This window comes from Balaenoptera borealis (genome assembly GCF_965194805.1).
Source record: "Balaenoptera borealis genome assembly, chromosome: 18".
Classification (NCBI taxonomy): domain Eukaryota; kingdom Metazoa; phylum Chordata; class Mammalia; order Artiodactyla; family Balaenopteridae; genus Balaenoptera; species Balaenoptera borealis.
The window spans coordinates 5,059,237-5,635,952 of record NC_138877.1 but is presented as its reverse complement, the minus strand read 5'-3'; the positions used below and the strand labels follow the sequence as shown (position 1 = coordinate 5,635,952).

General features: G+C 45.2%; 4 protein-coding genes and 2 long non-coding RNA genes across 42 annotated transcripts; 2 read left to right on the top strand and 4 right to left on the bottom strand.

Moving 5' to 3' along the window:
* The first annotated feature begins 180,451 nt into the window (after positions 1-180,451).
* On the top strand, positions 180,452-184,472 carry GPR12 (G protein-coupled receptor 12). 2 transcript variants are annotated; one of them, XM_082365235.1, is made up of 2 exons: positions 180,452-180,612; positions 181,312-184,472. In XM_082365235.1, the coding sequence occupies exon 2, from the start codon at positions 181,327-181,329 to the stop codon at positions 182,329-182,331; it is 1,005 nt and encodes a 334-aa protein (XP_082221361.1). In that variant the 5' UTR covers positions 180,452-180,612; positions 181,312-181,326; the 3' UTR covers positions 182,332-184,472. The 2 variants fall into 2 exon arrangements, with proteins under 2 accessions (XP_082221361.1, XP_082221360.1); XM_082365234.1 differs by having other exon boundaries at positions 180,452-180,662.
* A 23,884-nt stretch (positions 184,473-208,356) lies between these two features.
* LOC309615470 lies at positions 208,357-226,658 on the bottom strand. 14 transcript variants are annotated; one of them, XR_014236831.1, is made up of 6 exons: positions 225,352-226,658; positions 220,357-222,233; positions 213,050-214,107; positions 211,135-212,397; positions 209,422-210,611; positions 208,357-209,045 (listed from the first exon to the last, which is right to left on the bottom strand). It is a non-coding gene; the product is annotated as an uncharacterized lncRNA (long non-coding RNA). The 14 variants fall into 14 exon arrangements; XR_014236832.1 differs by having other exon boundaries at positions 208,357-208,596; XR_014236833.1 differs by having other exon boundaries at positions 208,357-209,998; positions 210,561-210,611.
* Positions 226,659-226,742: 84 nt separating this feature from the next.
* WASF3 (WASP family member 3) lies at positions 226,743-324,594 on the bottom strand. 3 transcript variants are annotated; one of them, XM_082365087.1, is made up of 10 exons: positions 324,553-324,594; positions 287,806-287,900; positions 270,680-270,822; positions 249,497-249,631; positions 247,224-247,377; positions 243,506-243,623; positions 238,075-238,250; positions 233,959-234,222; positions 232,283-232,650; positions 226,743-229,919 (listed from the first exon to the last, which is right to left on the bottom strand). In XM_082365087.1, the coding sequence occupies exons 3-10, from the start codon at positions 270,810-270,812 to the stop codon at positions 229,762-229,764; spliced, it is 1,506 nt and encodes a 501-aa protein (XP_082221213.1). In that variant the 5' UTR covers positions 270,813-270,822; positions 287,806-287,900; positions 324,553-324,594; the 3' UTR covers positions 226,743-229,761. The 3 variants fall into 3 exon arrangements, with proteins under 3 accessions (XP_082221213.1, XP_082221214.1, XP_082221215.1); XM_082365088.1 differs by lacking the exon at positions 238,075-238,250 and adding an exon at positions 235,009-235,175; XM_082365089.1 differs by lacking the exon at positions 238,075-238,250 and having other exon boundaries at positions 233,959-234,155.
* On the bottom strand, positions 287,814-531,185 carry CDK8 (cyclin dependent kinase 8). Of its 10 annotated transcripts, none has more exons than XR_014236821.1 (14): positions 530,337-530,950; positions 484,738-484,813; positions 472,813-472,923; positions 468,671-468,811; positions 451,323-451,380; positions 448,859-448,990; positions 442,084-442,227; positions 439,560-439,629; positions 438,676-438,748; positions 435,977-436,074; positions 435,281-435,359; positions 434,999-435,157; positions 326,597-326,758; positions 287,814-287,900 (listed from the first exon to the last, which is right to left on the bottom strand). XR_014236821.1 is itself a non-coding variant. In XM_082365093.1 (14 exons), the coding sequence occupies exons 1-14, from the start codon at positions 530,462-530,464 to the stop codon at positions 416,518-416,520; spliced, it is 1,389 nt and encodes a 462-aa protein (XP_082221219.1). In that variant the 5' UTR covers positions 530,465-530,950; the 3' UTR covers positions 416,503-416,517. The 10 variants fall into 10 exon arrangements, 9 of the variants coding, with proteins under 9 accessions (XP_082221219.1, XP_082221224.1, XP_082221216.1 ...); XM_082365093.1 differs by lacking the exons at positions 287,814-287,900; positions 326,597-326,758 and adding exons at positions 416,503-416,542; positions 417,271-417,365; XM_082365098.1 differs by lacking the exons at positions 287,814-287,900; positions 326,597-326,758; positions 530,337-530,950 and adding exons at positions 431,423-432,700; positions 530,957-531,185.
* LOC309615479 lies at positions 359,461-370,570 on the bottom strand. Its single transcript, XR_014236866.1, has 2 exons — positions 366,343-370,570; positions 359,461-366,033 (listed from the first exon to the last, which is right to left on the bottom strand). It is a non-coding gene; the product is annotated as an uncharacterized lncRNA (long non-coding RNA).
* Positions 531,186-542,018: 10,833 nt separating the features above from the next.
* On the top strand, positions 542,019-569,979 carry RNF6 (ring finger protein 6). 12 transcript variants are annotated; one of them, XR_014236819.1, is made up of 7 exons: positions 544,307-544,891; positions 545,586-545,668; positions 547,238-547,448; positions 548,348-548,443; positions 551,746-551,864; positions 556,842-556,948; positions 564,825-564,954. XR_014236819.1 is itself a non-coding variant. In XM_082365065.1 (6 exons), the coding sequence occupies exons 3-6, from the start codon at positions 547,256-547,258 to the stop codon at positions 564,966-564,968; spliced, it is 552 nt and encodes a 183-aa protein (XP_082221191.1). In that variant the 5' UTR covers positions 544,233-544,891; positions 545,586-545,668; positions 547,238-547,255; the 3' UTR covers positions 564,969-569,979. The 12 variants fall into 12 exon arrangements, 11 of the variants coding, with proteins under 11 accessions (XP_082221188.1, XP_082221182.1, XP_082221191.1 ...); XM_082365065.1 differs by lacking the exon at positions 556,842-556,948 and having other exon boundaries at positions 544,233-544,891; positions 564,825-569,979; XM_082365057.1 differs by lacking the exons at positions 556,842-556,948; positions 564,825-564,954 and adding an exon at positions 555,148-556,360 and having other exon boundaries at positions 544,298-544,891.
* Positions 569,980-576,716: the final 6,737 nt, after the last annotated feature.

The window sequence follows — 576,716 nt, the reverse complement described above, 5'->3', positions numbered from 1 at the left end:
AGTTGGGTGCAATCCTGGGGGGTTAGTTGAGTGTTGGAGGCATCATGGTACCCCATTTTCCTTTGTCAGCCATTGGTTCATGAGTGGGTACATGACCCACTTCTGGCCAATGAAACGTAGAGGGGGACCACCAAGAGGTGTGATGATTAATTTTATGTGTCAACTTGGCTGGGCCATGGGGTGCCCAGATATTTAGTCAGATATTATTCTGGGTGTTTAAGTGAGGGTGTTTTGGGATGAGATTAACATTTATCAGTAGACTGAGTAAAGCAGGTTGCCCTCCCTAATGTGGGTGGGCCTCATCTAATCAGTTGAAGGTCTGGATAGGACTGAAAGGCTGGCTGACAACCTTTGAACTGGAACATTGGCTCTTTCCTGTGTTCAGCCTTGAACTGAAACATTGGCTCTTCCTTGGCTTAGAGCCTGCTGGCCTTCTGACCGGAACTTACATCACTGACTCTCCCAGTTCTCAGGCCTTCAGACTTGGACCAGAGTCATACCATTGGCTCCCCTGGGTCTCCAGCTTGACGACTCGCCCTGCAGATCTTGGTACTTCTCAGCCTCCATGATTGCATGAGCCAGTTCCTCATAATGAATCTCTCTTTTTTCTCTCTTGAGAAACAAACAGATATGTATGTATGTGTGTATGTATGTTTGTTTATTTATTTATTTATTTATTTATTCATTCATTCATTCATTCGTTCATTCATTCATTCTGGGAGAGATTTTTCTCCCTGATGAAAAAGAAGAGCCCTTTGAGGAGAAGCACCCTTTGCTCTTGGCTTTGATTCGGTTGTGGGAGGATGGGCCGTCGAGAGCTGTAACAGTCATCTTTGATTACAAGAACATAAGACGAGGAGAGCTGTGCCTGGGAAGCAGGATAGAAAGACAGAAGCCTGACCCTTGGTGACATCCTGAGTCACTGGACCTACCATGGAACAGCCTGGTCCAGGCAACGCCTCGAAGTTTAACCCTTGCTACCAAAAGTGTGGTCCACACCGCACATTGATGGTATTATCCGTTATATTGGCCCATTATATTGTCATTTATGTTCCACATTTCTAACGAGCTTGTGCAGAAGCTCAGGCCCCATCCCAGGTCTTCTCATTTGAACCATTTAATCATTTAAAAATCAGCATCTTCATTTTAACAAGATCCCTGGGTGATTTGTATGCGCTCTGAAGTTTGGAAAGCCCTGGCTTGAGAGACTTTGAGCTGGGTGTTATTTTTCTTGCACCTGAGCACATCCTAATATAATTGCCGTGCCCTCATTCGGATCCGTAGGCTGAAGTTGGTGAATATTTGGCTGATGTGGTTCTCTGCCCGTGAGGTGCCCCTTCTTTCTTGCTTGTTCCTCCAGACAGTCTGGTCTCTGTCCCTTGCTCCCACTTTTTCACACGGCTAACGTATCTCCTTCAAGACACAGCTAAGGCATCTCCTCCTCCAGAAAGCCCGCCTGACGCCCCCCAGGTAGAATCCGGAGCACTTCCTACAGTGGTTGCTGTGTCCTATTTTATTTGCATCTTACTTGGCTAGAACCCGGGCGCTGTAAGGAAAACCTATTTTTACTCTTTGTACCCTGCACGCCTATCCACTGTCTGGCACTTGCTAACAGCTGAAGAAGTGTCTCTGAAAGGCTGAGTGAATAGTGCTTTGCCGGCCCGCTCCTTGCTGCTGCGTCCTACTCCACCAGACGTCTGGGCATCCGAGGCGCACGGATGGGGCAGGAAGCCGGGGTGGGATTAGGGAACGAGGAGGCCGGCTGGCCCAGCAGCTGTCTCTCCTGTCACCCCACCCCCTGGTCCCCCAGAGAGGACACAAGTCAGAAGCAGCTGCTGGGGCCCTCCCTCTCCCTCCTCCCTCCTCTCTCTCTTTCCCAGGGACAAATGTCACAAAGCCGCCGACAGCTGAGGAAGAAACGTTTGGGCAGAGAGGAGACCCCACAAATATGAGCTGGAGCTGGAAGCGCTCCGGTCCTCCCCCTGGGCGGGGGCCAGTCTGTGGATGCCACCAAGGCCCTCAGGCTCCGGCTGTCCTTTTAAAAGCAGAGTGGAGCGGTGATGAAACCTCACGGGGACAGGGGCCGCGACAGCCCTCTGCTAGTTGCGCCGAGGGCCTGGCGCGTTTAATGGCGCGTTCTTATTAAGCAATGATTAGAGGTGTGATGTTTCTCCCTTGCTAGATGCAGTGTCGTTTGTTTCGATAGACGGAGGCTTTCAGCAGAAGCAGCCTGGCTTTAATCTTGGGTAGGCGGGGGCCCGTTGCTGGGAGTGGGCCCCCCGACGTGAACATGGGGCTCCGCTGGGGAGGTGGTCAAGCTGCTGTCCCCCAGCGGCCCTAGGCAGGGCCTTGGCCTTGTTGGGGGGCGCTCCTGTGGGTCTGGCGTGCGCGCATGTCGGGGCTGTTTGGAGAATCGGCTCCTGGGCTGAGCGGCCCCTCTGCCTGCCTGGCCCTTTGCGCAGATGTGCTAATTGGTCTGACTGCAGGCAGAGGAAAGTACCGAGAGCTCAGGGTGGGGACGCAGACTGTCTGTCCCCAGAGGGGCCCGCGGGGAACAGTCCTTTGGGCGGCAGTGGAGATGGGAAAGCCACGATTAATTCGTTCATTTTGCAGATGTTTGTGGGCGAGCCCTTGTCACCAGGAGCCGGGTGGGCCCTCAGGATTCAGATCTGGAGGACCTATTCCTGCCCTCAGAGCGCCCCATCCAGCAGGGAAGACAGACAGACAGACAGTCTGATGTAGAAAGTGCTGAGATAGAGGCAACCACAGGGAGCGAAGGGAACAGAACCGAGACCGAGGGGTCAGAGGGTGTCCCAGAGAAGGGACGCCTGAGCCGCTTCTTGGAAGGACAAGGCCGGAGAGGAGGAGAGTGACATCCACTCAGTACTGACCACGTGCCCAGCACAGTGCAGGCCACAAAACCCACCTCTCATCCCATGAGCCTCCACAGATGGGGACCAAGGCTCACAGAGGCTCCCCGGCTGACCTGAGGTCACAGGGGAACCTCCAGAGCCTTATGCCATGAGGTGCTGCCCACAGTCATGCAGGGATGAAGGGGAGGCCCTCCAGGCTGCATGAAGCATGTTCTCCAGTTTCTGTACTTGATGTTTGACATCTTCCTTGCTGACCAGAGAGGGACCACACTCCCCAGGGTCAGCTGATTCCTGGAGGAAGCAAAACACTGGTCCAGAGCTCCCCTTCCATCTCTCGTATAGATGCAACAGTAAAGAAATGGAAATAAAGTTTTCCTTGAAATGAGAACTCTTAGGTTTTACTTCTCTTAACAACTTTCATATATATAGCATACAGCAGCGATCATTGTATTTATCATGTACATTACATCCCTAGTACTTATTTATCTTATGACTGGAAGTTTGTACCTTTTGACCACCTTCATCCAATTATCTCCCCCCCTCCCCCCAGTAACCACAAATCTGATCTCTTTTTCTATGAGTTTGTTTGCTTGATTTTAAAGTATAATTGACCTACAACACTATGTTAGTTCCTGGTGCACAGCATAGTCATTCGATATTTCTGTGCATTTCAAAATGCTCACCACAATAAGTCTAGTTATCGTCTGGCACCATACAAAGATAATACATAATCACTAACTCTATTCCCCACACTATACATTTCATCCTGTGACTCATTTATTTTGTAACTGGAAGTTTATACCTCTTAATCTCCCTCACCTATTTCTTTCCTCTCCCCGGAAGTGGTTCCTTCTGGCAACCACCTGTTTATCGTCTGTATCTGTGACTCTGTTTCTATTTTGTTATGTTTGTTTGTTTTTAGATTCCACATATAAGTGATATCATACAGTATTTGTCTTTCTCTGTGTGTTGTAATTCACTTAGCATAATATCCACTAGGTCCATCCATGTTGTCACAAATGGCAAGACTTCATTCTTTTTTATGGGTGAGTAATATTCCACTGTATATATGTACCATATCTTCTTTATCAATTCATCTATTTATGGGCACTTAGATTGCTTCCATATTTTGGCTCTTATAAATAATGCTGCAATGAACGTAGGGGTGCATGTATCTTTTTGAATTAGTGTTTTTGTTTTCTTTGGATAAATACCCAGGAGTAGAATTGCTGGATCGGATGATAGCTCCATTTTTAATTTTTTGAGGAGTTGGAGGTAACTTTAAATTGGGTGGTCAGAGGAGGCCTCTCTGAGGATCTCATATTTAATCTGGGGTTTGATAAGGAGGAATCAGTTATGCAGAATCTCAAAGCAGTGCAGCCCAGGTGGGGGAAACAGCTTGTGCAGATGCCCTAAGTTAGGAACAAGCTTGTATTGTTCAAGTAACTGGAAGACGGTGGGTGTGACTGGAGCAGAGAGATCAAGGGCAAGAGTGAAATGAGGCCAGGGAAGATGTAGGAGCTGGGTCTCACAGGCCTGGTAGACCAGAGCGAGGACCTTGCATGTCACCTTCGTAATGCAGGCTTAAACCTCTTGCCTCCGTCTCACTTCTGCCCTTTTACCCTGACCAACCCTCATCTCTCACCTGGACCATCGCGCTAATCTTCTGCCTGGTCACCCTCTTCCCCCTTTGCCTCCCCTGATCCTTTTCCACATAAGAACCAAAGTGATCTTTTGAAGAGGATGCAGGACTTTGGCACGTTCAACCTCTGTTCCAGACTCCTCCCGGTGTACCTTCCTCTCCTGTAGGGGCTGGAAAGCTGAGGGCCCTATTTCACAGACTCCACGCAGCTAGGGTTCCAGAAGCAGTTTAGGCTCTGCTTCCGTCAGAGGTATCTGTGGATGATGTGAAACAGGGCGAGTGAGGCGGGGAGAGAGGCGGCATGGCACAGGGCATTCACTTTGGAAGGCGTGGCCTTGCAGGTGTGGCCCTGGCGGGTGCAGTGCGGCTCTGCAGCGACTGTTGAAGCTGTGGCCTGTGGACGCGGGACTGCTGGCTCTGTGGTGATGCTCTGGGCCCCTCCTCAAGGTCCAGTCCGCAGCCCGTTCAAAGTCTGTGAGCAGGTAATTCCCTGTGTTAGATCCCTTTCTGCTTATTAGACAACCGAATGTGGTTTGTGTCATCTTCTACTGAACTCTGACCGCAAAAGCCACCCGGATCCCATCATGTCCCTGTTCCCTAACCAGAGAATAAACCCCAACGTCCTTCGTGCCTGCAAGGCCCTGCCTTCCTCAGCCCCTCGTCTGACTCCTGCACACCTTCCTCTCCTCTTCTCTTCTCCTGCTGAGGCCTCCTCGTTGGTCGGGTTGCAGCTTTACGTCGCTCCCTCAGAGGGGCCTCCCTCCAGGGCTGCTGTGACAAGGTACACAGCCTGGGTGGCTTAAACAGCAGGAATGTGTTGTCTCAAGTTCTGGAGGCCAGAAGTCTGAAATCAGGGTGCCAGCAGGGCTGGTTCCTTCCAAGACTGTGAGGGAGAATCTTGCAAGTCTCCCTCCTTGGCTTGTAGATGGCCTTCTTCATGTTCACGTGGCTTTCTTCCTATGTGTGTCTCTGTGTCCACATTTCCCTTTTTGATAAGCAGAGCAGTCATATTGGATTAGCGCCCCACCCTAATAACCTCATCCTAACTAATTACATCTGCAGTGACCCTGTCTCCAAAGTCCAATTCCATTCTGCAGTCCTGGGGGTTAGGACTTCATCACAGACATTTGTGGAGGACACAGTTCAGCCTATAGCAGTCAGGTTCGCAGTTATTACCTGTCATCAAACTGTGTCAAAAGTGGTCAGCACAGTGTGTGACAATATGGGCATCTGCCAGGTTGATGTTTGTCCTGTGACCAGACCATAATTCCATTAGTTGGGAAGACGTGTCTGCTTTGTCGGTTGCTGTATCCCCGTGCTTAGCACGGTGCCTGGTGCAGAACAAGTGTGCAAAAAGTGTTCGCTGAATTGGTAGAAGAATGAACTGATGAATAAATAGTGATTGTTTCTAATAGCTAATAAAAGACCCAAAAGGCCAATGGCACACTAGTGGCCAAATCGACCAAGTCACGGTTGTCTGTTACACAGCTATTATAGTTGTCTACTGCACAGCTATTAAAGTCTATTTCTGAAGAATTTTTAACAATGTGGGGAAATGCTTATGATTTGTCATTATGACATGGTAGAATATAACTGTTTATGCAATTTCAATTATTTGAAAAAAAGAAGAGAATAATGAGATAAGGTCCAGCATTGAACCTCACAATTACTGAAAATTCTGATATAAACTCTGATCAAGTTTGTCATTTTCCACACTGAATTTAACTCCTCTGTTTCATTCGCTCAGTGCCTTCATGTCAGGGCTAAAGAATGATTAGCACCTTTGAAAATTAGGATCCTATTAACTATCCTATATTCTTTGGAGCATGTAAAATGAGGATATGAAAAAATAAATAGGGCCTCTGGGCTAAGTAAATCTTATTTTTAGTCACTCATTTTGCCATTAATAAAACCATATCTGATCGAATGTAAAAATGATGCATTTAAACTTTTTATTTTGCATATTTCTTCTTTAAAATAAAAAGGACTTTTTTCTGATTTTAGAACTAATACATGCTCATTATCAAGAAGCTAAATTATCAAAGTAAAATAGAAACTTAAAGTATCCTAAAATTCTGCTTCAATCAAAGCAATAACCATTAATTACATTTTAGTAATATTCTTCCCTAAACACACACACATACATTAACACATATAAAAACGTTGTGTGGACATGAACCCACAGTACATGATCGTCTACAAATGGCTGTTTCAGTTAAAACATTTCTTGGCCATTGCTTCATGTCAGCTTCCATCACCTCTCTGGTTCTTTTTATCCCAGGAGGGTCTCAGACTCTGCAACTTAGGGTCTGAGAATAAGTGAGATACAGGAAGGTGACCGGTCATCTTCCCAGGGGCAGAATGGTCAGGGTCCAGATGCCTGGATTGGTTCATACTCTGTTGTTCATTGCTCTTCTTGGCCGTGGACACCAGGCTCATGAACCACATGTGTTGGGTGGTTGGATGAACCGTATGTGGAGTCCTTTTCAATGGAAGCCTCTGTGTAAGTAGCAAAAGAACAGAACCAGGGCTGTCCTCTGCTATTGGGGTTAAAAGTCCCACCACTCTGCAGAGTTCTCTAAAGCCTCCAAAGGTTAGTGGAGTTATTTCACTACCATTTGGAGCTGTGACAGAGCATGTGAAACTGGGTGAGATGGCTAAGAATACGGATTAAATATCTCTTAAGTGGTGTGGTGATGGTATGGGGTGTGGGCTGTGTGTATGTGTGTGTGTGTCTGTATGCCTGGGCGTTTTGCTAACAATTTAGTAAATTTCAGTCTCTACATTTTCTTGTTAAGCTGTAGTCTTCATGTGTCCTCAAAATTTCTCAATGATTTATAGGTATAGCATTTTATGTTTTGGGAGTAAAAAATTGTATCTTTAAGCATATTGATACATTAATACATCTGAAACATCAGAATTTTATTTTGAGGTATTCAATGAGAAGCAGAGGTTACTGTAGGGTCTGTGAATAGCCTTTCCCCCTCAAATTGGGAGTAACACGAAGCGCCGATTTTAATAAATGTTTCAAGACTGATTTTTTCGAATGAACTCTTCCCTGCTCTGTTTTCCAGCCTCTTCTCTGGGTAAGGGCTTGTGCAGGGAGGACTTTATGTCACATTCCCAGGGAATGATGAAATCGTACCGCACTGACGGTAAATAAGGACCTCCGTGTCCAGGAGCGGGAAAACAAATCTCTGTGGAGAGGAAACCTGCAATTTGAAGTTATTTTGAAAAATGATTTCATTGTCTTGTATTATAGAATATTATGTGAGATGATCTATTAATTATCTCATACTTAGGACAGTTTTTTCGTTAATTTAACAGAGCAACTCTGTTCACCTTCTTTCAAGGTACAGTATAAAATGTAACAGCCAACTATTAGGAGAAAGGGGCTCTGGGGAGCATTATTCCTGCCCACGGTGCATACATCACCCATGTTTATTGGTTTCACCTTTGAAACTAAGCAAAGCACCAAACACGTCCTTCTGGGTCAGAATCAGGAGATGTATTTCCGAGCAATTGCACATTATTTCAGAGATGAAGACTTAGTTGGAGCAGGTGACGAGAAGACACAAAGAAGGTCTTTGAACTTGAACCTTGATTTTGAAGTGTCATCAATGGCATTTTCCTTGTCTGACGTCAGGTGGCAGGGAGGAGGGAACTGTCTGCTGGCCCATCATGCCCAGCCCTTGGGGGGAGAGAGCTTAGCGCTTTACCGTTCAGTCTGCAGTCCAGGCTGGGGTCCTGAACACAGCAGAAGCGTGCCTGACAAACGCTGCTCTAATGTGGACTTAATTCACTTAGAATTTTTTTTTTTTCCTTTTCCGTTTCTAGTGTTCTTTCTGAAAGAAGCTCAGGAAAGGGAAGCAGATCGAGGCTGGTGTTAAATAAACCCAGCTCCATCTCTACGGCAAGCGTTGCTCTGCATGCAGTTTTGTATATTTTTGTCTTCCCACATTACCTGGGGTTCTGGTGGGCACCAGCCTGGGTGTTAGACCTTCAGTAAGTGTTTCTTGATGAATAAATAAATGCAAAAGTACGTAAATGATCTTCTGGGTTGAGCTGTACCTGCCTGTAGATCACCGCAGTCTTCCATGACTGGCTGACTGCTGGGTGTGGTGACCTTTAGGCATAATGGTCAGTATCTCAAGCTCTCATAGACTCAGGGCTTTCTCAAGGGTGGGATCTGGCATCGTGTGCCCCTGTTTTGGGCAAACAGATGTTTCTTGTTTCATTAAAGAGATAGTTAATTCTTTTGTGTCAGAGACCATGGCATGTACCTTTTTTCATAGGAAAAGCAGAAAAGCAAGGAAGCAAGCTGTCTAGAGCAGGAATGAAATGGGAGGAAGGAGAGATGGGGAGGGAGGAAAAGGGAATGTCCTCAGTGCTTGCTGTGTGCCATGTATGGAGCTAGGGGTTTCACACACAGTATTTAAATGTATCCCTTCCCCCTCACCGAGGGACTCTGAGGTAGGTGTTGTGATGCCCATTTCAAGTATAGAAAACCAAAAGCACAGCATGATTGAGTGTCTCACCCTGGGCCACACGGCTATCACATGGCAGAGCTGTGGTTTGTACACTGGCCTGACCGCTCGAGCCTAGAGCTGTTTATGCTGAGACAGGACCAGTAAACACTGGGACCCTGACTTGTCTTCCTGAAGATGAGGGCTGCAAAGACACATCCAGTGGTTAATTTGGAAGAGGCAATAACTCATTAAAGGAATTTTTTTTTTAAACATCTTTATTGAAGTATAATTGCTTTACAATGGTGTGTTAGTTTCTGCTTTATAGCAAAGTGAATCAGTTATACATATACATATGTTCCCATATCTCTTCCCTCTTGCATCTCCCTCCCTCCCACCCTCCCTATCCCACCCCTCTAGGTGGTCACAAAGCACGGAGCTGATCTCCCTGTGCTATGCGGCTGCTTCCCACTAGCTATCTATTTTACATTTGGTAGTGTATATATGTCCATGACACTCTCTCATCCTGTCACATCTCACCCCTCCCCCTCCCCATATCCTCAAGTCCATTCTCTAGTAGGTCTGTGTCTTTATTCCCGTCTTGCCACTAGGTTCTTCATGACCTTTATTTTCCCTTAGATTCCATATATATGTGTTAGCATACTGTATTTGTTTTTCTCTTTCTGACTTACTTCACTCTGTATGACAGACTCTAACTCCATCCACCTCACTACAAATACCTCCATTTCATTTCTTTTTATGGCTGAGTAATATTCCATTGTATATATGTGCCACATCTTCTTTATCCATTCATCCGATGTTGGACACTTAGGTTGCTTCCATGTCCTGGCTATTGTAAATAGAGCTGCAATGAACATTTTGGTACATGACTCTTTTTGAATTATAGTTTTCTCAGGGTATATGCCCAGTAGTGGAATTGCTGGGTCGTACGGTAGTTCTGTTTTTAGTTTTTTAAGGAACCTCCATAGTGTTCTCCATAGTGGCTGTATCAATTTACATTCCCACCAACAGTGCAACAGTGTTCCCTTTTCTCCACACCCTCTCCAGCATTTATTGTTTCTAGATTTTTTGATGATGGCCATTCTGACCGGTGTGAGATGATACCTCATTGTAGTTTTGATTTGCATTTCTCTAATGATTAATGATGTTGAGTATTCTTTCATGTGTCTGTTGGCAATCTGTATATCTTCTTTGGAGAAATGTCTATTTAGGTCTTCTGCCCATTTTTGGATTGGGTTATTTGTTTTTTTGTTATTGAGCTGCATGAGCTGCTTGTAAATCTTGGAGATTAATCCTTTGTCAGTTGCTTCATTTGCAAATATTTTCTCCCATTCTGAGGGTTGTCTTTTGGTCTTGTTTATGGTTTCCTTTGCTGTGCAAAAGCTTTTAAGTTTCATTAGGTCCCATTTTAAAGGAATTTTTATATCATTTTATATTAATGGAAAAAATTTAATGTACAACTTACTATATTCCATGCAAAGTGCTAAATGCTTTACACACCTTACCTCATGTGACACACACATACACTGGATCCATTGAGGCAGATGTGAGTATCCTTCCCATTTTACGCGTGGCAGAATTAAGGCTTAAGACACTACACGACCAAAACAATCTTGAAAAAAAACAAGGTTGGAGGATTCACACTTCCTGATTTCAGAACTTACTACAAAGCGACAGTAATCAAAACAGTGTGGTCCTGGGACTTCCCTGGGGGTCCAGTGCTTAAGACTTCACCTTCCAGTGCAGGGGGTACGGGTTCGATCCCTGGTTGGGGAGCTAAGATCCCACATGCCTTGTGGCCAAAAATAAACCAAAACATAAAACAGAAGCAATATTGTAACAAATTCAATAAAGACTGAAAAAAAGTGTGGTCTTGGCATAAAAACAGACATATAGACTAATGGAATAGAGAGCCCAGAAACAACCTCTTGCATACGTGGTCAAAGGATTTTTGACAAGGGTGCCAAGGGACATTCAATGGGGGAAAAGACAGTCTTTTCAACAAATGGTGCTGGGAAAACTGGATATCCACATGCAGAAGAATGAAGCTGGACCCTTACCTAACACCTTATGCAAAAATTAACTCAAAATGGATCAAAGACCTAGACGTAAGAGCTAAAATTATAAAACTTTAAGTAGAAAACATAGGACAAAAGCTTCATGACATTAGATTTGGCAGTGATTTCTTGGATATGACACCAAAGGTACAGGCAACAATAGAAAAAATATTCAAATTGGACTTCAAGAAAATTAATACTTTTGTGCATCAAAAGACTCTATCAACAGAATAATAAGGCAACCCACAGAATGGGAGGAAGTATTTTCAAATCGTGTAGCTGATAAGGGATTCATATCCAGCATATAGAGAACTCCTACAATTCACCACCAACAAAAAACAAACAACCCAACTCATAAGTGGGCAAAGGACTTGAACAGACAGTTTTCCAAAGAAGATACAGACGGCTGTAATGCACGTGAAAAGGTGCTCAACATCACTATTAGGAAAATGAAAATCAAAACTGTGAGAAATCACCCCATACTTGTTAGGGTGGCTATTATCAAAAACAGAAAATAGCCAAGTGTTGGCAAGGATGTGGAGACATCGCCCCCTCTGCACCGTTGGTGGGAAGGTGTTACAGCCACTGTGGGAAACGATTTGGTGGTTCCTCAAAAAATTAAATATAGAGTTACCATAGGATCCAGAAATTCCACTTCTGGATATATATCAAAAAGAATTGAGCAGGGTCTTAAAAGATATTTGTACACCTGTGTTCACAGCAGCATTATTCACAGTGGTTAAAAGATGGGAGCAACCCAAGCGTCCATGAATGGATAAGCAGAGTGTGGTCTGTACACGCAAGGGAATCGTTATCATTCAGCCTTAAAGGAGAAGGAAATTCCAGCTCACGCGCCAACATGGACGAATCTTGAAGATGTTACGCTCAGTGAAACAAGCCAGTGACAGAAGGACAAATACTGTACGATTCCACTTCCATGAGGTACCAGAGTAGTCAGATTTATAGGAACAGAAAGTAGGATGGTGGTTGCCTAGGGCTAGGTGGAGGGGTGGGTGGGGAGTGAGTATTTAATGGTGTGATGGTTAATTTTGTGTGTCAACTTGTCTGGGCCAGCGGTGCCCAGATATCTGGTTAAACATTATTTCTGGGTGTGTCTGTGGGGACGTGGTTCTGTTTCCCTGCAGAACCCCGACTGACACAAATGGATTTAGGGTGTCAGTTTTGCGAGATGAGAGTTCTGGAGGTGAAAGGTGGTGTCTGCAGGGTGACGTGAATGTGTGTGACGCCACTAAACGGTGCACTCAAAAATAATTCACATGGTAAGTTTTGTTATGTGTATTTTACCATAATAAAAAAATGGGAAAAAAGATACTACATGATTTTTGCTGTCTTTCACACAAGTAGTTAATGCTGGAGTTCAGATTTAAAGCTGGATCTTGCAGATTCCAGAGTCCTGACCAAACGCCGCGCAGTGGGTCTGTGTTTGTGACTGAGGCTGAGCGTGTGTTGCTTTACTGAGTATTTTGCCATTGAGGTGGCTGTGTTTGTGGTCCGCAGCCCTGAGAACCCCAGGAAGCAGCCACCCACCATGCAGAGCGAGAGCAGGGGGCCCCAGGGGAGCCCCAGGGAGGGCAGACACGGGTGGGCGTGGGCCCATCCTGTTGTCACCGCTGCCTCTCATCTCAGGACCACAGTGGCCGGCGGGGAGGAAGTGGACGGAGCTAGGGGACCCCCCCCCCCCCCCCCACCAGGGTCCTCTCTGCAGCTCAGCTGTGCTGCCTTCTGCCCCTGTCACAGAACAGATGAGAAAGAAATTAGGCTCTGGTTGGAAAAAAATTAAACAAATGAGATAGAACAGATCCCTTACTGTGCCTGGAAAATTCCACTGTCTAATGAGAAATACCGAGGATGCCAATAGAACAGACACGAAGTTCATACGAGTGGGGACATCTCTTTCTGTATTTCGCATCCTTGCTTTTCAGGTACAGTCCCTGGGATAGGGTGCAAGTAGCTTGTTGATAACAACAGCTAACACGTAATGAAACTTTGCTGTGTGCCAGGTACTGCAGTAGCCCACTGTTTGCACTCTCCCCAGTCCTCCCTCGTCTTCATCCCCTCTGCCCGCTGCCTTCCCGGGGTGCTGTCCCAGGTGGCTGGAGGTGCAGGATGCGGGCAGGTGGGCACACATCACCCACCGGGAGAGGGATGGGCCGGGCAGGGGCCTGAGGATGGCAGCTGGACAGGCGTGCAGGGGGTGCACGGTCAGGAGGTGGAGGTGTGTGAGGGCGCCTAGGGAGACGCCCTCCTTGATGTGGCTTCTGGGACAGAGGCCCCAGCGTGTTCAGAGCATTCGGGCTGGCGCTGCCCCTTCAGCTCCTGGAGGAGGCTCCCGGTCTGCGCTGTTAACACCCCAAGTGCTGGCGCGGTCCTGGATGGGTGTATGTAGCGCATTGAAAGAAGGAGGACTACCGATCGGTGGTTTATTTTGAAAAACCATTAGCTTGAAGGCAGTTTGGGCCGGAAAGCTGTTGGGTGGATTTTGCTCTCCCGCTTTCCTGTTCCCTGCCCTGCCCCCTGCCCCCATGCACGTGCACACAACTACAAGACACACACGCACGCACGCACGCACGCACCTGGTTGGCAGAGCCCTGTCTGCTGAGAAAGAGTGTCCTTGCTGAGGGACAAACAACCTAAAAGTTTTGTCCAAGCACGTGGGTTCTTTGGAACACATAAGTCTCTGTTTGGGTTGTCTGCCCCCTCAATCCCTAGTCTTGGGACCACCAATAGTGCCTGCAGTGGCTGGGGGAGCCCCTCGTGAGGGCCACTCTGGGCCGCTCTGGCCTTGCGGAGCCCGTGTGTTTGGAGGACGCGCGTGCCATGCTGGGGGAAGGCTGCCTGGTCCATTTTCTTCCAAGACACCCAGATGTGTCTCTAGATGCAGGCAGAGGGCTTTGCTTACTGGCTGTGCTTTCAGAGTTTGTTGAGGTTGCCTGAGCAGCGTGAAGCTGGCACCTCCCCCTGCCTTCTTACCTGGGCTGCTGGTCTGAAGGCGGAGGCCATTGGAAGAAAGAAAGCTTGCGTTGCCATGAAGCAGGTGGCATCCCTGCCCTTTCCTTTCTCCTCCTCAGTGATGAGTGATCGAACCAGCACCACCTGGCGACTCCCCACTCCCCTGGGCTGGTACCGACTGCCACCCACACTCCAGCTGGCATTCTGAGATAAAAACCCATCCTGGCTGTTCTGAAAACACGAGGGCTTAAAGATATTGCTGAACGCTGAAAAATAAATCAATACCCGAGGCTGCTTATGTAAGAATATTCATATGAACAGAAAAACTGAAGTAGTGACTCGTCAGTTTAACAAGCCGACCTCTGTGGAAGGTGGCCGAGTTTCTCCCTAACTCACGTGTCCTTATTGTCACTGAGGTTCTGTACAGGCCCTGCGCTGGGTTGACAGCTGAGATATTTGGGGGCTAAGGGAGCCGTCAGTTCCCTGCTCCTCTCCACTCAGGACAAACCACTTGAATTTGAAGACTCACAAACGGCCTAGTCTGAATTGAACACATATAATAAGTGGTCTTAGCAGAGAAACCCTTGTCAGTTCGTTGCTTAAACAGATATTTCAGTGATTTTGAACTATGATCCTCATCATGGTTTAGAGCAGTCAGCCTCCGACGGCTTTAAAAAGGTGTCTGCTTATTGACTCCTTCCACAAATGTTTGTTGGGCACCTTCTGTGCCGTGTGGGGGCAGGGAGATGGGGCAAGGTTGTCAGGGGCCTTGGCGCGGGCCCTTGCTGTCTAATTTAATACATCCGGAGATCATTGGAAATATCACCAAGTCAGGCGCTGTCCCCAGACAGACCGCACAGCTAGCAAAGGTGAGGCTTCCCGAGCTGAGATGACACGTGGTCTTGACGTAGCACAGAATGAAGCGGCATGTGGCTGACAGTTAATTTCTGCTTGAACAAAACTGGAAAGATCCACCAGAGGCTGCTCTGTGCTTCTCTCCCGCCTGGTACTTCTGGCTCACGGTCGAGTGTTCTGGAATCCCCATGCAGCCTGAATGCAGTCTGTGCATTCCTCAAGGAAATGTGCTTGAGGGACGTCGTTGGAGGTTACCAAAGAAGGGATGAAGACCCGACCTCCCTGCTTCCTGACGATGTATTAAAACTAACACAATACCCAACGGCATTGAGAATCCTCTTGGTTGCCTAGATCACTTTTGTGGGTCTACTGGGAAAGCACGGCTGGGTGGAGACGGTCCCTGGGACCCGCCGGCAGCAGCATCTTGGGATGGATGCTGGGTGAGTCTCCCCCGGACATCTGGGGCCGCCAAGAGCGGGACGGTATCCACGTGCACCTGCGGCTGTGTGATTTCCTGCCCTGTGTCCAGCGCCCCTTTCTGGGGTCCCGGGCTGGCCGTGGCTCTGTGTTTCTGACATGCCTACAAGATGAGGCTCTGAACGCAAGGTCCTTGCCTGCTGGCTGGGGGTCTCAGATGGTTGGGAGTGCGCTTGTGGGGGGGAGGGGAACACACGTCTGCTGGAAACGCACCTTTTATCCTAATCCTCAGTCCTGCACCCTGGCTTGAGGGAGAAAGGCCCTCCTTCCACCCGAGGGAAAGCAGACAGGCCTAAGGATGGGCACGGACAGCCAGCCGAAGTTTCCTGATTCCAGAGACTTTCCAATAGTCCCGTGTGACCCCCCCCCCATCTCCCCGAGGGGCCCTGAGGTGCCAGTGGGTGGCCCAGTCTCCCCGGGACTCAGCTTCGGCGCGCTGAGCCCCGTCACCTCCAGAAGCAGCTCTCTCAGAGTTGAAAAGGGGGCCCCCCTGCAGGGATCGCTGGCCATGTTGTGCGGCCAGGAGGAGCCGCCCACTTCTGAAAGGTTGATTATTCCCCTCATGATGCAGTTCAAGAGCAAACAGATGGGGGCAGGATGGGGTAAGTTCGGGGTGAAGACGGCACCGCCCTGGCAGCTCCAAGCAGGGGCTCAGCTTCTGGTGCCACCTGTGGGCCCTTCTGGAATAATGTGTTTATGTACATGAGACAATGCATAGGACTACAGGGGGAACTAATTATATTAAAATGCAGTTATAAAAGTATTTTTATTTATTTATAAAATTTATTTATTTATTTTTGGCTGTGTTGGGTCTTCGTTTCTGTGTGAGGGCTTTTTCTAGTTGCGGCGAGCGGGGGCCACTCTTCATCGCGGTGCGCGGGCCTCTCACTGTCGTGGCCTCTCCCGTTGCGGAGCACAGGCTCCAGACGCGCAGGCTCAGTAGTTGTGGCTCACGGGCCTAGTTGCTCCGCGGCATGTGGGATCCTCCCAGACCAGGGCTCGAACCCGTGTCCCCTGCATTGGCAGGCAGATTCTCAACCACTGCGCCACCAGGGAAGCCCTATAAAAGTATTTTTAAAACGAATTTATGAAATAGCAATACATGTGCTTCTCTATTAATGTGTTAAATATCGCGCCCTAGCAGCGGATCAGACTATCAGAACAGGGATAGTTCTGAGGAAACTTGGAGTGTGGATGACCTTTGGAGCTCTGCGCACAATAATGTGATGTGAAGTGACTGATTCCTATTGGTGACAGCATCACAGCCACTGCTGTCACTGCTGTGGTCTGTGTCTGTCATTGGTTCCACTCATAGTCTAAGGAAATGTTAAGTCGCAGTTAGAAGTGAGTGAAAATAAAGATGTCATCTTCTCCTCCATCCACGTTCATGCACGACATCCGGAATCTGCCCACAGACCCCGGGGGCTCCACGGCACCGGGTGGGGAGTTCCTGCTGCTGGGAGGGGTCCTTGTCAGCTGGACCGAGTCGGGGCGGGAGAGGGAGTGGGGGACCCGCTGCAGGAGGGGCCAGAGGAGGTGGCCCTGGCCAGGCTGCTTCGGGTCTGGGTGTCTGTGACTCGGGGCTGCTGCCCGGGCTGGGCCTTGTTTAACCAGGGACCCTGGTTTCTTTCCTGTCACTTGAACTTTCTCATCTCACGAAGGGGAATGACTTCAGAGGAATGTGGAAACTAGACTAGAATCAAGGTTCAAGGTCGGGGAGGGTAGGTGTTCACGTAAACCCCCCAAGGTAGAAGAACTGGGGGGGAGGAGGCTGCCTGGCCTGGGGCGTTTCCGGGTGAGGGGCCTTTTAAATTTCATTCTGTTTCCGTTGTTGCCTCGTCCGCCCCCTCGCCTCCTGTATCACGAGAAGAGGGAGTGACGCTCTCTTGGTTTTGACCCCATAGATTATAAACCTGAGGGCAGGAAGGGCGGGTGCGCAGTGGTGGGACGGGCTCTGGGAGACCCTGGGATGACGAGCCAGGAGGCTGGACCCCTGCGCCGCCCTGAACCGCGGCTGGGCCGGCCACCGCCCTGCCTGCCGCCGTGTCCTGTCTGTGAAGTGTGCTGATCCGCTGCCCTGGCGTCTCCCAGGACGGCCGTGGTGCATGCACGAGCTCTCTGCGGTGTGTATTCGTCCAGTTCCCAAAGTCACTGACACAAATATGTACGACGGGACAAAAAAGTAAATAAGACAAGTGGAGCGAAGGGAGAAGAGGGGCAGGAGAACGTGGTAAAAGGTGTGGTTACCCACGATCCCGTGGCAAAGGCGGGGCAGGCGCGATGCCGGTGTTTGGGGTGGAGGGGAAGGAGTTCCGGCGGTGGGCACGCAGGGCGGGGAGGACGTGCTGTTCCCAGCCGCTGGGGAAGGCAGGGCGGGCCAGGCCAGGGGGACGCCCCGGTTTCCAGCTCAGGCTCCTGGGAACAGTGGAGCAGCGCCTGGGCTCAGGGGCAGACCCTGAGTTCACCTGGGTCTGTGGGGTTTGACCCTGGACCCTCATAGTCTTATGGTTTGTGTGGTTTTGGAGCTTCATAGATGGGTCTGGACTGGAGGTGCACATTCAGAGTTACTGGTCATTAGAGTGATGCGGGAATGTACGCGGTCAGGTGGAGGTGAGTGCAAGGTGAGAGAAGAGGGCCATGGGTAGAGGGCAACACTGAGCTCCGGCATACCCTAACCACATCTGCCCACCCCCGCCCAGACTTCACACCCAGAATTAACTGTGATTCATCGGTTACTGAAATGTCCTCTCCTCCGTCTTCGCCTTTCTGTATTATAGTTGCCTTTCGGATCCGCCTCTCACGCCCTCTGTCCTCTGCCCTTGTTTGTTTCTTTTTACGAATGCCGTGGCCTCTGCGCTTGGACCTGGGGTCCGTGGTGTTTGGAGAATGAATGAGCACATGAAGTGAACGACTTGAATCTCTCAAGATGCTGGGAGTTCAACAGGCGGGCCACCCGGCTGCCTCTGAAAGGCTCAGTGCATGTCATTGGTGTGATTTGTGAGAAAGCCACGAGCACAGGAAGACATTTTCATTGGCAAGAAACTGGGAGGGAGGGTCACAAAAGATCGCTGGACGTGTCTCCCAGGAGAGCCCACAGCTGTGTAGGTGGTGCTGCTTTTGTGAGCTTCTTGATGGCAGGTAGTGTGGTTAATTAAGGCAACTATGTGTCTGACTTACAACCACAACAATAACATTAGTAGCCTTTACTGAGCACTTAACATGTAGCTGGCACTGGAATCTCCGAGAGAGATTTTACATGTTCCCCCTTTTTTTTTATAAGTGTGTGGAGACGGGGGCACAGAGAGGTTGAGGAAACAATCCCAGACCACTTACCGGGTAGGTGGCTGAGTGGCGTTCAAACCCAACCCCTGGCACGTGGAGTCATACAATCAATGAGTGTTTGTTGAATGAATGAAAAAACACCTTGCACCTCCCAAGCTTGGTGCCTGTGCCTCGCCTGATTGAAGTCTCACCATTTAAGGCTTAGCTCAAAGGTCACCTCCTCCAGGTGGCCACCTCCTGCATTTCGGGCCTCAGCCAGGGCGCCTGTCCCATTTCGTGTGATGACTCACTGAGCCGTGCACAGCTCACCTGGGAGGAAGAATGGGAATATTTTTGCATCCTTCTTAGTGCTTTGTGCTGGTAGGAGCTTAATACATGTTTACTGACTTGAACTAAACTAACATTGTAATAGGAGCCAAGGTGTTTAAGAGCAGCCAGAACACAAAGATCATCAGAAATGGGGCCAAAGAGGGAAATGATCCTGATATCGCATGATCAGCGGTGGTCAGAGAAAAGCGCGGTCAGAGAAGTGACAGGGTCCCGAGGACAAAAGGCCTAATCTTTCCTCAGAGGTAAAGGAAGAACGCCTTGTCTGAGTTAGAGAAGTGTGTTTGGCTCAATAGTCCATGTGGTCTCAAATTTGTATTTTTCCATTAACAGTTACTCTGCGGGGAGCCACACTTCCTGAGCTCAAAGCAGAAGTCCAGAGGTTTCTTTGTGTTATTTTAGTAGGGTTCGATGTTGGTGGAAAATTCACCAGTGGATTGTTTCTTAAACGCTTCACAAATATTAGCTCATTCTTTAGAGCTAATAAACTTAAAGCAACTCTAAACGGAGGGTGCTCTCCTCCTCCTCATCATCATTATCCCCATTTTACAGCTGAGAAAGCTGAGGCAAACAGAGAGGTTGAGTGACTTGTCCAAGGCCACACAGCTTTAAGTGGCAGAACCAGGAAGGAACCCAGGCATTCTGGCTCCAGAGTTCCTGCTCCTAATAATACTTTGCAACTTCCTTCAAACCACTACACAGAAAGACAGCCCATCTCTTGAGTCTGAGTTTTCCTTGTTACAGTGACTGATAATGAAATGTAAACTGGAAGTCTTAGAGGTCTTGACAGCCCCATAGAGAGCTGGTCTTTTCACTGCAAGTTTATTTCAAGGACCAGGTGGGACACACAGCGAGGGTGAAAGACAGTGTGCCCAGCAGGGCCTCCTGGACTTACAGACTCTATGGCAGCCTAGGCATTGGATGAGCAGCTGTGTGAACCGCCGGCCCATGGGTCTGATTTCACTGTCTGGGCATCGGGCATCACGGGTTCTTAGAAAGCAGAGGACAGGCTCTGTGTTGCTGTCGCTTCCAGGGACATGCAAGGGTTTTCATTAGGACATTTTCTCTGAAGAGGTGAAGCAAGAGAAGAAAAAGTTTGGGAGCAGGAAGAGGGCTGAGCGCAGATATGTGTGATCTGAGGAGGAAAATATGAGAAAATGTCTGTATTTCAAAGTATCTTTACATTTCAGCCTTGAGCTGAGATCTCAGGTGACATCACTAAGAACTGAATATTTAATTTTACCAGGGTTCTGGTTGACTGGTATTCATTTTCTGGGGTTCATCTCTGGGAATCCCTGAAGTTGAACAAGGGCACAATTGATTCAGAGGTGAGTGCGTCTGCTGCTTGCAGCCGGCAGTGGTGGGCATGAGGGAGGGTCTTTCCTCCAGGAGTTCACGTCTGGCTCTTGGCAGGAGGTATGCATCTAAGGCATGACACTACGTGACACAGTCTGTTCCGTGCTCGCAAACCAAGCAGTGGTCTTCACCTCGGACACGGAGATCCTCACCTGGAGCACAGAAGGCCGGGTGTCGGGTGAGGGCCCAGGCCATTGGCCACACTATCCCCCATGCCACATGAGGGGTTAGACTCTCCTGCTGCCATCGCCTCATTTAAAAGACAAACTCAGGACTTCCCTGGCGGTCCAGTGGTTAAGACTCTGCGCTTCCATTGCAGGGGGCACGGGTTTGATCCCTGGTCAGGGAATTAAGATCCTGCATGCTTTGCAGTTTGGCCCCCCCAAAAAATACCACATAAAAGACAAACTCAACAGTTCTGTAATTGGGCAAATTGAACCTCTTTAAGCCTCAGTGTTTTTTCAATTTTTTTTTTTTTTTTTTTTTTTTGGGGGCCACACTGCGCAGCCTGTGGGATCTTAGTTCCCCGACCAGGGATCAAACCCGCACCCCGTGCAGTGAAAGGGTGGAGTCTTAACCACTGGACCGCCAGGGAAGTCCCAAGCCGCAGTTGTAACCTGTATGATGGGAAGATTATAATGACAGCCTCACTGAGCTGTGAATATTGAGAGGATGTGTACTGTGCCTCTCACACCACGTCCAGGCGTGAGCACATGCTCAGGAAATGGCACAGAAACCACGGGATCCTGGTTCGAGTTGTACAAGGGGCCTGGGAAAACGGAGAAGAAAATTTCACATGCTTTGGTGCCTGAACTGCACAGCTTAGTAGTTAACGACGTAATCTTGGATTCGGGGTGGTGCCCTGCTGGAGAGCTTGCTCGCGCGTGTGCAGGACAGAAGCGATGCGTGTTTGTTGGAATCCCTTACGTGCCCCGCACAGCCCTTGTGCAGGAGACGTAGCAGTGAAGCTCCTCGGTGTAGGTGCTCAAGGACCTAAAGGAGGAGGAATCATAGCCAGAGGGCGGAGACCCTGCCTGGGGGCCTGCGTGCTCTCCAGCACCCAGCTCAGTCCCCTGGACGCAGAGGAACCTCCATGGTTGTTTCCTGATGATACAGTGAGGGCGAGTTTGGGGACCTCACGCTGCAAAGACCGTCTCCTGCCATTTAACTTTCTTACTAGCTTTAAAAAAATTTTTTTTCAACTTTCAAAAGCACCACATCTCAAACTATACTGTTTTCTAAGTTAGAATCTTTTCTGATTTCCAATAACTGTTTAAACGTAGCTGGGGTCAAGAGAGGAAAAGAAACGCATGGAGAAAAGGAGCTATAATTCTTCATGTTCCTTCTGCTCGTTAGGCTGTTGGCGTAATGACAGAGATTTGACTTATTTGACAAGCAGGTCACACCTCGGAGTCGCTGTACAGCTTTGGGCTCAGAGTTGAGCCAAAGCTCATATTGGGTTGGCTAAAATGTTCGTTTGGGTTTTTCCTTAACATCTTTGGACCAACCCAATAATTAATCAGCCCAGAGGTTTCGCTTCACAGAGAATAGGTTGTCTTAGCCTGACATCTGCTGGTCATGCTTGTGGTTACATGTTTGTTACATGTTTGCATCCTAACTTGCACAGATCCAGGCCCCACCATTGTGTTTAATTTAAAAATCCACTCTCTCCCCATTCCCACCGCCCTCTCAAGCCTGGTCGCCCCCTTCCCCTAGATTCTGGAAGCTAGAGAGCCTCACCGTCTCTTGCTTTCTTCTCCTGAATAATCATTGACTCTTCTTTGCAGTTGGCCACAGGGGGCATCTTTTCCCTTTCTCTCTCATTTTTGCTCTTTGTTCCCTCTTGCTTACCTTCCAGCCCGTTTCACAGCCAGCATCAGCACTTCACTCTGTGGGGCGCCACCCTCCAGTGATCTGCGGACTGGGTACCGCACCTCCTCCAGACCCCGGGAGCGGCTGGGCTCCCCTCCCACTGTGAAACCCCTCCAGGGAAGGCATCTCCAGAGTCTTCCAGGAACCGCTGCCCTGCCTCACGTTCCTGGAACTGCGGCCAAGCCCTGACTTAAGAATGATCCCCCGGAGGCTTGGCGGCCGACAGGGTGTTGCGAGGGGCCTCCTTCACAGTTCCTCTCCCCATAGCAGCGTGCATGCCCGTGACCAATATTCCCATCTTTAACAGAACACTTGGTGAGGACAGGGAGACACGCTGATTGGAAGAGAGAAGAAGGCAGGGGGGGCAGGAAAAGCAGAGGAGTGAGGGCGATACAAGGACCAACCCTCATTTATTTAAAAAAAAAGAAAAATAATCAGGGACTTCCCTGGCTGTCCAGTGGTTAAGACTTCGCCTTAACCGAAGGGGGTGTGGGTTCGATCCCTGGTCGTGGAGCCAAAAAACCAAAACATAAAAAAACAGAAGCAATATTGTAGCAAATTCAATAAAGACTTTAAAAATGGTCCACGTCAAAAAAAAAAAAAATCTTAAGTCAGTGATGAATAGAACCAATCACAGCTACACACACTACAATAAGGGTGAATGTCACAGATGGAAGGGGGAGTGAAAAAAGCCAGACACTTCAGAGTCCCTGCCGTGTGATTCCATTACCCGAAGTGCAAAACCAGGGGGCACGGGGGCCTCCAGGGGACTGGAAATGATGTATATATTCATCTGGCTGGTGGTTGTACAGATGTCAAAGTTCTCTTAAAATTCACGTATTTTTCTATCTGTAAATTATACCAAAAAAAAGAAAGGAAAACATTAGTCACGATTCTCACCAAGAAGCATCCTTACCGCCCACCGGCTGGCATCTCAGGAGGAAGAGCAGCAGTGAGGCCACCACCACTCTCCAGTAGCCTGACTGGGGAAGGTCGGTGGGGCAGAAGGGCTGGGGCCTGTGTGAGCGACAAGGGGTGTCGGGGGAGGGGTGTCGGGGGTATCGAGAGATCTCATTCTCGTCCTTTAATGTAAAACGTTGCCCCAGACACCACTTTTTAAATTGGCAGCAGTGTCTGCCCTAGTGAAGATGACCTGGCTGTGGGCACCTTCCCGGGTCCCATGCGGGGCGGCGGGTAGGGGGTTTCTGACCTGATTGTGGCCAGGCCCTCTGGAGGGCTCCCCCCACTCAGGGAGCCGCTGAGCCTGAGACCCGCTGAGACACCAGCACCTCGGCTTCTGATTTAACATTTGTGGAGCTCAGCTTTGAAGAAACGGGCTCGGAGAATTTCTAGTCCAGCGAGCTCCGTCTTCCAGGAATGGAAAGGCCTTGCAGCGGGTGTGGAGTGCTCTTGAGCTGGACCAGCCCGAGGGCCAAGAGCCCAGGTTAGGTAGCAGGATGCTGATTAGATGATCATTTGTAACCTGAAGACGTGTAGTGTAAACTTCCCTTTCTGAGCACGCTGGCTGCATAACGATGCCGGTGCAGAAGTTATGGACCTTTTATTGGTGCTTCAGGCTGACATTCTGAGCTGCCGTCGTGCTTACTCATTGTTGGTTATCAGCGAGCTGTAATGCTTCAAACTGCCAGTGGACGTCAGAGATAAACGCGGGCCAGCCTCAGACTGAGCGGCGCCCGGGACTTGCTTCATGTGCTGGGTTTCCTTTGTATTGTATCGTAGGGGGATCATTATTTTTTGACCTGGAAATATTTACGCAAAATACATAGAGAAAAAAAATCCCCCGAATCTAAGGGCATGAGAATCCTATTGCTGTACTGCTCTTGTCTTTGCTTTTCTCTTCTCTATGTTTGACAACAGAAGTAGAAGAAAACACAGATGGTCCGGGTTTTGGGGGGACGTGTGTCCCGGGAGAACTGAGCAAGCAGGGCGTTCACACTCATCGATTTCCTGGATACGTGTGGGGCATCTACACACAGGTTAGGCTCTGACATCAGAATGGAAGGCAAAAATCATGTCCAACCAAAATTAACTTTGAAATTCCCTTAAATCCCCCATAAAGCACCCTAAAACGGTTTTAGTTAACTCTGCAGAATAATTCTTATAAACACGTAAGTTTGAAAATCACTGAACTTGACTGGAAGGGAATTCTGCATGTAGATTTAGGGCTTAATATAAGAAAACTGTCAATACAGTTGTGTCCGGAATAGAGGTGAAGAATCCCTATTTCCCTGCTGAGTCCCTGCATTTTATTTCAATACTTAGCCTCTGTAACTTTAAGCCCGGGCAGGAGGTTTACTGTTTGAGGAGTGACTGAGGGGGGGAGCCTCCTCTTACCTGCGGTCCGTGAAGGGCAGAGCCTCACTTCAAGTAGGACTTTGAATGTAGGCTACTGACAAGATCTCTGGGAACCTTGCATTTTTTAAAATAATTAATTAATTAATTAATTTTTGGCCGCGTCGGGTGTTCCTTGCTGCGCGCGGGCTTTCTCTAGTTGTGGCGAGCAGGGGCTACTCTTCATTGTGGTGCCGGCTTCTCATTGCGTGGCTTCTCTTGTTGCGGAGCACAGACTCTCGGCGCGTGGGCTTCAGTAGTTGTGGCACGTGGGCTCAGTAGTTGTGGCTCATGGGCTCTAGAGCGCAGGCTCAGTAGTTGTGACGCACGGGCTTAGTTGCTCCGCGGCACATGGGATCTTCCCAGACCAGGGCTCGAACCCGTGTCCCCTGCATTGGCAGGCGGATTCTTAACCACTGCGCCACCAGGGAAGCCCGAACCTTGCACTTTTGATGTCATTAACAAGACTGATTAGAACTCTGCAGACAGGATCCCGTTCTCTTCAGCATCCCCAAAAGGGTTTATCTAAACCGCCCTGCTGCCCTTCCCTCCCCCCCCCCAGCGCCAGGCACGGAGTCTGGGCACACCCATCACAGGCCCCCTGCCGCCAGCAAGCCTCCTGTCCTTTATACCACCAGCTCCAGACCATTTCCCGATGGTATTTCTGCTGCTTTGGGGACCTACTAAACCCAATTCCACAGCAATCCTTCAAGCATTGTAGAAGACCTGAGTAGACACTTTTGAGTTCCACCGTTTTATTCAAGATAAAGGTGGAGGGAACCGCCTTTGAGTCCAAGGCGTAGCTTGCCATTGCCCGTGATGCCTCAGAATGGATCAGACTCACTTAACTCCTTCAGAATGGCTGGAGCCCAAAGAGACTAGCGTGAATTGCCCGTGTTAGACTGAAGGGTGGGATGACATAGGTTTCACGAAAACCAGCAGGTGTCAAGTGGAAGCAATGCACTCTGGGCTGCTGGAACAGGGCCCAGAGGCATCCCACCGGCCCCGGGACGGGAGCTGCCTGCGGTGTGGCCGCCTGCTGGCTCCGAGTCCCCTTTGCCAGACCCGAGGGGCTGTAACGCAGGTAACACAGGTAACACAGGTAACACAGCCACGAGACTCGCAGGTTGATGTGGGGACAGATGGCCCAGCTGTTTTTTACCTCTGCAGCTTTAGCTAAATTATGGAGGCTGAGATATGCAGAGAAACATCTTCAGGAAATACACACGGGAGGTGCAATAAAACACTTCTGGGGCTACGTGTGCTCTGTTTGTTTAGCAGTTTGTAAGGTAAAAAGCACATTAGAGTGAACCACTTTTCCTCCAGGTTTTTCTCTTGCTTGGTTTTATTGCTGTCTTTGGGCTTTTGAACACTTAGCTCTTTTTCCTCGAATACAATTTACCTTATGAGTTGGGTGGGGAGGAGGGGATCTCTGTGGAAAACGGTTAGCATTATAAATTGATAGCGCAGCGCGTGCTGCAGGGCCGTGGGTCCCTGTGATGCAGGAGACCTGTGTGCATTCCTTCCCGGAAAGGCCTCTGCTGTCCTAACTCAGCATCTGCCCAGGACGCTGGGAACGGCCGGAGCAGGCGTGGGGCAGGCGATGGAGCCCGGCTGGAGGAGGAGCGCTGGCCGCTTAGGGGGTGGCCTCCCTCACGGGCCACCTGGTCACCCCCGATCGCTCAGCGAGAAAATATAGCTGATGATGGCGTCTGGAGAGAGAATAAGAGGGCTGAGGAGGGGGCTGGAGAGGGAGAGGCATGGGGGAGGGGATAGGAGTGCAGGAGGAAGAGAAGGGAGCCGAGCAGGAAAGTTCTAGAAAGCTGCCTTCCTCACTGGGGCATGGCTGCCGAGAGGGAAAACTGACAAACCAGGGAAGTTTGGCAACGGACCATGGCTCATATCATCACGGATTATACACTCGGAAGCGGCTCTCTGCGGCGGGCAGAGTCCACAGGGGACGGGCCTGCCAGGGAGAGGCCGCGCCCCGTCCAGGGCCTGGGCAACCGGCTTCGGCCGGGCCGGGCTTGGCCCCGAGCTCGGCAGCGCCCTCTCCTCAGGCTTCTGGCTCCTGAAAGGGACCCTCTGGCTGGTCGGTTCAGCGAGCAGGTGTGTCCCCCTTGGGCCAGGCCAGCGGTCAGGGTAGTGGCCGAGGCCCACCTGCTGTAGGGGAGCCGGTGCCCTGCGGGTTCTCGGCCACGGTCAGCCACACCTCCGCCCACAGCCCCGCTGCCACCCTGACGTGGACCTAAGCGTGGCACCGCTCCCTACGCGCGGGTGCCGGCCCATCCTGCCCAGCAGGCCGGCGCTGGACCCCGGGCCAGAGCTTCCACCCGGCTGGGCAGCTTGCAGGCGCGGGGCTGGAGAGGCCTGGACGTGTCTTCCCAGGGCTTTCCCCGCTGAGCCCCCCGACCAGGCAGGTCAAGGCCTGGGAGCAAAACTCCCTGGAGGAGGAACGTCTGCACCCTCTCGGGAAGCCGAGTCCCATGCTGTCTCCCCAGCTGTCAGGGCCCACGCCCAGCCCTTTGGTGGCAGCGGGGCACCCCCCAACAGGCATCTTTTTAAATTATTTTTTCATCTTTAGTGTTAGAAAATTCAAAAGTGCACACAAGTGAGTTCACACCATGTTCTGCGCCTGCAAAATGGTTTCTCGTCTTTGCACACAAATGAGGCTGGAGCTCCTTCCCTGGCCCAGAACCTGGCTGGTTACAACGGGTGACTGTCCCCGGGCTGTCACAGCCTGTTGAGTGAGCATCCTTCCAGGGACCCTGCGGCTGTTCCTTCACCCACTGCCGGCTGGAGGCTGTGAAGATCCAGGCCCCCCGCTGAGTTACGAGGTGCTAAACAGTGTTGCAGAAGAAGCGGGTCAGCTTCCCCTCCAGATCCCCCGTCCCCCATCCTCTGCCCATGCACGTGTACGGTTCTGTTTGACGGGCAGCAAGCATCGGGGGGGCCGGTGTCGCAGGCCATCAGAAAGGCAATTTCACAGCCAGGGCCTGGCTCGCAGACTTCAGTGCTTGGAAGAATCACCTGGAGAGCTGGTAACACACAGATCCCCGGGCCCGGCCCAGGCATTCTGCATTCCCTGGGCAGGCGGGCTCCCAGCCACACACGCCCTCCGCCTGGCCCCGCTCCCCGTCCTGCCTCGGCAGCCTTGGCTTCCCATGGAGGCCGCGACCTGCCGGGCCCTTTGGCCGGGCCTTCATCGGGAGAGGGGAAGGGTCTCCGGGCTGTCGCGGAAGCAGCAGGAGAAGGGGAGGGTGTGGGTCCTGCACTACCTCTTTCAGGCCCTGCACCCATGGGCCGCTGTCCCCCTGAGCCCTGGCCTCCTCCTGTTGTGAACTGCGGGTGGTCCCCGTGCCTTCCCCACGGGTGGAGGTGGGATGAGGGTGCAGAGGTGCCGGAGATCCTGTCTCGGCCCATAGTGAGCCCTCGAGAGTGACCGTGAAAACCACGGCTCAGCAGTCTGGTGTGATCTCGTCACTCACGAGTCCCCACCTGCGGAGTGTGGGACGGCAGCTGCCGGCCTCTGGGGTTTGAGGTGCCGATCACATGACATAAGGCACATGGAGTGCCCAGTGTCCGCCCAGCCCAGGTTATGTGGCCAAAACCACGAAGCACCATTTCAACCGTTTTACAGCTTTGTGCTGTACTCCGTGATCCCGGAGACCCACCAACAGTCTTTCCATTTGAAGGTCTTTGTTGTGACACAATTCAAGCACGTACAGATGTCGAGAGACAGCACAGGGGACCTTCTGATATACCCACCACCCAGACTCAACAGTCAGCAAACCTTGGCCGCCCACCATCTTCTCCTGGCTGGTGCCGTGCTCAAAAGCCGGGGGCAGAGGTGGGAACCTTGGGGCAGGCACCTGGGTGGGTAGATGCTGCATGCGGTGGGCACATTCCTGGGTTCCCCATGTCCTGACAGATTGGAGAGAGAGGCGGTAGGTGTGGAGGGGGCATTGGTACCTGGAGCCCCCGCTTCGGGGTCTTAGCCAGGTTGTCAGGGTGTGATCGTGGGCAGATGACTCAACCTCTCCATCTGTAAAAGGGACACACTCGTCCTGCCCAGCAAATTAGCTGAATCCGTGCTTTTGTCAAAAGACCTGAGAAACAGAGGCCTACCCGTGTTAGGAGCTGTTTCCCATGCCTCCCCCCAACCCCACCAATAAGAAGGAAACATCCCGATAATCAATGAACTTTTACATCCCCTACTGAGTATGTTATTCTAAGACGCTTAGTAAGAATGAAATGAACATTAAAGAGCTGGTAGGAATTTATTGATGGCTAGGGAAACAATGACTAACCTAAACCAATTTCACTGGAAAACAGGGAGGGAATGGCAGGGGAGTGTGGTCCGTGGCAGGGACATTCTTCCCGGGAAGCAGCGGGGCTGCGAGCAGGACTTGCTGAGCTGAGCCCACGCGGTCAGACCCCCTCGCCCAGGGCAGCTGGATCCTCACTGGACCCATCTTCAGGCTGCCCTCCTTGCAGCACCTCGAGGCCGAAGAAGGGTTTGTGTTTTTGTGTTCCATGTCGCACGCTGTCAGTAATTAACTCTGCCTCCCCCCAGATGCCTTTGCAGGAGGAAGAGCTTGGGAAAGATCTTTGAGTGTTTATTTATTTTTAAATAGATCTTTATTGGAGTATAATTGCTTCACAATACTGTGTTAGTTTCTGCTTTATAACAAAGTGAATCAGCTATACATTTACATATATCCCCATATCTCCTCCCTCTTGTGGTTCCCTCCCACCCTCCCTATCCCACCCCTCTAGGTGGTCACAAAGCACCGAGCTGATCTCCCTGTGCTATGCGGTTGCTTCCCACTAGTTATCTATTTTACATTTGGTAGTGTATATATGTCCATGCCACTCTCTCACTTCGTCCAAGCTTACCCTTCCCCCTCCCCGTGTCTTCAAGTCCATTCTCTACGTTTGCATCTTTATTCCTGTCCTGCCCCTAGGTTCTTCAGAACCTTTTTTTTTTTTTTTTTTAGATTCCATATATATGTGTTAGCATATGGTATTTGTTTTTCTCTTTCTGACTTACTTCACTCTGTATGACAGACTCTAGGTCCATCCACCTCACTACAAATAACTCAATTTCGTTTCTTTTTATGGTTGAGAAATATTCCATTTTATATATGTGCCACATCTTCTTTATCCATTCATCTGTTGATGGACACTTAGGTTGCTTCCATGTCCTGGCTATTGTAGATAGTGCTGCAGTGAACACTGTGGTACATGACTCTTTTTGAATTATGGTTTTCTCAGGGTATATGCCCAGGAGTGGGATTGCTGGGTCATACGGTAGTTCGATTTTTAGTTTTTTAAGGAACCTCCATACTGTTTTCTGAAGTGGTTGTATCAATTTACGTTCCCATTAACAGTGCAGGAGGGTTCCCTTTTCTCCACATCCTCTCCAGCATTTACTGTTTGTAGATTTTTTGATGATGGCCATTCTGACCAGTGTGAGGTGATACCTCATTGCAGTTTTGATTTGCATTTCTCTTATAATTAGTGACGTTGAGCATCTTTTCATGTGCCTCTTGGCCATCTATATGTCTTCCTTGGTGAAATGTCTATTTAGGTCTTCCACCCATTTTTTAACTGGATTGTTTGTTTGTTTTTGATATTGAGCTCCATGAGCTGTTTGTATATTTTAGAGATTAATCCTTTGTCTGTTGTTTCATTTGCAAATATTTTCTCCCATTCTGAGGGTTGTCTTTTTGTCTTGTTTATGGTTTCCTTTGCTATGCAAAGCTTTTAAATTTAATTAAGTGCCATGTGTTTATTTTTGTTTTTATTTCCATTACTCTAGGAGGTGGGTCCAGAAAGATCTTGCTGTGGTTTATGTCAAAGAGTGTTTTTCCTGTGTTTTCCTCTAAGGGTTTTATAGTGTCTGGTCTTACATTTAAGTCTTTAATCCATTTTTAGTTTATTTTTGTGTATGGTATTAGGGAGTGTTCTAATTTCATTCTTTTACATGTAGCTGTCCAGTTTTCCCAGCACCACTTATTGAAGAGGCTGTCTTTTCTCCATTGTATGTTCTTGCCTCCTTTGTCATAAATTAGGTGCCCATATGTGCGTGGGTTTATCTCTGGGCATTCTATCCTGTACCATTGATCTATATTTCTGTTTTTGTGCCAGTACCATACTGTCTTGATTACTAGAGCTTTGTAGTGTAGTTTGAAGTCTGGGAGCCTGATTCCACCAACTCCATTTTTCTTTCTCAAGGTTGCTTTGGCTCTTTGGGGTCTTTTGTGGTTCCATACGAATTGTAAAATTTTTGTTCTAATTCTGTGAAGAATGCCATTGGTAGTTTGATAGGGATTGCATTGAATCTGTAGATTGCTTTGGGTAGTATAGTCATTTTCACAATATTGATTCTTCCAATCCAAGAACATGGTATATTTCTCCATCTGTTTATGTCATCTTTGATTTCTCTCATCAGTGTTTTATAGTTTTCTGAGTACAAGTTTTTTGTCTCCTTAGGCAGGTTTATTCCTAGGTATTTTATTCTTTTTGTTGCAGTGGTAAATGGGAGTGTTTCCTTAATTTCTCTTTCTGATTTTTCGTTGTTGGTGTATAGGAATGCCAGAGATTTCTGTGCATTAATTTTGTATCCTGCAACGTTACCAAATTCATTGATTAGTTCTAGTAGTTTTCTGGTGACATCTTTAGGATTTTCTATGTATAGTATCATGTCATCGGCAAGCAGTGACAGTTTTCTTCTTCCTTTCCAATTTGTATTCCTTTTTCTTCTCTGATTGCTGTGGCTAGGACTTCCAAAACTATGTTGAATAAGAGTGGTAAGAGTGGACATCCTTGTCTTGTTCCCGATCTTAGTGGAAATGCTTTCAGTTTTCCACCATTAAGTATGATGCTTGTGGTGGGTTTGTCATATATGGCCTTTATTATGTTGAGGTAGGTTCCCTCTATGCCCATTTTCTGGAGAGTTTTTATCATAAATGGGTGTTGAATTTTGTCAAAAGCTTTTTCTGCATCTATTGAGATGATCATATGGTTATTATTCCTTAATTTGTTAATGTGTTGTGTCACACTAATTGATTTGCATATATTGAAGTATCCTTGCATCCCTGGGATAAATCCCACGTGATCATGGTGTATGATCCTTTTAATGTGCTCTTGGATTCTGTTTGCTGGTACTTTTTTCAGGATTTTTGCATCTATGTTCCTCAGTGATATTGGTCTATAATTTTCTTTTTTTGTGATATCTTTTTCTGGTTTTGGTTTCAGGGTGATGTTGGCTTTGTAGAATGAATTTGGGAGTGTTTCTCCCTCTGCAATTTTTTGGAAGAGTTTGAGAAGGATGGGTGTTAGCTCTTCTCTAAATGTTTGATAGAATTCACCTGTGAAGCCAACTGGTCCTGGACTTTTGTTCGTTGGAAGATTTTAAATTATGGTTTCAATTTCATTACTTGTGATAAGTCTGTTTATATTTTCTAATTCTTCCTGGTTCAGTCTTGGAAAATTGTACCTTCCAGGAATTTGTCGATTGCTTCGTGGTTGTCCATTTTATTGGCATATAGTTGTTTGTAGTAGTCTCTTATAAGCCTTTGTATTTCTGCAGTGTCAGTTGTGATTTCTCCTTTTTCATTTCTAATTTTATTGATTTGCGTCCTCTCCCTTTTTTTCTTGATGAGTCTGGCTAAGGGTTTATCAGTTTTGTTTATCTTCTCAAAGAACCAGCTTTTAGTTTTATTGATGTTTGCTGTTGTTTTCTTCATTTCTATTTCATTTATTTCTGCTCTGATTTTTATGATTTCTTTCCTTCTACTGACTTTGGGTTTTCTTTGTTCTTTTTCTAGTTGTTTTAAGTCTGTAGGATTAGATTGTTTATTTGAGATTTTTCTTGTTTCTTGAGTTGAGATTGAATTGCTATAAACTTCCCTCTTAGAACTGCTTTTGCTGTGTCCCATAGGTTTTGGGTCGTCGTGTTTTCGTTGTCATTTGTTTCTATGTGTTTTTTAATTTCTTGTTTGATTTCTTCAGTGATCTCTTGGTTATTTAGTAGCACACTGTTTAGCTTCTGTGTATTTGTGTTTCGTACAGTTTTTTTCCTGTAATTGATTTCCAGTCTCATAGCGTTGTGGTCAGAAAAGATGCTTGATACGATTTCAACTTTCTTAAATTTTCCGAGGCTTGATTTGTGACCCAAGATGTGATCTGTCCTGGAGAATGTTCCATGTGCCCTTGAGAAGAAAGCATATTCTACCACTTTTGGGTGGAATGTTCTATAAATATCAATTAAATCTATCTGGTCTATTGTGTCATTTAAAGCCTGTATTTCCTTATTTATTTTCTGTTTGGATGATCTGTCCACTGGTGTAAGTGGCATGTTAAAGGACCCTACTATTATTGTGTTACTGTCGATTTCTCCTTTCATGGTTGTTAGCATTTGCCTTATGTATTGAGGTGCTCCTATGTTGGGTGCATAAACATTTATAATTGTTATATCTTCTTCTTGGATTGATCCTTTGATCATTATGTAGTGTCCCTCCTTATCTCTTGTAACAGTCTTTATTTTAAAGTCTATTTATCTGATACAAGTATTGCTACTCCAGCTTTCTTTTGATTTCCATGTGCATGGAATATCTTTTTCCATCCCTTCACTTTCAGTCTGTATGTGTCCCTAGGTCTGAAGTGGGTCTCTTGTAGACAGCATATATATGGGTCTTGTTTTTGTATCCATTCAGTCAGTCTGTATCTTTTGGTTGGGGCATTTAATCCATTTACATTCAAGGTTATTATTGATATGTATGTTCCTATTACCATTTTCTTAATTGTTTTGGGTTTGTTTTTGTGGGTCTTTTTCTTCTCTCGTGTTTCCTGCCTGGAGAAGTTTCTTTAGCAGTTGTTGTAAAGCTGGTTTGGTGGTGCTGAATTCTGTTAGCTTTGGCTTGTCTGAAAAGCTTTTGATTTCTCTGTTGAATCTGAATGAGATCCTTACTGAGTAGAGCAATCTTGGTTGTAGGTTTTTCTCTTTCCTCACTTTAAGTATATCCTGCCACTCCCTTCTGGCCTGTAGAATTTCTGCTGAAAAATCAGCTGATAACCTTATGGGGATTCCTTTGCATGTTATTTTTTGTTTTTCCCTTGCTGCTTTTAATATTTTTTCTTTGAATTTAATTTTTGTTAGTTTGGTTAATATGTGTCTTGGTGTGTTTTTTCTAGGGTTTATCCTTTATGGGACTCTCTGTGCTTCCTGGACTTGGGTGACTATTTCCTTTCCCATGTTAGGGAAGTTTTGGACTATAATCTCTTCAAATATTTTCTCAGACCCTTTCTTTTTCTCTTCTTCTTCTGGGACCCCTATAATTCGAATGTTGGTGCGATTAGTGTTGTCCCAGAGGTCTCTGAGATTGTCCTCAATTCTTTTCATTCTTTTTTCTTTATTCTGCTCCTCAGCAGTTATTTCCACCATTTTGTCTTCCAGCTCACTTATTCCTTCTTCTGCCTCTCTTATTCTGTTATTGTTTCCTTCTAGTGTATTTTTCATTTTAGTTATTGTGTTGTTCATCTCTGTTTGTTCTTTAGTTCTTCTAGATCTTTGTTAAACATTTCTTGTATTTTCTCAATCCGTGCCTCCATTCTATTTATTTCTGAGATTCTGGATCATCTTTACTATCATTACTCTGAATTCTTTTTCAGGTAGACTGCCTATTTCCTCTTCATTTATTTGGTCTTGTAGGTTTTTACCTTGATCCTTCACCTGTGACATATTTTTCTGCCGTCTCTCTTTTGTTTTTTATTAATGAGTGGGATTGTGTTCCTGTCTTACTGGTTGTTTGGCCTGAGGCTTCCAACACTGGAGTTTGTAGGCTGTTGGGTAGAGCTGGGTCTTGGTGCTGATGTGAGGAACTCCATGAGACCTCACTCCGATGAATATTCCCTGGGGTCTGAGCTTCTCTGTTAGTCCAGTGGTTTGAACTTGGAGCTTCTACCGCAGGAGCTTCAGCCCAACCCCTGGCTCGTGAATCGAGATCCCACAAGCCATGTGGGGCAGTGAAAAAAGAGAACAATAACAAAGTAAAAAATAAAATTAGAGTAGGAAACTAACAGATATGTTAGAAAGACTATAAAAATAAAAATATAGATGAATCAACAACCGGAAGGTACATCAGTACCACAATAGTAAAAAAGAGGAGGAGGGAAAAGAATGGAAAAGGGGGAAAAGGCCTTGGCTGTGGAGGGCGGGGCCTAAGCAAGGGTGAGGTTTGGGTGGTGGGCGGGGCCTATGCTTAGAACCCACAGGACTGGAAAAGGCCCTGGGAGCTATGGGGGGGTGGGGCTTAGGCTCAAGGAACAGAAGGGGCCCAGGCGTGCCCCCCACCCCTGGTCTCAGAGGGCCAGGGACCTCACCTGGGAGCCCAGCAGGCTTCCTGGGCTCGAGTGGGCGGGGCAAACGCCCTCCTCTCCTCTTCCACTCCTCCTGGAGGGCCCCTCCTGCCTGCCTCTCCTGACCTCCCTGGCCTCAGGGGTGCCGATCCTGTCTGGCCTCCACTTCTCCTCTTCCCTCAGTCCCCCAAGTCCTACCGGTTCACCTGGGGGCTCCTCCCATCTCCTTGGGCGTCAGGGACCCCACCAGCAGCCGGCAGGCACCCTAGTGGTGGGGAGACGCTAACTCCCCGTCTTCCCACACCACCATCTTGACTCCTCCTAGATCTTTAAATAAACATAAGAGTCATATGTCACCTGCAGCATCTTAGGGCTTTATGTAAACTCCTTTAATTCTTAGCACAGCCCTGTGAAATAGGAACTACTGTTATCCTGTTTTACAGATGAGGAGGCTGAGGCCCATGGGGGTTCGTGGCCAGCTTGGGATCCACATCTAGTGACCACCTTGCTGCCACGTCCACACCCCCTTTCTCTTGCCCTCCCTGGCTGCTGCCTTGGGCACTGTGGGCCTGGAAACTCTGTGGTCAGATTTCTCAGTCTCCCAACTGCTGGCGCTGTCAGTGATTCTAGTGGGCGTGCCAGCACTTTTCCTTCTGTCCCTTTCTGTTCCCCTGGGCATCATGGTGCTGAGCCCACGTGGCAGAGGTGATGCCCACGTGCAGATGCCAACACATCCGTGCTCGCCCTGGTGAATGAGGCCTCGGCTGAAGGGAAGGTGGTCGGCTGGGCTGGGAGGGGCAGGGCCCATTCATTCCTGTTTTTTGGCTGAGCCCTCAGGCGGTCTCCTGGGGACAGTTAACACATGTGTCCTGGGGGCTCAGAACCCGTGGTCCTTTCCAGCAAGTGAGCCAGGCTCTGAAGTGAATAGGTGCCTTGATTTTTAGGGCTAACGTATTTAGCAAGTATTTCTGGAGCATCCTCTGTTGCAGTCAGAGACCGTCCTGTCTTGTGGGAGGAGTTGCTCAGGAAGGAGGCGGCCGCCTGCAGAGCGTCGGGCGAGGGTGAGCGCCGGGAGGGGGACTCCCGAGGGCGCTAGACGGCGGAGTCCACTTCGGGGCCTCAGCCGCTGCGTCCCGGGCTGTGGCCCTGGGGGCGCTGCCGGCAACCACGCGGGGTCCCCCAAGGGTGCTGGCTTCAGACTCCACCAGCGCTGTTCCCTGCTCGCTGCTTTGTACTCTGTCTCCTGCAGCTCTCGCTGGCTGGGGGGCCAGTGCAATGTGCACAGAGGCTCCCAGAAGGCGGGCGCAGTGAACCTGGCGAGAGCTGCGTTGCGGCTCCTGGGCCCACGCCCTTCCCAGGGTCGCATCACCGCAGAGTCCACTTACCATCAGGGTCCTGTGGCCCTGCTGCCCAGCTGCCCACAGCTCCCTGCCGGGGCCGCGTGGTTCTCAACATCTTCATTTGCCCAGGAACAAGGGCAAGTGCGAATTTGGGGGCTCTCTCTACTCTGAGGACTTGGGATGAGGATTTTTTTGGGGGGGCTGGAGCTTAAGAAAAAGAATACAAAGTTTACTAAAGCTGTTTTTTTTAGGATGAGAAGAGAAAAACCTCATCAAATTACGAATTTTAAAAAGCTGACAAATAACCACAAACAGAAATGGACATGTCTGTGAATCAGATCCCTGGTTCAGCCTGATAGGACTTTTTTCTTACGTTTCTTTACTTCCACAAGCATTTTGATTTTGTAACGTCATTTTCTGTAGAGAGAATAGAAAGGTGACGCAGTGTCCTGGGCTGCCAGGATGGGGTGGCCTCTTTTCCAATCACCTCAGGGAGCCAGGCTTTGGGGCCAGGTGACCCCCTGGCCAGTCTGAGCCACCCAGCAAAGGGGACCAGCACCCCCGTCCTCTGGGTCCTGGAGAACTTGGTTCCAGAATTAACCAGGGCAAGATGCAAAGAGAACTCTCTGATGTGGGAGAAAAGAGGAGGCCTTTCCCAGCCTAGTCTCGGGGGAAATGTGTCTGCATCTGGCAGTTGATGTATTTCCTTTTTCCAGCTGCACTTTCTCTCGTACCGGGTTTGTGAACTCCTGCCCCAACCTCAGATTCACAACTCTGGGTGTGTGTGCATTTTCCCCTGGAGAAGGAAGCCCACGGTGCTGTCAGATGTCTTCTGGCTCTGTTACTCTCAGAAATGGTTCACAGAGACTGCCCTGGGCCTCTTCTCTTTCTGGCTGCAAACAGGACCAAGTCTTTCTCCCTAACCCATCCTCTCTGTAATAATCTTCTTAGAGACCAGTGCTGATCAAGCCACACTCCCCTCAAAAGCCCCCAAACGGCCCCCCCCATTGCCTTCCTTGTATGATTCCAGCACACTGGCCAGTGTTTACGGTCACGGCCGCCCCAGCCTGGCCCTGACCTCCCTTCCCAGACCTACGTCCTGTCCACTTTCCTCTCATGCCCCGGGCTCAGGGCTCCCTCTGCTGGCTTGCCCTCTTCTTCCTGTCCCCTGACAACCTGTCTGTCAGGGTCCAGCTCACATGCCACCTGCTCCAGGGAGCCCTCCCTGATATTCAGAGACAAATGATTCTCTTCAGCTCAAAGCTCCTTATAAGTGGCCTTCGCCTCTGGGATGGTCCTTCTCCTGTCCAGCCTTGTGTAGGGCATTCCTGGTGCACGGTCCTGCTCCTTGAGTGCAGAGGTTGCTGTTTGCGTCATCTTCACACCCACCGCAGTGTTTGTTGAACAAAGAATTCTCCTCTTTTGATAGAGGAAAGCATCAGCACTCGGAGAGGTTAAGTGACGCTCACAGGGGTTAAGTTATTTGCCCAGAGTCCCTCAGCTGCTGAGTGGTGGAGTCAGATCGGCATTCCCTGTACCCAGACGCGGGGTTTCCTGGAACCCTGTCACGACTGCACGGCTCAGAGCCTGTTGGGCCCATTCGAGGACAGCGCAGCCTTGAGGCCTTATCCCTGTGCCCGGGGCCTCTGCTGGGTCCTGATCCTCAGGGAAGGGAGAGCTCGGAGGGGCCCTTTAACCAGTTGGTCCAGGTGCTTCTCGGGCCTCCCCTGGAGATGAGCGCGGGGAGGGGAGGGACGAGGAAGAGCCAGGTTGGGGGGTGTGCGTCCATCCTTCACATTTGCTTTATCGCTGTCTGCCAGCACAGTGGGTGCTGGCGAGGCGTCTGCTTGTTAGTTTGGATTTGTGTACATGTGTATGTGCCCAACACTTGTACGTATTTTTAACCTTTATTATCAAAATTTCACACATTCATAGAAGCAGAGCACACAATACAGTGACACTGCCCTGCCCCCCCCCCCCATGTACCCAGCAAGGATAGACATCAGCTGATGTATGGCTTCCCATGTTCTGGATTCTGCCAAGTGCAGCCCTGGGTGTCATTTAACATCTTCCCCTAGTCCTGTATTTCCTGTAAACTGGAAACTTGATTGGGCTCATATATATATGTATATATATAATTTTTTCTTTTTTTAAAGAATACTTACTTTACAGGAGGTGGTGTTATTTCCATCAAGAGCACACAGTGTTGTGAGCATTTTAAAGCATAACATATCTGAAAGTAGACCAGTGTTATCACACACATCTGAAAAAAGTGAAAACATCGCTTACCCAGTAGACGCTAACTGGAAAATGAAGCGGTTTACTCTGGGTGGGGTCTTAATACAAGTTAGTCGATGAATTAGATCACAAATGAGAGACTGTAAGAACACTGCTCGGTGATTGGCCTCCTGAAGTAAGAGGATTCCGGAGCTGGGTGCTTGTCTTACTTCAACATGGCTGCCTGCTCAGCAGGACAGGATGTCAATATTTGGTGACATTCTGGGACACGTGATGGGTGTGGCAGTAGGAATCAGTACCGGCTTTTTCAAGGAGTCATACACGCCTTCCGTTCTACAACAAGAACTTGGAAAGTGTAGGAAGAGCCTCCCAGCTTCAACGTTAAGTAGAAAAGGTGCTTCCGACCTTTGCTTTCAGTTCAGAGGGGCTGGTGGAGTGGAGGGTAAAAGAGTGACAGGGTGAAATGTCTGTGAGCTGGGACCCTGTTGGTGGATGAGAACACCAGTAGAAGGTTCCATAGAAGGTGTTGGAGCCAGAGCTGGGATGGCAGCTCATGGCGCCATCTTGATCCCGACAGTTACATGCCCTCGAGTGAGCCTTCACTTCTGCCTGCAAATTGGGAGACTCCGTTCGTCTCCAGCTGACATTGTGATTTGCTAGAACACTGAGGCTTTATAGATCCTCCATCTTGGAGGCCTTTTTATTATTATTTTTTTTCTTTGTTGGCCTTGCCTCCCCAGTGAAACGATTCTTTTGAACTCTGTGAAGCATCATGATAGACCCGTAGCGGGGGCTTAGCATTCCTCACTCGTGTAAACCGGGGCGTGAGTTCTGCATGTGAAGTTGTTTAGGAACTTGGGAAGAAAGTTGCTGGAGAATTTCATTGCAAGATGCCAAGATACTAAAAAGAAAAAAAAAAAATCAGAAGGCAGAAAGTCCTGCTGAAAATCCTTTTTGAGTTTCACTCCAACAGAGCGGCCCTCTAAGTCTCAGGACTGGCCAAGCAATAAAGATAAAAGCACTAAGCCTCCCTCTTCTTGGAAGGGCTTATCTGTGGCAGGTTTGGGGAAAAGCCTCCTCCGGGAAGACGCCCCCGTTGGCGTCCTCACCGTGGACTTTACCAGGGCCCATGTCCCCGGGTTCCTGACGTCAGTTCCCCTGTTCCCGTGGGGAGGGGCAGCGTTGGGTCGTTGAAGCGAGCACGCCCTGGAGGGGGCAGGAAGCATTTGCCGGGAGTCGGGCGCCAGCCAGGGCCCCTCCCCAGGCCCTCTGCACTTGAGATAGCTCAGGGAAACTTTCTCATTATCACTGTGACCTCCAGGGCCCCCTCGCTGCCAGTTAATCATTATCCGGCCAGGGCTGTATTCCTGGGCCTGTTTTTGCAGCCGGCTGGGTTTATTACTGGCCAAGGGGCCTTGGCGGGAGTTTGGATTGCAGGCTGATAGGCGGCCACTTGGCTCCAGCTCAGCCCTCGCTGGGTACAGGACACAGGCCCCTCTTGGGAAACTGCGTTGTCTGGGTGGTTGGGAGCCCCTCCCTCGAGCTGCCGAGGCCCTGAGCACCCCGTGTCCCCTCCCAGAGAAAGCCTGAGATGAAGGTGGGGCACCGGAAGCCCAGGCAGAGAGTAGAAACCTCCGAGCTGGAAGGCAAAGAGGCCAAGATGAGTCACGGCCGTGCCCCTGGGGGACTCTGCTCAGGGTCCAAGCAGCTGGGCCCGATTGGGCTTTCTGTTCTGAAACCCTCTCTTCCTCATGGAGTCCCCCTCCTTCTCCTCATCTGTTTGTCCTCAGGGGAGCTGAGACCAGCCAGAGATGGTCGCTGCACCTATTGCACAAGCAGGTTGACTTTTCCCAGTAGCATCTCCCAGCTTTCTTGATGAACATAACTAAGTCCTTAGTTATGGGGGTGAAGGGTCCACCCCAGGGCCATCTGCCCAAGTGACGCCCCCTGAATGAGTCAGGTTTTACAGGAACGCCTGGGCCTGACCAAGTACAAAACCTGCAGTGTCCCCGTCTCACCCATCATCTGGTGCCCGTTAGCCACAGGGATGCTGCTCGTCTCTGCGCCCCACTCCCCGTCTGCTTTCTCACCTCCCCCCCCTCACTGGCCACCTCCTAGACCCTGGCCCTCCAGCCAGTGGCCTTCCCTAGACTGCCCGTCTCTGCGCCCCACTCCCCGTCTGCTTTCTCACCTCCCCCCCTCACTGGCCACCTCCTAGACCCTGGCCCTCCAGCCAGTGGCCTTCCCTAGGCTGCCCGTCTTATTCGCGGCCTAAAACGCCTTCCCTTCGTCAGAGCTGTCGAGTGGCATCTGTTCCCATCTGCCCTCAGAGCCGGGTCCGCACTGCAGTCCAAGCTCTGTTTGATCGAGTTGATTGGGTGATCGCCCTGGAGTTAGTGCCCGAGGCTGGGCCTGGGCTCCCCTTTCCTCTGTATCATCCAGGGGGCACCGGGCCCTTCTCCAAACACAGGGACGTCACAGTGGGTGTGTGACGCTGGGCTCTAAGCAGCCCTGGACCCCATCTGTGTCCCTGGGAGATCTGGCTGGGATTGGGCTTGGTATTAGTACAGTGCAAGAGGGGACTTGAGATTCAGGGGGAGGCTGGGGCTCGGGCCCGCTGAGACTCACAGCCCGTCCACCGCTGTCAGCCGGGAAGAGGGTGGTGATGGCAGCGGCCTCCCCTAGAGAGGGGCTTAGACATAGGCCTGACCAGAAGACCCTTCCCCCTTGCACCCCCAGGGTCATTTGGAGGCGGACCTCTGGTTTGCGCAGAGCACCGGTACCATCGCAAGGTGGTCACCTGGACCTAGTGAGTGGCCTTCTCTAAAGCTGCCTTGTGCCCCCTTCCTCCTCATTTCTGAGTTTGTGCGACGGGAGAATTTGTCACTACAGACGAAGCCTGCTTCCTCCCTTCTATTACATAGTTGATAGCATTAGTTTCCTCTGTGATTTCTTTTATTACCCTCAATTTTTATTAATCCCGTGGCTGCAGGTGTTAACGATCTCATAAAATAATAACTGGGTGAACTATTGCTGGGAGGCCCGTTCTGATGAGTTAGATAACGTCTCTTTGCCCCCCGGAGTGAGGGGACTGCTGGGCGCAGGGCAGGGGCTCATCAACGCGTTAGCATTGCTTCCAGGATTTACGATGATGGGTCCTCTCCTGCGACTGGCTTGCCCGGTGCTGAGAGCAGAGAAGGCCTCTCTGAGACCCATAGACCTCACAGTCGAGGGCTCTGATGCAGGTGCAGCCGATGGGAAAGAAACGGAGGAGGTGCAGCCCCAAAGGTGCAGTGCATACTGGTCTCCCAGGGGGGAATCTGGACACGTTCAGCTGAGGAACTGCTGGGGCCAGTTTGACTAATCGACCACTCAAGACAGCCCGAGAAGGGGAGACAGCGCGTCACTGCGAGGTTAGCCTTAGAACCCGCCTTATCCCGTCACCGTCCTTTTATGCGTACAGAATGGTCTTTTCTTTAGCACCCCGCCCGCCACCACTGGCCTCGCTGCTACCTGCCCGGAGCCCCAGCGTGTGTCCTTCAGAGGGAAAGAGCACGAGGGGCGCCTCCTGGGCGCGGACGGCCCATCCCAGCGGCCAGAGCAAGAGCTGAATCTTCCATGCCCCAGCGCAGCTGCTGAGAACAGGGCAGTGGCTGCCCCGGCCGGGTCCCGCCTGGCTCTGGCTTTCTCAGCGTTTGCAGTTTGATTGGAAGTGGGACTCGGGCATCGGAAACGTGTGGTCGTGGCCTTAGCTGCTTTGGCCATACCCACAGGCAGCTGTCGCTGGGCCTCTGAACAAGCTGCCCTGGAAGGCCCTCCCGCCCGGCTGCCCTTCTTAATGCTGGCTTTAAAGTGGCCCCGCGGGTCTCCATTGGGCAGGTGCCGTCAATGTTTCTTTTTTCCTTCCTCTAACCCCCAGCTAACTCCAGATATTATTCAAGGAGAAGTTTTTGAAAAGGGGCGCCTTCCTACTGAAGACTTACTGCTTTTTCATTAACGAAGAGTGAGGAGGGCCTCTGGGGAACTTTGCATGGGCTGGGGCAGCCTCCAGGGACCCCACTTCACTCTGGGGATCGACTGATTTCATGTCCACTGGCCACATCCGGTGCTGGAGAGGAGGGAGGTGGCAGCCAGAAACCATGCAACTGGGAATCGCTTGGCTTGTCACCTGGCGGGAGGAGGGCGGTCAGAGGGTGAGGTGGAGGCCCGGGTGGATGCCCGCGGCCTCCAATACCCAGTGGGGAGGTGGGGCTGGACGTGGGGACGTCACTCTCACGCCGCCATGCCGTCCCTGCACCCGGGACGGGGGCCCTAGGCAGGCGCGTGGCCCAGTCCCAGCTCAGCAGCACCGTCGCCTCCATCCTCCTCCGGTCAGTCCTGCCCAGCGCCAGACCCGGATGCTCCCGCACTCACGCTGTTTCTGCCACGTTTATGACCGACCTGCCGGGAGCTGTGTTATCTCTTTCCCTCCCACTTTTATACCCACTTTCATTAAAAATCAATGCTCTACAAACATTCCCTTTCCATACTCACGTCTTGCTTGACTCAGACACAAAAAGGGCTTGACAGATACCCCCGAGTCCAGCCCATCCCCCAGCTTGGCATGCACCCAAGAGAAAGGCACGCATGTGTGTTCTCGTCCCGATGGCCCAAACCATGAACAGCCCTGATGTGCACTAACAGGAGGAGGGGCAAGTAGATGTGATACGGTCCACGGTGGGGTCCAGCCCAGGATGAGGGCGAACGGACCACGGCTGCAGTGACCAGGGGATAAGCTGCATGTGTGTCTGGTTGACCCAGAGCGTGGCAGACGCACAGAGGACTTGCTGTAAATTCAAGCCCCCGCAAAACTCCCCTGGGGCGTTTGAAGTCAGGATGGCGGGGTTACCGCAGGAGGGAAGTGCCGGGAAGGGGCCTGGGGGGCTTCCTGGAGCTGGTCGTGCGCTGTTCCTCAGTTTGGGTGCGGGGTTACACAGGCAGCGCCCTCGGTGGGAATTCACTGAGCTGTATTTCTGCGACTGTGTGCTTTTCTGTATGTGTGTTATATTTCAAGAAAAGGGCTTCTGGAAAAAACCTGCCCCCCAGACCTCAAGTTCACTCTGGATTTGGTGCCTTGTAGGAGCATGTTATTTTAGCCAATTACCTGTGGTCTTAATGGCCCGTTTCCTCACCTCTTCCTGAGGATGAGCACAGGACCGCTGATGAGGTCCATGCCCGCGTCGTTATGTTCATACTTCTTGACATCTGATTCTACCCCAAAGCACTTTGCAGCCCTTATTGGTGTGATTAACAAGAAAGGCGTTGATTTTATTGTTTGGAGCCAAGGGGCAGGGAACAGACAGCACATGTTGGATCTTCGTGCTGGGGGGGTGCCGTCCCAGCCAGCTCCTCTGCTGCATGAGGCCACCACACCTGACCCCGATGCCCCGTGCTCCCCCAGGGCCAGAGGTCATGCATTGACCGCCCGGGGCTGGAGGAGCCGGGCGTCTGGGGCAGGCCGAGGGCTGGGACGCTCCCCCGGCCTTCACTTTTCAGCGGGTTTGGCCCGAGCACAGGATGAGGCGGCCGGCCTGGAGGGGCTGGAAGAAAGGCGGGGTCACAGCCCCATCCCCGCACCTGCCCCGAGGGGTGCTCAGTGGTTACACATTAACAGGGGGCCGGCCGCGTGGTGGGCCCCTGGGCCGCCGGCGAAAGCCTCGCGGGCGTGTTTACAGCCAGCAGCCTTCCAATAAATGACCTCTCCTGCCACACACGCGCCCGCTCCCCCTTTTCCTGTCAGCCTTGTCACCAAGCTGAGATGACAGGTGAACAAACAGCAGGGGCGATGGGCCAGGAAAATCCCTGTGCCTCCGCAGGGCCACAAAGCTCCCTGCACCTGACCTGGGCTGCTTTATCGCCTGGGAACAGTCTGTGCAGATAACGGATCTGCTGGGGGTGGGCTGGTCCTAGAGATGGGGGCCCAGGAGGGGACGGAGGAGGGGTGCAGGGGAGGGTGTCTGCGGAGGAGGGACACACTTCATCTCTCTGCCAAGGAGCCTTTGAGTTTCTTTTTTTAAATTTAAAAATTTTTTATTGGAGAAGAGTTGATTTACAATGTTGTGTTAGTTTCAGGTGTAGAGCAAAGTGATACATATATGTATACAGTTACACATATCCATACATCCGCTCTTTTTTAGATTCTTTTAGGACATTACAGAGTAATGAGTAGAGTTCCCTGTGCTCTACAGTAGGTCCTTACCTATTTTATATATAGTAGTGTGTATATGTCAATCCTAATCTCCCAGTTTATCCCCCTCCAGTCCCCTGGTAACCATAAGTTTGTTTTCTACATCTGTGACTCTACTTCTGTTTTGTAACGAAGTTCATTTGTACCCTTTTTTTAGATTCCACATGTAAGCGGTATCATATGGTATTTGTCTTTCTGTGTATGACTTACTTCACTTAGTATGACAATCTCTAAGTCCATCCATGTTGCTGCAAATGGCATTATTTTGTTCTTTTTTATGGCTGAGTAACATTCCATTGTATATATCGTACCACATCTTCTTTATCCATTCGTCTGTCGATGGACCTTTAGGTTGCTTCCGTGTCTTGGCTATTGTGAATAGTGCTGCAGTGAACATTGGGGTGCATGTGTCTGTTTGAATTACGGTTTTCTCTGGGCATACGCCCAGGAGTGGTTTCTTGCACTAAGATGCCGAGAGGCACTGGGGAGGAGCGTCTGTAAGGGCCAGGGGGAGCGTGGTGACAGGGGGCTTGGCGAATCTGAACCTCTGCACTCGCGTGGGTGTTTGCTGTGGACGCTGCCTGCGGGGCAGCTGAGACCGGAGGCTGTGTCAGAGCACGTCTGGGCCCTCAGGTGCCCAGGGCAAGCGAGACCTGGAACTCCCGCCCCGTCGCCCCAGCCCACTGCAGTTTCAGAATTCTGGGCAGTGAGATGAGGGAAGGGCACATCAAGTCCTAAAACAAACCATGGCAAGTTCGGAGACCCCAGAAGAGCCCCCTTGGTTCTCGGCCATAAATACGCACGCGACATAGAGGTGGAGACGCGTCCATGTCTGTCCATGTCTGCCCTCCGTGTGTCCCTTCTGCCCGCTCCTCTACTCCTCTCTCTCTCTCCCTCCTTCCCTGCTACCTTCTCTCCTCCTTTCCACACGTCTTTATTGAGCACCAGCTGTGTGCAAGGCTCTGCGTGAGCAGCAGGGAACACGGAGAGGAGTGAGCACGGCCCCCGCCTTGGGCGGCTCCCAGCCCAGACGGACCGCCCTGATCCACGGGGGCCTGTGGGGTTTGGGGAAGGCGCCCCTCTGGGCACACACAGCCTGTGGGCACAGGGCTGGGGGGACCAGTGGCACTTCATACCAACCAGGAAAGGACCTCCTTCCTCTGGGCAGCAGCTGCCCTGCCTAGGGCACAGGCAGGGTGCGGGCAGGTGGCTGGGAAGGGTGGCCGGGTGTCCCCTCAGGGCACAGGGAGAACGTGCTGAGCTTCCCCCCTGGCGTGGACCTAGCAGGCCCCTGTGTCTGAAGGTGTCAGGATACCACATCCAAACTTAAAAGAAATTGTGGTAAAATACATATAACGTCAGATTTACCATCTTAACCATTTTTAAGTATACAGTTCAGCAGCGTTAAGTACGTTCACATTGTTGTGCCACCACCTCCAGAATCTGTCCGTCGTGTAAAACTGAAACTCTGTCCCCCCTGAACAAGAGCTCCCCACTCCCAGCCCACCCCCCATCTCCCAGCCGCCGGCCCACCAGTCTGCCTTCCGTCTCCATGAGTCTGACTGCTCAAGGGACCTCACACCAGTGGAATTGTCAGTGCTCGTCTTTTTGTCACTGGCTTATTTCGCTGAGTATAATGTCAGTATAATGGGTGACAGTATAATGTCACTGTCATCCATGTTGTAGCCTATGTCAGGATTCCCTGCCTTTTGAAGGCTGAATAATCATGAAAATTACAGGCTCTTTATTCTGAGCACTAATAGGGAAAAATGCTGGCAACGTCTCAAAATAATAATGATGGCAGCTAACAGTTGTTGAGGGTTTCCAAATGCCACCCTTGCACCGTCTCATCTGTTCCTCACAGCAATCCAGCGAGGACCATGATTTCGTCATCCTGATTTCATAGATGAGAAAACCAAGCACAGAATTGGGTGCCCAAGGTCACAGGAGTAGGAAGTGTGAGAGCTGGGTGTGGGGTTTGAGCCGTCGACAGGGAATCTGTACCCTTGACCAGCGTACTGCCCTGCCTCTTGACTTCCGGGAGATTCTGGGGCCACCTCCCAACCCGGGGAAGCTGGGGCCCGTTCCACAGGGTGGGGCACAGAGCCCCCCCATCTCTCTCCCACAGCCCTCCTGACAGCCAGCCCCCTCCTCTCCCCGAGGCCACGGTTCAGGGCCCCGGAACGCTGTGGCCTGGAGACAGCACATCTGATGGGGTCTCCGGAAAGACTACTTGGGCTGAATTCTCCATGAAAATCCAGCTCTGCCCTCTTGGTCCAGAAGCATTTGGGGACACTTCAGCTATGATCCTAAATAACATGGCCTGTTCACTAACGGGGTCCTGTGTCTTACGGGGCCATCAGTTCATTTCTGCCTGCCTCCGTGGGTTTCGGCCAGACCACTGTGGACCACTGCTGGTGACCAGCACGCTGGGACATCTCAGATGCTGCCGGCTGCGTATCCTTGGTCCCCAGTTACAGCTGAGCCCCATCTCTACTCCTTCTACTCGCCTAGGCATCCCTACTGGAACACTGAGGCCCCCCAGAGCCCACCTGCCGGGCGCTGCTCTGGGCACAGAAGCTGAGCACTGGGGGGAGAGGGCCTCCAGGTCCCCATCCTTTCACGAGACTCCCTGGACCACCATTGTCGTCAGCTCCCGGTGCTCGTGCTGGGGCAGGTGCTTACAAGGTTAGTCAAGGTGGCCTCCACCCTCTGAACACAGAAAACTTGAAAGGAAAACACAGTGGACACACGCAGCACTCACACGGCTCAGGGGCCCACGTGTGAGCACGTGTGAGGATTTACTTTACGTTAAGCAATGAGGCAGGTGTGGACAGTGCAGAGGGATGGGGGCTGAGCTCCCCGAAAGGTGAGCGCCGAGGAGGAGGGTACAGGGGAACATCTGTCCCAGCTTGGGAAGCTAGGGGAGAGGGGCTTCGGTGCAGTGGGGTAGCTCAACCCCGGGGAGTTTGTTCAGCAGCCCCCCTGAGGATCCGCCTTCTCGTTTCTCTTTAGTTGGGCACCTGGTTGGCTAGGGCAGAAGAGATGAGAGACCTGGAAATCTTCCCCCAATCAGTTCAGTTATCCTTTGGCTGTGCTGCCTTTGGCCATCTTGAAGCAGGCACTAGATAAAGCTGTTCCTGTTTCTCTCAGCCCACGTGTGCTGCTACCACTCCTTGAATGCCTGTAGCATCTGCCAGCCTTGCTTCCATTCACCTACTCGTCCTTCCACGGATGATTGCAGAGCCTGGCGCCCTCCTGCAGCGTGCAGACGACAGCGTCCCCTGCCCCGAAGCCTATCCGTCTTCCTGGAAGAGTTTCCAGTCACTCAGTGTATTTCCGTCCCTTGCTCTTGGCTCTCTTTATTTCTAGATTCTCTGAAGGCCTCTGGTTTAAGTCACTCACCTGACACCTGCCCAGAAAAGTCAACTAAGGAAATTCCTGGAGAGAGTGGGAGTCGTGAGGACTCAGTCTACTTCTGCTAAACTCAGAGAACTCAATTTCCCAGAAAATAAAAACAGAAGTTAAAATAAATATTAACAAAGTTATGTTTTGTGATGTGCCATGAAAATGCTACTCTTCTCTTTTCTAAACTCAATCACAGAATATTAGTTTACTTTGTGGCATCAAATGACTCCTTATTTCTCGGTGACTGAATTTTTATGGTCACCCTGGCCCCGGCCCATATCAGTGCAGAGGATTTCGGGCAGGGGAGGGGAGGTGGTTTCTCCCTTATGGGTGAGGCTCCAAACAAATTCTGCTAATCTCAGGGTTTGGTGAAACTCTTTGCTCAGAAACTTTATGGCCGGTGGGAATTGATGGTTTGTGTTTGCTCTTCAAATAAAGGAACCTTGGAGGCAGAGAAGGGCATTTGCAGCGGAGCTGCTGAGTTTTGAAATCTTGAGCCCTCTCCCTTATCAGGCCTGTTTATTACAGGTTTCATAAATGTTTTATGAGGGAATGGTGAGGCCCTGCTGACTAGGGGTGGTGGCAGCTGTCTCCAACTTTCCACATTGTTGACAAGATCAAAGGACAGATCCACCACCTGATAAGATTGAGCGGATAAGATAGGGCAGAATCCCAAACTGACTTCTTGCCTCCATGCACAAGGCAAACAAATGGGCTTGAAAGGGTACCTTTTTCTTTCCTTGCCTGGAGCCCTTTGTTTCCTGCATCATTTGTGGGACCAACTGTACCTCCCAAGCAATTCCTGCCCCAGTCACTGTTCAAGCCAAAAACTATTTCTCTTTAACATTTTTAGAATTTTTAATCATGTATATTTTACAGATTGAAAATTATCTGAGTGCTTCCATCCCCACTCTGTTCATATGAGTGACACAAATTTTAAAATATGTACAGTGGAAAAGAGGAAAAATGTGTGCATGGAAACAATTTATGGCCAAATAAATCATCTCTAGTATATTTATATTTTCATGTAGAGGAATTATATTGACTTTGTTTCCAGCCACTGTTGACATTTTACTACAATCGCCTTGACGATCTTTGAGAATGGTCTTTTAATCTCATTATTACTGGAAATTGGAAACTTCCTTTTATCACTAGAAATCTCTCTCTCTCTCTCTCTTTCTCTCTCTCTCTTTTTCTTGAGGCAGAGGGGAGGATTCTTTCCTGCATCAAAAGAAGTTTCTCTGATTTTCCAGAAATGTTCCTCGCCTTCTCTGCAGCTCACCTGGCCCTCTGCTCCTGGCTACGCTCTTGGTGTCGGGCCAGATGGATGGGCCTGAGGCCTCTGCCTATTTCAGGATTGACTCTGAGAATATCAGCAATGTTCCAATGGTAACACACACATCCAGGTAATTCTTCACAGCTGCCAGAGTCTGTCTTCAGCAGAAGAGGAAGGGACTACTTTATAATCCACGTTGTTCTAGAAAGGTTGGAAAGCAGATCCTGAGAAAACCTGTGAAGACAGCTCTGCTCACCTGGATTGGTGTTTCCGCCTTTCTAAGCTCCCTTCTCCCCAGCCCGAGAGTCTCCCTCTGCCCTGAGCCCCCCGATTTTTCTCTGCCGGGGTGCCCTCCCCTACCCCCCGACTCCTCCATGGCGCTGCCTCTTCGCCTTTTATCTGTCTTTCAAATGCACCTGCTGTGTGTCCCGAGGCCTCTTGGAAGGCAAGCTGATGAATGAATCCCCATTACGGCGAGCTTGCTGGCCGGCCCTCTGGTCTGTCGTGCACCGCCCCTCCCTCAGTGTGCAGTTTCGAAGAGCGCTGGACGCTAGTGGTGATATTTGCTATTTGCACTGATAGGATCACTCCACGTGCCCTCCCGCCCCGGCACGTTAATCCGGACCTTTGCTCCATAAGCTGCGGTTGTCTTCTGAGCTTCTGAGCCCTTCGGCTCACCCTTCTGCACCTGGATGCAGGCACTGGTGCTCGTGCGGAGACGGCTCCAGTGTCGAGAAGCGGGCCTTCCCCAGCTCTGGGCACGAGCTCGGGCCAGGGCTCCGTCGTCTTCTGAGTTGCCTTTGGGAGGGTAAAAGCGAACCCATGTTCCGTAAATGCTTCTCAGGTGGCGTGGGACTGTCATGGGCACTGAAGGACCAGCCTTGGGTTGGGTCAGGCCTGAAAAGAGTGAGAAGAAGACACCTGGAAAAGGATTTTGGAAAATAAAAAGGAAAGATGGTTTTAAAAGACCCGTGTGTAAGTTCAGAAGCAGCAGTGTGTGCCTGGGGTAGATTTAATTCACTCTCATGGGGCAGCCTCTTCTCCACAGCCCTGCACTTAAAACTGACCCGGAAAGAAGCCCATCGGAGCCCAGCACCTTTACCTGTAGCCCATGCAGCAAAAGAGGCCTCCGGAGACAGGGCTGGGCGCCCCTCATCTCCTTGGGAACAAGGAGGGGGCACGGTGTATGAGGGTACATATATATATATATATATATCTGTTCAAAATGCAGACTCCTGGTCAGCAGGATGCTAAGGTGGCCTTGGAATCTGATGCAGGATGCGGCTCACCTTGCAAAGGCTGACCTGGCTCGATGGATGAGCCCTGAGAGGGGAGGGGCGAGAGCCGCCTTCCAGCCACTCCTCCGCAGCGTGACCTTGGACGAGTCTCCCTGCCTGGGTTACAGGGTCCTCCAGCCTCCTCAGCTCCCACCACACGCCGTCCACACCAGCTTCAAAACTGGGGGAGTCTAGGTTAGTATCTAGGTATTTCGCTTGGCTCAGATCTGGGGAACTTCAGGGCTCTGAAGAGGATCGTATCTTTATACTTCGATCCAGAAGGCTGTGTTGGCAGAGGGCTGGCTCTACCCCGTCCGCGCGGGTTCAGATGCCCGTCTGACCCCGGGGCCCTGCAGCCAGCAGGCCAGTCGGCCACCCTGACCACGTGACCGTTACCCGCGCCGTGCAGCTCACACTTCACGAGCAGCGCTGGGGTTAGGCCACCTCTCACTCACTATAGCTGTGGGACCTTGAGTCCCTTCGCCGCTCCTAGCCTCAGTTTCCGCTTCATTTAAATGGGGATAATGATAACAGTACCTTCCTCCTAGGGTTTTGTCGGGGGTTATTTAAAGGAGTTAACACGCGTGAGATGCTTATTCTGGTGCCTGGCACATAGTGAGTAACTGTTAGGTGACATGGTTGCTGTTGCCATTGTCATATCACTTTACAGTTTACAAAGAGCTTTCGGAAAAATTACATGTTCGTGTGATTTTCATGAAGACTCTTGGAGAAGGCAAGTAATTCCATTACGCAAATCAAATCATCGCGACTCAGAGAAGTTTCGGGAGTTTATTTCTTTGGCCACCAAACCAGGAGTGGTCTCTGATTCACAAGGATAATATCTAATTTGTGGTTGGTAGAGTCTCCTGTTTTGAAAGGATTGGGGTTTGTGTTTGTGGAGTGCTTTGCACCCGTAGCAGTCGGGGAGGGGTCGTGGTGACCGGCGCGGCGTGGGCTGTCCTCGGCAGGCTGTCCTCGGCAGGCTGGCTGGCTGGATTGCGGCGTGCTGGGCGACCAGCCCCCTCTCCCCTCACTCTGTCCTCGCGTCCCCAGCCACCATTCCCTGTTTGGATCAGGACGCGGGCGGACAAGCAGAACCAAGGACCACAACGCCTGGTTGTGGGTCTGGAGTACAAACTCCACGCTGGGAACTCAGCGTCCAGAGTCTGGAGCCAGTGCTTCCCCGACCGGAGCTCCAGCCTGGGCCCAGCGGTCAGGGCGTGCCTGGGGCATGGCGTGGAGATCGCCTGGAGAAACAGGTGGCTTCTCAGCACGGTGCGGGCGTGAGACAGCCTACCCGGTGCTTCAGGCAGGGACGCAGGGCCCTGGGGAGGCTCTAGGGGCAGAGAGGTGGGCACAGGCCTTCCCTGCTTTCTGTCCAGAACTGGCCAGCACCTCTGATGAGTGCCGTCCGTCCCGTAGGGAGCCTCTGCTTGAAAGCACTGCTGTGTTTGCCTGGTGGCCTTAGTTCTCAGCAAGTCAGGCTGGGAAGCACCAAAGGGTGTGATGCCACGTTCTGGACAGAGAAAACCTAAACCGACCACCACTCAGAGGGCACTGGGGAAACCTGAGCCCGACAGCAAAGCAAGTGAATGAGAACGAGTGACACCAAGCTGCTGGGTGCGGGCAGTGGTCCTTTTGGGGGTGTTGGGTGCATGGGCACCATATTGGCCCGAAAGCCCTCTGGTGGGGCTACGTCATCGGCTAGAGACAATCCGGGGGGCAGTGTCCAAGGCCGGTGTTCCCGGCTGCTCCGTCCTTCTCGCCCCTGCAAAGTGCAGAGTGCAGGTTCCTGCAAGGGCCTCTGGAAGACCGTCTCCTTGCTGGAGCCCAAGCGGGCGTGGGGAACTTGTGGGCAGAGCAGTACGGGCCATGGGCCACGGGCCTCCCAGACCTGCCCTCAGCCAAGGAGGCAGCAGTGCCTGCCGATGGCCGGATGGCCTCCACCTCGGCCCCTGTGGCCCCGGCTTTTTATGGTCAAGTCTGAGGAGGAGGCTGGGCTCAGATTGGGGCCGGGTGGGGTTAGGGAGAAGGCAGCTTTTATTATCCGCGCAATTGTTTCCGAAACATTATCAACTCAGATTATTGGCCACAAATTTTCACCCGAAATCAGAGAGTAATAGGCTTTTACGGTGCAGTAAAAAGCGTATTCGCCGGTTCTAGGGTTGTCTCACTAGCTGTTTACTCCACCGTTTTATCAATATTGCCATAATTTGACACTTGTGAATAGAGGAAGATTGTAAAGTGTCCATAGATCCTGTAAACCGTGCTAAATAGAGATTAGTATTACTCCTAAGTTTAAGCCTAGTGAAAGATAATTAAATTGATGGATGCGGCTGTAAATCTCCCTTTTATCAACTGCTTGCTGTCGTGCGGGCCGTCTGGGGCCTTATTATTTTACAGCATCATTAATGCTCTGGCAGAACCAGCAGTGGAAGTGGATGCTGCTGGCTGCGGAGTGGGGAGCCACTGCGATCCGTGAGCTACGCCCCCAAGTCTGCACGGACTCTCCCTCCCTTCCCCTCCCGACGGCAGCCCTGGCCGTGACTCGCGTCTCCCTGCCGGGGCTGCCTGGTGCCGAGGGGCCCCGCCCGCGCACACCTGGGCATCCCTCCGGCCCCTCGCCCCTTCCGGTCCTCCGGCTCTTTGGGGTAAGCCCTGGGCATCTTCAACGGCTGCCGTTTCTGGTACTTTTCCATGCGGCACTCTTCTAGAAGCTCCTCTGGGGCCTCTGCTTTCTGCACAGACGGTGTCACATGTGGCCAAATCATGCTGATTCTGGGGAAGATAAACACTGCCAAACCACGATCCAGTGGAGGCAGCTGAAAGGCAGACATACTGTTAGCAGGTGTCACACCGAGAGGGGATCCCTGGACAGCCTGTATCTGAGCGGCTCAGTCCTAGCCAGGAAGTTCTCTTCACAGAAAGGGCCAGTAGAAGTCTTTTCTGCCTTTGACGGGGCTGCGGTGGCACAGGGGCTGAGACAGCAGGGCCGCAGGGCCGTTTCTCTTGGAGGGTGTGTCTCTGGGGCTCCCATGCTAAGGGGCAGCAAGCAGGGCTCCCCCATCTCCAGCCCACCCTCTCCCCACTTCCACCAGCTGTTCTGAGCCTCGGCCAAGGCCTGGGCCGAGCCTTTGGGCCCAGGACCTGCTCTGGTCAGGGGCACAGCTCCCAAACATGGAGCCCGTGTGTCCCTCGAAGCTGGCCCGTCCTCCATCTGGTCCCTTCTCTCCAGGGCCACTGGGAAGAAGCGACTTGCGCACCTGCCACCGCAGTGCACGGACCGCTGTCGGGTGGGCTTTGTGTCTCTGGCCTCACCCTGGCCTGACTCCGGTCTGGCTACCACCTTGAGGCTCCAGGTACCACCCAGAGTCAGGTGGTGGCTTCCTGAGGTGTTAGTCCTCCTGGACCTTGCAGTGGCCCAGTCTGACCTGAAAAGGGATTTCCTTATATAATGGCAGTAGTTTTTCAATCCCAGTTGACCAGCACCTCATTGTGGATGCAGCAGAGAGCCTGGGGGCCAGCCGTCTCCTGTGCACCTGCTCTCGAGCTTGGCGGTGACCCTGAATCGGGTAACTGGGCTCAGGGCCTCCTGCCTGGCCTGGTGACGAGGCTATGTTCTCAGGCCACTGGGCGAGCCTCGATCTTTGGCTGGCCTTGACCGGAGAGACTGGGGCACAGAGAACAAGGAAATAGCTCTGCAGAAGACTCACCTGGGAGAGACCGGCTTGGCCACAGCAGATAAACACAATTTTTTTTTTTTTTCCTTTTTATTGCCTAAAGCTAAGCAATATGTACCTTAGTTGGAATTAGCAGGCTAAAAGTTCAGGAGATAAGGAGCCTCTCCTTGGCATGCGTGATCTGCAGGCCCAGCAGCTGGGGCTCGGTCCCGGGGCCTTGTCACCTTTTGAACTAGGGGCCTGGTTCCCTGTCTGTTTCACAGTCTCAGCAACAGGGAACGTGAGCAGAGATGCTGGACCTTGTCGCCCGGGCTCCACCTCAGTGTACAGTGCGGATGTGATTTTTGGTCCCTGATTCCAAGCCGGGCTGGGCCACCAGAGGGGTTTCAGGGTCCTGCCGGCTGCCGGGCCTCAGGCCTGCCTGCAGGGAGCTCAGAACCCACAGTGAGGCCTAACAGCAAACTTGTAAAGCCCACCTGCTCATGGTGCTTCCGGAGAAAAGTGGCCTTGGGGCAGAGGCATTCTGAGCACTTGGGATCTCCTGGGGCGCTTGTTAACATGCTGCTCCTGGGGCCCCTCCCAGGTTGCTGTGCGGGCACTCAAGTCGGGGAACTACTGCCCTCGGCCTTGACAGCCCACCCTGGTCTCAGCGTAAAAAAATCACACTTCTCACCCTGTCCCGAGAGGCCGGTGAAGGCACAAGAGCTTATTTCTGTACACAAACAAATGACTGCAGTTGACGAGGGCACCATCGGGGTCCCGCGAAGTAGCAGCTGGCCCTTCTCCCCGCTCCGGACGTTTGGGTGTTTTGCTGTAACATAAGCGCACGGCAGTGAAAACGGCCTGTAGAAACGGACACAGAAGCACCAAGTGCGTCCTGTTCACAGAGGTCCTGGACCAGGAAGGTGCAGCTGGGCCTCCCCGGGGGAACCGAGCTGAGGCCTCAAGAAAGAAGTGGGTGCCATTCGCACAGCAAGTCTGTTCTCAGAATGATTTCTCTGGTTCGGGGTCCACTTATTTACCACCTCATTTTGTAAGTGTTTATTAAGTGACTGTGTGTCAAGCACTCCTGGGTTCCCAGAGGGTGGAGGAGACACGTGAGCATGGCACTAAACGCGGCGACAGACGGCACAGGGCCCAGACCCAGGCCTGCTGCAGGGTGTGTGTGTGTGTGTGCGTGCGCATATGTGAGCCGCCTGGACACACAAACCCAGCAGATATGCTCCCAGCCCTGGTCATATCTCTGAACTCCTAGCCTCCTGACCTGAAAGTTCTCACTTTGGGAAACTACAACCTTTAATTAGCATCTGAAAAGCATTTTTTTCTCTCGAAGGCTGTTTTTCAGTTAAATTGAATATATGCCATATTTGATATGATACCTTTTTTTATTTTCTATTTTTTAAATTTTTATTTATTTATTTTATTTTATTTTTGGCTGTGTTGGGTCTTCGTTGCTGTGCACGGGCTTTCTCTAGTTGCGGCGAGCAGGGGCCACTCTTCATCGCGGTGCACGGGCCTCTCACCGTCGTGGCCTCTCTTGTTGCAGAGCACAGGCTCCAGACGCGCAGGCTCAGTAATTGTGGATCACGGGCTTAGTTGCTCTGCAGCATGTGGGATCTTCCCGGACCAGGGCTCGAACCCGTGTCCCCTGCATTGGCAGGTGGATTCTCAACCACTGCGCCACCAGGGAAGCCCGATATGATATCTTTAAAAGTGTCACCTTATATTGGGGGATGGGAGAAAGAAAGAACAAAAGGGGAAAAAAAAGAAGAAGAAAACAAGAATAATAACAGCAAACAAAACACCCGATGCTGTAAGCCAAGTAAAACCCTAAGGGGATGAGGGCTGAGCTGTGAAGCTCTAGCTGCTCCTAATAAACCCGTCTATCTTGAAGAGTAAACACCATATTGTTTTGCCAACTATTAGATTTTTACTACTCGCCAATAAAGCGAGCAGTTATTCATTTCAAATAATATTCCACTCATTGTTTCCTAAAGATTAGCAATGGAAAGAGATGTCAACAATTTTCACTCTTTAAATTAAGTGTGATAGGCTTTTATAGCGCAGTATAAAGATATCGCAGGGAAAGGCTGCAATCCTAGCAGCTCGATTTTTCTTTTATCTGTCAATACAGCCCCAATTTGACACTTGTGAGCAGAGGAAGCTTGTAAAGAGCCCGCAGACCCCATAAAGCTGGCAACACTCGCGTTAGCCTTACAGCTCTCTTAAGGCACCGTAAAGCGATAATTTAATTAACTAACGGGGCTGGCGGCACGGGGCTTTATCTAATTAGTTCTCTTCTCCTGGTCTCCTGGTAATTCCAGTGCTGCTGTGTACAGATTAGCAAGAGCCCGGGAGAAGCGTTTTGTACAGGCATCCCCTGGCCTCCCGTTGGCTTCTGTTTGAAGTGTTTCTGTAGAGTTGTGACTTCGCCTTTGTTCCCAGAGAAAAATACAGTAGTTTATCGGAGCTAGTTTTGAGTGTTTTCATAGAGGCTGCAAACACTTCCTCCTTAGGTGTTTAATAGGACATCCATGCATCGTTTAATAATATAAATCCCTGCTGGCATTGTGTCTGTGTGGCCGCGTCTATGCGTGTGTGTGTGTGTGACGTGTGTGTGTGTGTGTGCGTGCACGTGTGCGCATGTGTGGGTCTTTTGACTCTGCATACGAGCGTCACCTCCCCCCTGGCTCCCGTGGCTGTGGATAGGCCGGGTGATGGTGGGAGCCCCGGGAACCACGGGGGCTCTTGGGCGGGTTCGGGCTGCTCTCCTGCTCTTGGGACAGCCCTTTGCTGGTAGCCCTGTCACCGGGATTTTAGACACTTCTTTGGAGCCTGTGCTCTGGATCGGCCATCCTACAGGCCGTCCATGCGGTGCTGAGCTGCCTCTGCCGGTGGGCAGCTCTGGGGGCTGGGGGTCTTCCAGCAGCTCTGCATTCCTGGGGGCCTCGCCCAGGGTAACTGTGATCACCGCAGAGAAATGTCACCCTGACCTCGGGCCCCAGGGGGCCACCAGGCCTGGAGGGGTCAGTTCACGCTTCTGGGGCTCAGAGACCATGGGGGTGAGCTCGGCAAGGGCCATCGTGTTCAGATGGGTCCCAGGCCGGCTGGAACCATCAACGCGCTCGGCTGGATGTGTACCCTCCGGGCTGCCGTGTCACCCCTTGGGAGGTGATGCTGATCTTTATGCAGGGTACCACTTGCAGTGGCTCATTTCCAGATTTCTGTCCGAATGGAAGCTTTCACCACCTTTGGTCCCAAAGCCACCATCCAACTTGGAATTTTGGTGACTCCAGTGCTAGGCCAGCTCTCAGCCTCCTGGCTCCCAGCCTCTGAGCCATGGGGAGGCCGGGCTGGGCCAGCAGAGGGCAGAGAGGAGCGGCTCTGGGAGCTCCAGCCCTCCTGCGTCTGTCCACGGCTTCCACGCTCATTCCCGGAGGGACCCTCCCACTGGGGAACCTCTCAGTGCCCCCTCTGCATCATTCTTAGGGGAGCTCTTCTAAGATACTGCTGCCTGGGCTCTTCACTAGAAGTGTGACCTTCTGTTGTTCAGGTTCTTTCTTTCTTCTTTTTTCATGTTTTTGAAAATTTGTAAAAGTAAGCTTTTAAAAAATCGCGGTGAACTATACGTGACATAAAATTTACATTTTAATCAGTTTTAAGTCCGGTGGCATTAAGTACACATACACTGTTCTACAGCCATCACCACCATCCATCTCTTGAATTCTTCTGATCTCGCAAAGCTGGATCTCTGTCCCCATTAAACAATAACTCCCCTTTCCCCTCCCCCTAGCCCCTGGCACCCACCCTTCTCCTCTCAATTCTCTATGAATTGACTACTGTAGGGGCCTCATGTCAGTGGAATCAAACAATATTTGTCCTTTAGTATCGGACTTATTTTGCCCAGCATGTCTGCAGGGTTCATCCATGTTGTAGCACGTGTCTGAATTTCCTGCCTTTTTAAGGACGAATAATATTCCATTATACGTCTGTCCCACATTTGTTTATCCATTTATCTGTTGATGGACATTTGGGTTGTTTCCATCTTTTGGCTGTTGTGGGTAACGCTGCTGTGAAGATGGGTGTGCAAATACCTCTTTGAGTCCCTGCTTTCAATCCTGTGTGTGTGTACCTAGAAGTGGAATTGCTGGACCCTGCAGCTTTTCTGTGTGTGACTCAGAGGGACCCACCAGTCTGTCTTCCATGGCAGCTGCTCCGTTTTACGTTCCCACCAGCAACCCTCAAGGATTCCAGTTTCTCCACATTTCTCGCCAACGCTTGTTATTTTCTGTTTGTGTGTTTTTTTATTTGATAATACCCATCCTAATGGATGTGAGGGGATCTCATTATGATTTTGATTTGCACTGGGAATTAATAATTTAAAAAATTCTCCAGGAGGTGCCACTGAGCACCCAGAATGGAGAACCACCGACTACATGACCATCAGCCACTGAGGACACATTATCTGCCAGGCACTATTCTAAGTACCCCTTTACCCCGCTGTGAACACTCAGCGAGACAGGAGCCGTTCTCCTTCCTACAGATGAGAAAATCAGGCACACAGAGGTGAAGACTGCTCAGCTAGTAGGTGGTGGGACCAGAATTCAAGTCCAGATCTGTGGGCCCCGGAGCCCCTGCCCCTTGGCGACTTTGCTGTTTAACCCTTGGCTGTGAGCTGTTCAGGGAGCCGTCCGCTGCAGGAAGTGAAAGCGTCAAGGGACACTAGGGTAGCTCCGATTTGCATGGGGTCCGTCCCGTCTAAAGACAATATCAAAATGAAATCTTTCATTCTTGAAAGGAATATTTTTTTCTCACCACATTTTTCAGTAAGGAGGTTTGATAAAGAAGAATTGTTTAATTTAATTAAAAATTTTTTCTTTTGACTGTGCCCCACTGCTTGTGGGATCTTAGTTCCCCGACCAGGGATCGAACCCGGGGCCCCAGCAGTGAAAGCGCCGAGTCGTAACCACTGGACTGCCAGGGAAGTCCCGAGTTGTTTAACTTTAAATAATCATAGTTCTAGTAGCTTAATAGTTGCCTGATAGTCATTTATTCAAATAAAACTCAGGCCTACGTGTTTTCAGAGGCAGAAATCCAGAATCCACTTCATTTCTATCTCCTGCGCTTATTTACCGAGGGCCTGGAACGGGGCCGAGTGTGAGAATTGGAGTGAGACAACACTGCCATCTCGTGGGAGATTAAAGTTTGGCTGTGGACACCTGTAGCAACTTCAGCCTAAAGCTAGATTCCGGAAGGATTTCAGTACCCAGGACTGTCTAGATCCATTCCTGGTCAAGGGGAGGTTAAAAAGCCCTGCGCTATCAAGAGCCGTTCATGCTATCGGGCGCCGAGGTCAGAATTGTGCCCCCGAGTGACAGAGACAACGGGAGATACTCCCGTGGCCACCCTGAGACCCTGCTGTGCGGAGGCGGAGCTGCGGCTGGAGCCGGGCGTTGGCGGAAGGCTATTTACCCCTCAGCCGTGCGCCCACCCTACCCACAAGGGCAAGCAGGGAAAGCCTGAGACTGGGATTCGCAGCCTAGTGTCTAGAAGCTAGAATGGCAGAATCTTCCTCCCTCCTTGCATCCTCCCCTCCTCCTCCTCCTTCATAAGCACTTTATCAAAGTATAATTCATATACCAAACGGTTCACATCTTTCAATATACAATTCACTGGCTTTTCGTATATTCACAGAGTTGTGCAACCATCACCACAGTCAATTTTAGAACATTCTCTGAATCTAACTGTATATTTACCTTAACCATTGTATTGTATGTTTTCATATATTTTAATGTTATTAATTAGTGTCTTTTCATTTGAACTTGAAGAACTCCTTTCAGTATTTTTTGCAAGGCAGGTCAAAGTGGTGATGAACTGCTTCAGCTTTTGTTTGTCTGGGAAAGCCTTTATTTATCCTTCCTTTCCAAGGGATAACTTGGCCACATAGAGTATTCTCGGCTGGCAGTTTCCTCTTTCAACACTTTGAATTTATCATTCCACTTTCTCCTGGGCTGTTAAGAATTCCACTGAGAAATCTGCTGATAACCTAATGGGCGTTCCTTTGTGTTTACAATCTTTTTTTCTCTTAGTGCTTTTAGGATTCTCTTTGTCTTTGATTTGTGACAGTTTCTTTATAATGTGTCTTTTAAAATAATTAATTAATTTATTTTTATTTTTGGCTGCATTGGGTCTTCGTTACTGCGCACGGGCTTTCTCTAGTTGCGCCGAGCGGGGGCTACTCTTCATTGCAGTGCGTGGGCTTCTCGTTGCGGTGGCTTCTCTTGTTGCAGAGCATGGGCTCTAGGCGCACAGGCTTCAGTAGTTGTGGCACACGGGCTCAGTAGTTGTGGCTCGCAGGCTCAGTAGTTGTGGCACACAGGCTTAGTTGCTCCACGGCATGTGGGATCTTCCTGGACCAGGGCTTGAACCTGTGTCCCCTGCATTGGGAGGTGGATTCTTAACCACTGTGTCACCAGAGAAGCCCATAATGTGTCATTTTAAAAAAAAATTTTATCTTTTTTTTGGCTGCGTTGGGTCTTCGTTGCTGTGCACAGGCTCTCTCTAGTTGCGGCGAGTGGGGGCTACTCTTCGTTGCGGTGCGTGGGCTTCTCATTGCGGTGGCCTCTCGTTGCAGAGCATGGACTTTAGGCACGTGAGCTCAGTAGTTGTGGCTCATGGGCTCTAGAGCGTAGGCTCAGTAGTTGTGGCTCACAGGCTCTAGAGCTCAGGATCAGTAGTTGTGGCGCACGGGCTTAGTTGCTCCGCGGCATGTGGGATCTTCCCGGACCAGAGCTCGAACCTGTGTCCCCTGCATTGGCAGGCAGATTCTTAACCACTGCGCCACCAGGGAAGTCCCTATAATGTGTCTTAAAGAAGATGTTTTGAATTGAAGTAATGTTGAATCTAGTAGGTTCATGATCGTGGGCGTTCAAGTCTTTTCCCAGGTTTGGGATGTCCTCAGCTATTCTTTCTTTAAACAAACTTTTGCCCCCTCCCCCCTGCTCTTCTCCTTTAGAAGCTCCAATAATTCTGATATTTATTCTTTTGATGGTGTCCCATAGATCACTTAGGATTTTTTCACTCTTTTTCATTCTTTTTCCTTTGTTCTCCTCTGACTCAGTTATTTCAAAGTTCCTATCCTCCAACTCACTGATTCTCTTCTCATGGAGCTGCAGGTGGAAAAAGACAGTAATAGGTTAAGGAGTGACTGGGAAATGAGGAAAAGGAGAAAATACTTCTGTATTTCAAGGGTGGTGGAAGGCAAGGCCACTGCAGGGAGTGGGGTGGATGGTCCAGGAATAGTGCCCACGTGTCCGGAACAGCTGCGGAGAGAATGGAGAGAAAGCGGGAAGGAGGGACCGCTGAGTCGGAGCCCATTGGGAACGTGGCCATGGGGCGGTTCCAGCGCCTTGTATATTGGAGGGCTCCATGTCTGCCCGACGGCCCGCTGGCTGGGTCCAGTGTGGCTCCGGCCTTATTATTTGAGGTCTTGTGTGCAGGCGGTGTCCACGAGGGCAGTGAGGGATAGAGTCTCCACATGGTCACTACTTCACTGCTTCTGGTGACACGGCCTTCCTCCAGGGCTTTGAGGATCTGTGTGGTGACCCCCAAATGTGCTGTGGTTCAGAAATGGTGCAAGTTTATTTCTGACTCAAGAAGTCCAAAGCTGGTGACCCAGCTCAGAGTGGATCTCCTCCAGATCAGAGTGATTCCAGGGTCCGGGGTCCTTCTGTCCTGCGGCTCCTCCGTCTTCCGTCGTGGCTTCTGTGCTCCTCTGTGTCAGCTGGCCGACACAGTAAAGGCTCGCTAGTTGATGCTGCCGTTATTATTATTATTATGACCATAACCCTCTTCCGTTGGTGTCACCCCATCGCCGCTCAGCTCCAGGCAGCCTGTGTGGGCGGCCGATGCCCTGTGGTGACTTCGGTAGGATGGCCGGCTTACCAGTCTACGGGGATGGAGACATTGCCCTGAGCTAATGACAAAGGTTCTAGAAATGGGCCAGCAACTCCCATCACTACCATACTTCCAAATAATATAATTTCACTAGAAACCCTTGTAAGGTCCCCAAATGCCTCCTGCCCACCCAGCAATGCTGAGGCCTTTCTCCTCAACCTTGTGCTGCTCTCAATTGTTTTACAAAATGGTGGTCAGCAAGGAGCTAGCAGGCCACCCATGGTTCTTGGGAAAGAGGCCCATCAAACCACAAAGCTCCACCACCAGCTCTGGAAAATGACATCCTTGTATTAAAACATTCCTTCAAGTAGATTCATTTTCCACTCAAGGCTCAGCAGCTGGGCAGAGAACAGTTACCACATGTCACCACTAGAGGGTGCTCCAGAGCCACCTCTCAACGTTGCCCATACCTGGCACGGAGGAGACCAAGGGTGGAAGATCCTTCTCATAGAAAAGTACTTACACATCCCGATCCAGTTATGCACATTTTAACAGCCTGTAACTGTGTGGCCTCCTTTTCATTTCTTAATTGTTAATATTCTTGCTGTACTTTGCGAGGATTGGGAAATGCTCGAGAAACAATTATTAGGAACAATAATTAACGACCATGTGTCAGGCACTGAGATAAGCACTTTTTATTCATTAGCTCTAATTCCCGCAGTAACCCTGATGGAAGGATGCTGTTATGCTTTCCCCCCTTTGTTATTCCTAAGCTTAATTTTTTATTATGAAAAATGGTAAATATACAGAGAAGTAGAGAGAAGTGGTGAGTCTAATGACCATGGCCATCACTAGATTGAAGCAGTTGCTCACATGTTGACACATTTGCCATCTACTGCTTTTTGGAGGAAGTATTTTATTTATTTTTATTTATATTTATTTATGGCTGTGTTGGGTCTTCGTTTCTGTGCGAGGGTTTTCTCTAGTTGCGGCGAGCGGGGACCACTCTTCATCGCGGTGCGCGGGCCTCTCACCATCGCGGCCTCTCTTGTTGCGGAGCACAGGCTCCAGATGCGCAGGCTCAGTAGTTGTGGCTCACGGGCCCAGTCGCCCCGAGGCATGTGGGATCTTCCCAGACCAGGGCCCGAACCCGTGTCCCCTGCATTGGCAGGCAGACCCTCAAGCACTGCGCCGCCAGGGAAGCCCTTGGAGGAAGTATTTTAAAGTATGGTCGTTACCCCTAAATACTTCAGTAGGTATCTCTAAAAACTACAGACATTTCCCACATAATCGTGATATCATGGTTAATGAAATTAACCATGATTCTCTAATATCACCCAATATGCAACCCATATTCGCATTTCCTGGTTGTCCCCAAAATGTCTTTCACCCTTGCTTTGTTCTGACCAGCAACCAAACAGGAATGCTCTTTGCCATATCTCTTGGGTCTCTTCTTTTTAAAATTTATTTTATTGAAGTATAATTGATTTACAGTGTTGTGTTAATTTCTGCTGTACAGCAGAGTGATTCAGTTATATGTATATGTACATTCTTTTTCATATTCTTACAGGATATTGAATATAGTTCCCTGTGCTATGCAGTAGGACCTTGTTGTTTATCCATTCTATAAATAATAGTTTGCATCTGCTAATCCCAAACTCCCAATCCTTCCCTCACCCACCCCATCCCCCTTGGCAACCACAAGTCTGTTCTCTACGTCTGTGAGACTGTTTCTGTTTCGTAGATATGTTCATTTGTGTCATATTAGGTTCCACATATAAGTGATATCATATAGTATTTGTCTTTCTCTTTCTCACTTAATTTGCCTAGTATGATAATCTCCAGGTCCATTCATGTTGCTGCAAAGGGTGTTATTTCGTTCTTTTTATGGCTGAGTAATAAATATTCCGTCATGCATATATACCACATCTTTATCCATTCATCTGTCGTTGGACATTCAGGTTGCTTCCATGTCTTGGCTATTGTAAATAGTGCTACTATGAACATAAAGGTGCATGTATCTTTTCTTTTTTGTTTTATTTTGTAGTTTTATTTTTTTATTGTGGCAAAATATAGGTAATATAAAATTTACCATTTTAACCATTTTTAAGGGTACAGTTCTGTGGCATTAAGTACATTCACATTGTTGTGCAACCGTCACCACCATCCACCTTCAGAACTTTTTCATCTTCTCCAGCTGAAATCTGTACCACTCAGTACTATTCTCCCCCAGCCCCTGGCAACCAGCATTCTACTTTGTACCGCGTCTTCTTTATCCATTCATGTGTCGATGGACATTTAGGTTGTTTCCATGTCCTGGCTATTGTGACTAGTGCTGCTATGAACATAGGGATCCATGTAGCTTTTTGAATTCTAGTTTTGTCCGGGTATACGCCCAGAAGTGGGATTGCTGGATCACGTGGCACCTCTATTATTCGTCTTTTGAGGACCCTCCATACTGTTTTCCATAGTGGTGCACCAACTTACATTCTCTTGGGTCTCTTTTAATCTAGAGCTGTTCTTACGCCTCCTGTCTTCCTCCTTTTTAAAAATGACGTTGACATTTTGAAGAAACTCAGGTGCTTCGTGCAAAGCTGCACATCAGATTGTCTGTTTCCTTGTTACGTATTTAACCGGTTCCTCTATCCTTTGTACTTCCGGTAGGCTGTATGTTAGATCGTAGGCCTGACGAGAGTCAGATGAATTATGATTTGGGGTGATGCTGTGTATGTCACATTGCGTCACATGGTGTTGGCTGCCCACTGTTGTGGTGCTTGGTCTAATCACCGGATTAGGGGGACATGGTCAAGCGTCTCTGCTATGAAGTGACGTTTCCCTTGTGTTAGCAAGTAAGCTGAAGGCTGACACTTCAGCTCCATGTGGAATCCAGTTCCCCATCAGCTGTTCCCTGGATGGAGTTAGTATTCAGGACAACCACTGCAATTAACTGCTACATTAGGGTTTGCAAAATGGTGATTTTTACACTCTGTCAATCCCTCTGCATTTATTAGATGTCATTCTTCTTTAAAGTAGAGCTTTTCTTTATTTCCTGGGGCCGTTTGCTTATTCTGAAGTACAGCTCCTGCCAGAAAGGCAGTCAGTGTTTAACTCTTTCCCTTTAAATACAAATGTTTAGAAGAAGAAGATGGTGTAATAGCCACCTCCAGCAGTGGCAAATAAGGTTTTGCGGGCCTTTTGGTCTTCTTTTTTTTGTATCGTTGTGAACTCACCTCAATTAATAATAGTCACTATTCTTTTGATATTCAAATTATACCAACTTTGGCCAATAAGAGCCTCTTCAAACCAGCTCTTGTAAGAAATGATTGTTTAAGGACTTGAACGTGGGGGGCCATCTATTTCAAGCTGTGAGCAAGCTAGAAGCTAAGAGAAGAGGACACACAGAAGATACATAGAGAGTTTGGGATGCAAACTCAAGGAGAAATTAAAACTTAGTTAACTGAGGGTTCTGGGGTCAAGCCAAGGGAAAGCACTATAGAATGGCCTGAAAGCACAGGGCAGAAAAAGGTGGGCGGGGAGGTGGACAGTGGGAGGGCAACACTTGCACCTTGGGGAGGTCAATACAGGTGTAGTCATTGTTGGACCAGAAACTCAAGGGATAAACCGTGGTCCAGCCAGAACAGGATCAGCCTTGTCCAGAGATTTAAGCAGTATTAATACCTGACCCAGGCTGAGTGGTAGAATATTTAGAAAATTAAAAGGTCAAGGTTAGAAGGGTCAGGTGAGAGTGTCAGGGAGGGCAAAGTGCTATGACTGACCTCGAAGTGGGACTTTTCAGTGTGATATTTTCTCAATGAAATATCCTGGGGACACAGTATGCAAAGCCAGATGATATATGACTAACCAATATCCAATAATGAAATTACTAATTTTTATTTAATGACCAGCCATGCTCTCTATGGGCATATTGTAGAAATGTGGGAATGACAAGAGGGCTTGTCCTGAGGCTGCCTTTTCCAGCTCTGTCCTTCTGGAAGGCTAACAAGGATCTTTTATTTTTAAATGTACCCAAAAAACTTTCCCTGAGAGCTCGTTCTGCTGTCCTATAACGTAGGGGACGTCTCCCTTGTAACTTCACACTCCCATTTCTGTTCCATTTATAGTCTATATTTTTTGCATACTTCTGCTTTCAAATTTTCTTCATCCGTATGTTTAAGCACTGTCTCTTACAAACAACATTGATCTCTTAATTGGATTCTTTAGTCATTTACATTTATTGTATTTATGTTTAAATCCACCATTTGACTATTTGTTTACTGTTGGTTACTCCTGTTCTTTGTTCCTGCTTTTTTCCTATCTTGTCTTCTTTTTTTAAAAATTGAGATGTAATTGACATATAACATATGACTTTCTGGTGTACAACATCATGGTTTGACATTTGTATATATTGCAAAGTGATCACCACTGATGTCTAGCTAACATCCATCACCACACATAGTTACAATTTTTTTTTCTTGTGATGAGGACTTTCAGGATCTACTCTCAGCAACTCTCAAATATGTGATACAGTGTTATTAACTATAGTCACCGCACTGTACATTACATCCCAGGACTTACTTATTTTGTAACTGGAAGTTTGCACCTTTTGACCCCCGCCCCTTGCCTATCTTGTCTTCTTATTGTTTTTTATTTTACTCCATTGGATACATTAGATGCTTTCTTCCTGTATTTTTCGTGGTTCCCTAGAGATCACAGTATGCATTCCTGACTTATTAACATCTAATATGAATTACTACTTTTGTCACTTCCCAGGACATTTCAGTACCTTAGGACATTTAACATCCTTTCTTCCTGCGTTGAGTACTGTTATTGCCAAGGAAGTTCTCTATATATGTTTAAAACTCTGCAAGACGTTAATACAGTTACTGTTTATATGGTCAGCGTTCATTTAGGTCTATCTATTGTTCTATTTACCCTTCCCAGGGCACCTCATTCCTTCTTGCATTTCTGTGCTTCTATCTGAGATAATTTTCTTTCTGTCTAAAGATTATTCTTCGATTTGTGTGCGCTGGTTTTGTTGTCTGGAAATATTTTCAGTTCACCTTAATTTCTGAAGAATATTTTTGGTGGATATAGGATGCTAGGTTGTCAGCTATTTTCTGTCAGCACTTTGAAGATATGATTTTGTGTCTTTTGGTTTCTAGTGTTTCTGATGATGGTTAGTGGTCAGTCTTATTGTTGGTCCTCTGAAGGTAACATACTTTTCTTCCCCTTCTGGTTTCTTTTAAGATTTTCTCTTCGTCTCTTTGTTTTTTAGTACTTTTACTGTAATATGCCTAAATTTGGTTTTCTTAGTATTTCTACTGTTTGGAGTTCCTAATTCATGGCTCTGTGTCTTTAGTCAGTTTTAAGTATACCTTGAAATAGTGCTTTTTCGCGATTAATTCTCCCCTCTTACTTCTGGGATTCCAGTTACACATATTTTAAATCTTTTTTTTTTTTTACATGTTTAATGTGTCTCTTACGCTCTTTTCCGTGTTTCTTTTTCGAGCTCCACGCTTTAGTCTGACTATTTTATTCTGATCTTCTTGACTGATTTTCTCTTAAAGCTATTTAATCGCTCCTAAACTATCTGCTGAAGTTTTAGTTACAGTATTGAAAACTGTGCAGTTTACAAAACCGTACCGTAAGCTGTATAGATACAGTCATACTTTTGGTTTTTCTTTTTTATACTTTCCAGTTTCTTGCTAGAATTTACTATCTTAATCATTTAACTCCTTGAACATTTTATCGTGGTTGTTTAAGAATGTGTGTCTGATAACCCAGCGTGTGGTTGGCTCTCTGGTGGGTCCATGTCTGTGGTCTGGCTGTGGAGGAGCTCAGCCCGTCCGTCTCAGGTTGAGAGCTGCCCTCCAGCCCAGGGCACTAAGCGGCCTTTCTGCTTGTGCTAGTTCAGGTCATTTAGGGCTGCACTGATTTCTTCTAATATTATAATCAGATTATTTCCTATTGATTTATAGCTTCAAAACTTGCTGTCATTTCAGTGTAATGTGTCTTTGCTAAGGACCAAACTGAAGCACAGAGCATTAGAAGCTTTTTCCTGACAGCACAGAGCAGTCAGTGGCTACAGTAAACATTCATTTTTCCTACAGCGTCTCAGAGCCCTTCTTATGTCTGGGAACGGGAGTCAGGGTCTGGGATACAATCCCAGGGCAAACACACTCTTGGCAGCAGACGTTCCCACCAGGACTTTGCTTCTGGAGTGAGTGAGGCAGAGATGAAGGGACTCCAGGCCCGTGTTGGCAGTGGCGGCTGTGACGTGGATTCTGATCCGGCAGCAGCTGCAGTGTCCCTGCCGGCCTGGCCCCCTGGGTGAACTCGGCTGTCCTCTAGCCGCCCGGACCTCCTGGTTCGGGCCGCTCTCCGAGACTTCCTTTCCATCCTGAGTTATCCGATACCCTTTCAACGCAGGCCTGTTCTGCACAGACGAACCAGAGTGGGATTTCGTTGTTTGCAACTGCAACTCACGACTAATACACGACCAAGCAGCCGAGAACTCAAGAGGGCTGAGGCTGTGGAGGTCGGTGTTCTTGGGGCAGTCAGGGTCGGGCAGCTCCTCCAGTCAGGGCCCCCCCAGCTCCTGACCCTGACCCTGACCCTCAGCTGCATCGCACCGGCCTGGCTGCCCCACAAAGGGTGCTGACCTCAGCCTCCGCTGCTTGGAGGGTGGAGGACTATGGGAGCCTGTGACACGCCTCTAGGACCTGCCTCTCCGTCCAGACGTCGGGTTCCAGGAGCAGAGGGCCAAGTCCTGAGCTCTGTTTGTACGCTGTGCACGTGGGAGGTTTCAGTGCAGCCTCTTTGCAAGTGATGGGCTTGGCTGGTTTCTCCTCCTGTTTGCTATTAGCTCTTTCTCCCAAATTGCTGTGTCGCTGGGCAGGTGGATTCAAGTGGTAAAGTGCAGGTGGGGTCAGGACGTTACTTCCCATCTGAAGTTCTGGGCTTGGGGACAAGAGGGGGAGGAGAACTTTGCAGGTAGATGGGTAAGTCTTGCCTTTTTTATTTCTAGAAGGCCAGTTCCTGGCTTAAGGCTCCTGCATACATAGCTGCAGTCTACTTGATGGTCTGTAGGTTGATGTATTGATAGTTTGAAGATTCTGGCACATGTTTTCGTCCATTTCTAGGACGTCTCTGCTCCAGTGTCTTCCAGATGGATTCCGGGGGAGTTCTCCCGCCTGTGCCCCCGTAGTTACTTAAGCCTGGGCTTCTCATTCACCTTTTCCATCCAGGTCCCTTTAATGCCGGAGGAGAGTTCACACAGACCAACGTTAGCGTTCTAACTGGTTCCCCGCCTTCGCTTTTGCCCAGGTTGCTTTTTAAAGCACAAATCAGACAAAATAGCTCCACTCTTGAAAGCCGTCCCAAGGCCTCCTATCACATGGGGGCTTTTCCCCAGGGCCCTTTATAAAAGCCTGCAGAGGGTGGCCTCTTTCTACCTCTCTGCTGCCATTTCTTGCCTCTTACCTGCTGGCTTATGACTCTCCAGCCACACTGGCCTCCTTCCTACCCTTTGAACACCTCAGACCTCAGGGCCTTTGCACTTGCTGTCCTGTGTGCCTGGGACACCACCCCCGGGTCATCCATGTTTTGTTGCTTCCCCTTGTCACTCAGATCTAAGCTCAGATGTCACCTCCTCTCTGCGTCCATCCAGTTAGCCAGCCCTCATCCAATCACTGTCTGTCCCTGGGCTCAGTCTTGTTTTCTTTATAACACTTATCTTCTGAAAATGATCTTCTCCTTTATTTGTATACCTAGAAGCTCGCCTGGTGCATAGCTGTTGCTTGGCAACAGTTTGTGCAATAAATGAGTGAGAGAAATGTTTTCAATATCTCTAGGCATATTTTTAAAAGTTAACATGAATTTTTCATCCTACTTGAAAATATTTATGTTAGTTTACTACCAAAAAAAAAAAAAAACCCAAAAAACAAAAAAAAATGAATAATTTGAATTACCTGTGGAGTGAAAATGCTTAGCAGATGACAAGTTGAGTCAATTCATTATTTAACATACGAACAAATTCATTATTGAATAAACGAATGAACGGATGAATAAGAAGTTGAGCCCCATTTCTATCCTGTGACGTCTTGTACGGCCTGGCGCACTGCTGGGTGTACAGACCGGAGAAAGATGCAGTCCTGAGCCTAGGAGGGAACGGGCAGCTCCTTTGGTTTCTCTCCTCCTTCTGGAGCAGGAAGAATTTCCAGAATCACAGAGCGCTTCCCAAGCCAAGAGAAGCAAGACCGTCAGATTGTTTTCTCCCTGGGATGTCGCACCTCTCTATGGGTTCAGATGGCTGAGAACTGGGGTTCTGATCCTTATAACCAAGCAGACTCCCCACAGGACACAGGGAGCAGAGCTTGCACCCTGGCAAGGGCATTTCTTGGCTGATCCCTCCCTCCCTCCCTGGGGAGAGAGTCTGAAGGAGGCGGTCCGTGGGCTCTGCCCCCGTGGGGCTTCCCGCCAGCTCTCCATCCCCTGCTCTGAATAAGCCTCTTTCTGAACCACTTTCAAGAAAATTACACCTTTCACCCAGCAACCTTTGGGCCGTCCCTGCCCCCCGGGCGTGTGCTCCAGACACACTCTGGATTCTGGGCAGAATGTTAAACACAGTCAGACAGAGGAAATGCTGGGAGGAATCACAGCTTGTGTCCTCAGTCAACTGGAAATGCCCCTTATCCTTTTAGTCAGATGCCGTCTTCCTCAGTTTACAACTTCTCATGGATAGGTTTTTATAGCTTCTTGGGAGACAGTTTTCCATGGGTGTCCTGCATTTCTCTGAGTCTTGTGAGCAGAGGCAACGGTGTTTGTTCTGGATGAGTTTCCGAGGATGTTTGTATATCAGACAACCCTGAAAGATAGAAAAAGTGTCTCCCTCTGGGACACAAGGCAGATTTGTTTCCTGACCAGTATAATAATGATAATGTCTCCCTCCAGGGCAGAGGTTGGGCAGGATTGCTGCAGAGGATCGGGGGTTTCCAAGCACAGGGCTCCTGAGCTGTGCCTGCTCAGCCCCTACCAGGGCTGCTCCCCGTCGCCCACGAGCTTGGGGGCAGGGAAACAGGCTTCTTGCTGTGCCGCTGGTAATGAAAGTCCCTTGCCTCTGACCCAGGAGTCATCCATGGAACGGTGGTGGCTCACGTCACTGGGAGCAGGGTAGACTCTCAGACCCTTCTAGACACGCCTCTGGTCTATGTCCTGTAACTCAGCTGTAAGTAGATAGCGCTAGTGTGCACGTTATACATGAAAATGTGTCAAATTTCAGGTAAATGAGTCTTGTCTCCTCAAGGGCAAGCAGGATGTCAAATTATCTAATAACTATGGGACACATGGCAAGTGCCCCCTAACTTCTTGCTGTCATTTCATCCTCTGGGTGGCCTGCAGTTGGGGATGTGCCTCTCCTGTGTCCACAAGAGCCACCCCTGGCTGTTGACTCGCTGGTGGTGCTGGGTGTCCCAGTTTACAGGGGTCTCCACTTTAACCTTAGGCCATTTGCTCCACTACCAAAAAATGGGATGGTGGTGGTGCCATTCCTCACCACCCGGTGAGCCAGGAAGTGCCGGGAGGGATGCTAATGGGAGCATATCCAGACGAATCGACTGGGAGCCTGGGGGCCTGAGTCCAAGAGGCCTAAATGCTTAGGCATGATGTGCTGGAGAGAAAACATCAAATCCCCTGGGGGCTTCCGTGGCCATCCAGTGGTTAAGACTCCACACTGCCACTGAAGGGGGCGCGGGTTCAATCCCTGGTCGGGGAACTGGGATCCCACATGCCGTAGGGCGTGTCCAAAACATAAAACAACAGCAACAACAAATATATATATAAGGAACAAATTGGGAAGAAATATTTGTAACATATATAATGAAAACTTAAAAAAACAAAAAACCAAACATCAAATCCCAGCCCCAATCAAAGGGCTCAGTGTCCCGATGTCTGGGAGGCTGCTCTGCCTGGGAAACAGAAGCCCATCGCCCTGGGTGTCAAGAATATCAAGAATAGGAGAGCCGGTATCTAAAGCTAAGTCTGCATCAGTTCCAGACTATCCGTTGGCAGGAGACTCAGGGCTGCAGTGAAACAGAAATGAACCAACACAAGGAAATCACCAAACCCGTCTCTGAATAAGGATTTGACAGCTTCTCCCTTTTCGTTGTGTTAGACTCTGTGATGCTATAGATAGAAGACCCCATAATTGTGATTTTATTAAAAAAACAAAAACAAACTGCTACCGAATGCAACTCCTGCGAACAGGGAGAGCCAGGCCGGTAGAAGGATGGGCCTTGAACTTGGAGACAGAAGTTACTGAGTGCGGGTCTTGGCTCTGCCTCCTGTGAACAGAGGGAACCCCATTTCCTCACCTATAAGAAGGGGGAGCGTAACATGATGTTGATCACTGTGTGTGTGAGAGCGCTCAGGCACTGGGGGTGCAGAGGTGGGTGTGTTCCCGGGGCTCAGGTGCAGTGGTGGGAGGGGGACGTTACCCTCAGGGGCCACCAGGGGGCACCGATGGGGTCCCCGCCTGAAAATCCTTCCCCCACGATGAGAGCCATGCTTCAGGCTGTTGAGTCACCGTAATATTAATAGTAAGAGCCATGATTTCATAGGTGGGTTTGACGAGCCAGTTGTTTCACACATATATGATGTTATTTCTAATCTTGAGTCACTATGACATTTATAATATTTACAGCTCTGAACTGTCCTTAATTCCAAATGAAGAAACTGGTTCTCAACAGATGGGACGCACGGCCGAGGTCGCGAGAGGGTTCTGGAAGGACGCGGGTCCTGTCCTCAGCAGAGGCGCACCCGACACGGGCGCCACTTTTCCTTAGAATGGAAAGTCCTTTCCACACGTTGTCCGCTTAATCCTTGCCGCCATCCTCCGCGGTGGTTTATTATTTGCACCTTCTACCAGAGGACAGTGTGGCTCACGGTGCACGTGGTGGCACCAGATTCTGCAGCCCAGCAGCTCTGCCAAGGGTGGGGATTCCCTTTATATAACATTCTTGAAACAACAAAACTACAGAGATGGAGAGCAGGTTACTGGTTCCACGGGTTAGAGGCGGAAGGAGGAAGAAATCCCTCGGGAGGCGTACCACGAGGGAGCCGTGCGGGGATTGGACAGCCCTGGATGGGGGAGGGCTTACATGAAGCTGCGCACGTGGTCTAGCTGCAGAGAACCCCCCTCCCCCTTCCCCTCCCCCAGGAAGCGCCGGTATAACAAGAAATCTGAATAAACTCTGTGAATGGTCCCCACGTCAATTTCCTGGTTTTTACCTTGAACTATGGTTGTGCTGGATGGTCACTTTAGTGGGGGGCGGGGGAGGGGGGCTGGGGAAAAGGTGCGTGGGACATTTCTTTGCGGTTTCCTGTGAATCTATGATTGCTTCCAAATAAAAAGTTGGAAGACATCTTGCAGAGTCAGAAAGCAAGGAAGTGCTAAAAAAAAAAAAAAAAATGCACGTTGATGGGGCATGTCAAAAGCACACGAAGCCAACAGAAAGCGCTCCCAGTGGCCAAAGCTGGAACCTCTTGAGCAACAAAATAAAGTCGTGTTGGATTATGACCTGAAGTATAAAATAAATACCCATGAGTTTATAGTAGTATAAGTAAATGAATGAAAAAATAAATGGGGGAGAAGAGACAAATATCCTTTGTAGGAAAATTCTAAATAATTTATGTAGATCCTCCTCCCTCAGGGAGTTGGAGGGTATTCTCCACTCCTTAAGTGTGGACTTTGCGTAGTGTCTTCCTTCCAAAAAGTACAGTGTGGAAAGGGAGAAAAGGAGTAACTTTGCAGTGGGGAAACCTGACAAGCACGACCTCAGGTGGTCGAGGTCCACGTGGCCAGTGAAACCTCATGGATGTACCCCTGCCGTGATGTGGTGAGGCTGTCCTTGGTGGTCTTCACACCCCCCAAACCCACAACCCCAGTCTAATTGTGAGAGAAAGCAGACAAATTCTGATAGAGGGACATCTTACAAGACACTGAGCCATACCACAAAACTATCAAGGTCGTTGAAAACAAGAAAAGTCTGAGAAACTGTCACAGCCCAGAGGAACCTAAGGAGACGGGCCAACCAGATGAAATGTGGGCTCTTGGAAGAGAAAAAGGACATTTGGTAAAAACAAAGGAAATCTGAATGAATTATGGACTTTGATTAATAATAATATATCCATATTGGTTTGTTAATTATAACAGATGTAGCACACCAATGTAAGATGTTAATAATAGGGAAAACTGTGGGCTGGGTGTATGGGAACTCTCTGAACTATCTTCTCAATATTTTTGTAAATCTGAAGCTGTTCTAAAAAAGAAAGCCTATTACCAAATAAAAGTTAAAAGAGATTAAAGTTTTGATGTGAAATTTTTGAGCCACTTCTGTGAATCAGGAAGGGTTTTTTGGTCCAAGTCATCCTAACGGTGAGCATGGTATTACTAGCTGTGTTTTGCTGAAGCTTATTTGGCTTGGCTGGAGTGTGGACCCAGGTCTCCTGACTGTTATCCCGTAGTTCTTCCCATTATGCTTGCAAGGACCCAGAGAAAAGAGGTTATTCGCTTACAGTGGGGAGACCAGTTAACCAGAATGCTCCATCCTCAACCATTCGTGGCTTTGTCCTCCCTCTAGGACTCAGCGTAATTCCCTGAACTTTGCATACATGAGTTCTCATTGTCACAACCTTTCAAGGGGGTAGGAATTGTTTGCTCCATGGTAGGGATGGAGTAACTGAGACTCAGAGAGGTAAAGTAATCTGCTCAAGGTCACTCAGTGGCCAGCGGTGGGTTGGGATTCAAATGCCAAGCTTCCCCCCCCCTCCACTGCATCACGCCCCTCCCTGAATGGCCTGTGTGGTCCCACTGAGGGATTTCACACAATCACAGACGTAGCCATGATTCCTGGGTTTTTTTTTTTCCTCTGGCTGCTCTTTGCTTTGTGGGGACAGTTAGTGAGCAAGGATTCAGTTTCGTCTCCCGAGGAGAGTCTTTGGAATATTTTCATAAAAGGGATGGGGAATGGGGATCGGTTGCTGCCATCACAGGACACATGATAGAATCTCTACTTATAAACCAGGTCGGCACAATATTACACATCAACCCCCATGTCCCCATGCCTGCTCCCAGGGCAGACATGACTAATCAATCTTGAGCTCCAGCCTGCTGAGCCTGGACTCAGCCTGACAGCCGTTCTTGTGAGCTCTCCAGGCAGCCGCCATGAATCCTCAGAGCTGTCCCCGAGGTGGAACCCCTCTGCCATCCCAGCTATAGCACAGCCACCCTTTACATTTTTCAGCGTTTGAAAAACAGGAGGAGAGCAGGCGTAGGCTGGTTACTGCATTTGCAGCTGACGCTCTGGTCACAACGCAGAATTATTCCTCCAGCCTTTAATTAGGAGGTGCCGTCACGACCACATTCCTGACGGCTGGGGAAGGGGCAGACGCCATCGAGCTGCCAGGTGTCAGGGTGGCAGTGGTGCCATCCCTGTGCTGCCTGGGCAGCACCACGTGGCAGGGTGCCAGGGGCTGTGCAGGCCAGCCACCGTGGGAAGTGACGTTAAGGCTTATCTTTGGAAGAAGACCTGGGCAGTTGCCAGAAGGGATGCCTGTGGGATGAGGCTTTATGTTTTGTTCCAGAAAGCAACAGCTTACCGGCTCGGGAACAAGCTGGAAAATTACCTTGTGACCCCTGTCCACTTCCTGTCCACTTGCTGACCATTTCAGGCCCCGGGATCAGTAACAGTAAGAAGTCCATGGGGTTAATTGCAGACAGTACACATTATTCTGAAAGACGAAGCCAGTTTACCCAAGACTAGCGTTTATGGGGAGCTGCCAACCCTGATGAAGGCTAAAACAAATCATCAGGTCATAATACTTCTAAGTAGCTCACAAACTGTGCGTTAGCTTAACTCATATTTACTACCATTTTGGTTTTTGTTTATAACCATGTTTCTTCCTTCTGTGGGCTCCCACAGCTCAAAATGGAGGGACCACATAGTCCCACATAACACAAACACAGGGGCATGCTCTCTGGCGAGTTTCACGGACAGTCTGGACCAGTTCTGCAGGTGCTAAGCTCAGCTTGTTAATGTTCTAAGAAAGTGAGCATCTCAGGTCACCTTTGACGCTGGGGGTTCAGTGAAAGATACCAGGAACCTGGATGGCAGAGGACATCAGCTCCTGAGCTGTGTGGTCCCTCTGGGCTCCCGCACGTCCCAGAATGGGGCGTACAGCAGGGAAAGGACGCAGCCTGCACTCACCAGGCCTGCCCTCTCGGAGCGCACCTGACTTCCACACTTCCCAGAGGTCCAATGTTGTCAGTTTGTCATCATCCGACGTGGATCACCCGTTAGGTACCGTTTTGTGCTGGTCCACCTCAGAGGCCTCATGCTTTTACAACCCAGACATGATTGTCACAAGCTTGGGCACCAATTTCTGATCCATCCATTTATTTATTTATCCATTCAACAAGTATTTATTTATTTTTAAATTTTTTTATTTTTTAAACATCTTTATTGAAGTATAATTGCTTTACAATGGTGTGTTAGTTTCTGCTTTATAACAAAGTGAATCAGTTATACATATACATATGTTCCCATATCTCTTCCCTCTTGCATCTCCCTCCCTCCCACCCTCCCCATCCCACCCCTCTAGGTGGTCACAAAGCACCGAGCTGATCTCCCTGTGCTATGCGGCTGCTTCCCACTAGCTATCTATTTTACATTTGGTAGTGTATATATGTCCATGACACTCTCTCACCCTGTCACATCTCACCCCTCCCCCTCCCCATATCCTCAAGTCCATTCTCTAGTAGGTCTGTGTCTTTATTCCCGTCTTGCCACTAGGTTCTTCATGGCTTTTTTTTTTTTTTCCCCTTAGATTCCATATATATGTGTTAGCATACTGTATTTGTTTTTCTCTTTCTGACTTACTTCACTCTGTATGACAGACTCTAACTCCATCCACCTCATTACAAATACCTCCATTTCATTTCTTTTTATGGCTGAGTAATATTCCATTGTATATATGTGCCACATCTTCTTTATCCATTCATCTGTCGATGGACATTTAGGTTGCTTCCATGTCCTGGCTATTGTAAATAGAGCTGCAATGAACATTTTGGTACATGACTCTTTTTGAACTATGGTTTTCTCAGGGTATATGCCCAGTAGTGGGATTGCTGGATCGTATGGTAGTTCTATTTGTAGTTTTTTAAGGAACCTCCATACTGTTCTCCATAGTGGCTGTATCAATTTACATTCCCACCAACAGTGCAAGAGAGTTCCCTTTCCTCCACACCCTCTCCAGCATTTATTGTTTCTAGATTTTTTGATGATGGCCATTCTGACCAGTGTGAGATGATATCTCATTGTAGTTTTGATTTGCATTTCTCTAATGATTAATGACGTTGAGCATTCTTTCATGTGTCTGTAGGCCATCTGTATATCTTCTTTGGAGAAATGTCTATTTAGGTCTTCTGCCCATTTTAGGATTGGGTTGTTCGTTTTTTTGTTATTGAGCTGCATGAGCTGCTTGTAAATCTTGGAGATTAATCCTTTGTCAGTTGCTTCATTTGCAAATATTTTCTCCCATTCTGATGGTTGTCTTTTGGTCTTGTTTATGGTTTCCTTTGCTGTGCAAAAGCTTTTAAGTTTCATTAGGTCCCATTTGTTTATTTGTGTTCTTATTTCCATTTCTCTGGGAGCTGGGTCAAAAAGAATCTTGCTGTGATGTATGTCATAGAGTGTTCTGCCTATGTTTTCCTCTAAGAGTTTGATAGTGTCTGCCCTTACACTTAGGTCTTTAATCCATTTTGAGTTTATTTTTGTGCATGGTGTCAGGGAGTGTTCTAATTTCATACTTTTACATGTATCTGTCCAATTTTCCCAGCACCACTTATTGAAGAGGCTGTCTTTTCTCCACTGTATATGCTTGCCTCCTTTATCAAAGATAAGGTGACCATATGTGCGTGGGTTTATCTCTGGGCTTTCTATCCTGTTCCATTGATCTATATTTCTGTTTTTGTGCCAGTACCAAACTGTCTTGATTACTGTAGCTTTGTAATATAGTCTGAAGTCAGGGAGCCTGATTCCCCCAGCTCCATTTTTCGTTCTCAAGATTGCTTTGGCTATTCGGGGTCTTTTGTGTTTCCATACAAATTGTGAAATTTTTTGTTCTAGTTCTGTGAAAAATGCCAGTGGTAGTTTGATAGGGATTGCATTGAATCTGTAGATTGCTTTGGGTAGTAGAGTCATTTTCACAATGTTGATTCTTCCAATCCAAGAACATGGTATATCTCTCCATCTATTTGTATCATCTTTAATTTCTTTCATCAGTGTCTTATAATTTTCTGCATACAGGTCTTTTGTCTCCTTAGGTAGGTTTATTCCTAGATATTTTATTCTTTTTGTTGCAATGGTAAACGGGAGTGTTTTCTTAATTTCACTTTCAGATTTTTCGTCATTAGTGTATAGAAATGCAAGAGATTTCTGTGCATTAATTTTGTATCCTGCTACTTTACCAAATTCATTGATTAGCTCTAGGAGTTTTCTGGTAGCATCTTTAGGATTCTCTATGTATAGTATCATGTCATCTGCAAACAGTGACAGCTTTACTTCTTCTTTTCCGATTTGGATTCCTTTTATTTCTTTGTCTTCTCTGACTGCTGTGGCTAACACTTCCAAAACTATGTTGAATAATAGTGGTGAGAGTGGGCAACCTTGTCTTGTTCCTGATCTTAGTGGAAATGGTTTCAGTTTTTCACCATTGAGGACAATGTTGGCTGTGGGTTTGTCATATATGGCCTTTATTATGTTGAGGAAAGTTCCCTCTGTGCCTACTTTCTGCAGGGCTTTTATCATAAATGGGTGTTGAATTTTGTCGAAAGCTTTCTCTGCATCTATTGAGATGATCATATGGTTTTTCTCCTTCAATTTGTTAATATGGTGTATCACATTGATTGATTTGCGTATATTGAAGAATCCTTGCATTCCTGGGATAAACCCCACTTGATCATGGTGTATAATCCTTTTAATGTGCTGTTGGATTCTGTTTGCTAGTATTTTGTTGAGGATTTTTGCATCTATGTTCATCAGTGATATTGGCCTGTAGTTTTCTTTCTTTGTGACATCTTTGTCTGGTTTTGGTATCAGGGTGATGGTGGCCTCATAGAATGAGTTTGGGAGTGTTCCTCCCTCTGCAATATTTTGGAAGAGTTTGAGAAGGATAGGTGTTAGCTCTTCTCTAAATGTTTGATAGAATTCGCCTGTGAAGCCATCTGGTCCTGGGCTTTTGTTTGTTGGAAGGTTTTTAATCACAGTTTCAATTTCAGTGCTTGTGATTGGTCTGTTCATATTTTCTATTTCTTCCTGGTTCAGTCTCGGCAGGTTATGCATTTCTAAGAATCTGTCCATTTCTTCCAGGTTGTCCATTTTATTGGCATGGAGTTGCTTGTAGTAATCTCTCATGATCTTTTGTATTTCTGCAGTGTCAGTGGTTACTTCTCCTTTTTCATTTCTAATTCTATTGATTTGAGTCTTCTCCCTTTTTCTCTTGATGAGTCTGGCTAATGGTTTATCAATTTTGTTTATCTTCCCAAAGAACCAGCTTTTAGTTTCATTGATTTTTGCTATTGTTTCCTTCATTTCTTTTTCATTTATTTCTGACCTGATCTTTATGATTTCTTTCCTTCTGCTAGCTTTGGGGTTTTTTTGTTCTTCTTTCTCTAATTGCTTTAGGTGCAAGGTTAGGTTGTTTATTCGAGATGTTTCCTGTTTCTTGAGGTAGGCTTGTATTGCTATAAACTTCCCTCTTAGCACTGCTTTTGCTGCGTCCCATAGGTTTGGGGTTGTCGTGTCTCCATTGTCATTTGTTTCTAGGTATTTCTTGATTTCCCCTTTGATTTCTTCGGTGATCACTTCGTTATTAAGTAGTGTATTGTGTAGCCTCCATGTGTTTGTATTTTTTACAGATCTTTTCCTGTAATTGATATCTAGTCTCATAGCGTTGTGGTCAGAAAAGATACTTGATACGATTTCAATTTTCTTAAATTTACCAAGGCTTGATTTGTGACCCAAGATATGATCTATCCTGGAGAATGTTCCATGAGCACTTGAGAAAAATGTGTATTCTGTTGTTTTTGGGTGGAATGTCCTATAAATATCAATTAGGTCCATCTTGTTTAATGTATCCTTTAAAGCTTGTGTTTCCTTATTTATTTTCATTTTGGATGATCTGTCCATTGGTGAAAGTGGGGTGTTTAAGTACCCTACTATGATTGTGTTGCTGTCGATTTCCCCTTTTATGGCTGTTAGTATTTGCCTTATGTATTGAGGTGCTCCTATGTTGGGTGCATAAATATTTACAATTGTTATACCTTCCTCTTGGATCGATCCCTTGATCATTATATAGTGTCCTTCTTTGTCTCTTGTAATAGTCTTTATTTTAAAGTCTATTTTGTCTGATATGAGAATTGCTACTCCAGCTTTCTTTTGATTTCCATTTGCATGGAATATCTTTTTCCATCCCCTCACTTTCAGTCTGTATGTGTCTCTAGGTCTGAAGTGGGTCTCTTGTAGACAGCATATATATGGGTCTTGTTTTTGTATCCATTCAGCCAGCCTGTGTCTTTTGGTGGGAGCATTTAATCCATTTACATTCAAGGTTAATTATCGATATGTATGTTCCTATTCCCATTTTCTTAAATGTTTTGGGTTTGTTATTGTAGGTGTTTTCCTTCTCTTGTGTTTCTTGCCTAGAGAAGTTCCTTTAGCATTTGTTGTAAAGCTGGTTTGGTGGTGCTGAACTCTCTCAGCTTTTGCTTGTCTGTAAAGGTTTTAATTTCTCCATCGCATCTGAATGAGATCCTTGCTGGGTAGAGTAATCTTGGCTGTAGGTTTTTCTCCTTCATCACTTTAAGTATATCCTGCCACTCCCTTCTGGGTTGCAGAGTTTCTGCTGAAAGATCAGATGTTAACCTTATGGGGATTCCCTTGTGTGTTATTTGTTGTTTTTCCCTTGCTGCTTTTAATATGTTTTCTTTATATTTAATTTTTGATAGTTTGATTAATATGTGTCTTGGCGTGTTTCTCCTTGGGTTTATCCTGTATGGGACTCTCTGTGCTTCCAGGACTTGATTAACTATTTCCTTTCCCATATTAGGGAAGTTTTCAACTATAATCTCTTCAAATATTTTCTCAGTCCCTTTCTTTTTCTCTTCTTCTTCTGGGACCCCTATAATTCGAATGTTGGTGCGTTTAATGTTGTCCCAGAGGTCTCTGAGACTGTCCTCAGTTCTTTTCATTCTTTTCTCTTTATCCTGCTCTGCAGTAGTTATTTCCACCATTTTATCTTCCAGGTCACTTATCCTTTCTTCTGCCTCAGTTATTCTGCTATTGATCCCATCTAGAGTATTTTTAATTTCATTTGTTGTGTTTTTCATCGTTGCTTGGTTCCTCTTTAGTTCTTCTACGTCCTTGTTAAATGTTTCTTGCATTTTGTCTATTCTATTTCCAAGATTTCGGATCATCCTTACTATCATTATTCTGAATTCTTTTTCAGGTAGACTACCTATTTCCTCTTCATTTGTTAGGTCTGGTGTGTTTTGACCCTGCTCCTTCATCTGCTGTGTGTTTTTCTGTCGTCTCATTTTGCTTATCTTACTGTGTTTGGGGTCTCCTTTTCACAGGCTGTAGGTTCGTAGTTCCCGTTGTTTTTGGTATCTGTCCCCAGTGGCTAAGGTTGGTTCAGTGGGTTGTGTAGGCTTCCTGGTGGAGGGAACTAGTGCCTGAGTTCTGGTGGATGAGGCTGGATCTTATCTTTCTGGTGGGCACGTCCACGTCTGGTGGTGTATTTTGGGGTGTCTGTGGCCTTATTATGACTTTAGGCAGCCTCTCTGCTAATGGATGGGGCTGTGTTCCTGTCTTGCTAGTTGTTTGGCATAGAGTGTCCAGCGTTGTAGCTTTCTGGTCATTGAGTGAAGCTGGGTCTTGATGTTGAGATGGAGATCTCTGAGAGATTTTTGCCGTTTGGTATTACGTGGAGCTGGGAGGTCTCTTGTGGACCAGTGTCCTGAAGTTGGCTCTCCCACCTCAGAGGCACAGCCCTGATGCCTGGCTGGAGCACCAAGAGCCTTTCATCCACACGGCTTTTGGGAGGTCTGATGTTTTCTGCCAGCGTTCAGTGGGTGTTCTGTAGGAGCAGTTCCACGTGTAGACATATTTCTACTGTATCTGTGGGAAGGAAGGTGATCTCCGCGTCTTACTCTTCCGCCATCTTCTCCAGCCCCCCCCCCCAACAAGTATTTATTGAGCACCTACTATGTGCCGGGTCCTGGAGCTTCACCAACATTGAGACATTGTTTTGCTCGCGTAGAGCTTGGTGGCCCAATTGGTTGTCGTTGGGGTAGCAGAGGCTACATGTGATTGACACACGGTGCATACATACAACTTGGGGTAGAAAGACCACCTGGGGCCACTTTCCTCAAAGGAGGCCATGGGCAAGGCAGGGGTTTCAGGTTCATGCATATCTCACCTGCACACCAGGAGGAGTGCTTCCTGCTCTTCTCTCCACCCACTCCAGAAAGCCAGGTGTTGCAGGGGACGGGTTTGGAGTCAGAAAGCCTTGGCCCAAATCCCAGCTTTCCCCTTTATATCACTGTGCCCCAGGACAAGTCACCTGGCCTCTGTAAGCCTCAGTTTCCTTGTCTGAAAAATGGGGTGATAACTACAGCTGCCTCATACGGTTGAGGGTTAAATGAATTAATGAAGGCACTGGCAGATAGTAAGAACTCTGTAAATAGTAGCTATTACTCCTCCAGTCAAGTGGGCAAGGGTCCGCTGCTCACCCATTCCTGGATGTGAGCCGTAGGCGCCATGGAGGGGCGCGGATGGATGTTACAGGAGACGCCTGGAGCCGTTTCCTTCTGTAAAACAGCGTAGGGCTCAGCACGGCCTGGTGCCCTTTCTTATAGGCAGCTCGATGCCCCCAGGAGACCAGCAGCCAAGGGGCCTCACACTATAACAGTGATAACAGCAGAGGACGTGGACGCAGGAGAAAACGCAGATGCTCGGCCTGCCCACGGGCACCCAGGCAGGACCCGATGTGTATAAGGAAATGCACAGCGACCAGCCCACAAGAACTTAGGGGCTATGTTTGCAGAAGGGTACACTGATTTAATGAACAGCTGTTTCGTAATATTTGGACTTTATTTCTAGATACAGTAATGAAAATAATCAGAATAGCATTTTATAATGGGGGCACAAACAACTCACTTTTATTTTTTGGAAACACCCCACATGCAAAATTAAGACAATTTCCAAATCATCTTGCGGCCTCTGCTTGTGAGACAGCTCTTCCCGGGCCACACCACAGCGGTCACAGGTCATTTTCACAGCGTGACACTGATCCCACACCTGTAGGTCATCAAGAGCCACAAGGATGGACGCAGCGCATTTTCTTTGGCTCGTGGAGCTGTGGTCTGTAGAGTTTTGCCTTTGCTGTGAGCTGCCCATCTGCTGGTGTGTCTGCGTCGCTCTGGTCAGCTCTGAGCCAGGACCCTCACCCTTGATCTGGTCCAGTGCCCTGAGCACGTTCGCAGGGGTCAGCCAGCTCTCTCCCCTCCCCACTGTCCGCTGGCCTGTCCGTGGCTCTCCCTGCACACAAGAGACGGAAGCAGCCACGTCCATGTCGGGGACCTCGTCAGAGAAGGGACGGGCCAGGAGGAGAGCCGAGAAGAAACAGATTTTGGAAGAACTGGGTCTCTTTTGCCTGCTCTCTCCCTCCTGTGCTATTTCTGCAGCTGGCAAACACAAGAGCACAGTGTGTGAAGTTCAGATCTGTTTCTGCACCGTCAGATCAAGCCTGGGAAGCGGACAGATGAAAGTGCTCTTTTGAGATCCGAGATCAGGCTGAAGAGGAGAGGCCAGGTCCCAGCATCACCAGGCCCAGGTCCTCTTGGCCAGAGCCTCTGCAGCCAGACTTGTGCCCAGGCAAGCGAGCAGCTTTGGGGCCTGTGCCCGCTCTGCACCCCCGTGCCTGGGAGCACACCTTGAAGTGCAGGCTGCCCCACAAAGCATCAGGCAAATGCCCCTGGGCTCTCGGGGGATAAGAGCTGGTGCCAGTGTTTACTTCCATGGCACTGAGCCCAGGCAGGAAGGAGGAGAGCCGGGGGCTAGGAGAGCTGGCCAGACACCTGCCCTCAGAAAAGTGGCCGGAGCGTTCAAGTCAGCCTCCCAGGTGGCCGGTGCGAGGGCCCGGGTGGCAGGAGACGCTCTTACACGTGCTGTGAGGTGGCGGCAGGGCTTGTGCCACGTCAGCGACGGGCAGGAGGAGGTGCTGAGGTGTGACCATTAAATCCCTGCGAACCTAGACGCCTCTCCGAGATGGGGGTTTCTTCCGTCCGTCCGCGCCAGCAAATGAACTTTGCACACGGAGTTAAACAGCCCTGATTATCCTGTGACATCGCTCCCCGTACTGGGTGCCGTGCTCTAGACAGGGGACAATTGCCGGCTGCCCACGTGACAGCCTCAGGTATTTTTGAAAGCTGTTTCTTTCTTGGGCACTGACTCAGGGCCCCAAACCGCAGACCAGCGTTTAAATGCCTCCAGCTGAGCCTTTCCCCTCCCCCGAAACATGCAGGCCCGTCCTCCATCTGTCGTCACCCGTCTGCAGGTATAAAGCAGGACCGATCCCCTCCTTGGTATTGAAAAGGCTGCCTTGGCTTAGGAGGAGGGAGTAACCAGGTAGTAAATAAGGTCTTTACCACAGATAGTGAATAATGCATGTTAGTGCGAAAATGACGGTAATTCTTCACCTGTCAGATGAAAAGGGCACAGGAAAGAGCAGTTTAAAACTAGGGACGATGCTCAGGGTGTGACGGGGGCAGCTGGCAGCCTGGGAGCCACTGTCTGGCAGGGAGGCGGGCGGCGGCGGCCAGGGCATCCGCGGAGGAGCTCTGGAGCTCTCGGCCAGGAGCGCCCTGCTAGGATTGGAGAACCGGGCAGGGTGTCTCCTTGACCGTGACCTTGGACAAGGCCTTACTCCCTGACTCCTTGGAACCTCGGCCCGCGGCCCATCTTCATTCACATCCTGTGCAGACGCACGCAGAGCGGGCTTCCCCACCCCTGCACCGTGGAGTCTCTGGGTGTCGGCTTCCCTCCGGCTCCGCAGGGACCGTCTGTACGAGGAAAGGGCTGGACGAAGGTGTTGCGAGGCAGCACGAGGAAGACAGCACAGGCTGTGGAGTCGGATGGCCTGGAATTGAGCAACTGCACCAGTTGCTTCCTGCACAGCCCGGCCAGTGAGCCAGCCTCGCGGCGCCTCAGCTTCGCTGTGTGTGTCTGAGGGTGTGATTCCTTCCCCAAGGGATTTAATGAGATCGTCTACCTGAGCCACCTCTCTGAGGATCTCAGTAAACACAGGTTCTTCCCCTTCTAGCTTGAATGCCCTGGCCACAGCTCCGCCCCTGCCTCTGCCCTCCCAGCCCTGGTCCTCTGCACACAGGTCCCGTGTTCATGTCCATCTTTGCTGTCTTCTACCTTAGACAAGTGCCAACCCAAGAGGGCGGTGGATGTTTCTTTTATTTACCACTGTTACCCAATGAATGGTACTCAGTGCCTAGCTCTCTATTTACTGAATAATCCAGTCCTTCCTAAGTAACTATTGGTTTTATGAAAACAAAGATGCACATGTTTTAAAGAATTAATTCACTCAATGGTCAGGTTAGTGGTTGACAGCTGAAAGGGCTTAATTAAAATTCTCAGGGCTTCCCTGGTGGCGCAGTGGTTGAGAATCCACCTGCTAATGCAGGGGACACAGGTTCGAGCCCTGGTCGGGGAAGATCCCACATGCCGCGGAGCAACTAAGCCCGTGCGCCACAACTACTGAGCCTGCGCTGTAGAGCCCATGAGCCACAACTACTGAGCGCATGTGCCACAACTACTGAAGCTTGTGTGCCTAGAGCACAAGAGAAGCCACCACGATAAGACTGTGCACCGCAACGAAGAGTAGCCCCCGCTCGCCACAACTAGAGAAAGCCCGCGCGCAGCAACAAAGACCCAACGCAGCCATAAATAAATAAATTAATTAATTAAAAAAAAAGGAAGAAACCAAAGGGCGCAAATTCACTAACTGACTGTACAAATGTACTGTTAGTAGAATTGGTCCTAAAGTTTAAAACTAATTAAATAAATTCCTGCTTTAGAATATCCAAAATATACAAAGAACTCATACGACTCAACATCAAAACAAACAACCTGATTAAAAAATGGGCAGAAGGGGAATTCCCTGGCGGTCTACTGGTTAGGACTCTGCGTTTTCACTGCCGAGGGCCTGGGTTCAATTCCTGGTAGGGGAATTAAGATCCTGCAAGCCATGTGGTGCAGCCAAAAAAAAAAAAGTAGAAAAAAATGGACAGAGTACCTGAATAGACATTTTTCCAAAGAAGACATACAGATGGCCATACAGATGGCATTCAGACACATGAAAATATATTCAACATCACCAATCACCAGGGAAATGCAAAGCAAAATCACAAAGATCTACCACCTCACACCTGTCGAACGGCTGTCATCAAAAAGACAACAAATGAGTGTTGGCGAGGATACAGAGAAAAGGGAACCCTTGTGTACTGCCGGTGGGATTATAAGTTGGTGCAGTCACTATGGAAAATAGTATAGAGCCTCCTCAAAAAAATTAAAAATAGAACAGCCATATGATCCAGCAATGTCACTTCTGGGTATTTATCGGAAGAAAATAAAAATATTAATTTGAAAAACAATATGTACCCCTGCCCATGTTCATTGCGGCACCATTTACAACAGCCAAGATATGGAAGCAACCTAAGTGTCCATCGGTGGATGAATGGGTAAAGAAGACGTGGTATGTTATTTAATGGAATATTAGCCACAGAAAGATGAAATCTTGTCATTTGTGACAACATGGATGGATCTAGAGGGTATCATGCTAAGTAAAGTAAGTCAGACAGAGAAAGACCAGTACGGTATGATCTCTTTTATATGTGGAATCTAAAAAACAAAAGCAACCAACCAACGAACCAACCAACCAAACAAACAAAACAAAAACAGACTCATAAATACAGAGAACAAACAGGTGGTTGCCAGAGGGGAGCAGGGTGGGTGGATGGGTAAAATAGGTGTAGGAAATTAAGAGGTAAAAACTCCAGCTATATAATAAGTAAGTCACAGGGGTGTAATGTACAGAATAAGGAATATAGTCAATAATATTTTAATAACCTTGTATGGGGACAGATGGATACTAGACTTTTCATGGTGGTAATTTCATAATGTATGCAAACATCCAATCATTGTGTAGTACACCTGAAATGAACGTAATATTGTACATCGACTGTATTTCAATTTACAACATTCTACTTTAGCAGAATTTCATAGTTATTCCCTGTCAACAATGATCCTGCTTCCCATACCTGGTTGGACACCTACCCACCCAAGGCCTGCAAACTTCAGGGGGTCTGGACTTTCTTTACAGGTCAGTCCTGTGCCTCCTTTGACACTGCACTTGAGCTGCGTGGGGAGAACTGACGTGGCTCAGAGAAAGCCAGACCCAAACTTCTGACCCTCGAGCCTCCACTGACCCGTCCAGCCTTTCTTCCTAGGTTCTGCTGTCCGAGAGCAAAAGAAAGTGATCATCCTGTGTCGTATAAATCACCTTGTTGACAACATACCTGGCTACTGTGATTGATTAGAACATTTGAAAATTCTCAAGAGGGTATTTGTGACTAGATCCCAAATATCCATCTTAGGTTGAACAGAACCGGAGCAGAACCCAGAATGTTTATAAAGAGGCCCTGACTCTGGTCCCCGAGAGGCTCTGCTTGCTTCCAACTAAAGACCTCGGACATGGGTATCCAGTGCATCATGAATTCCCCACCTCAGAGCCTCCTTGCCAAGCCCTCAGGGGTCCCTGGAGGTAGCAGGACGAGGTTTCTCTCCGACAGGAAGCATCACTGGGGGGGGGGCCACCTGGCTGAGGGGTCAGAGGATCAAGGGCACCCAGCAGAGCCAGGGTGAGAAGTTCCCATCCTGAGAATTCCGGTGTGCTCTCCTTCGGGGAGGGAAGCGTGCAAGGAGGAGAGGTCTGTCACTGGGAGCTGACGTTGGCAGGTCCCGACAAAAACCAGCGCCTCCTGGTGGGGTTAGTGAGTGTGACTTCTGCAAATTAAAGCAAATTTGCACCTGCTGTATCTCAGAGCCTTGTTCCGCTAAGGTGCAGGGAAGAACAGAGGGTGTCTCCCTCCGCTGTGTGCCAGCTACAGCTACCCCTGGGCTCACCCTAGTGCAGTTATGAGATGGACGCATGCCCTTAACCTCCATGGAGTTTCCGCCACACTCCAGTGGCTGCCATCACGCCCAGGGCCGATGAGCTTGCAGGGAAAGCAGTTTTCTCCTTGGAACCACAAACACTGACCTGTAACAGACTAGGAGAAAAAAGTAAAGCAGACCGCCACATTTCCGTCTTCAACATTGTCCTATCAGGACGCCAGCAATTCCCTGTTACCAACCACGAGGATGACCAGAACATGTCCATTATAAACCAGCTTTCTGTAGCAACCAGCACCGTACAGGCACGGATGGGAACTAAAGACACACAGACACACAGACACACACACACACAACTGATGGAGATGATGAAAAGGCTGAAGATTTTCAAATAATCTTTCTAAATTTCCTTAAAAAATTGAAGCACAATTTGCTTTCTTTATCCAGTGATGCCTTTATTGCTTTTTCAGCGTCACAACTTGAATTTAGATGGAAGGAAAATTGTAGCTGTGTCCTTCCTTGAGGTAGTTAGTGACATGATAAATCTGTGTATTAAATGAATCTGTTGGAGCTGGGGTGCTGAGACTTCATATTGCTAAAATGGCAATATTCTCCAAATTGATCTATAGGTTCAAAGTCCCAGATGGGTTTTCTTTTTTTAATAAATTTATTTATTTATTTATTTATTTTTGGCTGTGTTGGGTCTTCGTTTCTGTGCGAGGGCTTTCTCTAGTTGCGGCGAGCGGGGGCCACTCTTCATCGCGGTGCGCGGGCCTCTCACTATTGCGGCCTCTCTTGCTGTGGAGCACAGGCTCCAGACGCGCAGGCTCAGCAGTTGTGGCTCACGGGCCTAGTTGCTCCGCGGCATGTGGGATCCTCCCAGACCAGGGCTCGAACCCGTGTCCCCTGCATTGGCAGGCAGATTCCCAACCACTGCGCCACCAGGGAAGCCCCCTCAGATGGGTTTTCTTATAGAGACTCACAAACATCCTGAAATTCCTACGAGCCCCCAATTAGTTTGAAAGATTTCTCTCAAATCTTTGATTTCCTGTTTAAGTTGAATTTTTTCCCCTGATTTCATGCAACCCATTTGTTCACCAGGCTTGTGGCTTCCCTCATTACTGCTGCCGTTTCAGTTATCTGGTCAACAGGGGCTTGTAAGACCGTGGAATGCTGCTCACCAGGCTTCGTAATTATCCCAGGTCATCCTTTTAGTTAGCCGTTAGCAACCCAGACATTAGCTCTCAGTTCCGGCTCATAGGCCTCAGGGTCTCCCAGTGTTCCTCCAGGGACGTGTGAAGCTCTTGCGCTCTGGCCAAGCTTCTCTGCTGCTCTCCCGCTGTGCCTTGGCCAATATCTCGTCTTCATTCAGCTCTTGAATTTCTTCCTGACACTGCTTCATCACTTCCACTCCTCGTGAAAGCCCTGGTTTGCTCATAAAGAGATTTCGCTGCTTTGTCATGGTCTCTTGATCTTTCTTTCTTTCCTTTTTTTTTTTTTTTTTTTAATATTGAAGTATAGTTGATTTATAATGTTGTGTTAATTTCTGCTCTACAGACAGTGACTCAGTTATACACATATATACATTCTTTTTTATATTCTTTTCCATGATGGTTTATCCCAGGATGTTGAATGTAGTTCCCTGTGCTGTGCAGTGGGACTTCGTGGTTTATTGATCTCTCAGCAAGAGTTTTAGGGTCAGCACTGTACTTCTCCGCGTACAGCTCGTTATCTGGTCCCCATTCTTCGCAGCTGAAATGGCTGGTTGGAGGCCGGCATCCTCTCCTTAACCCTCGATGGAGCGGAGGCAGGCAGCACGAGTCCTCTCAGTGAGGGAAAGTGAGGGGCCAAGGGGAGCCGTCTCCCGGGCTCTCACTGGGGTTGGGGGTTGGCCACCCAAGCCCCTCAGCTGGATCCCATTACCGGTCTCCTTCCCCTCCCTTTAGCCCGACAGACTTACGCTCAGGAGCATGCACGCGGGGGGCTCTCTCCTGATGCTGAGGGTTAAATGGGTCCCCAGTGAAACAGTGAAAAGAAACGCTCATCCCTAACTGAAGACAGGAAAACACGGGGACGGGGGCCCCTCCCAGAAGCAGGTCTGTCACCGCGTTTACCTCAGCGCAGACCTGCCTTCCCGTGTGCAGGCTGGAGCACGAGGGCATCCCCAGCTCGGGAGCCTCGGCCCCGATGGGGGAGTGTTCTCGGAACGTCCCGCGTCATGCATGACCCTCAGGTGGGGCTTCTGGGCAGCTCTCCACCTTCAGGGCCTTCGCTCTCAGGCCACCAGGGCCCCAGGCGAGGCCAGCACGGCCAGCTGCCCCGTGCTCCCCCATCTCAGGTGGAAGGCTCTGGAAAGCTCTCGGCAGTTCCGATACGGGGCCGCCTTGAGCCTTGGAGTGTGAAATGCCTCTCGACAGGCTTAAGCTATGCATGCCGCGCCAGTTTGTAACACGCGAGGACAGAGCTGATGGGACACCCTCAACTCACGGTCAGCACGCGCTTAGGTTGGAGCGCTAGGAATCGATTTTCCCCTCTGCCGCTTCCATCGAACCGTGAACGCTCTTCACGGCGGATGCTGGTAGGGTGGATTAGAGAACCGAACACATTAACCCTCATCCCCAGTTCTTCAGTCGGCGTTTCTCAACGTGCGGCCACAGATCATCTCCGTCATGTAATTACCTGGGGGTCCTTAGTTTGGTAGACACACCTTTTCCAGGCCCCAGCCCAGACTTACTGCCTTCAGATCTCTGGGCACGGGGTGGGGGGCGGGTAGTCTGCATTTCAGACAAACTTATTTTGCACTTGAGTTTGAGACCTGTAAGTGCTGGGCTGAATGGAGTCTGATCCCACCATTCCACACCCTGGGGATTCAGCTGTCTGTCAGGTTCCAAGGGAAAGAATGACAGAGGAATGCAAATCTCGGATACTAAATAAGCACATCAGGTGATCACGGTCTTCCACCGCAGGGCTGCCTTAAGGTGTCTGAGGGGCATTTTAATAGGATTTAGTTTGCAAAATCCGACTCCTGTTTTGCGAGCCCACGAATTCATCAGGGCAGGTGCTCCTTCCTTGAACAGCTACCATCCATCTTTCCCTTCCTCTCCTGCCCCCAGGACCCCATCTAAGACAGACTTAATTACTTTCCTCCTCTCCGCCAGCACCAGGGGAGCTCTAGAACATACCCACGCCCAGGTCACAACCCAAACCAACTGCATCTGAATTTCTGGGGGTAGGGCCCAATATCTTTAAAGCTGTTCAGGTGACTCCAAGGTGCCACCAAAGTTGAAACCGTGGCTCTGAGGGCACATTTAACCCGTTTCTGATGACTCCCAGCCCATCCGCATTTAGGGCGGCAGTTCTGCCTCTGCGTTCTTCCCCATCCGCTGGATATACTGTCCCATGACTCTGTCCGTGCCCTGGGCTCTGACACCCCCAGGAAGACCCCGTGTTGCCCCAGGGCAGCCTTGCAGACCCCTCCACCACGCGTGAAGTTGTGCCATGTGGCTCTCTGCGAGGACCTGCCCCTTCTCCCTGGCCCGCGCAGTCGAGCTGCCCGTTTGCTGCCTGGACCACCTCCCCTCTCTCGCAGCCTCGCTTCCTGCCCAGCGCAGCTGAGCCACACGGCTCCCACTACGAGCCTTGAGCATGAAAGCCCATCGCATCATCTGCAGCAGCCACTGAGTCAGCTCACCTCGCTGGCCAGCGCCCCAAGTACTGCGGGAAAGGAGCGAGAGGCATGGGGGCCGAAGCTGACGTTCGGTGCCAGAAATGAAGCAACCTGGGCGCACCCACCCAGATCCTCTGAGAGGCGGTGACCCCCGGGAGCCCAGAGAAACAAGGGGCTGGTCTTAGCTCCTTGGAGAGGGGCCGGCAAGAGCTCCGCTCCTGTGTATCTTGACCCTGGGAGGCACTTCCAGAACCTTGTTCTTGGCACTTTATAGCTACTGTCCCCATTTTATAGACAGGAAACTGAGGCCAGCTCACCCGGAAGGGGCTGAGCGAGGCTTGGAAGCCAGCCCGGCGGGCTCCCCCTGCGTCCCTCACACTAACCATCCTGGTCACAAGCCCCTCCACCTCCCCATCCTCACGTCCGGCCCTCCCTGAGCTGCCGGATCCAGGTGGGCATTGCGCTGGTGGCTCCTGGCCGGTTACTCCTAGCCTGGCAGCGCCTGGGCAGAGAGGGGCTCCGTAAGGCTTTGCGGATGGATGATGGCGTTGGGAAGGGACTTGATTTTCCGAGATGGTGTCTGATTCACAGAAGTATCGTCTGAACAGAAGAGGACCAGGGAGAGTCACCTCGTCCATGGAAAACCGTGCTCCCGAGAGCTGGGGGCCCCCTCTTCACCCTCCACCTGAGGACCCCATCTCTTCCAGGACCTCAAGGCTCGAACCTGCTGAGCCGACTCTCTTCCTCCCTGCCCATCGTGGGTCATTACGGGCAGAAGGATGTGTTTCTGCCTTTCCTCCTAAAGGGCCATTTAAACGCATTTCTAGGGAGCCCTAGTTTCCAGCTCAGCTGACCTACTTCTGTTGCCTTAGCTCTTTGCCTAAGGGCTCCTCTGGCAGAAGAGATGTGGTCTGTCTTCCCTCTCCTTGTCTCCCCCGCTCCCTTCCCTCCTTCCTGAAATAATTCATGAATATACTTAAAATAATTAACATACAGGAGGGCACAAACAAATACAATGTAAATACCCCTGTTCTTACAGTTCTATCTCTGGACTCGTTCTCGGGAAGCTAACATTTTCCCTTTTTATTTTTATTTTATTTTTTATTAATTAATTAATTAATTAATTAATTTATGGCTGTGTTGGGTCTTCGTTTCTGTGCGAGGGCTTTCTCTAGTTGCGGCAAGCGGGGGCCACTCTTCATCGCGGTGCGCGGGCCTCTCACTGTCGCGGCCTCTCTTGTTGCGGAGCACAGGCTCCAGACGCGCAGGCTCAGTAGTTGTGGCTCACGGGCCCAGTTGCTCCGCGGCATGTGGGATCTTCCCAGACCAGGGCTCGAACCTGTTTCCCCTGCATTGGCAGGCATACTCTCAACCACTGCGCCACCAGGGAAGCCCTCCCTTTTTATTTTTAAAGCTCTTATGGTGATTACTTATAATTCTGTTTCTTATCTTTCAGAGCAGATTGTCCATAGATGGAGAAGTTGTGACTATGGACAATCTAGGGAATTTGCCTTATACTGCTCTCACCATCTACTCCTCTGCCTTCCCTTTCTCAATTTTTGTTGTAGTATTGTTTTTATTTCTTCTAATAGCTAGTTGCCTTTATGACTTTAAATAATATACATAAACTCCAATTTTTGATTCATTCACCTTGGACTGTATCTATGGACTCCCAGCCAAAAGATTAAGAAATGTGTATGCTCCCTTACCCCTAGTTTCAGCTACTTATATCAGTTTGACATTGCCTAGGCTTGTAAACTTTACATTCAGTTTTGTAACTAAATATGTCTTTCATACTTCGTATTTTGGTTGATTTTCAACATTGAACTTGCATAAATAGATCTATAATATTATCATTACAGAAATTATTTTAAGTGATAATTATATAAAAATTTTAATATAATTATAAAATTGCATAAATGAGAATGTTATTGAATGTCTAGAAAAGAAAACATAATTTTTGTCCTCAGAATCTTGCCTCTCAAAGGAGACTCATCGAAGCGTAAAGTTAAAATGGTTGTCTTTGATCCATAGCCAACTCGGTGACTGCTTATCTTTCCCACATCATTCTCCTCCTTTGATGCTTTTTCTGCATTTTGCTGGTGTGGATTCAGGAATAATTTTGTTTGTATAAAGTTTGTGAAAATGCACAACTTTTTCTGAGTCTTTGCAGTCCCTCAAATGTCTTTCTTCCATTTGTTTGACAATTTTTTGCTTTTATTTATTTTGCTAGTTGTTGATGTATAACTTGCATTTGTAAAGAAAACAGATCTTAAGTGTACAGCAGGTTGAATTTTCATATGTAACCACCACCCATCTTAAGATAAAGAACATCATTTCCATCACCCAGAAAATTCCCTTGTGCCCTTTCTGGGGCAGTGGCATGGACACAGAACAATGCAGGCAACTGTTGTGGTCTCTACACCACAGATTCGTTTTGCCTGTTCTAGAACTTCATATAAATTGAATCACTCAGTTTCTACTCCATATTTGCCTTCTTATTAACTACAAGATTCTGAGTCGTTGTGTGTATCAGTAGTTTGTGCTTTTAAAATTGTTGTGTAGTAAGGAGTTTCTCCACTCTTCTATTGGTAGACATTTGGATTGTTTCCAAGTTTTGGCTATTACAGATAAGGTGCTATGAGCATCTTGTACATGTCTTTTTGTGAACATCTCTTGGATATAGAGTAGACACTGTCAAACAGTTTTCCAAAGTGACCGAGCCATTCACGCTCCTACCAGCAAAGGATGAGAGTTGCAGTCAATCGTCAACACTTGTAATTGTCCGCCCTTTTAATTTAGTCATCCTAGTGGGTATCTCACTGTGGGTTTAGTTTGCATTTCTCTGATAAGTAATCATGTTGAATATCTATTCAAGTGTTTATTGACCACTCAGATATCCTTTGGTTGACGATTTGACGGGAGATACAATTCCAGGTTCAAAATAACTTCCCAAACTTTGAAGGAATTGCTTTGTTGTCATTGACAAGATGACTGTGGACAGTTTTATTCTTGTCTTTATGGAAGCCACTTGCTTTCCTCCCTCTGATAGTTTTCAAACTCTCTCTCCCTTGTTGGAGTCCTGTAGTTTTACCAGGATGAGGTTAGATGTGTGGTTTGTTTGTTTGTTTCCATAAAATTGCCTGGTTCTCTCGAGATACATCATCTGGTCGTGACTGGTTGCCTGCAGAAACCCCCTCCCAGCAGCTGCCTCCTCCCATGTCACTACGGGGGCACTTTGTTAACTCATACACGCTGTTACCTAAGTAGCAGGCATATCGGGTGTCAGCTTGTTCCTGGACACTCCTGCCTGGATGGCTTCTCTTCCCAACGAAGCTCCTTGAAGGCAGGGACTCTCACATTCCTTTTCTGGTTCCTCCAGAGCACAGTGCTGGCTCTACCAAGGGGACGCCAGATATATTTGGGTCTCTCTGGGCTCCTGCAGGTGGGAACATACCTTATTCTTCTCTGAAATACATACCAACCCAGCCTGGGTCATAGCAGGCACCCTGTGTATCTTTACTGACGGAGAGAATTTTCCATCCATCTGAACCAGAAGATCATATACATACTGTTTTTCTTAAGACCATCTTTCCAACTCTGGGACTCCATATGCCATAGTTAGTTCAGAGCTAAATTGGCTTTGGGGACGGGAAGGTCCTTCTCTTAATATCTCTGGATCTTCAAGCAACTTGCAGGGTTGTCTGACCCTCGTGTGGAGTAGATCATTTCCACTGGACCCGGGGTGAGGAGAGTTGAGAGGGCGGGATTCCTACTGCAGGTGGTCATTGCTCGGGTAAAATGAGCTAGAGGAATAGAATGTCTGTCAGCTGTAGGTCACAGAAAAAAGCCCAGTTCCCTGCCCTCTCCTTCTTCCTCAACCACAAGAGTCATGAGCCATCAGCCCAGCTACCTTCTCCCTCAGACCCCTACACGTGGGTCAAAGGAAAGGGTTTGCTATAGATTAAATGGAAATGTCTTTAGTGATCAATCTACAGGGGTTTGCAGAAGGAAAGGTTGTTAAAATTTAGAACCTTTCATTTTCTTGTTAATGAGCTCCTTGGGACTGGAGGGGGTGATAAATATAGCCTTTCTCACACCTTTGAATCAACCAGCCACAAAAGAGTTTTTAAAGCTCCTCTAATGAAGCATTTACACAGGCTGTACTCTGTGTTCATTCAGGGCTTTCCCTCTCTAATAAGCTACAGTTTTCATTGCTGCAGGGCAGAAGGTTCCAGGGACCCCACTGTTCTATGTGAAAGCAGATGCTGGTCTCTGCCCCACTCAGGACCCCACTGTTCTATGTGAAAGCAGATGCTGGTCTCTGCCCCACTCAGGACCCCACTGTTCTATGTGAAAGCAGATGCTGGTCTCTGCCCCACTCAGGACCCCACTGTTCTATCTGAAAGCAGATGCTGGTCTCTGCCCCAGTCAGGACCCCACTGTTCTATGTGAAAGCAGATGCTGGTCTCTGCCCCACTCAGGACCCCACTGTTCTATGTGAAAGCAGATGCTGGTCTCTGCCCCACTCAGGACCCCACTGTTCTATGTGAAAGCAGATGCTGGTCTCTGCCCCACTCAGGACCCCACTGTTCTATCTGAAAGCAGATGCTGGTCTCTGCCCCAGTCAGGACCCCACTGTTCTATGTGAAAGCAGATGCTGGTCTCTGCCCCACTCAGGACCCCACTGTTCTATGTGAAAGCAGATGCTGGTCTCTGCCCCGCTCAGGACCCCACTGTTCTATGTGAAAGCAGATGCTGGTCTCTGCCCCGCTCAGGACCCCACTGTACTATGTGAAAGCAGATGCTGGTCTCTGCCCCACTCAGGACCCCACTGTTCTATGTGAAAGCAGATGCTGGTCTCTGCCCCACTCAGGACCCCACTGTTCTATGTGAAAGCAGATGCTGGTCTCTGCCCCAGTCAGGACCCCACTGTTCTATGTGAAAGCAGATGCTGGTCTCTGCCCCACTCAGGACCCCACTGTTCTATCTGAAAGCAGATGCTGGTCTCTGCCCCACTCAGGACCCCACTGTTCTATGTGAAAGCAGATGCTGGTCTCTGCCCCACTCAGGACCCCACTGTTCTATGTGAAAGCAGATGCTGGTCTCTGCCCCACTCAGGACCCCACTGTTCTATGTGAAAGCAGAAGCTGGTCTCTGCCCCACTCAGGACCCCACTGTTCTATGTGAAAGCAGATGCTGGTCTCTGCCCCAGTCAGGACCCCACTGTTCTATGTGAAAGCAGATGCTGGTCTCTGCCCCACTCAGGACCCGTGTCCAGTCCCCGTCCCGTGTCAGGGACCAGTGCTGGCCTGTCGTCCACGAGCTCAGCTCGCTCACCCTCTCTGTTCCCTCCCTGTGGGGGGCGGAGCCTAACCGGCAGCCGGAACTGCCGGCCAGGGCTGCACAGCCACTGTTTATGTTTCTAACAAGAGCTGGAGCTCCTGTCATTGCAGCTTCTGAGGGAGGCTGCCGGGAGGTGGGAACGGGGCTTTTTATTTTTAATTCCCTTCAGTTAAAATGCAGGTGGGAGTTTCCCAAATGACACATGCAGATCCACTCAGGAAAGCTTTTCTGAGCGCCAGCACTGCCAACTCACTCTCAGATGCTCCACAGCGAATGTTCCACGCTTTCCCCACGCCCTTCCCCCGACCTCTGGCCCCTTCTCCCCTGCCAGCCTCACCTCCTGGTTCAACGAGCAGAGGTGGGGACTCAGAGCTTCCTTCTCCAAGTCCCGGGAGCGGCCGGCCCCTCCCAGCCTTTCCCTCTCTCCTCCTTCCAGCAGGGCACGTGCATGTTCTCCCAGGAGGGCTGAGCCATAGAAAAGAATGAAAGTTTGCCATTTGCAGCAACATGGATGGCCTTGGAGGACATTATGCAAAGCGAATTAAGTGAAACAAAGACAAATACTGTATGATATTACTTATATATGGAATCTAAAAAATACAACAAACTAGTGAATGTAACAAAAAAAAGAAGCAGACTCACAGATATAGAGAACAAACTAGTGGCTACCAGCCAGGGGTAGGGAGAAAAAAAAAAGGTTATTATTGGATTATATGAAATCATGTGTGTGAAACTTTCAAAAATTGTAAAGCACTATAGAATTTAAAGAATCTTTCATTCAATTAGAAAAATAATAAAGTAAAAGAAGGTTGCTTCCCTCCCTGGCTCTGGCTCCCAGTGCCGTGCACTTTCTCAGGGACCTGGGGTCCTTGGCTGAGCGCCCTCCCCTCTTTCTTCTCCCAGAACTTCCTCTCCGCTGTTGCCCTCCCCCTGCACTTCCGAAGGCCCAGCCCAGCCTTGAACTGGTGGAACCCAGTACCCCTCTGGCTGCCAGCCTAGCCCTTGGCCTGCCCTCCGCAGGCCAACTGCTCGAAGGAGCCGTCCCCCCCCCCCCAGCCCCGTGCTCGCTGGCCTGGCAGGGGGCGCAGCTCAGGTGGGCTTCCAACCCTAAAGGTGACTTCACAGATTTCTTGAATAACACGATCGAATTTCATAGCTTGGCCAGTTGGCTTACAGGCATTTAAAACTGTGAATCTGTGAAGTCCTTTTCCTACCTCGAATTATATTGCATTGATATTATATTTATTTATCATCTGTCTGTCTTCCCTGCTAGATGCAGCTAAGCCTCACAAGGGCAGGGATTTTGTGTGTCCGCATCACCCATGTGTCTCTGGGACTGGCCCCTGTGGGTTCCTTCTCAATAAACATTTGTTTTAAATTGTTTAAATTATAAATGAACACCAAAATTGCCAGTATTGTCAAGAAACACACAGATTAAACAACGATTTACTGGATAGCACAGGGAACTATATTCAATATCTTGTGGTAAACTATAATGGAAAAGAATCGAAAAAAAAAAGAGTATAGATATATTCATATATATGTACAACTGAATCACTTTGCTGTACACCTGAGATACAATCTTGTAAATCAACTATATGTCAATAAAAAAATAAATACATAAAAATAAATAAAGTTTTAGGCAATTTAAAAAAAGAAAGAAAAAGGAACAAGAATTAAAAACACAGTCTACCATAAAATGCTAAAAATTGGTGAAATTAGGTGAAGGGGATCCAGTTGTTCATCAAACAATTCTATTCATTTTTCTGTAAGCTTGAAATTTTTTTAAAAAGTCAGTGGGAGAAAAACATACTGCCTAAAATAGTGTCTTTCCATTTCAGAGCTATTTTTCATATTGAAATTAATATTCCAGTAAGAGAGTTCCAAATTCTTCCCTAATTAAAAAAAAAATCACCTTCATCTTTTTATCCACACTCAAGAACCAAAAAGTGAGCAGCAAAATTAATTTTTCACATCTTATTTCTATTGCGGGAACTCATTTCTTTTCACAAAGTCGAGGAGCACATGTTCACCATCTTTAGAATTAAAAACCAGACAAAGCTCCCCCTGCCTGGCACCTTTGGTGGGGGGACAGAGACCCTGAAAGCTGAAATTCCCAGAGCATCCTTGGATAATCTCCAGGAGAGATAGCTTGTCCGTGTCTGATATATTAGGACTCATGTCTGCCCAGATTCCTTTAGAATCCTTCCTCATTGGGCTCACACACTGCAGGGTTTGATCTTGATTTCTTTTAGTCGATTCAGAGAGCTTTGTTAAGTCCAGGTTGGATTGCCTCTTTATCAATAGGAATGTGTCCAACCTGTTTATCATAGCCTACGGTGTGAGATTAGTGTCCCAGAAGGCATGTTCTGATGCTGGATCTGGGTTTCTTGTGGCTTTCTTGGTTGTATAAAAAGGTGGAATTAAAATGGGATCCATTAACCACTGGCAAAGCATAGTGAATGAGTATAGTTAACAAAGATCACAAAACCCTATGATCTCAGTCACTAAGGACCCTATAATTTAGAGACCTCTTTCACTCCCCACAATCCGATCCAGGGTCTACAGATGAGGGGGTGTATGCAGACATTCGAGAGAAGGTGCAGGGTAGGGCATAGGTCCAGACAAGTGATCAGGTCTGGAGGCAAGAACTCAGGAGTATAGGAATATAAATGTCAGGTTAAACCTACAGAGAAAGACAAACATCATATGATATCCCTTGTGCGTGGAGTCTAAAAAAATGATACAAATGAACTTATTTACAGAACAGAAATAGGCTCATAGACATAGAAAGAAACTTATGGTTACCGAAGGGGAAAGGAGGGTGGAGGAATAAATTAGGAGTTTGGGATTAACAGATACATACTACTATATATGAAATAGATAAACAACAAGGACCTGCTGTATAGCACAGGGAACTATATTCCATAGCTTGTAATAACCTGTACTGGGAAAGAATCTGAAAAAGAATATATATACGTATCAATATATTGATACGTATATATATGTAACTGAGTCACTCTGCGGTACCCCTGAAACTGTCACTACATTGTAAATCAACTATATGTCAAGAAAAAAAATAAAAGAAGTTAAACATAAAAAAAAGAATATAAATGTTAGCTAGAACTCGGGCTTGGAAAGATCACCCCAAGAAAGTACACAGAGTAAGGAAGGCACAGGGCCAAAGGAAAACGTTATAGATATTGCTATTTAAGAGGTAAACAGAGAAAGAGAAACCCGTAATGAGTACTTTCAGGAAGTGGACAGAGAGGTAGCAGGAAAGCTTTAGAAGGGAGAGGCGTCTTGGAAGCCGAGGGAAGAACGACTTTCCAATCGAGGATCCATCCTTAGTGCTAAATGCAAGGCAGGGGTGTAAAATATCCAGTAAGAAAAGGGGAGAAAGTGTATATAGAAGAAGGAAACCACTGTATAAATTTAGAGGGAGAGAATTCAGGAGTGTGGTTTGCAGTGTTGAGAAGAAACATACTCAAGAATGAATGGTAGCTGGAGGGGGATTTGGGATGAGTGGTTTGGCTTTTCTGAAAGATGGAAGAGGCAACGATGTTTATAAGGCTTTGACAAAAGAGACTTTATGGAGAGAAGATTGCAGCCTTGGAAGACAGCCTAAGAGAAGTTCCTTGAGCAGTGTCTTTGAGGAAGCACGAAGGGGTGAGTCCCCAACACAGGTGGGAAGATTAACCTTAGAGGAAGAAGCACACGCCCACCTGACCCGGCCAGGAGCCAGAAATACAAGGTGTGGGCAGAGTGGGGTTAATCTGTAAGACTCCGTGGGAAGGGCTGCTTAGATGGCCTTGTCTTGTGTCAGTCATTTTCTCAATAAAATGGGAGGCCAAAGTTATCTGCCAGAAGTGAAGAGAGGCAGGGCTTGGGGAGGAGGGTCTGGATACACGGGTAACAGGAAAGGGCATTTCGGGGTGAGGGAGGGGAGCTGATGGAGGAGGCTGCACCAGAGCCCAGCTGGCGGGCAGCACCCGTGTGCATGGAGCAGCTTCTTCTCCAGCGGCACCCAGGGGCCTGGGCAAAGGGCTGAAGGAGCAAATGGCTGGGTTGCCTGAAGGCAGGGGGTCCTTAGGTCGGGTGTGATGGAAGGGAGTTGGGGAGAGGAAAATCGCAGTGGTGGACATGGGCTCTGGGGTGATGGGGAAGGGACGGAAGCCAGAACAGCGTGCCTCGTCTAGGATGGCACGTTGTGATGAGATGGAAGAAGAAGGGTGTCGGCAGTAAGAATGAGAAAAGGCTGGGGGGGGGGCAGTGTGAGGATGGGATGCCGGAGAGGCCAAGGGAACAGGGAGCACCACGGGTGGGGGGCTGGCGTGCCGCTGAAACATCCGGGATGGATGACCGAATGGACAAAGAGCCCTCCAAGGGGAGGGCGGACTTGAGGGCAGAGACTGGAGCGAAGAGCAGAGATGTGTATGGATGTGAACAGCGAGGCAGCCTTTCTCACCTCCCCCATCGTCCAGGATACTGATTATCTGTCTGTCCCGGTGAATGACGCGCTCCTTTGAGGTCAGGGGCATTTTTCCTCTTTATGTCGCTCACAGCATCAGGAACAGTAGTGTCAAAACATGAACAAAGCGGGAGGTAGGAACGCCGGGACCAGCCCACCAGGCTGTGCCCTGGACCTCCTGACACTGACAAGAGCGAAACTGCGTCTAAATCCCGCTGAGTCTGAGATAAGGATCTGAGCCTGTTTTCCAGGACTGCCTCCCCATCTGTCAGATTTTCTCCCCAGGATGAACGTGCTATGTCCCCGGCCAACCTCCAGGGGCGTCTCTGGCTTCCTTTAGACTGAGGGTCTGCTTCTCATTGTCTCCAATTCCCTGGTCCAACCTCACCTGAGCACCCACAGGACAGACGTTGTGCACCCCTGTCCTCCTGGTGCTATAACAGGATTGCCCTTTGGAAACAAAGGCAGAGCCTCCAAGACGTGGTAGATCTGCCCCCTTTTCCCAAGACAGAATCCTCCTGCCGCCATTTGCTCCCAGGAATGGATATCTTAACTATTTCAGTTGTCCAAAGAGAACATTCTGTGCAGGACTTGGGATCCTCTTTTTGTCCCTTGTTTGAGAAAAGGTTAGAGAGAACCAGAGGCTCCTTTGACATCAGGGACGGACGGCTCTCAGGGAACTGGGATGCCATCACAGAAACCCTCTATTAAAATCAGTCGAATGCAGCGGGGTGTGTTTGAGAGAAAGAGGAGGAAGGATGTATGACGGTGTGGGGTGGGCATATTCGGGCTGGAGAGCACAGTGGTCTGGTCCCAGCACAGCTGAGCGGGTCTGGGAGTGTGATGTGTGTGAAGGGAGCCCTCCCCAGCCTGCCTTTTAATGTCAGGGGAGCAGAGGAAACCATCAGTTCGAAAACCAACTGCCCATCTTCGTGGTTTCACCTGCGCACGCCCGATTTGGAGGCTCCTATGCACATCTCCATGACAACAGAGGATTAAAGAAATTCACTCAGTCAGAATTCTGGGCTGACAAGTGCCAGGCAAACATTTCATTCCTGTTTTTCTGTCACGGGGCGGGGGGGGGGGGGTTGGGGAGTGTCGATTTCTGTGCCAAGAGCCAGATTTTGTTCTGGCAAGCTGGGAAGCAGTGGCTATTTCATCAGGCAAAAGTCACAGCTCATTACCTGAGGGGAGTGGAGAATGGTCCTCCTGGGGAGCAGGAAAGATCCAGAAAACCCCATCCCTCTGTCAGGGGAAGCTAAAACGGGAAAGCAACTTGGATACATCAAAGGTTGTTGTTTGTCTCAGCTGAGCTCAGCTGTGTTTCTGCAAAAGGCACATTCTCCTTCCAGGACCTCACACTGCGTCAGCCAGCTGACTCCCCAAAATGATGCTGTCCTCACCAGCGTCCTCCTTCTTTCCCTTCCTGCTCAGCCCCGGCCCCCATAAAAGGGGCCCATCTTTCCTCTTTGATATGCAGCGGTGAATCACAGCAAATAATGTCACATAACGTTTTCCCTGGGAGACTGAAGCTCTGAGGCCTGATTTTATGCGGATGGAGTCATTATGAGTCACACTTCAAAATGTTTCTAAGTCTAATCTCCTCAAGATAAAACAATAAAAGAAAGATGCATATTGGAGAAGAATCCCATCCTTAGGGCCACCAAATGGTCCCAGGATCTGGGACGCTTGTCACTTGGTCCCCTTACCTCCGGCTACATCGTGCTCAGGAGACTAATTCCTTACATGTCCCTCCTTTGCCAAAGAATGTCACTGTCGCACCCTGTGCAGAAACTGCGCTCACCGGCCTGGAGTGTGCTTGCTAGAGGTTAGCTGATTCCACAGGCTTAGAATTGGGTCATCGGGAGAGCGGCACGGCAAGTTATGTCAATTAACGTGCACCAAGATGCGGAAATATGATAATACGTTTTTCCAAATTTCCTGAAAAATAATATCTTGTAAGCGTCTCAATATGGCAGTTCGTGAGTTTGGCAGATATATTTAGATGATAACAAGTAAAATGTACTAAATACCCAATATGTGCTAGATGTTGTCCCCATGCCTTTCATCCGTGCAAAGACCTGTGTTGTCCTCACTTTACAGATGATGCACGAGGGTAAGTGGCTGGTCTGAGGTCAGTGGAGGTGGAGGTCTCGGGCTCCCCGCCCTATGCTCTCCCACCTCTGCCCGTCTCAACACAGGTGCCCCCCTGACTAGCAAGGGAAACTCTCCAGCGGAAGCTTTGTTTGGCCATGGAAAGGTTTCCCTCGACGACCCTGCTCTAGAAGCCCAGTAGATGAAAGAGATTGAAAGAGACCCATGGCTGAGTCGTGAGGGACAAAGCCTTTTCATTCTCCTCACTCCTTCCTCCCTCTTCAGTGTTCCCTGGGCGCCGTGAACTCTGCTTAAAAACCACCTGCCTACAGCATCCTCTTAGGCTGTTTGTTTGGGGTCTGTTGGAAGATTCCTTCATCGTTCCAGCCCTGACTTTGGTCTTTCAGGACATACAGAAGTGCAAAACCCTGTGCTGAATCTGCCAGCCTCCCGCCAGGTGGATTACAACTCTGGTGGTTCTCAGGGCTGCCCTTTCTGCGGTGCTGGGGGAAGGGGTGATGTCAGATGAACGGGCCTGGGCTCCCAGTTGCCCCCCCGACTGTTCAAATGCACAAGGCCTCCCACTCACCTCCCTGTAGGGTGAGTCCTCAAACAGCACTGTTAACTATTGCTGACTTTTTAGGTATGATGATCGTGTTGTGGTTATGCTAAATAAAAGAGTATGTCTTTTAGAGATATGTACCAAAGTACCTACAGATGGAGGGATAAAACTGTTACTTCAGCATTATCCAAGGAGGGTGTATAGGTGGGGTATTAGGTGAAACATTCGTTTTCTTGAAGTTGGGTAATGAGTACATTGTTATATCATTCTTTCTACTTTGGACAGGTTTGAAATTTTCCAAAAGTTTAAAATACATGGAGATAGATAGATAGATAGAGGTACAGGCGAAAAAAATTCAGCGTTAGGCCCTTGCTCCAGGGCTACCTACTTTCCCTCTCTCAGTTTGTCCATTTGCTGCTCTCTGGCAGGGTCTAGTCCTTTTCCCGGAGTAGGTGAAGCCTTTGGACCTGCTTCTCTAACTTGTCAACTAGGATTCCACCCCTACTTGCAGCTTTGCCTGCACCTTTGATTTTGGCCTCTCCCACTAGAGTGCAATATATTTCTCCATGAAGGTTTGTGGTAGAAACTTTATCACCCAGTTCACCCTGGGAGATGTGAACCATTACAAATATTTTCCAAAGCTCACATACTTTCATGATCTCCCATTTTACAGATGAGAAAACAGAGGCTTAAGTAAACCGCCAAGTTCACACAGCCAGAAGGTGGGAGAACCAGGCATGTGAACTCAGGCAGTTTGAGTCCAGAGATGGCCTTTTCACCACTGCATATTATAGATGCTGTATTTGACAGTTATAAACAAGCCCAGCAGGAGGCAACTCCCAAAACCAGTGGAGCAATTGTCAGCATTTTTTTAGCATTAAAAAATCAGAAAATAGAGAAAGTAATCCAAAACCCTACCATTCTAACAAAATAGCTAGTAGTTTTTTCTTTCTGCATATATTTTAGATAATTATATTCATGATGACAAAATAATATAATTTTAATGTTCTGATTTTAAAATATTATATCTCAAGCAATTCTTTGTAAAGATTTTCTTCATAATATCATTCCAAATGTGCTATAGTTTTATTACAAATCCTCCTCTCTTAGGAACTCTTTGTTGTTCCCAATTTTATGCTGTTTGAAATAATCTAGGAACAAATATCTTGAGCTCTTTCTTCTTCTTTATTTTTTCCTTCATGTAAATGCCCAGAGATAAGATTATTGGATCAAAGGCTAAGTAATCTATGGTGCTTGAATCTTACTGCCAACTGAATTTCAAATTAATGGTATTATTTCATATCCTATGGTATTTTTGTTATATCCTCTGAAGCACTGTGTGTCAACAAATAATTTCTATTTTATATACAAAAAAGATGAGGTTGGCTTAATTTAAATTTGCTTTATTTCTAGTAAGTGGAATATTACGGGGGAGGGTTGTAATTCTTTTGGCACTCAGTGTAGTCTAGTGCTACACATCGCTTACACACACGCACGTGCACACACACACACACACAGAACCCACACTCCACTCATTACAGCAGATATTGTTTGCAGAAAGAAGAGACCGGAGGAAACATAGGAGCACCTGGTGTTGACTTGTCTTCTTCACTTTCGCTCAAGTTTTGCCATTTAATAATTCGACAGCAGTTGTGCAAATAGCTCTCTAGCTTCTAGGAATTTCTTCATAATCCTCTGTAATCGCCGTCTCTCAGTCTGAGAAAAAGCTCTTTCAAGTGACTGAGGCTTGATTATATCTTTTCTCTTAAAAAAATCACAAGTTTGTTCTAATTCTACATTTAATTAAAACATGCAAATTGTAGAAAATCTTAAAACATGGAAAAGTTTAAGAAAGAGAACAAACGTAACTCATAATCCTACCATCTCCAAAAAATCCCTCTTGGATGTTTTCTACTCTTATATGAAACAAAATTGCTATCACACTGTATGTATTCAGTTTTGTAGCCTGGTATTTTTTCATTCAGCGTTATGTTGTGAGTATTCTACCTGGTCATTAGATATTTTCCAAAAATGATTTGTAATGTTTACATAACATATAATTACAATAGGCAACATTTATAATTGTATAATATTTAGATGATATTAAGTATATCACCATTTATTTTATAATTTTCTTAATGTTGGCCATCTAGATTGTTTCCAGATTTTCACTGTTATAATTAGTACTGCAGTGGACATCTGGCCCATGTATTTGTGAAAGCTCAGTCCAAGAGCAGGACATACCAATCCATCCTTAAGTATGAAGCCTCCACAGTGCCGGCCTTCCAGGTCGGGGAGTTGGGAGGCCTGGGTTCTGGCCCCACTTTGCAATTGCGTGACCCCAGCAAATGGCACTGCGTCTCTGAGCGTCAGTTTCCTCGTATAAAAACGAAGGGTCTAAATAAATGATCTTTCCATGTCCTTTCAACACTAGCATTTGATAAATCTAAGCTAAAGCCACAACTCTCTCTTTGTGAAGATTATACTTCTTCCTATCGCCAAAGAATTTTATACTTTTTATTACTTTTGCCTCCACACATGTGAAATGAGAATATGTAGTGACAATAATGAAAGAATGACTCTTCCAGACCTTTACACGTGGAGCTTCTAAGCTGTGCTTATTAGCAAGCACGTTAGAGTTAGATTACCGCTAGGAATTAAGAGAGAAAGCCATCTCTCATAGGCAGGCAGGATCACACGAGCTGAGACACAGTCTACACTGTCTTCAGACTATCTATACCACAGACACAGACTATAAGTGGGGGTAGGTGACATTCTTTGCGGCAGGTTTGAAATAGGAAACCCAAACTTCCTAGCTAAAAGTCTCTCTGCATTCAAGAGTGACTAAAGACAATACAGGGCAAAGGAAAATAAGAACCAGAGTGATCGAGGCTGCCAGGGATCCCCCAAGGTCTAGTACAAAGACGATTATTAAACCTAGTTAATTTCATGCATTCACACTCTCCAAAACTCTGGCACAGAACTGCCCTTACTGGGTCACACGTGGTTCATTCCACAAAGCCCAGAGAAAGGATCTAAGTCTCAATGACATTTTCCTCCTGGTTATGGAAATATTTAAATATAAGCAAAGAAGAAAACAGCCCACATGTTCCCTTTTGATAATGGGACTTACCCAGCTCTGGCTCTGCTACCCTGACAATCACCGTGATGTTTTCCCTAGGCTGGCAGAATGCAAAGTGGGCAGAGGATTTAGTGGTTACAGTGTCCTAGAGCCAAGGAAACTGCCTCCCAAGTCCCTTTTCATCTAATGGAATAACCCATCCAAGGCTGGGAGGGCCCTGTCCCCCACAGGCCCCGGGCGGTTCATTTCAATGGTGTGATTCAAGGCCTGGAGTAGGTCAGCTGGCAGTGCACGGGGCTCTGCCTCTTCTGGGCAAAGCTCATAAGGACAGTGTAAGAGAAAATGGACTGCAGGTCATTCTTGTCGTGCTGAATGGGAAAAGAGTGTCACTTCTGCTGTTCCAGAACACTTCCTGGAATGTCAGAGTGAAAGGTTTAGGAGAAAGAGACACAGACCCTGGGCCGAGGAGGCATGTCCTCCCCTGCCTCATGGCTTTTGTTTTCCACTCGGAGATCATGGGGCAAAGTAGCCAAATGTGATAACCACTGTCAGGTGGAAGCCGAGTTCTAAGTAACTCCATCCCCTCTCGCTGAAGGCACAGTTTATTTCACCCAGAGAATCTCTCTCCAAGAAGAGGAGTTCTGCAAACTAAGACTTTCCATAAAAGGTTTGCTTTGTAGAGGCTTGGCTCTCAAAGAGAAATCAGGCAGCTCCCAGGCTGACCCACAGTTCTTGAGCCAGCACCTGAGGGCGCCATTTCCCTGGGGTCATGGGAGCAGGACCTGCTTAGATGGGCCATTTCTGCATCTCTCCTCTGCCCGGAGTTTGGTCTCATGTAGGACGTGGCTTCGTAGGAAAATGTCTTCAAGCTCAGGTGGGCAGGGAGGTGAGCATCCTGGAAGAAAGTAAGAGTAGTAGAACTGTGGGTGTTTCCTGTGCACCCATGAACCCCAAGGAGAAATGGAAGCCTGTATAGGGTAAGACATCCCCGCTGCACACCCAGGCCCACAGATTAGAGAGGGAGCTGGGAGTGCGATAGTCTCAGTGCAGAGGGAGACTGTGTGGTCAGGATATACGAACCTCAACGACAGAACAGCCTCACGCAGGGGTCAGAAGCCACTGATGTCAACAAGGACCTACTGTATAGCACAGGGAACTTATATTCCATAATATCATGTAATAACCTATCATGGAAAAGAATCTGAAAAAGATTCTTATACAAAACTGAATCACGTTGCTGTACACCTGAAACTAAACACAACGTTGTAAATCAACTATACTTAAAAAAAAAAATGAAAGACAAGAAAAATTTTAAAAAAAAAAAAAGAAAAGAAAGAAACCACTGATGTGATTTCTTGTCACTGTTGGGCCATTCTTCTCCCTTCTACCTCCCGGCAAAAGGCTTTCTGCTGCTCACCTGAGAAGGTAGCCACCTGTGTGCACAGAGGAAGTGGTGATCAGAACCTTGGCAGGTCACTTTTGAAAGGCCCTTAGCTGATGTGTTCTAATAGTGATAATAACACCCAGCGCTATCTGGCCCGGCTATGTCCCCGGCTGTGCGAAGTGTTTTACGTTCATTTTCCCTGATGCCCACAGCAGCGCTGAGAGTGTCAAGGAAGAACCCGAGGCTCAAAGAGGCTGGTGACTTTGCCCAAGATGACACCACAGTAAGGGACAGAGGCAAAAATTAACTCCCAGTCTGCATGGCACTAAAGCAATGTACTTGCCACGCCGCATGCTGTATCCCAATTATTAATCACTGTTTTATATATACTCACCACGCCACATACTGTATCCCAATTATTAATCACTGTTGTATATATATATAGACTGAGCACATGACTATCTATATAATTAGAACTAGTAATAATTTAAAAATTAATAAGCCTCCCTGATGCAAACAAATAGGGGTTTCCAGGAGCGAGTAAAGATGTTCATAAACCAGAGGCAGCATCCGGCTAAGGGGCGGGGGTGAGATCAGACTTATGTCCCAGCAATTCCACTTGAGGACGAGAATTGTTCCCACGGTGCGCAGTCCTGTTCTAAGTTGGTAGACAGCAGTTCCCACGGTTCCAGCCTTCCCTGGGGTCAAAGGAGGTGACCGAATATTGGCCCCTTATTTTGCCTTCCTTAAGAGTGTAGTCGTAAGTAAGGGTAGAACATGTAGAATTCTAGATTTGCAATATTACACCCTAAAAGGAAATAACACAAGTGAAGCTCATATGTATTCTTCCCTTTTTCTTAGCTTGGATGTTTTCCTTTCTTTTTTTTTAAATTTTATTTTATATTGGAGTATAGTTGAGAAATAACAGCTTGGTATTTCCCAGATCAAGGTGCATACTTAAAAGGCATATTCTTTTGCCTGTGTGTAGTACAGGTCAAGCTTCTTCCTCAGAGCCCAGAACAAACCAGCTAGTTAGTGTCATTAAACAAAAGAGCTCCACACTGACAGCTGAGCAGACATGACCTCCCCAGCCTGGGATTCAGTTAGAAATAGCTTAGTGTTCAGCACTGACTACCTGGGTTTTAATTCTGCCTCCACTGCTTCCTAGAGTGGGGGGGCCTTTGAGGGGTTACTAACACCTCTGTGCCTCAGTTTTTTCATCTATAAAATGGGGACAATAGTCATGCCTCCTTTTAGGGTTGTTGTGGGGATTAGATGAGTAATCCATGGAAAAAGTTTAGAACCGTCCCTGCTACATAGTTGGCATTGCCAGCCTATGTGAATGTGGTTGTTCAAGGCAACACTTGCACACAGTTCTTACTTTCCTTTAGGGGTTCACTGGTTCCTCTATTTTGGGTTGTAGCTTCTCTCTTGTTAACACTAACGATTTGGATGAGACAGCAAAATTTTATTTTCCTGAGGGGTAGCTATGCCGCTGGATCTCTCTCTCTCTGTCTCTCTCTCTGTCTCTCTCTCTTTCTATCTCTCCCCCCTCACTCCTGTATCCTATATCTTATATCCTCTCTCTCTCAACATAACATATCCTATAAACTGTGCAATGGTTAATTTTATGTGTCACCTTGGCTGGGCCACGGTCCCCAGGTAATTGGTCAAACAGTATTCTGGATGTTTCTGTGACTGGATTTGGGATGAGATTAACATTTAAATTGGTGCACTCTGAGTAAAGCAGATTATAACGTAGGTGGGTTTCATCCAGCCTGTGAAAGTCCTTAATAGAACAAAAGACTGACCTCCCCCAAGCAAGAAGGAATTCTTCCAGTAGATTGCCTTTGGACTTAAACTGCAGCTTCAGCCTAGGTCTCCAGCTTGCTGACCTACCTTGCAGATTTTGGACTCATCACACCTCCCCAATCATCTAAGTCAGTTCCTTATTCATTCTCTCTCTCTCTCTCTCCCTCCCTCCCTCTTCCCCCTCCCCCCCCCCACGTCTGTCTCTTTCTCTCTCCTGTCATCTATATCTTAACTGCTCTCTCCTCTCCCCATAACATCCTATAGCCTGGTTTCTACTTTGCCGGAGAGTTTGGACATACAGCAATCCACACACTACCCAGCTGTGCTATTTCAGGACCCTGGACAGCAGCTCCACAATTTTTCTCCCCACTGCATCCCAACAGGAGTATTTTGGTCATATTCAGCTCATGTTACTATGTGACAGGCACTGTGATAGATGCTTGAATAATAATCAGTCCTTGTCCTCAAAGAGATTTAAAGTACAGAGGGGGAAACAGGCTACAAACACAAGTTCAACGTAGAGAACTAGGATGTGTAAATATAGGACACTATGAGAGTACTTAGGAAGGAAAGGTCCTAATTTGGTTTTGGGGTGGGAGATGGCATAAGGGCAGAGACATCTAAGTTTAAATCTTAAGGCATTAGCTGGCCAGGGGAGAGGGGTAGGGAAGAGTGCTTTAGGCAGCAGTGACAGTGTATGCCAAGGCCTAGAGGCAAGAGAGCAAGGCTCACCTAGATAAATGCAGTTAGTACTGTACAGCAAAGTGTGAGAGCAATAAGGTGCCAGGAAGGAAGGGGAGAGGCCCTGTGCTGTGTGATGGATAAAGGCACGTGTGAAGTGCTGGAGGAACGTAGCTGAGGGAGTGATTAGGTCTCAGGGGATGAGGATCAGGTGACAGAAAGCTGTAGTGAGGCAGCACATCTAAATTTGTCCTGATGACCCTTAGGGGTTTCCTGGACCCCTTGTGGGAGTAAGAGGAGGAGAGAACGATAGAGAACATTTTGGCGAGAGCTATGCTGTCCAGTATAGTAGCCGCTAGCCACGTGTGACTGCTGATATTTAAATTTCATCAGTGAAAATTAAGTAACATTAGAAATTCAGTTCCTCAGTCACTGGTGGAACACTGGTCACGTTTCAAGTGGTCAGTACCCACATATGGCTAGTGGCTACCATATTGGACAGTGTAGATATAGAATTTCCATCATTGCACAAAGTTCTGTTGGGTTGGAGGGAACAGCACAGGCAAATGCTCAGAAGCTTGCGTGTATGTGGTTTGTTCAGGAGTTGGTGGCCCATCGTGGGAGCTGTATCAAAAGGCAGGTGGATGGAAGCGTCTGGAGATGACACTAGAGATTTTAGCTGGAGCTGGGTGGCAAAAGGCATTTTTAAAAATTAATTCATTTATTTATATTTTATTTTTGGCTGTGTTGGGTCTTCGTTGCTGCGCGCGGGCTTTCTCTAGTTGCAGTGAGCAGGGGCTACTCTTCGTTGCGGTGCGTGGGCTTCTTATTGCGGTGGCTTCTCGTTGCAGAGCACGGACTTCAGTAGTTGTGGCACGCGGACTCAGTAGTTGTGGCTTGCGGGCTTTAGAGTGCAGGCTCAGTAGTTGTGGCTTGCGGGCTTTAGAGTGCAGGCTCAGTAGTTGTGGCACATGGGCTTAGTTGCTCCGCGGCATGTGGGATCTCCCCAGACCAGGGCTTGAACCCTTATCCCCTGCATTGACAGGTGGATTCCTAACCACTGCACCACCAGGGAAGTCCCAAAAGGCATTTTAAGTCATTCCAAAGGAAGGTGGACTTATGCATTTTGGCATTGGCGGACAGGAGCAGGTCCAGACTTAGAAAATGAATTCAAGTAGCAGTTACAAGGTCTGAAAGGAAGAGTGGGCAAAGAGAAGGCAAGGAGAATAAGACAATTAGCTTTTGTCAGATACATTTTGATGAAGCAGCACTTTTTATCATGTCACCTTACATTCGCCAGTTTCCTTGGTCCTAATTAAACTCAGTTTTCTCTGCCTGGTTTCAGAGGCCCTTACCGTGTTGCTCACTACTATCCAACACATTAGCTTCACCCCAGTGATGACAGTGGTTTCACTCTCCCCGTCACATGATTAAGCCCCGTCTCCACTCCTCACAGTGCCTGATTGGGCTGAAAACTCCTTGAGAACAGAACCATGTCTTACAGTAGGTGAGCCCATAGGAGACGCTTACACAGCTCATAGGATAGTCAACAGTCACAACTGGGGTGGCCCTTGCAGGTTGTGGTCCTCATGGGTAACAGGGTAAACGTCTGTGTAAAGTAAGCTAGTAAAATGCTATTTATTGATTGGCCATGAAGGTGCTGACTAGTAAGATATTCTCCCATTGGTCCTTGGTCTATCAGGCAAGGTCCTAGAAGAAAACAGGATTCTACTAAAATGTATAACTAGAGGCAAATTAATAAGAGGACAATTTCAGAGGTGTGGGCACGATTAAGGGAACCCACAAAGGTTGTTGAGCATCCAGAGGTTAGCAATATTCAGAAGCCATTACTACCCCAGGTCTAAAGGGAAAAGAGGGAAAAGAGTGTTGCCAGAGCCCAGAGAAAACTGGAGATAAGGAGGAGAGGCCCCCTGGCAGGAACTGTAGGGTAAGAAAGAGAAAACCGTGCTGTATCAAGGCACTAAAGCATGGAGGAAGCAAGGAAGAAAAAATATCCTTCTCTCTGTCAAGTCTCACCCTCCATTCTCTTGCCAGTGCCTCCCGTTGCCTAAATCTAATGAAAAGTCAGAGGACAAGGGAGACAAGTGATGAAGCCCATAGGGTATGGGTAGAATTAGACATTTAAAAAAACACCACAATTAGGATTATGATTGGCTGCCATGACAGACAATCAGGATAACAATAGCTTAAATAATTTAGACGTTTGTCTCTTGTAAATGAAGCCCAGGGTTGATATGTCAGCTCCCAATAATTGGGGACCCAGGCTCCTTCTATCTAGCTACCCTCCACTTCCTCAGCGTATTACCTCATAGTCCAAGGTGGCTGCTTGAGCTCCAAACATCATGCTGGCATCCCAACATGCAGAAAGATGAAAGAAAAGCAAAGAAGAGCACACTTTCTTACTTTAAAGCACTTATTTGAAGTCACACATGACACTTTCATTTATTGGCTGGAACTTAGTCGCTTGAGCACACCTAGCTCCAGAGGGGGCTGGAAATGTGATATCTATGTCAAGATGTCTTGGGTCCAGCTAAAAATCAAGCATTCTCCTACTAAGTAAAATGGGAAGATTGGATACTGGAGGACAACAAGCTCTTTTTTACAACCTCAAAGGAAAAATCCTAGTGCATATGATCTGCTGGAGAAATTCCAGGACTAAGCCAGAGCCTTCTCGATTTTCAGTAACCAACAGAGTGAACACATTAATAATAATGACATTGTGTATCATGACACGTCACGTGTCCTTTCACTACATGATAGTTACTTGTACGCCAACTTCTAAAGGAAAATCAATTTTGCTGTGTGTGAGGATAATGCACATTCAATGGGGAAATGCCAGTAGGAGATATTTGCCAGAGGAGCTTTAAAGACTCGTTCCTGGAAAATATGCTGTCCATAGATATGATGAAGCCAGCTGGTTTGATGACAGAAGCAACAGATCGTGTTTTCAGAGTTGAGGGATAAATCTGCATTTAACAAGATATTCTAAAATATGGTTCACTGATTCTTACGGAGAAGAGCCCCAGTGGCTGCTACACTTACGGCATGCGTGCCACTGGCTTGGTCCCAGAGCCCTTCCTTGGGGGCACTGGTCTCTTTCTCAGCAGCCAACCGTGTCCGCAGCCTGTGCGGCCTGCCCCGGCGCTCACAGGGAGCTGCCCCGGCGCTCACAGGGAGCTGCTCCGGGGAGGAGTGACAGTGGGAGCCGCCTCTACCTGCTTCAGCCCAGGGCAGTCCCAGCCACCCTGTCACCCTGCGCTGTGCCCAAGGTCCACAGGCAGAGGACATCTCTCCACTTGTCCCTTCTAACAGCCTTTGCAGGCTTTGGTCAGCCTGTCCAGAGAAGGAGGGGAAGAAGTCTTGGCCCTTCAATCATTCATTCAGCCAACTCTCAGGCGGCAGCTACCGTGTGTGCTGCTGTAGGCACGTTGAGGGTACAGAGGGATGGAGCACGAAGGCTGCTGGTCTAGTTAACACGGGCAGGAGTCCCACACATGCGGTTAGATCATGCATGGCAACAACACAGATGACATCGCAAGACTGCAGTGTCCCGTGCAGATGCTGTCAGTCCCATAGGTCTGTGGATGGACTGAGTTACTGTGAGTTGGAATACTCAAGGAGGACTCATAGACAAAGGAACCAGTGGGTGGGGCCTTGGCGTATGGGTAGGAGTCGGCTTACGGGGAGGGACTGGGAGGGAAGAGGGTCCAGTGACAGATGCGTGGAGGCACGGATGAGCGTTTGTGCTCAGGGACAGCCAGCAGCACAGTGTAGCTGGGATGGAGGTTGTGTAGCGTGACGATGGAAGAGGAAGGGAGAGGTGGGCTTGTGCAGGGTCTTGGCTGCCGGGCTAAGGAGGGTGGCGGTCAGAGAGGAGCCACTGAGCTTCTGAGCCGGGAACCGCATAACGAAAAGCGTTTGGGAGAGGCTGTCCGGCCGTGTGTAGAATGCATTGACTTTGTAGAGAAGGAGTTGGCTCACATTTGAAGACATACATGATTCTCTGGGACAGATAACAGTAATCCGTTTGCGTATTCTGTTCATGACTTCCAAGAATAGCTCCCACAAGGCAAATGCTCTCCCTTTATTCAACGATGTGTGCAAGGTGCTGCTATTCGACAGGTACTGGGGTGTCAGGTGACCTCAGCGACCTGCACAGGCATGGTCCCTGCCCTGGGATGGGAAAGCACCCTTCACCCCAGCCCGAGAGCTCGCTGGGGGTGAGGGGCATGAGGCTGGGCTAGGAGGGCACGGGAAGGAGACGCATCTGGGGAGACGGCTTACAGTCACAAGTCAAGCCCCGAATGCAGCCAGACTCCAGGGCAGGAGCGAGATGGGATAGGGCTGCCGAGACCCCAGGAGGCGGTGGGGTCCTGATGCCGAGCTGGATCGTGTGCAGGGAAGTCTGTCCAAGGGGACGTGAGGTGGAGGGGCCGCGGGCCCAGCTTCTGGAAACGGGCTGGTTTGAGAGAAGTGGAAAATCCAGCTCCAGCCTGGGAGGTAGGGGCTCCCAGCGTCCCTCGCGGCCCCCTCCAGGCAGTGGTCTGGAGATCCATGTAGACCCTCCCTGAGCTTCCTCCGCCCACACAAGCCCGCGCTGTACCTCCCTTACCCCCTGCCGTCCCCCTTCTCTCGGGGAGCAAGCACGTGGTCTGGAGCCAGCCGCCAGGACCCTCCACAGGCCGCCAGGGCTTTTTGTTTCTGTCTGACAGCCGCTTCCTCAGGCAGAAGAGAGATTCGTATTCCAGCTTGGGGTGGCGAACGGGGACCGGGAATAGAGAAGGAACAAAGCCTTTCCAAGCCGGGAAATCAGGGATCAAGACCATTCCTGCCACCAAAGAAACCCACTGATTTGTCTGATTAGTGAAATGACTAGTTGCTCAGCTTTTTAAAAGCTAGTGATTTGATTAAACAGGCAAACCCGTCAACATTTAAGCTTTGACATCTGCAAAGTCAAATAGACTCCACTACGGGCAGAGGGGGCATGGGGCAAGCTCGCCTCCCTCTGCAGCACCTCGGGATGGAAGCGGCTATTTCAGGCTTATTGCTTGTTCTTTTTTGTCCTGTTTTAGAAAGCAGGGAGGCCATTCGGAAGCCACCTAAGTGTGGACTTTCTTCAGGGTCATGTAACTTCCATCACCTGGAAAAGGACAGGGACATGAAGGTCCATTTATTTCCTCTTCAAGTAAGACATGATGTTAGCGGGTGAGAAATCCACTTTAGAAACAGTAAGCGCCAGAGCAGGTGCTGTGCCTGGGAGAGGACTTGAGTTTTCTGGCTGCACCCTCATCTGTTGGCACTAACTGAGCCCTTAGGTGTACGGAGAGCAAATGTGAACCATGGTCCCTGTTCCTGCCCTCAAGGAAGCTGTCATCCAAAATGAGCCACAGTGACAGAGAGGCAGGAGGGGAAACAAGAGCGAGCCCCGGGTGTGTGGAGTTCCAGCCGTAGGCGCTGTGATGGGTTCTGCACAGCTCTCACCCATTTGGCCCCGGGACGTTGTTTGCACACTGGGCATACACCCAGTGCCCAGCTCAGGGGACACTGAGGTTGGGGGCCAGGAGCAGAGTCCTGCTGAGGGCCAGCCTGTCCCCTCTGCCCCCACACTGGTCAGACTGGATGACACTGAAGTCCCGAGGTCCCTTCCTGCCCTGGGAGGTAGGACCTCGGCCTCTGGCTGGCACAGCTGTCGTCAATACCAAGTGTCCCTTTTCTCCGTGGATAACTGAGAGATGGCTGATTGTCATGTGTCAATAAAACTCACTTTATATGCATGGAAAGTGAGAGGAAGCAGACGATAGGAACACACCAGCATTTCTTATCAAAATTCCTAGGATTGTGGCATTTCTGAGCCCCCTGGAATCTTTACTCTTTTTATAAGTACAGTATGATGTAGATGCAGCAGAACTGAGATGGGAACAATTTGAGGGACAAGTGACCCTGTTCATCCAGTTTAAACTATATGTCCAAAGCAAAGAAGTAAGCAAGGAGAACACATTTACTAAGTTGATAGCATGATACACACACTGAGAAACTTTAACTAGAAGGAACATGGAGGGTCCAAGTCCACTGAATATGGTTTCTCAAGAGGGGAAGCTCGTTGAGGTGCTGGCCAGGCAGACGTGCCAAGCCCAGCCCTCATCCGCCTGCCTTCGCCTTAGACAAGGAGGTGAGAGGGCCCCCTGGTGTGTCTGCCTCACGATGGGACAGGTGTTGAGTAGCAACGATGACGGCCCTCCCCAAAGGGCCACGTCTCAGGGTGTCAGCCCGGCCTTCCGGATCCTGAGGTCAGCCTTTCCCACCGCCAAGAGTGCTCTGCGTGGCCCAACACTGGACCATGTGGCAGGTGTGTTTTTCTGGGGGGCAATCTCTAAAATTCCCCTTTTACTCTATGATTGTATATTTTGGAGGTGTTCTAATGAGAGGTCATCAATAACTAGTGAAATTTTACTGCTGTGTGGAAATATCATTGATTTCACGGTTTGGACGAAGAGTTTTATTAAGTTGGCTTTTGAGTATCTTCTGAGAGAGGGTGTGGCTTGGGAGGACCAGAGACAACTTTTAGCTTTTACTGGCTATCAGACTGTATCAGTAAGGAATTCAGCTGCTTTCATTCAATGTTCAGCAGATTACTGTGAAGTGCTTATTGTATTCCAGGCATAATATACAGCAGTGAGCAAAGTTGACACCCTTGTGGAATTATATTCTAGTGAGGAGAGACAAATAAACAAATAAATGCATGCATGTTTGTCAATCAAATGGCCGATGACTTAAGCCACACAGGGATTTATTTTTCACTCAAAATGAAAAGGCCGGAGGCCAACAGGTGCTGGGGTTGGTTTACTTGTTTAAGGACGTCAGGGCTGAGACCTCCAAAATTCTCTTGGCTTTCCCTCATGGTCGCTGGAGGTTGCCTCGGCTCCAGTAATCAAGTTCTTTTTCTAGGAAGAAAGAAGGAAGACGTGCCCAGGACACACCTCCAGCTGAGTCTACTTTTCTCATGAGAATCTTTTACAGAAGCCCCCGCTAACTTTTACTTATGTCTCATTGGCCAGTTTTGGTCACTTGACCATCCTTCTCTGCAAGGGAGCCTGGGATATGTAGTTCTTTAGCCCAGTACCTTCCACCCACAATTCAGTCACGGGATATTGGATATTGTATAAGCCATGAGCAGCCTCAGCCTCTCAGATATTCACTATCATCAAATGTAGGACAGACTGCTAAGGAAACCTTGTTCATTCTCCTTTTGGGTCTTCAGCTGCAAAGCTGTGATTCAAGTGTTTGATTAATATTGGCTGATTTACTGCTGTCTTTCTAAGAAAAAAATACTCCAAACATCTTATACCTGAAAAGCTGTTTCTTGGACTAATCTATCAGTTCTTTAGGTCAATGAGAAAAACCATTGCTCAAAACAAATGTAGAGTTAGGTGGACATGACTACCTTTCCTTGTCTCGCTCAACTAATTCTGAAAATGGGAAAAGAAATATTTTCCTTTTATGGCTAAATAGCATGCTGCCAGAAGAAGCTTAATTATGGAATGATAAAATTAGACCATTAGAATTAGGTAATTGGATGAATCATAATTAGTCTGAGGCAATGGCTATAGAATGTCAAGTAGAAAGACAGAATGGTGCTTGGTCCTGGAATAATGGAAACTCTAAAAATGGTGAGATTGCCTTTCAGTTTGTAGCTCAATCATCATTTCAGTGCCCCATGTAATCATAACTACTATCACAGCATAATAAAATGGCATTTTATCTGACGAAGACTTGCAGGGCGAAAAAGAACTTAACCGTAATCATGTGCTCTGCCTCTACAAAAGGACATTAAAGGCTGAACGTTGCCCCGTGCGGTGGCTGTGGAGTGTGGAGGGGGGGATGGTGCCAGGGGGTGGACTGCATTTTTCGCTGAGCAAAGGGTGACTCCGGTAACCCACGGCCTCTAAACACGCACACTGCAGACAGCTCAGGGCTCACGGGTCTGTCACCCACCTGCTGTCTTTCACAGCCTCTCTCTAGGACGGCCGGTCTCCTTTCAGTCCCACCGTCATATTAGAGATCACACTGAACCTGGGAGATGAGGCCATACCAAGAAGTCCCAAAGGAGCTTCATAAACCTGCAAATTGCTGTGGGTTCCTAGGGGGCGATCGGGAATCTCTCGGGGGATGAGTTGCACGTTTTGTAGGTGTGTGGAGGAGGAGGGCAGGGATTTTGGTTGTCCGTTACGGTATGTTTGAGGGCTTGAGGTTATGGGCTGGAACTGTGACAGATGTCCACCGGTGACTCGCACGGGTCATCGAGCCCAAGGGACAGGGGGGGTTGAAGGCTTGAAGGCTTGAGGAATCTCAGCCAACCAGACCAGCCCCTTCACTCTGCGCACAAGAAAGCAGGTACCCGTCTATTCTGCACATAGTGGACTTCGCTCCGAGGAGGAAACTGCAGCCTGGGGGGAGGTCGGGGTGCCTCTCCTGGTGCTGGGGGTGAGTGCGGACCGCTGCTCACATTGTACCTGGGACCCCCAGGACGGTGGCCCACCAGACTGCTGAGAAAGAGGGGTCAACACAGAGATGTCTAAACTGGCGAGACAAACGTCAATAACAACAGCAATAAAATCCTGCTAGCCTATTTTAAAAAACAAATCTGTTAGACTCAGGATGATTCCGGAAGTATTTGCAAATGAGGTGACATCTGGGTGGAGCCTTGAAGAATTAAGATTCAGTCAGTGAATAAAGGGAGGGCAGCTCTGTAGGTCGCCATCGCAAAGCAGGGGTGCCTCGGAGCATTTGGAAAACTGCCTGTGTGTCCGGTGAGGCTGGAACGGGGCGGGGGAGGGGAGACATGGCAGCAGACAGGGCATTATTGGGATTCACAGAAGACTTTTGGAAGGAATTCATTCTTTAATTTCCTCCGTTTTGGTTTTTTATTTACTACTTTTCATACTACTTTTCATTTCATTCACTTATTCAACAACTTTTTATTAAGGCCATAGGTGTACAGAGCGATAATAGTGCACATTTTGGGAGATCTTACTATAAGCCAGGCACTGTGCTGGGTGCTTTTTATGCACCATTCTGTTTAAATCTCATTAAGCCCTAGTAAGTAGGTACCATTAGAATCACGATTGTACAGGAGAAGAAACAGCCCAGAACAGTTAGGTATCTTGCCCAAAGTCACACAGCCAAGAAGTGGCGGAACCAGAATACAAACTCAGAAGTTTTGACTCTCCATCCTGCCTCTCCACTACCTGGGGCCAGAGGTCTTCCCATTTGCCCTGCCTCCTCTCCCTCTCCCCTTCTCCTCTTAATTCCTTTTAGGAAAAAAAAATTTTTTTTTAAATCACCAAACATGATACCGTCCAATCATCATATAAAGGTATCATCACTTGTAAAAGGAGAAGGGAGCTGAAGTGTCGTGTAGAAAACCCTGAGTCTTCAGACACAAATGCCCCAGATGGAAACAGTAATAACTGCATAGGAGTCACAGTGTGCTGTGGTTACAGAGTCCCCTGTTTTCTTTATCATGTGTCACCTCATTTAATCTCCTCTCCCACCCTGAGGGAGTGTTCTGCCCACTGCAGATGGGAGTGTTGAGCCCTGGAGAGATACTCAGTGATTTGTCTAAGTTCACACACGTGAAAGGCCGAGTGGGGACCAGCCACCGGGCCCTGGACTGTGCCCTCACAGGGTCTCGCCTTCACCCTCTGCGTTTCTCATAGACCAGCTGGATAAGCACCAAGGACAGAGCCTGCTGTGGCTGGCGTTCATCTTGGAACACAGAAAAACCAGCCTGCTACTTGCTTTGCCTAGCAGACTGCTTCACGTATCGAGCCTTTAAGGAAATCTGAATTCTTTATTTCCTTCTTGAGTTCTGAGAAATGGTGAGATACAAATTTTCTGTATTTCTTAGAAAGTAAAAAAATTCATGGATTTGTTCCATGATTTCCTTGTTTCAGAACTCCATTAAAACTCTCAGTATTTTACAATAATTTTTATCAGCGCCTCCCCGTAGGTTTGAACCTCACTAATCAGCAGCTGGTGTCCTGTGACTAAAATGAAGACTTTAATCCCCCTTTCTTTTAGAATACAGAAATCCCTTTCTGCTGCTTCTTCAGGCCGGGTTTGTCAACAACAGGCCTGTCCTCCCGTTAATAATTCTCCAGGGCACAAAGAAGCTTCCCTGGTTCCTCTTGGGGAAAATACACCATAGTCAAGGCAAAAAGACTGAATCTATTTTGGGACCTCGTATTAGGAGGAATTGAATGAGCAAATGAATTATGGAGGCCCATCGCAGAGTTGAGGGCAGCCTGCCAAAAATGGAAGACAGAAACGACATCTTTAACAGATTACATCACTTGGAGATATTTCTTCATCCATCATGTCACTTTACTCCTCCATCTGAAAAGGCGAACATGAATGATCTCGTCCATGTTCACAATTGCAAGATAATCACAGCGTCAGCCGCAAAAACCTGATGACAGGGGAGCTCAGGACCTCTTCTCCATGAATTTTCTTTGAGCAATAAAGATAAATGACAAAAGGGCAGTAGAGGCGGGTTTATTTTGTGGGCTTTCGCTGCTGGGGTTGTCGTCATTAGAGGAGCCGACCGCAGCTCTGCCCTTTCTCTGGAAGCCGACGCATAGCCGGGCCATAAAGCATGAGATGTTTAAGGGGGAATAAGCTGGCAGTTAAAAGCAGGGCCCTCCAAGACACTGTAATCAATTATCCATCTGGAGGGAATTGAGAACAACTTGTTTAAAGGAGAAAGCAGTCTGGCTGAAGATTGGATTCCATTCAAAACCAGATGATACCCTTTTGCTGGAAAAGCACAGAACGACTCAAAACAGGAAAAAAATGTGTTTCACCCTGCAGCTTCTCGCATCCTGAGGCTTGTTGTTTACTGACGGTAAGCTCAGGTGTGCCCAGCCGTGCTGGGAAAGGTGTGCCCAGACCATGAATTACCAAAAGGAAAACCGGTCACCCCCCACCGGCCACACAAAGGTGTCCAGCGGATGGTGCAAAACACCTTTCTTTACTTTGGCCCTCAAGTCACCTTGCTCAGAACAAGTCTCAGATGGGTTTCGGAGGCCCCTGGGTGCCCTCCCTCCCGGCCCACCACTGATACCCTTAGCCACTTAGCCTGTTGCTAGACCCCTCCACCCCAGGACCTGGTCCCATCCTGGGGGCTGGAGTGGATCTTAGTTCTGGGAGGAGCCCGTGGTCAGTCCTTCCAGATTCTTCAGCCCTGAGCCTCTCTAAGGTGAGCAGACCTTTCTCTAGGGTTTGTGCACTTCCCACTGGGGACTACACGCCCCAGAAGCCTGGTACTCTGTGTAGACAACCCAAACCACCAGAGGAATGCCACGCAGAAAGCTTCATGCGCTTCAATACTGGACGGCAGGTTTTTGTTTAAGATTAGCAGAGGTTTATTATGTAGATGAGTACAAAATTAGCATTCATTTTTAAGCTTACAATGAAAGGTCACAAAGAATCCACTATAGTTTTAACCTTGGACTCCTGGGGGGTTTGAGCAGACCAGGTGATGCCAGGATGGTGGGCTCATATGGAGCAGGGTGCCCGTGGGACCCTTTCCTCAGCAGGGACTATGGGCAGGGGCAGCACAGGGAGCCTCCGGCCTGCTGGGCACCAGAGGCAGCGGGTTGGTACCAGTGGCTCTCAGGGCACCCAGCAGCCCATTAGGTCTGTTGAGACGGCAGCAAAGGCTGGACCAGGGTGCCGGCCAGGGAGTTACAGCCTACAGGGGACACAGACACAGACATCCCAGGGTCTTAGAAGTGTGGTCATCGGGACTGGGGCTGGAAGGGGTCTGGTGCTCACCCAGAAGGGCTTTGTGATGACACGTTCCTTCAAGGAGAGACTAAGAGGAGGGCCAGGATTTCTTCAAATACTTTTTTGTTCCCATCATTCTTTCCTCTCCTCCTTGGACTTCAGTGAAACGTGTGTTAGGACTATTGATATTGTCCCACAGAACCCTGACTGTTCATTTATTTCCAGTCTTTTCTGTCTTCACATTGGATAAGATTTTATTGACTTTATCTTCCATCATCTCTATTATGCTACTGAGCCTACCCAGTGAATTTTTTATTTCATATATTTTTCAATTTTCCACTTAATTCTTTTCTATAGTTTTAATTTATCTGATCAGAATGCCTAAATTTTCATTCATTTCAAGTGTATTTTTCTTTACCTCATGGAGCATAGTTTTTTTTTTTAATTTTATTTATTTATGTATTTATTTAGGCTGCACCAGGTCTTAGTTGCGGCATGCAGGATCTTTTTTTTTTTTTTTTTTGTCTGTGTTGGGTCATCGTTACTGTGCGCGAGCTTTCTCCAGTTGCGGTGAGCGGGGGCTACTCTTCGTTGCAGTGTGCGGGCTTCGCATTGTGGTGGCTTCCCTTGTTGCGGAGCGTGGGCTCTAGGTGCATGGGCTTCAGTAGTTGTGGTACGCGGGCTCAGTTGTTGTGGCTCGCGGGCTCTAGAGTGCAGGCTCAGTAGTTGTGGCGCACAGGCTTAGTTGCTCCGTGGCATGTGGGATCTTCCCGGACCAGGGCTCGAACCCGTGTCTCCTGCATTGGCAGGCAGATTCTTAACCACTGCACTACCAGGGAAGCCCGAAGCATAGTTTTAATGCTGCTTTAAAGTCTTTGATAATCCCAACATCTGGGTCATCTTGGGATTGGCATCTGTTGGTTGTCTGTTCCCTTAAGAACTGGTCACATTTCCTGCTTCTTTGTACATCAGGCAATTTTGGATTGTATCCTGGACATTGTGAATGTTATGTTGTATACATTCTGAGTCCCACTGTGATACTGTGGAGATACCAATATTTTTATTTTAGCAGGCAATCAACTTGGTTAGATTCAGACCACAAGTTCTGTCTCACCTTCTGTGGGCAGTGGTTCATGACCCAGTTTAGTTCTCAAAGACTTTTGGTCTTGTTTGGGTCTTTCTTGTGCATGTGTACTGCTCAGGGGTCATGCTGGGACTTGGGAAGGTTTATATACTGAATTGGGAGACTCCCTCTTTCTGGCTCTTTCTACTCTGGGCTTTTCCCCTCACTCTCCAACCCTCAGGAGATGCCTCTTCCTAGTTTTTCTGACCATAAAGATGTAATTCCTATTGGAGTGTTAGCTGCTTATGCAACCACGCCTGCCACACTGCTCAGCGGCTAGAGGCCATCCTCAGAGCAAAGCTATGAGAGACGGAAACTCGCCTTGTGTGGTCCTATCTCAAAGTTTAACTCCCCCTAAAATCCACCTGGTTTTATTCACTTTTCAGGGTCAGAGTCCTCAGGTGTTATTTTTTGTAGTCTTTCCAGTCAGAACTTTTAGTTGGATCTGTTGGGAAAGGCAGTCACACGAAGTCTGTTGACTCCTGCTCGGCTGCATAAGAATGAGCCTTGGTCCTGGAACATTCCTCACGGAGAGATAAGGAGCGCTCACAGCCCGTGCTGAGCTTGTCTCCCTGGGGGGAATGTTCTGCCCTGTTCCAGGCTCAGTGGTGCTCCTTCTTCGGCTTAAGGGCATGTGTCCATGGCCTTCGGACACATGCTCATCTTTGTGCATTTCAGAACCCACGGAGGAGGGGTCGGGACCCTCCCACGGCAGCACAAAGCGGGGTTCATGCAGCCACACTGCCCACATCAGCCGAGGAATGGGTCCTGTGGCCACGGGGACCCAGACATCGCAAGGGGCTAGATCTGCGCTCCCTGTCTCCTCTTGCTGTCAGTAAGCCCTGCACCACTGAGCCTGGGGTGCGTGTCGGCCACTCTGAGCAAACTCGAATTATGCACTTACCTGCCTTTTTACCCTGTCCACACCATGCTATAGTCCCTCCTGCATTGTGGCCTGACCAGCCAGTGAACGGTTGAGCATATAACCAGACGGCAGAATGGGCTGCAGTGGGTTTATGCTGCTTTAGTGAAACCAGAACCTCAGAGATCACTTTAGAATAATGAAGGCTCTGAGAAGTCTTGTGATGGTTACCTTGACATAATATCATCTTTTCCAAGTTTAAATGAAGCTTTGCCGTGTATTTATATACAGTAAATATTCAACACAATGGACTCTGCCATGGTGCCTTACATATAGTAAATATTCAATACAGATGTATTGAATTGAGTTTTATGTATTCATTGCTTTAGGACCATCTCTTGAAATAAATACAAAAGTATATCTTTTTTTATTGAAATATAGTTGATTTACACTGTTGTGTTAATTTCTGCTGTATAGCAAAGGAACTCAGTTATACATATTACACGTTCTTTTTCATATTTGTTTCCATTATGGTTTATCACAGGATATTGAATATAATTCCCTGTGCTATACAGTAGGACCTTGTTGTTTATCCATTCTACATGTAAGAGTTTGCATCTGCTAATCCCAAACTCCCACTCCATCCCTCCCCCACCCCCCTCCCCTTTGGCAACCACAGTCTGTTCTCTATGTCCATGAGTCTGTTTCCGTTTCATAGATAGGTTCATTTGTGTCATATTTTAGATTCCACATATAAGTGATATCATATGATATTTGTCTTTCTCTTTCTGACTTAGTTCACTTAGTATGATATTCTCTAGTTGCATCCATGTTGCTGCAAATGGCATTATTTTGTTCTTTTTTATGGCTGAGTAATATTCCATTGTATATATGTACCACATCTTCTTTACCCATTCATCTGTCAATGGACATTTAGGTTGCTTCCATGTCTTGGCTATTGTGAATAGTGGTGCTATGAACATAGGGGTGCATGTATCTTTTTGAATTAGAGTTTTGTCCTGATGTATGCCCAGGAGTGGGATTGCTGGATCATATGGTAATTTTATTTTTAGTTTAGAAAAGTATATCTTAAACCAATAGCCAATAAAGACAGAAGCATTCTCCTTTCCCTTCCTCTTCCTGCCCTGGTCTATAACATGGGTATGTCCCCAACAATCCTTGCCTCAGTGGGGAAGAATTAGGGAATAAGTCTTTTGTTCGTTTATTTGTTTCCACTCCCCTCCCCCCTCTCTCTTCCCCATGAGAGAATGGTGAAAATCTGACATTCTTTGGCCTCTGTTTCTAAATGATTGGATGTAAGGTGTTGAATGTAACCCGTGGCTTGGCTCTCTGAGTCTTAGTTAGTCCGCATCCCTGGGATCAGAGGAGCCGCAGGTCTCCACGGCTGGGGGAGGGTATGCTGAGCCCACTCCCTGGACACGTAAGTCTCGAGGTCTGGACTGCAAGGGAGAGGCCAGACGGAAGGAGAATCCACTTTAGCAGCGGGTGCCCTCTGCATTCTCCCGTGTAACCGCGACAGCAATGAAGTGAATACTGTGTGTTAATTTCCTCTGGGATCTGTGTCTACTTCTCAATTAGCTTGAAATCTGGAGACAAGGAGGGGGAATGATGAGGCTCACACGGAACCCCTGACAGCCGGCATCATGCTTAGTGTGAAATCGTAGAGGTTGTCAAAGGGGAATGGCCAGGAGAGGGGCGGTACGGTCGCCGTGAAGATAACAGTGACTGTTACCAGGTACTGACCCCCGCTACACGCCCGATAGTGTGTCTGTGCCCCAGGACAGACCTATCAGGAAAGCATCATTGTCTCCACTTCGCATGGAAGAGAGAGGGGCTCTGAGTGGTGCGTGAGTAGGAAGGCTCAGAGCTGGGACTTGAACTCAGGCTCCAGGACTCAAAACCGTAGGCTCTGTCTATGGAGTTTCCCTCATAGCACCTCTCCTACTGAATGTCAGCTGCTCAAAGCAGCATATCAGGAAACAGAAATATTGGGTATAAATATTAGCAAAGCATAGGGAAAATATTTGTAGACGACTTATTTATGTGAGAGCAAATCCACAATAATGAAGTGAAGAATAGTGAGAAATGATATATAAATCCTTCTTTGCCTTCATCGTGAGAGTCCAGATGGCAAGAAGTAATGGGTCATAAAAGACCTTTTTCAGTTTGCCCAGGAGTAAAGCCATGCTCATTGCAGTTCTTACAGGTTTAACTTATATCCTCAGAAAATCATTCAAATTCCATCTCTTTAAGGGAAGCACGCAGTTGTATAGAGTGATATGCATAATCAAAATGCTAATTGACTCTTTTTTCTTTATGGAGAAGGAAGAGCACACATTTTATCTCACATATCTATATTCATGGTTTGGCTTTGTTGTATCTAGTGTAATGCTCAGGAAGTCTTCAAATAACAAGAGTCGAGTGAATTAAATTGCTGGAATCATAGTTTATTTAATAAGTCTCTGTAAGGAAAGAAAAGGATCGTTTCCAGGACCCTTCGGTTCACGTTTTGGAGACTGGTAGTCTGTGCCCAAGTTCTTGGCTCAATTAAAATTCCAGCAGGATAAAGGGGAGATACTGCTTTTTTTGGATAAATTTGGGTTTTCATTTCGGCTTTTACTACCTCCTTAATGTTTGTGGCTCCAGAAAGCAGGCTCTGGACATCTGGGTTAGAATAAATCTGATGATAGGAACGAAGTAGGAGGGATTCTTGCTGAGAAGTGAATGGTAATGGGAGAAAATCATTCTAGCAAACTCTGTTGAGATCCCAGGGTTTTCCTTGTCTAATCTCACCAGCATGGTCATCATTATGTGGCTTTTTATTCTAATGCAGATTCTGAAGAATTGGGATAAGGTTGTGATTTCATAAAAAGTTCATAAACATCACCTGGATATATTCACTCCTTCCTCACTGAAATTGGAAAAAAAATCAAGCTGCACAGAAGCTTGTAGGAAACCCAGGGGTGGATGCCAGAGTCTCTCTGGATTTCAGTCTGTCTTGAGGTGAAGGTTTTGGTCTCTCTGTTGAAGGTTTCCTGTCGTGGAATGAGACCAGTGAGCTTTTCTGATGCGCGGGTTTCCCGCTTCAGAGGAGAGCTGTAACCATCGTCTTAAGAAATTGCTTAAGGCCCCGTGCTCCTTATTTTGCCCCTGAATGCAAAAAGTCTTGCTTGGCGTAGGTCTGAAAGCCAGGGGCAGTGATCTGGGTGCTGGCTGCGTTCAATGTGGAGGAACTCAAGCTTCCTTAGTGAACTGAGTCGAAGGGCAGCCCAGCCTCCTCCACTGCTTTTCATTTCACCGCTGACTCTTTTATTCCAGACGCGTGTATTGATGGCCCGCTGGGTGACAGTGCCCGGCACTGGGGACGAAGGGGTGACAGGCACATTGTTTTGGGCCCCTGGTCCAGTGGGAGAGAGAGTGCGTGAAGAGGGCAGGAAGCTGCAGTGTAGCAAGGAGGGGGCGCACGGTGCCGGGCACACAGCTGAGGGGGGGCTCCTTGCCTCGGGGAGAGTCAAGCTGAGCCCTCAAGGGGGGGCTTCATCAGGGATGTCCAGGCACAGAACAGAACATCCACAGGGGCTGTTTTTCAGAGGGCTCCCTCCCCTTGTTTATGTGGCCTCTAACCCTTTCAATAACCCCGTACCTCCAGCAAGTGCCGGCCGTGGAAACCTCCCCCATGAGGTGTCTACGCCTCCATCCTGGGCTGGCCGAGCGCCCTCCTCTGTCCCGCTCCCCTCCGTGGTTCCACTGCTGTGTTTTAGTGAAACCCTCTGCTTGTGCAGCTTTCTCTCCCCCTAACCTGTAAGCCCGTGAGGGTTTTGGATCCCTAGTATTCAGTGAAGTGTTGACATACGTGAGGCATCTGATCACTTTTTGCAGACCTGCTCATTGAAGTGATGATGATACAGTAATAGTAGAATAATAGTATTAAATATTCTATTAAGATATCACTATTTCATTTTCTATATTATAATCCACATATTATTTAATTCATATGTTAATAATATAGTAGTGTAATATATTAGTATGCTGCTATATTGTTGTTGTTATTATTATTAGTATTCAGAGACCCAACTCCTGAGGACCCTTGCAAACCTTCAGGCACCCATCATATTTCTTGGCTCCCTGAGTGAAGCTGATTCCTTTTCATCTCTTCTGTTTTTTGATGGAACAGAGGAAAGCGTATTCACTTTGGCCAGGGGAAAGTAAGAAATGCCACCAGCTTTCTTGGGCAACTGTAGGCAACAAGGGCGCCGCAGGGGGAGAGTGGATGGTGCCATCCCACCAGCAAAACCCGCTCCCTCTGCCTGGGAGGGCCTGGGGGTGCCTTCCTGCCTTCAGGAACCCCATACCCCGTCCGCAACAGGGTCCCCGGGTCTCAGGAGGAACGTGTTTCCTGAGGATGGTCGTTCTCAAGACAGGGCAGCCAGTTGCCCCCTTGACCCCCAGGGGGTGTCACAGCTGCTCTCTGTCCCCTTCGCCAGTACGGGGACAGACGACATCTGCTATTTGCCTAACGTGTGTGCTTTTGGCATTCTCTGTTTCTACAAATAAATGCTTTTACAATAAAACTGAAATGCCAGGGAAGGAGACAACCTACTTTAAGGTCACTGCTGCCTCCCAGCAAGGGTGTTTAAAAATAACCCCCAATCTGTCATGTGCTCACAACTCTCACTGCACCCGCTCAATGGCAGGCCTGGTGCTAGCCAGGATGGCGGGGTGGAAGGTTCCAGGATGCGTGTGTGTGTGCGTGTGTGTGTGTGTGCATGTGCATGTATGGGTGTGAGTGCGTGTGTGCCTGAGAAGTGAGGCATGCTGCCCTCAAGCAGTGGGGCTGGCACCTGGCTGCGGGACCACCCTGTTGGTCTCTGCCTAAGGGCAAGTCGTTGCCCCCATTCTGGACCGGTTCTGGTGTCTCACTCCAGCTATGGTGAAATGGCTTTGGAAGTGCTTTGTAAGAAGGAGAACTCTAAGGGGCTGAGTTCCCATGGACAAGACGGGTGTGAATGCCAGGATGTGGCCCTGGGGAGACTCTGGGTGGATCACTCAGTGAGCACCGGGGCATTACTTCCGGGGTCTGCTCCAGCATTGCTACCAGAGAGGATCTTAGATTTTTGCAGCTGAATCTGAGAGATGGACTTTTCCAGTGATTTTCAAGCCATGCACCTTAGATCCCTAGCAGCTCTGGGGCAGATCTTGAGTCGTTCATTTATGCTGATGGATGGTGTCTTTTACTCCAGATATGGCCTTTCTCAAGGACTGTTGCATTTAACTAGGGATCACGTTCTTAAATAGAGGGGTAGAGTTTGGCTGGGGGCACCTGTAAGCCAACAGGCAAGGGCGGATCTGAGGGCCATGGGGCCCAGCACCCATGGAGCATCACCTTGGACAGATGCCCCCATACGCCCGTGTCCAGAACGCACACTGGACAGCTCTTCTAGGTGTAGCTGGTGGCCAGCAGTAGGGATAAATCGAATCTCTATTTCCCGAGAGTTTCCTGAAAGACACGGGAATTAGGGCTGGAATCTCATCGAGCAGGGACAGCCGATGCCTGCATTCCATCTTTCTGAGGAGCCAGTCTCAGGGCTGAGTGGGACCAGTGTCTTTCCAACAAAGCCCTTTAACAAGGACCGCTCCCCTGGCCTGCCTTTTGCTGATGATAATATAAAGAGAATATGGGTCCCGTTTTACCTAGGATCACACCAAGGTACCCATATCTACATGCAAAAGAAGAGGAAGATTCTAGGGAGGTCTGGAGTCACGGAAGCAATTAAATCCCTAAAAGGGTACGAATCTAATTAGTTTTCTTCCAGTTATTGGGCATCTACCACGTGCCAGGGACCATCATCTCACTTAATCTTACTCCCGAGAGGCAGGTATCACTCTCCCCATTTTAGAGATGAGAAAACTAAGGTTCAGAAAGTTTAGGGTCTTGCCCCAAATCCTTTAACCCAAGTCTTTCTGACTTCAGAGTCTGTCCTCTTAACCTCTGAGGTTCCAGGGCTTTGGGTAAGAATGCAGAGCAGGTCATGTAAGTCCTGAGAAGCCTCCCCATTGTCCTGTTACACGTGACATCCTCTTTCCCCTGGTGGTGATCCCTGTTCCTCACCTCCTCTCACACACGCGTGTACATGAGTGTACACCCTCAGTTATCTCAGTGCCCCAGCCAGCAGCCCGCCAACCTCCAGTCATGTGAATGAAGTCATTCTAGACCAACCCGCCTGCCCCATGTGACCCACAGCAAACCCAAGAAGCATGAAGGACCCAGCCAGGGTCGGCAAAGCTGAGCCCAGATCAGCAGAACTGCCTGGCTGATGTGCAGACTCATGAACAATAATCAAAAATCAATAATTTTTTAAAGTAAATTTATTTATTTATTTTTGGCTGTGTTGGGTCTTCGTTGCTGCGTGCGGGCTTTCTCTAGTTGCGGCGAGCGGGGACTATTCTTCGTTGTGGTGCACGGGCTTCTCATTGCAGTGGCTTCTCTTGTTGCAGAGCACAGGCTCTAAGTGAGCAGGCTTCAGTAGTTGTGGCACGTGGGCTCAGTAATTGTGGCTCACGGGCTCTAGAGCGCAGGCTCAGTAGTTGTGGCTCACGGGCCCAGTTGCTCCGTGGCATGTGGGATCTTCCCAGACCAGGGATTGAACCCGTGTCCCCTGCATTGGTAGGTGGATTCTTAACCACTGTGCCACAAGGGAAGTCCCAGTGTTTCTACTTTTTAAGCCACTGAGTTTTGGGGTGGTTTGTTATGCTGCAGTAGCTAACTGGTACAGCTGTGTACACAGCAAGTGTCCCCTACCTTACAGACATCGTACAAAGTTTATTTCCTCTACTATCAGCCCTACTGGAAAAAAAAGTATTATTTTAGCCAATTCAAATCAGACCCGGCATAAACTGGATTTGTAACTTTACTTTTCACTGCATAGTAAAATATTACTTGGATTTTGTGAGAGCCATGGTTGTATTTCATATAATTTAGATCTATTTAACCTGCATTTTACTTACTAAAGAGAAGAAACTAAAATCAAGAATCAATCTGATGTGGTTGGCAACAGAAGTACTCACTAAAAATGGATTTTACTTTCACCATAATTGCTTTAAAACGTCAGGGTCAAATTTTTAAAAGTGGTTCCTGGAAAGTCTTGGTTGCATTCTAGAAAAGACTCTGCCCACAGTTATTTGGGGGAAGGCCGTGTTCTGCATCTCAGCTGGCTTTAGCAAGTCAGGGCTCAGGCCTCTCCTTTCAGTGTCTTGGTGTGAATCTAGAAATGGCATTCTCCTGTGAGGAACCATACAGGATGTGCTGTAATGTTTTGTTGCTGTTTTTAGCTTCCAATCCCAGACCTAGTTGCTGGCTCTGTGATGTTATGTGCTGAAGCACCTTCATTATCGATTTTAAAACATTGTTTAAAATGTAGTGATCTGTCGCAGAAGATCCAAGGTAGTTCGGGTAGCAATTTCAACCAAGTGCAGTGCTATGGTCTGAATGTCTGTGTCCTCAACAAGTTCATATAGTGAAATCCTAATGCCCAGTATAATGGTATCGGAGGTGGGACCTTTGGGAGGTGATTGGGTCATGAAGATGGAGCCCCCTGAGTGGGACTAGTGCCCTGACAAAAGAGGGTCCAGAGAAACCCCTAGCCCCTTCCACCATGTGAGGACACAGCGAGAAGGTGCTGTGAACCAGGAAAGGGGCTATCACTAGAATGCACCTTGAACTTGGACTTCCAGCCTCCAGAACTGTCAGCAGTAAGTTTCTGTAGTTTATAGCACCTCCCTTCCCCGCCCAGCCCGCCGCCCCACCGTGGTACTCTGTTATAGAAGCCCAAACAGACTAAGATAAGCAGTTTAGTCAGGTTGCGGGCTGTTAAAGAGTTTTCAAGGGAAAAGTCATTGCTGGAAGAAAAACAAGCTATGGGTCAGAAGAGAGTTTTCTCAACCCAAACATTTTGTCGTATTTCCTTAGAATTATTTAATTAATAAAACGTTGCAGATGTAGAGAAGGTCTCCTGTGTCCTTGCCCCTGATCTGTTCGGCTCCCTGCCTCCATGGGGGTAATTACTGTCCAAATTCCCATCACAAGCATAAGGAGGTTACTAGGGATCTTTGTCAAAATCTCTGCCCAAATTCCGATCTACCATGGTTATAGCTATGACACCAAACTAAAAATAAAATTAGTCTAACATTCTAAGCGAACCCAAATTCTTTCCTAATTATTCACCATACTGTATTATAAATGATATATACTGTACATAATATATACTGTGTTACAAACTATATAATAGCACATTATATGGAATATTTACTCTGTGCTGGACACTGGGCAAAGTGCTTTTCACATTTTCAGCTAATTCTCATAATGACTACTTGAGATAAATATTTTAATCCCCTGTCTACAGACAATAAAACTTAGGTTCAGAAAGTTGTTCATGGACAAAGAACCAAAAAGATTTTATACCCACCCGGGTCCATCTGACTTTAAAGCCTCTGCATTCCATCCCAGTCAGCATTTTAAAATTTTCTAGATTTTTAAATAAAGCTAGGTATTAGACTAATTGGCATATAGTTTTAAAACATGGTCTTTGAAAACTGGAATAATAACCCTTGATTTTTAAATTCCTGATGGCTACCCTCCTCTCCTTCCTCGTCATTTCAGAGGGAATGGCTCTGAGATCTGATCTAGAAGCTGTAACCAAAACAGACAGAAAACCTGCTCATGATTTAAGATTCAGCTCACACATCGCCATCCACTGCAATCCCCCGAGACCTGTCCCTGCTCTTTCCGGCCGCCATCATGTCCTGAGCTTACATCACACACAAGGGTTCATGTTTTTAAGCCTGACGGATGAATGAATAAATGAGTAGACACCTACTTACCAGACAGATGAGTTGAAGAGGACTCATTGGGTGGAAAGGCATTTTAAAAATAGCATCAAAGAATAACGATCTGCCCTGAGGTTCTGGAAATAGGGTCTAATCTTGACTCTGCCACTAAGTAGCTGTGGGTAAGTTCAGCCTTAGTTTCTCATCTGTAAAACGACACTATTAGACATTTTTAAAGATCCCTTCCAGCTCCAGTGTATGGGTCATAGGAATAGCACACTATTTTGTTTTAGAGGCCAGTGTAGTTCTGGAGCAATTCTGAGACCATAGGGCAGCCATTCAAATTCTGTTTGCTGGAGTGCATGGGGGCAACCGAGGCTGGAGGTGTGACACAAGCAAGGTGTGATGTCCCCGAGCCTCGGGGAAAACCATCCTATGTCAGCTGTCCTGACCAGCTCTGAGCAGTGCCCCATCTCACCCTCAACGTGCCCTGCCTGGGCAATAAGCTATGTGGTCACCCCAGTCACGAAGCTCTGAAGACCAGGGTGGCATGTCGGCCTCCACGCTCACTTATGTTCAGAGAGGCACGGACACCCCAAGGTGACAGCACGCCCTCATGCTCTGGGCACCGAGGCTTCTAAAACCCTTGTCAGAAGCTGTTGGGGAGGGGAGTTTTGTGCATCTGCAAAAGTCTGAAGGGGGTCCTGAGAGGCGCGCACGTCTAGGCCTGGGAGGGAAGTCCCTGTCCTCGGGGAGCTCAAACCGCATACAGTGCGATAGTAAACATTTCAAAAGCATAAAGATAACCAAAAAGCAGATTTTAAAAAGTGCCTCCCAAGAGGTGCAGTAGATAAGCTAGGGCCCCTCATGGAGGAATGATGAGGTCAGCGAGTACGTACAGGGGGCCTGGGCGCTCTGGGCAGGTTGCATACTTGCATCCCAGCCGAGTGTAGTGCTGACTTGTGCTGCGTCCCCCGTACAGGGGCTGAGACCGGGATCCCTAATTGGGTCTGGGGGCTACCTGCGTTCCTGCTTACTAGACACTGTGGCCTCCTCCTTGCAGCAGGATGAGGGGACACCAGGAGGCCGCACAGAGAACACAGGGAAGGAGGCGTGTCCTCCCTGGCCATGCAGCGGCCAAGGGGCGACATCCAGCCAGCTGGGAGCCAGAGCCCCGGCAGCACCAGGCAGGGAAATGGGATGAAGAGACTCCGTCTTTCTTATGGTGAAAATGCCCATGGGCACCATTTATGGAACACTGACTCTGTGCCGGGTTCTGTGTCTGTAACGAGTCAGTAGCTGCAGCCATGTACACGAAATGTGGTCTTTTGCTCCATGCCCGCCTCAGCACAGACCTCGGCAATTCTTGGAGTGCCCTGATCAAATCCCATCCACCCATAGCAGAGCGGTAGGGTAAGTTTGCTGAAGATTTCTTAGGGAAGACAGAGGAGGAAGTTACCTCGGATGTCCTAAAACAAACCATGTAAGATTCCCCTAAAGGCGTGTCCAACCCCCAGAGGCCCTTCTGGGCTGCAGCCGACCAGGGTGAGTCCTGGAAGTGGGGCTGGGGAGGGGGCCTTGGACCCTCCCGGCCAGATTTTTCCTCCGTCCGAAAATACAATATGTCTCGAGTACTGACACATCCACCACTCTCCTGTTTCCCCAAACAGCTGGGCTTCCCAGTAACAAGACTCTCTCCCTTTAGAAGTCCGTTTCCTTGGGCAGGTTTTTTGAGGTTTCACGCCTGACCACAATGTGTTTTTTCTGCACAAATTTAGTGTGCTCTCCTCCAAAAGAATTTTGGTGAATATGATTTTCTCCATCTCCTTATGTGGGTCACCCGAGGCTCAGGGAGATTAAATACTTTCCCAAGGTTTCACAAATCCACATTAAAACTGGGTTTGAGCTCAGGCCTGGCACACGTACTCTTGGTCTTAGTGTCCTGCTTCCTCTCGCCTCCTAAGGAGACAGGTCCTGCGCTGGCCCGGGGGTCACCCAGGCGATGGCAGACTTATCCCAAGGCCTCCTGTGAGAGGGACACTACGGTGATGCCCCAGATCCGTATCAGCAAAGCATTTGTTGATCTTTACCGGGGTTAGAAGACCCTCCACAAGTGTCGCAGGGTCCCCAGGGCCGTCCCGACAGCGCCACGGATTGGTGGGAGCGAGGTGGCCGCAGCCCCGGCCGTGTGTTGCCCGCGTTCCTCTGGCCACGTTTTCTAGTGCTCCGGCAGGGTGTTGAGAAAGGAATCTAGCGTTAAAAGACATTCAGTACGAAGCAAGGACATGGAAAGTCTCCTGCCCCTCTAGCCCAAGCTATGACTCAGCCTCGGAAAAGAAGAGTCCAGGTCAGAAATTGCCATGGGAGCAGCAATGTCGGCTGCGTGCCTCCTGTTTTCTATTCCTCATCTTCTTGCTTCCATCTGTGACCCTGTCCTCTCACAGGAGCCAGATTTCCTGGCTCTGTCCTGACGATGCACTTTAGAGGCCGCCCCAGACCCCAAGATGCCCCAAGCCCACCCTCGGTATTATCTTCCGACTATCAGTGGTGACAGCATTCTTATTGACTGACCTCGACTTATCGCCCCCAGACCACAGGCGGATGCTAGTTTCTTCAGCCTGTCTCTGGCCTTTTATCTTTGCCTCCTCGTTTCCTGCCTGGAGCGAGGGCCATGCAGCCCTGCCTTCAGGAGGACCCCAGGCTGTGGGCAGAGGCCAGAAGAAGGCAGGGATTCTCCAGAGGCCGGCAGGCGCCAGGGCATCTTGTCTCCCTAACGCGGAGTCATGCTTGGGCCCACCCCAGTGGTGGGGCGCTGGGCCGTGTGCGGAAATGACTGAGGACATTATTACTTTATAAACGCAAGGTATTGTTGTGACCAGAAGGTCATTGGTCTTCTTCTTCTTCTTTTATTTTTAAAGTGCACTGATCTCTTTTTTTTTTCCAATTTTTAAAAAAAAATTTGTTTATTTTGGCCGCACTGCGAGGCACGTGGGATCTTAGCTCCCCGACCAGGGATGGAACCCGCACCCTCTGCAGTGGAAGCGTGGAGTCTTAACCACTGGACCGCCAGGGAAGTCTTGGTCATTGGTCTTCTTGATTGAGACTCTCGAATTTCAACTTTATTAAAATATTTACTTGCTGATTGATTAATTATCAAGACCTGGGCCTGGGCTCCCTTGCGTGGCTGTAGCTCTCTTCTCAGAGAAGAGAGATGAATCAAATGAAATAAAAAAGGCTCCAGGGTCTCTGGACTTCCATAGGAATGTGACAACATGTCATGAAGGAAGAAACCAAGAATTCTGCCCACGGGACTTCCCTGGTGGTCCCCTTCCAATGCAAGGGACGAGGGTTCGATCCCTGGTCGGAGAACTAAGATCCCACATGCCACGGGGCACTAAGCTGCGCTGAGCCCACGTGGGAGCCTGCGTGCCACAACTAGAGAGCTCACACACTGCAACTACTGAGCCTGCACGCTCTGGAGCCTGTGCTCCACAAGTAGAGAGAAAGCCTGCGCGTCACTACTAGAGAAGCCCGAGCGCCTCAACGAAAAGATCCCGCGTGCCGCAACCAACACCCGATGCAGCCAAATAAATTTAAAAAATAAATAAAATTAAAAATTATTTAAAAGAAGAGTTTTGCCCAGACAAGTACCAACAACAGGATGACCCTGAGGTCAAAGGCCAGGCTGCGAGGACATCCAGGGTCGCTACAGCTGGCCCACGTGTGGACCCTGGGAAGCGGCCATCGTCATAGTTACTGAGGCCAGAGCCGGGATTGAGTCTTTGAGGAAGCTGCAAACATGATAGATTTCTCAAAACAGAAATTGAATCAGCAGTGGGGAATATAGATAGTAAATCAACCCCACATCCCTGATTATTTTTATACCAAGCTAATTTTAAATGCTCTATTTCTATAGGAATCAGTGAGACTTCCACCCATCTGCAGCTCCAGCTTCCTATTTTCTCCTAACCCTCATCTCACAGCCTGTTTTATTTTAAACAGCACCAGCTAACATCTCAGGAAACCACGTTTACACCCCAGATGCCTCAGGCGGCCATTTCTCATTCACTGCAGTACAAGCTCATTTCTCCGAGGAAGGGATACATTCATCGTGATGATGATTTTTTTTAAAACAAAAACTTCAGCGATGCCGTCTCCCTTCTCTGAATTTCCGTGCATTTGAATGCTGCTGCTTCCTAATAAGAATTTCACGTGTTATCCCACCTAAAGCCACAGAGGCTACTTGGAGGGAGAGAGGAAGGCGGCCCCAGGACCGGGGGGGAACTACCAAGAAGGATGGTTGGCCAGGGCGGCAGGAAGGTGCTCCAACACCTGGTAGTCTCCCCCTCCAGATGGCTCTCTGTGACCGGCAGCCGTATCTTCTTGGGGGGTGGCCGTGCCTGACTCTGAATCACACCGTCTTCTCTACTACACTCAAAGTTCCACGAAGCCCGGGTCCTTGTCTTCACCTCCAGTTTGTTTCAGCGCTGATGCTCAACGTATATTTATGTAAAGAGTAGGTGATTCTTCCTGCTCAGGGGAGTGTGAGCTTGTTGATGCTTTTCAAGTACATTTAAAAATCATCATTAAAGTCTGTTTTGTGCGAACCACTGTACTAGGAACTTTGAGATTATATATTAGTCCTTGTTTTTATCAGATGGTGCTGTTGGCTAACTGATGCTCTGTAAGCCTTGACTTGACATTTTCCAAGAGAAAAGATCTGATCCAATGAGCTGTGGCCTGGTGGGCAGTGCCGGGTTCAGAGCACAGGAGTCTATGCCCACGGGCCCCGCAGGGCGGGCTTCCTAATGAGAATCTCGATGGCCCAGGGCTCTCCTGACATGCCTGGAGCCCCAACCAGAGCAGAAAGAAGGCTCACTTACATTATCACTGTTTCGATTAGAGATTAAATCTTCATAGAGTACAGATTATAGAGTTTCAGAGATCTTATTTTTATCTGTTCAAGTCGTTGATTCAATTAGAATAGTTTTCTTTCTTATTTCCATTGCCATTGTTTTGATTAAATCTTCATTAAATAAAGAATGGGTTACATTCTGTTTGTAAATTTTATGTGGTCCACGCTCACCAGAGGTCTCCTAAATTTCGTTGTTTCCCATTTTTAAAAAATTTAGGCAGACTCGCCCTTTGGAGATTTTCTATTTTTTTCATTTTTTTTTTCTTTTTTTGAGCTCCATTTTTTATTTTATTTTATTTTATTTTATTTTATTTATTATTTATTTGTGGCTGTGTTGGGTCTTTGTTTCTGTGCGAGGGCTTTCTCCAGTTGCGGCGAGCGGGGGCCACTCTTCATCGCGGTGCGCGGGCCTCTCACTGTCGCGGCCTCTCTTGCTGCGGAGCACAGGCTCCAGACGCGCAGGCTCAGTAGTTGTGGCTCACGGGCCCAGCCGCTCCGCGGCATGTGGGATCTTCCCAGACCAGGGCTCGAACCTGTGTCCCTTGCGCTGGCAGGCAGATTTTGAGCTCCATTTTTATATTTCCTATGCCTGTCACAATTTCAACTGCATTCATGCTCAATGATTCAAAGGATTGAAAAAATATATGTAATTGTATTCAAAGTGTATAGAATTGAATATATTCTTATCAAAAATGTAAAGTTAGTTTGTGTTTTCAAAACACTTGTTTTTCCTACAAAAATACACAAAGTCATCTGTGAAAAATTTAAACACAAATAGTTTACAATTCATGAATATCCAAAGTATCAGTCAAAATTATTTAAATAAAACTAATTTCTATTTCTGTTTTTGAAAAGGCGATTACATTTTATCAAATATTTGTATAAAAATAGTACCACGTACAATTCCAGCATTCAGTGCTCACCGAGGTGCCAAGGTCAAGTCTCCGTGTCATCCTCTGGCACACGGTGAGTTTCCAGCTACACGGCCACATGTGAGAGGGTCCCCCGCCTCTGCTGTGAACGCCGTACTGGCCAGTGCGCCCTGGAGCCTGAGCTCAGACCACGGAGGCGCGAGGAGGTGGGCATCAGGCCTCCTGGGAAACGAGACTTCACTCTGCAAGAATCGATTGCGTGTATGCTGAGGGGACGGATCTGACAAGTTAATTAGTCTGTCTTTCCCTCATCTAGAAGCTTCCACAGCTCAAATCCTGCCTGTACTCTGAGGAGGCACCCTTCTCCGGTGTCTGTGTAGCTCCTGACAATCTGCACGGTTTGAGGCCCTGGGCAGGAGGTGGGGCGGGGCCTCCCTGGGGCCTGAGCGACACAGGTGCCTGTGTTCTTGCGGAGCTGATTTTCTGTACATTCAGGTCATGCAGGGCCCTCTGAGGCAGGGGGCCTCCCGCCCGCGGCCGAGGGCAGCACCATGTGGGCCGGTCCCGGAGAAGCCGGAGAGCCGTGGTTCCTGCCGTCCGCAGCCGGATGGAGGGGGCTCTCCAGGTGTGGGCACCACCGTCTGCTGTGCTTCCAGGACCGCGGGGCCCAGGCTCTGAGTGTGTCCTGGCAGCCGGGCGAGTCCTGCTCAGTCCCCGCCCGGCCACCTTCCACCCAGCGACACTCCGGGCCCACAGAAGGCCTCTCAGGAAGCCCACTGCCCTCGAACCCGAGCTTCCCGGAGACCCGGCGGTGGGCCCGGCAGCAGGCTGCACTGGCAGTGGCCGCCCTGTGAGACCCCAGAGGTGCTTCCTGTGGGGGTGCAGAGATTCCCCGCAAATACTCTCGACCTTAGGGAAGGTGCTGGTTAAAGGAAATGACGTTTACTCTGTTTGACTTGAGTATCTGGCGGCCAGGCAGGCTCATAGAATGAGAACCGTCTGTAACTGGGTGCGCCGTTTATTTATTTGCTTAGCTCTGCAGACACTGCTCGACTCTGGGGAGAAGGAGCAGGGGGTTATCCGTGTACCCCACGACCCTCCACCTGCCTGTGGAGCTTCTCTGGGGAAGCCCTGGGCTTGGCCATGTTTGTGCTCACAGCCCCCCAGACACAAGGATGCTTCCTAATAAGTGTCGGCGGAATACACGGCTCGCAGCCAACACCGTGGATTCCGAAAGATCTACCCTATCCAACTCACTCCTCCCGCATTAGCAGTGGCGACTGCCACCTGTTACTGAGAACCCACTGTGTGTGGGGTCCTTGCGCACATCACCCTCAGTCCTCACCAAAGCCGTGCCAGGCTGGCGCTATTATCCCCTGTCTCACAGAGGAAGAGACAGAGGTTCAGGGAAGACCCATGACTGGAGTCAGTCACAGCTGGTCGGTGTAGAAGGGGGATTGGAGTCCAGACTCCGTGACTCCAAATCCACATCACCCCCTCCCCTTTGCAGTTTTGTCTTGTGCTGGTTGAATGATGTCCTGCCTTTCAGACTTGGGGCCCTCACAGGAAGATGCAGCCCAGGAGAGTTACTGCCTGCGAGTTCCCCAGGGCCTGCCCTCCCTCCCCATGGCACCTCTGTGGGTTCTAACGACAGACCCCCACTCCTCGGGTGCCTGCACTTGCCTCTGCATAGCTTAGCCGGAGCCACATTGCCTGGGGACACTGAGCTCCACATCCTGACGATGCCCTGCTCCAGACTCTTGCACGTGACCCCGGCTGCCATCCAGGGTGCTGCCTTCCTCTCTGCACCAGTCACTCAGAGGGACCCCTGAGAGCACCCAGATAGAACCCTATTTCTCTTCTCCCCTCCACTGCCCCAGCTTTGCTCCCCCAAGCAGTCTTGAAACAGCAGGGACTGCGTGACACAAACGTGTGGCCACCAGAGCTGGGTTCCCAGAGGACAGGCCTGGAGCTTGGGTGGAGGAAGCAGGAGGTGCACGTGCAGAAGTCTTGGCCGTGGTTCCTCTGATGCCGTTTCCTTGGGTGGAATGAGGCCGGGCTCGCCTGTGGCTCCCGCAGCCTCCACTTGCTGATGCTCTGAGCCAAAAAGCGGGGCACCTAAATCCAGACAAAAGCAGATGGCGCTGGAGCCCTTCGAGCACACAGGAGCCTTCGCACAGCTCTGAACCACTGCAGTGCACCGGGCGCAGCAGACAAGAGGCTGTTGGTGGATTCACAAGTTGAGAAGCGTGTTCCGGCAGGAAGCGTCCTCTCTCCACGCTGACATCGTCCAGTTGACAACCCATTAACCCTCGAATTGCAGGCTGTCTCTGGGTCCAACATCTAATTTCCAGACCAACGGGCAGACGGTGGGGAGACTGTCACAGCTGTCTCTGTTGAGGTACTCCACACCTCAGGAAGGGGCACCTCTGGTCCAGATGAGAGGCCCATGCTCAGACCTCAGCCCGTTTGGCAGTGGGCAAATCCATCCGCAGATTGGAGGCTGAATTATGTCCCAGTTCAGGACAAATCTCCAAGCAGATTTTTAAAACTTAAAAATTAAAAGCTACTTTTATGCAATTACAAATAAAACCCTGAGTCCAAATAAAGCTAAGTTTAAAAATAGTCTCGATCTTTTAAATTCAATGAAAATATTTTTAATCTCTATGCAGTTGGCAGGTCAATCCGTTCCACTCTGAGGGATAGAAGTGTTACCGCCATCTGGTGGGATCCACTACTCCGACAGTTTAGGACGGGTGATTAGAACAGGTCGTTAGGTTATTAGAACAGCTGGATTTTCTGTTTCTTCCTACGGATCACACACCACCCTTCTCCACTCCACTCGGAGCCCACAGGGCTGTGACCCCATGGACCGGGCCCCTTGTCCTCCACTGCCCACTGGATTAATTTGGCTGATGGAGGCCCAGATGGGAGAGGGAGGACCGGTGGGCAGTGGCTGCGTTCCTCTCTCCAGGGGCTGCAGCTCACGCCCAACAGCCTCTCCTCCGGCTGCAGTTCTGAGGGTCTGCGACTCCCTCCTCCTTTTGTCTGGTCAGGCCGAGGGCAGTGGTGGCTTCCCCCCATCCTTAGTCCCAGAGCAGGTGCTTTGTCCTCCCTTGTTGGATGGCCTTGACCCTGTCTCTACCTTTGTAGAAAGGCCCTTGGTCCCAGGCTCCTGATTACCCCAGTTGACTGAGCCATGTGTTTCCTACTAGAACCCAGACTGACACAGGTGGGAAAAACCTAAGAGAGCTGCCGGGTGAATTATCTCAGTTATCTGCCAACTGAGCCTGCAGAGCGCCTGCCAGGTAGATGTGTTCAGTCAGCAGACGTTTACTGAGTGTCACTGTATGCCAGCTACCGTGTGAGGTGCCTCTAAGCACCTTAGGGATTAGCATGGATATCAACTCAGTCTTGGGCTGGGCAGTAGGCAAGGAGGGCTTCCTGGAGGAAGAAACATATGTATCAGGAGTCTGAAAGATGACCCAAAAGAGAGCAAGGGTACGAGTGTTCTTTTTTTTTTTTTAATTTTATTTATTTTTTTATACAGCAGGTTCTTATTAGTTATCTATTTTATACATATTAGTGTATATATGTCAATCCCAATCTCCCAATTCATCCCACCACCACCAACCCCCCTGCCACTTTCCCCTCTTGGTGTCCATACGTTTGACCTCTACATCTGTGTCTCTATTTCTGCCCTGCAAACCAGTTCATCTGTACCATTTTTCTAGGTTCCACATATATGCGTTAATATACGATATTTATTTTTCTCTTTCTGACTTACTTCACTCTGTATGACCATAATTCAAAAAGACACATGTACCCCAATGTTTATTGCAGCACTATTTACTATAGCCAGGTCATGGAAGTAACCTAAATGCCCATCGACAGATGAATGGATAAAGAAGATGTGGTACATTATATACAATGGAATATTACTCAGCCATAAGAAGGAACGAAATTGGGTCATTTGTAGTGACCTGGATGGATCTAGAGACTGTCATACAGGGTACGAGTGTTCTAAGCCTAGGAAATAGAACGTGCAAAAGCCCATAGACCACAGGGAACATGGTACGGAGCAGGAACCGAGTTTCTTCAGCGTAATCCACAGGGCAGCAAGCTGGCAGGACCTGAGGGACCAGATCCAGTGGGGATTGTAAACCACGGGAGGAAATGTGACTTTATACTAAAGGCAACTAGCAGTCATGGAGGACTTTACGCCCTGGTGAGTGTGATGGGATTTGCATCCATAGGGATCTTTCTTACTCGGAGTGGAAGAGCAGACAGGCGATGGGAGGGCAGGCAGGGAGGTGAGTTAGGAGGCCCTTGAAGGAGCCCAGGTGGCCCTATCTCCAGTGGCAGTGGGGCGGATGGACCCACAGGTATTTGGGAAGGAGCCGCACCTGCCCAGCACAGCCTCCCTGCTTTCCTGGCCTCGCTCGGACGTGGTTCTGACATTCCTGATGCTGACCTCACTCCGAGGCTCCCTGGGCCTCTGCTTCCCCAAGTCTGTTCCCCTCTTTGTCAGTCTCCTGCCTGGACCCCAGGCCTGGCCCCACAATGTCCCAGCACTGGCTTCTCCAAACGCCCGTGAAGCCACGGGAATGGTTTCAGCCGTGTTTCAGCTGAAACACGTGGGGACAGCCGTGTCTGTTTGTGCAAGCCTAGGGAACGTTTTTATAAATGCCTGCTGTGTGCCAGGATCGGGCCAGCGTCTTTAATGTGCTATCTTGTCCAGTCCTCATCATACTGCTAGAAGATTGTTATTATTATTCCCATTTTGCCAGCAAGAAACAGCACGCTCGACCTCTTGAACCAGGTGGTACCATGGCAGAGTGATGGCAGACAGGATACAGGCGTGTCTAGCTCCCAAATCCCAACAAGACGCACTGTATTAAATTTAACTGTTATTAAGAGACTGTATTATACGAATGCCTGCAAATTAATGCTTGCGAATTTGGGAAGCCTCAAGCAGAGGAGCCCTTGCCCTGTCTTGAATCTCAAGCAAGACATACTTGCTACCAGCTGGCACCCCCAGAGCCTCATAAAGGGGACTTCTTTAATCGGAACAGGATATGAGGAGGTGAGGCCGTGAGCCTCATTCCTACCTCTGTGTGCCCCCCGACCCCCCGGACTCCTTTTCTCCTATCTGCCCATTACTGTTTGTTTCGAAATCAGCAGAAAACCAACACCTCCCAACTTTGTTGTGCAATTTTAGCACCCAGCTGATGATTTCAATGCTTTTCACCTTTCTGTCTAGCTCAAGACAAATGCAAGTGTGGTTTGAAAAGTAATGTTAACTGTTTTTGCACTCTATAAAAATGTTGCCGTTAGCGATAAACTGTGAGCTCCTCGTGGGCAGCAATAGTGTACCCGGTTCTTGACACACCATGCTCGTGCCTCTGGGAACGCTTGTTAAATGACACTGAACTGAAGGAACACGTCAAGATCATCCAGCACACCCAGCTCTGCACCCGGCCCTCTGGGACCGCCTTTGACCCTTCGCTGCCTCTTTGAAGTCTCCCTGTGCCCTGCAGGCAGTACCGCAGGGCCCAGGCCCTTCAATCCCCTCTGAAAAGTTTATCTTGTTCCTGAACCATCTCCCTGACCCATTTCACCCCTAATTTGCTGCTGGTCCTCCCACCTTTTGACTCACAGATTTTTCTCTCCAGGGGTGGACTTTGTTATGGGCTAGATTTGTCTCCCCAGACTTCATAGGTTGAAATCCTCGCCCCAAGTACTGCACGCCGAGCGGGGACTTATTTGGAAACAGGGTCTTTAATTAGGATGAGGTCACACTGGAATAGGGTGTGGCTGGTGTCTTTATAAAAAGGGGAATTTGGACACAGACACGCACAAAGACCCCTGAAGACTGCAGTTATTCTCCCACAAGCCAGGGAACAGCCGGAAGCCAGGGAAGAGGCGCGGACCAGGTCCTTCCCTAGAGCCTTCAAGGGAGCATAGCCCCGCCGACACCTTGATCTTGGAGGTCTGAAACTAACACAACATTGTAAATCAACAATACTTCAATTAAAAAAAAAAAAAGAATAACTACTAATGAAAGAAACAAACTGTTTATTTGCCAAGGAAAATATGAAGGAGGTCTAGGTCTAAATGTCGCCCCACCCCGCTGCCTCCTGGGCTTTCTAAAAGTGTGGCTTCAAGCATCCCCGTGGATTAGAGCACAGATCGCAGGCTGTATCACAGGCTACAGAATAAAAGTTATTGCAGAGGGAGTGAGTGATGAATGATCAAATCTCCTGCCTGATTATTATATAAAGTGAAATTTAGAGAAGAAAGCGTTTGTAATCAGATAAAGAAGAGAAACTGACAAAGAAAACTGATTATGTCCTGAAATGTTTAACCCAGCTGACACAGAGCTGGATCCCTGCAGAAATTCATTCATCAGCAGGGAGGTGGCAGAGGCCGAGGCACAGCTGGCGGTCTGGATTTGCCCAGCCAGACCCAGAGCTCGCTCCCCTGCAAGAAGAGACCTGCTCTTACTAGAGGGGATGGAAGGATACATCCCTTTTTCCTAACAGAACCACAATAGAAATGCCAAAACACGGCACACACTTTATAAGAAATGGAAACCCACAACCTTAAGTATCTTCTTAATTCTACTTTTAAGTATATATCCATTCGTTTATGAGTATAATATGATAAGCAAAAATTCTAGTCTCCAAAAAATAAAGTTAATGATCCGTTACTTCTCCTGACCTGAAATTGGTGGCAGCTCTTTTGTTGAAAAGTGACATTTCATAAGATGCCGAGTATGAAAGCATCACAGATGGTAAAAGGTTTTCTTCTGGTCCCAACACGTGACTATTATAAAAGGAACTGTGGAGTTTAGTACTGTATTTAAAGCCAATAATGAAAATTTAATGTCAGTTCTGTCTCTACCATTAATGGTTTTACTTTTCCACTCAAAAATGTACTTCTCTTTGTGGGGTTTTTTGTTTTGACACTTGTCAAACTTGCAGGTATAGATACAAAAATAGATAGGCAGCATTTCTAGGTCAAGGAATACAATGCTGTTCGAAGCACAATCGTAACCGACTCGGTAGCTGGCAGCCCTGAGCATCAGTGGGCCGCGGTTGTGTCCAGGCTTTGAGACTGTAGATGAATCACTAACCTCTCCCATCCTCAGTAAAGTCTCACCTGGGAACGGGGAGAAACAGTAGTAATCGCCTATTATACCATGTTATCTGCAACGTACAATAAACCCCTTACCATTTGTGGTTAGAAAAACAGGATGTCATTTCAGAAGACAGCTCCCCAGGGCCTCACTCAGGCCCCCAAGGAAAGGGTTTGGTTTCCCTTTCAGATTCAGAAACTGGATTCCGTTCAGTCTCTTAGGGACAACCTCCACCAGCCGAGCTCGGGAAAGACTGTCAGGGGGATCCTCGGAGCCACGGCTTCCGTGAGGCCCAAGGACCCTGACACCTTCATGGGATGTATTTTATTGCTCATGGTGTGTCTGTCAGTCGCGATGCAGCTGTAGAAAACTGAAACCACTCTAGCTATTTAATGCATATTTAATCTTTGGAAGGTCAGGGAGTCATGGCTGTACATGGCCACCAGCTCAGTTTCTGCCCTTAGGAGGTAAATTAAAAGGGCTCAGAAGAGCTTGCTCTCTCTGTACCGGCACCTGATGGCTGAGGCCTGGCTGTGAGTCGCAGGTCACCCCTCTAGGGTCCCCTGAGTGGTTTCTCTGCCCCGCTCCCCCTGCTGTAAACAGTACCTGCTTTGCACCAAGGACCATCCAGGTGGATGAAGCATCCTCAGCTTGGGGACCAAGCAGGAGCAGAGGGGGTAAAATCTGCACGTTACTTGTACCGTCTTTGGTCAGTACAGAGGGAGTGAGCATACTTCATATCGTCTTTGTCTATCCGGGGCCTGAGTGGTCATCTCCTTGCAAACAAAGAGAAGCAAAGCTGACTTCTGAGAGTGGAGGCAGCTCCTAGAATGCAAATAGAGAGCGGATGACAAATGAGTCACTTACCGTGAGACACACGGCCGCCCAGAGGACTAGAGCACTCAGACCAGGTGGGGCCATGGCATTCCCTCCACAGGAGAGTGCAGGTGCCTCTCCCTGGACAGCACTGGGTTTCCTCCTCCTGCTCCGTCCGCAGCCTTCCTTCCGTCATCCTGCGACGCCATCAGTTACAACTAGGTTGGCCTCCTCCAGCCACTTGAGGTCATCGTCCTTTCCTGAGGATCCCCTTCCCCTGTCAAAACCATTCCTTAGGAAGTGTCGTTTCTATAAAAGCCTGGTTCCATCCTTTCCATCCATTTAGTTCTCCCTAATTTTGCTCCTTGAGGGAAGCCCCATTTGGGCGTTCAGAGGGCACCTAACACTCTCTCTCAGTCTTTCCACGTGGCTGTGGCCGTTCACTTAGAACCGCCGTCAGCTCTACGATTACTCCATTCTGAGAAGGACACAGGGCTCCCACCACATAGGCAGTGACATACAACATTATATTAGTTTCAGGTATACAATGTAAATGATTTGATAATTCGTATATATTGCAAAATGATCATCATAATAAGTCTAGTGAACATCGATCACCATATGTAGTTACCCAATTTTTTCTTTCATGAGAACTTCTAAGAATTACTCTCTGGCAAGTCTCTCAAATATGCAATACAGTATTCTTAGCTATAGTCACCACACTGTACATTACATCCCCAGGACTTATTTATTTCGTAACTGGAAGTTTGTACCTTTTAACTTCCTTCGTCCATTTCACTGAGCTCCCACCCGCCAATCTGTTCTTTGTATCTATGAGCTTGGTTTGTTTAGATTCCACATATAAGTAAGATCATACGGTGTTTGTCTTTCTCTGTCTGACTTATTTCACTAAAAATAATGCCCTCAAGGTCTACCCATGTTGTCACAAATGGCAAGATTTCATTCTTTTTTATGGCTGGGGAATATTCCATTGTGTGTTTTCCATAGCGGCTGCACCAGTTTACATTCCCATCAACAGCATGCAAGGGTTTCCTTTTCTCCACATCCTCGCCAATACTTGATATGTTTTGTCTTTTTGATAACAGCCATTCTTACAGATATAAAGTGATATCTCACTGTCGTTTTGATTTGCATTTCCCTGATGATTACTGACGTTGAACATCTTATAATGTACTTGTTGGTCATCTGTATGTCTTCTTTGGAAAAATGTTTCTTCAGATCCTCTGCCCATTTTTTAATCAAATTGTTTTGTTCTTCGCTATTGAGTTGTATGAGCTTTTTACATACTTTGAATATTAACTTCTATAGCAAATATGTGACTTGCAAATATTTTCTCCCAGTCAGCAGGTTGCCTTTTCATTTTGTTGATGATTTCCTTTGCTGTGCACAAGTCTTTTAGTTTGATGTAGTCCCACTTGTGGATTTCTGTTGTTGCTTTTGCTTTTGCTGTCAAATGAAAAAAAATCATCATGAAGACCAATGTCAAGTAGCTTACTGCCTATGTTTTCTTCTAGGAGTTTTATAGTTTCAGATCTTACATTCAAGTCTTTAATCCACTTTGAATTAATGTTTGTATATGGTGTAAGACAGTGGTCCAGTTTCATTCCTTTGCATTTCGCTATCCAGTTTTCCCAACAGCATTTATTGAGTAGACTGTCTTTTCCTCACTGTATCATAAATTAATTGCTTCCTTTATCATAAATTGACCATTTATGCATGGGTTTATTTCTGGGCTCTCTCTTCTGCCGCATTGATCTATGTGTCTTTTTTTATGCTATTTTGATTACTATAGCTATGTAAAATGGCTTGAGATAGGAGCTTTGTTCTTCCTTCTCGAGATTGCTTTGGCTATTCAGGGTCTTTAGCGGTTCCATACAAATTTTAGGATTGTTTGCTCTATTTCTGTGCAAAATGCCATTGGAATTTTGATAAGGATTGCGTTGAATCTGTATATTGCTTTGGGTAGTGTGAACATTTTAACAATACTAATTCTTCCAATCCATGAACACAAAATATCTTTCCATTTATTTGTGTCTTCTTTAATTTCTTTCCTCAGTGTCATATTTGTCAGTGTACAGGCCTTTCACCTCCTTGGTTAACTGTACAGCGTGGTGACTATGCTATAAAACTATATGTTTTTTTTTTTTTTTAACAATTTAAGTGGTCTTTTATTTATTTATTTATTTATTTATTTATTTATTTTTGGCTGTGTTGGGTCTTTGTTTCTGTGCGAGGGCTTTCTCTAGTTGTGGCAAGCGGGGGCCACTCTTCATCGTGGTGCGCGGGCCTCTCACTATCGCAGCCTCTCTTGTTGCGGAGCACAGGCTCCAGACACGCGGGCTCAGTAGTTGTGGCTCACGGGCCTAGTTGCTCTGCGGCACGTGGGATCTTCCCAGACCAGGGCTCGAACCCGTGTTCCCTGCATTGGCAGGCAGATTCTCAACCACTGCGCCACCAGGGAAGCCCAAACTATATGTTTTAACATTCAAAATTGTCTCAAAGTTATTTTGTAGGAGAGTAAGACAACAAGGTATAAATGACAAATAGCTAAATATTTCTTTGATGGTTTTTTTTACATAGGTACTCTGTTGCAATATGGTATTTGGTAAAGAAGCTATAATGATTTCTAACAGAGGTGTTAGTAGCCACAAATGTGTATTGAGTTGGCCAAAAGGTTCGTTCGGTTTTAAGTTAAAGGACACATTTTTCATTTTCACCAAGAACTTTATTGAACAACATATTCACTAACCGAATGAACTTTTTGGCCAGCCCAATATATTAAGCATCTACTCTGTGCCAGCACCATTCTAGGTGTGAGGGATACAAAGATGAATATAGCATTATTTGTGTCCTCTAAGAGTTTTCTGTCTTTTTTTTTTTTTTTTTTTTTTTTTTTTTTTTAATGGCCACGCTGCACAGCTTGTGGGATCTTAGTTCCCTGACCAGGAAGCAAACCCGTGCCCCCTGCAGTGGAAGCGTGGAGTCTTAACCCCTGGACCGCCAGGGAAGTCCCAAGAGCTTTCTGTCTTGACTGATGTTTCCTAAGGTGTAGTCCCTGGACCAGCATCAGCATCGTCTGGAAACTTGTTTAAAATGTGAATTCCTGCGCCGCACCCCAGACTTACTGAATCAGAAACTCTGGGGGTGGAGAGCAGGGGGCAGTACTCTGCATTTTAACAAGCCCTGCAGGTGATTGTAATGCATGTGAAGTTTGAGAACTACTGGTCTAGAGGAAGATAGGAAAATATAATTCTGTGGCTAAGTGCTGAGCTAGAGCTGGGCTCTAGTTGCTATGGGAGCCCTGTGGCAATCACCTGGGGATGGTGATGCATTAACTGAACCTTACCGGTGGGTTGGGACCTTGCCAGGGAAACAAGATAGGGAAGGGCATTGCAGGCAGAGGAAAGAACAGCACGTATGAGTGAACATGCTGACTTGGGTAACTTCAAGTAGTCCGTGGTAGAGAGGTTTTTTTTAAAAAAAGGATACTCAAAATGGAATTGGGTTGATCTAGATTGAGTCCTCAGCTGAAGGGGAAAAGGTGGAGTTGATATTTTAAGCCTGTCTCACCAACTTGGCATGAACTTCTCTCCCTCTCTGTGTCCTTGGATAGTGCCTCTTGTGATGGTTAATATCACTTCTAACAACATATATGTCTTTAAGGTTGGTGGTGCCAGTGACATCCCACATGATCTTTTATCTTAGAATACCTTGTTGTTGTGTTTCGTGACCAGGCTACAGTTAGACAGGCAGACATAGATCCTTCCCCGTGTTTGCTCTGTAGTTTCGTGTTTGCTTCACTTTGATGTATGGATGTTAGGTATTGATGACCTTGAGCATGTCCCTATCCTAATCTATTTCAGGTCTATTATTGGCTTATTAGCTATAAGTCATTGTTTTGTCTTAGTGGTTGCTCTAAGATTTACAATATCCATCTTTAACTTACACAGTCCACCTTCAAATAATGTTACACCACTTTGTGTATCATTTAAGAACCTTCCACCTCCCCTCTCCTGGCCTTCGTGCTATTATTACCAAACATTTTAATTCTCCATATGTTATAAATTCCACTGTACATTTTTATTACTTTGCTTGAGACAGTCAGTTACCTTTTAAAGATATTTGAAAAATGAAGAGAAAACGTATTTTCCATTTACCTACATGTTTACCATTCCCACTGCTCTTCATTCTTTTGTATAATATCAACTTTCCATCAGCTGTCATTTTCTTTCTGCCTAAAAAAACTTCCTTTAACATTTCTAATAATGCTAGTCTGCTGATGGTAACTTCTGTCAACTTCTGATTGTCCAGAAAAGTCTTTATTTTGCTTTCATTCTTTGAGGATGTCTTTGTTGAATATAGAATTTTATGCTGACAATTTTTCTTTCAGTGTTTTAATGACGTCACTTTGTGGTCTTCTGGTTTGCATGATTTCTGATGAAGTTTCAGTCTTCATTCCCTCTATGTAATATGTCTTTTTCTCCAGCTGCTTTTAAGATTTTCTCATTATCATTTGTTTTAAGCAATTTGATTACAATGTACCCTGATGTCATTTTCTTCATGTTTCTTGTGCCTGAGTTTTGCTGAGATTCTTGTATCTGTGAGTTTATAGTTTTCATCAAATTTACACATTTTTTAGTCATCTTTTCTTCAAGGAGTTTTTCTGTCTCCCCTGCTCTACAGAAACTCCAACTATACAGATGTTAGATTGCTTGATATTATCTCACAGCTCATTGATACTTTTCTCAATTTTTTACAGTCTTTTTACTCTCTGTTTTATTTTACATATTTCTTCTCCTATGTCTTCAAGTTCATTGATCTTTCCTTTGCAATGTTTAATCAGCTGTTACTCTCATCCAGTGTATTTCTCATTTAATATATAGTATTTTTCATCTCTAAAAAATTGATTTGGGCTTTTATATATCTTCCATGTCTTTCATCATGTTTGTTTTCCTTTATTTTCTTGAAGACAAAGAGTATATTTATAGTAGGTGTTTGAACATCCTTGTGTGCTAATTCTATCATCTGCATCTTTTAAAAATGTATTTATATTATTGATTTTTTCCTCCTAGTTATAGGTCAGATTTTCCTGCTTCTTTGCATTCCTGGTAATTTTTAATTAGCTGCTGAACAGTATAAGTTTATGGATTATGTTTTATTCCTTTATAGATTGTTGGGACAAGTTAATTATTTCAAGGCTTGCTTTTATGTTTTGTTAGGGCAAATCTAGGGCTAAATTTGTCTCAGCACTAAGGCAATGTCCTCTGAAATCTCTACTCAATACCCAGTGTGTTATATGGTCTTTCCGCCCTGGCTGATGGGAACACAGATTATTTCCAGCCCTGTGTGATCTCCCTTGATTTTTCTGCTTGCTCCTTTTGGATGGTTCTTTCCTGGCCTCAGGTAGTTTCTTTGCCCATACAGGCCAGTCCTCACCCACACACTCCACAGGACCCCTCTGCAGATTTCTGGAGCTCTTGCTCCGTGAAGCTCCTTCCTCTCTGGTATCTTGCCCTGGAAATTCTAGCCCATTTGGCCTTCATAAACTCTGAACTCTGTCTACTTGACTGAGCCAAACTACCAAGCTCTGTTTAGATCCTTCCGCCCTTTCTGAACATCAGCCTGGAAACTCTACAGGCAGCGGTAGGACTCATCTCAATATTTCCCTTCTCTGAGATTCGTGTCCTGGGCTGCCTGCTGTCCAATGAATGAAAATTCTCATGCCATGTATTTTCCCCAGTTTTCTAGTTGTTAAGGCTGGGGGAGATTCTGTGATTCCATCGTGGGCCTCCTGATGCAGATGGGGCTTTCAAGGACTGTGTATCGTAGCATATCAAGGGGCTGAGGAGAGGGAAATTAGATAACAGCACAAGACCCTAGAGTACGAACGCTGAAGTTTAATGCCGTCATTCATTCCCTTGTCGGGGGTCCTTGCTGTTTATTTTGAGTGTGGGCTGCTGTGGTCATATAAGGGAGTGAGGAATAAGGAGACTGGATGATTTAAACTGTGCGCTTGGTTTGATGCATGTTGCAGTTTTACCTATATAGTACTATGAGTTGAGCTGGAGATACCACATCACGTTGTGTTTTCCCAGATGTATCAGGAAGTCCCAGTGTCCTGGGAATCTGCTGGACGATGGGGTGTCAGTCTCTGAGAGGTTTTATTTTTTGTGGTCCTGAAAAATCTACTACTATCCTTACCTTCTTCAGCGTGAGCACAGGATGAAGGGCATGAGGGGGACTCTTGGAGAGGATGGTAGAAAAGAAGGTGAGGCTTGATCATGAAAGGCCTGAGTATCAAGACTCTTATCCGACTCTTATCACACAGGTGTTACGGAGCCACTGAAGGAGGATATGCATTGAGAGCTATGTGAGCTGGTGTTCATTTTAGAAACATGCTTTCAGAATCTGTTGGTGGAGTAGGTGTGGCAAAAATAGGTATCAAATGAGTATGCTATTCTCTAAAAGCAAACATTCAATGGCTTCGTTGATTTGAGCTTTGAGTAAACTATTTTATACATACTTGATAAATGGACTTTAAGTTTGATTAATTGAAGGGAGGAAGAAAATGAGAACAAGGGGTGAACAGATGACATTTAAAACGCACTGCTCTTAAAAAGGAGTGAGTTTGATCCTCAACCAAAAACCGAGTAAGCGGCTCTGGATTCACAAATCAGCAAGCAGGATGAAAGTGAGCAGAAAATTAACCACAAAACACGTTCTGGCTGATAGGGTAGCATCACCCCAAGAGCTGGATTAAAGGGTGGAATAGCCAGGCATCCAGGTGCAATGGGGCTGCAGCAAATGTAGTGAGGTGGAGAATATTTTATTTTCCAGAACCTCTCTCGAGTTTAGCATGTCCTAGATGTGGCTGAAAGGAGTGTTCTGATAAGTCACTTTGAGAGGCTAAGACCCCCAGAAGGTATGCCCTGGACACCGTCAGATGTTTGAGAGGCTTCGTCGTAAGGAGGTAGGTCTGGTTAGCTGCAGAGGTTCTGCTTCGCTCAGCAACGTCTGCCGCTGGTTCTCGGCAAGGCGACGCTGCCTCCCCAGGGGCCTTTGGGACCGGAGACCAGGGGCAGCCGCTAGCATTTAGGGGACAGTGGCCGGGGATGCTGGGACGTCTGCAAAGTTCAGGAGAGTCCATACGATGGAGAGTTGTCCCACCCGAATGCTGATGGTAATGAGGGGACGTTGACTCCTGCCAGCAGTGGTCTCTGCTCACTCCTCGGTCTCTCTCCCCACAAAACAGTGACATATGTTTAAAGAGTACTGGCTGGAAGGGGTGACAATTTATCCTGCCCGAGTATGCTACGTTACCACCTTGCCCAGGGCACCTACACGTCTTGGTCTTGCCCTGATTATCCTAGAAGGGGCGACCAAGGGGAATTTAATCACCCTTTGCAGCTTAGTGTTATGAGGGTTTCTACTCTTGCTTGGAGCCAGGGGAGAAAGAATGTTCCTTCAGCCTGTGGATTTAGACCACTATAGCACGTGGGTTCCCCCAAGCCTGGGGTAAAAATCAAGATCACAAAAATAGCATAAATAGCGCACCCTGGCTTCTCCCCCCGCCCCCTGCCGTTTTCCCACTCACAGGGCGGTCCTTGCAGCGGCTGCCCCACGTGCCGCCTGCCTCTGACGCTGCCTGTGTGCCCCAAAGCCAATGAGCGCCCCTCAGTGTCATGGAAAACCACGTCCCGTCGCAGCCGAAGCTGCTGCTTCCTGCTCCCGTCGGTGCCCTGGTCCCCGGGGTCAGCGCCAGGCTGCCCACTGAGCCTCCCCTGTGAGCCCAAACCCTCTGGTGTTACTGAGGCTGCTGTAGAATGTGCTGGAGACCTCAGTGCATCAAACCCAAGTGGGATCTCTGCTAATTCAAGGGAGACTCCTTCTCCTGGTGTCGGTACCCCCGAGCCACCGTGGCTTGAGGGAAGGCTGTTCTTCCTGGTTTTGCCCACACCCCCTGCTGCACCAGGGCTCAGAGCGGAGCAAGTTCATGGGGCCAGACAGGAGAACAAAATGGGGACAGGACCCCGCTGAGCCGCCAACAATTCTCAGTGTTCATCCTCATGCATGGAACTCCTTCCCTTGGGTTTGCTCTATCCCAGGAGGACCCTTGCTCCGTGGCAAAATAGGCTCCCACAGCCTGCGCTGTAAACGGCCACACATGCCCAGACTTGCCCGAAACTCCTGAAAAACACAGGCTGTGTCAGGCAGACCCCCGCACGCCCAGCCCAAGGAGCCATTAGAAGGCGCTAAATGGCATTCTCCCCAGGACCTGAATTGCTCTCTGAATTGCTCCGAGATAGAAAAAGAGACTTTTAGGGGAAGGCAATACCTTCCAGGCCCAGCAGACCGTCGTGTTCTCTGCTTGGGGACACTCTTTATCCCGGCCTAGGACCACCCGAGAGCTTCCTGGCCCCCGTGGGAAGATGTGTGCAGGACACAGAGTGAGGGGCTTAGGGTCCAGAGACCGTGCTCCTGGCTGTGAAAGTCCGAAGGTCTCTTCAGGGATAGGGGAAACAACTAAAATGCTTACTAAATTCTGTGTAAAATAATGTTGAGTTTACCATCGTTTGGTGCATCGGTCGGGAAAGTTGCTATTGAAATTCACCAGGCCAGGACCTCGTCGCAGATACTCTTGTTTCCTGGTTGGGATTGTTTTCTTCTTGTTGTGTTGTTTGTTTGACTTGTTCATCGGTTATAATTCTCCATTATCTCCAAACTCTCTGACCGTTTAATACAATTTTGCCACCCCAGTGAGCCATCTGTTAAGGGAACTTTGTTAAATGCAGGAGTTTAAGTGAATTTCACATTTTAGGGCGACGTGGGTGGAGAAAACGGGGCATGCCAGCTCAGCAGCGGGATTAGAGGCAAGACGTGTCTGGACCTAGAGCCAAGCACTGATTGACTCCTGCAGTCAGGGACGGGGCAGCAAGTTATGTTGTTTGGCTGTGAAAGGAAAAGGTGAACCCAGAAAACTCACATTTAAGAAAATCTATCCAATCATGTAAACACAGTGACATGAGAACTTAGGCAGCCTTTGTCAAAGGGCTAGGAAACCCGTGTCTGAAAATTTTTGTTCCAGTATAAAAATTCAGCCCTCCAGAATTTTAAAATAAATTATATCAGACACACTGGAGCTGGGAAAATAAAAACAAACCAAAATACAGCAGGCAGTAGGGAGGGCGGGAGGGAGGGAGATGCAAGAGGGAAGAGATATGGGAACATATGTATGTGTATAACGGATTCACTTTGTTATAAAGCAGAAACTAACACACCATTGTAAAGCAATTATACTCCAATAAAGATGTTAAAAAAAAAAAAAACAGCAGGCAGGAAAAGCACAGAAAATAGTCTAAAACCTGCAGGAAAAGCACAGAAAATAGTCTAAAACCTAAGGCCAGCCCAGAGCACACGCTTTCTGCCTGAAGCAGAACAGGTGAAGAACAGATTTTTGGGAGCTGACACAGCCTTGTCTGTCATAGAAAGACCAGCGTTTACAATGAACTCCGTACAAGCTTCCATTTAGAATAGTTTCTAAGTGTGTACATTTTTTTTTTTGAGAGAAATAGTTATCTAAAGCAAGCGGGAGTGTCCTGGATGTCCACAAACGTGTTTTAAAAGCACGACAATTATTCAGCGACTACCGCAAGAGGCCTGTTTTAATCCCTCTGAATAACATCTAAATGTGACAAATGGTAGCCATTTACTAGTTCTGCAGGGTGACGCTATCGATTTGCAAGCCGTTGGTTCGGAACATTTAATGATCAGGAATAGTAAAGCAGTGCTAGAACCGTAATAGGATTCGTGCCCCTTAAGCCCTTTCCCACCCTGTGTGCACACACGCTGAGTGATGATCGTTGGCGTTAGAACGTTCAGGTGCAGAACAGAGAGAAGAGCTGCCCCAAGTCACCAGGGCTCAGCCTGAGCCTCGAAGGGCCGTCAGTGGCATGAAGGCCTTTCTTGCTCTGGCCTCCACCTCCCGGTGCAGCCTCATAACTCCCACCCCCCCTCTACCTGCAGGAGGAGGATGGAGGGACACACAGGTATACGCGGTGCCTGGCGGTGGGCTGGGGGGAAACACACCTAGGGAAGCGGCTCACGTCAGCCCCGGCGGGCGCTGGGAAAGCTGCCACAAAAGAGTATTTATTTATTTATTTATTTTTAATGTTTTTTTTTTAATAGCTACTTTATTTATTTATTTATTTTATTTTTGGCTGTGTTGGGTCTTAGGTTCGTGCGAGGGCTTTCTCTAGTTGCGGCGAGCGGGGGCCACTCTTCATCACGGTGCGCGGGCCTTTCACTATCGCGGCCCCTCCCGTTGCGGGGCACAGGCTCCAGACGCGCAGGCTCAGCAGTTGTGTCTCACGGGCCCAGCTGCTCCGTGGCATGTGGGATCCTCCCAGACCAGGGCTCGAACCCGTGTCCCCTGCATTGGCAGGCAGATTCTCAACCACTGCGCCACCAGGGAAGCCCAAAAGAGTATTTATTTATGTACATCTCGAAGCTCTCAAAGGATGATGAAGAGTCAGCCAGGTTGGGGGAGGCTGGCGGAGGGCACCCAGGGCGGTGAATCCCTGAGAAAGGATGAGAACACGGCACACGTGGGGACGAATTAAAAGATGCCAGTGATGTTACAGGAAGACCGACACCAATGACAGTTACCCCACCCAGACCTCGCAACGCGGCAACAGCTCTGAGGTAGGCGGACCCTAGGAGGGACGATGAGAACCTGGTTTTAGGTCTGCGGGGCTGTCATCAGGAAAGGGTCTCTGAGACGGCATTTTTGCTGGCATCTGCCCTTGGGCGGGAGCTTGTTGGCAGGGAGAGCATCCAAGCAGAGGGGCAGGTGGCGGAAGGCCTGGCTCTGGATGGAGCTGAAGCCGAGGGGCACTGCCCCACACCCTGGTGCCTGCGATCAGAGCTTCCGCCCTCTATTCGCCTTTACACTTTCCAGTCCCTCCCCGTCTCTCTGCAGTATTTATGTGCCTGTCATGTCCCGGAGGGCAGAGGCGGGCTTTCCAGGTCTTGCTAACCCGGTGCCTGGCCATCCCTTGCACAGAGGCCTGGGCTCAGCACCTGCCCTCCAGTGAGCGGTGAGGTTCATTTCCTGCAGCCCCATCTCAACCATGGGCCTGACATGTAAATGGAGCTTCAGAAGAAGCAAAGGCTCCCTTCTGGTGGCACAGAGCCTACTCCTTTCCTTGTTTTCTCTCAGGTCAGATTTTCTTAAGGGCAGTGGGGCCATAGTGACATCCCCTAGACTGAGAGTGAGTTTTGGATCTCTCTGCCCTAGAACCATCCATCCCTCCTCAGAGGGAAAAGGGCTAGAATGGCGGGAAGCAGCCCTGGGGATGGGACGGTCCCCTGACCCCGCGGCAGTGCGTCTGTTCTCCGGGGCGACGCCCACGTCCTGCCTGTGCTCGTGGGCTGGGCACTCTCAGATGTTCCAAAGTCTTTACAGATGACACAAAATATAGAATTTATGTGAAGGAAACCCAAAGGCATACTGTCGCCATCAGCTGACATTAAAAGGGTGAGGACACTCTTACAAACGCTATATATCCTATGTCCTGAGGCTGCTGGCGCCGGACCAGGGCCCCGAGCACGGACTTGTCTGGAACGCAGTCCTGGGCTGGCCCACGTGCTCCGCGTCCACTGTCAGCGCTGTCTGCAGAATTAATCTGAGACATGGCATCCTGCTGAAAGCTGAGCGCCTAATCAGAATATGTGAGGAACAGAAATTCCTTTCCCTTCAAAATTATGAAAATGGTCTTATCCAGCCTCCAGGCAAGTTACTTGAATTGTAAAGCATCAGGAGGCTGTGATGAGCCCAAAAGATGGTGGACTCAACTGCTAAGAGGTTTTGCTTAAACGCTGAATGTGGATGGAGAATGTTTGGAAAAAACACACAAACTCTGACATATATTATCTCCAGGAAGATATTTAAATTAAGCGGCAACGGTGAGAGTTACTCTCCTTGGAAAAATCTAGGTTACAGCTCATAAGAAATGCTGTCTTAATATAGGGCTACATTAATCAAATTGATATGACCTTTCACCATTGACTTTATTTGTTATTTTTATTATGATTAATGGGAATAAGCATTTAGATTGTCATCAAGGTATACGGCAAAATTAAAACATTGTAATAAAGGAGGCTTCTAATGAAATAATAAACAAAAAGTCACTTTTTACCTAACCGGTTGTGTACACACTGGTAGGGAGAAGGCCAGGCCAGCCTTCGACTCCAGGCCAGTCCCAAACCTCTGGCCACAAGGGAACAGCCCGGCTCTGTCCATGTGCTGTGTCTCAGGAGCTTTATTCCCAGGGACGGTGAACCCGGCTCATTGGACAGTCAGCAAATATCTATTAAGTCCCTACTGTGTGGTGCCAGTAGGGACTTAATGTTTTAGGTGCCGGGACCTTGGCAGTAGCTAGACACAGCCCCTGCCCTCACTCAGATTTAGGTTTGATGGGGGATAGAAATAGATAAATAAGGTATCTTGAAAACTGGTTTCGGGGGACCCACAGGTGCTGGGAGCTCAGAGGGGCAGTGCCTCAGTCAGGCTCAGAGGGCCCGAGGAGGGGGCTTCCGGAAGCCGAGAATCCGAGGCTGAGCGGCACCTCTCCAGGCAGAGGGAACGGCGTGAGCAGACAGTGACCCCGGCAACGCCTGTGCCCCACCGAACATCCAGCCCACCAATGTGTAGATTCAGACCCCTTGCTGGGTCTCTGGGTAACAAGTCAGTTAAATAAGTTCTACTGAAGCTCTTTTAAAGCACCATCCAGAAAGTAGTGACCTTTCTTTTACTTTTAATTTAATTTAATTTAATTTTTCTTGGCCTCGCCATGTAGCGTGTGGGATCTTAGTTCCCCGACCAAGGGTGGAGCCCGTGCCCCCTGCAGTGGAAGCGCGGAGTCTTAACCACTGGACCGCCAGGGGAGTCCCCAGTAGTGACCTTTCTAAACAAAATGGATCGAACTGAGTTGAGATAAACCCTTAAGTTAAGTAAATATATTTTCACAGAAGCAGAGCTGGTAGCTTCCAGAGTTTCTGTGTGCTTCTCTCCTGGAGTGGTTGTTGATCGTGACTTAGCGGGGGACAGGAGCTGAGCTGGGGGGGAGTCCTGAGGAAGGTGCAGGAAGACCCACTGCCCGGGAGGGAGCAAACCTAGCCTCTGGGGACCGCAGACAGTCCAGTCGAGGGCACGGCCCCTCCCTAACCTCGTTGTCACGAACCCTTTCAAGCCATTACGTTCAATTACACGAAAGGGGCCGGGAGGTTAACACAAGCACACGGATTGCTGAACAGTTAATGAAATCACAATAAAAGAATTCAATGACCACAATCAATTATGAATGTAAAATCTGATTAGATGATGGAGAATGATATCACTGTGTTCATCTCTTCCTGGGTGATGTATCGCCCTCTCCCTTCAACTAGCATTTATTGAGTACCTATTATTTGCCGCAAACAAGAGGCTGAATGTTGGAGACATAAAGATAAATAGGGACACAGTCCTAGACCTCAACAGATAAGGCAGAAATCATTGCAAAGAGCTTGGGGAGAAAAGAATACCTTTTGACCATGTGCTCTGTTTCCTTCGCTTCTTCTTTTTTTTTTTTTAATTGATGTATAGTTGATTTATCATGTGTTAATTTCTGCTGTACAGGAAAGTGAATCAGTTACACATATATACAATTTTTAATATTCTTTGAGGTTATGGTTTATCTCAGGATATTGACTGTAGTTCCCTGTGCTTCCTCCTACAATGTAAGTTGGTGCAGCCACTATGGAAAACAGCATGGAGGTTCTTTCCCCTCTGCTGGCCTATTTCCTACATGCTTTGTTCCATCGGTCATTTGCCTAGAAATCCTCCCTCACTGTCATACAATTTTATGGCCTCACAGGTCCTTAGGGAATCTCAGAGCCATTTTGTTTTCAGCCTGCCTGGATCCTAAGTTTCTTGGCAGTGCCTGTGGGCCATCTGTTGATAAATGCCCGATGGTCCTAAGCTCATAAAGACCTACTTATTCTAGCCACAGCACGAGGCATTGAAGATACGAGCCTGAGCAAAAAGGCGGAGGTCCCTGACCGGCTGGTGTTTAGTGTCTCTGGGGAAGGACATTCATGAAATCATATCACAAATGTAAACATCTAACTGTGACCCATGCACGGGGCAGAGGTACACCCCCCATGAGAGTGTAGAGTAAATATGGAATCTGACCAGCCAGGAGGTTCTGGTAAAGGCTGCCTGGGGAAGTGGGTTAGGCAGAGGCCTAAGAACAAACATGCCTTCGTTGGAGGGGAGGGCATTCGTGGGAGGGTGGTGTGTGCAAAAAGCTCAAGATGGAAGGGATCTGGATGTTTTCAAGAGAAAGGAAGAAAGTCATGGGGTGGAGCTCAGAGAGTGAGGTGGATCGTGGAGCAATTGGAGCCACGTTTGCAGGTCCTGTAAACGCATCGTAGATTCAGGTCTTTGCGCTCAGAGCCACCCAAGAGGATTTTAGTGGAAAGGAGCGCAGGCTGGTGAGCTGATCACACCTCAACTTGAAAACTCTCTGGCTAGTGTGGGAAGGCGCTGCAGCCGCATGAGTGCCAGGCTGGCACAGGGGCTGTTGGACGTGGTTCAGGCCCCAGGCAGTGCTGTGTGGACTCGAGCGGGCAGTGGAGAAGCAGGGGTAACAGGCACGAATTGCCCCTGACTCTCAAGGGGCAAGGAGAGGCTCCATTTCTGTTTTTCAAAATGAAACCGGATTTAGCGCCAAAAGACCACTCATCGTTGAAAGCAAGTGATGCGGCTCCCACCCTGTCCTCATCCCTGGGGTCCCTTCAGGGGCTACACGGGAAGAATGAAGCAGGGCTGTCATAGAATCTTCTCACTGCTTCCAGTCGACTTCCATCTAGAGAGGCTTAGATTGAACTCTGTTGCCTGATTCTAAAATGAATTTGGATCTACATGGCCCAAAATACCAGCCATCTGTCCTTGTCTAAACGTCAAAACCGTAGCAAGGGGCACTACCACCTGGAGACATTTATTTTACACCCAAACACCTGCCCCACAGCTGAGTGCCGCCCCTCTCCTGTGGCAGAGCCGCTGGCCAGTGGTTCCTTGTGACCTGTGCCCTTCGTTTTGCCCTTCAGAGACCATTTGGAGGGGGGAAGCTCTGCTGCTGGGATCCGCTCCCCCAGCCCAGCTTGGCGGTGCAGAGGGAGCTTCACTATGGCTCCCAGGGGGAAGGCGCCAGGTCTGAGCCCCCATCTCTGCAGCCTTCCTTACCCTGGTCCTGCATCCAGGGCTTTGCCGTAAGCAATGGACCACACAATCCTGTCTCCTTTCCTGAACGCCCTCAGCTCTTTTGTCTCCCAGCCTCCACCTCCTCTCCCTCTTGGCTATGTCAACTTTATCAGCCTAGATATTTCAAATAAAGAGCTGTCCATTTGGGGCTGGGGGTGATTTGGGGGGTTACCTACCCGCACCTTGCCTGGAACAGAAAAAGGCTGTCAGCTTCCGCTAGGGCAAGGGAGCCCACAACTCCGGAAGCCAAAGGCCCAGGGGAAGCGGAAAGCATACCTTTCCCCGTTGCTGGTGACTGCAATCCCAGTGCTGCACTAATTAGTGTATCCGTGAGCCACACTGTGCCCGGTGCTGCCGGGCTCCGTATCTGGCCGTCTCCCTGCCCTTGAGGAGGACGTCCTGGGGCTCAGGTGGTTCCTGTGATCGCAGAGCCTGCAGCCCAGGCTGGGAAGCCCCAGGTGCCAGCCCAGAGGGCCCGTGTACATCACCCAGCCGCTCCTTCGGAGCACGCACGTGGGACCAGGGATGCACACCTGCGGGGCCGCCGCAGTGACCCTGTAGGTTGTGCCTTGGACAGGACGCTTGGCCCAGAGGGTGCTGGGGACTGAAGCCCACGCTCCGTTGGAGAAAAAGCAAGTGCTGGCCGTGGGCGCAAGAGCCTAGAAAAGGGCTCCTTTTCCATTTTGTCCGCCTGGAGACAGGCTCTCTTATAACCACCTGCCTTGAAGGGGAGTCTTTTTCCAATTTGCATAACGGTGGTAGCAGGGGCCCCAGAGTCAGAGAATCAGGCGGTCGCCCAGGGATTAGCCTGACGCCCAAAAGCTCCACTCGAGACGACCCCCTGTACAGGATGATGACTGACCCAGCTGAGCAGAGGCTCTCGGAGAGCTAGAATCTTATAAGATAGGATCTCAAGAGGTGTGGAGGGACTGAGAGGGTGGCACAGGGACAGAGCACAGAGATGGGCAGCAGTAAATCAGGGCTGTGAGGAGGAGGGATGCTGGTTTTTGGGGGCATCCGCGTGGCCGAGTCACGCTGGAGGTGGGGCCTGGGTCGGGAGCGCCGGGCGCCTGCTCCTGGGGCCCAGGCCTGGGGTGCCTGCACCCCGAGAGCTGCAGTGGCCACCAGGCTCTGGCCGCCTGCTGAGCGGCACCTGCCAACTCCAGGCCCCTGCACACCTGCTGACGCTCATGGCTCTGGCTGGGACGGAGTGGGTGTGCGGCGCCGGACGCGGACAGGGGGTAGGACTGCCGTTAGCAAGCTCTGCCCTGCAGATGCTCCCTCCTGACGCAGTTCCTCCATGGCACAAGCTGCGGTTTACTTCCCTGCTGTATGTCCCCGTCCCCCTCCCCCGAGACGGGTGACGCGCTGTGAGAGGACGGGGAGCCCCTGTGCTGCACCCCTCACTCCAGGTGCTCAGCGTACCCTTCCCGAGCCCGGTGGAACCTGCCGCGTGTGTGTCTGAAGGAGCACTGTCCTTTCTCTACAGAATAGTCACCTGGTGGGCATCTTCCCCTGTACATTTTGGAACAAGGCTTTTAGAACTGTCTTCAGAAAATGAGTTTGGAGGCTTCGTGAGAAAAGAAGCCTTAATGCTTTACGCAACCGACAGTAAATGGAAAACAGGGCTATGTTAATAAACACAAAATCAGCTACAATCCAGCTGCTTCAAGAAATGCTTTTTAGCGACTGCCTCTGGCATTTCTACTGACCAAGATTCCTACTTTTTGGGCCTCTGCGTATCTGAGTTTGTTAAAGCCAGAGAGCTGACCCAGTTGTAAGAGCTGGAGGTTCACAGATGTCATGATGCAAGAAAACGCTATTTCCAAATATTTCACACATTTTCTTTCTGATGAAGGAATTTGCTAGCAATGCTTAAAACCCACATTATGCTTTTATCCTCAATTTTGGGGCCAAGATTTTGTCCATACTTGGTGTGGATGTGCCTCGGGTGGAGAAGTGAATCCGCCAGCCCCGGAGTCTCTGAGTCCTGTCTCCTCCCATTGTCACGTGCAGCACTTTGACCATGACGTCTGCCCCGCTTGTAGGGAAAGGTAAATTCCATGGTGGGATTGAATCACAGCGAATCCAAGACCACCCAGATCATCCCACAGCCCAGCCCTCAGGGCCAGCAAGGCCCCCAGGCTCTCCTTGGGCTCCCGTGGGCTTCCCACTCAGGACACAGGAACCCTGACACTCAAGGGGATCCTGGCTTCCCCGTGAAATTAATGAATGGGCTCCAGGTCAGAATAAAGCACCTCGACGTTGAACTGAAGGCCTTGAACTCCTCTGGGGCAATTCAAGACTTTTCCTCGCACCGGCTTTGCCCAGTGTCAGAAGGGCACAGAAAGCCCCGACCTGCCACAGAGTCAGTTCGCAGGACCCCAGGTACCCGTGAGGCCAGTGGAGCAGGAACTTACCAGATCGTGTGGGGCTGGTCCAGGAGGGGTGTTAAGCACACACATCTCAACACACACACACACACACACACACACACACACCACACACACACTGTGCACGCTCACACACACACACACACACACACACACACCACACACCACACCACACACACACACACGGGGTGTGGGAGGCTGGGAGGACCACAGTTTGCTCCTGTTGGCTGCGCACAGAACTCCTGGACCACCTCTGTTTCTTTTATCACTCACTTAACCCAGCGTTTTTGCTCAGAACTCAGCGCCACGGGAAAATAACACACATGTGAAGCCTTTTCATCCAGAAAACAAGTGCAGAAGTGTGTCTAATTATCGCTAGGTTACTGCATCTCCCAAAGAGAGAACCACACAGATGAAACGGCATGCCCGGAGCGGTCAGGGCTGCTCCTTTACTTGTCATTTTTGTAGCTCTTTTTCTCCGCCTCTTGGGTGTGCTGAGTGGATCCACAATCTCTTATTCAAAACCTCTGAGGCCAGATGGGTTTCACACTTCAGAAATGTTCAGATTTCAGGAAGGTAATATGGTACAGATATCATACTTTATGTAACAGCCCTGGGGTCTAGGACAGCACCTCCTAATTAAACTCATTAACATTTCTGTAGCAAAGGGTATGAATTAAGATCCTAAGTTGTAATGAATTAAGATCCTAATTTGCCTCACATTGTTTTAGGTCAGGTTTTGCCTCTAAATATAAAAGACAAAAAAAAAAAAAAAACCCACAAACCCTCTCGGTTTTTGGACATTGGAATTATAGGTAATGGATTATGGGCTTGTCTCCCCAATTTTTTGGCTCACCCATAAAAGTCAGCCTGCACATCTTTTCTCCTTCTACTCACTTATCTTCCTTCCTTTGTTCAGGGTGTTGGTCTCATGGAAGAGCCTCTTCTGTCCTTCCCTGATCTTACCATTCTTAAATATCTCAGGCGTAACTGTCCATCTAGTTTTTGCTTCCGATTGCTGTCGTTGCAGCCCGCTTCGTGCACAGAGAACATTTCGAGCACAAAGGGAAGTGGTCTTGACTCGGGTTTTAGGCTTCTTAAAATAGGTTTGTATCTTATGCAGCTTTGCAGACTCCACAACCTGGGAAACCTACAGAAAAATATAGGGCCCCTGGTGTTCGAGGAGCTAACATTGAAAAGAACATTTCGGGCACTGAGCAGTTCCCCCATCACTCAGTCATTGGTTACATCAGTGAGGATTATCCGATGCTTCCTGAGGAACCGATCTTACAAGACTCCACTAGAACTACCTTCTGGTTGCAGATGACTCTCTGAAGTCGCCCAGAGTTACATTCACCTGTTTATGCCAAGAAAGAAAATCTCCAAAACACGGTCCAGCAGAAGGTAACCAGATGTTTTCAACAGGGGTGTGAAGTTTTACCCACTGGAGATGCTGATTCCCCGTCTCCCGGGCAGCCTCGGTTGTGGGTCGTGTCTTCACGTCTCACACAACTCACTCAAGAATCGCTGATCTCATTTGTGCACCCAAACCAGCGGCATTATCTACAACAACCAAAAGGTGGAAGCAGCCCAAGTGTCCACTGACGTGTGAATGGATAGATAAAAAGGGGCGTCTGTATACAAGCGACAGTGATTCAGCCACTGAAAAGGAAGGAAAGTCAGACACATTCTATAGCATGGATGAATCTTGAGGACATCATGCTACGTTAAATAAGCCAATCATAAAAAGACAAATACTGCATGATTCCACTTGAGGTACTGAGAGCAGTCAAATTCATGGAGACAGAAAGTAGGCTGGTGATTGCCAGGGGCTGGGGGAGGGCAAATGGGGAGTTGTTCTTTGATGGGAACAGGGTTTCAGCTCTACAAGATGAAAAGATCCTGGAGATGGATGGTGGTGACGGTTGCACAACAGTGGAAACGGACATAATGCCACTGAACTGCACACTTAAGAATTATTTAAATGGTACATTTTATATTACGTATTTTTACCACAATGAAAAAGAGAATCGCTAGTGCTAACGAAGATAACTTTTGTTTTGCAGAAATGCTTTCTCCTTGAAGTACTAACATGAGCCCAATAAGGCAGTAACATATACCTAAAACTAAAAGGCAAGGGAAGCAAATGGAATCGATTACCTCCACTAAGAAAATCTTCTACTCGGCCTTGTACAATTTGTTTTTGTGTGTGAACATTCTGAATTTGCAGCAGTTAGGACTCTGAAAAGGGGGAACGAAGAGAATCTCAGCTTTAAGAAAACTAGGACACAGTTGCATTTATAGAAACAGGTGCAGCTGATCTTATTTGGAATTTTTTCTCAACTATCTTCATGATAAATAAAAGCAGACACCATGTCACGTGAACCAGGGAACTTTGCTGCCAGCGGTTGGCAAATTGCTAAATTCCATGAAGATCAAGTTCATCTCCGATGTCTGTGCGCCCTGACTTCCCGGCCCTGTGGACACAGCTGGCTTCAGAATCTGCGTCCACGTTCGGTCAGACTGAGGCAGGATACTGCCCAGTGCACGGGATTTCCCAGATGGTCTCCGCTGAGTCCAATGCCATTGTCGTGCCCTTCTCACCTCTGTAGCACTGGTTCTGAACCTTGGCCACGCATAGAAACATCTGGGAGATTTTTTAAATCCGGGTGTTCAGCCCACACCCCAGTTGAACAAAATCAGAATCTGTGAGGTGGGAACCCACCGTTGAAACCACTGTTTTATGTCCCTATAAACATGACATTTATGGTCCTAAAAGCTTTTTGAAAAATCAATGAAGTTTTTGAAATAGGAATTCCTTCTGACGAAAGGAAAAAAATGTCCTTACCCTTTGAACATCTAAAAGGTGAGACCGCTGTTTTAAATTAACTCTGTGATCCTTTATGTGGTATCTGCGAGAGTAGTAACAACTACATACGTTTTCTCCTAAAAAGATCATCTACTTTCTGTCCTCCCTCATGCTCCTTCCCTTAAAAATCTCACCAGCAATCCTGTGAGAATTTCATATCCACTCCCATCTTATCTCACGTCTCAGAATAATTGGTTGAATTATAATCTAATAATTGGCTTCCAGTGAACAAGTATTTATTAAGACCTACTCTTCGGGACACGATGGTGGGCAAGACAACTTTCCAGCTCTCCTGGGGAATCAGCTTGTAGAGGAAGCAGACAGACCCCTGCGGGGTCGATCCTTCCAGCTGGGGGACTCACAGCTGAGTCCTCTCGGGGAGCTGTCTCGCCCAGGGCAGCCTCCATCCAGTGACTGGTCCATGAGGAGTGGACTTGATCTTGCGCTCAGGGCCATCCCAGAGCGCCCCACGGGATCGGCAGGGGCTTCTGTTCCCACTAACGTTCTTCGCCCTCTGCCCAACCCTGCTTACTTGCCCCCTCCCAGCAGTTGATCCCAATAACCTTCCTGCATGCAGTACTCAGCTTAGACAGTCCCCCAGGGAACTCTCCCCAAGACTGCGATGGATCCTAGGGTGGCAGCGGTGGGCATGGGGGAGGTGGAGAGGTTGAAGATGTGGGAGGGAGCGCTGTGGGACCTGCTGATGGGTTAACTGTGAGCTGGGAGAAAAGGCAAGGAATCAAGGATGCCTCCTAGGTTTGGAGCCTGAGAAACTAGATAGCTGACACTATCTTCTGAGATTCTTTAGGGAGAAACACTGGCGGGAGAAATGTTGATGTGATCCAAAATGAGGGCTTCCAACTACAGTGTGTAAATTATTAAGCACCCCCCTCATAATAGCTATTAGTTTTCCGTGTTCTAAGCACTTTGGATGCATTAGGTATCGTAACTCATTTAATTCTGACAGCAGCGCCGGAGCGTGGGTTTTATTTTCCTCTTCCTGAAATCCCTCAGGCCCTCATGTGGCACCCTTCTGTTCCTCCAGCTGTGGTCAACAGGCTGCCCTGACCTTCTCTCCCTTCCTTGCATGCATCAAACATTCTGTGACCTCAGGCCCTTTGCACGTGCTGTTCTCCACCTGGAGTGCTTGTCCTCCCTCGCTCCCATCATCCTCCTGGCTGTGACCTTCCTCAGGTATCACTTCCTCAGTGTGGCTTCTCTTGTCCTCCAAGGCTAATGGGGCCAGGTTGTCCTGGTGTCACGGCACCCTAACATATTCCTTTATTGATTAACTCTGTAGTATTCCGTTACTGAATAGTCCTATGATATTTACTATTTCTTTCTGATTAACCCCATGGGATCTCCTCGATGAGTCACTACAGTTACAGTTAGGTGGCTGTTTGTGTGATGAACCTCTTCCCCGGCACATGGTAAGCCCCACGAGAGCAGATGGTGCCTTGCTCTGACTTCACCCTCCAGCACAGTGTGTGGCACATACTCGGCTCTCAAGAAATGTTTGTTCAGTGAATCATGGAAATAGTGAGGCTAATGGGATTCTAGAACTTCCCATGAGTACACGTCATTTTGTTGTAGGGCTGGGATGTGAACCCAGGTCTGTTTGACTCCAAAAGTCAAAACACATCATAATTTGCGGACTGAAGTTGGGAGGGCTGCCCCATCCAACCGATCAATAATATCTGGACTAATCCGACGAGAGCTCAAGAAGACTTCCCAGGAACTGGATTAAAACTCGGGTTCCTGTAGCTCTGCACTGGGACTCCTCTCAGAACAGCAGGGAAATGATAATATTCCCTTTACCCAGGCAATTGTAAAACAGATTCACGTTGACATGTGTGTCCAACATGGTGCTAGAGAACAGGGGTGGGATGGGGTCAGGAGACAGGAGGCTATGAAAATGTATAGTCTCCTGGAATCCTCAGAGAGCGAGATGGGCTGGCTCTGATGGATGAGGTCTTTTCTCATCGATGAAGTATGCACTAGGAGACCCTTTTTATTTCAACCCTCATGCTAAATCTTTCTAAAATGGATTAGTCCACTTTCTTGCAATAATAAATACGAGTTGCTAAATGAGATCTCAGTTTTTAGTGGTGACAGAATCTCACGGGGCCACTGAGGGGACAGCTCTCACCATCCAGCACTGGAATGGTGATGGAGAGAGCCAGGTCCACAGAAGGGAACGCTCTGGGTCAGTGAGCTGGGGATGAGCCCAGCCTCTCCCCCACATGCAGCTGGAGAGTGGGAGCAGAGCAGTTAATCCAAGCGGACCTGTATGTCTTCACCTGAAAAATGATGGCGATGGACCACATCGGTGTCCATCACGTTGTCTGACTGCATCCCACAGTTGAGATGATTGGTACTCGGAGTATGTTTATATAGGCTTAACACAAAGTTTAATGAAAAACACCTACTCTTTTGTGATACATTTTAATTTTTTCTTCTTATTTTATTTTCTAGGAAATTTTGCTCACTGACTTCAGGACCTGCTAATAAATTTCAAAAACAGTTTGAAAACCACCATCCCCATTGTTGTTTACGATTCTCAACAACGAACTGGCTGAGTCAAGGTAAACCCAACGTACGCTGGGATGTATTTGCCGTTTTGAAAGTTAAATGTCATCTTATCTTTGTCATTTGCCGCATTCTCATAAAAGGCCAGTGGGGGGGGGGGGCGGAAAAACCTGCTTTCTGATTGAGAATTCTGGCAGGGTGGTAATTCTCATTGATTGAGATTAATTTGACTCCCTGAGGACCCATAGGAAAATGAGAGGTGGGCACGGTGGTACATAATCAAGGTCAAAGACATGGGCAGCGAAGAGATGGAAGTGGGGAGGGCAGGGATGGGTCCTTTCCTCGGCTCCCTGTCGCTCAGCTGTAACTGGAAGGGCTGATGTGCATGAAGTTGCTGTTGTAAGTTTCTATGACTGCGACCCTTAGGTTTGTGAATCCCTGAGCTCCTGCACTGTTAAAGGCTCTGGGACCTCCAGGGTGGCAATGGATGCAGATGAGAATGTTCTGCTCGTCCAGTGGGACCCCGGACCTTGCCCTGGGTAACGAATCCCGGCATCGAAAAACACAGCTCGGGACTGGGTTGAACCAGGAAAGTCGGCGTAGACCTTGCCTTTGAGACCTTGAAGCAATTGCATGATTGAAAAATCTGCCAATTCGTTGTCCTCATTTCCTGGGGTCCTAAATGAGCTTCAGTTTGCTGAGGCTGGGAAACCACAGCCCCAGAGGCTCATCTGCAGCCACGCCCAGCACGTCCTCCAACCTGGAAAGGTGTGCCTGCCTCTGTGGATCAGAAAATTGGAACAGAGGAAAAAACAAGGCCTAGGTCACCCTCAAGTGAAGGACAAGAATCCGGGTCTCCTGGCTCCTGACCCGACCCTCTGGTATTTAGTCCTTGTGTCTGAACGGAAGCAGGCTCACAGGAGTGATGACATCTTAGTACCTGAGCACGTCATGAGCACCTGCTGTGTACCAGGCCCTGCACCAAGGGCTTCGTGGGCGTCCATTAACGTCATCTCAGAAAGCTGACTCTATGAAACTGGTACCGTTTTACCCCTGGTTCCAGCTGAACCGATTAAGGATGGTGGGAGGAGGCGGCAGGAAGTCTTCACTTCCTCCAGGCCCAGAGGGACTTTCAAACTCCAAATTAGGGAGCGCGGAGCCGAATGCGTCTTATTGAAGGAAACCAAGACGGCCTTTGCCCAGACTCCTCTGAGTCATGGATAAATACATTCGAGAAGGAAATGAATTCAATTGAGCTAATTCAAATTTCATGCCACTTAATTTTAATAGGACGAATATTAGCCCACCAATAACACTTTTAAATGGTTGGAATATGAATATGTGCAATTCGATGTTGAACTGAAGATACTATCTCACCATCATTGAATCTGATTCGTCTCAGGGGAAACGAAGGAGGCATTTTTAGTGGCCACAGTGGTGGTTGACTGAAATTCTAATAAACCTGGGAACAGATGAAAAAACACTGTCCTGCAACCAACAACCAGGGCTTCAGTATCTCTGAAGCATCTAGAGGCTCAGCCCAAGGCAGGTACATGACCCTTTCTCTTCTTCATCATTAACGTCCGCGGGGCCAGGCACAGAGCACGCATGATGGGAATCATGTCATAGATCACCCCGCTGCAATTGCGGCTCCCTCCCCTTTCTCCCTCACTACCCTGTGACCCCGGTGACAGCAGGAGTCACGTCCCCATGTCTTCTGGGGCTTCGTATCATAGCCTCTAACCCAGTGCCTTTGGATGAATTATTAGTGCTGATGGCCAGTATTGCCACGTGCAGACGCCGACCTCTGCCCTCACACACGTTCCTCCACCGAAGACTTCATCAGCCTGCAGGTCCTCCCAGACCTCACCCCGCAGCCTTCATCCCAGCAACAATCCTAAAATCAACCAACCGCATGCACATCTGACATTCGCCAACCCTATAGCAGCATTTCTGAATAAATCCTGGGACGTGTTCAAGGGCATTCCAAGGGGGCGAAGAAAGAGATCCCAGGCTAAGAAAGTTTGTGAAGCCCTGGGTGAAACTCAGTGAAATGCTTCTTTAGGGAAGACTTCTCGGAGCCTCTAACGTGCTACCAAGTGCCGTAATTTTCCTAGAAGGACTTAACGGCGTTCAGCTTTTCTGTGTTGGTTTGGATTCCCCAGAGGCAGACCCTGAGACAAAGATTTAGTATAGTAATTTATTTTGGGTGTGATCCCAGGAAATGTTGGTAGGGATAGAGAAGTGAGACAGGTGAGAGAATAGAGCAATGAGCAGGGTTTTAAAGCAAGTTACCTGTAATGAATGGACTGAATGTCTGTGTCCCCTCAATGCCTATTTTGAAGCCCTAGCCCCCGTGTGGCTGTATTTGGAGATGGGGCCTTTATGGAAGTAATTAAGGTTAAATGGGGTCATAAGGGTGGGCCTGATCCGATAGGGTTGGTGTCCTTAGAAGAAGAGGAAGAGGGCTTGCTTGCCGTCTCCACATGTACACGTGCGCTCACCGAGGAAAGCTATGGGGGAGCTTAGTGAAAAGGCCAGAAGGAGGATCCTCACCAGAAACTGAACTCTGCCAGGACCTTGATCTTCCAGCCTCCAGAGCTGTGAGGAAATAAAATTTCACTGTGTCAGGCCCCCAGTCCGTGGCATTTTGTTGTGGCCACCCAAGCTGACTAATACATTCCCATCGTGAGTAAGGAGTCAAACATGCACCAGGGACTTGGTTAAACCCCAAGGAAACAAACTGGGGAGGTTGAGGCCGACATCTCCGAACAATAACAGGATGTAAAGGGAGCTTCGCGTGCTGCGGGGATTGGCGTGCCTGGAACTGAGTGGGCAGCATAACCAGGGCAATTCCCACGTCCTTCGGGCTGCGGTGGCTTCTTCAGTCTGAAAAAATTATGCCACTTGTTAGTCCAGTAAGCTGAGACTCAGAGAGGAGAGAGGGAGCCGGGGTACTTATACAATTCCCATCCGTCATTGACAGCTGGCTGCTCCGGGGCGTGAACTTCCCGGCACTTGCGACCTGCAGTGCAGGTGGCAAAGCAGCCTCTAGACCAGAGAAGGTCCTCAGGCTGGAGATGCACGTGCTGGGTTCTGGAAGCTGCCTGGTGTGCCCTGAGGGGCCAGGGGACGTGCGTGTGTGGGGGGTGTCGACAGCACCTGGTACACTTTTTGGCCTTGGACTAGCATCTTGCAGACAGTGTTGTTCCTTGATGCAGTTTGGAAAGCTTTGCTCTGGACCAATTTCAGGCCGTCCAGAAGAGTTTGATTTCCTGTCAGCATCTGTCTATCTGCTCATAGTAATCTGTATTAGTTTGCAAAGGCTGCCACAACAAAGTGCCGCAGATTGGGTGGCTGAAAAAAACCCGAAATTCATTTTCTCTCAGTTCTGGAGGCTCTAACTCTTGAGAGCAAGGTATGGGCAGGGTTGGTTCCTTCTGAAGCCTCTCTCCTTGGTTTGCAGACGGCCACCTTCTCCCTGTTTTCACGTGGTTTTCCCTCTTCCTGTGTGAATCTGTGTCCTAATCTTCTCTTCTTATAAGGACACTAATTGTATTGGGTTAGGGCCCACCCTCATTTTAACTGAATCATCACTTTAAAGGCTTTCTCTCCAAATTCAGAGACACTCTGAGGTACTGGGGGCTAGGACTTCAACATACCAATTTTGGGGGAAACACAACTCAGCCCCTAAACCATTTATCCCTCCACTGGCATCAAGGCAAGTCATTTGAAAAACACCAAAGGACTGTGAAGCAAGCAGGACCTGCCTCAGACCCAACTCTATAGACGGGCGTGTCTCAAAGAACACGTCACTCTGAAGGGAGTCCTTGGGTCACGGTGGAGACGCTGACTGAGGCCCATCCAACCACCAACATCCCCAGCAGAGTGGAGCACGTGTTACAACTGATGAAGCTACGCTGACACGTCCTATAAAGTCCACAGTGCACATTAGAATTCACTCTGGTGTCATACATTCTGCAGGTTTTGACAAATGGATAATGACATGTATCCACCATCGCAGTATCAACGAGAGCAGTTTCACTGCCCTTAAGGATACCCTGTGTTCCTCCTGTTCATCCTTCCCCCAGCCCCTGACAACCACTGATCTTGTTACTGTCTCCATAGTTTTGTCTTTTCCTGAATGGTTGGAAGTAGCCTTTTCACACTGGTTTCCTGACTTAATGAAATGCATTAATATCATGTCTTGAGAGCTTATTTCTTTTTAGCACTGATAGTATTCCATTGTCTGGAGGTACCACCGTTTACTTTTCTATTCACATACTGAAGGGCATCTTGGCTGCTTCCAAGTTTGGGCAGTTATGGATTCTGGGTGTATTTTGTTGGTAAAGTCAACAGAGTTTCCTGACAGTTTGGGTATTTTGTGAGTAATGGCCCCAAAGAGGATGCCAAGGCATTTGGCCAATGCGGCTGAGAGAACAGGATTCCCGTGGATCCCCGCACACACAGGAGGACAGGGAGATGATGGGCTAACAGTGGCCACACCAGTAATCGTAACTCTCATTGACAGACCTTAGCTTTCTGCCAGGCTGGGATAAGTGCACCGTGCCCCTTATCCCGTGTCACACTCACACCAGTTCTCGGAATAGATGCTGTGAACATCCTCATTTTACAAACAGGGAACAGAGGCAAGTTGTCTCCTTGCTCCAGGGCGCACAGGTCTGCTCATACCTGGCTTCTGAGACCGTAAATATTTATTATATGATAGTTGGCGTTTTTACGCAAACACATCAGCCTGGTTAATATAAAGCTCCCCAAACCAGGGTAAATCCTCAGAGAAATGAATGTCACTATGTGAGGATTCATGGGAGGAAGCTGGCTGACCATTTCCCGTGGTGACAACATCCAACCTGCTGGCAGCAGTGTTTTCTAATTCTGGTGAAGTGAAGAGTTTGTGGTTCAGAGCCTGGCACACAGTGGGTGCTGCATAAACACAGGCCATCAGCTTGGAGAGGCGAGTAACAAAACTTGGGTAACCTGGGTGCCTAAACGAAAACTCGTACAATCTGAAACTTGACCTGTACATTTCCCCTATTGATTTGACCAAAAGTATTAAATCTCTTCTAGGCTCCCTTTGAGTGGCTACAAAATCATTGCGTCCATCAGTGGTTCTCAAGAGCCATCCCCCAACCAATCTGGGCTCTGGCAGTTTCCACCCAGCTGGGGCAGAATGAAAGAAGTCAGAACACTGCAGTGAATTTTCATAAAACAAGATGTATTTCATTTAAAGCCCGATCCTTTCGTTTGAGGTATGTCCTTTTTTTTTTTTAATGAATTAGTTAATTTATTTTTGGGTGTGTTGGGTCTTCGTTTCTGCACGAGGGCTTTCTCTAGTTGCGGCGAGCGGGGGCCACTCTTCATCGCGGTGCGCGGTCCTCTCGCTATCGCGGCCTCTCTTGTTGCGGAGCACAGGCTCCAGACGCGCAGGCTCAGTAGTTGTGGCTCACGGGCCTAGTCGCTCCGCGGCAGGTGGGATCTTCCCAGACCAGGGCTCGAACCCGTGTCCCCTGCATTGGCAGGCAGATTCTCAACCACTGCGCCACCAGGGAAGCCCTGTCCTTTTTTTAAAGCCTAAAAATTTTCTTTTTTTTTTTTCTATGAAATAATAATGAAAGTAGTTAGAAGTTTGCTTGCCTAAATGAATTTATGGAGCAAAATAAAAGTCCCCAGGTCAGTCTGTCCTTTTTGTTGTTGCTACTGCTGGTGAGGAAACTTACCAACCCATGAAATCCAAATTTCTGGGTGTCACTGACCTTACATGATCGACGTAAACTCAGTTGACTATACAAGCAATCAGAAATGTGAGCTCAGATGTAGAACGATCAAGAGTTAGGACAGGTCAGCTCTACTGCCAAGCAAAGTATGTGTCGATTACCTGCCCCCGTATCGCCCTGGGTTAGGCAGGCATCATCCAGAGAGGAAAACACAGAGCCAGTCATCCTCCTTCACTGTTCACAAGCCCGCTGCCAGAGCGCTTCTAGCCACACGTTGTCACACCCCGTGTACACACCTTGCAGAATTGGGGGGGTAAATTTCCCACCCTCCCACCTCTTTTGTCTTGCTAAAGGAGTCAAGGAGAGGGAAGATGCTTTACCTCCTACACGATTTCTTGCCAAATTTACAGAAAAAAATGACCAAGAAGATAAGCGATTAAAAGGCAATAAACGTTGCACACCGATGGTGTCTGCTGCAGTGTCCTGTAATGGGGGTGTGTGGTGGTGAATGAATTGAGAACACAGCCTTGCTTATCACTGAAGGCCGAGCAAAACCTCCCGATCCACTGAATTCCAAGCCATGGAGGACATCCTTCGGGATCTCACTGCCTGGCGTCCCACCTCTCTTTTCTTCTGGGGAAATGCTCATTCGGCCAAGTTCAGATGGAATCTTCACTGCAGGACTCCACACAGGACTTAACGCCATCCGGTTGGAACGCACGGTTGGTTCAGAGCTAGGCACACACCAGGCCAGGCCAGAGTCCTCCGTGGGAATTCCTCTCTCCAGCTGGGAAGATGGTCTCAGCGTGCCAGCCTGGGGCTGCCTGGGGGCACTTTCATGGCTTCACAGGAGATGCTGGTCTAGGAAAGGATCGTTTGAGTTTGGCAAAGTCAGGGGTAGGCTGACCGAGGGCCTCAGCACATGGGTAGGACTCTGTTCCTGAAGCTCCTCCTCCTCCGCCTTGAGCCTCTCCAGGACCTTTCCCAGCCATGCCAGACAGCAACATCCGTTTTAAATTAAGTTGGTCTGAATTGCGTTTCTGCCCCTTGGCAACAAAAGTCCTAACAGATACACCGATAAACATAGAAATTTGGAGTGAAGTTTAAATCCTTCTTTTTGTCACAAGCAATCATTCAAGGGGAAGGGGTAACAGCAGGACTGTGAACGCATGGCTGACCTTGGCAATCGGAGGAGCTGCCCTGGCCGCTGGCTCCCAGGTTCCTGCCATTTAGCCGCATCCAAGCCCCACAGTGAGTTTTCTCAGTCTCTTCCTTTAACTCTTCCCGGGTCTCAAAACTGCAAAAACCTACATAACTCTGCCATCCACCTATTACCCTTTCTCTTCTCAAGCATCCATTCTTTTTTCTTGTTTCCCAAACACATTAAAGAGGGAAGAAAGCCCACTGCTGTAAGCTCTGTAAGTCAGGGCCCATCTCCGTGTTATTGACAACAATGATGTCTGGTTGGCGCTGTCATTCACTTTCCCTAAACTGCTCTGCTGATGTGAGGCTCCTAAAAATTGGGCAGGTGGTTTGAACTGTGTCATACTGAAAAGCCTATGTGTATTTTTTAAAAATTAATTATTTATTTATTTTTGGCTGTGTTGGGTCTTCGTTGTTGCGTGCGGGCTTTCTCTAGTTGCGGTTAGCGGGGGCTACTCTTTGTTGCGGTGCGCAGGCGTCTCATTGTCGTGGCTTCTCTTGTTGCGGAGCACAGGCTCTAGGCGCACAGACTTCAGTAGCTGTGGCACGTGGGCTCAGTAGTTGTGGCTTGCGGGCTCTAGAGCGCAGGCTCAGTAGTTGTGGTGCACGGGCTTAGTTGCTCCGCGGCATGTGGGATCTTCCCCGGGCCAGGGCTCGAACCCATGTCCCTTGCATTAGCAGGCAGATTCTTAACCACTGCGCCACCAGGAAAGCCCTATGTGTTTGTTTGTTTAAATGATGGTTTTTCATCGCTTTATTCTAAAAATGCTTTGAATCATCACAGAAATTGAGAGGAAGATGTACATCTCTTCATTACAGCATTTGCTGCCTGGTATTACTGTTGCTTTTTATGTGTCTGTCACCACCAGACTGTACATGCCTGTGAGGAGAGACAGCACGTCTTACTGAGTTTGTATGCTCAGCCCTTAGCATGGTTCTTTGGCAGTCACGGTGTCCAATGCCTCTCCATGAGGTGCAAGCGATTCTTACAACTCCATAGAACCTTGCTTCTCAAAGTGTGGTCCGTGGACCAGCAAAGTCGGAATCACTAGGACAGAGGGCTGCAAATGCAGAATCTGGGCCCCACCCCGGAACTGCTGATTTGGAGTTGCGACCTGGCGTGCAGAGAGAGCTGGGGTGATCTTGCAGAGTCAGGGGCTGATTGATGGGAGAAGGGAGAAGGAGGATGGAGGGGGAGTCAGGGGTGGATGAGCCTGCAGGGCTGGAGTGAGGAATGACAGTGAGCCCCAGGGGAAGACCGGCCAGCCAGAGGATGATGCCCCGGTAGGAAGGAGTTAGTTCTAGGGTCCTGTGCCCTGCAGACTGTCTTCATTCATACAGGACCCCCTCCCTCACTGTGGAGAAAGGCAGTAGAGAAAACCTTCACTGCTGACGGGAAAAGACCAGAAGATCACGCCTTTTCCTTCTCCCATCTTTTAAGATCTAGGTGCTCTGGTTTTTGTATCCAGAGGAGACAGGCTCATAAAAGCAGACAGCAATCAGTTTCTTCATCTTAGAAACTATTGATGCGTTAAAATGAAAACATAAATTAGCACTGCCACTTCAGTCCCTAAATGAATTGGGTTTTGGCACTGTGCTTCTTTCTGTAGGAGCTCAGTAAATGATTTCCATTTGAAAACACAGCTCAAGGAGCACTTAATTTAAGTGCAATTTGATGATGATAATGATGATTCACATAGCAGCACCCTATAAATCCAGTCAAGCAAATGTCCCCGGGGAATAGTAATTAAAAAGCCAAGTCCAGGACACACCTACGGAAGGGGGCCTCTGGGGGGGATCAGGATGCAGTGTGGTCAACGGCAATTCTGAAGCAGCTGGCTGAGCGTTTTCCTGCTTCAAAGATCTGCTTCCCTAACCTGCTCGCCCGGCATCCATCCCCAATGCCGATCCTGAAAAACCACCCTAAGCAGTTCTTTTGACCGTGGAGGTAGCAGTTTAGGGAAAGGCGTGGAGAAGCGGGCCGCTGGAGACCGGGACTCCGCAGGGGGACCTCAGGAACGAAATAGGTCACCGGGCTCCCGGGCAGTGCTGCCCCGCCCCCGCGCGGTGGAAGCCCCGACCGCCAGCCGGGGTGGGATGCGGGGCCGCGGCAGCGAGGGTGACAGTGCACTTCCCCGCCTCCGGGTCGTCTCGCTCCCGCAGGGCGCTGGGGGGCTCTCGCCGCCCCGCGCCCCGCGCAGCCCCGACCCCTGGGGCGCGCTCCGGCCTCCCGGGGTTCCGGCGGCGGCGGCGGCGGCGGTGCGCGCGCGCGGGCGGGCACGGGGCGGGGGCGCGCGCGCGTGCCGCGAGCGGGCGGCCGGGCGGGGAGAGCCGGGCGCGCGAGCCGAGCGCGCAGCTCACCTGCCGCCGCCGCTCACCTGGCGCGGAGCGCGCCCCCGCCCTCCCGGCTGAGCACCGAGCGCGGCAGCCGCCCCTCGCCCCGCGGGCCCGGCGCCGACAGGCCACTTGGGTCGCCCGCGCGCCTCGGGAGCAGCGGAGGAGCCCCCCGGCCTGGGCGCGCCAAGGTGACCCCCGCGATGCCTCCGTCCCCGCGGGCAGCCTGTCCCGGCGCCCCGTGAGTCCCCTCGCGTCCGCCGCGCCCCCGCCGCCGGGGCAGCGGCCGTGGCGCATGGGCGTCTGTCTGTCTGTCTGTGTCCACACCTCCATCGCGCGCGCCCGCCTTTCGTGGCCCTGCCGCGACTGCCCCGTGCGCACGGGGGAGGCCGGACCCCTCTTTGTTCTGGCTGGGGTGTGAGTGTGTGCACGCGCGCCGGGCGGCTGGCGGGTGGGAGTTTTGAACATTCCACCGAGAAGGGCGGCCCCGGCTCGCGACCTGTCGCCGTGGCGCGGTCCCCCAGCGGCAGCCCCGGTGCCAGGCTCCTTTTGCAGCACGCGAGACGGATTTTCACGTGTGTCCCCAGCACTTTAGCAAACCGGCCGCCGCGGTCCCGCGTGTGCCTGCCCCGCTCACGCTCGTGTGTGCACATCCCATCCTGTGTTTCCCCCAGAGCCAAAGGACATTTTTTTTTTTGTTGTGGTGGGTTTTAAGCCACGGAGATTTTGGCTTTTGTTTTATTCCCTCTCAGTGTGTAATTCAGGAAGCTTGTGGCATTTGGGGGTAGTATCTGAGTAGGGGCTGGCTTTCGGTTTGTGTGGGTTTTGCGTGATGCTGGATTGTCACCCTGCTGTATCTCAACATTAAACAGCCTGTCTTTTCGTTGAAGAGGACGGGGGTTAAAATGAATGAAGACCTGAAGGTCAATGTAAGCCGGCTGCCTCGGGATTATTTAGATGCCGGAGCTGCGGGGAACGTCTCGGCTGCCGTCTCTTCCCAGGTTCCGGGCGTGGAGCCGGAGCCAGAGCTGGTGGTCAACCCGTGGGACGTTGTGTTGTGCACCTCGGGAACCCTCATCTCCTGTGAAAATGCCATCGTGGTCCTTATCATCTTCCATAACCCCAGCCTGCGGGCCCCCACGTTCCTGTTGATGGGCAGCCTGGCGCTTGCGGACCTGCTGGCCGGCATCGGACTCATCATCAATTTCGTCTTCGCCTACCTGCTGCAGTCAGAAGCCACCAAGCTGGTCACCATTGGACTGATTGTCGCCTCTTTCTCTGCCTCTGTCTGCAGCTTGCTGGCTATCACTGTTGACCGCTACCTCTCCCTGTATTACGCTCTGACCTACCACTCGGAGAGGACGGTCACGTTTACCTATGTCATGCTTATCATGCTCTGGGGGACGTCTATCTGCCTGGGGCTGCTGCCCGTCCTGGGCTGGAACTGCCTCCAAGACGAGTCCACCTGCAGCGTGGTCAGACCCCTCACCAAGAACAACGCCGCCATCCTCTCCATCTCCTTCCTCTTCATGTTTGCGCTCATGCTTCAGCTCTACATCCAGATCTGTAAGATCGTGATGAGGCACGCCCACCAGATAGCCCTGCAGCACCACTTCCTGGCCACCTCGCACTACGTGACCACCCGGAAGGGGGTCTCCACCCTGGCCATCATCCTGGGGACCTTTGCTGCTTGCTGGATGCCTTTCACCCTCTATTCCTTGATAGCTGATTACACCTACCCCTCCATCTACACCTATGCCACCCTCCTGCCCGCCACCTACAACTCCATCATCAATCCTGTCATATACGCTTTCAGAAACCAAGAGATCCAGAAAGCCCTCTGCCTCATCTGCTGCGGCTGCATCCCGTCCAGCCTCTCGCAGAGAGCGCCGTCCCCCAGCGACGTGTAGCATCACTCCACTTAGGAGCCTGCATTACCAAGCACTCCCACTGCCTGGCCGAGCAGATGAGATGCTCTCCTTAAATTCTTTCTGTTGGATTCTCTCTTGAGCCACAGGAGCACTTTGAAGCGTTTATTTAGACAAGTTAAGTGATTGAAGTGAAAATAATGTTACCAGTGTTTTCACCCTTTAAAAACAATTGAGTTCTTTGCTCAATACAATTTCGTTTTGTTTGGGGTGGTTTTTTTTTTTTAAGTATTTTATTTGGAGGCAGGGTTTTTGTTTTATATTGTTTGGAGGATTGGTAGTGCGGGGGTGGGGGGAAAGGAAGGGGTATGACATGGCCATGAAATTATAAAAAGTAAATTGGTCCCAGAGTTTTTACCTGGACTTTAAAATAAAACTGAGTTATTGAGGAAAATGGAGACATTACTTTTTCCAGACCTTTTTTTTTTTTTAACATCAAGGTAGATTTTCCGTGCTGCATGTATCTAACAATACAATCACTCTGAAGCCAATGGAAATAGTTTACATGATTTATGTTTGGAAGGGACATGATTTTATTAACATGAACTCAGTAATAAGTTACCAACACTGAAACCATGAACCCATTCTTTTTCATTCTTTCTTTACTTTCAGCAGTTACTGTTCACAAAAATTATTTTGGTACTTCTATGACGGTTGTAATTCTTTCTGCATGCCTGCCTGTGTCAGCTAGACCACTAGTTTCAAATGTTGCCATGTAAATCCAGGATCAAGTGAGTCACTTGTCAATATGGTTTTTCCATATATTCTTCTAAAATGAAATATGAAATTTGTTGTGATTTACATATGAAGTAGGATTGACTAGGTACACCACAGTAGTTTTTTAAGCTACAGTCTGTGTTCAGGAAACAAAGGAAAAAAGTTAATAACATTATGCAAAGTGGATTAAATTGATTTTAGTATATTCCAAAAAAATAATTAATGTAAAGCTATCACAAAATATGAAAAGCATCACTTTTCCCATTTCTCTATATCTAAGAACGTATTAATAGTTACTCTTGGTTGAGACAAATAGTATTACGTACTGTAGACCAAGTATTTCTGGTTCATACTGTCTGTGGTGTCAATGCATTTGAAACAAGTGGTCTCCTACTTTACTGATTAAGTTTGTGAGTAAATAACATACATATCTGATTGTGATGTATATCAGCTACATTATGCAAGTTTACAAGCAGAATGACCACATGGCTGTTCATGAAAAATTAAATTTGAACCCCTTTTCTTTCTTTTCACCAGAAAGCAACTTAAATTCAATAAAAACTATATTGCCTGTTTTCACAGAGCAAGGAAATGATACAGAAGAATTAATTTTAAACCTACTGTATAATGATTGTGTTTGACCGTCATTTCTGTTAGCACAGACAGATGTTTTGGACACAGATACCTTCCCTCCACTTGCAGTGTACTTATAGCTGTGTCTATATAACCAGTGGGAGAATTTCTGGACAGCCCATCAGCTTAACCCATTCAGATGTTGGAAGACCGGTATTTCAGGGTCCTTGGGGAATCATTTGTAATCAATTAACCTCATTGGTCTGTCCCAAACATCATGCCCACGGTGGTCTGAGGTCCATTCTGGCAGCCTGCATGCTGAAGCCATCTCTCCAGAGCACCTCCTAGTGCAGCACAAGTGTGAATCGATCCTACACTTGAAACCGTGCCTCCTCTCTTACGTCACTTACGGTAGAGGAGAAGGGTTGAAACATTTCAGAAATGAGAAAGGATTTTCAGTCCACAGAACTGGATGACCAATCTCAGCCTTTAAAAAATTCTTCAAGGGCTTCCCTGGTGGCGCAGTGGTTAAGAATCTGCCTGCCAATGCAGGGGACACAGGTTCGAGTCCTGGTCCGGGATGATCCCACATGCCGCGGAGCAACTAAGCCTGTGCACCACAACTACTGAGCCTGCGCTCTAGAGCCCACGAGCCACAACTACTGAAGCCCGCGTGCCTAGAGCCCATGCTCCACAACAAGAGAAGCCACCACAATGAGAAGCCTGCGCACCACAACGAAGAGTAGCCCCCGCTCGCCGCAATTAGAGAAAGCCCGTGTGCAGCAACAAAGACACAACACAGCCAAAAATAAATTAATTAATTAAAAAAAAAATTCTTCAACATGCGATGGAGTTGGTAGGTTGAGTATGATGAGTTTGTTTTTAATCACTTGAAAGTTAGTAGCATCTCCGCGGCAGAAATGGCTAAGTTCAGCTGGTTTTGACGAGAGCTGGGAAATATCCATAATGAGGTTTGAAAGCAATAAATGTGTTTTTGTAGAAATGGTGGTTGCCATTTGCATATCTCTAATAGTAATTATAATGATCATAATAAGTACTGTTTTTCACCACATGTTGTGTGCCGGGCCCCATGCTGGGCGCTTTACCTGCTCTGTTGCTGTATTCACAAAAACACACATTTATAGTTAAGAAAACTGAGGCTCAGAGAGGCTAAGAAATTTGTCCGAGGCCACAGAGCTTCAAGGGTAAAGCGAGGATATGAACGCAGGGTTTCCAGAGTCTATGCCTGTCTCCTTCCCTGCACGGGACTAACTTGGATGCTTCCCTGGATATGAGGGAAATGGCTTGTAATATGTTAATGTCACTAAGGTTTTAGTCCTACAATTAAGACATAAAGCTTCCTGTTTAAAATTACGTGGGGGACGTCCCTGGTGGTCCAGTGGTTAAGACTACGTGCTTCCAATGCAGGGGCGCAGGTTCGATCCCTGGTCAGGGAACTAAGATCCAACATGCCACGTGGTGCAGACAAAAAGTAAAAAAAATAAAATAAAGTAAAATAAACTAAAAGGACATGCTATTAGACAACAATAAATGTTTTAAAAAAATAAGATTACATGGGTTGTGACTATCAACGTGGTCCTACCTACAGGAACGAGACCTGTTTTTATTATATTTAGTTCTCTTCTTCCCTAAGCATTTTCCCCGTTTGAGGCCAAGGCCATCCCCCAGAGGCACATGGCAATATTTTAATGCAAAGAGGTGAGGGCACCCTTATTATGCAGAGATCTTCCCTTCATTTACTATTTTAAACTTCCTGTTATATACTTACATCGGTATATAGTGGTCTTATAAATATTAGCTAAATGGCTGCCTTTGCCTCCTGTTTTTAAAGCATCTGATTTCAGCTGAGATTTTTTCAATCAACTGTAACATGTTCTTACTATTTACTTTCAATTGTGAAGATTTCTGGATGTTTATGTGATTTTCTCAAAGCTGTTTTGTTTCTGTGGGGTTAATGATTAAGAAATGTGCACATGTCTTGATATATATGTGTACATCTCTGTATGTGTGTGTGTATACATCTATATATGCATATATACGTTCAAGAATGTGAACGTTGCAACAGGACTAAAAACATTATAGAAAACAATCATATTTCCAACAGTCCTAAGGTTAGCAGGTAATCTTTTACTCCATTTGATTAAAACTTTCAGCTACCAAGATATTTGTAATATTTCCAGTAGAAAGAGTTATCCTTGTAACAATGACAGTTCAGTTACTTTACCAGAATCCTTAGTCAAGGCTAATTATCCAGGTAGTGGCTATCCTGGGTTTTGTTTCCTTTTATCCCTGTAACTCTGTTTCTTTGTCTCAGTCACATTTGTTTCTTGGCAGTAAAGGGGGCCGTCTTCCCTCTTGGTACCCCGAGGCAGAGGGGGTGATGGGGAGAGCACCTCCTTTCCCAGAAGCCTAAATGGAACAGTCGTGTTCAGTAGGGGAAAATTCCTCCACTGACTTGGCAGGCAGGAACAGTCTTGGAGTCCTCCAGAATTTAAAGCAGGATTTAAACACGTTTAAAAGAGAAAATGAGAAATAAATAAAAGTATTTTGGAGACATCGTAAACTTTTTGTTTTTAGAGAACTGCTTACTCCATTATTAAAATAATGATTGACTTTATTTCATGATAGTATATACATCATATGAAATTAGGATGACTTACCATTTCAAATTTAAAATACATATTAAATAAGTGACTACGATGATGTTGTATTAAACAACATTTATGTTTCCACTTTGATTATATGCCTGGTGTAATGAAGGAACAGACTGCCTTCTTGTCCCCTTTAAAAAATGGAATAATTATTGGATGGTTTTGATATCTGGTTGGAATCTTAAAATCTGGTTGGAACTTTTAGAATCATCAAACATAGTTTATATGCATCAAGGAAGTAAAAACATGGTTGGAATTAGCAGACAGATCTACTGGCCTCTGGCAAACAATGCAGAAAAACTTACTGGTAATTTTGACTAGGGATCCTCAAAATTGAAATATTTAAAAGGCATACAGATCATCTGAAATTCTTATTGAAATGCAGATTCTGCTGCAGGAGGTCTGGGGCATTGCTCAAGTTCTAGCAAGTTTCCAGGTGATGCTGATGGTGATGCTGACGGTGTGTAGCCAATACTTTGAGTCACAGGCTAATTGTCACGCCTTTAGCGTTCTTTATAAAAAGTATATATATATATAAACCTCTGATAAGGATAAATAATTTTTAAAATATATAATTATAATATAAATACATACTTAATTTATATAAATATAATTATATAATATACAATACAAATAAAATACAATACACATTTAAATTAAATATAATATATTAAATATATATATTATATATATATATATTTAAAGTGTTTATTCTTGTCAAAAGTTAAAAGGTAACTAGTCTGTGTTTAATGGATATGAACTTTGAACTTTTCCTAGAATTTCTTAGGATCTAGTAAAGACTTTTTCCTTGTTAGTGTTCTCACTTTTTGAAATTCAGATTACCATTACCTTAGGGTAATTCTTTCAGAACTATGCGTTTATATATATATATATATATATACACACGAGTATACATAGCAACAAAGGTTTTCATCTCCATATTTTCAAGAAGGATAGTTTTCCCTATGACACGTGTGGTTTGTGTTTGGAGGGCTGTGTGTGCTTGCGTGATTTCATCTTGAAATAACTGAACTGAAAACTTTTGTTCTCTGTGTCCTAAAATTCAACTGAACTGATCCTAAAGCAACCCTTTTCTAGCCAGGCAAATCAGAGAAGTTTTAAATATCTCACCTTGATTTTTGACATTTATCTGTAATCTTCTGTTATTTTCAGCATTAAAAATGCTATTAATGTTAACAGTTATGATGGTCATTACACCCACTGTGCTTCTTTTTGGCCCAAGGACGTAAGAGTATTTTATTTTCCAATGGAAGTATGTTAAAGTACATAGTTAAAGTGGATTTTAATAGATAACTTAAATATCTCCACAGTATAAAATATTTACAGAGGAAATCTAAGAATTTTTTAATCATAAAAATTCAAATAATAGCATCAAAGCACCAGGGAACAAATTTTCAATTGAAAATAAGTTTGGAGCAGGAATGAAAACACTTCTTAGGGCACAGTTTTCCCTGGTAATTGACTAGTTGAACAGACAATTACAAGTAGTGTATTTTAAAAGGAAAAAAGAACATCTTAATGGCATTCTCTGAAAGGTAATGGAAGTCTAGGATACTGAGCTAAAACCTAAGGGAAAATTGGTTTGATCCAACTCTATCCTTACTCCTTCCAGGATCCTTTTGAAATAGGAGCAAATTTATTCTTGGATGCTATAGAATCTGACAATTGGAAGAAAATTTACAGAGTGGAATCTTCTATATTGAATCTAAATCATCCAAGTCAAGGTATGTTTGGAAACTAGAGTCCCACACTTACCCTCAAAGCTTAGCAGCATTTTAATATCCCTAATCACAGTCTTCCTTATGACACTCTAATTCTGTTTACCTTGGCCCAGCCCTGGAGATGCAGAGAAGGCCCTAGTCACAGTCAACATTTATACATTGAAAATATCCATTAAACAGTATTCTCTCCTTCTTCAAACAACGTTATCCCAATGACTTAAATCATTTTTCCGGATTGATTTCATTTTATATCCCTTTTTTTTTTTTTTTAACTTTTGGGTTTATTTATTTATTTATTTATTTATGGCTGTGTTGGGTCTTCGTTTCTGTGCAAGGGCTTTCTCCAGTTGCGGCGAGTGGGGGCCACTCTTCATCGCGGTGCGCGGGCCTCTCACTATCGCGGCCTCTCTTGTTGCGGAGCACAGGCTCCAGACGTGCAGGCTCAGTAGTTGTGGCTCACGGGCCCAGCTGCTCCGCAGCATGTGGGATCTTCCCAGACCAGGGCTCGAACCCGTGTCCCCTGCATTGGCAGGCAGATTCTCAACCACTGCGCCACCAGGGAAGCCCTTTTATATCCTTTTGATCCTTTTCCTTTTGATCCTTTTTTCCATGTCATCTACCATTTCTCTGCAGCCTCTTCAACTCTAGGAATCAAAACTGGGCTCCAGCGGCCCACTACCTGTGGAACTTCTTGAGGCAGAACGACTGATTACCCCCTGCGTCTGCTGGCCGGGTGGCCATGGGCCTTGAAGCAGGGGGCCCCAGCCAGGAACGTCAGCATCTCCTGGGCACATGTTAAAATGCAGAGTCTCAGGCCTCAGCCCAGACCTACTGACTCAGAAACCTGAGGCATGAGGCCCTGCAGTCTGACTTTTAACAAGCCCCCCAGATGATTCTGATGCACACTTGAGTCTGAGAACGATGCCATGCAGCTCTGACCAAATCCTGACATCGTTCTGGCATAACTAAGGGCATTAGGATCTCATCAGGACTAGGACCCCACTGGCTTTTCTGCTGCCTGTGCCCTGATCGATGATTCTGGTTTGTGGTGTGCTGCCTTACACTGATTACTGTGGCACTTGTCGCTGTTTTCGGGGTTATTTTCTAATTCGTCAAGGTCAATTGAACTTCTGCCCCTTCCATCAGGGCCGTTCCACTGTCATGCACCACGTATGTCGTGCTGGATGACAGTTTAATGGATGTAGAGACAATTCAGTGAGAGGGGAAAAGTCCAGCCAGACCTCCTGCTTGGCATCATGGAGACTAGTCTGGTGCTTTTCCTGTACGTGACCTATCTGTGAACCTTCCAGAATATTCCACAGGCAAGGCAGTGGTCCCGCCATGCATCATCTGTCTGTCCACACCCACCATCTCCGGCCATGGGACTTGCTGCTCACACCCACACGTGCATGTACCCAGCACACCCTCGCCCCTCCTCTCTCACTGTACGTACCTCCACCTTGCTTCTCCGTTGCCCGGGTCTGAAGTCGTCGGTGGGGACGCCCAGAGGATGAGGGCCTCGAAGGCGGTTGACTGTGTGTCTGACCCCCAGGCTAGTTCCGTGGCGTCAGGACAAGAACACGGACGTGATTACACAGTGAGCGCGGTTCCCAGGATATAGGCTGGCAGTCACCCCCTCCCCCCCCCGCCCCCAGTACACATACTAACCTCATCGTCCTGTCGCTGACGGTCCAGAAAGGTCAGGAAAGAAGAGCAATAGTCAGATATTGAGCAGGACCCCCGTGGATTCTAGGGACTGCCTGGAGGCTGGAGCCAAGCTGCATATGGTGACACTTAGCAGAGTAGGATGTCATTTTCATGGGTGCGTACCCTTCCAAATCACTGCATTGATTTGGTCACTTTTCTCTAGGAACGTTTGAAGCTATGAGAACATAACCTATTTTAAAGATACCAAGAATGATGATTATTAAAGGCACTCTCTCTTTGTCAGTTCAAGATCCAGTGTAAGAAGCAGCACATCCTGCAATAAAGGACGCAGAGGTGCTTTTCCCCCTGAGGAGGCTTTGGGACAAAGGCGGCTGCTCTCCCAGCCCAGAGACCAAATACTTCACAGATGTGGATGCACTGGAGAATTTGGCTTGTCTTCAAGTGAAAATCTAGGTATTTTTGAAACTTCTGAATCCAGAGTTTATGACTGAAGTTAAGTGAAAACACTGGTCTCGCAGCCCCCAGTGCTACCCCAGGGACCTCGCTCCCTCTGAACGTTTCCACCCCGTGGGAAGGTTGTCCTGGGACAGGCGCTTCCTCTCAGCCCTCCCACCCCCAACAAACTTCACCTTGTAAACAGGCTCCAGCCGGGGTGAGAAGCAGAGCCGGCCCTGGTTCAGGCTGTTCTCATTCAAAAGCCATCGCTCTGCGTTTAGGTCATTGCTTTAGTTCTGGGACAGGTGACAAATCCTGAGAGGTCTTTTCACGTAGTATGTTTTGAAGCTTATTTCACTCTACCCCGCCCTGCTGTTGGTGTGAAGATGGTTTCTTCCGTCTCTCAGACTTGGTTTCCCCTCTAGTTAGCGGCCAGCTCTTACTGACTTCCTCCAGGAAGCCCTCCTGGGTTGAAGAGGTTTGGGAAAGAAAACCTGTCGGCCTCAGTGTGCCTGCCTCTACCTGCAGACCTACCAGAGTGACAGGGCTTGAGTCAGCAACGTTGACCATAGCTGCCATTTCTATTGGAGTAAAAATAGGTTTATGATTGTAAGAGGGAAGATGTCAATCAATGGCTGCATAGCCTTCATGAGTAAAATGATTGGGAACACGGGCTCTGGACACAGACCACCTGGGTTCACATCACTTCTGATTGCCAGGTTTGGGGTGTGTTACATAACCTCTCTGAACCTCCGTGTCCTGGTTTTATGAAACGAGCATGACCCAGGAACCCACCACACAGCCCGGTGATATGGGACACAGGAAGGGTTTAGCATGTAGCGCTTCGCACAGACCTACTTGAGTGTTATTTTGCATTAGTATTATTATTAGTGCTGCTGCTAATGGGTGTATTGACTTACTCATTCTTTTTTTTTTTTTTGGCTGCATTGGGTCTTCGTTGCTGCGTGCGGGCTTTCTCTAGTTGCGGCGAGCGGGGGCTGCTCTTCGTTGCGGTGCACAGGCTTCTCATTGCGGTGGCTTCTCTTGTTGTGGAGCACAGGCTCTAGGCGTGCGGGCTTAGTAGTTGTGGTGTGCGGGCTCAGTAGCTGTGGCTCACGGGCTCAGTTGCTCCGCGGCATGTGGGATCTTCCCGGACCGGGGCTCGAACCCGTGTCCCCTGCATTGGCAGGCGGATTCTTAACCACTGTACCACCAGGGAAGCCCCGACTCACTCATTCTTCACACCCTTGAAGGTAGTATTGGAAAACCAGCCTTCAAAGGGGGGATGCTTGCGCACCGCAGGTTGAGAGCCAGTCCTACAAGCCTCCCTCTTCTGTGGACCCTGGTGCTCTGCTCTGCCCGTCCTGGAGCTCAACACACTTCTGTGCCCAAATCGTCCAACGATTTATTGGCTTAATAAGTGACGCTGCATTTCAGAAGTCATTGCATTTTCAGCACAGGCGCTATGATGTTTGCATGCCCAAAACCTCAGTACAAAACTTAACAGACGCACTAGTCAACGCCATTCTTTGTCACAGCAAGGCTGGCAAGCTCGGAAGAGGGATTTGCAAATTTGAAATTACAGGAAAATAGGTAAATTGAAGAAACTCTCAAAATATGCTAACCAACAAAAACAGAAATTTTTTAAAAAGCAGGACAGCTGCTTTCTTAGTTCTCCTGAGGGAGAAAAGCACAGATTGTCTATTTTCCAGTCTGCCAGGTTTACAGGCTTTCTAAGAAGATGGTCTATATATTTGATAAAAGATTTCACTGAAAATGGTGGATTTGGCAGTTCATTTCAGTATAGCAGTCAATTGACTCATAGAACTTGAGACCCAAGAATAATAATCCTTACGTCAAGCAACATCTAGTAAGAGTATATTCAGTGGAGTGTGTGTGTGTGTGTGTGTGTGTGTGTGTGTGTGTGTAACCTATGTAGTCTCATTTTAGGTTTTGAAACAGTTTGTAAAACTGTTGAGGATATATAAAATCAAACTTGATTTTTCTGCAAAAGGTATTACATAAAATGGGAATAGGACAAAACTGAAGCATTCAAGAACACATACTCAGTTTTTCCAAACGTGTTTTTTTATATACTTTTAAAAGCATACAATTCCATAATTAGTGAGTTATTCTTAATGTCAGTGTTTAACGTCAGTGTTACATATTTTGGATCGTATAATTTTGTTTGGTAGATACTTAGTATAGAACTATCAAATCTAAACAGTTACCATTAAAAGCTGTATCAATGGTTACTTAAGAGAAGTAAAATAGTAACCATCAGCCCTATTTCTGTTTATTCCTATGTATGTCTATCTATTTTGATCACCTAGAAAAACTCTGGAGCAGGGCTGTCTGATGGAACTTTCTGTGGCAATGGGAAAGTTCTGTGTGTGCTATTCAGTACAGTAACTGCCAGCCTTGTGTGACTACTGAGCATTTGAAATGTGGCTAGCTAGTGAGACTGAGGAACTGAATTTTTAATTTTGTTTCATTTCAGTCGATGTAAATGACATTTAAAAAGCCATGTGGCTCTTAGCTACTGTACTGCACAGCACACATCTAGATATGCACTACTTCTCTCGTGGAGACAACTGCAAGGAAGACTAGCTCCTCTGGGTTTGTTTGATTTAGGACTCAGCCGAGGCAGGGAGTGCTCGGGACCCCGGGATGGACGTAGACAAGGGTCACCCAGAGAGCTGCTTCCCAGAGCAATGGGTCTCGGGGGCGTGGAGTCGGCTTTACTGAGAACAGTTCTCCATGGGTCAGTCCTTTGGGGTTGATGGCAACTCATGGAGCCGTGAAGGATGCACAACCCCCCCCCCCAACCAAGCCAGCCCCAGACAACCAAGCCAGCCCCCCGGCTTCCCACCCACGCGATCTGCTTGCTGTGCGTGGTGGCAGTTCAGACCCCTCCCTGTGGGACCATCTCCCGGCTCACTCCTTCCTGAGCGTGGACGCTGAGGTCTGGGTCGGATCCGAGCCCCCAGGTTTACTGGCTGCCGTGCCGTCTCGGGCCACAGCCCTGATCCACCACCCCACCCCATCCGTGCCTTTCTCTGTAGACCGTCGTGGTGGAAGTCACGGCCTTGAGCTGGCTGCCACACCGTCTCGGGCCAGGTGTGCTGTGCTAAGGCGGTTGGTTTGTGCCTGCCGTTGGGGACGCCTGTCCGAGTGCTGGGCTCTTGCTTTCTGCCTGTGCCACCTCGGGTGAGCCATTTCACTTCTGTAAGCCCAAACGTCCTTCTCTGTGAGATGCTGCTCACGGAGATCACGGAGATACAGTCGCATCCCTGACGGACCCCCAAGGGGGCTGTTTTTATTATTGTGAACGAGAATCCTCCTGAGTGTCAGCACAAGCAAGTGTCCCCTAACCTAAAAAAAGTCAGATATTATTTCCCAAACAGGTAAAGCAAGCCTAGAGAGATGAAGGGCGGGATCCACAATCATGGGACTCGGAGGGGGTTGGTCCACCTCCCGCTTCCCAGCACAGGGCTCTTCGTCTGAGGCTGGTCTAAAGTGATGGAGCGGAGGGCACGTAGCAGATTTCAGTGAGACTCTCCTCACACTAAAGAAGTAGGAGTCCTGGTTCATTACTGACACTTCAGGAAATTCAGAAAAGCACAAAGGAGGACACATACATCTACCATTCTCCTACCCATTGATAACCACTTGGGGTAGTTGTGTATTTTCTTTCATTATTCATGAATGCTTCTCTGAAACCTCAGCTCATACTGTTATAAGTGATGATCGCTAACACTTACAGGGCCCGGCACAGTGCTAAATGCTTCACCTGCGCTCCGTTTTAGACCATAATTTGTTAACATGCTGTTTTGTCACTTCATGTATGGTGAACACATTTCCACAGGCATGGCCTGGTCTCTGACCACATACATACTTTGTAGTGACTCTACAGAATTATATCAGATGCAAATACTGTTGTTATTTAACCAGTCCTCTTTTTATTGATTATCTAGCCAATTTCCAATTTTATTATTGGAAACACACTTTAAGGAATAGCCCCGAACGCACATTTGCCCACATCTATGATTTTTCTCTAAAAATCCTAGAAGTGGGGGAGTTCCCTGGAGGTCCAGTGGTTAGGATTTGGTGCTTTCACTGCTGTGGCCCGGGGTTCAATCCCTGGTCAGGGAACTAAGATCCCACAAGATGTGGAGCGTGGCAAAAATATAAACAAATACTACATAACTTAGTATTGTTTGTCTTTCATTTGTATAAAAAATAATATGATGCTATTTTACATCCTTTAAAAGACAAATTAATTAATTGAAAAAATCCTAGAAGAGGAATTGCTGCATCAAATTTCCAAACTGCCCTCCAGGTAACAATTCACAATCCTACCATCAATTCATGCAGATGTCCTCAGTAGATTCGATTTTATTCTAGGTATGTTTGCACACATGACGAAGGCAGAATGATTCGGATGATTCTGCTGAGTGAGTGACGGCCTGGTAGGTCATACCCCAATGGTACAATGGGCTCCATCTCAACCCAGAGGCACAAAGAGGAGAGATGTAAGACTCCAGGCAAATGGGGAAGGAGGGCTGAGGACGACCTCCCCGCTCCCCTCGGCACCGGTTGCATTTCTATTAGTCGATGTGCCCATTTGGGGACACCATATTTGGAAACGGTTACAGATAAATTGGAATAAATTCAGTTTAAAAAGTGATTAAAGGGTCAGGAAATAGAGTCAATGAGGAAAGATGAAAAGAATTGGATTATCTGTCCTGGAGGAAAGGAGGCCAATTAGTGACCTAAGTACTACCTTAAAGTTATAAAGAACTTGAAAGAGAGTGTTTTCTTCAGTATGAATGGAGTATTGAATAAGAAGGATAGATCATATTAAAACTGGATTTTTGGGGGCTTCCCTGGTGGCGCAGTGGTTGAGAATCTGCCTGCCAATGCAGGGGACATGGGTTCGAGCCCTGGTCTGGGAAGATCCCACATGCCGCGGAGCTGCTGGGCCCGTGAGCCACAATTACTGAGCCTGCGCGTCTGGAGCCTGTGCTCTGCAACAAGAGAGGCCACGATAGCGAGAGGCCCGCGCACCGCGATGAAGAGTGGGCCCCGCTTGCCACAACTAGAGAAAGCCCTCGCACAGAAACGAAGACCCAACACAGCCATAAATAAATAAATAAAAATTAAAAAAAAAAAAAAAAACTGGATTTTTTCCAGTTGGATACAGTGAAAAGGCTTTCAATGCATTATCTCATTTAATCTTTTTTTTTTAATTAATTAATTTATTTATTTATGGCTGTGTTGGGTCTTCGTTTCTGTGCGAGGGCTTTCTCTAGTTGCGGCAAGCGGGGGCCACTCTTCATCGCGGTGCGCGGGCCTCTCACTATCGCGGCCTCTCTTGTTGCGGGGCACAGGCTCCAGACGCGCAGGCTCAGCAGGTGTGGCTCACGGGCCCAGTTGCTCCGCGGCAAGTGGGATCTTCCCGGACCGGGGCACGAACCCGTGTCCCCCTGCATTGGCAGGCGGATTCCTAACCACTGCGCCACCAGGGAAGCCCTCATTTAATCTTGATGACAACCTTCTGATGTGGGTGTGTCTCTGCAGGTACCATATGTATCACCTCTAGTTTACGTCAAGGCACTTGAAGAAGTTACTTAACTTGCTAAAGGCCCCATGGCTGCTATTCCAGTCTCCAGTGGATGCCCAAGCCCCTAGCACTACGCCTGGAAAAGCGTTTGTCAGTAAACACGTATTTATTGACTGTTGGCTCGAGGACTTGAACCCAGACCTGCTAGACTCCAAAGCCCTGGTTCTTAACCACCGGGATACACTGTCCCCAGTGCACAAACACGCGGTGCTCTTTAAAGCATCAGTGCAGCCCACATATCAGCCGTTCCCTTGCAAACATAACCTCAGTCTGGGTCTCGTCATAAGCTCTCATCTAAGCATTTGGTTTCCACAACACCTGGGGGGGGGGTCAAAGGACGAGTCCATGACGTAGGGCATCGTCCCACCCCCTGACAGCCCCCCTGCAGAGAACTGAACTCTGCTCGCTCTATTCCTCCTCCCCCGGCCCCGAAGACTTTCCTCTTTGGGACAGGATCGGAGGGCTGGAAAGGCAGGGGGAGGGGAAGAAGGAAGGGATGGGCCATGTGGGCTCGGGGGGTGGGGCTGCAGGGCCCGGGGCCGCCGGCCATGTGGGGTGAGTCTGTGGGTTTGTGCATTGGATCTGCTTTAATGTTCTTCGGAAAAAGCAAGTAAACGTGAAATTGTTCGGGTCGGGGCAGGGTGGAGGCTTTGTACTTGCGCTTCGCTTCCCGAGATTTCGTTATTTCGTGCATCCAGAGGAATGCAGCTGTGTCACTCTGACAGCTCCTGCCCAGAGCACGGACAGGTTCTCTGTAGCTAAATCCAGCAGACGTTTCCAAGTCTGTACGGCGCTTAAACTTGCTGCTGCTTTTGGCGGCTTGACCACGGCCCTGAAGGCTCTGCCGAGTATTCTGTGTGTGGACCAGTCGAGGTGCCTACCCGGTCGGTCTTACTCGTCATGTTAACTGTTGATCCTGTTACGTGCCCCGCGCTCCTCTAGGGACGGGGATGCAGTCATCCTGTGAATAAGGGAAGAGCTGCACGCCGGGTCCAGAGCCTGCCCTCACCCGCCAGCACCGCGCTTGGGGCCATGCTGAAGCCCTTCCCAAATGTTCCTTCCCTGGTGATGGATGATCGCAAGGGTACCAGCCGAGCCCCCTGCTGGGCACTGGGAATAGACTGGTGGGACCAAGACAGCCTGAGGCCTGCCTTCACTGGGACGAGAGGGAGACGCGTTCCCCATTGGCATCATAATGTGCTTGGGGTCTCGACACCCCCAGCCCCTGGCTCTCCCCTATTGAAGCCCCAATTATACTTGATTGTCCCTAATTGGTGACCAGTCTGTCTTCCCAGAGCACTGTGAGTTCTGCAAGGACTGGGGGCAGAATGGCCTGGGCCACCAGCCTGTCCCATGGTGGGTGGGCTCTGCTGAGGACCCAGGCTCACTCCCCAGCCGCTGGCGGCTCACAGCTGAGTGCTCCCCTCCCCCAGGCTCCCATCCGGTGACTGGTCAGTGGAGGAGGGTTGGGATAAAGGCCCAGCCCCTGCCCCAGCTCAGGATACTGAAAGGTCCTTGCTCCATCCACCCCACTGCCCAGGGCCCCCCTCTGTAACATCCCACACACAAACCTTTATCTCAAAGTCTGCTTCCTAGGGAACCTGACCTAACCAGTAGGCGTTCAGGGAACCCTTTTATTTTTAAATTGATGTATAGTTGATCTACAGTGTTGTATTAATTTCTGCTGCACAGCAAAGGGATTCAGTTATATATATAGATACAGATATTCAGTCATATAGATATTCTTTTTTTACATTCTTTTCCATTATGGTTTATCACAGGATATTGACTAGAGTTCCCTGTGCTCTACGGTAGGACCTTGTTGTTTATCCAACACTTTTGAATAAATAAGACCAAGTCCACCACTCAGCCAGCCCACCTGTCTTCTGTGGGTAGATTCACACACACGTGGGATGAAAGAGCAAACAACAGTTATCGCAGCACCATTTGCAGTAACAAAAAATGGCAGGTGGAAACCAACTCAGTAACCACCAATAAATCAGGGTTAAATCCATGAAGTTCTTTCCATACAGTGCAACACGATGCACTCATTAAAGTTCAAAAAGCCAGCTCTTACGTGAATAAGATACGGAATAATCACAAGCATAGCGTGTTAAGTTATGTGGAAATAAATGAAGAGCAACAGGTGCGGGCCATTTATTCCGAGCCTGCCCGGCCTCTGTCACGTGTGTCTGGGCAGAGACTCCAAGGCAGGCAGAAGAGCGGGAGGTCATAGTGGACCCAAGGGAAGGTTTCAGGTGGGCCCTGACCAGAGGCTCTCGGCGTGGGGAGGCTGGAAGCAGGCTAGCCAGGAGCAGGGCGTCCTGTGTCATTGGTTACGGGGACCTATTTGGCCTTCTCTCGTGGGTCCTAAGTTGGAAGCAGGGTCAAAAATTGGGGACGTCTTATTTTTCGTGTCAGCAGAATCTTCTCTAGAGAAGAGGTGCTTTTGTTTGAGTCAGTGACAGCCCGGGTAGAAGCCCGGGGACGCCCAGATTAACGAGCTCTGCATAATGAGAGGGGGACGGGGAGACTCAAAGGTAGAGTGGAGACAGGGCAAACGGAGCAAGCGAGACCCCAGCACTGGCCACCGAAGAACAACTTTGAGAGAAAACAAAAATATGGAACGGGAATTTAACTAAGCTGGTTGCTGTGAAGTGTGGGAGGTCACATCCTCTCATCCATTTCCCCGTGAATTTTTAAGGAAAATCGCCACTGCTCAGCCGTGCTTTGCACGTGGGCTTGCTTTGGGGAGGGGCTGCAGCGAAGTCAGGGTTGCTATGGGAACAACCTGGGGGCCACGTGGGAGATTAGACGCATAACGTGACGCCAGGACTGGTTCTTCTCAGGTAACGCTATCTTAAAGCAAGCCCTGCCTTTGTGGAATTTTGTGTCCGCTAAATTACTGTATTTTCCTTAGTCGTACTTTGGTTTTCAGGTAACATTATCATTTCAGTAAAACAGTGTCTGTGGACAAGAAAAAGTCTATAGGGGTAATTGGGATTAGAACATAAAGGAATTTATAATCAGCCGGAGGCCATGTGCAGGGATCATCTTTTCCAGAAAGTTCTTAAGGCGCCAGGCTTTTAAGATAAGCAGTGGCACAAAATATCCAAAATGATGAATAACCTGGGAATGTCACCATCCCTCTGAGTTTCTGTGAAGGCGCGATCTTGCTTCGTCTTACTGGTACCTTGGGTGAGCCTCTCCTTGAGAATATGAGCTGGGTCTCCTGAGGTCCTCCACACATTTTAGTATGAAAATAAAAATTGCTTAGGATGCTGGGATAAGGTTTATCCTCCAATATGAGTTTTCTCCTTCTCTTAGTATTATACCGAAATTTTGGCTGGGGTACATGCCTGTCCAGAAGAAAAACTACACTTAACCTTCCTTGCATCTGGGATGGCCCGTGGGATAGAAGCAGGATTGGTGTCCACAACTACCTAGAAATGTCCTTAAAAGGAAGAAACACACCTTTTCTTCCCTTCTTTCTTCTAGCTAGCTGGAATGCATATGCGATGGCTGGAGCCACAGCAGTTATCTTAGCCTTGACATGAAATCTGTTACACTGAGAATCAAGGCAGAAGGATCTGGGTCCTTGACATGTGGCATCCCATTCCAGTCCATACCGATTATACAGATTAAATAGATTCCTTTGATTATTGACAAATTGCTCTCCGTTGATGGGGGAGGTGCTCAAGGGCAAGGAGATGTACAAAATCAGATATTTTGATATGAACGTACATGTAATAGGGGCTCAATATATTATTGTTTTATGTGAATTGGGGGAAAGATGAAAGTTCCATAGAATGAGCATTTGGGAAAGAGTGAATATCCCTGACTCTTATAGAGATGAAAGTAAAATGCAGGGCTGTGGAGGCAGACCAACTGCAGCCAAGACTGGATGCTGTATTTAGGGGAAAACAAAGCATAGTCTAAAATAGTCGCCTCCATCAGCAGGTTGCTGGCAGCACAGCCCGCCACCCACCCACCCCTCCCTGACGGACAGCTCACAGTAGCCCCAGGCATGCCGTCCATCGTTCAGGAGTAACCTCTGCCCTAGAGCTGTGCTCGGGCAGACGTGGCTGAAAGGCTCGTTACGCCGTTAGAACACGGTCTGCCTGCCGTGTCTCTGAACACGCCCAGTAAGGATAGGGGTCAGAGGCTAATTGCGGCAGCTCAGGGCCGGCTCTGCAGGGTGCCACCTGGTCCTCCTCCGCCCTCCTGCTGTGCTCCTCCACCACAAGGAGCCGGGTGGGGCCGCCCAGGCACAAACGGGACACTCATTGTCCCGTGGAGCCTGCAGGGACTGCTTTGAGGGTTTGTTTTTTTGCAGAACAGGGAGAAGTCACTGCCCCGCACACGCCCTCTGGAGAGACACTCTGCAGTGTTTTCGCGCTGCCAGCCAGCTTAGCGTGGGGACCAATAGCCAGTTCCTGGAACCGTCGGAAGACGCTGCAAGAGGCCCGTGCAGGGGCTGCATGCTGTCAGAGCACAGTCTGGAGGCACACAGGGCCCTGAAATAGCTGAAGGGGCCTGAAGCCAGCATGTGCCCCCCGGGCAGGCCTCCCAGAGTGGAGCTGGCTCATTAGAGGCAGTTTGCCTGGCTGGGTAAACTATGTGGATATTGATGTGGCAGGGGCATGAGGCGGGGTCATGCTCCCGGAGCCCCCTTTCCACCCAGGGAGTGGAGGGCGCCCCTCCTGCCGCTGAGGCTCCCGCGGACCCCGTCACAGGGGACCGCATCCCTCCTGCGGGCTGAATCTGGTACCAAGGCTGGTCTCTCTAAAGCACATCGGTCTGGCAGTGTAGCAGCAGACGAGTGACACTCATAGGTAGCATGTCATGGTCTCAGGCTTAATAAAAGCTGCAGGACTCATGCCGTGGTCCCAGGACTTTGTCCACTTCACCTACATTTTCAAAAGTATTGGCATAATTGCTTATTATCTTTTTAATGATGGTGGGATCTTGAGCATAAATCCCCTTTATAATTCCTGACATTGATTTTTTTTTTTTTACTTCCTTTTTTCTTTAACAAGGGGTTGTGATTTTTATTAGTCTTCTTAAAGAACCAATCTTTGGCTTTCTAGATCCTCTTTTGCATGCTTATTTTTCTGAGTCATAAATTTTGGCTTTTATCCTTATTATAAAAGCCACTTTGCTTTTTTTGGCTTTATTTTCCTGTTCTTTTTCAAACTTCTTGAGATAGACTCTTAGTGCATTGATTTTTAACATTTATTCTTGTCTAATAGAAGCATTTAAGGCTATAAAATTTCCTTCAAGCATGGCTTTAGCTGCATCCCAAAAGTTTTGATATATACTATTTAAAAATAATTTAACTTAAAAATATTTTCTAATTTTTATTATGATTTCTTCTTTGTCCCATAGGTTCTTTAGAAAAAGTACTGTTTGATTTCCAATCAAATACGCTTATCTTTTTGTTATTGATTTTTAGCCTAATTGCATTGAAGTGAAAAAATATCCTCTATTAGATTTTAATCCTTTGAAAATGTTGAGATTTAAACAGTTCAGCATATGGTCCATGTGTCACTATGTCCTGAAAAAGATTGTGTATTTTGCAGCTGTTGAGTGCAGTATTCTACATTTGTTCATTAGGTCAAGTTTGCTAATAAGGCATTGTTCATACCTTATTATATATTATTCTATATCATTACTAATTTTTTTTTTTTTTTTTTTATGGCTGTGTTGGGTCTTCGTTTCTGTGCCAGGGCTTTCTCTAGTTGCGGCAAGTGGGGGCCACTCTTCATTGCGGTGCGCGGGCCTCTCACTGTCGTGGCCTCTCTTGTTGCGGAGCACAGGCTCCAGACGCGCAGGCTCAGTAATTGTGGCTCACGGGCCTAGTTGCTCCGCGGCATGTGGGATCTTCCCAGACCAGGGCTCGAACCCGTGTCCCCTGCATTGGCAGGCAGATTCCCAACCACTGCACCACCAGGGAAGCCCACTAATTTTTAAATATATTTCTTTTGTTATTGTCTGAGAAAAGGATGCTTTAATCTCCCACAATGATTGTGAATTTTGCTTTATATATTTTAAAGCTATATTATTCTGTGCACATAAATTAAGAATTATTGTATCTTTCTGGAATATAAAACTTTTCATTATTATGAACTATCCCTCTTTATCTATGATAATACTGAGAATGCCTTTTCATCCTAAGACATATTATGTCTAATATAAATAGAGCAATATTAGCTTTCTTTTGGTTAGTGTTTGCATGCTCTTTTTGAGTCCTTTTCTTTTGAATTTGCTGTATCTTCCTTATATTTTAGGTGTGTCTCCTGTAAACAGCCTGTAGCTGGGTTATGTTTTTATCCAGTCTGGCAAACTTTGTATTAATTAGAACATTTATCATGTTTGCCCAATCTCTGTAGCGAAGGGCCGCCGTAGCAAAGTCGCCCATGCTGGGGGGCTCAAAGCAACAGACATCTTTCCCTTGCGGGGCTGGAGCTGATAGTCCAAGGGCAAGGTGTTGGCAGGGCTGGGCTCCCTCTGAAGGCTCTAGGGGGGGACCGTTCCTTGCCTCCTCCAGCTCCAGGTCACCCCGTGTTCTACAGGGCAGCACCCTTGGACAGGCGTGAGGAGGGTGCCCATCATGATCTCTAAAGGGGTCTGACGGGAAGGTCTGCCCTTGACCCTCCTCCGCTCTGCCCAGCTACAGGGGTGCAGCCCCTGGCTGCCGCCCGCCTGCAGCGTCCACCAGGCTCACTGCCCTCAGGTCCAGTGGCTTGTGGTTTTCATCCTTGAACTTGTCAAGTTCTCTCCTGTCTTAGGTCCATGGCACACGGAGTTCCCTTTGCCTGGAGAGCCGCTTTCACTGATCACATCAGCCAAACCGTCCCCTCCTCCTCCTCTTTCCTCCCAAGCCCTTCATACAATTTACGGTTACAAATGTACTTGTTTACTGAATGCCCATCTTCTTGTAAAATGTATCCTTCCCGAGGCCAGGGATTATTTCCTTTTAGCTCAGCACTATGTATTAGGTGTCCAGCCTGCGTGGCGTGTGGGAGGGACTCAAAATTTTTCGCTGAAAGAATGAACAGATTCCCGAGGTATGAATTCCTTAGTCTAGTATTTTTCTAAATGCGAGTTGCAATCTATTAGAAGGTGTGAAATCGACTTGCTGGGTCATAAACAGCATCGGCAAAAAGAAATAGGACAATTAGTGTACGTGTGTAGAGAGTTGTGCGGTGTCATGTTTCTTACCGTGATTTGTGTTCAGAAGCCTGGGGAAGCCTTGCTCTAGTCAGGGCTGAAATGCAGGAGGAGGGTTCCAGTTCGTTCGGGGGCCAGCAGGCCCCGAGTTCCTAGGCGTGTGGGACCAGAGCTGGGATTTTGCTGCACGGTTCCCTAAAGCCATGGCCAAACTCAGTAGAGAAGCCTCCAGACAGGGCGTGGGCAGCTTCCTCAGGGGGCCACTCGGCAAGGGGAGGGTGCTGGCTGGTCCGCTCTGCGTGCTGGAAGAGCTGCCCCATCCTGTGAGGGAGCGGCTGTCACGGGCACCGCTGAGTGTTGGAACGTGTGTTGAGATGCGTCGTTCCTGGAAAATATACCACGATTTCCAAGACTTAGGGAAAAAACAATGTCAACTATCTCAGCAACTTTTTATATTGATTTCGTGTTGAAATGATATTATTTTGGATATACTGTATTGGGTTAAATATATTATTAAAATTCATTTCACTTTTTAAAAACTTTGCAATGTGGCTTCTAGAAATAGAAAATTATACATGCGCTTGGCATTTGTGGTTTGCGTTAGAATTCTCTGCAAGATGCTGCAAATCGCAGAGGTTTTTTTTTTTTTATTAATTTATTAATTTATTTTTGGCTGCATTGGGTCTTTGTTTCTGTGCGAGGGCTTTCTCTAGTTGCGGCAAGCGGGGGCCACTCTTCATCGCGGTGCGCGGGCCTCTCACTATCGCGGCCTCTCTTGTTGCGGAGCACAGGCTCCAGACGCGCAGGCTCAGTAGTTGTGGCTCACGGGCCCAGTTGCTCCGCGGCATGTGGGATCTTCCCAGACCAGGGCTCGAACCCGCGTCCCCTGCATTGGCCGGCAGACTCTCAACCACTGCGCCACCAGGGAAGCCCAAATTGCAGAGGTTTAATCAGGTAGGTTATGAAATGACCCGGCCACTCTTCGAGAGGCAGATTTCAGGAAGCAGAGTGACACAGAGACTAGTGGGAGGGGGGGACACCACACCCGACAAAGAGAGAGGGAAAGGGGGGGAGAGAGCCCTGACCTGGATAAGGGGGGCCGTGAGGATGGAGAGAAGGGGGTGGTGTGCAGATGTGTCTTGGAGGGCGTGTTCGCGGAACCCAGCTCCTACCCACATAATCCTGAACATCTGGAAAGGAGCCTGTGGCCATCTCCTTAGTCTTCTGTGTGTGGCACATACATCTTGCCTATATCCCTTAGCGGCATTGTTAGCAGCAATATTGCCGTGTCCCTTAGCCTGTTTTGGTACGTGTGCCAACTAGAGCCACCCACTATTACCTGTGAGGTATGGGCAGATCCCTCATTTTAGCATTTGTGTCAATAATTTCTATTTTGAGCCAGAGGGCAAGGGATCTAATATCCGACATCTTGATCATTCCTTCAAGAGTTTAGTTCATTGCACGTGATCCATATTTAATATAACTTCATCAGTTATTAAAGCTCTGCTTCTTTAAAAACAATGATTTGCCCTCTCCCGCCATGGAGTTCAATGACACCGGAGCCCTGGGAGCCTGTGATGCTGGCCACTTTGTGGTGATGATGGATTCCCTTCTTCTGCAGGTATGTTCTTCTCTTTGTAAAATTGCACTGCATTGGGACAGACGCATGGATGATGTTTTGAAAACTGACCCAAACTCAGCTTTTGGGAGAGAGTAAGATCTCAATATAACCAATCTTTGCAAAGAAGAAAGACAGGAAAGTAATAAGTGACTCAAAAGAACACTAGGGTTTGGGACAGGAAGGGCCAAGGGCTCCCCAAATAAGAGGCTTGTTCGGTTGAAAGTGCTAGTGATGGGATCACCTTCCAACGTGGTCCCAGGAGTCACAATGCTGGGGTTTCAAATCCTCAATTCTACTTCTTTGACACAGGCACGCAAGCTCAATCCTCGAAACAGCTCCCCCTTTCCTGTGTTCCAGACGGGGAAACTGAGGCACGGAAAAGTTAACATAGGCAGAGAACTTAGAAGATGGCTCAACACGTGGTGAGTCCAATATAAATGGTAGTTATTCGAAAGCTGGCAGTTGGCTAAGGGCTACGCACGAGATTTATAGGGTTCATCTCCTAAACTATCAGCAATGGTAGCAAGGTTGCAGGATATAAGGTTAACACACAAAATTCAACCACTTTCCTATTTACCAGCACAACCTGGGCATTGGGACTTTCAAAATCGCCCCAGTTGATTCTTATATGCAGCCAATGCTGGGAACCCCAGCTCCAGGGCGTTAAGGCACCCCTGACCCACCAACTGAGGCCTGATGAACAGGTGGCTTTAAATGATCATAATATCAAGTTTGCATTATGCTAAGAAAAGTCAGCTATCTTGCTATTTTGCTATTCTAATCATCATAACATTGTACTGCATGGCATAATTTGGAATCTTAATGAGAACTACTTTCTTAGTCTTAATTGGATTCCAAGTTACATTAATTCTTTATAAAAATCTCTCAATATATTATGCTTACTAGGCCAGAAATATTTTGTTCGCACTGCATTTTAAACATGAGAGAGAGAGGGAAAAGAAAAAAGAACAGAGCAGCTAGCTCATTTTAAAATACTCTAAAAGGCAAAAGCAGCCCTTCACACACACCAGCACGGCAGACGTGGATTTAGTCTCAGCTCTTGTTGTAGAAACAAGACTTCTTTTTGCAGGAAACGGAAAACAGCAGCCCAGGAAGCAGTGTGACTCAGGGCTCACCACCTGCCCAGCTGGAGACACACCCCTGCCGAGGTCACCTAACCTCTTTGAGCCCCTGTTTCCTCAGGTCAGGAAAGAGTAGAAACCAGCTCTCACTACCTGCGTGGGCAGGTGCTGGGCCAGGCGCCTGTGTTTGCAACTTAATGAGATAAATTATAAGATTTGCTTTAATTCAGGCGAAATGGAGGCCCAGGCACAGGAAGTAAATCGTCCAAAATCACACAACCAGGAAAGACAGAGACAGGACTCAAAGCTGGGTACCTCTGAGTGCAAAATCTTTCTGTCTACATCACTCTGGTTTAACAATTCCAAATGAGATAAAAAACCAGTTCAGACCTGAAGACACCATGCCAAGCGAAATAAACCAGACATAAAAGGACCAATACTGGGTGACTCCGCTGATATAAGGTGCCTAGAGCAGTCAGATCACAGAGACAGAAGGTCAGGTGGTGGGTGCTGAGGCTGTGGGCGTGGCAAGAAGGGAAGTTAGTGTTTAACGGGGACAGAGTTTCCGTTTGGGAGGATGAAACATTTCTGGAGATGGGTGCCCAGGGATGTGGACATACACGGTGCTACTCAGCTGTCCACTTAAAGATGGCTAGGATGGTAAGTTTTATGTTGTGAGTATTTTTACCACAATAAAAAAAGATGAAATATATTTTTAAAAACAGGTGCCGAGAAATGCACAAATAGAGGGATTGAGACCCACTTAAGGGCGTGAAAAGCAGTGGAATGCCTAAGCCCGTGACCGCCAGCCCAGCAGTTGGCTCCTCCCACCGAAGGCTGAGACCAGGGATTCGTCCTCCAAGGCGGGAGGGAGCGGAAACCCAGAGCTCCTGATGTCAGGTGCCTGGTGGCCTGGGACAGCTCCTCAGCAATGTTTCCAAACCCCACCAGGAAGCCAACGGCATCAGTTGCCATGAGACGCAGTAAGACGCGGCTTTCCTTCAGGCTTAGCCCTCACCCCAGGCAGAGGACGATCCAGTGGCCAGATGTGCCCCACCGCATCCTGCAGCAGTTCATCCACTGGGGGCCCGACTCGGCAACGGCCCCACCCCGGACCTACTGAATCAGAAACCCAGGGAGGGACCCCGGCCATCTGGGCTTTAACGTGCCCCCCAGGTGAGTCTGATGGACGCTGGTGTTTGAGGACCAGCTGTGTGTCTCGCTCCCCACGAGGGAAACACAGTCACCTGTGTACTCACGGAATCGCCAACAGAGCTTTTAGAAAACATTAGAAACAGGGAGACGGGAGGGCTGTCATGGCAAATGTAGACTCAGTGTGGACGGTCTTGGTGACAGTGGCAAACGTTGCCAGAGTGGCCAGGACAGTCAATGTGGTCAGCGGTTCAAGACAGAGATGGGACTCGTAACGCTGGTGACCGTTCTGAAAAGCCGGGGAGACGAGGGTCTGTCCTCAGAACAGGGCAGATGAGGGAAGGAAAAGTGGGACCTTGAAAAGGAGGCACTGAGCAGTGTCAGAAGCGCACCGGAGTGAAGACCAGTGAGATCACACAGCACCCAGATCGTAGGGGGCAGAGGGACGGGGCGACAGCCACAACGTTGGGGGTAAAAGTCACAGACCGTCCTTCCCAAGCCCACGTGCTCTTGTTGTCAGACCTTGAGCGACACTGACAGCCAGGAACCCCTTACACAGTCCCGTGTGGGCAGCAGGTGCGTCCCTGGTGGGCACACTGTCAGCGGCCGATGCTGTGTGCTGTCGATTGTCCTATTGTGGCCTCACCCTTCACCCCTGATCTACTGGATCTGGAAGCAGAGGGGGGGGTCACTTTCACTGTCTTTGGGCAGAATGTTAAAATTCTCAAGGCAGGACTTATGCTGGTGAGATTTGGGTGTTTGGGACCTGCTGGCCCTCGTTCTCTTGGAAAGGGATCCTGAAGCATCTAGGGTTGCACCCCTGCTCACACCGCGATGGACAAGGTGTCGAAGGGCTGTCACCTGAGGCCACATCGGGGGTTACAGGAGCTGGGCCGAGGAGCACCTGAGGTGAAGGTCAGTAGGTCAATAGGTCAATAGGTTTCTGGATCTTATAATCCAGAAAATCCAGTTTCATGTTGCTCTCTCTTTTTTCTTCTTTCGATCTTCCTGAGGCTTAGAGAAAGGCTTCTCTGAAGTCCAGCCTGGTCTTAGTCACACTCTGGGGATATGAAGATACAGTCGTAAGTCCCTGCGTGGCTGAATAAGTGTAAGAACGCATACAGGTTAAGAGTAAAAGGATGGAAAAGATACATGATGGAAACCTAGTCCTAAGAAAACTAGAGTGACTATTTTTTTTTAATTAATTAATTTATTTATTTTGGGTTGCGTTGGGTCTTCGTTGCTGCGCGAGGGCTTTCTCTATTTGCGGCTAGCAGGGGCTACTCCTCGTTGCAGAGCACGGGCTTTAGGCGCACGGGCTTCAGTAGTTGTGGCTCGTGGGCTCTAGAGTGCAGGCTCAGTAGTTGTGGCGCATGGGCTTAGTTGCCCCGTGGCAGGTGGGATCTTCCCGGACCAGGGCTCGAACCCCTGTCCCCTGCATTGGGGGTGGGGACATGGGTTCCACTGCACCACCAGGGAAGCCCCTAAAGTGACTATCTTAATGTTAGACAAAGTGGACTTCAAAACAAGAAAAAGCTAGAAAAAGTACTTCAAAACATTTATTTTGCTCACAGATCTGCAGTTTTGGCCGGCAGATCTCAGAGGGGGTTGGACGTCCCTGCCCCAGCGGGTGTCAGCTGTGGCAGTTCGTGGTGGGGACCTCGAGTCCTCTGAAGGGGTCTTGCCCACTCACGGGGCTGGCAGGCGATGCTGGCTGAGACTGTGGCTGGGAGGGGAAGTGGAGTTGACGGACCCAATCCACTCTGTCTTCCACAGATGCATTTGGCTGCAAGGAAAGAGGCTTAAATTACTCAAAGAACAGTGGCTGAAATTATAAGGACTTTGCATGGAGGGAGGGAGTTGCAGGGTGAAGGAATTCAGTGGCTCAGTGAATCCCAGGCTCTTGTCCAGACCTGGGAAGGGCCTGATGTTTTTAATCTACTTGCAGAGTCACTGTTTCATGAACACTGGCTGCCACGGCTCCTGACTTCACACAACAAGATCTCAGGGTGAGAAGGGAGACAACCAAGGTCTCTGCAGGCTAAACTGCAATCCAGAGCTGGAGAACTGACATGGTCTTGAGTGAAGAAAATACAGGTGAATTACTGATACTGGTCCGCAAGCAAGTCCATTCTTTTATCAGAAGGTCAATCTCTTCTCACAAGCTCCATGCTGACTGCTCGCAGGTTCCAACGCGAAACCATGGCTCCATTGGTTCTGTTTCTCCAGGGAATCCTGACCAGTACGGGGACATGAAGACAGCAATGGTTCTGTATCCGGGCAGGCTCACCCTGTTTTATACCTATTTCTCTGGATGGTGGGAAGCGTGCATCAAGCCCGAGTAGCCAGAGGACTCGAGAGACCTGGCCCCAGGGGACCCTCACTGTCACACTAGGACATTCGCCGGGACCCTCTGCTTCAGCTCTGTCCCGCAGGTCGGGGCTGAATGGCAGAAGGAGGGAGCAGATCCGGCCACAGCCAGGCTCTTGGAAATGGGGCTCCCCAACCTCCCCACCTCCACTTGCGCATCCCCAGGCCAGGCAAGGTCAGGTGCCACAAGGGACAGGCTCTGTTCCCTCTGCGCCTGCCTTTCTCTGCTGAGCCTTCTTACCAAGCACACACGGCGACGTAATCCTTCTCGCAACGCCAGCCTGCCCGGAAGCTTCGGCCCTTGGTGCACCTCGGTTGGAAGACTTTACTGCTCAGAGTGAACGAGGCCAGGCTCCCGAGGTGCAGAGCGGACGGGGCAGGAGACGGAGAGTGCGCTCAGCTGGGAGGAGCCCAGCCACGCGGGGGGTTTGCGTGGGGAGTAGATCAGGGGCAGGAGCAGAACTGAGGCGTCCACCTGCTAGAGCCCGGCGCTGAGAACCCGCGCGCCCGGTGGACGCAGGGCAACTTCCTGCCGACGCTTGTCGGCCTCCCCAGGCGGGTCGTGGCTTCAGAAGAGACTGGGACTGAGAGACGATAATCTCATCTCACCCACCGTGCCCTCGGCGGAGCTGTGTTGTTACTGAGGCAGCTCAGTTGAGATTTCCACGCTGTAACGTGTTTAGAATCAAAGCCACTGATTCAGAAGAAATCCTCCGAAACCTTACATGAAACGAGCCCGCCTGCTCCGTGACTTTGCACAGGTACCCTAACCTCCAACACCAGAGGGCCAGTTGGTATGTGCGCGTTTCATTCTGCTTCTGGGAGAAAAGAAAAGTACTCAAAAGTCTTCAGCAGGGTGAAGCACGAAACCAGAGAGCCGTAGTGAACCTGCTGGCAGGAAGATTACGGTGGGTAAAGGGGTGTCTCAGACCCAAGTCGGTAGCTAGCAGAGGTGGGAACCAATTCATTCTTTCACTTGAAGTGCCTTTGGCCATTCAGCGGCTGAGTCCAGGAGACTCAGGGTCCCCTCTCTCCCACAGTGTAAGTGGTCCTCCTCCCATCGGCCCAGGGATGGGAACGGGGTGCGGGGGCCAGGGAGGTGAGGGAGAGGGGATGGGGGTGCACGCGGTGAAGCACGGCCAGAATCCTCCCTCGCCATCCTCGGGGGCCGGCCCTCCCTCCCTCCCTCTGCAGCCCCCAGGAGGGCCTTCAGGGTCCCAAAGCACAGGTGCAGGTAAGTCTGTGGCTTTCCTCCTCCACCCAGCCCCCATCCCAGCCTGCCCATGGGCCATGGCAGCCTCAGCTGGCCGGTCCGGCTTGCTCTGGCCTCGGTTTCTCTTTTACGACAGCCTGGCAGCTCTGAACGTGGAACTTACTTACTGTGCTTTTTGTGACATCTGTTTCTGAGTCAGCGGCTCCGTGCAGCAGATGCTGTGGGGAAAAGCTTCCAGGTCAGGGAGGCGCTCACCCACCGCTGCTCGGCTTGAAGTGACAGCCGCCTGCACTTAACTCGCAGCTCTGTCCACACAGCCCCCAACCCCCCATCGAGGCCTCTTAAAGGGTCCTTCATGCCCATCAGGCAGCGGCTAGAGAGCAGATGAGGGCTGCGTGACACAGCATCCTGCCTCTGAGGACCCCCCCGCTCAGACCCACGTCTGGATGCAGAAGTGACGGCCTGCAGGTGGAGGAGGACGATTTCACGCCTGCTCCGCCCAGGCGGGAGCGAGGACCCAGGCGGGGCGCCCGCATCACCCCCTCTCCCAGGCTCCAGCAGGGGCACGTTCCGTGCGGTAGGAAATGCCTACTTTCAGGCAGAAATAGCCTTGGGAAGCAGAAGTTTGGGGTTAGTCCACTCTGATTGCATACCCTACACTCAGAAGGCTCAGCTGGAGGGCGGGGAAGCCGGTGGGCTCCAGACCCCGGGGTGGAGGACGGGCCCAGCGGCAATGCCCACCTGGACCGGGCAGCTGGTCACTTGAGGGCAGGGGATGACAGGCAGGTGGGAGGCCCCGCACGGGTGCTGAGGGACCCTGCGCCGGGTGACACCTCATCCTGGTCCTTTCAGACGCGTCCCGGCAGGAAGCTTCCGAGGTGCTCAAGGCAGTGCTGACCGCCTGTGGAAGGTCCCTGCACTTCTCCATAAACTAGCTTCCCAGCTGGCTCCCGACGGCACGTGTAGCAGCAGCGCTAAAATCCATTTATCGCCGGATTTAGGTCCACTGCTATGGAGTAGGCATCACTCTCACCTTGTTACAGGCGAGGAAACTGAGGCTCAGAAACCGTACGTGACCTGCCCAGGGCCACGCAGCCAGCGCAGGGCCGATGGGTGACCAGAGCTCCGGCCACAGGCAGGACGCGATCTCTGTCTTGATCTGTGGGTACGCCTTGATGTAAACATCCCTAGAGCAGCACATTTAAGATTTTGCTTTGTTTCACCTAGAAGATAGATAGTAGAAAACATGGACTAAATGTAACATGGTACCCTGAGTGGGACCCTGGAGCAGAGAGACACGGCTGGGAAAGACGGGGCAGGGGGCCACGGGTAAGAACCTGGACACAGCACAGACTCTACCTCTATGACTGCTCCTCCCCTAATCCCACCCTCTCCTGATTACCGCAGCGTTACAGTGAGTCTTAAGTAGGAGCGTCAGTCCTCTGACTTTGCTTCCTCCTTCAACATCGTGCTGGCCGCTCTGTGTTTTGCCTCTTCTCAGACCACCTCTCAGACCAGCACTGGCCCAGCCACACCCTCTCCTGAGACCAGCCCCCCCTGCACCGCACCCTCTGGCCAGGCCAGGCGCCTGCCTGCCCATCCTCCAGGAATAGTGGCCGCTGTATAGACCGGTGCCAGCCCACAGCCTGGCGAAGGTCTTGTTTTGTCTTAGTCTCTGGTTTCCCCCCAGCAGACTGCGGGTTCCTGCAGGACCGCCATGTGGGAGGGGGTCCCTGTCCTAATCCTTTGTTCCTTCATTGCCCCCTCTTGCCCAGCCGAGAAGCAGTAGCTGTTCTTTCATACCTCTTACCTCTGGACTCCTCGGGGTCCTCTTAAGGAATTAACCACCTGGTAGGACTTTACCTGTTAGGAATTAGCCACCTTGTCTTGTTCTACTTAATAGTTCTTTATAGAATTCCCTGGTGGTCCAGTGGTTAGGATGCCACATTTCCACTGCGGGGGGCACAGGTTCAGTCTCTGGTCGGGGAGCTAAGATCCCGTAAGCTGCAAGGCCAAAAAAAAAAAAAAAAAAATTCTTTATATTAAAATACCCCTGTTCAAATAACCAGTACAGTTTCTGTATCCCAATTGGACACGGACAGCCCCCCAGCAGAGCTCAAGGCTGGCAAGAGGGGGAATGTCTCTGGCAGACTCCCCCGCCCCAGGGCACAAAGCAGAGTGGGGATAGGGGGTTGGGGGGTGGGGTGTGCCTGTGGAGATAAGGGACAATCACTCAACAACGAACCGAGGGTGAAATAAAGATATTTTCAGATGAAAAGAATGAGTTTTTTTCCATCAGCAGATCCTCACTAAAGCAAATTCTAAAATAACATACTTCAGGACAGAACGAAATGATCCCAGATGGAAGGTCTGAAATACGCAAAGAAAGGACGAGCAAAAATAATGATAAATACTGGGATAAATCTAAAAGGACATGAAACAATGCTATCTTATGAGGTTAAAAAAAAGGAACATGCAAGTCAGATGTGGGGGGGGAGCTATGGACAGAATCGTATTTCACCAAAATTCACACATTGAAGCCCTACTCCCACTGTGATACCATTTGGAGTCAGGGCCTTTGGGAGGTGATTAACTTATGAGAGGGGCCCTCATGACGGGATCGGTGCTCTTATAAGAAGAGACCCCGGGGACTTACCTGGCCGTCCAGTGGTTAAGACTCCACCTTCCAGTGCAGGGGGTGTGGGCTCGATCCCTGGTCGGGGAGCTAAGGTCCCACATGCCTCCTGGCCAAAAAACCAAGACATAGAACAGAAGCAATATTGTAACAAATTCAATAAAGACTTTAAAAATGGTCCACATCCAAGAGTAAATCTTAACAAACAGAAAAAGAAGAGACCCCAAACATCTCTCCCTCTCCCCGCACCCTGCCGTGTGAGGACACAGTGGGAAGGCGGCCGTCTGCAAACCAGGAAGGGGGGCCCCACCAGAATCCAGCCACACTGGCACCCTGATCTTGGACTTCCAGCCTTCAGAACTGTGAGAAAATACATTTCTGCCGTTTAAGCCACGCAGGCTGTGGTACTTCATTACGGCAGCTGAGCTAAAACAGGGATAAATGCTGCAAAGACCCTTGTATTGTCCTGAAGGAGTGAGCAGACAGGGCTGGCACCCAGGCGACGTGAACCTGTACATCATCCCAAGTGAACTGGCCACTGGGGTTCTGATTGGTCCGTGTGTGTCATAAAACAAATATTTTTATTACCTCTGCGGAAAATTATTGACTAACTTTAGACTTTGATAAATTAAGCTTTCATATTGTAATTCTTAGAGTAATGACCCATTAAAGTTTTTCCATTTAAAACACAGAAACTGTCAGAATGAGGAAAAAAATCCAAATATTTGCTAACAAGAGGCATATCTAAAACATAAGAATACAGATGTTGAAAGTAAAAGGACAGTAAAAGACGCTGTTAATGCTGGAAGATGTTAATCAAAAAAAAAAAAGCCACTGGAGCATTATAAATATTAGACAAAATAGATTTAAGGCAAAGATAATCACCAGAACGAAGCTCGTGTCATAATGATAGAAGCTCTTTCAGTAGAACAATGTCAGTTTGGTTAAAAGAACAAGTTCCAGAGTCAGTCTCTTCAAATTCCAGCTCGGCTACTTACCATAAGTGTAATCTTCAGCAAATTGCTTAGTCTCTGTATTCTTCAGTTTCCACACGTAAATGGGATACTAATAGTAACTACCTTGTAGGATGGTTAAGAGGATAACAGAGTTAGCATATATTTAAAGCACTTAGAACAATGCCCGCCATCTATGTACATAGTAGGCATTACACACATAGGGCATGAAATTACAAACCCTAATAACATGCATCAAAATATGTGAAGAAAAGTTTAACAGAACTACAAAAACGAATAGATACCAGTCCAAATTCTCAATGGGCTATTTTAAACACATCCTCTGAGTGATTAAAAATTCAGTAGCAATATGGAAGAGTTGACAATACAAAAAGTCAATGGACACATAAAACACTGCATCCAATAACCTATACGTTATTTTCCAAAATTTGCTGTATACTGGGTCTTAAAGTGAACCTCATCAAATTTCATACAAAGCATGCGTGAAATCATGAGAAACATGCTCTAGAACTACATCCAATAAAGCTAGAAATCAAAAACAAGCCAAAAAACCTAGAAAATCCTGGAAATTAACATTTCTAAATAATTCACACAAATTGGAAAATATCTTGAACTGAGTGCACCATCACTCCCCACTGTACAGAGGAGGAAACTAAAGAATCGGTCATTTGAGTAACTTGCCCAAGGTCACAGAGCAGAGGCAGGATTTGAATCCCAGAAGCCCGATTCTAGAACCTCTCTTTACTGTCGTACTTTACTGTTTCCCTTAATTGTAGAAAAATAAGGTGAATGTTATGATGGTGAGCAGCAGTCTTTCATCTCTATATCACCATGTCCAGCATATCAAAAGGCCTTTATACATTTAAAAATAATTGATCAGTTTTTTTTTAGGTAGGTGAACATTTACTTGGTTACAAAATTGACAGGTACTGAAAGGGGAACGTAGCAGAGATTCCCCTGCCCACCCCCAGACGGCCGGGTGCCCTCCAGAGGTAATGCTGTCACAATCTTATGGGTCCTTTCAGAAATATTTTATGCACATATAAACAGACATATTTTTTTCTTTTTATCTAATAAATAGCATATATGCACATTTTTCTGCTTTGTTTCTTCACTTTAATGATATATCTTGAAAAATCACATTAATGCATTTGAAACATCCTCGTTCTTTGTACAGTTGCAGAGTATTCCACTGTGTATATACTATAATGTAATCCATATTCTGTTGCTAGAACAGTAGGTTGTCTCCAATCTTTTGTTATTTTAAACCATGCTGTGGGGAATATGTCATTTTGCACATGTTCAGTTAAGTCTGAAATACCTATCTGTCCCAGTTACTGGAATCTGTCTCAGTTCCTAAAGATGCATAACCAGTTACACCAAATCTGAGTAACCTAAAATGATGACATTTTAAAACTGCACAGGTCTGCAGTTTTGGCCTGCTGAGCTCAGTCGGGATGGGTGTCCCTGCCTCAGCAGGTGTCAACTGTGGCAGTTCATGGCGGGGACTCTGAAGGGGTCTTGCCCACTCACAGGGCTGGCAGGCAATGTTGGCTGCTGGCTGGGACCATGGCTGGAACCAGACTTTGCATGTGGCCCCTCAGGTGGCCTGGGCTTCCTTACAACATGGTGGCGGAGACCAGAGGTGGGTTCTGAGGGAGAGCCAGGCTTCTTGCCTTTGTGGCCTTGCCTTGGAAGTCAGGCCTGCAGTGAGGCAGCCCCCAAGTCCCATCAGATCCAAGGGGAGGGAAATAGAATTCACCTCTTGACAGTGGAGGGGCAAAGTGCTGGAGGAGAACGTGGGGCTGGAAATACTGTCCTCACACTTTTGGAGAATCCACTCGAGATGTGGATTTGCTTGATCACGTGTATGTACAGTCTTTTTTTTTCTTTTTTGTCCTTCTTTGTTGGTATCGCCTACCATTGTTACTATTATTACTATTATTATCATCTTGGCTGTGTTGGGTCTTCATTGCTGTGCGCGGGCTTTCTGTAGTTGTGGCGAGCAGGGGCTACTCTGTTGCAGCGCGTGAGCTTCTCATTGCGGTGGCTTCTCTTGTTGCGAAGCACAGGCTCTAGGCGTGTGGGCTTCAGTAGTTGTGGCACGCTGGCTCAGTAGTTGTGGCTCGTGGGCTCTAGAGCACAGGCTCAGTAGTTGTGGCGCATGGGCTTAGTTGCTCTGTGGCATGTGGTATCTTCCCGGACCAGGGATCGAACCCGTGTCCCCTGCATTGGCAGGCGGGTTCTTAACCACTGCGCCACCAGGGAAATCCCCTACCATTATTAAAAAAAAATTTTTATTGGTGTATAGTTGATTTATCAACACAGTGTTGTGTTAGTTTCTGATGTACAGCAAAGTGAATCAGTTATACATATACATATATCCACTCTTTTTTAGATTCTTTTCCCATACAGGTCATTACAGAGTATTGGGAAGAGTTCCCTGTGCTATACAGTAGGTCCTTATTAGTTATCTATTTTATATATAGTAGTGTGTATATGTCAATCCCAATCTCCGTTTATCCCTCCTCCTCCCCCCGGTTTCCCCCCCTGGTAACCATGTTTGTTTTCTACATCGGTGACTCTATTTCTGTTTTGTAAATAAGCTCAGTTGTGTCATATTTTAGATTCCACATATAAGCGATATCACATGATATTTGTCTTTCTCTGTCTGACTTACTTCACTCAGTATGACAATCTCTAGGTACAGTCAGTGTTGACAGATGTTTACTAACTGCCCTTTGGAGAATGTGTCCCAATTCACTCCTAACAGCAGGGCGCGAGAAACACATGCAGGACGGATTGAGGGAAAAAACGGGTGCGTGGACGAGCCGCAGGAGTGAAGCTGGTGCATCTTGCGGCCACTGGGGGGCGGCGCTTCCCCGGCGAGGCGCAGGGCGGCGCCCTCGGGAGGTTCCTTAGCACTTGGTGACACGCGCTTTAGCAGAGGGAGGCCGGAAGCTCCCTGCGTCCGGTCCGTACTTCGGGGTCACACCGCGCGGATGCCTCGGTGGACGGAAGAGGGGAGGCGGGATCACAGATTTCCGTTTCTCTAGCTCATCTGTACAGGGCGCGTCTGTTCCCCGTGGAGAGTCCTCCCCAAACCACAGGACCGGGACTCAGAACCCACCTGTCTTATTCAGGGGCCTCAGGGGGTGATGCAGTTCCTTTAAAGGCAGGTTTCCAAACGGCCTCCGTGTTAAGCCGGGGGTCGCTCCGCCCCGGGAGAACAGGAGACGCTGCTCTGCGGGCCCGAGGCCGTGCGGATGCTGAGCCCCGCGCGCCGGCTGTTGCCCAGGTGATTCCAGGGGCGCCGCTCCTCGCCCCGCCCTCCCGCGGGCGAGGCCAGGCCGGGTGGCCGGATCCGCGCCCCAGGCAGGTCCACGGCCAGCTCCCCGCCTCCCTAGAAACCGCTCCTCAGACGCTGTTAGGGCACGAAGCAGCACGTCTTGACAACGCGGCAGCTTTGAGGTCAGGACGATTCCATTGCGCGCAAACTTTCCAAAAACTCGAAGAGATGGGTGTGTGCACCCCCGTCCCGTGGGGATGTCCACGTCCACCACTGAGACCCGCGCGGGGCTCGGGACCTGCTGGAGTCAGGGAGGGTTCCGGGAAGCAGCACAGCGCCTCGGGACATCCAACAATTTGCTTTTAATCCAAAGTGGGGGACCAGCAGCCCTCTTCGGCTGAGCCCTGCCGCCTACCATGAAGAGGCCACGTTGCCACTGGCACGGACTCATCTAGTTCTGGGGTCCATTTGCGCCCCAGCCCCTCGCTTCCCACCTTGCAGTCCAGCCTCAGTCCAGCAGCGGTGAAGGCTGCCCAACGAGTCCTCCTGCAAATTCCTCCAACGCCTGGGAAGGCGGGAGAGCGGAGTCCCATCAGGAAGGCCTGGTTTGAACCTCAATCCTGGGACCCTGGGCGGGTCACGTGGCCTCACTTTTCTCACTGGATCACAGTCTCCACCGCACAGAATCGCTGTGTTCCCTCAGCACGTGCAGCCATCCTAGCGTGAGGCCTGCCACGGGGGGCGGGGGGCGGGGGGGTCAGCCCCTGTGCCAGTCCCGCCACTCTGGCCCTGCCCTGACCTTACAGCTCCCAGCCCTGATGCCTTCATCCAAACGGGAGATGCAGGCGTCCTGGCCACACTCACAGCAGAGAGGGGTCACGCTGAGACTCAGCACCAAGGCCGACGGGGCTCACGGGCCTCCCTCCAGCTTCCCCCTCCGCGCTCTGTTTCTCCAGCTGACGTGGACGGGCCCCTGGGGCCACGGCACTTGCTTCTCCTGCATCACCTGTGCTGGGGAGCAGGCTGAGTGTCGGGCCCCGAGTGCCGGCTCCATCAGGGCCCAGCCCCGCCTGACTCTCTGCTGGACTAAATGGATGCTGGACTTCGCGCTGCCCCCTGCGCTGGTGGCTCCAGGCCACAGAGGGGTGGGCTGCCCTCCTCTCCAAGCCGGGGCTGGCCTCTCACTGCTCCCTATACACACCCACTAAGGAGTCGGAACACGGCGAAGCCTGCCTCCTAGCCTCGCAGTCCTGAAGCGAGGCCTCTGTGCTAACCTCCTTCCGGGACTGCCTTCTTGCAGGGGCCTCGGAACAGACAGCGCTGCTCCCTCCTTGGCCGCGAGGCTGGGCACGAGTCCAGCGGGCAGGGGGGGAGGGGTGGGCAGGCTCCAGCAGGCCCCCTGGGCCCCCAGGCTGAGCACAGGCTGTCTTTCTCATGCAGAGGTGGAGGGCCCGCCGGGGGTTAATCAGTCTCTTTGACCGCCTGTCTTAGCAGAGGGCACATAACCGCGTTACTAGGTGTGGGGCTGACTGGAGGATGTTTATTCTGCTTCCCATTTACAGTCGGTTACCAAATGGGAAAGGACAGCCTGGGGCGCTCCCCGACCGTGGTTAGGGACCCACCCGCCTGGGTCAGCTCTGCAGACCAACTGCACCCGGGGCGAGGAAGCCCCCTTCCCCGCTTCCCCGTCCCGCGTGACGGGCCCAGACCCCACAGCAGCATCTCTGTAAGACACGCGACCCACAGAAAATCAAGGAAGTGCCTGCACTCTTTCACGCCGCCTTTGCCACTGCCCGCCCCCGCAGGGCCGAGGGGTAGGGCACCCCCCGCCATCATAACCTGCCCCACAAGCTGGTTTTATGGGCCATGAAGGGAGATAAGGGAACCTTTAAGAGCGGGGTGCTCACAGCCCCAGGAGAGAAGTCCCGGGAGCTTGGGGCCAATTCACACACCTGCGTGCATCACGCCACCTTGTCCCCACCCCAGGGACCCCACGGCGGTAGAAACAGAGCAGAGAATCAGACCAACATCTCCCAGTCCAGCCGCGGGAGGACCAAGCCCTGTCCAGTGAGTGACATCAGTGGGGACAGCCCCCAGGCAAGGATCAGGCCCCAGCATCTGTCTTCCCAGGTACTGAGGCCAAGAGCTCAAAGCGGCTCCGAAATTACCTGCCCCGGGACCACAGCATCTCCCAGGTGCTTTGGGCAGCCAAGACCCATCGATATAAACAAATGAGAAGCTTGGTGGAGGTGCCGAGCCGCAGGCAGGTTTGGAAACGAAGGGACAGCCGCCCTGAAAGGAACATGGAGCAGGGCCACCGGATGTGAAATTAGGGATGGCGATTCTGCATCCCTGCACCTGGGGTCCGAAGACGAAGATGACCAGGAGGGACTCAGCTCGCCCCTGTGGGCACCAGGGCTGCACACAGCCTCCTCCTTCAGGCACTAGAGTGGCAGGCAGCCCCTTACTGTGGTCCGGGGCCCAATGTGCAGTCCATTTGGTGCCTCGGCCGGCTGAGCAACAGCCTAGGTCACTGCAGGTGGCATCTCTGGGCTCCTATCAACCGTGTAAGGGTGGGTGCTGAGCTGGTGTTTCTTGAACTTTGGTGTCCCTAGGAATCACTTGCGCGACGGGATAAACTGTGGATTCCAGAGTCTCGTGCTCAAGGTTTGGGAGAGGGCCCGGAAATCTGCATTTTAACACGCATCCCAGGTAACTTGGAGGCGGGTGGGGTGAGGACCGCCCTGGGAGAAAACCCCGACTCTGCTGGTAAGACAGGGAAGGGGCGTCTGGCCTGGCTCCTCCTCCCCGCCCATCCCCCCGCATTCAGGAGCGTCCTCTGTTAACTGCCTTGGGCCTCTGTGCCCCCCGCGTTGCCTCAGAACCCGCTGTGGCCGCCAGCTGGCCGCTGGGGCCGGGGGAAGCGGAGGCGGCGGGAGCGCCCTGGAGGGGATTACGAGCTGTGCCTCAATGCACAGGCCGCTGAAACTCTCTAACTTACAAATCAAACGAATGCCTAGGTCCTTGAAGTATTTCAAAGGAGCTCAAAGGTAACAACACCCTACCTTAATTATCAAGGTCGTAAAGTCTCGATTTCGAGAGGGTACATTTCGAGCCACCGTCACGCGCGCACGCGAAAGGCAACGTCTGATCCATGCAAACGCTAAGTTACACTCACGTCTGCAGGATGTGAAGGCTGCGTACTCGTCAATTGCTTGACTTCGATTTAAACTGGTTTTAGGCCAGAACAGCCGAAGCACATCCTAGAATATAAAATGCTTTTAAATGTCACTTCATGGGAAGGCTTGGTAGGCTTTAAATTACTTGGTAGACTTTAAATTACTCGCAAAGGGCATATTTTCTTCATTTTTCTTCACTGTGAATCAGCTACCAATTCACCACCTCTAGCTAATCATGGTGCTGTGTTTGAAGCTAATTACTCAAATCACAAATGTGCAGGATGAATGCAGTGGGGGATTTGGAAAGACGACAGAGGCAAATATTCACAACAGAGCTATTGTGTTTTGGCAAATACATGTCCAGCAGGTGTCAGCTCTGTGAAGAAAGTGTACTTTGAGAGCAAATCTCTTTCTCATCTAAGTCCTTGTCAAGATACCTCTACGAGTTGCTCACACCTGCAAATTCAATATGTAAGTCTTCTCAAGCCTTGACATACCTCTGTATTCGCACTGCCTTTGCAGAATACAAAATTAGCGCACAGTACAACGTGCTGTAACAGTGTGAATGCTTCTTGGTCTAAAGATAAGAAAATCAGAGAGTGGTGATGTCAAGCAGTGGTTCTCAAACTTTTAAGTAGTAAAACCATGTTTTCAAATGAACCCCCAATAACAGAATTTACATTTCTAACACTCAATGAAAACATTAAGGTTCTTTGGGGAACATAAAAATTTGAGACTGGGGTTAAGGCTGGCAATTTGCAAAAGTAGTTTCAATCTCCACATTATTTACGTACTGTGTTTTGCTTGCAGTTTAGAGAATATCCTGATTCACAGACATAAGGAGATGCATACAGCAAGTGTTTCAGAGCACACCATGCGTGCAATCCTTCTATACCACATGAATAAAGATATCGCAAGGTTTATTGCAGAGTCCTTGCAAAAACAAGTTTGCCTGGTAGAAAATCTGAACCATTGGTGGTCTTCTGTTATATTTTGGTATTCAACAACAGTCTGCATTTTTAAAAATCACATTTAAAAATATTTAAAAAATAAACATTGCATCAAATATTTACAGCCTGAGGGCTCCTGGGAATGAAGGACTAACCCATTCCAGACCAATTCTTTACAGAAAACAATTATAAACTGGACAAAATAGACCTCACAACTATTTAAGGCACTGGAGAGAAATCAAAAAGACAGTAGAGGAAGTTGATGCTTGGAAGGAAAGAAGTTTGGTGCATTTCCTGTTTTTTAATGGCTCTTTTGCCTGAGGACAGGCTCCGTTCTGCCAAGCAGGGCAGCTAAACTTGAATAGAAACTCCGAAGCCTTGCTGGCTTATCCCAAAGTCTACTGGCTTAAAGAATAAGAGGACCAAGTTCAGAGTGACCAGAGCAGATAGAAAGTGAAGGAGGATCCAAGAAAGGAGAGCCAGAGAAGGGGCCCAAACATTCTGTGTAAAACTGCCCACCTCCTGTTGATCCTGCAACTAGGCATGAGCAAGGCAAACTCCAGGCAGCCTGACTAAGCTAAAAGAACTTAAAAGATTTCTGCTGTTATACATTGCAAGGGGAGTGGGGAAGCATTGGGAGCTTAATTCTAGCCATGTTAACTGTCTCTCTTAAAAAAAAAAAATTGGCACTTCTCAGAGGAACATAATGGAATCCAAAATCTCTAAAATGTGTTACTCACCAAGTTTAGGATACAAACCCAAACTACTAAGCATTGTGCACTCAAGAGAAGAGGCCATCAATAGAGATTCATCCTGAAAAGATCCAGATGTTGGAATTAGCAGGCAAAAATTTTTAAAGAGCTAGTGTAACTATGTTCAAAGATGTAAAGGAAAATAATTTTTTTTTTTTTTTTTTTGCCGTGCCGCGAGGCATGCAGGATCTTAGTTCCCCGACCAGGGATCGAACCCGCGCCCCCTGCAGTGGAAGCTCAGAGTCTTAACCGCTGGACCACCAGGGAAGTCCCGGAAAAGAAGCTTATAATAAATGAACAAGTAGGAAATCTCAGCAGAGAAACAAACTATAAAAAAAGAACCAACAGCAAATTCTAGAATGGAAAAAAGAAAACAATGAATAAAAGATTTACTAGGGCTTCCCTGGTGGCGCAGTGGTTGAGAATCTGCCTGCCAATGCAGGGGACACAGGTTCGAGCCCTGGTCTGGGAAGATCCCACATGCCGCGGAGCAACTAGGCCCGTGAGCCACAAGTACTGAGCCTGTGCGTTTGGAGCCTGTGCTCCGCAACAAGAGAGGCCGCGACAGTGAGAGGCCCACGCACCGCGATGAAGAGTGGCCCCCACTCGCCGCAACCTGAGAAAGCCCACGCACAGAAACGAAGACCCAACACAGCCAAAGATAAATAAATAAATAAAAAAGATTTACTAGATGGGCTTAAGAGCAAATTATAGATGAAGATCCAGTGAACCTGAAGATGGAGACATAAAAATTATCCAATCCGCAAAACAGAGAGAAAAAGAAATTTTAAATCGAAAGAGTCCCAAGCAATTGTGGGCCAACATCAAAAGGTCTAACACATGTATACAGGCAGACCTTGGAGATACTGCAGGTTTGGTTCCAGACCACTGCAATAAAGCGAGTCACATGAACTTTTTGGTTTCTCAGTGAATATAAATGTATGTTTACACTATATTGTAGTCTATTAAGTGTGCAATAGCAATATATCTAAAAAATAATGTAAATACCTTAAGTTAAAAATACTTTATTGCTAAAAAATGCCAAAACAATTAACAATAGTAACATCAAAGATCACTGATCACAAACCACCATAACAAATATAATAATGAAAAAGTCTAAAATATTGAGACAGTTACCAAAATGTGACGCAGAACATGAAGTGAGCAAATGCTATTGGAAAAATGGCGCCGACAGACTTGCTTGAGGCAGGGTTGCCACAAAGCTTTGATTTGAAAAAAATTTAGCATCTGCGAAGTGCAATAAAGCAAAGCACAAAACGACGTCTGCCTGTAATAGCAGTATAAGAAGGCAAGTATGGAAAGGGGCAGAAAATATATTTGAAAAAATAATGTCCAAATATTTCCCAGATTTCATGAAAGACATAAATTTGCAGATTCAATATCAGTGAACCCCAAGCAGGATAAATACAAAGAAAATCACATCTAAGGATGTGGCGCAACATTGCTGCTGATGATAAAACAGTATATCCACTTTGCAAAAGTCTGGCAGTTTCTTATAAAACTAAACAGGCACCTACCTATGATACAGAAATTTCACTCCTAGATATTTATCCAAAGATAGATGAACACGTATGTCCAGAAAGGACTTGTGTAAGTCTTATCCAAAAAAATGGATAAACCCACTGTGGTATATTCATACAAAGGAACAGTACTCAGCAATAAAAAGAAACTAACAATTGACACATGCAATAACGTGAATGAATTTCAAAAACATTATGCTCAAAGAAGCCAGATGCAAAAGGGCACGTACTGTTTTATTCTATACAGATGAAGTTCTAAACAGGCTAAATTAACCCATGGAAAACAAACAAACAAAAAGCTAGAACAGTGGTTGCTCTGGGGACTGGAATAGGAGAGAATTGACTCTGAAAGGGCCCGAGAGAACTTTCTGAGGTCAGAGTAATGTTTCTATCTTGATGGGATTTGCATTACACGAGGGCACACACTGTAAAACTCATTGAATGGTATACCTAAGATGTGTGCATTTCACTCTAAGTATCTTTTACCTTAAAATATTAAATACAAATATTAAACTCTAATTTATGATATACTGAAGTGCTCAGGGGTGAAGTATACTGGAACTTTGAAATGCATAAAATAAGGTGGATGGATGGATGGATAGATACGGGTGCATGGGCATTTACTGAACAGGTCTGCTGTGGAACAGGGGTGCCACAGTTTGAGAATAAGACTTAAGAGACCAAGTTCTGCAACCCAAGCAATGGCCAGATTCTCCATCTTTAAGGCTAGGGAGCTGGACTAGCCTAGCACTAAGAAGCCTTCTAAATATAATATAAATAAATAAGTAAAACTGATCTAAGTAAAACTAATACGCTACATAGAGTATTAGTACTAAGGCATGAGGCTGTCAAGATCAATGAATAACCAACATGCTGCAAATATGGAGAGATTTTCTATACGTTTGAAGCTGCAGCTGTGGTGGCTTAAAAAGCCCCCTCAGGGGCTCCCCTGGTGGCACAGTGGTTAAGAATCTGCCTGCCAATGCAGGGGACACGGGTTCGAGCCCTGGTCTGGGAGGATCCCACATGCCGCGGAGCAACTAGGCCCGTGAGCCACAACTACTGAGCCTGCGCTCTAGAGCCACAACTACTGAGCCCGCGTGCCACAACTAGTGAAGCCTGCGTGCCTAGAGCCTGTGCTCCGCAACGAGAAGCCACCACAATGAGAAGCCCGCACACCGCAACGAAGAGTAGCCCCTGCTCACCACAATTAGAGAAAGCCCACGCACAACAAGGAAGACCCGATGTAGCCAAAAAAACAAACAAACAAAAATATCCCCCTCGGTCCTGAGTACTGGGCCCAGGAAGGTCTCCACCTTATTTGTACCCCATCTCACGACACCCCCCCTTCTTCTTGCTACATTTACTGATACTTGGGTTCCATGGTCACCTGTCACGGTCCTTCCCACTCAGCGAACACCAATGCTGTCCCCGCTATTGAGAAACCCCCTCCCTGCCCTTTGCTCCCAGCTAATTTCTGTCCATTCCTAGACCTCAGCTTCCCTTGGTCCAGTCTAGACTGAGCAGACCTCACCTCACCCCTGACTAAAGTACACGGACGATGATCGAAATTACTTATTCGACAACATATAATGTCTTTCTCTTTAGACGAGATGCTCCATAAGGGTTAAGACCGACCTGTGCCTCATCTTCAGCAAGTGGCCTGCAGATGCCGATGGCCAACATTCCCCTCTGTCGGCAAGGTGTCCGGCACAGTTCTGTGCGCTTTACACGGGTTACTGCATTTACACTCTTCTTAAGCCTTCGAATGTGTGTTGACGGAGGCTTCTCTTCTGCTCTGCAAACGACCATCAGTCAGTAAAGATGTATGGACGCCTATGAAGTGCCAGGTGCTGGGCTCAACAAACAGGCTATAACAGTAAACACGAGGCCCCATGTCTGTGCTGCGGGGCCCAGGCTGTTGGGAACACACCCAGGTAGAGTGGGAGCCATGCATCCAGCGACAAGGACTAATAAGGAGGAAATACGGGGTACCTGGCAAAATGCTTCATGTTTTAAAAATTGCAGGGCTTCCCTGGTGGCGCAGTGGTTGAGAATCTGCCTGCCAATGCAGGGGACACGGGTTCGAGTCCTGGTCTGGGAAGATCCCACATGCCGCGGAACAACTAGGCCCGTGAGCCACAACTACTGAGCCTGCGCGTCTGGAGCCTGTGCTCCGCAACAAGAGAGGCCGCGATAGTGAGAGGCCCACGCACCGCGATGAAGAGTGGCCCCCGCTTGCCGCAGCTGGAGAAAGTCCTCACACAGAAACGAACACCCAACACAGCCAAAAATAAATAAATACATAAATACATTTATAAAAAAAATTGCACACAATTCACTTTCGGTGAGAAAAAGGAACTGGAAAATCTGTCATTCATCCAACCACTGCACAAGCAGCTGCTCGCTGTCGAGGGGTCGGGCCGTGCCAGGAGGGCCTCAGCACACGCAGGTGAACGTAGCACACGCGGAGCACACGGCGCGCATGGGCAGCTCGGGGCGGCGGCCACAGCAGCCTCGACGCCAGCCTGCTCCCCCTAAGGCGCCCCTCTTACCCCCCGACCCCCTGCAATGCTGCACTTCAGATCCTCCGAGAACCTCCCCGGGCCAGCAGCTGATCTTCACTCTGTTCCCTCCCATAGGAAGCAGAGAGAATGCCCCTTTCAAAGGGTTACCTTAAGGGTTAAATGGAAGCATCTCAGAAGCAATCAATGCTCCAGAATATCAGTCGCTATGATAACCGAGACTGGATGCGGTCGAGACGCCTCTGTCTTCTGGGCAGGTTGCTTCCTGTTCCGGGAATGGCTTCTTCTTTCTAACTATACCAGTGCTTTCCCGACTCGCTCGAGACTCCAACCTGAACTCTTGGCTACACAAGAATTGTGCAGAAATTTAAATGGAAATCAGAGCAGTATCTTCTGTTACCTAATAATGAAAATGCTAATTAAAAGCACCACCCAACCCCCAACTTCCCCCCACCGCCCTGTCAAAGATTAAACATACAACACTGTTATAAATAAGCAAAAGTGTTTAGGGTTAAAAGTGTAATTTTATTTAGATGTTACTTGTACATCATCTATAGTAAGATATACAAACAGATAAAAATTATTTACTAGGAGGTTTGTTTTTTTAATACCACTTTAAATTCAGTGTACAACAGCATTGGTAATACTGCAAGATGACAGACTCTGGTTTAGAAAACAAAAATTACTTGCTACTGTCGCTGACACACTCCCATGAGTGTTCAGTGGATGAAAGTGTATCATGAATTTCAGCTGCAAATTATTATAGAACTTTCACAACCTAGCCACTTGGTGCTCAGAAAAGATTTCGATAGTCTAAAAATTTACTGAAATGAAAATGCTAATTCTCCAACAGTATACTTCTACTGAAGAAAAACGTAAGTGACCAGATCTTATGGTTTGGGGCCAACAACAGAAAATCAACCACAGCATGGGTGGTTCTGAGGAAGCTTCTCATCCCTCTGCCTGATCTATGACATGAGGAAAAGCTTGTAAGAAATTAAACTAAATACACACGGGGGGAAACGGGACAATTTAAAATAAGCTTACAACATACAACTACTTTAAAATGTAAAATCCATGGATATGAAGGATGCATTTACGTTTTTCTCCATTTGTTTTGTAAATACTTTTTGAAAATGAGAACGGACAATTCAAAATAGTCACTTTTTCCTTTTCATGTACTATCATATTAGAAAAAGTCTGGATTTCATTTTTAGAATAAATCAAATGCGCTGAGAAAAATACTGCAAAAAATAATCTAAACTGGATTTTAGTCCTCTCCCCTTCTTTTAAAGGCTACATAACATATCAGGGCAAAAGCTTTTTCACTAGTCAGAATATCAAGTTGAAAATAACTTGTTGATTAAACTACAGGAAGACAACCGATACTTAACAGGCTCATGAATATTTATGAATAAAGTGCCACTAATTTTATTGTAATAGGATATAAATAGAAGAAATCCTGACATGGATAGTAGCTTTATGCATTCTCTCCATCCTGAGGACAGAAGGGACATAAAAAAAACAAAGAAGCATTACCAAATACAAGTTCTAGAATGACACAGGTGATCCTTATCCAAAGTAAAGCTAAAGACAAAATATTATAAGAAAGACAAAATACGATCAAAATTGGTGAAAGTCCCAAGGAAAATGCCAACACAGTTGGCCTCCGCATTGGGAAAAAAAAAGGAGAGAAATTAAAGAGAGAAACTGAAAAGTTCATTAATAACTACTACTTACAGGCAATAAACGTACGGTGACGAGCTCCAAGACACAGAAACTCAAGAACCACGTGCCCAGACAGCTGGCTTGGGCTGAAAAGACTCAGATAACCTGGCCCGGGCATTGGGAAAGGTAATACAGACCTGAGGCTTTTCAGAGTTCCAACCTAGGTGACTAAAAGCCCGTCAGGCTGGCTTTACAGGATGACCACGACCTTCCACAGGCCACAAGTGTCCCTCGGGGACACAGACGTGATGGGGGGCCAGTGACGTCCTGAGGAAAACTCATTAACAAAACCCGGCAGTCGGGGTCCTGCTGACATTCTACCATCCACCCAAACACCTCTGTCTCAGCTACAGATTCCTGGGTCACAACTGAGAGTCGCTAGGACCCACGGTCCGTTTGACACACGGTACAGAAGAAAGAACTGCTCAGTGGGTAAAGTGTTTCGTACATCTGTGAAGTTATATCTGAGATCAAAGCCTGGGGTGTTTATTCCTTCCAAACAAGCAGTTAGCCTTCACCCAGCATTACAGAATGTAAGCTCTCATTCATGAGTTTCCCAGGGGTTTGCCTTGGGCAGGAAAATCTGCCTGGGCTCACATGTCACCACGTGGGAGGGGACGAGGAAGGGACATGACCTGCTCCAGCGAAGGGGCGACTCTCCTCTGAGGTACCTGGTCCAGCCTCGTGTGCTGACGACCGTGTGGGAAAGGGACCCATGTGCTTCTAGGACAGAGTGAAGGCTCTACTCGTGCTGGGTCCCTAACTGGCCATAGCACCAGGAAAGGTGAAAAGCTGCCCAAGTCTCCTTTCACCTAAACTGAAGCTGTCAGGATTCAGACCAGGTGGGGCGAGGTGCCACCTGGCGCCTTCTCTGCAGCACCGAGGCCTCCACGTGGCCTCACTTGGCACATGGCTCCGGAAGAGAGGTTGTGCAGGGCTCTGCACCCGGGGCCATGCTGGGCTCCGCAGCTCCGGGACCACCCGGGTCCGGACGGGCTGGTACCCGAGCTGCAAGGGCTGCCAAGGGTTCTGCGTGCCATGGCAGATGGCAATGGCCCTGAAGGAAGAAGGGCTGTTCTCCGCTTTCATTACTACTGCGCTGCTGAAACCTCTTACAAAACTCATCAACAAGCACTGACTCCATGGATGCCCACAGGGAATCCTGCCTGAAAAGGGCCAAGTTCACATTTCACAAGAGTGAGCAAAGGAAACGAAATTCTTCAACAGAACATTCCAACTCACAGAGGCTACCAGGCCGAGAAACTGAAAACAGAAACATCTAATTCTCCTACTTGTCCAATCTTTCTCTCTAGAACCAACTTCTTCTTCTGAAACACATTTTAAAAAAAAAAAAGTGGAAACAATATCACTTACTGATGGGAAGACATCAGTCTGACGCACAGTCATTAATCTTGCCAAGACCAGACATCAGGCAGCTTCACAAACACACAGCAAGTCTGCAGGATTTTAATGATCAAGGAGAGTGAACCCAAACTGCACTACATACCCTCATGGCCAAGAGGAAGGAAGCAGAAGGCTGTTTTCAGGACGATGCAATAGTTACAGCTTATTTCCTCGTGTGCAGCACGGTTTGCTATGTTTAGTGGCACTTAAGTATTCCACAGTAAATACTGAAAAACCCAGAATTTTTGGATGTGCAAAAGCAATCTCACGTTATTGATACAAAAGTCGCTAAGCTACGGGATTATAATACCACTATCTGGGTGCTGGGACCACAGAAATCGTCAGCACACTGCCCAGCCCGGTCCCCAGCCCAGTCCCCGGGGCGCCAGCCTCAGTCGGACCAGTCATTCTCGTCCAGCTCCGAGTCGTCATCCGAGTCGCTGTACTCGACGGCGATGCGCCGCGACAGGATGGTGGCCACGTCGTCGCCCACGGGCTCGCGCCTGGCCTCCTGTTCCTGCTGTTCCTGCACCTTCTTCAGCTGGATTCCTGGAGACACGAGACGCGGCTTAGAGTGGAACCCCTCGGCTTACTGCTCCAATCACACAGCAACGGACACAAAAGTCTATCCGACTGTTGTTTTCCCTACTGACACTATAAGAAAAAGCTTGAGAAATCTGAGGGGAGAAGCTTGGGAAATAGAGTCTCATGACCAAGAAAAAAGAAATGTGTAAAGTCATAACGTTCTTTACAGCGATGTGTTGAAATGTAAGAAAGTCAGTTACGATTTCAGTGCACGTGAGCACCGTGAAAGAAAACTCCAGGGCGGCACGGCCCGACCCGGTAGCCACCGGGCACGAGAGGCTGTTTCAAGGTAGATTTATGGTGGCCGGTGGCCCCCATAGTGGACCATGTTCCTGGACAGCCTGGAACCCAAAGTCTTGGGAAACAGAGCCAAGAGCTTCTGGCTAAGCGGGCGAGGTAAGTAAGAAAGCTTAGCTTCAGCAATTACCGTTGAAAATGGGTATGAGAGGGCTTCCCTGGTGGCGCAGTGGTTAAGAATCTGCCTGCCAATGCAGGGGACACGGGTTCGAGCCCTGGTCTGGGAAGATCCCACATGCCGCGGAGCGACTAGGCCCGTGAGCCACAATTACTGAGCCTGCGCGTCTGGAGCCTGTGCTCGGCAACGAGAGGCCGCGATAGCGAGAGGCCCGCGCACCGCGATGAAGAGTGGCCCCCGCTTGCCACAACTAGAGAAGGCCCTCGCATAGAAACGAAGACCCAACACAGCCAAAAATAAATAAATACATAAATAAATTAAAAAAAAAAAAAAGAAAATGGGTATGAGATCACAATCATCTTACTCTCTTACTTTTGTAAGTAACAAAATGGGATATCTAACAATGTAATGTGTTATTTCTTTAACCTTTTCTTTCAGAATAATTTCAGACCTATAAAGTAGCTGTAAGACTAGTAGAAAAACGTTCCCATATAACCTACTCAGATTCCCCAACTGATAACATCTGACCAAATTTATCCCCTATCACTCTCATTTACACACACACACATACTTTTTTTCTGGACCATTTGAGAGTTAAGTGGCATATAATGTCCCTTTGCCCCTAAAATACTTCATGTGTCTTTCCTAAAAAAAAAATTGATCAAAATCAGACTATCAGCAGAGATACAATAGTACCATCTATTCTATGAATTTTATTTAAATTTTGCAAATAGACCTAATATAACAAACGAAAACAGTTTTCCACCAGGTTTGGGATCCGACATGGGATCTCACCTGTTACATTACTTGCCACGTTTCGCTGACCTCCCTTAATCTCTGTGTTCTATGACCTTCGTGTTTCCGTAGGATGTCCCTCCATGTGGGGTCCTCGAGGTTTCCTCTGACAGATCCAGGTTACGGATCCCTCTCATTGGAACAAGGCTCACAGGTGTCAAAAAGCAAAACACCGTCCTACCAGGACCCCAAACGCGTCATCAGTGAGGTATTATGACTCTGGGACTTTTTTCTTGACAAAAATCATCGTGCGTCAGTAACGTCAATGCATACAAGAGCTCCAGGACCCGCAGGAGGGCGGATGCCACACCCAGGCCTGGCCGCGGTGCCTGCACAAGGGGCAGAGGCAGTGCTGTCCCCGTGTCCTGGGAGGGGCGTCGAGGACACGCGGCCAGCCCCTCCCCCAGCCACCTGCAGACCAAAGCCGCCAAACTGCGCCCAGGGGATGCGGCAGCCCTCACTGCACGGGAAGCTCTCGGAAGAGCTCCACATCCTACATCCTGTCGGACCCTCAGCCCATGTGGGCCGGGACCTGGGGTTAAGAGTAAATGATGTGGAACAGACGTTTAACGCGGGTTCTGACCGGGAGGGGCACACGGGGGAGGAGCTGGGCTCCTCCGCCCTGATCTGACCAGAGACGCTCCACGTCTTAAGGTTTCATGTCCTGGGGTTTGGTGTAGGACCTTCACCTGACAAGGGTTTTGCTACTTAAATAAATGTTGAAAATCTACTGGCTTAGCACATCAAACTAAAAATATGAAAAGGCTAAGTAAGATACATCCTAGATTTCTAAAAAAACTCAGTCACTGACATGAGCTCATTTTCTTTCATTTACACTTTGGCCCTTAGAGTAGAACGCAGAGAAAAAAGATCCAATTAATTAATGATCATTGTTATTATCTGTTTCTGCTCAAGTAAAGCTTTCCTGAATTCTGTGCTTTATCACTGAGCTTACTTTGCACTGAAAAAAAAATGTATCCACTATTAAGAAAAAAGAAAACCAAACAAGGCTCCTTCAACCCTCTTCCACCGGCCCTCTGGGGCAGAGGGGGTCGCCGGAAGCAGACGAGGCTGCAGCTGCCGGGACAGGGGGCAGCGTCCCGGGACGCGCACTCACCCATCCGAATGGCAGCGAGGAGGTCGCTCCGGGCGTCGCTCACGGGCGGCTGCGCAGCCTCCGGCCTCTTGGCCTCGGCTCCCGGCGGGCCGTGCATCGGGGAGGAGGAGAGCGAGGAGCCGGCACCTGGAGGGCCCGGCGGCGGCGGCGGGGGGCCCGGGGGGGGCGGGGCCGTGACCACCAGCCCACCGGAGGGAGGGTGGGGCGGACCCGCGTAGGAGGGGCCGGCGGACGCCGGGAAGGGGGGCTGCGTGGGCATCTGGAGGGGGCTGACGAAGGCAGTCTGTGCGGAAGGGATCATGGGCGGGGGCGGCGGCGGCGGGGGTCCTGAGGGGTTGTAATACTCCATGATCTGTGCCGGGAGCATCCTGGCGGAGACACGAAACAAGAGTCACCAGTGGGCAACCCAGGGTCCCGTCCTCGGAGGTTCTCACACGCCTCGGAGAGAGGCCTCCCCAGACAAGACGCACACTGGCCGCTGAATTTACAACACCGCAGGGCACGAACATCCACGCTTCGGATCACAGGTCCGCATAAACCCCTAGGTCGGAATTCACGATCGTCTACGGATGTGCACCAGAAAGTTAACCACTGAAACAGTAACTTTCTGTGGGACACTGGAATGGCTGACTGCAGAGCTAAGAAGGCAGCACAAATGCATCCTTTGCACGAGACATCTCAGAAGTGGCGGCTTGAAAACCCACCTTACAAGGGTTCTGTGGCCAACCAGATTGGAAAATTCTGTATTTTATATCGCGTCTCCACGGAAATTCCCCAAGCCCATGAGGCCCATCAGAATTTCCAAAGCTTTGAAAACCCCTCCAGCCAAGAAATCTGCTGAGTTCTATTTAGCCAAGAGCTTTCCAAACCACCTGGACCGCAAACCCTCTCTGCCTGATACTTGGTAAGAGCCACAGAACACACTCTGGGGATCCTGACTTAAAGAGAACCAACCACAGGGAGAAAACCTCGGGGAGCTGAGGGACATACATTCAGAATGCGACCCACGCTGCTCTGGAGTGAAGAAAAACACTTGATGGAAACACATCTTCAACTTGCCTGAGCGCTGACTTGGAGGGGCTAACTCTTTAAAGACTGAGGTTGTGCGAAAACTACAGCCTATCAAAACACAGGCGGGGGCTTCAATTAACAAACGCTAAACAGGAGGGTCTTTGTTTAGGAGGTGTTCGAATTTTTCCCAAACGACAGAAAACAAGAGGACCTGGTGGCAGAAGAGTATTTGGGCACCAAGAGGTCCGGGTTACATGTACAAGTGTAACAAATGCCACACTGTATAGTTTTCTCCTTTGAGATACGAGTTCTCTGCGGTTTGCCCGGCACATACAGAGAAACACTGGAGCACCTGAGACAGGTTCACAAAACTGGCAGCTCACCCTCTGTCAAGGCCTTGGCTCAGTCATTCAGACATAAAGGGAACGTGTGTTCACGAATACACACACCAACCTGAGGTTTATCTGTAATAAAAAGGGGGAGCAGCATGACACTGCATTTTTTCACACAGGATTTCTCACGACTGACAGTATCCGTATCTGGTCATTTCTTGGCTGCATCCTGGCCTCCACAGTGTGATTATTCAGTGAAAATTCTCCCACCACGCACAGCAAGACCCCAGTGCAATGGCAAGCCACGGTCAGAGCCCGGGAGTGGGGAATTACCCGTAGTCGGCGGGAGCCAAGGGCGCGGGGGCCTGCGACGCCTCTGCGGCCTGCGGCGGGGGCGGAGGCGGCTTCTGGGGCCGGTTCAGGGCCAGGTGCCTGGCCGAGGCCGACGGGGGCCGGTACTCGTGCTCGGGGGCCTGGGCTGCCGGCCCGCGTGGCGGTGCGTCACCGGCTCCGTGGGAAGGCGTCCCGGGCTGCGGGTGCAGAGAATGGTTGGGGGTGGCGGGATACGAGTAATCCGTGACGTCCGATGCGTGGGACCTGACGGCCAGAACCGGGGGTGGGAGAAAGCGACGTAAGTGAAAACGATTTCCCCTCCAGGCATCAGCATGTATTTGAATAACAACACGGCCAAGGCACAGAAATCACACGCTTATTCCCTTTCCCATCAACTAGGTCTAGGCCCACAAGCGACAATGTAATCACGACTTTAGCGGCAAGCGCCAGGGTTACGTGGATTCAGAGCTGCAGCTGTGAAGTGAGTGCATCAGACGAACGGGCAAGCGGCAGACAGCAGAGCCCCCTTCCTCAACATCGCAGCTGACTTTTCTAAGACGGGGGGGCTCCAGGACACACTCTGCTTAACGTGAAAATGGCATCGGAGACCTAAGATTTCAGTGCAATGAAGCTGACAGCATATGACGAGACCTTATCAAATGGCAGACGAACCGGATACATATTAACAGTAAGAACAGAAAAAGAAATCAAGGATGCAATACGGTGAGTCGCAGTTCTCTTAAACAGAAGAAACATGTTTAGCCAAAAAAGAGAGGAGGAGTGCGGTGCCATGCGCTGAGGCCCTCTCGCTGTCTCTGAACGCACGGGTGGGAGGGAAACTCTGAAAGGAATGCACGTCCCGTTTTAGTCAGCAGGGTTCGGAAGGATGCTGGTACCCGGCCGCTGGGGGAGGGGAGGGCTCGGCAACGTCACAGGGTGTTAGTCACCCGGGTTACGGGACGCGTGGTCAGTACAGGGGGCACATCCTCTCGTGACGCCGAAGCAGGGGGCTGCTGAGGCTGCGATCTGAGAACAAGCGGAGCGACAAACCCTCTGGGCGTCCTGTCGTCTCCCGAGCTCCCTGCCTGCTGCAGTTTCCTGGCGTCACTCATAAACTCAATGCCCATCTTCCTTCTCTCCCACTCTTCTCTTCTCGTTCTTACTTTTCTCACACTTATTTGCTGGTTTCTGTTAGGATTCAGCTTGTGTCTCTCTCTCTGAAGGAAAGAGGCAAACACACATTGGGTCTTTGGAATTCAGACAGTAGTGTCCCTGGAGTATCACACCACACAGAAAAGATCTTTAAATGGCAAAAGATGGCTGGCTTTTTTCTTTTTCCTTCCCTAATTGCAATATAATAACAACTCGTAACTCACTTTCTTCTCCCCTAAGTGCACTATAAATTCTAGATTACGGTGCGCGTATGACTGTCTTTTGAACTATGGCAACTGCTGGTCAGAGAGTTAAAAATATTTTTAACGGGGGAAGACTCTGACCTGTATTTAGATTTATCTTATTTTAAAAACGTAAATACCTAAAACTCTGGAGTCCTTGATGATGGGTGCTTGGCTCTGTCGGGGGGGCTACGTCATAGACTGGGCATAACTTTCTAATGGAAACAGACTTATCTACAAAACATGGAGTGCTTCTGATGGGATTAGAAGCCAGGAACTGGGAACATTCTGGCACAATTTGGAAAGCTGTCCTGTCAAGTAGCTTGGTGATAAAGGGCCGAAAGGAGGCAATACAAAGGGCATAATCGGATGGAGGAAAGGAACGGGCAGTGAATGTCCGACATCAAGAATTACAGCAGGAGAGCGGGGAGGGCAGGGCTCTGATGAAGGGTGGGTGGGAGACGGGACCGGTCACTCGAGAGGTCACTGCCCAAGTACAGGGGACACTGGTGGGCTGGAGGAGAGGTGAGGAGGTGGGTGACCTCTGAGAGACAAGGAACCCCACAGGAAGGCAGAAATCAGCCACAGAAGACACGGCACTAGTGTGGGCACGAGCGGATGGTCCTGAAGCTGCATGAGCATCAGGAATTATCTGTTACGGGAAAGAGAACTTGGAGGAGTGAAGACAAGATGGCAATGGGAAGAAGTAGGTGTAAGCAGTGGAGACCCAGTGGGAGAATCAAACGAATCCCTCAGGGCTCTGTGGGTGGGAGGGTGGGCAGAGTCAGGCGTCTGCAACACCCAGGACAGGAGGAGGAAAGGGGGGAGGACAGTGGGCAAGGAGGCATCCTGCTTCCGGATCGCTGGGGAGAGCAGTGGGCAGGCACTGCATCAAGTCTCATCCTAAATGTACGCTTAGAATCAAATCATTCCTGACCATCTACAAAGAGAGTAAAAACTTATCATTAGTTTATGTGATCAGCTTAAAATATATAAGTTATATGAACAACTTATACACATACCATGATACTTGATACTCAAATTTCCCTCAGTTATCCTGAATACATCCGTTAAAAACCATGTTTCTAAGTAATACTTAAAACATGAATACAAGAAGTAAAAAAAATCAAAAGATAGAAAACACAGAGCAGGATTTCACTTTTGTAAAAGAAAAATATACACATTTACAGAAAAAAGACCAAAGAAAGAAATACACTAAAATGCAAAAAAAGTGGTTTCTCTGGATAACAGGATTATGAATACTTTAATTTTTTCTATAATTTCCAAGTATAAAAAGTTTATCTTATTTTATAATAAGAAAAATAGTGATACACTTTAGTCAAATAAAAAATAAAAATTTCCAAAATAATTTAAGGGATATCATCCATCAATTGTACACCCAGTATGGCACAATCTAATCTCAGATTCTAGAATAAATATCAATTATTCAACTGAGGGATTAAAAAAAGTCATTTTCCATCTACCTACTGAAATGAAAGAGAATATATGGAGAATTACAAAGTATATGTTTTGCATGAGTAAACAGTCACAGCTAAGTTAGCTGGAAAAAAACAAAAACCAAATGGACCTCCTGGGAGCTATCAAGTTAAAGCACTTCTCCCCACCCAAAGAACTATGAGCCGAAGTGTATCGTCATTCTTACTTTCCACAGAAATAAACTGACATAAAGATTAAAACTTGAGGCCAGAGCTCAGTTAAAGCTCCAATAATTCTCTAATAGCTAACCGATCACAGGTTGTACAGAAAAATGGCCTAGACCTGCCTCATAGACAATGACTGACAGCCCTTGTGGGGTAGGAGTATTTATGGGGGCTGTAATCACCAAATATTAAAAGCATCTTCCGTCTGTCAGTCTGTGCTAAACACTGAGGTTAATAAAGATAAACATAAAAAAACCCACAAAAAAACCCAGATCTAACGCAAGGTCCAGGTTGTTGCTGTTTGTGAAACCTCCTTGAATCACGTAAGAATTCTCTATTCACATTTTTAAACACTGATGGAAGACTCCAACTTTACAGAAGCAGAAATAGGAAATTAACCGTAAGTTACAATTGACTGGTCAGTTCTTCTCGTTCAGTGAAGCCCTTTTGGGATAAATGCTGCTTACTGACCACATCTTTCACATCTGCAAGAGAGATTTTTACTTAATTGCCAACAGATTTTTAAAATAAACTTCAACAGAATTCTCCTCCTGCAATTAGAATACATAAGATTAGCGAACTGAAGAAAAAAAATCTTTGTTCATCACTTTTAGAAAAGGTTATCAAAAAGAACAAGTTATTCCTTGATCACATCAGCTACCACCTACCAATCGTTTCATATACCAAGTGGCAAAGGAAAGGCAACATTCTAAGCAAAAGAGGCAGAGAGAGAACTAAATGATTATTAAAATTAAAATGTCAGTCATAGGCAGTTACTATGCCCAAATTCAGAATCAATGTTAAAACAGTACATCTAGGTTAATGGAATGATCAAGTTAAGTCAGAGAGACAGAAAATCACACAAAGCAACCCAACGTCATAGAAAACTGCTTTAAACTATTATTTCGAAGTCAAAACATATATACCGTTCATTTTTAAGGGAAGTACGGAAACACACTGTGGGCCACGGAAACACAATGCTACCGTGCATTTCCATTTACAGGGAAGCCAAGCCCTGCTTGCACACACACATGCACACAAACACGCACACGCACACACACCTAGTGTCTGGGGACAGGGATCCCTCGGAAGACGCTCCGTGGTGTACGCTCTGCGACAACCTGGTGTCGGGTCTAAGCTCTTTGTCATACGCCATCATATTCCACTCCTGGCGCCTGTTTCTGGCTTTTCTAACCTTTTTCACCTCTCGGGTTGTGCCATCTATACGCTTTTGCTCCTGACGTCCAGGAAGGAAGGCAAGCATGACGAGACAGAGGGAAGGAAAAGAGTAGGTTAGTGCAGTTGCCCCGGCAGCCACGAGCCTGGGGTGCAGACAAGGCAGGCCCGCTTCCATCACTCCCGGGTCAAGAACGTTCTAACACGCTTACCCAACTCAGACCCAACCAAAATAACAGATACCTAACGATTTAACATCGACACATAAAAGTTATTGTGCTGCAACTTCAAGAGTCGCTTACCGTCATTTTTGGTCAAGAATTCTCACTTCACTAGGATTTAGCTTGTTTTCAATGTACGACACCTTTTAGATCTCTATTATACACATGAAATACCTGCCCGCACCAGACAGAGAAATCGTTTCCCACCCCTACACCATTCTGACTTGTTAACGTGCAATCATCTTTCAAAACATAATTTTAAATGCTCCATTTCAGTTTGAAAAGGTTATTCCAGAATATTTAAGCGAACCCTGCAACTAGCTTAACAAAAACAAAAACAAGATAAGAACTTACCTTCCCTCCCGTACAAAGAATCATTCCTGCTCCAGCCCTACTTTGCCAGAAAAAATGTCTTCAATAAATAACTTGGGTCCTACGCAGGTGCTTCTTTAAAGGTGAGGACAGTTACTTCTACGTGTGTTTATGTCCTTCCTGCTTCCCCCGTGAGATCTGCTGATCTTTAGGGAGGTGAGCTATGCGCCTTTAAGTCCTACGCTCCCCTCACGGCACCTCCACACATGGCTCTAGAGGGTCCACGTTCAGTAAGCGCGGACTGAATGATCAAATCCAGGTGAGCGACGGTGCTCACTACGTCCCAGCACCTGCCAGGCCCAGACGATACAAACGGCAAACAAAAAAAAAGACAAGGATCTGCCCTCATGGAGCTTGCGGTCCAGGGGGGAAGCCCACAAAGTCACACATGTAAATGTGCAATTATGAAATGTGCAACAACATGAATGTATTACACAGAGAATGCTGTCCGGTCTGGAAGTCAGGGAGTGTGCCCGAGAGGCTGGGACAAGCTCTGCAGGGTGAGGAGGCCTGAGTCCTGCAGAGGAGGGGGCCAGACGCACGCAAGAGGCAATGGGACAGCATCTCGTCAGGAGAAGCGACAGAAGGTGAGTGTGCATTTGGGCGAACAGTGGGTAAGACCTTGAAGGCTGTGTAGAAATGTTGTTCTTTATCCAAGAGCAACGGGAAACCATGAACACTGAGAGGGGAGGGGCTGGCACGTGGAGGAGCACGGGGAGAGGAGCCCCTGTGCCGGGGACAGAGTCCACGGGGAAAGGCAGGGACGCCGGACAGAAAGCTGCTCAGGTGTCCAGGATGAGAGGAGGCCCGTGGGGGATACGGGGAACTGTCAGCCCAGGTATCCAGGAGGCTCAAGCGCTGGGCTGGCAGACGATGTGAACGTGAAATTCACAGAACACATGCCAAGTGTTAATAAAGACACGGAAAGATGTGTAATTCGTACTAGATTTTTTTGGGGGGTGGGGAAGCTCATCAAAAAATAATAATAGTTCATCAACAGATGAATGGATAAAGAAGATGCGGTACATATAGACAATGGAATACTACTCAGCCATAAAAAAGAACAAAATAATGCCGTTTGCAGCAACGTGGATGGACTTGGAGGGCATCACGCTCAGTGAAGTAAGTCAGACGGAGAAAGACAAGTACTGTATGACACACTCATATGTGGAATCTAAAAACTACAACAAACTAATGAATATAACAAAAAAGGAGCAGACTCACAGATACAGAGAACAAACTAGTGGTTACCAGTGGTGGGGGGCACGTAGGGATGGGGGAGGGGGAGGTGCAAACTAGTGGGTGTAGGGCAGGCTCAAGGATGTAGTGTACAACATGGGGAATAGAGCCAATATTTTGTAATAACTGTAAATGGAAAATAACCTTTAAAAACTGTAAAAAAAAAAAAAGTTTTAATTTTTAAATAAATGAAGAAAATGCCAAATAATAATAATCATCTTCAGGACTGGAGGAGGCCTGTTAGGAGTATAAACTGGTTCAGTCCTTAAAGGGTCAGGAGCAACAGGATGGTATCTTTCAAATTTTCAAGTTCACACTGCACTTCTGGGAATTTACTCTGACGAAATATGTGCGCATGAGTACAGGTACCCTCTACGGTGCTGTAACAGCAACAATTTAGAAGCAACCTAAATATTCATTAATTCGGTAATGGGGAAATAGTTTATGAAGCATCCACACTTTGGAATATGACACAACAATTAAAAAGAATGAAGTACATCTTTATTACGTCACTGTATGTATATGTCTGTGTGTGTGTGTATACAGGTCAATTCTAGGAATAAAAAATACTCTGTGAAATGTGTACACATGTATTTATGAATGCCCTACAAGGTCGAAAAGTATGCACATCTGTTACCAGAGGGTGGTTATGCCTGGGCAAGGGAGAAACTCACCCCCAAATTTTCTAAACGAATGTGTTTACTTCAGGGTAGGTGGGGCATTTTACCACTGGCACGTGTTGTCTGGATACTTTTAAAACCAAGAGAGAAAAAAGAAGGGAGGCCTCAATGGATTCCAATATGCATCTCACTCGAGCGTCACTGTATTACACTAATTAATAACTATCACCCTTACTTTTAAGAGATGTATGCTGACATATTTAGGGATAAGTGTTATATCTGCCACTTTCTTTACAATGGTTTAGCCTCCAATCTACCCGTCAACACGCACCCGACACACACACACACACACACACACACACACCCCAGCTATAATAAAACGTTAACCATGATGCATCTGTATCTCAACTACACTGCCTACGTTAAAATCCTGAGACTACTGCAAGCTGTTTGCTGCCCCAGGATGATCTTAGCTGCTCCTATCAATACCGGAGAGCCCCCCCGCCTGCCCAGCACGCCTCCGGCATGCCCTCTCACGTACGTGCACACACAGTCGCACACACACTCACTCTGTTCAGCTAACTTCTGCTATCTGTCCTCGCATCTCAGCGAGCAACACCGAGAGGCCTTCCTCAGCTCAGCACCTCACCTTCTGTACTGCCGCCCCACCTGCCGCTGCCGCCTCCCCCAAGGCTTCTCCCTCCCAGCACTGTAACTACGGCCTCACAACGACATAATTATTTGCATAACTTTAAGAAAATGTTTTTCGACCACCAAACTAAGGAAATTTAATGTTCAGAAACAATGGATGTCTTATCCCCAAATTTTCTAAACTAATTCTTCCTTCAGATAGAATTGTCTGTTCCAAAGTGAAAGTGACTTTTGGGTTTCTAAAATCCTGGGAAATTGAGGATATCTTGCCTCATTTTCTGTTCCTATATAAAGCAGATTTGTATTAAAATTTTCAAATTTCTATCCCTCTTTATGAGTTCCAAAGGACGGCATGATTATCTAATGGTTGTTTCCCCCGCTATTTTGTCATCTCCATGAAGGTGATAATCCTTTCTTTTGCATCACAGCATTTACAAACCATTCAAAAAAGAACCATTACCTAAACGAATGAATAAGAAATTCTCATCAGAATTTTATGTCTTTGAGGAATACGGAATGAGACAAAACTGCCAAGGAAATGACAAATAATTCTGAAGACACAGTAACCACACATAGGAGATTAAAGAACAGTGGCAAAAAAGTTAAATATTTTTGTCAAAAGTATCACTGATGCTTCTAGGAAATCCTAGGAGGCCATTTTAAAGCAGGCGATTTTTAAAGGAGAGTGCTCTTAAAAGTACTTGGGGGTTTGCCCTGTTACCAAAGAAAAGTTCGGGGATTCAAACCAACAGGCCTTTAAATCTCTGTTCCTTTTCCTTTGGAGAGATTAGTATCTTCCTTTTCTTCACCTGAACACTTTGCAGCTTCTTTGCTTGAATATTTCTCCACTTGAATACCCAGCAACTCTTCGAAGATTTCCCATTAAATCTCCCCAACCCATCAGCACGAGAAGAGCACACAGATAACCAAGTCTGTGGAATTCTCTCCCAGAATTCGTGGTAACCTCTCACACTTGCAGTCTGCAACCTATTTCCATGTTCCCTTTCCTAAATCCTGTTTTCAAATCTCAAGTTCTCTTCCATCTCGAACTGTCACTCCTACTGGGCCAATACACCTACTAGATGTCTCAGAACCTTCAGGCAGCCAGCCCACAAAATGCTAAGCTCTTAATTCACACACCCTAATATTTGTCAAACAAAGCAGGTGGTCATTTTTTAAAACACAGCTCACATATAAAAGGCTTGGCAGGGGCTTCCCTGGTGGCGCAGTGGTTGAGAATCTGCCTGCCAATGCAGGGGACACGGGTTTGGGCCCTGGTCTGGGAGGATCCCACATGCCGCGGAGCAACTGGGCCCGTGAGCCACAACTACTGAGCCTGTGCGTCTGGAGCCTGTGCTCCGCAGCAAGAGAGGCCGCGACAGTGAGAGGCCCGCGCACCGCGATGAAGAGTGGCCCCCGCTTGCCGCAACTAGAGAAAGCCCTTGCACAGAAACGAAGACCCAACACAGCCAAAAATAAAATAAATTAATTAATTAATAATAATAAAAATAAAGGAATTCCTTAAAAAAAAAAAGGCTTGGCAAATATCTGCCTTTGGAGAGTCAACTCTGATTTTCAATGGTTTAAGTCTAATTTCTGGGCCCCAAAGGGATAATTTTCAACACAGAAGTTCCTTAATCTGAGAGTGGGTTTGTCCTCCCAAGAGCGTTTGCAGTACAGATGTCTCTCAACCTTCCAACTTGCAATTCTCCTGCCTACGACCACCCCACCAAAGGGAATCACATTTTTAGTAAATACTACCCTCCTCCAAATGACAGATCACACACGCTTTTCAATCCAATATGAACCTCTCACCACGGTCTTAATTACAGTTAGGTGACAACCCAACAATTAATAACGTTAAAAAGACCAAAGCAGAAAATTCTAACTGATATGGAATGTTGGCTGCTTTACGAAATTTGAAGAGCAAAAGTTATAAACCACAGTTATGAACAAAACTGAAATATCAGCCACTGTATTTATTAAAGCAAAGCAAGTATTAGAGAACAAATCAACAGTATTTATTGAAAACAGTATTACTGTGTTAGACTGAATGGTATCTTCATGTGACAAATGCAACCTCTGAAAAAACTTCAGCACGAAATTCAACATCTCAACCATTTAAAGAATTTACTGATTTTAAACTTCTAATTTCTAAGGGAGAATCCCATTTACACATTTATATGCACGTTTCCCATACTAGCATTATTTACCTTTTGACGTCTTTTCTCTTTCCTTTTGTCTTCTGTGTCCTGTAGCATTTTTTCTTTCCAGAGGTCAAAGAAATAGGAAGGATCAGTATAGAACTTCAGGCCATCCTTTTTATCATCTCTATAAACGAACATATTACAAGTCGGGGGGGAGAAAAGGTCGTTAGATAGTTTCATATGGGGTAAACATTAATGTTAATTCTAACTCATGAGATGATAACATCTACGTGAGGAATTTGAACTGTCCTTACACACTGTTAAGTCTCCCAATTTTCCTTATTTGGAAAAATGTGTGAACATGCAAGAACAGCACTTTTTTCTAGAATAATGAAGTAAAAACTACTCTTGCAAATTTAGATTTCAGTATAGCAAAGTGTTGCCCCAAATCACAATATGGCTCATAAACAGCAATATTTAGTTCCACAGTTATTTCAAGGTATGTTTTGTTTATTCCAATGGGGGCTACACACAGAGATGGATGGATTCTTAGTATATATATACATTCACTTCTACTCTGGAGCGACAATGTTATTAGGATAAAAATTAGCAAGTACTCTGTCCTTTTTTCTTAATCAGGTTTGCCCAATGTCTATAATTCAATTAGGAAAGAAGCAAAAGGTTCATGGTGTATAAATGTAACTAGGATAAAAAGTGATGACCTAGATATTTTTTTAAATGGAAGTAACCCCGCAAAGAAAATTCACTTGTAGCCATTTCATTCTCAAGAACTGCTACAATTACTATATTCTAAAGAATACTTCAAGTCTTTTTTTCTTTTTTAATTTATTTATTTTACTTATTTATTTGGGCTGCATTGGGTCTTCCTTGCTGTACACGGGCTTCTCACTGAGGTAGCTTCTCTTTGTTGCAGAGCACCGGCTCTAGGCACACGGGCTTCAGTAGTTGTGGCACGCAGACTCAGTTGCTCCACAGCATGTGGGATCTTCCCGGACCAGGGCTCGAACCCGTGTCCCCTGCATTGGCAGGTGGATTCTTAACCACTGTGCCACCACGGAAGCCCCAAGTCTTTATATGTTATTCATTTATCATAAAGCCAATAAAAATGCAGCCAATATGAATCCAAAGTTGTAATATAAATCAATAGATAACAAAGCTCAAAATAATCATGATAAGAAGTGAACACTCTATTTATTCTACTAATGCTTTTACAAAGTATCTGGCCTGTATATTACCTTCAAGAGGAGGCAAAACAGTTACATTTAAAATTAGCATGTCAGGGACTCCCCTGGTGGCACAGTGGTTGGGAATCCGCCTGCCAATGCAGGGACACAGGTTTGATCCCTGGTCTGGGAGGATCCCACATGCCGCGGAGCAACTGAGCCCGTGCGCCACAACCACTGAGCCTGCGCTCTAGAGCCCGCAAGCCACAACCACTGAGCCCGCGTGCTGCAACTACTGAAGCCCGCGTGCCTAGAGCCTGTGCTCCGCAACAAGAGAAGCCACCGCAACGAGAAGCCCGCGCACCGCAATGAAGAGCAGCCCCTGCTCGCCACAACAAAGACCCAATGCAGCCAAAAATAAATAAAAATAAGTAAATTTATTTAAAAAATTAGCATTTGTATTAGTCATTTAAGGCATACAGAGAAAGAAAAAAAATCAGAGAAATGAGTATAGAAAAGAGTTTGTGGCCACACAGTCAAAGAAAGAGACATGAATTACTCAACGGAACCTGGTCTTGAAGTTCCTGCTATGCCATGTTCCGTAAGCTCAGCATCAAATAAAGAGACCCAGGCTTTCACGAGGGTCATCTGGTAGCTCTGTCTTAAAGTCGCTAACAAATCAACACAATTCACTCTGTACTTTAAACTTTAATTACTTAAAATCCTTTCTTTTCCAAATTTCCTAAGTGAGAAGCAACCTGCACTATTGAGATTTTATTAATAACATTATTGTGAAAAATATAAATTATTTCCCTAAGATACTAGGCCTTCAGTATAGTTGAAGACAGAAAAACTGAGCAGGAACTTGCTGCAATTTTAAGATGCATAAAATGCCCCTTCTTTTTTTCAAAAATGGAGCTAATACTTTGATGAGGAGCTAATACTTAATGGAATAAATATGTTTAATAATTTAAGCAAATGTTAACCTTGACATCAGAATATAAGCAGAAATGTCCTATGTTTATCGCAACTAAACATTTGATTTTTCAGTCACGTTTTACATCTCATATTTAAGACTGTGTTGTGACTGTGTCATATTTAAGTCCAAATGCAAAAGTTTATGGGTTTTCTTACCCCAAACATTTCTGTATTAATAAAAAGTAGATTTGAGCTGGCACTACTATTCTTAAACACTATTAAAAAGTCAAAGACATTTTTCTTTTCCATAAAACTGAGTAAACACAATATATATAATATATAAAGGTCGATTCATTTTTTTATGCAATTAAACATTTTAAATCACCACAAATATTTAATCATGATCTTGAATAATCAAATACAAGTGGTTCACTGAGTTTTCTGGGTTTCTTTTTTCCTTTAGAACAAAATATTTAGTGAGGTTTCTTAGGAAAATTTTACTAAGTTCTCATGGCTCTGGGCTAATAAGTAAAACTGAAACTGCCCCAGAAAAATGCCTAATGAACAAAAGCAAAGTCACAAGTTTAAAACGTTAGGCTTACAATACCACTATTCATCTATATCTTTAAGTGAGTGTGCTAAAACCTCCAGAAAAGTACGCTTGTTTCATATAAAAATGTGGTACCCTGGTCCTCTCCCATCATGGTTTCCATGGAATCTCTATTACCATTTTTTGGAGAATCTTTCTGTCCATGCTGAAAGAAAGGGATGCAGTCTGAATTACTGCTTTACTAGCAGAGCTGCAACAAAGGGCAGCTCCAAACATCTCCTTTTGGACCCTGCGAAAAGATAGTAATTCAGACCCAAAAAACCTCTGGGCACTCCCTGAGAAGGGCCACCGGGGGCAGGAGGGCAATAATGGATGTGAAGGACGCAGTGATTTCAGGAAGGCCTTTGCAGGGGTACTACCCAGCAGCGCTAATCCTGGGGGGGGGGCCGTGGGGACCCCACCACCAGCCTGAGCTCATCAGAAGCTGGAGCAGTGGGCTTGACAGCGGGGTGAGAAGACAGGGAAGAACAGAAGTACATGAAGCGGGAAAGAACACGCTGACGTGGCAGGCGGCAGGAGAGGAGTTCTAAAGAGCATTTTTAGTTAGTTTCTTAATATTCATTTTTTGCACATTTTCTATTCTTTTTCCTGGAGGTTTGGTCCTAATAATGTGTCCTACCACTTCACACAGAAGGTTAATTTCTTGACTATATATTCATTCTTAGAAACCTCTAATGCTGCAGAACATGTTTTTCTGAATTCAGTAACAAATGTCTGCAGGGCTGAAATGCTGAGACAGGTGTTTTGCTGCATTAGAACTGAATTATGCAGTTCCTTTAAACTTGATTTTGAACGTGAGGAACAACACAACCACACAGGGTTATTACGTAAAGTGCCCACTTCTGCTTTAGATATCTGCATTTAAAAGCTAACATGAGAGCTCCCACTTCTCTTGGTAAACTTATTTATATTTTGAAATACTCAAACTTTAGCAATTCTGTAAATAACTAATTTCATTGTGGATAACACCGCAATTATCATTCTCAAAGTCTGAAAAGATATTTTCACCGCACTGCTCGCCTCGCTCAACTTATTTACACTGCAAAGGCTCTGGGGATACACAAAGCCATACCTGTATGGCGTAAGGATATTCAGAGGAGGTGGTTTATCACTCTGGTTGTAAATGTCAGCAACAGGATTAGGAATGCTGTTCTTTGAAACCACCTGCTGGTCTTGGACTGTGGAACTTTTGAAAGCTTTTTTCATGTTGATATCCTGTAGTGACACTATTTAGAGAAAAGTCCCCAAAGTCGGGTTATATGGAAATATTTTAGAAACAAGTATAATTTGACTCACAATCATAAACATCTCCTAGAATAGCCAAATAATGTCTTTTATCGTTCACTTAAAACCATGCTTAAATAGTACATGCATTCCCTCCCTCTGATAAACAACAGTTATCTCTGTAAGTCATGTCTTTCTTTCTTTTGTAGCGATATAATGATTTCATTGAACCTAATATTAGAGCATCATTCTTTACTTAAATAGCATTTCTCAGAAACCACAAAGGAATAGAGTTATGAGTATAATAGGAATGTAAACACAATACCCCTGGGTATCTTAGGGGGGAAAATCACTCAGTTAACCAGTTTAATTACAATACATGTGGGAAATACTTCTGCAAAAAACACACAAATGTAAAAAGTGCATTAAATTTTTCTGACACTAACATTAAGGAGAGAGGGCAAAGCTTTTCAACATACCTGTAGTCCTAGCAATTAAGCAGCATGATACAAATCTACACTAAGGAATGAGAGAACCAGGCTAATTATACTCATTTCTTGAGTTTGTACAACATGTTACATCTCAGGTATCAACTCATCTGACCTCGACACAGACTTTTTGAGGTGGGTAAACTGTTGCATTAACCCACTGGACCAATGAAGCTGACAGTCAGGGGTGTTAAATGACCTTTCCAAGGTCACCCGGCAGAACAGTGGCAGGCCCAAGTACAGCACAGATTTCCTAGCTCAGTCGAGGGATTTTTCTACAATTACATCCAATGGCAAGGAAAGTAATAAGGTAAAATCTTGATTGGAAAGAAATTTTAAGGATATGAGACATGCTGTAGAATCTCATGAGATTTAACCTACAGACTAACCTTCTCCAGTGTAAGGTTTATCACAAGTATTACAACTGCAAGAACCAACAAAAAACTGAAGAAAGACAAATATTTTTTAAAAAATCACTTGTGATACCATTTGAAAAGCGAATGATTGATTTAAAATGTTAACAATTTCTTATCTGAATAGACCAAGTAGCTATTCAAATTTTTATTTTTTAAAATAAGAGATAAATTTTAAAAATCAGATTAAAAAGAGCACAGCTTCAGTTTGCTACTTATTGTTGGAAAAGTCAGTAAGAATGTTCATAACAGATATTAAAATATCAATGTTCTACATTTCTGTTAAATTTTTAGTTTGCTAATTTAATTTTGACCTTTCAAAAAGATGTGAACATGAGAAAACATATTTTTCTTTTAAAATGATGAGGGATGAATTCCATAAATAACTATATTAAAAAAAAGAAAACCTTCACTTCTTATTAATACTACTATTAAAAGCCTAGTAGAAAAATCAGATGCTAGGATTGTTTTAATGCAACAAGAGAAATTGTTAAGTACCCTTATATAAAGGTAAAAATAACTTTTAATCTGAACGTTTTCTTCAAAGTAAATATAAAATGGCACATCTTGATTTTGGGGGGCAGATTTTTTTCCAGTCTAATTTCAGTCTTTTGTTCAAAAGAGACAGCAAGTGTAAAAATTTTTAAAGGAACTGTTGAATATTAATTTTGTTGAAACTACCCCAATTTCAGGGTATGACCATCAATTAACTATACAGCGCCTGTCAATATTAAGTTTGTTTTAAAACCCTGAAGCCTAGAGGCCTTCAGTAAACGCTATTTCTGGGTAGTTTTTCCAGCAGGACCAGCAGGATGTCTTAGAAGCATCGGCTGTAAGGAGGGCAGCAGGTGATGGCCCACCCTCCCCCTTAGCTGGACAGAGTCTGTGATCTTTAGGTAAGAAATTATCTTTACAATAACTACCAATAACCTCCATGAGGACTTCTAATACTGAATGCATTCAAAGAGTCCTTTAAAACAAATACTACGTGTGTAGTTTATTTAAAAAGAGAGTGTGGCACACAAGGCAGACAAGATAGGACTCTTCTAATTACTAATTAACCCCATGTTGTGGCTTTTCCCCCTCACTGTTCTTCTAGGAAAAGACAAGATGAAGTAACAGCATACGACCCCAAGGAAGAAGCAGGAATTACCCTGCGATTAACCACTCCCATCCTGTCTGCATCATTTCCAGCTCACAGCTCTCATGCAATTACCTACCCTCTTCCACTGTTGAATCCAGCTGGGTGACTTTGACAGCAAGGCGATCGATTCTGTCTTGAAGGGAATTTGCTCGGATGTAGAAGTTGTTGGCCTCATTAAACAACTCACCAAATATGTCTTCAGCATGTTTGCCTGGAGAAGGAACACATGGGGAAGGCCACCTGGTCAGAACCCACATTCTCACCCAAGCCAAACTCCGATCTCAACACGTGGGGTTTTGTGCAAATGATCACAAAAATAAAGTATCACAGCCAAAGGCCTGTAGAAGTTTTCAAAATTTATTAGGAATATTCACACATATCTGAGACTGACCCAAAGTTGTACAATTTTAAAATGCCCCCAAATAGTATAGAATTTTTACTTGATTGTTACATGAGCTATCCCACAAGTTGCTTTCCATTAAACTTCTTTAGAAAAAATTACTCTCTCATTTTGCATGCTTTATGTATAAACATCTCAGGACCTATGGTTTCCTTTTACTTCCCAACGTAATTCAATAAATCGTGTTGTTTTCTAAACTTCGGATTTTACCTCATTCACAATCGGAAATGTTAGGCATCTTATATGGTGCCGACAACTTTCCAATGGCATTAACTTCTTCTAATTCATATTTAAAAATCTAGGTATACAGTGCTGACTCTGGCCCTCCCTAAAAATCGACATGTTGAATTCTGAGTTAAATTTTTCTCTGTGGATCACCTCTTCATGCTTGTGAGTGCTAGACATACTTCCCAATTTTTCTTAAAGTGTAATTAATAACATTCCTGTAAGTTTAACAAGCAAGATAGGAATCAGTATCTGCTTACAATGAATTTCCAAATCCGAACGCTATTCCTTTATTCACTCAACAAACATTTAATAACTGCCTACCGAGTGTACAAGGCACGCCTGCATCTTCTCTCCCCGGACAGAGATACCACTATTTTTTTTTTTTTTTTTTAACTAGACTTCATCTTTTAGACAGTTTTAGGTTCACTGAAAAACTGGGCAGAAAGCAGAGAGTTCGCATATAACACCTGCCCCCCCACACACACAGCCTCCCCTGCTTTCAGCATCCTGTACCACATGGCACATGTATTATAACTGATGAACCCACACTGACATGCCATTATCACCCTAAGTCCACAGTCTACATTAGGGTTCACTCTTGGTGTAGTACATTCTATGGACTTTGACATATATATAATGACGGGGATCTACCATTATAGTTATCATACAGAGTAGTTTCATTGCCCTAAAAATCCTTTGTGCTCCAGCTATTCACCCCACCCCATCTTGGCAACCACTGATCTTGCTTTTACTGTCTCCATAGTTTTGCCTTTTCCAGAATGTCATATGATTGGAATCATATAGTATGGAACCTTTTCACATTGGCTTCTATCACCCAGTAACATGCACTTAAGGTTCCTCTGTGCCTTTTCATGGCCTGATAACTCATTTCTTTTTATCACTGAATAACATCCCATTGTCTAAATGTAACACAGTTTTATTTATCCGTTCACCTACTGAAGGACATCCTGGCTGCTTCCAGTGTTTGGTGACTATGAATAAGCATTTGGGTGCAGCTTTTTGTGTGGATCTAAGTTTTCAACTCACTTGGGTAAATACCAAGGAGCATGACTGCTAGTTTCTATGGTACGGGTATGTTTAGCTCTTTAAGAAACAGCTAAACAGTCTTTCAAAGTGGCTGTACCATTCTGCATTCCCACCGGCAATGAACAAGAGTTCCGGTTGCTCCACATCCTTACCAGCACTTGGTGGTGTCAGTGTTTTGCGTTTTTGCCACTCTAATAGGTATGTAGTGATATCTCGTTTTAATGTGCACTTCCCCGATAACATATGACGTGAAGCATCTTTTCATGTGCTTGTTTGCCATCTGTACATCTCCTCTGGTGAGGGGTCTGTTCAATAAAAAGTCTTCACAGAAATTACATATGTTTTTAAACACTGTAACTAGACGTGGCGTCCAGAGTTAATGTCTGTTTGCTGCCTTGTCAACTCTTTCCTGAGCGAGACGTGTGTATCTAACCACCTCACAGACACCTCCACATGGATGTCCTGTAAGAATCTCAAAGCCAGTACAAGGTCTCATAGGAACTCATGTTCACGTTAACTCAAGCGTGCATCCCCACGTGGAAAGGCACCGACCACCGCAAACGAAGCCCAAGCGAGAACAGTCATCCGTGACAGCTCCCTCCCTCCACGGCCACTGACACCAAACCTCGGCCCCTTACGCCCCCAACCCCTCGGCTCTGGCCCTCCTTGTTTCTCGCCCGAATTACATCCACAGCTTTGTCTTTCTGCCTCCGGACTGACCGTCCACCCTCAAATCCGTGCAGCGTGCTGCTGCTGTGCCAATCCTGCATGGCGCCCAGCAGCCTAACGCCACCCCTAGGGCTCTCGGCAGGACACGGGAGGCCCTGTGCACCTCAGCTCTGCCCCTTTTCTGGGCTCCAGAAGAACGCACTGCCGAAACCCGCCCCACTTGCTCACAGACCCTGTTAGTCCTCCTCAGGTTCGAATCCGTGCGCTGTCACCTCGCTCAGAAGAAGCGGAAGGCCGGTTACGGCTCAGAAGGTTCTACGTGGTCCGGCTCCTCTGCCTCGCGGGCCCCTCCCCTGCTTCCCTCTCCCTCCCACGCTCCACGAGGACCACACGGGCCCCTGCTGAGGCTCAGCCGCGCCGGCCACGCCCGCCCCCGCTCAGGCTCACAATCTCCTGTCCCTCCTGCCTGGGCCACTGCTGCCATCCAGGTCTAGAGCCAGGGTCACCTTCTAAGGGAGGCTTTCTCCAGCAACTACAGCTGACGGCCATCGCCTCCCGCCCACACTCACAGACGTAAACACACACACACACACACACGCAGCCCGTCCCTGCCGTGCTGGATTCTTCTCCCGAGCACTTACCACCACGTAATCAGTTACACACCCGTACTTATTCATCCTCTTTCCTGCCTGGCTCCTGCCACGAGGACATACCATCCAGGAGAGGAGGTCCCTCCTCGGTCTGTGCGCTGCTGTTTCAGTCGCCAAGGTCTAGAGCGTGCCTGGCTCATCACAGGTGCTCAAAAAGAGTTTTGAATAAACGAATAAAAATGCAGACACTTAGGGCTTCCCTGGTGGCGCAGTGGTTCAGGATCTGCCTGCCAATGCGGGGGACACGGGTTCGAGCCCTGGTCTGGGAAGATCCCACATGCCGCGGACCGACTGGGCCCGTGAGCCACAATTACTGAGCCTGCGCGTCCGGAGCCTGTGCTCCGCAACAAGAGAGGCCGCGACAGTGAGAGGCCCGCGCACCGCGATGAAGAGTGGCCCCCGCTTGCCGCAACTGGAGAAAGCCCTCGCACAGAAACAAAAACCCAACACAGCCATAAATAAATAAATAAATAAAATTATTAAAAAAAAAAAAAAAACTTAAAAAAATGCATACACTTAAAATCAATCCTTCAAGATGCAGACTGGGGTCTGTGAGATCAGAGGCCCCTCTCTGTGTTCTCAAATACAGTAAGTCCGCTACATACGAACCTTCAAGTTGCGAACTTTCAAAGATACGAACATGCGTTCCCAGGTCCAGTCATGTAAGTTAGTTCACGTGTCTGGCGTACATTGTCACGTGCGTGCATCCTCTACAAGTGGCTGTGCTTTTGTGTACCTTACTGTGCGGTACTGTATAGAGTACAGTATCTTTATTTCAAGCCCAGGATGTCCGGAAGCAAGTGTAAAAGCAGCGGTGATGGAGCTGGTACTACTGTACTTTTCAAGGTCCTGTCCTGTAAGATTAAAAATGTTTTATTTTTTGTGTTTGTTTTTTATGTGTTATTTGTGTGAAAAGTATTATAAACCTATTACAGTACAGCACCATATAGCCAACTGTGTTAGCTGGGTACCTAGGCTTTGTTGGATTTATGAACAAATTGGACTTACGAACGCACTCTCAGAACAGGACTCGTTAGTATGTCAGCGACTTACTGTACCCAAAGGACGCCTCAGTCACAGGACGCATCACATGCCCCTATTCTTGTCTTTATTGATGGAAGTCCTTTAAGGGTGTGAGCCACGCCTCATCTGTATTGCATCTCTGCGCTGTCTGTGCTGAGTCCGTGCTCAGTATCTCTTGAATAAAAGCACATAACCTGTAGCAGTGTTTTCTTGTTAACAAGGACACAGCCAACAAAGGCTCCCTGCTCATGCAAGTTCGGGAAATGCTGGACCAGAAGGATTAAACGTGTATCTACGCCTCAGGGCATCTTAAAATCTTTAATACACTCGTGTGTGTTAGGATTCTGCAGGAGAAGCCCCTAGCACACCCCATTTTCAAACTGACTGGGCCTGGAAACACCAGAAACACCTTTCAGAAATACTGTTTTCTGAAGCCCGTTTGGGAAAATGCCTGCCCGTTCACCGGGATGACCTGTAGACAAAGCACCGTGTTCCGAATGCTTTAGATCCAAGTCTAGCAGTTGTTTATTTGCAATGCCAGACATAGTCAAAATGGAACCAACTGATTTCTGTTTTTCTACTTGCCCATTCATGGTTAAAAAAAAAAAAAAAAAAAAATTCCAGTGCAACTCCAAAAAAACCCCTTTCCCTTCAACTCTGCAGAAATCCAATTAATAGGGACAGTGTATACCACCAAGAATACAGGCATATACAGCACAACCTCTTGCAGAAGAGACATCAGCGTTCTCAAAGCACAGCAAGCACTGCTGAGAAGCACACTCTGCTAGATGCTAAATAAGTTGAAAAGGGTCAATAACACGGGCCCTTTACCTTCCATGCTTAATCTTATTTGAAAAAAACATACGACTGCTACTATACTCCCATTGGAAGTTCTCAATTTATAAAAAGAAACAGAAATTAAAGACTTGCATACTTAATCTTTTCCAGCTGCTGAAAGCTGACAAGTGACTAAAGAGAAGGAAATGGAAGAACTATATTTTCCGATGAACAAGAATAAAGTGTTGCAATTACAGCATTCAGTTTTGCAAACTGCAACTTATTCCAAAAGCTTAATTGTACTCACTCTTCCAGCGGCAAGTCCAATAATAGCTAAACTAAAATAATTCTGAATTGAATTAAAGACCACACAGAGGTAAGCACCATTTATTCATTCTTTACTGACAAAGAATCCATTTACAGATTTATTAGCACCACCATGAGCTTATGTCCAAGTGTGTCAGGTCACGAACTGTGCCTCCCAACTGCCAAAGCATCGAAATTACGTGTGGATTTTCCACTGTATTTAGGATTTTCGGGAAACAATCAGTGTGTCTGTGAGAGTCCTTTCTGCGAAACAAGGAGCCAGTCATGACGAGGTCCTTCAGAAATTTTAATCCGTACACCTAGCGCCTTGATCTTGGGTTCGTCACGATTTTGCCTTTCCATTTTCCACTAAAAGGAACGAGGCTCCTTGAAAAAATGACTGATTCTAGGGATGAGGGTGAAAAAGTACAAGATGCACTTAGAATATCTTGGTGTGCTTTTCAAAAAAAGTAAAGAAGTATTCAGAGAGTGGTGGGGACATGTCAAAAGGACACAGGAGCCAGCATGAAAGGGTCCCACTGGCCAAGTCTGGGAAAATGTGAGTACTAAGACAAATAATCAAGATGACGGCTTATAACCCATGGAATAAGAGTCCAAGAGTCCATACTGTTGTAAATAAACAAATGAGTGAATGAATAGCAGGGAAAGAAGTGAAAGCACTTACATCAGAATTCCAGCTAATAAATGTAGAAGAAATTAGGGAATGACAAACATCACCATTCTGTAACCACCCCAATAATAAGTGCTTTGGGCAAGAATCATCCATGGATGCTAAGACCACTGGGTAGAACCGGGACAGAACACAGTCTCAGCGTGTCCGGGAACGGGACAGAGCACAGTCTCAGCGTGTCCGGGAACGGGACAGAGCACAGTCTCAGCGTGTCCGGGAACGGGACAGAGCACAGTCTCAGCGTGTCCGGGAACGGGACAGAGCACAGTCTCAGCGTGTCCGGGAACGGGACAGAGCACAGTCTCAGCGTGTCCGGGAACGGGACAGAACACAGTCTCAGCGTGTCCGGGAACGGGACAGAACACAGTCTCAGCGTGTCCGGGAACGGGACAGAGCACAGTCTCAGCGTGTCCGGGAACGGGACAGAGCACAGTCTCAGCGTGTCCGGGAACGGGACAGAGCACAGTCTCAGCGTGTCCGGGAACGGGACAGAGCACAGTCTCAGCGTGTCCGGGAACGGGACAGAGCACAGTCTCAACGTGTCCGGGAACGGGACAGAGCACAGTCTCAGCGTGTCCGGGAACGGGACAGAGCACAGTCTCAGCGTGTCCGGGAACGGGACAGAGCACAGTCTCAGCGTGTCCGGGAACGGGACAGAACACAGTCTCAACGTGTCCGGGAACGGGACAGAGCACAGTCTCAGCGTGTCCGGGAACGGGACAGAGCACAGTCTCAGCGTGTCCGGGAACGGGACAGAGCACAGTCTCAACGTGTCCGGGAACGGGACAGAGCACAGTCTCAGCGTGTCCGGGAACGGGACAGAGCACAGTCTCAACGTGTCCGGGAACGGGACAGAGCACAGTCTCAACGTGTCCGGGAACGGGACAGAGCACAGTCTCAACGTGTCCGGGAACGGGACAGAGCACAGTCTCAGCGTGTCCGGGAACGGGACAGAGCACAGTCTCAACGTGTCCGGGAACGGGACAGAACACAGTCTCAGCGTGTCCGGGAACGGGACAGAGCACAGTCTCAGCGTGTCCGGGAACGGGACAGAGCACAGTCTCAGCGTGTCCGGGAACGGGACAGAGCACAGTCTCAGCGTGTCCGGGAACGGGACAGAGCACAGTCTCAACGTGTCCGGGAACGGGACAGAGCACAGTCTCAGCGTGTCCGGGAACGGGACAGAGCACAGTCTCAGCGTGTCCGGGAACGGGACAGAGCACAGTCTCAACGTGTCCGGGAACGGGACAGAGCACAGTCTCAGCGTGTCCGGGAACGGGACAGAACACAGTCTCAGCGTGTCCGGGAACGGGACAGAACACAGTCTCAGCGTGTCCGGGAACGGGACAGAGCACAGTCTCAACGTGTCCGGGAACGGGACAGAGCACAGTCTCAGCGTGTCCGGGAACGGGACAGAGCACAGTCTCAACGTGTCCGGGAACGGGACAGAGCACAGTCTCAGCGTGTCCGGGAACGGGACAGAGCACAGTCTCAGCGTGTCCGGGAACGGGACAGAGCACAGTCTCAGCGTGTCCGGGAACGGGACAGAGCACAGTCTCAGCGTGTCCGGGAACGGGACAGAACACAGTCTCAGCGTGTCCGGGAACGGGACAGAACACAGTCTCAGCGTGTCCGGGGACGGGACAGAACACAGTCTCAGCGTGTCCGGGGACGGGACAGAGCACAGTCTCAGCGTGTCCGGGGACGGGACAGAGCACAGTCTCAGCGTGTCCGGGGACGGGACAGAGCACAGTCTCAGCGTGTCCGGGGACGGGACAGAGCACAGTCTCAGCGTGTCCGGGGACGGGACAGAGCACAGTCTCAGCGTGTCCGGGAACGGGACAGAGCACAGTCTCAGCGTGTCCGGGAACGGGACAGAGCACAGTCTCAGCGTGTCCGGGAACGGGACAGAGCACAGTCTCAGCGTGTCCGGGAACGGGACAGAGCACAGTCTCAGCGTGTCCGGGAACGGGACAGAGCACAGTCTCAGCGTGTCCGGGAACGGGACAGAGCACAGTCTCAGCGTGTCCGGGAACGGGACAGAGCACAGTCTCAGCGTGTCCGGGAACGGGACAGAGCACAGTCTCAGCGTGTCCGGGAACGGGACAGAGCACAGTCTCAACGTGTCCGGGAACGGGACAGAGCACAGTCTCAACGTGTCCGGGAACGGGACAGAGCACAGTCTCAGCGTGTCCGGGAACGGGACAGAGCACAGTCTCAGCGTGTCCGGGAACGGGACAGAGCACAGTCTCAGCGTGTCCGGGAACGGGACAGAGCACAGTCTCAACGTGTCCGGGAACGGGACAGAGCACAGTCTCAGCGTGTCCGGGAACGGGACAGAGCACAGTCTCAGCGTGTCCGGGAACGGGACAGAGCACAGTCTCAGCGTGTCCGGGAACGGGACAGAGCACAGTCTCAACGTGTCCGGGAACGGGACAGAGCACAGTCTCAGCGTGTCCGGGAACGGGACAGAGCACAGTCTCAACGTGTCCGGGAACGGGACAGAGCACAGTCTCAACGTGTCCGGGAACGGGACAGAGCACAGTCTCAACGTGTCCGGGAACGGGACAGAGCACAGTCTCAGCGTGTCCGGGAACGGGACAGAGCACAGTCTCAGCGTGTCCGGGAACGGGACAGAGCACAGTCTCAGCGTGTCCGGGAACGGGACAGAGCACAGTCTCAGCGTGTCCGGGAACGGGACAGAGCACAGTCTCAGCGTGTCCGGGAACGGGACAGAGCACAGTCTCAGCGTGTCCGGGAACGGGACAGAGCACAGTCTCAGCGTGTCCGGGAACGGGACAGAGCACAGTCTCAGCGTGTCCGGGAACGGGACAGAGCACAGTCTCAACGTGTCCGGGAACGGGACAGAGCACAGTCTCATCGTGTCCGGGAACGGGACAGAGCACAGTCTCAGCGTGTCCGGGAACGGGACAGAGCACAGTCTCAGCGTGTCCGGGAACGGGACAGAGCACAGTCTCAACGTGTCCGGGAACGGGACAGAGCACAGTCTCAGCGTGTCCGGGAACGGGACAGAGCACAGTCTCAGCGTGTCCGGGAACGGGACAGAGCACAGTCTCAGCGTGTCCGGGAACGGGACAGAGCACAGTCTCAGCGTGTCCGGGAACGGGACAGAGCACAGTCTCAGCGTGTCCGGGAACGGGACAGAGCACAGTCTCAGCGTGTCCGGGAACGGGACAGAGCACAGTCTCAGCGTGTCCGGGAACGGGACAGAGCACAGTCTCAGCGTGTCCGGGAACGGGACAGAGCACAGTCTCAGCGTGTCCGGGAACGGGACAGAGCACAGTCTCAGCGTGTCCGGGAACGGGACAGAGCACAGTCTCAGCGTGTCCGGGAACGGGACAGAGCACAGTCTCAGCGTGTCCGGGAACGGGACAGAGCACAGTCTCAGCGTGTCCGGGAACGGGACAGAGCACAGTCTCAGCGTGTCCGGGAACGGGACAGAGCACAGTCTCAGCGTGTCCGGGAACGGGACAGAGCACAGTCTCAGCGTGTCCGGGAACGGGACAGAGCACAGTCTCAGCGTGTCCGGGAACGGGACAGAGCACAGTCTCAGCGTGTCCGGGAACGGGACAGAGCACAGTCTCAGCGTGTCCGGGAACGGGACAGAGCACAGTCTCAGCGTGTCCGGGAACGGGACAGAGCACAGTCTCAGCGTGTCCGGGAACGGGACAGAGCACAGTCTCAGCGTGTCCGGGAACGGGACAGAGCACAGTCTCAGCGTGTCCGGGAACGGGACAGAGCACAGTCTCAGCGTGTCCGGGAACGGGACAGAGCACAGTCTCAGCGTGTCCGGGAACGGGACAGAGCACAGTCTCAGCGTGTCCGGGAACGGGACAGAGCACAGTCTCAGCGTGTCCGGGAACGGGACAGAGCACAGTCTCAGCGTGTCCGGGAACGGGACAGAGCACAGTCTCAGCGTGTCCGGGAACGGGACAGAGCACAGTCTCAGCGTGTCCGGGAACGGGACAGAGCACAGTCTCAGCGTGTCCGGGAACGGGACAGAGCACAGTCTCAGCGTGTCCGGGAACGGGACAGAGCACAGTCTCAACGTGTCCGGGAACGGGACAGAGCACAGTCTCAACGTGTCCGGGAACGGGACAGAGCACAGTCTCAACGTGTCCGGGAACGGGACAGAGCACAGTCTCAACGTGTCCGGGAACGGGACAGAGCACAGTCTCAACGTGTCCGGGAACGGGACAGAGCACAGTCTCAACGTGTCCGGGAACGGGACAGAGCACAGTCTCAACGTGTCCGGGAACGGGACAGAGCACAGTCTCAACGTGTCCGGGAACGGGACAGAGCACAGTCTCAACGTGTCCGGGAACGGGACAGAGCACAGTCTCAACGTGTCTGGGAACGGGATAGAGCACAGTCTCAACGTGTCTCCCCATAAGATACTTACTAGTTACATAGGGGATAAAGCTTTACAGTAGAGAAATCCACAGACAAAATGTTAACCAAGCAATCAGAGTTCACGGGGGCAGTTACAGGACAAGCCAGTAACGTGTGCTTCCAGATAAAATGCCCTGAGTAGGTGTCAACCCTCTGTGACAGTCCTGAGAACATCTTAAATCTAGTCATGAGGGAGCATCAGGAGATACAGACCAAGGAATGGTCCATAAAACCATGGCTGGTTCCCCTTAAAATGTCAAGATGTCAAGTCATAAAAGTCCAGACAGACTGAGGAACTGCTCCAGATTAAAGGAGAAAGATAGAAATAGATGTATGTTTGCATATATGAAAACTATGTATGTATGTGTATGCATGTATGTACACACAGAGACACAGGAGGGGACAGAGGAGAAAGCAGGGCAGGAGGAAAAGAGAGGAATTTCTGAGAAAAAGAAAAGATGAGGTAAAATAATATATGGGTGAAAGTTTGAGAATTCTTCGTACTCTTTTTGACCTTTTTGTAAGTCTGAAATCATTTCAAAATTAAAAATTAAAAAATAAATTTATTACAGTGTCTGTAATAAAGTCCAACTGCTTCTGAATTCCATAAAATAATGTCATAATTATTGGGCCCTAAGTTATTTTTTTTTCCTTTTTAAAGTTTCACTTTTTTCCTACTATGAAAGTAATCCATGCTTATAAGAAATGTAGAAAATATGGAAACGTAAACAATAGGAAAAACGGCCCAAAGTCCAATCTAAGACAGCAACTGCTAACACTCATTTCTTTTGTCTTTGTTGTATTTATAAGTGTGTATAAAAGTTAAAAAAAAAAAAAACATAGTATACAGCCTGATTCTTTGAAATGTCTTTGTGGGTATATAAAAGTAACACAAGCTCATGGTAGAAATTTTGCAAAACTCAAAACAGTAAAAAGTAAAAAATGTCACGCATAATTAACTACAGTGAACTTTTTTGTATACTTGTTTACAATACTCTAAGCATTTTATAAGAACGAAGATAACAGATGTTGATTGTTATGCATTTTCAGCTTATTCAGCAAATATGTATCAAACACCCACTGTGTACCAGGCACTATCTAATCACTTGAAGAAATACAGCAATGAACACAGCTTTTATTATATACAGACAATACCACACAGACTATAAACAAACAGACAGTCCATCACGTGACAAGTGGTATGACGAAAACAAAACTGCAAGAGAATATGGTAGGAAGTGGGTGACACTCAGGTGGTCACAAAAGGCCTCTCTGAGAAGGTGACGTTTGGGCGGACGGTGGCTGGAGGTGAGGGGGCACCTTCCAGGCAGAGACAGGCTGCAGGTGAGGACAGCGTCAGGGAGGAGGCGAGCGGCGGCGGAGGACAGAGAAAGGGATGCCCTTCCCTTGCGGTGGGGGGACCAGAGTGGGGCGGGCAGGTCACACAGGGCCCCCGTACAGCGGGGCTGGGGCAGCTGGGACCAGAACTGCGGCAGCAGAGGTGGCAGCAGGTGTGCGGATTCAGTACACACTGTGAAGACACAGGAAGAGAGAAGGGAAAGACCATGGCGGCTGGAAGAGCAGAGCCCCCATCTGCTAAGATATATGGGGGGGAAGAGAGAAGAAAATCACGTTGCACTTGAGATGCTTCCGTAAGCAGCTGTACACACAAGTTTGAGGTCTGGGGAGAGGTCGTACGTTTGGAAGCCGTCAGCGTGAAGGTGGTATCGGGCCACGGGCAGATGAGGTGGCCTGGGGACCGGGAGCAGGGGAGGGCTTGTGGCCACACCCTGGGGCCGTCCAACAGGTGCAGGACGGGAGGAGCACGGAAGGAGATGAACACAGAAGAGCTCGTGCGGCAACAGACACCCCGAGGGTGCCGGCCCGGGGCAGGTAAGGAAGCCCTCCAGGACGGGGGGGAGTTATCAGGGGTCGAATGGCACTCAGGCATCAGGCCACACGTCTGAGACTGAGCACCGGACTTAGCAATGTGGGCGTCACTGTGGTGACACTGACAAGCACAGTCTCAGGAAAAGATGCGACAGAACTTCAGTGGGGACAAGAGACAAGGAGGCGAGTAAAGGCAGGAATGGTTCTTTCAAGGAAGCTTGCTGTGAAGGGAGCAAGACATGGGGCTACGGGGAGAGGATGACCTGAGGGTGATTTCTCAGTATGTTAACATTCGGTAGGAATGATGCGGACGGAGGTGGGGTGGAGGACACGGGAAAGACGGAGCTTAACCCAGTCCTGGAGTGAGTCCTGGGGTCAGCACTGTAGAGCAGGGTGGGCAGGACGCGCTGGTGCACAGCAGATCAGAGGGCTGATCTGGCAGGAGGGGGGTGTTTGGTTCTCCCCTGAATGCTTTTATTTTCCCAGTGAAATAAGCAAACCACCAGCTCAGAGTTTGGGGTGGAAAGAGAAGATGTGAAACAGGCATCTCCGGGCGGGGAAGACTAATTAGCGAAGGAATTACGGCAGGACTGCGGAGCAACCCTGAGTGCTCACCCGAGGAACGCTCGTGATGTTACATCTCTCTTCTTTCCTGATATAAGCACTTAAAGGCACAGATTTCCCTCTAAGCACCTCTTTATGTTAATCCCACAAATACACTGGTGATTTTGTGTGTTCATTACCCACACAGTTAGAGACAGTTTGCAATTTCCTTTTTGATTTCTTCTTTGACCCGAGGAGTATTTTAGAAGCTACTGCTTGATTTTCCAATATGCGAGAATTATCTAAAAAGGTTGTTATAATTATTTTCTCATTAACACCATACTCTTTATGGTATCAATCTTTTCAAATGTATTATTTTCTGGCTAAGCGTATGTCCCATCTTGAGGAACATTCCATGTGAACTGAACATTAGAAGAATGTGCATTCTACAGGTGGGAGTTTAGTGTTCTGTAAAGGTCAATTAGGTCAGACTGGCTGGGAGTGTTGTTCAAGATTTCTATATCCTGGTAAGTTGTGATTCTCAGAATCTGTCTGTCTTTCCAAATTTGGGGGCAGCGGTTTGTCCTGTGACCTCAGTTCTCCGATGGATCTAAGAGAAGCTGGTGGACTTCGGTTTGTTGAGCTCTTTTCCTGTCGTGCAGGCGGGAGCGGCTTCTAAGCTCCTGAAACGCCGGGCTGCAGTCATCTGTGGATCCTGTTTCTACTAACTTCTCTTTCTCTTAATTATGACTCATGCTTTTCTCCTTTCCCATGTGTCTCCTATTTTAATTTTTTGCTGGACAACATGTGTAGAAGACTAGTCAAGAATGAAGTAGACAATGTTTACTCCTGTGAAAGGTGCTGCGTCAAGGAGGGACACGACTGAACCCGGGAGGCTGGTAATCACAGTCGTGGACCCGAGAGGAGAGTGACCGGTTAGGACAACTGTAGAAGACAACAGTAAAATCCTTGAAAATCTTCCCTCAAAGTGTTTAGATGATAATAACAGTGTAAATCACAACCATCAGAAAGACACCTGTAAGTCACTGGAGACACGCTACCATAAGCCTATGAACTCATGAAATGGGAAGAATACCGATGATAAAAGCAGAGAGGTTTGATGGCAGGCTGGACTGAACATTCGGACGTGGCTAGCTCTCCACCTGTGCCCTGAAGACTTAGTCCACACTTAAATCCTGCCATGTCGCAACCCGGCCAGGGCAAGAAGTGAGAAACGGCCCCCTCGTCATTTCTTCTGTTAAGGAAGTGTTTCCGATGTTCCAGGTGGGGCGGTAAGAGCTTGGATTCCTAACGGTCCTGCCTTTGTGGGGGACTCTTATTATACTCACCTCCAGTTCTACGGCTGACGGAGTTGTGCCTTATACTTTCCTAAGTACACATTACTCTTACCTCTCTTCACTGGCTTCCTATTTTTATCCACAAGTAATGCAAATACTTATCTCAGATTGAAGCAGTAAACTTTAAAGAATTCGTGCTGTTTCTTCCAGTCAACTCTGTCCACTACGTTCATACGTTTTCTCTTAAAGTGCCTCAACCCAGCCTTAACCTGCATGGAAAGGAACTTGTGATCTATTTCTTGCATATACTGTGTTTAAATCTTCCCTTTCACTTCAAAAATCCCATCTGGCTAAAAACATCCAAGAAATCTATTTAGTGCATGCCTTCAAAATACTTAAATCTCTATTCTGACTAGAACTGCACTTGGTATAATCAATTAATACAACCCTGAATTTCAGATCCAATTACATAAAGCAGATGTATTACACTGCAAGCCCTCAAGGAAGCATTTTTATGACGATCTGGCATTTGGTTTGATACGAGACATAATACACACCATAAGGAGTAGCAATAAAAATAATAATCACTAACTAAAATCTGAGAAGAAAACAGAATTCTTCTCATTTATACAAGTACTCAATGTAGAAATTAATAGAAAACAGATTTTGTAATAACTTTTTTCCAAAGAGACTCACGTTTAAAATTAATGGAGTCTCAAAATTTTATACCACTTGTAAGAACGATCTTAGCTCTTTGTGAGGAAGTCTGATGACCTATAAGACGTAAGAAATCTTAAAAAAAAAAAAAAAAAGGTGCCAAAAAAGACTAGCGATGTATGTACCAGTTTTATACAAGAATTATGACAGTGCCTCCCTGACAAAGAAACATACGTACGTCCAACAGCAAGATAATGGTTAATGATACTGTATCAATATAACACAGTAATCTCTAGCTATTAAAAATGTATCTTAGAAGAATCAACAAAGATGTTTACTATATACAAGTGAGTATAGGCTACAAAACCATATGTATGAGGTATCATTTTTATACTGATATATACAAAGCATTATCAATGATTTCCCCTGATTAATAAAAAAATTTGTAATTTTTTTCCTTTGTGTTGTCCTGTGCTAAGTTCTCTATATGATCTTATTAGTACCATCAAATACAACCAAAAACTTTGGGGCAGGGGAGGCACCTAAGGTCTAACTCCTTTGCTTGTGACATACTCTTAAGAAAGGAAAAGGAAGACAGCTATAATCACAAGAACGAAGCGAAAGAAGTGGAAACCAGCCCGGGAGGTATTGAAATGGATTTGCGTCATCCTTGGCACAAATGCCCCATTTCCTTTTTAAAGCAAACTATATTAAAATTACATTATAATATCAGTAGGAATTTGATTGCAAGACACTGTAATTTTAATTGAGCCACTAGCTGATAAGAACAAGAGCACTCAGATAATTAATCAAGGAACACGATGAAAAAGCACTCCTGATTTAATGTTAATTGCTATACTAAACTGTCATTATTTGAAGAAAAATATATCAATATTCCATTACTGGAAAACCTAGTGACACACTAATTTTTTTTCAATGAAGTAGCTGATTTACAATATTATTTTAGCTTCAGGTATACAGTATAGTGATTCAGTATTTTTACAGATTATATACTCCATTAAAAGTTATTACAAGATAATGGCTGTAATTCCCTGTGCTGTACAATATATCCTTGTTGCTTATCTATTTTATACGTAAGCAGTTTGTATCTCTTAATCCCATACCCCTATCTTGCCCCTCCCAGTGGTTACCCCATTAGTAACCACTAGCTTGTTTTCTATATCTGTGAGTCTCTGTTTTGCTAGATACATTCATTTATTTTTTAGATTCCACATGTAAGTGATATACAGTATCTTTTTCTGACTGACTATTTCACTAAGTATAATATTCTCTAGGTCCATCCATATTGCTGCAAATGGCAGAATTTCATTCTTTCTTATGGCTGAGTAATATTCCACTGTATATATGTACCACATCTTCTTTATCCATTCCTCTGTCAATGGACACTTAGGATGCTTCCATGTCTTGGCTGTAGTAAATAGTGCTGCTATGAACACTGGGGTGCATGTATGTTTTCAAGTTAGTGTTTTCATTTTTTCTGGATATAAACCCAGGAGTGGAAGTGCTGGGTCATATGGTAGTTCTATTTTAAGTTTTTTGAGGAACCTCCATACTGTTTTCCATAGTGATTCACCAATTTATTGATACATTCCCACCAACAGTGTACATATCCTCACTGACATTTGTTATTTGTAGACTTTTTGATGATGGCCATTCTGATAAGTGTGAGGTGATATCTCATTGTTTTGATTTGCATTTGTCTAATAATTAGCAAAGCTGGATCTATCACCCTTCCAGACTTCAGACTATACTACAAAGCTACAGTAATCAAAACTGCATGGTACCAGCACAAAAATAAACACATAGATCAATGGAAAAGAATAAACAGCCCAGAAATAAACCCACACACTTATGGTCAGTTAATCTACAACAAAGGAGGCAAGAATATACAATGCAGAGAAGACAGTCTCTTCAACAAGTGGTGCTGGGAAAACTGGACAGCTGCATGTAAAAGAATGAGACTAGAACATTTCCTCCCACCATATACAAAAATAAACTCAAAATGGATTAAAGACCTAATTGTAAGATGTGAAACCATAAAACCCCTAGAAGAGAACATAGGCAGAACACTCTGTGACATAAATCACAGCAATTTTTTTTATCTGTCTCCTAAGGCAAAAGAAACAAGAGCAAAAATAAACAAATGGGACCTAATTAAACTTAACAGCTTTTGCACAGCAAAAGAAACCACTGACAAAATGAAGAGACAATCTATGGAGTGACAGAAAATATTTACAAATGATATGACTGACAAGGAACTATTATCCAAAATATACAGACAGCTCATACAACTCAATATCAAAACAACCAACCAACCCAATCAAAAAATGGGCAGAAGACCTGAACAGACATTTTTCCATAAAAGACATACAGATGGCCAACAGGCCAAGTAACACACTATTAACCAAAACCACTTTAAAAAGTGGCTTTCCTTCTCCCTCCCACTCCCCTCCCCACACCGTCACTCATATTAGAAGTTAGTAACACTCAAAGGAAAAAAATCTGAAAACTACTAAACACGAATTTTTTATTTTATTGGACAAAGCTTTGAAAGCTTTTGATACTTATTCTCTAATTATAAGGCTGTTCAAGTTACAAATTTCCTCTTCTTCATTTCTATGACTGTTTCTTATACTCAATACCAATAAGCAATATTTTTTCATTGAAAACAAACAATTCCCTGAAAAGCCTGGGAAATATCTAATTCTGACAAAATTTCTGGCCCTTTAAAGTCAAGTGTCTGGTTGGGATGTAGTGGGAGCACCATAACTGGTAAAAACCTAAAGATTTCCCCAAAGTTACGCAGAGTCACTGGGGCTTCAAAGGCCTATTTGGTACCAGGACCAGGTTCTCTTGTTTGATGTAAAGTTATTTAAACCCTCATGACCCTGAACTGTTCCCCCATAGATGTGATGAGAATCAGAATGATCTGGTGAATCGGGCCCTCAATTGCTAGTCTTCCTTTTTGGAAAAGACCAAAGAAATTCCTTCTGGCCCCTTGGTCTGTTCTTCCTTCCTTAGACCCACTAGAGGATTAGTTACTCCGGATTACGGCAGGAGGACAAGTCTCCCAGGACAAGTCTGCTGCTCAGGCAGGTATGACCACTCTAGGGTCAAGGCAAATCCCTAAAGTTCCCCTTGGGATTCCCCCAGGATGGCATTTGTAGACAAAGTCTAGCCTCCCTCTGTATCACTTATAGGAAGTTCAGACGACTGTACATCACCTGTCCTAATCTGGGGGTGGAGGCGCTGGGGGCAGGGTGGGCAGGGTCCTACTGAATGACGGACGGTCAGAAACTCAAAGGAATAAAAAAATTGACTCTGTTTTGACTTTATCTTGAAAATTAATCCTCAGCAATAGACGAATTTTAATATGACAGACTCATACTTTCCTGAAACTTCACTTTAAAAATAACTGATGAATGATTAGAAAATTAGAAAACAACACAAAAACTCTACTCAATGCTCTGTGGTGACCTAAGTGGGAAGGAAATCCAAAAGGAGGGGATATATGTATATGTATGGCTGATTTACTTTGCTGTACAGCAGAAAGTAACACAGCACTGTAAAGCAACTATACTCCAATAAAAATTTAAAAAAAGAAATCTATTTATGCCCAGGAAAAAAAAAAGAAAAAAACATTGTTTTATTGACTTATAAACATTCTTTTAAATTCTTATTTTCCTTAATTTTAGATCATAACATTTTTTTTTGCATATACCTTTTCTCATCTCCCATATTTCCACTCAGTGGGAAAAAACCTACAAAAACTAAAGATTCACCCAAAATGTAGATGTTACTCATCATGTGCGAGAGTTATGGGTCATAACTGCAAGTTGCCTATTGTATGACCATATTGACGTCAATTGTATATGCTTTTGTAACTTCTAAGTAGGGACCCAGTTGACTTTATTTGCTGTATGCTGCACCTAGAGGAGCACCGAGTGAATAAACAGGAATAAATAAATCACTGGTTATCAGTAATTTGCTGCTCCACCACCAATTAACAACCATCCTCGTTTTCTGAAGTTGCACCCTTGGCTCTCGCGCCCCCGTCTTCCCTGGGCGGCGAGCACAGGGCACCTGGGCACCTGTGAGGGTCTCTGCCGTGAGCCGGCCACGCGGCTCCTTGACCGGGCGCAGGGCCATCAGTGCAACCCTCCTGCCTCGCCGGCCCGGGGCCTCGCTCGTGCCCAGCGCCTCTTTCTCTCCCCGCGCCCACCTGCCTTTATTCGCCTGCTGGCTTCCTCTAGCTCCTTGCAGCCTCCCTCCACCCCCCGCAATAACAATGCAGGCCTGCGATGGCCACCGGGCCCTCTCGGTCCTGGACCACACCCCAGCGGCAGATCCCACGATAAACGAGCACACGCGCTGTGTCTTAGTTCGAACTTCCCGACAGAACACGACTGGCCCAGACAGGCTTTTCGATCCAGACACGCAGCATCTGACTTCGTAGGTCACCCCGATCACCATCCCTGCAGCGATTCCTAGCATCTTCTGTTCAAGCTCCCCCAGTGACTCTAGCAGAGAATCAGGGCTGAAGCAGGCCGACTGGGGTGGACTGTCCTTGAGGCCAGGACCCATGCCTGGTCCAGTCATGAGGCTAGAGCAGGATGTGTGTACAAAACGTCACCACGGCTCCAGTGGTGCACTGTTTCCTACTGCTGCTGTAACAAATTTTCACAACTTCAGTGGATTAAAACAACACAAAATTACCATCTTACAGCTCTAGAGATCAGACGTGTGAAATGTTACCACTGGGCTGAAATCCAGGCCCTGGCAGAGCTCTGTTGCCTCTGGAGGCCCCAGGGGAAAGTCCAGTTCCCGGCCTTTCGCAATGTACAGAGGCCACCTGCACTCCTTGGCTTGTGGCCTCTTCTCCTGTCTTCGGAGCCAGCAACGGTTGATGGATCCTTCTCACATCCTATCACTCTGACACTCCTTCCTCCCACTTAAAGGACCCCTGGGATTACACGGGGCCCTCCAGACAGCCCGGGATAACCTCCTTCTCATGAGGTGAGCTGAGAAGCAGCCTTAATCCTCCCCTTGCCCAGTCACACAGCACGTCTGCGGGTTCCCAGGGTGAGGATGCAGACGTCCTCAGAGGGGCTGTGATCATTCTGCCTACACACGGACTCTACAGAACAAAACGTACCCTGTGGGTAGTTTCACTTAGAAGACACTGTGGCCAAGCAGGCACCGCTGATGTAACACTGTGCGTGAGACGTGGTGTGATTATTAAAACCTTAACAGTTCATGTTGGTTTTCATCACTTAGACCTTATGCCAATAGACGTTTCAGCCATAAAAAAACAAGAGACTAAAAAAACATTCTTACGGAAATACATGAATGCACACAGAAATACTTTCACCCTTCAATAATTTACAAGGTTATCCTCCTGTAATTATATGAATTTATACATTTTACCAACAACCACTACCAAAAATCAATTATAATTAGTTCAGATTCCAGAAGAAATCTATTTTGAAGCACATTTTAAGCAATTTCCAAATTACTTTTGTTTAGCCAATGATTATAGACACAATACATCAAAAATATATCAATAATGATGTGCTACAATTCTTTTAAAGAAAAAAAAAAAAACTCATCCATAGTGTTTCTTCTTCAAAACAAATAAAAGCACTTGAGTTTTTTTATAAAACCACTCTCCCCTGCTTGACGCGGCCAGGATGTGAAATTTCATGGAGGGTTTTCTCGTTATTAACAGAGGTTCTGAAAATTTAACTGTGAAAACCTGTCATCCAAAATGCAGTGTGAACCATCTAAACCGAAAAGGAGTGGGACGAAGTGAGAAAATAAGATCACGATGTAAATGTAAAAGTTAGGGAGAAAGACTGCAACTTCAAAAAGCTTTGAAGGAAAAGCATTTCCATGCATATTTGAGTCTTAAGAAATGGAATATTTCTTGGGTATTTCATATTAATGTTCAAAATTAGAATAACAGGGAGTCCTCTCTTCCTTATGCTTGTGTTTGCGTACATTTCTATAATCTGTGTATGTAATGTGTACGTGGCACTGCATACATGTAACCAGCGACTCATCTGCTGACCTCAATCTGGAAGTCAGTACCTGCATTTTAACCTTTAGTAGGTTAAAATCAGCAAGTCTCACTAGCTTGGGGCTTGATTCTTTGATTCATTTGGAATATTATTCAACCAACAAACATGTACTGAGCCTCTATTCTAACGCCGGGCATGTCACAGGTGTGACCTAGTTTTCAATTCATTACACTGAAAAGAAATCAGTCCTGTCCAAGTGTAATGCATAATTCACGTTTTTTTAAAATGCCAATTATTTTATCCTCATTTTTAATTAAGCTTTTAAAAATGAACACTACTTTAAGTCTACACATTTGGTGGTACCTAGTAACTTGTGAACTGGTCAATGCTAACTAACTTCATCACACAAAGCTGGTATCACCAGACCAGTGAGGGGGCCACAGCTGATTACATGCTGGGAAATTCAAGAGGGAGGGTGGGAGGGAGGGAGGCTTTCTCCTTCAGAGCTGCAGCCTCTTCTCTGGACAATCACATAACTACTGAATTGAAATCAATTTGCTAAGTTTGTTAAGATTAATGTGTCACTGGTAATCAGAAGAAAGGAGTCCCGAGGCAAGAGCACTCACTCAGACTGCTCAGCTGGCGTACGATGGCGGCCAGGGTGCTGTTGGTCACACACTCGAGCTCACTGGGGATGCCCTCGGGCAGGGTTCCCCGGCACACGTGCCGGGGTTCGATGTTCCTCTTCACTAAAGGCATGGCTCACAACCTGAAAATTACAAAGACAGTTTTAAAAGCTCATATTCACATTTTAACAAGCCTAGAGTTTCAACTCCCTGGAAAACTGACTCTTTCCCAGGAATTTGCATTATCCTATCATTTCTATGTGAGAGAATCGGCTCAATATGCAACAGATGTCGAATTACTTAAATGAATGCCATAGATTTCAAAGATATATGGACAGCACAATCCTACTTTTATAGAAAAAGGATGTATGCAAGATTTCCAGTTAAGCATGAGCGACTGAATACGTGCATTTTTTACCTTCCCCCCACTCTGCTAAGATGACAAGAGAGAGGAACGGCACAAGCCCACACGTACTAAGAGAGGGAAGGACACAACAGCCCAAAACCATAGGCAGAGCTTACAGACTAGGACACGGGAAAGGCCGAACCTGGGCTGCAAAGGAGGGAGCAGGACGGAGCCCATCTTCCTGGGCGAAGGGTCACCAGACACTCAGGAAAGCCCTCCCCATTATCCTGGGAATTCAATCCACTTCTCTCCTCAAAAAGTACCTTATACATCCAATGAAATCTCAACTTTTCATTTAAGGAGGTATACAGAATTTCAAGCCTACCACTTATGCAACAAATCTACTGCTCCCTACAACAGGAGAAAACCCAGTGACTGGGATACTCTGTCACCCTGACAGGGTGACCACAAGGCCCAACTCACAGGAGCAGCAACCCAGAAAAGCCAAGGACCCTGGTGGCGTCTGAGCAATCAAACCGGCCCTGCAGCCTCGATCTGGAATTCTCGTTACATGAGACAAATAATACCTTGTTTAAATCACTGTTGCTGGGTGTTCTGTTACTGAATTAAATTTATTCCCAACTGGTACAGCGGCTCACCTAAAGAACCCGGAACTAGCGAGGCACACGGTAAATCTTTCTTTCCTTCCTCCCTTCTCCATTACCTCTGTTCACGCATTCCATGAACACCTGCTGAGCACTGACCCGACACCGGACAGTGTGCAAGGTGACGAGGACCCAGTGGTGAGTGAAACAGACAAGGCCCCTCCCCTCCGTGGAAGTGAGACATCGGTCCAACCGCCCAGGTCAGTGGACTCAGGTTATGAAACCCCCTGGGGAACCCTGGGCAGCCTCTCTGTGGACGTGACTGCTGACTGACATCAGAAGGGTGGACAAGGGCTATCTCACAAGGGCTCTAGCAGAGGGCGAAAGTCGGGGGCAGCTGTAGAGGAAAAGTTCTGCTCAACTGGCCAGTGTTTTTATTGACTATTTCCGCCTCTTGCCCATTAAGGTGCTGGTTGAGCACACCGACCACATCTTCCAACCCAAATACTACTTCACCAACCTAGGTGCACAGCCTGTGGTACATCACTTCACCCCTCCATGCCTTCCTTTCCTCCCCACAAAACGGGGATCACAACGGGACCTACCTCACAGAGTGAGGACTTAATGCGTTATTACATAACAAACCACTTGGAACAGGGCCTGGCACATAGGGACACTCAAACAATGTGACTGATTATATTAATTTCATTATATCTCATATGTTGTTATGATGTTAATTCTTACTCTGATCATTAACAATAAAAAAGGAACAGTTCACTGGTTGAAAATAAGGCTGAACCACAGAAGACGGATAACGATATTTACAATAAAATTATGTCTAAGAACATACATACACTATCACGTATAAAACAGATAACTAATAAGAACCTGCTGTATAGCACAGGGAACTCTACTTCACTTTGCCGTACAGCAGAAACTAACACAACACTGTGAAACAACTATGCCTCAACTAAAAAAAACAAACAAAGGAAGGTAGAACTGCACGTAATCTCCACAGCCATGGCCCCGTCAAACACTGAGCACCAACTGTGTACCGGCCCGATGCTGACGTCGAACACCTTCACACATTCCAGTGGGGGACTGAGAGGCACCAAAGGAGAAGAGACCGGAATTATCTAGAAACTGGAAGAAGCGAGGAGGAGCCCCTGACCCTTTCACCTGAAGACCTGCTGGGCCTCCTTCCGTGCAGATGCTGCAGTGTCCACTGGGCAGGGTGGGTTTAACAGGCCTCGTGATGCTCTCCCTGGCCTTCCAAGGCCATCCCATTCCCCACCCCCATCCAGAGCATCAGGCTGCGATGTCCCAAAGCCACATCACTGACGGGAGAATATCTGAGTCCTATCTGGGGGACTAGTTTGGGGAAGTCGGGCACCCAAAGGAACTGTTCGAGTCCGGTTCATCTCAGTGATGTTATTAGCCATACTTCTACATCCGTTCCTAAAATTGTTTTTCTTAAAGTACACATATGCTGCCATTAGGATGACGTGGGCACTGTCTCCCACCCCATGGGAGACATCTCATGATTATTAATCTCATAATCTCATGATTAATCTCATGATTAAACATCTCATGATTATTAAGAATAAGAAAGGGACCAGGTGGTGATGAGAGAATCTTTATATGCATAAAAATAAACTAAAAATTTCTCCCAGGTCGCCAGAAAAAAAAAAAATTATGTCAAGGAAGAGGTACACATCCAAGGAAAGCATGTTAAACTGCGAAAATTCTAGATATACTAGTCTCTAGTCAAAAGTGTAAAAGATTTACTATGAGGTGTCATTTCTTCCTGGGAGAATCAATTAGAGCAAGAGGCTGGTAACTAGTCATAATAAACTAGAAAATCTCATAAGGAAAAAAAGAAAAATCATTAATGAACTTAATAAAAGCATAAAGTATAGGAAAGAAAAATACTGAAAACCAATCAGCAGAGACTCGAGAACTAGAAGGAAATTAGGCAGCAACTACAATGTACATAAAGAGGCAGAGAGCACTACGGGGGAGGGGCGGGGGCACAGCTTCTACAGACGCAGGTGAGCGAGGGGTGGGGAGGGGGGACCACCAGGCTCTGAACCCACCTGCTCAGAGCGCTGCTCAGTGAGACCGGCCCACACGTGAACTAGCTCTCGAATAAGTTCTCACAGGAGGGCTGTACGAGGGCTTGGGATAAACATACGAGTTTGGAGCCGAGTGCTGACTGTGTATATAACATTCTCTTCCACGTCCATCTGTATTTATTCAAGATGGAATGTCCCTCTTTCCCCATATTTTTCAACCTCTGACAGCCCCAAAACTTGCCAGTCTGACACCTCCCCAGCCCACCACCCGTATTTCTTTGGATTTACCGTCGTTCAGATACACAAAATCCTAATTATACACGCACCCCGCAGACGTCCCACCTGCACGTCCAAAGTAGACCAAGCGGTCAACACCTCCCCCTCCTCCCGACTGGGTGGCTCTCCGACGTCAGATGTGCCATCACGTCGTCGTCCTGGCGTATGTGGAGCTAACACCGCCGTTTCCCACAAGCCGTCCTGAAAACCACACCAGCCTTTTCGGAGCCTCCCCTGCCCTGCCGCCCCGCCCCGCCCCCGCCGAAGTCCTTCACGTGTACACGTGAGACACCCCCTCTGGCACCGGTGAGCTGCCTGGAGGCTCCGTGCGTACCTGACAGACGTGCTGAAGGTGCCCACCTGAAGACTCGCCTGTGATGCTGTCAGGGCACAGAAGAGAAAAGCCTGAGTCTCTACAGGCGCATTAACCACACCTTGTCTTTTCCGGATTCTGATGCTTCGACACCTGAACCCACGCGGAGCCTGCAGGGGCTGCCCCTCCCGGGACCGGCCAAACCCCGAGCTCGCCTTTCCCATCAAACCCACCACCTCCACTGCTCTCAGCAGGCCACCTTCCACCTGCCCTCATCACCCAGGCGCCAGACACCAGGGGTGACCTCACACCCCGGAGCCCCTGAGCCGATCCTAAGCCCGCTCACCCTGCCTCACCCGTGCCTCCACGAGAAACCACAATACAGGCTCCTTCCCCCAGATCCCCCCCCACTCCCTCTGCCTCCTGACGGCCCTGGTGCTTCCCCGTGTGGCCCCTCCCCTGGGAGCTGGGAGGGACTAACTCTCTTCTCAGTGGCAGTTGTCTCTGGATCCACTGGCTTCACTATACCTCGTGTTTCCTATTAATACACCATATTCTAAACAGTGAGAGGTCTGAGAAGGATTCAGAAGGGGCTGCATGTCAGACGCTCACACAGCTCCCCGCTTACTATCCCCAGCACCCCGCAGAGCCGGTGTGCCTGCACTGGGCCAGCACAGACGGCGCCTCTCCCCCCAGGGCAGACCGTAAACTGCCCAGATTTCGGGGCTGAGTCTATCGGCTCTGTTCCCCACAAAGCCCTTCACAGCCCACACCATGGCTCGAGCATCCCAGTGATGCCTGCTGACCTCGTGCCCATATACATACACACACGTACGTCTATCTGCCCGTCCCTGGGCACCTGGCCTATTGTGGTTCAGTATTTCAGCTCTAATTAATCCCAGCCTTCACTTACCACTCTCATTACACCTAGATGTGGGGTTCCCACACCTGTCTAGATACACAAGACAACAGAGAAAGAGGACATGCTGCCGTCTGTATGATTTTAGAAGAAGGGTTGCATTTCACAGATCCTTTCGAAAGTTCTAATCACCCAGCAATGACTTTTATGGCTTTCCTGTCAGTGTGAAGTACTCTAACAGATGTATTTTTTCCCAGACAGCCTTTATCTGACACGAATCCAGTTTTGAATAAATTGAAGAGTACAGAAGAGGTAAAGGAGAAAATGTTGGGTCAATGGATTCTCTTGAAAACGCTTTGCAATTACAGAAACAGACATGTAATGAGCAAATCCAACCAGTCACCAGCAAGCAACTTCCCTGTGCTTCACCACCCCACCCCTGGAACATCCCAACCATTCTCCAAAGCCACCCTGCGTGCTAAGAAAAAAATCTAACACTGCTAATCAAATGCTTAAGGACTATGCGAGGTCACATAAGGTTTACTGTTAAGCCTGCAGTTTGTCCAACTTTTCTGGGCAATGTCTCAGTGTACAGACACACCCTGGTGCACGCAACTGTGAACCAGATTCCAGGCACGACCGAAACCAGGCCAGGGTCCCTGCCCAGGAACCTGGAAGTGGGACCACGATGTCCAGATTCGTTGTTGCCCTTTGGAGCAGCAGAGATGGAGACCTCTTCACCACTTGAGAGGGAGGCTGAGGGTCGGTCAGCGGCAAGAAACGAGGAACGGGACAGCTGAGAGGAACCAGCAAAGACCAGACAGCGACGGGGCTCCTAGGGGCTCTGCCCAGGCTCCCGCAGACCTCAGCCAACCAGGAGGGAACCTTCTCCTGCGCCCCCACCCCGGGGTCGGACGTGCGTCACGCAGGATGGCTCTTCCAGCCTCCTCTCCTCTTTTCACACAGGCACATCCCCCGTCAGACTTTTGCAGGTGGGATCCCATAAGGACACAGAATAATATAAGTGGACATTAGACTCTGATTTATGTGTCACCTTTTCAAAATAACCCCGAGTCAGCGTGTACTAATTACACCTTCCGCGGCTTCCTTACAGGCTGTATGGAGACTCACGTGAAAATGTGTGCTGGGTAACAAAATGTAAGATACTAATGATCTTATTACTTTAATATTAATGTCACATTCATTACTAAGATACTTAATATTTCCCATCTAATTCTGCTTATTGTACAATTAACCTAAACCTGAATTTTTCCTGTAATTTTACTCATTATGCAACTAAATGTCTGCAAACTGGCATTTAACTTCTCCAAGTAGTACTCTTCTAATTAAAGTCAAAGGATTAAAGAATTTCAGAATCATATCAATGTGCTTTCTACTTTCACTCAAACTTTCCTATCTTCCAATAACTTATTTAACCTCTTCTTAAAATTCCATATACTGAAACTCTTCAGTTTTCCTACAGCATGATTAGTTGGAATGCTTTCTTTTCTTAAAAAAAAATTATAGAAGCAATTCCGCAGATGTTTAAAATAGCATGAAGTTCTCAGAACGTCCCTTTCCACAGCCATTCCTGTCCATGTGAACCATCTGGAAGATCTCTTTCGGGTGAGCAGTCGACTTAGCAATACAAACACAATGAGTGGATTTTTCCAGATATCCTACTGCTGGTGGTTTTCAGTTTAATTTCATTGTGTTCAGAGGACATGCTTTGTCTGATTTTAACTCCCTTAAATTTGCTGAGATTTGTTTTATGGCCCAGAAACCCACGATTGTGCTCATTCCCCAGTTTATATTGCGATTGTAGAAAGGGTTGATTGGATGCAGAGTGTAACTTAAAGAAACTGCACTAAGTCCTTGTTACATATTTAAAACTGCATTACTGATGGCCCTGGTGGAGTGTACAAAACTGCCAAACTGTGATGGATTTCTGTCCCCACTCCGCAGCCATAAAGCCCTCCTAGGTCTGGCCTACACGCACAGCTCACAGAACCTGACGGTGTTAAGGATCCTCTCCTTTCTGCTGCCGACGTGCTGGTAACCTCTGCTCTGACTGCCACACGCCTGGCAGTTAGTGCAGCACGTAGCAGGGGAAGTCACACGCCCAGACTCTCCTGCACACAGCAGACTACACGTGTGCCTACTGCACATGTCTGGATTTTTAATCACATTGACTTGGATGCAGGAGTTGTGTCCTCAGAAAAAAACGTGATCCCAGCACATGTGGCCCCATCCCTGCGCCCACGCAGAGCCGGTCCTCTGATTCCCACCATACTTCCCGCTGTGCCCCTTTTACTGTGAGGGGCAAGGACCGTGTCTGCTCCTCCCTGGCTTTACGGGACCCCGCTTGCCTGCTGACATTCCCTGGAAGATACACCCCCCCCAACGCCGTCGCATTCCCGCAGCCAGAGGAAGAGCCTGGGCTTCCTCAACGCCCACCCTGTTCTGTGATCTTCTGAAGCGACACTGCCTCACCTCAAGCTTCAGAGGAAAGTCGTGATGAAGTCGGGGGGGTGAAGCGGGGGAAAGACTGCATGAGTATAACAGTTGTGTTTCACTGGGATAAGTGTCTAGGCTTTGTTACTAGAACATGGTCTGTAGGCTTCCGCATGATGAGAGACAGAAAGGCGCAGAGGAACCGGAGGACCTGGGGTCCAGGCCCAGTTCTGCCACGAGCACCGCATGACCCTGTGCAGGTTTCTGAACCGAGGTGGGCCTCAGCTTCCTCCCCCGAAAAAACAGATTTGCTCTCACAGGGCCCCGAGCTCTGGCGTGCTTTCTTTCCTTCCAGCCAGATATTCAGCTGGCTTCCAGAAATATCCAGATTGGATTCGCCTGTGCTCCAAACACCTCGTGCATTTTTATTATACTTTAGCCAATGGAAATACAAAGAATAAACATCAAAAATAAGACAAAATCCCTTTCCTCGAGGAAGTAATGGTTCAGTGAGAGAGGCAGGCATATCAATAAAGTTACAATCCAGGGTGACGGGCACTAGTTTAAGGTACTTCTCATACCTGGGAAATTAAAGCACGACTGGAGAGACTTCACTGGGGGGGGGGGAGGTCACAGCGCCTCACCGACCCTGCAGCGCACGTTCGGCACACGGAGGCCACTCAGGAAGCCTCAGGCGGTGGAGGAGTGCAGCTCGTCTCCAAGGCTTGGAGAGTACCATCTCGTTTCTGCTCAGCAGCCTCAACAAGCAAATAATAAGCACCCCAGGGGAAAAAAGCAGATTTATGTCTATGGAATAACGTAGTGATATGAAACCCCTGTCAAGTGCTTATTTTTGGAGGACGCTCAGAGATAAGAAATGGTCGCTTGTCTTTTATGGGCTACAAAACAGCACCTGGACATTTTTTCAGGTGGACGCTAACATCTGGTTCTAACTGGAAAGGCAGGGAGCAGAGGTTGAGGCTGAGGTTCCTCTGCACCAGCGTGTTCACCACTGGCTCCTGTCTTGTCGTTTGTCTGCTGTAGAAAGAAACCTCAAGGCCAGAAAAAGTGAAGAAAATAACCTACCACGAGTGGGATATGGAGAAGCAAGTGGTGAAGAGCATCCAGTAAGTGAAGAACAATCTGTGGTCTCTGCCCCGCCCTCCTCTCCTGGGCATCACGGGGGTGGCCATGGGGCTCAAGAAAGCTTCTCTTCTAGAACCTTCCACCAGTTATCTGGGTATCTATATTTAAATTGACTTTTAAGCTCTGTTATGTCCTTCTTTAGTTTGGATTTTTTTTAATTTAAAGTGATGAAATAGAATTATTTTTAAGGCAGAACAGGAAAATGTTTAAACATAAAACTTTCTCTGCCATTTGAGCCACAACCCTCCCCCTTTACTGTGCACTTTGCATCTGTATCACACATTGTATTAACTGGATCCCCTTAAAGACACAGGAACGCCTGCTCACCCAAAAAAAGCAACTTCCTACTGGTGCCAGTGAGGCAACGACTTAGGAATAACATTCCTTTCTCAATCCTGCAAGGCGTCACCGTGACCCACTACTCGCCTTGTTGGGCTCACAAACTGTCAATATGTTCCTTTGATGTATGACTCTGTGCCTCAAAAACTTATATAACGTGTGCTTTGACCTCCAATGAGCAGAGTCTTCAGAGATTTCTAAAAGACTGCCTTCTGGGTTATAATCTTCCGGATGGCTTGAATAAAATTTTCTCTTTCTTTCTTAGATTGACTATTGATTAATTTTTCATCAACAAATTACTAAATTCCTTTTAGATGTAAAACGCTTTAAAAATATATTCGTATTTTATTTCTAAGTCATTTTATAGTGTCTTGGTATCCATATAATCAGACACTCAGTACATGTGGGACTGTAGAATATACTTTATACTTGAGCCTACACCTGTTTTCTAGTTCTCTGTTGCACATAAAAGTTTATTCTGATTCATGTTACTAATCCAGGAACCTCAGAGATGCTTTTACCAGGAACTGCTTTCCTTCCCTGTTTTGACCAGCCAGACAAAACCAGCTACTTAAATAAAATAAACTTTTTTTAAGATAAATGGAACCTGGGAGATCTAGACTGTAAAATAATCCCAGTCACTCCCAAAAGCTTCATTCTAGAGTAAAGGGGGAAAAATTGCTAATAAAATGGTTGAAAGTGCAAATCACTTTTTTTTTAAATTAATTAATTAATTAATTTATTTTTGGCTGCGTTGGGTCTTCGTTTCTGTGCGAGGGCTTTCTCTAGTTGTGGCAAGCGGGGGCCACTCTTCATCGCGGTGCGCGGGCCTCTCACTATCGCGGCCTCTCTTGTTGGGAGCACAGGCTCCAGACGCGCAGGCTCAGTAGTTGTGGCTCACAGGCCTAGTTGCTCCGCGGCATGTGGGATCCTCCCAGACCAGGGCTCGAACCCGTGTCCCCTGCATTGGCAGGCAGATTCCCAACCACTGCGCCACCAGGGAAGCCCGCAAATCACTTATTGAATGAAGGTCTTATACGCAAAACATACAAAGAACTCTCAAAACTCAGTAATAAAACTATCCAATTAAAAACATGAGCAAAATATATGAAGAGACACTTCACAGCAGACAGACAGATGGCAAATAAGCACCTCAAGGACATTTCACACCATCCGTCATTAACCATGAAGGAGACGCAAATTAAAACCACAAGGAGCCAGCACTGCACACCTATCAGAATGGCCGAAGGCAAAACCACTGACCACGCCAAACATCGGTAAGAATGTAGAGAAACCGGAACTCTCTGCTGAAGGGAATGTAAAACAACCCAACCACTTTGGAAAACAGTTTGGCAGTTTCTTAAAAAGTTAAACGCACACTTATCAGAATGACCCTAGGAACCATTCCACTCCTGGGAATTTATGCAGAAGAAATAAAAGCATATGCCCAGGGACTTCCCTGGTGGTACAGTGGTTAAGACTCCGAGCTCCCAATGCAGGGGGCCTGGGTTTGATCCCTGGTCAGGGAACTAGATCCCACAGGCATGCCGCAACTAAGGAGCCCGCCTGCCGCAACTAAGACCCACCACAACCAAATAAATAAATTAATTAAAAAAGAAAAAAAAGCACATGCCCACACAAAGACCTGTACATGAATGTTCATACAGCTTGATTTGAAAAGCCAAAAACAACCCCAAAATAGAAACGACCCCAAAATCCATCAACAGGTGAGTGGATAAACAAACTGCACTTCTTAGCAACAACGTGGAATGAATTACTGATATGGTAATGAATTACATCACCATTAATGGCACAGAGCTCCTAAAACTCTTGGAATTTCCTAAGTGATAAGAGCTATAAAGGAGTCTTTTGACACCAACCAACCCCTTTGAACCACACTTGCGTATGTTAATTAAGTGACTTTTGGACCTTCCCTAAGGATGGGGACTGGTTGCCAGGGGAACCAACCCAGTGATTAGAAGGTTGGAATTTTCAGTCCCACCCCCAGACCTCTGGGGAAAGGAGAGGGGCTGGAGACCAAGTTCGGTCACCCACTGCCAATGATCTAACGAATCGTGCCTGTCACGAAGCCTCCATAAACCCCCCAAAAGGATGGGGTTCAAGAGCTTCTCGGCTGGTGAACCGGAGGCATCCACATGCCAGAAGGGTGGTGCACCCCAAACTCACAGGGACAGAAGCTCCAGGGGTTCGGGGCCTGCCAGACCTCACCCTCTGCGTCTCATCATCGAGCTGCTCATTCGTATCCTTGAAGGTCCTTCGTGACAGCCTGCTCATCCATCTAGTGGGTAAACTGGTTTCCTGAGTTCTGTGCACCATCAAGCTCAGACGGGGGTCATGGGAACCTTGGATTTACAGCCAGTCGGCCAGAAGTGCAGCTAACAAAGGAAGTTGGGGGGCTTGGGCGGGGGTGGGGGGATCTTGTGGGACAGACCCTTCACCTGTGGGATGGGTGCTCTCTCCACCAGATAAACGTCAGAACTGAGTTCAACGGCAAGCCACCTGGCCAGTGTCACCAAACTGCTTGCCGTGGGGACACCACACGTCTGGTGTCAGAGTGAAGAAGCAGGAGACACACAGAGGACTGCTTTTCCTTTGCAGTAACATTCTGGAAACGCAAACCAATCTCACGACAGAGGGCAGATCCGTGGTTGCCTGGAGGTGCGGGAGAGATGGGGGGGGGGGGTGACAAAGGCCGGAGGAACCTTCCATGGGCGACGGCGTGCGTGCTCACGGCTGTGTGCACAGGTCAGAACTCACCAGACTGTACCTTTCAAATATGCATCATGTACTGTTGGTCAATCACGCCTCAATAAAGCTTTTAAAACTGGATCCGTGGGGTTGGATAAGAGATAAGAGCAGAATACAAATTGGGAGATGCCTGGAAATTTATTTCGTATTTAGATTTTGACACGATAGTCAGGTAGAAAGAATTACTGTGAGCCACAGACACGGGACGAAAAGACCACGACAGAAAAAAATACAGAAAAAGATAAATTTAGCAACTCGTCAGGCGCCACAGTTAATGGCTCGATGAATACAGCAAACAGAAATGCTAGCTCACTTCCTAGGAAAAGTTTTCCTCCTACAGAGTTCCATCCTCCAAAGTGGATGTGTCCCCGCTCCACAATCAGGGAGCGGGCAGTGAGCACAGACAGCCGTCCTGAAAGGGGCCTGGCCCTGGCACAGCAGCCGAACAAGCCAGACCAGCGAGCAGAATCCAAGTTCTTCAGGATCTCAATCCCACTACACCCCAGTCCTCACCTACAAGACGGAAGCAACGCCTGCCTGCTCCCCTCCGAGGGCTCCGATGAGACGGTACACCAAGGCCACAAACAGCGTAATGTGGATCACAAACCCCAGATACTACCCCTGTGAAGGAATCAATGCTTACCTGACACATTAAAAAACTAACTCCAAAAAAAAAAAAACAAAACAAAACACTAACTCCGTACCTCCCTTTTCCCTTTAGTTGGACAAGAAGGGGAAGAATGGTTTACCAGTGCCACAATCAGGCTGTGATCACACTGTGATGCGTAGGAAAGGCTCATAAGCTGCTCACCGCAATATTATTATCACTATTTATGATCCACACTAAGTATCCGTTACATGAATGCCCTTTTAAATAAAACTAAAATTGTTAGCTTCTTATTCAAAGTACAATAAACATATGACCTATGGACACTTTATAAACACAACATTAAACTGAGTGAACGCTGCCTTATTTTCATAACATGAAACACATGAATAGACCCTCAGAAGCTAAAACCATCCAGAGTGCTTTAGCACTTGTGAGGGTGAATTGATCTCAAAGAATTTTCAGGGACTCAGACTCTACCTGTATGACCTATGACCTCAAGGTTTAATTCTCAAAAGCCTCTCGTTTTTGTTTCTAATTATTTACTTGACCATAAATTTAAAGTCTTCTCAAAGATTAGGCAGCATCTCCTCTCTTTGTTAAGAAAGATGTAGCACTTATTTTTCTTTGCCCTACTCTTTTGCACCAATTACTTGAGAATGATGTTCACCAAACCAATTAACAAGAAAATCCAAAATGCATTAAAAATAAAGTTAAGCTCCTAGAGGAAACAACACATTGTAAGATACAAAATTAGATCATTTACCAAGTGTGTAAAGAAAACACTATCAGCATAGCCTGAAATATCAACTTGAACCATATGGAGTTACCACTTCTGTTGGTCAAAAATAGCCAAACGTTGGCAATTCATACGAATGACATCCTAAAATAAGGTCAAAGTAGCAGTAAAGCTGTAGAACCCACCAAATGTTCCCTAGCAGACATGCTACAAATCTTGAGTCTGTATTTTTAGAAACCACAAGCATCCTGATGGCAATGTTTTTGGCAACTAGAAGCTGTGTTCATGAAAGATAGTTAAGATAAACTGAATGGTTATTTTAGTTAACCACTCCCAACTGTTTGCACGATGAAAGTACCAGAGAAATACTAGTAAAATATCTAAAATTTGCAACACTTGGTCTCAAAACATCAAGCCTGGCATCCTATCAGCTTCACTGCTCTCAACATAGTCCAACAGGTGAATTGTGATCATTCGGGGTTTCTAGGTCACTTTATAGAAAATCAACCAAAGAAACAAAATCATAAAGCCAACGATGGTAAACCCGTTGAAGGTGATCAATGGGAACATTTTACATACCTAAGCATTTTGTTATACACGTTATGTCATTTACACCCCACTACAACCTTACGGGGTGGCACTGCCCTCGCTTAACAGATAAAGAACTCAGGGCTCAAAAATTAACTTATCCAAAGTGACATGACTCGTAAGGAGAAGAACTTAAACTCAAAACCAGTTCTGGTGGGTGCCAAAGTCTTATGATGTTTCTGCAACTAGGACCCTCTACCAGCATCACCGTCTGAGGGTCCACGGTCTCTTAGACGCTCTGAGGAATATTTTCAATGTCTTCAGCAGCTTATCAAGATTATTACCCTCCTTTTACAGATAAGGGAAATGAGGATCAAGGATTTACGCGGATTTTGCTCAAAAGCTTAATTAAGTCTCTATGTTTTTAGCATTTGAACCCAAGATCTTCCATAACTTCTAAATTTACACTCCTCCTACTACACCTCTGTGCCATACCAAGTACTTAGCACCAAGTGACAGGGCCGGTAACATGTAATGAAATGCACACAATTATTAAATTTGTTTAATATTTGTAAGTATTCTACTTAGGCTGAAAAACAATTTCATTGCAAGAGACTTAGAAATGATTCCAGTAAAACCACCCAGAGACACTGTCCTGTCATATAATTCTCCCAGACAATTGGGACCAGGACTCAAGATTTCCTCAATTCCACACTGCCAACCACCATAAAAATAAGTACTTGAAATTACATAGCAGCAATTAAAAGGCACAATATGTGTCTTATTATACAAAACACGTCAGTATATTCTAAGACGTGACAGCAAGCATACAAAACAACTGTTAACTCCTCCAAAGTTAAGTGAGAGTTGTAACAGATTTAACAAATAATGTTGTTTGCCCTCACAAAATTTAAGAGGACATCTTAATATTGTTTCACATAGCCTTTTTCTTTAAATTAAAAAACAAAAGCTATTTAATGAAGTTTTAACCAATGCGTAACTTTTAAATACTACACGTGGCTTTCCAGTTATATTAACGGAAAGAAGAAAATGCTGAAATAAGACTCTCACAATAGATTATGCTGACTTTTAACTTTAAACTTTAAAGAACACAGTAATTTAAACCCACAAGTGATATAAATGTTGCCTTGCTTTTATGATTTTCAGATCATGACCACAGAAACCAAAATGTAGTAGATTTTATGTGCTGGCATTCAACAGCTATTCCCAACTCTGTTCACAGAGGCTGGCAGACTAAACCGACATTTCTCAGGCCCCTTGCTAGGGGAGTTCCAAATTTGCTTTTGCTTCTTTCCCTATCCATATGCCTTTTATTTCTTTTTCCTGCTTTATTGCACTGACTAGGACAATTCTGAATAGGAATGTTGAGTGACTATCCTTGCCTTGCTCCTAATGTTAGGCAAAAGCATTCAGTCTTTCACCAGTAATTGTAATATCAGGTGTAGGTTCTTCATAGATAGCTTTTATAAAGTTCAGGAAGCTCCCTTCTACTCCAACTTTTTTGAGAGTTTCCTTCTATTCTTAGTTTTTTGAGTTTTTAATCATGACTGGATGATGAATATTGTTAAATGCTTTTTCTACATCTATTGAGTTGATCATAGGGGTTTTAAAAATTCTGTTGTTTAGTTTGTTGATATTGTGAATTATTCCTGCATTTCTGGAATAAATGGTCCTTTGGCATGATATATTACCCTTTTTATATAAACTGTATTTAATTTGTTAATATTTTGTGGAGAAGTATCTGTTTTTTTTGTATCAGAGTAATACTGACCTCATAAAATAATGTTCCTTTCCTTCTGTTTTCTGAAGGGTTTGTATATAATTGGTATTATTTCTTTCTTAATAGGTTGGCAGAATTCACCAATGAGACCATGTGGGCTTAGAGCTTTCGTTTGGGGACAATTTTTAACTACAAATTCAATTTCTTTAATAAAGAGCTATACAAGTTATCTACTTCTTTTTTTTTTTAAGATTTTTTGATGCGGACCATTTTTAAAGTCTTCACTGAATTTATTACAATATTGCTTCTGTTTTATGTCTTGGCCTTTTGGCTGCGAGGCATATGGGATCTTAGCTCTCCAACCAGGATCAAACCCGCACCCCCTACATTGGAGGCGAAGTTCTTAAACACTGGACCGCCAGGGAAGTCCCTATCTATTTCTTCTTGAGTGAGGTTTGGTAGGTTGTATCTTTGATGGAATTTGTCCATTTATCTAAGTTATCAAATGTATTAAGTGGCTCATAATATTTCTTTATCTTCCTATTAATATCTGTAGGCTCTGTATTGATGGTCTCTCTTTTCTGATATTAGAAATTTTTGCCTCTTCTTTCTCTCTCTTTTTCCTGATCAGTATGACTACAGGTTTGTCACTTTTATTGATCTCATCAAAGAAACAGCTTTTGGTTTCACTGATTTTTTTCCTATTTTTTTTTCCTGTTTTTTATTTCATTGTTTTCTGCCCTTATCTTTATTATTTTCTTCCTCTGCTTGTTCTGGGTTTAATTTGCTCTTTGCCTTCTAGATTCTTTTTTTTTAAATTTATTTTATTGAAGTATAGTTGATTTACAATGTTGTGTTAATTTCTGCTGTACAGCAAAGTGATTCAGTTATACATATATATATTCTTTTTCATATTCTTTTCCATTATGGTTTATTACAGAATATTGAATATAGTTCCCTGCCTTCTAATTTCTTTTTTTTTTAACATCTTTACTGGAGTATAATTGCTTTACAATGGTGTGTTAGTTTCTGCTGTATAACAAAGTGAGTCAGCTATACATATACATATATCCCCATATCTCCTCCCTCTTGCGTCTCCCTCCCACCCTCCCTATCCCACCCTCTAGGTGGACATAAAGCACTGAGCTGATAAAGTAAAAGTTTATATTATTGTTTCAAAACTTCTGTTTTCTAATATAAGCCTTTAACACTATAAATTTCCCTTTGAAGTACTGTTTTAGGAACATCCCATAAATCTTAATATGTTGTATTTTCATTTTCATTCAATTCAAGATATTTTCTAATTTCCCTTGTGACTTCCTCTTTGACCCATGGGATCTTTATAATGTGATATTTAATTTCAAACTATTTGGTGATTTCCCAAACATCTGATACTGATTCCTAGCTTAATTCTGCTGTGGTCAAAGAATACAGACATATTCCTGGAAAATTACCTGTAACATGAAAGTATGGGAATCAAATTCAATTTTTTGATAGGAAGTTACTGTAGCGCTATGGCCAAGGTCAAGGTGAGGCAGGATTAGAGGTCAAGGCTTCTGGCATGCCCCACACACAGATATCAAGAGTAATACGTTCTCTCTCAATACCATCTCAGGACCAAGACTTGTTATTCTCCCTCTATCCTTAATGCAAAAAAGGACAATTCCACAAACATCAAGTGATTTTTTCACTCTGTAAAGCAGGCAGAACAGACGGCACAGAATTTTGTACAGAAAGAAAGTGAGGTTCCGAGCAGGACCTGCCTTCCTAGTCTACCATCCTCGTTACTCTTGAGGCATTCCTCAAAGATAGAGAAATACAGGTCATCGAAACCCGTAAATAATTCAAAACCTCATCTGAGCCACTGTTGGAATCACCACTTCACTTCAGAGTGAGTTATAGTAACACCTGAGGAGCTTTAAGTTTTATCATCTTGGCTTCTCATACCCACTCGTTATGAACAAGATCCAAAAAATAACCAACTGGTTAAACCTCAGGAAACAGAAAGTAAATGGGCAAAATATATAGTGGGGGAAATGAGACCCCAGTTTAATGAGTCAAAAACTGCATATCCATACTTGTTCACGTAAAAAGTAATAGGAAATGAATATATCAAATTACAGTTTTTCTCTTTCAACCTCTCACTGTTGATTAGGACCAAAAGCTCTAAAATATTATCTGCTGTTAATATTTATATATTAAAATATATTGATATTTTAATATTTTGAAACACTAACATATTTTATCCTATTCTATTTCAAATTAAAGTTCTAAACTATAATGTTATAGAAATTAAATGGCTTTAAGGGTAGAAGGCACACAGTCTTACCGTGTAACTGTTGACTTATGGGTTGCAGAAATGTCCCTCAGGCAGCATCGCCACTTTGGCTCAGATATCAGTAGTAACAGCGATCAAAATTAAAACTAAGAAGAAAGAAAAAAAAAAAAATTAAATACCGGCAAGCAAAATGCATTCATGTCTCCAAGAAAGTCTTAAATTCAAATTTCACATTCCAATAATTTCATCAAGGGAGCTCTAGTCCCAGAACTAGTTCTTTTTAAATTAGTTTAAGCAGGGAGCTAGTAAGGAATGTGAATTCCGGTATAATTCCCACTCTCTACCCTGGAATAAGCTCTGAAATTAACTTCAAGGCATCTAGTAAATAACAGCCAAAGGGAAGAAAAACAAAAAGCCCAGTATACCACAGGTCTATTCAACTGAACTGCTTACACACATTTTAGGTTTGTGACCGCCCACAATTAATTGAATACAGATCATTTGCATAAGAACTCAAGTCAATAAAAATCTTGGTGATCACTTCACAAATATTTTAATAGTACATGTGGGGATAAAACAGTAACAAAGACTTAATACCTGCTGAATTGACCCTAGAAAGTGTTTCCAGGATAACTGATATTAACAGCAAGCCTACAGAGTTATCTGAAGATAAACACTGCTTTGCGGTACCAAAAATATAGTATAGTTTCCTACCCAAATAGAGTTTCCATTCACTTAGGAGAATACATTTAAGAAACACGTAGAGGGCTTCCCTGGTGGCGCAGTGGTTGAGAGTCTGCCTGCCAATGCAGGGGACACGGGTTCGAGCCCTGGTCTGGGAAGATCCCACATGCCGCGGAGCAACTGGGCCCGTGAGCCACAACTACTGAGCCTGCGCGTCTGGAGCCTGTGCTCCGCAACAAGAGAGGCCGCGACAGTGAGAGGCCCGCGCACCGCGATGAAGAGTGGCCCCCGCTTGCCGCAACTAGAGAAAGCCCTCGCACAGAAACGAAGACCCAACACAGCCAAAAATAAATATAAAAAATAAATAATAAATAAATTAAAAAAAGAAAAGAAACACGTAGAGAACAAGCATTCGTTCATTCAGCAAAACATTTCCAAGTATCTTGCGTAAGTTGGCTCGCCTTTAAACCCTGCAGACACAAAAATGACTGAGAAAACGCCTGCTCATGAAAGAACTGAGTCTCGCGAGGGTGACTGATGCACGTAGATAATTATAATACAATACGGCAGATGCAGGAAAGAGCAGGGCAGCCCAGAAGTGGGCTGGGTATAGCAAAAGCTTCGTGGGAGGTCAAGGAAGGGTGGGGAGGGAAAAGGCCGTGCAGGCCCTGGAAAGGAGGGGGTGTGATCTCCGCAGGGAAGGAAAGCAACTTGAAGTCTAGAAGGGACTGCCTGGCCGTGACTGAATTGTATGTGGGCCAGTGGATAATGAGAACGTCCACAGTTAAGACTGTCACCATCCTTTTGAAAGTGTGAAAAAAAATAGAAAGGTCATTGGATGATACTACACATGTCCTCCTAGTTTTCTCAGTTAAAATTAAAAGTAGCACATGATTTTCACCCCCTTCCTTCGGAGCGGCTGTACAGCACGTGATGATGCAAAATGTAAAAGTGACTTTTTCCTGTCGTTTGCATAAGTGATCATCCTATTTCCAAATACAGAGAAGCATCCCTGGGTTTTAGATTACCCAGGCCAACAAATTTCACCTGAACCAGATCACCTTATTTGCATGATTTTGAAAGTAACCAGCACTATGTAACTATACAACTAACTGTACCTCAGGGCAATCCAAATGTGTGTGCCCTGGAGGACCCTTTACGTTCGCAGTCATGTGTTAACTCTTCCTTTGGGAAACACAACTATGAATTTTCCCATTTGTGTGAAAGGCTATGGAACTAGAATTCTGTTACTAGTTGTCACTTGGTGAATGCCTTACTGAGGACTAAGCAGAGCGCTGAGTCTCCTACGATTAACTTAATCTTCACAAGGCAGGACGGAAAAAATGTTGCCCGCCATCAAGCCAGCAGCCACTGCAGCTGCCCTGACGGTGCGCCCTGAGGGGATTCAGGATGGAGAAAAATAGGATACTGGTCCTAGATAGTTAAGATGCACATCTAAGGAAGAATTTCAAAGAGCCCAGACTCTTGCATCTTCCCATACACAGAAAAACGCTAAAATCATTAACTTGAGATGTTTGGTCTTTGTGATTGGCGGCCATGAGATGTTTGGTCTTTGTGATTGGCGGCCATGAGATGTTTGCTTTTTGTGATTGGCGGCCATGAGATGTTTGGTCTTTGTGATTGGCGGCCATGAGATGTTTGGTCTTTGTGATTGGCGGCCATGAGATGTTTGCTTTTTGTGATTGGCGGCCATGAGATGTTTGCTTTTTGTGATTGGCGGCCATGAGATGTTTGGTCTTTGTGATTGGCGGCCATGAGATGTTTGGTCTTTGTGATTGGCGGCCATGAGATGTTTGGTCTTTGTGATTGGCGGCCATGAGATGTTTGGTCTTTGTGATTGGCGGCCATGAGATGTTTGGTCTTTGTGATTGGCGGCCATGAGATGTTTGGTCTTTGTGATTGGCGGCCATGAGATGTTTGGTCTTTGTGATTGGCGGCCATGAGATGTTTGGTCTTTGTGATTGGCGGCCATGAGATGTTTGGTCTTTGTGATTGGCGGCCATGAGATGTTTGGTCTTTGTGATTGGCGGCCATGAGATGTTTGGTCTTTGTGATTGGCGGCCATGAGATGTTTGGTCTTTGTGATTGGCGGCCATCCTCTGGTGTTCCACTGCGTGCCCCTCCCTCCTCCCCACCAGCGAAAGCTCCTATCCTGGCTCCCTCCTCACCTCTTTGGAATACTTCCTCAGAGTATCTGAGAGGCTGTCTCCCAGGCTATAGTCCTCGGTAAACCCCCAAATAAAACGTAGCTCGAAGCACTTAGCTTGTGTTGTTTTCTTCAGTCAACACAGGTAACATCTCCACTAAAAAATGAGGAAACTGAGGATCGGAAGGTGACTTGCCCAGGCCGACACAGCCTGGAAGAGGCAGAGCCAGGACAGGGCTGTCTGGCCACCGTCACTGTTCTTAATTACTGTATCAGATGGCCTCCTCTGGACATGCATACGTGCATTTTACTTTCCTACTGAGCTGATAACCCGCCTAACCTAAGTCAGGAACCACGAAGGTCTTGAAGAGTTAACTAGCCTTTGTGAATGTGCTGCCTCACTTTACAGGGGAAAAGCGTATCTTGAACTCCTTTGAAGGTACAGGTTAAGGTTATTAAGTGTGAAACGCAGCACCTCTACTAAGAGGTGTTGCATTAGCACAGGGAAACACGTTTATATGAAGCAGCAGGATTTAAAGGGTTTCTGTCGCTGGTTAAGCCCTGGCCGTGGTGCTGAACATGCCACTCTGGCTGCCCCTGGCAGCGCAGCCACCCTTAGCTTCCTGCCAACTGGCATCTGTGACGCTCCCCCGCCACCAACGCCCTCCTCGTGTGGCCTCCGTGCATCCAAACTGGCTCCAGTCTTTACAGCGCAACCTGTGACGCCTCCTCCACCCACCCGCTCCTCCCTCTACCGGTTCAGTAAACACTTACCTGCTGTGGTGACGGGTCAGGCTTCGTGTGCCCCGACCCTGGAAAGCCAAAACCCAACCCTGCACCCCCAAGGACCTCTTGATCCCCCAGAAGAAAGGCTGTATCGACAAGGAATTATTGGTATTCAATGTGACAACTGTGTGTGCGTGGTATCGAGAGCGGGGGGTGGGGTGGGTGGGGGGCAGCCGGGGGGGGGGCGGGGCAGGGAGGCTTCACAGCCCTGGTAACACTGTGGCCTTAATTCAGATGACAGATGACCCAGACCTACAATAAGATGGGAGAATTTTTTAATGGGAATGAACTTGAGAGAGGTAGGCACCGAGTGCTAGAGCAGATGGGCACCGAGGGGTCTCGGGGCTGGAGCCCAGGAGCAGAGGCAGGAATGCCAGGCCCAGCCCCCCGCAGTGATGGCCGTATCCCACACGTGGACGCCGGCCCATGTGGCAGGCTCAGCCACAGAGAGCGCTCGACCGACCGCTTTACCTGTGCCAAGTGTGACTGAGGAACTGAGCTGTCCACTTTATTTCTTTTTAATTAATACTGATTAGAAGGGCAATACGTGGCTAGCGGCTACGGGACTGAACGGTGCAGCTCTTAACGTTGCAGACTCGAGATTCTGAGCTGAGGGGCTGTCACCAGACCTGGGAAAAGGATCACCAGGAGAAAGGCACGCGGACACGCAAATATTTGTTGAACAGATGGACGAACAGGCCAACGGGCAGAGTAACAAACCGGGTGATCTTAAGGACTCCTCCCTCTAAAATCCCATCAAGAGGTGCCTGTCCTCGCCATTCAGGTCTTGAGTAACGCCCTCCACATGGTGGCATCAAAGTGTACTCATGCTGGCTCCAGATCACAGCCTAATCCTTAAAATACTACTACTACTAACTTAAAATTCCCTATACTATGAATTCCTTATACTCTGAAGAAAAAAGAGAGAGAGAGAAAAGGGGGAGAAAGGAAAAACTGTATTTTTGAAACCATAATTTAGAAAATAATCATAGATTAAAGATAATCAATGAAGCCAAGATAAATTGCTGTCTAGTAAAATATGTCATTTTCTAAAAAAATGAAAGAAAGCAGGGAAGGGAGAGGAGCAGCGGTTTTACCGTGAGGTCAGGTAATTTCAAATACATTACAGACCATTCGGCTCCTAAGCAGCTCAGCTGACATTCGGTCTACACTCTTCTGTACTCTGATGAGAGAAAAGACTGAATTGACTCATGAAACACCTTATTTTGTTCTAGAGAGCATTTTAAAAGGTCAATGATAATAAAGTTTTTCCTAGGAATATGCCCTTTCCTCTTAGTTACCTACAACATCCAAAGTCAACATGAAAGAAAGAACTCTGTGACATGAAAACATTTAACCTGAGAACAGGCTGTGTCTAAGTAACTCACTGGTAATCTGCCAATATTATCCTAATCTGACTGTGTTAGGATTTGTTTACTATTTTGGTCCTTGCCATCTCACCTAAGCTCCCGAATTCCAGTTCTCCAGAAACGGGAAGCCGCGTACACACAACACACACACGCCGTCCAGGACAGCAGTCTCTGCATTGCATTCCAGGGCCACCTTCTTCACCAGGCTCAGATTCTAAGTTCCTCTCCATCCAGGAGGTCGTGTCATCAACGTTCTTCACTATGCACACAGCAAGCTCTGCCTACAAGACTGTGAGACACTCTGCAACATGCAGACTCGACTATCTTCAGAGAAACGTCAGCGCGTCTAACAGGAATGTTTTTAGCTAGAAGCGTGTCTAACGACACGACAAAACAGCAACCTCTGTGCTGCCTTGCTTGGCCTCTCAGGTCGGTTATCCGAGCTTCAATTCCCACGGCTAGAACCGCCCTGCATCACTTAGATCCGAGCCACAAGGAACACACTTGGCTGGCCCCGCAGTTCACCTCGACGCGTACGTGAGCGCTTACGTAGGAGGGATGAGGAACGAGACACGCTCTTGGTGCCCAGAGAGCTTTACCTGGTGAGGAAGGGGGTGTGTGTGTGTTTGCGCGCGTGCGTGTGTGCGTGTGTGCGCACATAAAACAAGGAGCAGGAGGAAAACTGCTGTACACAACACAGAAACAGTGTCAGCTGACACCGACTGAACACCTACATATAAGCCCACTCCCAGCTAGGGACAGATTCATGTAACAATTAATAAAACCACATTAACTATTCTATGAGGGTGCAAATGAAAAATTCTCCCAGTTTTAAGTAATTTGTTCATTTAAAAAGTATGTACCACAGACCTAAATACTAGCGTCATAAAACAATAGTTTCTGCCCCTTAACTTGATGAACAATAACTACCTAGTAAAATAGGAAGACAAAATGATCAATTCGTGATATAATAGGGCTGTGCAGAGAGCCACAGCTGGCCCATACCTCTGGGCTAACAGTCCCCGGCCAGAGAATCGAATAACCCAGATCAAGATCTGGGCCACATCAACCCCTCATGATCCCTTCAAACACTTAGTACCTTTCTACAATACACGGACAACGCAACCATGAATCAGGCAGAAGGGACACTACACACAGAAAGACAGCACACCGAGGTCCGAAAGTGCAAAGTGGCAAGAGAGATCCGTGCACAGCGTCGTGGGAGGAAAGGACCAGTGCCGGCTTCAATAAACAAGACTTAAAATGTGCGTGCGGAGCAAAGCGACACCAAGAGACTGATTCCTGGCCTCTGAAATGCACAGAGGATGCGAGAGGTTAATATAAAGACAAGTGCTACCTCACCACCTAAATATGAAGACATCACGAGGGGGTCAGAAAGTTCCCAGGTCCAGAGCTTGCTCATGAAATAAAGAGTGTGTACTGCCTGCCTGGGCCTGGGCAGCTACGGGAAATGCACAGGCCAGAGTTGGAAGGGCCCAGAGATCCACCCGCCATTCAGTGCGGGCTCCCCTCTGCCCCATCCCTGGATGCTTCTCGTGAACCCTGTTCAGGGAGAGGACTGTGTAACCTCTCGTCAAGACCCCTAGCTCTGTGTTCAGTTAAAGCCTGCATCTTTAACACTTCAAACCAATGCTCTCTGTTCTGCCCTCTGAAACCAGAGAATCTACCAAAGCCTTCAACTCTGCAAGCTTCCAAGGGTCTGAAGGCAGCTGAGGGGTCCCAGTCCCGCTGGCCTTTCCCAGGTGCCCCAGTCTGCCCTTCACAGACGCAGGGACGGCAGAGGAGCCGAGGGAAGCAGCACACCCTCCGTTAATGCGGCCAGTCTGCCTGTTCCATCGGCTTTACCGTGGGGTCCCTGACACCGCCGCCCTGCCCCACAGGATGGCCACGGCCAATTCCCGGGCAGGGTCTGCAGGCTTCCCTCCCATTACTCCTCCCCACACTGCCCTCATGCACACACCCTCCACACCTGCATCTCCCCACACATGCACCTCTCCACACCTGCATCTCCCCACACGTGCATCTCCCCTCCCCACACGTGCATCTCTCCACACCTGCATCTCCCCCCACGTGCATCTCCCCACACCTGCATCTCCCCACACGTGCACCTCTCCACACCTGCATCTCCCCACACGTGCATCTCCCCACACCTGCATCTCCCCACACGTGCATCTCCCCACACCTGCATCTCCCCACACGTGCATCTCCCCACACCTGCATCTCCCCACACCTGCATCTCCCCACACCTGCATCTCCCCACACCTGCATCTCCCTTCCCCTCACCTGCATCTCCCCTCCCCACACCTGCATCTCTCCACACGTGCATCTCCCCTCACCTGCATCTCCCCACACCTGCATCTCCCCTCCCCTCACCTGCATCTCCCCTCCCCACACCTGCATCTCTCCACACGTGCATCTCCCCTCACCTGCATCTCCCCTCCCCACACCTGCATCTCTCCACACGTGCATCTCCCCACACCTGCATCTCCCCACACCTGCCCTCCTGCCCTCCACCTTCTGACCAGCGAGGGGTCACTTCCACCGCAAAGCTCTGCTCAGCTGCCGGCAGAGTCCACCCCCTCCTCTGTGCCCACCAAGTCAGCCGGGCGACACAGGATGCCATGGTGCGGTGGGCTCTCAAGCCACGATTCAGCTCAAACTGGCCTCCCACTTACACCCTCTAAGGCAGGTTATTTAAGCTTAAATTCCCCGAAACACAAAAATGAGAGCGAGAATCAAAGGAGTGATCCCTGGGACAAGCCTGGCCTCCCACGTGATAACAAGCCCCTGAGAACATCCATCACAGACCCGGCGCCGGTCCTGCCTGTTGCCCAGGCACTGTGACAGCCCCCAGCGTGGGAAGAGGGTCACCCACGTCCTTATACTCCAGGGCTTCACACAGAAAGGAGCTCGGAAGCCTCCTGAACAGTGTTGAGTCCAGAACAAAACAAACAGTGAATCAATAAACAAGCACACAAAAGCCTAAAACCAAGATGACTGAAGAAGCCCAGATTTAGTTCTGGTCTTACCCGTCTGCCTGGTTATTCATTACTGCAACACAAAGTACCGAGCTGCTGAGAGATCAAAGAACTCAGAGGCTGAAAAAGTTCGGAAATTCATGGTAAACAATCAGTTTTCAAAGCAAAAGTGCATTTTCTAGTTATGTGTTGCTTCACTATCAAAGACCTTTCTCATTTTCTTTTTTTTAATTCCTGGCTCAATGTTCGGCACACAAGCAACACTCAAAAAACATCTGTCAAATAAGTAAACTTTCTCAAATGACTTGGTTAAAAAAATCATCATGCATCTTCGTGACCTACTTCAACCAGTAGTGTCCTGTGACCTGGTGCCGGCCCTGTGGTCACCATTTCAAGGGCTGGGCGCCGCCCAGGGGAACAGCAGGAGAATTGGGGTCAACAGAACACCACTTTCAGTGCAACCAAACAGTTAATGAGCTTTTGCGGAATGGGCATAAGAAGATAAAATAATAGTAACTTGCACAGGATAAAATAAGGCTTCCAGCTTGAAGAAAGATTGCTGACTGGGAGCAATTTTTCAGAAAGCTGTTTAGCAACATTGTGGAACAATCCACAACCACTAAACACAAATGTGGAGCGGGACCAACTGGCAGCAGCACGCCGTTTGCTTTCGCAATATTCACAGGCAGCTGGAGAACGGAAAAAACAAAGGAGCAGCAGGACAGATGCAGGAGACAGAGGGACAGAACTGACCATCGGGAAGGGATGGAGGACAGGAAAAGAGGGGGAGGCCTAGGGGTCCCCCGAACACTTGTTCCAGAGTCCTGCAGATGACACAGTTACAACAAGCTTACCCGTTAAGACATCCCAGAGTTTTTTAAACTCCCCTTCTTAAAAACGGGACACTGTGTCCTTGGCCGAGGTCCTGGCACTCTTCCTGTTGCTTGTGACCCCACAGGGATGACAAACCAACGATTCCGGAGGGGGCGGGGGGGGGGTGGCTGAGGATAATAGTCTAAACCCTGAAACAGATCCAACTCAAGTAAAAAGATTTTCTTGCCTAAACGATGTTATATTTTTCTCTGCTTTAATTACTGAATCCTGTAACTGGAATTCATCACTGATTCAAAGAGATGCTAAAAATAGTCTGTTCTAGAATGAGGAATGAGAAGCATCCTGTAATTTTGCTACTAAATGGACTCCTGTTTTTTTCACAGCTCAGTAACTTACTCTTCAAATATATTTCCTCTTTTTATTAACCAAAAACGTAAAGCACTTCAGATGCACCTTAAACATTAATTTTCAACAGTAATTATGTATTTATAAGTTTATAAGTAAAATCTCAGACATACACTAACCTTACTTAAAAAGTCTCTTTGACTCTTTTCCTCAACATCTAATCATGACCTTCATTAAACACCTTTAATTGCAAGAACACAGTCTCATTTACATATGATGAATGAACAAAGCTGTGATCCAACAGGCTCCCACTGCAAATGGCAAATTATTAATAACACCTTACATTTGAATCCATGGTGCCGTTTACAAAGGGCTTTCACATAAATCATCTCGTTTAATCTCTACAACAACCCTGTCACAAACAAGCAAGGCAGAAATTACTTTAACCAGCTTACAATTGAGGAAGCAGGTTCCCAGAGTGAAACAGCTTGTAAAGGTGGGAGAAGCCCTCACCTACATCCTCCCCACTCTAAGTCCCACCTTGTATTCCAAACTCAGCCCCTTCTAAGACTCACACAATTCCCATCCTCCAACTCCAACAGAACTCAGGATGAGCAGAACCCAGGTGACACCCAACACCTCTCCTTTCCACTGAGGTTTGCCTTCAAGGCACAGGCTCTGTCTTCTCAACTCAACTAGAAGCCATGGAGGGTAAAAATGGAATCTTACACTTCGTACTGTCTAGAATGATACCACACACATCACAGGGATACACTGAATTACTGTCATGATGCCACCAATCAAAGAGTCATCAAGGAGACCAAGGTCTAACTTCAGCACCCCAACTATGACATGTCTCTTGGCTTTGGCCCACCTTCCTAGCTGCAACTAGGTTAGAAAATCCTGGAAGTCTGTCCCAGGCCATCGTAAATAAATATAAAAGAGGTTTCCTTAGCAATGACTAAAGTTGCTTTACATCTTCGACTGGTTGGAGTTTTTGCTGCTTCCCCACATCCATAAATGGTCCCTGGATTCTGACTGTGTGTTGGTTCCTGAGCACCCGGGAACGGGACCCACTGGGTGTCTCCACGGGGTCGATTCCCTTGATGTGCCCCGCCCTGACTCCCATATTCACCTGGCTTCCGTTCCCGCCAGGACCCACAGCTTGAACTTCCAGCCCCCACTTGGTCCTCTTGACCCTGACTTCCCAGCCCACCCTCACATCAACCACAGTCGGCCCCTACAGGGACCTGCGGAGCTTCTACAACTGACCAAGAGAGGGGTCCGGCCTTCTTTTTTATCTTCAGCTTATACCTGGAGTTCTGCATGTCCACAACTCCTTCAAGAGAAGGACAGACGTAACACAGGTACCAGAGCAGTCACTCTGACTCCCCCCCAGTGACACAATATCCTTCCCTCCTCAACCTCAGACTAAACAATATAACAACCTCCTAAAATACCATACAGTCAGCAATCAACATGCTGTCAGGTACCAAACAGATCATAACCAAATCAGAATTACTGTTTAGTTTCATTAAATATGCTGAATCTTAAATTTGGACCAAAAAATTATTACATAAATATACAAAAATACTTAGGAAATCTGCACATTATCAGATGGAAATAGCAGGTGTAAATGCTGCATAGCAGACGGCTGGGTGTTTTTTCGATCACCAGGACAATTTTTACATATTCCAGAATCAAAGTCTGTTTCAAAGCTTTCTGTGTAATATTAAACCTGACATAAAGATTACACAAGCAATTCAACAAGTAACATCAGTGATTTTTCTCCCTGAGGAAATTATAGTAGCAGCCGCTGTAACCAATGGGTCCATGAACTTCCCCCCGCAGGGGACCTGTGCATTGAAACAAGACTGACACACGCAGCTGTCACATTCAAGTCTCCCGAGCCCCCAGTCACACCTTGCCATAGCTGCGTCTGGAGTGTGGGAGCCGAATGGCTCAGCGCACACAGTCAGAAGGAAGAACACAGCCCACGAGAGGAGACAGAACAAGGGGGAATGATTACCTCCCAGAAAGGAAGGCAAAATTTCAGTCGCCTGGAAAGTAACTCATCACCACTGAATAAACAGGAAAAGGGAAGGACTGAGAATCACTCCCCCACCTCCAACCTTAATTTGTCTCAAAAGGGAACAGAGCAGGGGAGCGCAGGTCACGATGGAAAGATAATAATTTTACACGCTTGGAGGTGGAGAACTGACGTGCAGGGGACCTCCAGATCACCAGTGAACACAGAGCTGAGGCTGGAATAAGAAGTCACAAGCCTCCAGCACTGCTGTAATTGAGGGAATGGAACTGAGACACAACAGATGGCAAGGCCAAGGGGAATGAACACGAGATGGGAAGAAAATGGCATCAGAGACCAAATTCCAGGGAAAAGGGGCTCTCCTAAAATGTCAGTGGGGGCATAAATTGTGACACTTTTGTTGTCAGTGTATGTTAAGAGCCTTAAATGATTTAAATTATTTAAACTGCTAATTCTTTAGCAATATATCCTAAAGGAATAAACACAAATATGGGCAAAGATTTATACATAAAGATGTTCCCCTTAGTGTTACTTGTAATAACAAAACACAAGAGAAACTAAATATGCCAAACAAAAGAATTAATTTAAAGTAAATTATGCTAGATCTATAAAATAAATTATTATGCAATACCTACGTTGCATTTTAGAAGACTTTTAAGTTATGTGATAAAAGTCTTATGACATGAGATTACATGCGAAAGCATACAAAATAGTGTATACAGTATTTACTCATGAAAGAATTATTTGTTGAATACCTTCTATGTACTAGTACCTAGGTACTGGGGAGAAAATGCAATAAAAGAAATGTCCTTGTTTTTGTGGAGCATGGATTCTACTGGTAAGTGTCCCAGAAAGGGTAAATAAAATAAATCTGCAAGAGAACCTCAAAGAAAATGAATGCTAACAAGGCAAACGTAACAGGTGATGTAAAAAGAATACTATCAACTATAAAAAAGTACCTGAAATTGACTTAAAATAAATAAACTGCAAGATTAATAGTAAAAAAATAACGTAAACTGAAAATCAAAAGCAAATTTCAGGTGGCTTAATAAATGGTCTAGAAAAATAAAGGTGGCGTTATTATAACCGGAAAGTGTCTGGGCCCTTTCTGGTTCACCCTTCAGCACCCCCAGGAGGCAGAACTTACAAGCTCTCACCTTTCTCAGCCTCAAACATAAAACTCAGGAAGTGCACGAAAGCAACCTGCCTGTGGAGGCCTGCGCGCCTGCTGGGCTGCTCTGGACCAAAACCATCTCCTCCGTAATGTCACAAGAGAAGTGAGCCTTCCAAACACAAGCTAAGATGCGATTTGGTAGTACCTTTCCATTTTCATGACAGATCAACCGCCCCCCCCTCCAACACACACACACACTCACTCACTCACCTACGTTTGTTCATTCATTCACTGAACCAATATTATGGGGCAGGGACTCCCTCAAAATCACAATGTCCCCTACAGAAACCTAAGGACCAGTTCCCCAAATGCAAAATGTTGCGTTCCTTAAGCATTTGTGAAAAGACTAAACTGAAGGAAAGCACTGAGAATACTGACACAAGTTGTACAACATATTACAGAAACACTCGTTGAAAAATAATGCGTCTATACTTAAAACACACGCACACGTCGAATGACATTTATCCTCCAAAACATTACCCTTCAGCAGATAACTGGTAAGAATGTCCTCATGTTAGAGATGGAGAAATTGAGAAAACATTGTAAAGTAAAAATACTATATAATTCCATAAGGAAAACTACTGGGATTCACTCTGCAAAAAGCCACAAAAATATTCCCTGTATTCTGGAATATTTCCTGAAAACTAAGTAAGATTTAAATGCATACTAATTACTTATTTTTTTAAAAAGTCAAGTTTCAGAATGAGATATTATATTATGGAGATTGGTTAAATAAAGCATTTTGCAGAGGTAGGTGACGTCATAAACTTCACTAAAACCATAATACAGGAAAGCTTATCCTATGGAGATCAAGCAAAGCCCGGAGCAATCTAGAATCACTCTGATGTAGGAAGCAAAAGAGAAAAACAACTTCCTCTTTCCTTCTAGGTCCGTCTAAGCTACTCCCTGATAAATATTTCCTTCCATCAGCCGGTCAGCCACCCACCCTGAAGAAGCAGCTGAGCACACGGGGGTTAATGCAGAACAGAAGGGCCCACAGCTCAGTCCCTGAACCTTTTCTCTCCTCCATCACAGCCCCTCCTCTCAGATCTCATCCAGTCCAGACAACTCCCAAGTCCACATCACCAGACCAGACCACTGCCCTGAATTTCAAAGCAGTACACTCGCTCTGCTCTCTGCTCTCTGCTCTCACCTATGGCTCCGCCAAGCCCCCCAACCTCGTCTCCACTCTCACCTGGACTCTGCTGGCCCCGACCCGATCTCCCACCTCCACCCTTGGCTCCCAATAGCCTGTTCTCCACTCGGAAGCCAGAGCAATTCTGTCAACAGGGAAATCGGATCCTGTCTCTCCTGGATTTGAAACTCTCTAAGGGCTGGTCACCTCACTCAGATAGTACACGGCACGTAACAGGGAGTCCATAGCTAGCTGCTAGAAGTTTGTGTGGCATTTCATTCCTACTTTTTATACAGAAGAAACTAGAGAATTGGGAGATTATCAGACTTTAGATATATTTATTTGGAACTTTTCTTTGGTGATCTCATCTAGTCATCTCATCTATATCTGCCTTGTACTTAAATCTCAGCCGGATTACCTTCCACAAGTAGATTTTTAGGGGATATTTCTGGTTTAAGATCTACACTTAAAGATGAGATCTGTAGGAAGAAAGACATTTTAAAAGAATCATCAATTTTCCACCTTATGCCTCCTTTTAGTTTTTTTCTCAAATGAAAAAGGTCAAAATTCAAAAGAAATTACTGAAGCAAAAGTAAATACCACGTTACATCTTTATACAGAGAGTGAGAGATGGCAATCTTATCAGTACAGAAACAATTAAAAACAGGTATCAGACGGTTTACCCTTTTTTTTCTGAATATGATTAAATGGGGAGGGGAGACCTTCTCAGCAGAGGATCACAGATAAGAAATGAACAGGATGGAAACCCAAGCATCCCGGCCTCCAGCCAAGAATACCCTGACAGTGTCTTGCAAGCGAGGACCGACAAAGCATATTAATGAGAAATCCTGTTGTTACGCTACTCAGATATGGGCCTTCAGCATCAGTTTCCCCAAAGGAACTGGTTTCATTCACAGGGGGAGGGAAAGTTACGCACACAAGAACAAAGGCAGGTTTACATTTTCCATTCACTCCTGTAACCTGAGCTGATGAGGTCACACTTGCCTGCACTGGGGGTAGGCGGGGGCAGTCAAGGAACTAATGCAGAAAGGGGACACTGCTTTGCTCCAATTCAGTGTTAAGAGGCACGACAACAGTGCTCGTTGATGCTAAAATCTAAAGAAACGTCTAGCCATGAGATTCTGTGTTCAAGACAATCCAAAGCACGAGGTCTAACATTCTCTCGGAGGGAGAAGGTCCACTCCAACCCAACCTCCACCAACAGGACTGTTTTTAATTTCAAGAGAAGTACACACATAAATCTGCCCAGCTCTGTGGTGCTTTGGAGAAATCACAAAAGGGAAGATTTAAATACCAGATATAGCAAAACCATTCCCAAAGTATTATCATGGTACCGAGTTTCCTCTTAGAATTCCATTAATGCTGAAGCAGCAACACCCCTCCTACACATCCATCTATTGACAACGCTGCACCAGGCTGGAATCTCTGACCTTCACGGAATTTTGTCACTTGAGACATCAGTAACTGTCTAGACCAGCGGTCCCCAACCTTTCTGGCACCAGGGACCGGTTTCGTGGAAGACAATTTTTCCACGGACAGGGGCTGGGGTATGGTTTCCGGACCATTCAAGCACATGACATTTATTGTGCACTTTATTTCTATTATTATTACATCGTAATTACATACAACTCACCACAATGCTGACAGGAGGCGGAGCTCAGGCGGTAACGCGAGCGACGGGGAGCGGCTGTGGATACGGACGAAGCTTCACTCGCTCACCAGACCCTCACCTCCTGCTGTGTAGCCCGGTTCCTAACAGGCCACAGACCACTACGGGTCCGTGGCCCAGGGGTTGGGGGCCCCTGGTGTAGACCACACAGCCCCTGATGCCCGCTGGGCTCAGTGTGTGCTCTACCGATCCACCCATCACGGCGGTTCCCACCAGACACCCTGCTCCCCCATCACTTCCTTCTGTGCTTTGCTGGCACCTGCCCACTCCCTCTGCCCAAGCCAGTCTCGAGATGAACCATTCCTAGTGCTATATTTGATGCCTGATGGAACAAGTTGAAACTTTTCCCAAACGATTCCTCTAACAAAACAGAAGGCTCCCTGCAGCCCAGCGACTCAGCTGAACAAAAACAGAAGAGAACAAAGTCACACGCCGTCCAGCGATGAACAGAAAAGCAGGCGTGAAGAAATGCCCGACCTCGTGTGACATCCATATATGCGAACGAAAGCCGCAGTGCCGTATACTCTTTTCACTTCCCATATCAGCAAGGATTAAAACACGAAAACCCCCGTGTTGGCCAGGATGGGGCTCCTCAGGCACTCTGACACTTCACTGGCACAAGTAGAAGCTATCAATGAAGCTTTTTTTAGACTGCAAAGGGTGCCCAAGATCAAATTAGAATCTCAGGAAAAAAATATGTATTTCCCAGAAGGTACTCTGTGATTGACAGCTGACACAGAAGTCAGTCTGGGATGCTGTTTAATGCTGGCGGAAACCAGAAGGGTCAGCGTGACACCCCCCAACTCCCCACACTTCCTGGCCACACGGTGACCAGGACGGACACAACCCAAAATGGGCCGGTCGGCTTCCGTCCCAGGAACGGGCATCTGAGAACCTGATTCTGGTTGACTCTCATCACATGAGCTCGAGCGAAGGAAAGTAAACTCACATCAAGAGTGTCATCTAAAAAAGTCCCGAGTTCCTGGCATATTCTCTTCCTGCTCAGCACACAAACGGCATCCGGATTCAGTGAGCTGACTCTCACTTTGGATTTCTCGAATTTATACTCTAGGATTATTTTCTGCTTACGTTCTTGTTTTTCCTAAACACCCTTCTCTAATCTTTCTAATTTCATAGTGGTGATTTCAACCAGTTTACTTGACGACCATACTGACTTCCTGTTTAAGAGCATGATGATCTACGTTTCTTAAACAGACTGAGTCTGGTGTAGCTAGATTCAACAAATCCCAAAACTCGCCCTCCACTTCAGGATACTATTCTGATAGGATTATAGGATTTCTGGTAAATTTTTTTAGGTTTTTTTTGTTTTTTTTTTAAAGTCCTATAACAATTTTAAAATCAACGAATCCTGAAAGTAATTTCCCAAAGGGGGCAAAAAAAAGAATTATCGTCTTCTCATTTTTAAAACTCACTTTAATTTAATGGTAACTGCCATTCGCCAACAAATGAAGGCCAATTTTCTCTCATCATTTGTTCCATTATTTTCCAATCTGTTACAGAATTCTATAGACTACAGATGTGATGTGCCCTTCAAAATGTAAGTCTGACTTTAGAAAATTAACACAGCCTTGATTGTCTTCTCCCATAATCATTCTGTCCAAGGCTCTCCCCCAACCTAACAATGAACACTCAGAAAGGGAAGAAGATATATACATACTTATTTCAAGCATAATAGTCAACTATGACAACACAAAGAATTCAAGCTTTCAAAGCACTTAATTCTGCTGAAGATGCAATCATGTAACATGCTTCGAAAATAACGCACTCTCCCATCCTGTTTTTAGAGAACTTTGAAAATCTAGACAATATGCTTCCTTTCAAAACACCAACTGCTTCCAGAGAAAAAGAAAGAAACAGACAAATGATCTTGCCAAGAACCATTTCTGCAGTTTCTCTTGGTAGAGTAGCCCTTTCAGTGGCTACAAAGATTTAAATTCAATCCTTGATTGGACTGATGATATACCACCTTTCATTTACTTAGAATTGAATTTTAGAACAAAAAAGAGCTTACAGTACTCTAATTCAGTTGTTTCCAACTTTTGAAAGGACGAGGACCCCTCTGCAATGCTAAAAAATGTTAAGGATTCTTATAATAGTTGTGTCCAGTGATTGAGAAAGTAAAGAAAACCACCATGAGTACACAGTAATTTTTTAAAAGCCACCTGCAAACACCCGTAAAATAGTAAAACATGAATCTAATTCTTTTTTATTACAGAGCCAGTTAACATCAGAACTAGGTCTAAAACCAAGTCTCCAGGCTTATGACACAGATGGGGTTCTAAGATTCCAGAGCGTCATTCATCACAGAGGAAGGCTTTCTCTAAGTATCCCCAACAATCCTCTTAGGAACTAGACAAGGCGATCTTAAAGTTCTTATGGGAAAACAAGCAAAGATACAGAATTCTGAAAAAGAAGACTAAAGAGTAGAGAGCATCCGTATCGGATACTGAGGCGCTGTAAAGCTACAGCGATTAATTAGCGTGGTGCTGAAATGCAGAAATGACTCATAATACCTAGGAACTCAGTATAAAATGGATGTGGCATTTCATATCACTGGAGTAAAGATTATTCATTAAATGCTACTGTAACAATCCATCGTGGGGGGGGGGGGGGAAATCAAACAGAGTCCTTACTTACTCTTCATGCCAAAAGTTCCAAATGGAACCAACAAAGGACCAGAAGAAACACAGAAGATTTTTTTTAATAATCTTGCAGTGGAAAAGGTCTTGTGAAACATGATTGAACAACAGAAGCCAAATGTTAAACTACTTGAAGAAATCAAATATTACTTCATTACTGAAAATCCTACAAACAAAGCCAAAATCACTCACCGAATGAAGCCCCTTCGGAGCGTTACAATTCTAACCATCAGACAAACCCAGATTCTCTGCCATCCAAGCACAGCACTCCTTCTGTTTGCCATACAATCCCAGATTACTCAGAAGATAGTTTTAAAACAATAAAAAATTAAATCTCACAGAATCCATGGAAACGACCTCAAACCTTTCTTTCTTGCCTAGCCCTGTGGAGTGAGATTTCTACAGCACCACGCTCAGCTGTGACCTCTACTCACACTAGAAACCATCGGCAACACAGTAAGTCTTTCATTAGGCATTGGGGGGGTCACAGTTTAACTTTAGCAAAACATACACATGGCAAAGCAACAGGCATCTTTTCAGAATAAGTCTGCTCTGGGATGTATGGTCTGACAGTCGGCATGCAGACTCAGCAGTGAGTGCTCACCTACAGTTTACAATGTCAACAGACACGACTGGGCGCCTGCTGCGTGCAAGCCACACTCTAAGATGAAGAAGAACCAGTCTTCTGCCTTCCAGAAGCTTACCATCTAACTTATCAGTGAAACAAACCGTGAGGAACGGATGTCCTTATCAACAGCAGCAACATGTTTCAATCTTCGTATTTCCCCACGTGACTGAATAAAGCAAAATTACAGTTATCTAATGTATTACTTACAAGCAAATCCCTTCTAACCATGGGATTTTTAAAAAATTAGTTTATGGGTATACCTAAATGACTCGGCCCCAAGCCAGAAGGCACCCCGTAACAGCCTATCAGCTGAGTGGGTACTCTATCTGCAGGGTAATGTAAACAGCTGCTATTTAAACTCAGTCATTCTTCAGTATCATATTGGTCCAGAAACCAGGCAATTTTTACTCCTTGTGGACTGTTCCCCTTTATCCCTACCTGGCATTCCGCCAAGTTCTCATCCATTCATTCTTTCTCTTTGACATGCAAATATTACCTGTTACAATTATGTATTCGCTCACTTCTGTCAATTTTTTCAAAGATTTTCTTCCTCTTTTGCTTCCCACACTATCACTTGGGAGGACGTTATGTATGTCATGATGAAAGCTCTGATTCAGAAGGAACCTGCCCACCCCCACCCCGCCTCTCCCCAGAGGCCGAATGCTACTTCTCCATAACCTTGGCCAAACGGCACCAGCCGTCAGAACTATCAAAGGAGGAACTGTTTTCACTTCGTTCCATTTACAAAGACTTTGAAACAGTTCTGACTCTCTGTAGGATCATCTATCTACAGGGCAATTCTGACTTTGCAAGAGATTCCAAAACCTCTTGTCCTGTATGTACCTTCAACACACAGATACTAGCAAGTGAAATCCCTGAATAATTATCTCACGTGTTTCTTTGCCGCCCATGAATGCTTCCCAGATAACATAAAACTGAGAAATATTTTATAAGTTCCTTATTTTAATTTGAGGAATGACTGAACTCAAGACAAATCATCCTTTTATCTGGTAATTATGAAGAAATGAATGAAATTATAAGTCAATTCCAATAAGCTGTCCTTCATAGTTTCTGTAATAAATAATTCTTTGGCTAACAACCAGACTCAATATTCGGCAGTGAATAGATCAAATATCGATTAGGTTAACAGAGGCCATACAGGCTCAATTCTAGATCCTATGAATACTGTTTCATAAAAATTATGTTCACTGCCTAGTACTGGAAATTAAAGTCACACTTTTACTCTAAAAATAAGCGCTCTAAAGAAGCACTCTTAGCAAGTATTTCCCGTGAATTATAGTAAGACACCCTCATTTGCCACAGTCAAAGATTTTCATAGTAAGATCTTTAAAATTCTGAGATGTTTCATTTGTATTCCAGCAGAAACCATCAGCCCTCAAGAAAAAGCAATAGAAAGGCTCCCCATTCTGTTAATTTACTGGTCCCCTGTGACTAAGCCATGATGAAGTGCCTTTGTTATAATGCTTGCTGGATCTCCATAATCCTGCAAAACCAAGGGTGTCTTTTTTTTCTTATTTTTTCCTGGAAGGGAGGGGGATGGTAGGAGAGCACCAGAGGTGCCACTTAAAAGTTAGAGATTTAAGTAAACGTTAGGCAAAAATGCAGCATCTTCCAGGAGGTCAGAGATTCACTGCCCTGAGCCCAAAATGAACTTCACTGAACTGAGTTCTCAGGATCCTTTTGAGCAGATCACTTCCTGGTGAGCGGTGGCTTCTGCCCTCCAAACCTTTTCGGGCTACTGAGGTAGCAAACACACCGCTGAGGCCTGTTACCATCTGCCCCTACTATCCGAGGGGAATGAAGCGGTCCTGACAGCCTCCCGACCACAAAGGCAAACCTCAGGAAAGCAAGAGTGGCTCCACAAGACTGTCACAGCTTTAAGAAGGAAGAAGAGACATTCTACAGATTACAGAAGGATAATTTAAAGGCAGCTCCCAAGCCCCAGGACAGTGTGTTTAGGGCCACTTTTCTGAAAAACTGCCCAAAGAAGCAACAAAAACAGGAAATTCATAATTAAAAAAATAAATGCTTTTTAATAGAACAAGGAATTTTTAATGAAAACACCACCTAACATAAAAGAAGTGTGCTTGGGTTTGAGGATCCCTGGGCCCTGCTTCCCCCCTCACCTGTGCCGACTCTGACTATGACTTTCTCTGCATCTTCTGTGCGACCGTTTTGGGCACAGACAGAATAACAACAGGTGTACAGGAGAAAGGGCCCCCCGCTGAATCAAGTCCTCAGCCAGCGTTACCCATTCATCCGCTGCTTGAGGCCCAGGAGAACTTTTCTGTGTCTCATCCATTAAGGAAAATCATCCTACTTTTTCCCATCCTTGCTTGTCTCTGTTGCCCCTGGAACTTGCCCTCACACCAACTGGGACCATCTGAATAAAAAGCTCCCGTAGAGGACTGTTGTAGTCATCAAATTTGATCATATAATGAAGACACCTAACACGTAAATCATCAGACGTGCACTCTTATGAGAGCTGATACACGTTGCCCACGAACTCTGTCCAAGCCACGGCACCTTAGCTGTTACCCTCTTTTCACTAAGACCCCAGGCTGCAAATTATCACTTTGCATTCATTTCTTTCTGCCCCATTTTTAAACGTCCATAGAGGTGCCCGTCGACATCTTTCTTAGTGACTCATTATGCCCTCAAGGTATTGACCCTCTTAGGAGATCTGTTAACAGCCAGGAAGGACATCTAGGTTGTTCTGCCCTCTCTTCCAAGGTGTGGTCCCAAGATGCACACACAGGTCTGAAGGTTTCTTAGGAATTTTCTTGCTGTTGCTATTGTTCTTTATTCTGCCGATTCCTGGGCGATTTTTTACTCTCAGTACAGAAGTCAACCCTTCATTCAGTATTCACATGGCTTCCTTTACTCCTTACATCAACTCTGTGGGGCAGGCATTGTTTTCTTAGACAAGGAAATCAAGGCTCACGGAAGTTAAGAAATGGCCCCCAAACCACACAGCTAACAAACGGCAAAGCCAAGATGTGACCCCCAATCAGTCTGGTCCCAAACACCTGCTCTTGACTGGGTTGCCATTCTGTCTCTCATCAGGTCTGAGAAGCACTCAATCACCTAGCCCTGTGCACATCCCACTGTGCTCCAGAAACAAGACAGCATTTATTGGAAGTAGGTGAAAAAAAGAAAAGAAAAAAATAAGAATAGAAGCATTAAATGAGCTAGAAATGAGACACATACAGAAGGCATCCCTTAGATCCTGTACATCTGCTTCAGGTGAACCACAAATTTGGTTCAAGAACCTGTAAAGGGGAATCTAAGGTTTTACAGAATAGTGTCCGCAAGCCACACATCTACCAACTACTAAAAGAAAGTGCCTTTACTCCTGATTCTAAGACCTGGAAGCAATTCCAGCAAACATAGAGTCCACACCTACTGACATCTTATCCCAGGGGCTGAATAATCACCAAGGCATATTCCTCTTTCTTCAGTGTTCCAAATGGCCCCTCTGTTCTGATTCCAGAGCCTAGCTGGCATAGCATCATAGCAAATCACTGTCAAGGAAAGAATCTCTAGTAAATGGTCATTAAAAATAAAAAGCCAAGAAGCTCTGATTGTCTTCCATTGATAATATAACTTGGGACCCCTTGCCCACAGAGCAGTAGTTTTGTAACTTTTTTTTTTTTTTTTTTAACAAAATTTTCATCAGAATGCCAAGCAGCCAGAAGGGAGTAACTCTGGTTGGAACTAGAGTGAAAGCTTCCAACTGATTTCTTCATCATAACTTCTCTGAAACTTGACAAGTGACTCAGGACTGTCCCCTGTCCTCCCCGACACTTACAGCTAACCCATCTCCTACTGCTTCCTTCAAAGTTTATCGCTTGTTTTCCTTCCAAAAGGAGCAATTAGCAGCAAAAGTAAAACTCGGGGTAGTAAGTCTATTAAATACATACATTCTTGAACATACATACAGGGTATCTCACCAAATTAAGAAAACTGAAGCAATACGCAACAACTTTCATATGGCAGCAAGGAAATATTAGTGACTAAGAAAGTTATAAAACTATGCTGGATTTAACAGTGAGAGTATTAAAACATAACATTAGGATACAGCATTTACCGTTTATACATCTGGGGGAGAGGGAAGGAAAACATCAAAAAGCTCTGGTCAACTCAAACCTCTCTGGGTTTCTATTTATTCAACTTTCCTAAAATGTGATTTAACTAACTACTGTTCATATCCATAACACTTCAGAAATTCTGGAACTTAAATTTAAATGAAATTTGCCGAATCTTATGATTTATTTTAGTACTTTCATGAGAAGACCAGGATGAATCAAATTTCACTCAATTTAGGAAAAGAAATCACATTCCATTCATCCAGATAAGGAAGGATTCCTCATTTCACCAATGACTAATGCCTGCAAAACAAACATCTTTTAAAAAAAAAAAAAGAAAGAAATTCCAAAATTACCAGAAATAATTTGAGGCTGACACTAGAATTAAAGGGGGGAAAAAAAGTCAACAAGCACCAAAATGTATTATATGAAATCCAACACTTCAGAAATAATATTTGAATGCTAACTGGACCTACAAACGCATATGCATCTAATGCTTGGCTGCTTTTATACAAAGCCCATTGAAAGTGGGATTCCATTCACTGAGGTTCTTTGAGATGTTCCTGACAGAAATAGAAACTGCACAAATTTTTAAGCTACTTTATGCTACAGCACTTCTGAGGGAAAAACAACATGAAAGCCAACTTTTGAACATATTCATATTAATAAAAACCTATCCTAATACCCTTCTAAATGGAAAAACTTAAGAGGTTATTTTTAAATGCAAATTTACATATTGGAAAGCCAAAAATACACAGTAAGAAATGACTGGAAATACAGGCATCTCTAATTTTCAACATCTACGGTTTTGGAAACGCAGTCAATCTAGAAATCACGTGTTTTCCGGCATGATTCAGTTTCATTTTTTCTGGGCTCATTCATTCGTTTCTGATGACCATGCACAATCAGTGGGCAGGCTAACCGTTAGGAATGCTGCCTCCTGGTGGAAAAGGGTCATCACAAGGGTATATATCGTGTCTAAAGATCACTGCAAGGTGGGGACAAAGAGGGAGCAAGATACAGAGAATCATGTTTTTCTTGTCTTTCATTCTTTTTCCCACAAAAGTTCAAAGAGACCAAAAAAATAATGGTAAAATAGGCACGGTGATAATGGATGTGAGATTGTTATATCTGCAAAACACCCCAAAATATAAATGTCTCCTCAGCAAAGAGAACTGTTATTTTCAACCTTATTTCCTATTCTTGGCACTTCAGTTTAACATTTGTCTGGAATCAGGCTACTCACCTATGTAATCCATGGAACATTAAAATATTTGAATTTTGTCTGTCTACCATCTCAAATTACTCAACGAAAGGAAAGCAAAAAAAATAATAATTAAATAATTTGCTTATAATGAATCATCACCATCCCTCCCCTTCTCTAGCTTGGATATTTTATTTACTTTTGTATTTTAATCTAGTTTCTCTCTTCTTGTTGTTTTACAGTTTCACAATAGAAAGACAGTTCCACACAATTATCATTCTAAAATTCTATAGTCTAAAACACAGTCAACATAAATAGGTACATAGATGATTTCCATCATTTCCTTTAAACTCATTTCCGTTTTTCCTCTCACTTTTAACCTACCAAACCAAATTATTACTGAATAACATTTTAGCCTCAGACAACCTCTCAAATGTTTCTTTGAAAAGATGAATGTTAATTTTAAAATAAATGCTTTTCACCTCTCTTTAAAAAAATAAAAAATAAAACACAGTCACAGATCACTTTTCGACAATTTTGAGGTTAAGTTCTACCTAGATGGTAGGAGATTAACAAAACTGACAAACCTTTAGAAAGACCACAAAAAAAAAGGAGAGAAATCACAAGCTGGTAAAATCAAGAATGAAGAATAGACACTGATCACTACCAACCATAAAAACTTCACAAGGATTATGAGGGAATACTCTGAAGAAGTTTATGCCACCAAACTAGACTATTTAGATGAAAAGGAAAATTCCTGGAAACATACAAATTAACAAAACTGACTTAAAAAGAAAGAGATAAGCTGAATAAATGTATAGCAAGTTAAGAAATTGAATTAGTAATTAAAAATCTTCCCACAGAGAAAACCTCAGGCCCAAATGACTTCACAGGTGAATACCTAAAAAACAAATACCAATCTTTCACAAATTTTTCTAGAAGAGGAAACACTTCCTAACTCATTCTATGAAACCAGTTTTATGCTGACACCAACACCAGACAAAAATAGCACAAGAAAACTACAGATCAATATCCTTCATGAATTAGATGCAAAAATACTCAACAAAATATTAATAAATCAAATCTAGAAACACAGAAAAAGAATTACATACCATGAACAAATGGGATTTATCCGAAGAATGCAAAGTTGGTTTAACCTCCAAAAATCAATTAGTACTATATGTCATATTAATAAAAGACAATACTACATGGCTGTCTCAATAGATACAGATTTTTCTTCCACAAAATCCAACACCCATTTGTGGTTAAACACTCCCAACAAACTAAGAATTGAAAAAAATTTCCTCAACCTGATAAAGGGCATCTACGAAAACTACAACTAACATCATACTGAATGACTGAATGCTTTCCCCTTAAAAACAGGAATAAGGCAAGAATGCCCATTCTATTCAATATTGGAAAGTAAGTTTCACCCGGTGCGGAAGGCAAAAAAGAAAGAAGGGAGGGAGACCATCCAGATGGAGAAAGAAGTAAAATTATCTTGCTAGTCAATTTCATGACTAGTGCGTGTCATGATCCTATATGTAGAAAGTCCTAGGGAATCCACAATGACACTACTAGAACCAAAAGACAGGTTCTACAAGGTCACACGACACTAATCAGTACACAACAATCAAATGCAGTGACCACAAAGAGGAAGCACAAAGGGGTTTCTTTGTGGTGACAAACGGTCCACAACTCAACGGCAGTTACGTGAATCTATGTATGAGATTAAGGCACACAGGACACACAAATGAGTGTGCGTACAAACTGGTGAAATCTGAGTACGGTCTACAGATTGTACCCATGTCAATTATCTGGTCTTGATAGCGTACTATAGCTATGTAAGATGTTACCACTGGGGGAGTCTGGGTGAAGAGTACATGTGGCCTCTCTGTTCTACTTCTGCAACCTCCTGAGTCTACAACTGCCTCCAAATAAAAAGTTAATTTTTTAAAAAATCAAGTGTTTTTCTATAAAACAGCAACAATCAAAAATGAAATTAAGATCCTCAGGTAATTCTTCTGTGCAAATTTGGGAACTACTGTCTTATACCTTTTTCAAGACGGCAAGAACAGAAGTTACATAAGCATATGACATACCATCATTCCGAAATACGTTATCAGTAAAATTCCCAAGTTTGTCTACACATTAGAAATCACCTAGAGATTATTTAGAAATTTCAAAACCTATGCAACATACCAGACCACCTAAATCGCAATTTCTGGGACTAGGACACAGGCATCAGTACTTTCTAAAAGTCTGCAGGTGAACCACTGTCGTAAGAAGCAACAATATTTTTGTTTAGAATCTCTTACAATCTACAACCTCAGAGAGCTGTTGCTCACGAGTGACACTTATCAATCTTTAACTCATTAGAAATTAAGGCAGAAACGTTTTAAATATTAAATCACTGAAAAGGACAAAATAAACTTACGTGTTAACATAAATATATCTTTAAAGAAAAATAACTATATTTCTCAAGACAAAAAATTATTGGCATGATTATATTTTTGCAAGTTTTTTAATGTCTGGCTTAAGAGAAGGCAGCTAGATGTTCGTATCTGCTTTCTGAATTCAATCTGTTGCGATATGTTGTTTTGGTTGCAGTATATGAAGACGATTTGGTCTCATACAGATCTCTGGTTGAAAACAGGAGTGTTTAATAGTCTTTTCAGGTAATTGTGGCTCCATCACGTAGCCTCTGAAAAACACACTGCATACTATGAGAGAATGAAAGTAAGAAGGGCAGAGAATGTCTTAGTATAATTATGAAAATAAGTATGATCTCACTGACCCCTAAAAAGGTCCTGGAGACCCCCCAGGAGTCCCCGGACCATACTTAGAGATTTGCTGGCTTAAAGTATAGAAGAAAGGAAGACTAATAAGGTCTTATGCTTTACAGAGAGATAGGACTTCGCTGAAAGATGGGCAAGTAAGTGTAGAATTAGACAGGGAGAAGGAGGGAAAAGCTGGCTCAAAAACCAAGTTGATTTTCACTGAGAACATTAATACCTAAAAATGAGTCAAAATAAAACTAGACACTAGCTGAAAAGGAGAGCTATATCCAAACGTGAGCATAAATGTAATCTATAAGATAAATTCAGGTATTAAAAAATTCCAGATTGCCAAGGTGAAACAGATTTTTTTTTTAAATTACATTAAAAATCATTTACAATAGACTCAAATGTCCCCTTCCATTTCTTTTTCTACTTAAGTTTTAAAGACTTTTTTCTCAGAAGTATTTCACATATACAGAAAGGTTCACAGCCCCCAAAATGTACAGCTTGAAGAATTATCACAAAGTGGACAAACCCAAGTAACCACCATGGAGGTCATAAAACAGGACACTGCCAGCTACCTCAGAAGTGCTCTCCATGCCCCACTCAAGTATTAATCCTTTATTCTTCCCAAAGGTAATCACCTTCCTCACTCCTAACACCCCTTTTTAATTTTATCTAAGTGAAATCTCACAGTTATGGACTCTGTTATGTCTAGTATGTTTTGCTCAACATTAAATTTGTCAGATCATTGTTGCATGTAGCTCAATTTTTTTCATTTCTATCACTGAATAAGGTATGACTACACCACAATTCACTCAATCATTCTTCTGCTGATGAACATCTGGGTTGTTTCCAAACGGGGCTATTACAAACAATGCTGCCGTGAACACCAGCATACACAAATCTTGGTAAAGTCATGCATTTCTGCTGGGTGTATGTACACCTAGGAGAGAGATTCTGGCTCATAAGGTATGTGTATTCTCAGCTTTCGTACACAACGCCTGTCAATTCTCCAACATGTTTGTGCCATACACACCCATTGGTCAGGGATACGAGTGCCGTCGCCCCATGTTCTCCATGCTGCAGACCGCTGGTCTTTTCCATTTTAGCCAATCTGATGACTCTACGGTGGTAGCTCAGGATTATTTCAATCCGCACTTCCTGATTCCTAATGAGTTTAAGCTTCTTTTCATATGTTCACTGGTCATTTGTATGTCTGCGTATTTGTATATTTGTAAAGTGCTTGTTCAAATCTCTTAGCCATTTTTCTGTTGGATTATCTAGCTTTCTTATTGATTTCTTCTAGTTCTTTAAATTCTCTAGGTAGGAGACATGTCAGTTTACATGATTCAAACATTCTCTTCCAGTCATTGGATTACGTTTTTTAATCTTAATGGCATATTTTCACAAACAGAAGTTCTTAATTTAGTTCAATTTAGCATCTATTCATTCATGGTCCGGGCTTTCTATTTAAGACATTTTTCCCTACTCTAAGCCATGAAGCTACGCTATATTATTTTTTACCTTTCATCTTTAGATCTACAGTCTGTCTGGCATTGATTTTTGTGTATGTTATAAAGTAAGGGTCAAGTGTCATTTATGGACATCCATCTCAAGGATCACACACCAATGACCGAAAAGACCATCCTTTCCAAACTATTTTGCACTTAACATAATCAAATGTCTACACATGTTTGGTTCCGTTTCAGGGCTTTCTGTTCAGTTTCATTCGTCTGTTTGGCCACACTTGTGCCAATACCACACGGTCTAGAATATTACAACTTTATAAACTCTTGATATCTGATAAGTCCTGCCACCTGTTGTTCTTCAAGGATGTCTTGAAATTCTTTGCCCTCTACATTTAAATAAATTCTAGAAACAGATAGTCAATTTCCACCTCCTAAAATTTTTTCATGCTATGGACTAGGGTTGAACAGTATCTATAACAATTTAGGGTGAACAGACATCTCTATATTTAGTCTTTCATACCATGAACATGGTATATTCCCTCTTTTCTTACCTGTTCCTTAAATTCTCTAAATATTTTATGGTTTCCTATGTAAAGGTATTATAAATTTCTTGCAAGTTCTATCCCTATATATCTGGATTTTTAATGCTATTATAAGTAGTACCTTTATTAACTTCATTTTCTAATTGTTCATGGCCATAGAGAATCTAGCAACCATGCTAAAGACACATCTTAAGTCTAATAACTTACACGGATTCTTTTGGATGTTTCTGCATACACAATAGTTTCGCCTGCATATACCGAATTTTTTTCTTCTTTTCCAACTCTAGTATCTTTTATTTCTTTTTCTTATCTTACTGCAATGGCAAGAACCTACAACATAATGCTGAATAAATGTGATAATTACAAGCATCCTTATCTCATTTCCAATTTTAGAAGATAACTTTTCATTATTTCAACACTAATATGATATTTGGCCTAAGTTTTCTTACCGATACTCTTTCTAGTTTGCTTAAAAGTTTTTCATCATGAATAGATATTAAATTTTAGTGTTTCCTGCATCTAACGATGACTGTATAGTTTTCTTCTCCATCATTAATATGGTGAGATGCGTTGGATTTGTTGAATGCTAAACCGACACTGCATTCTAGAATAAACACAAATTGCTCATGACATATTATCATTTTATGTTGATAGATCTAATTGTTATTTTTTAGGATTTTTGCAAGCATGTTCATGAATGAGACTGTCTTATGATTTTTTCCTTGTAACATCCTTGACAATATTAGATATTAAGATTATGCTGGCCTGGCAGGACTTTCAGGCTCAGAGGATTTTGTCCACCTGATTCCAAATCTCCTCATACATTCTCCCTCCAAAACATCCACAAGGAGAGCAAAAAAATCCACATATGATCCATGCCTTCCAGCATTAATATAGGAGGCAGAATACAACGGCCTTCAAATTATCTGTAAGTGGAGGAATAAACTAACTGAATTCCAACAGAGCTTCCAACACACACCACTGCAAGCCTAGAAATGCTTCTCGTGCTGAGTCACTGACACGCTGCATTATCCAAGTAAGCCCACCACATCTAAAACACCAACTTGGGAGGCTCAACCATCACTGAAAGTACAGGTTTTGTTGTTTTAATTCCTGACCCTCATGTAGTTTTGATTCTCATTATCTATATACAGCTTTATTATTATGAGTATTTCCTATAAGTTCATTCAAATCTTTATTTAATGGCGGACAAGACAGACAAGCCCCCACTGCTTATGTGCAATAAAATCATAAGCATCTCAAACAGTAAAAATTTGGATAAAGTATACATTCCATTTAAAAAAACTGTACATGGAACTTTTACTTATACACAGCTGATCTAAGTTATATCAGTGTCCAAAAAGAAAAAATGCTGAGTAAATATTAAAATGCAGGGCAATACTGTTTGTCTCAAATGAAATTTGACTATCAGTAGCAACCAAATAGCCTAAGAAATAAAGCCACAAACTTCTAAACTGCATAGCAGAAAAAGTAGCCATAAATGTAGTTTAAAAGAAAAATTCTATCCTAAACCCTTTAATGCCTAATCCCTAATACAATTCTTTCAAATGATACCCTGAAGTTTTGTCATGGCCATAATTTTTTTTTTGGAGGGGCAGAATGGAAGGAACTGGGCATATTGGAAATGGAAGAAGTCTTTCATTAGCCTATGTGACGCAATGGACAAACAGCACAGAAGCTGTGCATTTTTAGTTACAGCTCAGGTAGGGACTTCATTATCGCTGATAAGCCCTGTAACCGTTCAAAATTACAATGCCAATTTTTAAAAAGAAGTAACGTTTTAATAATCTTCCTCCCTGGGATATCTCAAAGAACAATTCCCACTTTAGTCAAGCCTTTGGAAATAAAGTTGTTTGCAGTGTGTAATTAAAATCTGAAGGCAGGTGACTGGGGAATTTGGGGATTTCTGTGACTGCTGGTTTTTAAACCAATAATCAAGGTAGTTAACTCTAAAAGGTGTACAAAAATGGGAGACAAATCCTATGGAAAACTAAGAACCAAGATATGTTTTAAATCTACAGGGTTGGTTATAAAACAAATGTTTTTCTATTTCTATTGAAACAGACGAATGTCCTGTTCTGAAAAATTACAATCATGCCCCCAAAATTAAGATCTTACTTTGCAGAGATGGAAAGTGAATCTATTCCTCCCCTTTCTGGGCTGCGGACAGCCTCGCACAGGATGAGACCAACATGAGCACAGGCTCTATCTCCTTGCAACTTTCTGGTTAACGTCATCCCCTTTGGATTGGATATTTTGCTCCCTCCTGTTTGGACACTATTCCTTCTTTCCATGCACCACAGGGAGTAATTCAAATCCATGGCCTCTCCTTAAGCGTTCACTCTAACCTGAGGGAAGAATACCACCCAGCAAAGAGTTACAAAGTCAACTGAAAGCTGATATCTGCCTAGGTAACTCCCTAACACAGGACTACATAAGGTAATAGGCAAAAACCAAAACCCCCTGTGTCATACACATATTTTGAGGAGCTGAAAAAATAAGTGTGACATTAGTAGGGCAAAATGCCTCAGATCAAGTTTTTAAAATTACATAAGAGGGGTAGTGTTCTGTTTAGGTCATGAATCAAAACTTATGACATATTCAGTCAATGAAAAAAAATCTGTTGAAGCTCTTCTATGTGCAAAGAATAGACTATTTCACCCACTTAGCTGATAAAATATGGCTACATGCGTTGTAGTTCACAGTCAATCATATCCATACTTTTACATTACAACAGAATTTCACTGAACTGTTCGCGTGCACAAAAACAAGTACCAGCACTCAATGAGAGGATGCTATGAGATGAACTAAAATGCAACGGTTGCAGTAGGCGATGCAATCTTTGGATTGCACTGGAGCACAACTTTTACAGGTCCAATACGGTTTTCAGAAATCAGAAGTACTCAGAGACCAAAGGTCACATCAGCAGGGGGAAGACAACATGTGTTATCACTTCGAGCTAAGGCTATGACCTAATGAGGCCTTTACCTGAGGTTATCTGACAAAGGCAGACAGGCCTATCAAACAGGCACCACGCTGGCTGGTTGTTGACCACGAGGAGTTTACAGTTAAGTGAGCAGGACAATCGACCCTCTGCCTCACCTCTCTAGCTTTTGACAACAGGAGCTTGGCTGTATCAACAGTTATCACCAGTAACTAGCATGACACATAGCAGGCACTCAAACACGTGTAGACCTCCTGAAAAGAACCAGAAAGCAAAAGCTGAACGAAAAAAAGTAAAATAAATAAAACATTGAAAAAGTTCAAGAATATATAATACAGCTGAAGACATCTTTACATTAATTTCAAGACCACTGTTCCAGAAGGTCAAAGGGCATCCCAACAACAGGAGCAAGGGACAATCTCACTCGTACAAAGTTCAGAAATGATCCCAGATGCTGTGCTCAGGGTCAAGGCCCAGAGGCTCTAGTAGACCTGAAAGGTGGGAAAATACCCTGGGATGTTTGGGACATTTAAAATTAAAAAAAAAAAAAAAAAAAGTCAACAGAAGCAAAGAGCTAACCTCAAAGAGAACAGGCACAGGTCCGGGCAAGAAGAAACACAACAGGGTGGCTCTAAAGGTCAGGACTGAAATCCGAGTATGGAAAAATATTCTAATCTAGGGACATCTATTAAGTTAGGAGGATAGGCTCTGACACGAAACAAACAAGACTGGCCTTGAGGTAAGTGGCTGAGAAAGCACCGCCAGGACAGGGCAGCAACGGAGAGGACGTCACAGATAATGTGACCCCAGAGGACACCAGGACCTGGAAATAGACAAGGCTGTGAGCACATAAACCCACCCTTAGAAGGACCACCCGCCCTAGGAAAAGCACGCCTTAAAAGGAAAACAGCATCCTAAAAAGATTGTTTTTAATAAAAGAAAACAAAGTCACTGTTAAAAAAATTCCACCCTGCGCCAGACGTTCCTCACTAGTGAATGCCCTTCTCTCCTCTTCAAAATCCAGCCTCCTTTGACTGGCTTCACCCCCTTAGCACCATCACCCCTTAATCCACGGCAATAAGGCTCCACTGTGAGGCCTCTTGCCGAAATCAGTAATTACATCCTAGGGCTAAAACCAAAGGAAATTTTGAAACCACCATCTAGCAACCTCTGTCTAGCAACCTCTCTCTCTTGGCACTTTAATATGCACAAATCCCTCCATTAAAAGAGAAAAAAAAGGTCCCCCTTCACCCACCCTCCTCTGTCACCCTTCAGCACCGGCACACTTTGCGGCCCCCGCTCACTAGGAAACCCTCTTACAAACCAGCCATCTCACTCCTGTCCCCAGCACTGTGTCATCACTACCGTCAGCTATGTTACAATGACCTGGCTGTTGTCATCCCTCTTTGCTGAGGTTTTCCTGGACCATGGCTTCCCAGACACCAATCCTTTCAGTCTCAACGTGGGAGCCCATCTTTTAAACACAAGAGTCCTTCAGATCCCATTCTCCCCACTCCTTTTCTTTACGCATGCTCTGCACAAGCTTCTTGAATCTACTCCATTAACAAAGGCAGAGGTTCTAGAACTTTCTCTTCTCACTGCACCCGTTCACTCAGCCCTGATTGCAAGGAGAAATGCCTACTGAGTAATGGAACCATTAGATACGTGCAAATAACGAGTATCTATGTCCTAGCAACTTAGTATCCATTGGAAAGCAGCACACTTCAACTGAGAGAAAATGGGTATTTCACTTCTCTCTTCAATAAAGCACAAACAGCATAATTTCTCACACCTTGGGGTCAGACTGGATGGCACCTCCCCCGTTCCCTGGTCCACACCGATCTGCACGCAGAACAGCAAGCAGTGAAACCCCAGCTTCGCAAAGATGACGTCATCAGAAGGAACGTGACATAAACTCGTGTAGAAACCGTCCACTCCTCTGAGCAGGCAGGTCCCGCAGGGCTGACAGCTGTTTGCACTGCTGAGCGCCCTTCATCGAACTCATACTCCCTGCGAGTTCACTGTGGCAAACAGTTCGGGAACCGGTGCTGAGAACTCTCACACGCGTGCCTCCGGTCCAGACACCTCCCAGTATCCGGATCCCAGTGTAGCCACTGACCGCCGCGTCCTGCAGGCACCTTGAACTTGACAAGGGCAGCATCTTTCCCCCAAACGGCTCCGGCCGTTTCCGTCACCCAGAGGGGAGGCCAGGCCCCTCCTAACGGGCCTCGCAGGGCCACCCCTCCTCCTGCCACGCGGCGCCCGGGCCCCCTCCCCCCACGCCGCCCTGACCTCGGCTCTAGCTGCTCCAAAGCCTCGTGTCCCCGACAGGCCTCTGTACCCTCTCCTTCCCCCCTGGCACTTCTGGGGGCGCCTTCCTCGTCTCTCCGAACCGTCCCCAGGCTCGCGTTTCTGGTCATCCTGGGAGCTCCGCGCGGGCCCGTTCGGAGCACACTGCACCGTGACCAACAGCTCCCACGGTCCCAGGTGCCGCCGAACCGGGAGCTCATCCGGGGCCCACGGAGGCACCTGCTTTGCTGCCCTGTGTCCCCGAACACCCCGTGAACCCTGGAGTTCGCTGAATGAATGAAGCGGTCCGGCCACTCGCGGGATGCTCCACGGCCCTCACCGCGGGCTCTGCCTCAGCAGCCGCCGCGTCGCACGGGAACCGTTCGTCTCGGCACACCATGAGCATCCTGAGAGCTGTCGTCTCTTATTTCTGCAATCCCAGCATTGAAACAGCAGCGCCCGGTACTTCGCAGGCCTCCACTAAAGGGCTTTTGAATAAAAAAGGCGACTACCCCATGGCATTACGTGCGGTTACCCCTGGAGAAAGAAACAGGACCAGACGGGGGGCGACAGGACCGGAAGGAAGGGGGAACTCAGACTTCCTGCTCCACTTATCTCTACAGTGATAGTAAATGTATGTTACAACATGGCTATTTACGCATTGCTGGTCTATGATATTCCTGCATTACCAGCCTAAAATGAAATCAGCTGGGAAGAGAACCAGCTGGGAAGAGGCATGCATGGGTCCCAACGCCAAGAGCAGCTCCCGAGAACATCTGACCTCAAAGAGGAAAACCAGGCCCTGAGAAAAAAAAAAAGGACTGAAAAGAGAAGTCGAACATCTGCAGTCTGTCCAGCCATATGGAGGCGCTCCCAAGAAAACATAAGGAATGATAGCAGCCTGTGAGTGGAAAACACAATCTCGAATATTCTTCAGAGAAGGTCCTGGGAACTCTTAAAGACCATTAGCAGCGGCCCACGAGCTATATGTTGAATACTTATAACAGGCAACTATTTCAATCAAAACGTTCCAATAACCAGAAGGTTCCTTACCACATGAAGGCTTCCATGGGAACGGTAAGGCACGTCTACAAGGACACACTGAGGAGAGATGGGTGCTATGATGTTGGCAGGACCGCTCAGCAAAGTGTGTTTTTCCACCTTTATTTTCAGAATTTTGTAAAAATGGTGTAGCACATCATTGCCTATTAGGTCATAAATTTGAGGCAAACAGAGAAAACAATGCTATAATGCAACTTCATGTCAGCAACCAGAAATGCAAGAACAATTTTCATAAGGAGATAGTTCCAGAACAAGCTTCTTTTCACTGTGTTAAGAAAACAGAGACTACAGGTCAGACGGGAACTATATAAAGCCAACCAAACTTTCCAACCTAGTGAGCTTGAAACATCTGAAAAGACACAACTCTCATGAATATCAATTAAGGAGGTCTTTAAAAAATGAAGAAAAATGAGTATGACGTGGACACTCTTAGGAAGGAGACCAGACACACAATGAGAACTGCCTATGGGAAAGGCCAAACCCGGCTTTCTTTCGTTTAACCTCTCAAGCAGATAAAAGAACTAGCTTTAAAGAATCTCTGCATTGTTTCACTGCTAGAAAAGGAAAGTTGGGTAAAGCACGTACAAAAAGAAGCAACCAGCGTTCAATAGAATTTGCCCTAGAGGCAATAGAGAAGTAAGTCAATTATAACACTTTGAACCTAGTTTTGACAGAGAAGCAGACATTTTAAGTTTTAGACAAACCTAATTTTTTTAAGATTCAAAACATTTCTAATGGCTGGCTCCTGCCCTTAAAAAATGTGTTTTCCGATTCTTAATCTTTCAGGCCCCACGATGCATTTGATTTGAAGAGCTTCAAAGCAAAAACAGGCCTTTTTAATTGTCAGTTGTTAAAAACTTAATAATTACTGCTGGTAATAACTGAGAATTTAAAATTCATCCCCAAATGAGAAAGAATTCCTATTCCGCCCAATAGCAGCTAAGAAACGAGATGCTCCGTTCATCCTTAAACCCACAGCTGAGTTTCTTAATAATTAAGAACTCTGCTCTCCACCAGGGAACTCTCCCTTGCACAGAAGCTGAACCAAGAAGAAATCGCCATTGCCGGTTAAGCAACACACACGGAGAGGCAAAGGCTTTCCCCTCGCCGAAGCCCCGGCGCGGAGGAGGCGCCAGAGCCGGGCCCCGCCGGGAGAGCATCCTGGGAGGACGCATCCCGGCCCGCGGGCCCCGGCGCTCCCCGTCCCCCCGCCCCGCAGCGGGCCGCTCGCAGACTGCCGACCCCTTCCCGGCACCCGGAGCCCAGCCCGGCTACCAAGGCCGGGACCGGGACCCCGGGCGCCCGCAGCCCCAGGGGAGGGAGCACCGGCCGCGGGGAGGGCGAAGCCTAGGGGATAGGGCTGGACCCGGGCGGCGGGCACGCGGGGACTGGGCCAGGTGCGGCGAGATCGCACGCAGCCCGGAGGGACGCGAGGCTCCCGGACGCGGGGCAGCCCCGGGCCCGTGCGTGCGGCGCGGGCCGAGGCCCGGGCGCCACCTGCGGCCGGGATGGCGGGCGCCTGTCCCGCAGCCGGGCGGCGCACACCGGGGCCGAGGGCCGGGGGGCGGCGCGGGCGAGAACGGCGCCGGGCCGCGCGGCGACGGCGGGAAGCCCGGGCCGGCGCGGGAGCCGGCGGGGAGGATGCGCCGGGCTGCAGGGCGGGCGCGGGCGGCGGCGCGGCCGCAGTGGGCCCCACCGCCCGCCCAGCGCCCCGGCGATGCAGCAAGTTCACTTGGCCGCGGGGCTGCGGGGCCCGCGCCCGCCTCTGCCTGCGGGGCAGCCGCCCGGCCCAAAGCCGAGCAGCGCAGGGGTCAAGGCCGGGGACAGGGAGTCGGCCGGCCGCAGCCCGTACTCACCGGTCCGTGGTTCCGCCGCCGTCGCCGGCGCCTCGCTCCCAGCTCCATGGTCCCGCCGCCCCGCGGCCGCCCGTCGCCCCCTCCCCGCACCGCACCGCACCGCACCGCACCGCACCGCCCCGCACGCAGCGGCGCCAGCGACGCCGCCTCTGGCCCGGCCACGGCCGCGGCCACGCCCCCTCCCGGCGGGGGGCCAGGCCGGAGCAAGAGGGCGGCCCAGCGCCTGCTCCACCAACCAGGGCCGGCTCACCGGCCGCTGCTCCCGGATTGGCGAGCGCCCCGGCCAATGGGGGCGCGGCAGGAGCGCGGCGCGTCGGCGCCGGGGGGCGGGGGATTGCGGAGGAGGTGGCTCTCGCCCTTCGTCCTCCGCCCCCGGGTCGGGCTGAGGCTTTGGCCGGAGTCCCTCCCAGAGTGGACAGGTAGGGACTCTTTGGGCAGAGCTTAGCCTGGGGGCCGTGCAACGCCTCCGCTTACGATGTTCCACTGCAGTCCCTTTGGGTTTCCACCCTATACCCTAACCTTCCCTGGGTTTGAGGGCTCTTGGAGACACAGGTCCATCTACCTGTGTGCTGCAGAGTTGAGGGTTCACAACCCTGAGAGGATTACAGCCATGCCCTCGGTTGGTCTTAATGCCCTTCTCAAATCCGTCAGCACTCTGCCTGCAGAATCTTCTCATTCCCTCTGCAGATTCCTCTCTTCTTATCCGCCCCCGACTTGAGTCTCCCTCCGCCCAGATATGAGAGAATCCACAATACCTATTAAATACAGGGTATCCCTTAAACTACCCAGCCAAGCCCCCTGGCAGTGGGACTTGATTGATGACTCAGGGGTAAGCTTAAGGAAAGAAAACGGAGGAGGAAAAGGAAGGACAGGAAGACAAGAAAAAAAAGAAAAGCCAATTATGTTCTCCTAGGTCCTGAAGGAAAGGGGTTTAAAAACATCAAACAGAAGTGTTATCTTTATTTTACTTTATTTTACTTGCCTTTATTCTTTTTGGTTTACCAATAAGGTCACTAAATTGAAAAGCTTTTAGGAAATAAGTTCAAATCCCAATAAAGAGTCCTAGAAAAAGTAACTCAGGTTGTCTTTACAGACATGTGATAACTACCCACACCTGATCCGGCTCGTAACAGCAACTAAATGCTAGGAAAATGCATAGCAGCTGATAACAATTTTAGCAAAGTTTGCAGCACCAGAAATGCAGAAGAAAAATCATGCATCCCTCTTCATGTGTAATCTATTAACCTACATTACTTCCAAAGGAAGCGTTTTTAAAGCTCTATTTTAAGGTGACATATATTTAGTTTCCATGTCATGTCAACATGAAATATTCTGGTCATTAATAAGGTAAACAGGATTTTAGTGAATTATTACAGTGCTCTGTATTTGTAATATTGATACTAGGGTGATAAATTTCTGTTGCATTCAAAGCTGACTTGTTATTCAAGTTGAAATGGCTTTCCTTCATTTTATCTTCATTTACCCAGGGGAATAGCTTCCAGGTCTATATTTAGGTCATTGATTTAGAATTCAAAAATGTGAAGGTGTAAGATACCCAGAGTCTGTTTTCAGGGTTGCTAATCACATTTCCCTTGCTTCTCCTGTCTTCAGTGACCCCCCCCCCCACTTTATATGAACTGCTGCTACACTTAATTTATACCCACTATTAGCCCTTAATTGTACTGTCCTGAAGTGTTCAGGATTGTTTCATATAAGTCGGTTTTATCTCTAATTAGATGGTAAGTTCCATAAGGGTAAGGTCCTTATTTTATACTACTGTTTCCTTCCCCTGTGATGTCTAGTGCAGTGCTGAACATGTAGTAAATATAACCCTACCCTTAGTATTGTGTCCATAATGTAGAGAATTTTCTTCAAATATAGTTGTTCTGTGAACCAGCCCTTTAAATAAAATTGCTCAGAGCAGTTGCATTAAGGGGCTAATGCCTCATACTTAGCTGGAAAAATGTTGCCAAATCAGGGAGTAAATTGGTTGCCTGTAACAGAAACTTGAGTAAAGTGCATACCAACAGGGGTTGCTTCTTACCACATGACAGGAAGTCTGGAGACAGCCTGGAGGGTCTGCAATATCTCCAGGGTGTCAGTGTATCTCAAGCTCCTTCTCCCCGTTGGCTCTGCTGTCCTTGACATGTGACTTTGTCTTCCTCTCACAAGATGGCTGCTCCCCTTGTGGACATTGTATCATATTCTGGAAAATGGTAGGGGGATGGGTAAAAGATGTAAGATCAAAGAGATGCCCGCCAACTGTATCTTCCCCCTAACAACCTTTCTGGGAGGCCCCAACCAGCACCTTCTGTTTGCTTCTTATTGGCCAGACCTGTGTCACACTGTGACACACCGCTAAGTGCCAAAGCGTCTGAAATACTAAGTAATATAAGCCAGGGACCTTGTCTGCACCAATGTGAGGGTTCCGTTACTAAGGGAAAAGGGGAATGCAGTTTCTGCCACAGTTGCTGAATAAATGACATTCTCTATTCTCTCCTGTTTATTTATTCATGAAATGACCCACTTTCTTTTTAAGCCATTCAAATCGCAGTAAGAAAACAACCCAGTATAAAAATGAGCAAGAGATCTGAAGAGATGCCTCATCAAAATAGAGATGGCAATATTCAGATGTCAAATAAGCACTATATGTCAGAGAATTGCAAGTTAAAACAATGAAATGCCACAACATACCTTCTAGAATGGCTAAAATCCAAAAAGCTGACAATACCAAATGCTGACAAGGATGGGGAGCAACTGGAATGCTCATTCACGGCTGGTGGGAATGCAGAATGGTACAGCTGCTTTGGAAGACAGCATGGCAGTTTTCCACAAAGCTAAGCACAGTCTTACCATACAATCTAGCAATCGAGCTCCTTGGTATTTACCCAAATGAGTTGAAAACGTAGGTCCACATGAAAACCTGCATCCAAATGTTTGTTTATAATTGCCACACACTGGAAGCAACCAAGATGTCCTCCAGTAGGTTAATGGATAAACAAACTGGTCCATCCAGACAATGGGATGTTATTCAATGATAAAAAGAAATGAGCTATCAAGCCATGAAAAGACATAGAGGAATCTGAACTATATATTACTAAATGAGAGAAGCCAGTCTACATACTATGTGACTCCAACTATATGACATTCTGGAAAAGGCAAAACTATGGAGACGGTAAAAAAAAGATCAGTGGTTGCCAGGGGTTAGGAGGAGGGAGGAATGTACAGGCAGAACACAGGATTTTTAGGGCAGTGAGACTGCTCTGTATGATATTATAGTGGTGGACTCGTCATACATATGTCAAAATCCATAGACTGTACAACCCAATGTATAACACAAAATGGGAACTTCATGTAAACTATGGACTTTAATGAATAAAAATGCATCAATATTGGTTCATTCATTGTAACCACACTAAAAGAAGATGTTAATGATAGTAGAAACTGTGTGAGGGGCTAGAGGGGTAGGGGGTGGGTATTTGGAACTCTATGTACTATCTGCCCAATTATTCTGTCAATCTAAAACTGTACTAAAAAATAAAGTCTGTTAATCATTTTTTTAAAAATGGGAATCATAATTACCATAGTGATGTCAACATACTGAGGTTACCATAATAAAGAGAAAAAATTTGCTTTGGAGGAGTCACCTTTGTTTTATTTATGGACCTTGAATGCATTCACAGACAAATTCTATTGCCTTTCAACTATTGCTAAATCTTAAAAAATTCTTCACATACACTTTTTTTTCAGTTTTAGTTCTGGGTAAAAGATTCACCAATTGTCTGCACATTGCCACTTTTTTTCCTCAGTCTTTATCATTCTCTCTCTCCCTCCCTGTCTCCCGCTGCCACTTTATCTATCTCTGTCTCCTACCTCTCTACACACAAGAATTTTTTGGTACTCAACCACTGAAGGTGAATTGCAGACACCCAGACACTGTACCCTAAATATTTCAGCATGTATCTCCAAGAACAAAAATGTCTTATTCTATAATAAGAGACAAGCAGAGCCTACGAAATGGGATCACAGAGACTAGGTATCTCTAACTTCTCAAGACTTCATTACTCCCTTTTTTTTCCCCTGTAAATATTGGTCCAACCTGATATATAGTGCCTTTATCCCCAGGAACTGATATCATGCTGAAGCAGGAAAATTAAATTTGGGAGAATGGGAGGTGATGATAAAGCACTGTGCTAAAGAGAATTCTGGTGATGTGAAGCGATCAGTCATTTTGTGTTCCGTGAAATGATGTGTGTGAAGCACGTGGTACAGCCGGTCCTGACCCGCCAGTGAGCTGAATGCACGCTGTCCGGTGTTATTATAACAACTGAACAAGCTCTCGAGCATGTTCCTAATGAGATCCTCACAGCTATATTTTTTAAACCTTTTGAAATGTGCCATCTTCCACTTCACCCTTGCCTGGTCAAAATATTGGATAAATTCCCAAAGTTAAAATGTAGGCAGTTTTAGTGTCATCTTTACTTAGAATCAGATGAATCTGAGAGTGATGACACCGTGACTTTTTCAAGACGCTTTATAAATGAGATACTGTACTCAGTGATTTACTTAAGTTCTCTTTTATCATTACTAAGTCTTCAGTGGAAAAACAATTGTCATTCTTTTTACTTAATAGCATGTCATCTTACATAAAAATTACAAACTGTTTTGCATTAGGAAGTGAGTTCAGTCTCACTTCAGGGGAAGCAAAAGAACAAGAGTGGTTACTAATTAAAAGAACATAATTAGAATATGTAAGAAATCAAATTATAAGAGCACAATAATTGTCAGCATTTTTGACATGTTCATCTGTACTTGTTCTTAGAATGAAGTGAAATAATGACTATAAATACCTCAGTTTTCAAGAGTTAATTTAGCTCCATACATAAATCTTTATAAACACACTTCACTTACTTAGCTTTCTTTTGAAGGATAGTATCTATTTTTATCTTGACACTAGAGTGAGATAAATACACATATCTACATACCCACATCTCACAAGAATAAAATCTACCCCAGAAAAATGAGGAGCTTTATCTTCAGTTGGAACATTAGCCCAATTATCTCGTGAGAGCAGGGCAGTATATTGATATTAACCTTATTTTCAAGTGACGAAAATTATGGGAAGGTGAAAATAATTCACACATATTGACAATTCATTATTTGCAGTATGATGTGCTTGTTATATTTAACATTCATAACATCTATTCAGTACATGGAATTACACCCATTTTACAGATAGGGCACAGAGAAATTACGTTATTTAACCAGGGTCACTCAAGAGTCAGTGATATTTTCGTGGGAAAGCTATTTTTCCGATGAACCAGGACAGCTGTGAAAATGGCCAAGTGTACACACTCTTCTGCGACCACAGCTGGTATGTCCCTTGTCTGTTCCCTGCCCTCCTTTCCTAGTGCCACTACCCAAGCTGAGGTCACTGCCACTGCCTTCTGTGCTGTGACAATATTTCTAACACATGTACCCTGGCTTTATTCCTCTTCAGGCTGTCTTCACACTATTTTATGGGTGATTTTTAAAATTCATGTAGATCTGATTGCACCTCTCCGCTGCTCAAAAACCTTCAGAGGCGCCTACCGTCTACAAGATAAGTCAAATCATTTTCTGTCTCCAGCCAGTTTCCCTAAAGCATCCTGAACTACTAGCATTCTCCCCATGTACCTGGGCTGTCTGAATACCTGTGGTGCCCTTCCCTTCTGCACCTGGGAAGCTCACCTTTCACAAGGCAACTCAAATGTCACCCTCTCCGGAGCCTTCTTGCATTTATCCACGTCTGCCTCTGTGCTCACATTGTACCCCTCCACCTGCCTTTCCTCCCACAATTATTTCACTGTCCCCCACCAAACAGGGAGTCCCTATAGGGCAGAGGCTACTTCTTATCCATCTTGAATTCCCAGCCCCTACGGCATGCTAGGCATATAACTAATATTTGTTGAATGGATTTCATGATAGCAGAGGAATAACTAACGTCCAAGCCATCCAAATACCACTTAAAGACCGATGGCTTGGTACCACTCCTCCTGGATTGCAAAGAAAGAGCTTGTCCCATTTACTATGGTGGCTCCTGTAAGGGAAGCTTGGCTCAGGAAAGAGCCAAAAACATCTAGTCCTGAAATAGCAGGATTCTTGCTTCACAAAGGGCAGCATCCCAAGTCATGTTGATAGGAAGGATGTCTTTTCTTCACAAATGATTTTTTTTTCTTTTTTTTTTTTTTCACAAATGATTGACTTGATTGTCCTCAGGGAAAAATTAGTGCTTACCTTGTCATGTGCTTGTGTCTTAAATAAACAGTGAGAAAAGCAAAAAAAAAAAAAAAAAAAAAAAAAACACCGATGGCTTCAAGGCATCAGGCTTAGAAATTTCCATGGCGAGCGAGTGGGAAACAGGCTTCCATCCCCCGCGAAGGCCATGAAGCTGGTCACGGCAGCAACAGGAAGAGGGAAGGTGTCTCGGTGGTGGGGAGCCTGGCAGCGGGCCTGTGTGTCCTGCCTGCTCCACACTGCCCCAGCCCCGCGACACTGGTCAGCTTCTCCTGACCCTCATCCAATAGCCTCACAGTCTGACCTTGCTGCGGGGAAAGCATCTGGACCTGAAGTTACCTGGCTGCCAAATGCGTTACAGCAAGATAAGCACGGGCCATGATTAGACGCCGTTTATTGACTGCTCACTCTGGGCCCCAGAACCTTGGGAGGCAGGGGGAGGAGTTCTTGAGTGAACCCCTCAGGATCTGCACTCCACACCCCTGTTCACTTAGGACAGTAACTTAGTGTCTCTGAGCCCCCAGTTGCCTCAGATAAAATGAGCATAAAAGTGGTTGTACCATCGCCAGTGTTCAGCGAATGTTAATTATTCCTCTTCTCTGCCCTCTCCCTGTCCAGACAGCACTTGTTGATTTATCAGCTCTATTCCCTTCTCCACCTGAAGGAAATCTGTTTTAAGTCAGTATTTTACAAACAATGCAGAGGGTTACCTGGAAATGACTGAACCAAAGCTATGACGTGGACTCAAGTTCACGAGACGTATTTATTTATTTATTTATTATTTTTTAAAAAATAAATTTATTTATTTATTTTTGGCTGCGTTGGGTCTTCGTTGCTGCGCGCGGGCTTCTCACTGCGGTGGCTTCCCTTGTTGCAGAGCCCGGGCTCTAGGTGCGCGGGCTTCAGTAGTTATGGCTCGCGGGCTCTAGAGCGCAGGCTCAGTAGTTGTGGCGCACGGGCTTAGTTGCTCCGTGGCATGTGGGATCTTCCCGGACCAGGGCTCGAACCCATGTCCCCTGCATTGGCAGGCAGATTCTTAATCACTGTGCCACCAGGGAAGCCCACGAAACGTATTTAAACAAATAGTAAATTGGGTATAGGATGAGCCTATGTATTGCAGTAAGGAATTAAAAAAAAAAATCAAACCCTGTAAACTGATGTCGCTGAGGGCAATGACCCTGTGCTGGTCCCGTTGGAGCCCACAGAGAATGTGTTCATTCCTATCTGGGAGTGATGTTGCTTTTAGATCCACGTGTACATTATTCATATTATTACAAAAATTGAAGAGCACTTGCTCGGAATTCAGTTATTAAACTACAGAGTCTTCATTTTACTGCTTGGGTTATTACTGTTCCTAATTTGCTCCTGAAACAAGTATACAGCTCTCTCTTGCGCTGCAGACTGCAGCGTGACCCGCTACAGCTGCTGGGGTGGCTTTCATCTCGTGCATGGCGAGGTCGAGTTAGATAAGCCACCAGGGCTCTGACGGAAGAAAACGGCTCCCAGGTGGGTGCTACCTGAGGAACGTGCCTTCGTTATCAGACGTTCCCCTTGACCACTGGGGCCTGGGAGTTTTGCTAGTTAATCATTCCAAACCCATTTATACGTGGGTTATTATGCAATGGCTTTTCCTATAAAAATTAAAGAGCTTAACAGATTTGGGTGTTTTTTAAATTTTACTTTTTCTTAGAAAAGCACTTGAAGATAAGATATTTGATAGATGAGGCATCTAAAGCTCAAGGAAGTTAAATAACTTGCCTGGGGTTATAGAGGATTTTTATTTTAATAAATCCCAGAATATTTCCTAATTGCCTTAGCTCCCAGTCTGACTCATTTTGGGTGGGAAGGGCTGTTTTACTCCTCTTTGTGATTCCCCATATCAGGTCCACTAGCCCTCACTACCCATAAGCGATAATCAAGTGTTCTTACTTACTACAAAGCGCTAATTATATTCAACAAACTTTTCTAAAAAAGAGACAGGTTGCAAGGTGTCCTGGAGGGTGACAAGCCAAGTATCATGTTTCTTCCTGCCACCAAGGAGTATCCCTCCAGCTTGGAAGGGGAAACCCAGGAATGTTACCAAATGCAAACATTGTAAGTCAAGGAAGAAAGGTAGTAGGTTCTAGGGGAGAAGTCAATTATAAATTAAATTCCACTGGAACATCATGAAGGGGGGAAATAGATCTATCCGAGTGGAAGCATGGAAGAGATAACCTTCAAGTTGAACCTTCAAGGGTAGATGTCATTTTGACAAGCTGACATGTTGGAGAAGGACGCCCCGGTGTGGGAAATGGAAGGGTTGGGGAGAAATGGGAGAAAGTGGTGGAGAAGCTGGAGGAAGAGATTAGGACTTAACTCTGTAGGGTCATGAATGTCTTGCTAAGAAATTCAGACATTATTGCATAGATGGCGAGGACCCACCAGAGGCAGCTCATCCATCCAACCACGTGTGTGAGCGAGCAAACTGGCCCAGTGCTGCGGGGAAGAGTTGAAAGGAAGAGCACCTGTGCTTTGGTAGGGCTCCTGTCCTGCCCGGATGGGAGGTGGGTTGGAGAGGAAGGTCCCAAGGTGAGGAGGTGAGTTATTAAGTTCTCACAGTTAGTGACAGATAACGAGGGTCCAAACTGGGAAAGCAGCAGAGAGAGCAAAGAGAAAACGTGGGTGTGGGGCACGGGACAGGGGTCCAGCCCCCAGGATTTGGTCCTGACTGGAAGGAAGAGGAGAGGAGGTTAGAATGTCAGAGATTATGTCAAGGTTTTAAGTTTCTGGAAAGGACCAGGAGGATGTTACTACAGACAGAGGAGATTGGAGAAAGGGCAGGTTTGAAGGGACACACCTGGAGTTTTATGGTGAATGCTGAGGAAATTCATTGGGTCCTGTATAAATGAAAAGATAGAAATCTACAGTCAAATATACATTGGTGGGACTTCCTTGCTGGCGCAGTGGTTAAGAATCTGCCTGCCAATGCAGGAGACATGGGTTCAGTCCCTGGTCCAGGAAGATCCCCCATGCCACGGGGCAACTAAGCCCGTGAGCCACAACTGCTGAGCCTGTGCTCTAGAGCCTGCGAGCCACAACTACTGAGCCCGTGTGCCACAACTACTGAAGCCCGTGTGCCTAGAGCCTGTGCTCCGCAACAAGAGAAGCCACTGCAATGAGAAGCCCATGCACCGCAAATATGAGTAGCCCCCGCTCGCTGCAACTAGAAGAAGCCGGCGTGCAGCAACGAAGACCCAACGCAGCCAAAAAAAACAAACAAAAAAATACATTGGTGCAGGGACGCCCTTGGTGGTCCAGTGATTAAGACTCTGTGCTTCCACTGCAGGGGGCACAGGTGCAATCCCTGGTTGGGGAACTAAGAACCCTCATGCTGTGCAGCCAAAATAATAAAAAATAAATAAAAAATAAAATCTATCTGTACCATTTACTCAGTAATTCCTTTCTGCTAGAGTAAAATGAGAAAAACAATTTAAAAAAAATACTTTGGTGCGTAAACAATGAGGTCCTACTGTATAGCACAGGGAACTGTATTCAAAATCTTGTAATAAACTGTAATGGAAAAGAATATGAAAAATAATATATATATAAATGAATCACTTTGCTGTACACCTGAAACTAACACAACATTTTAAATCAACTATACTTCAATTAATATGTATATATAGGTGCAGAGATTGATTTATTAGAATCTGAAAACCTGAACCGTCTCTCTGCAAGACTGAATATGAGGTCAATGTATATCAAACCAAGTGATCCATTATTTTTTTTAACATCTTTATTGGAGTATAATTGCTTTACAATGTTGTGTTAGTTTCTGCTACATAACAAAGTGAATCAGCTATATGTATACAAATATCCCCATATCCCCTTTTGCAGAGACAAAAGACCTGTGTGCAGAAAACTATAGGACACTGATGAAAGAAATTAAAGATGATACAAACAGATGGAGAGATATACCATGTTCTTGGATTGGAAGAATCAACACTGTGAAAATGACTATACTACCCAAAGCAATCTACAGATGCAATGCAATCCCTATCAAACTACCAATGGCATTTTTCATAGAACTAGAACAAAAAATTTCACAATTTGTATGGAAACACAAAAGACCCCAAATAGCCAAAGCAATCTTGAGAAAGAAAAACGGAGCTGGAGGAATCAAGTGATCTATTGTTACAGCTATTAATAGAGTGAAACCTTGCTCTCCAGGGGAAATCGAGTGATTTTAGATAACGTCATTGATTGACACTGATGCAAGATTAAATGAGTATGCCAAATCTACATAGACTATATTAATTCACCCAAACAAAGGTCCGTTCTCTACAGGTGCCCTCGCTGGTTTCTGTTTGATGTTTTGTCACTCATTTCAATGTGGGCAAGAGTCCGGGGAGCACTTTACTTGCACTTAATGGAAATGTTCAAAAAATTAGAAGTCTCAGTTGCCAAGGAACACGCAGTTTAGCGGAGAAGATCAAGAGAAGTAAGCAGACTGTTGCAGTTAGGATGCACACACTTCTAGAAGGTTCTATGAGAAGCATCTTAAGCAGAAAGACTGAAAGAGGGAAACTGATTGAAGAAGTCTTCTTGAGGAGGAGAGTCGATGAGTAGGAATCAGTAAGTTTGAGCAAAGAGCCACCTGTAGGCAAAAGTTGTACCAAAAGCAAAGGCATGAGGATGTATGGTGAATTCAGGTAAATATCACTGTTAATTCTGGACAGGCCCAGGAAACTGATGTACGTGGGGTGTGTGTGTGTGTGTGTGTGTGTGTGTGTGTGTGTGTAAGCATAGCAGAGAGGTGTGGAAAGATTATACAGAAATGAGACCAAGGAGGTAAACTGAGGCAGGTCATGTTCATGTAGTCAATTAATTTACTTACACATTATAATATGACAAAGGTTTAAGGTGTCTCATAACATATATTCCACAAAACAGGATTAAAAACGAATGAGGAAATCAAAGAACAAACATGTGAGGGCTGGATATTTGTGAGATAAGACTGAAATCACAGAGAGTAGTTGAAGGTGGACCACCTATTTGGTTCTGAGCTTCCTAGCTGCCAACATAAAGAAGAAAACATGACTCACAATATCTGTTAAATGAGAGGGTGGCTGAAGTCAGGAGCCAGGCCTCTGGCCCCCGCTTTGCCTTGTGGGCTCCTTTCCTGCCATCATGAGAATAAACCAAGGTCGCACGCCAGAGTCTGATGACCACGTACAGCCAGCAGAGGCTATCTGGCTGGCATCGTGTTTTTCATTACTGTTGTCTTTTACTTTTCTTTCAACTCTTCTCCTGTTATTACAAAAGCAATATATTTGTAAGATTTTAAAATATAGAAATATCTTTTCTATATAAAATATAGAAAAAACAAACTACAATCCTGATGAGAAATTAGCAGTACTCACACCTGCTTTTTGCCCTAAATATTTGCTCCAGTGGCCCTTTCTTCATTTGGATCTTCCGGGCAGGACATGCCACCCTTGGGTGCCTGTTCCACCTGCCTTACATCTGGCCCAAGTCACATATTTGTGTTTCCTACCTGGTCCTTGTGATCCCCAAAATAAAACCCTAAACAATGTATGATTCCTAAAATGAAATCACAAAGTAAGTAAAATATCAGAGAAAAGAAAGAAAAGGATAAGAGGGGGAAGGTAGTCGTTCAAGAGGAAAATAAATCTAACAAGTTAAGATTAATTAACGTATTTAAAACATCAATTAAACATTTTAAATAAGAAATTATAAAACCACATCAAGATTGAAAGTCAAAAATGTTTAAATAAAGAAACAGGATAAATAAAATTTAGGCTAAAAGAGATAAAAATCTAGAAAAGTTAAAAGTTATCCTTTCTACAAAAGTAGAAAGGATAAAAGATTAAGAACAAGGATGTAAAGGATAAAAATTACTGCAATCAGGGCTTCCCTGGTGGCGCAGTGGTTGAGAGTCTGCCTGCTAATGCAGGGGACACGGGTTCGAGCCCTGGTCTGGGAGGATCCCACATGCCACGGAGCAGCTGGGCCCGTGAGCCACAACTACTGAGCCTGCGCGTCTGGAGCCTGTGCTCTGCAGCAAGAGAGGCCGCGATAGTGAGAGGCGCGCGCACTGCGATGAGGAGTGGCCCCCGCTTGCCGCAACTGGAGGAAGCCCTCGCACAGAAACGAAGACCCAACACAGCCAAAAAATGAATAAATAAATAAATAATAATTAAAGGTGCTAATAATTAAAAAAAAAAATTACTGCAATCAGTAAAAATATAAAGCTCGAAGAAGACATTGCAGAGACTAACAAATCATAAGTAAAAACAACACTGAAAAGTAATAGAATTAAAAGTGAAAACAGTTCTAAAGAAAATAAATCTAAGTATTCCAAAAATTAGAGAAAGAGAAGGAATATTAAAATATCAAAACGGGGGGTCTTCCCTGGTAGCGCAGTGGTTAAGAATCCGCCTGCCAATGCAGGGGCCACGGGTTTGAGCCCTGGTCTGGGAAGATCCCACATGCTGCGGAGCAACTAAGCCCGTGCACCACAGCTACTGAGCCTGTGCTCTAGAGCCCGTGAGCCACAACTACTGAGACCTCGTGCCATGACTACTGAAGCCTGTGCGCCTGGAGCCCGTGCTCCACAACAGGAGAGGCCACTGCAATGAGAAACCCGTGCACCTCAGCAAGGAGTGGCCCCCGCTCACTGCAACTAGAGAAAGACCGCGCGCAGCAATGAAGACCCAGCGCAGCCAAAAGTAAATAAATAAATAAATAAATATTTTTTAAAAAATTTATAAAAAATAAAATAAAATAAAAAGTTTAAAAAAATATATCAAAAAGGGGGACCTCCCTGGTGGTCCAGTGGTTAAGACTCCATGCTTCCAATGCTGTGGACTTGGGTTGGATCCCTGGTTGAGGAACTAGATCCCACCTGCCATGCAGCCAAAAAATAATAAATAAATGATCAAAAATTTAAAAAATATATATCAAAACAGATGATGAAAACCACATCATTCAAAGCCATAATGTGCTCTAACATAGCACTGAGGTATGGAGCTAAAGTACTGAAGAAACTCCAACTTCTTTACTAAAATGGAAGAGAATGAAAGAAAACCAGTAGAGAGATTTTATTTATTTAGTTTGTTTTTGCTTTTTCGCCTCGTGGCATGTGGGATTTTAGTTCCCTGACCAGGGATCGAACCTGGGCCCACGGCAGTGGAAACGCGGAGTCTCACCCACTGGACCACCAGGGAAGTCCCTGAGAGATCTCAGAGGTGGTGGCGGTCTCAGCAATGTCCTGGGTCTCGCTGGCCTTCCGCACGGTTGGTCCTGCTCTCACAGCGGTGTGCCCCTCACACAGTCCAGGCAGTGGAGCCGTGGGCACATGTGAAGGGGCAGGAGGAGAGGGGGGCAGCTCACTCATACCACCAACCCTGTCACTGGGAGGCCACTGTTCCTGCCAGCACCGCCTCTTCTGCAGCCACAGCGCTCGGGGCTCCCCTCAGGTCCCCACCGCTGCTAGTCTCGGGGTGGCACCAGCCTCCTCAGCCCCTCAGCCTCGCCCACCCCTCTGTAGATCATCCCGTCATTAAAATCTTCAGCGACACCCTTGGGTAGTATCTGTTTCTCACGAGACTGTGTCTGAAACACGTTGTAATCTGCTCCCCCCAAAATAAGTACTGTGAAATTGTGGCTGTTTAATGCTTAGCTATAAACAAGCCCAGAAGTGATTTAGCCTCTGTGTTAGTTTGCTAGGGCTGCCTTAACCAAGTCCTTGCAGGCTGGGGGGCTTAAACAACAGAAATGTCTTTTCTCACGGTTGAGGAGTCTGGAAGTCCAAGATCAAGGTGTCAGCAGGGTTGGTTTCTCCCGCAGCCTCTCTCCCTGTGTCCTCACACTATCTTCCCTCTGTGTACCTGCCCCCTGGTGTCTCATCCTCTTCTTACAAGGACACGGGTCATATTGGGTTAGGGTCCCACCCTAATGGGCTCATTTGACTTAATGGCCTCTTTAGAGACCATCTCTCCCAGTATACACACATTTTGAGGTACTGAGGTTTGGGACTTCAACACATGAAACTGGGGGAGACACAATTTAGCACATAACAACATCATTAATAAAGTCTAACTGGAAAACATTGGCTTCAACTTATACTGTACATATATCTTTAAACTGTTAAATTTTTTTTATAATCATTTTTTTAGCCACGCCCCACGGCATGTGGGATCTTAGTTTCCGAACCAGGGATCGAACCCGCACCCCCGACATTGGAAGCATGGAGAGTTAACCACTGGACCACCAGGGAAGTCCCCAACTAATCTTGTATCTGCCCTAATACATACGAAAGATCTATCACATGCCTGCTTGTAAGACCCTCCAATGACAGATTCTCTTAAGAAGGATGTGATGGGGGTGAGGGATTCATCCCAGCCCCAGGGAACAAATCAGAACTGGAGGATGGGGCAGTGCAAGTCCCCAGCCCTAGATCTGGAATCATTGTTTTTTGAGGATTTGTTGTGGAACCGGCCTTTAAGTTGATAACAGTTGCTGGGATCTTACAGATTGATACAGTTAATGACTTACAGATTATTGCAGTAAAATAGCCCTGTAAAAGACACTTCCCACTCGCTTGCCAGTGGAAACCAGGAGAAGAGGTCAGGCTCAGCCAGGTTGGGGAAACCAACAGTGCTCCACGATCCTTCTGTAATTCCAGTTTTTTTTTTTTTTTTTGAAAGAGAGAGAAGCTTCAGGCAGGTGCCATAAAACATGGCTCCAGACACCAGGACTGAGGACTTGAAACCATCAAGTCTCTGGGACCTGGCAGCTCTGTTTGTTTAGTGTCGCCCTGGCTTCTCACCTCGAGACCACACACTACCTCTCTTCCTTGCCCTAGAGTTGGGTCTTTAGATCTGAAATTTAAAACAGCATGAATCTGTTCCTCTCCCCATCTCAGCCCCCCCCCCATGCAATAGCGATAGCTCTCTTCATATGATTCAGAATGAAGTCATCATCTCTTTGAATGATCCCTATTGTATTTCTTCAATTATAACTGAAAGCTAAAGGCTTTCTGAATCAATAAATGATCCATCTTCATTCCCAATAACTTTGCCCATTTGACCTACATAGTTTCCCAGTTTCCCATGTTTGTTTTCAAACTAAGCAGACAGCCATCCATCCACCCATCCATCCATCCATGCTTTAATCCCTCCCACACACGCAGAGGAGTCCCAAGAGCCCAGGGGAAAGGCAGGAATGCTTCCAGAAAAACAAAGACCCTGGGTCAAAGCCAGGGCAGACACCTTCCCATCACCTCCACATCACCCCAGCGTCCTGCTGCCCAGACGTGACTCAGAGAAGCGGGGCTCAGGCTTCAACACAGGAATCCACGGGCCGTGACGTCCCAAAGCCCTGTGCTACCTTCCTTCACGTCTTCATTTTCTTTACCTGCTTTACAGGCTCACACCTTCTAGCCCAACTCAGAAATTATTTGTCCTGTTAAACCCATAGGCTCCTCGTGCATAGACACTGTTTCTGTACCCTCCAGACATTCAATAAATGTCGCAAGGCAACCAATCTATAAGCATTTGTTGAGCACCTATTCTATGCCCAGGGCAACAACGGCCCTTGCTGGTCAGTTTTCAGTGGGCTTTGGGCAGGAGCTGGTGCGGAGGGCCAGTTAACCCAGACGAAACGTGCTCGTTGTGTGGCCTCGAACCCTCATGCTCACGTCAGTGTGTGTGGTTAACATACAGCCTCGGGCAAAGAGGTGTCCACCTCGCCGACCACTTCTCACTGGCAGGTTTTGCTTTTGGTTTTTTTTGAAGTTTCTTTTATTAAAGTACAGTTGATTTACAATGTTGTGTTAGTTTTCGCTGTGCAGCAAAGTGATTCAGTCATACATTCTTTTTCATATTCTTTTCCATGATGGTTTATCACAGGATATTGAATGTAGTTCCCGGTGCTATGATAGTAGGACCTTGTTGTTTATCCATTCTATATATAATAGTTTGCATCCACTAACGCCAAACTCCCGCTCCATCCCTCCCCTCCCCACCCTCCCCCATGGCAACCACAGGTCTGTTCTCTATGTCTGTGAGTCTGCTTCTGTTTCACAGATAAGTTCATTTGTGTCATATTTTAGATTCCACATATAAGTGATACCATATGATATTTGTCTTTCTCTTTCTGACGTACTTCACTTAGTATGATAATCTCTAGATCCATCCATATTGCTGCAAATGGCATGATTTCATTCTTTTTTATGGCTGAGTAATTTTCCATTGTATATATGTACCACATCTTCTTTATCCATTTATCTGTTGATGGACATTTAGGTTGCTTCCATGTCTTGGCTGTTGTGAATAGTGCTGCTATGAACATAGGGGTGCATGTATCTTCTCAAATTATAGTTTTGTCTGGGTATATGCCCAGGAGTGGGATTGCTGGGTCATATGGTAGCTCTAATTTTTTGAGGAACCTCCATACTGTTCTCTATAGTGGCTGCAGCCATTTACATTCCCACCAACTCACTGGCAGGTTTTGATGCCATCCTACAATTAAGATCCTGCGGCTCCCCGGCAAATGGGACACAAAAACATCTGAGCAGGAAGTATGGTCTAGATGGAGAACAACAAACGATTTATAGTTTATTTGCCGAGACATGCAGGAGGTAAGTGTCAAACACAACTCTAGCAAGTCTAGCATTTTTCTTCTCCAAATATAACGCAGCTGACTGCACAGCCCCACCTAAACAGCCCACTTTCTCGCGCTAACACGGGCCGAGAATGACAGGCCATCACTGCTCGGCACCGACATGCCATCCCAAACATTTGCAAGTTTGTGGCCAGATACTGGATTACTCAGTCAACCTGCAATCTTGTCTGCAACCGACCTTGCAGATAGCGAAGGTCTTAATGGTGGAACTCTTTGAAATGGCTAGGTTTTACATGTGACCAGTGATGATATTTTGAATGTGCAATTAATCTTCCTTACAGGTGTGAAGCAACAAGTGAAGGACAGTTGCCTCAAAGCAGTAAACCTCAGCGTTTCACAGGTGCCCAGCTGGGAGATTTCAGGTAGCATTTTTGTAGGGCCAATTGGTTGTCTTCAAAACATGCGGTTCAGGCTTCCCTGGTGGCGTAGTGGTTGAGAGTCTGCCTGCCAATGCAGAGGACACGGGTTCGGGCCCTGGTCTGGGAAGATCCCACATGCTGCGAAGCAACTAGGCCCGTGAGCCACAGCTACTGAGCCTGCGCGTCTGGAGCCTGTGCTCCGCAACAAGAGAGGCCGCGATAGTGAGAGGCCCGCGCACCGCGATGAAGAGTGGCCCCCGCTTGCCGCAACTAGAGAAAACCCTTGCACAGAAACGAAGACCCAACACAGCCAAAAATAAATAAATAAATAAATACAAAAACGTGCGATTCAACTCAGACAATTCACGTGTACTACAGCCCGGCAGGCATGGCACAGTTTCCCGGCATATGCTTCCAAAAAGGAATAAAACAAGTGCCCAACTGACTGGCAAAAGGCAGGCACACTCAGAGTACCTAGTGTAGAGTGACAGACGGATGCAGGGGAAGGTTCGGCCACTCCTGGTCAGAGGCTCGGAAAAGGATCTTGAGTAAAGGATGTGGCCTTTGAGATGGAGTTGAAAGGCTAGATGGGGGACTTCCCTGGAGGTCCAGTGGTTAGGACTCCGCGCTTCCACTGCAGGGGGCGAGGGTTCAATCCCTGGTCAGGGAACTAAGATCCTGCATGCCAAGTGGAGCGGCCAAAAATGAAATAAAATAAATTGCTTTAAAAAAAAAAAAAAAAAAAACAAGGCTAGGTGGGACTTTGGAGATATAAAAAGGAGGAACCTGAAGGGTGTTAGAGGGCCAGGTGGGTCCTCAACCCAGCCCTACCTGCCTTCTTTCCCTAGGAGCTAACATTGATTGCATACTTATTGTATACCAGACACCATTTGAAGTACTTGTTACATAATATGAGCCATTTAATCCTCAAAATATTCCTCTGAGGTTATCCATAAAATAATCTTATCCCATTTTTCTTATCAGAAAAACAAGGCACAGAGAGGCACGACATTCTACTTTGTTCTCATTGCCCAACTAGGCTTGACAAGTAGTCCCTCTAGGGCTGTAGGACCACAGATCCCTGGCTGGAGCCGGCTCTGATCTGTGGACTTCCTGTCTATTGGAACCTGAACATTTCCACACACCCCCCATCACGGGACCCCTCCAACCCTTGCTCTGGGTTTCAGTGTGTTTGCTCACATGGCTTCAGACACCGTGTTCTGCCTGCCAGATGGGCTGTCCTTCCCACACCTGTACCTTACCTGGGCCTGTCCCGCCCAGGGCCTCCGCACGGCAGGAGTCAAGCAGGCTCCCCCCATTGCGTCCAAGGACATTGCAGGAAAAACAGCAAGATGGGCAGTGAGAGGAAGGCAGGCAGGCCACTGGCGCCAGGGTGGAGGTGGGCTCGGCCAGGATGTCCAGAGTCTCAAAGAGCAGGACGAGGGACCCGGCCAACTCAGAAGTCAGCGGAGAGCCATAGGAGGTTCTAAAGCATCACTACAAAGGCGCATCTGGAAGCGGCGTGGAGGACGGATGCAGGCGCAGAGGATCAAGCAGTGCTTAATTCTGGCTTCTCTGACATCCCCTGGCAAGTTTCTGGCTTGCCCATCTTCAGAGACTCTAGTGTAACTGGTCTAAGAAAGATATTTTTTAAATACCATGAGGGTTTTAATTGGGAATGGGGAGTCTTAAAGAAAGGATATATCCCCAAAACACAGCTGAGTGGTCTACTCATTTTTTTTTAAAGGCAGTCAGCAGAAAGCTATTTCCAGGATCAAGTTCCTCCTTGGGTCTCTGGTTCCTGCTCTCTTTTCTGCGTTTGTTCCTGAACCTGGCACCCACCCTAATCCTCTGCCACCTTCACCTGACTCTCGGTCGGTCACCCCACCACTCGGTAATTAGCCCTGGCTATGCTTCCAAACTCTGCATTTGCCTCCAGAGTTGATTTGACATCTACCGTTGTCTTCCCGGCAAGCCCACACCCCCAGACTGTGCGGAGCGGATAGCGGGGGAGGGATGTGAGAGGCGTCACAAAAGGAAGCACACAGCTGATTGAAGTTGACAGGCTACCACTGAAGAAAGAAGAGCGAGATTTCATTGAACAGCCATGAATTCCTGCAGCTTATTAACATTTCCTGAGAACACAGAGTGCGAAGTCTGTAGGAAGAAACATATCTCCTCGCTTGCACGTCCTGGGCTGTAGGAGGGTTTGCGTTTCTGGCAACGACACGATGGTGGTGGTTAATGACGGGAGGGGGGTGAATTGACAGGTGTGGAGAGCAGAGCAGGAGCCCATCAGGAGGAAAAGATAAGAGAAGATTAGTAAACCCACGGGTGGGTGGATTAGAAACACGCAGGAGGTCCGGCTCCTGAGAAGCCAGAGCGAGGCCAAGGCTCGGCGTGAGGGAGGATTCCGGGCTTTGACTTGAGCCATGATTTGAGTAGAATGAGTATCTGATAAGGATTTTCCCTCCTGGTATAAAATGAAATGATTAAGAGGAGTGGAGGCTTAATTTTTAGATTTCCTCAGTGAGTTTGATGCTTCAGATGGGCTCAGTTTGGAATTGCGAAATAAGCCAGTCACAAAAAGACAAATACTGCATGAGGCCGCCTGTATGAGATACCGAGAGCAATCAAATTCATGGAGACAGAAAGTAGGATGGTGGTCGCAAGGGGCTGGGGGAGGGGGGATGGGGGTCAGTGTCCCTCGGGTATGGAGTTTCAGTTTTGCAACATGGAAAAAGTTCTGGAGATTGGTTTCACAACAATGTGAATATGCTTAACGCTACGAAACTATTCACTTTAAAATGGTTAAGAAGGGAAATTTTATGTTATGGTTTTTTTTTTTTTTTTAATTCAGGGTAGTGAAAGACAAAAATAAATTTTGCCTATTTTTAAATTTTGCACAGAGCAGGCCCTGAATGGAAATTTTTTGGTTTTATTTGGGTTTATTTTTGGTTTTGTTCCTTTTTTAAGCGACAGAAGGGAGAGACGCATTGTCTTTACTGCTTTTCTGCCTGGAGCTCCCACCTCCAAATCCTCGTTGGCGGGTGTTAGGGTCTGTTTCACCATCGTTGTCAAGTTCAGTTCCTACAGACTGAATACCTCCTGCAGGGCCCGCGCTCCAGGCAGTTTCTCTCCGGTGAGTCCTTAACAACAGTCCTAAGGAGTCAGGGACCGCCACTGTGCAGGTGGAGAAACTGAGGTCCCTAACCCTCCAGGATCCAAGAGCTGGTGTGGCGAACTCGTTTTGGAGAGGATTTTGTCTTTGTTTTTTGGCCCTAATCAGTGTTTGCATTCCTCACATCTTCTTTTTTTTTTTTTTTTTAATTTATTTATTTATTTTTGGCTGTGTTAGGTCTTCGTTTCTGTGCGAGGGCTTTCTCTAGTTGCGGTGAGCGGGGGCCACTCCTCATTGCGGTGCACGGGCCTCTCAATATCGCGGCCTCTCTTGTTGCGGAGCACAGGCTCCAGACGCGCAGGCTCAGTAGTTGTGGCTCACGGGCCCAGTTGCTCCACGGCATGTGGGATCTTCCCAGACTAGGGCTCGAACCCGTGTCCCCTGCATTGGCAGGCAGATTCTCAACCACTGCGCCACCAGGGAAGCCCCTCCCCACATCTTCTTTATTCACCTCTGAAGATTACAGAAAACCTGGAAGTGGAAAATAAGAGCCTTCATAGATCTCCTTGACAACAAGTGGGAGACGCAGCGTGGGCGGAGTCGTCCAGTTCAGTGACAGCCCACCGTGAGCACGCCTCCCAGCCTGCATCCTATGGCTTCGTGTCCACACCGTGCATCCAATCAAAGCCCAGAACAGGCAAACGCCCCTCAATGGGAAGACACGTACCTGCAAAGGTAGCAAACGTCCTTGGGATCTTGTGACATAGCTGGCGGGCTGGGAGCCAAGGACTTCTGAGCTGGTGGTCTTTCCTCTTCCAATCTCGTGAGGAGCCTTCAGCAAACAGCCTTGTCTCCTTGTGTTTACACTTCAACACCCGCGGGTAGAGATGGTTCCTCCCCTCTCCCCCCCTCCCCTCCATCCTGCTTTCACTCCTATCCCAGCCAGACCTTCCACTGGTTCTCTCTGGACTTAGGTCAGACCCCAAACGCTGCCCTACAAGGCTCTTTCGAGGTGGCCCCGCCCCCTTCCAGCCTTCTTGCTCTTGGCAGACGCACACGAGGCCAGATCCACACTTGTTAAGTTGCTTGTAGTTCCCTGAACACATCACTTTGTCACATCTTTTACACGGTAATAATTGTCTCTACTTATCGAGTGTGTTAAAGGCTTCACATATGTCATCTCCTTTCATTTGTAGAGCAATGCTGCAAGGTCAGTATTATTGACCCCATTTTACAGATGAGGAAACTGAGGCTCGGAAATATTCAGGAGCTTGCCCATGATCACAGAGTTTGTAAGCGGCAGTAAGAATTTGAAACAGGGGACTTCCCTGGTGGTCCAGTGGGTAAGACTCTGCGCTCCCAATGTAGGGGGCCTGGGTTCTATCCCTGGTCGGGGAACTAGATTCTCACATGCATGCTGCAACTAAGAGTTTGCATGCCTCAACAAGGATCCCGCAACTAAGACCCAGTGCAGCCAAAATACATAAGTAAATAAATTAAATTAAATTAAAAAAAAGAATTTGAAACAGGCCTGCCTGACTCCAAAGCCAGTGCTCTCAAACACAATCTGTCTACACGGCCAAGTGTGCTTCTCAAAATACTACAAATCCTTCTTCAAACCCTCCTTGAATCCCTGCCCTCCCCTCCTGCAGGCGCATTCTGTGACGGATCCTTCCTGCCTTCCTGGTTAACGCCTGTGCACTAAGCGCCTGCCGCGGGCCAGGCCTTCGTGGTGTGCGGGACAGCGGTACGTAACAGTCGGTCCCTCGAGGGCAGGGTCTGGGCTGTGTTTTGTTGCTTGCCCTCATTTTGCACAGTTCCCCTGTTGTTGAATAGATCGACCTGATTGTCAGCCTGGAGGCCAGTGGTTAAGAGTATTTTACTCATGGAGTAAACCAGCTTTGTAAGTTTACCCAGGGGGGGTTCTTCTTCTCTCCAAATCCTTCGGGACCCCCCCCCCCCCCACACACACACACACACAACAGGGCTGTCCAGAATTAGGCTCAGGGCAGCAGGTCATGGACCCATTTCCCCCGCCCCCAAGGTGTGTGGTCATCATAATCCCCAACTAATCATTTCCTTTAATAGATGCTTTCAAAATTATATCAGTCCAAAAACAATCTGGCTGCCAGATGCCTTCTAAGAAATATTCTGCTCAAACTTGCTGTGAACCAATTGCCTGAGCGTGGGTGACAAAGAGAGAAAGCCAGGTGCCTCTCCTCCAGAGGCCATCAGCACCAGGAAAGCACAGGACACGTGGCGCCTGGCTTGTCCTCGAGTCCTGCCAGGTCGCTCAAGGTGCTGGCTGTACGAACAGGTTTATCTGCCACGGGCACCCACCCATTCACTGTTGACTCACTCCCACGTCCGTGGAGGGATCCGGTCTCCTCTCCTGACCTCTGGAGAGCGGCCAGGTCACCCATCCCGAGTCCCGCGTCTTGTCCATCTGGTCAAAGGAACGAGATGCCCGGTGCCAAGCATTCTGCCCTGGATGGTAGCCAGAGGGAAGCTGCGTGAACTCTTTTAGGCCATGAAAGTGCCATTCAGCAGATTATAGAACGTTCAGAGCACCTGAGTCGTGGAATGACATCCCGGTAATCAGTGGTTCCACTAAAACATGTGAGCAAGGAATTAACCAGCACACAGAAGCCTTGGCTGTTTATTCTGTGCCTGGGGAATCATGTCTGCTTTGTGAAACACTGCAAACCAGGGGATTTTATCATATTTTATGAAAATCTTCAAATCCAGTCTCCTGAAACACTGTTAACAGGTCACCCGTGGTAGGTGCCACCTGTCTACCTCTTGCCTAACTTGAGTCATCGGTGTGGAACACTAAACAGCCTTTGGGAAAAAGTGCTTAGACATTGGCAGAGGCCTCCTTATGTAGATACAACCTCAGGGCTGAGATTCTTTCTTTCTTTCTTTCCTTCTTTCTTTCTTTCTTTCCTTCTTTCTTTCCTTTCTTCCTTCCTTCCTTCCTTCCTCCCTCTCTCCCTCCCTCCCTCTCTTTTTCTTTCTTTCTTTCTTTCTTTCTTCCTTTCTTCCCTCCTTCCCTCCTTCCCTCCTTCCTTCCTTCCTTCCTTTCTCTCTCTCTCCCTCCCTCCCTCCCTTTCTTTCTTTCTTTCTTTCAGGAAACACTCCGGAGGGCACATCAATTAGTCATTTAAGCCCAAAGTTTTCACACCATTTCCCTTCCATTGAGACATGTTGAATTTATGAGGCTGGGCTTACAGAGTAAATATTTCCAACATCTCACGGGAAGCTCTTTTTTTTTTTTTTGCCATTTTGTATTGTCTAAACTCTAGATATTTCAGGTGTTTCTTTAAAAAAAAAAAGACAATATTAAAACTTGTATTCTCACTGAGTTTCAGTCAATAATTTTTCTTCTGGAAAAATGTTCCGTAATATGGCAGGAATAAATTGTGGTTATTTCTGGAGAAAGGAAAAGGGAACCAGGTTTAGGGGTGATAACAAATGGGATTCTACTCTTTTTCTAACTGTTGAATGCTTTCTAAAGAAGTATATACTCATGCACTACCAACATAGGTACAAATTAAAATTTAAGTAAATATAAACAATAATGTGTTACATTTAGGTCTCTAATCCATTTTGAGTTTATTTTTGTGTATGGTGTTAGGGAGTGTTCTAATTTCATTCTTTTACATGTGGCTGTCCAGTTTTCCCAGCACCACTTATTGAAGAGACTGTCTTTTCTCTGTTGTATGTTCTTGCCTCCTTTGTCCTAAATTAGGTGCCCATATGTGCGTGGGTTTATCTCGGGGCTTTCTATCCTTATCCATTGATCTATATTTCTGTTTTTGTGCCACTACCATACTGTCTTGATTACTGTAGCTTTGTGGTGTAGTGTGAAGTCGGGAAGCCTGATTCCTCCAACTCCTTTTTTCTTTCTCAAGATTGCTTTGGCTCTTCGGGGTCTTTTGTGTTTCCATATGAATTATAAAATTTTTTGGTCTAATTCTGTGAAGAATATCATTGGTAGTTTGATAGGGATTGCATTGAATCTGTAGATTGCTTTGGGTAGTATAGTCATTTTCACAATATTGATTCTTCCAATCTAAGAACACAGTATATTTCTCCATCTGTTTATGTCATCTTTGATTTCTCTCATCAGTGTTTTATAGTTTTCTGAGTACAAATCTTTTGCCTCCTTAGGCAGGTTTATTCCTAGGTATTTTATGCTTTTTGTTGCAGTGGTAAATGGGAGTGTTCCCTTAATTTCTCTTTCTGATTTTTCGTTGTTGGTGTATAGGAATACCAGAGATTTCTGTGCATTAATTTTGTATCCTGCAATCATACCAAATTCATTGATTGGTTCTAGTAGCTTTCTGGTGGCATCTTTAGGATTTTCTATGTATAGTATCATGTCATCTGCAAACAGTGACAGTTTTACTTCTTCTTTTCCAGTTTGTATTCCTTTTATTTCTTTTTCTTCTCTGATTGCCATGGCTAGGACTTCCAAAACTATGTTGAATAAGAGTGGCGAGAGTGGACAGCCTTGTCTTGTTCCTGATCTTAGTGGAAATGCTTTCAGTTTTTCACCATTGAGAATGATGTTGGCTGTGGGTTTGCCATATATGGCCTTTATTATGTTGAGGTAGGTTCCCTCTATGCCCATTTTCTGGAGAGTTTTTATCATAAATGGGTGTTGAATTTTGTCAAAAGCTTTTTCTGCATCTACTGAGATGATCATATGGTTTTTATTCCTTAATTTGTTAATGTGGTATATCACATTGATTGATTTGCATATATTGAAGAATCCTTGCATTCCTGGGATAAATCCCACTTGATCATAGTGTATGATCCTTTTCATGTGTTGCTGGATTCTGTTTGCTAGTATTTTGTTCAAGATGTTCGCCTCTATGTTCATCAGTGATATTGGTCTATAATTTTCTTTTTCGTGTGATATCTTTTTCTGGTTTTGGTATCAGGGTGATGGTGGCTTTGTAGAATGAATTTGGGAGTGTTTCTCCCTCTGCAATTTTTTGGAAGAGTTTGAGAAGGATCGGTGTTAGCTCTTCTCTAAATGTTTGATAGAATTTGCCTGTGAAGCCATCTGGTCCTGGACTTTTGTTTGTTGGAAGATTTTAAATTACGGTTTCAATTTCATTACTTGTGAAACGTCTGTTTATATTTTCTATTTCTTTCTGGTTCAGTCTTGGAAAATTGTACATTTCCAAGAATTTGTCCATTTCTTCATGGTTGTCCATTTTAAAATCCTTTGTATTTCTGCAGTGTCAGTTGTGGTTTCTCCTTTTCCATTTCTAATTTTATTGATTTGAGTCCTCTCCCTTTTTTTCTTGATGAGTGTGGCTAAGGGTTTATCAATTTTGTTTATCTTCTCATAGAACAAACTTTTAGCTTTATTGATCTTTGCTATTGTTTTCTTTGCTTCTGTTTCATTTATTTCTGCTCTGTTCTTTATGATTTCTTTCCTTCTACTGACTTTGGGTTTTCTTTGTTCTTCTTTCTCTAGCTGTTTTAAGTTCAGGGTTAGATTGTTTATTTGAGATTTTTCTTGTTTCTTTTTTTTTTTATTTTTATTTATTTATTTATTTATTTATTTATTTATGGCTGTGTTGGGTCTTTGTTTCTGTGCGAGGGCTTTCTCTAGTTGTGGCAAGCGGGGGCCACTCTTCATCACGGTGCGTGGGCCTCTCACTATCGCGGCCTCTCTTGCTGCAGAGCACAGGCTCCAGACGTGCAGGCTCAGTAATTGTGGCTCACGGACCCAGCCGCTCCGCGGCATGTGCGATCTTCCCAGACCAGGGCTCGAACCCATGTCCCCTGCATTGGCAGGCAGATTCTCAACCACTGCGCCACCAGGGAAGCCCCAAGATTTTTCTTGTTTCTTGAGGTGAGATTGAATTGCTATAAACTTCCCTCTTACATCTAAGACCAGACAGTATAAAACTCTTAGAGGAAAACATAGGAAAAACACTCTTTGACATAAACCACAGCAAGATCTTTTTGGACCCACCTCTTAGAGTAATGGAAATAAAAACAAAAATAAACAAATGGGACTTAATTAAACTTAAAAGCTTTTGCACAGCAAAGGAAACCATAAACAAGACAAAAAGACAACCCTCAGAATGGGAGAATATATTTGCAAATGAAACAACAGACAAAGGATTAATCTCCAAAATATACAAACAGCTCATGCAGCTCAATATCAAAAAAACAAACAACCCAATGCAAAAATGGGCAGAAGACCTAAATAGACATTTCACCACGGAAGACATACAGATGGCCAAGAGGCACATGAAAAGATGCTCAACATCACTAATTATTAGAGAAATGCAAATCAAAACTACAATGAGGTATCACCTCATGCCGGTCAGAATAGCCATCATCAAAAAATCTACAAACAATAAATGCTGGAAAGGGTGTGGTGAAAAGGCAACCCTCCTGCACTGTTGGTGGGAATGTAAATTGATACAGCCACTATGGAGAACAATATGGAGGTTCCTTAAAAAACTAAAAATAGAACTGCCATATGACCCAGCAATCCCACTACTGGGCATATACCCTGAGAAAACCATAATTCAAAAAGAGACAGGTACCACAATGTTCATTGCAGCATTATTTACAATAGCCAAGACATGGAACCAACCTAAGTGTCCATTGACAGATGAATGGATAAAGAAGACGTGGCACATATATACAATGGAATATTACTCAGCCATAAAAAGAAACGAAATTGAGTTATTTGTAGTGAGGTGGATGGACCTAGAGTCTGTCATACAGAGTGAAGTAAGTCAGAAAGAGAAAAACAAATACTGTATGCTAACGCATATATATGGAATCTTAAAAAAAAAAAAAAGGTACTGATGAACCTAGTGGCAGGGCAGGAATAAAGACGTAGACATAGAGACTGGACTTGAGGACACGGGGTGGGAGGGGGAAGCTGGGGCTAAGTGAGAGTAGCATCGACATATATACACTACGAAATGTAAAACAGATAGCTAGTGGGAAGCAGCTGCATAGCACAGGGAGATCGGCTTGGTGCTTTGCAATGACCTAGAGGGGTGGGATAGGGAGGATGGGAGGGAGGTTCAAGAGGGAGGGGTTATGGGGACATATGTATGCATATGGCTGATTCACTTTAGTGTACAACAGAAACTAACACAGTACTATGAACCAATTATACTCTGATGATGATCTATTAAAAAAATAATAATGTGAAAAATGTAACTGATTTGGAGGTTGACATTGTTTCCCCCAACACAGTTAAAATAACGGCGTCCCCGGGTCCTTGCTGCCTTCTGAGGAATGCATTCAGTCTGTACCAGCTGCCCCGTGCTGCTGCCTGGCCAGGCCTGTGGACAGCACCCTGAGTGCTGGGCACCTCTGTTTCCTGGCAGTAGTTTCTGCCACAACCTTCAGGGTGACGCTGGCTCTTCCCAGGGGGCTGCTTCCAACATTCCCAGAACTGCAAACTCTTTAGGAATCGAAATGGCCTCCTCTTCCGTTCAGGCCTCCCAGCCCTAGGGCCTTTCTTTTTGTGCATGAATTGGGGAAAATATTCCTCTCCCTAAGGTCCATCTTAGTCGTTGGGGCTGGCATGAGCACCAGGTACTAGGTTTTCTGCTTCTTTTCCTTGGCCTGACTTGGGAATTTACCTCGTTCATTGTTTGCTCCAAGCACCTTCAAAATTCTCCCTTTGAAGACCTTCTTCCCCTCGCAAATCACTCAGGAAGGTAATTTGGGGGAAAAAAAAAAGAATCCTCCCTGGCCCCATATGCAAATAGCTTAGATTCAGTCATATATGTTTACTTTATATGTGCATGTAAGAAAATATATATGTGTGTATTTGAAAGTGTAAAACCATGTTTATATATATGCAGATGTGTGTGAACACACAATTCAAACAGAGATTCAGGCAACCACTAAGAGCAGTGCCCAGCTCATAATCTGACCACTTGTTGCTTTTAGAATTTTATTTTCTTGCGGTCCAGTACATCCTTATAAAGGTAGTTCTATCTTATAATTAATTCTCAGTGGGACACACTATTTCAGTATGTTTGGAAAGTTCTCCTTAGGCCTTTAAATATTGCTTTAAAAAAACCCAAAACCTGGGACTTCCCTGGTGGCGCAGTGGTTAAGAATCCACCTGCCAATGCAGGGGACACGGGTTCGAACCCTGGCCTAGGAAGATCCCATATGCCGTGGAGCAACTAAGCCTGTGCACCACAACTACTGAGCCTGTGCTCTAGAGCCCGCAAGCCACAACTACTGAAGCCTGCGCACCTAGAGCCCGGTGCACCACAGCGAAGAGTAGCCCCCGCTCGCCACAACTAGAGAAAGCTCACACGCAGCAATGAAAACCCAACACAGCCAAAAATAAATTAATCAATTAATTTTTAAAAACCCCATAACCTTGCAAATGTCGTAATGGAGTAAAAAGATTTCAAAATACCAGAGGTTTATTATTCATGCTATTTTACAAGTTAAGTTATACATTAGGGTTATGTATAAGGTAAATGATAAGAAATGATGGTACAAAATTCAGTAACTAGCCATGATTTACAGAGAAAAGTATGGGTGGGTGCTCATCTCAAGTTTTCAACATTCCTGTATCCACTACATCTTTTTTTTGAAATGACATGGATATTACTGCTTATACAGTAAATATATATCCCTTTATAGAAACATACCTATGTGCATAAATGAGAGAAGCAATGAAAATATGCGAAAATAAAGGAACTTATTTGATTTCTTAGAGAACTCATTAAATTAATCTCACTTTGTTCTTAGGGTGGCTAAGCTTGGAAAATCAGGTCCAAGAACATCTGCTTCACAGAAAAAGAATCTGTAATTCAAGGCAAAAGAATACAAAAAGGAGACAAAATGTTGTACAGCTCATTTGGCTGGAACACACAGGCATTTCAGGTATGGGGGGGAAGGAGTGTGTGTGCACATCTACCTGCATCTTTGATTTGCAGAGGCTTGGTTCCCGGCATAACCCAGACACCCGGCAGTAGGAGACGGCATGCTTAATTACTTAAGAGACCTAGAGAATAACAGCAAATCTTTATTAACGGAGGCGTTTTTGGCTTCTTGTGCCCCTTCCTTTGATAAGCTGATTATTGGTGCCAGTCTTGTCAGGACCATGGACAGCTCCGTCACAGCAGGGAGCCTCACCGCTGCCTCCTTCTACTGATAGAATTTTAGAGGAAAATAGACCTGAAAGATTAACTGCTTTCACACCTCACTGTACAGATGCCAAAACGGATGCTCATAAAAGTTAACTGACCTGTTCAAGTCACATGTTTAAATCCAAAAAGCAGTCTCTCCCCCGACACAGCATAATTTAGGGAAGGGATCACTGAGAGTAAGTGGGTTTAAATCCACATTCTGCGGAATTTGGGCTTCAGTTTCTTCATTCTGTAAAATGGGTGTAAGGATGCCTTCCATGTAGGGTGGCGAGGACCAGAGGTGAAGCCTGTAACATGCTGAGCTCAACGTGACAAAAAGTAAGGCCTCCGCAAACAACAGCCAGGGATAAAATCAACACAACCCACATACCACACTGAGAAACGAAGAAGTGCAAGATGCCACCCAAGGTGCGGTTGGCACCCCAAAATGAGTAAGACTGGATTCCAGAGAGCCCAGATTTCTACCTGACTTATCCGAAGTCGTATGCTTGTCCTTTAAGGCAAAGAGTTTCAAAGATAACCACACTATCCTCTTTTTTATCCTCAGGTCATAGGTTTAAGTAATAACAAAAACATATGTACATAACTGAGTAGTTTGAAGCCGGATTTATCAACCTTTGCAAACTGGGACCTTCTGTTTAATCTCGAAAACCTGTGCTATAGCCTTCCGCACTGTGTGCTACCCGTTAGTCTCTCCCGCTCGCTTAGACAGCACTGACATCACTAATATCCGTCCTCACTTTGTCTGCACCCACCTCCTCCATCCATATCCTTTGAGTGGGGTGTTTGCTGAGCACCTGCTGTGTGCCAAGTACCAAGGGAGAAGGCAGGCAGAGCTCCTGGCTTCATGAAGCAACCATCCGAGGGAGAAGACCAACATTCAATAGGCTGTTACCATAAAGCAGCAGTGTTACCACCTGTAAGTTTCTCCCTGTTTCAAAGAAGTGAAAATATTGGGTTTGGCCCAAAAGTTTGTTCGGATTTTTCCATAACATTGTATGGAAAAACCCAAATGAACTTTTTGGCCAACCCAATAGCTCCTTCTTATACAGGACTCTCATCCGAACTGAAGAAAAGTGACAGAAGAAGTCACCTCTACGTTATAATAGTTGTCATGTCTACAACGGATGCATATGGCAAAACCCAGCATTTCAAATCTCATAAAATGAAATATATGAATTTTTTTAGTGCTGTCAACTTTTTCCCTCACTGGAACAAAACATCGGAATGGGGTCTTTTTAATGTATCTAACAAAAAAAGGAAAATCTTCTAAAAGTACCTTAAAATATACATCACAAAGCCCTACCCTGGGCCAACAATCACATTGGAATGCACACAAAGGATTAAAATTCAGATTATTGGCAGTCCAGTCTAGAGTGAGCGTTTGGGAGCTTTTGATTATATGATTAGTGTGAATTATGAATATGTACTTTGTACATGCTTTTCTATTTTTGAGCCATGTTACTTGATTTGTTGTGTAAATTTCACATCTAAGGCTTATTGTACAGAGCATAGCTAATACTTATAAGGATTTTTGTGTAGATTTTCATCCTTACTCTGTAAGCATTAATTGATACATTCAGCCCTTTGTTGAAAGAGATGTGCTTTGTAGCCCTATTTTTAGAGGCTCAGGACTCCGTATACTTCACCTCAAAGCGCGAAGGGAATTAGCGATGGAATGTGGTTATCTCAGCGTTTAAAATCCTTATCCTCAGTGTGTGTGTGTGTGTGTGTGTGTGTGTCTAAGTATGTCTTCCCTCGCTCTCTTTAACTTTCTCTCTCTTTTTCCCATTTTTTTTCTCTCCAATCTTAGAGCTCAGCAGTTTGAAAACAAGTTATGTTAGGAAGAAATCAGCAGTAGAAAAATAAGTGAAATGGAAAAGAATTACTTAGTTTATAAGTAACTCATACTAACTTGTATAATACCTAACTTTCCTTCCCATGATTTACTACTGTTTGATTTAAAATGGTAACCGCTGTCCTGCATTGCATGACTTATATACCAGGCACTGTGTCAGGCACCAAGGATAAAGCTTTTTTTTTTTTTAATGGAAGAGACAGGCCCTTGCTTTCAAGGGATGTATGGCATATTGGGAAGACAACCTCGGGAATGGGTAACTGTGATGTCCTGTAGTGAATGATATGATAGCTGTACTCACAGCGTGTAAAGCCAGCATATAGAAGAAGTATTTGATCTCGTCTGAATCAGTCATGGGAGAATTCCTAGAGGAGCTGAGATCGGGGCAAAGTCTTACGAGATGAATAAGAGCGATCAGGGTGAAGTGGGGAGAGGCACGCCAGGCCAGGAGAGCAGCGCGCTGTGTGTGAGATGGGCAGGGGCGCCTGGGGGCAGAGGCAGGTAGAAGGGGCAGCAAAATGTTTATCTCTGTTACAGCATGATGATCAACGCCAAGGGTAGTAGGACTTACATCTGGAGTACGGACGGAAGCCATCTGTAACTAATGGGAAGCCACCGTTTCCCTCCGCTGCCTCTGCGCCACCTGCACTGCACACATTTTATGGAAGGAAGCTGCGCTCCTGAATATATTTTTCATGAAATCTGTGTCTCTCATTTGAGCCTCCAGTGGCACCGGCAGCTACAGTTTCTCAGGATGCCAAATGAGATAAAGACTTTTCTGTTCCGTCATTCATTCTACAAATATTGAAGTCAAGCACTGCACTGGGTGATAGGGAGTGAACACTAACGAGATCACACTACATTCAGGGAGCCCGTGATCCAGTGAGGGTGGTGGGGGGGGGGGAGGTGAGAACACCAGTGTTTCTCAAACTCCGGGATCCAAACCGATAGACGGCAGGGGTTTCTTTCCCCTGAGGCCTCTCTCGTTGGGGTGTAGACGGCCACCTCCTCCCTGTGTCCTCACGTGGCCTTTTCTCTGTGCACGTGTGTGTCTGGTGTCTATTCCTCTTCTTATAAGGACACCAGTCATATCGGATTAAGGCCCACCCAATGGCCTCATTTTAATCACCTCTCTACAGGCTCTCTCTCCAAATACTGTCACATTCTGAGGTCCTGGGGGTTAGGACTTCAACGTATGAATCTGGGGTACACAATTCCGCCTATAACGCTAATAAAACTTTATTCCTGTATCTGTGCTGCACTGTGCATCAACACAACTAACTTAGCCTCAAAAAATAAAAAAAATTAGTAGAGCTACCAGGAAACCCTCTTTTCTAGTTACTCTGAAGCTACTGACAAATATGTTGAGAAAACAGTTGCCTTTATCCGGGTCCTCCACTTCCCCACCCCCTCGTATACACACACATCCAGGAGATCAAGTCTGGCTTACTGTCCTCCTTAAACATCTTTGGAACTTCTCCCCTCTTCTGCCGCTGCCTTCATTCAGACCTTCATGATTTCTTTCCTGAATAACAGCATCCTCACCAGTCTCCCTGATTTCCCTGAAACACCCATCCCACCTGAAACACGTGATTTCCCTGAAACACCCATCCCAGCTGAAACACGTGATTTCCCTGAAACACCCATCCCACCTTGCCACGCTCCTGCTCACATCCCTTCAGCCGTGCTCCCATTTACTTCCAGGATTCAGTCCAAACCCTCCAGCATGGTTTAAAATGAGGGCAACCAAATCAAGGAGGTCAAGCGCTGGTGAGGACGTGGAGCCCCTGGAACCCTCATACGTTGCTGGCAGGAAAGCAGGACGGCGAGCCACTCTGGAAAGACAGTTTGGGAGTTTCTTATAAACTAAACATACACTTACCACATGAGCCAGCAATCCCACACCTAGATAATTACCCCAGAAAAATGAAAACCTACATTCACGCAAACACCTGTATAAAAATGTTCAGAGTGGGCTCAGTCATGATTACAAGAACCTGAAACAACCCAAATGTCCCTTAACTGGGGAATGGATAAACAAAGTGTGGGGCATCTATGAAACAGAATACTCTTCAGCGGTAAAAAGAAACCACTCCTGCTACACGCAGCAACACGTATGAATCTTGTATGAATTATGCTAAGATGTCAGGTTGAAGTTACTCAGTTATGACAGTCCTACAAGACTAATAGACTTAGTTAACACATTTTTTTAGATATCTATTCCGTTAAGTGTAAAAACTTTCAAAATGTCTAGTCACTTTGGCGGAATATGTTTCTAAGCTGCATGTATAAATGCAGTATAACGAGCGTATTTTATCCCCTTGTTGATTCCATCAGGCCCTGCCCATCTTTGTTTTACATCAGGTTGGAATGGGGCACGGCCGGGCTTTCACAGACCTGAGAATACAGGGCTCTCTGCCTTTCCCCCAGCTGGCCCCAGGGTGCTGGCTTGTTGAGGATTTCATCTGCTTTTAGGGTTTGGTTTGGTTTTGTCTTTATCTCCTCCTACTCTGTCAGGCTGTGATTTCCTTCCATTTTTCATGTTCGTGCCTCTAGAAGCCTTCTGCATTCTTCTTAAAGGTGCTTCTCACTGGCTGTGAGTTGAACACCAAATAACCAAGTCTGTTGGAATTCTATCTAAAAATTCATGGATTTTTGTCACACATTGTGTGACATCTCTTTTAACTTTTCAGAGATGCTCTAACTTCCTTCCTATATCTTGGTGGTATCACAGATACTTGAGATGGCCATCTAAACGACTGCCAGAGGGGCTTCCCTGGTGGCGCAGTGGTTGAGAATCTGCCTGCCAATGCAGGGGACGCGGGTTCGAGCCCTGGTCTGGGAAGATCCCACATGCCGCGGAGCAACTAGGCCCGTGAGCCACAACTACTGAGCCTGCGCGTCTGGAGCCTGTGCTCCGCAACAAGAGAGGCCACGACAGTGAGAGGCCCGCGCACCGCGATGAAGAGTGGCCCCCGCTTGCCGCAACTAGAGAAAGCCCTCACACAGAAACGGAGACCCAACACAGCTAAAACAAAATATAATTAATTAATTAATTAATTAAAAAAAAAAAAAGTCAGTATGGTAGTTCAACTTCCCTGAGACAGCCATGCTGTAAGGAAGCCCAAATTAGCCACGTGGAGGCAAGGCCCATGGAGGAGGCTGACCCCAGCCTCATTTGTAGCAAATACACACTGATGTATATAGATGTCAAGGGGCCAAATATATGGCACTGACTCTCAAACACTTCAGAAAAAGTCATCTCTAACTCCTATTACATATGATATGATATAATATAATGCAATATAAGGTAATATAATATATGTATATTAGAAAATGTGCAAATAATAAAGCAAATAGGGCAAAACATTAGCAACAGGTGAATCTGGGAGATACGGGGATTCTGTGTACTATTCTTTTTTTGGGGGGGGGCCACGCTGCACAGCTTGGGGAATCTCAGTTCCCTGATCAGGGATTGAATTGGTGCCCCCGGCAGTGAAAGTGCAGAGTCCTAACCACTGGACCGCCAGGGAATTCCCTCTGAGTACTATTCTTATCCTTGCAACTTTTCTGTGTATTTGAAATTACGTGATTTCAAATTAAAAGTTACTAAAGAATAAATCCTGGCATGGACATATTTTTCCTTGTGGATACATAGTTCTATTTACACAGTATTGACTCATGAATGACAGTGGCCCAGAGAAGCCACTCAGCCTTGCTGGGTTTCTGGGTTTCCGCTAATGAGAAGGAAGCCCCCGCGTTCAGCCAAGCCCTCTGGGTGACCCAGAGTAAAAGCTGACACCCTCCCTGTCGGTCCACGTGGGTTGGGACGCAAGTGCGAGTGTTGTGTTTCATGTACGTTTGTCTTGGCTCCAACAGGGCAGGGACCAGGCCACTGGCATTCATTCGTGTAAGCAATCATTCATTTATTCACATATTCATTTAATTTAATCCAGCGTTTATGGGATGCCTACTCTGATCATCAACCTGGCTTTCCTCTCTCATATGAGCTAGAACAATTTCACACCTAACGTGCTTACTCAAGATGCTAAGTGGCATGCCCTAACTCGGGCTGGCAGTGTGGCCTCTGGGGGAGCGGCTGAGGGGGTTCCAGGGGCCATCAGATTTTGCCTGGGCCACAGGTGGAAAAACAAGCCCCAGCTCTCCCTCTTCAGATGCAGCAATACTGGCCTCATTTTTCTTTGCACCTCCTATGGTACAGCCATTCAGTACCGCTGACTTAAGGGGAACCCCACCCTCATCTTCATGGCTCGCAATCATTCAATGCTGAGCTGACTTTGGAAGCCACCATGTGCCCTGTGCTGTATCTTAATTCATGGTTACGAAGGGGTGGTATCATAGAATTTTTATTTGATGACTTCTGTAGTTCCCATTTCATGTAATTTTCACAGGAAGAAGGCTCATGTGAGCCCCCTGGTCCTGATCTGCGCTTTCCTCTACGACCTCCTGAATCTCGGATTTCTCAGCCCGTTTCCTCCGCAGCAGGGGCTTGTCTGGTGCAATCAGAGGCGACCTTAATTGGAATCTAGATCTAACATCTCCCTCCGTTAGTTTCAGAAAAAGACCGCTCTGAGCAGCCTGCAGGCTGCTGGGCGGTGATGAGGAGAGGAAAGATGACACTCACGTGACGGATGGAGGCTCGGAGTTAGGGGTCCCTATGCTTCCGAGTGGTCCCCGTGTTCAAGCACCTCTGGCAGGAGAGAATTAGCTTGGGGACCTCCCCTCCTGTGCTCGTCCTTTCCTGGCCCTCTCCTCCCACCTCTGACCCTGTAGGTTTGGTCCAGGGGGGAAGAGGACAGGCCGAGAAAAGGAAGAAAGGGCAGACTGGGGATGGGGAGGTCGCAGAGGAGGGAAACCTGCTCACCTCTCCCTCCCCCAGTCCAGCCTGTAGCTGAAAAACAGCTCCTGTTGCTTTAACTTAACTCTAACCTCCCCGGCTGGGGTGTAGAAGCCTTCGGCATAGCAAAGCTGCTTTTAGCATTTGCCATTCCAAGCTGAGAGGGGAATTATGTGAGGAAAGCACTCTTATTTCTTCTCTCCCATCCTGGAGGAGAGCCTCATGCTAGTAAATAAGAAAAATGTTTAAAAAACAACAAAAAGCCCTTCAGTAGACTGTACTCCTAGATGTATGCCCTAAGAAATTCTGTAAAATAAAGCTGACCTGAGGGGGGTGATACAATGAATCAGAAATATTGCCAAACAGGAAAACGGATGGAAGAGAATATTGAAAATATTACCTGCCTATAAACCTCTGCTCGTGGAACACAAGTCACCTGGGATATACCAGCTGGTAAGCTACAAGCCAGCTTTCAACAGGCACACCTACTGTCATCTACATTTTAATTATCACATTTTTATGAGGCTGTTACATCTTAATGAAATACGAATTTGTTTACCCAAAATTCTCTTTGCCATATGGCTCAATAATTGGGCCTGTCTCATAAGCTTCACGGGGTCAGGGAGGAGAATAATGGTGCTTCAGAAGAACACAATCTTCCAGAAGAATGCTGTCCCAGCCGTAACCCAGAGGTGCTGTCCACTTAGCCTCGGAGCCGGCCTTGAGGGCTTCAAATGCCATTTGAAAAATCTCTCTTCAGAAGACTTGTCTTTCACTGTGCTCTCAAAATGTGTGAGGGATTTGAATTGACTTAAAGTGGACAGAAAATACAGAAACCACCCTCACATCTGGCAGGGAAGGGCTGCCTCATCTGAGGTTTTCCCATTCCTGACAAAGGAACATTTTATTTTGTCATAGTAGGGAAAAGCTTTAGCTTTCTTCCGAAATGGCGTATTTTGTGGGGAGATAAAGGCTCCTTCTACCCTGCAAGGAGGAGAAAGCTTTCTAATAAATCCAGCTCTCCTTCATTTCATTTAGAAATTCTCTCCTGGAACTATAATCAATATCCTGGGATAAACCATAATGGAAAAGAATATAAAAAAAGAATGGATGTATATGTATAACTGAGTCACTTTGCTGTACAGCAGAAATTAACACAACATTGGAAATCAACTATACTCCAATAAAATTTTTAAAAATCTCTCCTGGTGATCCTCAGAATTAGTCTGAAGACCCGAGGGGTGAGTAGAAGTTAACAGCCTCAGGGGTTCTCCATGACTTTCTCATTTCTTCTGTCCTGATCTTGGGCTGCCCGAACGCAGACAAGGGATAAAGAGGCCTCACCGTTTTCACAGGAAGGATAGTTGTTCTCTCCCTGTGTTAACAGGAACGGAAAGGCCACGTGCAGAGCTGGGGCGTATCAGGGCTCTAAACCATGCACAGGACAAATGGCAAGGACCTCTCTCTGATTTAGCCCAGAATCGGGCTGGAACCGCCCGCCATTCTCGTTATCATCCCAGGGTCACCCCAAACTGGTCCCAGTGGCTGGAAAAGAGGATAATCCAGAGGCCAAGGGCCAAAGTGGGTGGTGGGTTGGAGTGAGCATGTTGGCCAAGGATTAAGGAGGTGGAAGGCAAGAAGGTACAGCCAAGCTGATTCTAACTCTGGCTGCGGGAAGGTGCCCCCGGGATGCAGGGTTGTGCCCCAGGCAGGGGCTGGCAACGGGCATGCTCCTGAAGGCCTGGCCGGGCAGAGGTTCCAAGGGCCGCCTCTCCTTCCCTGAGCTTTGTGTAGCGCTTCCTGGGATGATGGTGATCACGGTCATCATCAAAGGCATCTTTATCGTTCGGTCAACGTTGCAGTCACATCACACACACATTGCATCAGCGTGAGGTAGCCTGGGTGGCTGGTCACGACCAATTCAGAGACAGAGAAACCAAAGCTCAGAAAGCGTCAATGATTTTTCCCAATCTCACAGCAATGAACTCAGGATCTGAGTTATTCAGAGTATGTGACTCCAAATCCTATGTTCTTTTCAACACCAAGTTTTCTTCCTTAAATCACTCCAAACAAAACAAAACAAAACAAAACCCTAATATGAGAAAAGAGGGCTGGCCTTTCAGGAACGGTTAGTCAGAGTGCTGACTCACGTGTCTGGACAGTCAAGGGCACGATTTTCGAACTAAGGTCATATATCTCACAGCCTTCTGTTTAGACTTTTTTATTCGACAAGTTCAATGTTGCCTGGAAACAGCGAGCAGAAGAAGTGAAAAACCAATATCACCTCTTTTTTTAATCCCAATATGTAATTGAATTTATTACTCAGACGGGAATTCTGATGTTAAAAGTCTATTTTTATATTGCCTTCAGAAAGGCAGCCTCCCTTCACTTTAATAAAATTTATTTGAAATGACTTTGTAAATCTACAAGCGCCTCTGAAATCTCACTGATGGCAACAAAGCTTTCTATTAATCAGACAATGCTGCGTACTGTGGGGAAGGGAATATTACACGGAATACTTACCCTCAAGCTGCTTATCGTCTAGTGGGGATGGGGGGGGATAATCACCATTTCACACGTGGATGAGTGAAATCCCGGAAGGCCAGGGGTGGTGAGGAGGTGAGCAGGGCGCACACATCAGCCCCCGAGGCTGGTGGGTGGGGGAGGGCCGAGGGCTTTGCAGGCCTGGGAAAAGCATAAGCACACAGGCATGGGTGCACTGGCGCAGAGGGGTCTGCGGACAGAGCGTTGTGACAGGCCTGGAGGAAAGTAGAAGACCCACGTGGACAGTTTTGCCAGGACACGTTCTGGCACATCAGACAAAGCAACAGGGCTTTACCTTATACACAATGCAGGGCCTTGGAACGCTTTTGAGCAGGCATGCTAACTGGCTCCTATTGGGGTGAACCTGGATGAAGGGAGCCTTTAGGAGGCTGTTGGACCATAAGTCAGAGAGGAAAACGATGGAGCTTTTCCAGACATGTTTCGGACTTTTTAAATACTCCTCAGCCCTTTCCTTCCTCTCAGTCTTTAACTTCAAGGACCATCCGTCCGTCCATCCATCCGTCCACTTAGCCTGTCAATGACTAAATGTTTACTGTGTCCCATGTGAGCAGGAGCCATCCCCGCCTGCTTGAGGACAACTGATTGATTTAAGTTTCCTTGAAGGCATCAATTTCTAGCCTAGAATATCCGGCAACTCTTGAATCAAATTTTCATGACACTGATGAACTTTCAGTTCTTCCTTGAAGACTTCCTATAAGCACCCAATGTCAGCTAATGAATCAGAAACTGGCCTAGAAACAGAACTTTTTTTGAACTGGAAGGAATCTTAAAGATCATCTCTTTTTACAGAAAAGGGAACAGAAACCTCCAAAATGAAGATGCCTTTCCAAGGGCCGCCAGCTTGTTGGGTGATGGAAGTGGTGCCCACTGGGACCCCACAGCAGCCAGGGTCCGGGGCAGGCACTGCGAGATGGCCAAGTCCTTCCCACCTTCTTAACTCCTTGGTGTTATTTATGTCTGATTTCCAAATAGTGCTAGTCGGTTGTAATAATAGAGTCTACAGAAGGTTTTCTGCCCAACTGCAATCTGGCTGACCTTTCGGCAGTTTTCCTTTGCCAGATCCCAGGGAAAGTCTGAAGGAAAATTAACAACGATGTTGATTTTTTTTTTTAAAGGTTAAAACCTTGATTTTAGTTTTCAGATCACTGCCATTTTATTTCAGCTTTGAAAATTTTCCGGAATTTCCAGATTTTTCTTATATATGAACATACCACTTTCAAAACTACCCAAGCAACCAGGAAGTAGTTAGAATTAACCTGTATAATAACTGACAGGAATGTTATGTGATGCTCAATTCAAGATATCTTCAAAGATGAGTACAGACTATGCCCCGAACAAGGATTTTTTTTCCATCTTCTCTGTAATTTAAGGTTGCATGGTTCAATAGTAAACAACTCCCAGCTGCAAAAAGGAAGTTGGAGACAGACTATAATTTCACATCAAACACAATTCCAAAGAGGTCTGTAATTTGTGATAACGGTATTGTTACTCTGATTGTTTCCTTATATACCGCCTTCCCTTTAACACAAACCTTTACAAAGGATGCCATGTTTTGAAGTATTAGCATCTCCTGTGAAAGAACTGAAGAATTTAAAATGTGCCCACAAGCCCTCAGTCTCGCCATTTGGGTCAAGTGCCTAAGCCCAGCAGATAGACCCTATTTCCAGAAGCTTCTGGGACAGCCTTAAGTTAAGCTGAGGTGAAAAGGACATGTCTTTGGTGGCCTTTTGTTATAAATAGATCTGGTCGTATAACCATTCCTATGTTTCATCCGAGTACAATTCAATTGTGCACACAGAGCCGTGGTCTGAAAGCTATCAGGGCACAGAAGAACTTGGGCGTTTAAAAAATACCCAAATGAGGCAATTTTATGGCCTAGGGTTTCTAACAGAAAACACGCCAAGAGTTACTAAGGAGGTTTCAAAATGTTCCCTTCCTCTTCAGATTCCAGGGTAATGCTCCCCCAAAGCCTCCGGAGATGGTTTGGAATAAATGCCGTGAATTGCAAAGCCAGGGCAACCAGATGCTGATGATGTGGAAAAACACGCTTTAGCAGGACTAGACTACAGGAGGTCTGCGGCCTTTCCCGGGTCCGCTCTGAGCCTCTGGAGGGAGCCTCGGAGACAGGGATTTGCCTGCTGCTTGGGCAGGGGTGGGGGCGCTGAGGAGGGGAGGGGAAGAGAACGTAGGTGCCCTCCAGCCAAGGTGGAGACAGGACTTAGGGACGCTGTGGTTAAGACCGAGCAGTGCCTTGTTCTCTTCCAAACTTCCTCGGGATTCAGGTAGATCTTCTTTTTTTTTTTAACTCATTTAAATATTTTTTTAAATGTTTATTTTGAAATAAATTTCACACTTACACAGAAAAGTTGCAAGAATAATACAAGGATTTTTCATGTACCTTTCACCCAAATGTTAATATATTTAAAAATTTTTCATTTTATACTGGAGTATGGTTGATTTACAATGTTGTGTTAGATTCAGGTGTACAGCAAAGTGATCCAGTTATACATATACATATGTCTATTCTTTTTCAGATTCTTTTCCCACATAGGTTATTACAGAATACTGAGCAGAGTTCCCTGTGCTGTATCAGAGAGATTCTTTTTTTTTTTTTAATTTATTTATTTATTATTTTTTTGGCTGTATTGGGTTTTCTTTTCTGTGCGAGGGCTTCCTCTAGTGCGGCGAGCAGGGGCCACTCTTCATCGCGGTGCGCGGGCCTCTCACTGTCGTGGCCTCTCTTGTTGCGGAGCACAGGCTCCAGACGCGCAGGCTCAGTAGTTGTGGCTCACGGGCCTAGTTGCTCCGCGGCACGTGGGATCCTCCCAGACCAGGGCTCGAACCCGTGTCCCCTGCATTGGCAGGCAGATTCTCAACCACTGCGCCACCAGGGGAGCCCCAGAGAGATTCTTGAAAGGGGGAAAATCCTAAAAATGATGAAGAGAAAGAGGAGGCACCCGCAGACAGTAAGCAGGCGGGAAGCCAGGCGGAGTCTCCAGCTGGCCCTGGAGAGCAGGTGAATAAGCCAGGGGGGACTCTCAGGAAGCAGCGGGTGCCTTTAAAACTAGAGACTGAGGGAGCTGCATTTCAATATGAGACAATGTTCCCGGCTATCTATTTTTAAAAAGAATGTCAAATCACCCCCAAGACAGGCCAGAGCCAATTAAGCTGCTTTTCTTCATCTTCAAAGCCCAGGAGAAGACAGGCCTTGATAATTAACTATATGTCTTTTTCTTTTCCCTTTTCCCAAAGAGGGAAAAACCCCTGCTTTAGCCACAATGGTAAGGAATTGTCCAGATTGGCTGGGGTGGGTGCCCTCCAGGCCAGTGTTTGTATTTTGAAAGCCAATGCCATTCAAACAAAGCAAAACAAAACCTTCTTTAATCTGGTCTTCAAGCCAGAAACTAACAAACCTAGTTTTAGGAAATTCATCCCGTGGAATTTCCACCTGTAGGAGTTTCTTTAGATTCCCAGGGCTGCCGGAGCAAAGTACCACAAGCTGGGCGCTGAGAACAGCAGGAATTTACTGCCTCACAGTCCTGGAGGCCAGAAGTCTAAGATCAAGGGGTCAGCAGGGCCTCGCTCCCTCTGAAACCTGTGGGGAAGAGTCCATTCCAGGACGCCCCCCTCCTTGGGCTTCCGGTGGCCTCAGGGCTTCTTGACTTGTAGGTGCCCGTCTTCTCCCTGTGTCTTCAGGTCGTCTTCCCTCTGTGTGTGTGTGTCCGGGTCCAAATTTCCCATTTTCAAGAGGACACAGTCACGCTGGATTGGAGCGCACCCTCATGGCCTCATTTTAACTTGATCGCCTCTGTAAAGGCCTTGTCTCCAAACAAGGTCACATTCTGAGGTCCTGGGGGGTTAGGACTCCAACATATCTTTTTCAGGGGACACAATTTAATATATAACAGGGGCTTCCCTGGTGGCGCAGTGGTTGAGAATCCGCCTGCCAGTGCAGGGAACACGGGTTCGATCCCTGGTCCGGGAAGATCCCACATGCCGCGGAGCAACTAAGCTCGTGCACCACAACTACTGAGCCTGTGCTCTAGAGCCCATGAGCCACAACTACTGAGCCCACATGCTGCAACTACTGAAGCCCACGCGCCTAGAGCCCGTGCTCTGCAGCAAGAGAAGCCACCGCAATGAGAAGCCCACGCACTGCAATGAAGAGTAGCCCCCGCTCGCCGCAATTAGAGAAAGCCCGCACGCAGCAACGAGGACCCAACACAGCCAAAATAAATAAATAAAATAAACAAATAAATTAAAAAAAAAATATATATATATATAACAGGGTTTGGGGTGAGAACGTGGATGGGGCATGATACTCCGGCCTGACCTGCTTCCGCCGGAGGCTGGACCACCCCAAGGGTGGACCCTGCACATGTCCAGAAGCGCTGCCGAAGGCCCCAGGGCTGAAAGCTCCAGAGGTCCTGGGTCTGTTCATATCCAACCCTCTCCCGCAGGTTTTGAATTCAACCTGCAGAAGACTTTTTTTTCTTCCTAGGGAATTCATCTTCAATTTTGAAAGAAAAATTAGTAGAAAAATGGGGTTCACTTACCTTCCATTTAAACGTGACATATTAAACACCAACTTTTTATATATTTTAATTTTTTTATAAGTTTATTTATTTATTATTTTTCGCTGCGTTGGGTCTTCGTTGCTACACGCCGGCTTTCTCTAGTTGTGGCAAGCAGGGGCTACTCTTCATTGCAGTGCGTGGGGTTCTCATTGCAGTGGCTTCTCATGTGGAACACGGGCTTCAGTAGTTGTGGCACGCGGGCTCAGTAGTTGTGGCGCACGGGCTTAGTTGCTCCGCGGCATGTGGGATATTCCTGGACCAGGGCTCGAACCCGTGTCCCCTGCATTGGCAGGCAGATTCTTAACCACTGCGCCACCAGGGAAGTCCCAACACCAACTTTTTAATCTCCTTTTTCTCCCACACCCTGCTAAGATGACAGTAAGGCAATAAAAATTATTCTTAAAGTATTAATAATGATTCCAAGTATATGACATTCTGGAAAAGGGAAAACTATGAAGAAGTAAAAGGATCAGGGGTTGCCAAGGATGGGGGAGGAGAGAGAGGAACAGCCAGAGCACAGGGGATTTTTAGAGCAGTGAGAGTATTCTGTTTGATACCATATTGGTGAATATATGTCATTACACATTTGTCCAAACCATAGAACGTACACCACCACGAGTGATCCCTGGTGTAATCTGCGGGCTCTGGGGGATGGGGATGTGTGAATGTGGGTTCATGGATTGACTGGAACAAATGCACGCCTCCCATGGGGACGTTTATTGGGGTACGGGGGACGCTGCCTATGTGGGGCAAGAGGTATATGGGAAATCTCTGCACCTCCTGCTCAATCTAGCTGTGAATCTAAGACCACTCTAAAAGATAGTTTAATTATTAAAAATATTAATTAACCCCAAAGACAAGGAGCACAAAAAGGAGGGAAACTAGACACTGTTTGGAAGGCTCACATTAGGGGGAGGCGTGGATGAGGAAGCATGGGTGGGCAGGGCTGCGGGAGGACCGGACCAGCCCCCGACCATCCCCCGCCTGCCTGTGTGCCGCGGCTTGGAGGCGTGCCCAGGTGGCGGGTGGGTCCGCGCAGCGATGCAGAGCCGGCGGTCACAGTGGCCCCCTTGCACGCTGGCCGTCTTACTGAGCTGGGACTCTGTCCCTTCTACAGGCCTTTTCTCCTGAAGAGAAGCCCTCCGCTGGGCCGGCTGTGGTGGGGGAGGCATGAACGGCCCCCCAGGTGGGGAAGGAGGCCGGAGAGGGTCTCATGCCCGCGCGCTCCCGTTGTCCGCTGTGCTCAGGGTTACCTCACCCGCTCCCAGGGCCCGTCCCTGAGACCCCTGGCTCTGCGGAGAGCGAGGCACAGGGCGGCGGGGGGCCTGTCCCCCACCCACCTGACAGGCGGCCCCGCGGCAGGAATCACCTGCTGCTTCACCTGCCCCGCACCCCGTCTCGCTCGCCTTCATTCTGTGAATAGATGACCACTTACCTGTATCAAAATCCAGACACTTGTTTGGCTGGACCTAGAGCGTATTGTGTTTAGCAAATAAGTCAGACAGAGAAAAACAAATACTCTATGTTATCACTTGTATGTGGAATCTAAAAAAATGAAACAAATAAATGAATATAGCAGAACAGAAACAGAGTCACAGACATAGAGAACAAGCCAGTGGTTACCAGTGGGGAGAAGGAAGCGGGGAGGGCAAGATAAGGGGTAGGGGATTAAGAGACACAAACTACTATGTGTGAAATAGATAAGCAACCAAGATATAGTGTACAGCACAAGGAAATAGAACCATTATTTTGTAATAACTTTAAATGGAGTATAATATAAAAAAATGTTGACTCACTATGCTGTACACCTGAAACTAATATAATGTTATAAATCAACTACACTTCGATTACAAAAAAAAAAAAATCCAAGTACTTGTAGAAAGGTGTATATTTTGAGACCTCTTACCTCTGGCTCCTTCCTCTCCCACCCATCCCCCTTTCCTCTACAGGTAACTATTTTTATGGGTCTTTTGCAACTCCCAACCTGTCCTAGTTCCCTCCCGCCTTTATTGGGCGGCGGGGGTGGGAGGTTTATGGTGAGGTGTCAGGCTTCCCACTCTGCTAAATTGGTTTCTACTCATTTCATCTTCCAAATATTTGTTGAAATACTCTGTCATCTGCTCTCCCATTTTTTCCTCCTTGTGAGTTTATACTTCAAACAATTTCTTCATTGTCATTTTAGTGGCCTCATGGGGGAATGGAGAAAAAATCAGCAGATTTCATTCCTGCACCCTCATGCTCTCTCTGTTAACCCTGAACAGATTGCACAATAGAACTTACTGGAAAAGACACAAAGCTGATGTGTACAGTTTGACACCTAAAGGGCAAACGCTCACTGAACCATCGCCAGGCCCAAATATAGGACATGACTGAACCACAGAAGACCCCCCCATGCCCCTGACGCCCACAGCTCCTGCCCCCATGACGGCACTTTAGGCTAATGCTTGTCACCACGGGGAAGCTGGGTGAAGGGTACATGGGACTCTGTCCTGTTCCTGCAACTTCATGGAGGTTTATAATCATTTCAAAATAAAAAGCTTATACAATGTAAATATGTAAAAAGCTTATACATATATATATATAAAATGATGATTTACATGTACATCAAAATGTGAACCGACTTTTATACCTTTTGTGAGAGTTACATTCACATACCCAACTGGATAAGTTGGGTTGGGATAATTCAGAAAAATTATTTGGAAAAGCACATGTTCACCATTTGCTGTCTGTTTAGAAAATATATAAGAAAAACTGGCAGACAAGGAAAGTAGAATTCAAAATTTGTAGATACTATTACTATCTCCATTTTCATGATGAGAAAAGAGGGGTGCACTGTAAGATGCCCAAGGTCACACGGCTTGCATGGAAATGGCCTTGGTGCTTGTCCAGTGTGAACCTTATGTTGTTGTCACTCAAACTTACAGGGTGTCACTTCCCCAGAGACACTGGTGACCCATCTACAACCACCTTTAACGCTTCACGCTCTCCAAAGCATAACCACTTTTCCTCCAGAGCGGTTATTATCAACCGACACAGTATTATACACTCACTCATATTCTTTTTATTGGCCATCTTCCCCCCCGTCCCCAGTATATAAACCCCATGAGGGGTTTTGTCTGCCTTATTGATCTCTGATCCCTAGTGCCCGGAAAAATGCCTGACACGTAGTAGGCATGTAAGAAACATGAGGTTAATGTAAAAAAATAAATTCATTTTTAAAACAAAGGAATGTATATAAACCTTAAGAGAAAAATAACTCTATAGGAGTGCCCTAAATAGGAAGCCTTCTTGCTTAGTTTGAAACCAAAGGCTAGGGAAAAACTTGTCTTCCTCATTATGGATTTTTTTCCAAAATCTTAGACTGAGTGTGTATCAGAAAACCATCAAAATGTTGCAGGCAACATAATATTAACAGGGCATCTAGCATTTCCTACTAGCTTCATGTCCTTAAAAAGTTAGTAATTGAATTAATAAGTGTAACAACGGTTATCATGAAATCTACACTGTCACTGAAAATTCAGCTTTCCTCACTGGCATGTTCGAATCCCCTCTAGCCTCTGTAGGCAGCTGCCCACGTTCTCCTGGTTTGTATGGAGCAGGGGCCCTTTGATCATGGTGCTGATTCCTTGCATTTAGCTGTTATACCTGTTAGTTAAGACAATATTTCCCCAACTATGGTCCATGTAAGAAAACATTTCACTCGATAAGAAATCCTTGGGACTTCCCTGGCGGTCCAGTGGTTAAGACTCCGAGATTCCAGTGCAGGAGGCACGGGCTCGATCCCCGGTTGGGGAACTAAGATCCCGTGTGCTGCGTGGTGTGGCCAAAAAGATAAAAAATAATAATAATACATTTTTAAAAAAGAAAAGAAATCCTATATTTTCGTGTACTCGAGAAAAGGTAACTGATATTCTCACAAGCTGGCCCAAGGAAGCCTGAGGCTATTATGCTGAGTCCGTATGATAATGCGACACAGAAAGTCATTTAGAGGTAATCAATTTCCAAGTAGTACTCAACTTTGAAGTCATTCTTTTCACACCCCAGTCCTTCTGACACCTCTCACCTCACTGCGGGCTGAGAGAAGTAATTTCCAGGCAGGGGAAGGAGAAGCACGGGCCTCCGGAATCTCACCCCACAGAGGCAAATCTAGCCCATGGGGAAAAGGGAGGACCCTCATTCTATTTGGATGGGTTGCTCAACATTTATATGCCTCCATTTCCTCATCTCTAAAATGGGGATACTAGTAGTACTTATCCAGTAGGGTTGGGATGAGGATAGAACAAGTTAATACATTCACATACCTAGAAAACGTTAACTCTTCCTGTCTCACTAGAACTTAAGCTTACTGAGGGCAAAGATGTGGTCTCTTTTGGGGAATGCAGTGCTCCAGTGCCTATCCAGGGCTGGCATGTGGTGAGCACTCATAAAAATATTTGCAGCACAAATGAATGACAAATTCTAGCATAGCAAGGATCTGTGCAGTAGCACAGTAGGAAGGGCAGCAACTGTATCTATTGAAATAATGCCGAGAGCTGCATAGTTAATATCTGAATTTAAGCAATTACAAAGGAAGAGTTCTGTCTATGATTGGCAAATCCACGCTGATAGAAGGGAGTTAGGTCCCACTGTGGGCTGGCACTGGTATGAAAGAGCACACGGCACATAGAGCATCAAAACCAGGGCAACAGGGCTTCCCTGGTGGCGCAGTGGTTGAGAATCTGCCTGCCAATGCAGGGGACACAGGTTCAGGCCCTGGTCTGGGAAGATCCCATGTGCCGCGGAGCAGCTGGGCCCGTGAGCCGCAATTACTGAGCCTGCGCGTCTGGAGCCTGTGCTCCCCAACAAGAGAGGCCGCGATAGTGAGAGGCCCGCGCACCGCGATGAAGAGTGGCCCCCGCTTGCCGCAACTAGAGAAAGCCCTCACACAGAAAACGAAGACCCAACACAGCCAAAAGTAAATAAATAAATTAATTAAAACAAACAAACAAAAAAAACCAGGGCAACAGATAAGAGCAGTGACTTTTCCTCGATCACTCCTGGATAAAGATATCAATTCCCCAGGAAGGAGAGATTCGATGTTAAGAACAAAACAAGGTTCCAGTTTCCCGAACATTTGAGGACAACCAGCTGGCCGTGGCATCTCTTTCCCCAGCTCTGCACACCCAGCTCCAACTTCAGCTGCCCCATCACATGATTCTCAGATTCCTCACTGCCCTGAAAGTACTCCTAGCTACTTTCTGGTTGTCTTAACACGTGGTTCCGGATGGGAGACTCTGCATGCTACCAGCCGGCACAGAGAACAGCAGGAGTTCTAGAAACCACACTTTATTAACACCGCCTAACAAGCAGCAGCTGTCACAGTGACTACTTCACACTGGTGGATTCCTGGGAGACCCACGCTGAATCACTAAGCCACCAAGTCCTCTACACTTGGCTTCCTTTCAAGTCAGGTAGCTGCCTCCCAGGTCTGGAAGAGCTAACTGTCTTAGGCGGTCAGTGGAATATTTTTCCTTTGGAAAGTTATATTCATATTTTCTGTTATAAAAATTTAATTATGGAACTGATGGGAATTCCCCAGTGGTCCAGTGGTTAGGACTCTCCTCCTTCACGGCCGAGGGCCCAGGTTCGATCCCTGGTCAGGGAACTAAGATTCCGCAATCCAAGAGGCCAAATAAATAAACAATAAAATTTTAATTATGGAACTAAAAATTTAGAAGAGAAAGAAATCATCCATGATCCTGCCACCCTTCTGCCATCACTGTTCTATTGTAGCAAAGTTGATGGCAGGTTTTTTTCCGTCTCTATCGAGTACACGAATACTATCAATTTTACATCCTAATTTTTTCCCGTGAATTTACCATCTTCTTGTCTTTTGTAATGGCTGAATAATATTCCTTACAGGGGATTTACAGGGTTTATGTAACCATTCTCCCGTCATCAAGCATTTAAAGTGTTTACTGTTCTTTCATGCTAGTAAGTAGTGCTATAATAAGCATAGTCGTGAACGTAGATTTTTCAGGATTTAGGATTATTTACTTAGGCGAATTCCCAGAGGCAGACTTACTTGCACACTGGATTGGGGAAGAGATTGACCTTTTTACCAAGGACCAAATAGACTAAGCTGTTTTTCGAGAAAATCAAGTTACCCATCTCCAAGGAAGCCCTAAAATAATTGTTATTATTTTTTTAAAAGTTTTTAAAAAGCAAATATTCTTAGGGAAGCTAACGATGAGGCAGAATTCAACGAATCTGGGAACCACGCTTCTTGGCTCCGAGTTGGAGCAGATTCTCGTCAGCCCTTCCGTCTGACTAGTAAATGGAATGGGGGTGAACATGGCCTTTTCTTTCAACACCCTGAGGTCCATCATCTATATTTCACGTCAAGTTGCAGAGGAAGCAGGATTGATACACCCTGTGGGTCCATCTCCCTGTTTAGCCCTCCCCCACGTTATTATCAAGAGCCCATTTTAATGAGTGTCAGCATACTCGATGAAGGACAGGATTGCCGTGAGGGTTGGAGTTTTGCCTCCAGACCTGGGAAGGCCTGGGGATCGCATCACCCTTCCCCTGCCCGGCACCTTCCTCCCAGACCTCATCCCTCTCCCCCCGCCCCAAGCACTGGGTAGAAAAGCTGGGCTGAAGGAAAGCTCATCCCCTACAGTCCCAACACCAGGGATGGTTCTAATTACTCAGGAGTTCCTTCCCTCACCGCCCGTGGAAATAAACAGGGTCATGGAGACTGGGGACCAGCTGTCACACCGTCTGTGCCTCTAAGAATGGAAACCCACCAGCTCTGTTCCTCTCGCCTAGTCTGGCCCTTCATCCAGGGGTGTCTCTGACACTCCCTCCCCACACACACACAAAAAAAGCCCTCTTAGGCCCCGTGACACTGTTCCCTTCACAGGTATTTATTTTGGCAAGAGGAAATGGCACGGGTCACACTGTCTGAAAGAGGCAGGCGGGATGGGCTGGACCTGGGACTTGAAGGCGCCAGAAACTTCAGTCTGCCTGGTGACTTACAGGCCACTACAGTGCTGTCTGCGATGCTGGAGGCCTTCCTGCCCTTTGTTTTCCTGTCTTTGATTCAGGAGGAAAGAAGGGCGCGTGGGAAGCAGGGAGGATGCAGAGCCAGCCCTGGGAGGTGCCTAACTGTCTCCTGCTGAGCATCCGTGTGGCCAAGGTCGCTCCTGCACCTGTGCTGGGGACCGGACGTTGCGCCCCGACAAAATTCTTAGGCTGGATCCCAACCCCCAGGGTGATGATGTGAGGAGGCGGGGCCTTTGGGAAGTGATAAGGTCATGAGGAGGGAGCCCTCGTGAATGGGATTAGTGTCCTTATAAAAGAGGTCCCAGAGAGGTGGGGTCACAGGGAGAAGGTGACCATTGGTGACCCGGGGAACAGGCACTCACCAGACACCGGCTCTGTTGGTGCCTTGATCTTGGACTTCCCAGCCTCCAGACTGTGAAAAATAAATGTCTGTTGTCTACGTCACCTAGTATTTTTGTTATAGCTGCCCAGACAAAGACAGACATTTAAAACCAGGGCTGGTTGCCTAAGCCCCGAGCGTGCAGGGCTGTGTCCTCAGGGCAGTGCTGGGAGGTGGCAGGGTGGGAGGGTAATAGACTGGACTGGTCCCCTCTCTGCCTCTGACATCCCGTGTAACCCTGGGGGCATCACTCGGGCCCGCGGGGTTTGGGGTACTCATCGATGAGACACATTGTGTAGAGTGACGGATGATGTGGCCTCCAAGTTGTTCTGGGACAGCCCAGGAGTCTGCGACACCGACTGTTAATTGCACAATGGACTTAATTCTAGGGACCACGCTCAACCCAGCAGCTCAGACCATTCTCCGTGGAAAGAAAAGCATCACTGCTGCTCTTCCTGATCCTGAGGTCCATCATCTATATTTCACGTCAAGTTGCAGAGGAAGCAGGAACTGTGAAGGGACAGTGAATCCCATTTCATCTCATTCTAATAACAGCACTGTCATGTCCACACCTCCTCACAGACCGCTGTGTTTTACCACCGGGGGCGCTGAAAGCTTGGCGATGTTGTTCGTCCTGGGAGGGGTCCTTCCCCAGGGACCTCCCATCGACAGAAAACACAGTGTTTCATCTGCTATTTACAGCTTGGGGCACTTTCTCTCCCCATGCCTCCCTGCTTTTGAGATTCTGGTTCCATTCAACAGACACCACATTAAATCCCCACAGAGAGGAAGAACAAGGTACCCGCCGCACACGTTACAGCGAGGCCATGCTGGGTGAACAGATGGGCTCTCTCGTCTCCGAGGACCTGAGGTCCGACTGGCACCAGGCAGGGATGCCACCAGCCCCCGCCTGCCCTGCTGGGCTCAGGTCTATAAATGGCATCTGCCTTCCAGCTGGAGAAAGCAACTGCCTTCGAGCAGTTCCCCCCTGTCACTTCAGGTACATTTTCAGGTCTTCTGGAAAAATAATATTCCGTTGTGAACACAGGGCGAATGAATGTAAGCAACTCTGGCTCCAAAAGTGGTTCCTTCAGGGCCATCCTTCCTCACCAGAAAAGAAACACTTCGTCTTCTGAGTTCAATGAATTCCGCCCGCTGCCTGTTAGGTTGCTCACAAGTTGCTGGGCTACCAAGGGGGGATTGGGGTTTAAAGCATCTTTTACTGGCTGTCGGCCACAGTTTCATCTACTATTGGAATCTGATATTAGCAATGACTTCTTGGAGACGGGAAGTGCCTGAAATTGCCCTGTCTAGAAAAATGCGGGTCGATGGATTTCTTAATAAATATGTAAAAGCGAGGACTTCTGTGAATCCAGGCTGACTAATGCCAAGTGGTAATTAACTCGCGTGCGTTCTTGGGTTTTCAAAGCCAAGTGGGAACAACTTATAAAACAAATGTTTTCTCATGAGAGGGGGAATTGCAGGCTCGTGCCAGAACCCGCTCCTTCTGGGAAGTGACCTAGTGAATCTTTCAAACTCATTCACTTCCTCCCAGCAGCTGCTTGTTTCCTCCTGGTGATGTTAGAGACAAAACTTGAGCCCTGTAGGACTTGAACTTGATTTCTGTAAGATGGTTAGAGATGAGGGTGTGGCCATGTATTCATCCAACAGTGTTGAGTGGCCATCAGGTACAGGTACTGCAGACACAGTAGGTGAGATTTAGTCCACAGGTGACAATGGAGGGTGATTATTACTAGCCTGGAGATGCCACAGGAGCGCCCCAAAGGAAGTGCTGTGATACCTAAGGTGAAACCTGAGGGCTGTAGACTGTCCCTGGGCAGATGAAGGTGGTGTGCTTGTGCTCCAGGAAGAAGGAACAGCATATGCAAAGGCCCCAACGTAGGAGAGAGCACGGAAGGAGTGGGCAACAGAGCAAAGTGTGAGCCGGGGGTAGAGGGGGGCGGAGGTGAGGGAGGAGGTGTCTGATGACAAGCCGGGCAGGCACTGGAGAGCTTGAAAGTGCGATGAGTGAATCTGGACTTTATTCTAGAGCAGGGCTTCTTGGCTTTGGCACTACCGACATCTGGGGCTGGATGAGTGTATCGTGGGGCAGGGCAGGTGGCCGTCCTGTACCTTGAGGGATGCTCACCAGGGTCTCTGGCTCACGCCCACAAGAGGCCAGCAGCATCTCCCCAGTCGTGACCATCAGAAGTGTCTCCAGACATTGACAAATGGCCCCCTGGTTGGTGGGGGGTGGAAGATCTCCCCCTGCTGAGGACCCTTGCTCCAGGGACCATGCGGAGCGTGGAAGGGTCTCGAGCAGCCCCGAGGCCCTGAGAGCAGGAAAGTCTGCAGCATGAGTTGACGGTCCTCTCCTCTGCTGTCACTCCCCATCTCCCTCCCCTCCTCAGCGTGAGCTTCCTGTGGGCATCAGACGCTGCAGGAGAAAAAGCAGTTGCTATGTCTTTACTCAGAAACTGGAACCAGAAAGACTTTCCTCTTCTGATGAATTGGTGTACTTACCTTTATGATGCCAGAGCCCTGAACGGTTTCCCAAAAGCATAGACTCGTCTTTCCACTCAGCTCCATCAGCCTCTCTGAGCAGGTGTGAGTTGCCCACTGGGGCCCAAGGGGAGTGGACACAGCAGCTGGGCAGGCGGGGACCTCGGGAACCGATGTTGTATGTCTCCGTCTCCCGTCCAGCTGTGGGACCATTGCGTAGGATTTTGGAATTGTTCAAGAAAAACAGGAAATCCAGACTTCTGTGTAAAATCTCCCAATGTTTAACTATTGGCAATAAATTAAACAGTGTTTAAGGCATGGGCCAGGCTCAATCCAATAGTCTTCGGGATTTTTTCTCCTCAAGGCTTGTTTGTAACCTCTCAATCTGTGGTTTTTGTTTTGATCTTTAAAAAAAAAATGTAACCCTTTTTTCTTTTCTTTTTTTTTTTAATATTTATTTATTTGTTTGGCTGCATTGGGTCTTAGTTGCGGCACTCGGGCTCTCCAGTTGTGGCGAGCAGGCTCAGCAGTTGCGGCACGTGGGTCCTAGAGCCCACGGGCTTAGTTGCCCCGAGGCAGGTGGGATCTTAGTTTCCCGACCAGGATCAAACCCACGTCCCCTGCATTGGTAGGCGGATTCTTAACCACTGGACCACCAGGGAAGTCCCTATCCCTTTTTTCTTTTTGCTCTGGTTTTAATTTTTTTAACTTCATTTTTTCTTCTTGGAAGTAGAGGATTGTGCTGTGTGTCTTCTATTAGCCCCACCCAAATCCATTTCCGTCTTTCCCCACCTCGCCCTGGGTCCTGGGAACAATGGCAGGTCTCGCCTGGTGACACCGGCAGGGTTCAGGGGACGGAACTGAGTTGGAAGAGTTCCCCCAAGCCCCCCCTCCGTCTGCTGACCCCCTGTGGGAGCTGGCTCAGGTTGGGCAGCCTTGCCTACAGCACCTTCTCTGGGCCCTGGAATCTGCTCCCTGCTCCCCATCCTTCTAGGGCAGGTGACCCAGGAAGCCTTGACACCTTCACCATAACCTTGTTGGTCTCCCTCAACCCTGCCCAAATCTCCGTGGACAGCCCCATCATCTCTCCTCAGTCATCTAGTCTGAGGGTCCCATTTGCTTCCTGCCAGGGCCTGTGACAGACAAAGTATAAGTCATCCCAAGTAGACCATGGGGAGGTTGGGGGATTGGGTTTGTGAACAGAATATAACTACTAGGTTGGTCTCAGAGGATGGGTATCAACAGAACGATGGGAAACAATAACCCAAGACAAAACCCAATGTCTTGGTTTTTTTTAAGTTTATGCTTTCACTTTATTATCTTGCAACTTTTTACCAAGCAAAAGATAAAATTAACTACAATGTAAACAGTTTATTTTTAAGTATTTAAAGTTATAAAGCTGTTATTAAACTATGCTTAGGGCTTCCCTGGTGGGGCAGTGGTTGAGAGTCCGCCTGCCAATCCAGAGGACACGGGTTCGAGCCCTGGTCTGGGAAGATCCCACATGACCCGGAGCAACTAGGCCCGTGAGCCACAACTACTGAGTCTGCGCGTCTGGAGCCTGTGCTCCGCAACAAGAGAGGCCGCGATAGTGAGAGGCCCGCGCACCGCGATGAAGAGTGGCCCCCGCTTGCCACAACTAGAGAAAGCCCTCGCACAGAAACGAAGACCCAACATAGCCATAAATAAATAAATAAATAAATTTAAACTAATGCTTAATGGAGTACCTGACATAAAGGTTTCTTGAATGAATAATGGAAATTAAACCAGATAATGAAGAAAAGTATTAAATGAAATGAGTCTATATAAAAATAATAGTTTTTGTAAGATAGTAAAGGAATGATTCTAATTTCATATGCATCTCTGAGCAATTGCTTTTAAATTAGGGACTTTTGTGTTGCAGTCTCAGCTCCTGTCATTTTACCTGTGTGGCTGGATACAAGGTATCTCGTCTCTTCAGTTTCCTCATAACACAAACCTCTTCGGCGGCGGAAAGGATTCAATCAGAACATGTGAGGACAGCACTTTGCACTGCTCCTGGCATGGAGGGTGCCCAGTAAATAGAAGAAATCATTAACCAGTCAACCCCTGTTGCCCAGGAAGCTGTGAACTGTTGACAGTTCATGTGTTTATGGAAACATCTGTCCGTTTCCAGCACACAGTGACTTTCGTTTTGTGCAATGACCCTGAATCGATGCATGATTCTAAATGGTCCTCTGGATCATCGAAGAGAGACTGTGTTACATTCAGCCCAGTGGTCAATAGATCCTCACTGTTCCCGCGTTTTGAAAATTCCTGCGACGGTTTCAGTGTCCAGTCCCTCTGTCCTCCCATCCTCCCCTGTGTGTTTCTCGAGGATTGAGATGGAGGCTGACAGGTGACACCTGCAGATCCATTAGCATCACAGGGACGGTTCCCCCACCACCTCCATCGGGAGACCCCGACTCCCTGAGAGCAGGACGTTGCTTCCTTCTGCCTCTGCACTGACTGGGGACTTGCTGTTCCCTTTCTATGTGCCCGTTTCCGTGAGAAGCCTGTTCTCCCGATGTCCTCTTAACTTGCCAGGATGACAGATTTCACGTTAAAATCAGCGTGTCACTTGCTGGGACCATAAGGCCAAACACGCTGAGTTGGGAGAAAGGAAGATGGGAAGGTAGTGGTGATTCAAACCCGATAGAGCTGACACGGAGTAAAGGGAAATATTGAACCCTCTCCTTGTGTTCAACGTGAGACTTGATTCACTCTTAAAAACTGGATTACGTGCCCCTGCAATCCCCCCCCAATAGCTCTACCCCTTAGCCTCTTCTTCAGGGTGAGGTGGTACAAAGTCAAGATCCTGGGTCACAGGCTGTGCTGTCCCATTACACAGCTCCCGGTTCCTTAGCTGTCAGTTTGACTAATCAAATCAACAATGTCTTGACTGGCATTTATTGGATATTTACCATGTGCTAGTCTTTGTGAGGATTATCCCTTTAATCCCCCCCAAACAAACCTATGAAATGGAGACTCTTATCAGCTACCCTATTGGACAGCATGGTGCCCGACAGTGGTAAAATCTGCGGGTTGGGGGCTTCCCTGGTGGCGCAGTGGTTGAGAGTCTGCCTGCCAATGCAGGGGACACGGGTTTGAGCCCTGGTCTGGGAAGATCCCACACGCCGCGGAGCAACTAGGTCCGTGAGCCACAACTACTGAGCCTGCGCATCTGGAGCCTGTGCTCCGCAACAAGAGAGGCCACGACAGTGAGAGGCCCGCGCACCGTGAGGAAGAGTGGTCCCCGCTCGCCGCAACTAGAGAAAGCCCACGCACAGAAACGAAGACCCAGCACAGCCAAAAATAAATAAATAAATAAATAGATTTATTAAAAAAAAAAATCTGCGGGTTGGGCGGGATGACTTAAGATGCATGTGCAGATGGGGAAGAGGTGAGATCCGAGCCCGGGACTGAGTCTAGGGCTCTCAGTGTCTAGAGGGCAGGAGGAGAAGGAAGACCCAGCAACGGAGGCAATGACAAATGAGAGCGTGGAAACCAGAGGCCAAAAGCACTGCCGCGTGCTGGGCTGCATCCCTTACAGAAGGCGAGCGTTTGCTGGGGGAGGGCAGCTTCCAGTGAGAGCCACTGATCAGGCTTCTCCAAGAGAAGGTGGACCCTCCAAGGAAACAGTAGAGGACACTATGGGTGAAGGCAGTGCAGCTAGGAGCTGCACGCTTTCCCCAGGTCTGGGGTATAACCGAGTCACCCCCGAGACCTCAGCCGGCCGTCCGTCGGGGAGATGAACCAGGTCATCCAGGAAGCCATCCTTGGCCATCCTCTGGCCTCCCGCTCATCCGTGGCACCACGCCTACCGTGCGCCAGGCGTGCACTTGGGCTACAAGCATAAATTAGACGTGGCCCACCCTTCCAGAAGCTCATGGCTGGGCAGGAGGAGAGGAAGCCTGGAGCCACATCTCAGGCAGTGGATGGGTAGCCTCTCAGGTCAACATCAAGGAGAAAACATCAAGCATAATCAAAACTACCTGTGGGGAAAATAATCCCCCCAGGAAGTGGTACACTGGCGTCTGAAACACTGCCTCCCAGTAAAGACAATGCAGCCAATTTCCCCGAACAACAGAACAGATGGCGGTTCAGCACCAGAAGACGCGCTTGGCTTGGCTTGCGTTTTGAGGTCATGTTGTATGGAAAATACGTGTTGTAGCTTGAGACACGGGTGTGTGAGATGCTCCCAGCACGAGAGGATCAGAACCAGATGCACGTGTTCACTGATTCACACTCCAGGGCATGTGCTTACGGTGGGGAGAGCTGGCAGAGCCCACACTTTATTGACATTGGTTTTTACTGAAAGTTTTCCTTGAGCACCTACAGTGGAATTCACTTGAGCTACATGTGTACGTGAAGGGGCTCGACTGCGAAAAGACGATCATGGTGCCACGTGGCAAACGCGACGCTCTTTCAGAGGAGGTGAGAATTCGTCAGAAGATGGAACAGGAACCCCCCACAAGGCTCCCAGCGATCTAGAGGGGCCAGCAACGGTTCTGGTCTTTGCCGACGTGGATGGTGAAGCGAAAGGAGCTGGGTTAATTCCGGGCCCTCTGCACAAAGAGGAGTGGGAGAGACCCCTGCCCCAGGAGGAGCCTCTCATGGCCCCGCAAGGAGGGTCAGAAGCAGCACACCGGCCCCAGAGGGAAGACAAGTCTCAGGTCCTGCGCCTGCATCCTTGCTACGCCGCCTTCCACGGAGTCCTCCCAGGAGACTCGGCACCAGGCTTCTGCTCAAGTCCAGCCGTCTCGGGTGCAGCCTCCCCGAGTCAAGCCTGGGCCCTAAGGATGGGGTCTGGCTGTGCAATTCCCTGGGGCTGCTGTCACAGGTGCACAGAGGATCATTGCAAACCACCCCCCCGCTTAGCTTCTTCCCTCCCCCTGGGCCTCTCTGACCAGCCCGTCCCCTGTTGCAGACGCACTTCCCAGGCTCAGCCCCCTGGGTTCACCACGTGTTTACCCGCAGGCTCCGAGCACAGCCAGCTGAGGGCGGTTGACCTGCCACCTTCCACTCGGCTTCGCCAGACACCACTAGCCTGGCTGGCTTCTGGAATCTTGCCCGAGAAGGGGACAAGGGAAGATTCCAGAGACCAGCCAGCTCCTGAGGCTGTGGTAGCCCCTGATGACGTAGAGGACACCTTGATGACTTTGCCCACTAGGATCGCTCTTACCTGTGATCTGTAAGATCCCCACTAAGGATCTGACTGTGGACTTTGGACACCATATTCCTGCCCAGCTCAGGTGTCCCCAGACACGCCCCGGGGTGACCCACGACGTGCCCTGTTCCATGAAGCTTGCAGAGTAATGACGACGTTCTGTATCTTACTTCTCTACCCCGATTACCTAAGGTCACTTTCCCAAGAAAGGGGAGTGCCTTTTCTGCCTCATCGCTGCCCTCGGCTGCCTCATGGCATCTTGCATCAGGGCTCCTGCAAGAGGAGGGGGAGGATGGGGGCCATCCCCCCTCCTGCTGGGAGCACGGCATCCACTGGGGGCCCAGGTCCAATCATCACAGGGGCAAAGACCACTTCTTCTGCTGGCTCATGGGTGAGTTTCATTCTTTAGGGCATCACAAGGGGAAAAGCTTAGTATACAAATGGTATAATTCTTCCTGAATAGAATTTTCCAACCATTTCTGTTTCCAGGGTCCCATGCATCCAAAACAAACAACAGAAAAAGAACAAATGGATGTACATGGTTATGAGAGTTAACTGTACAGCCACAGAGGGGAAGCTCCTTGAAAAGGCTTCCGGGCCTCCTGGCTTGGACCTTCCCCACCTCACTGTGTGCTGACTGACCACCTGCCATGGAAGAGATTTGCCCTCATCTATAGAGAGAAGAAATTCTGGGGCCAGGGTCTGCCCCCTTCTCTGCTAAGTTCAGCCATCCCACCCCCTCACTTGGTTACGCTTCAGCCTATAGCCTCATTTCTCATTAACTTTCCTGTAAGGTTTGGAGACGCTCCAGGAGGGAAGGTACCATGCCTGGTGTCTTCAGCAGAGCAGCGCCCAGGTGCTGCTGAGTGTGGACTTGTTAAATAGTGAATTCAAGTTGCTACCTGCACAGGTAAATCGTTACCCTGGGAGGGAACACGGCCTGGGTGCTTCTGGGTGACTGGGATTGAGACCGTGCTTCAGTCTCAATTCAGACTCAGTCTTCAACATAGGAGGTGATGGAAGCCGTGGCAAGAGGACCCAGAGGGTCAGTCGTGTATGAAGTGACCTCCAGCAGGTACCTCTGACTCGGGGCTGGCCCCCTCCCCACCTCTCTCACTCTGCACACACACATCTTGTCCGCCATTTATAAACCAGAGTTAAAAAATAAAGCAGAAATGACCCCAGACTAAGACATTCAAAGGAACAACAACAACCAAAAAAAGAGATTAAGAAGGACAAGACGTAAGATGGAAATTAAAGAAAGATCATTTGTGGGCTTCCCTGGTGGCACAGTGGTTAAGAATCCGCCTGCCAATGCAGGGGACACGGGTTCGAGCCCTGGTCCGGGAAGATCCCACATGCTGCGGAGCAACTAAGTCCGTGCGCCACAACTACTGAGCCTGTGCTCTATTGCCCGCGTGCCACAACTACTGAAGCCTGCGCACCTAAAGCCTGTGCTCTGCAACAAGAGAAGCCACTGCAATGAGAAGCCCGCACACCACAACAAAGAGTAGCCCCCGCTCGCCGCAACTAGAGAAAGCCCGTGCACAGCAACAAAGACCCAACGCAGCCAAAAATAAATAAATAAATAAATAAAACAAGCAATAAATTCAGTACTGACTTAAATGCCTTGTCTTTCCACGCTTGCATGATAACTGTAACTCTCATAAGGTTTTAGAAGATGAAATCATTAAACTGAAATTACATGAGTTATAATAAAAGGTGATAGGAACAAAGAGTTTCTTTTTTGAACTGATTTTTAAATTGTCAAGACATCCTCACCCAGGAATGGAAAATTATCTTAGTCCATCATGCTGAACTTTCAAAGAAAGGGAAGAATGGCCTTTTGAGACTTGAACTGTCAATACATGATGTTAATAGCGCAAATCTTATCTGTTTCTGACCATTTTTTTTTAATTTAAAAGAGATTATTCACACAATAAAGGGTTAAACGTCAAGGCTAGTGGTTTAAAATGAGCACTTTAAAAGTTTGCCCTCGGGCTTCCCTGGTGGCGCAGTGGTTGAGAGTCTGCCTGCCAATGCAGGGCACACGGGTTCGAGCCCTGGTCTGGGAAGATCCCACATGCCGCGGAACAACTGGGCCCGTGAGCCACAATTACTGAGCCTGCGCGTCTGGAGCCTGTGTTCCGCAACAAGAGAGGCCGTGACAGTGAGAGGCCTGCGCACCGCGATGAAGAGTGGCCCCCGCTCGCTGCAACTAGAGAAAGCCCTCGCACAGAAACGAAGACCCAACACAGCCAAAAATAAATAAATAAATAAATTTTAAAAAACCCAAAAAACCACCAGCTTAAAAATAATGATAATAATAAAATAAATAAATTTTTAAAAAAGTTTGCCCTCTACTGGACAGAGGTAGAAATGCATATAATGTTTAGAAAAGGTTATGCCTTCCTGATTCCTTAGGGCAGCGCTTTGCCTCCGTGCTCGCCTGAGCTCTCAGGAAACAGGAGAGCGGCTGCTGAATCGTGTCACCTTCCTATGTTGAAGCCCCACGCCAGTGCCTCAGAACGTGGCTGTGTTTGGAGAGGGGGCCTTTAAAGAGGGGATTCAGTTACAATGAGCCCTTTGGGGTGGGCCCTAATCCAGTCTGCCTGGTGTTCTTATAACACAAAGAGGCGCCAGGACGACGGTGCACAGAAGAGAGACCAGCTGAGGACACAGGGAGAAGGCGGCCACCTGCAAGCAAGGAGAGAGGCCTCAGGAGAAACCGGCCCTGCCCTCACCTTGATCTTGGACTTCCAGCCTCCAGAACTGTGGGACATAAACATCTGCAGTGCAAGCCACCCGGTGTGTGGTATTTGTCACGGTGGCCCTCGCTGATTCCTACAGCTGCTACTTGGGAACAAGCTTCCCCACCGATGAGGAGGTTAAACAGCTGGTACCACTGAACATCTGTGCTCTACACGTGTGTCCTACCTCCCACGGGGCCTCTTGCAGGGTTGATGGCCGTCTGACTCAGGTGAAGCGCCGGCCAGGTGTCCCGTGAAGAGGGCAGGCCCCACGTGGCGCTCACCCCGGCTGGTTTCCTCGCTGCTGCCCAAGCACCCCATCCATGGGTGCGTTACAAACGTGTGTTAACACTCGACTTGGCAGATCTGCTAAGGGAAGAAAATTCATCTAATGCTTTATACAGTAACACCTAAGTAAGTGTGAATTTTCTGTTTCATACCTCTGGTTGCCCATTAATAGGGGGAATCTAAAATTATCTGTAATGGGAACGTACTTGGGCCATTTCCTCACCTACCACTTTGTCAGGGAAGGAAGTGTGTTTTCATGAACTCTGTTACCCCTTCGAAGGGTGATGCTTCCTGTGTCAGAAACAAGACATGACTCCTGTGGGTGAGCCCCTCACAAGCGATAATCAAGTGCGTCCTAAGTACACGGAGCACATTCCAAGGGGCCTTTTCAAGCCACGTGTGCCGGTACCTGACTCGTGTGTCCCTGGTCCTGACACCTCCCTGTGGTTTTCCCTCTCAATATCTCCTTCCCAGCCCCGGCGTCCACCTGGGCACTCTCATTGGCCAACACTTCGCCCTCCCTCCAAACACACATGTGCTGGACCCACTTACCTGTGTGGGCCAGGCTCTGCCCAGGACCCATGCTGCCATGGCCCGGAGGGCTGGGGACACATGAATTCACGGGGAGAACTGAATTCGACCATAATCCAACTTTAGGAGGTTGATGTCCATTCTAAAATCCAGCCATGACATTCGGGATTTCAGACATCCAGATGGGGCAGCAGTGAACTAGTTGGCAGTAGACACAGAGGTGCTTCCCTGAAAGGGAGGCCCCCTTGCCTGAGAAGGAGACCCCGGGGCCACGTCTGACCCAGGAACACGCGGGTCTGCTCTGTGGAGCAGGCCACCGCCATCGTCATCCCAGGGGACGCTCACGAAATGAAGCCCAGGACCACAGCCCAACAGGGGCCTAAGAGGAGGGGGCTGCCAGCTGGAGGGGGCGTGTTCTTGCTGGAGCTCTACGCGGCCATGTGGAAGAACCAGGGCTGAGAGGGAAGGAGGGGAGCAGGATAGGAGCACAGAAGATGTGGATGAAGCACAAATGGGAAAACCTGGGGACCACGCGTGATAAGAAGTACACACACCGTGGTTGACAGCTCTGGATCCAAAAGGTTGGGGATGATCGCACTCAAACATATTTCCGAGTGAATGTTGGATGCCTCCTTCAAAATAGCCATATGTGGAAGCTTGGAGCAGGCAAAGATCTTTTAAGAAAAACTCAAACATGCTACCCATAAAGAAAAAAGTTGGTAAATTGGGCTATATTAAAATTAAGAACTTCTGTCCATAAAGAGACGCTGAAGAGGGTGGAAAGGCCGCCCACAGAGGGGGAGAAGACACACCATCAGGGAAAAACACGCTAAAATCACCACTAGAGTCTAGTGCACACTCACCAGAACGTCTGAAAGAAAAACGATGGGCAACATCAAGTGCTGGTGAGGGCGCGGGCAACAGGAACCCTCGTAAACTACCGGTGAGAATGTAAATGAATACAACCACTTCGGGAAACTGCACTTATCTAAGACTGATCATGTGCGTATTCTAAGGCTTAGCTATTCCACTCCAAGGGGTACACTCAACAGAAGTTCCTACATAGCTCCCCCAAAGACACGCACAAGGTTGTCCGGAGAAGCACTGTTTGCAACAGTACAAAACCAGAAACCCAAGCGCCCGTCAGCATGAGAATGGACACATCAGTGGTGGGATGTTCCCATAGGGGACCGCCATTCAGCAGCGGTTCTCAAAGTGTGGTCCCTGGACAAAAGCAGCATCTGCATCACGGGGCAACTTGTTAGAAAAGCAGACCCTGAGGTCCCACCCCAGACCTACCGAATCTGAAATCTGGGGACAGGGCACAGGTGCTAACGGGTCAGCCACATTACCTACAGGCGCACCTGGCAAAGAAAGAGTCCCCGTCCCACACCTGCCCTCCAGGAAAGCCGTGGTTTCTGTCTGACTCAATGCTTCTGTCTTAACCTTGTGCCTTTCTGAGCTCTAGGAATGGCTGGACCCACCTTCATTTTTTCACACAAAGGGGAAATGTCCCCACTGGCTGTGCTTCCTGAGCTGGGCTGGGGATGGTGACAAGGCATGAAGGCGGCCAGACCCCAGGAAAATCAAAAGCATTCTGCTTAAATGCACAACAGTGTTCACGGCAGCACTATTCACAATAGCCAAGACATGGAAGCAACCTAAGTGTCCATCGACAGAGGAATGGATAAAGAAGACGTGGTACACATATACAATGGAATATTACTCAGCCATAAAAAGGAATGAAATAATGCCATTTGCAGCAACATGGATGGACCTGGAGATTATCATACTAAATGAAGTAAGTCAGACAGAGAAAGACATCTATCATATGATATCACCTATAGGTGGGATCTAAAAAAAGGATACAAATGAACTTATTTAAAAAACAGAAATAGACTCACAGACATAGAAAACAAACTTATGGTTACCAGAGGAAAGGGGGGAGGGATAAATTAGGAATTTGGGATTAACAGATACACATATAGATGTATAAAACAGATAATCAACAATGACCTACTGTATAGCACAGGGAACTATACTCAGTATCTTGTAATAACCTATAATGGAAAAGAATCAGAAAAAGTATGTATATGACTATATATATGAATATATATATGACTGAATCACTTTGCTGTACACCTGAAATGTAAATCAACTATACTTCGATTAAAAAATTAAAAATTGAATATTTTTAAAAAAATGTAAAAAGCATTCTGTTTAGATTATCAAGAAAACATGAACAAGTCATCCTGGTGTCTCCCGCCTGGATGCTGGACGAATCTGATGAGGGTGAGGCACTACTGGACAGAATGAGCCCCGCTGAGTCCTGAGACGCTGACCCTGGGCCAGGCAGCGGAAGCAAGCGTCGAATGACAAATGGCTCCTTTGATAACGGTCTTTCCTACCGCAAAGGCCTGGGACAGCCTGTGCAAACAAGGACGAAAGGGAGCCAGAGGGGCTCTGCTCTCCCTCTTCTGGGTTCTAACCTACTCTGGGGACAGACCCTGCTTCCGACCCTCAGCTCCAACCTGGGAAATGTAATGACCCAACCAGGCCAGGCAGAGGGACCGTCCCGATGTGCTGAGCGGCCAGCGGAGAATAACTCTGTGTCTCTTTCGCCACGACTTCACTGTCTAAACGCCCCCGGAATTATCTTGAATACGTAAGTATTTCAACAAATGTGTTATCCTCTCTTCCTCAAAAGGACACTGTAAAGTGCCTAGTTTCATTTAGTTCAGCATCCAGGTGCTTATGTGAGGAATCATTTTAGGGATCTGTCTGTCTGTCTCTGTTTAGAATGCAACCGCTTCCCCTACCCCTGGAGCCTCCATCCTTGCAGTACAGAAAAAGTAAACTGTCTCATCAGTAATCTGAACACCTGTTGAAATAATAATATTTCAGATATATTGGGTTACATAAAATATATTAAAGTTAATTTCACCTCCTTCTTTTTTGCCTTTTTTTAGTATGGCAACTAGACAATGGAAAAGTACACGTGGCTGGTGTATTTCTATTGGACAGCGCTGGTCTGTGGGGCCCTATGTGATCTGATCCTGCTGCCTTTCTGGATTCATCTTCTTCCCCCCTCTGCCTCACTTGCTCTGTCCCCACCACACTGGCTTCCTTGAGGCTTCTATGAAGCACCCAGCAGGCTCCTGCCTCAGGACCTTTGCATGTGCTGCTCTTCCTACGTACCCCCCACCCCATGTGGCCGGCTCCCTCCCTTCCCTCCCGTTTCTACCCCACGGTCACCTCCATGAGGGTGGTGACTGCTCTGGCTTCCCTCTCTAAAAGGTGAGCATCACCTCCCAAATTCCTCTCTCTCTCCCCTGCTTTATTTTTCATGCTTAATATGTATCTCTAGACAAGATCACGCTCGTCCACCTTGTTTAAGATCCATGTCCCCACCAGCAGGAAAGCTAATAAAGTCAGGGTTTTTGTCTCTTTTGTTCTCGGCTGTACCCTCTGTACCCAGAAAGAACAGTGCTTTGCACAGAGTAACACTCAATAAATATTTGTGGAATGAGTGAATACAGAATACAGGCTTTTAGCCTCCAAGTCCTTACTCCAAATGAGAGAAGTCAAATATATATAACAGATAAAAACGGTATCAGGGTAGGGGGCAGTGAATGAAGCAGGGGAGAGTCCCATGGGGGGTCGAGAACTCAACCCGCTGAGGAGGCCTGGCCGTGGCCAAGAGGCTCTCAGATCCACTCAGACCCACTCAGTCCTGCTGTTGGATGGTGGTGGGTGGAGGGTAAAGCTGGCTGGAAAGCGGGGAATGGAGAATTTGTGTTTTTCAAAAGCTTTCTATAAGATCTGTGGGACTCACTCACCGAGACCAGCCCTTGGGGCTGTGGCTTATTTTTACAAGTGTGACGGGACACAGCGGATGAAGAATTGGCCTGGCTTGTAGGGCAAGTGGTCCAGAACTTGCTGCAGAGGCCCAAGGCCCATCCCAGAAATGCTGATTACAATTTGTGTTGAATCCTGTCCCCAGGGAACTCTGTGTGTCTTGCACCACAAAATGTAGTCAGGGGACTTCCCTGGTGGCGCAGTGGTTAAGACTCCGTGCTCCCAATGCAGGGGGCACAGGTTAGATCCCTGGTCAGGGAACTAGATCCCACACACATGCCCCAACTAAGAGTTCACATGCAACAACTAAGGAGCCGGCGAGCCGCAACTAAGGAGCACGCCTGCTGCAACCAAGACTTGGTGCAACCAAATAAATAAAATAAGTAAATAAAATAAATATTTTAAAAAACGTAGTCAGTTCCAACAGCGGATGAACGGAGGGACAAAATGTGGTCCATCCATACAATGGAATATTATTCAGCCTTGAAACGGCAGGAAATTCTGACACCTGCTATAACATGGATGAACCTTGAAGACATTGTGCTAGGTGAATAAACCAGACACAAAAGGACAAATATTGTACAATTCCACTTATCTGAGGTACCAGAGTAGGCAAATTCACAGAGACAGAAAGTAGAAGGGTGGCTGCCAGGGGCTGGGGCGGGGGGCCGGGAGAATGGGGAGCTGGTGTTTAATGGGGACAGAGCTTCAGTTTGGGAAGATGAAAAGTTCTGTGGATGGATGGTGGTGATGGGTACCCAACAATGTGAATGTACTTAATGCCACAGAACTGTACCCTTAAAAACAGTTAACATGGTAAATATTATGTCTGTATATTTTACCAAGTCTTACAAGTGTTGACAAGTCTCCTGGGCTGGGGCCTGGGAATCTGCATTGCCAAGGAGGCTTCTGAGTAATGTTGATGCTGCCTGCCCGGGGACCTCTAGCGTAGCCGACACAAGTGAGTACAGCACAATCGACCTCCCCACCTCACAGCTTCTAGGTCCGGTGTCCAGCCAAGGACCAGCATTGTGTCTGCTGCCCCCCAAGCTCGGTCCTCTCGGTTAGCACCAATTTCAACAGTAAACACATGGAGCCTCGCAGCTCCACCCCCTGCATTCAAGGAGCCACTGCTCTCCTTTAAAGGTCCTGTGGAAGGAATCTGACTTCAACAGCTTCTCCACCAGAGTATTCACACAGGAATTTCTCACCCGCATGAAGGGGAGTGTTCTCTGGGTGGCGGTGTGTGTGAAAGTTGATTGTAGAAAGCTTGCACAAATCAACAAAGAATGAGTAACACCCTAATGGGAAAATGGCCAAGAGTAGTCATGAAGAGGCACTTAATGAAATAAGAAATACAGATGACCAAGAAGTGTCAAAAGTGATAAATCTCATGAGTAATCAAACAAATGGAATAAAACATTACAGGAATGCATTTTTCATATATTGGTTTGGAAAAAATATTAAAAGAATAATAACCAGTGTTGGCATGGGTGTGAGGAAAATGATCACCTTCTCAGGTTGGAAGGACCATAAACAGGTACACTTAAGGAACAATCCAGAGAGATGCAGCAAAAGTCTTCATAAGATACACAATCTTTATGTTATTCCCTTTCTGGGAGTTTGCTCTTAGGAAATAAGCAGACACGTGCACCAAGATACACGCACAAGATTACTCACTGCAGTGTTGTTTAGAGCAGCAAGAGTAATCCAAACTTCCTAAATAATTGGAAAACACATTGAATCTGTCTATAGTGGCAAAATAGTTCTATACGGCCATTTTAAAAGATACCGTGGATTACAGTTCTATCTTTACTTATTGGGAAGGATGTTCAGCATATATGTGTTGGGAAAGCAAAGAGCCATATGTATAATGTGAATGAAATCTGTTTAAAAAGGACATACATATTTACCTTAAAAGTCAGGAATCAATATTACTGTGGTCGTCCCTGGGTGGAAAGATGTGGATTATTTTAATCATATCTCTGGTTGTTGTTTACCTGTATTATCTAATTTTTCTACAGTGATTATGTATTACAAGAGGTTTTGTTTGTTTTTAAATCTCTTGTTTTGGCGCATGAAAAGGAGCCCACAGAAGAAAACAGTTACAAAGACTGAAAGGTGTTTACCAGACTGAGCTCTTGTGTATATTGCGGGGTCACTGCAGGTGAACTGAAAAGGCGGTAATTAGACTGCACGTCAAGAGATGAGGCATTCAGGGGAGACGCAGAGTCGCCGGTGGTCACCGAATGCCAGAGGACCCTGGGAACCAACCGCAAACGCGGGGTGCTGCGGGGAGAAGTAATCTGCCTCCTGGCCCCCCGAAGCGGGCATCTCGGGATGGGCGGCGCCGGCCGGGCCCTGGCGATGACCCGGGCGGGGAAGTTGCCGCGCGGATGCAGGATGCTCCAGCCTCGCTCATCCCAAGGCCTCCTCTCCGCGCGCCCCCGCCCCGCGCGTGACACCCCGGGGCGCGAGCCGAGCCCGGCCGGGGAGGGAGCGTGGTCACCTTCCCCGTCCCTGGCACAGAGCCGGGTCCCTCCCATCCTGCCCGCCCTGCACAAGTGGTTCACTTTGCGGCGGCTCCGCGGGCTCCGGGTTTGGTTCCCACGGCAACCTGGACACGGCCCAGCGATGCAGTGAGAGAGCGCAGCCCAGCTGGAGGCAAGGTCACGGCCACGCACGAGGCCGGCGAGGGGTGGGGGCGAGGGGTGGGGGCGGGGGGAGCGGGGGGCGGGCAGAGCAGCCAGCCCCGCCCGGTGACCCCTCCGCCCCGCCCCCCGCGGGGCGAGTCCAGACCCTGCCCCGCCCTCCGGGGCGGCGCAGGTCCTGGCGCCCGACTCCTGGGGGCGCTGTCCCCATAGACCACGCCGGGAACGGCGCTTTCTGGGGACTTGTGCCACGGGGGCCCCCACTCCCCCATAACGACCCTGCACCCTAAAAGCAGGACAGTCTGTTGGGGACCCAGACGACAGCTCGTTTCCTCAGAACTCACCTTCTCAGCAAACTCAAGCATACCGAACACAACCAAGAACTGGATGGGAAGCAGAAAAATCCGAAGTAGGAACAGCGATTTCTAAAGCCAGCCTTGAAAAGCGCTCCTTAGCAAGTCAGTCGGGCCCCCAGTGAGAGCTCCCCGCTCTGCTCTGGTACATCCCCTGTTTCTGCCCCAAAGTAGCACAGACTGGGCAGCTTCCAACAGCAGGAATTTATTTCTCGCAGTTCTGGGGGCTGGACGCCCGAGATCAGGGTGCCAGCCCGGTCGGTTCTGATGAGGGCCCTCTTCTGGGTTACAGCCTGCACACTCCTTGTGTCCTCACATGTGTGGGGGGCTCTCTGGGGTCCCTTTTATGAGACCACTGATCCCCTTTGCAAGGGCTCCACTCTCATGCCCTAATAACCTCTCAAAGGCCCCACCTCCTAAAACCATCTCACTGGAGGTTAGGATTTCAACATTTAGATTTGGGGGGAACACAAACATTCGTGCCATGATATCCCCCAAGTCGGTTTGGTCATCTGGTTTCCCAGCCAATGGAAGAGCAGGAGAGCCTGGGGGCGGAGTGGACGCCCCTCCCAGGCCCCTCTTCCTGGGCCGGGGCGCCCGGCTCCCTACGCCCCGCCCCCCAGTCCCCAGGAATATCGGCTGCTAGGGACTTACAGGTGTCCCCTTCTTGGGAGACTTGTCTTTGGCAGAACCAGATCCGACTCACCCCGGGGGATTAGAAGCATCCACCGTCCCTCCCCCAGGCAGCCCACAGCCAATGACCGACTGACAGAGGGGTACCCTTTGCCTCCAGGTGCAAACAATTCCATGCGGTTCTGCCCCAGGGCTCCCAGCCGAGACCACAGCCTTCCTAGCTGTCACCAACCCGGCCCTCCTCCCTTCACTGCCTTCTCCTGAGAGCACACCCCCTCCCCAGGTCTTGGGCGTCAGAATCCTCTGTCTGTGCTTCCAGGAAACCTGAGCTACAAGTGAGAGCTTGGAAGAGATGAGCTGTTAGCAGAAATGGCACCTCCACCTCCCACTGTTTCCAAGTCAGACACCTGGGTGCCATCTTTGCTCCTCCCTCCCCCTCACACCAGACAACACGTCAACCCAAGACCGGCCAATCGGGCGCCTCATCTTGAGTCTGTCCACTTGTCTGTGCCCTGGGACACCACCGTTCAGGACACCTTTGTTTCCTGAACTCAGAAAGCCATCTGGGGCCGTCTAGAGTGGGACAGAGCCCTAGCCACTTACTTCCATGGCCCCTGAAGCACTCCTGCACCAGAGTTCAGGGTAGTCTCTTCTGACACAGAGAAGGAGATGCCAGCAGGGTCTCTGGGGAATTCTAACTTTACTGGGACGTGTTTCAAGTCTCTACTTCAGTCACTCTGGCCTCCTTCAACAAGCAAGTGTGTTGTACCCCAGGTCTGTGGTTCCCCCCAGGCACCTGCACGGCCTGCCCCCCACCTCCCCTACCTGTGAGGTGACTTAATACCTCCCTGTGAGATGTTCCCAGATGGGCTATTTCCAATCTCCACTGCCCTGCGCCTCGAGATCCAGCACCCAGTGCCCCCTCTGCTGTGCTCTCCTCCACCGAGTTATCGCCCCCAACACATCAAGTATTTACTTGTTTGCCTTGTTTATCCATTAGATGAGATTAGGTTTCTGGGTTTTTTTCCCCCATTTTGTTCAGGGCTGAACCACCAGCGTATACAGCAGGTGCTCGGTAAATCTTTGTTAAGTGAATGTGTGAGATCAAAGCATACAGTTGAGAATGGACCTGCGGGACGGAGTAATGCAAATTGTGAGACTGGATTCAGGAAGCCTAAGCCTGGAGTCTTTGACGCTGTGCTTGGCCAGTGGCCTGATGGCAGAAGAGAGCTTGGAGAAGACAGAAATACTCAATCCTAGTTTTCTCCCTTGGTCTTCTTCTCTCTCAGTGAAAATGATCTTAAAGCTGGAAGGGGAGGAAGCCTTACGAGATGGTGTAAATTAGCTCTGAGATGCTCGGGAGGGGAGACAAGCCACTTTCTTCAAGTTTTCTCCATCACATCAAGCCTCCTCCTACCCCCACCCAGCGTGAGCAGGAAACCCAGTGACCGTGATTTTGTGGCGGCCTCTTCCCCACAGGGTCATTCAAGAGTCCTGGCGGGGGCCCTGCAGGCCCCTCTCCATGTCTCCTGGCCCTGCCCCAGGCCATGCATGAGAGGGCGTAGGCCCCCAGGCAACATCCTCACCTGCCTACTTGCAGACCTGGCCCCAGAGACCCATGTCCAGTCCTGGCGAACAGGGGAGTGGGGTCCAAGAAAGGAGAGGAAATAGGCACCTGGCACTGAGGGCTTTCCACCAAGTCCGATAGGCAGGTCCAAGTGAGGACCTTCTGGGAGCCAGGGGGAGGCTTGTTGGAGGCACAGAGACAGGAGTCTTTGAGAAATCACAGGGATGGTGAGAGGCAAAGGACTAAGGATACTGGCGGGGTCAGGGGGCAAGAACAAGGTGGACAGCAAACCACAGACAGTGAGTGTGACCTTGAGCACGAACATACGTCGAGGTTAGATTAACAAACCAGTGTCATGTTATTAAGCCAATGTTTCATGTACATGAAGGAGAAGAATGAATGATTCTGGGGAATTCACTTGTGTCCAGTTAACCTCATACTTCAGTACATTTCTTGCTAGATTGAAAGGCTGTGGGATGAAAGAGGGTCTTCATTTGGACAAGAGAATGATTTAGGCTTCTTCTTACCTCTAGACAAGTTGGGGAAATGTCAGCCAGACGGGTTATCCACACCACATGCCCCTCACACCTGCTGCGCGGAGCTAGACACTGAAATCACGAAAACGGATAAAACATGGTCCTCGCCTTGGAGGAACTCAGCCTGGCGAGTGAGACCGCGGTGTAAAGAAGTGATGAGGGGGCTTCCCTGGTGGCGCAGTGGTTGAGAATCTGCCTGCCAATGCAGGGGACACGGGTTCGAGCCCTGGTCTGGGAAGATCCCACATGCCGCGGAGCAACTGGGCCCGTGAGCCACAACTACTGAGCCTGCGCGTCTGGAGCCTGTGCTCCGCAACAAGAGAGGCCACGATAGTGAGAGACCCGCGCACCGCAATGAAGAGTGGCCCCCGCTTGCCGCGACTAGAGAAAGTCCTCGCACAGAAACGAAGACCCAACACAGCCATAAATAAATAAATAAATAAATTTTTTAAAAAAAGAAGTGATGAGGGTACAGTTTGATAAATGCTGTAACCGAGTCATTTACGAAGTGCCCTGCCCCGCAGTCCAAGTGGGTAACTTTGTAGCTGGTGGAAGAACATTACATTTTCAACATCAAGGTGGAGGGAGGTCTCTATACTGCTTCGCCACAAAGATTTATATCAATTCTACATTGTCCAAACTCTTTTTAAGAATTTACAGGAGGACACTGCAGTCATTCTGATCCACTTTGCCGGTGACATCAACTTGTGGGGTACAGCAAAGACGTCAGCGGTTGACCGGGATTCAGAGAAACCGCCAAAACCTAGAAAAGCTACGTCAAAACTAAAAGATGAAATTGAAAAAGGAAAAATGTAAAGTCTCTACTTGTATTCAGATGTGATTTTAAGAGAAGTTCTGTGAAAAGGTTCTAGAGGGTTTAGACATCTACAAGGTCAGCGTAAACCAGTCTGATTACAGGACCGCTACGTTGACTTGGGGGTTGATTTGGGGGCTACAAAGCTAGCAGTGGTGTCCAGAACAAAGAAGGTACTGGTTCCACTCTGCTCCATACTGATTAGACAGCTTCTGGAAACTGTGTTACTAACTGAAGGTGCTCAACCAAGGTGGCAAAGAGTCCTTGAAAACTGAGAGGTAGCTGGAGACCCGAGGATGTGGTGCCGGTCCCATCCTGGAAGCACAGAAGCCCCCAGTGAGACCCAACCCTCTGCATCGTCCCTGCCTGCCCCCCGCAAGAATGAAGGGGCCCGTGCTGATGACCGCCGTTGCCCCACAAATGAATGGGACCTAGAAGCTGTTTTTACAGCTCTGTGCTAAAAGCTATTCTGATCCTATTCTGACCCTGTAAGCCAGTAGCTCCTTCTCTTCCCCTACAAGGAGGGACGGCTGACTTCCTCCTGCTCACGTCTCCTGGGTATTTTGAGGTTTCCCCGGACCGGTTTCCTTAACTTCATTTGGTGCCCAATGCTGGCTGCCTGCCTCTCTCTTCCAGCCCCCATTTCTGAAGATCAGGCTCTCCCCACCAGCTGGAGTCTCTTGGATAAACTGGTCTGGTGTCGGCACTGCTCGGCTTGTGCACACCTGTCTTGTCCATCCTCCCCAACCTCAGTGGCTGCTGGACCTGGATGTACCAAGCCCCCATTTGATCTCTAAATGTCAGCTTCCCTTCTGCCTCATGCCTGCTCTGGCCAGTCCCCCAACACACGCAAGGGTGCATCCTCGTGTACACACACACACATACACGCACACACACTCCTACTCACAACCGACCGACTCCCCTGCCCTGGGCTGTTCTCCCAAACCCTCACATTCAGAAGGCTTTCATTTATTGTGCCAAGGGGTAAGCCAGGACAGATGGGTAAACAGTTCTCTGTGGCAGATTTCAGCTCAGTAAGAGAAACAATGCTGTTGGCTCAGGAATATCGTGGAAGGGATTTCTATGATTCTATGGGGGGAGTTAGACCAGGCCAGTGTCCCCGAATCTGGCTGTAAAGCAGCTTACCGAAACGCAGATCCCAGGGCCTGCTCCGGACCTACCATGTCAGAACCCAGCATGGGAGGTAGGAATGTGTATTCTCAGCAAGTTTGCCAGATTATCTGATGCAGCTGGTCCTGAGACTGGCATCTGAATGAGATGATCTTGCCTCTGAAGCGAAGACCACATTTATGCTTTTTCATAATGATGCCTCTGAGAGATCAAGATACTGTTCAAAACGTTAGAGCTTCAGAGGCTACGTTTCTGAGCTGCTTGCCCCTTAACACTGCCGGGAGAGTCAGCTCTGCTGTTCGGCACGTTCAGGGATGCGGCTGCTGGGGTTTACTTCCTGCTCACATACACCTGAAAGGTCAAGTGCGTGAGTGCCAGACCTTGGCGAAGGCTGCCCTGCCAGAGGCTGGGGGAATTCCCCTGGGGCACCGGCATGACCTTGCCTTGTGAGCACACCCCTGGCCAGGGCCTGCCTCTGCCAGCGCTGAAAACAGCCCTGAACATCCGCTTCCCTCCTGAGCTCGTGAGCCTGTGGCTGAATCCTCGGTGCCAGGGCCAGGAGCCAGCAGGCGACAACTGTTCCTAATCGTGCAGGAGATCAGACCCCACCTCCACTGGGAGGACAGCCCACACTCCTTTGTCTCACGGCCTGGCCTGGGTTTGCCTTCTCCTTAAAGAAAAAGAAATTTTGAACTGCCATCATTTAGTACTTGAAATTGGCATCTCTCTATAATTACATAGATAGATAGATAGATACAATAGGCACATAAAATGTAAGTGTAATGTATATATATTTCTATCTATCTACTCTCTGTCTATAATGTCTAACATTTATCTGGCCAGTTCCTAGCCCTTCCATCAGAAACATCCAATTTTTTTCAGTATGTCACCTGACACAAATAAAAATTTTCTCATATCCAAAAAGAGGCTAGAAACAGCATTATCCATAGTCACCACAGACCAATTTTACTTCTTAGTGTTTCATTTCATCCCACGATACACTGAGATTCAGATAAATATATACAAATAAACAAGAACACACTGCATTAACCTTGGATTAAAAAGGACAACGTTTTATTGAACGAGCCCCTAACAGATGCAACAATATCCGTGACAGCCTGCATATCGGAGATGGAAAGAGGACAGGCGGGCGAGGAGGAACATCCAAGGGCTTAGATGTCCTTGGAGCTCTCCGTGGGAATGAACGTGCATTCAGAAGTCGGAAATCCCATGACAGCTGCTCAGGGCCACTGATGCCCATGAAATCCACCCTCCATCAACCCGGGGCCTTGGTGGGATTTATGCAGGAATTTGGAGGCAAGACAAGGGTTTTCTAATATCAAAGCAACACACCCAGGGAGTCAGAGCCTCTTTGGCGCTCTTGGAAAAGCAGAAGCACCTGCAGGGTCCTGCTCACCCACCCCGGGCAGGACAGGGAAGCGTGGGCCCCCCTCCCCCTCTGGCCCCGCCCACGGGCCCGGGCATCTCTGGGGGGCCCCGTCGTGGGTCTCAGAGAGCACTGGGGGCGGAGGGCGCAGGACACGGCAGCATGTCACTCTGTCGGAGGCGTCGCTGGTAGAGAAGTCAGCCAAGCAGGAGCTCTGTCCCCCTGGTCTTGGAGGCTCCTTGGTCGGCTCTGACAGCACGCCCTGAGGCCGGGGGAGTTCGCAGCCCCACGGGGGCCGTGGATCACTCTTGCTCTTGGGGGAATCACCTTTCTGTTCGTCAGCGGTGCTATCAGCCTGATGTGTGAGTCACTGTACATCAGATGGGTAAGAGGGCAGCAACGGGACCTTGGCTCGTCGCCACCTCCTGCCGCAAATCAAGCGCAGCGTGGCGGAGGCGGAGGACGGTGTGTGGACGGGACCAGCCAGTCAGGCAGCCGGTGCCACGGGAGGGCCCTCAGGAGAGTCCCCTTGCCCTAAAACATCTTTCTCAACAGGACACCGTGGTGCCTAAGTTCCCACCATTATAGTTACTTTTTCAGTTGAATTACGCCATAAAGCTACTGCCCAGCTGGAAGGAGTAAGGAGTTAATGCAGCAATTCCGTGAACAGTCGTCTACTCCCAGTTAGCTTGTAGGGTGAGTTAAGCAGCAGAGAGGAAGGGCAGGCGAGCTTCAGCGGAGGAAGTCAGGACCACCTGTGTGGCTGGCAGGACGCCTCCCCCTGTGCCTGCTCAGAGGCGCAGAGATGGAGGGAGGGCTCTGGGCCACTGGGGGTGGGGGAGGGGAAGGGGGGAGAACGGGGAGGGGGGAGAGCGGGGGAGAGCGGGGGAGGGCGGGAGGAGTAAAATAGGTCGTAATAGGCTGGGGGTCTTGAGCATTAATAATTTTCATACAAAAGTGATGTCACAGTGGACTCTACCCACAATTTCTGTTGTTAAAATGAGGTGGAGCCTCTAGATCCCCTACCGCGTGTATGCCACAACTAAGAGTCCACACGCCGCAACTAAGACCCAGCGCAGCCAAAATAAATAAATAAATAAATTTTAAAATGAGGTGGATCCTCTAGATCCCCTACCGCGTGTATGCCACAACTAAGAGTCCACACGCCGCAACTAAGACCCAGCGCAGCCAAAATAAATAAATAAATAAATTTTAAAATGAGGTGGAGGAAATGCAAGTAGACTTGGTCCAAAAAGCAGCACAAAATCATCATCAACAAGTTGAAAAACAACTTGTTTCCATCCCCAGGAATCATCTGTTGATTGTTATGCTCAGGATCTGGACAAAAGAGTACCGCAGATTCCATGTCTGCCTCCTTCAAAGCTTGCCAATCAAAGAGAGACACATAAGCAGGACACAGAGCGCAGGGAAACACACTTAAGCTGGATGGGCTATGAGGTCATTACAGCCCGTGTAACTCTGGAATGCACAGCTGCAATGCGCAGCACAGCTGGGAAAGAGCAGCGCACGGACCAGTCAGTCAGTTCAGTCTTCACCCAGTCCCGCAGCCTTCAGAGTGCCGGCCGGGGGCCGAGCCCAGCGCCAGGAGTCTTGAGGTGTGTAAAGATGAAAAAGACACGGTCCTTACTCTCAAGGAGGTTACCATCCAGAGCGGGTTAGACATAACACGCGATGGAGTGGAAACAGCACAGATATGAAGGCTGCCGTCAGAATTCAATTTCATAGTGCCACTCTGAGCAACTGTTTCGTCTTCTGTAACAAGGAGTAATAGTATACACCTCCCAGGGTTGTGTAAACCTTGAAGGAGCTAATAAAAAGTCTTAATGCGATGAATGATCTAATAAATGTTGTTTTCCTCCTTCCTTTCACAAACGTCTCTAATGCAAGACAGAAAGTGATGTGTCACAAAAGAAAAGTGTTCTGAGAACTCAGAGAATGGAGGCGCAATTACTTACAGCTGGGGAGGCTCAGAAAAGAGTTCACGGAAGAGGTGGCCTTTGAAGATGGGTAGATTTAGAAATGGAGAAACAGGGGACGAGGAGCTCCAGGCAGAGGGATCAGCGTGGACCAAGTCCAGGGGCAGGTGAACACTGGCATGGGAGATAACGTTGGGACGTAACCGGGGTCATCCATTGAGGGCCTTGATGTGAGGCTAAACCTCATGCGTAATCAAAGGTATTTGAGCAGGAAGGTGAGACTGGTCAGAGGTATGCTTTACAATTATGAATCTTATAGCTGGGTTTCTTATCAATTGGAGAGGAATATTACCAGTTCTAGACGCCAGAAGGTATGCCAGTAGGTACTGATGTGGAGGTGAAATTGAATAGAAGGCAGCTGGGAGATTCCACAAGCAGGATGTGTGGGTGAAGAGTGCAGAGGAGCCCTATGATACTGGAGCCTGAGAGACTGGAAGGACAGAGCCCCCTGAAAAGAAAGAGGAAATGCAGACAGCGGAGAAGAGGAGGATGTCAAGCTGGTGGATTCTGTTCTGGACTATTCAGAAAGGACCTGCAGGCGGCTGAGCCACGTCACTGGAGCTCAGGAGAAGTCCCGCGTACAAGTATGTGCTTGTGAGTCACCAACGTCAGGGTCGATGGAGCTAATAAAGGAAAAAGAGGGCCGAGGACAGAGCTCTGGGACGAGGTCATCGTGGGAGTGGGGGAAAGAAGAAGCAAGGGACAGTGCAGCCTCGGGGAGGCCACAGAAAAGAGAGCCCCTGGCAGAGCGGGAGGGCACCTCTGGTCACTAGTGACCGATGGTGCAGAGACGTTAAAGAAAATGGGGAACAAGGAGGTAGGCTTGCGATTCAAAGTTCATCGACGGTAATTCTTTCAAACTCCATTTTTGTGGATGAAATTTTTTTTTGCTTTTGGATTTTGCATGGATAATTTTTGTAATAACAACAAAAATTACTAATGATCTTGACCAGGTTAAAACCTCTCCAATTGTAAAGGCCTTGGGATAGCACAAAGTTAGGAAGTATAAGTGATGGTTGTAGATTGCTCTTTGAGAAGTTTCATCACCAAGAGGAAGAGAAAGATGGCTCAAGTAAGGCAGAGCCAAGGGAAGGCTGCAATGGTGTCCCAGAACCCCCCTACTTTGGGGACAGCTGATTATTAAATTTTCAGGAATTCCATGAGCATCTTCTTACAACTGGCTTGAAATAGTCTCACTATGGGAGTGTTTACACTACAGAAATTGGCAAAGGCTACAAATCAGCCACGCCCCCTCACCCCCACCCCACTGCCCCCCACCGCCAATTGTTAAGATGGGGAAGGCGAACATGTTTCTACTGGGTAGATGAATATGATGCAGGAAGAGATTGGAAAGTAGGTCAAGGTAGAAGGATAGGAGGTGGGCCAAGGGAGGGGAAGCACTTCCAAGGTCTCGTGAGGCCCCAGGTGTCACTAGGGCAGGTGGGGATATGGAGGTTATGGGGGATGTGGGATTGTGAGGACAGAATGCTGGAAGCATCATCTCATGGACTTGGATGAAGGAGTGAATATATCCCCTAACCCACCTGACCCAGCTGGTGGGCTAGTAAGCTTCAACTCCATAGCTCAGCCAAGAAAGAAATTAGGTCAAACTGAAAAAAAGATTATGCTTGAAGGAAGAATACCTTTACCTGAAGTTGGAAAGCCACGCCTTCACTATGGTGTGGTATATCCTTGGGTTGTTGTGTCTAATGCCTTAGAAATGCCATCACTGTCAATGTGAAGGCTTGTGGTGGACTCTCTGAGCTTATAGGACCCCTCAGTCCCATCACCAGGAGGATAGCTCAGTCATCCCAACCCAGAAGAACTGGACGGGAAGGCACATTATGGTCTGAGCGAACGTGACCTTACATATAACACGCTCTGCGTTTTCTTACTTAGGGGAAAATGAACAGTCCAAAAATCATCAGAATGTGAGGCTAAGACAGGAAACTTGGCTCTGTGGAGACTGGACCCCTAAATCCAGATTGGAAGCATCTTTTCTCAGATACAATGTTTGAGATTTGCTCTTTCCTGATACTCCTATCACACATTCCTTGACCTTTCCGAATTTTTATTTAATTTTAAAAGGAGTTACAATAAAAGTACATTTTATCCTAAATATATTTAACCTACATGGTAGGTTTTATTAAAGCATAGGTTCACACACCACACACACACACACACACACACAAAGAGAGTACAAGGGGGGTGCAGAGAAAGACAAAAACAGAGAAGCAGAGAGAAGGACAGAACAGAACACACTTGGCAGCTCTCAGGCCAGGACCCAGCTGTGATTTAAGAGCTTTCTGTGGGACTTTCCTGGCGGTCCAGTGGTTAGGACTCTACACTTCCACTGCAGGGGGCACGGGTTCAATCCCTGGTGGGGGAACTAAGATCTCGCATGCCGCACTGCGTGGCCAAAAAAAAAAAAAAAAAGAGCTTCCTGTAAGGACATCACATCTCTCGGGTCCCCTTGTGGGCTGCTGAAAACAAAGGGATTTCACACCATTTCAGGGCCGATTGGAGGAGAGAGCTACCAGCTGCTTCCTCACTTAAGACGGCAGTCCCACTGGCTCCCTTGCAAATGTCAGAAATGTCAGACCAGACAAACATCTCCGGAAAGACATCCTCAGGGCAGCTGAGGACACTGGCTTCTGTTCCCGTCACATCAATGGTGTCTTTTGACTAGCACGCCTGGCCCTCCACTGCTGAGATCTCCAGCGGGGAAGTCTTCCCAACTCTATATGATACATCGTCTGGCCCATAAATGAAAACCTACTTTTCTCTCCTTTGAGGATAAACAGTGTCGTCGGTGGACGGGGGAGGGACTTCCGTTCTCAAAGTAAGACAGAGCCCAAGATCTTGGGCTCAAAAGGGATGGGTCATCCTCTTTGATTGAAGGTTTAAATTAAGGAGACTTTCACTACCAGCTCAACGTGAATGAACTCGGAAACGTGACACTCTGTGAAAAGAAGCCAGGACGACATTTCAAAGAAAGGAATAATAGTTACAACAGAATCTGAAAAACTGCGAAGCGGGTAGTAAGAGTTTCTCAGTGTGTCCGTGCCACTGTCCCCAGGGGGGAGGAAGGGAGGGTGACTTGGTGTCTGATCTGCTTGGCATTCTTATCGTGAACTAATAATTTGCTACCCTGGTTTATAAAGGGGTCTGAGTCTGTTCACCAGGATTTGGATAGATCTAGGTTGTAAGAAAATTTCTGAATCTATTTTCCTTTAAAAGCAATAAAAGCGATGGTTAATATGGACGGAGACTTCGCCCCGTGCCAGGCGCTGTGCAAAGAGCTCTGAACACAAGGTCTCACGCTTCAGGGCGGCACTGCTGCTCCCGTCACTACTTCCACCACCATCTCATCACCCCCACGTACAGATAATGTTGAGGCTTTAAGAGGTTGAGGAACTTGCCTAAGGATAGCAGCTCCTAAGTGGCACAGCTGGGATTTGAGTCCGGCGTTTATTCGGCTCAAAAATCCAAGCATTTAATCACTTACTGAGACGCTGAGGCTCAAAAGAGCCGGATGTAAAGATGCAGAATAGACAGAGACCTTCACAGGCCAGAGTTCAGACCCCCATTCTGCAAATGAGATTCCGTATAGCCTTGGACAATCACTTTTCTAAGCCTCGGTTCCCTTGCTTGTAAAGTGAGGGCTAACTAATAAGCTAGTGGTATTGACCTCGAAGTTACCGTGAGGATTAAATGAAACAACACTCACAGAACGCCTTGTTCATGGGGTACTGGGCAGGTGCTGGCCCACTGGGTCAGAATCCTGGGTCTCTCTCTCCGCTGTTCATTCTCTTATTCATGCGTTCATTCATCTATTCAGTCATTCATTCATCAAGTTACTAAGAACCTATCATTGTTCCAAGAGCTAGGGATACAGCATGAAAAGACAGTCCTTAACTTCAAAAGTTTACAGTCTAGTTAAGAGATACGCAAGTAATGAGGTTCTGGACCCAATTCCAATGTGTGGATGGGAGGTTTCCCCCCCACACCACCAAGCAATTCTCTGGACAACAGCTGAGTGTCCTATAATTCAACTGAATTCTGACCCTATCTGCCCGGAGATGTCTGGGTTGTTACCTGTGCTTCTGCCCTACTGGCTACAAATCAGAGGTTCCCACGACCCCCTCCTTGGGTTCAACTAGTTTGCTAGAGTGGCTCACAGAACTCAGGAAACCTGTTTACTTGCTAGATTACCAGTTTATTAAAAAGGATATTAAAGGATACAAACCACCAGCCAGATGAAGGGATACAGGAGGGTGAGGTCCCCAACAAGGTGGCACATGGAAGGGTTTGGGTTCCCCAACCGAGAAGCTCTCCGAACCCCATCCTTTTGGGCTTATGTGGAATCTTCATTTTATAGGCATGATTGCTCAAACCATGATTAAATTATCAGCAACTGATTCAATCTCCAGCCCCTCTCCTCTCCCTGGAAATCAGGGGGTGGGGCTGAAAGTTCCACCCCTTTCCTGGTTGGTTCCCCTGGCAACCAGCCCCCATCCTAAGTACCTTCCAAAAGTCACCTCATCAACCTAAGCCCAGTTGTGGTGGCAAGGGTCTTATTATGAATAACAAGATACCCATTTCACCTTGATGGCTCTGAAGCAATTTCAGGAACTGAGGACAAGAGACCAAATATTATAACAAAAGATGCTCGCATGGCTCTTATTGATCAGGAAATTCCAAGGTTGTCAGAGCTGTGAGCCAGGAACCATGGAAGAAAACCACAGTACAGATGAGAAACATATTTTGGTCATCTGACTGACCAAATGTATATTTCTTATAAATCACAATATCACAGCAAGAAATTCTACTGTGATAAGATCATCGCTCTAACGGAAGCAGGAGAGAGTGTAGGAGGAACGCAGCAGAGGGAGCCCCCAGGCATGTCTGGTAGAGCCAGAAAATGCTGAACAGAAGAAGGTTTGGCTTTGCCCGGAGGCAAGACCCTTCCAAGGAGAGACAAGAGCATGTACAGGGAGATAGAAAGAGCTAGGCAAGTCTGCAGGAGCACAATGGTCAGAGACTGCTGAAGGGCCATGGAGCAGTGATGGGGGGCGAGCTGGAGGGAGAAGGGTCCAGAGCGTGGACCACAAAAGTGCACCTGAGGGTGGACTCCTTCCTGTGGGTCCTCCCAGCTGCAAGTTCCATTATTCCACAAGGAACTGGCGAGCCCAACTCTGTATTTCCATCAGCTAAACAAACATCTATTGAGGGACCTGTAGACATAACTTTGCCCTTTAAAGAGCCTGCAGGTAAAATCTTTGTCTTCCGAGTACCCACAGCAACGGCTACTTCCAGCAGGTGGTGATGTCCCAGGAGCTCTGCGACCTCCCAGGTAGGATTTTTTTCCAGCTGTGATCCTGAAGAGTCTTCTTTCTCCTTTGAGGCATTGGCAAAACCCCTCATCACACTCTACGTGGATCTAAGGCCGCTGAGGGCTCCACATTTTTAGTTGCCCAGAACCTGGAGGGCAACAAGCCTTGCCTGTGCCTCTCACCCCTGACATCCTAAGTCACCAGCCTAGATGTGGTCCTCAGGGTGTCCTCGCATCCCCAGACTGGGCTGGGCGTTCTTTTCCCCGGTTCCCTGGCAGACGCTCCCCTCCCTCCTAACCACGCCCTGCTTTCACCCAGAGCAACTGTACCAACATCTTCACCTTCGTCCACTTCCCAGTCTCACAGGAAATCTGGCTGAGCCCCAAGGACATCCCCGCCGTCTCTCTGCAGAGCCCTCGGGGGGCAGTGGCACCCCGGCTCCTGTTGCTTCTTTCAGGCCATCAGTCTGCTACCCTTGTGCACGGACCTCTCCTCTGAGGCCCAGGCCACACGCGCTGTACAGATGGCCGAGTCTTCTGCCCTTCCTGTCCCCCTTCCCCCATTCACTGGGGACCTGGACAGCTGGCTCGCAGTACTTCTCTCTACCCATGTCATCCTGGGGACATTGACACTCATGGAAAGACTCGGGTAACATCGTCGCCTGGGCACCCACGACCTTCCGTCTCCTTCACTTTGGGCCCCCCCTCCCATGGCCATAGTTTGGACTTCGGCATTGCCCAGAGCCGCCTTCCCTCTGAAGTCTATACTTGAGCACCCTGCTCTGGGCCATCACCTACTGTCGTCCTGCTCCACCGATTTACCTGTTTGCCCCGCTCACCATGACCCTCTCTCAATCTCTAAGCCCTCTGTTCCTCTCCCATCCCTTCTAGCACCTTGGCTCCATCCAGCCTAGCTCCTGGAATTCATCACTTCCTCCACTCCGCTAATAAATCTCTAAGTGTCCTCACCACCTCGCCCTTCTACCACATCCTCCTTGTTACATGCAAACGTTGGATCGATCCAACGATCTGTTTTCCTAGTTGTGACACATAGGCAGTTCAATGCTGAGGCAGAAAAATCATAACCTTTACAGACAGATGACACTATAGATGTATGGAGCCCAACCTTCTGGGCCCTTGTCAATTCACAGACTCCCTCCCTTTAAATACCTTGCAATAGCCATTCCGACTTTCACTTTTTTCAAACCCACTGAGAAATGAGTCTTCAGCCATGAACTCCCTCAGCTTCGGCCCTCAAACCTCCAAAATTACCTGTTTCTGTGCTTGCCTTCTACTTCCTTCCTGCGTTTCCAGAGGAAAAGGTGTTCTCTCCCTGTTTGTATCCCTGCAGTCTCCTCCTTGACTAAGACCTTTCTTCATTGGACCACTCTTGTATATTTTCAACTTCTTCTACTCCACTGGCTTTTCCTCAACAGCCAATGAAGTTTGTCAAGTCTCCCAATATTTTATAAAACAAATACTTTGATCCTACACCTCTCCCTACCTACTCACTACCTTCCTCTCTCTTTCACGTCACAGCCAAACTGCCTGCTGACTGTCCCCATTTCTTTCCATCTCACTCACAGCTTGGCCTTCTGCAATCAGGCTCTGCCGCCACGTAATAGCAACCACTTTGGCACATAACACCAAAGACCTCCCGCTTGGCAATTCCAATGGACTCTTTCTTGTCTTCATCATGTTTGACCTCTAAGTGGCATTGGACAGCGTTTGACCATCTTTCTCTAAAATCTCCCTCATTCCTCTGCTTCTCCCCACCACACTCTTCCTGGTTCAGCTGCGCCATTATTTCTTTGACCGTTATTTCTCAGCTCCTGTTAAGGCTTCCCGTTCTCCACTCATCCCTTTCACAACTTGCCCCTCTGTGATCACCCTCATTCACCCCTTACCTTCAGCTGCCATCTATGTGTGGATTACTTTGAACCACATATCGAGTCTAGAGCTCTCTTTTGAATTTTACTCTTGGGTATTCAATTTCCTTTCAGACACTCTACTAGAATGGACCATATAAAACCCAACATGCCCCAAACTGAACTCATCTTTCCCTCCCAAACTCACTCTTCCTTGTATTCACAATCTTGACAAAAGTCACCACCAGCCACTCCGTCACCGAGGCCAGAATCTAAGGAGTCCTCTTTGCCTTTCATCCTTCTGTTATGCAGCACCCTCAGACACATTCTGTCCAGTTATATATACCCCCTTAATGCCTCTCATAACTCTCCCCTCTACATCATTCTACTCCACAGAACAAAACTCATGGTTTATCTTATCTGTATGATGGCAACAGTCTTTTTTTAAATACAAGTTCTAAAGGTTACTTTCCATTTACAGCTATTACAAAATATTGTAATTACAAAATATTCCCTGTGTTGTACACTACATCCTTGAGCCTATCTGACACCCAACAGTTTGTACCTCCCCTCCCCCACCTCTATATTACCCCTCCCTCCCCTCCCCACTGGTAACCACTAGTCTGTTCTCAGTATCTGTGAGTCTGCTTCTTTTTTCGTCTTATTAGTCTTTTGATTGGTTTCTCAGCCTTCAATCTTGCTGTCCACTCCAATCTGTCCTCCTCCCTGCTTCCAGAGTAATATTTACAAAACACAAAGCTGAATATGTTTATTACAGCTTAAAACTATTCAGCAATTTCTCTTTGTTTATAGGATATAACCTAAGTGCCTTAGTATGTGGTATAAAACCCTTCAAGCTGTACTGCCACCCACATTTTCACCTCTGGACATGCTCTTCCTGGAACCTTAGGTTTCAAACAACCACTTGCATCTCCTAGAATCTGTCTGGCTATTTCCAGCTTGTGAGGTTTTGTTCTTCTGCCTTTGCTGCCTAGAATTGTTTTCTCTCCTTTATTACTCGGCAAATCGTTATCTATCCATCTTTCAAGACTTGGATCAAATACCCTCCAGCCTGTTCTCCCTCTCCTGGTTAGAACCAACTTCTCCATCCTGTGTACAGATCTCTATCTGCAGCACAGGCAGAAGACTTCAATAATTTTTTTGGTCAGGTTCCTTGAAATATAATTTACATGCAACAAAGCTCACCATTTTTAATTAAACAATTCAGTGAGTACTGACAAATATATACGGTTGGGTACTATCAGAACAATCATGAGAATATTTCCGTCTCTCCAAAAGTGCTCTCATGCCCCTCTGTATTCAATCCCCTCCTCCTACTGCCTGACCCTTGGCAACCTCTGATCTGCTTTCTATCACCAGAGTTTTGCCTTTTCTAGAATTTCACATAAGTGAAATCAGATAGTCTATAGCCTTTGTGTCCAGCTTCTTTCACTTAGAATAATATTTTAGCGATTCATCCATGCTAACACACACATCTCTAATTCATCATTTTTCCTTTCTGAGTAGTATTCCATTGTATGGAGGTACCACAATCTGTTTATCCATTCACAGGTTGATGTTCATTGGAGGTATGTGCAGTTTGGGGCTGTTATGAACAAAGCTGATAAGAACATTTGAGTGCAATCTGCTGTGGACATATGGTAGGAGTGAAGGTCCTGGATCCCATGGTAAGTGTATATTTAATGTTATAAGAAACGGTCAAACTGTTTTCCCAAGTGACCATAATGTTTTTCATTCTGACCATCGATGCACAGGAGTTCCAGTCACCCCAGATCCTTGCCACAGACTTTTTACCCTTAGCTATTCTAGTAGGTATCTCATTGATTAGTAAGGTTACAGCATCTTTTCACGTGTTCATTTGCCACACACACATCTTCACCTATAAACATATTTTAAATCTTTTGTCCATTTTATTAAAACATTGGGTTGTTTTCATTTAGTTGTATGCATTCTTTATCCATTGTGGATGTAAGTCCTTTGTTAGATACATGTTTTGGAAATACTTTCTTCCAGCCTGTGGCTTGCTTTTCAATTTTTTAGCACTATCTTTGGAGGAGCAGAAGTTTTAAATGTTGATGAAATCTAATTTATTAATTTTTGCTTTTTGTGTCCTATTTAATAGATCATTGCCTATGTTAGATCACTAAGATTTTTCTCCTCTGTTTTCTTCTAGTAGTTTTATAGTTTCAGCTCTTTTGCCTTTTATTTACATCTGTGTTCCATTTCAAGTTAATTTCTATCAATGGTATGAGATAAAGGTGTGTATATACATATACATATATATATATATATATATATATATATATATATATATATATATATATATATATGGCTGTCCAGTTGTTCCAGCATCATTTATTGAAAGATTACTCTTTCTCCATTAAACTGCCTTAGCAATTTTGTAAAAAATCCAATGGCCAGATATCTATGGGTCTATTTTGGAGTTCAATATTCCGTTTCATTGAACTACTTGCCTGTCTTTACGCTGATACTATCTTGATTACTGTTGCTTGTAACCAGGGAATGTGAGTCCTCCAAGTTTGTACTTCTTTTTCAGAGCTGTTTTGACTATTCAGGGTCTTTTGCATTTCCATGCAAATTCTTGAATCAGCTTGTTGATTTCTATAAAAAAAAAGCTTGCTGGGATTTTGATTAGTATTGGTATTGCACTCAATACATATATGTCAGTCAATTTGGGAAGACCTGACATAATTTTAGTTGAATATGTGAACTCCTTCTACATATAAGGTGCTTAAACCCATTCAATTTTTATAGCACTTGATAGTTTCTAAAGCCAGTTCATATACATTATCCCATTTGATCCATCAAATAACCAGAGGGAAATGCTGGCCTCACTTTGCAAATGAGAAAACTGAACCTCGGGAGACTTGACTCGGGTCAGCTGGTTGGGTATGTGGTGGCGCCAGCTGGCCTGGCTTTTTCATTTCACGTCGACAGTATATGTGATGCTTCATCCTGTAACTATTGATCCGGTGTATCTAAAATGCTGGCATGTGGGCCTGGGCAGAGAGGACCTGGCAACACAGCAAATTCAACCCTACACTTTCGCTCCCTCTTACTCGGGTAAAGAAGTGGCTGGAGACCCAGTCACCCTGCTTCCAGACCAGCCCTGGGGAGCTGGTCCAACCATGTTGTGCATCCCAAACAGTCCGGGAGCTTTAAAAATGCAGATGCCTCAGCCTCACCTCCAAAGTTTGGATTCAACTGTCGGGGGTAGGGCCCCAGTATTAATATTTCATAAAAACTTCCCAGGTGACCCTAATATACAGCCAGGTTTGAAAATGGCCATTCCGGTGTTTCCAGGGAAAGAAAGAGCACGAGAGTCAGGAAAGATTTCTGAGACTTGGGCAAAGAGTGAAAGGCCTGAGGGTCAGGGGTCACCAGCATAACTGGCCCTCTGATCAGAAGGGAAGGAAGATGACAGAGCTGGACGGAAGGTCTTGCCAGATTCCTTAGCAGAATCTGGAAGAGACACTAAACACATGACAATTCCCCTCCGGGCACTGATCCCCATTCCTTTAAAAATATCCTCACCCTCAGTGAATAATAAGAAATTCAAGTCTCGTAGAATCAGATAAATTCATAACAGGAAAACTCGTCTAATTTTCTTCGCTCTCAGATAGGAAAACCGAAGTCCTCCGAGGCTACCGGCTGCGTCAGCGCTGTGCCCCCCGCCGCACCCCACCCCACCCCGGGGCTGGACTCTCCGCGCGCTCCTTCCGCTGCCCTGTGTAGCCTGGGCCATCCGCTCACATTTTTATGGGGAGGTAAGGCCTACTGGGGTGCGGGGCCGATTTCTGGGCCATTCAAGCCAGTGGCTTCCAAGCCTTGGTGCATCCAAATCACCGGGGAATTTAACATATAGGTTCCTGAGCGCAGCCTAGAAGCCAGATCTCTGGGGTGGAGACTAGGAATTTGATTCACACCCTTCCCTACTCTTCCTTCGCTCCCTTTGGGCCTGTTTTGTTTTGCTTAGTGTTCGTGAACTCTGGAGGGTCTGACACTGGAGTCCTCGGTAACCCCTGGGTTTGGTGACTACCTGTGAATTTTACTTGTGGAAACATCTCTGCCCCCATGTGCAATTAGGAGTGAACAACACTAGATTTATAGCCTGATGCAACCAGGATTTTCTTCCTCATTTCCACAAGCTGAAATACAAACTGAACATAGCAATCATTTTAAGGCCACGGAAAAAGCTGATGCCACGACCAGAGCTTTGGGCAACCACGGAAAGAGCAGGACCTGCCCCAGCACCCAGGCGTCTGTCCTGCAGGGTGGGCGGGCACTGCCCAGACAGTGGGCATCCGGGCGCCCCCAACCCTGCAGGTTCTGGGACACCAAGCCCCGCCCAGGCACTGTGCTGGATTCCCAGCCGGCACCTGTGGGTGACCCGGGTTCGAACCCCTGCACTGCAGCTGCTCAGTGGCACCTCTCAGGTCCTCATCTGCAAAAGGGGGCGCTGGCGGCTACTCTTTACAGTGCTTGGGGCAGCGCTGCCTGCTGAGCTGAGCTCTGAGGCTCGGGCCATCACAGTGCCCCTTGGTGCCTGCCCTTGAAACCGCCTGGCTGAGGGCCCTGGGGTTTGCGTGTCACAGAAGCAAGAAATGCCACCTCCCCACGCCAGGCTCGACCGAAGTAGGTCTGACCCCAAGGATTGCCCACAGTCTGCGGGGAGAGAGGTGGGTGTATAATCCATTATAACGCAGTGACTTGGTGCTGAGCTAACAGGCGGGGAGGGTGGGGTGACCAGGGTCAGGAACAGAAGTGCTAGAAGTGTCTTCAAGCTCCACCACTAGTTTTAAGGCGAAGACCAAGGGCCGAGGGGTCGGCATGCTGGGCAAGGGTGCCACGTGTGACACAGGACAGGGTGTGGGAGCTCAGGAGGTACGGCGGCTGGACTCAGGGAACAGACAGGCTCCACCGGACCCAAAAAGGGCTGCTGGAGAGTGGGCGGCACCAGGAGGGTGGCGTGCTCTCATTTCCTCCTTAAAGCAGGCAGATAACTGTTCAGTGGGAACCACACGGCCCGGGGAACACTGGCTGGGAGACGGCTGGGGACGCGGAGGTGAGCGCGGGCCGAGGGTCTGTGACAGCGTAGGAGCTCTGTGATCTGTTCTTTGATGTGTGGACCTGGATCTTGCCCTGGGACCCCAAGGGTTACGGGAAAGGGTTCTCTCGACAACCACATTAGCCTAAGGGAAGGCCATCTAGATTCCGAGCAGCTGGCAAAACCTTAGGCGTCTCTGCCTGATTCTGCGCTGCTTCCTCCTCTCCCGGCCGGGATTCCAAGCGCAGAGCCTCAGCTAGGGCCACACGCTCCTTCCTCTACTACCCTCACAAGCCCTGTGGGGCAGCATCTGTGTCTGACCCTCCTGGAGGCCAAGGTCCAATAGCCGTCCCGGCCTCTAAGCGACGGACTCCCTCCTTGGTGCTCTGGCCCTCGCCTCTCCGGGGCTCTCCCCGCTCCTCAGGGGCCCGTCACCCCCACCCCATTCCCGGCCACACCCAGAGCCCCTCCTCCCCACCCCCTTCTCCATCCCTCCCCAGCCCCGCCCCTCAGGCCTCAGTAGCCGGTCCCCGCCCCCACGCCGCCCTGGGGAGCCCAGGAGCCCCCTTTCCTCCAGCTCCCACTTCAGGGCGGCTGTTGTAGCCCGCGAGCACAAAGGGGGGACACAGGACGCGGGGCCCTGGCCTGGAAGCGGTGGCGCCAAACCACAGCCCTCACGCCTCTGCCCGGGTCTCGGCCGCCCGGAACCCAGGCGCCCCGCCGCCGCCGCATCCTCCGTCCTGCGCGCGCGCGGCGGCAGCACCCTTCCCGCGGCGGCGGTATCCTTCCCGCGGCGGCGGCATCCCCCATTCTCCGCGCGCGCGGCGGCAGCATCCTTCCCGCGGCGGCGGGCTCCGCTGAGCCGCGCCCCGCACTGTCCTCTCCATCAGGTCCCGGGCCCTCGTTGGTCCCGGGCGCAGCCCTGTAGCTCTGTAGGCGCTTTGTTGGTGGCCGTGAGAGTGTTCAGCTTTGGGAAGAGAAAGTGGAGGGTGTAACCATGAGTCAGGACAGCCGGAGGAGCCGGCCAGGACAGCTGCTTCTCCCTCTTTCCTGTCCAGGAACCAGCCACTGCGTCCCACTGACTGTACCTCCTTAATGCTTCTTCTTAACGCGGTAAAATATACGTAACATAAAAGTTACCATCTTGACCATGTTTAGGCGTACAGTTCAGTGCAGTAAGGATATCTTCCTTGTTGTGTAACCATCATCCCCTCCGTCTCCAGAGCTCTTTCCATCTTGCAGACTGCAACTCTGTCCCCATTAAGCACGAAGGCCCCGTCTCCGCTGCTCTCCAGGCCCTGGAAACCACCATTCTACTTTCTGTCTCCAGGAATTTGACTTATAAAACAAGAAAGAAAGCAAATGGCCATAAAGCTTTTATTGACAAAATTTAAAATGATAGTGGTAACAGTATAATTTTTTGTGAATGAGGGAGGAGTGGCTGGATCTGGGAGCCCAGGTCTCCATGACCTTCACCTTCCCTGGGGGGCTCTGTGCTGCCTTGGAGGGGGCTCACCCCTTCACCCCAAACAGCGAGGGGCCCAGCGCTGGGGGACAGAGCGCTGGACACATCTTCTCCTGTGCTCCCTGTGGCTGTTAGGAATCACTGGGTGATCTTATGCAAAGGCGCAGTCCGTGTTCTGAACAAGTTCTAGGTGAGGCAGACCTACTGGCCCAGGGACCACACTCTGGGCAGCAAGGCCTCTCTCCACCTGGGTGAACCTTGCCACCCAGGCCAGGCAGGACCTCTTTGAGGTTCAAAAAGGCCAGGCCCGATTCCTTTCTTACTTTTTATTAAATCACCTGATACTTTTTTAAAAATGAAGGATGCCAAAGCAGTTACAAACATATTGGCGTATTTTAACAGTTCACAGTTTAACAAATCAACAGATTTGTCACGCCTGCACAGATACAATGCATATAATAGTGCCTGTCACAAAATAATTACTGCGCTAAAATAAACAGATGAATTCCTAGGGCCCGGTGGGTGCGAGGAGTGGGGATGGGATGCAGTTTTAAGGCTGTGGGATGAGCAGCTTCCACTCTTGTCAGTCTTCTTTGGGCCGAGTGTGTAACCTCATTGGGAAATAGTGCTGAAGGGTCTGCACTGGGGCCTCCTCAGGCACCAGGGGGCCCAGCGGTCCTGCAGGCTCCCGGGCACACACCCGGTGAGCGAGGCTCGGAGACCAGACGCCTGGCCTTTCCAGCGGGGCTGCGGTTGTCCTGGTCCTGGTTTGGGGACCCTCTCTTTCCAGAAGATTGTCACAAGCCATGTCTACTTCCTCCAGGAAGTCCCGACCCTCTTTCATCCGCAGAGGTGTGGGCTGACTCTGGCCTCAGCTGGACATTGCAGGCCACGTCACAGCAAGTGGGAGAGATTCACCTGGAAACCTCCGGGAGGGGGCCTGGAGGCCATGCGGCAGGCACTCTCCAGGGGCTGGGCGGGGTCTGGCCCACATCTGGAGGATGATTTCAGAAGCTGAATCCAGCTGCTCTAAGGCCTCCCAGCCCCTCTGTGGGCCTGTTTCTCCAGCCCCCGGTGTTTACAAATGGAATGACTTTGTGTTATAAACTTCCTCATTTTAGGAACGGATTAGGACAACATTTCTGTGAATAAGAAGCTAGTTTAGCAAACGCAAAATATTATTCGACTTGCAACACACAACACCTTCCCCTCACCCACCCAACAAACACACACACTTATTCACCTTCATCCTTGGAACCTAACACGACGTCTGGCTGGCCTCAAGGAATGAATGAAGTTTTAAGGGCAGCCCTAGGAGACTCTAACATCACAGCGGCTGTCTGTCTTCAGTCTTCACCTTGCCCACTCTGCGAGGACAGGGCCCTCCTAAACCCACAGAGGGGTGCAGGCCTGTCAGGACCATGGGCCAGGGTCATCTCTCCTGGTCAAGACTCCATCAGGGTGCCTGTCCTCCCGGAAACACCTGGTCCTGTTCGCTGGCTGTCCTTGTCACTTAAGCAAATCTGAGCCACAGCACTAGGGAAATCAGTCCTCTGTGGGCACTGGAGCCCAAGGTGCTCCACCCCCAAGAGCTGGGGTTGCTGTGAAGACCTTCATTCACCCACATCTGTAGGTCCGTCTTCTCCAGGTCACACGCACCATGGGCACTGCCCCCTCATGACTGTCCCCTCTCCCCAGCCAGGACAATTAGAGCTACCTGGAGTGTCCCCAGTTGGAAGTGTCTGGAATCCTTTCCTGCCTGCCCATCCAGCTTCCCAGGCAGGGCTGAGCAGATCCCTTAGTAAATAGGTTAGCATGATACCAAACTCTTTCAGCATTCAAACCCGTTTTCCCCGGAGCCACAGCTCACCTGGCTGTGTGATTACCCTTTAGACTGCTGCCTTCTCCCGTCCTCGGGGCTGGGAAACAAATCAAGTGCTTCCTGGTGGCCTGAGAAAGTGGGTTCTGTGTGAGGATAAGAGCATCATTTAGACGTAATCGAGGATGCAGAAGAGACTTCGGCTTGGACAAAGACAGACCGTTTCTAAACCTGCCACTGCTGTCTGAACATGGTGGGCTCTTCCCACAAGGCTGCGATTGTGCAGCTCACAAAGAAATAAATCAGCCTGGAAGCGAGTGTAAAAGGGCTTTCTGCCCAGAGAGCATGCTTGTGATGCACCACCAAGAAATCAATGTTACCTCTTTTTCCATGTAGAGCCGGACACTTTCATAAACTCTTAGGGGCATGAAATAAACACAGAAGTTAAAACAGGAAAAAAAATATATTCACGAGAACAAAAGCATGTGAACACATTTTTAATCATCTATTGGTGTAGTCTGATTTCCAATTGGTATATGATAAATATTTGCTAACATTTCATTAATGAATATGTTCCTGCAGAAAAGAAGCGCATCTGTACATAATTAGTAAGTGCAAGACGCAGCAGTAGTGAAGGACCGCAGACCCAGCTTGCCTGGTGTGTCAGTAAGAGTACTTTCCATTGCAAATAGCCAAACACCAACTTAACATGGCTTCAAGAGTAAGGTTATTCGTTATGGAATTTGCAAGTCCAGCGAGGGGACAGCCTTCCAGGGTGGTAGATCCACCTCCAGCCCCCCGGCTTCTTGTGGTCTCTGCTCTGCCATCCTCGGGGTCAGCTTTGTCCCAAGACTGCTGCCCCGCCCCCACCTCCACTGACTTAATGGAACAATATGACATCACTGATTCACTGTGGAGGTAAAGACGCCAGCTCCAGAGGCAGCTGGGCCTCAGTGGAATCCTGGCTTTGCTGGAGCTGTGCATCCTGGGTAAAATGTGAACCTCTTAAGCACCAGCTTCCTCATCTGGAAAATGGGAATGATAATAGGGCCTGTGGCCTAGGATGGCTGTGAGCATTAAATGAGACGGTGAGACGGTGGCTGACATGAGCGAGGCACTTATAAATGTCAGTGCCCACTGTGTCTTTATGGAACGTATTCAATGGTCGCAAAGCGTGGGGCATCGTGCTGGCTTACGGAGACAGGAGCCAGGGAGAACACAGGGGAGGAAGCAGGCTGTTAGGATACAGTGTGGCAGGTGCCCTACCCTTGATACCCTCCCCCCCAAGACAGGAGCAAGAGTGGGGACCTGCCGGCACCTGGTGAACAATGGACAGAGAAGCAGGGAAGTAGGGGGGAAGGCGACACTGGCCTCCAGGACTGCTGTCAGGCTTTTAGGCTCCTTTGTGTTCAGCACAGACAAACCAAATACAGCCGGACCTCGGAGACAGCACAGGTTCTGCTCCGCACCACCAAGAAAGGGAAGGTAACAATAGAGCGAGTCACATGAATGTGGGGTTTCTCAGTGCATGTGAGTTAATGTGTACACCATACTGTAGTCTATGAAGTGTGCAGTCAAATAGCATTATGTCTAAAAAATGGACATGCCTTAATTAAAAATAATTTACTGCTGACAAATGCTTACCATCGTCCGAGCCTTCAGTGAGTCACAGTGGTAACATCAAAGATTCCTGACCACAGATCACCATAATCAGACGTAACAGTGATGAAAAAGTTTGAAATATTGTGAGAATTGCCAAAATGTGACCCAGAGACAGGAAGACAGGAGCAAATGCTGTTGGAAAAATGGCTCTGACAGACCTGACCAACACGAGGTTGCCACAAACCTTCAGTTTGTAAAAAACGTAGTATCTGCGAAACACATTAAAGCAAAGTGCAATAAAGCAAGGTCCGCCTGTACTGGTGTCGTGAAATTAGAAAAGCAAAACCCTCCTACACCGTTGTGGGGAATATAAATGGGTGAAGCCACTATGGAGAACAGTATAGAGTTTCCTTAAAAAACCAAAAACAGAATTACCATATGATCCAGCAATCCCACTCCTGGGCATATACCCGGAAAAGATGAACACTCTAATTTGAAAACATACATGCACCCCAATATTCACAGCAGCACTATTTACAATAGCCAAGAGGTGGAAGCAACCTAAATGTCCATTGACAGAGGAATGGATGAAGAAGATGTAGTATATATATGTGTGTGTGTGTGTATATATATACACACACACACAGTGGAGTATTGTTCAGCCTAAACAAAAGAGTGAAATATGCCATTTGCAGCAACATGGATGGAGCTAGAGATTATCATACTAAGCGAAGCAGGTCAGACCGAGAAAGACCAGTATCATATGATATCACTTATCTGTGGACTCTAAAAAAATAATAAAACGAACTTATTTACAAAACAGAAACCGACTCACAGACATAGATCACAATCTTATGGTTACCAAAGGGGAAAGGAGTGCAGGGGAGGGATAAATTAGGAGTCTGGGATTAACATACACACACTACTATATTATAAAATAGACAACCAACAAGAGCCTACTGTAGAGCGCAGGGAACTATGCTCAATAGCTGTAATAACTTAAAATGGAAAAGAATTTGACAAAGAATATATATATACATATGCATAACTGAATCACTTTGCTGTATACCCGAAACTAACACAACATTGTAAATCAACTATACTTCAATTAAAAAGAAAAAGATGAATTTTTTTTTTTTAAAAAGCGAGAAAGAATTTTCTTGACTCAAAGGGACCAGAATACCCTCCTTTTTTTCCCAACACAAAGGAACACAACATTTTCTAGGATTGGAGACAAAAGCAACCACGCCCTGCTCAAGCCCCGAGAACCTGTGTGGTGCAGAGCCACGCGAGGTAACAGGAGCAGGGAAATTATGTCCCTGGTTATTTATTCTGGACGACGTTAGGCAAGTACTTAACTGTGCTTGGAAATGTTCCATGCTTTTAGTAGATAATGAAAATCAAAATTTTTGATATTTAAGCAACTTCCCCCAGGAAGAGAAAAAGCAATGAAAATCTATTTAAAATAACCATAGAAGTGAAGACATTCGACCTCTTAGAATTTGTAGTTGCATCTACTGCTCCCTTCTCCCTGCTGCCTGATACCCCCCATCCTGAGTTCTGCTCAGTGAGGGAGGGGAAACGTCAACTAGAAACTGTAGCTGTAAACATCAGCTTTGTAGATGAACTAGTTAAACTGACATTTAACTATCAAGTGCCCCCTCTCTGCCTGCCGCCGTGCTGGGTGCCACCCCTGGGTGCCAGAGTCCTCGGGAAGGCACATCAGGCTGGGTGCTGCTCCTGTGAAGCTCACAGAGGGTGGGCGGTCCATGCAGACAGGGAGTGCTGTGAGCTCAGGGGATTCCTGCCCCAGACCCTCTGGGAGGCTCAGCTCACCCACGCACACGGGTACTGGGACTCTGTCGAGACGCCAGCCGCAGCTTGGAATTCACCAAGCAGCCCTGGAGTCCTCCTGTTTGGACCTGTTACTCTCCACGCTCCCTGTTTCATGCAGGAAAACCCGAGCCCCAGAGCAGCAGACTGATTTGCCCCAATGCTGCCCCAGGAGACCAGCAGAGGTCGGAACACAGTTCCACATTTCTTCCTCCAGAACCTGCCATTCCCTCGGGCAAGGAGCAGACGGCCCATTTTCAGCCTCACTCTGGACCACAGGTCATCATTCAGCATAAAATACTGTGAAAGGAATCAAGTTATAAAGGAAAGACCGCCGGGCATCTTTCCAAGTTGGCTTGACAGTTACGGGATGACAGAGGATGCTGTGAACACATTGGTCCCGGCGCACTTGCCCTTAAGAGTGGAAACACCAGAGCACCGAGGAAATGCCATTTCTTAAATTATAGTTTAAAAAATTCTTTCTTTAAGAATGCTCGGCTTAGCATACACGAAATCAATCGTATGAAATGAGTAACTGGTGTGGGAGAGGGTGACAGGGCTGGTAGAGCTCTGGTTAATGTCAGTTGTCTGGCTGGTAGGGGAAGAATTGTGCTGGAAAGGAAAGCAGGGATGTTCTTTAGGGATAGGAATGTGTTGGAAGAAATGCCTTTTAAGCCAGGGCATGAAGAAGTTTCTGGCCCAAGCACTCAGCTCCCCCTACCACCTTGCATCAGCCTCCGAGGTGGGGAGCTCTCGAATTTTCCTCAGAACCAGTGGTGTCATCTGCCAGCAAGAACAACAGCTGCTTTTCTAAGTAAAAAGAAGGAGGAGAAGGAGAAGAAGAAGAAAGCAAACAAGCAAGCAAGCAAGAGAAAATCACTGAATTAAAGAAGGTAGTGAATATTTTCACTGTGTGGAAAGGATATTTCCAGCACATCTGGGCAAGAACTTAAACTCTCCAAGTGGTTAATCTAAGATTCTCATGCTTCCGAGGGATGTTTTATTGTGTTACTTCCAAGTTTTATCACTTTACTTCCAATTTGTATCCTTGGGGATGGAACAAAAATGATTTTCTGATTCATAGGAAATGATTCAAGCTGGGTACAATTTGATATTAACCGAGGATATTCAGGAGCCACAGATGAACTTAGCAGTTTTTCATAGATTCTAAAATGGGATTCAAAGTGGCAAACATTATTTTTTCCTCCCAATTCAATAAAGTGACAGAACGAGTTAAGTTATTAAAGATCTGACACCCCACCAGGATTCCGCAGTACTGGGGTAAACTGAATTACTCTTTCTAAATAATATAGCAGGGGAAAATGAAAGCATTATTGTTACCATGCCCAAGAATAAATGAAGAAAACATGTTTAGTTTTATGAAGAAACTCAGTCCTCAGGACTTCTGCTTTTGTAAAACAAACAAACAAAGAAAAACCAGTCAATTGGATTAAAGAGATTCTTTAATCCTAGATTTCTTCCTAGATCCTACAACTTGCTATTTAAATTGGCTCGCAAGCATGTGTGGCTTAGGAAATACCTACACTTTGTGTAGTCAGGATGGTGGTGAGAAAGATGACATTTGCCTTTGAAAAATGTCGGTGTGCCGAAAGGCTCAGGGAAAATAAAGCTGAAAATATGAAAAGAAAAATGACCATACTCATCCAGTCCAAACCCGTGTTAAGGACATCGTGCTTTAATTAGTAATACGGGTTCTGGTGGCATATTCAGAAAATTGGTGAACTGAGTTTTCTAATATTTTATTCTCTGAATTAATTTCCACCTTCCACAGCAAGGGAAAATGCATGGAAATATATTTAAGAGTGCTTATGGTGTTACATACTTAGGAAGAAAATGATGGAGGAAATTATGTTAATGCCTAAATATAAAGGGAGGTTGTCTCTCAATCTTATCACTCAAAATAGAAGGAATCATCTGATAAGCAGTATCTTAGAAAGATTAACTGAGGTAGGCACTGGTCTAAAATAGGGTTGTCGGATTTAACAACGAAAAATCTGTAGTTGGGCATTCTGTATGCCCAGTTAAATCTGCATTTCAGATACACAACATTTTTTTTTTTTAGTATAAGTATGTTCCAAACAATATTTGGGGCATTTTTACATTAAAATTTATTTACTGGTTATCTGAAATTCAAGTTTAAGTGGACACCCTGTATTTTATCTTGCAAGCTGAGTCTAAAATGACCTTAAAACACTAGTTTTGGATGATTATAGAGGTCATTTGATGGAATGGATTTTTAAAAAAAGAGACAAAAAAATTGAACAGGTTTAGTATTTAGTAACTATTCTTGGGGCTGTGACACTCGATTACAATTGTTTATATTGTTAACAAGGCTTATAAAAATCACTTACAAAAGCCACAAAGTAAGTGTTTTACATGTGGTGATCACTAAGTGAAAACAAACAAACAAAAAGACAAGCACAGAAAGGCAAGCCATTTCCTTGTGGCCTGGGTAAAATTTCCAGAGAGAGCAACATATATGAAAAGTCAAAAAGGGCTGTGCTTCATACAACTTTGATGATATAAAATGATGTTTTAGGAAACTCAAAAAGAGATTATAGCAACGACAAAATTACTAAAGTCAAAGACGCATATAAGAGATTGAATAAAATTATTTCATGTTAAGTGAGAGCAGGAAAAAGCAATATTCTAAAATCATGTTAGTTTATCTAATGTGTAATTTTACATACTTATAACTGAAAGTAGATATTTAAGCATTCCATCTCCATCTCTTAAAGGATATCTATATCAATGTCTAAATCGCTATCATCCATCTGTATATCATCTATCTATCCATCTAAGCTTTTCCTTTTTTAATCTTCTCATTGGGAAACTAGAGGATCACGTTATATACCAGATTGCCTTATGTTTGGTCATGTATGACAGAGTACACAGATTTTAGGAAATGTACAGACTGTGTTATCAAGCTCAAACTCACTTATATCATGATGATAATAAATCTTGTGAATCTGCCTAACGTTTTACCCACCTAACAAACTGTTTCCAGGTGTGACCCCTGCTTCCAGCCAAGATGGAGTAATGGGACCAGGTTTACCCTTCCCCCTTAAACAATTCAAAAATTGGACAAAATATATTTCAAAACTGGTTTTCAGACATCAGACAATGGACAGCACAAGTACTGTTTCCCCGAGAAACAAAGTGAGTTTTACTGTTGCATGAGCTTACTGCCTGAAAGCAGTTCCCAGTACAGGAAAGAAGAATCCGAATAAAGTCCAGTGCGCTTGGTGTTTTGAGCAAATGGAAGTTGCACTGCATGGAAGCTAAGGTGGCTGGAATTTAAGGGCAATGTTTTGGAGAGTGAGAGCTGCACAGAGAGCGAGCTTTGGAGATCTGCAAAAGGGTCCCCTCAAGTCTAAGTGATGCATGAGAGGCCTCTACCAGAGGTTGAGAACCACTTCCTGGAGTTCACACAGGGCTGAGAATAGTCTGTGTTCCTACCAGCCAGAGTGGTAGCTGGGGCTTCTGGCAGAATTCTCAGAAGGACATTTCTTTAGTAGTGGGGACTAATTAGCCCTAGACTTAAAGGCAGTTCTAGACTTGATATATAAGCTTAGAAACAAGTATCAAAAGGATCCAGTTAACTTAACAGTGTGCCAAAACAAAATTCAACACTAAACAAATATAACGAGGTCTAGCAACCAACAAAGCAAAATTCAAACTATCCAGCATCCAATTAAAAAAATTACTAGGTTGAGAAATTAAGAAGATAATCCCATAACAATGCATCAAAAAGAATAAAATACCTAGGGATAAAGTTAACCAAGGAAGTGAAAGATCTGTACACTGAAAACTCTATGATTTGATGAAGGATAGTGAGACACAAATAAATGGAAAGATACTTCGCTCATTTTTTTGAAAGAATTAATATTGTTAAAATGTCCATACTACCTAAGTAATCTACAGATTCAATGCAATCCCGATCAAAATACCAAAGGCATTTTTCACAGAAACAGAAAAAATAATCCTAAAATTTGTATGGAACCATGGAAGACCCAATTGCCAAAGCAATCTTGAGATAGAAGAGCAAAGCTAAAGATATCACACATCCTGATTTCAAAATATATTATAAAGCTATAGCAATCACAACGATATGGTACTGGCATGAAAAAAGACATACAGATCAACGGAACAGAATAGAGAACCCAGAAATAAACCTGTGCATATACGGTCAACTAATTTACCACATGGGAGCCAAGAATATAGAATGAATGGGGAAAGGATAGTCTCCTCAATAAATGGTGTCAGGAAAACTGGACAGCCACAAGCATAAGAATGAAACTGGACCCCAATCTTATACCATGCACAAAAATCCACTCAAAATGGATTAAAGACTTAAATTTAAGACCTGAAATCATAAAACTCCTAGAAGAAAACAGAGAGGGCAAGTTCCTTGACATTGGTCGTGGCAATGATTTTTTGGATTTGACACTAACCAGAAGAAAAGGCAACAGAAGCAAAATAAAAGTGGAAGTATTGGGTTGGCCAAAAAGTTCATTTGGGTTTCTCTATAAGATTTTGGCCAACCCAATACACCACACTAAGAATCTTCTGCACAGCAAAGAAAGCCATTAATAAAATGAAAAAGCAACCTACAGAATAGGAGAAAATATTTGCAAATCGTATCTCTGGAAAGGGTTTTATATTCAAAATATTTAAAGAACTCACACAACTCAATAGCAAACCCCCAAAGAATCCAACTTTAAAATGGAGAGAAGAACTGAGACATTTTTCTAAAGATGGCATACAAATGGCCAACAGGTATATTAAACGGTGCTCAACATCACTGCTCAACAGGAAAATGCAAGTCAGAGCCACACTGAGATATCACCTCACACCTGTTAGAATGGCTATTATCAAAAAGACAAGAGATAACAAGTGTTGGTGAGGATGTGGAGAAAGGGAGCCCCTGTGCACCTGCTGGTGGGAGTGTAGTGGGTTGGCCAAAAAGTTTGTTTGGGTTTTTCTGTTACATTATGTTATGGAAAAACCCGAGCTTTCTGGCCAGCCCAATAATTGGTACTGCCACTATGGAAACCAGTATGGAGGCTCCTCAAAAAATTAAAAATACAACTACTGTATGTTCCAGAAATCCCACTTCTGGGTATCTATTTAAAGGAAATGAAACCAGTATCTCAAAGAGATATTTGCATCCTCGTGTTTATTGCAGCATTGTTCACAATAGCCAAGGTATGGAAAGAACCTACGTGTCCATCGATGAATGAATGGATAAAGAAGATGAGTGTGTGTATATATATGTAAAAATATACATATACACACACACACACACACACACACACACTGTTCCCATACTGTTCAAGGGCCCCAACTTCTTCATAATCCAGTCCAATGATCCACCTGTAGCTCATCCCAAACTAGCACAGGGAAAATCTTAGTAAACTGATACTACTGCGAAGCACAGCTTAGCGCGACCTGCTCGACCAACAACGGATTCCTCACCACTGACATCTTTTGAACACACTTTTTTAGCCTGGATTCCACGCTACCCCAGTGCAGAAGCCAAGACAAAGCATTGTGCGCAGTTGATTTATGTGTGAATGTGATCTCAGGGAGCAGTAGTGTGAGATGAGGGGGAGAACAAGGAAGGAAAACTAATTCAAGGATGCATTTTTCATTTGGCTGCCACCGTGGGTGACTGGTGCTCAGTTCTGTCAAGACCTTCTAAAATGCCTTACGAAATGCCTCTCCAAACTGTTCTGCTTTGGGAAATCAAAGGAGGAAGCATCTACATATTGATTCTTTTTTTTTTTTAATTTTTTAAAATTTTTATTTTATTTTTCAATTTAATTTTATAAATTAATTAATTCATTTATTTACTTATTTTTGGCTGCGTTGGGTCTTCGTTGCTGCACGCAGGCTTTCCCTAGCTGCGGCGAGTGGGGGCTACTCTTCGTTGCGGTGCGCGGGCTTCTCATTGCAGTGGTTTCTCTAGTTGCGGAGCACGGGCTCTAGGCGTGCGGGCTTCAGTAGTTCTGGCACATGGGCTCAGTAGTTGTGGCACACGGGCTTAGTTGCTCCGTGGCATGTGGGATCTTCCCGGACCAGGGCTCGAACCCATGTCCCCTGCATTGGCAGGCGGATTCTTAACCACTGCGCCACCAGGGAAGTCCGCCATTGATTCTTTTAATCCATTGGTCAAGGGTAACCCCCTGGGCATCAGTTGCCCCTCGTATCCCGAGTTCAGAGTGGGTCCTACGGGCATTCTGCACGGATGAGGCATCAGAGAAGCTCCACTGCCGTGGGCCCCGGCAAAGCACCTGCCCGAACATGGTGACTGTGCCCATGTGGACACAGCAGCTGGAGGAAGAAGGGGCCCGGAGGAGTCTGACGTGCACAGGAGTCCCGCGTGACTTCGCACAGTGAAAGCCGCTGACGACATCAGAGAAAAATTTGAGTTGTCTGTTTTTGCCTATGTAGAGCATATTTTCCGCCAGTGCAGAAATTCAACTGGAAAAGCAATTACCGCGTATTAATCAAGCTGATTTTAGGGCCTATTGAACCAGCGTCAGGTTTTAAAATCCCTTATATTGTTGAGTATGCTTTCAAGAGACATGATCAGTAACTAGTAAAATACAAATTCTTTTTGTACTTTGTAATTTAAATGGGAAAGCACACCAAGAAATGACTTCATTTGAAAATAAAACAGCCCTCGCTGGCAGCCCACAAGCTTATTTATTTCATCTCTGGCTACCGCTGCCCAGGACATGTTCTGTGCTCTGGACAGATGGACACTTCACCCTGTATGACATTCCTAGGCTTATTCCTTTCTCTGAGGCCTGGAAGCAGAGGTAAAGCAAATCTGACTTGGTCACACAGCTGAATGAGTTTGAGCAGGGCACGGGCTCTCCAAACTTCATTTTTCTCATTTGCAGAATGGGGGAAAATAATACTTAACTCACAAAGCTTTCGTGAGGAGTAATCCTATGTGTAAAATGCTTCACGTAGTGCCTGTCACATGGTAGGCATTCGCTGTTACTTTAGGGGCCAGCTGAGATAATAAAGCTAATTATGCAACTTTGAAGCGTGATGCATAGTTTGCTTTACACAATGCCTTTTGGCATTTCTGTGACAGTGAAAACATCATTGTTATTATTACAATTCTTATTATTGACAGGGGCTTGGAAAAGGTGAATGACTTGACCAAGGCTGACATTAAGTAAGCGGCAGGGCCAAGACCTGGGTCTTCTGACCCCAAGCCCCGTGTTCTTCGGATGCTCCACACCAATCCTCCCCACCCCAAAACCCTTCCCACGGTGCCGCTTCCTCTCAAGACAGGAGAGTCATGGTTCCCGGCCCTTTGTTCAGTGCTTGATCCCGTAATGGCGTCCACTACTGTGTTTCCTATGTGTATCCTGACTCCTCAGTTAAATGTACATATAGTTCCTTGAGTGTTTGAGGATAGCGATTGCGGTTTGCTTCAGTTCTGTTTGGCTACAAGTCCTAACGGACTATCAAACACAAACCAAACGCTCAGTAAGTATCTGGTGAATTCAACTCTCTTGCTCGCTCAAAGAACATTCAGGTTATGAGCAAATTCACAGCCGTCCCTAAGTGAGATGGAGATTGTATTAATTGTTTAGTAACACTTTAGAAAAGCAGGAGCCCCTAACCCTTGCAGAATTAAAAAAAAAAAAATCTCTATAAAGACTACTGAATTCAGGGGGACCTTTGAATATTCCAGCCTTGGGATTATCAATGCGCTAGCTCTCCGTTTCGCTCATTTAAACATTCTAAGCTGATTCATGAGAGGCTAGGAAACGTTTGGTCATGAAACGACTCCAAGTTTAACTTATCTGCTAGAACTAGGTCATACTATAAGTCTTCAGAAAAAAGTCATATTTCCATTTGGAGAAAACACTAATAATAGCTAACATTTAATGTACACTTAAAAGCCAGGCATGTGCTAAATGCTTTACAAATACTAGATTTTAAATCAAGTTTAAGGCGCAATTTATATACCAATCACCAATTTAAAGTGTACAGTTTGATTTGTTTTGAAAAACGTATGTATGTGCAAGTGTAACCACCACTACAATCAAGATTCTACCAAACGTTCATTTTTTATTGCTGAATAATTTATTTCACTGCATGGATATCTCACAATTTATCTATTCATCTGTTAATAGACATCCATTTGTGGGCTATAATATAAAGGTATTTTGAACATGCATGTACAGACTATTGTGTGGACATGTTTTCATTTCCATTGGGTAAATACCCTAGAGTGTGACTGCAGGGTCATATGATAAGTATATGTTTAACTTTATAAGGAACCATCAAATTGTTTCCCAAAATGGCTGTTTTTTATATTCCCACCAGTAATGTATGAGCATTCCAGTTGCCAACACTAGATTTTGTTGGCTTTTTTTTTCTTCTATTTGTTTTTTATTAAGGCTGAATTTAAAACCACTAAGACTCACCTACACAGTTCTGAGGATTTTTGCATTCACTTGCACAGCAAAAATCAAGATACAGAACGGCTGCATCACTCAGAGAAATTCCCACACGTCCTTTTGCAGTCAATGCCTATCTCACTCTTGCACCCCGGCAACCACTGTTCTGTTTTCCAACCTCATGGTTTTGCCTTTTCCCAGATTCCTTTTGCCTTTTCCCAGATGAGAATGTCATATGGGTGGAATCACGTGTATCAAATCAACACACTGTACACTTTAAACTTACACAGTGTTGTATGTCAATAATATTTCCATTTAAAAAAAAAAAAAAACCTGCCTTTGTGGAGTTTATCTTCTGGGGGGGCCGGCGAGGAAAAACAAGAAGCAAGTGTATGTTAGTGATGGTCAGCGCTGTGTAGGGAAATAAAGCCGGGCCAAGGCGGCAGGATGCTGGCTGGTGTGGGGAGACGGGGACAGGCTGCAGTCTTACACACAGTGCAAGGGGGAGCCTTTAATAAGATAAGATTCGAGCCGACCTGAAAGAGGTGAGGGAGGAAGCCGAGAAGCTGGGGAGAGACAGACACGGATGGAATAGGAAGTGCAGAAGTCTCGAGACCACAAGCGCGTGGCAGGTTCCAGGAACAGCGAGGACAGCGCTGGAGCTGGAGCGAGCAGGTGACGGGATGGGAAAGACACGGCAGGACACGCAGGGCCTCGCTGGGCACAGTAAGGGGTCTGGCTGCCACGGATGGGGGTGAGAGGAGGAACGGCAGGAGGAGCCCAGGCTGCTGTGACGAAGAAGACAGGGGCAGGGAAGGGGGAGGAGACAGCGGCTGGGAGCCACTGAAGGAAAAGCCGCGTGTGGGGTGGACGGGGGTGTGGGCGTGCGTGTGTCTGGAGCCAAGGTTTCCCTGTGGCTCGGACAACTGGGAAGGCGGGTAAGTCTGCAGGACAGCAGGCTGGACGGTCGAGGCAGGAGTCAAGTTTGGATACGTTCAGTCTAGAGAGAAACTGAGTCATGGGTCAGATGTGCCAGGCAGGTCTGGGCTGGGAATCTGGGACTCGGCAGCCAGGGAGCAAGGGTGAAGAGGAGAGGCCTGGGATGGAATAGGGAAGGGACAGAAAGCAGTCAGGTGTGGGTCAGAGGTGCTACGTGGAGAAGCAGAGCCAGGAAGCAGGCTAGAGAACCACGGCAGGTGTGGGCGTCTGTCGTCTGTCACAGACACAGTTAAATACATGAGTCTGCAGCTCAGGGAGGAAAGAGGCTGGGCTTGTGAATTCGATGGTCACCAGCAACACTGGGCAGGGCTGCTCAGAGAATGGGGGCTGATAAAGGAATAAAGAAATCTGAGGACCGTGCCCGAGAAGTTTCCAGCACTTCAGGTGGAACTTGTTATTGTGGGTTTTGCTTTTTGAAATACATGCAGGAGAAGATGGTTGTCAACAGAGCAGTCGTCTCTCCGAGCCACTTAACTGCTACTGTTTGCTCAAGCTTTAGACCAGCCTGGGAGCGTTCCTCGTGCGTGTCCCTCAACTACTGCATCAGAACCAACTGGGGACCTTGTTAAAATCGAGGATTCCATGTTCCACCCCAACCCTACCGAAACAACCTCGGGGGCCAGACCCCGAGAAGACAGAAAACTCCAGATGATTCTCATACACACTAAGTTTAAAAGCACTTCATTAAAGGCAGGGAGAAAAAAGCAGAAGACAATCAGAGCGGAAGGGAAATACGGGTAAGACTGACGGCAGTGACACAGCGGGGGAACTCTGTAGCCAGATCTGGGCATCGTGTGCGTGAACTGGGGCGGGAAGAGTCAACATGGAAACACGGATTCAGCTCCTAAAGATTACCGTTACCATTAGGGTCAGGCCACCCAGTGTCGGAATTCCTCAGTTCTTAAAATGTTTTAGAATAGTTTTATATGAATGAATTGAAGTTTTAAGAAAAGGAGTATGGTAGTTTCTTAATCTTCTGTATTTTGTGCCAAAGGAGGGAGTAAAAATAATTATTGGGATAAAAGAGTCAAAGTGGGCTCAGCGTATCACAGAATTAGGCATTATTCTAGAAATGGAAGGCTCATTATGATTTCTTTCAATTAGAAAGGTGTCTATTTCACATCTTGTATTATAGCACCAAGTGTAACAGAGAAAAGAATCCGTATCTAAACCATAAGTCATTACTTCATTATGGAGGCAGACGATATAGATATTGTTAATGAAAACAACTGAAGAGATTTATTTAGAGGCCACCTGTTAAGGCACATTTTAAAATAAAACACCTTTGTGTATATAAAAATACAACTGACTCCATATTTTGATTTATGAAAAATAAATTTATTACATAACACCTTGTTTTTAACAATGTTCAATTTTTTTAAATTCAGAATACTTGTGTCATTCATGTAAAATAGTTTGATACAGTACATTGTATGTTATAGGTTTTCTTTTTCCTCAAAAATTCTAAGGCTCTCCTACTCCTTCTCCTTTGCTGAAGTAAGGGCACCCTAAACAACGTGCGAACAAGTTTTAAAAAAGAAAATGAACTGAACAAAATTTTAGTAGCACTACACCAACCAGCTTTAAAATCAGGACAAAATATCTGAATTGGATGCCGCACCTTTTTAAGGAAGTTATCATTCATGCTTTTTTCATCTTTAAAGCATGCTCACAAATCAGCAACACCAACAGGAAAAATAAAACACTGTCTATGACAATCATTTTAGTTTGTTTGCTGAACCAAACAGGTTTATATCAATGACAACATATTTAATTACTATCAATAGCAGCTTTAATACCAGTCAAGTCATAGATTAAAAGTAAAAACAAACTCATAAGTTGGAAATCAATCTTTGGGAGTTTTGAAACCTTCCTGGAAAAACTATGTGGCTTCTTGTACTTTCAAAGAATTCCAAGCAATATTCTTGGTCAAAAAACACTGATTAATGTAGAAAATGAATCAACCCACTGTTAAGACACTAAAATGAAAGGTGTACCGAAAGAATCTCATTTTGAGTCTTGGTTACTTTGTTAACATATACTGTATGTTTCAAGTACCAGTTAAAACTTTTGTGTGTGTGTGTACTATTGGTCAGATAATGTTGTTACACGGGAAGAATTCACCACATACAACGACAAATGCTCGCCCCTAGCACGTTTCACAGCTTCAACTGCTACAGACTGTCACTGAAAAAAATGCATTGGTCAGTCTGAACCATGTCAAGTAAACTATGGAAGTAGCAAACCCACAACACAAACTGTGCTAGCACTTTCTTCTCAAGTCTAACTCCAAAAAGGTACAACTTGGAAGCCACTACCCCAATCTGTGAAAAGTGGTGGAACTCGGCTACCGGACACTTGACTACGTGGCTGCACAGCACATTCTCATGGCCCCTTCCAGGTTCCCGCCGAGAGCCGCAGGCCGCCCTGCAGCACAGCGACAGTGCATGGACAGTGTCCGACGCGGCTCAGTAGCGGTGTGTCTGGTGAGAGTACTGTGGAGGCTGCTGGGAGGTAGCTGAGTATCCCATGCTGCTCTGTGGCTGTGATGTGCTTGGTCCAGGGTTGGGGTAGGCAGCATGTGCGTTGGAACGCTGGAAAAGGAGAGGGAGGGCACAGGTGACTCAGGCGTTCTACGCGCTGGCTGCATCCTGAGCCAGCAAGGCTTATGTGTGTTTGAAGTGTCTTCTATTTTACGGCAGTAAGAATTTTAAAAGTCTTGTGCTATGTACTGGCTTTAGAATGAAAATGACAAAACCCCCAAATCTTTTAATATCAGCTTTTCTTTATGAAGGTCAGACGTATTGCCGGTGAAATAACACTAGGCTGAGTCTTACTACTGTGCTGTGCAGTTCATTTTTTTTTCTATAACAGGAACTCCCTTTTATGCTGTTTTGTATCTGCCTGATAAATAATAACTAACTTGCCTGCGATGCTTACTCTTGAACTTAATGATGTGTACATTAAGAAATTCAAAGCTAATCTACACGCTTGTTTCTTCAATAGAAAACTCTCAACACACGCATGACTAAAGAACAAAAATGAGTATGACAAAAAAGGGTACCGCAGAATCATTTCTTCAGCATTAGATATTTTTATGCCCTTTACATTAATGAATCTTACTTTCTGCTACAAGCGATATACAAAAGTAAAGTTACAATTATTAAAATGTAGGAAGAGTGGTATTCTCAATTCTAGAAACAGCGCAAGGGGCAGAGTTCAGAGTCCTCTAGTTTTGATCTCTTGTATTCCTATTCCCACTCCTGCACCTCTCTCTCATACTGTTAGTTCCCCAAGACAAACACTACGAAATATTAACCATAATTTAATACTTTCTTCTTTCAGAGCATGTTTAATAAATCATGTAATTTGAAATTCTGCCAACCCTAGCAAAAATAACATTTTAAAAAGAGTGGACATGTGAAATTGTAGTCAGAAATACTATTTTTGAAACCACGCACAAAAACCACCACAATAATAACTTCAACAAACAGAAGCACAGCAACATGCCCCACCCTGCTTCATTTTCATGCTCAGGACGCACCACCTGAGTGTGCAAACAATCCTTGTGCCGAGAGGTGCGTTCTCTCCCTCCAGGTGGGGAGGAAAAGGTACTGGAGCAAACGTCAACCCGCAAGACGCCTGTCTGCGAGCTTACTGGAGGACAGTTACTACTCAGGCAGACAATGATTCCCAGGCTTTGGTGGGCTGGACCTCCCGTTAACCATAGCAAAGAGTTCATATCTACTTCTTGAGGTGTAGTCGCAGGCTCTGGGAGCCGTACTAGTTTACTAAGACCTCTTTCTCTCTTTTAGTAGGGAAATAAGTCTAATTGGTCACGTTTTCAGTATGCTTCCACACTGAAATCCAGATCAGTTGAGAAGAGGATTAGAACCAGCAGGGAGGTGCTACACGATGTTCCAAATGGGCCTGTCTGCAAAGGGCCTGTGACCCTGTCACTTGAGAGGATCCACAAGTGGCATCGGAGCCACCCCAGCAGATCTGAGTCTGCGTGCTGGGTCTACCTCCAGCTCGCGGGGTGAACGCGGGAAAGGGGTTTAACCTCTAGAGTAGAGCCTCAGTTTTCTGAAACGACGATAACGCTGACCTCACAGAGTTGTAACGCTTGGAGGGAAGGATGTCTGCTTCATACTTAGTAGAAGAGCTGGCACATGGTAAGTACTCGGCAAGCTCTTCCCGTGATCACAGTCACCACCAGCACCCCCACCAGCACTCAGGAAGTGTGTCCTGCGCCCTGCGAACGCGACTAGTAATTCTAATGACGACGACGATAATAAGAATGAACAAGGTGAGTGCTGTCATCTATTACATGCCTGTCAGTCGGGCTGGCCGCTGTCCTTAGCTCACGTCCGCTCACGTAATCCTGACCACAGCCTCACGCTGACCATTATCTACATCCATCCGACAAATGATGAAACTGAGAACATCTCAATCACCTACTCAAGTCTGCCCACAAGTCAGTGGCGGGGCTGGGATTTGGAAGCCTGAGTCCTTAATCACTGTGGTTTCAGAAACGACAGACATCACTTCCTAAGCGCCCACTGTACGCTGGGTGCTGAAGTTCACCACAGCTGTTCCCACGGCAACGGCAGGTTAGGCTTCGCCCGTCTCATGTTACAGATGAGAAACTAAAGCCTTGTCCAAGGTCACAGAGTTAACGAATGGCGTAATTTAAGTCTGATCATGTCAAGTCTGGCTAAGCCCCCTCTACTGTACCACCAAGTACTTTCAATGCCAATAACGCTTCACGTCAACGTGTTTCCCAGGCATGTAAAGGTCGGTACTTTCTTAACTACGTCGCATTTTCCAGTGGTCACAAGCCCACATGCAATACCGACATGGCAGGTCAATGAGAAACAGACGGGAAGTACCTGATAGTCTGAGGTCATGATCAGTCCACCTGAGGTAGTGGTAGGAGGGACGACTCTCACTTTCTTCAGCGGGGGTCCCTGGGTGTGGCTGCCGTCCTGGTTCCCGGGGTGGCCGGTCCCATTCGTGTGGTTGTTGCCCTGCTGCTGCTGCTGGTTCTTCTCAAGTGGTTAAACACAAAAATACAGTCCAGCTCAGGAGGGGAACAGAACATGTCCGAGCCAGGAAATGGCAGAGCGGCACCGAATTAAACAAGAAGTGGCCAAGCGCGCTTTAATACTTACTTTGTCTCCTTTGTCATCAGGTTCCTCTTCTGTTAAAAATTCTCGCTTGGGGTAAGGGATTTGACAACCGGCAAAAACGCTGATCATAAGAAAAAAGAAAAGTGATTTCGGGTATCCTAATCGATATTTCAAATGCTTCATTTAAGTGGTTTTTGTTTTCATCTTTTAAGATGGACTCTCTGCCTGCTTATTTGTGATATAAGCACCTTTCATGCCGCTGTGACACAATGAATCTCTTCTTCTAAGCAGTGACATCACAGCAGGCCAGGGGAGGGCTTTTCATTGTATAAAAATAATCAATAATCATCTGATAGGACTCAGCTTTCTTCTTTGATCCCAGGCTCCTTTTTTATCACCACAACCAAAAGATAGATTCCAGCTGGAATGTCATTATTTTACTCTCCCAACTGCATTTAAAATGAGAGTATGGAAACACAAATGTATTTGGGAATGGAGTTTGCAACTGGAACACAATACTGTAACTGCAAAAGCAGTGAGCCAGCCCAGGGAGTCTGAGGGAGTGACAGCTGTAAAACCCCTGACGACACTTCAGTCATCAGAGCTCATTCTTCACTTCTCGTAAGGATCTCCTTGGGTCCCCATGTAAGAGCAATGGCAACCTGGAGCTGACAACTGAAAGAAAGCATGCACCAAAAAAGTCTATCGTGCTAGTGAGTTAATAAATTGATCACTTACTCTGATGTAGGAAGTGGGTCTTCTAGGAAATAGGGGTCCTGCATAGCCTGCTCTGAGGTAATTCGCTTTGTTGGGTCCATGGTAAGCAACTTCTGAAGCTGAAACCACAAATCATAAACACATCGCTGCATTACTTCTCTTAGTTTTATACCCTTTGGCACATTTTTGGGAGGCATATGTTTTTTGATGACTAACACCAGAATTTGGAGGGTATTTATTCCCCCAAACTAAAAAAAAAAAAAATCTCCCAATTGTTCCATTTAATATAATAATTCACATTTTAGTCATTCGAAGACTCATTATCTCACTTGGTTCTCCTACAAGAAGTAACTAAACTTATGTCTTCTTACTCTAAACCAATGACCTTTTCCCTAAATTGCTATATCCAATTTAAAATGGGACTAACATTCTTGTATTTTCTGTTAAGGGGAAAACTTATTATAACACAAATAATACACCAGCCACATGTGGCTATTTAGATTTAAATCTAAATGAATTATAAGCAAATTAAACCAAATTAAAAATTAATTAATAACCAATTAAGAAATCAGTTTCTCAGTCATGCCAGCAAGCACACGTGGCTGGAGCTGCCCTACCAGGCAGCGCGGCCGTCCGAGTCCTCCTGACAGCTCTGCGCTGGTCTGAATAAGTGTGGTGGCTGGCACAGAGCTCGTAAAGTGCAGAGGTGTGGCTATGAATTTATTAGTTGAGAGATTCTGAACAAGTTACTTAACCACTTTGTAACCCCATTTCTCAAGTGGAAATTAAAAACAGTACCTTTTATCATAAGTTTATTTTCAGAATTAAATGAGTTAATATGTGGAAAGCAATTATAACAGTGCCGGGCACAAAGAAAGCACTATATAAGTGTTAGCCATTATTATTACTATTATTACATAAAGCAATGTCACACTAATGTGAAAACTCAGTATCTTTCGGCTGAAATATAATTTACTGAAGGCTCTATGAACTAAAGTATTTGATGTTAATATGTGATTTAAGAGATGACCTAAACAGTAGTCTCTTAGCTTATGATCTCTGATCTAATGCAGTGTTTTCCAGGCTTTAGAGTATACCAGAGTCATCCCTGGAGCACTTCCTAACTCCCAGATGTCTCTGGTACTGCTAACCTATGACCACACTCTGAAAACCAAGCAACTAGCAGACATGTGGAGACAGTGGGAGATGACACAATCAGAGAACAAACAGACAGAAAATATTTTTAAATGCAGATGAAATGCTGGGATGCTGAGACTTTAATTTTAATGAGCTGATATTTCAGTGGAAGCACAATTTATTTTGAGATTGAAAGGAAAAGCATGCATTTGCTACTTAAAATATTCAACAGTTTTAATGGAATTGTATTAGAGCTTTCAGATGGAACCACCCAAGATAGGTCACCCCAGTAAAAACAAGCAAGTAAGCTGTAAAGGAAGCCTCTCTCTCTACAGTTTTAGTGGTGGTGGTAGCGAGAGTCTCCTCAGACTAGACTGAGTAGCAGTGAATTGGGGGGATGTAAGATAATTCTCCTAAATTGTGACTTTTGTTCTACCACTATTACCATTATTTTTTTAGAATAAATAAGGCCATAACTTTGAAGGATCTAACTTACCTTCCAATTTGGGTACTATTTTAAGTACATTATAAGAAGCCATGATTTGGATAATAATACATTGCGTGGTAATATGGTCAGTTAAGCACTGCTTTTTAAATCGCTGATTAGATATGAAATGTATGATACATAACGTGATAAAAAAATTACTAAAGAAGATGCAGAAGCAGAAGAGGAGAAGGAGAAGAAAAAGCAGAAATACAAGAAATATTTGCCAAGGGGCCTGGTACTGTAATAAAGGAAAGTTTAATCCTTTCAAAGTAAAAAAAGTCCCATTTAATGAACTCATTTAAAAATACTGGGAATAAAGGATTAAAAGAATTTAAAGCCAAGCAAAATATAACCTGCTTCCCCAAATTCCCCCTTTATATTACTTTTTTTGAAAAACCATAAAACTGAAAAACATTTTTAATTGTTATGATGTAAAAACGGAAAGTTTATTGTAAACAAGTTTAAATTGACAAGAGTTGAATATAATGTCACAAATTACCTTGATAGTGCAGATTCATTTAGATTCTAGGTCAAATCATTTTTCCATTATATACTATCTATATACTACATTTCTCATATTCTTCCAGGAAAAGCACATAAGGGTCCCTGAAGGACCTTTAACAGCCAAGTCTATAAGAGGTAAACTTAGAAAGAGATAATCTGTAAAACTCATTTCTGAACAGTGGGATTGTTTTCATCTCGATTCTTCTTTGAAATTTTAAAATAACTGATGAAAACCAATAAATGGAATTTTAAAAATGACTTGACAGACTTGGTACACTGACTCTCTTTAGAAAATCTAATGTAACCAAACATTAAGTCTGTGAATTAATGTTTAGAAAAATTAGTATTAATTTTCTAATTAATTAGAAATTCTAATTAATTAATTTTTCTAATTAATTAATGGGTTTAGAAAAACAAGTATTTGATATCTTTACTATACGCACCAACGAGATCTCTGCATTAGTATTACTATTAAAGAACTCTAAGAGTGCTGAGTAACCACAGAAATTGACTCCAAAAAGCCTCAGGTTGGGCTTATTAACAGGGGGAAAAAATGCATTAGTACTGTTTAGTACCCTTCTCTAATGCTTACCAAGTGGAATGCTTTACTATCTGGTTTAACTTTATGTTTTTCCATATACTTGATAAGGCTGCAGTTGGTGTACCTGAAAGAGAAATACTATGAAATAGCTATATTACATATGAGGTTAATTTTACATTGGCTGAAGTTTTTCCAAACAGAATTATTTTAATGATAACCGACACAGAACATATATTGCAAATGGTATTCAATCAATTTTATATTTCATTCAGTATTCACACTAGTCACTTCTGAATGGATACTACGGATTAAATGCAAGATAATTTCATGAATAATATACACACTGTTTGGCTTTGTTCACATGAATGCTATCTCAACAATTATCTTAAATAACATATGGGTCAAGAGTTTAACTCAGCCTTACTAGTAAGTTTAAAATAAATACAAATTTTAAAAAATTTGTCACAGGTCTATAAACTCCCTCTCCCAATCCCCTTGATCTTACATTAAGAATAAATGAAATATTCCTTCTTCTCCATTAAAACTTACTTAAATTTACAACACAACCTGGGTGGGTAGGCAGGTGGCTATAAGCAAGGTTTGTTTATTTCAGTGTCTTACTGCTTCAGCTACGATACTTTCCACGGATGCACAGCTTCCAGAAAGTAATAAATATGGAAAGAAATGAACTGACTTTTTTTCTCATATCCAAATCAGCTGCTAATATGAGATATTCACCTTCTTTCTATCACCATTCAAACATCTTAAGAAATGAAGACTATCATAATGCAAAAATATTTATTAGAGTACATAAGTAAAGTTATTCAATAGAATAATCTTGTGTTGAGTATTCTACCATGTTGCGTATTCAATCTTATACGGAGAATTCTAGAAAAGCAAAAATCAATGAAAGGTCTATTTTCTTTCCAACTTACGTATTTCTTCTGAAATCTTTCATTAATGTTGAATGTTCAGGCATCTTTTTTATATCTTCCCAATCTTTATCTGTGAAATACATTGATACAATTTTATATTGTCTAGGTTCCTATTCTCAAGAATTTTAATAAAGGTTACTTCACTTTTCATTACCTGTCCTATACTTTTAACTTCCATGAAAGCACAGACTTCAAATAAATGGTCAGCTATAGTAAACATCTTAAACATGTAAATGCAATTCCCCATACCTTGTACTGAGTTCAATCTATCTCTTTTTAACTTCATTTTTTGAATGCCTACTTTCTTTATGTTTTACTATAAGTTACCTCAATTTCTGTAACAACAGAGGAACAAGTTATAAATAAATATTTCTGTTATTTAATAGTTCTATTTCTATTTGTAAAACCACTTTTGTCCCACCAAATTTCTTGGTTAAATCAGCACCCAATCTCCTCAACAATAACTGTATTATCTTCCCCCTCAGTAGCTTTAAGCTGTACTTCTTTTCCTATGGCCCTCCCCACTTTCCCCTCATTAAATACACTGGTTTATGTGGTCATCAAGGTAAGCAGTAGCAGCTCTTTGAAATGGAACAGAGTAGGATGTAACTAGCATATTAACAAGTCAGCTGGTGCCTTGGCTAGTTTCCAGCTACTGGATACATTAGGTGGGAAATGCCTCAATCAGTCTTGCTGGCATTAGAGCTACTCAGACACCACACGTCTTTTTAGAAGCTTGCTGTCACCCTCAGGGCACGTCACTGCCATCCCACAGGTGCCCGCACTCTACCAGCTAGCTTCACACCACTTCAGCTTTTAAATGACCTTCAGAGGTTTGCCTTTCTTTCAACTGACTTATAAAAATATTTGCTACCTAACCTCCACAGATATCACATATTGTAAACTAAACACATACTTTAAATTCCTAAATGGCATTTTCTCCTTAACTACTTCCTTGTTCAATTTCTATTTTTGTCAATTTCTCAAGCTAGAAATCCTGAGATAATCTTTTATTCTTTCCTCAATTACATGCTTCCTGTCAAAAATTATACCTTTCTTCTTTCTTCTCCATCCAAATCACTTTATACCTGGAGTACTGCTACAGGTAAGCAGCTGGTTTCCTGACTTGAGCTACCTCTCTTAAATTGATTTTTACATACCCCTGCCATACTCATCTGTCTAAAACTGAACATAAACCATGTCACTAGTTCTCAAGAACTTATCATAGAGTCTCATTCTTTAGCGTAAGTCTAAATTCTGCTGCCTGCCTTTTAGGTTCCTTATAAGCTAAGCCTACCCTAACTGTGGGACCACATACTAAGAACCATTTTAGAACCATCACCAATGGAGGCTGCCCCCAGCTCCACCCCTGTAAGCCATGCTCTTTCCCCTGGGGCCTCTGAAATGATGGGTGCATTCAGAGGTGGGAAGAAATGGCCATTCTCCCCACCTACTCAAACTACTCCCATTCTCTCAACATTCTCCTTAGAGCAGTTCAATGTCAACTCCAAGAGGGCAAGATTCATGTCTGTTATATGGACAATATTTCATATTTAACACAGTGCCTGAAACATGGCAGGTGCTCAATAAATAAATATTTAGTGAATAAATGAAATTCCCATCACAACAAAGCAATCTTTGTAGAAATGTCAGTCAATTTTGGAGAAAGGTAGTTATTCTGCATTTACTGATAATTAACACTTACAAGGGATGTGGAATTATAACTCCCAGATATTTCTGTATTAGTTTTGAGTTACTGACCCAAGAAAAATTCATAATAAGAAACAACTTCTAGTAAGTACTTGACTAGCCAGAACTATGTAGGGGTTTTAAACAAATTTTCTTTATTCTGGACCTCTGGGCAGAGTTTCTGGGGAGTGATGAGCGGCTGTCCTGTGGCACAAGGGACCAGGACGCAGCTAGAGATCTAAAGCCTGTGACGGGACACCCAACAACTCCCTCCCTGCTGCAATCAGTGCAGGCACGGTCGCTGCGCAATGTGAGCCCTTCACTCACATCCTGACTGTTCTAACTTCAAAGAATGTTCTTACTGACAAGAGTTATACAGCAAAAAACACTGTTATTCAATACAATGTACTGCACAGTGCCCTAAACAGAAATACTGTTCAAAATTTGTAATCAAATACCAAGTAATGACATTATTATATATACTGCCAGACAAAAGTACATACTACTGAATTTTATTTCATCTCCAATGGTGAGAACTAAAGGCACCTTCTAAATACAGATATTGCAATCATTTTAAATATGAAACAAAACAAAACCAAAAACCAAAATGAAACAAAAATACACCCTGCAAGTTCAAGAAACCCCTAAATATTTTTATGCTAATATGTGAACTCTACAAACTTTGCTATTTCTATGGGTCTTTGATTAATGCAAGTCATCAACACAGAGAATTGAGTAAGAGTAGCTTTCATCAGCTAAAAATATACACCTTTCCAATGAAGATATCTAAGTTCAAACAACAGTGATTTAAAAACAAAAACAAAAACATGTGTACCTGCAGGAAATCCCATTACATTGAATATTCTGTCCAGCTGGTCATGGTGATAAGGATTACTAGTTTTGATGTCCTCTTGCCGACAGTGAAATATTGGTTCTGACGTTAGTAGTTCTGCAAATATACACCCTATAGCCCAAATATCTTTAAAACAAAAAGAAAGAAAAAAAAAAGGAAAAGAAAAGAAAAAAAAGGAAAGGAAAAAAGAAAAAGAAAGGAGGAAAATAAAGTGGTTCTTTCCAAAAGAAAATGCATTTTTATGTTGGCAGGGAGTGTTTTTTAGCTCTTTTTCTCCCCTAATAAGCCATATTAATTCCTAAGCAATTACAAATATCAAGGACTATTGTCTGTACATACATATTCCCACCCCACCCACCCCAGTGTTCCATTCCCTGTTAAACCTCCATCCCACCCAGCGATTTCAGTCCAAGTTTAATCAAATTTATTACCTAAAAATTTTGGTGAGTTTAAGTGCTTCAAACATTACCTTATCTGTGAAATACATACAAAGCTGCAGCTGGAGCATGGGAACCATAAACAAATAAAGCGAAACAAAAAAATAAACAAACAGAAAACCCAAACAGCCTGTGAAATTGTGCATACTTGCCAAAAACAATCAGCACCATTTTTTGAGGTAAAAAATATTTTTTATTGCTATCTAGTTTATGTACTTATTAATTTGTGAAGCTTAACAATTATCCTGCCATGTTAGCACTAGTTAGCAAGGTACTGTTCCAACAAGAAAAAGACAATGCCTAGCCTCAAATATTCTAATGAAACAGCATTTATACTGGAAGAGCTTTTTGTTCAAGTGTTTCTCCATGCTATAGCAGAGTCAGACTGTGTATTTAATAAAGACAAGAAAATATGGGGCAAAATACTACCTATTTAAAAATAGGCACAGAGGTGACAAATTCATAAGAATTATTTAAAAGCCAGGCAAATGGATTCCTCTTTATACAACAAATTTCCTTCACTCACTTTAAGATACAGGCTAACTTTCATTCATATTAAATTCTTACTAAAAGAACTATTAGCAGTGGAAAGATGTATATGCCAACCTGGAATCTGAAGCTGAAAGCACTCCATTTCTACTCAACAAACCCCTAAACCGACCATGGTAATTCCCTACGCTCAGCACGACGCCGTGCACACAGCAGGCACTCAGTAAGTGGTTTCTCACTGACCTGACCAATACCTGTGGTAAACGTAAATAGCTACCGAAGGACAAAGTAAAATCACGATTTTATTAAGGCCGATTATTCAGGTATGTTAATAATGGTTACTTAAATAGAAAGTGGGAAAAAAATGTTCATTTATAAATAACTGAAAATTCCTAAAATCTAAAACTGGAATATAGATATTTAATTTAATGTACAATTATCACACTTACATTTCAAAGTAACAAGTTGAACATCTGTTTACTTTAAGATGACAAACGAGACTACAAGCAAGTGATTTTAAAAATGACACTGTTTGCCCATCAGTTTTCTCCCCCATCAGAGAACCGAGTCTGGCCAACACCACCACACGGAAAAGCCAAGCTATTTTCGTTTTACCGTCAGTGAGTAAATGGGAAAATTAATTATTTTGTGATTATTCTTTTTACATGGTTATCCCATAGGAAGCTGACCTTTGATCATCTCAATCCAAGGGAAGACAGGCAAGCTGAGTGGGGTCACCAAGAGGGCCAGGGGGTCAGTCTGCATCTGCAAAATGCTACTCATAGCACCCGAGAGACACTGTGACAACTCAGCCTGGTTATGAAAACTCGAACAAAAAATAAAACATGTAAAGGAAGATGAGAGGTAAGTAAATAGTTTAGCTATCCTCTGTTGCTTTAAAAAAAAAAGTCAGGAAAGTAGGAAAATTACTTTACTGAACCTTGCTTAACTTTACCCTAAATAACCTCTCTCTTCCTATCTTTTCTATTATCTTTCACCTTCTATCAATTTCACCATCCTTCCCTTCTTCAAATCCAGACATTAACCACGAATTTGAGTTAACTGATCAGGCTATTACTTCAGATAAATTTCTAAATCTTTGTAAACAAGTCTCTCCTATCTTGCCTATTTTTTCAGATTGTGCCATGGGAAAGTCCCTTCCTGCTCACCTACCTGTCAAACTCCTTCTAGAAAGACTTTCCAAATTAAAAGCATACAAATCCCATCTACTTCTCAAAATATGTGATGTTGATGTGCAGCTACTGAGCTAATAACCAAGCAGAGTGGACCGCAACTGGGGGCTAGCAGAACCAAACGGGGGGAGGAAAGATGTGTGAAATTTGTTTTAATCAACAAGTGTACGAACAGCCCCTATCTCAATGAAAGAGTAAATTCACATCCTCCCGGTTTTATTGAAGTTCAGACTTCAGTAAAACTTTTAAGACGGCCCTAGTTGACTATTAATTAAAGATTGATACCCCTCTTTCGGCCTTCTCCACAAGGTCAATCAAACAAAACCCCCAACACTCAAAACTGAATTAAACTTTGTCCCCAGGAGTACAGTGTTGACTAAGCTACCATTTTCTCTCTTGGGTTTAACGACTCAGCTTGCAGTTCCATACAGTGGAGTGAATGAGCACAGCAGTAAGATCTATTCGCAAGGAGGGTGGGAACATGCTGGCTGATGTGCTCAGATTGCCCCTATGCTCTCTTGCTGCTTCTTAGCACCTTCAGTCTAACATAACCCACCAAACTCCACTGGCAGATTTAACCCTTCTAAATGAGACCACTAAAATGAACGTACGAACATATCCAGCAAATAATAGGTAAATTCAACCACAAAGGTTCTTCTATCTGCTGAGCCTACTATGACCACCAGACAGGGAAGTCAAAACGCTAGGCAAGTGCCTTCAGGGTGGTGGGGGGGATCTGCTGAGTGCTTTACTGCACCCTGAGGCCACCCACCTGTGGAGCGGGAGGAACGGAACGGTGTGAGAGAGACCGGAAGCAAGGAAGAAGTTTCATTTTCTACTCCTGGATTCTATTTTTTTAAATTTATATTAAAAGTGGCTTATATATGATTTCTGTCTCTCTCTCAAACAAAAAAGCAATTTGTAAGATATCTACATTATCACTTTTTTGAGCAAACATTTTGATGGAAGAAAGCCTCTTCCAGGACTGCTCTGGGCCGGGCCAGGCATATGCGGAGGGACTGGCACTGACCTTGGTCTCAGGTCACCTGCCCTCAAGTCAGTTCCCTCTGTGCTCTCGCCACCTCACAAGGCAGTGGTTTCTAGCCAACGTCACAGAACTGTCAGAGTTGAAGGTGATCTCAGAGATGATTTAGGCTAAATTCTCATCTTCAAAAAATGAGGCCATAAAGGACTAAATGCCTTGCCGAAACACCGTCCCCCTCCCCGAGTGGCAGAGCTAAGGCTACAAGTCGGAGCGCTAGTCTTGGTTACTTCTGTTGTTCAAAGATGACAACATAGTTTATGCACACAGTCATACTGGTTTCTCAACTGGACGGAGATCCCTTAAGGGTAAACGACATAATTTGCGTTCATTTTGGTTTCTCTTAAGTTTTAAAAAGTCTAACAGTTATCCAATAAATTTTGATGTTGATGAAAAGGAGGAAGGCCTTCTCTTTGGCTAAATTATAAAGCCATTTGAACAAAGGAATCTATCTAACAGCTGGTAGTCTAGCTTTGTGACAAACAGCCCTGACCTAAAACTGCTAGACTGCAGACTGTCCTGGTGAATAACAGCTTATACAACTCTCAATGCTCACAATAAAATATAGATTTCTTAAGAAAAAAGAAAAAAGTAATAAATGATGAGCCAGAGTCACAAACCTATGTTATAGTTTATTTTTTACTCAATTTAAATCAGTTCAGTGTTGAGTTTTCTGTTAACAGCAGCTGAGGTTAGGTAATTATTTCCTTATTTGTATAGCCTCTTAATATGTCTTACCAAAAGTAACACTGCTTTTAAATATTCATTTTCTAGGTGGAAAAAATACCTATGTATCATATTAGTTTACATGCTTAACCATTTAGAATACCTCTGTAAAAATGATAACCAAATGTGTGCTTAGGTAGTAATATACATTCAAAAACAGGGCTAGCTTCAATAATTTTTATTTTTCCTCCTAATTGACTTTTAAAAAAATAAATATTTTATTTTGGAATAATTTTAGATTTGTAGAAAAGTTGCAACGGTATAGTACAGAAAAGTCTTATATCTGACTAACTTAATCTACCTTTATTTTTCTATACAATAAAATGTGATCTCAAAGCAGGTATAAAGATTAGTGAACACAAAAGATTTTGTGAAAAAAGACATGCTGGATTCAAGATTAATATGGGGGAATGATTACATGTATTTTTCCTTTCCTCTTCTTGAGTATATATTGAAATGACAGCAAGAAATAAAGGTCCAAATCCACAGTAATAGAGAGAACCGGAGGAGACCATCAGGGACAAGACCCGTTCACTCACTCAGCAGAGTACTCAGTTCTCACCATGCAGGCAGTGGCCTCCAGTGGTGAACAGATGGGCAAGGCTTACCCATTTAGGGGATTTCAGACAGGAAGACGGAAGTGTGATGGGTAAGGCTGATGGTGTGACCAAGGAAGTTCTCTCTGAAGAGGGAGTATTTTGACTAAGATACGGATGAAAAGAGACTAGACATATACAGACCTGATCTAGCAGAGATACAAATAAAAACATTTCTGGAAACAGTTCAGAGAAGGCCCCAGCCCGCAGTATTACTGCTGAGTGGGAAGCAGACTTGCCCCGCACAGCTCTGGGGAGAGTCTGTGCTTGCAGAATCAGCTACGAAGTCTGTATTTTGAACACTTGATCCCTCCCCACCCACTACTGCCCTGGGGCTACCAGGTACACAAAGCTTGGGCCAGAAGTTGGAGATTCTTCCCTTAAAGAATCTGAAGGTCGTCAGTTCGAAGACTTGTGCATACTGGCATTTAGGATTCCCCAGTTAATGCTGGTTCTCCGCTGGATCACCCCGAAGTAAAGCCTGCCAATCTATGAGCCCTCTGGTCCATGTACACTAAGTTCCCAAGCAGCTTTCTGTAACCTGATTCTCAAATGCAAAGAGACATCAAGGGTCAGCAAACAGTTCAAGAACACCAGCCACATGAAAGCGAGAGACCAAGACATATCAGTAAAAAAAGTGACTACAAAGAAAACACAGATAATTATTCCAGAAATATAGCAAATTACAAACAACAAGAATCTTTATCACTGTCCTCACAGGTATTTAAGAAGCTTTTTTTTTTCCATAAAGCAATACAATATGTTAAAAAAAATTAATAATCAGAATAAAAAGAGGTTCTTAGAAATAAAAAAGACAAAGGCAGAAAAGCATGAGAAGAAAAGTGGTATAAAGGATCAATCCAAGAAATCCAACATCTGCCTATACTCAGTTTAGGAAAGAGAAATAAAAACACAGAGGAGGCAATCAAGACCAGCTCAAGAGGATTTCCCACAGACATGGGACATAAACTTCTAACTGAATGTGCCTACCAAGTGGCCAGCACACCACTGTGAAATACAAGGGTGAGAAATCCTATTTGTTTTCAGAAGGGACAAAACCCCAGGTAATTCACCACTGAATGAGAACAAGATCAATGTGAGACTTTCCATTAGTAACACTGATGCTAGAAGACAACGGATGAGCATCACCAAATTCTGAGGGAAAATCATTTTGTACCTATAAATTTAATCCCTACCAAACTGGAAAGTATCATGAAGGCATTTTTTTCAGAAATACAAGAACTAGAAAATTTACCTCTAAGATAGGTTACTTAAGAATATGCTGTAGCAAAGTAAGGGATGAAATAATGAAATCCAGAAAGAAATAGATCCCACCCAGAGGAATAAAAAAAGGAAAAACTGGGATGAAAACCAATCCAGAATAGAGCGAAATATAGAAGACTTGTGGGTGGAGTTATCCAAAAAAATAAAAATGGGTTTAACACCATCCTGGAGAACATAGAACACGTTAAGTAAGCAATAAAGGCACACAAAAAAGGAAAAAAGAAAGGCAAAACACATAAGAAAAAACTACATGATGATAACATTCTACCAAATAAAATGAAGCAGAATAAAGATGTCATTAATGGAAAAGTTGTGATAAAAGGATTGTGGTAGTTGAAGATCAAATCCATTACAATATGTAGCCTAAGTATAAACAACAGTGGGCATTATGGTTTGCAAACAGAAAATAAATGCTGTAAACATCAACAAAGTGGTAATAATAATAATGATGATAATGGTATTATAAACTGAGAGGTTGGTGGGGGAAGAAGTAGAAGAGCACTAATTTCCTAATTCTTCAAAATAGGGAGATAATCAATACTATCAAAAATTGAAAAGTAAATTAAGATGTTCTAAACACCTACTTATTTTCATAATCTTTTTTCCTTAATTTTAAGGGGATCTTATAGAAGCTAGTATTTCTTTTGGTGAAAGAAACATTTGTCTGATGTTCAATGATTAAGAAATTTTACTGTATTTATTTCTCTTTTCAAGTAAAATTAAAATACTTTTTACTTAGAATTCATAGTATAGTCCCATATATTTAAAAACTTTTTTAGCATCTATTTATCTATCAGAAAGGGATGTCTGGAATGGTACACCCCTAATGCTAATGATGGTATTTCTAGAGAGTAGAATTTTATGTTAATTTTTGCTCTTACTTTTATAATTTTCTATATTACTTGATTTAAAAATATACAGAAATATGTGTACTTTACAACAACAAAGCCACTTTTTAAATGTCATGGAATTTTAATTAGTTCTACTCACCAATAGCTTTGGTATAATGTCTTGCTCCAAGAAGTAATTCTGGGGCTCGGTACCAGAATGTTACGACTACTGGATCCAAATCTGCTAAAGGCTTCAAAGGTGAATTAAATAATCGGGCAAAGCCCATATCAGCTGTAAAAAAATAACAGCAATGTTAAGGACACAGATTTTTACAAATTTTATTGATTACTCTAATTTTACTATTATCATTTAGTAAGATACGAAAAATGTGAATTCTGGGGGGAGAAAACCAACAAAACCAACACAACATCTCACCCCTTTCAGAAGTCTAAATATAAAACAAGTTTGAGATCTTCATTCATTGCCAACTGTTGTCACTCACTCTTCCACTGGGTTACAGACACACTCTGCTGCCAGAGGTCAAGGGTGACCCTACCCTCCGGGCAGATTTCTTTCCATCTGTCTTACCACCATTGGGACAGGGCTGTGAAGCTGCATTCCCATTCTTTTTATTGGTCACAAGCACCAAGAAACTAGATCAGGTAGGGTGAGGCTTTCCAGATTTGCATCAATAAGCATGTTCACTGGTATAATCAGAAGCTGACTGTACAGTATAATACCACCACTATTTCCCCCCCATTTATTTGGGTGGAGTTTTTTCTTTAAAGAATCATGTTTGTTTTTTAAGCTGGAAAAGACTTTAAAGATCATATAATTCAATCACCTCCTTTTTCAAATGAGGAAACTGAGGTTAGAAGAAATTAAGTGATTTGACAAATGTCATAAACTTGTATCTCAGAGCTGGAGCTGTAATGAGATACAGTTCACGGCATTTCACACGGTTTAATATATAGTGTGGTAATTCGGGCATGGACATTTATCCTAATAAACTGCCACCTTCTTATAGGCAAAAACTGTGTCTTTTTCATCTCTCTCCCCCTTTTAGCATCAAGTACAGTGTCATTACACATTGCTTTTGCCAAACACACGCTGAATGAACAATCACTATTCATACCACCTATTCGAAAATTTCAAGATTCATCCACCATTTGTTTAATTTTGCTCTCCTAATATACATTTTTAATGAAGTAGGCCCCAATCTAATCTACTTAATTATAGAGGTTAAAAAAAAAAACCACAGAAATTTGGCAAAGAATTAAAACCACGAGTCGGATTACTAAATACTGGTTTACAGAAGAACTAGTATTCCTTCTTAAATGTGAATACTTTAAGCCGTTAGTGTCCCCCAAACCTGCCAACATCATACATGTTACACAGAAGTATAATTCCAAACTAGGTTATTTTTAACCTATAAAATTCCCCTAAATCTTACAGTAAAGAACACATCTGTAAATACTGTTTGGCTGGGTCTTTTAGATTTTGCATGCTTTGAACTTACATTTGACTTTGATGCCACCAAGGTGGATTGGATGAAATCCTTTAAAAACACATGTAAGGTCTTAACAGGCATTTGATACTATGGTAAGCACTGACAGGGCCTGGTTCTCAAAGCAAGTCAATGACTAGGAACATTTCAAGGTGCGTCAAATGTTCGCAGTACTAAAACACTTGCAAAATTTATATCAAGAGTATTTCGAGAGTCTAATTAGAAGTAGAAAATGAGATTTGGGGAATTTATAGGGGAGGGTAGGGAAGAAGGGTTAAGAATACCTGGGTTTTTCTTTGTTGGTGAAGTGGTACAAATCAGCTGATAATTCTAATTCATATTAAATCTTACAATCAGAAATTCCTATTTACTTTGTTATATACTCCCATAAGCCTGCTGCTTTTAAATTAATATAATTTAGTTACTACATTTCTTCTATCCACACACAAAACAAACTAAATAAATGTGACAAACACAACTCGGAAATGACAATGAAAAAATAACCAGTTAGGAAAAATAAATCTAGTTCTATCCTTATAGGTTATCAGACCAGGAATGGGTAAAATTTTGCATTGATATATAAGAAAACAGAGCTATTAGAAAACATGCCGAGGTAGAGAACGCTTGTTAATTTTTTCCCTTCAGGCAAAGGCTCATTAGAACCTACCCAGCCTCAGTGGTATCCTGAGTTTGTAATTCCTAATCTATATGAGGCTAACAGAGGCATATGTCCTGATCTAATGTGGCTCAGGTAAACAGAACCGATGGTGTAATTACTAGTACACTGTATGCCCTTGTGACTAAAGGTGAGGCTGGCTTCTAACATGGATAGAAGCCACTCACCTCTATAGGCTATTTTTAATGAAAGCAAAATTTCTAAGAAACTTGCATGGCTTATTTTATAATTAGAACACTTCAGTCTCTAAAGATTGTCTGACACCTTTCAAGAGTGTGAAACATTTTTCACTTTTAACATATACTCTTTAGAAATGGCTTCGATCACATGGAACTATATGAATAAATGCATATTATTACAGCAAAAATTAGAAGTGATAAAGCTGCCTGCAAAAGTTTTAAAAGAGTGCTACACTGTGACTTATCAAAGATATAACATACCAATTTTTACTCTTCCTCGCTCAGGACCTTCACCCATAACTAAAATATTAGCAGGTTTCTGTGGAAACAAAATAGTGTTTTTTTTCAGTAGACAGTAGTGGTTTCTTTTAAATAGACAATATGTCAATATAACATAAATCCACCTTTAAAAAAACCACATTTACTCAAAAATTAAAATCAAACACAGGAAGTCACCAAAGAAACTTTATGTGTATATATGCAAAGCAATATGCAACTTCATGAAGGCCAAATATGGCAGTGCTTTTCTCCAGGCAGAGCTAAGGCTTTTCTTGGCCCTGTTATCAGTCTGCTTTCACTACTGCGGAACAGCTGGCAGAAAGTTAAAATGCTGTGCTTCCTTCTAACTCTTTCAGTTACATAAAATGTCCTGCAACTTCAAGGGAAAATGTATCTTCAAATATAATTTAACACTAAGCAGCAAGTTAATTATAGGGAAGGGACCACCTGATACCCTTTTTTGGAAACCGCACAGTATGTACCTATGTTTCAAATAAATTATAGAGAAATCAATTTAATAAAGTCTTTTCTAAATGAGTTAGCAGAGTAATAGGAATTTTCCATGACCTGAACATCTTTGAGGTTTTCATTTTTAAATAAAAAAGGAAGCTAACATTTAAAGTGAGATTTTACAAAAGTAATATTTCAAACAGGTCTTAAGTCTCTAAAAATAACAAGATTAACTGCCATCTAAAATCTATCACAGTGGTATCTACTATACTAACATATAAGGGTTGTCCCTCTTCAAGGAGGAGGAGAGAGGGAAAGGAGGAAGGGGCAGTCCCCAAACGTCTCTCAGGTTGCCACCCTGCCTTCCGCCTGGTCTGACTGCAGTTCTACCAGTCTGCTGAATAAAAGTGAAACCAGATCACGACGCCTTTCAAATACCCATCAAAGCAATCTTGGAATCAAATTAAAGATTTTAATGAAGGCTGTTTACAGTGGTAACCAATTCACAGGCTTCCCTGACCATATTTAATGACAGCCCCTATGCTATTACTGATAAAATGTAACTTACAGTGTATTATTCTACCAACTACCAACGATCAAAATTATTTTTTTATCCTCAGTGAAAAGACACTGCTGAAATGGTAGCACATACATTTCAAAGGTTGAAAATTCCTACAGTTTTTAAGATGAGGAAACTAGGCACCAGAGCGAGTGCATGACTTGCCCAAGTGCGATCAAGGAGACGGGGGTGGGGGGCAGTAGCAGGGTGTGCCCGCTCTCTGAGCAGCGCAGTGCCCGTTCCTAACAGACCCTTCTGAAGCTAATTATGTAGCAAGCTTTAAATGGACGTGTATTACCATAACTATAATGTGTTGTTCAAGAAAATGTTTTCAGAATCTCTATCATCACACACACACTCCTGCCCACTGAGACAGCTGGTGAAGCACCAAAAGGAAGTGCAGCACTAACAATATTCCCTGTGAGCCACGTGGAGCTGCCAACCACAAACAAAGCTGCTCATCAGGGACACTGCAGAGCTCAGCCTGCTTCACAGGAAACCAGGGCTCAGAGACTCGCGTGAAATGCCCACAGCAGGGGTGGCCCTCCAAGAGAAGAGGCAGCCCGTCTATCTGGCCGAGGGAAAGGCCTGCTCTCAGTCACGGTGTGGCTCAGGAGGGGACTTGATATTTGGGCTAGAACTCTCTTCTCATGGTTCATCAGGGCAGGACCTCCTAGACATCTCTTGAACCCCATTTTGATTCTCCTCCCGTCAATTCAGTCTTCTGTACTATTGCCAGGGTTACCTTCCTAAAAGAGAAAGCTGATCACATCATCACTCCCTTGTTTAAAATCTTCCACAGTAACAGAGGAAATTATTAGGAAAACAGTGGAACAGAAAATTATATATAGACTGTGATTACAACTGGGTTAAAAAAAAGAAGTGTTGAGTAAGGACTAGAAAAACAAAAAAGGTTACAGTGACAGAGGTAGGGACGACCTTTTCAAAATTTCTTTGAATGCTGTTGTTGTGCTTTATTACTAAAGTATTTCACCTTCACGTGGCCCCTCACCGCCTGTGAATAAGGTAGAAGTCTTTATGATGGAATGCCAGGCACCTGCAAGCTCTAACCCACTTATCTCTCCAGCCCCGCCTTCCACCACTCTCCTGCCACACATGTGTTTGCAGCGTTCTGTGACTAGACCTTACACAACTATGTCAGTGCTAGCCCGTTATTTCTACCATAAGAACTTTCCTCTGCATTACTTGGCAAAACCTGATTCTCCACGCCCACCCTCTAATGATGTAAGTAATACATGAATACACTCTGATTATAAACAATTCAAACTATGAGGCCACACACAGTTAAGAGTTAAAGACTCTTTTACCACCCATCACTCCTCCACCACATACCAAATCCCACTCCCTCCTCCAGAGTTACAAGCTGATTAACTGGCTTGCTGCGATGGATTTTTCTAGCACTTAAGTGCTCCTAAAAGATTACTTCCATATCTGGCAAAAGCACAAGCACACATGGGCATCACTTTCCTCCTTCTATTTTAGATGGAGTGGAAAAGCTCTCTCTCTCTCTTTTGCTTTCTTACTCATTCAGCAGCCGGACCCAGATCTGAGAAGCCCTGGGATGGGTGGTACTGGTCAGCCTGCTACTAGGCAAAGGGGGAGAAACTCCCTCTCTTGGTCTTCATTTTATTATAGATTCACTGGACTGGCCAAGTCCCAAGCGGGTTTGAGCATTGGTGAGGAACAGTTTCTCTGTCAAAGTCTTGCCTAGTATTAGGGTTTGGGGCCAAAGCTCCAGCTAATAATTAAAACTTGCTTTGCAAGACAACTCACTGCCTATCGCACGATCTGAAGTAGATCTTGGGGCCGAGAGTCACCACGCACACTTAAATTAGTGGATTTAAGTTCAGTTTGGGCATGCTATGTAGTCATAAACAAAAGAGAATGGTTTTAAGTGCTGTTTTAATAAAACTGTTTATAAACAATGAGTCCCTCCTCATGGTGTCTCCCATGGTGGTATCCAGGGCGTGATACTCTGATTTAGTAGACAAATCTCACACTAAATTTCTTTTGTGAATGTGGTCTAATGGAAATCTCAAGAGAAACTGGCAGAAAAGCCATAGAGATCATGAATACTCTTGTCAGTATTTGTTTTGTTGCTTAATCAGTTTTAAGGAAGGCTTCAAAAGACTTGATGGATAATTTTTGTCTTCGTACTTAATGCCACATTGAAACAATATTATATTCTCCAAAAAGCTAATTTCTTTTCTTTCTTTTTTCAGTGGGAGAATTTGTTAGCAGTTTTAAGCTCTAGAGCCAAAGCATCCAAGTAACTGGTGATAATTCATGAAACAATCAGTAATAACCATGACTTTGGTAAATAGTCTGTGATCTTTCATGTGCCATCAGACATAATCACCTTAAAAAAACATACTTTGCTGGTGACATTTTGATGAGGCACATACTCCATTAAACTATTTGTTGCTATAGAGAGCAGAGGTCCAACATGACTTAAAAGTATTATAACATCATGATAACATCTTCGAGAATAGTTATCTTATGCACAGAAATGATTATAGAACACCCTTTACTGCCTGCTGAACAGTGAAATAGATCAATGAGATACTTGTTTGAAGTATAATTTGATTGTCTGAAACTACGATAGCCTTCTCTTGCTTTATTTCTCCCAGAAAAAAACCTGTGTTTGTAATTAAAAGAACATGCCCTTGTTTTACAGTCTCATGGCTTTTCTTCTTGTTTTATGTTGTTGTGCTCCAAAAAAAACCCCACTGACATTTCCTAAAGCAATATGTCTGTGTTACAGAGATAACCATTCCTGTAGAGGCTTTCTGTTCTCCAGGCTCTGTCACGATGGCAAACAGCACACTGATGATTCTGGCATACAGCAGGGATGGCAAAGTAGTTTCATTTAAGGGGCCAGCTCTGGTAGAAGACTAAGGACTGCACAGAGCTGCATCTTGAAAAAGACAGGAATTGGGCTGGTCCGGAAACTTCCATTACCAATCAGAGGTATCTCACACAGGTACGGAAGTGCAGAACACTGGCATCTCTGTCAAGTTGACGACTTGTTATTCTAGGAGTAAAACCAGCGTCTTCATATTCACTAACGTTATCAAGGCAAAATGGAGACTCTGAGTCAACAAGAAAAGCTGGTTTTTAATGGATCTGTCTATGAAAAGAAGACAGGGATCCCTAAGAAACCACTGTTAAGTGCTGTTCTCCAAGATTTTTTCAGAACTAAACTTACACACTTATAAACAACACAACCTGGTGGCACACTTTCTGGACACTCAATGACTTTGTTTCAGTTTGGTTGTTAATCATTTTGTACTATGACACATACTGATCTGTATCTCAAATGGCACATTTTCAGTTGATGTCTAATAGCTAAGAAAATATAATTCTGCTTTTACTTGTAGTTTTTTTTTATTGTGTTCTGAGAAATTAATATAGAATTTGTGTCTCTGTGAATACTTACCATGAATATCTTCATCTTCTAGTACACACTGAACTTTTCTAGACATACATTTTTAGCGAATGGTTTTTCTTTTTTTCTCTATTCTTTTTATTTTTTGGCTGTGCCACACGGCTTGCGGGTTTCTTAGTTCCCCAACCAGAGACTGAACGTGGGCCCTCGGCAGCGAAAGCTTGGAGCCCTAACCACTGGACCGCCAAGGAATTCCCAGTGAACGTTTATTTTAAAATATGTTCCTTTATATAGCCCTAAATGCCAAGCAATTCTATTATATCACATTGCTTCATTCTATAATTTTTGCTCATTCTTTATTTAAAAAATTTTGTCAAAATCTGATTTGAAGAATGTCAAAGTACATAATTATATATTTCTATTTCCTTTTGTACAACTGCCAAATTGAACAAACCATAAGTTCTTTGGTGTATATTCATTATTTTAATCATTCTGCTGTTACAAAATATGTTTCAGTCTTTTGAAGTAAAATATACTTTATCTGATACTATAATTTTTTTCTATATTTGAACAGACACAGACTTTAGACCAATAGTTCTCAACATTTTTCTTCCCCTAAACATTTGAGGAATATAATAGACTTCTTCAGAAGATGAGGAAGTATGGTTAAATGGTTAAGAACAGGCTAAAAGAAAATCAAGGATGCTCTCAGCTATTAGTTCTGTGACCTTCACCTCCATTTTCTCATTTATAAAATATGGATAAAAATAATGACAAGTTAGTGTTGCAAAGATAAATGTTACTAATGCACACAGAAGACTTAATACAATGCTTGATATATTAAAAGTCCAAAATATATAATGACAGCTAACACTATAATCTGTTAATAGTGACTCACAACTGAAGTGATTCTTAACTGAAGACTTCTGGGGGGCGAGGTACCCATTCATGATTGGATAATACCCCCAAGATGATTTTTCTACATCACCCTATGAGATGCCCCTAATTGTTTTTGATCACCTTTCTAGCTTCTAGTTACTTATGCCTTTTATTGATTAAAAAACTGTTTATTATTAGTAACAGCTTTTTAAGAATTAAAGTAATAAAAATAGACATTCTTGTAGAAAATTAAAATACAGAAAAGTACAAAGAAAGTAAAATTTACCTGAAACCTCACCTCACAGAGTTAGGTCATTACAAGTATTTTGGTGGACATAATTCCAGATTTCTCTATATTATTTACATTTATATAAATATCTTAGAAAGGCTCTTTTGATTCCTGTATTTGTTCACTCAACAGTGAACAAATAATAAATAAATGCACAGTACTATTGTACTGATCCTATTTTATTTAGCCTCCCCTATCACAGTTACTTAGGTTACTTTTAGACCAGAAAAGTTCCAGGACAGTGTTAAATAATAGTGGTAACAGAAAGGTTAGAACAGAGAAGATAAGAGAAAAGGTAACAGAAAAGATAACAGCTGTTGATTTGGTATGTACACTTTTTGTGCTTAGAAGTTTCCTTCTTTCCTTATTTTTGTAAAGAATTTCAATCAGAAATGAATATTAAACTTTGTCAAACACTGAATTTTGCAAAAGTTTTATATTTATAACTATTGAGATAACCAGTGTTATTCTCTTAGCATTATTAATATGAATTCTGTTAATAGGTTTCCAAAGACTGAATCATCTTCACATTCTTGAAAAGAACTTCATTTACTTGGAGCATAGTAATATTCTTTTAACATTCCTCTGGATACTATTTGCTAATATTTTATTTAGGATATATGCATAAATATTAATACATGACACTGATCTACTATCTTTATTAGGTTTGTGTCAGTGTTATGCTTTCTTCCTACAAGGTTACTAAGGAAACTTTCTTTCTGGAACAGTTTATATAATGCAGGATTAACTGTTGCTTCATGGTTGAAGCAACTGTGAAAAAATGTGCATTTGTTACATGTTTTTAGAGGTAGCCCTGTGACAAATGTCTTTAAGTCTTCCATAGTTGCTAGTCTATTTAGTTTTTCTACCTTTTCCAGGGTCAATTACGGTAATTTGTATTTATTTTAAAATGTTTATTCTATCCAGGGTTTTGTAGAACACCAGAATAATTTAACAACTATTAAAGAAATTTAAATGGTAGTCAAAAATCATCCATCCTAATTTCAATGCACCAGAATCAGTTTTACAGATGACTTTTACCAACCTTTCAAGAATAAGTAATTCCTATATTATACAAGCTATTCCAGAGACTAAAATCATTTTCTGAAGCTAGTATAATCATGATAACAAAAAAAAGTGTACAAACAGAAGATTACTGACCATCTTCACTTGAGAATATAGACACAATAAAGTACTGGCAAAGGGAATCCAACAGCAACTGGAGAAAAAAAAATCAAAACCAAGTAGAGCTGATCCCACTAAGACAAGGATGGGTCAACGTTAAAAATGAAATAAAACCTTATAAATGTAAGCTACCGTATTAACAGATTAAAGAAAATAGCCATATGACCATCTCAAAAGATGCAAGAAAAGCATTTAATAAAATCAGTTCTTGATTTAGAAACAAACAACTTAATTGGATATAGAAGGGAACATTTTTAGCCTGATAAAAGGTATCTACCAAAACCCTAGAACAAACATCACACATAATGATGAAACTTAACAATTCTTATTAAAGACAGAAAAGCAGTTACCTCAGTCATTTGCCACTGCACTAGTAATTAAGTCCTAGCTACTTACCATTACCAAATGTCAAGGGAAAAATGCACTTTATGCATTTTTTTACTTTCCTTTAAAAATTTTAATATTTCTGTAACTGGGTTATGTCTTATAACTTCCATGGCATGACAGTCGAGTTGCCAGCATGTTTTCTATCTTACTGATACATACAACAATGCTGCAGCTTTCAGCTCTCCAGTCTCTGCAGCAAGAAGACATAATAATGTTTAGGACAGATTCTGAGTATACCTGCCCCACAAGTAGGAGGCTACCGAGGAACTTCAGGCAGGGGGATGACATGGTGTGATTTGCTTTTCAGAGCGATCATTCTGATTGCTATGTAGATACTGGACCATAGGAACGTAAGACTGCAAGTAGGGAAGATTCACTTGGACATTTTTTCAGTAATCCAGGTACTATGGATTAGAACAGTAGTGACAGAAACGATAAGAAGCAAAGTCAAGAGGCAGTAAGTGGACTGCAGAAAACTCAACCGTGTGAACCGTGTGAACTGGGGGGTCAGGCTACTGTAGGGTTAATGAACAGGAATTCACGAATGAGCACGCCTGGAAGTCCACCTGGAAAATCCAAATCCACATCCTGGCAGCGAGGGGTTTTGGAATCTCCCTGTTAGTCGGCACCTGTTCATTGGACTGACCCAGAGACACTGAGCTAGGAGGACTCCAGAATCCCTGCTAACTTGCTCTTCCCTTCATGGCTCTCTTCCCACAGCTGTTTCTCCTTGAAAACAAGCACTACAGGTCACTCTTATTCGAGAAAAGACACTGGTCAGAGGACTGGGACCAATGCCAAATGCGCCACCTTCAAATCTCAGTTATAGGACGTCTTACTGTAGTTCAATCTGAGACCTGTTTTGAAGGTAGCATTGATAAGAATCCAGTTATTCAATCAATAAATATTTATTGTGCAGCTAATATGTGCTACTCTGGGTAATAATGATACAGCAGTAAACGAAATGGATAAAGTTCCCGCCCCTAAGGTACTTATTCATAGTTCTAGGGCAACGTGATGATCGACTGAAGTAAGATGCATTTACTGAACATTTACTATGTGCCAGACAGTCCTAATACTTCAGATGACTCTCTATCAAAAAGATGAAAAGACGGGTCTGGCTCCATTTTATGTTAAAAAAAGAGAAAAGGTACCAATGTACGTGACTTAAAACTCAGATAATCCTCTACTTCTAGTCAATTTTCAGGATTACTCAAAGATATTATCTTACACTCCATTTTTTTTTAAAGGCTCAATTAAATTATTTAGAATATCTGTTCTTGATTGGTGAGAAATCTGACTTAAAAGATTCCAGCATTGTGCTGATAAAGTGTCTGAAAAGACTCAGACTCTAAGGAAAAGTAGATTAGAAGCAATATGCAAACTAAATAACATAATATTTTTATAATCAACTTGTAATCTGCCCATATAAGCAGGTACGATATTTGCAGCTGTGCTATTCAGTAAAATTAAGTAGACCACTTTTTCATTATTTACAAACAACAGAACACAGTTCACTGTGTATGCTCAACATCAATATCAAAATTACACAAACGTGGCACATATCAAGAAATCAAATGGACTGTTTACAAACAATCAAATACTTCCAAGAAAGAAAACTGCCCAATTGGTCATTTAAGTAAATATACTATAGAATAAACACAATTCATTACGTTAACTAAAATTAATGCAAACCTCATTTAAGTTTGCCTTAACCCATTCTTATCAATAAAACCTATGTTTTATCTTCAAGCCTAAATTTTATGACCGCAATTTTATATGTTTTACTAGTTATACAATTAGACAAATAAGAAAATCAGAGTAAATCCTTGGAGATTTATTTATTTTCATTTACTCCCAGTAAATGAAGCAAATCTCAAGTAATAAGCAGTGATTAAACCTGACAGTCACAAAGCATTTTTCTTCAAAAAAGCTCTGTTGTAAAGAAACATGCTTAATATATTCCCAACACTCATTTCAAGGAAGCGAAGCACAGAGAAGGGGCAACAGCAGTTAGAACAGAGGCCAAGAACGCAGGCTCCTTTCTTCCCAGCTGGTCAATTATTTTGTTGCTTTGCCTCTTTCAGCATTTGGACAGTGGCAGGGTCCTTTCTGCCTTTTTCTTTCTTTTTTTTTTTTTTCTTTTTTCTTTTTTTTACCCTGAAGAAGGTACTGTCCTCTTTTTTTAGGCAGAAAAAAAAGTGTATGCATGGCTTTTTTTTTTCTTAATAGCAATCATCCTCACCATAAAATAAATACACTAAACCACACTGAATATTATGTGTGAACTTTTAATAAAGACTAAATAGAATCTTCCTCCGTTTCCTTCTATATAACAATAATATATATTAACTGCAAACTATTCAGACAATTTAGAAAGGTATTAAAGGAGGAAGGTGAAATTTGCCTGAAATTCTCCTACTCGTAAATAAACCCTACTTAGAAAAACATATTTCCTACAGGGCTACAGCTATTCAAAATGATTTTATTATCAATGTCAAGAAATTTGCATAAAACATTAAAGTACTTATAATTTGGGACAAAGTGTTTTCTAAAGATCTGACTACTTTTTTTCCCTTGATGTTCTCTTTTCCTAACCATATCAAGTACCTTTTGGGAAACAGTCTAGTGCAGCGACTTTCAAACCTTTTTGAACACAACCCACAGGAAGAAAATCACTTAATATTGCATGACCATATTCACATATACACACATATAACTGAAACAAAAGTTTCATGAAACAATAATTTCCCTCAAGACATATGATGCACTCTGCTATTTTCTCTATTCTACTCTACTCCATTAAAAAAATAAAAAGGCTGGTTGTGTTGTGTGATTTCCCAACTCACTTATGGCTTTTACAACCTGCAATTTATAAAAATCATTGATCTAGAGGAAAAATTCCCTAAATTCAGTGACCCAGCTTTGAAAACAGTTCTCTAAGTAACCAGAATCAGGTCACTTAATCTCTTTCTTTCTGAGTCTTCCACTTATTGTACAGAGCTCAACAGTCAATAAGAAAATGCATCTAGGGAGATGAGCTTGGTGCTTTGTGTCGGCCTAGAGGGGTGGGATAAGGGAGGGTGGGAGGAAGACACAAGAGGGAGGGGATATGGGTGTGTGTGTGTGTGTATATATATATATATATAGCTGATTCACTTTGTTATACAGCAGAAACTAACATAACACTGTAAAGCAATTATACTCCAATAAAGATGTGAAAAAAAAGAAAGAAAATGCACCTAAAAAACCCCAACAAACCAACTAACCATATCATTGTGAGCAAACTTTAGTATTAGTAAGCAAAACTAATAAACCAGGCAATCTTTCACTCAAGAAGAATCAGATCCAAAACACCCCAATAATTCATCATGTTATCATCAATACATAATTAGGTGCCTTCCTAAAGTAGGCCCTGTGAAACTGAGTTTGAGTCGATGGCTCACTCCAAGATTTTGACTGTATTGCTAGGAAACCAACTCATCCTTCACCAAACAGCTAAAACCCCACCAAGTGACTCCAAGTTACCCAGTATAATTAAAATAAACTGCATGGCAGCGGCACTATCAGATTTTTTTTTAATAAGTCAGATTAAAGCTCTGAAATAGCTCCAGCATCTTTTAAATACGTTTATGCAACGGCCCACTGGGCTATGTCACATCACATACTACACAGGATAGCACATCCCCACTGGGATACTCCAAAGGAAATCTCTACAAAGATTTATTTTCTAGGAAATTTTCCTATGGCAAAAAACCACACAAAAAAACAAAGAGCCTATTTTGCGGTCAAATGCTCTGCCACTGAGCTATACCACCCCCCCCCCCCAAAAACTATTTTGAATTGGTTTAGGGCACGAGTGACCAACTAGCAGATAGTTGTAATACTCCAAAACACTCCAAATTTTGTATACAGCCTTGTAATTCAGCTTAAATGAAAAAAGGAAACAACATGGTGAAAAGTTATATTACAGTATATCTCACTTAATACTATATTATAGTATATAATATAATACGCTATATTATATTATCCACTTAGTGCCACAGGACAAAAATACAACCCTATGTGTCTGGTAGTTCCAAGTTAATTACCACTATGATAAAACCATTAAGGTAATAATTCAAATGACATTTTGGACATTAGATTTTTTTTTAAAGTGGAACACATTAATGACCATATGAGAACCTGATATATACTTAACGAAAATTAATGGTAAATAGGCCAGTCATCATAACTACTTCTCTACTTTCTATTAAGTTCCTTAGGAAACATGTCAAAAGCCCAAGTCTTTAATACTTACTTAAATACAAGTCTGATTTGAGTGTAAATCATTTCTATGGTATATCTGATACACTGCATGAATATTTTCAACAAAAAGCACAAAATTCAGCCAACATTGAGTTCACTAGAAAATTTAAAATGAACAACTATTAGCTAGAAATTAAAATATTTACATTGTGATTAGTAATGAACTGGTCAGTTAAATGTATTATTAAAGTGAAACATGAGAGCTGCAAGTTCAGAGCAGCTGGGATGTATAGGAGAAGGGAGGTATGGCCCCCTCACCTACAATTAAACAATAATTCACACAGAAGGTACTTTAAGACGTTCTTGAAAAAAAGTGAGGGATGTAAACGAACTATGATGGAAATGTTCGACCCTTAAGATTAAAGGAAAAAAATTGGAAAAAATAAATGACATGAAGAGAAGAACATCAGAACAAACAGACAAAGGGCCAGGAAATAGGTCTCAGTGGGCGGAACAAAAATATGGGGTAGAGGAAGAGTGCAATGGAAAAGGTCAACAGATCAGTATCATAAGCTGAATGGTCTCTGAACTGACTGCTGAGAGCTGAGCTCTTTTAGGTGGAAAGAGGAAGGATGCTGAAAGGACTTAAAATGTAGTATGAATAGAAAAGAACTTTCTCTGCACTGTTCCACTGCACTGAATCACAGCAGAGATAAGAGGGAGTAAAAGGAAGAAACGCAGCAGAGTCTCTGTGTGTCCGTAGATACGGACCAGCATCAGGTAATATCAGAGATAAGCTATGGAGAATAACCTTGGAGGCCACTTTGCTTCTGTTACAAATGGGCTAGTTCATTCATTCAACAAATATAAGCAATACTGTATACACTAATGTGTATTTTGCTAAGCGCTGGGCAGGATACAAACATATCATAAGTCACAGTCTTTGCCCTCAGGAACTTACCATCAAACAGAGGACATACAATTACCAAAACTAGCAAGTGCCCCAGGGGTAGTTCAAAGTAACTGCTACAGGGTGTAGAAGTAAACATTCTCACTCCCAGCTAGTGTGACTGGGGTGGGAGTGGGGGAGTGGAGGTGGAGGAGAGGGTGCACTTTACTGATGAGGTAGCAGGAGCAGAGCTTTAAAGGATGAATAGAATTTCAGATGCTGGAGATGAAGGGAGCAGGGATTCAGGAAGGCAGGGAAACCTCTGGGTTGGCTGGGAAATAACTATAAAGAAAAGAGAGAAAAGAAAAAAAGGAGACTGGAGCCAGACTATAGCGGTGTTTTTAATCTCCAGTTCACTAACACCAGCATGCATACGTTTGACAAGCGTTTTTCAAATTCTTAATCTATCACAGAATTTTTCCTAGGAAAAGAAAAATTAACTGAGTTTGAAATTTCACGATTGCACAAGAAAACCATTCCTAAATTTAATAAGTCTTACAAAAAATAATCAGTTCTACTGAAAGAGGCCAGATAGAGTAAACTGGCTGGATGTCCTCAAACAGGTCACAATGGAGTCGCTGTTAGTGAGAACTTCTCACACTCTGTCCGTGTGCTTTAACTCAATCCAGGAGGACTACCTCTCACAGGAAAGAGTTCAGTCACTACTGCAAAATCAAACTTAGCTTCTACACAAAAAGTATCGAATATGATTTTGGTGCTTCAAATTTTTAATAGACTGGGCTCAAAAAAAGAATCACCAAACTCAATACAATCAGGCTAACAGACTTCAAATCTTTCCTCATTTTGAGTCACTTAAAACATATCCTTATTTGAAGCTTTCATAATATTTCACACTTAGTTTCTCTTTATGGTATCTGGCAAAAAAATCTTAATATTCCTTAACCCAACAGAACACTCCTACTTTATATAAACAGCAGATAACGGGGGTGGGGTGGGATGGATGGACGACATGACCCAGAAATACCTTTTCTCACATTACCTTAACTTGTGTCTTGGTTAACCGACTTGTATAGGGTGGTTATTTTATCTGTTACCTTGGCTGGACCATAGTGCCTACGTATCTGGTCAAACAGTATTCTGGATGTTTCTGTCAAGGTGGTTTTGGATGAGATTAACATTTAAATGGGTGGACTTTGAGTTAAGGGGATTACCCTCCATAACGTGGGTGGGTCTCATCCATCAGGTGAAGGCCTTAATAAATCAAACTGACCTCCCTGAACAAGAAGGAATTCTGCCAGCAGATTGACTTTGGACTCAACTACACCTCTTCCCTTGGGTCTGTCAAACCTGCCAGCCTACCCGGCAGATTCTGACTAACCAGGCCTCCACAACTGCCTGAGGGAACTGCTTAAAAGAAATCTCACTCTCTCTAAATATACACATTCTGTCTCTCTGGAGAACGCTGATTAATACAGATGGTAATGCCAGAACCAGGACTACAGACTATTAGTCAAACGATTTTTTCACTTCCAAGGAGAGGAGAATAAAGAAGAAAGGAGAAGGGTGTAGTCAAAGGAAACAACATAGCTAACTTACACACACCTCTGTTTTTATTTCTCTCTACTTATAGCAAACAGATTAAGTGTATAAGCAAACCAACTTATACATACATATTTTAATGCTCTAAAACTAAAAAGTTTACTTTGGATTCATAAATTATCTCACCAAATAAATACTGAATGTTCTTCCTTTCTAGCCCATTTTTCTTAAAACATCCACATGTGTGTACACATTACCACCTTCAGCCCAACAAGAGTTCCAGCATTATTAGATCTCCACTTCCTGCCAAGGATGACACATCCCAGTTACTGGTCTGCTACTACATAATGATTAGTACTGACAAGATTAATCTTCATTTATTAAGTAACAACTATATATATCAAAGAACTTCATAACTCTGTCATCTCAAGTCAGTATTTCTATTAATAATAAAGCCAATGTTATTAAGTGAAAGCTTCAGTAACATTCTGGGCTATTTTCAAATGGTGTTTTTAGGCTGTCTATGCCAATTATCCACCTTAATATGAAGTTTCTTGTGGCAAGTCAGCAACTTAACCAATTGGTTCAATTATTAACATGAGAAATCTATGTAGGGAATTCCCTGGTGGTCCCAGTGGTTAGGACTCCGCATTTCCACTGCAGGGGGCACAGGTTCGATCCCTGGTTGGGTAACTAAGATCGTGAAAGCCATGTGGCACGGCCAATAAATAAATAAGTAAACAAATAAATATCTACGTAGATCTATTAAGGTTGGTATCACCTCATTTCATCTAAACCTGACTGAAAGGAGCAAAGAATATAATTAACTCGTAATTATATTCATTCTCATAGGGTAAATATCTCATCTGCAAATCATAACTATTTGAGAAGGGGTTAAAAAAAGGCATATCATACAGCTTCTAAAGAATGTTCTTCAGAGTAAATACTTGATTACTTCATATATGAATATCTTATGTAGCTATAGTTGAAAAACTATATAATATCAAACTCCAAAATTTAATTTTCAGTTGGCAGGAAGGTGGGCACATATTTTTAAAAAAACTATGATAATGAATCTTTCCTTCAAGAACTGAAGAATAATTCAAGAGGCAGGTACCTGAAACAGTAGGATCCAGCCTGGGACAGAGCTTATCATTTTAAGGAGACGATGGTGCAGTGTGCCTGTGATGCACAGAAGGGTCAGACGTTTGGAAAGATCACTAAGAAGTCACGCACAGATAGTACAGGAAACCGCACTTCAGATGGGAAAGTCAAAGGAGGCAGCAGCAGAAAAACAACCGCTTACAGTTTACAAAATATTTTGGATGAACACACTTTTAAACAGAGAGCAGTGGCATATCAAGAGGGGTACAGGAGTAGGAGCGGTTTGCCTCAGTGGATGGGAATATTTTATCACTGATACTGTTCAGAATTGCCAGCATACGGTAACAATAAAAAGTAACGGGCTTCCCTGGTGGCGCAGTGGTTAAGAATCCGCCTGCCAATGCAGGGGACACGGGTTGGAGCCCTAGTCCGGGAAGATCCCACGTGCTGCAGAGCAACTAAGCTCGTGCACCACAACTACCGAGCCCGCGTGCCACAACTACTGAAGCCCGCGCGCCTAGAGGCCGTGCTCTGCAACAAGAGAAGCCACTGCAATGAGAAGCCCGCGCAGAGCAACGAAGAGTAGCCCCCACTCGCAGCAACTAGAGGAAGCCCGTGGGCAGCAACAAAGAACCAACACAGCCAAGAATAAATAATAAATAAATAAAATTTTTAAAAGTAACTACTTTTCGTCTGTTTCATTATTATTTTTAAATCAGCTACAGACAGTGCATCCCTCTGCCACCTGCACCTAAGTGCACTGCTCCACTGCCTCTGTCTCCTGGTATGCTACCAACAGAGACTTCTGAGATGACCTGCTCTACACGGTCTCTGTGCCAAAGACAACTTGTTCTGGCCGTATCAATAGAAAGAGCTCTCCCAAGAGAGACACAAAAGAAATCAGACTTCGAAATTATTTTCACCACTGTAGTTAATACTAATGTGAGTAGTTCAGGTATATTATACATTAACATAAAAATTAAATACTGGTTTAAAAATCAGTTTGTATTCATCTAATGAACATACATATTTTAGTGATGAGAAAATACTTACATTAGAAAGAAAATGTAGCGTTATCGTAGCATAATTAACTCTATGGGGAAAAACCAGATTCTATTCTTTTAGAATCATAAAAAAGGTCAGTAACTCAAAAGTAGTAATAGTTTTTCCCTAAGTTGACTCTACCCCTAAAAGCTGAAATTTATTTTCAGCTTCATAAAGAGGCAAAAGATTTTTCATATTTATGTTCTATAAATTCATTGTTTATAAATAAAATAACCTAATTCTATTAAAAATAAAGGAAAATTTTTTGCATAAGGGAAAAAGTTATTTCAACCAAATTTCTGATGTGTTATTGGTCCTACTCTAAATGGTTTCTAGATTTGCCAACTGGAGATAAAATAACTACCGCTAAACTTATTTCAAGGAGATTTACTGAAGACAGATGAAAGAACTAGAAACTAAAACACCTGACTGAAGGCCAGAGACTGAATGCATTAAACACAGAGCAGTCTGGAAAGAATATCTGCGTGAGGGGCAGAGCAGCTCCACCTCCAAGCTGGCGACGGGGTTTTCTCCTAATGTACACATGTGACTAGAGACCAAGTCATCACTTCCAGCATTGTGTTTATAATTGTTGGAAATGAAGGCACACCTTACTAGAGTTCCTACATTACTCAATATGAAAGGGGAAAAGGGGAATTTGAGATTTACATAATTTAAATCTATGAAGATTTAATGAGCAATGCACAATTTAATCACCAATTTAATGCTATATGGGTTTTTTTAAAAAAGGGCATAAACTATTCTGCCATGTGAAATAAAAATAAGAAAGTCAGTTTCTGAAGTTTCTAAATTCGTAAAAATTTATTGCAGCTTAACATGGCAAGGCACTCAATAATGTACTCAATCATGACTATTAAAGGCTGTTGGCGGAGAGACTGCTACTAACATAGTGGGTTTAAAAATAAGCAGGTGAACGCTCCTCTTCTAATATACAACTTAGGATACAGTAGGCTCCAAAGGGTTATTTTCAAGTTACTCATAAATATACCAACTTCTAGAGTTTGTCTGGCATATAATATTCAATGTAAAGCAGGCCAATACGTTATTTACAGACTTGAAAAAACCCCCGAAAGCTTAGCAAAACAAATGTGCCCTCTTTCACCTCTTAAGCACCAGCTTAACGTATGTCAAGAAGCAGGATGCGTTACACAAAAGCACAAGGCTAGGCTAGTTTTGAGACTGTAGCATTCCCACTTCCTCTATAAGGTTTGCAGGCCTGTATAGCACTGATATCTAGAGACAACTAGAAAATCATCCAACTCCAAATGCATCTTTCTGGCTTAAACCTAACTACATTTCAACTTACCAAATCCCTGTGCAACACCCAGTTAGCATGCAGGTAGTGAATCCCATCTAGGATCTGATACAATAGTGACTTCACCATTCCCCGAGGTAACTGTACTGGCTTCTTGTTTGCTTTAGAAGCTCTGTGAAACTTGATTATATGCTGAAAGAAAGAAGAATATCACCAGAAGCTTAAAAAAGGAAAGATAGTTTGATATATAGTATTTTCCTAACAGAAAAAGAAACACTCAGGGATTTCCAAAGATTTGAAAATATAATTTCACGTACTGCTGGATAACATAAATAACCTTAAATTTTCCAAATAACTAGAGCTAAAATGTCATTTCCTAAGCATATGATACGGTCTCAGAAAATAAATGATGACAACAGAGAAGTAGAAGGTAATGTGATTTTATTTTTAAAGTATAATTAAAAATTACTTTCAGAGTTACGTGACCCCTGTTTATCTGGTGAAAATTTTCAAGAAAAGAGTATTTTTTATTCTGTAGTGATTAAATGAAAAAAAAAAAAAAAAAAAAAGAACAGAGTTCTGGCTGGTTGACATAGCATAGATGTGGTACCTATTTACAATACATGAGTTATAAAGAAAGCAAATGGGAAAATATTTCAATTAAGTACACACAAGCACAAAGGAATAACATGTAAATGACCAGTTCACACTGGACATAATTAGAAATATGAAAGCTTCTTCAGACGAGGAAAAAAAGACAGCCTTGTAACATCCATCAAAGCTTTCTAGGTATCAATATAATGTTAGTGGACATCCGGTAAACACAATACCACTTTATAAACAGAAAAATCATTTTACAAATAAATGTACCTCAACAGAAACAAGATCCAATGTTTCAAACTCTTGACAGGTTTCATTTTAATTAAAGCACTCTTAAACTGCAAGAAAATCTACAAGTCAGCTGCAGCCAACTCTGCTGCGTGCACCACTGTGCACATGCCTGCGTCTAATATGCACAAGGCCAGACTCCTGACCAGTATTTGTGAGGGAGTATCAGGCGTATTCTTGAACTTAATAAAAATAATTAAAAGAGGAGTGAGATATTTAATATTATACATTAATCTTTTCATTTCTACTTTCTTATGATATAGAGGTAGAAAATGGGTAAGAAATAACTAATGACTAATGAGTGAAGGAGTTTTATCTTCCAAAGAAAAAATAAAAAGCAAAGGTATATTTCAGAAGGTAAGGGGTATCAGTCAGTACATATGTAGTATGATTAATCTATACTTTAGTAGCAGCATTACATTATATTAACTTTCTTCTCAGTAATTTTTTCAAAGTATTTAAGAAAAGACAAACAAAACAGAGCTACAATAACTCTTAATAATCTAGACTGTTTGTCACTTATCCTAAGAAATGATGTGACAATCAAGTCTGTTCACCTTAAGAAGAACCAGTGGCTCTCAGAGCTTAAAAAAAAAAAGATTAAAATACATTTAAAAAAATTAAAACCTGCCAGAGTAAGAATGAAAGGAACAAATATTTAGGGGAGGTAAGATAATCAACTGATGCCATATACCACTTCTTTAGTTATATTTTCATTAGGGTTTTACATATTACTTTTTTACCAATATTTTATAACTACAAAAAACTACAGTGGGGGAATTTTTTACCTTCATTTTTATTCCAGGGCAATATAATAAATATGCAATATGTATACCATAAGATTTCACCAACACCTAAGTCATTTTTTTAAATGACTCTTTTTACTGCAACTGTTTTCTTACCCTCTGCTGCCTTACCCCAACTAATTCATTTCAATATTCAAATTAAAATACGAAAATAAAATGGATAAAGAATAGGTTTTAATAAACTGAATCATCATTTGGTTTTTATTAAAATGAGCATTAAAAGTACTTATTTGGCTTAAATGAGTATTAATAAGATGATGATAAAGCCAATGGTGACTATATGCACAACATTACAAACAGTATAATTTGTGAAAGCATAATTATACCTACATATAAAATTAAATATTACATACCAGTTTGTGAGAAACCATAGTGAATACAATGCTATCTCCTATGCTCAACTATGTTTTATTACAAATCACGTTTATAAACCAGCCTGGAAATTTACTCATAAATTTGGATTATATAATTTGATTTTATGTTAGATTTCAGTATGATGAATGTTCAATTCAATATTGGCCACCCTGATTTAATGAATTTTTATTAACAGAATCCTAATTTGATTAGATTAGATCTCTTTTAAAAGAACAGAAGCCAACAAAAAAAGAAAAACATATTTACAACTAGCATGAACCTTGGACAATAGTTTCATAAAACAGAGAGAAAATTTCATGTGTCTATTTTCTGTTTGAAAACAGTTCTTTCCAGATAAATTATAAAAATAATTTGAATCAAACCACATTTAGTCATGGAAAACAGGAATCTACAAACAGTATGAAAATATTTTTTTATAAAACTGAAAGCATATGACACCAAAATAAGTTTCAGTTTCTGAAGTCTGTTAAAGTTAAAATTATGTAAATGAGGATACTTCTGGAAATTAGCAAAAGAGTTTAAAACTATTTAACTATTTTCAGAAGGTGAATTTACTTTTAAACAGTTTTACTAGGATTTGTGTTAGTTTTATTTCAAAATTTTGTATTTGCATTTACGAACTACAGCTGAATGAAAGAATAAATTATTTTGAAGATTTTGAAATTGAGCCAGGATACTATAATCCCTTGCGTATGTTTTCTCTTTTATTTAGCTCAATAAATGCACAGCCACGCTAATTTAGTAAAGATAGACAGGATGCAAAACACAGTGAAATATTTAAAGACCTTATTACTTAGTAAATATCAGAAAAATATATCTCACAGTACTGAAGTAGTTGCTAATGAATTAACTTGACGTAATACTGGGTTTTGTTTACTTGTTTTGTTTTTTAAACTGAAATCTGTGTTAACATGTTCTTCACCCAAGACCGATCAGGATATAAGTTTTGTATGTTTCAAAATTATTTGGGCTATCCTATTATAGATTTTCATCTATATATATTATTAATCTTATCCCCAAGATGGCCTTTCAGGTTTTTTTTTAAAAATGTAGCTGTTATATTTAATAAAGGAGTAAATTTTATAGTTACTTAAGGCTTCTGTAAATCCTATTTTAAAAATAATCTGCTGAGTAAATGCAAGATACTGAGTCAGCTGTTTGTATTTTACCTATTTAGACAGGATAAATTTAAATTCTTAGCTTATAATAATGTTTATCAATACAGAATCATTTTTTCGTTATATTAGCTAAACTAATAAATATAATTACTTGACTTTGAGAATCAAAGTCTGGTGATCTAAAAATATTCTTATCATAAAATAAAAGCCACAACAAAATAAAAGCCACAACAGACTCTATTTCCATAACAATCTCATTTTGTAGTAGACCTCTCTTCTACAAAGAATTCTTCCTATATAAGAATATGCCAAATTCAAGTGTGTACAATATTGAATTTCTGCCACTGAAAATAAGAAATACATTAGAATACTGAATATCAATTGTGAATGATACCCAATAAATGATTAACAAGTTTTCTACTGTACTTGTATAGAACACTTAGTTTATAAGGCTTTGAATACAAAATTGTTCTCCAGGAAAATCCTGTAAAAAAGAGCAGTAAAAGTATTATATTTTACAGATGGGGGAAACTATAGCTTCAGAGCCATTAAGAGATTTGCCTAAGGTCACATGACAAATGACAGACAGGCCCATTAGATCTCAATCTAGTCCTTCAAACATAACATATTCATTTCCCTATCACCTTCTCATCTTACATTTCTTTACATTACAGAAAAAAAGGAAATATGCTGCTTTTAAATTTTATAAGAAAATAGTTATTACTGTTAATTTTTCTATTTTATCAAAAATCTAAAGCTAGGAAACAATATTGAAGAGTTGTTTGTTTTCTGTAGTACGTCACAAAGGTCAAACTGATATGACCAAAAGTAAAAATACAAAGCAATACTCTAGTGTTGGTAACTCCTCAACCACATTCTAGGAAGTTACTTTTATTTTAAAAATGTAAATCTCATACGAAGATGAGCTCCCAAAATTGTTTTCAGTCAGTCCCTCTTAATCCCCAACTGAAACCATGGCTCCATGTCCACCAACAATTCACCTTACCCAGAGGTCATGTTCAGCGTAGTCAAACAGAAGCCATACTTTCCTATCAGCATGAGACAGAAACACCTTCTGAAGAGAGATGACATTTGGATGCTTAAGCTCTCGAAGTAACTGCAAAACAAAGGAGACTCATTAAAAATCTTTGCCATAAAAATAGCATTAAAAACCCCATACCATTTGTAATTCAAAGGCAATACAAACCTAATGGCAATCAATCCTAAAATTCTAATAAGTACCCATACAATTTTGAGATGCCCATACAAATGAGTAAAAATCAGTGGAGAAAAGATACTGAAAAGATACAACTGTGTAAATCTGTCTGTATGGTTGCTATTGTTTAGCTGGTTTCTTTTTTTGTTTTGTTTTAATGTTTTTATTATGGTAAAATATATACATAACATAAAAATTACCATTTTAACCATTTTCAATTCCGAAGCATAAGTACACTCACAATGTTGTGCAATCATCCCCACTATCCATTTTAGAACTGTTTCATTATCCTAAACAGAAACTCTGTACCCATTAAACAATAACTCCCCACTTTCCTCTCCCCCTCAGCCCCTGGTAACCTCTATTCTACTTTCTGTCTCTATGAATTTGCCTATTCTAGGTACCTTATATAAGTAGAATCATACAGTATTTGTCCTTTTGTGTCTGGTTTATTTCACTTAGCATAACGTCTTTAAGGTTTATCCATGTTGTAGCATGCATCAAAATTTCATAGCTTTTTAATGGCCGAATATTGGGTTGGCCAAAAAGTTCCTCCGGTTCTTAAGTAAAAATTAAAGACACATTTTTCATTTTCACCAAGAACTTTACTGAACAACGTATTCACCGTTTTGTTCCACTACTTCTGCCATTTTTCACGCAACTTCATAATTCCATCTTCCTAAAACTTTTTATCTTTTTGAGCAAAGAACTGTTCCAGGTGCCTTTTACAGTCTTCCAGGGAATGGAAATTTTTTCCATTAAGAGAATTTTGTAAAGACCGAAATAAATGGAAATCCGAAGGTGCAACGTCTGGTGAATACAGCGGATGAATCAGAACTTCCCAGCTAAGCTCTAACAGTTTTTGCCTGGTCATCAAAGAAACATGTGGTCTTGCATTATCCTGATGGAAGATCATGCATTTTCTGTTGACTAATTCTGGACGCTTTTCGTCAAGTGCTGCTTTCAGTTGGTCTAGCTGGGAGCAGTACTTGTTGGAATTAATCGTTGGGTTTTCCAGAAGGAACTCATAATAGAGGACTCCCTTGCAATCCCACCATATACACAACCCTCTTTGGATGAAGACCAGCCTTTGGTGTGGTTGGTGGTGGTTCATTTCGCTTGCCCCACGATCTCTTCCATTCCACATTATTGTACAGTATCCACTTTTAATCACCCGTCACCATTTGTTTTAAAAATGGAACGTTTTCATTACGTGTGAGTAGAGAATCGCACGCGGAAATACCTTCAAGAAGGTTTTATTCTCTTTAACTTATGCGGAACCCATACATCAAAGTGATTCACACAACCAAGCTGGTGCAAATGATTTTCAATGCTTGATTTGGATATTTTGAGTATGTCGGCTATCTCCCAAGTGATGTAACGTTGATTGTTCTCAATTAATGTCTCGATTTGGCCGCTATCAACTTCAACTGGTCTACCCGACCGTGGAGCATTGTCCAGCAAGAAACCTCCAGCACAAAACTTCGCAAACCACTTTTGACATGTTCGAGCAGTCACAGAACCTTCTCCATACACTGCACAAATCTTTTCGTTTCAGTTGCGTTTTTACCTTTCTTGAAATGATAAAGCATAATGTGCCAAAAATGTTGCTTTTTTTCTTCCATCTTCAATATTAAAATGGCTACACAAAAACTCACCAATTTTGATGCTTTTTAAAAAATGCACACTGATATGACAGCTGTCACAATACAATCTAACAAAATTGTTTCTAATGAAGTTAAAGACAACTCAGTGTTACTAGAGCTGTCTTACGGGAAAACTGAACAAACTTTTAGGCCAACCCAATACATTCCATTCCATGTATACACCACATTTTGTTTATTCATTCATCAGCTAATGGACACTGGTTGTTTCCCCGTTTTGGCTACTGTGAATAATGCTGCTATGAACATTGGTGTACAGGTACCCGAGTCCCTCCTTTCAATTCTCTGGGTAAATACCTAGGAGTGGAATTGCTAGATCATATGATGATTCTATGTTTAACTTTTCGAGGAACCACCAAACTGGTTTTCACAGCAGTTCTACCATTTACATTCCCATCGGCAATGCATGAGAATTCCAATTTCTCCACACCCTCACCAACTTGTATTTACCTTTTTAAATTTTCTTTTTGTAATAGTCACATCCTAATAGGTATGATGTGGTATCTTGCTGTGGTTCTGATATACAATTCCCTAATGACTAATGATAAGCATCTTTTCATGTGCTTACTGGTATATCTTCTTTGGAGAAATGTCTATTCAAGTCTTTTGCCTAATATCTAATATGCGGGCTCTAGAGCGCAGGCTCAGTAGTTGTGGCGCATGGGCTTAGTTGCACGCGGCGTGTGGGATCTTCCCAGACCAGGGCTCGGACCGTGTCCCCTGCATTGACAGGTGGATTATTAACCACTGTACCACCAGGGAAGCCCTCTCTGCCTATTTTTGAATTGGGTTTTTTGTTGTTGCTATTGAGTTGTAATTCTTTACATAGTCTAGATATTAATCCCTTAGCAGATATATGATTTACAAATATTTTCTCCCATTCTACTAGTTGTCTATGTTTTGCCGTCACAAAACAATTAAACTTAAAACAAATCTGTAGCTTGTAATTATTTTAAAAAAACGATCTATAGTCGTCCCTCAATATTTGAGGGGGACTGATTCCAGGACCACCCCCCAACCCCACCCTGCCCCAGGAGGGTACCAAAATCCCCCAATGCTCAAGTCCCTTATACTTTAAATCATCTTCAGATTACTTACAATATCTAATACAATGTAAATACTATGTAAATAGTTGCTGGAACATGGTAAATTCAAATTTTGCTTTTTGGAACGTTCTGGAAATCCCCCCCCCAATATTTCCTATCCATGGTTGGTCGAACCCATGGATGCAAAGGGACAACTGTAACAGCAACAACAGAAAATACAACATTCATCACCAGCAAATATCAGATAAGAACTAAGATCTGTAACTCTGTGAGATACAGTACCTATTTTTTCTATAAATTACAAAGGAAAGTTGAATAAAATTTTGTAAACTTTTCACAAAATAATAAAGAGCTTATACAGACAGAAACTTGCAAGTAGAACACATTTGCATGGGTTTATTAACCTTTCTCATCTCCTAGAAAGACATTCTTCTATTTAAAATCTTTTATCTCCTTATTTTATCTCCACTTAATAACCCAAGCGGCCCGAATGACCCGTAAGTTACAAAGCATTCCCACCCCCCGTGCAAAACAAATACAACAGCAATGATGACAAGAAAAAACTTCTCATGAAGCCTGATAGTCTGTCTCTATCAGTTAGAACTGACTTAGTGCCTTGCAAATGTGTTCCAAATACATGACAGACATGTGAGAAAGTCAAGGTTTTAGAACTTAGGACTTCAGTACCTTTTATAAGAACACTTTTCACCAAAACAAGTATCAAGGTAAATGTAATGTTAACAAGATATTAGGTGCTCTGAAATGAATTCAGCAAAGGAAAGACTATGAATGGACTATATATTAAGTCATTTATATTAATGATTATTCTCTGGAAAGTGATGATTATTTTATTCAGGAGCAAGATTAAATTCAAGTTATATATTTCTGCTTTTCGAATATAATTTCAAACTTATGAAACTCCAGAGATATATACAAATTCTCAGAAACGTAAGGTCAATATCTAAAACTGACCATTTGCTAATTAATAAACAAGGCAAAGAATCTGATACAGGAAAGCCTAGACTTCAGGGTCGCCCAAGATCAGCCAGCTGGCTGGAAGAGCGGACTGAGCCCTAAGTGCATGTCAGCTCTGGGTCAGGGTTTTCTCCATTACCTCACAACTGGAACACACTTCTCAGCTGGGCAGCTATTTCAAATCCTTTCTGGAAATCAGCAGGGTAGAAATTATAACAAACAAACTCCAAAGCTTTGGCAAAAGCTCTCTCCAATTATTAGAAACCTACATATAAAGCTATTCTTAGTTGTCACCTCCATCTCACCTCCAAGATGAGGTTTAGCTCCTGTATTAAAAAGGAAACAGCAGTAACCATTTTACTAAGCTCTTCCTAGGTGCCAAGTATGAGGCTAAGCATATGACATGCACTATCTCACTTAATCATGAATTACCCTATGAAAATGGTGGTGTAAGGGGATTAAATAATTTGCTCAAGGTCACATTCCTAGGTAGTGGTTAGAATCAGGATTCAAATGCTTCTAAAATTAATTAATTAATTTCTAAAATACAAAGCCAGTAATTTGGTCTAACAACAACACGTCCCAAGGCCTAACACCCAGGGGGAGTAATTCTCCTCATCATCCAGAGACAGAGATATTTTAAATATATACTAGGTTAGGAACTGGACAGTGGTAGGCACTGTGTCTAGCTCAGCCCTGCACTGCTAGTTTCTAGCACACTGCCTGGTACGTGCTCATTAAATACCTGGTAAAGACATGAATAACTGAGTTCACGAATAAAGAAAATACACCAACTAAAGGGCATCACACAACACACCCTTTGGCTTCTAAACTGTGGACTAAGATCAATGCTTTCATCAAAAAATCAATCCACTTCTATTTTTAAAAAATCTATCTGATTAGTCAAATATTAAGTCTTTGAGGGCAATGATTTTAATAGTGAGTAAGTACTATTACTATGGTAGTAAGTAATGGTAAGCGTTATGGACTGTCCTCCCAAAATTCTTGTGTTGAAGCCCTAACCCCCGGAACTTCAGAATGATTCTATTTGGAGATAAGGCCTTTAAAGAGGCAGTTAAGTTAAAAACAGGTCAGGAGGATGAGCCCTAATCCAATCTGAATGGTGAGCTTACAAGAAAAGGAGATCAGATGCACAGAGAGATGACCACATGAAGAGGCCACAAGAGGGTGGCCACTTGCAAACCAAGGAGAAAGGCCTCACAGGAAACAACTCTGTAGGCGCCCTGATCTTGGATCAATAGCCTCCACCAGTAAGAAAATAAGTTTCTGTTGTTTAAGCCACCCAGTCTGCAGTATTTTGTTATGGCAGCCTTGGCAAACTAGTACAGTAAATAGCTATCACTACTGAGTAAGTACAACACGCTATGCTGGGAGATGGGTCACTGCAGGATTGGAGATGGAGCTGAGAGTCTCAGTGGGGAAATGCCTCTAAGTAAATATTTACACTGAAGCACTTCCAAAAGACCAGGAAGCTGGGCTACATTTAGCAGAGCTAATGCCTGCCACATGCCAGGCAGGCCCTGAGGCAGATGCTGCACTAGGTCCCGGGATATAAAATGTGCCGAGACCTTCCGCTGAAGTCCTCTGGCAGCAGACAAGTTCAAGTGAGCAGGCAGTTCGCGTGCTGTGGCTGCAGCAGTGATAACTGGCATTGACTGAGGAACTAACGTGCACCCAGAGTTTACTGTGTCCCAGAAGTGACCTACGCTCCTCACGCACTAAAACCCTATGAGATAACTATTATTCTCATTCTACAAAGAGGAAGCTACAACACGGGGAAATTACGTCACCTGCTTTGGGTCCTACAAGCCCGTTAAGTGGTAAAGCCAGAATGAGAGCTCAGGTAACCCGGGGGGGTCGTAAGTGCCCCACGGAACCCCGTGGGGCGGGTGCTCAGACGCTGGGGGTGATAAGCGGTTTTCACATCTGAGGGACTTCGCCACCCCACACAGAGCCCATGGCGTGCAGATGCCTATTCTTAGCACCGTGTAAGGTGTTTTTGCCTTTTTGAAGGTTTTATGTCCAAAAATGTTTAATGGAAAGAAGGTTTAAATAAATTTATACAATGGTTTTCATCACAGAAACCGCCTAAGTTTTCCTAATTCTACTGGGAATAAAATCTTATAATTTCCTGAGTACTAAGCTCACTGCTAAAAATACAAATGTTTTAAAACATCATTCGTCATAAACTTAATTCATTCTAACTATGCCATACAATATCACACTTAATCTGAACTCTAAAAGTAGAAATAAATAAAAAATAAATAGCATTTAAAACTATCTTGTCAATAAATACCACTTACATGGTGAGTGAGAAATAGGCAAGAAAACCTCTAATATTCTCAAAATAACATTGATTTCTAATATTAAAATTTTACAATATACCAAAAATAATAAATTCTAAATGTACGCCTTAAGTATGAGAGTTGAGTTGAAATTACTATAAAAGCATCAGTAAAATTATTCCAAAATTATTTCAGTTTTTTTTTTAAGCTGTGGAAACTTTTCTTCAATTGAATTCCTGCAAATTAATTAAAGAAAAATATAAAAAACCTGAGGTGCCTAGGCTAAAGCAGATGTAAGCTTTAACAGTAGCTGAACCACAAGGCGGCCCCTTGGTACACTGACAGTCCACTGAAGAAGTCTGAACACCACTAAGCCAAAGGGATCATGACTCACAGGAAGTTCTGGAAATACACAGCAAGCCGCTTAGAATACAGTGAGGATGAAGACATGCAGTGCTCTTAACTTCAGTAGAAATTCTCAGAGTTCTTTCCTTCTCCCCTCCCTTTTACAATTATTTATTAAACAAAAGACTGTGTGTGAGAACTAGCACACACTGGTGAAGAAATGCATTCCAGTCAGGCAGAGGTAGGGACCACAAACAGAAAATAAGTTAACAAACAAATAAAAAGAAACTCCTTATAACTATAATTTGTAATAAATGCTATGAAAGGAACAAACTGGGTATAGATAGTAAGAGAATAATGGAGGTGAGTGGTGGGGAAACCGGACTTCTCAGACAATGGACTTCCATAATAAATGCGAGGAGAGAGGTCTGAGAAGACTTGCCAGACAGATGGGATCCTTTTTCCTTTTGAATTTTTATTATAGAAAAATTTTCAAAAGTAAATAGAATAGTAAAATAGAACTACCCCCATGTATCATCATCCACTCACAGCCTATCTCATTTTATCGATATTCATATCCGCTCCTCCCACCCCACCCTGAATTATTTTGAAGTAAATCTCAGACATATGATTTCATCTATAAATATTTCAGTATATATTGCTAAAATATAGTCTCTTTTCTCCGACCGCAACAGAAAAAAATTAGTAGTTGACAACAATAAATTATCTGGAAAGCCTCACATATTTAAAAATTAAACAATATATTTCTAAATAATCCATGAATAAAAGAAAAAAAACACAAAGAAAATGGAAATTATTTTGTACTAAATGATAATAATAATACAATGTGACAAAATTTGTGGAATGCAAGTAAAACACTACTTGGAGGCAAATTTATAGTTTTAATTGTTTATATTAGAAAAGAACTGTTTTAAAAAATCAATAACCTAACAGTCCACCTTAAGAAGATAAAAAAGAGGGACTTCCCTAGTGGTCCAGCGGGTAAGAATCCACGCTCCCAATGCAGGGGGCCTGGGCTCAATCCCCGGTTGGGGAACTAGATCCCACATTCATGCCGTAACTAAGAGTCTGCATGCTGCATCTAAGAAGTATGCATGCCACAACTAAGAAGTCCACATGCCGCAACTAAGAGTCTGCATGCCACAGCTAAACATGCCACAACGAAGATCCCACGTGCCGCCACTAAGACCTGGTGCAGTCTAAATACATAAATAAATATTTAAAAAAAGAAGAAGAAGATAAAAAAGAAATGCAGGCCAAAAGTAAGTAGAAGAAATAATAAAGATAAGAGCAAAAATCAATGATACAGACAGAGAACACAAATTACCAAGTCCACAATGAAATAGGGACACCACTATAGAAGCCACATTTGTGAAAAGATAATGAGAATATTATTAGCAACTTTGTGCCAATAAATTCAATAACAAACAAAATGAACAAATTACATAAAAAATAGGACTTATCATACACAAGACCAAATATTAAATGTGAAGAGCTCTATATCTATTAAGGAAATAATATTGGTCGGTGAATTCTGTCCAACATTCAAGGAAGAATAACTGCCAGCCATACAGAAACTCTGTCAATGCAGAGGATGAAGAAAGGCTGCCTAACTTGTTCCGTGAGGACAGCACAACTTCGATACCAAAGACAAAAACATTACAAGAACGATAATCATAGGCTAACATTCTTCAAAAGACCTAAAATTCCTTAGCAACACATTAGTAAATCAAATCGAGTGATATATAACCAAGCAGGGATTATTTCAAAACTGCAAAACTGGATAAATGTTAGAAAATTAATCAATGTAGTCTACCAATATAACAGAATAAGAGAAGAACTATAAAGTCATTTCAGGACATGTAGAAAAAAAGCATTTGATAAAATTCATTACCATTTACAAAAAAATAGAAGGGAACTTCCTAAGCCTGACTGATGGTATCTATAAAAAACTTATAGCTAGCATTTAACTTGATGGTGAAACACTGCTTTCCCCCAAGACTGGGAACAAGTAAGATGCGTGCTCTCACCACCATTCAACATCTTCTGAGAGGCTCTAGCCAATGCAAAAGAAAAAATCAAGGGCATAAAGAGAGAAAGAAGTAAAACTATTCCTATTCATAGATGACATAATTATTTATGTAGAAAATCCCAAAGACATCACCAAACCTACCAGTGAATTTAGAAATATAATTTATATAATATAAAATATTTTTAAAAAATCAATTCTGAATACAGAAGCAAATACAGAAGCAAACAAGTGGAAAACAAAATTTAAAAAATAATCCCATGTATAATAATGTCAGAAAACATAAAATCCTTGGGAATGAATTTAACAAGTGTGTAAAGCCTCCACACTAAAAAACTATAAACATTGTTGGGAGAAATTTTTTAAAAACCTTAAAAAATGGAAAAGTATGTCTTTCTAAGCCATGAAAGTAAGACATACTTTCATGGCTTAGAAGTTTCAATATTATTAAGATTCAATTCTCCCTGAATTGATGCAAACCATAATGTTAGCAGGCATTTTTTAGAAATAAAAATTACTAGCCAATTCAACAATGTACATGCTAATGCAAAGGACCTAAAATAGCCCAAACAATCCTGCAACAAAAAATAAAGCTGGCGGCATTATACCACTTCACTTCAAGTCTTTCTGTACGTAAAGTAGAGTTATCTGGTATTGGCTGAGGATAGACAAAGCGATCAATGCAACAGAATAGAGCCCAGAAATAGTCCAACACTTACAGTCATTTAATTTTTTACAAAGATGCCAAAGGAATTCAATGGGAAAGAATCTTTTCAAAAAATGATGCTACAATTGTACATTCACATGGGGTGAGGGGAGGAGATGCTCAAACATTACATCAGACTACAAACAGAAATGAAATGAACAGATCATAGACTTAGAAGTAAAGCTAAAATTGTAAGACTTTAGAAGAAAACAAAGGGAAACATCTTCACAATTAGTGAGTAAAGATTTCTTCAGCCAGACACAGAAAACAATAGTCATAAAAGGAAAAAACTAGTAAATGAGACTTCATCAAAATTAAAAATTTCTGCTCACCTTAGGCTGAAAAACCACAATCAAGTACATTAAAAATAAGCTTTCATACTCCTTATTGTGCTTAACTGCATTTACAGTTATCAACATAGATAAAAAGCTAAGAATGTCTGTTCCTGAAGTGAATGGAGTTTTGTTTGATTTTAAAACTTTTTGCTGAAGAATAATAAAGACAGAGGAAAGCACATGAACGTTAAGTGCACAGCTCAGTGAGTTTTCACATGTGAAACCCACATGACCAGACCCAGAGCAAAACCAAGAAACAGAATAGCATCCTGAAAGCTCCCCCTTGTCTCCCCTTCCGGTTCCTCCCTGCCCCTCTGAAGGTCATCCCTATCATGATGACCAACATCACTGACCATAGTTCAACAGATTTTAATTCTTTAAAACCGACTAGAATATAGAGAATAGTAGATGCTGCAGAACTGAAGTTAATGTACAGATATCTTGCCTCAAGATACAAGAGTATAAGAATTTTATCAATGAAATGAAATATAATTTCCAATACAGCATACCTTTGGTTTAGAATGCCCTCCATCTCATTCCTATTCTTCGCTCATGGAGGTAATTCTTACATGTCCTCCAAAATCTGAAACCTTCCTTGATTCTCTAGTTTAGATACATATACCCTTTTCCCATTCTCTATTCCCTCCTACCATAGTTCTCGGCACACCATTCCTATTATTAGAAGAATTATAAGCCTGTCTTCATCAGTGTGCAAACACTTAAGGCCAGGGATCCTGACTTGCTCTATGTGTTCTATGTTTACTTCTTCTTGGTTTAGTTCCTGTCAACATGATACACAATAAATGACTCTTAGTTGAAAACCCAGTGGTATAGAATCTGTTAAACGAGTAATATTATTTAAATTAATACCTCCAGGTCACAACAACCTATATCTGTGTAGACAGAGGGCTGAAAGCAATAAAAGTAAAGATTATGGGCTTTCCTGGTGGCACAGTGGTTGAGAATCTGCCTGCCAATGCAGGGGACACGGGTTCGAGCCCTGGTCTGGGAGGATCCCACATGCCACGGAGCGACTAGGCCCGTGAGCCACAACTACTGAGCCTGTGCATCTGGAGCCTGTGCCCCGCAATAAGAGAGGCCACGACAGTGAAAGGCCCGCGCACCGCGATGAAGAGTGGCCCCCGCTTGCCGCAACTAGAGAAAGCCCTCGCACAGAAACGAAAGACCTGGGCTTCCCTGGTGGCACAGTGGTTGAGAATCTGCCTGCCAATGCAGGGGGCGCGGGTTCAAGCCCTGGTCTGGAAAGATCCCACATGCCGCGGAGCAACTAGGCCCGTGAGCCACAGCTACCGAGCCTGCGCGTCTGGAGCCTGTGCTCCGCAACAAGAGAGGCCGCGATAGTGAGAGGCCCGCGCACCGCGATGAAGAGTGGTCCCCGCTCGCCGCAACTAGAGAAAGCCCTCGCACAGAAACGAAGACCCAACACAGCCAAAAATAAATAAATACATAAATAAATGAAAAAAAAAAAAAGAAAGACCCAACACAGCCAAAAATAAATTAATTTAAAAAAAAAAGAAAATGTGATTTAAGAAAAAAAAAAAGTAAAGATTATTACAATATATATTCTAGAATGTTCTGATTAAAGACAGAAAAGTCAAGTTTGGACCCGTAGTTTCACAACAGTAAAAGCTGAAGTAAAGTCTCAGAGAATACTCACTTTAAATGTAAGAATAATTATTTAATAATTATTAAATTATTAAATTATTCTTCATTAACATGAAGAATATTTTCCTTCAGAATCAAAATGAGATGCTAATTACCATATGGCAATGGTATGCCTCCAAAAAGGGGGGGGTATATAATTTTACTTATTCAAATGAACAGACAGATACAATGAAAATCAAATAACAATCTCATTTTAAGTTCATAAGTAATGACATTAATCTCATCTTATTAAAATAGAAATATTAATTTTATATGAATTAACATGTAACATAATAAAAAATTTTATTGCACTCGATGAAATAATAAGAATAACTGGATCCTTAACTATTTAGTGACATTTTTTGGAAAAATATATAGTTGTATAAACAACTGAGATTTACTTAACCCCAAATAAGTGAATTTGCATAGAAATTTTTGCTAGAACTACATGCCACCTTCACTTCTCTTTAAAAAACAAATATATTTTGCTATAGATAGTAGATATGAAAAATATTTCTCAACTTTCAATTAATGTGTATATGTGACAAATACAATCAGAGACCTATATAGGTGACATCCATAAGTCAGTTGATAATAATGATGATAAAAAGAGCTTCACTTACTGCTATTTCTCTACATGCCGACATAGAGATCCCGGTTCCTTCTATTTGTTTTAAAGCATAGTCTTTATCATCTTTCCTGTAAAAACAAAGTTATTTTAATATACAGATAAATCTAAATGTATGTGCATTTTTAATAAAATAAAATAAAAATAAATATAAATCACATACACTTTGACACCTTTCACATATAATCACATAATTTCATACGGGAGAAACTTTAGCTAATCTATTCCAATCCCATTACTTGATGAGGGAAGTTAGATTCCAAGGAATAAAAAGACTTGTCCAAGGCTCTATGGTTATTTGCAGAAGAGAAAGATTCAGAAATGAAGCTCCTGACTTCCAATAATAGGTTCTTTCTGCTCTAATATGTATACACTTCCTCTGTGTGTGTGTGTGTGTGTGTGTGTGTGTGTGTGCGCGCACATGCATATATAAAACTTGGTCTCTTAAAACCCATTCGGATATCGGGGTGTCAAAAAAATTACGAAATGAATGCATCATTCATAAAGTACAAAATGGTTATGATTTAAAACATGTTATATAGTTCATATCCCCAAATACCTTCAAAGGGATTCACTCGACATATGTTTACTGAGCACTTACTGTGTCTCCAGAACTGTGCTAAGTCCTGGGGATACAAGGGAATTCCTTCCTTTATGGAGCTTTCTGTGGCTACTGGTGGTGAGAGATAACTAACCCACCACAAGACAATATGATAACGCTGTGACAGAGCAAGTACGAACCGCAGAGCTACCCAAAAGCCACTCTTTTGCCTGGGGACCCAGGCAAAGCCTTCTCAGAGGAAATCCCATCTCACTGAGGCCCGAATGGTAGTCCTCAGACTTCCTGGGCTCAGGACCCTTTTACTCGCTTAGATGTCACCAAGGACCCTGAAGAGGTTCTGTTTGTTCTATCAATATTAACCCTCTTAGAATTGAAAAATGGGAACTCTTGAAAAACACAGCCTACAAAAGCACACATCCATTATCCACCAGAGCAATGGCATCATCACGTGCGACGTCACCTTTGAGAAAAACCCACTGTACACCCGCGAGAATCAGTGTGAAGAAAGGCGTATAACACAGCACTGCTATGAAAACAGTGTTGACCTTGCAGACCCTCTGAAAGGATGTTGAGGACACCTAGAGCTTCCCAGATCACACTCTGAGAACTGTGGTGTGTGTGTGTGTGTGTGTGTGTGTGTGTGTGTGTGTGTGTTAAGAGGGGAACAAAGTGTGAAGGCACATGAGGTGAGGGAAAAGCACTTGAAGAACATACATTAAACAACGGGAGATGAGGCTGGGGATATAGTTAGGAACCAGATCATAAACGTCTTTTTATACTCCAAGAACAAGAGGAGACGCTCCGTTAACAATTTTTAAACAGGAGAATATCAATCCTCCTCTGCTTTGGCGGCCTTTTAAATGTTGGGGGGCAGTAAATAAAGACAGGAAGCCGAGAAACCAGCTAAGTCCACAGTGTCCAAACTACTCAGGTGGGAGACGCTGGCTGCTGCCGAGGGGACAGACTGGAGCGACGGAAGGCAGACCGGCAGCACAAAGGACAGAACCCTGGGGATGAGGAAGGAGATGGGGTCGGACATAATGGCTCCTGCCCCAGGGAACAGGCCAGCACATCATCGTCCCCCGGAACATGAGACACAGCAGGAGGAAAGGCCCGAGGGAACAGGAAGATGACGGCTCCGCTGTGTGCAGGCGGAGTCTGGTGCCTGTGAGACAGCTACGTGGGGATGGCAAGCTGAATAAGCACGTCTAAAGCTCAAGAGAAAGCTGAAGATATCAGCATATACATACTGTCAACCAAGCCGGGAGAGTGCATGAGGGGAGACCAAAGAGCAGGACTGGTAAGGAAAAGATTTTCAAAAAAGGCAGAAGAGTAAACAGTATCCAAAGCTGCCGAGAAGTCTAGCAAGGTGAGCAGTGAGCAGTGTCCACTGGATTTAGCAGTGATGAAGTCACCAGGGGATACTGGACTAGGCAAAAATAGTCGCAGTGACGTACTGGCAGTCGATACTGCAGAAGGCTGGGGAATGAATGGGGCATAAGTCAACTGAGACAATAGAAGTAGGTAATTCTTTGAAGGTGATAAAATAAGGCAGCAGCTGGAGTAATACACAAGGTTAAAGAATTTTTTTTAAGATGTAAGAGACTTGATTATGTTAAGTACTGAAAGGAAGAACCCAGAGAAAAGGAGATGAGAGGGAAAAACGAGAAGAGCAAAGACTGAAATGCTGGGGAGAGATTAGATTCAGAGCGAGAAGGAGCAATGTGTCTTCCATTGTTAACAGGAAGACAAAGGAGGGAGGAAAGGATAGATACAGCTGCAAAGAAGTTGGTTCAGAGGCAAAAAGCCAGGGGAGTTCTCATTTTGATGGCTTTCATATTTTTCTGATGTTGGAAATGAGGTCAAATACTAAAAGTAAGGGCAGAGTGATAGAGCCAGAGTTCTGAAAAGAGTGAAGGTTTGACTGAACAGATGAGTAACTCCTTATAAAATCAATAAGTTTAATACTTTATCATTTTAAATTATCAATAAAGCTTACGTAACTTTATCTTTCCTTTTATAACATATTTACACCATATCCTTAGTTGTAAAAACAAATCACAATTACATTATTTTTCTGAAAAAAGATTTGTTTTACGACAATCAGATTTACAAGTACTTTCTAGTAAAGCACCATGGGCACACATTATATTAAAAATACACTAAGAATATCTGTACTTAATGTTCACCAAGTCTGAATGATTTCTGAAAGAATTAAAGGAGACATTAAAGATGGTGACACAAAAATAAAATGAAATTGGGATCAGAATAAATCTATTAGAGATTAGACAGTTCATGTGCATGGTACTGATTTAACCAGATGGTCAACCCAGGAGTGTAACAGGTTCTGTTATATCTACTGTTGAGGATAACTTCCTAGACTTGAGCCTTCTAAGGTGAGAGAGAGAGAGAGCGGTGGGGAAGCAAATAAATTAAACCAGAAACTAACTCACTCACCTCCTTGACAACAACCCCTGGACTTTCTCCTCGTTAAAGACAGCCATGTGAAAATTTCTTCAAAATGAGCTAAAAAATTCTAATCTGCAATCAGTTCTCTCCCCCATCCCAAGTAGTTACATGTTTTATATTTTATAAAAGTAAGTTATCAGAAAGGTAAAATAGGAGAACATAAAAAACTTTGAAAAGATGTGTGATTATCAAAAAGGCAACTGCCTCTTAAAAATCACCTAATAATAATTACCATCATAACATAATAGTGCTTTGTGGTTTACAGAGCACACTTATTTATCTAGCCATCCACACAACCCTTTTTTGTAAAAAGGCACCCTGGAGAGGAAAAAGATTCGTTCCCTACGTTCAGTCACGATCCAGTCGAAGTACTCAGATTGTATCAGTAATAACTGCAGTACGGTGCTCTGTATAATAGTACTATAAACAGAGGGAATGATCAACTAACTATACCTTGAAGGGTTGAAGGAAGATGAAAGAAAGCTTCAGAAAGAGTCTACTTAAGCAGAGATTCTTAAGACTTAAGAAGTTTGTCAGGAAAGGAAGGAGGGGCTGGGAAAAGAAATCAGTAGTTATATGAGGCATCCCAGGAAGTGGGAAAAGCATGTACAAAAATACAGAAGCACGGACAGGATCTGGCATGCTCAGAGAATAGCAAAGACGGGCAGCATCTTAAAATCATGGAAACACACGGACAGCCCTGAGGTTTGCCTACCTTAGAAACAGACAGAGATAGGGTGGGAGGGGGACTTTCAGGCCAGCTGTCTCCAAAGGGTGCAGAGTATGTATACTTCACTTCAAGGAGTGTACAAAACATATGGGTATGACAAGAAAACATCACATTTAAAAATAAATAAACAAAGCTGAGAGCAAGTGTGTCATGTGAGAAGACCAAAAAGAAGAGGGCGCAGCCATGATGAACACTTGCCTTTAACAGATGGGAAGGGAAGTCAAAAATATAAAATGGCTATAAAGGAGTGGTTAAAAAAAAAATGAGTAGTGTTTTGGTAAAATAGAGTACTGAACACATATCCAACTTCACTCCCCTCCTAACACCCTACTAAAACTATGGCAAACAAAAAATTTTAAAGACATAAACCCATAAGGATGAAAAATGAGAGAGAAGATAGCATAAAAATTTGGAAACTAGAATGTAAGTGGACAAACAGTAGAACAGTAGCTGATGACAAGGATCCAAGAAAATCAAATAAGAAGCTGATAGCGAAGAAAGCTGAGAACCAATTAGATTTGCAGAGCCAAATCCTCCAAAGCAGAGACTTGAGAGGACAAGATCCATCTGGAAGCAGAACTGGCTGGGCAGAAGATAAACTGAAGAGACAGCCTAGAAAACAGAGCAATAAAACAAAGTTAGAGAAATGTGAAATAAAAACAGGGAAGTTAGAGAACCAGTCCATGAAATCCAACACACAAATAATTAGGAGTTTCAGAAAAAAAGAACAGAGAAAAGAGAGGAAGAAAACTTACAAACTAATTCAAGGAAACTCCCCAAACTGAAGGACAGGATTTGTAAACCTGAAGGGTTCAGTGAGTTCCTATCACAAATGAATTAAAACAGATGCACATCAAGACAATATTTAGGCATTTAAGAAAAGTGGAGACAAGCAGTAGATTTTACAAGCTTCCAGTGAAGATGGGTAATGGGCCACTTAAAAAGGATCAATATTATTCAGCCACGAGAAAGAAGGAAATCCTGCCATTTGTGGTAACATGGATCATGCGTAGACCTTGAAGGCATTATGCTAGGTGAGACAAGTCAGACAGAGAAGGACAAATGCTGCATGCATATCACTTATATGTGCAGTCTCTCGTAAATACAGAAAGTAGAATAGTGGTTACCAGGGGCTGGGGGCTGGGGGACTGGGGAGATGTTGTTTAAGGGTAAAACTTGCAACCAGAAGATAAAAAATCCTGGAGCTCTAATCCTGGAGCTCTAATCCTGGAGATCTACGCACAGCACAGTGATTATATACAATAATACCGTATTGTAAACTTTAAAGTTGCTAAGAGACTATATCTTAATTATTTCCATCACAGAAAAGAAATGATAATTATGTGACGTAATAATTCTGGTTAACATAATAATTTTCCAGAACTGTTCAACCTTATCACTGATGTAAACAACTATCTTCCCTTGCCAGATACTTAATCAGCTCTACATGCTCTCGGATTAGGTGTTTGGTTATTTTTGAAGCATCGTTAGGGAAAGACTTGAACCCCCATGGAAATGACCTTGCCATATTCTGCAGTAAAACTCCTTGGATCCATAGCTCTCAATTACAACAACACAATACTTCCTCAAGTTACTGCAAGACTGTCCAGCCAGAGACCCCAAATTGAGGATTGCTAAGAATCATCCAGAAGATGGTCTTAGAATGAGAAAGCTTATACCCAAGACCTTTGGATCAAGCAGCATGAGAGAGAGAGCTTCCACCCCCAGGGCTTATGGAACAAAATCTAAATGGCCAGAATCAAAGATGGTCAGGCTTTAATCTGCATGCTTTCCCCACCTGCCCCCACCGCCAGCTCTTCCCTTCCTCTCTGCTGCTTTAAATTTCTGAATTGTTAACAGATACTTGTTATCTCTAACAATGATACCTATAATATTGCCCTTTGCATCCCCAGTCACTCCTTGTATGAGTCTCATACTTGGCTGCAATTTGCTCAGGATTTCACTAAAATATGCAAACAAGCCAACTGTTGAGATTGTAGCCACTTTCTTTTGGGTGCAACTCAGCTCACTCTAGTTCTTGGGCAATTACACTCAACTACTAAGCAACTCTTTATTTTGTTTTGTTTTGTTTTAATTTCTTTTTGGCTGCGTTGGGTCTTTGTTGCTGCGCGCAGGCTTTCTCTAGTTGTGGCAAGCAGGGGCTACTCTTCGGTGTGCGGGCTCTAGGTGTGCGGGCTTCAGTAGTTGTGGCCCGCGGGCTTCGGTAGTGTGGCTTGAAGGCTCTAGAGCGCAGGCTCAGTAGTTGTGGTGCACGGGCTTAGTTGCTCCATGGCATGTGGGATCTTCCTGGACCAGGGCTCGAACCCACATCCCCTGCATTGGCAGGCAGATTCTTAACCACTGCACCACCAGAGAAGTCCATAAAATGGTAAACTAAAATAGTAAACAAGACAGACAGCCCCTCTGATGTCAAACCGAGGAAAGTTTCTGTCTACACCAAAACCACACTTGGGACCTTGGCTCTTGGCTTAGAAGTAGACTACAAACTGTCCATAATCTCTCAGCATTTGTCAGTGTTCTAGAGCTCAAATGCGATCTCCAGAGTCTTATATGTGCACAGCCATTTTTGCTTCGCATGATTCAATAACTGACCTCACAACAACAAAAAGTATTCACAAAGAACTGACTTCAGTCCAACAGTAGATGAGATTCTCTGAAGTCTCCTGATCAACAGAATTCCAGCACAGAGAAGATCTGGATTTCACAGAACAACGTCCTTAATGGCTGAATCTGGCCAAAAAGAGGGACTGAGAAAGTGAAAATAAACCCCACTGAAAATCAGATTGTGATATCCCTAACAGATTAGTGGCAAGGCCAGTAGAAAAGGCAAACAGGAAATAAAGTTTTGCCCAAGGCCACACCAGAATGGCAAAATGACTAAAATGGTCCTTTTTTTGAGTGATTACTGCTCTCTAACCAATGAGTCCCCAGCTCTGCTTCATTCCTCCTATCCCTGAACAGAATACTCAGGTACCCAATTACCAAACTGACCCCACCTCACAACAGTATCCAATGCAGAGCTGGTCTACGTCCCAGTCTTTCCTTACAATCATTCAGCCCAAACCTACCTACAAAGCCCCACTTGCTCTGGTTCCCAAGTGTGCACTTGCCCTTGCTGCAGCAGGCAAGTAAACTTTCCTACAGGTGCATTCCGGTGGCCTGTAACATTCATGATGCCCAATTACCTTACATGAAGTCACAATGCATTAAAGCAAATTGAAACAACAGTCCCTTTAATTTACATCGGGTCAGCTCTCAGAGAACACATTCTAACTAGCCATGCTATACTTTGCTTAAAATTCCTTGCCGTAGTTAACACGTTTTGCTCTTTTGATCATTCTGACAAATGAAATCCACAAGTTAACTTTCTGGTTAATGACATAAGCTTATTTAAAAGATTATTAGACCTACTAATTCTTGATTTGCGGGCATTCCTGTGCTTGGCACGGCTATAGCCCCTGAGATACACCAGTGAGCAAGACAGACCCAACAGGAGGTACTTTAAAGTCTCTTGGCAACTCCAGAGGCCAAGCTCCAAGAAGTTACAAAGCTTCTTGTAAACCTAGCTATGAATCTCTCTCTTCTGCATTATCTTGTGGGATTTAAGCTCAATTTGTTAGCTCTCATACTTCAAACACATCTTTACCTTGTTTGGGAAAAAAGCTATGCAGAGCTTAAAAAGTATTTCTAACCTTGGAAACTAGAAAGAAACTCCTGGTCCTTTCTGTCTGTTTAGTTACAAGATTACAGTAACATGATCAGATATCACTAAATGTAGGGGGTTTCCATCAAAGACAACTACCAACCTATCTTTCTTAGATCACCTTCCCAGTGTCATTTTTCTGAACATAACTCTACAAAGAGTAAAGTTATATAATCATGGCAGCCTGACTTCAAGAACTATATTTTGACACTGGTCATATAATCATTCTTTTTCTCCTTAATATTCGTGCTAGAAGAAATGGGCCAACACTGAAAACAGAAATTAATGTGTAATATTTTCCTCCCTAATAACTGGTCTTTCCTGCTATTTCGCATATCTGCCTAATTTATTTCTACTTGGCCCCAAACATTTTCTTCTTAAAAGTAGCATTACATCGGGCATGTGAATACACCTGAACATTTCTTAAATATTAACGTGTTGTACTCCAAGTATTATTGTGAATAAGTACTCAAGATTGATGTGCTATTAAGGTACCCTATAAATGTTTTTCCCTTAATCTACCTTTTAAATTCATAAGAATGGGAGCCTATTATAATGGAAGAAGAGAATGGGACAGAGATTAGAGGATGAAAAATAAAGAAAAACGTAGGGCCTCGTACAGACTGACAATGCCAGGATGCCATGTATCGAGCAGTATTTTCAACTCAATTCTATGTACAAAAAAACAGCAAAAACAATCAGTTAAATGGAACTATCACTACTCAAGTACAAAAATAAAACTTCATAAAATTACGGGGAAAAAATTATGGTGGGAGGACAGTTAAATTTGGCAAATGCCAAAGATATGTAAAGTTTATGAAAATTTCAACAGAATTACATAGATATTTGACAATGTTAAACGCAATAAAATTAAGATCTGATTAGATTAGACTTAAAAATCACACAACATCAGCACACACTAGTAGGATCAAGATTGGAGGCAAGAATGTTAATTAGGAAGCTATTGTCAATAATCCAAAAGTCAAATAACAAGTACCCAAACTATAAATTTTGCTATTTTCAATACATAAGTAAACAGGAGTGGAATTAAAGAGTGATAAACTCAAGCCAGCTGCCTAAGAACAACCCCAGATACAGGTGCTGGGCTTCACAGGCAAGAAGAAACCTGTCTCTTTCTCCCATTTCCTTCCAGCCCCACCCCACCTCAATCACACATAACGTAAAATTGGCCAGGGACTCACTGTAACTAGCTAAGGATGTAACATCTCACCAGAAACGAGATAGCCGCACAGAGTAAGAAAAGATGCAGCATATCGCCAAGTGGGCAGGGTTGGGGGGGCATTGGCCGCCAGCCGGGGTCGGGTCGGATTGGAGAAGCTTAAGTCTTGCAGCAATATCAATAGTAATCTTTTATATTTGGCACTTTCATACCATCCTGCAAAAAAATCGCTCTACTAGTAGATTTATAAGCCCTGTGTTCTCCTAATTCTGGGAGCAAGGTCACCTGTGGGGAGGAAGCAGAGACATTTCCCAGGAGTGGGAAGCATACCTCTGCCTCCAACTTCCCCAAATACCAGAAAGCCTATTTCTCCACAAGTGGATATTCAACAAATGTGACTTCCGGACAGGGAGACAAGGAGTGGGACTCCCAGGAGATGATGACAATGTGTAACAAGCACTTTCCACATACCAAGTACTATACTAAGCACTTAAGATAAACGCATGTTAAAGGCCATGCCTCACATGATCTGGAACAATTTACATAAAATATGTGTTTTGCATGTATGTAGTTATGTATAGAGAGGATGCATACATGCTTTCTGTATAAATAATTATGCACGTACATAAATATATTTAAAATACATGTGTAAATGTGTGCACATGTATACATATATACATGTATACATATATACATGTATACTTACACATATATACAGAGATATATACAGATATACAGCCAAATATACATGTGTGTATATGTATACACAGAGGAAGAGGAAGAAGAAAATAATTTTTTAGTATAGTTAAGTTACTAACTGGCCATAGTACTATTTTAACTCAAATAGACATGAGAATAATTATACAGGTGTTTCATGAAGAAAAAATGTACCATGGTTATTATATAGTTTACATAGCTATGACAGATTGTCCTTTATACAGCAAGAGTTGTGTTTAATAATGACTCACAACAACTTACAATCATTATCCTATCTTACGTACGAGGACAGAGAATTCAAAGTCACAAGGCTAGACAGCAGCAAACCTGGACCTCAAACACAGGCAGTCATTCCAGAAAACATCTCCCCACAAGGCTGCATCAGTTTGTTCTGAAAGTGTGGCTACCAACTCGTTTACAAATTGCTTCCATGTAAAATACTCTCAGGCAGCATCACCACGGTGCAAATGGGTTACATGTGAATGAACACACCTCCTCTATCCACATGAGCTAAGAAAGACTGTTTTGCTTGTCATTAAAACACACACACACACACACACACACACACACACACTCTCTCTCTCTCTCTCTCTCTCTCTCTCTCTAACTCTGCTCCTGTCAGTGTCTACCTAACAACTTATCTGGCAATGAGCGGATATAAGCTATCAAAAACTTTTCATTTAAAGCTGTTGTCATATATTCTATGAACAACAAAAAAATAGGTCTGATACCTTAAAACAAAAGACCACCTGAACGTTCAAGTTTTATTTGTAGCATTCACATATCTATAATCTTTCAATTGTATAAAACTGAAAGAGAGCAAAGAGGTGAAAAAATTTTAATTGTGTTTAAAACCTATGATTTAACAAATTAACATTCTGAGTGGTTTGAAGCCAAGAGAAAAGGCACAATAAGACTACAGGAAAGGAGGGAAGTACCCATAATTATCAGAACTAGACTAATCCCAAAATGTAAAGGTAGTGGGAAAAATTAATTTCCCACTTGGAAAAAAAAAACCCAGCTTGGAGCTTTTCACCATTAAGTATGATGTTAGCTGTGGGCTTGTTATATATGACTTTTATTATTTTGAGGTACTTTCCCTCTATGCCCACTTTGTTGAGAGGTTTTATCATGAAAAAAAGGCTATATTTTGTCTAATGCTTTTTCTGTATCTATTAAGATGATCATATGATTTTTATCTTTCATTCTATTAACGTGGTGTATCACACTTACTGATTTGCGTATGATGAAGCATCTTTGCATGCCAGGGATATATTCCATTTGATCATGATGCATAAACCTTTTAATGTAATGCTGACTTGGGTTTGCAGATATTTTGTTGAAAATTTCTGCATCTATATTCATCAAATATTGAACTGTAGTTTTCCTTTCTTGTAGTGCCCTTATCTGGCTTTAGTACCAGGGTATGTTGGCCTCAAAAAATATATTTAGCACTGATCCTCTCCTCTTCCATTTTTGGAAAGAGTTTGAGAAGAACTGGTGTTAATTCTTCTTTACATGTTTAGCAGAATTCCATAAGGAAACCATCTTGTCCTGGGCTTTTCTTTGTTGGGAGGTTTTCAATTACCGATTCAATCTCTTTACTCGTTTTGGTCTCTTCAGATTTTCTCTTTCTTCATGATTCAGTCTTGGTAGGTTGTATGTTTCTAAGAATTCGTCCATTCTTCTAAGTTATCCAATTTGTTGGCTTATAATTGTTCATAGTCTCGTATGATCCTTTGTATTTCCGTGGTACTGTTTGTAATATCTCCTCTTTCATTTCTGACATTATTTGAATAATCCCGTCTCTTTTTTTTCTTAGTCTAGCTAACGATTTGTCAGTTTTGTTTATCTTTAAAAAACAGCTCTTAGTTTCATTGACCTTTTCTATCATCTTTCTAGTCTCTATTTCATTTATTTCTGCATTGATCTTTGGTATTTCCTTCTTTATGTCAACTTTGGGCTTAGTTTGTTCTTTTTCTAGTTCCTTGAGGTGTAAAGTGAAGTTGTTTATTTCAGATCTTTCTTGTTTCTTACTGTAGGTATGTATCACTATAAACTTCCTTCATAGAGCTGTTTTTAATACATCCCATAAGTTTTGATATGTTGTATTTCCAGTTTTGTTTGTTTCAACGTATTTTCTTATCTCCTTTTCAGTTTCTTCTTTGACCCACTGGTTATTCAAGAGTGTGTTAATTTCCACATTCTGTGAATTCTGCAGGTTTCTTCCCATTACTGATTTCTAGTTTCATACCACTGTGGTCAGAAAAGTCAGGTGATATGATTTCAATCTTCCTAAATTTGCTAAAACCTTTTTTTTTTTTTTTTTTGTAGTGAAGCAAGTAAAGTGTTTATTAGGAGGAAAAAGAGTACAATACGTGTGGATAGACACACAGGCAGGTTCAGAGAGGGAGTCACGCCCTTGTGGTAGTTGCTAATACCTGTTTTGTAGCTTAACATATGATTTATCCTGGAGAATGTCCCATGTGTGCTTGAGAAGAATGTATATTCTGCTGCTGTTTGATGGAATGTTTTATATATATATATATATATATATATATATATATATATGTCTGTTAGATCCATTTGGTCTAAAGCGTGGTTCAAGTCCAATCTTTCCTTACTGATTTCCGCCTGGATGACCTAGTCATTGCTGAAAGTAGGTTACTGAAGTCCCTTACCATATTGTATCATATTTCCCCCTTTGTATCTGTTAGTTTACACTTAATATATTTGGGTGCTCCAATGTTGGGGGGTATATATTTATGATTGTATATATTATATTGTTATATTATTCTCTTGGTGAAATAATCCCTTTATCATTGGCTTTTAAAGAATCTCTTGCTACAGGTTTCGAGTTAAAGTCTGTCTTATCTGACATAAGTATAGCTACTCCTGCTCTCTTTTGGTTTCCACTTGCATGGAGTATCTTTTTCCATCCTTTCACTTTGAGCCTATGTGTGTCCCTTGACACTAAAGGGAGTTTCTTATAGGTAACATATAGTTGGGTCTTGTTTTTTAATTTATTCAGTTACTCTATGTCTTTTGATTGGAGATTTTAACCCATTCACAATTAGAGTAATTACTGATAGATAAGGACTCACTAATGTCACCTTAATAACTGTTTTCTGGCTTATTGGTAATTCCCATATTCCCTTCAACCTCTCTTGCTGACTTCCTTAATGAATCAATGATTTTCTGCAGTGGCATGTCTTGATTCCCTTCTCTTTACCTTTTGTGTATCAATTGTAGGTTTTTGCTTTGTGGTTAACATGAGGATTATAACAAAGATCTTAGAGATATAACTGTCTACTTTATGCTGATAACTTCAATTGCATACAAATTAAAAGTAATATGCCCACATCTATGAAAGGTAAGAAGGATCAAAACAAGATGAGCACAGAAGCACCAGAGCATACAAAGAGGGTTAGAGGTTAAAAAGGAGAAGGGACACCTTCAGGGAAAAGTGACAAATACTTGCTGTCACAGGGCCTGGCACAGCATATATGCAGTTGACACTGTTGGTTACTTACCCAGTATCCATTCCTCCTGATTCCTTCTTACAGAATGCTGTTTTGTTCAAGTTTATTTACTTTTCCTTAATGTAACTATGTGCCTCAAAAGAAGATGGGCCCTGGGGATTCCCCGCTAGCGCAGTGGTTAAGAATCCGCCTGCCAATGCAAGGGACACGGGTTTGATCCCTGGTCCGGGAAGATTACACATGCCGCGGAGCAACTAAACCCGTGCGCCACAACTACTGAGCCTGCGCTCTAGAGCCCGTGTGCCACAGCTACTGAAGCCCACGCGCCTAGATCCCGTGCTCCGCAACAAGAGAAACCACCGCAATGAGAAGCCCGCGCACCGCCAAGAAGAGCAGCCCCCGCTCGCCGCAACTAGAAAAAGGCCCGTGCACAGCACCGAAGACCCAACGCAGCCAAAAACAACTAAATAAAACATTTTTTTTAAAAAAAGGAGGGGCTTCCCTGGTGGCGCAGTGGTTGAGAATCTGCCTGCCAATGCAGGGCACACGGGTTCGAGCCCTGGTCTGGGAAGATCCCACGTGCCGCGGAGCAACTAAGCCCGTGAGCCACAGCTACTGAGCCTGCGCGTCTGGAGCCTGTGCTCCGCAACAAGAGAGGCCGCGATAGTGAGAGACCCGCGCACCGCGATGAAGAGTGGCCCCCACTCGCCGCAACTGGAGAAAGCCCTCGCGCAGAAACGAAGACCCAACACAGCCAAAAATAAATAAATAAATAAATTTAAAAAAAATAATAATAAAATAAAATAAAAATAAAAAAAAGGAGGAAGACAGGTTTGGTGCACTATATTAAAAAAAAAAAAAAAAAAAAAAGAAGATGAGCCCTCCCTAGCCCCCAGGTGGGCCAGAATGGTCCAAAAGTAATTTTACTTCCCTTGCCTATGATTAGTTCAGAGACAGGCTATGAACCAATTCTGGCCAATGAGTCATGTGAAGACTGCTGGGCGGCTTCCCTGAGAGGGAGGGGCGGGGGCGTGACTTGATCATCAGAGAGCCTCTGGAAGAGAGAATCTCTCTCTTGGGAAGCAGAGCCCCACGTGCCTGTGGTAACTATTTTACCTGCATGAGAGGATCTGCCTCAGGATGAAGCTAATGCTGAAGACGACAGGACAGAGAGGGAAGGAGCCTGGCATCTCAATGACAACAATGAGGTGCTGCGTCTGGAGAACAGTGGCTGGAGGCTGCCTTAAATCCTGATTTAAGGGTTTTGTAAGACATCGAAACTTCCATACTTAAAAATCATTTTGAGATAGAATTTTCTATTATTTGAAGCCAAATGCATTGTAATAGAAGAAAGGGCAAAGAGGAGAACAAGAACAGAAAGCCACGGTAAAGAACAAAGAAAATGTGAGGTAGCTCTTTAACAAGGTCTAAGGTGAAAAGAAGGCAGGATGAGAAAATCTCTGCTGGGTGGCCCCCTTTTTTCCAATAAAACATAGATAGAAAGTCTGTTTTCACTTATTCAACTGTTTTAATGCATATCTATTATTTGCTAGATCTTATTCCAGATGTTAACATCAGCAGTCCACAAGGCACCAGGTTCCCTGAGGCAAGAAGGAGCTGGGTGCTTAGGAGGGGCTGAAACTTGTCACGAACAGGGAAGGGAATGATGAGAGGTGACACTGGAGGTGGAGCCCAATCACCCAGGACTGGGAGGGCCTGTGAAAGATTGTGAGTCATCACAAAATGCAATGAGAAGCCAATGAAGAGACATGATCAAAGTGACATTTTAAGAAGATCACACCAGCTGTTATGTGGGGAAAACTGAAAATGAGGGAAATATGATGGAGAGAACAGGTTAAAAATCTATGGCTCACAAATACTGTAAGTCCACTTACATGAGGTACTAGAGACAAAAAATGAAACGGTGGTCTTCAGGGGCTGGGGGAGGGAGAATGGGGCCTTAGTGCTTAATGGGGACAGAGTTTCAGCTTTTGCAAGATGAAAAGAATTCTTTGGACAGATACAGCGTAAGTACCATTCAATACCCTTTACATGAAGTTTAAACACATACACAGCATTACTTAACATACATATGGTATGGAAGGATAAAGGCATTCATAGCAATTTTAACAGCAGCATGTTGGTTACTTCTAGGGTGAGAGATGAAAATTTGATCAGGGAGGGTGTATTAGCTTCTTATTGCTGCTCTAACAAGTTACTGCAAACTTGGCTTAAAATAACACAAATGTATTATATTACAGAGCAGTAGGTTGGAAGTCCAACACGGGTCTCAGTGAGCTAAGATGAAGAGTGCCAGCAGGCTGCACTCTTTTTTGGAGGCCCTGGGTGAGAATCAGTTTCCTGCCCTTTCCAACTTATAGAGGCAACCACCACATTCCTTTGCTCACGGGCTTCTTCCTCCATCTTCAAAGCAAGAAACAATGGGTGAAGTCCTTCTCATATCACGCCACTCTGACCTGGCTTCCGCTGTCACATCTCTTCTCTCTAACACTTCTATTTCCCTCTTCCACTTTTAAGGATCCTTGTGATTACACTGGGCCCACTCAGTTAATCCAGAATAATCTTCCTATTTTAAGGTCAACTGATAAGAAACCTTAATGCCACCTGCAAATTTAATTTCCCTCTGCCAGTTAACTGAACATATTCAAAGGCTCTGGGGCTTAGGACATGGACATCTTCTGTGGGGGTAAGCATTACTCTCCCTCCCACAAAGGGCGCACAAGGAGCTTTAATTTTCTAATGTTTTATTCCTTAAGTAGAAAAATAAAGGTGTTCATTATGTTTTTTATTATGTCTCTTTATATGCCTCAAATATGTTTAAAGGCTTCTGATGTGAGATTTTCTTTCAAGACAAATTTTTCAAACTTTCATAGAGCCTTAAAATTTTAATGAGATCACTCAGGAGCAGTAAGGGGAAAAGAGAAGGAAGTACAGAAGAATCAAGGCCTTGGCCCTGCTTCAACCTAAACAGATCCTCTTTTTATTGCCTTTTACTTTTCTACAAAACATTTCATTTGAAAAGAAAAAAAAAGGATTCCAATTATTCAAACAAACAAATAAAAATAGAATATCACTGGCCTGAGACTGTAAGAAAAACTAGAATAAAATAAAAGCAATTTATATGGTACAAAAAGTAGATAATTAACAAGCTAACTCAGGATTTAATGACAGCCAAAGAGATATGTTTAGCTCTACAAAGAGGCTATTGAGGAGCTGAGTGATGCCTCTGATAGCCCTGCACGACTAAGGAGATAAAACTTACAGTCCAAGGACCACTAAAGCCAAGGAGAAAGAAGGAAAGGGTGTCAAGGAGTGCCCATGCACTTTTGATCGAAACCCTAAAGAGCAGTACTCTAAGAAACAAGAAGTATACTGACTCCCATGAGGACTGCAGCTCAGCTTCAAATATCAAAGCTTGAAAACAGATTAATGTAGCCCCAGATTGCTAGCTCCTTCAGGCACCAGATAAAGGTGCTCATTGTTAGAAGATACTGTCTCCTAGGCATAAAGTTATTTCGACAGAAAAGTTTCAAACACAATGTCTAAAACACAATTAAAAATAACCAAGCACACGAGGAGACAAAACAACTAGCAGAAACTGCAAACAATAGAAATAGACTCGTAAGGGCTAACTAAGCATACAATATTCAAGATGATAAACCACTGAGAATTCTGACAGAGTCTCAAAATGCCCAAGAAAAGGACACAACAGATTTTTGAGGTAAAAAAAAAATTCTAAAACTGAAAAAAATCACTGCATTTAATAATACAATGGATGAACTTAAAAACAGAAGAAGTACAGCAGAAGGGACTATTAATGAACTGGAAGCGATATCATAAGAAAATATTCAAATTAAAAAATAGAATGACAAAATGATGAAAACCATGAAGGAGAAAATAAGAGACATAAATAATACAGATGAGAAGGGCTAGCATGCATATAATTGGATCCCATCAAGAGAGGAGAAAGAAACAAAAGAGAGGGCTTCCCTGGTGGCGCAGTGGTTGAGAATCTGCCTGCCAATGCAGGGGACACGGGTTCGAGCCCTGGTCTGGGAAGATCCCACATGCCGCGGAGCAACTAGGCCCGTGAGCCACAATTACTGAGCCTGCGCGTCTGGAGCCTGTGCTCCGCAACAAGAGAGGCCGCGGTGGTGAGAGGCCCGCGCACTGCGATGAAGAGCGGCCCCCGCTCGCCGCAACTGGAGAAAGCCTTCGCACAGAAACGAAGACCCAACACAGCCAAAAATAAATATAAATAAAATAAAGAATTATTTAAAAAAAAAAAAAAACTACAGAGAAAGCACAGGTATCAGCAATTTAAAAAAAGAGAGAGAGAGACAGAGGGCACAACCAATATTTAAAAAGACAATGGCTGGGCTTCCCTGGTGGCGCAGTGGTTGAGAATCTGCCTGCCAATGCAGGGGACACGGGTTCGAGCCCTGGTCTGGGAAGATCCCACATGCCGCGGAGCGACTAAGCCCGTGAGCCACAACCACTGAGCCTGCACGTCTGGAGCCTGTGCTCCGCAACAGAGAGAGGCCGTGACAGTGAGAGGCCCGCGCACCGCGATGAAGAGTGGTCCCTGCTCGCCGCAACTGGAGAAAGCCCTCGCACAGAAACGAAGACCCAACACAGCCAAAAAATAAATATAAATAAATAAATAAATTTTTTTAAAAAAAGACAATGGCTGAGAATTTTTCAAAACTAATGACAACAAATTACAGATTCAAGAAGCATTACGAATCATAGTAGCCTAAGTAAAAAGGGTGATCTTCAGGTAGAGAAAATGATCCAAAAGGAAGCATGATAACACAGACACATTACCTACAAAGGAACAGTTCATTAGACTAACAGCTGATTTCTTGACAGAATCAACACAAAACAGAAGAGTAACAATATCTTAAAATACTGAAAGTAAAAAACTGCTAATCTAGAATTCTACACCCCGTAAAATGGTGGCATTTTCAGACAAACTAAAAGAGAGAATTTGTTAAGAGTACCACAGTAAACAAAATACTATGGAGTATTCTTCAGGTAGAAAGAAAATGATCCAAAAAGGAAGCACAATAATGCAGGAAGGAATAAGAAATGGAAAAAATGGTTGTAATTCTAAAGGAATATTAACTGTATACAACAATGGCAATATCTTGTAGAGTATAAACTTACAGAATTAAAAGATACAACACTGTCATATTAAGTCAGGGATGGGGGGAGTAAATGGGGTTGAAGTGTTCTAATATTCTTGTACTATTTGGGAAAAGAGTAAATGCACCAATTAATATTACACATGGTTAAGTCAAAGATGCATGTTTTAATATCTAGAATAACCATTAAAGGAATAGCAGGAGTATAGAACTTCCAAGTTAATAAATGAGTCTCTTGATAAAGACACTTGTAGATACTATAATTAGAAAGGACAATGGAAAACCAATAGTTCTTCCATTGTTAAGAAAGTGAAGGATAAAAAAAAAGTGGGTGATCAAGGAAGGGGGTATGATGGAGAATGTCCCATTTTATCCTTAAACTCACAAGGAGAAATTTCTCTAAATACTATAGGGCAACCTTGCAAAATCCATATTACTGCTAGTGCTGTAACAATCTTAATTAAACCCTACCACTATTACGGAACCTCTCCCTTGGAGCTGACAAACAACTTCAGTGGTGGCACCTCTAATAACCTTCAGACATTCCCACGTACTACCCTCAACTCACTGGCAGGCCTTTAACAGGAACATTTTTTTTCTCCTATATGATACCACTCCAGGGAATTTAACAGGGAGGAATCTATTGGTAAAAGGAATTACCAGATTAAATGTTCTCCTAATGGCCCATTCCTTGAAATCCTCGAGGTCTTCCTAACCAATAATCAGGTCATAGCTAATTTACTGGTGTCTCCTTATTTAAACCAAGCCCAAATTGAACACTGTTAGGAGTTTGACTTTTTGTGGGGGGGGGGGGAAGTCTACTGATAGTGGCAGCTTTATTAGGGCTAAACCCATCAAGGCCTGGATGACCTCATCCAAACATCTACCCAAATTCAGATGATACTCCCTAAAAGCAGAAGCTAAAAGGACTAAAACCAACAATTGAAACCCTTACAAAGAACTCATACCTCACACTAATCCCTGTAACACTCCCATCCTCGTGATTGAGAACAAAAACCAAAACACAAGGGAAAGGGATATAAATTTATTCAGGATCTCAGGGCCACAAATAGGATAATTCATTTCCCCTCCCATCTCACTTTCCTACAGAACCAAACCAAAATATTATCTTCACTGCCTCCTGAAGCTGTATATTTCACACTTGTAGATCCGTGTCTTTCTATAGTGTTCCTTTAGATCAAAATAGTCAACACTTGTTTGCCTTGGGAAAATCAACAATACACCTGGATAGTTATGCCCCAAGAGTTCACAGAGGCACCCTCCAATTTTTCAGCAAGTCCTCAACCAGTACCTCAAGGATCTTAAATTTGCATGGGCTTCTACTCTAGTCTAATATGTGACCGATCTTTTGTTGTGTTCAAAAAGTGAGGTAAGGGACTTCCCTGGTGGACTCTGCACTCCCAATGCAGGGGGCCCGGGTTCAATCCCTAGTCAGGGAACTAGATCCCACATGCATGCCGCAACTAAGAGTTCACATGCCGCAACTAAAGATCCCGCATGCCACAACAAAGATCCCGTGTGCCACAACTAAGACCCAGTGCAGCCTAAAGAAATAAATATTAAAAAAAAAAAAAAAAAAGGTGAGGTAAGATCTAAGATTGATTACATTTTTCTATTTTAGCTCAGAAAGGACTAAGATTTCCAAAGAGAAGTTATGACATTATTAAAGTATACTAACTAATACATGATATATCCTACGGAGGTAGATCCCTTACTACTGACAAATTACAAATTGTTCAAAACTTTCCAAGGCATGTAACTAAGAGACAATTACAAAGACTCCTAGATCTCACTGACTACTGCAGGCAATGGGTTCTCATTTTCCTATAATTGTATGATTATTAAATGATTTAACCAAGTCCTCAATGATTACAGCTCTTCCCTGGAAACCTAAACATGAACAGATCTTTTGCAATTTAAAATGAGCACTTCAGCAACTTTCTACTCTGAGATTACCTAATCACCATAAACTTTTCTACCTATTCATCCATGAGAGATCTGAACAAGCCCTCAGTGTACTGACTTAACTTCATGGGAGTCATAAGAGATGAAGAGGTTACTAAGATTTCTCTTGACCCAGTGGCAAAAGACTACCCAATCTGTCTAAGAATAGCCACAGTAGTCAAAGTCTTCTGTCCACTTCGTTTGAGGATCTTCTTTCAACTCCAAGGTCCTCCTGCTGCACAATCTTTATTGCTCACTGGAAAGACAGAGTATGTCTCAGCAAGAGGCTAAGCTCATATAAAATCCTATTACTTTATCCCTCACACATTTCCATTCATTGTTGTAATACTTCAAGGGTCAGCAAACTATGGTCCATGGGCCAAATTCAGCCCAAAAGCCTGTTTTCACACTGCCCATGAGCTAAGAATGGTTTTTTATATTGTTAAAGGATTCTTTAAAGAAATAAAGCCTACAAAGCAGAGACTGTTACGTGGCCCACAAAGCCTGACACATTTACTGTTGATCCTTGCTACTCCTCCATCCCATACAAAAGGGGAAATTAGTCTCTGCTGGCAAACTGTGCCCCAAACAGACTTAACAGAAACTCCTCTAGAAAATTCAGACCTAATCTTCATTGTTGATGGGTCATATATTAAGAATGAAACAAGAAAATATGAGCAGAATATGCTGGGACAGATCTCATCTCACCGCCTAGAATGTGACCCCTTGCTCCAGGCAAGATATGCCCAGATGACAGAAGTCAATGCATTCACCAGAATTTGCCAGTTAGCTAGCTGGTTAGCTAGAGGTAAAAGGATTAATATATATAAATTGAGAGTGGATATGCTTTTGGGTAGTCCACAATTTTGTAATGCCTTGGAAACAATGAGGATTCTTGACTTCGACATTAATGCTTCCTAAAACGATAACTATTATAAAGATAGAAGCCCATTAAACAAAGAGAGATAACACAAAGGTAGAAGAAAATGTCTGGCTGATCATTATGGCAGACAGGCATCCCTCACTAGGATCCTAGCCCTCATGACAGGATAAGACTAAATCTTTAAAGAGGTTCAAAGAGGCTAGTACAGAATGCCAGTGGTTATCTCCAGAGCTGGAAAAGGAAGGGGTATTGGGAGAAGCCTGGGTGCAAATTACCCAAGTTAACCTCTGAGGCTCTCAGGACAGTCTGTGGCATCAGAGGTCCTCAAATGGAACCTGTGAAAATTTTTTGCAATACATAAATATTCAACAAAGGTCAGGAATTCCTACAAGTCAGTAAGGAAAAGGTAGACAAACCAGTAGAAAAACAGGTAAAAGATCTGAATGAGATTTCACAAAAGAAGATATTCAAGTGGCCATTAAGCATATGAAAAGGTGCTCACATTCATCAGTTATCAGTTAAAAAAAGAAAATCACACTGATGTACCACTACACGCCACCAGTGGCTTAATGGCTTAACTTATAGACAGATAACACCAGGTTCCTACGGGAACCACTTTGAACTACTCACTCTTATAGAACCATGGGACCTGTATAGTTGCTAGTGCCCCATCTTACTGTTCCCAAAGCTTTATCAATGCAGTCTTCTGAGGCACTCAGGGCTCAGCTGCTAATGAGAACAGGAGCTCCAAGGAGAAATAGGTGAAATATTCATAAAGTAACATAGTCATTCAAGGTTACTTTTAGTGCTACTTTTGTTATATTATAGGTTTCAAAGGAATATTTGAAAGTTTAAAGCCACCATTTATAAAAATCATCCCTAAATAATCTCACTGAAAGATTTACATTTAACAAATTGTCATACACAGCTATATAGGATTATGATGCAGTCATTAAAAATCATGCTTTTGTGAAAATTAATAAAGGGAAACCTCACTAAAATGGAGTCAGAAGCCAGAAGGGGAAGCTTTTAAGCAGTGCCACTTGACTTCAAATAGAGAAGAACTGTCAATTACAGACCCCAAAAGAATACTCATCAGGACTTCCCTGGTGGTCCAGTGGTTAAGACTCTGTGCTTCCACTGCAGGGGGCACGGGTTTGATCCCTGGTCAGGGGAGTTCCACATGCCATGCGGTGCAACCAAAAAGTTAAAAAAAAGAACACTCATCAACAGGAAAGAATCAAGTACAGGCCCCAACAGGAAAAGTGTACATTGCATCTCCTACATCAAATCAACTACCCCAGCAACTCAGCCAATAAGAAAATGTCATCACCCTGAACTCTCACTTTTCTCCAATGGACTTTCATTCAAAACAAACCCTCCTTTTTCTCTATAACGTTCCTCTCCTTTGTCGGATTTGCCTGATTTTTGCTGTGGCTTGCTTGTCCCAAATTGCACTTCTCTTACTATTCCCAAATAAACCCACTTTTGCTGGCAAAATAGCTGTTTTAAGGTCAACACTTCCAAAAAATTTATTGTTTGAAAATTTTTAAACCTAATGAAGAATTGAAGGAATCATATAATAAATACCTATGGATTTAAGTTAAACATTTGGGTGAGAATATGTCATAGGTGATTTTTTTTTCTTATTGCATCACATCGGAAGATACATGATATGGGCTCTCCCACTACCTGTGATGCTGAGATTGATAATTTTGTTAAGCTGGTGACTGTCAGATCTCTCTCTAAATAAAGGTACATTTTCTCCTTTACAAGTAGTAAATTATTCGTGAGGTGATACTTGGAGACAAAAGGAATATTCTATTTCCCAACAAACTTTTACCAAATGACTTTAGTATCCATAGATGATTCTTGCCTGAATCAAGTATTACACTGGGAGTTACAAAATGCTTTTTCTGATTCTATCATTCCTTCTACATTTATCGATTGGCATTCTTGTGTAAAGAACTCCCTCTCCCTCCCTTTTTTACTACCAATGGGGATTCATGGATTCTTTATATAACACTTTATAATCTATTATTCTTTTTGATGCTCAAATCAACCCAAATTTGTCCAAAAAAACCCTCTTCAAGTCAGCTCCTATTCCTTTTGAAATAATTTGACATCTTTGAAAACAAGATGTCACTAGAGGCCAATCAGAATTCAAAACATAAAGAATTAAATCAGACAAACAATATAAGACAACTTAATAAGACTGCCCCACACAGCTTCTTGTTCTTCCAAGTCTTACCTCATCTCTTCATTAATGGCACCACCATCATCGACTCAGTTGTTCAGGCCAGACACCGTGGAATGATTCTCCACCCTCCCTTTCCCTTACTACTATAGCTGGAGAAGGAAACATGATGGTTGGAGAAGTGGAGAGCTACTACTTTCCACTTCATGCCCTTCTGTGTACTATGTATATACTGTTTATACTTTTCCTATCACCATTTCATTATTTTTTTTTAAAAATTAAGTATTGTTTAAAAAATGTAAAGCAAGTTTGTGGCTCATTAACTTTTAAAGGTAGACCAACCATCTGCAGGTTTCAGCATACCTTACTGTACTTTTTCTAGATTTAGCCCATTCGGTCCAATGTTCTCCAACTGATCACGGTTCTTGATATTTTATTATAAAAACTCAGAGCTGACAGGACTATACTTGAGTTTCCTCTACAACTCCATCAATCTGTCATTCAGGATATACTGAAGCCATGTGTAGAGAGAAAGAATTCCCTACCTTTCATTCCACGTTTGGACAACCTTGTTACCAAACTGCTCCTCATGTTAACAGTGACAAAGTGTGTCTTCTTTAGTTTTCAGTCACTGGTCACAGTTCTACATCTTGGGTCACAAAGTTTTGTAGCTCTTCCACATATTTGAAACAGCACCCATATGGGAAAGTAGGCTTATACCCCTTGATTTAAACCTCAGAAGACTGGGGATAGAGCCCCAAATTCCATTTAGTAATTAATTATAGATCTATCATTCATGAATACATCTAAACTTTTCTAGAAATTCATTATGTTTTCAGCAGCAAAGTAAAGTACTGCGGAGCTTCTATCCCACTGTCATATTTCAAGATTGGGACAGAAGAAAACAACACATCGTAAGCCTGAGATCTAGAAACAAGCCCACATTCAACCTATCTATATAGTCACAGTTTTCTCTACAGTCAGCCCTCAGTATCCACAGGCCCTGCATCTGCGGATTCAACCAACAGTGGATAGAAAAATACTCAGGAAAAAAAATTCCAGAAAGTTCCAAAAAGCAAAACTTGAATTTGCTGCACACTGGCAACTATTTACATAAGATTTACATTGTATTCGTTACTATAAGTAATCTACAGGTAATTTAAAGTATATGGGAGGATATGTACAGTTTATGTGCAAATACTACACTTTATTTATTTGTTTATTTAAAATTTTTGGCCACGCTGCGTGGCATGTGGAATCTTAGTTCCCCGACCAGGGATCGAACCCACACCCCCTGCAGTGGAAGTGCGAAGTCTTAACCACTGGACCACCAGGGAAGTCAAAAAGGAGATGAGCATCCTCGATTTTCGACATCCAAGGGGTCCTAGAAACGACCCTGACCCCCTCCTCCGCACAGCAAGGGCCAACTATACTTCAAACCCATCCCTGTAACTTCCAAGCTGAAAGACCAAATCCTTTTAGATTATATACTATGGTACCCTTCTCCCAATCATTTTATTTGCCTTTCTCCAAACCTATTCTAGTTCTTGTCTTCCTACAACGTGACGACACTCATCAAAGTAAGAAGGTACTATGAATTTGTACAATGGTAGGATTACATTTTCTACTTTGTTTTCAACACATGATCTAAGTGATACAGTGAATACAGTAGTCCCCCCTTACCAGTGGTTTTACTTTCTGTGGTTTCAGTTACTCGTGGTCAACCACAGTCCGAAAATATTAAATGGAAAATTCCAGAAATAAACAATTCATAAGTTTTAAACTGTGTGCCGTCCTGAGTATCATTATGAAATTTTGCGTTTTGCCAGGGATGAGAATCATCCCTTTGTCCAGTGTATCCACACTCTGTATGTTAGTATACGGAAAAACATAGTAAATATAGGGTTACGTTGCTGTCCGTGGTTTCAGACATCCACTAGGAGTACTGGAACATATCCTATGTGGATAAGGGGGGACTACTGTTTCATCTGCACAACTCCCACCTCCACATATGTGTTTTTCTAGAGACACCCTCCCCCTGGAATTTTCAACCCATTCAAGTGCTTTAACAAGAACAAACGTATTTGTACAACTAGATCCTATCTATAAGCACAGTTTACTGAGCCGAGCATCAACACCTGCACTGAGCTAGAACAATAACAGTATCTCAATCTACAAAATGGGTCATCTGGTCACTTGCAATCAACAAATATTTACAGTACATACTATTTACCCTGTACTGGCAAATATAGGCAAGTCTCTTATAGCATGAGTTTTTACAACATAATGTGGTTATAACATCACTGATTAATTAGGGGTAAAAAAATCACCACACAAAGGCGTTATTATTACGATGCAAACTGGAATCAGCACAGAGTAAACAGGAAAAATAATAGTTGCATGCCAAGGACAGCCACATACAGATGCACTGTTGACTGTCTGGGTGCTCTTCTGGAATGGAATTGTTTTGTTTACCCAAACATTCTTTTATTCTTTTACCACTGGCAATGGTAACAGTACTACAAGCAAGACTGCACAGTCAAGGACAAAGATGATAGGGGAATCTAAGAACCTTCTGAGTAGACTAAATGGTAAAGCAGGAAACATTCAGTTTATTTCTATCATTTTTAGTCAATAGATGTATTCCTTCCAGATTACAACTATAAAAATACTTATATCACAGCAAGTTCAACAGAAACCCTCTAGCCCCCTTACCCCAGTGAAACAGCTGTTTTTATAAGAGATTTTTCATAAGAGATTTCTCAGAAACACAACCATGACATTGTAGGCAGAAGCACTATAAGTTACTATCTGCAAAAAGACATATTTAGGAAAATTAACTACTAATAAACATCACAAATTCTTCTTGAAAAATATAAATTAACATAATTGGGTACTGGAGAAATAGGGAATCACAAATGACTGAACAAGTGAGATTAATTTAATAAATACATTAAAATACATGTAACTTACATGTAACTTTTCAAGCTCTTATGAGAGCTTGAAAACTTTCTTTACATGTTTTATCTTATTATACGATGCAAAGGATCTCTGTGGGATAAATTTATTTTACAGACAAGAAATCCAAAGTGCTCAAAGAGATTAAATGAATTGTTCAAGCTGGCATACTGCATACATCAATCTCATATCTAATAATGTTATGAGAATAAAAATAAGAGCTCTTACCTAACAGAGAAACACTAGGAACATTCCCATTTAAAATCGAAAGTAAGGCAGAAATACCTGCAACATTACCATTATTAAAAAGTTATGGTTGGGACTTCCCTGGTGGCGCAGTGGTTAGGAGTCCGCCTGCCAATTCAGGGGACACGGGTTCGAGCCCTGGTCCAGGAAGATCCCACATGCCGTGGAGCAACTAAGCCCATGAGCCACAACTACTGAGCCCACATGCCACAACTACTGAAGCCCACACGCCTAGAGCCCATGCTCCGCAACGAGAAGCCACTGCAATGAGAAGCCCGCGCACCGCAACGAAGAGTAGCCCCCGCTCACTGCAACTAGAGAAAGCCTGCGCGCAGCTATGAAGACCCAACGCAGCCAAAAATTAATTAATGAATTAATTTTTTAAAAAAGTTACAGTCAATGCAATAACATCAGATTTTCTAAAGTTGAAGTACTAGAAAGGAATTAATAATATTTGTCAGTATTTGCAGTTGTTATGAATATCTACCTAGAAAAACCAAGACAGTGAACTAAAAGTGTTCAGAACTAAATATAAATATATGAGAAAATAAGTATTTTAAAAATATAAGATGAAACAGTCACAAATACAATTAAAGATTTTAACTAGGTAAGAGCAGTAGAAAGGTAGCTTAATGGGGAATCACTGAACTGTCTTTACTTTTGGGTAATATTTTTTAAATTGTATAATAAATAGCTAAAGAATCATTTTTTAGTATGTCAAAAATACTACATGAGACCAACTGACACATGAACTTATGTGTGACTACCAAATAAAACAAAATACACAGTAATAAACAATATGTAGGCTGTATATGAAGAAAACTACAAAGCTTTATCAAAATTCATTAAGATAAAATTTGAACAAATGAAAAAAACATAGCCATACCGCTAAGTACGGAGAGTAATTAATCAACACATTAAACCCAAGTAAAAAAAAATATTTTTTAGAATTTAAATTGTTGATTTTAAAGTTTAAATGGAAGGGAAGTTTATGGAATAAATGAAAGGAAGAGAAAGACTATCATTTTTTTAAAGAAGAGTAATGAAAGGGTATGGTCTTACCAGGTATTATAAATCTGCAAGACTTAAAACAATAGGGGAGTAACACAGGAATAGATCAATGAACCAGTAGACAAGGTCCAGTATTCAAGAGAACTTAGGGTAATGGTGAAGGTGGCATTTCAAATCAATTGTAAAAGAATTATTCAACAGTATTAACAAGACTAGAAAAATTACAGTTAGAACTGTAATAACATCTTATACTAAATAAATTTAAGATTAAATAATTTAACTGCAACAATTTTTTAAACTTTAAAAATGTTAGAAGGAAATGTAAGAAAAAATGTCTACAGTAAAGAAAAGTCAGAAGCAAGGAAAGAATGACAGATGATTACATATTAAAATAACATAGAGTCAAATATCATAAATACAGTCAAGTCTGTGTCCAGAATTTGACTTTTTTACTTTGTATAATCATAGAATTCATTGCTGCTGATTTCTATCATAATTCACGTTGTCATGCAAAGTGTCTCTTAATAACTGAAGGCTGTCAATAACCTGTGATTTCACCTTTTCTATAGTCTTACTCCCATGGAGAACTTCGGTTCTGATGGAGAAAGAGTGAAGAGCTTTAGTTTTTTTCTCCAGATATCTTTATATTTATATTGTATTTTTAGTTGTGTACTGTGTGCTACAGATTTTTTTTAGTTTGTTACAAACACAATTTGGTAATTTCCTAAATTGGTTCTGCCTGCCTTCAAAGAGAAACATCTGTATAACCTTATAGGTATAAACTACTTTCTGGTAAAACGATCAGAATAAAATGAGCTCATGTTTTCCTGAAATTTGTGAGAGGATATACAGTATTACATGTTCCAGCAAATCTCGCTGTTTGAGTTTGACATTTGATTCAATATTTCTAGTATTCAGTAACATGTGTGTTTGTTAGTTCTTCTAATTTGGGTCAGTTTAAAAGATACGTTGCGGGCTTCCCTGGTGGCTCAGTGGTTAAGAATCTGCCTGCCAATGCAGGGGACAGGGGTTCGAGCCCTGGTCCAGGAAGATCCCACGTGCCACGGAGCAACTAAGTCTGTGAGCCACAGCTACTGAAGCCCGCGCACCTAGAGCCCGTGCTCCGCAACAAGAGAAGCCACCGCAATGAGAAGCCCGCGCACCACAATGAAGAGTAGCTCCCGCTCGCGAAACTAGAGAAAGCCCGCGCACAGCAACGAAGACCCAACACAGCCAAAAATAATAAATAAATAAAATAAATAATTTTTTAAAAAAAGATACGTTGCAAATTATGCATAGAAAATGTGGGCACCGCTCCTGTTTGCCTCTTGATCAGAAACTTCAGCAGGGCAGTAAAGAAGTCCATGTGATTCAAACTGAAATTCTTTCTTTAGTTGCTGTAAGAAGTTAAATGTTAAATACCTTTTTTAGTTTTAGGCCCCTTTGAAAAACCTTGAAACATGGAGTAGAGGCAGGGAACGGTACTCACTGAAGTAGAAATGACTGCCCACTTCAGAATCTTCATTGTATTTATACACAAATGTGCTTACATAAACCACAGGCATTTTGTAGACGCTTTGCTGACTTGTTCACCTCTACAGAAACACAGAAACCAGACCCATTTTGTAAAGCAGAAAGTCATGTCACGTGGAACATGTCCTGTATGTATTTCCTACACGGTAATGGAGTCTTAATGATAAGTGCAAGGTGATAATTTAATGATGGGATTAGTCTGATCACTTAATATACACAATCCTGGAAGTGAATTACTTGCATCAGATATAGTGGTATTTATTATTCTGTACAGAGAGGAGAATATATATAAAATATATGCTTACGTTACATGCATGCAGATTTCATGCTCCATAAATCTTTTCTATTTTTTAATTTACCTTTCTCTAAATGATGTGCATGGAATATGCCTTATTACAGAAAAATGTTGTTCATAATTTGACTACACGGAAAAGTGCCTATATGGTGATAACGCTAGTTAAGGCAAATAAGACAAATTATCAGTTTACTACATCACCAGTTAACATTTTATATTGTGATGTTCAAAAAAGAAAAGTTTATACCTCAAATGTGTATTTTATTTTACAATCAGTTGTGGGATTGGGGTGGGAGTATGGGAGGGTTGGGGAGGGAAGGTTAATTCACCATGGCCACTGATGGGAATCTTCAAAAAAAAGTCTATATACCCACTATGAATGTTTTCTGTGTTTGCCATTTCTGGTAACTATCATGACTAAATTGGATAGCTTTATTTTACAAAGGTATGGAAAGTTTACAGAGCAGTGTCTAAATCTACATTAGCTGCATTTGCACTAAATGTAAATGATATACTTTTGCAAATATTCTGTAAATAAAATGATTACAGTAAAAATATCTGTATTAAGAAAAGAAGAAAAAAAAAGACAAATTTTACCTTCAGATAACTGCACTGGTACTGCACTAGGGTTAATCCTGCCCAACCAGATTTAGAAATGAGTTGGGGAATATGAAAGGAGTTTAAAAGAGATCAAAATTTGGAGAGGTACCAGCCCTTTAGACAACATTCAGCCCCTCTCGAATTATTTCCATATGGCTAATTCCTACATACCGAACATACATGATGTTTTCTCATCCACAGTTATTTCCCACTTCTCTTCCCCAAGCAAAAATAAATCATCATCTTACTCTCTTTTCTACTCAGTTACTCTTTTTTTTTTTTTTTTTTTTTTTTTTTTACTATGAGGGCTCAACTTTGTTGACTCAGAAAATGTTGTTTCTTTAGGAGTTTTTGTTTAAATTCCTCTACTTTTTTTTAAAAATTTATTTATTTATTATTTATGGCTGTGTTGGGTCTTCGTTTCTCTGCGAGGGCTTTCTCTAGTTGCGGCAAGCGGGGGCCACTCTTCATCGCGGTGCGCGGGCCTCTCACTATCGCGGCCTCTCTTGTTGCAGAGCACAGGCTCCAGACGCGCAGGCTCAGTAATTGTGGCTCACGGGCTTAGTCGCTCCGCGGCATATGGGATCTTCCCAGACCAGGGCTCGAACCCGTGTCCCCTGCATTGGCAGGCAGACTCTCAACCACTGCGCCACCAGGGAAGCCCCTCAGTTACTCTTTTGTACTGTGATAGAAACTTGAAAAACATTGGTGATGAGGGGTTCTGTCCCTGAGTGTCCACTGTACAGTTCAAGAGAGCACAGGTCTCACATGGAAGTCAGGGCTCCTGATTTTCTGGTGGAGGGCAAGCGTAGCAGCTCTTGCTTTGGGTTCGCCACAGGGGTAGCTGGACCAAGGAAGAGGGTGACTGGGAGGGATGCAGGAATACAAAAAAAGGAAAAGGAGGAAAGGGGCCCCCATGTGCTCAGTTTCATCAACTAATTTGTACTCCTATACAACATCAGTGTCAACTGCTATTAAGAAAATCTTAGTTGGGCTGAGCTGGTTCTCTTGTGAAATTGTGCTGCTTATCTTTAAGCTTATCAGTTGTTTGTCCAATTAAACACTTTCACCAGTATTTGATCTGAGTTGTACATACAACGTATTTGGATTATTGTCATTGTTCATCTACAAACTCAAAACATAATCATTTTAAAGTATCTTGGGTGTGTGTAGAGTGTAACTATTCTAAATAGCTTTATGATCCTGATGATATTTTTTTTTAAATAATAAAGTTGGGGGGCTTCCCTGGTGACGCAGTGGTTAAGAATCTGCCTGCCATTGCAGGGGACATGAGTTCGATCCCTGGTCCGGGAAGATCCCACATGCCACGGAGCAACTGAGCCCGTGTGCCACAACTACTGAGCCTGCGCTCTAGAGCCCGTGAGCCACAACTATTGAGCCCACGTGCCACAACTACTGAAGCTCGCATGCCTAGAGCCCGTGCTCTGCAACGAGAAGCCACCACAGTGAGAAGCCCTCACACCACAATGAAGAGTAGCCTCCGCTCGCCACAACTAGAGAAAGCCCGGGTGCAGCAATGAAGGCCCAACACAGCCAAAAATAAATAAATTAAATAAATAAATTTAAAAGAAAAATAATAAAGTTGGATCTTCCATGTTACAATCACAAAATTAAAACCAGTATTTAAAAGTGGAAAAGTATTAAAATATTACGGAAAAAAAAAAGAAGAATGGGGCTTCCCTGGTGGCGCAGTGGTTGAGAGCCTGCCTGCTAATGCAGGAGACACGGGTTCGAGCCGTGGTCTGGGAAGATCCCACATGCCGCGGAGCGGCTGGGCCCGTGAGCCACAATTACTGAGCCTGCGCGTCTGGAGCCTGTGCTCCGCAACGAGAGGCCGCGATAGTGAGAGGCCTGCGCACCGCGATGAAGAGTGGCCCCCGCTTGTCACAACTAGAGAAAGCCCTCGCACAGAAACGAAGACCCAACACAGCCATAAATAAATAAATAAATTAAAAAAAAAAATTAAAAAAAAAAAAAAAAAAAAAAAGAAGAATGACAGATGATTACATATTAAAATATCATAAATAGAGAAATAAAAAATTGGAAATACTTGCACATGAATAAAAGAATTTAATATTCCAATAAGCGAAGTACTTCACACAAAAAAATTTAAGAAAAATATTATAGGAAAATGGGTAAACTATGATCAGGCAATTCACCAAAGAAATTAAAAAATGAAAAAACACGAAACTGTAAATTTAAATATTAATGAAACAATGTAAATAAAACCATGACTCCATAGGTTTCCTATCAAATTTACAAAGATTAAAAGAAAATTATTTTAAAGATTAAATAATAAAAACACTGATCAAGGGAGTGGCAAACATTACTCCTGTTCATTATGAATGAGAGTATGAATTAGTTCAAACTTTCTAGGAGAAAATATGGCTAACTAACTCAAAATGGATCCATGGCCTAAAGAACTAAAACTACAAACTACAGGCTTTACAACCTTGATTTAGCAATGATTTCTTGGATTATGACAACAAAGGCACAGGAAATAAAAGAAAAAATAGACAAATTGGACTTCATGAAAATTTTTCGAATTGATGTGTCAAAAGATAATAGCCACAGAGTAAAAGGCAACCTACAGAATGGGAGAAAATACTCATAAACTGTATATCTTACAAGGGTTAGTATCCAGAATACACAGAGAACTAAAACTCAACAAAAAACCAAACAACCAGATTAAAAAATGGGTAAAGGACCTGAATAGACAGTTTTCCAAAGAAGATATACAAGTGACCAACACTTTTTTTTTTTTTTTTAAATAGTAGCCATCCTAACAGGTATGAAGTGATATCTTGTAGTTTTGATTTGCATTTCCCTGATGATGCATCTTTTCATGTGTTTATTGGCCATTTGCAAATCATCTATCCAATAAGGGTCTAGTATCCAGAGTACAGAAGAACTCCTATAACTCAATAATAAAAAAGATAAATAACTCAATTTTTAAATGAGCAAAGGATATAAATATGTTTTTCCAAGAAGATCATCAAATGATCAATAAGTAAATGAGAAGTATTTACTGATACTAAATGATACAATAAGTACCATTCATCATTAGGGAAATGCAAATCAATACCACTTAATAGCCGTAAGGACAGCTATATTAAAAAAAAGGCGGGGGGATCAGTGTTGGCAAAGATGTGGAGAAACTGGAACACTTGTGCATTGCTAGTGGGAATGTAAAATGGTGCAGCCACTGAGGAAACAGTTTGGTAGTTACTCAAAAGTTAAGCATTCAGTTACCATATGATCCAGCAATTCCACTCCTAGGTATATATCCAAGGAACTGAAAGCAGGGACTCAAATACTTGTACACCAATGTTCACAGCAGCATTATTCATAATAACCAAAAAGTGGAAATGACCCAAATATCCAACAACTGATGAATGACTAAACAAAATGTGATACATGTTAAATCATGGATAAGCCTTGAAAACATTATATTAAGTGAAAGAAGCCGATCACTAAAGACCACATATTATATGATTTCATTTAAATGAAATGTCCAGAATAGGCGAATCCAGAGGCATAAAGCAGATTAGTGGTTGCTTAAGGCTGGAGGGTTGGAGGGAAAGGGGAATGACTGCTAATGGGTACCGGATTTCTTTTAGGGGGGATAAAAATATTCTAAAATTAAACTGTGGTGACAGCCACACAACTCTGTGAATACACTAAAAGATGGTGAACTGTACACTTAAAACAGGTAAACTGTATGGTATGTGAATTATATCTCAATAAAGCTATTAAAAAACCTTAAGAAGTATAAATGTATAACTTCTTGAAAGGTTTTACTAATATTTTCTCCATGAAGACAAATGGTATTTAATTTCCCTACTTAGTACACTGCAACTAAATCAAAACTACTTTTTAAACACTTAAAAATAAATATTGAATAACTAGTGGCAAATGTTATCTTACATTCCAAAACATTTCAGGGGTAATCATAGTACAGAATCTCACTAAGGAAAAATGTAATTGTACTGCATTCTGACTTAAAATGAGCAAGCATACTTAAACTCAGGGAGTCCAGTTCTTACAAAGTGCAACAGAAACAGAGCAAATGCTACATGATCCAAGTCAAATAAAGGTTAAAAAGTGGTATACTTGGTTAGTGTTTTTTGCTTGCATTGAAAACTTCAAGTTTTTAAAGAAGATCAGGCTGAATCACCTTCCGAAACTGAACGGTCCCATCCCACCCCCACAAAAAAAAAATCCGGAAGAGAAACAGATGAAATATGTGAAGTGTGTGCTACTTTGACAGACTTCCTTATGTTTTCCACATCTGCACGTCCAAGCCTAGCACATGTCAAAAGCCTAAAGGGGCTCCGCAGGTCAGCTAGTCTTGGCTAAAACAGAACAGCAGTAACTTTTGGCTACAGGGTATCTGGTTTAAACTCTCAAGCAGCGCTGGACTCTTGTGTACTAAAATAGATTTTCAGATAAAAAGATTAAATGTTTGCGTACTTTTTCAGCTTCTTATCTATCTATAAGGAGTAAGTACTTTCCAACTTCTGTTGAGGAGAAATTATATCTATGAAGAAAGAGTTATGTTTAGAAGTACTTAAAACTGTTTTTAAAAGTCTCTTCCAAATTAATAAAATACATCAGAACGGTCTAGTAGATAATCAGCTGCCTGCTTACCTACATAAATAATTCCCTCTGCTGAATACACAAAGTCAAGAAATTCCATTGGCAGCAGAAAGAGAGGCCAGCCCAGAGGGGAATGCTACTGAGACTGGTGACAAGGAGCAAGGTCAAAGCCAAAATCAGTACCAAACAGAAAAAGCAAGCCAAAAAGGGGAGAAAAGGAAAAGACTGGATATAGGAAGGTCAATGCTGGTCAGGAAATGAAAGGATGACCAAGGCCAAGCAACAGGAAACAGAGAGAAAGATCATCTGATGAAAGTGAACATAAAATAACATGTAAACTTAATAATGACTGTAATCTTAAGTATCCACAAGACTCAATTTTTTTATGCCAACAAGTAATCTAAAATACATAGGACTATGTGGGGAAAGAAAACCTACAGCAAAATTTCCAAAAGAATAAACAATTCCAACTTTACCATGCATTTACCCCCAGGACTCAAGCATGTCATTATTATATTTATTTCCATTTCTTCCTTCCAGATTAAGTTTTGTTTTGGGAGTTTTGATGGGAGTATAAATGTGCATAAGACTGGACCTCCAAAGAGCCTGAAGCCTAGGCCTGTTAAAAAGACATTCCTGGGAAACTGACCTGCACTGCAGCAGTCTAGCAGTTATGTACTGGGTCGTTACCAGTAACTTGTGCTTGGGCATGATGATCAGTCTCTAGAACTTTTGAGAGAAGCCAGGAGGGATAAAACTCCCTGTGGATATAACAAGGGAGCTTCTCTTGCTTCATGAAGACTTTGCTCCTTGCCAGTGGTATCATCCACAGCAAATATCCCTGTGGGGAACTTTCTGGGTACCTGCGAAGTTCTATCTCCATCTGAGAGAAAGTTGTGTGGAAAAACTGATATAAAGGACATTTATTGCAGTACTGCTTAAGGGCATTAAAAAAAAAAAATGAAAGCAACCTAAAAGTCCTTCAATTGGATATGTATATTACATTATGTTCATAAAAAAGAATGAAGAGCTGATGAAATGAATTACATTACATGTGCTGTTACCAGTCTCTAAAACTATGAACTGAGAAAAGCAAGGAAAAGTATACGCCATCATACATTTTGTGTTTAAAGATGATGACATACAGACCTTTCTAACTAATTCTTACACATAACCCAGCAGCCATTGATAAATGTGACTTTATAAAAATAAAAGAGTTATGCATGAAAAATAATACCATAAACAAAGTCCAAAGATGTTTGTGTCCACAAACTGGAAAGCATACACAAGAAACGTTATCAGTGGACAGCTCTGAAAGAAGAAATGAGTGCCTGGAGGAGACAGAGGTGAGAAGACTTAAGTTTTCACTTCCTCAGTATATTTACATTTTTTGCATACGCATGTATAATTTGCTCAAAATGAATGAAATATTAAAGTAAATTTTAAAGTCGACTCAGACACGTATCTGCTCCCATACGCATATATACAAAGAGGGGCTGACAATGATCTTCCTGCATATTCTTACACACTGCTTGAATTTTTATCCTGAGAGTTTATTAATTGTATAATCCAATCTTATTTTATAACAGAAATACAGCTGTTGAAAGTACACAATCTTTGACCCTAAAATTCCACTGCAAGAACTTGATACTATGTTGAAGAACTGTAGTCATATTTTCTAGGAGGTACTTCCCTAACTGCAATGGCTAAAATTTAGAGACTAGTTAAATTTCATCTATCACTAGAGAACTGGTTAACTGGATACATATCTACTGTGTGTGTGTGTGTGTGTGTGTGTGTGTGTGTGTGTGTGTGTGTAATGTGATGCCAGCAATAATTAAAACTGATGATTTAGAGCTATATTTACTGACATGGAAAGATGCATAATATGCTTTTTTTTTTTAAATATCAATATTCTCCATCCGATGGATTTATTTATTTATTTATTTATTGGCTGCGCAGCATGTGGGATCTTAGTTTCCCAACCAGGGATCGAAGCCACGCCCCCTGCATTGGAAGCACGAGTCTTAACCACTGGACTGCCAGGGAAGTCCCGCATAATATTCTTGAATGAAAAAAAATAAGGTCACAGTAGATTTCATTAATCATTTTCTCCATCACAGCTGTATCCCACTATATTGTAATTACCTGTTTACTTGCCTGTGTCCCTCAAAGTCTTTAAGTTCCCTAACAACTTACAACTATGGCCTGTTCACTGCTGAATCACCTATACCTGGCACAGAACCTGGCACACTAGACATTCAATGAACAGCGACCAAATAAGTTGTAAATACACGAATTTGCCCCCCCCCTAAAATTACAGCTAAAGAGAAACTATAATGGAACATCAAATATTTAAATGACTTAACTTTACATTTAAAAGAACCTTCAATGTTAAGTCAGCACTAGAAAACAAATACAAGTACTCCTTATTCTGTGTTTAACATTTTCTTGGAAAATGTGTATAAACTGAATTTTTGGCAAACTGAGTCACAGGATAAGTATGCTAGGAGAGCTCCCTTACTTAAAGGGCTTCTTTCATAAAGTGAAAAAACTCCAAACAAATGTATTTATTCTATACAAGCTTAAATTCTGCATGATTTATTGGCTTTCCTTAAAACAGAAGCCTCATAAAAATAATTTTTCAATACCTACCTCCTCTTTCCCCTAAAATAATGACTTGCTTAATATAAACCATAATACCACTGTTTGACAAGTTTGGGTTGTTTTTTTTTTTTTTTTAATCCCTTAGTTCTCTAGACAAGCTATAAAATTCAGGTGTATAGAAACACCCAGAGTAGGCATCATGATGTGAAGAATTCCTCTCCTTAGGATGATTATTTGTTAGAATTCATGGGCTATAATAAAGTTATGGATTTTAAAGAGCTTGTCTAGAGAGAGGAGTAACTGAGTTACCTTGAGTAGTTGTTAAACTATATAATTTTTTATTCACATAACAAAAGGAAACTTCAAATATGAAACAACCACAGAGTTTAAACAAAACTAAATGTCAACTCTGGTTCAGAGACTAATTATATTTTCCTTAAGGTTAGAAATATAGGTCTGATCCCCATGTAAACTGATTCATTTACAAGGTATACTTTAGAAAATACTTTATTCTTTGTAGTGGCTCAATTTTTCAAATACCTGGGCCTTCTATTTGGTTCAGTCAATTAACAAAGCTTGCATCTGCCTTTGGCCTTTGGTTTTGTTCAATTCTGTTCCTGGTATCAATTTAGCCAGCCCATCAAACTTTGCTTCTCAGGGTATTTTCACAAGGCGCTGCTTTTCTATTCCAAAATATGCTCAAGTTTTTAAGTTTAGCAAGTTTAAAAGGAAAATTTTCAAATATGAATTTTAGGTACACCAAAAATTAAAAAGTATTAAATACCTGTCGACATTTGGCAATATGCCAGGAAGTAAGGGGAACACAATTACTGCCCTAGAGGAAATCTATAATATCTAACCCATAAACCTTCACCAGAAAGACCCAAAGGACGTATAAACATTAACCACATATACACTAAAGTAGTTACATAATATATCTATGAAGAACTAACTATGTTTTGCGAGGTGGTGAGTGAAGAGAGAATTATTGGAGTTGTACGTTAAGATAAAGTAGTTAAGATTTCTGAAGCTAAATGTTAGAACCGATTTCAGCTGAGGGAAAAATGTTCCCAGCACAAGGTGCTGCCTGAGAACAAGTTCAGAAGGGCGGTCTGATTTGATGGAGGAGGAGCAGTTGTATTGATCTGTGTTTCAGAATCACTACAATAGACTAGTGTGTGAACACTTCCCTGGGAATAAGGTGGGCTACTGATTAATAAGGTGTCCTGGGAATTAAGGTGTCCAGGTCTTGTGGACAAAGGACAAATCTTGGTTCTAAACCAAAGTCAAGGTAAAGCCACTCAAAAGTGGTTCTCAGCTACTTTCAAAAATTTGGCAGTTTCTCAAAAAACTAAACATAGAGTTACCATATGACTCTGGGTATTTGCCTAAGAGAACCAAAAACATATATCTACACAACAATTTGCACATGAAGGTTCATAGCAGCATTATTCATAATAGCCAAGAAGTAGAAACAACCTAGATGTCCACCAACTGATAAATGGATAAACAAAATGTGGTCTATCCACACAAAGCAATATTTTTCAACCATAAAAAGGAATGAAACACTGACACATGCACAACATGAATGAACACTGAAAACACTACGCTAAGTAAAAGACAAACGGCCACATACTATATATTTCTATTTACATGAAATGTTCAGAATAGGCAAATCCATAGAGAAAGAAAATAGATTAGTGGTTGCCAGGGGCTGGGAAGAGAGGGAATGTGGAGTGACTACTAATTGATACGGGGTTTCTTCTGACATGATAAAAATGTTCTGGAATTAGGTAGTGGTGATGATTGCATAGCCTTGTGGATACACTAAAAGCCAGTAGACTGCACACTTTAAAAGGGTGAATTTTATGGTATGTGATATATCTCAATTTTAAAAAGGGGACTCTCAGCATTTTTTCTGTGACAACACACCTGAAGGACAAGACATAACTCTATCAGTAAAAGCAGCTTACTACAGCAGGGACTGGTTTTGTGACTTTGACAATCACTATACTAAAGAATCTTGAGAAAATGATAACTTAAGGGTCTTTAAGTATTAAGATCAAACTAAGAGGTGAAAGTCACTTTTTAGTGACAACTTCAAGAACTGCCTTGAGGTGACAAGAGATATTTAAAGACAAAAAAATCACAGTAGTTTCTAAGAAACAAAGAGATGGCCAAGGCCTACCTAAGCTGCTGTGAAGGAAAGAATTTACAAATCGTTCTGAAAGAGGTAAGGACAGTAGGATTTTCATTCTCTAGCAGCAGCTAAGAACAGAAAAAGAATAAAAACATAAAGAGACAATGAGGGTTGGATTCAACAATACAAGGCACTACAAAAAAGATGACACCAGCCACAGGGAAGAATATATATTTATCAACACTGATTTGGCATATACAGTCCCAACTTATATATGGATCATATTTCAAATGTTTGTAAATCATAATTCTGAACACAACTGCCAAAAGAACTAATTTTTGAAAAAGTAGGTAAGCTTGCAAATGACCTACAGTAACTTATAATAATTTGTCATTATTTCTATTTTCCTAGCTGAAATTCGGTTGCCAGAAGCCACCTCCCTACCATCTTCTCACACAACTGAGAGTCCCAACAAGAGGAAATCCCCTCCAACCTGTTGGCCACCACCATCTCAGCAGCACAGAAAATTCTGGATCCCTACTCCTCATGGATGTGAGGCCAAAGGAGAGTCATCTGCTATCCAGAGCCATTGTTCTACCATGGCAGTTTTACATATGAGAGATATTCCTAAATCAAACAGTTGGATTTCAGAGGCTGCCTGTACCCTGATTCACCAATGTTCTTGTGATGGGAAACTGCCACGGAGACAATTAAGGTGCTCGGTACATGCTGATAAATGTAGCCCCATACTGAATCACAGAGACTTCACCATGTCCAATGGGTACAATGGAACACCTGTAGCACATGCATGTAGCACTACACAAACAGCAGGAGCTCAAAGATGCTGGCAACAGACAAGGTGAGGTGAGGAAAGGCATGGGAAGAAATAATTCAAACCCACAAAATTTGTTGGGGTCTGTAAGAGCACAATAAAAAAAAACCCTTTGTCCTATTCCTCTTGAAATGCCCTTTCTGGGACTTCCTTGGCAGTACAGTGGTTAAGACTCCACCCTTCCAATGCAGGGAACACGGGTTCAATCCCTGGTTGGGGAACTAAGATCCCACATGCCCTGGGGCGCGGCCAAAAAATTAAAATTTAAATTTAAAAAAGACAAAAAGAAAGAAAGAAAGTTAAAAAAAGAAATGCCCTTTCTGATGGAATCTTCCCTGTCCTTCAAGAGTCAACGAAGTGCTGCCATCTCTGAGAGGTTTATTCTGAAAGCCCTAAGCAGTTGGGAGCTTCCATGTCTGTGTTCCAATAGCACCTTGTATTAATTATCATAATGCTTATTAAAATTGCTATAGTTTATTTACGTTTGTTTCCTCAGTAGGTGTCTTATCAAATAATGGAATATTTTATTCATCTTGGCATTCTCAATACCTTGTACAGTGCTTGGCAGATAGAAGGGTCCAGTAAATATTTGCTGAGTGAATGAGGGAATGGATTTCTTCCAATGTTAGAAGAACAGTAAAATAATCAAATAAGCAAATCCAAAATGAATTAATTTGCCAGTCTTGCTACTAAGAAAATGGGCTCTGGGACTTTCCTGATGGCGCAGTGGTTAAGGATCCGCCTGCCAATGCAGGGGCCATGGGTTCGATCCCTGGTCCGGGAAGATCCCACATGCCGCAGAGCAACTAAGCCCGTGCGCCACAACTACTGAGCCTGTGCTCTAGAGCCCGTGAGCCACAACTACTGAAGCCCATATGCCTAGAGCCCGTGCTCCGCAACAAGAGAAGCCACCGCAATGAGAAGCCCGCGCGCCAAAATAAAGAGTAGCCCCCACTCGCCGCAACTAGAGAAAGCCCACGCGCAGCAACGAAGACCCAATGCAGCCAAAAATTAATTTTTTAAAAAAGGAAAAAAAAAAAGAAAATGGGATCTAAGCATGAAACCTCAAAGTGGCCTACCCAGTGGATCTGAATGCACTGAGTATCTAAGGCAGATAAATTCAACTGCAAGTAGATAAGAAATGCATAGTGAATATTCTGCTTGTCCCTTTCCATCACATTTTTTAAATGTTATCAGGAATATTCCTTATTGGGCATGCAAAATCCCCAGTGATGGGGATTATTACATGTTGTATTTGGCATTTCTGACATCTAAAGAAATACTTAAATCAAACTGAACCTAGATACAGGGTTCAACAATATTCAGAAAAAAAACTATTCGAATCCTTCAGGGGAAATAAAGGGTTCCAACCGAGTTCTGATCACAGCTAAGGAATTAAAGCTGACTTCAAAGCTCTAGTGCAGATCAACTCAGAAGCGTTCCTCGTGCTAGCCACCAAATGAATGGTTCACAGGAGGGGAAGTAGCCACATAAATCCCACACCTTAAGATGTAACATGAGGGAATGCTACAGTGGTACAAGACATGTTAGGTAAGGGAGCTGACAAGTCTTTGGAAGCTACTTATTTTCTTTTTGGCAGTTGATGAGAACCCACATTAAAGCATGAGACTAAGAAACATGGATGTGTACTACTGTCTAAAGTAAAACTTTTGTCTTAGTGGTTGCTTACCTGATCTTGCAAAAGTATTTTATATTTTTACTTCCTCAAATTTTAATACCAGGAAGGCCCTAAAAATGATCAACTCAAACCCCGTAATTTTAGAAATAAGGAAACAAAGGTCTACAAGGGCAAATGATTTGCCCAAGGTCATACTTGTGATCAGAGGCAGAGTCTGAGCTCAAACTCAGTTCTCCAGTCTCCCCAGCTTAGAGTTCTTGGCACTAGATGAAGAATTTTCACATCCTAACATGCCCTATTAGAGTCTGGTCCTACACACACACACACACACACACACACACACAGAAATACATGTATGTGTATGTGTATGTGTGTGTGTGTGTGTGTGTGTGTGTGTATACACCACACAGCTACACACTTTTGCAGCACCAGAAAAACTAGGGCTGTTCAGAAACATACTAAAAAAGTATCAGTTAATTGAAAAGACTAGTCCTGTGATAAGGCATTCATGTTTTCTGAATGACCCACTAAAACACCAAATCCCCATGTCTATGTTTATATTTATCTTAATATGAAGCATAATGGTTAAGAGCCTGGGCTGTGGAGTAAGAGACCTGCCTGTAATCCCCCAATTCCAGCTCTGACATTTAATTAGTCATGTGACCATGGACAAATTTGCTTAACCTTTCTAAACTTCAGTTTCCTCAACTATAAAACTGAAAAAACACAACTGACTTGTATGGTACTTGTGAGGATTCAACAGATGACGGCTGTAAAGGGCTCTGCCCAGGTCCTAAGACTTACTCAGTAATTCAGCTATTATTATCATTACCACTGCCTACTAATCTCTGTGCTGTCTATAGAAGTGCCCCAACAAAAGTTTTCTGTATATTTCCCTCCCTCTCTCTCTCTCTCTCTCTCTCACATTCACACACACACAATCCCAATTATATAGTATCTGTTCTTTTGAACATAGAGTACAGCAGCCTAAGAACCCTATTCAAGAATAGTCTTTTTGCTTTTCTTTTTTGGAAATCAAACTCTTACCCCAAATTAATTTTTAAATTCTACAATGTTCAGTGCCAATAATGAGAATTTAGAATTTAAAAACACAAATTGTTTCTGGTTCTCACACTTTTCCATTCCTTCAAACAAGATAAGTTTGGTTGCCTAAATTCTGCAAAGAGGAAATGCAATTGACTCAGAAAGAAAATGAATCCCCCTGCTTCCCACTGAGTACCCTTTTGGTGTTCAGACACAAAGGACACTCTCTATCTCATTTATGGTGACAGTGAGAGTGAATTATTCCCAAGATTTACTGTGCATTTATGTTTTAACTCTATTAGAATCTGAAAATAACACAACTATAAATGGCCCCCTTTCCATGTATATAATCATGCCTCAAATAAAGTATTCCACCTTCCCCACATTCCTTAAAATGCTGAGTTTACCAAAAGTGTAGTATACTAGCAAGAGAGTATTATTAATACTTAAAATCAAAGAAATGACCTTTCAAGCTGTTTTATTTCCTAAAACAATAATTTAAGAAGCTAACTCCTCTGGTCTAAATTCCATTACTAATTATTCATGTCTATGACGCTCACTGGACAACTGAAAGGATACATTTGGATACCTCCATTTCAATAGCCAAATACATCTAAATGAAATTTATTTCATTTTATTGTAAATCTCAGTATTCTCTTTGAAGGTGTTATTGTCTGGGTTCCTAGAGTTGTCTGAAATTTCAGTTGCAGAATATATAATTTCATTTGAAAGTAAATCAATACTAGAAACAAATTATTTGATCATCATCTTTTTATAAAAGATTAAACAGCCACAAATTTTATTTTACCAGGACTAAAATGCATTAAATTACGTTTGACTGACATAAGATCAAAAGAGCTTCATAAATACAATGCTGCATTTTACCAGAGTGAGGTTATAAGAAGCCAAAAAACATCCCCTCTGGAGCACAAAAACTGTTTTAAGTAATTTTAAAACTCTCTTGACATTTCATCCATTTTTTAAAAAACAGTTCTTCCTATAAACAAAATCATTAGAGGCTACTGGAAAACAAACCCAAAGAATTATAAACAAAAAGTTAATTTTTCCAAAATGCAATGCTACCTACTTTTTGGTTATCATGAATGACAAAGAAATGTTCATATATTATACATTCAGCTAATTTTAAATTGTATAATTCTTCTAAACTTATTCTTAGCCTAAATTAAAACTTGACCATGAGATATAAAATGTGGTCAAAAGTACCTCTTGCTAGTAAACAATATTATAGTTTTTCATAAAATGTAAAATCAAAGTTAATAAAATTTGTATGTTTTATTAGCTTAAATTGGTAATTTATGAAAATAGAACTGGTTTTTCTTAGAGAGATTAGAAAGAATTTAAGATCACCAGAATTTTATAAAAAAGATGACAGACTGGTCAAATGCACTATAATGTCTAATCTCATGGGATCAGGGATTTTATGAATATGCCCCAAATTACATAATATTGGGGGACAGTGAGATGGTGTAAGGCCTTTAAAAATTGTTGTATGGGAAGTTAACAAGGATAACTTTTAAAATATGTACGTTATTACAGAGTAATACTTCAATGAGAAATATAATTAAACAACAGAGTCAACATCTCCAGAAGCTGATTTCTCAAATGTCAGCAGACTATCCATTCCGCTAAAGAGTACTTTTAAAGACATGCAGCACCCACAGTATCAAGTTTTCAAATCCCTACCTTTTGCATATACCAGTACTGCTTTACTGCTGCATATAAGCACTGAAATGCACATTCCAAATTAATGAGAATTATTATCTTCTTCCTCTTAGAGTCCATTTTAAGTTATTTTAGAAAGACATCTCAGTAAATCTAAGAAAAATGTTGAATAGGTAGATCCTTCCTTTGCCAATATTGAGAATACTCAAGTATTTATAAATATGGCTTCCCCCCCAACCCAGGTAACTTCAGCTCTATGAATGGTTTCATTTTTTTAGTGCTAATATACTTCTGAACATACCCTCCTATGTGATTTGGGGGAAAAAAAAGCAATTATCTTAAACGTTGAACAGCAGCTAACCAAACAGTGGTGTTCAAGTAAACCTACTTTGTTTATAATAAAATCTAAAGATTATATAACAAGCTTTGACGTTCTCTTTCCAGCAGTTTCCTACAGTGTCAAAGGCGATAAAGACAACATCCGTTTTTAGAAGAGGAAAACAAGGAGTTAAAAAATTATATTTTCTCAACTAAGAAATGCCTTCTCTTTTGTCAACATCACAAGCTATTCACCTAGTGACAAAGGAAAAATGAACACTTCACCTGCCGGTTTCGCAAACTAAATTGGGAGCATTACCAGTCATAGACTTAATATTTCTAGGGAAGAATATCTGAAGCAAAGAGATTATTGAAAGTTCATTGCCAGCTGCTACACTTGGGGGGAACGGCCTGAAGAAGACACCCCTATATGTCATCAGCCTTTTTCCTCACCACCCACCCTGCACCAAACCCCCATTGTTCTAGGTAAAACTCACAGCTAATGATATCGAAAGAGTAACTACTACGTTTCTGCGGCAAGTGATCACCAGGAGGAACTCTTCAGAACCACACTGACTTGCTGATTTCTTTCCCCCAAATAAAATCCGAATTTGATCGTAAATCAATCACAAACTGGTGGGGGGAAAGGATCCCAGCTTCCCTTCCAGACTGATGGTTGTCAGTCCAGAGGCGGTTGAGGAAAGCCCCAGAAGGTTCCCATAATAAATCGACCCCCCTTAAAGACCATTTAAACTGACGTTTCTTAACGAAATTTTAAAGAAATCTGGTACCGAAACCCCTGAAAAAAAAGTACACAGCTCCCTTGCCCGACGAGCGGCGCCAGGAGAGACAGAGGCAGCGGCTCGCGGGGTCTCGTGCGGGCCCGGCCCCCTCGGCCCCAGCTCCTCCCCGAGCCCGGCCGGCCGGACCCAGGCCGGAGGGAGGCTGCCCACCTGTCCGGCGCCGCCGCCCGCCCGACGCCGACACTCACCCATCCTTCCGCTTGGCTTTGTAGACGTGACCATAAGTGCCTCGGCCAACTTTGCAGCCCTCGTATTCAAACAGGTCCTCGACCCGCTCCCGCTCGCTGCTCAGCTTCACTTTAAAGTCATAGTCCATTGTCACGGCCTGCGAGGCCGGGGAGCGGGGTCGCGGCGCCGCGGGGCGGGGGTGGGGACCGGGGAGGCTCCGGCAGCCGCGGCCCCCGGGAACCCGCCCGCTCTACGCCCGGCGGCCGCAGCGCCGGCCCGGCCGCGGCGGCAGGAGCAGGAGGAGGCCCCGCGAGGGCGCCGGGGACATCCAGGGGGACGGCGGGGCGGGGGCCGGCCGGCGGGGACGGCGCAGTCCCCGGGCGCAGGAGGGCGAGGGACGAGGGCTGGGGGCGGGGAGCGCGGTCGCTGCCCTTGTCCCCGCGGGCTCCGGGGCGCCGGACCCTGCGCTCCGGCCGCGCGCTCGGCCCCCGCGGCGGGCAGCGGCAGGACGGCGCGGCGGACTGCCCCTCGGGCGCTCGCGCCTCGCCGCGCTCACACACGCTCACACTCACTCACTCGCCCACTCGCTCGCTCTCCCATCCACTCAGACAGAAAGGCAGCGCCGCACAACAGCCGGTACCTCCTCAGAGAGCAGAGGGAGGGGACTCGCGGAACACGGCCGCGCTGTCGCAAAAACGTCGCGAAGCCTCGGGCTGCTCGGCCCACCCTGCGGCCCGCGCCGCGCCGGCCGGCCGGCCTCCCCCACCGGGGCCCGCTCCCCGAGGGCTGCGCGGACGGAGCGCGGTGGCCGCTGCCCAGAGCAGCCGCCACACGCACCACGTGGGGCGTCCCGGCGGCGGCCGGGGCCCCAGACTACAACGCCCAGAATGCACGCGCCGCCGCCGTGGCCGGCCCTCCTGCGGCTCCGCCCCCCGCGGTAGGGTTGTGGGAGCGTTGCATGATGGGATTCGTAGTCCAACGGGAGGTGAGTCGTTTCAATCTCTAGGGCTTTTTTTACAGCGATGTCGCTAGAGTCTGATTTGGGCTAGAAACTTAACCAAAGAAATTCAAGTGTGAGGGAGGCTAGTTTGTATTAGAATCACATTTTGCGCCACTTCCGAACTCCAGAGTTTAGAGGGCATTATCGTTATCGAAAAAAGTCGAAGTATTGGTCAACAGCTCACAGACTATTACTTGGTGTATTCTTGTTCACAGTCTGATAAGGGCTGCACGATGATAGCTACGTGCTGACACACATTACAAACATCAGTAAAAGTGAGTCAGTGAGGAGTGGCCACGCTGCTCCTGAAGAGTATCACTCTTGTGACAGACGACCATCCCAATGCGTCCCATCCTTTCAGAGGGGACGTTATTTTGAGTATGACCTCTGCACCACTGCCCATACGAACAGCAATTTTTAGCCATGATTACAGCAATGGATCTAAATCTATGGAAACCGTTGATAATTTTAAGGTAGGAAAGGTGTCAGCTGGCGGAGTCCTGATATCTTGATAATAATCCCTCATGTTATTTTATCCCCCTTATTTCGACGTCTGTTTTTCATTTTTTGATTTTATATTAATTTTGTATTTATATTTATTTTACTTTTCCCAATTGCTATCGTTTCCACGAAAGCTCCCCACCTCCCAAAGGACATATAATCTCTCCCACTTTTAACCTCCATCACACATTTTTTTCACTTTTCCTGTGGTACTCATCAAATTCTGTTTTGTCTTTTATTTCCTCTCCCTTGCGCGATTATAAATTCCTATAAGAAGTAATATTTGCATCTTCCATAACACCTAGTATCATGGCTTGATTTTGGTGCACAGTAGACATTTGTTGAATTAATGAGTAAGGATGTTTGTGTCAAAAATATCTATGTACAAATGATGACCGTGATACCATTTTATGAAAACTCCTCAGAAGGGCTCTTATACAGATTTCCCTGGAGAAAATAGTGACTTCACCGCTGGTTCAAACGAAGTTGTTTTTCCTAGTACATCAAATAATATTTAGTGTTTAAGCACACTGACCAGTTAGGTGGGCCTGGGTTTGAATCTTGATGTGCCATTTATTAGCAGTGTGTCTCTGGACCCTCAATTCCTTTCTTTGCAAAATGGAGATATAAAAGACCTCAGCTTAGAGTAAGTGCACCAGAAAATTAAGCTTTCATGAATGGGGCGTTATATGTTTCCACTCAGTGATGTCAACTGGGTGATTCTCTAGCAGGACTGCTCCTTTGCATAGTTACAGAATTCAATTTTTGTTCCTAAATATGGATTTAGAATAGACTCTTCCTGAAACATACATATTTTGTATTTCTTCAGTGCTGTGTCTTTTTGTCCAAGTATTTACTCATAGATCTTGAGAAACCCAACCACCACGCTAGAGAAAAGGTTGTGAAGAAGCGTGAGACTGGGCTTGCCTCACCCCACCCCTGCACCTGTCTCCCACAGCCCCTGCACACGATGTTCCTGAACCCTGAAGGTCTCAGCCTTCTTAAACTGTACTTTTGACTACTGCTTTGACTCTGTCCACCCTGTGGATGAAGATAAGACCTCCCTATGAAGAAACTGAGTGTTTTTTAAAAATAAAAATTGTATGGATTTAAGAGGTACGACGTGATGTTTTGATACACATATACATAGTGAAATGATTACTATAGTCAAGCTAACTAACAGTGTTCTTACTATGAGTAATCCCGGGACAGAAAAGGACTCCAGCCTTGGACCAGGGAAGAGAAAGGCTTGCTTTGCTCTCTGTAGCTATGGAGTGAGTTAGGGGTCTGGACTCCAGGTCGGGGGCACACGATGGTGTGAGGTAAGCTGGCCCCTTAAAGGAGCATCAGGATGGAGAGCAAAGGACGAGAGAGCCACTAGGGCCCCTTAAAGGGGAGCTTGGCAAATGTGTTAGGAGCAGTAATATCTAATATCCAGCTCGAGGTTTTTCTTTTCCGTGTGGTAATTCCGTTTCTATTATCCCCGAGATATCAGCTGGGTCTTACCTGTGGAGCCTGTGTCATCCAGGCTTGGAGGAAAGGAAAGGGCAGCAGCCGGAGACTCAATTACGGGAGATAAGAAGTAGCCTGCAGAGCCAAAGCAATGAGCTGGGAAGCCCTTGGGGCACATGCTTGTAATCCAAAAACTTGAGGGAGGGAACCTGGTTTTGGAAAGGGTTTCCTGTGGATCAGGGGGCCCCAACCCCCAGGCCATGGAGTGGAACCCCGTGGCCTGTTAGGAACCAGGGCAGGTGAGCAGAGCTTCATCTGTATTTACAGCCGCTCCCCATTGCTCGTGTTACCACCTGAGCTCCGCCTCCTGTCAGATCAGCAGTGGCTTTAGATTCTCTTAGGAGCGCAAACCCTACTGGGAACTGCGCATGCGAGGGACCTAGGTTGCGCGCTCCTTATGAGAATCGAACGCCTGATGATCTGAGGCGGAGCTGAGGCAGTGAGGCTAGTGCTGGGGAGTGGCTGTGAATACAGATCATCATTAGCAGAGAGGTTTGACTGCACAGAGACCATAATAAATCACTTGCTTGCAGACTCATATCAGTGAGTGGCACGTGACAATTAAGCTGCATCTTACGGAGTAGACTGGACATAAGCAACACACTTCGGGTGTCACTGTCTCCCGTCACCCCCAGATGGGACCATCTAGTTGCAGGAAAACAAGCCCAGGGCCCCCACTGATTCTGCATTATGGTGAGTTGTATAATTATTTCATTATATATTACAGTGTAATAAGAACAGAAATAAAGTGCACAACTCACCATAATGCACTTGAATCATCCCGAAACCATCCCCACCGCCGTCTGTGGAAAACTTGTCTTCCATGAAACCGGTCTCTGGTGCCAAAAAGGTTGGGGACCCTGCTATAGATCAAAGAATCAGGTTCAGACTTAACTGTTATTTGATTGAATTGAACACATCAGGGACCTAAGAGCTGCTGTTTCAGTTTGATTTTCAGCCTCCGGTCATCCTGACATCATGTCTCTTTGCTCCACGATGACCTCCAGTGACACTGTAGAGTCTGTGACCCTCGTTGGTCCATGTCCCAGACAATGCGCAAATCACGCTCATGCTTCTTTTCTTAAAATGTGGTTCTTTTCATTCTAAATTTAACATCTCCAGTCTAAACATGCCTCTCAGACACCAGCCCCACATTTCCACTGCCTCCTGTTCAGCCTCAGGGGATAATGTGCTGTCATCACAAACTTAAAATTTCTGAAACTGAACATACCATACTGTGTCCTGAACCTCCCAATTCCCCAGCACAGCGATGCCAGTAGACAGACATTCTGTGGTTTTCCTGCCAACCCTACGAGCTCAGGCCTTCATTAGCTGCTCAGTGTGCTTCGTGCTCATGCCAAGTATACCTTTGTCTGTCCAATCCTCAAAGGCTGGATGCTTCCTCATACCATCTCTGACCTTTGCGGGCCTACCCATCCTCCAAGATACAGCTCAAATGCCTAAGTTAGTCATGCAGCCTTTCCTGGTTCTTACAACTGAATATGAATTTTCGCTACCGTGAACTCCTACCCCAGCCCTGGCACCATTGCACTTTCTTTGTAACTCACATAGAAACATCACAGCTACCTTGTATTGTAGTCATTTATTTTATGTACTTAAAAAAAAAAAAAACCTTTCCTTTAATAAACACCTTAATGACTGAGTCTGTAACTTATCTTGTGGCTCTCCCCGCAGTGCCCAGGACATAGTCTGCATAATTATTTAGAATTAGAATGTGTTTCCCTGGCTTGGTTTCTATAAAGATTGAAGTGGACCTTAATAATAATAAAAGGGGGGGGGGCGGTCATTTGAAACCATTTGGCATTTTTCCTCAGTCCTGCCTCTGAACATGTACTTTTTTGCAGCATGCAGAAGGATTTGGTGCTTCGTGATATATGAACGTAAGAGTCCTACTGGGTCTTCTCAGTGTTGATCACTTGCTGTCTCTACAACTTTTAATTCCGTTTTCTCACTCAGTATCAAAGTGTGATTTAAACGGAAAATATCTGCTCTCCCATCCTGCAGGTAGAATACTCATCACCTTTATTATCGAAAAGCACATATGAAGCATCTATATTTGAGTGTAGTGTTAGACACAAGAAATAGCAAGTTAAATGAATCAACGCTCTAGTCTTATAATTTTTCAAAGAAAATACTGATGCAAAAAGTCTCTCAACTAACTCTATAAGCATCCAGAATTTAATTTAGACCTTAGAAACAGTCAGAACCAAAAAAACACTTTCATAAATAACTTCCTTTCTCCGCTTCATCATGTGAGTGTCATTTGTTCTCACAGAGTCATTTGCTCCACATGACTCGACACATGACCACTCACAGTTGCTGAATTTGATGTAAGATGCCTGTCATTAGAGAATAATTGATTCTGCTTCTCAATTCCAGTCCTGAAAATCCCAGGAAGGGCTCTGGACCAACTAGGTTAGGGGCCCATCCTGGACCAGTGAAGTGTGGCCACAGAGGCAGGGTCATATAAGAATATGAGAGTGCCTTCATTTGGAGGGATGAGGAAGAAGGGGGTGGGGAGCTCACAGGAGAAGGGAGAAAGCTCGAAGTACCACAAAGAAGTAAAACAGGGCAATGAGATGGAAAGTGGGGCCGGGAGGAGATACTTAAATTGGGTGGATGGCCAAAGGTGCTCTGAGATGAGGCTTCAGCTGAGATCTGAGTGATGAGAAGCAAAAGCTGCTAAGGGGAGGGAGCAAAGTGGTCCAGGTGGATGGACCAGAGGGACAGCAGGTGCAAAGGCCTTGAGCTGGGAGCCGGGGAGCAGAAAGAAGGCTTGTGTGATAGGAGTGTCATGAGTGAGGGGGGAGGTTGTGTGAGGTAAGGACAAAGAGGTGGGCAGGCGCAAGGTTATAGAGCCTTTTAACCCACTTCCCCGCTCAGCAGTCAATCTCACACTTCCTTACATTGCCTGGGAGAGCTCTCAAAGGGCAAAGGTAAAAGCGTAAGGTCTCTTGAAGCCTGAGCTCTAGAACTCACACAACATCACTTCTACCACATTCTGTTGGTGAAAGCAAGACTCAAGACCAGCCCAGATTCAAAGGGTGGGCAAGTAGACTCCACCTCTTGTTAGTAGGAAGTGCAGAATATCATCCATGCCTTTCAGTCTACCCAGGCACAGATGCATATGAATCTGTAGATTTGGTGCAAGTAGTTCCTTTTCAGATGGCTTTGGCTTTCTCTGGAAGGTAAAAGAAAAGTTCACCTGCTGTGAATGAGCAGACGGGTGGAAGGAGAGAAAGCAATGGTTTCATATCTGAAAAGACTGTGGGTTGAAAACAATCTTTGGGCAGAATCAGAGAGATAGCTGGCAGATCATCGTAGGACTTCCAGCCAATGTCAAGGGCCCGTTTGCAGGTGCAGCAATGCATTGTATCAACATCCATCTGCCTTGTTGTGAGATTTTCATCACCAGCACTCAACAGCCCAGGTGGAGACCGGGAAAAGACAGATGTTGGATTCATCCGGGGTTAGGGCCCTGCCAGCTGGGTATGATGAAAAGAAGATGAGGGGCGGGGAGTGAGCATTATTGGCAGCAGAGTAGTTAAAATAACAGACCATGACATTAAGCTGGGTAAGGAGGAAAATGAAGACAGGATTTCCCCTCATATCAATACTAGCTTGAAGTTTTTAATTTAATTTTTTGCAAAGTAATTTTTAAAATAAATACCTACCCTCATTCCTTGCTCCATTAATATCTGTGTGTGGGGCCAAGACCCTTCCATCAAATACATACTAAATAAAACAGACAGCTGAAAAAATAATATAACAGGTTAAAAATGATTTCTCCTTTTCTTAGCTAAGGGATTCCCATTCCAGTGACCGGTAAGACCATCCCAAACTGAAAATCTCTCCCATTTGTTGATGACGAATTCTGCTCTCATGTTCTGTAAGTACTAAAGAAAGCTTACCTCTTTAAATTGATATTCAGTACTATAATCTTGTCCTTTTTTCCTCTACTGGGCACCTGTTTTTCTTGAATAAGCATATGACTTTAATTTTCAGTTCAAAATATACTTTGCCACACAACAGCGTAGCAAGTAATCTCTAGAACACCATTCAGGTTTGTGTTCAGTTTTTCAAGGTGTAACATTACGCTGGCTTCTCTTCTCATTCCAATATGTTTCACCTTCCAGGTAACTGGACTATGTTACTCAGACCCAGTCACGAGAAAAGCTGAGTCTTTTCTGGCTGGTTTCTGTGCAAAAATGGATCTCCTGTGAGCCACAGAGCTCTCTTTCTATCGAACATAAACACGGTTAGGTCACCTCTGCAACCACCTGATACTTGATACCTGAGGTTATTTGTTTCCGTGCAACTCCATGCCCAGAACCTCTGGGACTTTTTCACCCTTAGTAGCCCTTCCCCCTTACCAGCCAAGGTCAAGTTCCATCAGATATTGTCCTTCTTGCTCTGAAACCCTACATCCTGTTTAAATTTTAAAATGCTGTTTTATTTACATCATTACTCTGCTCAGAAATCTTCAAGGACCCTGTGTGACCTTTCATCACCTACAGCATAAAGTTCAAACTCCTTCATCTAATATTCCAGCCTCTGTATTTTCTTTAGCCTGACATGAAAATACCTTAGGGCAGCTTGCAACAGAAACGTTAGAATTAGATTAATTAGCTCCACATAGCTAAGTTTCGCACAATCTGAGCTCTTCAGTTATCTCTAGTACAGTTCTAGCCAGTTTCTCCTGTGCTGCTTCCCACCCAATAAAACAGTGGTTCTTGACCTTTGGTGTCCACTGGAAACACCTGGTGAATCACCCTAGCAATTCTGGTGTAATTGATCTGGGCTACAGCTGGGTGTTGGGATTTTTAAAGCTCCCTGGTGATCCTAATGAGCGTTCAAGGTTGAGAACCGCTACATTAGGACAAGTTTATTGATTCTCCCTGAAACATTCGTCATTCCCCTCCTTCCCTATCCCCACTCCCCCTTTCTTCTTTACTTCTCTAAACCCTACCCCCTCTTTGATATCCAACTCAGGTCCTGCTGGGATCTTAACTTATCACCCAATGCCAATACATTCCCATAGCAATACCCTGTTTACACTTATTTGGCACTTTGCATATGCTTCTTTTTGTGTGTTTATCCTGTCTCTTCAATGGGATTCTAAGGTGTAGAAGGACAGGGCCTGCATTTTGTAGCTCTTTTTGTCCCCAGAACCTAACACAATGCCTTTCAAACTAGGTACCATTGTGTGATTTATGGGAGACGGTGATGGTAATGACGATAATGATGATGATGGTGATGTTGGTGATGGTGATGATGGTGATGTTGGTGATGGTGATGATGATGACCGTGATGGTGATGATGATGGTGGTGGTGATGTTGGTGATGGTGATGACGGTGATGGTGATGGTAATGACGATAATGATGATGATGGTGATGTTGGTGATGGTGATGATGATGACCGTGATGGTGATGATGATGGTGGTAGTGATGTTGGTGATGGTGATGACGGTGATGGTGATGACGATAATGAGGATGATGGTGATGATGGTGGTGGTGATGATGATGATGGTGATGATAGTGTTGATGGTGTAGCAGATGCCAAGTCAATGCTCTGACCATATCCGTTCAGATTTCTTTCTCTCTTTGTGGAGCTACCACCCTTAGGCTACTGGAACGCCTTTTCACACACAAAACTGAAGTTCTGGAAATTAAGCTCACCCCCACCTTAGTGACTGTGAGTGCAAGTATGAATACTCCAGCTCTCATGACCTCTGATTGGGACCACACTGGGGTAACCTGCACTGTCTCCTGTGTCCCGCTGAATTTAGGTCCAAACTGGTATTAAACCCTGACTTAGGCTTCTTTTTTCCCCAATTCTACTCCCTCACTCCCTTACTGGTGTTTCCTGGGAACACTTCCTAAATCCTTTTCACATGAATCCTTGCCTAAGGTTCTGCTTTTTTGGGGGTAGGAGGGAGCCAACCTAGGACAGATGATAATAATATAATAGTAATAGCAGCTAATATTTATAGAATATTTTCTACATGCAAGGCATTAACTCATTTAATCCTCAGAATTAGGTAGGTACTATGGTTATACTCATTTTACAGATTAGGAAATTGAGGCATGCAGAGATTTAGTAATTTGCAAAAGGTCACACAGATAACCAAAGGAGGAACTGAAAAAAGAAAAGGATAAACCTACAGGTCAGGCACAGTAGGGGATCAAATAAAATGAAAAATGAGTTTCAATCAATTACCACTTAAGCTTTATGGGCAATTTAGAAACTAAACCATCATGTATAATAGCATCAGTTATGGCCTTGGGACCAGCTGCCGCAGCAGGGACTGTAGTTTGGCCCATCACCCTCCTCTTATAAAATTTCCCAGAAATTGTGGCTAATAAGAATTCTGGAGAAACTGTGCTTAGATGGAGTACCTTTATGCAAAAAGCAAGCGATCTAAACATTGCGAAGGTGGAAGACAGCGCCCTGCCCAAACCCACTTATAAGCTAGTGCATCTGTACCCCAGCTGCTGTGAGCATTGGATAACCATTCCAGATGCCACTTTCTCTAGAGAATTGTCCTCCTGCATCGAAGACCTCATCCAGGGGTAATGGGGGTACAAAAAGCTGGCCTTCTTGGATAACACTTGCTGGTGAATTGTGTGGGATCAGCTGAGGCTCATTCTTATTTCCTTGTCTTCCTGGCCAATCCTGCTTCCTTCACTCGCCTTTTCCAGAGAGCACTCCCCTCATAAAATCGCTTGAACAAGAATCCTTGTTTCAGGCTCTGTTTCTAGAGAACCTGACCCAAGACAGCCTCTGGCCAAACTGGATAGGTGAGATTGATGAGAATGACATTGGGTACTTTTGACCTCCTTGCTCAACCTCCATTCTTCCCTTCTTCTGGTGTGCCATCTTGGATAAAGCCTGGAACACTAAAAATGACATTACCCAGGCTTTCTTGCAACCACAGTTCTGGATGCAAATTAGGTTCTGCCAGTTAAAAGTGTTCAACGAGATGTGGAAAACTGAGCTGAAGCAGAAGCTGTATTTCTACCCGCTTTGGGCTGTTTTCCTGATGGTAAGCAAGGCTCTGGAGTGAGGATTTTCTGCAGTAGTGATTCAGCATGGTTACCGGCTTTGACGGTGTTAAGAGATAACCCATGGCTCTGGGAACAGAGGATTTCTGCTGTTGGCTTCCAGATCGCTGTATTACAGCAGCTGATGCCGGACATTCCTGAACTCAGGACTCCAGTGGCCACCTCAGAGGTGGTAGCTCTCCTCTGAGGTCGGTCCTGAACGTATGTGGGAGTTGGTCTGAGGCTCAACCCACAGCCCACACTCCTCTGTCCATTGCAATGATTTTGTAGGTGCCTAATTCCCTGTAATAAATACCTTTCTGCTTTAAAAACGCAGAGTGATTTTTGCATCCTGCCTTGAATCCTGGCTGATTCAGAGGAAGAATTTTTAGCTGCAAGAACCCCAGTAAAATAACCTAATTAAAGACAGAGAATGATGTAAAGACATAGGAGAATCACACAGACCCATTTGTTGACAAAGTAACGGAGCCCCTTGGGAACTGGCAAGCTCTCTGTTCCTTTTCTAATTACTGTTTACTTGCTCATGGCCGCCATCTGAGAGGTCTTAGCCTTTTTGTCTCTATGACCTTTCAGTTCTTTTACTCACAGTTAACTGACAAAATCTCCATGACATAATTCCAAATTCCTAGAAAATCTGGAACATGTACCTTATCTCAAATAGCCGTGGCCAGAGAGGTGGGGTCCCATGGTCTAGAGTGGCTCCTTCCAAGCAGCTGGCAGGTTCTCTGAAAGGAAATGATGGACATTTCTAGAACACAGGTTTAGGAGCTTGAGTGCTCCATTTCCCTGGGCACATGCTTCTATCTGGAGGAATTTCTGATAGAGTAAAACTCTAAGCTGTTGATGTAGGGAGCGCATTAGTTTGCTAGGGCTGCCATAACAAAACACCATAGACTGAGCGGCTTAAACAACAGAAATTTATTTCTCACTGTTCCGGAGGTTGGAAGTCCAAGATCAAGCTGTCAGCAGGTTTAGTTTCTTCTGAGGCCTCTCTCCTAAGCTTGCAGACGGCTGCCTCCTTGCTGTGCCTGTACATGGCCTTTCCTCTGTGTGCACACATCCCTGGTATCTTTTCACGTGTCCAGATTTCCTCTTCATATAAGGACACTGGTCAGATAGGATTAGAACTCACCCTAATAGCCTCATTTTAACTTAATTCACACTTTAAGGCCCTATCTCCAAATTAAGTCACATTCTGAGATGGGGGCCGGGGGTGGGGGGAGATTAGGGTTTCAGAATATGAGTGGAGGGGCACATTCAACCCATGACAGGGGGTGTCCTTGAAGGTGGTTTTCATATGCAGAAAAAGGCTATTAAGAAGTTTCTCTTTAGGAATGGAGCACTGACCCAGGCTGCAATGTGGATGGCCCTTTAAAACAGTGCTAAGTGAAAGAAGCCAGGTGTAAAAGGCTGCTCTTGCATGATTCCATCTATAGGAAATGTCCTACAGGCAAATGCACAGAGACAGAAAGTGTCTTAGTGACTACCAGGGGCTGGGAGTGGGGGTGGGAAGGAATGGGATGATTGCTAACGGGTGTGAGACTTCTTTTAGGGGTTATGAAAATATTCCAAAGTTAGATTGTGGTGATGACTGCACAACTGTGCATATAGTAAAAATCACTGAATTGTACCCTTTAAATGGGTGAATTTTATGGTATGTGAATTATAGCTCAATAAAGCTCTTTTAAAGAAATATTTTAAGAGGAAATTTAAAAAATGCTCTTTTAAAAAATCTTTGCTTTAAACAGTTAATATTCAACTTCTCAAATTCCAATTCAATGCCCTACTTAAACCTTAGGCTTTTAAATCTAGTTTACAGCTCTCATTATTCTAGTAATAAGTAAACTTTAACAGTCATTTGGAATTAGACTTTGACTAAATTTAGATCTCATTCACATACTTATTTAATTAATCATCTTCAAACAAACATTTTAAACTGTTTATAAATGTAAGATTTTTTCATTCATAAGTACTTCAAATGTTGGATTTAATGTCCTCCTGAATCCATAAGTACTTCAAATGTTGGATTTAATGTCTTCAGGAATCCTTAAATAATAATCTTAAAATTAATCAGAAAACAATATGATGAGCCTAAATTTCTTTTAGCTGTTCTTATACTGTCCACAAACTTATTAAGATTTCAACTTAAGGGAATTCCCTGGTGGTCCAGTGGTTAGAACTCGGGGCTTTCACTGCCATGGGCCCGGGTTCAATCCCTGGTGGGGGAATTAAGATCCTGCAAGCCAGGCAGCACGGCAAAAAAAAAAAAAAAAAAGATTTAAACATAAAAGTCCAAATCAACATCTCAGTTTGGATTTTAAATTTTAATTAAGGCTGTCATTCTAAGAAGCCAAAATCACTTAAACACTATAAGTACATAAAATAGCAAATATACAGAAAATCCTTTTTAATGTTATGGTTTTAATTCTTTTATACCTTTTTATTCTTCATTGTAAAAAGTCCTGGAGTTAAAAGATGCCTACACACTAAAAAGGCCGGGTAGCATCCCAGTAAACGAGATTAATTAGACCAAAGATTTTGGCAGGTTATGAGAGCTGGAAATACAGATATGCAGAATGATCCATCTCTCTGTCCCAATTATCATATGTAGAACCCTTTTATAGTCACTTTGTCTTGGGCTACAAAATTGAAGCAAGGTATTGAATTGAAGTTCCATACATTACCTGACTATCTATCCACTGAAATCTGCAGCCTCCCATCAGGTAAATCACTTGATTAGACTTTATATTTTTTGACTCTTAGGATATATACACGTCTTTTCGGTTTAACGTTTTAAAATATTTGCACTTGATGGCGTATTACACTCATTACAACTCGTATAGGTATTTAAAATGATTTCTGCTTGAATTTTGGATATCTCACATGTGATTTCCTCAGACGTGTACTCAGAATTCCTGAGGTCATTGTACTAACATGCATTAATCCTGTTTGTAACAAGTTTGCATTTTTCTCTGCTCATCCACGCAGTTGGCTGAGGGGCATTTTGTGCCAGGTGCCATGCTGAGCTCTGGGACTCTAAAAATGAATAAATCCATTTGTTTGAACTGAAGGAGTTTAGACTCTTAGATGGGAGAGAACTATAAATGAACAGAAAATCATTGTAGGTACTCGTTCAGTGGCTGTCTTTTTCCATTCAAAAGGAGGGCACGGGCCTGGTTTGTCTTATCTTCTGCTGTTATCATTAGCACCTAATTCCTAGTGGCACCCAGTAAATATTTGTTAAGTAAATGAGTAAGTGCTAAAATAGTTATACAGAGGAAGCTATGGGAGCCACCGTACTAGGGACATGGGCCTAGTTTTATGCGTGGCTGGAGGTTGGGGTTAGAGTGCCACTTCAGAGGTATCAGAAAAAAATCCCTTGACCATGAGATATGACATGAGTCCTGGGAGATAAAGGAAATTAGGTAAAAGTGGGGTTGGGGGTTGCTTAATTGAACTTCAAGTAGTTCCAGAATGCCAAGAAGCACCCAGTCTGTAGTGGTATACAGCAGAGATATCGTGACGGGCCTTGAAGACTGCATCATTTATATATTTCCATTTTAGTATCTATAACAATATGCCGATTTTTTAAAAATCTTGTCCCTTCTACCCCTACTACACTGGTAGCTCATGGATGCTAAAGTTTGTTACCCAGGCGCTAAGCATGAGGGCTGGGATAGATTAGCTCCTCCAAAGTTAAGGCAGGAATGAATGAGTGAATGAATGAATGAACGAACGAACGAATGAAGAATCACAGCACGGTGAGCACCGTGCAATGATTAAATCTTCTAGAGGGTAGGGAAGTCGGGCAGCCTATACCAGGCTGGGCAGGGACTCAGTCAAGGGCGTAACTAGTGGTGAGGCGAGTTTGGTAAGCGTCACATCTAAGAAATAAAACCAGAGACACGACTGTGGGGAGGGGCGTGGATTCAAAGTGCATTCCTAGCGGGAATTCACTTTCTTCACTGAAACCCGAGTAAAGGCACTCGAGAATTGATTAGGGTTTGTAATTTCCAATTGGCAATAAGGGAAAGCGCCTGGGTGGTGAGCTACGTGGTACCCAGGCAGTCAAGGGACAAGCACAGACCGCTGGGTTGCACTCCAGCCCAAGGCGTCCTTGGGCTGCCGCACTCCGGCTGGAGAGGCGTCCACGTGACATTAGCGCTGCCGCGAGCGCCGAAGGCCGGAACGCGGCACGCGGCATCCAGGATCCCGCCGGACGCAGTTTCCACTCGTACCGGCGAGCGCCCGGCGGCGGCTGAGCGTCTCCTGTCGCGCAGGGGGCGGCCCGGCCGTAGGGAGAGACGGGTGGGGCCTGCCGTCCCTCCTCCAGAGCCTCCGCTCCGGCTGGACGGTCCCGCTGCAGCAGGCTTCTCTTCAGCAGACGAGCGGAGGGCGCAGCGGCCTCCGGAGGCGCGGATGCGAGCCCCGCCCGGCGCCCCATCACAGCCTCCGGGGCCGCACGCTTCTCTCCAGGTAGCGGGAAGACGGCCAGGTCCCCGGCGTAGCGAGCTCGGGGGAAGCTCCGGGCCCTCCGCGGCTTCCGGGAGACGCGGGGACCGCAGGCCCTCCCTGGGCCCCGCCTCTCCTGATTGGCTACCTGCGGGCTAGATGCCCTGCCCTGGCCGCTGATTGGCTCCGAGGCCCCGCTGTCACTGGCTTCCTGGTGGGAATCTAGGTCGCTAAGGGAAGCTTTACTCCAGGCCCGGCTGGGGAGAGGTTGGTTGGGCCTGAGTCCAGTTTGTTTATTGTACTGGGGGCCCTACCCCGGCGCGAGCTTCCGTCGCAACGGCCAGGGAGGGAACCAGTATGGGGACGGAGGGCAGGGGTGGCGAGCGAGTGAAGGTTCAGAAGTAAGCTGGAGGCCCCTAAGCCCGGCAACACCCGAGTGGGAGCGGGGTGGGAAGGAAGGCCTTGAGAGAGGAGTTGTCATCCCAGGAGGGGTGACGGTGGAGGAAAGAAAGGCCTAGTTTCTGTTGTGGCAGAAACGGGCCGTGCGGGAGATTTCCATGACCTAATTGTTTGGGGATCTCATTTTCTAGGTGAGTTTCTAACAGAATCCACTGGAGATTTTGCCTTGACTTTACAGTAGAGTTGGGAGACGACTAGCCGTTCCTAGCCTTCAGAGAGGCAACTTACTGAATAATTCAACTCTCTTTTATCGCTTCAGATGGGCAGCTGTCAAAAAAAGCACAAACAATGGAAGGATGGATACCATTGCATATATTAAAAGCATGTTGAAAGGCAAATAAGGTATTCACGTGGATTTAATTGTGGTTAATTGTACGAGAAAATTACCACTTAAGGAGAAGCTCTTAAAGTTTTGAATAGTATTAAAGTAGCTTGACTTTATGATAGGTTTCAGATATTTAAACTGTTTAATACAAAAATCTTATTACTGCTGTACCTACCAAATATGCTCTTTGCTAATGATGGTCTAGCCCCAATTATTCTGAAAATGGAAAGAAATCTGGAGTTTTTGATAATGTTACTTTGCGTGTGACTGGATGGTGCTACTAGATCTTTCCTTAAAAAAATGACATAGGGATCACTGAAAAAGTCCTTTGAAGTTGTAATTTAATGTCAGAATGTGCATGAGATTGGTTAGTTACTAACTCATAAAATAGTTTAGAATTGTAGGTTAATTTCACTCTGTTTTTAAAGTAGTTTGCTTATTAAACACTGAGTCCTAGTTACCGAAGTTGCTTCCCTGGTCACCTAGTCATTCGATCCTGCAGCCTCTATTAATTCATGTGCTGTATTACACATATCCTTTAGTGACATACCAGACATTGTTGAGGAATGGTTTATTTCAGCCACAGAACACCCAAATTAGCTCTCGAAGGTAGACCTGGGCCCTACCCTGGAAAATTCTGACCTAGGATTGGGGATGAGCTCTGGGCATCTGTATTTTAAAAAATTTCCTCAAGGGAGTTTGATGTGCATTCCCAGTTGAGAACTGTAGCTTTAACGACTTAGTAAATAGATGTGTTTAAGAAATTCTAAGATATTTATGAAACAAATACTTTCCTCCCTTGATTTCCTTATGGTTTAAAAGTAAACTTCTCAGGAATGATATTTCAGTATAATCCAAAAGCAGTGTTTGCCTAGCAAGGTCAGGAAGTTTCACTGGCACTCAGAAACCTCTGGGACTAACCATTCCAGGCTTAGGAACAAGGTTTCCTATGGGGAAACCCAAAAGCTCTCATGTGCTTTCACGATCCCCAGGGCTGTGCATAGAGTATTGTTTCCTGTTAGCTGTAAGAGAAATCAACTCCAAGTCTGTTCAGCTAAGTTATTTTTACCTCAACAAAGTGCAGGGGGGGTAATATTACATTTATGAACTTTATTTTGGGAAGAATACCCTTACTGGAAATAAATGTAAATGATACCGTCCTGATACCCAATAGTCCTTTGCTTATGAAGTAAAGAACGTGCATAATTCAAGCTTAAAATTTGTATGGTAACGTGAAATACCCAGATATTTGGAACATCAGTGAGGGCTTTTAGGCCAACAGGAGAGTCAAAGAGGTAGAAAATGAGATAATCACTTTGATTTTCAGCTATGAGAAATGTGTGGTGAAACCAAATCCAATCTGACTTAAAGGATGGCTTTAGGCAAAGAAGTAGGTCCACTTGTGTTCTATCACCTAGGAGCTGTTATTCATTTTATATGTAAGTTCTTCACTGCAAGATTTGGCATATGAAGTATTTGAGTAGTGGACAGAATTTTAAAATGAAAATGAAAAAACTAAGTTAAAATATGAAGCCATGTGTAGTCCATGACTGATACCTTGAATTTTGTATATACTGTTTGAACAGAAAGCCAGGAAGCTCAGCATGAATTGGTCTAGATCTAGATCAGATGGTGGTGGTGAAGAAACCTCATCTCAAGACCAGAATCATCATGAAAACGAGAGAAGGTGGCAGCAAGAGCGTCTCCACAGAGAAGAAGCCTATTATCAGTTTATTAATGACCTCAATGACGAAGATTACCGGCTAATGAGAGACCATAATCTTTTAGGCACGCCTGGTAAGATGGGTAAAAGAGGAAATACCTTTTTCAGCATTATTAGAAGTTTCAAAATAAGGAGGGGTTTTTACCCCATCTTCCCTCTCTCAAAATATAGTGTACTGTTTTTGTGACTTTAAGAGCGTTGTAACATAACAACATAGAAAATCACTGGCTTACTTCTGTATTTTATAAGTAGCTAGGAATATTGAACATATAGCACTGTTACACAAGTGTCAAACTAACCAACAGGTTAATGTACATGATAGTGTCAGATATTTATGTGGTCCTATGTCTCTTAAGTAATATTTGTACAAATAAAATATTATTCATTTAAAACCTAATTCTAACTCATTTGAGGTCTTATCATTTATTTATTCAGCTGAATTAATGACTCCCAAAAAGTCCAATGTGCTCCATTAATTTTTTACAAATTAATTTCACAGATGAACTAATTGAAACTTGTATGCTTGTATATATTTGTGTGTTGCATATTTGCATTCTGTATACCCATATAATGAAGGGCATTCATTACCCATATAATGAACTAGGTACAATTCAAGTAAATAAAGATTTGAAATTTTCTCTAGAAATACTCCCTTCTTTATTTCTTTTTAACTCTGACGAAAATCCACGGAATTATAGCTTATAGGTTCCTAAGTATATCAACTAGGAGCACTTCATTAATGATTCAGATTAAATCTTATTTTAATTTAAATAAAACATTAATAAATGAAACAACGAAAATGATGTGTATTTGCATGAATTAAACATTTTTTGCTGTCTTCAATTTATAGAACATGAAAACAGTAGAATGTCTTCTACAGATTGCTAAAGATTAGTCTTACCCTTCATGAGTTTTCATAAAACTTAGTAATTTAAAGATTTTAATTTTAGTGGGTGCTTTTCCATTGTTTTAGGAGAAATAACATCAGAAGAATTACAGCAACGGTTAGATGGAGTCAAGGAACAGCTAGCATCTCAGCCTGACTTGAGAAATGGGACAAACACCAGAGGTATTGTAGACTCCTTTCCATAAGGAACAGGTTTGATTGGAGTAATTGCAGAAATGAACTTACAGGACCTTGTACAATGTTCGTTTTTAGTGTTTTCCAGATTCAATGTGATAATCATTCAGGTAGTATTTACATATTATATGCTGAGCAGTATAGTTAGGTGATACAGGACAGGGGTTGCATATAAAGATGTCTTACATACCCATTGCCTTCAGGCAGCTCATGTGTATGAAATAGTATACAATTAATAACCAGCAGAGTTCTTTTTAATCTTAGAATTTATACACTACTGTTTTTTTTAGAAGTAATATAACTAAACGTAGCTTCTAAAAATTTATACAGAACAATACAGAAAGACTGAGTCAGGAAAACCTATTTTTGTTGCTTTGTTTTATTGGTTTTGTGTTGTGTCATTTTACTGAACAGACACTAAGTCATAATATAAGAAGTTCTTATAAAAAAACAAATCACTTGTAAAAAAAAAAAAAATTCAAACTAAACAGAAGTGTATAGAGTTAAAAGTAAAGCCAACTTTAAGGTCCCTCTTACCAGGTCTACTTCCTTCTCCAGAGGTATTCATTAGTAGTGGTTTCACATATGATAGCAAGATCATGGTATTAGTCAGGGTGAAGACTCTTAACCCCAAACGCATTGGCTGATGAGATAGAAGTTTACTTCTGTTTCGTGTTCACAGTCTAGGGCAGACACACGTTACTCCACAGAGCCTTCTGGGACCCACACAGCCAGTGCAGTGGTTCTGCAACTCTGCTGTCCAGTGCAGTAGCTACTGGCCACATGGGCCTATTTAAATTTAATAAAACTGAAAATTCAGTTTCTTAGACACATTAGCCACATTCAAGTGTTTAATAGTCCCCTGTGGCTAGTGGCTTCCGTGTTGGACAGCACGGGTACAGAACGTCTCCACCGTTGCAGAAGGGTCCGCTGGGCACTGACTGCTGCTCCAGGGTATGGTGTGCGTATCAGGCTAAGTCACAGCCACTTCTAGGTTCCAGCTGGCAGTTCCAGGTTCCAGGAGAAGAAGGCCCAGGCCCCTGCCTGAAAATGAGCTCTCTCACTTCCACTCCCATTCCATTGATGAGAACTTAGTCCCGTGGCCACACCCAGCTGCCAGGTTGTTCACAGGACCACTGCAGTGCATTTCCAGTGGAAGAACGGGGGGACGGATTTTGTGAGATATGAGTGACTTCTTTCACACACTGCCATCACTATATTCTAGTAATTAAAGAAAGAAGTGGCATCTAGAATGACTTAATGTTTACCTGCCCTTTACTTATATCTTTTTGCAAATAAAAATGGAAAGTGGATATTAACCCTTTTTCTTCTTTATGTTTAGATATGCAAATTGTACTATATTGGTATAGCTGGTAATACTGGTCCTTTGAATATGTTTTAATGGAAAATGTACTCATCACATGTGAAATAGCTTATACCTTTAGAATATGGCTGAAGTTGCTATTTTTATTGATGCCAGCAGCTGATTAACAGGTTTAACTTTAATATTTTAAAAAGTTTTTTATGAGAGATTGTGGTAACGAAATAAAATCAAAGCAGACTCATTTAACAACTGTTTTTGAGAAGAGCAAACTTTTAAGGCTGAAGTCTGTGTAGTTAATGTGCATTAGAATGCTTTTCATTGAGTTTTGTACTTTATATAATCCACTGGTTAAAATGGAAAACTTAAAGCTTCCCACAGTAGCACTATCATACTCAAAGAAGTTTATTAGGGGCACATTTCTTTTTTTCTTTTTTTCTTTTTTTTTAAAATGTATATTTTTTTAAATTTTATTTTATTTTTGGCTGTGTTGTGTCTTCGTTGCTGCGCTCGGGCTTTCCCTGGTTGCAGGGAGCGGGGGCTACTCTTTGTTGTGGTGCGCAGGCTTCTCATTGCAGTGGCTTCTCTTGTTGCGGAGCACAGGCTCTAGGCGCATGGGCTTCAGTAGTTGCGGCACATGGGCTCAGTAGTTGTGGCACATGGGCTCAGTAGTTGTGGCTCGCGGGCTCTAGAGCGCAGGCTCAGTAGTTGTGGTGCACAGGCTTAGCTGCTTCGCGGCATGTGGGATCTTCCTGGACCAGGGATCAAACCCGTGTCCCCTGCATTAGCAGGCGGATTCTTAACCGCTGCGCCACCAGGGAAGTCCCAGGGCACATTTATTTCTAAATCGATTCATTCAACAGTATTAATTGAGAGTCTGATTTGTCCCAAATACTGTTGTAGAGGTTGGGGATTTAACAGTGAGTAAAATAAGGCAAAACTCATTGTCTTCATGCGGCTCATGTTCTAAATGAACAGAAAATGTATTTTATTGTATTATATATAACGGCTAACATTTATTGAGTGCTTCCTATGTGCCAGATATTATACTAATCATTTTATATACAGTGTCTTATTTTATCCTCATGATAATCCTTTGACATCTATACTATTATTATCAAATTTACAGATAAGGATTTAGCCATAGAGAACTTAAGTAACATGCCTGAAGTTTCCTATCTTCACATGAAGATATAATGTGGTTCTAACATTTTACTCATAAAGCCATATCTCTTGAGTTATACATTTTTGGCAGTTTCTGAGAAATAGGATAAAATTCTTAAGGTTGCCAAAATACCTAATTGCAAAAAAGATTGAGTTACCTTTACCAAAAGAATTCTAAAAGTTCAAGATAAATTATATATAACTTTTGCCACTGTATTTTATTGATATTGCCATATGAATAAAGCAATTTTTTAAATATTTATTTTTATTTATTTAGTTAGTTGCAGCGGGTCTTAGTTGTGGCAGGCGGGCTCCTTAGTTGTGGCATGTGAACTCTTAGTTGCAGCATGCATGTGGGATCTAGTTCCCTGACCAGGGATCAAACCCGGGCCCCCTGCATTGGGAGCGTGGAGTCTTACCCACTGTGCCACCAGGGAAGTCCCAATAAAGCAATTTAAATGTACAGTTTTGATATTGGATATATTTTTCATTTGCCTTAATATTTTACCAATAACAGGCATATAGAAAGCAAGAGTGAGGATTTCTTCACACCTTTGCACAAATAGTATTTAAAAGTTTATAATTTTGATACAGTGTGTATTATAGTATGCTTATAGTGTACACCTTTCTTTTAGAAAGTTCAGTTTTTTGGCCGTTTTTCATTCATTAAAATGCACAGATGTTCTTAATGTTCTTAATTATATTTTTAATTTAATAAAAACTTAGTTTATCTTACAAGCTTTCAATAAAGATCTAAAGATAGATTTTAGGAATTGATGTTAAGTTGATTTGGTTTGCTTTCCAGACTCAGGGGTCCCTCGAGAAAGTTCAAATGAAGATTCTCTGCTGGAATGGCTCAACACCTTTCGTCGCACGGGAAATGCAACTCGAAGTGGACAGAATGGGAACCAGACTTGGAGAGCTGTGAGTCGAACAAACCCACACAGTGGAGAGTTCCGATTTAGTCTGGAAATCCACATAAATCACGAGACTAGAGGATTTGAAATGGATGGCGAAGATTATGTGGGCGTTCCACTTTCAGATGTTAGCCAAGATAGCACTACAGATGGGCCACAGCGATCAAGTAGTCCTGTGGCCAGGCGAACAAGGAGCCAAGCTGCAGGGAATCTCAGTGGTAGTAGTGCCAGCGTTCCGAGAACTAGGCTTGGATCGAGGGGGCGGAATTCAGTAGAAGGATCTTTGTCGGCATTGGGAAGATTAAGAAATGGAATTGGGGGGGCAGTTGGCGTCCCTAGAACTAGTGCTCCACGTGCAAATTTCAGCAGTCCGTCAGCTGGTAGTGAACTCAGGCAAAGGGAGGGGCAGCGATTTGGAGCAGCCCATGTTTGGGAAAATGGGGCTAGAACTAACGTCACAGTGAGGAATACAAACCAAAGATTAGAGCCAATAAGATTACGGTCTACTTTCAATAGCCGAAGCCGGTCACCAATTCAGAGGCAAAGTGGCACTGTTTATCATGGTTCACAAAGGGAAAGTAGACCTTTTCAGCAAACTAGTAGGCGGTCTATTAGGAGGAGAGGTATAACTCGTGTCTTTCTAGAGCAAGACCGAGAAGGCAGAGGTACCACATATACTCCACTCTCTAACTCAAGGCTTGTGTCAAGAATCACAGTAGAAGAAGGAGAAGAGGCCAGCAGGTCCTCCACTGCTGCACGACGACATCCAACAATCACACTGGACCTTCAAGTGAGAAGGATTCGTCCTGGAGAAAGCAGAGACCGGGACAGTATTGCAAATAGAACTCGATCTAGGGTGGGGCTGGCAGAAAACACAGTCACTATCGAAAGCAGTAGTGGGGGCTTTCGGCGCACCATCTCTCGTTTAGAGCGCTCAGGTATGCGAACCTACGTTAGTACCGTAACTGTTCCTCTTCGTAGGATTTCTGAGAATGAGCTCGTTGAACCATCATCAGTGGCTCTTCGATCAATTTTAAGGCAGATCATGACTGGATTTGGAGAACTGAGTTCTCTTATGGAGGCCGAATCTGAGTCAGAGGCTCAGAGAAGTGGTCAGCATCGGCCAGAGACACACTCAGAAGTGAGCCTCCTCGGTGAGACCGTCAGCCAGCACAGGGGAGGGTCCTCCCAAGGCAGGCGGACCCGAGAAGACAGCCCTGACACCCCGCCTCGTGCCCCAAACAGAGGTGGCAGGCAGTCGCAAAATTCAAGTAACTTGGTCGAAACTGGCACCCTACCTATCCTTCGCCTCGCTCACTTCTTCTTGCTTAATGAAGGGGAGGACGATGACCGCATGCGTGGTTTAACCAAAGAGCAGATTGACAATCTTTCCACCCGGAACTATGAGCACAGCAGTATCGATAGCGAACTAGGGAAAATCTGTAGCGTTTGCATCAGTGACTACGTAACGGGAAACAAGCTCAGGCAGTTACCTTGCATGCATGAATTTCACATCCACTGTATCGACCGGTGGCTCTCAGAGAATTGCACGTGTCCTATCTGTCGGCAGCCTGTCTTAGGGTCCAGTACAGCAAACAACGGGTGACGTGCTGGATCCAGTCAAATGTTGCGTCTTAATAGAGCAGAGTATTCAGGCATTCTTTTGTTGAATTATTTGTGATGAGCTAACCAGGATGAAAAATAACAGATGATTATAGTTTGAACTATTTTTTTGTGTGCTTTTTTAACTTGTTAAAAAGAGAAAATTTATAGAAAATATAAAATGCAAATGTTAAATTATCCTAAAGTACAGAATAGTTAATATTGCTAGAACCAAATAACTTTTAAAATGTTTTTATTTTGGTAATTTTGTCATGCTAAGCACTTTTGTATCTGCACAATTCAGTAGGTTACAAATCAATATTCTTTTTCTGAGAAGTCCAGCAGATTTTGCTTGGACTTTCAGGCTTCGTACCGTGTCCAGACATTGGTGTCTAAATAAGCCTTTCTTTAACTTTTTATTCTAAGGACAGTGTCTTTTCATGAAAGAATATTTGGCTGAATGTTTGCTAAGTGCATTAAAGTTACTTGAAATGTTAAATTTAATATGCAGCATATCACATGTGTATATATAGGTATATAATTTTAAGGTTAAAATATTCAGTCTAAAAACTACCAGTTTGGTTCTTATTTTAAACTGTTGGGCTATTACTGCATATGGCACAATGTTTAATACTTACAGGATCATCTCTGGGAGGAAGTAGATTAAGATATTTAAAAATAGACATAATTTATGAAGCGTCTCTGACAATCTGACTTATTAGACAGCAAGCAATATATAACACTGAGCAAGTATTTCTTTTTTCAGAAATGAAACATGGAAATTTTAGAACATAGAGGTTATTTAACTTGAGTTCTGCCTTTTTGTGACCTTTTTGAAAGTGCAAACAATTTTTTGGATTATATTAAGTAAGATATACAATATGCATGGTTTCTCAAATTTAGTTTAAAATCTAAAAACAAGGGTCTATAAAGAATCAAATGCATAGATAATATGTTAAGTTCAACTGGAGACCAAAAAACTCCAAATGAAACAATAACAACAACAGCAAAAAAAAGTTAGGAGAATGTAGACTTTAAAACACAAAAGTATGCATTGAAGATCTATTTCTACCAATAAATATTAAAATGTGTCAACTATTCTTCTCTATTGGTCCACCGTGGTTTATTCACTGAAAGAAGTAGTTATCTTGCACTAACTCGATGCCAGGCAGTGTTACAGGTGTTGAGGATTCAGTAGAGGACAAAGTCCCTGTCTTCATGGGAAAGACATATTTGCTCTTAGAAAATTGGAAATCGATCAATAAAATGAGTTATTGTTCTGACTTTTATGTTTGTTTATGAATAAGTGACATCGTTTGCTATGGTGATACCACTTGCACAAAATCACAAGAACAAATACCTCAAGGCCGATTCTGTGAAATTTAGGTATATCCCAAGGTTTCGTTTCAGTTTCCAATTAGTGATTATATGTAGTTCGTTCGGTAAGATGCACGCACAGGACTTGTTCGGGGGTGCATTTAGCCCCTGGAGTGAGAGGTTTTAGTAAAGGTGGTGACTTTGTTTGGAGTAAGTAAATGGTTGATGTAGGTCACATACGGGACATAGGACTGGGGAGTTTGATTTGTAAGGCTTTAGTTACCAGACTTATGGGCTTTTTGCTTTACAGAGCCTAGATGGCTCTTGATAAATCGTATTGGCGAAGGGTAAGGTCATTTTTCATGTTTCAGGAAGATTGGTGTGGTGCAGCGTGCAGAGTGCAGAGAGGTGGAGAGAGATGGGAAGCAGAAAACCAATAAAGGAAATATTATGATCAGTTCTTACTGTCAGTTATCATCATCATCAGTTATTATCTAACCTAGGTTGATGGAAGTGAAACTGGAAATAAAGAAAAGGGCATAAAAATGTTGGAGGAAAAAAAAAAGACATTATTTGGTTTCTAGTTCACCGTGAGGAGGTGGGAGAGTCATGTGTTCACAGGTGGAGAATGTCTGAGTGGAGGAGGGCGGACAAGTTACAAGCTCGGCCAGTGTAGACGTTGACCTGAAATGGAGCCGTATTCATGTATCTATCACACTCACTTTCGTGGCACCATTTGTCCCCAATATGACAGGAGACTAAATCCAGCAGGTACTGCTCATATGGAACCTTCCTCAGGAAGTTCTACCTCCCCTGGTTTGAGCAGTTCGGAAAATCAAGAGGAAAACAAAGAAAAGGGGACGTGAACAAAGTAGGGATAAAGAAGAGAAAAAAGCATGCTGATCCTCAGTCGTTTGCAAGACGTGGGAGGACCAGCACGTGGCGAGATTCCCAAGTAGGCACTGGAAATAGAATGGGATTGTGCACTGTACAGAAAAGTCCCCGAAAGCAGCAGGAAAGCCTAATGAATTTGGTAGATTGGTACCCTAGTTGGGAACAAAGAAGTGTTTTCTTTAATATTTTCATTCATCTCCCAGTAAACAAGGCTGATGACAAACACAAAGGCTCGTTATCTATTTATAGCTTCTACTCAGCAAGGATTGTACCCTTTGTGCTTCCAATAAAGAAAGGAACAAATCATTTAAATTCTTCATTTGGGGGCTTCCCTGGTGGCGCAGTGGTTAAGAATCTGCCTGCCATTGCAGGGGACACGGGTTTGAGCCCTGGTCCGGGAAGATCCCACATGCCGTGGAGCAACTAAGCCCGTGCGCCACAACTACTGAGTCTGCGCTCTAGAGCCCGTGAGCCACAACCACTGAGCCCATGTGCCACAACTACTGAAGCCCGCACACCTAGAGCCCATGCTTTGCAGCAAGAGAAGCCACCACAATGAGAAGCCCGCGTACCACAACGAAGAGTAGCCCCCACTCTCCACAGCTAGAGAAAGCCCGTGTGCAGCAACGGAGACCCAACGCAGCCAAAAATAAAATAAATTTATAAAAAGAATAAAATTCTTCATTTGAATATTATGTTCCATGACATGTCCTTAGAGCTTGTTCTGTATAGTGTGGCTGTCTTGCGAACTTCTGTTTCTAAACTGTCAGCTTCCTAGCTGCCTTCCTACGTATTACATCCTTTTACCCTCTTTTTCTTGTATCCCAGAGTTTTATAATTTCGACTAGCATTGTTACGACTTGATTATCTTTCACTCACTCTTAGGTTGTGTTTCTTTCAGTCTTTAACATGAATTCCTAGTTTAAATCTCCCATGCTCTCCTTGAAATATTATTGCCACTTAACATGGTAGGAGGCAGAGTTAGAGAGTCAATCACAGGACCGTTTGCCTCCAAAGCCTGTGCTCTTCCCACTACCCTGCATCCTGGAGAAGCTGAAATGCCTTGGGAAGTTTTCAGCCTAACTCCTTCCCAAAGATACTTGTCTAATTTTGAAACTTTGTTATATCATGTCTTTGTTTCCATGTGCAAATACACCTTTTCTTTCCCAAGAATGAAAAGAGAAGGACCACTCCTGAAAGATATCAAACAGAATCTCTACCATGAGGATGAATCCAGCAAAGAGATGAATGAGGCATCTGAAGATGCTGTGTGTTAAGGTCAGAGTTAATAAGCTGTCTGAGGCCTTTTCGTGAATATTTCTTCCACACAAGAACTTACAGTGAACTTCTCATCTCCCTACGTGTCTCCATTTGAATAACCTCTGGCCAGAGGAGGAAGAAATGGTGTAGAAATAGGAGCCCATGTGAAGTGGGTGGTTGTTACCTTTGCAGTGGCAGCAGGCTCCTGTAGGGTCCCTCCCTCAACCTTGTACGACGCTGGCAATCAGAGGCCTGGGATATCTCTCAACACAGATGCAGGAGATGGTTTCCCAGGAAGCCAGGGCCATCTCTCATCGAGAGGGCCAAATGTTCCATGTTCCAAAGGACATGACTGAGTGGCAGTGGTGATCGTTTCCTTGACGTCATCAGACAGGTTGGGGGTGCTTTTCAGTGGCTGAGTGTATTAGGCCCTGATGTATCTGCCCTTGTGATAATTGGGGATCCATAAATACTTTCAGCAAGTATGTTTGTTGTTTTATTTTGAGCATTACATCTCTGAAGACTCTTGAGTTGGCCCCTATAGTTTTCTTTCTCTTTTTTCATTTGTAAAAAAGCAACAGTCACACTTCTTCTGGAAACTCAACCCTTTCAGACGTATTTTTCCTCTATTAATGTCTCATTTGAAGACAATTACATATTTAATCGCAAAATGTTCCTACGTGACTATAATCCAACTATCTTCTGTGCAGCTTCAGATATGTTCCCATTCTTCCCGGTGGGAGACAGTCCAAGGTCATGTGTAGCTTCTGTATCGTGAAGTGACACAATTTTGAGTTCAGGTTCTCTGGATGGTGTCCGTTCTTTCGTTAGCTTGGATTTGATAATAAGCTTTTTTTTTTTTTTTTTTTTTTTTTAATTTATTGTTGGCTGCGTTGGGTCTTCGTTGCTGCGTGCGGGCTTTCTCTAGTTCATTAGCTTGGATTTGATCAGGTTTAATTTCAACTCCTCACCATCCAGCTTATGGGATAAATGATAAATGTAGCTTGTATCTACCTGCTAGAGTGAAGTGGAATCAAGATCAGACTAGAAAGGGGGAAGGACGTGTCCCTGAGCACATCGATTACTGGTGCAGAATATACACCAGGCCTTGTTGAGCAAGCTTAGTAGGATGAATGACAGAAACAGTCTCATGGCATCTCTTTGCTGCCTCACTTAGCTGGATGTGTTTGGTCAGCCAATACGGCTGCTTCAGGTCCTGAGTCAGGGCCCCTTCAGAGAGGCCCTGAGGGAGGAGTTCCCTGTTGGTGCTGGTGGCGGCACCGATGAAGGCAGGGGCGGGAGGGTTTGAGGGGTGCCAGTGAGCAGGTTTGATATGCGTGCTTGGTTCAGGAACTGCTGCAATATTGAACAGTCGTAACTGTGGAACAGGCTGAGGCTTTTGTGACAGCACCGCTTCCTTAAAACTTTAATTAGGTCCTTAACAATTTCATTTGGGGTCGTGTATCCAATGCCAGAAATCTTGTCTTATCCTTGATTTGCTTGGGGGAATAGCCATGGCCATAACACCTTAGGTTTTTGTTTGTTTGTTTGTTCGTTTTCCGAATTTTGTTAGGAGTATCCTTCTATGGCTCTAAATCTTAGTTAAATAGATATCGTTTCTGGCATAGCCGGGAGCCTTTCGTTATTCTTCCCTTGACCCTTAGCTGCATTTCAGACCAGTGTGCTTTACAATGGGAGGGCACCATCTTCATTTTTGTCTGCAGGATGAGGCAAAGGGACCATTGCACTCTGACCAGCTGGGGTCCGGTCATGTGGCCAGTCCGCTGCAACCATGTAGATTGGGAGGGGATCAATTCCATTCTAATTCCCAGCACTGAATTACCCGGTGTTCCTGACAACTCCCTGTGTTGGAGTTTCCCGAGACCACTTCCAGGTTAGTGGTTGGCTAGGACTCAGGACTCAGCATATGGTCGTGCTTACAGCTCAGATATATTACAGGGAAAGAAGACAAAGCACAGTCAGCAAAGGGAAAAGGCACATGGGACAAAGTCTGGAGGAAGCCAGGCCAGCTTCCAAGACTCCTGTCCCTGTGGAGTCACACAGACGTACTTAGTTCCTCCAGCATCGAATGTGACACCGTGGGAGAAATGTTGTCTCCCAGGGAAGCTCATCACCGACTCAGTGGCCGAGATTTATTGAGGGCTGGGCATGTAGGCATCCTCTGCCTGGCATGTACCAAAATTCCAAGCTCCTGGAAGGGAAGCAGGTGTTCAGCGTAAACCAGATGATTTGCACAGACAGTTCAGGCTCATCAAGACACGCCTGTCAGGGAACAGTGGGGACACCCACAAATCAAGTTCCTGGATGCTAGACAAGGGTCAACCTTGCACACAGGGCTTTCCGAGGACAGTCTGAGGCTTCTACCTGAATTCTTTTCTGCACACACCCACATCTCCATCTCTAGCTCAGAACGTTCTCCTATACTCCAGGACCTCATTTTGATAGGCTTGGTTAACGTTGGCTAGGCTGGCCCTTTGGAACCTCAGGGTCAGTATATTCAGAACTGAACTAATCTTCCCCCAGAGTGTTCCTCGCTTTCTTTTTCTGAGCTCAATGCCTCTGCCATTCACCGGTTCAATCAAGGCAGGAACGTCTGATCCCCTTCCCCTGTGGGGAGGTCAGGTGGCACTGGCTTGCTGAGGATGGTTCCAAGGGGTCAGAATGAACCTCCGCCTCATGGCTGTGAGTGCAGAGAGTCAAAGTTCAAGTACAAAATTGTGATCAATACACTGATAAGCCCCAGAGGTGGAGAACTGGGTTTAAATAGGGTGTCAGAACAGGAGGGATTGGAGAGACGGTCAAAAACCAGGAGGAATTAGTCCAATCCGATGAATGGGAGAGTGATCAGGAAAAGTCCCTCCGACGGTGGCTGTTCCCGTAGCGGGTTGGTTGCTTGGCTTGATCTGGTGTATGTTCGATGGGGAGTCAAGCACTAAAGAAAGGGCTGCGAAGGGGATAAATAAGAACCCGGATTCCTGCCTCTTTCCTCACATCCAGTTGAGCAGCCTACGTCCTTTGGAATCCTCGTCTCCTTCCCATTGTGTCAGGTCAGTGAGGGCCGTGCTCGTGTCCCACGTCACCCCTCAAGTGGCGGCAACCCCCCCGCAGTGTCTCAGGGCAGTCCTTCCACGGGCTCATCTGGGTGCGTCCGTGTCCACGTCCCCAGCTGTCTCCCTCACGTCCTCACTGTTCTCACAATAACATATAAGGTCTTTATATTTTTGGCCTCTGCCTACCTTTTGCAACTTCATTTTCTACCATTTAGGGTGCCTCTCAGGGTCCTCACCTTGCCCTTCGCACTTCCAAGTTTATGCCCGTGCTGTTCTCTCTTCCTGTGATGGCCTTTCTGGTGAACTCCTGTTTATCCTTCGACTCTCACCTCCAGCATCGCTTCTGCAAATGCTCCTCTTGTCCTGTCTCCAGGGCACAGCAGACACGAGGTCTGGGACCCGCGCTACTTCTTAGGGGCCCGTGAAAATGTTTTAATTTCTTTTAAAATCATCAAAATGTATACGTATATGTAAATATGATGTAACCTGTATCACATTTATCATTATACCAACACAGCAGTAGAATATAATTTTGATATTTTGTATGGAGGAAGGGGCCAAGGCAAAAGTGCCGAGAATCCTGTCATCTCCCATGTAGGAGCTTCAGCTACACTCTGTCTTCCCCTGAGAACCGTGAGCTCCTTGAAGTCATCCTCGACCCCTAGCATGAGGCCAGGTACACAACAGGTCACTCTATGTATTTAATAAGTAATGGATAAAAGTTTGGGTATGTAGGTAGACGCTGGCTTACAAATAGCTTGCATCAGTACATTAAAAGTTGTTGGTAAGATTTTTTTTTGGAAATTCAGAATTCATTTACCATGGAAATAATATCACACGTTTGTACTTTGAGGCAAGAGGAAAAGGCTTCTGTTCCAGGCCAGCCCACAAAAAATTACATTACTCAGAATGATCCTGAAATACAATTTAAGCACAATCAAAAGCAGAAAAACCCAATAGTCCTGAAAATTAACAAAGAATGAAACTGAAGAAATATTGAAGTAAGTCAGAAAGAGAAAACCAAATACTGTATATTAATGCATATATGTGGAATCTAGAAAAATGGTATAGATGATGATATTTGTAAAGCAGAAATAGAGAGACAGACATAGAGTACAAACGTATGGATACCAAGGGGGAAGGGGGAGTGGGATGAATTGGGAGATTGGGATTGACATATATACACTACTATGTATAGCATAGATAACTAGGGGACTTCCCTGGTGTTCCTGTGGATAAGACTCGGCCCTCCCAATGCAGGGGGCCCGAGTTTGATCCCTGGTCGGGGAGTTAGATCCCACATGCCGCAACTAAGAAGTCTGCATGCTGCAACTAAGACCCGGAGCAACCTAAATAAATAAATATTTAAAAATAAATAAAATAAAATAGAGAACCTACTGTATGGCACAACAGGGAACTCTACTCGGTGCTCTGTGGTGACCTAAATGGGAAGGAAATCCAAAAAAGGGGATATATGTATACGTATGGCTGATTCACTTTGCTGTACAGCAGAAACTGACGCAGCAGTGAAGAGCACCTATACTCCAATAAAAAAGAAAAAAACAATTTATCTCGAACGCTAGCACTTGAGATGATGAGGGCTGCCCCTCATCAGCTGTGGCAGAGGGATTTAGGTTTAATCTTAAAAAGTGTTTATTCTGTGTGATTGTTTGATGGGAGAGTAGTTTGTGTCTTGGGAGCTGATGATAGTAAGCACCTCCTTACTCAATATAACATCACCAAGAAGCTCTTGAGTTTGCCCAGGTGAGAAAGGGGTTTAACCATGTTGACTGCGCACACGGAGAAGGGCAGTTACCACGTCCACCTCAGGAAAGTGGGAGGCCAGTCCTCCGGAGACACAAAGAACAACCTTGACCCCTTGACACAGGGTGAGGAGTACTTACAGCTTCAGTGATTTTATAATGTTGACCCCCAACACTCAGAGTTTTTTTGGTGAGCTGGACAGATTAAATAATTTACCCCAGGTCTCATGGGTGGATAGAAGCAAGGCAAAAGAGCCTTGTAATTTTTAAAAGTGTCTTACTTTGTTAATTACCAAAAAAAAAAAAAAAAAAATTTTTTTTTTTTTGCAGCTCTGACCCCATGTGTTCATTGTCAAAAGTTGTCTAACTCCTGGTCTTATAAGGCTAATGACTCAAGCTCAGTATAGGGAAAGACCTCTTCTAACCTATTCAGGACAAACGTTCTGAGCCCTGGGCTGGCTCTTTAGGGCTTTGGGGAAGTGTGATCTGATTCGTCGTGCTGCTCCAGGGATTCAGTTCAGTGCCAGAGCAGGTCCTCAGATCTGCAGCTGCCTGTTACACGTGAGCAGTGCGCTCTACTCACTTTTGCAGTGATTTTAATAGCACCTGCTAGAGCAGTGCAGGTTTCGGATCAGAGATGGTGATGTGATGATGTCATTCAGGCATTTCTCATTATCATTCAGGTAAATACCTTAAGGTCATACTTCTTAGGCCGTATAACAATGAATATCCTTAAAAAAATGAAATAAACTAAGAACATTCAACCTGTCATATTTAAGCCCCAAATACAGATCCATGAGAGTTTCAGGCCTAGGAGAAGATGGACAGTCTTCTAAGCACATCCTCTTTGGGCCCCCGAGAGCCTGCACTTAAAATGTCTAAGTTAATTGCCAAGCCTGCTTTTAAAGACAAAAGATGTTATTTCCCTTTCACTTCCCACTCAATATTATGTCAGTTCGGGTCTCTGACAAACAGACACGTCAAGACAGGACTATACATACAAGAGATTTATCGGGGAAACACCTGTTAAGGATAAAGGGGGAGGGAGCAGGGGCAGGTGAGGCGAACCTCCAGGCTACAGTGTAGGTCTGACCCCTAAGAAAGGAGGGGGGAGGATGGAGGCCTGGGGAGGAGAAGCTGCAGATTGCAGTGCTGTTCTGAGAGCAGCTCAGGTGGGCATCGTCAGGGCTGACCCAGGAGTCCACCACCGGCAGGGACGGCCCAGCTCTTGTCCCTGCTCAGGCCGGTCACTGGCTAGGGGCGGCTTGGGGAAGCGTAGCCTGGGCCTGGGTGCCTTGGCAGGCCCCAAGGCAGGGCACCTGGAGGCTGTCAGCCAATTGTGTCCCCACCACAGGCTCTCTTGGGTGGTGCACCTGCAAGATCGCCACAAACACGTAGCATCCTTCATTTCCAGAAACAGTCACAATTGGATCCTGGTTTAGTCTGAATCCTCTGTTTCTCTCCAAAACCACCTGTAACCATTTTCTATTGCTTGATCCCCACTGCCATCAGGTAAGTTACCATCGCTAGGGACTTCCCTGGTGGCCCAGTGGTTAAGACTCTGAGCTCCCAATGCAGGGGGCCTGGGTTTGATCCCTGGTCAGGGAACTAGATCCTGCGTGCATGCTGCAACTAAGAAGTCTGCATGACGCAACTAAAGAGCCCACAGCTAAGAATCGGAGCAGCCAAAATAAAATAAATAAATATTAAAAACAACAAACAAACATTGCTACGGGTCTCATTTTAACTTTCTCTTTCCCAGCTTAAATAAACTTATCCCTTTCACTGCTACCCACGGGATCCTCTTAAGGTTTGCCAAGCCCCTTTGCCAAAGCCCAGAACTCCAGCCGGTGTTCTCCACGAGCAGGATGCTGTCTGAGAGGCAATTTACAATAGCGATTAGGAGCACAGACTTGGGTGACAGATGTTAGCTCAAGTCCAGAGTTTGCCCCATGATGGCTTGGAGACCTTGTGCAAGTACTACAACTCTCTGGTCAACATTTTCCTTGTTTGTGAAAGATGGATAACAATGATACGTACCTAGTGGGGTTAAAGGAGATAATGCATGTACACACACCATGCTCCAGAAATATTTTTAACATTGTATCCAGTCCTGAGCTTAATTTATAAAAGGACTTTTGCTGCAGACTCATATCCAATTTGTGATCCACTTGGCTTAGCCTTGAGGTACTTTTGTGTATTATTCATTCTCACTAAGTATCTGCCAGTGTGATACTGCTGTCTCTGTTTTTCCTTTCTAAATGTACTCTACTATTTTTATTCTTGCTCCTTGACCCTCTCTCCTCCAGCTTTTCTGCAAAGTCTGTGCTTCTGGGAATCAGTTAAAGGTTTTCATTTTTGCTTTTTTGTTTTTGGGGTTTTTTAGTGATGCTGTGAGCCAAGAGGTAAGAAGCTGCCCTGTATAGTTGTTAAAGTAGTCCACCTCTGAGCTTTCATAACGAAGCCCTCTTCTGGATTCATAGTGGTTCCTAGGTTTTCAGAAAGCTGGCATAGCCACAAACTCTTTGATCTCTGTTTCATGAAAAGCAATATATTGAAAGGTGATGGGAATCCCCCCCAATCTGATTATGATCCTAATTTGATCCTCTCTCATTGCTAATAATCTGGAAGAGGAGTGCCAGCCCCACTCTGAAATGCTAATAATAATAATAATCAGCACATCATCTTAATTTTCTATGACATTTCATTTGCCCAAAGAGATTTCATGCTTATTGTCTCATCTGATGTTCAAACCAACTTGAGAGTAGGTTGGGTAAGAATTATTTATGCTTATTTTGGAAGAAACTGAAGTACAGAGAAGTGAATAATTTGCCCAAATCGACTAAAAGGCCACTGGCAGAGTCAGAAACAGATCTTGGATTTCTTGGGATTTCTAGATTTTTGTTTCATACTAAATGACCAAAGAATCAGAATGTTGTTGATGATGCTGGTGCAAAGCCTACGAACCCACCAGCCATTCCATCTTTTGGGGAAGACAGGTGGTGAATGATGACAAATGGGGTAAAATTAACAATAGTAAACCTTTTTTTTTTTTTAGAGCCCTCACTGCACCAGCTCATGTGTGATCTCCAGCTCTTTTCAAATTCATCTTGCTGCTTTCTGCGCGTCTCTCTGGAGGAGTCTCACGTGTGCTTGCAAACAAGTTCTCTCAGGTTCTGCCCATTGTCTGTGTCTATAACATGAGTAACAATCTGATATTGTGGCGGTGGTATTTTAGATCTGTCAACTCTGGAACTGCACCCAAGAAACAACTTCCTCTAAGGGTAGACTCTGAGGATTGGGTTATTTTCTACAGTATTTGTGGACGAAAATAGGTAGGGCTTTGCTCCTTCATCTGTGACATATTTTTTTGCTGTCTCTTTTTTTTTTTTTTTCCTTTTTTTATGAGTGGGATTGTGTTCCTGTCTTACTGGTTGTTTGGCCTGAGGCTTCCAACACTGGAGTCTGTAGACTGTTGGGTAGAGCTGGGTCTTGGTGCTGAGATGAGGAGAAAATAGGCAATCTACCTGAAAAAGAATTCAGAGTAATGATAGTAAAGATGATCCAGAATCTCAGAAATAGAATGGAAGCACGGATTGAGAAAATACAAGAAATGTTTAACAAAGATCTAGAAAATTAAAGAACAAACAAACAGAGATGAACAACACAATAACTGAAATGAAAAATACACCAGAAGAATCAATAACAGAATAACTGAGGCAGAAGAACAAATAGGTGAGCTGGAAGACAAAATGGTGGAAATAACTGCTGAGGAGCAGAATAAAGGAAAAAAGAATGAAAATAATTGAAGACAATCTCAGAGACCTCTGGGACAACACTAAATGCACCAACATTCAAATTATAGGGGTCCCAGAAGAAGAGGAGAAAAAGAAAGGGTCTGAGAAAATACTTTAAGAGATTATAGTCGAAAAATTCCCTAACATGGGAAAGGAAATAGTCACCCAAGTCCAGGAAGCACACAGAGTCCCATACAGGATAAACGCTAGGAGAAACACACCAAGACACATATTAACCAAACTAACAAAAATTAAATTCAAAGAAAAAATATTAAAAGCAGCAAGGAGAAACAAAAAATAACATACAAAGGAATCCCCATAAGGTTATCAGCTGATTTTTCAGCAGAAACTCTGCAGGCCAGAAGGGAGTGGCAGGATATACTTAAAGTGATGAAAGAGAAACACCTACAACCAAGATTACTCTACCCAGTAAGGATCTCATTCAGATTCAACAGAGAAATCAAAAGCTTTTCAGACAAGCAAAAGCTAAGCGAATTCAGCACCACCAAACCAGCTTTACAACAAATGCTAAAGAAACTTCTCCAGGCAGGAAACACAAGAGAAGAAAAAGACCCACAAAAACAAACCCAAAACAATTAAGAAAATGGTAATAGGAACATACATATCGATAATAACCTTGAATGTAAATGGATTAAATGCCCCAACCAAAAGACACAAACTGCCTGAATGGATACAAAAACAAGACCCATATATATGCTGTCTACAAGAGACCCACTTCAGACCTAGGGACACATACAGACTGAAAGTGAAGGGACGGAAAAAGATATTCCACGCACATGGAAATCAAAAGAAAGCTGGAGTAGCAATACTATATCAGATAAAATAGACTTTAAAATAAAGACTGTTACAAGACATAAGGAAGGACACTACATAATGATCAAGGGACCAATCCAAGAAGAAGATATAACAATTATAAATGTTTATGCACCCAACATAGGAGCACCTCAATACATAAGGCAAATGCTAACAACCATGAAAGGGGAAATCGACAGTAACACAATAATAGTAGGGGACTTTAACACCCCACTTACACCAATGGACAGATCATCTAAACAGAAAATAAATAAGGAAACACAAGCTTTAAATGACACATTAGACCAAATATATTTAATATTTATAGAACACTCCACCCAAAAGTGGCAGAATACACTTTCTTCACAAGTGCACACGGAACATTCTCCAGGGTAGATCACATCTTGTGTCACAAATCAAGCCTCGGAAAATTTAAGAAAATTGAAATCGTATCAGTCATCTTTTCTGACCACAATGCTATGAGATTGGAAATCAATTACATGAAAAAAACTCTAAAAATCACAAATACATGGAGGCTAAACAGTGCACTACTAAATAACCAAGAGATCACTGAATAAATCAAAGAAGAAATAAAAAAATAATAAACAAGTGACAACAAAAACACAACAACCCAAAACCTATTGGATGCAGCAAAAGCAGTTCTAAGAGGGAAGTTTATAGCAATTCAATTTCACCTCAAGAAACAAGAAAAATCTCAAATAAACAATCTAACCCTACATCTAGATCAACTAGAGAAAGAAGAACAAAGAAAACCCAAAGTCAGTAAAAGGAAAGAAATCATAAAGATCAAAGCAGAAGTAAATGAAATAGAAACAAAGAAAACAATAGCAAAGATCAATAAAACTAAAAGCTTGTTCTTTGAGAAGATAAACAAAATTGATAAACCCTTAGCCAGACTCATCAAGAAAAAAAGGGAGAGGATGCAAATCAATAAACTTAGAAATGAAAAAGGAGAAATCACAACTGACACCACAGAAATACAAAGGATTATAAGAGACTAGTACAAACACTTATATGCCAGTAAAATGGACAACCACGAAGAAATGGACAAATTCTTGGAAAGGTACAATTTTCCAAGACTGAACCAGGAAGAATTAGAAAATATAAACAGACCTATCACAAGTAATGAAATTGAAACCGTAATTAAAAATCTTGCAACAAATAAAAGTCCAGGACGAGATGGCTTCACAAGCGAATTCTATCAAACATTTAGAGAAGAGCTAACACCAATCCTTCTCAAACTCTTCCAAAATATTGCAGAGGGAGAAACACTCCCAAATTCATTCTACGAAACCACCATCACCCTGACACCAAAACCAGAAAAAGATATCACAAAAAAAGAAAATTATTGACCAATATCACTGATGAACATAGAGGTGAAAATCCTGAACAAAATGCTAGCAAACAGAATCCAACAACACATTAAAAGGGTCATACACCATGACCAAAGGGGATTTATCCCAGGGATGCAAGGATTCTTCAATATATGCAAATCAATCAATGGGATACACCACATTAACAAATTAAGGAATCAAAACCATATGATCATCTCAATAAATGCAGAAAAAGCTTTTGACAAAATCAACACCCATTTATGATAAAAACTCTCCAGAAAATGGGCATAGAGGGAAGCTACCTCAACATAATATAGGCCATATTTGACAAACCTACAGCAAACATCATACTCAATGGTGAAAAACTGAAAGCATTTCCACTAAGATCAGGCACAAGACAAGGATGTCCACTCTCGCCACTCTTATTCAACATAGTTTTGGAAGTCCTAGCCATGGCAATCAGAGAAGAAAAAGAAATAAAAGGAATACAAATTGGAAAAGAAGAAGTAAAACTGTCACTGTAGATGACATGACACTATACATAGAAAATGCTAAAGATGCCATCTGAAAACTACTAGAACTAATCAATGAATTTGGTAAGGTTGAAGGATACAAAATTAATGCACAGAAATCTCTGGCATTCCTATACACCACCAACGAAAAATCAGAAAGAGAAATTAAGGAAACACTCCCATTTACCATTGCAACAAAAAGCATAAAATACCTAGGAATAAACCTGCCTAAGGAGGCTAAAGACTTGTACTCAGAAAGCTATAAAACACTGATGAAAGAAATCAAAGATGACATAAACAGATGGAGAAATACACCATGTTCTTAGATTGGAAGAATCAATATTGTGAAAATGACTATACTACCCAAAGTAATCTACAGATTCAATGCAATCTCTATCAAACTACCAATGGCATTCTTCACAAAATTAGAACAAAAAATTTTACAATTCGTATGGAAACACAAAAGACCCCAAATAGCCAAAGCAATCTTGAGAAAGAAAAACAGAGTTGGAGGAATCAGGCCCCCTGACTTCAAACTATATCACAAAGCTACAGTAGTCAAGACAGTATGGTACTGTCACAAAAACAGAAATATAGATCAATGCTACAGGATAGAATGCCCAGAGATAAACCTATGCACATATGGTCACCTAATTTACGATAAAGGAGGAAAGAGCATACAATGGAGAGAAGACAGCCTCTTCAATTAGTGGTGCTGGGAAAACTGGACAGCTACATGTAAAAGAATGAAATTAGAACATTCCCTAACACCATACACAAAAATAAAATCCAGATAGAATAAAGACCTAAATGTAAGACCAGACACTATAAAACTCTTAGAGGAAAACATAGGAAAATCAGTCTTTGACATAAACCACAGCAAGATCTTTTTTGACCCATCTCCTAGAGTAATGGAAATAAACACAAAAATAAACAAATAGGACCTAATTAAACTTCAAAGCTTTTGCACAGCAAAGGAACCATAAACAAGACAAAAAGACAACCCTCAGAATGGGAGAAAATATTTTCAAATGAAACAACAGACAAAGGATTCATCTCCAAAATATACAAACAGTTCATGGCGCTCAATATCAAATAAACAAACAATCCAATTAAAAAATTGGGAGAAGACCTAAATAGACATTTCACCAAAGAAGACATACAGATGGCCAAGAGGCACATGAAAAGATGCTCAACATCACTAATTATTAGAGAAATGCAAATCAAAACTACAATGAGGTATCACCTCACACCTGTCAGAATGGCCATTAACAAAAACATCTAGAAACAATAAATGCTGGAAAGGGTGTGGTGAAAGCGAACCCTCCTGCACTGTTGGTGGGATGTAAATTGATACAACCACTATGGAAAACAGTATGGAGGTTCCTTAAAAAACTAAAAATAGAACTACCATATGACCCAGCAATCCCACTACTGGGCATATACCCTGAGAAAACCATAATTCAAAAAGAGACAGGTACCACAGTGTTCACTGCAGCACTGTTTACAATAGCTAGGACATGGAACCAAACTAAATGTCCATTGACAGATGAATGGATAAAGAAGATGTGGCACATATATACAATGGAATATTACTCAGCCATAGAAAGAAACGAAATTGAGTTATTTGTAGTGAGGTGGATGGACCTAGAGTCTGTCATACAGAGTGAAGACAAAGAGAAAAACAAATACCGTATGCTAACGCATATATATGGAATCTTAAAAAAAAAAAAAGAAAGGTACTGATGAACCTAGTGGCAGGGCAGGAATAAAGACGTAGACATAGAGAATGGACTTGAGGACATGGGGGGTGCGGGGGAAGCTGGAGCGAAGTGATAGTAGCATGGACATATATACACTACCGAAGGTAAAATAGTCAGCTAGTGGGAAGCAGCAGCATAGCACAGGGAGATCAGCTTGGTGCTTTGAGATGACCTAGAGGCGTGGGATAGGGAGGGTGGGAGGGAGGCTCAAGAGGGAGGGGATATGGGGACATATGCATGCATATGGCTGATTCACTTTGTTATAAAGCAGAAGCTAACACAGTATTGTGAAGCAATTATACTCCAATAAAGATCTATTAAAAAAAATATCTAGGGCTTGGTTTGCTCAAATTGTCTCAATCATGTTATATCTTTTATGATCCAAACTCATGTACAAATAAGGAAATAAAGCAAGTTGTGGTCACCTGCCCCAGAAGGATTACATTGTGCCCTACGGGAATGGGAACCACTGATCTTTGCTAGTAGTCATGCCCAAGTTCCCTGAGTTGATACAGGTAGTAAAAGAAGAGAGTGATCAGAGTTCTCCAGAACCTTATAGAGAACTGAAAGGATGATATCATTATCATTCCACTGTTTACACAGACAGAATTGTACCACCTTTTAGTTCTCAATTTAGACCCTGCCCCCTCTTATAATACAATTTCAAGTTTCAACTCAGCACACCCCCTTAGGGACCAAACAAAATTTAAAGATAAGAATCACTGAGAATGAAATTATCATCACAGGATACAAATTTGTATCCAACCAAAACAATGCCAGAAACACTTCCAGCAGTCATTAAGAAGGTCTTGGGAAATCTGGCTGAAGTTGATCCGCAGCCAAAGAAGTCAGAATTTTGAGTCTTATTCTGAGTCTTAAAGGCAAACACGCCTAAAAGAAAATACACAAACTTAAACGATCATTTTGCAACAAAGCATCCAAATAAGAAAGCCAAAGGGAAGGAGAGACCTCAAATGTTAATTACAAAATGTATCCATTCCCAAACAATGGAGAGGTGGAGTCAAGATAATTCACTCCACCAATGAACTTTCAACTTTACAGTAACAGCCACAGAGCCTCTAGAAGCTGGATTGAAAAAACCAGATTTTCATTTTCTGTCGGAAATTTGAGTGAAAATTAGTTAGCTTTATTTACAGTATTTCAGTTCATCTATCTTTTGGAAGCAGCAGTACAGAACATGAATGCGAATTACACATTCTATTCCCAGCTCCCAACATGCATATGGCAGGGCTGAATTTAGACCATGGGACAAGGGGGAGAATTTAAGTGACTAAGAACAAACACCTCGATGATCTTCACCCACCGGAGCGTCCTCCTGATTTTATAGGTTGCCACCCCCTGGAGCTCTGCGGGAGACTCAGGTAAACTCAGTCACGGGAAGCTAGAGGCTGTTTAGCTCCAAGTTTTGTAGCCTGTAGAGATGTAGCCTCTTGTTTCACAGGAGCTTTACAGATAGTGTGGGGAGATGCCAGAGCAGTGCTACCCCATTGCCACTGAATTCCTAGTCTTCTCAGTGCCTTTGAGAAGACTTCTATTTAAAACTAGAGTAAAACACCCAAAATATGCCCTACCCACAGCCAGACGCCCAAACTAAAAGGCTTATCTGCCCCAGTTCTCCTCTTATCTGGCTTCTGTCTCCCCTCTAGGCTTTATTTATCTAACTCTACTCATCTTGGAAGGATCGACTTTTTTCAGGAAGTCATCTTTGCTTACTCTAATTGAAACTTCTCTCTCACTCAAATTTTCTCTCCCTCAGGCCTAGAGTAAGATTTTCAGAGGACTGTGGGTGTGAGGTTTTGATGCTCGCCCATTATACTTCAAAGCAAAAACAACCCTAAAATATACAATATGTGTACAAAGTTTCTAACTTCTTCCTATAATTGTTACTGTTTTTATAAAGTTTTCCATTAAAAAAAAATTTGTTTTTGGCTGCATTGTGTCTTCGTTGCTGTGCGTGGGCTTTCTCTAGTTGCGGCGAGCGGGGGCTACTCTTCCTTGCGGTGCGCGGGCTTCTCATTGCGGTGGCTTCTCTTGTTGCGGAGCACAGGCTCTAGGCACGCGGGCTTTAGTAGTTGTGGCACACAGGCTCAGTAGTTGTGGCGCATGGGCTTAGTTGCTCCGCGGCATGTGGGATCTTCCCGGAGCAGGGCTCGAACCCGTGACCGCTGCATTGGCAGGCGGATTCTTAACCACTGCGCCACCAGGAAAGCCCTGTAATTGTTATTTAGATGATTTTTTAAAAAAAAATCCAATTCTTTCAAACACTGTTTTGGTAGCCTTGATTGGATGGTACTCAAGGCAATGCTAATGCTGTTTGTTGGATTAACCACCTGTTTCCTTCACCATAAGGAATGCATTATGAGATTAGGGACTTTGGTTGGTTAATTACTGTATCTCGGAAGCCAGGAATAGCACGCACATATAATAGGTTCTCAGTATGTTCAACTAATGAATAAAAGGGAAATCTTCTAGCTGTGTTCAAATATTTTAAGATCTTCATGTGGCAGGTGTGTAAGTGGGGATACCGGGTTGGGTTTTCTTCTGTGCTTCTGAAGGCAAAGACCTACATATGGGAACTATTGGGACTGAACATACAAATTTTCTGATATTTAGAGCTGGTCATTATTACCTCTAGATTAGAGTTAGAGTTGAACATTACCCTTGGCATCCTCATAAAGCAGTGACCTCTCCCCGTCGGTGGAAGGACTCAGAGTCAGAGCAGCATCTGTCAGGGGATTCCTTCTTGCAGAAAGGAGTGGGCAAAATAATCCCCCCGCCCCTCCAGCTATCCATGTCCTAATCTCTAGAACCTGTGACTGTGACCTTACATGGCAAAAGGGACTTCGTAGATGTGATTAAGATAAGGACCTTAAAATGGGGAGATGATCCTGGATTATTGGCAGGGGGTTAGGGGTGCTCAATCCAATCACATATGTCCTTCAAATCAGAAAACCTTTCCCAGCTGAGGTCAGAGTCAGAGGATGATGTGAAGAAGGGTCAGAGAGATGCAACGTTGCTGGCTTTGAAGAAGGAGAAAGGGGGCCACAAAACAGGTAACACAGTTAGCCTCTAAAAGGTAACAAAGGCCAGTAAAGATCTCCCCAGCAGTAGCCTCCAGAAATGAACATAGCCCTGCTCTCACTCTGATTTTTTTGTGACATGTGTTGAAGTTTTGAATTCCGTTGGAATTCTAAATGTACAGAACTGTAAGAAAATAAAGTCATGTGTTTTAATCCATCAGGTTTGTTAGAAAACTAATACAATGACCTTTAAGGTTATTTTCCAGATCTGTGATTCCATAATGCTAACCTGTCAGAGGAGGGATTGGATTAGAACCAGGAAAACAATTCCAAAAGTGAGGGTTATTAAACATGGAGGTGATTTATTAAGCAGACTGTGAAATCCCCATCTCTAAAAAGCTTAAAGATGAGAATGGATGAATGTGACCTGTCTAGAACTCAGTCTAAAGTTCCATCATCCAAGAGTCCTGGGGATGAGCTAAATGAATTCCTACTCTCTGGAGTCTATGAAAGGAGTCCAGTCTGTGAAAAGAGGCAGGATTTCTGTAAGACTGGGGCAAATTGCCTTTAAATGGAAACAATTTGCCTTCTGAAAGCATTGGGGTATTAGGTGAAAATGTCCAAATTGAAGCAGTTTAAAACCTCCATTTCCTATTTGGCATGAGTTATGAAATTTCATACGAACATATAGATATATAAACAATGTAGCCATTGATATTACGCCCAAACTGAGCCTGTCATTTGATTTTGAGTGATTGAGCAAGACCGCATACTTCCATCCAGGGATCTGTTACAATAGGAACCGTCTGCATATTTCCATCCAGGGATCTGTTACAATAGGAACCGTTTTGATTATATCTTAAATTTAAGAAAACTCCCTCTTACCTTGGGGAAGTGCAGGCCTCTGAGTCTGCAAATCAGTTCGCATACAGCCAACACCCTCTTCGGGAATCTGTTCTGTCTTGCCCAACTAAGGTCCCCACAGAGAGGGAGAGAAGTGCTGCAGATTTCACTTAAAAGTTCCCCCAGTCTGCTCTTCTGGGTGCCTTAAGCAGTGACTGGAAGGTCCTGCTCTCTTTTCTTTTTTTTTTCTAATAGGAGGGAATTTTTCTTTTTCTTTTTCTTTTTTAAAGTTAATTAATATTTATTTTTGGCTGCGTTGGGTCTTCACTGCTGCGCGCGCCTTCTCTAGTTGCGGCGTGCGGGGGCTACTCTTCGTTGCCGTGCGCGGGCTTCTCATTGCGGTGGCTTCTCCTGTTGCGGAGCGCCGGCTCTAGGCACGCGGGCTTCCGTAGTTGTGGCTCGCGGGCTCAGTAGTTGTGGCTCAGTGGGACTGCTAATAATTCCAGGAGTAGGTACTCAGCTCTCTGAAAGTGATCAGTAGCGCTTTGACCATAGATTCGCTCCTCTCAGGAGTCCGCTTCTCTTCCTTAATTGTGCCGCACGACTAAGTTCTTGTCTATGTCTGTTTGAAGGGAGGGTGGGAGGGTGGCTGGGCTGGGGGGGGACTGATGTCATAACTGCCTCCCTTGCACCGTCAGCACTTCTCATCTGTCCTTGTCCACCGACCATTTGTTCTTGTAGAACCTAGTTTCCCATCAGCAACAATGAGGCCACCTCACCTTGGAGCTGCTGCGTCACGGTTAGTATGGGCTGGAGGGTGGCCTGCAAACGACCGGTTACACTCCCTAGCATGTGTAGACCTTGGACATTAACCCCACTTCTCCCAGGGGAAACTGAAGCCTTGTTTTAGGTCACCTGGTGACTTCTGGTCCTACTTTTTGACCCCTAGTCCAGTGTGCTTATACTTCAGGGCACTGTGGTCCAAGCCGGCTTCAAACAGGGCTGAAGCTAAACATTTCAGAGAGGGATCTAGCATGACTCAACCAAGACTCTCTGGAGTCTAAGTAGTCTGGGTTTGAATCCTGAGGGCCACTTTTGGCAACGTGACCTTGGGTAAGTTACTTAACCATGAGTTCACCCACAAAGTCACTGCTTCCAGACTTTGGCTTAACCCCTGGGAAGGGGAACCCCAAGAATAAATGCGGTAATTTTAATTTTTTACGCAATCCATCAGATGGGGGCAGGGAAGGGTGGGTTGCATGTAGCTCAGAGGGGTCAGAAATTAACTGAGATCCAGAAAGTTAAGAGGCGTAATATTTCCTGCACACCAGAGCGGACATTCGTACCGATACACCAGACACCTCGAGAACTTCCGTATCCCGCGATCCCCACGGCTATCAGCCTCGCCCAACCACCAAACGTTCACCCCTTCTGGGGCCGGCTCAGTTTTCCAGGCCTTTCCCCTTCCTAGGCGTCTCCTGCGGGTTCCCAGTCCGAAGGCTGGATCCCCACGTCGCAGCCTCGGCCGGAGGCGCCTACGGCGGCGGGACTAGCGATCCTCCGGCTCGTGGCCCGAGCACGGTCCGGCAGCGAACCTCGGACCAGGCGAGGCCCTCGGGAAGCCCCCGCGCCAGGGTCGCGGGTCGGCACGTGGGCCGGCAAGAGGCCGTGGCGCAGGGGTCAGTCCCGGCCGCTCCCCTCCCCAGCCTCGCGCCGGCGCTCTGGCAACTGGGGCGGGGGGGGGGGGTGGTGGAAGGCGGGCCAGCACCGCCCTCGCACCGCCCACGCACCGCCCTCGTCGGGGGGGGAGGCGGTGCCGCGACACGCGGGACGGCCGAGCGCGGACGGCGGCCGAGGAGGCCCAACCTCAACCCCGGCGCGTGCGCGAGTGTGTGCGGGCGGGGCGGGGGCGCGCGCACGCGTCCTGACAGGCTGGTGTCAGCGGCGGCGCGTTCCTCGGCGCGGCCGGAGCTCCAGCTCCAAGCCTGAGTTCGCCCTCCTCGTCTGGGGGAGTTTTAACTGTTCAAAGCTGCACACGCTCCGGCCGTTCAAATTTCCAGAAGTGTCTTGATTGCTTGCTTTCTTTTTTTCACTTTGTTTTGAAATCTTGATCTGCAGCGTGTTATGTCCTGACTCTCGGACACGCTTTAGGCAACCAGGGCATGAAAAATGGAAATGGAAGCTTCCGTAAGTGAACTTGAATTTCTACCCCTGTTGAAAACCTGTGACTGGCACCCCCGTTGCATTTTTAGGTCTAAAACCCTTCCACGGTCTCCGGGTCCCCAGGGGCCCGGTCCAGCCCCACCCGGCCGGCCTCACTCCCTCCCCGCAAGCTCCGGGCACATGGACTTTGTACAGTTCTTCAGTGAGAAGAGATCTCCGCTCAGCTGACACTTTTGCCTTGTTTCCCATGACTGAGATTCCTCCTCCTCCTCTCTGCCTACCTCATTCTTGTCCTTTAGATTTCAGATCAAATGCCACTCCCTCGGAAGGACTTCACTGACCTCTCGAAACTTTATTTTCCTTGGCACTTAACAGTATATCATTTAAAAAAAATGTATCTTGTGTTTATTTGTTCAATGCTTATGTTTAGTAGAGTGTAAATTTCATGAAGGCACGACCATGGCTCTTTTGCCTTTTACTGTACTTTCAGAACCTCGCAGGAGGTGGGACATAGTGGATATTCCCTAAATATGTATTGAAGGTAGGAAAGAACTTTCCAAACATGTGATTACACACCTTTGATTCTGGGAACGTGCAAGGTTTGCAGTTTGCCCCGGAGGAGACAAGTTTCGAATCATGGCCTCTAAACTTTTTCCACGGTACCT

Coding starts and splice junctions, on each gene's coding strand:
- WASF3 (XM_082365087.1), bottom strand. CDS start 270,812: ATGCCTTTAGTGAAGAGGAACATCGAACCCCGGCACGTGTGCCGGGGA. Junction 232,651..233,958: donor TTGGCTCCCGCCGACTACGG/GTAATTCCCCAC, acceptor TGTCTCCGCCAG/GATGCTCCCGGCACAGATCA. Junction 229,920..232,282: donor CCTCGCTGCCATTCGGATGG/GTGAGTGCGCGT, acceptor TCGTGTCTCCAG/GAATCCAGCTGAAGAAGGTG.
- RNF6 (XM_082365062.1), top strand. CDS start 547,256: ATGAATTGGTCTAGATCTAGATCAGATGGTGGTGGTGAAGAAACCTCA. Junction 547,449..548,347: donor TAATCTTTTAGGCACGCCTG/GTAAGATGGGTA, acceptor CCATTGTTTTAG/GAGAAATAACATCAGAAGAA. Junction 548,444..551,745: donor AAATGGGACAAACACCAGAG/GTATTGTAGACT, acceptor TTTGCTTTCCAG/ACTCAGGGGTCCCTCGAGAA.
- CDK8 (XM_082365090.1), bottom strand. CDS start 530,464: ATGGACTATGACTTTAAAGTGAAGCTGAGCAGCGAGCGGGAGCGGGTC. Junction 472,924..484,737: donor CGGCATGTAGAGAAATAGCA/GTAAGTGAAGCT, acceptor TTTGTTTTGCAG/TTACTTCGAGAGCTTAAGCA. Junction 435,360..435,976: donor GACCCACTTCCTACATCAGA/GTAAGTGATCAA, acceptor TCTTATGATCAG/CGTTTTTGCCGGTTGTCAAA.
- GPR12 (XM_082365235.1), top strand. CDS start 181,327: ATGAATGAAGACCTGAAGGTCAATGTAAGCCGGCTGCCTCGGGATTAT.